This window comes from Vanessa cardui, chromosome 4, assembly GCF_905220365.1.
Source record: "Vanessa cardui chromosome 4, ilVanCard2.1, whole genome shotgun sequence".
Taxonomy (NCBI): domain Eukaryota; kingdom Metazoa; phylum Arthropoda; class Insecta; order Lepidoptera; family Nymphalidae; genus Vanessa; species Vanessa cardui.
Window position 1 is genome coordinate 12,153,310 of NC_061126.1, and position 576,716 is coordinate 12,730,025.

At 32.1% G+C, this 576,716-nt stretch overlaps 2 protein-coding genes, 2 long non-coding RNA genes and 1 pseudogene across 6 annotated transcripts; 4 read left to right on the forward strand and 1 right to left on the reverse strand.

The window, feature by feature from the left end:
• Window positions 1-128,311: 128,311 nt before the first annotated feature.
• On the forward strand, window positions 128,312-129,015 carry LOC124544477. The gene is made up of 2 exons (XR_006967537.1): window positions 128,312-128,454; window positions 128,851-129,015. It is a non-coding gene; the product is annotated as an uncharacterized LOC124544477 (long non-coding RNA).
• A 329-nt stretch (window positions 129,016-129,344) lies between these two features.
• LOC124544299 lies at window positions 129,345-130,363 on the reverse strand. The gene is made up of 2 exons (XR_006967527.1): window positions 130,012-130,363; window positions 129,345-129,737 (listed from the first exon to the last, which is right to left on the reverse strand). It is a non-coding gene; the product is annotated as an uncharacterized LOC124544299 (long non-coding RNA).
• Window positions 130,364-172,034: 41,671 nt separating this feature from the next.
• LOC124544047 (nephrin-like) lies at window positions 172,035-418,923 on the forward strand. Of its 3 annotated transcripts, none has more exons than XM_047122441.1 (17): window positions 172,035-172,208; window positions 249,011-249,204; window positions 320,166-320,322; window positions 364,779-364,975; window positions 384,158-384,268; window positions 385,224-385,436; window positions 387,923-388,077; window positions 390,093-390,237; window positions 392,087-392,217; window positions 395,555-395,717; window positions 397,564-397,715; window positions 398,615-398,837; window positions 399,067-399,282; window positions 404,956-405,084; window positions 405,754-405,846; window positions 413,047-413,186; window positions 415,894-418,923. In XM_047122441.1, the coding sequence occupies exons 2-17, from the start codon at window positions 249,108-249,110 to the stop codon at window positions 415,984-415,986; spliced, it is 2,415 nt and encodes an 804-aa protein (XP_046978397.1). In that variant the 5' UTR covers window positions 172,035-172,208; window positions 249,011-249,107; the 3' UTR covers window positions 415,987-418,923. The 3 variants fall into 3 exon arrangements, with proteins under 3 accessions (XP_046978397.1, XP_046978398.1, XP_046978396.1); XM_047122442.1 differs by lacking the exon at window positions 172,035-172,208 and adding an exon at window positions 198,838-198,913; XM_047122440.1 differs by lacking the exon at window positions 172,035-172,208 and adding an exon at window positions 221,531-221,810.
• Window positions 418,924-434,332: 15,409 nt separating this feature from the next.
• Window positions 434,333-436,265, forward strand: LOC124544245 (annotated as a pseudogene).
• Window positions 436,266-568,634: 132,369 nt separating this feature from the next.
• On the forward strand, window positions 568,635-569,591 carry LOC124544247. The gene has a single exon (XM_047122719.1). The coding sequence runs from the start codon at window positions 568,635-568,637 to the stop codon at window positions 569,589-569,591; it is 957 nt and encodes a 318-aa protein (XP_046978675.1).
• The last annotated feature ends 7,125 nt before the right edge of the window (window positions 569,592-576,716 follow it).

The window sequence follows — 576,716 nt, forward strand, 5'->3', positions numbered from 1 at the left end:
CACAGGTGGGCTGAAGCAGTTGAGAGCAAGGGGGAGGCATTAGCAGCCAGCTTGGACATAGCGAAGGCCTTCGATCGCGTGTGGCACAAAGCGCTTCTTTCGAAGCTTCCTTCCTATGGGCTTCCCGGGAAATTATGCAATTGGATTACCAGCTTTTTGGCAGATCGGAGCATCAAGGTCGTTGTCGACGGTGCATGCTCTGACTTAAAATTCGTCAATGCTGGTGTTCCACAAGGCTGCGTTCTATCACCCACTCTGTTTCTTCTGCATATCAATGATTTGTTGCAAATCGGGAACATTCATTGCTATGCAGACGACAGTACCGTTGACACCTTATACACCGGCCGCGCTAATATTTCTCGGGAAAACGTCGAAGAGAACCGGAACAAACTTGTGTCTGAAATCGAGTCTTCATTAAACGAAGTCTCGAATTGGGGCCGGCTAAATCTAGTCCATTTCAACCCCAAAAAGACGCAAGTTTGCGCGTTAACCGCTAAAAAAACACCATTTGTCGTATCTCCACGATTTGAGAACATTCCGATAGCCGCTACAGGTAGTATCGGAATACTTGGCGTTGATATTTCGAGCCTCGTTCAGTTCCGCGGTCAATTGGAAGGCAAAGCCAAATTGGCTTCAAAAAAGCTGGGCGTGCTCAGCAAGGCGAGACAGTACTTCACGTCGGCCCATCGCCTTAAACTTTACAAGGCGCAAATTCGGCCTCACATGGAGTACTGCTCTCACCTCTGGGCGGGTGCTCCCCAGTACCAGCTCCTTCCATTTGACCGCATCCAACGTAGAGCGGCTCGAGTTATCGACGATCAAGCTCTTTCCGATCTCCTTGATCCTTTGGCTTTGCGTAGAGATGTCGGATCACTCTGCATCTTCTACCGAATTTTTCACGGGGAATGTTCCGAGGAATTGTTCGGATTAATCCCGGCTGCTGAATTTCACCTTCGGACATCTCGCCAAAATTCTAAGTTTCACCCGCACCACCTTGATGTCCGAAAATCCACAACAGCGCGATTTCTCAGACATTTTCTGCCTCGCACAACCACTTTGTGGAACCAGCTTTCGCCGGCGGTTTTTCCGAACCGATACGACATGGGAACCTTTAAGAAAAGAGCCTACTCCTTTTTGAAAGGCCGGCAACGCACGTGCAAGTCCCCTGGTGTTGCAGGTGTCCATGGGCGGTGGTAGTCACTTTCCATCAGGTGAGCCTCCTGCTCGTTTGCCTCCTATGCCATAAAAAAAAAAAAAAAAAAAAAAAAAAAAAAAAAACCATTCTTCTCTGGCGTTAATTTTTATTATGTAACAGCAAATAATATTCAGTGCAATACGAAATAATGTAAAGGAACGACCAAAAATACTAAAGATTATTTTAAACGCGAATAATTTAAGCCTTTATCTGATTTTGGCCTCGTATAATACGATCCAATAATAATAAAATGAAAATATTTTATTTAACTCTTAACGGCGTGTACTCACTGAACGTACTGTTGATTTTTTTATAAAGTTACGAGCGATGTTAAATTTAAGCCGCATATTCATTAATGAAAATACAGATTATTTACCCAACCGAATAATATTCTGTTTACGGATTTAAATAAGTACGTTATTAAAATATATTCAAAGATAAGAGAAAAAACAACGAGTCGCTTAATTAATCATCAACATTTTTATTCTATTAATACGAACTAAAAATTTTAAGAAATAGGAGATGATAGTTTTTTTTAATTAATTAGTTTGAAATGTGTGATACTGCGAGCAGAGATGGCCCAGTGGTTAGTTTATGTTAGGTTACGTGCATTTTATTCGATGACTGGGTTCAAACCCTAGCAAGCACTAGTAAATATCCATGTCCTTAATTTTGTGTTTATAATTCATATCGAGCTCGTTGGTGAAGGAAAACATCGTGAGGAAATCTGCATGTATCTAATTTAATAGAAATTCTGCCAGATGTGTATTCCGCCAATTGGAACAGCGTGGCGGAATATTTTCCGAACCTTCTTCAGCAGTGGGAAATTTAAATGTTGATGTATGTGATACTATTAAGTATTTTATGTCTTAGGTATTTAAAGTCTAGTCAAGACATATTCATTCATCTAAACAAACTGCCAGCTAAAATACGAAGCATTTCTTTCAAACAAACGATATCATCAACTCAATTCAAAAGAGAAAACCCTATCATCAATTCCATCAAAGGTCGAGGGGCAAATATGCGAGCTAAGACACAGCAAGATTGCCTCTGATTATGCAAGCGAAGTAAGAAAGCCCGTCCGACCAGAGTCCGCAATATAAAAGAGTGCGTCTCGCGATGTTTACACGGTGCTCTGCGCTACGCATACTCCATTTACGCTTGATACGAAAACAGTCACCGTCGCGGTGAATGCTGTATAGAATGATCCTTCTAAGGATGGGCTGAAAGGCATGGAATAACTAAATTGAGCGTACATCGATTTACATTCTGTGTTGCTTTTCAAATATATTATAAAGAGTCCTCTTTTGCATACATTTTTTTTACTACGACTAGTAGTGGCTCGCGGCTTCGCTCGAGTTTTAGGGTGTTGGTTGTCATGCGTTGTATTGTATACCAAATTTACTTTACTATTTATTTACTATTTACTTTTTTTTTTGTATCTCAATTATTCATGCATGCTGTGACGACCTGTAATTGGAAGTGCAATTAACTCTTAGTCTAAGAACATCTTTTATGCAATTACTAATTTTGTAACTTCTGTCAGTTGTCACTAAATAAATAAATAAATAAATGTGTTAGGCAAAAAAGTCTACGTCCTTACTTGGATTTCATGTTACTTGTATACCAAATTTCATGAAATTCGGTTCAGCACTTTCACATTAATTAAATTAATATAGATTCTGAAACAATATCATTAAAATATTTTCCTAAAAATATATATTTATAATTCACTCAAGTAAAGAATAAGTGCATAGACATACAAGTTGTTTTAAATAATAAAAAAAGCTTTTATTATTCCTCAAGTCTCACTTAAAGTAATAAAAAGGTACATTAAAGTATACAGTATCACATTAACGTTTATTTTATATAAAAACTTTAAAGAACAGTGCGAACTATGTACCTACATTTTTAACGCTATTTGAATACGGTGAAAATTCTGAAAGTTTTTTCCAACAAAGTGCTCCATTTATCCTATGAGCAAACAGATGCTTTTTTTAATTTATCTTTTAATCTAGAGATAATTTAAATTCTTATGATACATTGTGCAATTCAATTTGCATTTAATTTTAACGTTTAATATAATGTACTAGCAACTCGCCTTTTTCGGACGGGTTCAATTATTTATTAAAAAAAAAAATCTTTACAAGATATTTTTAAGTAGGTACATATTCTACCCTTTATTTATTAAATTTTATGAGAATACAAATTTAGATGACGTTACTCCCAAGGACAAAATTATCAGCTATTGTTAACTGACCCATCTTTTCACAGTGAGCGTTTTTTTGGAATTGAAGCAAATAACAATTTCGGAGTTTCGGCAGGTGAATTGTCTGGACAATCCTGATCCTGGGATCACATGTTGGCAGACACGTATTCTTACTACTGCAGCAACTCGACTCGAAATCAATTATGGAGAAGTTAAAATAAACTATACCTCATCTTTTAATCTTGAGATTTCAAGTTACTTAGAAAAATTCGTCTTGTAAAAAATGGATTTTATATAGAATATATATATATAGAATATATAAAATCCATTTTTTACAAGACGAATTTTTCTAAGTAACTTGAAATCTCAAGATTAAAAGATGAGGTATAGTTTATTTTAACTTCTCCATAATTGATTTCGAGTCGAGTTGCTGCAGTAGTAAGAAATTTAAGAAGAGAACAAATAATTGAAGAGGAAAAGTCAAACAAAGTTTTATACAGACTGTATGAGATTTTGTATGAGACAGGTTATTAACCTGCCTTTAACAAAATTACTACCTGCAGGTCTTGTTTGTAATACGAATTGTGCTCTCTGCATTATTAGCATAAACTTTGAACATGGGCACACACTTTTTAGATTGTCCCTGCAAATTTTGTCATTCATTTTTTTATTAATAAAGGAACATAACTTTAATATTATTTAAAATTACAGCTGTTCTATTAAGATAATTTATCGAGCCATATTTGACGTAACTGAAACAGGGTTTCCGGCATGGAGTCATTACTGCCTTAATGCACAGAGTAAGTTAAGAAGACTCCTTCCTTATAAAAACTCAATTGCTGATAGAAAGTGATCCCGTAGTGCTAAAAAATACGTTGTTGAATGGCATGTTGGTATGCAATAAGCACATAGCACATACATAATATAATCAAATACTACAAATAAGAAAGTAGTCTTAGTAGAACAAGACACGAGAAATATGCACACAATAACAGCGTCAGATGAGCAAGACGACCTAAAATCGTATAATGCATAATGGATTTGACCTAATTATGGACAGACTGGCCAAATACTATCTAGACTGACTATGAAAATAGAATCCCAAGAAAAACTCTTCAATATAATGTCGTCGAAGAGTTCAATGTAATATTATGTTTGTATGTGTATACATTATTAAAATTAAGAAATAAACACATGCATGTGCATGTGTTTATTTATTATGTAGTAAAGAGACACCAAACACATAGATTATACGTCCATGAAAATACAAATACAATCAAGTAAAAATAAAACCTCACAGCATTTTATGGTGATAATGTGGGCCGAGATGGTCCAGTGGTTAGAACACGTGCATTTCAACCGATAATTGCGGGATCAAACCCAGGCAAGCACCACTGAATATTCATGTGCTTAATTTGTGTTTATAATTCATCTCGAGCTCGGCGCTGAAAGAAAACATCGTTAGGAAACCTACACATGTCTTATTTCATTTCTGCCACATGTGTATTCCACCAACCCGCATTGGACCAGCTTGGTAAAATATGTTCGAAAACCTTCTCCTCAAAGTGAGAGGAGGTCTTAGCCCAGCAGTAGGAAATTTACAGGCTGTTTGTTGTTGTTATAATGTGCCCAGATTTAAAGCAGAAAAGGCAGAAAATAACATTAAAATTCAAACTACAGAATGATCTTAAACGCTCCATTTCTCACACAATTATATCGACGACATTAACTTTATTGTCTTCAATACGGATATTGTAAGGCGTTTTTTATAATTTATCACCAAAAGCAAAACACGAGTGCACCGGTAGCGCTGTGTACAATCGTTAGCGAGTGGTTGGCGTGCTTGCAGTACACCTGCTTAGTAAACGTTGGCCGTTCTATATGGCTATATGAAAATAGGGATATTGTTGATACAGTATCTGATTTCTCACAATACCTACACATGCCAACACAATGAAGCCCAGATAACTGACCAACCGTATTAGCGAAGTAGATAAATTGCTTGTTAATGCTCCACTTGTGGTCGAAAAATATATGGCATATTTTTTTCCAGTCCCACTTCACTGTGACAGTCACACAGTAATAAAACTCTCCATTTCATTTTTTTAGATCATTTCAGTTATCGAAAGTAAATTTAAAAAAAAAACATTAAAAAACAGTTTTCACATAATGAAGAAATTATTAAACCATAAAAGAAAAACCGTATATATAAAAATATTAATAAAAACTTAATCCATAAAATATTTATACAAACAATTATCCAGTTCATATAATGAGAATTAATAAAGAGTTCAATGTGTGTTTTTGAAATAGAACGAAAACACATTAAACATTTTTTTACGAAAGAATAAACAATCAAACAAAGTGTTACGCACACTCCGACCCACATTTCCTATCGCTCTTTAAAATTTTAAATAAAACAATCAAATCGGACCATTGTAAGTCGTGCAAACAATAAAGCGATTACGAGAAATATAAAAAAAAAAACGTGATTGAAATCGGTAATAACAAAAACAATCAGAACCGTTAACGAGTAGCGACATCCGTATATCCGCAAAGCACACACTGTACTCATTTTCACGGGAACGAATAACCGTTGTTGACATGCGAATCTACGTAACGAGGATCAGATTCTGAAATCTCGACTAAGGGTATACGTTCATTTTATGGGATTCGACGTGATTCGATTTGAATAAAAGGTATCGATGCCAACGCCCAATATGTAAATATACCACAATGTGTAAACTTCCGAAAGTACAGGAGCATCTCAAGAGCGAACTCTTAGTCTATCTCCTATATATCTGTTAAACGGTTTTGAATTTATTAATACTGCTATTTTTTTTTATGTATTTACTTTTTATTAATTTTATTTTTTTATTACCAGATTGAATCACGATCCATATTACAATGTGATAAAATTCTTCTGTGTTCTTTGCAACTTATGGTATGCTAATTTCTTGAAGAATAAAGGTCTTATTAATCTAAATGAGATTTTGAATTCCTTAGCTGGGTGCAATTCGTTCAGCCTTTTCATGTCATATTTGCCCTTTTTGTTAAATGACACCTTGCATAAAACGTAAGAAAAACTTTGTTATGATAAAAAATACATGTGCTCTTAGTCTAGTTTCAATAATTTAATCTTAGATTTAATTATAAAAATTATAAATAATATTGTAATTCATATATAGTTTTAAAAACTTCAAATTTAAATAAGACTAACTAATACAAATGATATGATCATCACAAAATCATTTTTATTACTAAAATAAATCAGAATGCTATATAATCAAAATAAGATAAGAAATTCAGATGATTTATTAACTCGAAGTAAGAAATGTAAAAATATATATACACAAACATTTCAACATTTATGAACGTCGTTAGGGCTGCGGAAGATAGGTCTCCGCAGGAAAAGATAAAATTAAAGAGACGAAAATAGGCTAAACGCGTAACGCAGGTGCGTGGCCCATTTATTTTCTTTCTGAAGCTGAAATTGGGTATTATAATGTCCCGTTATACAGTATGACAGAGAATTTGCACTTCATAAGCGTTAAATTGGTCATTAGACCTCCGTCGTCGAGTGCGGCAATAAACTGTGAAATATTTATTATTAAGCTTTCGAGCCAGTGCACATTTCTGTGTCAACGATATATTTAAATTAACTTTATCTTCGAAACGCCATTTCTTATGACGAACTTTCTACAAAACTAATTTGACGTGTATTTTAGTTGCTTAATTTTCTCTTTCTTTATTTATATCTCGTTTTCGTAGATCTTTAAGCTTTTAAAAATATATTAAATTGTACGTACATTTCATAACGGAACGTGGTCGAAATAAATTTTAAGCACCCACCGTAATCGTAATTATATTACTGTCATTATCATTTCTAAGAAGGTTGGTTGTATTTGCAGTGCCTAAAATTTAAATTGAGAAGAATAAACATTTTGCTTAATGCGCAGAGTGGTAATATTATATAAACAGCACTCTTCGTATGTAATCATCAAGTAGTGGTATACAAAAATATTTATGTATGTATGGATTATTGCCGTACAGAGACTCGAAAGTCACCGTGAAACACGATCGTAAATTATCAAACGGTGAAATGTGACATTTACAGCTGAAGTAAAACTACAAATTTCATCTTCCAATAGATTGGCGATTTATACTAATATATGTGTTTTAAAAAATATACTGTTAATAAAAAAAATCTGGGAAGTTCCCGAAGGTAAAAAGCAGAGGAAGATTATTGATACGTTGGGAAACTGAGATTATAAGGACAGCTGGCCCAAGCTGGAGACAAATTGCACAAGACAGAGAAAATTGGGCTTCCTTTACCCAATATGTGTTTCTTGCAGATTATAATTTATAAAAAAATAAATAAACCAGTTTAATAAATTAAATAATAATATAACACAAACAGTCAGAGAAAATTATAGTATTTATTATATTTATAGATTTAGCTAAGCATATTAAAATAGTCAACTTGTAACATGAGTTATGTATGCGTGAAAAACAAAAAAGAGGCTTTTTTATTTGTTTATCAAGAAAAATAGCAACAAATATATCAAATTAAATTCGTAAAAAATACCGTTGTATCTTAGTAGGATGTCGTTGCTTAATACGACGAGTTAGACTCTGAGACCCTCCATCTATTTAAACGAAGTAGGTGTCATTTGATTCAAAGGAGCGTCCTGAATATGAAATGGTACAGAATATCCAAAAAAAACCTTAATAATATGCTGGATAAAAGCCATACCGTGGGATAACTGACCCATTATTAAACTAGTAAGATTTCAGTTTGCTTGTTTCCTTATTAACAATAACTAGCAAAATCGTTATCGAAAATCGTATATCGAATTCAAAAACAGTTGAGAAATAACAGTCAAAATTTTCATTTATTTCGTAATAAATTTTGAGGACAAATTTATAAAGAAAAGGCACGAATAGTTTTAAAGATGAATGTATTAATATACCGTCTATAATCATAGTTCTACAAATTATGTCATAGGACGTTGTATTATAGAAGTGTCTGAAATATTTGAGTCAAACTATATTCATTAAAACTATATCCCAATTGTCTAAGACACATACCCGATCAATAGACATGTCAGTAATGAAGTTTGGCATACATACATCAAGTTAATACTTTTTTACTTAATAAATACTGCTAACTTTATTTATTTCTAGTAACATACCAACATTTTTATATATATGTGGAGAACGTACATAATACTAGGGATCATGAAAACATGCGTATCTTGTAATAGAGGCACGTCTTGGTTGAAAGGACACATAATAATAGTATTGTTTACAAAAAAAATGTCATTTTGGTTGTAACGGTGAGCGAGTTAGTGTAGCTTTAAGCACAAGAGACATAACGTCTTAGCTTCCAAGGTCAGTGGCGCATTAGTGATGAAGAACAGCGGCCATTTTTATGAGCGGTTATTTCGCCCGTACAAAAGAATAAAATCAGCACCATAATTATCTACTAATACTTCCCTAGAAGCACAACAATTTTAGTATTAGTATCGTGATCGCCCAATATCTAAAAAGTTAAGGAACATGAAATATACTCGCGTCGTGAACGTTAATAGATATGATGTCACAATGACTACGTGTGATCGTGCAACGGCGATGTCTCTATGCTATAATTTTGGCTGGTTGCACAAACGCGGTTCGAGCTCCACAAACTATTATGCGGTGCACTTTCCTTCGCTTCGTTTCATTCGACGCTACCTCTGTTTGGTCCAAAGCGTTTTTAAAGTGAAACTTCTTTCGTCGAATTTGAGTGCAATTTTGCTATTGTAACCTTTTAATGAAAGCATTCTGATATGAGAATTTCACTGTTGTCAGAATTAATGAGTTGCATAAATTTAAATGTTTGTATGAAGGATATACTCAAACTCAAATTCCTTATGGATATGGATATTGATTACACTTATTATTAATAATCAAATTAATCACTATCAGCGATTTGGAAAATAAAATACCCAGACGTGAGAAGAACCGGTGAAAAAAACTCACCGGGTCTTTTTTTGACAAATTTATTATATACATATATTTAATAAGAATAAAAGTAGCCAGCAAGCGACCTTTTCATTCCCAAGTGCTAGCAATCATAAGCCCACTAATTGTACATTTCGTACATACGTGTTACTTAGCATTTTGTTAAAAATCTGAATATTTGAACATTCTGGGATCCTGTTGTAGACCCGTACAATGACACTATACAGTCGAGTAACAGTAGTTTGTGTTTCATATGAACTGATTTTTTATAATATTGTTTTGGTATCTTTCACGCGGCTTAGAATTGAGGGTCAGATAGAAATCATAACCCAAGGAAAAAGCGTTATGTGCCCTCTGTGCAATATTTCCCTCTCTGTCTATTTTTATAGTAAAATATAACGTTATTATACTTCTTCATTTTATCATGTTTTAATAGGTTTTCATGACGATTTATTATTAAGAAACGTTGTTAATCGTAATTTCGTTCCAATGGAGTTCCAATACAAATATTGTCTTATTTTCTGTAAAGGTCAGCAAAACACTTTTTTTTTGGAAAATCATCACCTGCGGGGACGTTATAAAAATAAAGTAAAGGTTTCTTCGTATGGCGTGTCTGTTTTGCGATTTTATCACCAATCATAAAGGAAATATAAGCTTTTATTCAACTTGCAATGTTTGCTTAGGTCAGCATGTTGAAAGACCATTTCTACGAAGTTAAAATTTCCGGTTCCGATAACAATGGTGTATTTTTAAGGACCAAGGAAATTGTCACTTGATTACACACCTAGTATTGACTCCAACAGTATAAGCACGAAATTTTGTAGACGTCATAATTATGTTATATTTATTTCAAGGATGTTTGACTACCTTTAACTTTGAAAGAGGGGAGGAAGTCTCAATTAATCTGACTTCAAATATTGCTTGCACGAGTACACTCTCTTGTCTTACATTGCAACTTTGCTTGCTAACACTATTATCAGTAATAATTTATTAGGTATTGCAAATACTGAAAGTAAAATAGTGTAGATGAAGTGTATGTTTTTGAGTATTTGTTTTTGTTTTTTTAAATAAGTATTAATGAATAAAAGTATATGTTAATTTTGGTGACGTAATAGCTCAATCGTCATACGTATAATGCCATAAGAAAATTTTTAACATTATAATTTGTGTGCATATAATTCGTCAAATTGTCCATTTCAATTATTTTGTCTCCTTTCATTGCCCACTTACTCGTTTTCAAAATGAAATAATAAAACCATTCTTATTAGACTAAGTATGTACCCAAGAATAATATTCTTAAATTTCATGATAATAATTCATCCATAAAGCAAAGTTGGCTTGTATGCATTCTTCCAACGAAGATTCACGGTTCCCGGTCTTGAACACAAAATTGCAAAATCTGTCAGTTTTGCATCTTTCCTTACTGCACTGAGTTTCTTCTAAATTTCAATATGAACTCTGTAAGTTCTCGAAGAATCGTTTCATACTCTGAATATTTATTTTAAGATACGATGACGGGCGAAATTTGCGAGAATATATCATTTTAGTCGGTGAAGATATTATACGAATGTGTCCTTCGTATGTGGCTCGAACTATTTAATAAAATTTTTTACAACAAGTTTAGCGTTCAATATGAGTTATTTATAAAATCTGGTTGATTTTCTGCAATATTTATCTCAAAATCGTAACAAAATATATTAGATTTTCGGATGCACTCGATTTATTTTTATTTCTAGTTAACTCTGCGAAGTTTTCCTGCCGTCAAAATTCGTTTAATTACGTTTTCGCCGGTGATTGGGTCACTCAACACCGTATGAGTTTCAAATTGCACCTTTTGCTTCAAGTAACTACACATATATAAACTGGAGTCAGGAGGTTCTTGTATCTTCAAAGGACGTAAGTAAAAATAATATTTGGTTCTAAATATTTTATTAACATCTCTTTTTAATAACATAAGAAATTTCAACCAATTTTTTATCGCCAATGATCTAACCAACCTTGAGAACTAAGATGTCATATCTCTTGTGCCTGCCAGTACTAACTATTGCTGCTCGATAAAGAATACACACCATATATAGATAATATACATACAGTAATTTTGTTTTACTATAGTAATCTTAATTACATCTTATCAAACTAAAACGTAGCAGAACAAAGTTTTAATGTTTGTGAAATATGTAGTTTCAAGCAGGGTTATAGGCTCCTCAAGTATATAAATATAAAACTCATAGTTCGAGATCAGCTAAAAGAAATTTAAATTATTATTTTTTTGAAATATAGGGCTAATAGGCCAGGTGGTTAGTCTTTACTACTGTCCATGGACGATGGAGTAAAACGCATTACTTTACAAATACGCCACCACCTTGAGACCTGAGATGTTGTATCCTTTTAGGCTGTGGTTACCAGGTAGTTATCAGGTAGGATAAAAAAATTAAGTTTGAGGATATTAATATAAATTTTAAAACATGAATATCATGTATTGATATATGATATTCATGTGCACTGTTAATATCTTCCAATATATAAATTTACAAATTGTGATTTCAATTTTATCTTATTTTATAAAATGACGATTCAAAAGTGCTTGTAAGAGTCCTCGTGAATAAAGTATGTTTCAATTGATTTGATTTCAGTAGCACGCAGGGACGCGTCTGCTCCAACGTACAAGCTACTTACTACAGCAAAGGTGTGAGTAAGTCGGTGTCGCATATTTGCACGTGTTCCCAAGCATTTGCATATGTACATTCGGGGTAAGAAAAGGTCTGTCCTAACCTTAAGATCTATTTTCGTGTGCTCCGTATAAGCGATGATCTGCTTTACCGACCGAGAATATATGACACTGACAGACATATTTTGACAATTCAGTGGAAGATATCATATCTAATTTAAATTTGGAATGACTAATTACGCCATTAAAAAAATTTCATGTCAATATAAAACTAGACGCAGTCCAAACATGTTACACTATTTTGAACCAAGTTATCATATCATGTAAGTTTAATTTTATATTGAGTTGTTAGTTTAGTGCTTTAGTTACAAAAGGTACTAATAGTTTACGATTTGATAAAGGAATGAATTTGAAAACTGACGAAGGTTTTCTTACTCTGACTGTACAGACGTAGAATGAAGCACTGTTTATGGCTTCTGGAAGAAGTACGCGATGATCCTCCTTAGTCCAATTTTCCAGATGTTTTTTAGCTCCACATTCCTAACATATATAAGGATATTGATAAGAAAAAATGTAACAATAATAATAAGATCAACTTTTGAGATATATTATTCCATTTTTAATAAAAAATAGTCTGAGGCGTACTTTTTCTGTTACATTTCCAAAAATCATTCTATAAGAATAATTACATAGTATAAAACAAAGTATCTTTCTCTGTCCCTATATCCCTTTGTAACCTTAAATCTTTAAAACTACGCAACGGATTTTGATGCGGTTTTTTTTTTGATAGAGTGATTCAAGAAGAAGTTTTTATATATAGTACATGGATAATTTAGTAAAGAAACACTGATAATTTTAGAAGTTTCTACTGTGATGTCATAACATTGCACTCGTGTGAAGTCGGAGCGGGTCGCTAGTTGAATTAAATGTAAAGCTTCCACCAGTCCGAATCACTAGATTCTACTAATTAGAACCGATTATTAATGGGTTAAACAGATTATTCTCAGTACTAACTTTATTAGCCAAAGTACAGTTACATTTATGTATTCAATGTGAAACAAATAAATAATATTATGTACGCACATGTCAAAATATTTTAACAACAATATGTAAGTGACAAATTATGTCAATCAATATTGCGGTTTTTTTTCGAGTTCAACGTTTGTCGTTTCTTTTTTACACGCCGCCATTTTATTTTAGTCACGTCACGGTAACTGACAAATCGTTCTTGATTTAACTACGTCATCGCTCATATTTTTTTAAATTTGAATATTAAGCTGTATTTTTTCGCCGTGAAGTTTAGATGATTTATTTTATCTGGTTTATATTTATTTTAATATTATAATTATTCTAGCTGTGCCCGCGACCTTGTACGCGTTTTAATTTAACAAAAAAATATTACTGTACCCTATGTTACTCCTTATTATATCTGTTATCTGCCAATGAAATTCCGTCAAAATTGGTCCAGCCAGAGATTAGCCGGAACAAACAGACAGACAAAAATTGTTATTTTGGTATATGTACCGTGTATACATACATATATATTGAGTAAAAAAGGAATATTTTAATATTACAAACATACACTTCAATTTTATTATATGTATAGATTGATGGATGATTTGACGATTGAAAAAAAACAAAATGGCGGCAAAAAAAAAATCTTCAAATCTTGCTACAAAAAAAAAATAGGCAGACTTTGTCTATGACAACCGTGGCCTGAATAGTTTTGAATTGCCTATACTAGCTTCTCCTTAAAGCTTTACACCCATCTTTAAGTCACCTGTATAATTATCAAATTACAGCATATTACTTAAGCCAGATACTACCGCATACTGCCAATAGTAGATAATAATATTTATTAAATCCAAGAAATTATTCGTAGAATAGGATTTACTACGAGAAGCTGACATAGTTTTCATATACACGTTACTCAGGGAGAAGAAGGCTACAAATAACAGATAATAGATTAAATCTACGAATATAATAGAATTGGATTTACTACAGGTTATTTTTTAGCTTGATTTGATTAGTGCTTCAATAAAAAATGTTTCTTAAGTCTTAAATATGTCACTTGCACTTGTTCGCATTTCATCCTTTTAATATAATCCATGTGTTTTATTCAATAGGCTCTCATCTATTGAAGTTTCCTCAATTCAATATCAACTCTTCCGATCAGAAAACATTTGATGTTCGTCTTACAATTCACGAGTCGCTGGATCGTCTATAAAACCTCATCTCGATACAAGATATAAAAATGTTATACACGCCGGTAATAAAAGTAAAACTATGCCAGTTTTTATTGCTTTATTTCATGAATAAGTTACGATATCAAGTCTCATTTTATAGTCCCTATCGACTTCTTATGTACAAACATGACATGGGAATTGACGAGCTTCAAACGATCCCATTTAGACGAGTAATAAATACAGACCCTTCTAGAGAATCCAAGCTTTATTGTATTATAGTCATATAATCCTTACATAGAGACAAAAATCCAAAAATGTCTGAGATAACGATTATATTGATGTATAAAAAATATATAATAACTTTCGACATTAATGGCTGGGTTCTTAAGATTTAATAGCTATTTTCGGCGTGATAAAGCGCGTTTCACAGATTCAGTTAATACCTGTTTCTATGTGTATAACTTTTTACTAGTTGTCGCCCGCAACCTCGCTCACATTTAAGAGGATTGGTTGTCACGAGTTAGGCAAAAACGTAGCCTATTCCCATAAAGTTCAAATTTCCTTCAGACCAAATTTCATTAAATTCGGTTCATCGGTTTGGTCGTGAAAGAGGGACAAACAGACATAATTACTTTTACATTTATAATATTAATTAATAATTACACTGTTTCACGTTACTTTGTGGTAGGGCTTTGTGCAAGCCCGCCTGGGTAGGAAACCACCCACTCATCAGATATTCTACCGCTAAACAACAATACGCAGTATTGTCAACCGATTTCCAAAAGGAGGAGGTTATCAATTCGTCTGTATTTTTTTTTTTTTTTTTTTTTTTTTTTTATGTTTGTTACCTCATAACTTTTCACTGGGTGGACCGATTTTGATAATTTTTTTTTGTTTGAAAGGTAGTGCTTCCCGTGGGGTCCCATTTATTTTTATTTTTTTTCCGATGATGGTATCCATATGAAAACGACATAAGTCTTAAATTTGCATTATGTATATGCGCGACAAATAGGTGAATAACTGAAAATCACGTCAACCAATTTTAATAATTCTTTTTTTATTATAAAATATACTTCAAGGGTAATTTGGTGAAAGTTTGGTAAGGTTCTGAGCACAGGATCCATGACAAAGTAACGGAACGGAAGGGAACGGAACAATTCTGAGGAGCACGTTAGCGATACTCAGTCGAATCTTTTATTTATAGGTTATTTGGATATTTGAGTCACCTTCCGTAATGTGGTTATGTTTATGTAATTATCATAGTTGAATATTATAATCAACTAGCTACCCACCCTGGCTTCGCACGGGTGCAATACTGATACTAAATATACTACAGAATTTGTTTATTTACGACATCACATCGCAAACTTCTAAAATTATCAGTGTTTCTTTACTATATTGTTCATGTATTATATACACAAATCTTCCCCTTGAATCACACTATCTTTTAGAAAAAACCGCATCAAAATCCGTTGCGTAGATTTAAAGATATAGGGACTGAGAAAGCGACTTTGTTTTATACTATGTAGTGATGGAACTCCTATACGGCTCGCAGTTAGGGTGCGATATGGGGCAGAATTTCTTACTATCTTCAATCAAATTTTGTGTATGTGATGTGATGTCATATGATGTCCGAAATATAGTTGGTCTTTTTCAAAGTTTTTTTGCTGAGTTCGATTACAGCTCTTTCGAGGGATCCTTGTAGTTTACGCCGCGTGATTTAATACAAATCCGCATTTTCGAAAGTCTATTTTTGCTTTATTCGCAAGTTTCCTTTGAAATTGTCCTCGAAGTAGTTTCTGACTCATATAAACGGAACGCTTAATCTATCCATATTAAAAAAAAATAGTTAGTCAACATCAGCTTCACTTAAAATCAAAAAATAAATAAAATTTTTAACAAAAAGAAAAACCGACTTATAAAACCCTACAGTATATCTATCTGACACCGGCTCCAAATATACCAATAACTATAACTACATGATATAATCGTTAATCGACTTTTAAGTTTAACTTAGGAATACTCTAAAAAATATGTTGAATACGCAATTATTTTTATTACTTTTTCGTGCATATTCATTTTTTTTAAATAGTGTTTTGTTTGAAGTCGGTTTTTCTTTTCGTTAAAATTTTGATTTTTATTTTGAAGGCGAACAAAATACTGAGGAAGAGTCGCCGCTACGTAGATTTTCAATTCGTCTGTATTTTTTTTTTTATGTTTGTTACCTCATAACTTTTCACTGGGTGGACCGATTTCGATAATTTTTTTTTTGTTCGAAAGGTAGTGCTTTCCGTGGGGTCCCATTTTAATTTTATTTTTTCCGATGATTGTGTCCGTATGAAAACGACATAAGTCTTAAATTTGGATTATGTATATGCGCTACAAATAAGTGAATTACTGAAAATCACTTTAACCAATTTTGATGATTCTTTTTTTATTATAAAATATATACTTCAAGGGTAGTTTGGTGAAAGTTTGGTAAGGTTCTGAGCATAGGATCCATGACAAAGTAACGGAACGGAACGGTTCAATTCTGAGGAGCACGTTAGCGATCCACGGCCGAATCCTTTATTTATATGTTATTTGGATATTTGAGTCACTTTCCGTAGCGTGGTTATGTTCATTTAATTGTCATGGTCGAATGTTATAGTAAACTAGCGACCCGCCCCGGCTTCGCACGGGTGCAATACTGATACTAAATATACTACAGAATTTGTTTATTTACGACATCATATTGCAAACTTCTAAAATTATTAGTGTTTCTTTACTATATTGTTCATGTATTATATACACAAACCTTCCCCTTGAATCACACTATCTATTAAAAAACCGCATCAAAATCCGTTGCGTAGTTTTAAAGATATAGGGATAGAGAAACTTTGTTTTATACTATGCAGTGATGGAACTCCTAAACGGCTCATAGTTAGGGTGCGATTTGGGGCAGAATTTCTTACTATCTTTAATTAAATTTTGTGTATGTGATGAGATGTCATATGTTGTACGACATATATCAGCTTTTTTTCAAATTTTTTTTTACTGAGGTCGATTACTGCTCTTTTGAGGGATCCTTGTAGTTTATACCGCATGACGTATTAAAGCCGCATTTTCGGAAGTCTATTTTTTCTTTATTCGAAAGTTTATTTTGAAATTGTCCCCGAAGTAGTTTCTGATTCATATTAACGGCACGCTTAATCTATCCATATTAAGAAAAAATAGTTAGTCTACATTAGCTTCACTTAAAATCAAAAAATAAATAAAATTTTAACAAAAAGAAAAACCGACTTCAAACAAAACACTATTTTAAAACAAATAAAAATGCTCCAAAAATCAATAAAAATAATTGCATATTTAACATATTTTTTAGAGTCCTCCTAGGTAAAATGAAATGAAAAATATTAGACTACTTAAAAGTCGATTTACGATTATATAATGTAGTTATAATTATTGCTATATTTGGAGTCGGTGTCTCCAATTCTCGTATTGTTTTTTGATAGATATACTAAAGGGTCTTCTTGGCTGACACCGACTCCAAATATAGCAATAATTTTAACTACATTATATAATTAAATTAAGCGACTTTTAAGTAGTCTGATATTTTTCATTTCATTTTACCTAGGAGGACTCTAAAAAATATGTTAAATATGCAATTATTTTTATTGATTTTTAGAGCATTTTTATTTGTTTTAAAATAGTGTTTTGTTTGAAGCCGGTTTTTCTTTTTGTTAAAATTTTATTTATGTAAAATAAAGACAGATTCAATATCTGCAGCGTTACCCCAAAGTAATATGCCATATGACATAGTACTGTAAAAATAACCAAAATAAACTAAACGAGCGGTATCAATATCAGTTAGTTGTCTAACTTTTCTAATCGCGTATGCTGCGGAGCTGTGTCTTCCTGCTAGGGATGATAAATGGGGACTCCACTGAAGTCCGGAATCCAATTCTTTTCCCAAGAATACCGTCGTATCGGCTACATCAAGTCGGCCACCGCTTATAGATATATGGTAAACTAAGCCCATTATAGTGCGTTTGTTGTACCGATAGAAAAAAAAAATCCTTAATACTCGTTCGCAATCGTAAATTGAGTTGCAATGACTTGGATTTCACTTTTTATTTCATTTCAATGACCATCTCACAGACGTATCAATTTTAAGTAAGTATAGTAAAAAAAGCTGCTATACATAAAATTTATGTAATCTGTCAATAAAATATGGTGTAGCAAACTATATACCAAAAGATACCAAAATCTCTATAAAGATTTGACCTATCACTGGCAGAAAGCTGATGTAATAAGAAGTTATTTAGGCTAACACATGTATAAATTATATTATACATATGCGGGCACCGCTAGTTGGCCATATAATTACAATAATATACAATAAATTACATACATGTATTAACTACAGTAAGAGTAATCGGAATTTGCCCCGTCATAAGCTCGACAAGCCCTTTTTAAAACAGTGTCTGGCAATCTCGTCACCGCCCAGAAAGATTTTTGAGACAAAAAAATGTTATTATGTATCCTTATTTGCGATTTTATAGACATTCATTATTGATTAAAATATTGATGAACCAGCTGAGAAATGGAAATAATGTTAGTATTTGCAATCAGACCTGTGATGAAACCCGACCGTAAATCCAGGCGTATGAATCTTTTTTTAAATATTTTCTTAATGAATAATAATATCTATCGATGATAATAATTGAGTAATAATATATTTTTTAAATTTGTTCTACCATCTGCGGTAAAACTGATTTTATTTTCTGGTACTCATCAAGTACTCATAAACATTCATTGTAGCGTATGCCAACGGAAATTCGGGGTTACAAGTTTTATTAAATAAATACTATGTATATATCAACTTTTATGGAATGTATTTGTATATTTTTATGAACGGACTTAAATAATAGAATTAATTTATTTAATTTCAATATACCTAAATAATTATTTAATGCTAAATAATGACGACTGCTAAATGAATGGATAAATGATGGGTCGGCAATTTTTCAGAGGCGGTAAAATAATTATGAAAAAAAAATACATCATCATCAAAATACATTGTGTCGGAATGCTTTTCCTATCACCTAGTCTGACTTTTGTACAGCGTCGAAAGGCGGCATTTATATCGACTACACTACTTTTTAGTGATATAGTAAATAAAATATATATAGTGAATGAAAAATATAATGATAAATAAATAGACAGTAAGTATAAAACTAAAGTAAATAACACACTTTATAAGCAAGAAATATTTAACAACTTTCCTTATGCAATTTATGGACTAAGCAAATAGCATTAATTGTTATACTATTAAGTACCTTAAATATAAATTGTATATAACACATATCAATATGGCCCTGTACTTTAATTATATTTTAGTTAATACAGCGTTATATTTTCAATCCATTTTAATATGATATAAAAAACACTTCTGGGGTTTTAAATATTGCTGAATGATTTGAACTTGGGAGAATCATTCTATAAAATCAAAAATCTCTGCAAAAATTAGAAGCAAAATAGCATCCAAGCAACCAGACTAATGGAGCTACCATTTCTTAGTGGTAAGTTTACGTACGAACGAACGATCGTACGTATACGTCAACACTACGTAACTTATGGAGCTTAACCAATGATTGCGGGTTCAAATCCAGGCAAGCACCACTACATATACGTGCTTAATTTGTGAATATAATTCATCTCGTGCTCAGCGGTGAAGGAAAACATCGTGAGGAAACCTGTATGTCACTAATTTCATCGAAATTCTGCTACATGTGAATTCCACCATGGAACAGCGTGGTGGAATATGTTCCAAACGCTCTCCTTAATGGAAGAGGAAGCCTTATCCCAGCAGTGGGAAATTTACAGGCTGTTACTTTACATAACTTATTGCTTCTAAAAATAAATCTGCTTTGAAAGTAATTAAATATAATTCAATCACGTATTAACAAAATCAATCAGAGGCAAATCTTTAATATATCGAATATATAGTTGAACACAGCTCTAAGCCGGTGGTAGACAAATGCAATAAAAATTTTAACAAAAAGAAAAACCGACTTCAAACAAAACTCTTTTTTTAAAACAAATGAATATGCACTAAAAAGTAATAAAAATAATTGCGTATTCAACATATTTTTTAGAGTCCTCCTAAGTAAAATGAAATGAAAAATATTAGACTACTTAAAAGTCGATTTACGATTATATAATGTAGTAATAATTATTGCTATATTTGGAGCCGGTGTCAGCCACGGTGCCCTCGCCCCAACAATCAAAAGAAAGAAGCGATACGAGCCCCTTGATTGATCCAGTATATTATTGTATAAAAGGTAATTTGTAAAAAACATATTTATATTTGTTAAAGTATTCTCGTATTGTTTTTTGATAGATATAGAGTGTAGGGTTTTCTTTTTTTAAAGTTTCGTTTTTTAAAATAGTGTTTTGTTAGAAGGCGGTTTTTCTTTTTGTTAAAATTTTTCTTTATTGTGTTCCGGTTTGAAGGGTGAGTGAGCCAGTGTAACTACAGGCACAAGGGACATAGCATCTTAGTTCCCAAGGTTGGTGGCGCATTGACGATGTAAGGAATAGTTAATATTTCTTACAGCGTCATTGTCTGTGGGTGATGATGACCACTTACCAAAATATAAAATAAAAAAATAAAAAACACTTTACATATAATTGTAAAACCGTATAAGTATATATCAATGTATCTCAACCATATCGTATAATAGAAGGATATGGCTTATTCCAAAATCATGTTTTTGTTATAAGTATGATCAAAAATGTTTATCGAGTAGTTATAAAATAGACGTTCCATGTCACGGTAAGCACAAAAGATGATGGCTGTCTTTTAAAATAAGATTAATGCTTTCTCTGATATATAGTTTCGTTAATAACATTGTAAACTTAATTTAATATTAGAAAACAATAATACGATATGCTACTTTACGGCAGGTCTTTCCCAGCATCGGATCCGGATCGGGTATACTTTAGAGCACATTTATATTTACAGAGCATTGACATTGCATTACTTACACATTACAAATTAATAATACCTTTAAAATTATGTTAATTACATGACATTGATAGCATATCAGAGAAAGCATACGCACAGGGAATATTATCCGAATCAATTAACACGATTAGTACATTACATATGAGCTTATCTCAGAGCCGTGTCGTCCATCTTGGTAATCGAACATGACATACAAAGCATAACGTCGCTATTCTTGCACATATACACCATAAGCTATCATGCGAATTCAATCTTAAATTATTAAGTTTTAAGTGTCAAAATGGCTTGACACATTCCGCTATTCGTTGTCTTAGAGGGTGATGGTAAAGACACCGCAACACAAACAAGACGTGCCTATAACTAACAATGGCTAACCACCTTAGTTGATGCGATGTAATCCATCAACGGGGTTCTGTTCCGCTGTAGTAATGGTCTTATTTACTAAGGCGGTATAACTAAGAAAATAGAGGTTTGGATTAACCTCATTTGTTGTCATTACGAATTAAATGATAACTTTCTGTCTTGTCTTAAACTTTGCAACGTTTATAGTATTCGCCTATATTTCCATTAATTATTTATATCGAATAACAAAGTATATTATGATTAAGAAAATTGTAACAATGTTTTTCAATAAAACTAAATAAAATTGTCGCATGTCATAAGTATTTCTAGAATCCTAGTCAGTCAGTTTTAAATAAACTTGAATTCTAATTGTATTAAAAAAAAACATAGAGAGAGACAGATAAGGTTACACTTATAAATATTTAAACCAAATATAAGTTTTACGACTCTCAAACTACCCTGACTTAAAAAAAAAACGTTTCATTTCTTTTTGCAGCAATGTAAAATATCGAAAAACTATGAAAAAATATGTTATAATAATCTTCTAGCATTGTTAACAGTTCATTAAAACATTTCATTTATTTAAATACTCATTTTTTACGCCTCAAACTAATGAAGGAATTCCTATTCACTCCTCCCTTTATGAGACTTCAAAACTTTTAATAGATTATGAAATATTTAAATGATTTAGAAAATAAAAATAGAAAGTTTTGTGAGGCTGCCTATATATAACAACAACTAAGCTTGCAAAGAGTTCTAATACAAGACGAATTATTTTAACCTTAATCTTAAGTCCTGTATCATCTCAGCTCAAAGGCTCATTTTTGTTCCATTTACGTTTAAGCAGACTGATCTAAATCCGTCTAGTAGCTCTCAGTAACCTTCAGAGAAACTCGAATGTCGTTTGTTTTTTATTTGAAATCTTAAATAAAGTTTTCATTCATTTGTTTTCATTTTTTTATTAATGTTGTCATTGAAGGTTTTATATATATTGTCAGATATTTTTTTATTATCACTTTTATATTCCAGTAAGTAGAAAATGTTGCTTCAACTAAAGATTAGCAGTTGGGTGTTTAAGGTAATAATTCTTTCTCATTATTTGTAACGAAAAGTATGTCTCGAGAAAACTTGCATGTTGCGATGGAACAAATTCTGATTCAAGATTCAAATTAGTAAATGAATGAACTGGAATGGATAAGGTTGGATTTAAAAAGGAATAATGTAAGACAAATAAAAATTTTTTCTTAGCAGGAGGTCATTAAATAGTTAGCCATACTAATATTATAATCGCGATAGTAACTCTGTATATCTGTCGCTCCTTCACTACCAAACCGCTAAACCAAATTTGGTGAAAATTGGTATGAAGCAAATTTGAACTCCTAGGTAGGTCATATTAAATTTTTGAACCCAATTAAATTTTTCAATTTGTGTCTGTTAATTTGTCCCGGCTAATATCTGAAACGGCTGGACCGATTTTACGATATAATAAGTAACAAAAATGACCAAGGACGTTGATAGACATTTCCGTCGACGAGTAATCAATAACACGAAATTCTAACTCATATATATATTTCTACCTCATATATCCAACTCGTACAAGAGCAGCGTGGGGTAAGTGAGTAAGAAAAAGAGAGTGAGTGGGCTACTCACTTGAGTAATAAAAAACGATAGTTTTAGTCATCTCACCTTGGTAATAAGCAACGTATACATTATATCCTGTCTGAAAATTAGTGGGTACTATGTGGAGGCCTACTATAGAATCGCGCGCGCATTTTACTATAATAATCGAAAAAAGCTTCATCTAATTTATCAGCTTAAGTTACCGGAAATATAATCATAATCATTACCGGAATAATAATTGTCGAGAGAACTTTGAATATCATCGAGGCCAATCAAGGAACACACTAATTAAGCCGGATTAATTAACCACCTGAAGTGTTAATAATTATTATCAGATATTAGTCAGTTATCGACATCACGCTTCCCAGTAATGAAGTTAAATATGTTTAAATTAAACGTGATTCCTCGAATCATATATTTCTATATAATTTAATATATAATTTAAAAAAAAAAACTTATTTTAATAATTTATTAAACTGTTTATTGATTTGAGTGTCTCTCTCTTTCTCTCTGTGTGTGTCTGTGTGTGTGTGTCTTTCAGAAACTACGTAACGTTATTAGTAATGCACCTGAACTATTTGTAGATGCGTTAGATTTGACGTCTTATCGGAGAAAACATTTTGTTACTATAAACTATATGCGTCGACGACTAATCTCCTTTCGAAAGGAATACCTACTAGAAGATCATTACTAAACAGATAATATTTATTTTCACCCAAATACTTAGATAACAAAATCGTTACTTTCGGATATGTTTTATTTTCTTATGAAAATTAGAGTTACGACGTTTTCGTTTATTATTACTTTTGACAAACATTCATCCTTTTAATAATCATAAAGCTAACAGCTGCAAAGTATCCCAAGAACAATGAATTCGTTTGGTTTACCAAAAGTACCTCTGTCGGACGATTATTTCCCAACCGATTTCAATTTATCGCTTGACCACGTGGTACGAAATTCTTCATTCTTTATTCATAGCTGAAATATATTCAATTTATATTAACAGCTCTTGTAACCCTTGTCAACGTCAACCACATCTAAGCCTTGTCGTAGACCCTTCGCGCAGTTCACAAATAAGTGCTTCACGCTTAAGACTGCTGTTATACTATAGACTTAACGACTCATAAATTAAATCCTTCCACGAGATTCGAAATTTTTATGAATATAAGACAATATATTCGACATAAATACACGCTCTTCCTTATGGTATTTTGCTTGTATTGTATTAACAAGATTGTTTGTATGTTTTATCTGGCCAATGCTAATCAGCCATGTCGTTATCGGATTTTTGTCAAATTATGAACTAAAATTAAGAAGAAGCGCAACTTAATTTCAGGACCTAGCATCAAGTCTTCTCCATTCCGTCGTTCTTTTAAATTACACCATCTGGTCCAATATATTTAAAAAAATAATAGAAATAATTATTTTTATTAAATACAAAATATATTGGCAGCACAATGTCATAAGGACCGAGAAATTAAAAACACTTTATAGGTCATTTCTCTTAATATTCTAAAGTCATACGCCAATGTTTTGTTTGTGAGTATTTAAAGGTAAGTCGTAAAATGTAATTACAATACATTTAATACAATGCCAAAAATGTTGTGAACATTTTACATGCTTTCTTGTAGTAAATTTGTTATAATGCAAAACGGTATTGAAATGAGAATTCAACCGAATTCGTAATTGCTTAAGGAAGTTTGTTTTTGTGTTAAATTCAAGTTAAGGAATTACAAATATTTGTAATTATAATTTACTCAATTGTTATATTTGAGGCGAGGAGCCAAAAATAGATCGGCTTACGATTTGCAATAAGCATTAATGGTGTTAGCTTTTTTATGGTATGTGAAAGCACCAATGAACTTTTATGTGCTTAATTTATAATGTAAATCCACCAACCCATTGGAGCCGCGTGGTGGAATATGCTCCAAAGCTTCTCTTCAAAAAAAAACTAAGCAGGCCTTAGCCAAGCAGTAGCATACTGACAGGCTTTTGTTGTATGTAGTAGGTGGGCCACAAAAAAGTCAGTCAAAAAAAGACGTCGATAACACTAACCTTTTGAACTAAGACGTTACCTCCCTTATCCTTAGTTACGTTGGCTCGCCCACGCGGAACACGGCAATATTAAGTATTTTTGTTTCCCGGTAGAATATCTGACGAGTGATATGGTGCCTGTCTAGATAGCCTTACACTTGTTTGAAATATATGCCATAAGAAAGTTCCAATTATTATCATACGTTCCTACTAAAATAGTTCACAAGAATGGAATAATTTAGAATTTTTCAATTAATAACCAACAATTCTTAAGTTCTGCTGTTGATTACTGAAGTTTTACACATGGGTAGTGTTATAACGTTTCAAATGTGCCTTTGAAGATTCTGCGATAGCTCTTTAATCCTCTCGCTTATTAAGACGATTGCAACAGCTGCTGGGACTTAAGTATTTATGACAGGTTTTAATTTTAATCTACTATTATTCTTACAATGCAGTTTTCTAGAGAAATTCTTCAACACCATTTTTATAGCTTATGCACGACTCGGATACCTAAAAGCTCTAAAAATGAGTGCACATCATTTATTACCACCGCAGACCTATAAAACGTATTATAAGTGATATAAAGTGAGACATTAAAGTTGTAAATATAAAAAAAAATTCGTAAAATTATGAAAAGGCACTTCATATGATTTAGTTTTGGTACGAAAATTTTTTTAATATTTAATCATCTATAAATATTTTCGTTCATCGTTTTACTCAATGCATATGTATGTATACACGGTACACATAATTATTAAATTTTTTAGTGTCTGTCTGTCTATCTGTTTGTTCCAACTAATCTCTGGAACGGCTTGACCGATTTTGAGGGGACTTTCACTGGCAGATAACTGATATAGTAAGGAGTAATTTTGGCTAAAATAATATTTTTTTGTTAAATTCAAACGCATACAAGGTCGTGGGCACAGTAGTATTATATATATATGTTTATTAGTAATGTTATAAGTTTTAAAGTTTGAATGATTATAATTATTCAATCGTGAAGGTAGGAAGGAAGGTATTGTTACGCACAAAATATCTCTTGTTTTGCAATTTTTTTTTATTCTCAAGAAAAGAACTGAGGCAATAAGATGACCATGTCGTTCTCCTTAGGCTACCTTCTATAATACAAATCTAAACTATGACTTACTTAAAGCTAATTAATTCTATGATTACATTACATTTACCTGGTGGTAGGCCTTTGTGCAAGCCCGTCTGGGTAGGTACCAGCTAGCTACTCATCAGTTATTCTACCGCCAAATAATAGTACTCTGTTTTGTTGTGTTCTGGTTTGAAGAGTGAATGAGTCAGTGTAACTACAGGCACAAGGAACATAACATCTTAGTTTCCAAGGTTGGGGGCACATTGACGATGTAAGGAATAGTTAATATTTCTTACAGCTTCATTGTCTATGGGTGATGTTGTCCACTTACATTGTCTATGGGTGATTTTCGCCAATTTATACTATAAAAAAAGATAAATATTATTAAACAGTAAATGTTAATTGGAATATAATTATTCATAATTGATACACACGGATGAAAATCTCATCTATACATAATTCGACAAAGAAAATAATACAACGGATTGTATTGACGTCAAATTGTCCAAATATAGAATTAGCAAAACGAATGTCCATTATTCTGACCACGTTTAAAGGGCACGTAACTGATTCCTCTTATTTGAACACGGCTGTGACCTCTGCAAATATTTTTGGCAAAATGAAGTGAAGTGAAAAATGGAATGATTAAATTCAAAAGATATCTATATAATTCTTTATATAAAATATAGACCTCGCCCTTTAGATTTGGGCATGTTATGTTTAAAAATAATTTGAACAAAAGGATGAGTAAAAAGTTTTTAGAAGTAATTTATAATTTAAACATTTTAAACATCATAATAACTCCGTTAATCTAAATATTGTCTGAAATTAAATATTAAGTCTACGATATTTGGTCTAACTAAGCGTTCGTAGGGATATAAGAAAATATAGTAGCACAAATACGCGATCAAAATGTCGGCGGGTCCTATTACAATATAGCGAAAAATAATTCGTTAATTTGCAATCATATTTCACAGTTCGCAATATTTCAACAGATTTCAATCTCTCTCGTCAGATTGTAATCTAACGAAATTCGTAATCTGTACGTGGCAAATATATAAGAATAATTCAAGGATAAATTGATGTAATAATTATTTACATTATTTAATTTTCTCCCACGGCTTGGCTTGCGTTTTAGGGTGTTGGTTGTCATGTTTTAGGCAAAAGAAGTAGCCTACGTCCTTTCTTGAAGTTCAAGTTTGCTTCATACCAAATTTCATCAAATTTGGTTCAGCGATTTGGCCATGAAAGAGTGACAGACAGACAGATGGAGTTATTTCCACCTTTATAATATTAATATAGATAAAACGTTACTGAAAAACCGCTGTCTGGATTATTACGAGGTCTACTATACCTTAAAATTTAACATTGTTATTATTTCGTCTAAGAAACCGACTCGGATATTAATTTTGGAAATTTAAATTTTAAAAGGTCATTAACTATATGCGTTATATTCGTACGAAATTGGAACGGACATGTGCTATATTATATGTTATGAATTATTTTTATATAGAGTGTTAATTAGTGAGATATAAAATACACATAATTAGACGTGTAATCTTAATAGACTAACTCATTCTGGAGTATCAAAAGGGAACGTATGAAGTGCAACGTGAATATTTTATAATTATGTTATCTGGAATTAATTATATTTCAGTTTTTTTTTTTTATTGCAAAGAGTACTGTACTTGCAGGCAGCTTTGCCATAGTGTTATTATTACGAGAATACAAGGAATACATTTACTTTTTCTTCGATAATATAGGTTAGGTGAGGCTATTTGTACCAACATTACATTCTTAATGTCGATAGATCCGTTAGACCGGTATTTGTACCAGTATGGCAGTTCTTCAGGAGTCCAATTATGTAAAGGTTTTGCCTGTATTTATTTGTACCAACAAATAACATAACACTTTGTGTTATCATCTCCCGACCTACGTTTTAGAATATGCTGAAGGCATAAGGTGTTTTTAAAGAATATATTTAGTAAACTGAACATATAAACGTAAGCAATGGAAAATCACTTCAAAATTTTTCGAGTCAGTTCAGTTGGTGTCGGTGGAGTCAGATGTAATTTTATTAAGTATATTTTCAATGAACATTTCCAACAACAAATTCTTGTCTCTACTAAACCTTGATTCATTGAAATAGCAATAAATATTATTCCGAGTTCCATTGTATATATTTTCACATAAATCGAGTTTATTACGACAAATGGAATCATGGAATAATAGGGAAGAGCGGTAACTACAAATTGTTTCGGTCAGCATTACCATCTTTATTAGAGAGCGAGTCAGTGTAATATGTTCGTGAGCCGCTCATATTTTCCGAGCCCTATTTAGGCGGACATTAGCATAATGCTGCATTACCTCGCTTTCCCGTGGACAATATTCAGTACATGCATTCGGTCCGCAGCATAATTTTACTTGACACTATGATACACCCAATGTCCTTTTAGCTTGTATCAGCTTGGAAAATAACAATCCTGCGAGTGCATTACGTGAAAATGGTTTTTATGGTTAATTAGAATTGTACTAATCTTGTATGCTTTTACATTCTCTGCTCATAGTTTTAAACTATTCTGTTTTAGGTGGTCAGACGCATCTTATGCTAGAACTCATTTGTTTTAGTACAATTATTCATCTTTATTAAAGAGTATGATAATTATCTTTAGCATACGTATCCTCTATATCTTTTCGAAAATCGAGATGGCTCGGAGTAGACTACATTTTGACACATGTCATTTTATGTTCTTCCAATCTGAAACGATCATTCAAACGACTACAATAATTGATACACATTCCTCATAATCGTATTTTTCCATCAAACAAATTTGGTTTTCGAGAGATACCATGTATAAGTCCTATAAGTAATCTTCACACACTTTCTTTTTGTTGACGCAGGGTAAATCTAAATAGACACCCGACTCCTGGGGGGGATGTCGGGTGATGCGAGATTTTACTCACTAAAATTCCCTGCGATGGCTGCTAACAGCTCGGAAACGGAGAGGCTGCGGGATCGCTTCGGGTGGCAGCACGTCCGCTGCCCCTCCCGTGCGTTGCTCCGCTCATGGCTGGCGGAGCACGACTCAGCAAGGCGAAGAATGGTCTCGCCCTCCCCGCACTCCTCACTGGTGGGTTCACCAGCAGTCCTGTATTATAGTATTTATTCCGCCCCGGGTCGTCTCCGCCCTCTCCGCGTTCTCCTTCTGGACCATTACGGTCTCACAGAAGGAGACTACGGCCTCCCACGCCTGCATAGCATCGCCGACACTCCCGCCCGCAGGAAGCGATTTCGCCCGATTTCCTAGACCAAGACCTGCCACTCCGTCGTCTACGCGAATCTTCACATATATAACATAATTTTGAGAAGATTTTTCTAGAGATAGAAGACTTCAATATTATATAAAAATATTAAAATTTCACTTAATAAAACCATGAGAATAATCTATCTATACTTCTAGATTAATATTGTAAATGTGAAAGTCAATCTGTCTGTCTGCCTGTCTGTTTACCTTTAGATTTTAAAGTCAAAGTCAAAATTTGATTGAAGAAAGTAATTATGATTCAACATTAGCCAACAGAAGCTGAAGTCGAATACTGAATACTATTTAATGTACTTGTAATGCCATTATAAAATTTGACGAGTAATAGCTAAGCAAAGTAATTTAAACCACGTTACTTTTGTACAGTATATCGATCCAGGCGATTTAGCCCTTTCCAACTAGCTTGATCCTTTGACTTTGAGTAACGAATTAAGACCAAGCCGCCTCTAACACGAGGAATATTCCGAGGACTTGTTTGGATTAATCCCAACTGCTGAATTTCACCTATGGATGTAGCGCCAAAGTTTCACTCGCATCTTTTAGGTGTCTGAAAGTGCACAGCAGCAAGGCTTTTCGGTCATTTTTGGCCTCGCTTATTTTTCCTAGGTGATACGATTCGGGAACCTTCTAAAAAAAGGCGTACATATTTTTAAAAGGCATGTCCCGATGTTGTAGATGTCCATGGGCCATCCACCTCCCATTGTCCATCAGGTAATTCTCTTGCTCATTTACCACCTATAAAATAAAAATGGCAAATGCTTTTGCCTAGATCAACAGTTTATAAATTCTCGATATTGTTATCGATCTATTAAGCCAAGCATAGGTATTATTGCATATTCGTTAAGTTTAAATAAAACTCAACACTGAGTCAACAACTTGCAGACTGTGACGTGATCTAAATACACCTAGTTCCATGATGAAGGAAATCTTCCGAAGCATATCAAATATTCGTTGATAAATAATGTAAGTTAAACCGTAGTAGGTAGTAACAAGTTTTCCATAATCTATATTAAATATATTAACAATTGACCGCAATAATACTCCTTTGTAACAATACAGAAACAATCAAACAACACTATACTAAAAGATTTGAGATAATCGTTGAAGCAATCAAGAAGCTAATAATAAGAACAAGTCCATAATAATTGCTCTTAATCCTCAACAAACCCGCACCGAACGTTTCCTCACGTAATAAAGGCTCTATAAAGAACCAATAAAGGGGGTAAAATAATAATCCGCTCGAACTTTTGCAATATCGCCTCTTATGGGATTAATTCATATCCCGACGCCATAAGTTACAAGTCTATATGAAAGTTTTATACGTTCCGACTTTAATTTAGCTGATGTGTGCCCTGATTTAATATTACTTCCGGGATAAGCAATAATTTCCCATATCACATTTATCATAAAATATTTCTCATCTTTGCTGCATAAAAATTAATAAGGCAAGGAATAAAATCAATAAAAATAAACATAAATAAATTATTAAGAAATTTTAAAATCAAAATTATATAGATCAATCTAAATATTCGGTAACGAATAAATTTACAATAAGCATCATCAATATATTCACACAATATTCGTCCACTACTGGACATAGGCCTCTCTATATGCACGCCACTGTGATCTTTCTCAAGAGGCATATAATTGTCAAAATTATTCAAAATATTACAAAGAAAATGTCGAAGTAATGTAAGTACTCAAAGACAAATGTAAAGAAAATAAATACAGTAAGATTTACGGATTCATATTATAGTTTTTATAATGTTCGAGTAAGATATTTTTTGGGTTGTTTAATGTTTACGATTGTTTTGTAAAATGTGGAGAAACAATAATGCGATTCTTGTGCTTCAGTAAAACCTATTTCGAATAGCGAAAAGTGTTACGCCATTGAGCCCGACGTGTTCCGGTAGCGAGTGAAATAGCTACTATAGAAGCTAAATGACGGCTTTGCCTAGAAAGGGCATTGTGGAGTCAAAAGCCTCTTGTAGCTCACTGAAACTGAATTTGACCTTGGCGTTTCAAGTTTAAGCTATTATACATATACATAGATGTTTACATTTCAAAATGAATCGTTAAACTTTTTTTATCCATTTAAAAATGTACAAAATAATTTTAAAAATTTACAACAACAGGCTGTTAATTTCCCACTACTGGGCTAGGCTTCATTAATGAGAAGTTTTGTAACATAACCACGCTGTTGCAATACGGGTTAGTGGAATACACATGTGGCTGAATTTCTATGAAATTAGACAAATCCTCACAATGTTTTCCTTCACCGCCGAGGACAAGATGATTTATAAACACAAATTAAGCACATGAATATTCAATATTCAGTGGTACTTGCTGGGTTTGAACCCACAATTATAGCTTAAGATGCAAGCGTTCTGACCTATGGGCCATCTCAGCTTAAAAATATTAGCATAGAAAATATTCTGTGCCTAGTCCTTTTTAGTTAACTAGTTTACGCCTGCGGTTTTGTACACGTATGTAGAGATTAAAAAAAAAAAATTAAATTGTTTGACAAAATTCCAATGACTCATTGGTTTATTTAAAGTTTTGCTGGCGCGCTGAGTCTCGCTAATTACGATTACTAACCGACGCATTGCGCCTTTGATTACATTGGCCTTGCCACGATGAATGCAAATTGCCTAATCCAGCTGACACTCTAATGAAAAGTGGATGCAACACCCAGAAACATTATTCGTGCTATTTGCTTTAGAAAAGTACAAAAACTTTCGGAAAATAATATCTTTGTATCAGAATAAGTACAAATCTATACTGTCATAATTATAGATTAGTAGTAGAATGTCGTAAGTATATGTCTTTTAATTAGACTTCTATCTTATCGTATATATAACTTAAATCTTGAGCCTCGTATTCCACTGAATCACTTAAACCACGAGCTTTCTTATGCTTATCTCTAAAGGATTTTAGTTTAGTAGCTATCCCGACTTTATATGACTTCATGTTAGTAAGTAAACTTAGATAATAGAAGTAAAAACTAATAAAATAATAATTTTATGTTAAATTAATTATTATATTTTGTGAGAAGCAACATTTTATAAGCACTATCAATAACATATGGAATGTTTGTTATTTGAAAATCTTATAATATTAAAAGTAATAATTCTATAAAATTATATTTCGTGTATCTCGAAAACCTTTTTAATGATTTAGATATACGTATTATAGGGCGAAATCTATTTAGTTTGAATGCTACAATCAAGCAAAATTAACTAACCTCGGATAAAAAAAGGTTAATAAAAATCATATCACAATAGATGGAAGTAAAAGGAAGCAAAGAAATAAAATAAGTAAGTGTTCTTGTACTAATAGAAGGTACTTCTGTCTCTCTACTAACATTCGTTGTTCACAAATTTATATACTCTACAGATTCATTTATTTGAATAGATACAGATATAAAATGATGTCTGTAATAAATTAAACTGTACAACTTGTAAATGTTAAACAGCTGAACAATGGTCTATTTTTAAGCAAATTTAGAGTTTATACTACTACACTGATTTGTAGATACAAGTGTAACAATATAATCACTTGAAAATGATAGTTGATTTTTAAACCGCACTGGGCTATTCAAACTCTTTCAATTTTTTAATCACATGAACACATAACAATCGTTCAATCAATAATAGCTACAGATACATTTTTACATATTATAAAACAAAGTTGCTTACCGCTGTCTGTTCATATGTATGCGTAGATCTTCAAAGTTCTGTCGTAAATAAATATTTTTTGTATATTGCTTAACTTATCGTTCATTGATTTGTACTGAAAAATAAAATTTCTTTCTTTTTTTTATGATATAGATTGGCGACATCATCAATGTGCCACCAACCTTCGGAACTAAGATGTTATGTCCCTTGTGCCTGTAGTTACACTGGTGAGCCAGTTAGCCAGCCCTATAACCTAGTAAAATGAAATAATAAAATTCTATGTTTTCATTTCTATTTACAGGTATTTAGTGTAAAATATTCATTGATTTTACCATTATAGGCGTTACTTTTAATATCACATGCCACTATACTATCAAAATAAAAGGGGTGTTTATTTTTAGATATAAATATCCATAAAACATGTGAACGATATTGATTTTGAACCAAGCCTCCAAATTTTACCGAATAATTCCATATTAATAACTTTAATAAAAATAACTACGCTACGCTACACTGTCGGTATCTATCTTCATTTATGTGTGTATGTGTTTTACATGTGTCTGTTTACATTATTTATAATATGTTCAATCGACTAAGTACCGTATAAATAAAAGAAATAAATAAATAAATATGAGACAACGTCACATACATACGTCATTACTCTGATCCCATTGTAAGTAGCTAAAGCACTTGTGCTATGGGAAATCAGAAGTAACGACGGTTCCACAAACACCCAGACCCAAGACAACATAGAAAACTAATTATAATCTACATTGACTGACCGGGAATCGAACCCGGGACCTCGGAGTGGCGTAACCATGAAAACCGGTGTACACACCACTCGACCACGGAGGTCGTCAAATATAATTTATCTATCTTAGCATTAAAATTATTGATAATTTAATACGGAATTAATTAATATTATCCGTAAATAGACTTTCCATTAACAAGATTTAAATCCGCAAATCAGCTCAATCGTAGTCCGATTGAAAGCAAATATAAGGAGCATATAGTATTTACTTTAATTATAAATACCTAGAAATACAAATGAAATCTTTGTTGCAAGAGAAGGTTACTAAATTTGCAGTACTAAGCTCTCGTGCGTCGGAAACCGCAGATAGAACATTGTTGCTGGTTAATCCATTTATGCATGTTGGATTGTCATCCCATCGACTGTGATTTAAAAATAGAAATAGTATAGATAATCCTAGGCATTTGATTAGACACTTTTGTGAGTTGCAATCCTATCTGAATTCGGTAAGGAAATAAGAAATAATTTCTACAAATGTACTCGTTATGCATACCTAAGGAAAATACTCGTTACAACAAAATTTGAAGATTAACTACTTTTTTAGAATAAATAAACACACCTATGAGTTCTGAAAATGTCAACCAGTAAAATTAATATTATGGCATACATACATTTTAGAGCACACCTAATGAAAAATAGATAATCTATTTTACCTAATATTGCTTTTCACAAGCGAGATATCCAGTGATTGACATCTTGCAAAATATTACTGCTCATCTTTTAATTTACTAATAAATTACATTTGTCATGTAAACTAATTTTAAATGATTTTTAATTATGCGGGATGTTACATTATGAAATAATTTAAAAACGCAAAATTATAAAAATAAATTTACGTATAACAACAAAAGTAAACTATGATATTTGATTTTATAACAATTTATTTGGATGTAAATACCATAAATATAAGTTGATAATTTAATTAATATTTTAATATTATTTTGATGAATAACGAGTACGCACTAACTACATTAATTAATTTTAATAATCACTTTTAACCCTGAAATACTTCTTACTGTGTATAACTCCTACGCTTTCTCAGTAAATCTCAAATTTCCATTATAGTCTTATAAATATAGTTTCATAACATTTCCTACTCATTCAATAGGTTATTTAAAGTTATTTATTTAATATTTTTTAAAAACTAATTTAATCGAAAATACATTAAACAAGTTATTTTATAATATAATCTAGCTCTGATCGCGAATTTGAGTGAATTTGAATTTAACAAAAAAGTTATTTTTGTAGCCTATGTTACTCCTTATTACATCAGCTATCCAAGTAAGGCCCATCAAAATTGGTCCAGCCGTGCCAGAAATTAGACGGAATAAACAGATGACAGACAAAAAGTTAGAACCTTAGAACAATACTATTAATAGTTAATAATAATAAATGTTATGTGGATGTATTTTTATATTTACTTACATATATTTACTTACTACACCACTTAGATACAATGGCAGTGTAAGAAATATTAATCACCCAATTCACTGGCAATGCGTCACTTAATATAGAAACTAATGTGCTAAGTCCCTTGTGCCTGTAATACTGGCTAGCACGTTTAAACAGAATGGAACATTAAACCGACCACGGCAATACAAAATTACTGTATAATGGTTGAATGAGACCAATCTATATAAGTTTGCGGAAGGATCTCGGAGATAAATCTCATAATAGAAAAAAAAAATCTTCAGGGAACTTTATCCAGTGGGATAACGCTGCTGCCATTTGTTATCCCCTACCCTACGTGGGAAAACCAAAAGAAAAGGTGGGGGTGGCACTCTTCATGGCTCTGTATCATACACCCACTTGAAGTTAAACAGGGCTTTAGCCCAACGAGCCCTAATTTGCAGATGGACTGAGGATTCCATCTGCAACTCTATTTGCGATCCACTCCCACTTGAATCACTGTGTGGAACAAAGTCACAACATACTCATATTCAGGCTTTTGCAGGTGCTCATTTGACATAGTTACTTGGGTATCTGTACCAGATACTGATTACCTCCCAACTACCTCTTTTTCACGAGTAGGAACACCATCGAACTCGGTGTATCACAATCTGATGGATTAATAACAGATAGAAGGTTTGGATGGAAGGTAGGTAAGTGAAATATGTGATAAGAAGCAACTAAGAAGCACATACCTACTAAGTAATTTAATCAATCGAATAAAACTTGGAAAACTTCGTTGGAAGCGTTGTGATGTTGCATTAACTCATTCAGGTCGTTGTGCATTATTGAATGAATCTTTCATACAGTTTTCAACTCAAGTTTTAATTCTTCGAGACTTGTTCCCATCTTCGTATTAAACTTCAAGTTGAATTCCTCTAGAGTATAGAAATGAGATTATGTATCATTAAAAATTACAGTAAACGTATAAAATTAAAATTGGCTGGATTTAGTGGCGTTGTGTTTCATAAAAAAATAAAATGTTTTTTAACAAGCAAATTTCGCTGGATTTAAATTGCCTATCGTTTTCAGTCAATTTTAATTATTTTAATGCCTCAATTCGTAGTATTTATTGGAACGTAAAATATTTAGACTAATTCGTATAAAAAAAATCCCTAACAACTAATTATTACGAAATTGTTAATGTGAAACTGTACTTGGATTCAAAAGTAAAAGTGCAGGAATATTTCTCAAAGACGTGTTATCCTTTCTTAATACTTCCATTGGGAACATGAAAGCTGATTAATTTTCACCCAGAAAATTAGAATTGAGATTCAATGTGTTCCAATTTTTCCACAGTTTCCAAAATTCTGTTCACATTTTCACGCGGACATAACTTCTACTTTCCATGTTTATAATAATGCATTAGCGATAGAACTAATATTCACAATTAATTTAAATGAAACGAAATCAAAACTAATTAAAAATTTCATTTTCAAACAATCAATCATCAATCGCAACAAGTCATTATGATTATATCATTAATCACTTATCAGTTTCGAATTATTTGATCATTACTAAATATTCGTACCAAAGGTTTTTTCAATAAACCCTCTAAATATAAATCGGTTATCCAATGTCGTTGTAAATTATAAAAAAAAACCTCATCGCTGTAAATTTTTTTTTACAGCAATAAGATTACTTAAATATCCAGCAATAACAAAACTTTTTTCTAGATGTCAAGAGATACGAGAAACTAATTATAGATATTTTTAAGACAAATCGACCGCATTTCTAAATTTTTAGAAATAGCACAGGAACGACACGCTTCACAACTTGAATCCGACGCGAACATCTCTTTTTGAAGACTTTACAGGGCTAAACGCAAAGCTATATAAAGTGACGTGAAATTCTCCTAAATTTCTGGAATCAATACCAATTCATGGCATTCCGGTAAGCACTGTTATTTTTTCATCTAATCTATATTAATATTGTAAAAGTGAAACTATCAACCAAACTGTTGTGCCGAATTTGATAAAATTTGGTAAGGAGCAATCTTGAACTCCAAAAAAGGACATAGGCTACTTTTTGCCTAACACATGACAACCAACACCCTAATAAGCGACCGAAGCCGGGGGCGACTACCAGTGGTGACATAGTTGGAAGGGAAAACATAACCCATACGTTTCATATATAACAACAACAACAACAGCCTGTAGATTTCCCACTGCTGGGCTAAGGCCTCCTCTCACTTTGAGAAGGTTCGCAACATATTCCACTACGCTTGTTCAATGCGGGTATGATGGAATTCACATGTGGCTGAATTTCTTATGAAATTAGTCACATGCAGATAACGCTTATGAAATTAGTCACATGCAGATTTCCTCTCAATGTTTTCCGTTACCACCGAGCTCGAGATGAATTATAAACACAAATTAACTACATGAAAATTCACTAGTGCTTGCCTGGTATTGAACCCGCAGTCGTCGGTGATGTACGCGCTCTATCCACTGTGCCAGATGAGACAGTAAGTGCTCACGGTAATGGTGACATAATTGGATGGTGAAACATAACCCATACGTTACATACGTAAGTTTTTTCATAATTTAAAGTTCACCACGGATGCTCTCGTCTCGTTGATTGGAATAATATCAATATTCGTATTACGGATTGCCGATTAAAATAGATGCGTATTTTTTTAATCTACAAATTGGATTCAGGTATCGAAGGGTATAAAATTAATGGCAATATTGGTAGCGTGAGTTATAGTAAAATTTTATTACGTTAATAATCCGGGATAATAGGCATTTTTTTTTATCAGTTATAATTTCATAACTGCATATATTTTTTTCATATAATTTTAATTGTCAATAAACACATCAAATACATTATACATTAATAATTTCATAATTTTGGAAAGCGCATAATTAAATTTCTCCAATTACATAACGTTACGTCATCTTTTTTCAATTAAATTGTAAATGTGACTTTTGAAGAAGAGCTGTTTTGTTTAAATCATCAGCTGTTCTAAGGACACGAAAATGATTAGGACACATACCTAGAGCTCGAGATTCTAACGTCAGGTAAGAAATCATACAATACTAGTAGAACTATCTTTACATGTAGGATACGTGTCACTTTGTATCGCTGCGTCAAAACATGTAATCTCCTATGTAGTAGATTAAAATAAAAACGTGAGGCGTACTTGTAATTTATCATTTAGTAGCACATATCTATAGACAATTTTAGACTCGTAATGTCCACAAAAATATTAGTATATTTAACGCGCTTGAGACATGAATATTAGAATAAAGTTCTTAATGCTCATTAACGTTCCAAAAAAATCATGTAACACGTTTAATGCGGAGCGCCTCCGTAAGCTTCCTTAAGCCTCGTATGGGTTCTACCTCGCAAGGCTAAGAAAAACATAGATTTCTCTGATTGTAGAAATATGATAAATATATTTTATATGATGTCTTTTGAATAGATAATGATAAGGTATACCTACTTAAATGGGGGGAATCTTTCACAATGTACTGCACTGAACAAATAAAATTCGATCACATCGCAGTTTTAAAATCTTTAACTAAACATTTATTTTCATAAAGCATACCTAATCCTAAATTTAGCGATGATTTCTCGAGTTGTGTTACTGAACATGCATCGAAGACCAATATTTTTCTACGTTGTCCATGGAATAAATGTCCAGAAACTGGATTTTATTTAGATACTGGAAGAAGTGAACCAATCATATGATTCACTTTAAATGAAGACGTGAAATTATTGTATTGAACAATATTTGTTTCTCCAAATGATTTCATTTCAAAACAAGAATTGTAATTTATTATATGCTTAAGGAAAAATTCAGACTCCTCAGTAGTTCCCGTAACGTAGATAAGAAGGTAAATACATTTTGCCAGTGGAATTGCACTATACCAGCAGTTTATTTTAAACATCATAGCATGACAATATGGGTATACTATATTCATTGAACCAATGATCACATCGGGATTTATTGAGATTGGTTCTAGTTCTTGACTTTGTCTATGTATTTTCAACCGACTTCCAAAAGGAGGAGGTTATCAATTCGTCTGTATTTTTTTTTTTTTTTTTTTTTTTTTTTATGTTTGTTACCTCATAACTTTTTACTGGGTGGACCGATTTTCATAATTTTTTTTTGTTTGAAAGGTAGTGCTTCCCGTGGGGTCCCATTTTTTTTTTATTTTTTCCGATGATGGTATCCGTATGAAAACGACATAAGTCTTAAATTTGCATTATGTATATGCGCGACAAATAGGTGAATAACTCAAAATCACGTTAACCAATTTTGATGATTCTTTTTTTATTATAAAGGATATACTTTAAGGGTAGTTTGGTGAAAGTGTGGTAAGGTTCTGAGCAGGATCCATGACAAATTAAGGGAACGGGAGGGAACGGAACAATTCTGAGGAGCACGTTAGCAATACTCGGTCGAATCTTTTATTTATGGGTTACTTGGATATTTGAATCACCTTCCGGAACGTGGTTATGTTCATGTAATTGTCATAATCGAATATTATAACCAACTAGCGACCCGCCCCGACTTCTCACGAGTGCAATACTGATACTAAATATACAAAAGAATTTGTTTATTTACGACATCACATTGCAAACTTCTAAAGTTGTCAGTGTTTCTTTACTATATTATTCATTTATTATATACACAAACCTTCCCCTTGAATCACACTATCTATTAAAAAAAACCGCATCAAAATCCGTTGCGTAGTTTTAAAGATATAGGGACAGAGAAAGCGACTTTGTTTTATACTATGTATTGACGAAACTCCTAAACGGCTTACAGTTAGGATGCGATTTGGGGTAGAATTTCTTTCTGTCTTTAATCAAATTTTGTGTATATGATGTGATGTCATATGATGTACGACATAGCATACGAATAGCTCTTTTGCAAAGTTTTTTTACTGAGGTCGATTACAGCTCATTCGAGGGTGGTACCTTGTAGTTTATGCCGCATGACGTATTAAAGCCGCATTTTCGAAAGTCTATTTTTGCTTTATTCGAAAGTTTCTTTTGAAATTGTCCCTGAAGAAGTTTCTGATTCATATAAACGGCACGCTTAATCTATCCATATTAAGAAAAAAATGTTAGTCTACATCAGCTTCACTTAAAATAAAAAAATAAATAAAATTTTAACAAAAAGAAAAACCGACTTCAAACAAAACAGTATTTTAAAACAAATTAAAAAGCACTAAAAAATAATAAAAATAATTGGATATTTAACATATTTTTGAGAGTCCTCCTAGGTAAAATGAAATGAAAAATATTAGACTACTTAAAAGTCGATTTACGATTATATAATGTAGTTATAATTATTGCTATATTTGGAGTCGGTGTCAGCCAACCATATACTATACCTATCAAAAAACAATAAACTTTAAGAAATGTTTCTTACAAATTACCTTTTATACGATATTATACTGGGTCAATCAAGAGGCTCGTATCGCTTCTTTCTTTTGATTGTTGAAGCGTGTGCCTGTGGCTGACACCGGCTCCAAATATAACAATAACTATAACTACATTATATAATCGTAAATCGACTTTTAAGTAGTCTAATATTTTTCATTTCATTTTACCTAGGAGGACTCTCAAAAATATGTTAAATATCCAATTATTTTTATTATTTTTTAGTGCTTTTTAATTTGTTTTAAAATACTGTTTTGTTTGAAGTCGGTTTTTCTTTTTGTTAAAATTTTATTTATAATCGTTGATCATCCAGTCATTGGGCTCGCTCGTCAGTTTTTTCAGTATCTCTTGATGAAGATGTTCGAAGATCTGGAACTTGATCATTACGTTGACTAACTGTTTTGGCAACTCTCAAAGTAGAAATTCGGATTCTACTTGTTTCTAAACGTATTTCTTGTTGGTATGTTGTTTCCTTAGCTCTTTTGGATGACGCTGCGCATATATTGTTGATGTCCCGATCTTTTGTTTCTTCAATGTCATGGTAGTTTCTATTTATATAAATTATTTTATTCAATGATAATCAATGATTTGCATTTTTTTTTTATATTTTATACTTATCGGTTGATCGACATAGAAATGCATCATGATACCCGTAAGGATGGCCCTTACAGTTGGTCATTTTTAATGATACGGATGAAATAATCATTTTTTCGGTGAAAAAATACTTTTACGTACTCATTTTCATGATAATCGGTTGAACGGTGAAGATATATTTATATCGCAGTGCTACGTGGTGGTGAGTTACATCAATGGGGATAGCATAATCTCTTTATTCATTTAATCTTAATGATCGATCAAATAGTTTCTGAGTTTATCGATGACACACATACAAACACATCCACTTTTGTATAATGATAGCCTATCATTTGCGCAAGCACATGTTTTTCATGTATACCAATTTTTATAAAGATCGGTGCATCAGTTCTCGAGTTATAGCAGAACATACAGACAGACAAAAATGTCTAAAATGGTAAAAATTATGTCAGTCAATCATAAAAAGAATTCTTATGACGAATTACGACAAAAATAAGTGTACAGGCAGACTCTAGAGATTTGTATAGTAGTATAGATTTAGTATTCACGTGCGATAGCTTTATTATTAGCGTATTTCATGTATAACTTTCTATACCGATTTCTATGCTTCTTTTTTATGGAATAGTTAATACTGTTAACTTTTTTAATTTGGGATGATTGAGAGTGTTATAAACGCACGAATAGACAAATATAATCAGAAAGCTTCGAACTACTAAGCTATTGGGAGTGACACGTGTTATTGTGAGTCAACCATAAAAAATAGACAAAGGCTGTCATGGGATATTTTTTATATAATTTTAAGGGGAACCTTTCCGTAATACACAATTTCTATGTAGCTTTAACCATTAAGGTTGTACACGCGACGGAAGCTTAAAATATGGAGTAACTTCTTCCGTTTTTCCAACATTTCCCTTCACTGCTCTGCTCCTATTGACTGTAGCGTGATGAAAAGTATACTATAACCTGCTCAGGAGTATGAAAAATAATTGTACCAAGTTTCGTTAAAATCCGTCGAGTAGTTTTTGTTTCTATAACGGTTATATGGACAGACAGACAGACAGACAAAAATTTTACTGATTGCATTTTTGTCATCAGTATCGACCCCTTTTCAATCTCTGATAGTTATTTTGGAAAAATATTTCATGTACAGAATTGACCTCCCTACAGATTTATTATAAGTATAGATAAATAAACAAGTTCAAACATACATCTAACTATATTTGATTAATATGAATCATTAACATATATAATCATTAATATTACAATATTATCGGCGGTAAGCAAAACAAATTATATACATATTTGTGAAACATTCAATACTTCGAATAAAAAAATTATTAAATAAATTTAAAATATATCAAAATATCAAAATCATCCTGACTTGGAACTAAGTCAGAAGTGAAATAAATTGAGTGGCAAATTAAGCCAAATCGTCTATAGATTAACCGGCAGTTAAGCAAAGTTTGCCTTAATTGATCTTGAATCTGATAGAGATTATTAATTAATTGTACATCACCGAGCGACTTTTCCTCCTCGCCATACTTTACAAATAGTGTATTTCTTTGATAAATTAATAATAATTTAGTATGTCTTATTAAACACACAACTTTTTAACAAAAATTGTGGGAAAATTACTGTGAATATCATAAATAATAAAATTAATTAAATGCTTTAAAAACAATTAAATTGTATTAGTTATTTGGATTCATTTAATTTGTACATATTTTACTAAAAATATATTAAATTTTTTATTTAATATTCTTGTATAGATACACTCTCCGTGGTCGGTCTGTATAATTCTTTTTCGTTGAACTTAAACATTTCACTAAATATAATTTAATAAAATTTTTACAATATTAATTATCCCAAAATAGAAAAAAAAAATGTCAAACAAAGTGCTACAAAATTTCTTTCCAAGAGATAATTTCGATATGTACGCATACTACTCGTATATGTCTCCTCTGATTAAATTTATCCGAATCAAATGAAGATGGCCAATAACTATTTAGATAAATATTTTTATTTCGAACAGTATCTCGTCTGTACGCGACATTAAAACACAGAGCCGGCGGCGTGTAGTAATGTTCAACGTACAAGCTATTTGCATGAGAATGTTTCGTTGCTCGAAACACATATTCAGCATTAGATTTAACTACGTTAAATTTGTACAGCACTGGATATATTATATGTTCTAGTGCAAACACAAATATTGAAGTTATCGAAACAGCTATAAATTAATCATTATTAATATTTAAAATTAAATAAGGTAACAGTACTTTCTCACTTGGTTCAGTACGGCTTGTAGGATTTAATATAGCCCCTAGGCACGGCAAATATTACCATCGTAATGAATATTTAAATTTAATAAAATGACGTTAAAAATAAATTAGTTCTTTTTTTTTAATTTCGGCAACGCACCTGCAAACCCACGGTGTTGTAAATGTCCATGGGCGGTAGTAATCACATTTCATCAGGTGAGCCTTCTGCTTATTTGTCCCCTATAACATAAAAAAGTTCAATTACTAAACTACATATATTAAGCACAAACGCCGTTCTTACAAAATAGGTGATGGATGGCGTGATGGTGTAAGTAAGGCTCTTCCATGTTGGCCCTTCGGCAAGTACAGGGATCGGCATTGAAGGCGTAACCTTAGTAAGCATCGGTTAAGAATAAAAAAAAGGAAAGGACGAAAGAAACCTTAGGACGGCATGAAAGAAAGTCATACAGTGTGGTCCACGACGGACCGTAAACGTTTTATATTAATATTTATATGCAAAAATATTTTTTCTCAAATTTGAATCTCTTAGTTGACTCTGTTTACTCTTCAAGATTGATTGATTGAATCATTGGTTCTGAGCCTTAAATCATTCCAGTCGCGTTGCCATCCTGTTGGAACATGGAGGATCCAATATATTTTTTGAGCACATTTTTTTCCACTTTTGATCATGTTCTAGTTAAAAAACTATTTTAATTACATAATGTTATTCTAAGTAAGAGTTTGTCGAATCAGACGGGTCTTAGAATTCCAAGAGTCTTTCTAAGATCGATAAGAAACTTATCATGTCCCAAGTTTCAAAGCATGCAATCGTTAATTAAACTTATGCAACAAAGTTGATAGGACTGCTACTCGGAATGGAAAAACTTTTCAAAAATCGAAATTTGAATACTTCGATTGTTTTCCAATAATTAAAGTTTCATTACAATAATAACATGAAAAAAACCTTCTCATTTAAGTTGATTATTTAGTGTAATATACTCACAGATAATAATTAATTATTTTTAACCTTATTAGGTAATTACGGTAGGGGCCGAGAAATTCTACGAAGTAACAATTTTATCTGCAAAGTTACTTCATAATCGGAAGAACGGATTTGAAATGCATACAAAACAAGTAAACAAATTCATTTCTATAATACTGAAACGTATGGTATCAATCAGATACTACTAGATGACGCATCTCGTAGTATTTGAACGCTCAAATTTTAACAGTGAAACTTTAATTTAAGAAATAAGTAAATATATTTTCACTACATCACACCGAACAAGCCTCAATGACTACCTTTTAAATATCCTAAAACCGTAATTTTTATTTTACAAATATAAGGTTATCCAAATGACTGTTTTGTAAGCCTAGATAAAGAACCACAAATTCCGAAGTATTGAGGTCAAGCTGAAGTTCGCACCAATGATAAGTTATTGAGTTTTTCTATCTGTTCGTCCTCAATAGTGGTCTAAAAGTTCGGTGTCTGTGCACTAATGCGTGACAAAAAGCATGAAAAGTGATTGAACCTGCGCTTGGACTGGTTCAGAGGGTAATAGCGTTCGCATACCCACCCGTGGACATCATCGTAGTAACTAAAAGTAACAGTTTGTGAGAACCCAACTATTTATTCAATTACTCTATACTCTAATTATCAAATTCTACACTACTATTTTTTTCAATTTTTTCCATTACAGTATATAAAGAGATAAGTTAGCACTTATAAATCTTCTCGTAAGCCCTTTTGAATGAAAATATATTCAGAAGAAATACTTTTACTTGTGTTACACTGAAATTAAATTTGTGGTGATGTCACCAACTAACTAGATTAAAAACGAATTTATTCATTATTTCAATTAGACATTTTTATATAATATATTCTATACACGAACATATTTCATTACTCACAAACTATGCACATAATTTCTCAGTTCTGGAACGAGATAATAGCTGCAGATGTTATCAAACAAATTGGCTTCAGCAATTAGTGCCCCTATCGCAGTAACCTATAATACACGAGAGTGCTTACTTCTGTTAAATTACCTCTATAAAATGTTTATAGGATTATTTTGCGATGACTTTTAATTGAACGTATATTTTTTAAGTTCATACATTAATAATACATTATATTCGCTCATAAAATGATTTACATCCTTGTTTATATTGCTTTTTATAGATTTGACTATTGACATTCCTTGTTGTAAATCTGCTTGATTCCGTTGAAAAATAAATAAACTGTAGAAATATATACAAAATTTCACAATTTAATATACAATTGTTTTAAAGTGAACAGATTGATGATAGGCGTGTTATTTTCTCGTTATTTTTTATAACAAATTAAATGATCACGAAAATAACGGGAGTACAATAATTTGCGATTTTGATAAAATTTTGGCTTAAAGGACAATTCATCAGATAAGCTTTTTATACGTAAGTTTTTTTTTTAATCTGTATACAAACCTAAATAGAGAGATGACTCGTAGACAATGCAGTTTTGTAAGAAATGTATTTTATAATTCCTTTTTTTATCTACTTAAACGTTCGAATGAAAATAAAAGGATTACGTTCGAACGGGCAATTTACCTCATATGATTTCCGCGGAAATTAAATGAACGATTTCTGGAATATATCGTGTTTAATCGGTTGATATTTATTCGGAGGTATCAATTTTCTACTCCTTTGGTAACCATTTCTTTTTTTCATATATCTTTAATATTGTATAGAATAAATATCAAAGTAATAATTAAGAAATATCTGGAGGCCAAGATTGTCTATTAAATAAAACGGACGATCGTTGCTTCAAATATGAGCTACTCCGATACTTAGTGCGGCTAATTAAAAAATTTTCAATACTTACAATTTTATAATTCGAAACTATTATACAACTTGCATCTTTTGCACAAATTGGATCTATCTTGTAGGGCTTAGCCAACGTTTGCAATGTAAACGCAAAAAAATATATTTATTACGACATCACATTAGAAACCTCTAAAATTATCAGTGTTTTTCTACTGTATTATACATATATTATATGTATTTATAAACCTTCTTCTTGAATCATTTTATCTATCAAAAAACCGCATCAAAAGCCGTTGCGTTGTTTTAAATAACTAAACATATACTGGTACCGTCAAACAGCGAGAAGCGACTATGTTGTGCTTTATTTCCAGGTCAATCAGAAACCTGCATGTGACTTTTTTAATATTCTTAGACAATTAATATAAGATTTTTTGAATGTCCCGTTAGTCTAGTGGGTTGGCTAGTAAAGGTAGGGTAAAGGCCCGTAGATCCCAAAGTGCTGAGTTTTAGCCTCAAAAACGCTTCATTGTGAAGTTTACTTGAATAAATTGATTTGATTTGATTTGATTCAAGTCGGGTTGTTAAAAAGATATCATGTTCTTCTGTAGCAAAATCTCAATAGCAGTATGTCTCTGAAAGAAGTATGCACACTTCCGTACCTCGGAAAGCACATAAATCCAAGAACTACTTCTGAAGTACTTCTGGTCGTGTCACATGCGCTCATATTTGTGCGCATACTTGTGTATAATATGTACTGCGTTGTAGATCACTCTCTCTTGAGATTGGCCTGGGTGGGTCATCGGCTAGGATGACGATATCAACAACAAAGGCTGAAAAATATTTTTATTGGAGAAATTGGATGTTCAATGGAATATATGAAATTTTCAATCGAATCCTGTTGATATTTTATCTTCTCCCAGAAGGTAAATCCCTACGCCATATAATCATATAAACATAATAGGCTTTAATTTAGACATAAGCGTTTCGCCACATTTTTTTAATTATGTATATTATTTAGTCAGTATTTATGTTAGTATTTGGTTAGTATTTACGTAACTTAAGTAAATACTAACCAAATACTAACATATTTATAATTTAAATATATATATTTTAAATTGATAATGGAATTACAAGGAATCAAAAAGTCGAAACTCATTTCAAAATTGAAATCCTGTAAAGAAAATAATTCAACCTGACCAAGAACGTGAGGTATCGCTAGCATAAACCTTTAGTTTTACAACCATCCACCGTTCGAATATTGAGTCGTGTATAACATTGGATTTTGAGTCGAAGATCAATGTTAGAGGGGATATTTTTGCGTGAACCTTTTATGATTTATTGGGGCGAACGTTTTTGCATAGCTTACTATCGTATCGTTGCCAATTGACGGGCAGGCCCATTCTATTCTATCTGTTCCCATGATTGTTATTGCATCCCCTGGATCGTCCAATCTGCATTCTTCTATTTGCTTTCTATACTGAATTTGCCCTTTTCGATTTCGAAGCTGCGTTTGATTTTTTTTTTTCATTTCAAATTTATTTCTTTCAGCAGTCCTCCTTTGTTCTTTTCACATTCGATCAAACTTATAGTCCATAGTTTTGTTAAACAAAAAACTTTAAATTCGTGGTTCTTTCTATATTTTTTGTAGTTTGTTTTTTTATACTTTTATTGCACTAACCGAGTTTTTGTCCTGGTAGATTATAAGGTGTTTTTGCCCAGCATCATGCCCAGTAGCCAGTAGTAATAAGTGCTATTTTCGACAGCGAGAGGTGATGGATGGAAGTGGTCTCAAAAGAATATCTTAGAGTACAAAATGCAGGAGGATGCTTTTTTTCTAATTAAGACCGAGCAATAGAATTCTGTGATGTGCCCCAACTGTGGAAAGTATTACCAGGTCTAGGAAGATTTTCGGTATCCACAGAAACACCTCTAGCATTTGCGTCCCGCATAGATGGACCGAATATCAGGTTGCCTCTATATAAATATGTAGTGAACCCACGAATAGTATATGTATGTCATTGTATTAAAATGCAACCTACATAATTTAAATATCGTCATAAGATTGGAAATGATTGTACGCTGTTCCCCGTTGTTGAATTATCATAGGCTACTAAATGAGATCTACTAAAGACATAAGGCAGCACGGTGTTGTCAGTCTTACATCATTTCCTCAAAGCCTGTACTTTCCCTGCGTACTTCAACTAGTTACACAGTTCCTAAGTTTGATGTAACTGAAAATCATCGGCCCTAAGTTGCTGGTCTGACTTAAAGTAGTACGGGTAAGCCTTCTTAATGTAGAAGTTTCCACACCGCTTCTTGCGACACGCTGAACTATCTTTCAGCTTCCGAGTACTTTCTTCAGGTTTATGTTCAATTTTTAACACTTGAGAATAGCTTGTAAATAAAATAGGTAGGGCTGGCAATTTCGTTCTTTACCAGTGTCGATTCGGCATAAGGTTGGTTCCTAACATTAATAAGAGACGGCATTTGGACTACCGCTCACAATCAGTAAGTCAAGTAAGTCAATCAGCTTTCGCAGGCATTTTTTCCGAACCGATACTTTAAAATCTTCAAGAAAAGAGCGTAAAGGCCTTCACGAACCTTTAAGCCTAAGGTATTGCAGATGTTCATGGGTGGTGGCAATCACTTTTCATCACGTGAGCCTCCTGCACGTTTGTGCGAGGGAGAGACATAAAATTAATAATAATAAGAATCTTGTTTGTTTGTTAATAGTAAGGAGAGCTCTGCATGTCATGATATATAACATCATAACTTTACTATGTCACATCATTAATACTACATACCAAATCATGATAGAACTTTATCGCGTTTTCATTTTGACAGCTACAAGTTGTTATATAACAGGAATGAACGCAAGCAACATTAACTAATATTTCTTTTTGAGGCTGAAAGTTTTGATACTTTAATTATCTTCATGTTGTGGGTTAAGTAACTAAAGGGCAGTAACATAAAAAGTAAATTATAAACAATATTTTGATTTCCATTACAGTTTAAAGTTACGATTTCGAACGAATGAATGAATGAAGCATCAGACCATGTTACAGCGGTCCCAATCCGACAAATTGGCATCAATAATTCAAATAGTTAGCCGCTACCGCGTTCACTCTCAGATTTATTCGCGAATACATGATTTGGTCGTTTAACAATGAATGAAACGAAAGAAGGCCGGGGTTCGTTCTATTGTTATGGAAATTATTTTAAGTGTGATTTATTATTTGGTTTAAATTTGTTAATTGTGTTTTTTAGTCTTCTCACGTATAAACTCAACGCTCTCGGCGTTGAAGGATATCAAGAGCAATGATCTAATTTCAATTAAATTCGACCATATTTGTTTCCACCAACCTGATTCAAATTTTATTCAAATACACTTCACAGTGAAGCGTTTTTTAATCGTCGATATTTAAATACCACCGTCTCTGAAAGCAGCATTCAGCAGGAAGAATCGGCAAGAAACTCGCATAGTGCTCTTTTCAAATAAACAAATTTACAATGCTGTTTTTTTTAATAGTTTGTAACCTGTGGCGGAATTACCCCCGATGGAACTCCAAACCTCTATAAACAAGTGAATGGTTAGCCAACTAATAAGACGTGCACAGTTTCATATTTTTTTACAACATTTTTTTTTATAAGAGATAAAAAGTGAGATAAAAATCCTTATAAAAGTGCGAAAAATATAAAATCTAGTAAATTTACAAATTCGGGTCAATCCATGTGTCACCACTTAAAAGTTTTTTTTCATCGTCACACTACGTAGCAGTAGATGAATTATAAATACAAATGATAGAAAAGAAAATTCAGTAATGATTCAATTGTTCAACTCAATGGAGCATCTCAACTCACCGTAACAATTAAAAAATTTTTAACCGCCAAATTTTTTGCAATCTAAATTTTTTACAGAACTCTGTGAAATATGTACTTTTTTCAACCGACTTTATAAAGGGTGGACGTTCTTAATTTTTTACTTGTTCGGGCATAACTCCGTCATTTTATAAAGAAGGATTTGCATTTTTTTTTTTTTTTGAAAGAAGCTCACTCTGAAATGTTCTCATTTAAATTTCGTAAAGTTCTGATGGAGTGTTTCGGAGACAGCCAACGGAACTCTTCAATAAATTCCACCACATCAACCGCAATAGCAAATGTTATTGCTTTATGGTATTGAATTCGGTTATTTTGTAATTTGTATACGTTTAATAATTTCATATGGATTCAGTAATTATTATTTATTACTTAGTTATTCACACTTCATATAGAATAAAGCTTAATACCTCATACATACAGCAAACGTTAATATATATACTTCAGGAACTTACTGTCCTTAGTTTACCATAACTGATAAGCATAAAAAATGTAAATCCGAAATTGGCTTCTGTTTGGACAATGTATTTTTCTTTTATTAATTACTTTTGTATAAGCTGTGGATTTTGTTACAAATAAATAAATAAATAAATAAATATTTTTTACAACATGTTTTGACATATTTAACTAATTTATTTTTACTCTGTTGTAATTAATGTTCTTATTATCTAAGGAGAATGCGCAATGCCTGAAAAAATTTAAGTGTAAAATATTGTAAACTCATATTGATAAATAAAATTAAAAAGCAACTAAAATTGTTATATCCCGAGACAGGATATTAGTTACTTTGTTAGAAGTAAGTAAAAATAAAATTAATTTTTCGCGTAAATAAAGACAATCGCTTAATAAATTTATAGCGCGAGTTAATGCTATATTTAGGTACTATTTTAAGTGGTAATGTTTTCAATTTAGAACTGACACTTAGAATTGATAAAATATAACTATATAAGTGCTTAAATATATATAAATATGAATTATAAATACGTATTGTATAAATCTCGACCGTGTAAAATGGTGGCAGGAATGCTAGCATCCCCGTTGAATCGCATATTACAGTTGTACTGTCAGTTCTTTAATTTATTGTCACTTAATTTAATCTTAATTTGAATAATAATCTTGACTGTACTGTTTCGACACAATGACAGGTGAGCCACTGTCAAGATGGCCTAGGGACATATCAACATACATTTCGTAGTTAAAATTTACTTTATCTCAAAATTCTTAGACAATGTAATCAATACTTTACTGGCAATGATCAAAATCTTTATCCAAAATAACATAATTTTTCTGAAAATCCTTTTCAGAAGTTCTAAAATGTGTATATGTGTCCATTGTTCTACTCCTAAGTTTAGTGTTATAAACAAGAATAACTTTGAATAATACATATTCTTTTTTTGTTATTTATTTTTCAACATCCACAGGCTCGCAGGTGCCCTTGCCTTTTTTACATTTCACATTAAACATTTTGGCGTTTTATATTTTATACTTTCACTAAACATCAGCAGATATTCGCTGGATTTCATTCTTTTCGTCTTCTTAGGAGACGTGACCCACACAGGCATTTTTTTAATATTTTAAAATAATATATACATAATGTATAATAAACAATATATAATAAATAATATTCCATCGTATATGGTATATAAAGCCCAGTGGAATATTACCTTTATGAGTTCAGCTCGGGGACCTTTCCTCTTTTCGGCTAAAGCGCTGATGTCCTTTGTACGGATATCGGCTTTCATGGCGCTAAAAGTGTTACAGGCGTCTTCTAACAATAAAGCTAGCTTACCACAGCACATACTGCTCGAAATATCGTCAATCATTTAGTTATGTATAACGTAGGTATTATATTGTTTAAAAAATGCGTGTTCATTTGAGTAGTTACGGCATGAAACTAAATGAGACCAAACGGAGGAAAAAATTAAGCAGAAAGTGGTTTATATAATAAGATATGATTCTCTTCATTCAAAATAACATATTAAGGATATTGTAGAAACAAACCAATACTTATACAATCCGTATCGATGGAAGACTTAGGAACATTTTTGTGAACCATTATAAATGTTATAAGTAAATTTTGGTAAAATAAAAAATATGTCATCACCTTAAATCAATCCGTGTGTCCTAAAATCCGACACGCGGTGTACAGTGTCATGATTGCACCCACGTTTTAATTACTGATGGTAATCTGCTTTTAGCTAGTGCCATTGCAGCAACGAACTTTGTCTAGTGTTTAGACTGGATTCAAAAGAGAGCCGTCAAAGGGTCTTTTGAAATGGTGAAAAGATTCGCTGTCAGAATTTTGCTTTTACCGAAAAAGTTTCGAAGACCCATGGCTCGAAGTTGCTGTATTTTAATTATACAAGTAAGAAGTTCGGAATACATAGCCCTCACGAAATTCGGTCCGTTGAATGCAGCATGAAAACTTTTATATATCGAAAGAACACTTTTCAACGGGATTATTTAAGCGTTATCCTGCATCCGAAGAAAACAGTCAAATAAACTCAATTTATCAAATCAAAGTTGTTTTTAAAAATGTCAACTGGTTTAATTTTTATTCATGCTATGTTGCAAAGTAAATTTTAGATGCGGGCTGTCCCAGTCAGCCCGTGGGTAAACGAAACTAGTTCCAACGTCAGAAATACAATAGTGTTTGTCAAAACACCGTGATATATCGTACGAGGCGCGCGACCAACAGATTCGGACCAACTCAAGCGTGATATTTGGTTGTGTGAAATTTGAAATGAATCTCCACCAATTTTACGGTTCCCGCTTCTGTTTAGATTTTTTTTGAGTTACCGTTATGACTTTACATATTTTATTCTGATCAATTTTATATAAATTTTACGAAAAACTATTTTATGAGATTTATGTCATAATTCATAGATTTAAATGGTTGAATTAGGTTTGGTTAGATTTTTACTAAAATTGACTAATTAAGCTGCCAAGTATCATGTCCAACAAATACGATTAACTACCATATTACAAGATGTGTGCTCAGTGTTCTTGACAAAGAGTAATCGCTTTGAGCAACTAAAAATGAGTAATTTATAGTGTTTAAAAAAATGGGTACTTTCCACAATTTTTGAAGTTTTCCAACTTCAATATAAAGTCTTTTATTTTTTCCTGATTATTATTTAAGCTCAACGTATATATATAGTATTTGTGCCCACTTATATTTATATAAACCCAGTTAAAATAAACTAAATTTGTGGTCACGTTATTGAAAGATGAAAAATGATTTTTACATTTATTAAAAAAAAATAGTATCATTTTGGGACGTTCCCTCAGTTTAAAATTTAAATCATTTCAGCCGTTTTCGAGGAATCGGTGAACCTAAAAAAAAGTAACAAAAACAGGCGTTGAACACTCCTCTTTTTTTGAAGTTGAATCAATCAATAGTGAAACGAGTAAAAATGTCGAATATTTAAAACGATTGAAATGAACTATTCATTTGCCTATTACGGATAATGTGAATTTATTCAGTGCAAAGATTTAATTAATCACATAGTGGATGTGTTCGCAAATACTTGATGTTCAAGTTAAGCGCCTTACGAGAAGCTATCAGTTCTGTGCATACAAAATCCTATATAATTTTGTACTCAATAGTAATAGCCAAATAACTTAGTGTGATTTAGTATTACTTTGTGTGAGTTTGACAAACGTACTTCAATACTTCAATTTCGTGAATATGCTTATGTTTATGTACATTTATGTCATTTAATGTATACTGTTTCAGATATATATAAATACATATTATAAAATATAATAATTAAGTCTAAAACATATCTCGCTTTTACTAATTCTATTTAGCTAAGAGGAAAGAAGGAGTTAAGTGATATCCAAACATATAGAAACTACATTGTGGTAGCTTTACTTCTAATATAATATGTAGTTCTGTAAGATGACGACCACAAAAATGCTTGCAAATAGCCTCCTTAAATGACATATGTACATTTGATTTTGATTTATTTCGATTTTATGATCTTAAGCTTGCCCTTATAACATGGTATCACTAACATGACCTTCAGGCAGACATTGTTTCAGTCTTCATATTCATGGATCTTATTATTACGTACATAAAGTTGAATATTACAATGACACAGGATGAACTTTCAAAGACTGGTGTCCAGGGACAGGCCGTCGCTATTTTAAGATTTACGACCCCTTGCGTGGCATCCATTTTACTAAAACCCACTCACTTGCAACATGCAAAAGCACTCGACCTGAAAATTCTGAATTGTACAGAAACTACTTACATAGACGACATCCGAAATACCTTTGTAATTAAATAATTTCCATGATTACGACGTCGCAAATTCGCTCGTTACTCGACTTATAATTTGCTTGGACGATTTTTTGTCTCGTTAGCTTTTACCGAGGATTGAAAATAGTTTTAAAAATGTATTATTTAAATTTGAAGTTGTACGATCGAGGATTTAGTACAGAAAATTATGTCTTATTTCCATGGACTATTTGATATATGAACAACTGATGATAAAGTTCTACAAATATACAAAATGAAAAGACACTTAGAAAGTAACTAAGATTTCATATAATTTGTGTAAGTGAGTGTAAAGACGATCAATGAAAATATTATCACAAAAAAATTTTGAAAACCAATAAATTTATAATTTTATTTCCTTGTACTATTTATTTGATATGAATAATTGATGATCAAGCTCTATACGAAATGAAAAGACACACTTGAAAAGCAATGGCAATCTTTAAAAAGTATATCATCTTAATTCAAAATAAAGGAAGGTAGGCACAACAATGTGCGAGCTGATTTTAATGAGCTTTAGCGCTCAGAGATTTTGATAAGTTAAGGAAACATCGCCTATGGACACAGATTTCATATATCTTCTGATTTCAACTTGAACACATCTTAACAAAATATTGTTAGTTTGTAGTCGAATATGTTATGACAGTTACCCTGGCATAACTTCCACATTCTGCTGGGCAATGCTACTCTTGCACACAATGGTATGTAATAAAAAGAAAGACTGTATCCATTTTAAAGTTGATTAGTAACTCTCTACAAGAAATATGCAAGAAGTCAATGAAGTTAATTTGAGAGCATATTAGTACCCTAATGATATTGGCCTTAATGACAACATGGCATGTGGATTGAATGGCTTTATGTGTGATTGTACTGCTTGGAGTTCACGTGTGAAAAGATTATCATTAAATCAGTAAGCCCTGATTTACCACGTGATAATAATTGTCAAAGACAAAATCCGTCCTCATCTCTCGTATATAATTATAATAATGGCTACTATGAGTTGATTAAATAATGATTATACATTTATATTTACGGGGAATGTTCCGAGGAATTGTACCGAGTTATTGTTAATCCCGGCTGCTGATTTTCACCTTCGGACATCTCGTCAATATTTGAAAAAAAATTTAAGACATGTTCTGCCTCGCACAACCACTTTGTGGAACTAGCTTACGCCGGCGGTTTTTCCGGGACGATACGATATGGGCACCTTCAAGAAAGAGCGTACTCCTTCCTCAAAGGCCGGCAACGCCAGGTGCGTTGCTAGCGCCCTGGTGCTGCAGATGTCCATGGGCGGTGGTAGTCACTTTCCGTCACATAAAAAAAACATTTAATTCTGATATTGTTAAGTATTTTCTATTTATCATTCTTTTTATTAATGAGAAAATTTATAAAAAGTCGATTTGACGTGTTGAAGGAGAACTGTCTGTGTTTCACAAGCAGTGTCTGAATTTTATATCCGAAGTCACTTTAATACTATTTACAGAAATATAGTTTACGATGAAATAATAATTTTACTCAATCTCGAAACCTAAATAGAATTTTAAGAAATGGGTATACATATATGTAGTTATATTCATTCTGTAACTATTCTTAATATTGAACGGTGGCGTTAAACGTCGTTTTTTGTCAGGTTATTTTCTTTTCTGAACCGGGGTTAGCGTTTAATGTCCAATCAAAATCAATAAGTGTGTGTAATGCTTCTATACTGAATATAGGAATTCGAGTTTCAGTTTATTACAGTAATGAGAAATGAGGTTGTCCGTGAGAGAATCAAAGTAACGGACATAGCTCGGAGAATTATCAAGCTGAAGTGGCAGTGGGCTTGCCAAATCTGTCGTGGCCGCTGGAGTAGACGAGTCCCAGAGTGGAGACCGCGTCTCGGTAAGCATAATGTAGGACAACCACCGACCCGCTGGTGCTCTGGGGGAGGCCTATTTTCAAAAGTGGACAGCAATGGGCTCTGATAATGATTAATACAATAATAAAAAAATATCGTTAATTTTCAGATCGTTTAATCATATTTAGCAATTTATTTATTTGAAAAATGATATGATATAAATATATTTTTGACCCTATAACGTTCTAGAAAGTATACCTACCTATGCTACCTATCGTTGAAAATTTTAGAAATGGGTAAGTATATACGATAAACTCACAAGAACAATAACTTTTTTATTAAATTCAAACGCGTACGAAGTCGCAGGGTCAACTAATAATTTTAATGTTAATAAAAATAATTCATTTACCATTAAACTATTTTAATAAGAAAGCGAATCTATTTAAAACCCTGTACATGAACTCATAAAGTCAGTTAGATGGCCGAGCACTTAGGTTCCGTTTTAAATTAAATAATGATATCCGAAATGGACGTTGTAAGCCATCTCTCTTTTCGCCAATTAGCCGAGCTGATAAATAGTAAAATAAAATAACTTCATTCTTAGCTTTCATTTACTTTAAAATTTCAATAGTATTTTTACATAGATATGTCAATTTATCTTTGGGAATAAAATTTATCTGATTTTTACCCACCTTCTCAAAAACGAGGTAATTGTTTTCCTTTATTCTATCGTCCAGCAGCAATATTTTGTACCGTTGTTTATTTGACGAATCAGTGACTCAGTGTAACTAGAGGCTCAGTTTTTAAGGTTAGTGATATTGGAGATGTAACGAAAGGTTAAACTTTCTAATTATGACTATTTTATGGGCGATAATGACCACTGACATTCAAATGACCCTTCCCCCCGTCCAGATATTAGTTACATATAAAAATATACAACCTCTAATCTCGCTTACTTTTATGTGGATTAAGACTAAATTAAGCAACACCTTAGGTAGCTTCGACAGTCCTCAGACAAACTCTAATTATCTAACTAAATCATCTACCTCCTCTGTATAAACGTAGTGTCATGACGCTTCTCAAGGACTTTGCGATAATCCTGTACTCTGATTGGACGCCAATCGTTATTAATTATCATGATATCAATACAATTCTCAACAATACATGGAATTTAAGCATTGAATAAAGAGAGAAATTATAATTATATACTAATATTATTCTTGAAATGTGCCTTTTTTAAATTCAATTATATTGCAATAATTTTGTCCATAATTTGTTTACATGTGTGTACTCGTTTTATGATTGAATCTGCTATTTTTAATCATAATTAGTTCTGATCAGTTTTTGCAAGATTTTTAATCTAACTTATATGGTATGGGAATGTTACATTGCTTATTTTTGTATTAGATTTACATGTCGCCTTCTGCGGGGAAGACACGGTAGGGAACTAGAAAAGTATAATATAATATTTCGTATTTGCGTATTTATATTTCAATCAACTATATTCTCTCCTTGGGCCAAGAAATGGGAAAATTCAAGTTCTGAAGTTTTCAGATTAATTTGACTAAGTAAAAAATATTATTTTAATGCCAAATACATTAAAACAATATCTAAACCTTTTGTTATGATAAGATAAGACAGACAGAGCTACTTTTGTATTCATGAGATTAGAACAGATCTATTACCAATAATAAAAAATAAAAGGTTTGTTTTCATTGCTGAAGATATATTCCGTTTTTCATATTGTTCTAACAAAAGTAAAACAAATGTCAGTGAAGTTCATTCCCTACTTAAACAGTTAATAAAACAAGGAGAGAAAAGCAATCAAACACGAGGTACATAGGTAGTTTTCCCCAAGCCCTCAAAACTGTTTAGTAACATGCAGTTAACCGTGAACGGAGCGTGGTATTTCCACTCAAAATGAACATTAATATTCGCGTTCAATTTCGCTATTGGCATAGAAGAAAAATGAAAACTTGTTTCGAATCGATTTGAATTGAAAATGAACGTTCAGAATGTTGAAAAATTGATATTATGAACGACTTTTAATTAGTGCTTTCGTATTTTCTGGTGAAATCGTAGTAGTTTTAAAAAAGGAAGCTCAAAAAATAATTTCCTTTTAAACGTTGAATTTTATATAAAACCTTTTTTATTTATTACTTTTTAAATGGAATTTAGCTTAGTCCGTAGTTCCTGTAATAAGGTACTTCGATATAGCTGTTAAATCGTTCTCAATCATTCCCATTCGGAATCCATTCGTTCCGTCGAGAATTTGCTAAGAGTCTACGTTTCCGCGGCGTCTTCATTCACCACGGAACGGAATTCAAATAAAATTAATACTTGCTTGAATCTATCGCATTCCTATTCAATGTTAAAAAGCTATTGTCGTCAAAATTAAATCGTTCCGCATAAATAAAAGCGGGGAGCGAAATAAATTTAAAATACGGCGGTTTCTTCGGGCGTAGGATTTCACTCTGCCTCTAGAAAATAATTACGTTCTGTCTCCGGGCAAGCAAATAATTAATAGCGCGAATAAATCTTAAACTTTTGTCGAGTTTGGTTACTAACATTATTTATAATGTTAATACTTCGGAAGTTTTTATCTTTTGCGAATTGTTTGGGTTCAGCTGTTGGGCCTCGTGACAGCTCCATGAACTCGCATGTGGCTTGTTTTACGTTTTCATTTATTAATTGAATTTTATTCTATTATTTTGACATCAAATGAAAAACAAAATACAATATTTTAAAGTGATAATTGGTGAGGTATTAGAATTCGAGGATTAACTTAAGAACTGTTTTTTGAAAAATATGAAATGAAATTTAAGTACCGATTTATTAAGAAATATTTCGTAAAGAATAAATAAAAGATTGTAAATGTAAATTTTAGATGAATACATAATTCTTAATTTGCTTATCGTACCGTATCTGTTGTTCATGTTTTTGTATAGCATAGCAGAGAATTAACAACAAATTACACTGACTCACTAATCTTGATAATATAAAATACTCAAATATATAATAATAATAATAATATAGCTTTATTTATTCCATACATTACAAATAATAATAATAATAACGGAAATTAACAAATAGATCTTTAGTGATAAAATCAACTTTAAATACATTACAGTAATAATTAAAGCGTATAAATTAGACATTTGATTTTCATGATCTCCCATTTAATTTAATAAAAAACTACCATCTATTCAAAAAAATAAAAACAAAAAAAAAAAAATAATTGATTGATAAACATTATAAAAAATTAATTAATGAACATTAAAAAGTCATTATAAAATATTGAAATTTAATTATTAAACATTAAATTCAACTATTGCTAAAAATAAATCATTAAATATTAAAAAAAAAATAAAATAAATGTCCATTTCCCATGCTTTTGTAAGTATTATTAATGTCAATTATTTAAATATTAAAATCAGTCGTTAGAAATTAATTAGTTAGTTGTATATTTATATATATATATATTTTTTTCAATGTATGGACCCCTTTCGGGTATAAGCCTCCTCCAAAGAATGCCACACGTTTCTGTCTTTTGCTGTCTCAATCCAGTTTCTGCCTGCAACCGACACTAATTCGTCTTGCCACCTTATGTATGGTCGTCCTCTGCTTCTTCTTCCTTTTGGTCCTTTCCATTTTGTTATTGTAAATGTCCATCTTTTATCGGTGTATCTTGCTAGATGGCCAGCCCACTTCCATTTTAGTGTTTTAGCAAAGAGTAAGGCATCAGTTACTTCAGTTTTGTTGCGAATGTCTACTGCTTTCACTCTGTCTCTTAAGGTGATTCCTAGACAGCTTCTCTCCATTGCTCTTTGTGTGGCTTGAATTTTTGTCTTACATTTTGTGTCGAATGACCATGTTTGGCAACCGTAGATTAGACATGGTAGTATCGCTGAATCTAAAACAATTTTCTTTAATTTCATTGGGAGCTTGGATTTCAAAATCTCTTTGTGAGCCCAAAACTTCTTCCAGGTTGAGGCTATTCTTCTATTTATTTCTTCCACATTTCTTTTCACATTAAATGATAATTGCTTCCCTAGATAAATATATTCCTGTACATATTCAAGTGGCTCATTGTTTGTTAAGATAGGTATCATTTTGTCATTGGTCATGATTTTTGTTTTGCTGAGGTTCATTTCTAGACCGATACGATTGCTTGCCATCTGTAGATCATTTATCATAACACTTAATTTTTCAGGATTTTCTGATAACAAGACGATATCATCTGCAAATCTTAAATGACTCAAGAACCGACCATCAACATTAATTCCTTGTGTTGACCAAGGTAGATCTTTCATTATATTTTGTAGTACCGCTATAAACAGTTTAGGTGATAATGGGTCACCTTGTCTAACCCCTCTGTTGATGTTAATGCATTTGCCTGTTTTTTCAAGTCTCACTTTACTTGTACTTTTACTGTAAATGTTTTTCAGGATATTTATGTATTTGACATCTACATTTTGACAGGTTAGAGCCTCCCAGATACTGTTATGAGAAATAGAATCAAAAGTCTTCTTGTAATCTATGAAGGCTAAATATAGCGGTCTGCGAAACTCTAGATATTTTTCTATTATCTGTTCTATTACATGGATGTGATCAACTGTACTAAATCCTGATCTGAAGCCAGCTTGTTCGTAAGGTTGGTGACTATCAATGGCTGGGGATATTCTGTTTAATAGACACGAAGCAAACAGTTTGTATATACATGACATGAGGCTTATTGGTCTGTAGTTTCCAATGTCCGTTGGGTCTCCCTTTTTGTAAAGCAGAATAATTTCAGACTTTGTCCAACTTTCTGGTACTTGTTCTTCAGTGAGGATTTTATTAAATAGATGTTTCAGTGGATTGAGCAGTAGTTCTTTAGCATGTTTTATATACTCGTTTCTGATGCCATCCGGGCCAGGTGCTTTATCTAGTTTTAACTTTCTTATGTTATTAAGGATTTCAAGACCATCAAACAATTTAACGTTAGACTGTGTTGTGGTTATTTGACTGCATGTAGTTAGTTCTTGTTTTGAGTTTCCATGACTGTATAGGTTTGCATAAAAGTCAGTTGCTATATTGATAACTTCCACGCGGGATTTGCTTTTACTTAATCCTGATTTCAGTGATGGAATCCAGCTCTTTGAATTATCTAGTTCTCTAAACGCTTTGTTAGTGCTTCTTGAACTTTCTAGATGTCTGCGCATTGTATTTGATCTATAAGTATTGTAGCATTTCTTTATTTCTTTATTTGTCTGTTTGTACAGATTTTTCAAATCATCTTTGTCTTTTTTTGATAATTTAGGTTTGTTTTGTAACAAACTCCTTTCTTTTATAAGTACCTTAGCCTTCTCGCTCAAAATATTTTGTCTTGGTTTTCCTTTTATATTTTTTAAACTATCTTTTATTGAGCACTCAGTCATTTGACTGTATTGGTTGATTGTGATTTTTTCGTGTATTGTTGATAAATTTTGTAGATGGTCGTTTAGGTGTGCAAGATAAGTTGTTTGTTCCTCTATTGTTTTTAAAGTAGTTTGTTGCTTACTGAAGTGTCTTCTACTTCTTTTTCTTGTTTGAAGGTTAAGAGTTGCTCTAATTGGCCTGTGATCAGATCCAAAGTTAAAAGATGTTAACACTTCAAATTTGGAGACTAAGTGTGGTGTAGTTGTCAGCATATAGTCCAATTCGTTTCTCGTATTTTTATCTGGAGAAACCCAAGTCCACCTGTTTTTATTTTTTATATGAAACATAGTATTTATTATTTTCAAGTTGTTTTGGTGTGCATATTGGATCAATATCTCTCCTCGCTTGTTTCTATTTCCGTAGCCATATTTTCCAGTCGCTTTGTTTTCATAGATTTTTGGTATTCCAATCTGCGCATTGAAGTCGCCCATTGAAATTACATATTTATTGGGGGTCGTTTGGTGAGCTATCATTAGATCTTTGTAGAAATTGTCTAGTTCTTCCTGCGTAGAATTTTCTGTTGGAGAATATGCTTGAATAATTGTAAAGGATTTCTTTTCAAATTTGATTTCCAATATGCAAACTCTTTCTGATATGCCTTTAAAGTTTATAATTTTACTTTTGTGTTCTTTTTTCACTAGGAATCCTACACCATGTAAACCTTTTGTTTCTCCTATGTAGTACATAATGTAGTCTTCATCTTGTATAATTTTTTCCCCCAACCGTCGAACTTCGCATAGTCCGAGCATATCACATTTGATTTGTTGTAGAGCTGCTTTTAATTCTAGGAGTTTTTCTGTAGAAGATAGAGTTCTAACATTGTAAGAGCATATATATATAGGTTTCTTATTGTGTCTGTTATTCTTTGGAGGGTCATGGTCTAACTCTCCCGCGGTGACCGGCCGTACTGGGAGATGAGAATGAGAAGGGCCTGACTGTGTTTGCTATATTGTGTCTTCAGATGATGGAGTAAATGATGAACGAGAGTTGCTTCTTCCACGCATTACATCAAACGCATTTACTTTTTTTATTTTTGAGTTTGCGAATTGTTTTCTGGGATGTTGTTGGTTTGGTGAGTTAGATTCATGTCTTTTACGTTTTTCTTTACTAGATGTCCCTTCTTTAACAATAAGTTTGTCGTACTTAATGACAGCAAAGTTGCCTTTATTTCTTTCTTGTACCAGTTTCTCTCGTAGTTCCCTCCTTTTCAGTAAAACATCCTTGGGGTAATCTTCAGAAATGTATCCATCTTTAAATTTATTTTTATTTAACATTAATTCATTCTTTCTCCATCCATTAATAAAAGATATAAGTATGGGTCTTGCTTTTTCTTGTTTTTTTCCTATTCTGTATATTACGTCTATATCTCTACTCTCAAGTGAAATGTTGAGATCGTTTTTTATTTTTTCAATAGTAGATGACATAAGCTCACTTGGAGATTTCTCATTTTCATTTAGGCCATGTATAATAATATTATTTTTTCGTTTGTATTTTTCAATATTTGCAATTTTTTCTCTCAAATTATTGTTTTCTTCTTTAAGTTCTTTTATTTCATTTATTAACGGTAAAATTTTATCATCGATTTTTGATACTATTTCTTTAGTTTGGTTTGCCATTTCTGTTTTCATTTTTTCAAACAAGTGAATGAGTTGCGAATTCTCCATGATGGTATTAGTGTGTGGAATAGAACGTGAAAGTGGATAAGCTGTTTGGTTGGCGGTATGTATGTATTTGCGTATCTTCAGTAATGACAGGTCGTTAATATCCAGAGATCTCCAATCTTATTTTAAACCAATTTGTAATTTAGTTTAATTCAATCTTGCGTTTATTGACTCGGTTGGATATCGTTTAACTTATACAATTTTATTGAGAATGTCGATATATAAATAGAACAAAACTTGAGAATTAAAAATCAGAAAATTGTGTAACTCATCTACGGTCGGAATCGATCTCGGTTCAATCGGATAACACCAATCCTTCTGACCTTTAGACCAGTTAAGCGTTAAGTTGTTCGATGAATTTTTTGATACCAATCTACTCGGTTTTAGTCACTTTGAATGCAGTTCAATATATTTTTAAATACCGTCAACTTTTTTTTTTTTTTTTTTAAGAACCACTTATATCAACTCTTTTAACAAATCCTAACGACTTTAATTGTTTGTTTTATATTGTTTTTTCACTATTTCACTCACACCAAAATTTTAATAGTTTGTCCGTATTATTTAATAGATCACCAGTTATAACAGTTCAGTTTTTTTTTTTTTTTTTGCTCGTCACATAAGATCACTAATTTTCTTCACTTTATCTGATTATTTCATTTGGATAACGTTTCTGCGCACGAACTATTTATAGAAGTCTATTTTACACACAGCAACAAACACTATTTCGCACTAATATAATTTAAAAGATTTATTTTTTACGGATCGACTAGTATCGTCTGCGCGTGCGGCGCCCTCAAATATATATATTTAAAAAAAAATCTTGTCAGTTTCTATTATTTTAATGTATGTATCTTTACTTACTTATATTGGTGGTTCTATATTCATTCATTTACTAGATATTCTACCGACGAACCGACATTATGTACCAGTTTGAAAGATGAGTGTGCCGTTTCTATAACATCTTAATTCCCAAGGTTTTTGGTGCATTGGCGAAGTAAGGAATGGTTAATATTAGTTTCAAAACCGATCACTCTAGGTGCTGGTGATTTCTTACCATACCTTAGCAGGTGGCCTATTTATCTGTCCACCTACATATTACATTCGATTTAATGGGGAAGACGTGTTGCTTGCATTCTGGTTACTGTTCCCGCAAATCAATTTTCTCAAAAATCTCGCAAACAACTACAAAAAAATATAAGTAGTTGGGACAAATTCGATTTATACATAGCTTATTCTTAAGAAACCGATCCACGTTATCTAATACACCTGAAACTCACACCAAAGTTCAAAAGCATTCAAATGCACTATATCAAGTATATTGACAGTTCCGTCACGATCACATTACGCATTCAGTGGAGGTGTTGAACTAAGCACCTCAGTGAGTCCGCCACTTGATCCTTAGCTTAAGTTTCGTGCTGTATCGATGATAAAAAAAATATCAAAATGTTTTATTTATCAACGAACGTTATAGCTCAACCTGTGAACTAGGGATAAAAAATTTATTCTTATTTTTGTGACACCATTCAAAAGTTTTTTCACAAGGCTTAATTTTTTTAAGGTGTTACACGAGGATCAAAATTATTTTCTACCGCTATGATGTATACCTTTTATATTTTATGATGTTGATATACTTTATAATAATTTTAGATGCCTACTTGATACTACCGATTATAACTTAGTTATAGGACTAACTATTTACGTGCTTTTTGTTTATAATAATTAATGCATTTATTTGTTGTTGACTAAAGATGATCGATGATATTTTTCAAATGAGGCTTATTTTTATATCGTATAGGTTGGCGGACGAGCATATGGGCCACCTGATAGTAAGTGGTCACCATCACCCATAGACAATGAAGCTATAAGAAATATTAACTATTCTTTACATCGTCAATGTGCCACTTTGGGAACTAAGATGTTATGTCCCTTGTGCCTGTAGTTACACTGGCTTACTCACCCTTCAAACCAGAACACAACAATACTGAGTACTGTTATTTGGCGGTGGAATAACTGATGAGTGGGTGGTAGCTACCCGGACGGGCTTGCACAAAGCCCTACCACCAAGTAAATAGAATTTTAAATTAGACAAACGTTATTGAAGAAACAGCATATAAAAGTCCCATTGCTGGGATTAGAATTATTTATACGATACAGCCTTATGCTACTAGGGCCAGCTGGGGACATTTTTGGGAGAAAGCTTGTAGCATTGCGTATGCTTAATACCACGTGATTCCGATGCCGTTTGGTAGGCATACGATATTTTTCATCTCCTTTTTAAGGTTTCCTCATGATGCTATTTTTTCACTGCCGAACATAAGTTGGATCATAAATGCTTATTAAGTACATGAAAATTTAGTGGAATTCTTCCAGCTTTTTACTTGGAATCATCGATTAAAATTTATTCCTGTTTGCTACTGGGAGGGACATCACAGGTCAAAAATAAAAAAAATCAAAATACTCTTTATTATACACCAGTAAATAAATTACATAGACATGGTTAGGAAAGATGTACAAGAGGCAGCCTTATCGCTAACACAGCGATCTCTTCTAGGCAAGCGTAAGGTAGAGGAAACAGATATAGAAAGAGGTAGGAGTGTAATAAGGAGATATAAACATAATAGATAAATTCAGTGTAATATTAATATATTTAAAAAAAAAATAATAAAATAATGTACATCTAAAATGCATACATATATGTATTTATCTAATTAGAAATTTATAATATATTAACTCAAACTAAATAGAAATTTATAATATAATAATTAGCTCACTGTTATTAATCATAATAATTTTATCTACTGTCGTGATAATAATGGCTTTACTATAAAAGATTAAGTACAATATTTATACAAGTTAATTAATATATTAATTTGGCGAATACAAGTAATCCTCCTAAAATAAAATAAAAATCCATTAAGAAGTAATAAAATATAAGCTTCTTTTAAAATAATTAAATAATTTACATTATAAACATAATAAACAAATAAAACACTATTTAAGAATATTGTATTCTTTGAAACACTAAAAATTTTGTTAATAAGATAATATAAAAAACTATTCTATAGCCACTTTTGCTGGTCTTTGTAAGGGTCTCAAAGACTGACATTGAAAACTGTTGAAAAAATCTCAACTAAAAACGAGAGGTAATCGCTTTTGTGACTCGTCTTCACAGATTGCTACTACAAGTTAAAAAATAGTGTTTTTAATCTATAATAATGTACATTTTTTATAATAAATGGGCATAAACAATAAACTTTACTATGTAAGAAAATTAAAGTGTACAATGACGAACTTATCCTAATAAGAAATCTTTTCTAGACAACCTTTGAGATAGTGAGATGAGAATAAATAACGTAGCTGAATAAAAAGTTTACGAGCATCAAGCAAAGTTTTAATTATTTAGATAATTTATATAAAATAAACTTAAAGACACTATCATATCATGACCCAAGTAAATAACAACAAATGTACAGTTAGCGTAAGAAAACCTTCGTCAGTTTTCAAATTATTTCCTTTATTAAGTCTTAAGCTCTTAGTACCTTTTGGATCTAAACCTTTTGGATCGGTAAAGCAGATTATCGTTCATACTGAGCACACGAAAATAGATCTTAAGGTGACGAACCTTTTCTTACTCCGACTGTATAATATAACGGATAATAGAACGGAAATATACTTGGTACATCTTCGTATTGGACCTCTCGGGTAAAACCCAGACAAAACTACTCATCAATGAAGTTTTCTGGTTTTAAGAGCAAGTAAGAGTGTGTGAGGCATGAGATATTGATCTTAGGCTCCTTTGTTAGTAGCGCATTGTAATCAGTAGGCTTTCATTTCTTGCAATACTAATGTTACTTTAACCAATTACTTTTTGCCAGATCTGGGGCTTGATCGACGTTACTAATCCAACTTTGCAGGTTGTATTGTGGTGATATATTATAATTTATAATGTTTCATAATAAACGTGCTGTACCCATATAATTATATAAATAAGCAAATATTGCTTAAGATCACGTGTTATTTTTATGCTTAAAAATTATAACAAATTGTCGTTGGTATATTTTTTATAGATTCAACATGAAAAAGCATTTTAACATTAAAATAATATTAAAAACTACGACTGTGTTGAATTTTGGCTTGCAGCGCTTTAAGTGCTTATAGTGCTCAAAACATTTCTAACAACATGCATCTATTCTGTGTAAGTGGCAGTTGCGCCATATGTAGTGGAATCTTGACAGAAACTACTCAAATGTTCAACACCACGTTTTCGAGCCACACTTCCAAGTTCATTTATGACACAATTTACATATAAATTTAAAATTTATACTATATTAAATGAAGGAAATGTTTTAGTGATTGTATTCCTTTAAGACAGAGTCATGACTTATACAATGAAATTCAAACTATTCAACTGTATATTCCAGTATTATTTATATAACATAAAAAATATGTATAATTTAATAAAAAATACGTACATAAAACTTACTTTGTATAACTATTGTTAGGTAAACGATTAATAATAAATGAACTTGTATATATATACATATATTAAGTCGCATAAACCTTTTTTTCTTGATAGAATAGAAAAAAATCATACTTAAACAATTTGATATATGTCGTCCATCCCTTGCGAAGGTAAATTAATGATCTGCGTCCTTCGTCCTCACAATCCGGTCCCTAGATGTTCAGCATACATCGAACTACCAAATCACGTTATCTCTTACATAACCTTTGAAGAGATTTGATTTATTGGAGATTTTTCTCGTGGACCTAATCATAATAAAATTCTTTGAATCGGTAATCATTCTATACATTTTCAACGTTGAAAAGGGATCTTATATTATTTGAATATATTTTTTTTCTGACAACTGAAACTTGAAAGATTTATTACTGTTCATTCGCGTGAGTTTAGGTATATAGGTATATATGTCACCGTAAGATTACAAAATTCGTTAGATTAAAATCTGAAGAGACAGATTGCAATCTGTCGAAATATTGTGAACTGTGAAATATGATTTCAAATCAACGTATTATTTTTCGCTATATTGTAAACTAGCATGGATTGTAGTTAAGAATATGTATATATACTACAAATGCGCGTATACTAGTGTATCGCCCGCGAAAATACTTTTATTCAACAGATTTTTAGGGATTTCAAAACTGATATAATACGTTTTGATTGATTACATTTCATTGTAAACGACGCCTGTTCGTATGTTTTACATTTGTTTAATTTTTTTACAGTCGATGCGTAACTCTCCAGGCTACCAGTAACTTATTTATAATTTGGGAATCATCATCATCATCATCATCGCCCCTTTTTTGTCCACTGCTGAACATAGGCCTCTCCAAGTACACGCCAATGTGGTCTTTCTCCGGCTACTCGCATCCAGCTCCTGCCCCCTTGCATAAATCGTCACTCCATCGTGCCTGAGGACGTCCTACACTACGTTTGTCGAGACGCAATATCCATTGTGAATATTATTGTTTATTTCAGTAGACCATAATTATCTCATTAACAATTCTTAATTTCATCAAAAAGGATTAAATGAAAAAGTAATGAACTAAGATAAAAAACTCTTTAATAGAGTTGAAAACAGCAGAACAACAACATTTAAAAGAAAATAAAATATATAATACAATTAATAACAGTTAACAAAAATTAAGTAAATTATTCATAAAGGACAAAGTTTATTTACATGAGATATAACTTAGCTGACATAATATTAATTTGTAGAGACTTATAAAGTTATATTAAGCAAGTAATTAGCATTTATATACCAAAAAGTAATTAATCAAAGTGAATAAATCTGAATTGATATCTCTGTTATCCAAGCCAGACAGAAACCTTCAAGATAAAATTAACGAAAATTATCGTCTACAAAAGTAATTGACTCTTTAAAATGTCGTATTACTCATGAAAAAGGGCGTACGTCGCATCATTGAGTTCGAACAAAGCCTACGTGAGGCAGTACAGTCAACTAAACTTACTATACTTTTCTAGCGTCCCGCCCCGGCTACACACGGGTGCAATGCTGATACTAAATTCATACATATATTACAAAATTTCTTTATTTACGACAACACATTAGAACCTTTTAAAATTATCAGTATTTCTTTACTATATAGTCCATGAATTATATACAAAAACCTGCCTCTCGAATCAATCTATGTATTAAAAAAAACTTCATCAATATCCGTTGCGTAATTTTATACATCTAAGCATAAATACGGACAGACAGCGGTTGGCGACTTTACTGTACTGTGTAATGATAATGTAGGGGATCTTACTCAGTGTATGTATATATCTAATTAAAAACATATTATGACTTTGTACTAAATCTAGCCCTAATACTTAAGGAACGTTCATAAATTCTTAAGGCAATTTTTACAAGAATTCACGAACTTCCAAACAAACTATCATCCCCTATTCAAGCTTATTAAGGGATGACTTTTTATATAACCTGAAACTTTTTAATAACCAAAGTTAAATGTACTATCACCTAGTATTCATTATAATACATAGTTATTTACGTTCTTCATTATTTTTGAGTAGCATCATTAATATAGACAAAGGAAAAAATTAACGTCGTTGTATTAGCTTAAATAAAAAGTACTAGGCTTATAAACTTATTTAATTTTTTTTTGTATCTGCAAGAATATTAACAACTTCTTACTTGTATAGATAATGGTATTTGTAACCGCGTGACCTTTAATTATAAATTACTATCACACATTCCAATGTCGATTGACTGATATAATAAGTATTAAATAATAACAAATGAAACACAAATTCATTTCTTATACTATTATTCTTAATACACTACGATTAGTAATGAATGCAATCCATCAAAGTAAAATGATATTCTTGATAGGTTAATATCGGAAATGCAAACACTATGAACATGATAAAAGATTTAATTCTTGTGTTAACACGTTCGAGAACGTTTCAGAAGCAAGTGACAGATGTAAAAAAGAAGCACTGCAAAGGAACATTATTTAAGACCTAATTTTTTATGTATCTTTGTACATAAGTTGGAAGTGAATGACAGCTGCATCACGTTAATAATAATAATTAATTAATAATAATATATTGTTCATACAAAAAATACATACAAACTTTTTCCATAAAAGTTGATAACCGTAAAAATAATAATAGATAAGCTTGCATAACAAAATACAGATCATTAATTTACAATTAATTTTTTTTAGTTTTCAATTAAATCTGGAAATATAAAAACTTTTTAAAAAAAATATGCTTGGATTAATACTTGGGTTCTAAAGTAGGAATAATTATGAAGATTACTTAAGATTACATTGTAAGTCTGGTTTATATTAAAATGCAATAATTATACGAGTTTCTCGCCGTTTCTTGTTCGGAACAGATGGTAGCGTTGAAACATTATGACTTAAAAATGTTTTGTTGTTAAGTTTATTTGAATAAAAAAACATTTGTATCTGTTTTCCGCTTCTACTGCATTCAATAATTACGAATCATTGGCACAAAATGTTGAACTATTATTAAGTTTTGATATAAAAATAGATATTTTTGAACGATTAAATGGTTATCGCTGGGTAAACCTTAGGATATAAATCAAAATATGTACTAGTAAACGCTAGCTCCTATTTCCTTGTTAATTTACCAATGAAGAGGAGGGCTCTTTATTGGTAAATTGTATCCTCGCGGTGTGTGTACTTAAAGAACTACAAAAAAAAGGTATGTAGGAAAAAATATTAGTATGTAAAGATAATTTATTGAAACAAAATAGTTTTTTAAAAATAGTGTTAACTCAAGGTGACCTATAGTAAATATTAGACATTTCTTACAAGCACTTTGGAATCGTCTTCAACAAACTACATTAAGTGAAGCTACCAACGCTTCTAAAAGCTAATTCTACCGAGAAGAACCGGCAAGAAACTTAATGGTTACTCTTCTGTGTCCGGTAAGTGGGTGGTACCTACTCCGACAGGCTTGCACAAAGCTCGAATCACGAGCTAATACGCTTTTATCTCAAATGATACGGTGGGTAAAACAACAATATAATATAATACTTATCTTCTGAGGAACAGAAGTACACTTCTATTATTAGGTCAGGGTTGTAAAAAAACCGAATAACTTGTTCTTGTCATTTAAAATAACTCACATAATAAATGAAATGTACTTCTAGTAAAAATATAACGAAATTTTCATAAATATTTCTAAGGCTTGCTATGTTTTACTGCACCTCGTATAATGAAAATTTATATGAACGTGACAAAGCATCGTGTAAGCTTCCACGCGAGATTGTGCTAAGCCTCTCATTTTAATATTATTCTTTAATAAAATATAAATGCTTGGAAAAAATATTAAAAATATTTTTTTAAAGAATCAGTGGTGTGTGGTTTGTGATATGAAACAACGTTTGTATGGGTTTGATTGTAATGTCAGTGTTAAAACTTTTATAAAGAAAATATTTCAAAACCGATGTTACGCCTGCTTTATATTATTTGAGCATGTGAGGTTAAACATAAATTCATTTAAATACAGTTTATAGAAAGTTTCGTATGTGTACGTTGTGACGTTTTTAATTTAATTACATATTATTTAAGTTTAAAACATGGTTAAAAACAATATTACATAAATTTCATTTACGTACATACAAAGGATATTTCTCTTTTATAAAAATTATAACATATAATATTTAATATCAAAAGGATGCGTTATAAGGTAAAATTATTAACAATTAAAGGAATGTTGAATATTGCGTAATTGTGGTAATTAAACTTATTTTAACACACACAACACAGTTTTAAAATACATATTCAGATGACCGCTCAAAAAGAAAACTATTTGCGTAGTGTTCCATTACACATACTAAATACAAACAAAAATATCTTATTCAATAAATAGAATTGCATTTATGTGTTTACTTCATCAAATCTAGCATGTGAAGCCCTTTGGTTTCTAAATGAGCCTACGTAAAATTAAATTAACATTTACGTAATTAAATGTCTATTATATTTTTGGGAATATGAATTATTATAATAAATTAATGATTACAGAGAAATAACAATAAACCTACAAAGGGATTATTATATTATTTATACGTTATATTTTATCAGATACACACAACACATTAAAATAATAATATTATTAAATTATTGTTAATTTCAAGTGTATAAATTTATGCTTTATCATAAATTATTATGATTATTTTTTTGCCTGTTTAATAGACATAAAATATGATATTTTCTATCGCGGAATAAACCAAGTATAGATCAACGTCTACAGTTACAAAGCTGATAAAAATCAAAATTATAGAAATGTTTTTTAATAAATAGTAAACACCCAAACTTCTTCAAAAAGTTTTATTAATAATGCTATCTTTGTGATATTCCGTCAGAAGCTTTATTTTTATATTTAAAGATTTCACAGAGTCATACTGATTTTTCATAAGTATTAAGGATTTTTAGCAACCTACGCAGCCTATAAAATAATTTCTATTTTGACGATTATGTTAATGGATTAATTGAAAAAGCTGATTCAAATATAATATTATGACTGTATACTAAATCTAGCCCTAATTTAATACTGTAATAAATTGCTTCTAACTTTTATAAAGTTTGAGGCAATTTTTATAAGAATCTACAAACTTTCAAGAAACCATCATCCCCGATTCAACGGATTCACATCTTATGGGATGATTTTTTAATAACTCACATACAATTTTTTTGATAATTCCTAAAAAATTTAAATCTCGTCAAAATACAATAACATGTACCCATACCATGTAACATGACCCCCTAAGGAGATGAATTGGAAGATCCTTTTTAGCCCTGATCTACTTACCATAAGGAATTAATGTGCAAAATTTCTTCATATTTAGCCGATGTGTAGGTCATTCACTTAAAGTATATATTGAAGTAGTTTTTTTTTTGAAATAAAACTAGTTTTAACGGATTTGAATCGCGTATATTAATTATTTTTAACATCCCGACGTTTCGAGCACTTTACAGCGTTCGTGGTCACGGGTAGAATGGAAATTTTTTTTTTACCAAAGTTTTAAAATACTAAGTCAAACAGTCCAAGACCTCACGATACTCTAAATGTCTTCTACGTGCGTCCGGAACTGTTCTCGAGATACCAACTTGGGAGTATTTAACGGTAGTTGTAAAACAATCTTTTCATTCTCGGCGGTAAATGGGTAATTCCCTGAAAAGAATTTGATATGAGATGATAAGAAAAACTATTTCATAATTGTTACTATGTTAGTCCAGTTTCAAGAGCAAGTCAATGCTTTTTTATCTTTTTTAAGGTATAGGTTGGCGGACGAACATATGGGTCACCTGATGGTAAGTGGTCAATATCACCCGTAGACAACGACGCTGTAAGATATATTAACTATTCTTTACATCGTCAATGTCTCACCAACCTTGGGAACTAAGATGTTATGTCCCTTGTGCCTGTAGTTACTTTTTTATGTTATATGTTGGCGGATGAGCATGTGGGCCACTTGATGGTAATCGGTCACGATTTCCACGTCCCATTGACAATGGCCTTGTAAGAAACATTAACCATTCATTCATCACCAATGTGCCACCAACCTTCGGAACCAAGATGTTATGTGCCTCTAATTACATAGGCTCACTCACCCTTCAAACCGGAACACAACAATACTGAGTACTGTTATTTGGCGGTAGAATAACTGATGAGTGGGTGGTACCTACCCAGACGGACTTGCACAAAGCCCTACCACCAAGTGATGCTCCACCAGCCTTAGGAACTCAGATGTTTCTAACGATTAAATCGGTTCAAGACAAAGCCATACCAAAAAATAAATGACATGAATATGCGGTTTTGGTTAAGATATTAATACGTGGAGACCATACTTAAAAAAAAATCCTAACATCAAAACAAGTTATTTGACTTTTGATTTATTAGCATATAGCAGGAAAAAGTCTTCCAAAACGAAATGCAAGAGCAACGTATGCAAAAAACGTTAAAGTCTATTGAAACCGCGCCACTCATTGGCTCCATCGTAGCCGTCATAGCACTCAGACAGATTGAAGGCCTTCACTAACAATCGGAAGCTTTAGAGATTTCCGACATTTTTCGCTCTTAAGTCATCCTTTAGTACGATAGAAGAGTTTACGATGTCTTTTCATGCGGATTCGTTTCTTTGGAATGTATACGGTTTTATTTCTGCTTGTTTTTGTATTTAGTACTAACAAAGAAATTTATCTTTTCCTGATAGCAAATTTCATTGTCTTAATTATAACGATACGTGAAAAGTTTAATAATTAAAATTACGAGAGTTTGCTACGAACTCTTTTCTACAACAAATCAAAACAAAAATTATTCAAGTAGGCGTCTACAAGCACTTTTGAATCGTCGTTTAACAAGTATATTAAGTGAAGCTTCTTCCGATTCGGAAAGTAGATTTTACCGAGAAAAACCGGTAAGAAACTCAGTAATTTCTTTTTCAGTAGATTTGAAATATGCCATTAAATGCAAATGTCAAATCAATCATCAAAAACGTAAGTCACGGTTTTGCTATACTTAAATGAAATCATTATTTCATTAAGGGACGCTAATGAACCATTAAATTACTTTTGGAGTTGGAACTTATAGAAATATGCTGTAAGGAGCGCCTAAGTGGATGTAAACGAAGTTATATTATGTATAAGGAAATATTGTTTGTTTATTGTTTTCTGAATACAATATTATTATTCAACGTAGAAATTAACACTCTTTACCACTTAATACACTTTTAAAGTGAAAATGTTACATTTTTGATGATTTTTTAACCGACGTCTAAAATAAGGAGGTTATCAATTCAACATGTATTTTTGTAACACTTTTGGAATTTAATTATATTTTAGTATGATGATCCATTTAGCCTTCCAAGCAATAGTGCTTAATTTTGTAAATGTATGATTGTATGTTTGTTCACGAATTTCTCAAAAACTAAAAGTCGTATTGAAATGATCATTTTTAATCTAGGTCGTTACATTTCAACCATTTTCAAGTGGTAGTGCCACGCTGTATACCTTCGGGTTACAGCCGAATGGGCCGGCACGCCCGGGGAAGTACCACTCTCTCACTTAAAATCGGCGTAAAGTGGTAGTTATGCTACCGCGTTTCGTCCGGTAAGTGAGAGTTCCGGAGGCCCAATCCCCTCCCCCCCAAAACTTGATGGTTGTGCAGAATTTGGTTAAATTACCCCAGGAGGGTACCATCAGCGACAGCGGTGGAGAATCCCTCTCTGGGCATCCATGCTCAAGACATACACCACCTGAACAGGGATGCCCAGGCTGCCCTCCGAATTCTTGGGGCAATTTTGCGCTCGCCACTGTTCGGGGCAAGCGGAGCAGGCATCATAAGGCAACCCCTACCACCCTCGCTGTGGACTTCTCCAACATAAGGGGACTCAACTCCAACCTCGACGTCGTTCACTACCATCTGGAAACGGCGAAGCCGGCCTTGCTCTTTCTAACCGAGACCCAGATATCTTCTCCTGCCGATACGACTTTTTTCTCGTACCCTAGATACAAATTGGAACATTCCTTTATACCACGAGCTGGGATATGCGTTTACGTCAGAGATGATATCTGTTCTCGACGCCTCGGCAGCCTTGAAGGACAGGACCTATCGATTATCTGGCTGCGTGTAGACCGCGATGACCATCCGCGAATCTATGCGTGCCTTTATAGGTCCCATAGCGGTAATGCCGAAACCGACCGACTGGTTGAGCACGTCCAAATGGCTACAGATTCCGTGCTTCAGCAGATTCCATCCGTAGAGATCATTATTCTGGGTGACTTTAATGCTCACCACGCAGAATGGCTCGGCTCACGCACCACCGATCATGCGGGTAGATCTGTTCTGGACTTCGCTCTAGCATATGATCTGACACAATTGGTCAACTCGCCAACGCGAATACCGGATGTGGAGGATCATACACCTTCCCTGTTGGACCTTCTGCTGACTTCACATCCGGATGGCTATCAGGTTATCGTCGAACCCCTCTGGGCTCGTCTGACCACTGTTTCGTCCGGAGTACAGTGCCGGTTGTGCGGTACTCACGGCCACGCTTTGTTGGGTGCCGCCGAGTATGGCACTACAAGTCAGCAGATTGGGATGGGATGCGGTCTTTTTTTGCATCTTACCCATGGAGGCAGATTTGTTTCTCGCCGGATGATCCGAACGCTGCTGCTGACTCTGTTGCCGATGTGGTGCTTCAGGGTATGGAACTATTCATTCCTTACTCTGCAGTACCCATCGGTGGCAAGTCCCAGCCTTGGTTTGGTCGCTTCTGCAAAACGGCATCACGCCGAAAGTGGGAACGCTATCAAACCTGGGCTAATGCATCTGCGTCTCGTGATGTAAATACCAGCGCATTTAAAAAGGAATACAACTCTGCCTCTAGGTCCCTCAAAAACGTGATTGCTAGGGCGAAGACGGAGTACATTGGCAGAATTGGCGAGAGACTGGTGCGTCTCCCTTCAGGAACACGAGCGTTCTGGTCTCTCGCTAAGGCTGTCTTAGGGAATTTCTGTCAGCCATCTTTTCCATCACTGCACAGAGACGGTGAGTCATTGGCCCATACCACGAAAGAGAAAGCTGATCTTTTAGGCTCTCTCTTCGCGTCGAACTCGACTCTGGATGACCAAGGAAAATCTTCACCCACAATTCCGCGATGTGATACCACGATGCCGGAGGTTAAATTCCGGCAAAGTGCAGTTCGTAAAGCACTTCTTTCCTTGGACATTCATAAGTCGAGCGGACCCGATGGTATCCCTCCAATCGTGCTACGGACATGTGCTCCCGAGTTGGCACCGGTCTTAACGCGTCTTTTTCGGCAATCCTACACATTAGGCGTCGTCCCGAATTCCTGGAAGACAGCTTTGGTGCATCCGATCCCTAAAAAAGGCAACCGCTCAGACCCGTCCAATTATAGGCCTATAGCCATTACCTCCTTGCTCTCCAAGATAATGGAGTCCCTAATAAACTGCCAGCTCCTGCGGTATCTAGAGGAGAACCAGCTGATTAGCGACCGCCAGTACGGTTTCCGTCGGGGTCGGTCAGCCGGTGATCTTCTAGTTTACCTTACTCACAGGTGGGCTGAAGCAGTTGAGAGCAAGGGGGAGACATTAGCAGCCAGCTTGGACATAGCGAAGGCCTTCGATCGTGTATGGCACAAAGCGCTTCTTTCGAAGCTTCCTTCCTATGGGCTTCCCGGGAAATTATGCAATTGGATTACCAGCTTTTTGGCAGATCGGAGCATCAAGGTCGTTGTCGACGGTGCATGCTCTGACTTAAAATTCGTCAATGCTGGTGTTCCACAAGGCTGCGTTCTATCACCCACTCTGTTTCTTCTGCATATCAATGATTTGTTGCAAATCGGGAACATTCATTGCTATGCAGACCGGCCGCGCTAATATTTCTCGGGAAAACGTCGAAGAGAACCGGAACAAACTTGTGTCTGAAATCGAGTCTTCATTAAACGAAGTCTCGAATTGGGGCCGGCTAAATCTAGTCTATTTCAACCCCAAAAAGACGCAAGTTTGCGCGTTAACCGCTAAAAAAACACCATTTGTCGTATCTCCACGATTTGAGAACATTCCGATAGCCGCTACAGGTAGTATCGGAATACTTGGCGTTGATATTTCGAGCCTCGTTCAGTTCCGCGGTCAATTGGAAGGCAAAGCCAAATTGGCTTCAAAAAAGCTGGGCGTGCTCAGCAAGGCGAGACAGTATTTCACGTCGGCCCATCGCCTTAAACTTTACAAGGCGCAAATTCGGCCTCACATGGAGTACTGCTCTCACCTCTGGGTGGGTGCTCCCCAGTACCAGCTCCTTTCATTTGACCGCATCCAACGTAGAGCGGCTCGAGTTATCGACGATCAAGCTCTTTCCGATCTCCTTGATCCTTTGGCTTTGCGTAGAGATGTCGGATCACTCTGCATCTTCTACCGAATTTTTCACGGGGAATGTTCCGAGGAATTGTTCGGATTAATCCCGGCTGCTGAATTTCACCTTCGGACATCTCGCCAAAATTCTAAGTTTCACCTGCACCACCTTGATGTCCGAAAATCCACAACAGCGCGATTTCTCAGACATTTTCTGCCTCGCACAACCACTTTGTGGAACCAGCTTTCGCCGGCGGTTTTTCCGAACCGATACGACATGGGAACCTTCAAGAAAAGAGCGTACTCCTTTTTGAAAGGCCGGCAACGCACCTGCAAGTGTTGCAGGTGCCCATGGGCGGTGGTAGTCACTTTCCATCAGGTGAGCCTCCTTCTCGTTTGCCACCTATGCCATAAAAAAAATAATAATAAAGAACAGTGTAAGTTTAATTAAAATCGGTCTAATAGTGTCGTAGATATATATTTTTATTTTTAGCTCACTAGCTGTTTCTAATGATGAAGTTGGTTTCATCATTTATAAATTATTAATCAACGATAACAACAACAACAGCCCGTATTTTTGCCACTGCTGGGCTAAGGCCTCCTCTCCCTTTGAGGAGAAGGAGCATATTCCATCACGCTGCTCCAATTCATGTTGGTGGATTAGCATGTGGCAGAATTTTGTTGAAATTAGACACATGCAGGTTTCCACCGCCAAGCTCTTGATGAAACATAAACAAAAATTAAGCATATGAAAATTCAGTGGTGCTAGCCTGGCTTTCAATCCGCAATCATCGGTTAAGATGTGCGCGCTCTAATCACTGGGCTATCTCGGCTCTTGCCTCTGCGCAATTAACCCTGTAGTTTTAGAGGTTATGTATCAAAAAAATAATTAAAACAGCAGTCTAGCTTTGCTCATAATAGGACTTAAACTTTCTCCTAATCGGATTACGTTGTTTTGGTCTCGTTAGTGAAATTAGATGTTTGTACAGCAACCACACATGGTTTTCGGTACAAGTCATAATGATTTCTATTTAAAAGGCAATACGATTTAAAAACCATATTTTTTAGAAATGTCTTTTGAATGGTGATTATTTTACTCGTGAGGTAAAACGTAAGTTCGACTTTATTAGGTCGTAGTAGTGCTTCGGTCATTACAACTCGACTTAACATGGAATGGGCGTGTAACTTTGAACTTATTGCAAGTAATCTAGAAATAGGTTGGTCTGTATATATATAAGATAGTACACGCTAATTTCATTCTTATAGTATTCCCTTAAGGAGAATATTCCCTTAAAATGGTCAGCAATTTTGGTAATTGTTTTCGTTGTATAAGATTGAAATTAATGTTTTTGTCGGTTAGGATAGATTAGGTTTTTCTAATTGATTTTTAAAACAATTGTTACTTGGGAAATGTTTTTTTTTCTTTTTATTTATATCTTAATCTATTGATTAAGATATAAATAAAAAAAAAATTCTGTATTAAAATATTTAAATATAGTTAAATATGTTGATAATAAAATTTTAACAAAAAGAAAAACCGACTTCAAACAAAACACTATTTTAAAACAAATGAATATGCACGAAAAAGTAATAAAAATAATTGCGTATTCAACATATTTTTTAGAGTCTTCCTAAGTTAAATGAAATGAAAAATATTAGACTACTTAAAAGTCGATTAACGATTATATCATGTAGTTATAGTTATTGGTATATTTGGAGCCGGTGTCAGCCACGGTGCCCATGCCCCAACAATCAAAAGAAAGAAGCGATACGAGCCCCTTGATTGATCCAGTATATTATTGTGTAAAAGGTAATTTGTAAAAAACATATTTGTTAAAGTATTCTTATATTGTTTTTTGATAGATATACTGTAGGGTTTTATTGGCTGACACCGACTCCAAATATAACAATAATAATACCTTTCAAACAAAAAAAAAATTATCAAAATCGGTCCACCCAGTGAAAAGTTATGAGGTAACAAACATAAAAAAAAAAAAAACAAAAAAAAAAAAAAAAATACAGACGAATTGATAACCTCCTCCTTTTGGAAGTCGGTTGAAAAAAAGAATAAGTCAATAATATAAGCGAAACTTTAATTTGTTCACACAACTATCCAGTTAAGCGCTGGTCAGAGAGCATAGGTAATTGTTATGTCTACTTCGGGTTCATTTAAAATGTACTAATAATTAAATTAAAAATCGTGTTAATGAAGTATCAATATGTCATGTTATACTGTAGAGTGTACAGGATTATATAAATAGAAAGAACTCCGAAGGCTTAAAAAAGTATATCTAAGCTATTCAAAATTCGTTATTCTTAATCCTAAAAAATCAATACACAAATTTAGCTGTATAAATATAACTTCTATATCGACGAATTGCTTACATTTTGTTTATTATTTTAAATCCTAAGAAATTGAATAAGTAAAGTTTGCGGCTGTAATAAATATAAACATTAAAATTACCAGTTATTTAAAAGCGTGATAAAACATTTTGTACCAAATTAAACGTTCAGACAGGAATTAAAGGTTTCATAATTGTATAGTTTTTAGAGGTAATGGATACATTGGGACACTGCAATACAGGAAGATATTTCCGCTATAAGAATACGTAATCACCGTACAACATGATCGTGACTTGTCAGAAAGTGATATGCAAAATTGACTATTATAATTATAATATTGAAAACATACACGTATCAAAGTAGCTTATCACGTTAAGACGGTCTTCAATTGATGTGATACATAGTCAGTTTTTACGAAATATCACTGTTGATTGCCGAAGCCTTAACCTTGCTGAATCTTACCGTGTTTTTTCTATAGACGGCTAAACGAGCAGGAGGTTCATGTAATGGAAAGTGATTATTACCGCCCATGAGACATTTTCAATATTAGTTAGTGGACGTCATCCGATACCAGCTTTCAAGAAATGAGTATGCTCTTTTCTTAGATGCCCAAGTCGTGTCAGTTTAGAAAAAACGGAGACTTAATATATTTCCACAGAATGGTTGTGCGAGGTAGTAAATGTCTTGAAAACCTCGCGGTGATTTGGATGAAATATGTAATTTTTACGAGTTGTCCGAGGTTGAAATGTAATAATAATAATTACGTTAAACAAAACTTTACTTGAACCAGATATATCCAACTTAACAAAAATAATTATTCACTCTTGATAACAATAGTACTTATAAAATTCATATTAGGCATCTGAAAGGCTAAAACTCGTTTAAATTAAGTGTTATGGTATTTCGTAACTGCGTGTAACGAGGTGATAAGAGAATCAGCACCTACTGAGCTCTCTAGACGCGAAGCTACGTACGTTCAAGTGAAGATTTCAGCTTAAATATTAATTTTATAAGTATAAAGAGCAGTCTGTAATTGGCATATGACTATTTTTTTTCTTGCGTTATATTAATTTCTTAAACATGTCCTAATTTGTGTTAATGTTTTTTAATGTGGTAAAATTTACATCGCATTTTATTTCCATATTTTAATATACAAAAGTCATATTTTTTTAAATCTTGTTTTAATATTTTAGTCTATTAATTAGTACGTGCAAAGTAAGATAACAACTTTGTATTCTTATTTAGTAAGTACAACATATTCACGACGAATGGATAAATAGTATTAAGAAAAAGCTATCGAATCATATGTGTTTCTGAAGTTGAAATACAGAGAGTACTTTATACGGTATCTACGTTCATACAATTTATACTATTGTATATATGTCTTCTTCTATTATTCAACTATCATACATTTTGCCGAAACTGGAATATATAATATGGTATATACATATTTCATAATAAATAAATAAGTATGAGGACAACTTCACATACATTACTCTGATCCCAATGTAAGTAGCTAAAGCGCTTGTGTTATGGAAAATCAGAAGTAACGCCGGTACCACAAGCACCCAGAGCCATGACAACATAGAAAACTAATGATAATCTAAATCGACTCAACCGGGAATCGAACCCAGGACCTCGGAGTGGCGTGCCCATGAAAACCGGTGTAAACACTACTCGACCACAGAGGTCGTCAATGCTAATTAAGTACGTTCATTATTAATACATGCACTTTATTGATCAATATGAATTTCTCCAATAATTGTTACAATTAGATATGTATAATAGATCAACATTAACATGTGTTTAGCTATAGACCGACAAACGCAGTGTAAACCACTCTTCAATCAGGTAGACTAAATAATATCAGAAATTGGAGGGACTTAATGTGACAAGTGGACAGTACTTTTGGCATACCATGGAGAAGGAATTGTGGCCTTGCAACCAATCAGCTTCGGCTGATAATAACCGCGGGTTGATTACAGATATTATAATTATGCGATATTAAATTACTGAGCTGGATGCGAGTGGCGAAAGACGTGTAGAGAAAGACCACAGTGGCGTGCGCTTGGAGAGGCCTATATCCAGCAGTGGACAAAAACGGGCTGATGATGATGATGATGATGATGTGATGATTAAATTACTGTTCAATTATACATTAATTATTGATTGAACAAAATTATTAATTTTAAAATGTTATTTTGTATCAACTTTCTTACACTTATAATTGCACTGTTGACAATGATGTACCTGGACAATATTTTGTAGGTTGACAAAATTCAACTTTAAATCCTGACTTTTTAATCAACCCCATTTCTCACTCTAAGTAGCGTAGCTTAATTGGAAGGGAAAATAGGATACTTATTCCTTGACAAACAAAAATTGACAATTAACATTTAGATTGTCATTCTTGAGCTGAGATGGCCCAGTGGTTAGAACGCTTGCATTTTACCGATGATTGCGGGTTCAAACCCGCGTTGGAACAGCGTGGTGGAATATGTTTCAAACCCTCTCCCCACTGGAAGAGGAGGCCTTATACCAGCAGTGGGAAATTTACAGACTGCTACTTTTCTTTACTTTACTTTAGACATTCTTGTCAGAGTATCCCGATTTAAGAATTTACTACACTTGATGATTGATGATTATAATGGCTTATGAATCATTATTTGAAATTTAATTAATTTACTTCCAGAACATAGATTATTCTTCCTTAGTAATTGTCCGTGCCGGTTTATTAAATACATAATTTTCACAACATAAAAACCACTGCTTTTGGTGCCTAAAGAGTTAATAAGTATGAGAAAATTAGACTTATTCATCAAAATATAAATATTACGTACGTTTTCCTTTTTTTAATGGTCCTAGATTTTGTAACAAAGAACTCCTATTAAGAAATTAAGAGACGAAAAAGTCCATTACATAGGCTGTTCTTACGACCTAACGCTAAAAATAATTGAAAATTACCATAATCTTTTTAGGGTGCCAACCGTATTTAATGGGCTCTTGGAAAATTCATTTTATGCAAATAAAGCTATGCCGTTTCTGTTATGATTAAAATGGTCAAACCTTTATGCGAAAGTACCGATAACTTAACAATACGAAGGCTTAAACAAGGACAAGTATTCAACTTAAAAGTTCAAATTTAATAACAATTATTGGGAAAATCAATTGGTCTTTCCAAACGATACTAAAGCAAAAGGCCTAGCCTATACAAGATGAGCAGACGAACTAGTGACGGTGGCAGGTTAGGAATGAATGGTTGCTGCCAATAACAGATAAAAATTGGAATCCCTTGTAGGAATTATTTGGTTAATCTGTATGTCATGATTTTTAATTTTGTATGGAATTAAATAAAGCTGTATTATTAATAATAATAATGATTGACAAGACCATGGCGTGTAATGGTGGCAAGATTGTCAGCACCATATTTTCCTCATTGATTTGCATAACCAATTATCTGGGCAAAAAAAATTAACCCAACTCTGCTGTCATAGCGAAAGCAATAGGACGGGGTTTTATGCATATTTTAATTAATATTTTTGTACTATTAATCTAAGCTGAAAGTGTTTTAGTTGCTACATAATTGTTTTTTGTTTTAACGTAATATAGTTATTATTTGTTGTCTAACATAACAAACAATATTTTAAATAAAACTGAATATGACTTTAAAATTTGTGAACAAAAGCTATGAATGCTATGGACTGAAACGAAGGAGGCCGAAATAACGACACTTGAAATCCTTATACTGATACTGTAATGAATGCAGTAAATCCATGAAAACTTATTATTTTTACTCGATCATTTTAAGGACGGAATTATTTTTGGAATTTGCCTATAGTAAATTCAGCCTTACACGTTGGACTGACGTTGATTTTTTTAAAAATATTTAAAATTAGCTTTATATCTCCGTCAAAGTGGTGCGTCAATATATAATATTTAGTTCTGTATATTACTTGCACCATAAAAATAAAGTAAGACGGTGGATTTATCTTTTGTTTCTTAGAATTTACATAACTGTCATATAGCGCTCCATATTTTAAACCTGTAAAAATGTTCCGAATTGATGTGATTGGAATCACAGTTGTTGTAGTTGAAAAGTGTGCAAATATTGTGATCGATTTATTATTAAATAATATAGTTATATGGTAATTGATAATTACTTTAAAGAATAATTTGGACAACAGTCTTAAAATTTACCCGAACGATAATTATGATGTCCGAATATCCGGTGACCAAACATTCTCTGTATTTATTTTTTTATATCGAATAAAAAAAAATCCCGCATGTTTTGGCATATCTATTGGCAATATTAGAATTTTCATGCAAAATCTATCTAGAATATGTTACGAAAATGTTTAGTACATTTTTTTATTATAAAATATGTATACAAGGCTCCGTCGATAGAGTCGATGCAGCTATAACGACCAAATGCACTTTCCGTGTGAAATAAGATTGATAGCAGTTCACTTTAAAATTTATATACACTACGGAAAATAATTTATAGCCATAGTAGATGAATATGATACTCTTATTTCATTATATGTAATATAGAGTTATGATTATTTTAAGTAACTTTCTTTATTAACTGTCGATTCGTTTGTCTAACAATTCGCTTTATAATCTTTGAGGCTTTATATTGTAGTGGAATGATGATTAATGAATGATTAAGCAGACATGATTTGCTGCATATTGTGAAAGCTAACATTATAATAAATATATCAAAACTGAACAATATAGAGCTATGCCGTAGACCTTAGTTATTCTTATCATACTTCATCACTACATTCAGCGCAAGAGTATAAATTTCTGCTTCAGAGCTACAAGATCTTCATTCATTTTTGTAACCAAATCGCATAGACAGAATTATAAACCAAAATTTGTATAGTATTATTTCATCGTTTGAACTGCAAATCCAATACACAATTATATTTTGTTTGACTGACAAATATGTAAATAGATATCAGCAATGTGTTAATTTTAAAAATTAAATCGAGAATTATAATCCATGTTATTTAAATTACGCCACCACTATAGGTCTTTTGTAGTTGCGTATTTAACTTGGTGCACCTATTTTATAATCAAATTATCTAATTGGATATTTTGTTACAAGAGATAGGTGGACTGACAAATGAAGTGGTTCCAAACGCCTAAGGAAATTGGCATTGTAAGAAATATTGACCAGCCTTACAACAGCCAACACTAATTATCGTTGCTTGGCAGAATAATATCAGATGGGTAAACATGGTACTTACCAAGTCGTGCATGCATAAACCAAGTACTTATTTTGTTGATATGGTAAAAGTATTTGGTATATTTGGTATATCAGAAGAAAAAAATAACAGAAAGCACAGAGTATATATAATATTGTAAGCGCAATTAAGAAGTGCCGTTCACTGGAATTCCACTAAACAATAACTACTATTATATTCATAATTTTAAGAATTAGAATTTATTATATTCATAATTTTAAGAAAGATTTAGAATTCCAAATATTAACAAAAGGTTTTAAGCAAAATATGGAATAAGTCGAAATTGAATTAAACCTACGTATATAATACTGTTATCGGACAATCATATTAATCATGCTAAATTGTTAAGCGACATTAATGCATACAAAATTGATAGTAAAAATTAAGTATATATTGATTCTATTTAATAAAATATTATATAAAACTAAAATGTAATGTGGTATTTCATCGTTGTTTCTAATTCTACATCTTTGCAGTCATTGAAGTGTTGTGTTGTTTCATTATTTGATTCATTACGTACGAGTTACGAGATGATTTTGGTCTTCTAATTATTCTTACAAATTTTCGGCATTATTACTACCTTTTGTTATATTCATTAATCCATTTTGTTTTTGTTATATTATATCCCGTTTCTTATAATATTATAAGACCTCTTTTTAGCGTTCAAAGAAAACTATATAATGATAAAGAGTTATTTCAACAATTATTAGTTAAACGGATTCCAGTTTGAAGATATTATCTTTGGCGATGAACATTTCCAAGTTGTACGAAAATATAACTATATAATGGTATAAAGAAGGAATTAAATACTTTTGCATGTCACAGGCAAAAAATATAAAAAATAAATGTCTTGCAAGCATATTGATACGCAAGCCAGGTCAATGACCCTTGATTCACTTCAGACTGATGCATAATTGAGCATGTTCGTGTTCAAATACGTTAAAACATGATAAGCTTAGTTAAATATATATTTATTATTTTTGATACAAATAAATTTATCAATAATTAAACTATGTGCTTAAAATATTGAATACAACGTAATTTATGTTGATAATATTTTGTAGTGTACTAATTATTAAATTAATATTAAGCTAAATAATTCTAAAACAATTGTTATTATTATTTATTATTTTATTGTTAATAGTTGACAGCTATTTTAGATTCACAAAACTCACACTCAACTCACGTATGTCATAATAGGTTTCGTAACACTAGTGATTTTTACGCATTTGTTCGTTAATATTAAGATTACAAAATTAAATATTACTTATATATTAATGTCAAGATTTACTTTAAATATAATTAAATTGAACACAAAATATGAGAGCTAGTAGTGGATTTTAATTTTAAAAAGAAAAGCCTAAAGTTATTACGTAAAATAATGTAAAACTAAAATCTTTGATCTTTTTTCCGTTGTTACCTATAGATGCTCATACAGCCCAATCCATGCACCGAGGTGAAGGAATAGGAATTCCGTCTGTTTGTGCATGTACTCGTGTGACAAATATTCTCGTGCACAGTAAATTAGTCTCTAAGCTAAAAATGATTATATAAAAAATATATAAAAAATGCTTTGCATATTAATACTTAATCGCCGTTCAATTTTTCTACGGGAAATGAAAGATATATACATTTTACTGTAGTAGGTATTTTTCTTTCTTTCGTATTATCAGCTCAGCATAAATAGCATATCGAAGTAACGAGATCGAAATGTCACGTGTATCCTTTTTATATAATTTACAGATTATATAAACTTGCAAGACCTAAAGATACAGTTAGTGCCTTCTGCGTGCAACCGGAACGTTACTCAAGATATCAATTGAGAAAGCGTTGGCGGTAGTTGTTAATAATATTTCCTTTGTTCTTCAAATAGACAAATGTCATCTTAGTCTACTCGTGACCACGAACACTGCAAAGTGCTCGAAACGTCGGGATGTTTAAAAATAAAATAATTAATATACGCGATTCATCCGTTATAATTAGTTTTATTTAAATACAAATGGTTACCACCACCCACACCGATTTTGGCAGCGTATGAAACTTTAGTATCCCTCGAGTTCCAATACGTCACCAACCTTGGAAAATAAGTTATTTTATCCCTTATATAGTTACACTGGCTGACTCACTCTTTAAACTAGAACACAACAATACAATGTATCACTGTTGGCGGTATATGACGAGTGGGTAATACTAACCCAGAAGAGCTATTGCATATTTCTATTAAAACATATGATAATATTTTTTTCTTGATAAAATCACTTTCTGCTAAAATATTTTAATATTTTATAATCGCTTACAAATAAAACATTCAATGGCATTTGATCCATCAGATAAATGTAAAATCTTTTTTGTTTTAAAGGAAATAAATTAAATGAAAAAAATCCGAGTAACGTAGAAAATATATAAACCGGAGATAAGTTCGTTTGTCTATCTTAATATCTCTTCCCGTTTTATTTATATGAAAAGAATACGAAGGTAAACATCTTTAGAAATAAAAATAAGGAAAAATATATATTTTTATATAAAGTGACCCTTTTCACTTAGTATTGCAGTATATACAATTTTCTCGAAAAGAATAAAAGCATTCTAAATTCAAACGGTAACGTACAATAGATAACAAAAGTGTCGGTATATTTTCTAATTGTTGAAAAGTGACATTTGAACATTGACCGCACATTGTCGATTCATTGATATCCTTATATGATATTATATTGTGTCCTTATAGCACTAAGAACGATAACAACAAAAGCCCGACAAGTTCCCACCGCTGGGCTAAGGCCTCCTCTGCCTTTGAGGACAAGGTTTGCAACATATGTATTTCAACATGCTGTTCAAATGCGGTTTGGTGGAATACACTTGTGGCAGAATTTCTATGAAGTTAGACATATGCAGGTTTCCTCACGATGTTTTCCTTCACCGCTGAGCACGAGCTGAATTATAAACACAAATGATGCACATGAATATTCAGTAGTGTTTCCTTGGGTTTGAATCCGCAATCATCGGTTAACCACTGTGCAATCTCGACTCACAGTACTGAGAGTATTAAGAGTTAATTTGAAAAAGGTGCATCGATAAAAACTTTAATTTTTTAATGTGCTTTGTAATAGACACGTTGCCACTAAATATAGATCGATAATAATTATAGACAATGTGTTACACATATCGATTAAAACACCGAACGATAAATTGTTATATTAAACGGTCTAGAAGTTTTGGGCGTTAACGCCTGGCTATTAACTCAGGAATCCTCAATGTGCGTTTTACGCGAAACAACAAACATTGGGGTCGTCCTCAATGGAGATAGAATGAAAAAAAAATAGTCAAAACACAGTTGTTTCGGTTTCATAGCAAATATTTGACACTCAAATCGATACAATACTAGAAGCTTAAATTGCATACATTCGTGTTATATTTTATTATAAACACCATTGGAATAAACTTTATAAAACAAAATACAGTTTATCTATCTATAATATGGAGCAATTTATCTAAACAATCGCATCTTTTTATTTTATGGACATAACTTTTATGACCCTACAATAAATAAATAATCAAAATTTTATTCATTCAAGTAAAATTTAAAAAGCATTTGAATCATAATATGATATAAATTTAATATTATAAAATCTAGTGAAATTCAAGCAGAGGTTCAAAAAGTATATCGAGAAGAACTGGCAAGGAATATATGCTATATACATAAATTTAAATTTATAATTAATTAATGCAACCTATGAGAAAATCGATGAGAATTTCTAATACAAATTGAAAAAGAATAATAAGGATATTCATAAACAAACTCATTTATACCTTCAGTTTTTGGGGTTGAGATCCAAGTTAGAAAAAATACCAAACATGGATTAACACGTTCAATGCGGAGCGAGGCGTGTTAGAACGCCTCGTATGTGTTTTCCTTGTGATGCGGCTAAAAATTTTTAAAGCAGAATGCTATGGTGTACTACTTTCATGAGCTGAGATGGCCCAGTGGTTAGAACGCGTGCATCTTAATCGATGATTTCGGGTTCAAACCCAGGCAAGCACCACTGTATCTATGTGCTTAATTTGTGTCTATAATTCATCTTGTGCTCGGCGGTGAACGAAAATATCATGAGGAAACCTGCATGTGTCTAATTTCATCGAAATTCTGCCACATGTGCATTCAACCAACCCGCACTGGAACAGCAGGGTGGAATATTTCGAAGCCCTCTCTTAATGGAAGAGGAGGCCTTAGCCCAGCAGTGGGTAATTTACAGGCTGTTACTTTACTTTTTTACTTCCACTACTTTGATACGAGGTCTCTTTGATCACATACCACACTGAAGAAATAAAATTCGATCACATCACATCACATCAAGTTTCAGATTCTTAAACATTACGGGGTCTAATATGCATGGTACTATGATAGTTTTCATAAACGCCCCGTACCGAAGGAATGGAATAATGAAAAAAAATATGCCACAGTCAAAGTGTAAAGGATAGTTATTTTGTATTTGACCAATAACCACAGCAGATGTACTTTAAGAGAATTATATTAATTAAATTATTACGCCTTCCATAGCAAATTGAGCAAAAATCTCATCGGATATTTTGACTGCAAGAGGCACGGTTACACTTCTTTTATACGTATTATTATTATTAACTGGCTCAATGCACTCAAAAAAACAAATGAGTCTAGACACCTGAAATAGTTAAAATGGACCAGTTTTATAATGTAAGTATCCGATAAGGTATGACTGTAAAAAGTTAAATTTTCAGGGGCATCGCAGGGGTGAATCGGTGATACTTTGTATGAATTCTATTCACACGAAGTGAGGTCAGGCAACTTGCTACATAATAGCATCATTTTATATATTATGGATTTAGAACTGTGTACAAATAGACGATATAGATTTAGAGAACAAAGACCATGTGGCTAAACAAAACAAAGTACTTAACACTAAGCACAATAGAATTTTCAGGTGCTGAATTCTACTAAATTCGGGTTTATAGTAATTAATCATAATTAAAAGTTTAAAGATCCGCAGAATACAATACTGACCTCGGGACCCGTAAAGCCTGATCTACGAGGCAAAATGGGTTCAACGTTATAAATTTCGTATAAAATATTATTGCTAGTCATGTATCAATATCTGCAAAATTTTTAAAATACTTACCCCTGTTAAGTTTCTCACAAGCAATACACGCTTCATCCATCAAATTCAGATCCACTGCAGGCTATCTAGATCGATCGTGCTCGTATTAAGCTCATATATTTTACACTAAGCACATCTTTAATACTTCTTAGTACTTAACGCTTACTATCTAAATATCGCGTAAGCATTTAGGCTTGATGGATTTTTCACGATGACAATATTTCTTATATCCTCTAGACAGGGATTTGCAATCGCTTACGTTCGAAGACGTTTAAAGAATTTAAATTAAAGCAAGCAAGCTTTGCGATTTGTTTCTTTTGAGAATATCTATGTGTAAGTGTGTTTGTGTGTATGTGTTATCTAGAATGTTACAAAGTCGTTATCGTTTAGATAATATATTCATTCATCAAAATTACTATTTCAAGTTTTCAAAAACATGTGACATTACAATGAATGTTTTATCAATGAAATATTTACTCATACGGTAGGTATGGCAAGTGGATTACTTGTGTGTAATCCCGTTTGAGCAGTCGATAGTGGAACCCGTGTTGTTATGTTTGACAGGTTGCTTAGGGTACATATTTCCTTGTTACATTATTTAAGCTCTATACTGTAATGTAACTAACGGCCTGTAAATTATCCACTGCTGGGCTAAGGCATCCTCTCCCTTTAAGGAGAAGGTTAGGAGCATATTCCACCATACTACTCCAATACGGGCTGGTCGATTTACAGCTGGCAAAATTTCATTGAAATAAGTCACATGCAGGTTATCTCCCAGACGAGATCGAGATAACTAAATTACAAAGAATTTAACCCTTATGTGAGTGACGAGGTACCCGGGTACCTTGGGCATTTTCAAATTTAAAAAAAGGTATGATATACGCACTGTACGCAATTGCGGCTTTGTGACAGCTTCTACTAACTAACCACGTACCGCACTCCACCTCACCTCCGCTTTGATTGCCACAAATTGTCAATTGTTTAGATTAGCTAAAATAATAATATTTAAAGTATGTGTGACACAAAAGCCGATCTTGATCGTTTACATTACGTATAAACTGTATGAAGGTACCCGGGTACCTCGTCACTCTGTTAAAGGTGTTTTATTTGTCACTCACATAAGGGTTAAGCACAAGAAAATCCAGTGGTTCTTGCTTAGGTTTTGAACCCGCAATTATCGGTTATGATGTAATCGGGCTCAAACCACTGAACCATCTAGTCTTAATACAAGCTTTATTAAATCTATACTATATTATAAAAAGGTGTGTATTTGCCGTATGTAAATTCTAATCATCAGTGTATGTAAAAGTACATACAGGGGATAACAATAGTGACCACTTACTGTTAGGTGGCCCATTGATCGACCGCCTATAGATGCCATAAAAAACACGTATAATCGCAAATCCGATTTTCTACGCGATAACTGAACATGACGTCACCATTATTGTTACAGTGAATGATTGGGTTACAAGTTTTAGAAATACTTTTGCTCTATTAATCCAAGGTCAATGTATTCGAACTGCGAATGGAACAAGGATATGGTTTGGAATTTTAGATATATTTCCACGGTTTGTTCTTTTGAGCTTTTTCCGCTGCGATGTTTTCCTCTAACATTGTTTTCCTGATACGAGACGTGACCAATGCAAAACATGTGTCAACGTTTGTCATGACAGATGTTACGACCATTAGTTGCCATCCCTGAAAATGTATTGTATTAATATTCGTATGATAGAATTTTTCTGTAAATACATGTTTTTTATGATATAGTTAAGTAAATAAATAATCCACCCGATGGACACAGACAATGTATATAGAAAATATTAACCATTTCTTACATCACCAATGCGCCAGTAACTAAGAAGAACTGAGAACTAAGATGTTATGTCCCTTGTGCCTATAGTTACACTGGCTCACTTTCTCTTCAAACTGGGACAAAACAATACTGTTAGTACTGCTGTTTAGCGGTAGAATTTATAAAGTGTGGGTTGTGAGTGTGTTGTACAGACAGGGTAAGAAAAGGTTCGTCACCTTAATATCTATTTTCGTGTGCTCAGTATGAGCGATAATCTGCTTTACCGATCAAGAGTGACATATTGCGTCGCAATAATTTGTTGTTTAGATTCAAAAAGAAAGAGTATACGACTTGATAAAGGAATGAATTTGAATACTGATGAAGGTTTTCTTACTCTGACTGTACATATCTAGATCGGCTAGCAGAAAGCAAGCTGCCACTACTTCTGATATTACCAAAAAGTGAGTTAAATAAATATATATTTGTTAGACCATTTTACTGGCTTTCTATATGTATAAGTATAATATTTCAAAAGAGAGTATTTAAATGTTTGAATAAATTATAGCGATAGCGTACCAGCTGCTCTCGTCAACCAACGGGGAATGAGTCGTTCAATGAGAATAATTATTATCGTATGTATTACGTATTAAACCGATTAAAAACATAAAAGACCAGCTTTTCAATGTACCACTGGGCCTCCTCCACCAGAAAGTTAGCTTATTTGCCGTATGCGTGTCATGGAGTGTTGGTGTTACGTATGTGGTATCCATTAACACGCATTGCAGAATATCTACATGAGTTCAATTTTATTGAAATTAAAATTTCCCTTATGTTTTTTTTTCAAAGTTACGCTCAGGGTGGAAATGCAAAGATCTTTGTCTTGGTTTAAACATGCCACCGAGTCTATTTAACGAAAGTTTTACCTACTGGACCAACTGGCTCATGACTAATATTCAAAATTAAAATATAGAAAAGAAGCTCATTTTTTTTCGATGAGTTTGAAAATTATTTAAGAACGAATTTTTGTTCTGTTTCATGCTTTTACTTCTATAATGATAATCATTGCTAGTTATTAATTTGAATCCACATTCGTATAACAATTTAGTTAAGCATCAAAATAACTAACTAATAATCAGGTTTTATAATAATGTAGAAATGTCGGGGACACGAGTGTACGGAATTTAAATTGCGACATGCATTTTAAATGTACCTGTTTGCAATTACACTGAACATATAGTACATTCAGTATAATCTTCATTTAATTATAACCTGATTACGAGGCTTAAGTAATGTAATTAAGTACATAAAAAATCATAAAATCTCTTCTACTGGAATGAAGGTAATTCCTTAAATAATCGGCGCTACTTCAATGTACAACTACAACTACCTCTTCAGTACGATTATGAACTAATAAGTCCGTATATCCACAAAACTCGGGGTTTAAATCTTAAGTTGCGATTTATGAGTATATATTATCTTAATGTTGTGTTCCTTGTTTAACCTTTTTTTATTAATATAAAAAAAGGTTACTATAAAAAAGGTTAGGTTACTATAATTAGTAACCAGACATTGAAATGCACGACACAGTAACCGAGAACTGGAATTGTGGAAACTGGTTATCATGGTATGTACATATTATGAAGAGGAATGAGGACCATGTTGTAAAGAATGTCTTAAGCATATATGTGAATAGATAGAGGTAGAGGACAACCAATGAAACGCTGTATGGGTTGGGTGCAAGAAGATATGGTTATAACACAACAATTCTGTATGTATGTATGTATTATATACGTCTAAATTTTAAGAATACAGGAAAATTGTTACGTACTGAAAGCCCTACAAGATACTATGCAATAAGCAACATCTATACCGACCATGTCTGCGCGGTGTTTCGAGTATTACACCGAGTTGTGAACTCGCTACTTCTTATAGACTTCCCGTGTGGCGTATGACTTGAAAAAAAAGCGGAATATTATTTTTATAATAAACGATAAATTTTATTACATTAAAAGAAAATCGAATCTCAAAAACGTACTATATTATATAACGTATTGTGTTTGTATTTTAACGTGTTAAGCCATCATTAATCCTTTCTTTTTTTGTAGTAGTAAAACTACATGCACTCTTGTATGCCCGTGCCTTTTTTTTACAATTTTGTTTTGTATCTCACTCTGAACTCAACTTGCCGAAGACCCTCAACTCGGTTGCTTGTTTGAGCTACCCCATCATCTTATCAATCGTGGTTTGTGACTATTTTTAGTAATAAATTAGTAGGATTTGATTGTAATGTTTTAATAAAAAAATTGTATTTTTTTCATACAATGTAGATTTTTTAATTCTAGACTATAAGGTGGTAAAATATGTTTGTTCGTAAGCAGGGTATACGAAACTAATGATCGTGATGAAGTTTTTAATGGTAGAAAGCTTCATTATGTCTAAGCACCGAAGGATATAAATTATATATAAATATTGTATAATTTTCTATATAAATAGCCCACTTTATTAACAAGCGTGGGCTAATCGCTATTTTACAAGCAGCTCCAATTCGCCTGCTTAAATTTTAGACTATTTACGTAACAAGCGTCAAATAGACGTTCTTATGTTATTAAATGTTGCAAAATAAATATTCAACATTGAAAAACCGAACAGTATATATTTTATCTTGAAGTGACATTGACAGTACAAAAATATAGAAGATTTTAATTCCTGTTTTTTTGCCTCTGCGTTATAAGAGGACTATTTTTTATGAGCTTGGATAAACTGAATTGCGATTCAACTGTAAAACACTACTGACATACATTCCATATTTAAAGTTTTTATATGTTGAAATAATAATTGCAATATTAATTGTATGGGACATAGAAACAAAGAAATAGTATATTTTGATGATATTTGTATACATAAAAATTATGCATAAAATATACTATGACTAGTTAAGTTGGTAAATCTCATTAATAAGCTCATTTCGTGTATAAGTGCTCGAAGTAGAAATTTCACTTAGCTATTCTCTATAAGCATTGTTATAGTTTTAAAATTTACTAAATAGAATTTTAAAATATCTGACTGACATACAAAGCACGACTTAAACCAGTCGATCCAACTGTTTTCAAATTTACATTTACATAGAAATTCCTATTAAACGTAAGTGAACTCTAAGAAAGGATTTTTTTATGCTATGGGATAATGGACGAGCATGTGGGCCACCTGATGGTAAGTGGTCACCACCGGCCATATATACATTGGCGCTGTTAGAAATATCAACCATTCCTTACATCGCCAATACGCAACCAACCTTGTGAACTAAGATGGCATGTCCTATGTGACTGTAATTAAGTGCCTCACTCACCCTTCAAATTGGAACACAACAATACCAAGTACTGTTGTTTGGCGGTAGAATAAATTAATTTTCAAAATGATGTCTAGTAATACTCAAGAAAAATTGTTTTTACTTTTGCCTTTTTTTGTTTGTTATTGCTATTTCATCAAGCACATATAGTATTAATGAAAATTTCACCTGTCGCGTATATTTGCACCATACACAAAGGACGATACAGTAACGCTAATTGAAGGCGCCTGGAGTAGTGTCACTGGGGTCGGATTACGTACGGTAATCGGCTTAGCGACCGAACGGCAAGTTTTACTACCGATGTCTGACGAGAGAACGAATAGTACTGGATAATATAATAAGCAGTTTGTTTTAGGATCACAAGAGTTTTATATTAACTTTAACTTAAATATATGACATAACTGTTACAAAGTTTTATAACATTATTCGTTGCTATTGATTCTAGATGAAACATTATATTAAAGATCAACTGTATCACTTTAAAAATGTGTTTTTAATCTTAATTAACACAACAACAACAACAGCCTGTAAATTTGCCATTGCTGGGCTAAGTCCTCCTCTCCCTTTGAGGAGAAGATTTGGGACTTATTCCACCAAGCTATTTCAATGAGGGTAGGTGGAATACACATGTGGCAGAATTTCTATGAAATTTGGCACGTACTGGTTTCCTCACGATGTTTTCCTGCTGCACTGCCAAGCACGAGATGAGTTATAAACACTAATTAAGCACATGATTATTCAGTGGTACTTGCCTGGGTTTGAACCCGCAATCATCGTTTAAGATGCACGCGTTCTAATCATGGGGTAATCTGGACTCGTTATAATAAATTCATATTTTAGTATTAGATTTTTTACGCCTTAAACTTTAACATAATGTAATCATATGTATAAATGAAACTAATCTGAGTACGATCATAAACATGATCTTTAAAAAAAGACGTGGATGTTAAAAAAATCCACGGTGGATGAAAAATTGTAAAATTATGTTCATTAATGTTAAATAATTCCGTACAATTTTAAAAAATAAGAACTCAATTGAAAAAAGTCACACATCCAGTGCTGTATGGAGTATCATGTTTAAATGGGTTATAAACTTCCTACTAGAGTACTATTTCTTTAGAATTTCAAGCATTAAAAATTTCAAAGTAGAACATATATCATAAAGTTTTGAAAAATGAAGACACGGCTAAACTATCCTTTAAATGGACAAGGATGTTACGTAATAAATGATGCTGGAGTCCGTGTGTCCGCTTTACTTTATAAACTATAAACACTATCTTCACAACGCTGTTCACCACGCATATCATACTAGTGGATAAAATTATTTGTAATTGCAATTTACTATATAAATTTTTAATTAATGTAAGGAAAGGTTGTGTTAAATAATTCAAACTATGATTAATTATCATTTATACTCAACAGTAAGTTTCAATAATTTTTAAAGGCTTTCGGTATGCTAAGCATAGGCGTTCCACAAGTATAAATTTTAGGTACTATTTTCTATTGAGAATATAATATAATAATAACCTATAGAATATAATTGTCATTTAAATTATACGTAGTGTAAGTAGGGTTTTATGCAAGCCCAACTAAGTAGTTACCACCCACTTATTATATATGTTACCCACAAGCAGCAATACCTAGTATTGTTGTGTTCCGATTTAAACTGTGAGTGAGCCAATCTAACGGGACGTAACAGTTTAACCAGCGTAGCCATAGTGATGATAGGAATGATCAATATTTCTTACAAGGCTAGTGTTTGGAGGTGGTGACCACTTACCATCAAGTGATATATTTGTTAAAATAGACTGAGATTACATTAGATTAATTGAAATAAAGAATTTGGTTAATTAAGTCGAAATAGAAAAATGATTTATTTTCTTTAAATAATACGAAATAAAACGAATTGGGATAATGTTAGAATAGAATAAATAAATCTAAATGTTAGAATAAATCTAGTGCTAACGATACCACAGTATTCCATAAAATCAATTTAAATCAAAAGTTCCTCTCATTTATCGTCCCTTACAGATAGACTTAAACCCGCAGCATACATTATTAGAAAAGTTAGATACATAAATGAAATTGAACGTATGATTAGTTTTTGTTCATAATTTTCAAACAAGCTTATTTTGTGATAATATTATTGTAACGCCTTATACAACCTTTTGTTAAACAATATGCGCAATTTATTGTTTTTTTTTTTATTTACAATTCATTGAATGATTTGAATTTTTAGCTCTTTTTTCGATATTTTCTTATTATTTGGATTTAATTTGTTTTCTTGATGGTTCTAATTAAGTGGTTTGATGGTTATAAGTATTCAATATTATTTGGATGGTCTGGATACGTTATTGGCGTTACATAGTTTGAATTTCTTTAAATACATTTGTTGCAGTTTTTTGGTTTTTGATTGTTATGTTAAAGAATACCAGATTGTTTTAATATAATTGTTGCGAGCATGCCGTGTACACAATATGCTTAGAAATTTAAACCAGTTCAAAATTTTATAAGTTCGTAATTTTAGAGTAAATTCTGATTGTATTCTGTTTGTGTACCTATGAATAAAAAATAATTTGATGAAGTGACATAGTATAGAATCAAATGAATATTGTCTATTTAATGTGACGACAACATACATCGGAGAACTGTTGTAATTAGGTTCAAAACTTAGTCATACAGTGAGACATTTATAAGTTATTACAGGATAACTTAGAATGATTAATTTTAAATGTAAATTAAAAAATATATTTAAGATTGGTTGTTAGTGAGTATAAAACATTCTCGAGTTAAAGGAAACTCTTCCATAACATCGTGTGTTACATAAAAAACAAAAGAATAAAGAAACTTTTAATGAATATAGAAAGAAAATGTAACTGAAATTAATTATTACAAAGTGCACGTGTGTTTGTGTGAGGCGTGTGTAATGTATGTGTGTATGCATGATTGGTGTTCTTACCACATGTGTGTTATTTTAAAATATATTTTAAGTTTATTCCATGTATATTTTACTTTTTGAAATTAATTTATTTTGTATAAACCTGTACCTTTTTCCAATTAAATACAAAATCATATATTATTAAAGCATTACATTAATTTTCTTGGAAAATATTGAATTAAATATTATAAAATCATCAAAAAGGTATATTTATCTTAATACCAAAAAAATCAATAATTATTACAGTTATTAAATACAGTATATTTACCATATCATATGTAATGAAAATGACCATGTTAATTTCAATTTTTTTTTTTTAGATAATTATACATTTTATTTAATTTAATAATATTTTCTGATACAATTATTGATCAATTACAAATATAATAAACAATTTCAAATTTAAATTCGTTAATGTTATTTCCCAGGGTAAAATATAGTTTTCCCATCTAAAGCCGTGATTTATTTATTTGTAAGTGTCGGCTAAGGAATTTTTAAGTTTTTGCTTTTAATATTTCTACTTGACGCCTCAACGACCAGCGTGTTAGTAGGATTTAAATGCTTGAAAAGAGTCTGTCCAAGGAGTTTGTTATAGTTTATAATATTGCAATATATTTTGATTTTCGTGCCAGTTAAATCAAAACAAAGCTGTTCACATTTTAATAATAGTACGTCATAAATAGAAATAAATTTATTTAATTAAAAGTAAATTACAGTACTCGAACTTTTGGTACATTACATCGGTAACCCTAACATAATTATACATTACTAAATTTAACTTTACTTCATAATTTGAAACGCTATCAAAATAAAAACATATTTGAACAATTTTTTAATTATAACTTTGGGTATATTATCAGTTTTCGCCCGCGGTTTTGTTCGCATGTTCGAGGGGGGGGGGGTGGTTTATGTTAGTCGTCAGGTTTAAATTTAAATAAATAAAAATTTTAACAAAAAGAAAAACCGCCTTCAAACAAAACACTATTTTAAAACAAATGAATATGCACGAAAAAGTAATAAAAATAATTGCGTATTCAACATATTTTTTAGAGTCTTCCTAAATTAAATGAAATGAAAAATATTAGACTACTTAAAAGTCGATTAACGATTATATCATGTAGTTATAATTATTGGTATATTTGGAGCCGGTGTCAGCCACGGCGCCCTTGCCCCAACAATCAAAAGAAAGAAGCGATACGAGCCCCTTGATTGATCCAGTATATTATTGTGTAAAAGGTAAAAAACATATTTGTTAAAGTATTCTCGTATTGTTTTTTGATAGATATACTGTAGGGTTTTATTGGCTGAAGCTTATTGGCTCAGAATTGTTCCGTTCCCTTCCGTTCCGTTACTTTGTCATGGATCCTGTGCTCAGAACCTTACCAAACTTTCACCAAATTATCCTTGAAGTATATATTTTCTAATAAAAAAAGAATAATCAAAATTGTGCCAACCGATTTTCAGTTATTCACGCGCATATACATAATGCAAATTTAAGACTTATGTCGTTTTCATATGGATACCATCATCGGAAAAAAATTTAAAAAAAATGGGACCCCACGGGAAGCACTACCTTTCAAACAAAAAAAAAATATCAAAATCGGTCCACCCAGTGAAACGTTATGAGGTAATAAACATAAAAAAAAAATACAGACGAATTGATAACCTCCTCCTTTTGGAAGTCGGTTGAAAAGGAACAGTTTTAATGGTGACTGTTGAAGCCATGAAAGTGTAACAGATAAAGTTACTTTCGCATATATATCAATGAGTATTTAATTTAAAATAAAGAGAAAATCTTTAGTAAATTACAAAAAAAAAAGAAAACTGGAACTACAGAAGGAAAAATAATGCATAAAACCTTTTTGCATGAGATACAAAATAGTAGAATTGGTGCCGATCAAATGGTTTAACCAGCGGCGCCGTGGAACAAATCTTATTCGTCGTGGCTATCTCGATTAGACTGATAAAAGGGTGGAGCGTTCTATTTCCGTCCACCGTATCGTTCTTCCCGAGGAAATGACTTTACTTTTCAGTTTATCTCTCTGAATTTCTAAAGAGTGGAGCGATTATAAGGGTCTGTTCATACGGTCTTTTATCCTCTTATGCTAAGTCTCATCAGGCGAATTGCTTCAATGTCACGATCTTGATATCCCTTGGATACTCCTAAGGATATTAGATGGATCCCTAATTTATTTAAGAAATCAGTTAACAGAATATATTATATGTTATCCGAATGAAACCTTTTTAGGATACAGGGTATTTTATATACTTAACATAATTGTATAAGTTCAAATGAATACGACAAATTTGAATAACACTGGTTGTCAACCTCGGTTCTGATCGCTTTTCTAGGAATTTAAACTTGCTTTATATAACATTTAATTAAGTGTTGAATTTCGGTTAAGTTGCTTAGTCGTAACAGACAGAGCTCAGTTACAATATTTATAATGTTCCAATTACCTAATTTAAGGAAAATTATACTCTTCTACTATTTATATAGTAATTGTGGCCTGTGCATAAACGTGTTGCTTCTATAAATAAATAAAACATTATTGATAATTATCATAAAATTGTCACAGTTGCTACTTTATTATGCCTGACAAAATTTACAACGAAATTTACAATTTACAATTTACGTATGAACATTTTGACGTAATCTATAATTACAATTAACATTTCTAAAGGATAGTTTCAAATTCAAAGTTGTTGCAATTTGGTTTTATTCAGGAAATAGTAATTAATTATATATGTTTGTGAGTATTGAAACCGCAAAAACTAATATTACAATTACTTTTATGCGGTTTGATATATTCAAATGATAACCCTACCGCTATTCACGCCATTACGCAATACCAAATTTTTTGATAAATCGATTACAAGATGATTTGATTAAATGTCATCATTACCTAAAAATCAAGTAGAATTATAAAAATCATACATTCCAAAGTAACAAAATAAGTTCAAAGCCTCAAGATTACAAAGACCAATTAGGTTATAATATATTCCAATATACTGACTAATCCACAAATGTCACTGACACATTTTAACATGAATATGCCGTTCATAATTATAGCAATCCTTTACCGCCAAAATATTATTTTACACCTAACGCCAAAATTGCAGCCGACGTTTCAAGAGCGAAAACATTTCTCAACCAACACGTGCTTCAGCTAATGTTCGCTCATACATAAATCTACAAATCAAAATTTAATATTCCACATATCACAACTTGTATAAAACGATCGGCTAAGCCATTTTATACACGAGTCGACTAACACACACATCGCTACATTACTCGTAACGTTTTGACGCACACACGCTTGAACGCTACGCTGCACACGACCTAATTTTATGTATGTAAATATTACATGATATCGTAGTGTTGAGTTGACACATGGATTTGACAAAGTTATTTAACGGGTAGAGAATAATTTTCAAATTAAATATTTATTATTAAGATATCTTTGATAGCTATCGTGATTACAGACGACAAAGTCAGACAAAACTTTATAAAACACATGTTGATAGTAAAAGTAACAACCTGTCAATTTCCCACACTGTTCCAATTCGGCTTAGTGGAATGCACATGTGACAGAATTTCGAAGAAATTAGACACATGCAAGTTTATTCCCGATGTTTTCCTTCAAAGCCGAGATGAATTATAAACACAAATTAAGCACATATATATACAGTGGTGCTTGCCTGGGTTTGAACACGAAATCATCGGTTAAGATGCACGCGCTCTAACCTCTGGGCCATCTCAGCTCTTGTTATTAATTTAAAAGCAATCTAAAAATGTATATTTATGTAGCCGAGATAAGCTTCGATATCGTAATTAATTAAAATGAAACATGTGAAGGCTGAGTGTAAGCTATACCATTCGTAAATTTCGTATTTTGTGAATATGAACTGAGCGTACTAATGGAGGGAAAAGCAATAAATGAAATGAAATATGAAACTTGTCAGTCACTCTGAAGCTGGTATTTGATTTAAACAAAATCATCTAAACATTACGACTAAGCAATGTTTGAATGTTATTTTGTTTAATGTTGTTTAAAACAAAATTAATTGGAGTATATTTTGTTAGCTTCGTGAAAATTATACGTAACTATTTACCTAAAATCCAAGTAACTTTATTTTTTTTTTAATTTGTCGACATTCCCTATAAACTACATATCATAAAACAATTGATATAGTCGTGATATATTTCTATACATTTATAATGTAATTAATACATAAGTTTGTTTGTTTTTCTTTCAGTTGCTCTAGCACGACCTTATTGAATCAAATTTGACCAAATTTCGTATGAATCACGTCCAAGAAAACAGTTACCATTTCAAATTGCTAACCACTATCAACCCTTTAAACGTGAGCAAAGCCACGGGGACAACTAGCTCATTGTAATTACAGACTTAGCTTAGCTATAAAATGGTCGAAATGCGCTTAATTATATATATTTTTTCCACATTTGATCCACACTGTACAGTTCATAATATCATATATGCATTTCTACTTTAATATGCCAACAGAAATCCAATCACTAAACGTCAATTTTACATTTCTGTAAAACGTTTACATTTAAAACACGTCATTCAATTCACACTTATCTGAAAAAGAAAATATAAAATATTTTATATGTAGTGTCAAAGTGACTGAAAATAATTTTTCTTCTCAATTTATTATTTCCCTTTATCTTTGGTAAACTTAGATGTAACACAATTAATAATAGTTATCAACAAAATGAATGATTAAGATACTTCATATTATATACATAATATTATTAAAGATATATCTCGAGGTGACACCGCTTATCAAAGCTAGAATAAAATAAAATCTTTGCAATGCATTTTCAAACGTGATTTAAAACGTCAAGATTTAAAAATCAACAGTAATATTTGATTTTGTAATCCGTTGGAAACATTTTAAGTACGACACGTCGTTGCATTTTTTTCAAAGAACCAAAATGGAATTGAATGTAAATACCAATTTATTTTCAAGTGTCGTGAGTACTTGCAGAGCGTTTAATAGTGAACACTATTACGTTCTGAATTATAGGAAGATGCACCTGCGTTTATATGATGGGAATTTCTTAGTGGTAATGTTTGATTAAACTGTTTGTATTCGTTGGTTTCCATACGTAATATATACGTTTATTTGTATCATAATAAATAAATAAAATTATTACTAAGTTAATAATTCAACCTTTATCATGGGTTCAATACAACATAGCTTCAATTTACAAGTTACGACATGTGTTTTTATCACACATTAATATTTCAGAAGTTATTTTTACCAGCTAGAGCCGAGATGGCCCAGTGGTTGGAACGCGTGTACCTTAACCGATGATTGCGGGTTCAAACCCAGACAGTCACCACTGATAACTGATGCGCTTAATTTTTGTTTATAATTCATCTCGTGCTCGGCGGTGAAGGAAAACATCGTGAACAACCTGCATGTGTCTAATTACATAGAAATTCAGCTACATGTGTATTCCACCAACCCCCATTGGAATAGCTTGATGGAATATGTTCCAAATCCTCCCCATAAAGGGAGAGAAGGCCTTAGCCCAACAGTGGGAAATTTGTAGGCTGTTGTTGTTGTTGTACTTTTACCAAGTGATCCATGATGAGTCTAGCATAATTTTTACTAACAGTAACACTTACGAAATTTTTACTTATGTGTTTTAAAATTCAAAGAAAATAAATTGTGCTTTTTTATTATTATTATTTATCAAGTTAAGCATTCAGATTAATATTGTCATTATAAACCTCAAAGTGGTACTTAAATTCAACGTTCCATTATATTTCTCTTTCGTAAATAAGATTAAGGTAATTGTAATTACTTTGTTTTGAAAAATATTTTTTATAAAAATAAAAGGAAATGACCTACATTTTTTATCTTCTTAATACAATTTTACAATGAGTGACTAGCGTAGACAGCCTCGACTAGTGGGACATCAGTACATACGAAAACATTGGCGGTGAAGAAAAATTTCTGAGGGTGGGAAATTTGGGATGAAAGTTATTTTGAAAGTTTTGAAAGTTCGTGTAATTCGTGTTTTTTTTTTTTGCAGCAAACGGCATTCAGTAGATGTTTATAGAACATTTACCTTTTCCGTAGATAAAATTAGTGATGGAAATTAGAATGAGATATATGAAAATTTACGTTTGTACTTTAAATTAAATACATTTTTAGACTTTATTTAAAAGTTTCGACATATAAGAAATTGAAGTTGGGGATGGAAGTTCAAAAAAGAAAACCCCCTTTTTAGTGTGATAAACTGAAAAGCAAGACTAATTGACAGTATTTGTTTTAACATCTTTAAAATCAATCACTTAAGTAAAGCATTTCTCAGTGATGGTTGTAATGGTATATCATATCTTATACATGGTTTTATTAAGAAATAAAAAACAAAAACGAATCAGTTTTTATGTTCCATTCAATATAATAAAACCTTACATCACTTATGCTTTCATGTAATATAATAAACAAAAAAAATCCTACCTAAATATAAACGTACAGTAAAGTCAGTAAGCAACCAAGTATAAATATAAACATTCGCTCTATAAAAAGGGTTCAGTTTCATAGAAAAACATCTTTTATCTCAGTGAAATAACGCGTCGCATCACTCATTCTGTTTAAAACAACAGGAAAATTCAATCTGGAGGCTTTCCCGCACATCGTTTAAGCTCCACGCGTGAGGCATGATGGCTTTAAACGAAGTGCCGTAGAAGTGGCATGTACATTTTAGTCTGAATGTGCAAATAATGCATTTAAAATTGATTCGTTAAATCTTAATAAAATATGTAGTATAAATTATCAATAACAAAAAACGTAATATTATAATATAATGTAGAAAAAACTTACTAACTACTTTTATTTATTTATTTCAGTTTTATTAATTACAGCAATATTTTGTATAGCCAGGTGTCATGTCAGGTCAGGTTTATTATATGAGCTAGTTTTATATAGGTATCTGACATTGTATTGTTTATATATTGTAAGAAGTGTCATCCCTACCACACCAGCCTACCTGCTACAGGCTATATAAGGTGTGCGATTCCAAGAATAGGGTGAGCCCCGCGCTCAACCTCAGGGCAGGGGACATTAGTTCTCGCCCGAAAGTCCGGTGACGCTGAGGCCAGTAGGGCCAACAGCAATACTTCACACATAAAAAAAAGAAAGTCGTCATACTGTCGGTGCGTTAGATAATTAGTATTTCGCTAATTGTTATTATAGTCGGCTATTTAGTTTAATAAAAGTTATTGTTAAATTCTTTATTTCGATAAAACGTAAAATAAGAATCTTTTATCGGTAGATTGTTTTTTTTAATAAATTACCACTTGTGATTCTTATAATATGATATTTTAATTGTTAACTGATAGATACGGTGCACCATTATTTTAGTACTTGCAGGTCTGCATTTCTTAGCAATATATTTTGATGCCATTTTTACGTAACACTTTATCCTCAGAATTACACTATTGAAGCTCGTGCCTGGTTGCGTTTCAAACGAACCCGCACAAGTAAACAACCTCGAATCAAACGCTAATTCGTTTTGAAACTAGCGTAGGAAAACAATTTGGATCACGTTGTGTACCTGTAAAACGGTTTAGGGTGATTGAATTTACGTGAAAATTGTTGAATCACCTTCAGTGTTTAGTATGGAAGGTCTACTGCAACACAATTACATTAGTAATAACATTAATTGTATTATGTAAATATTGTTTAATATGCCTACCTATCTAGGAAGTCTTATGTAATATACTCTCGGTAGTCACTAAGTGTTTTTTCTTTTTTTTTACAGGGTTTTTGTTAGTTCGTGTATTGGTAATATTTCGTTTTGATTGCTCTTTTGTATTAATTTAATAAGTCTTTCTCAAAATCGTAATATCAATTATTCAAGTCTAAAAATTTCAACTGAAATTAATAAATTTCGCTTTTCCATTCTTCATAAAAATGAGGTAATAAAATGTAATCGTAATTTATCATCCCTTTGAACTTTTGTTGGCGATGAACATTCAAACCTTATAAAAATTTACTTCTCTCGACGATTCTTACACAAACGAGATTTCAAGTAATAAGCATAATTTTTCAAAGAACAAAGAATTGTTTCATACTTTAGTGAAAATAAAAAATATTTTTTTGATGAGATTTTTGAAAGCAGCAATTCCAATAAAATTTCCTTTGTTATGTAAATGATTATCACAGTACAGTATTGCTTCTGTTGACTATCCCCAAGTCTAAATATTAATTTTCGATATTACAAAAAAAGCAGAAATCTTTTCTATTCTTAGATAAAGGAATACACATCAAAAAGGTTTGTGTATAATACAATAAATATGAATAAAAATGTAGATATTGGGATAGGTAGGTATTTAATTGGAAAGTTCTTAGGGTATACGGTAAGATTCATTATGTTCTTTGTGCCTGTAGTTACACTGCCTTAATTCAAACCCGATCAAAACTATAATAAATACTGTTATTTGTTGGTAGAATATTTGATGAGGGTGGTACCTATAGACTTGCACAAAGCCCTACCACCAACTGAATCACATAATCTTATATGAATGATTGTGTGACTTTACAGATGCCACCATAACACAACATGACGTTAAATATATTTTATAACAAAATCTTTGCATTACATTATTTGGAATCCCCAATTAAATAAAACTATTTGCTTGTGTTAGTGGATCGAGAGGACTGAGAGGATTTAAATATTAATAAATTGTTATATGAGGGTTCATATAATAAAGTGTCTCCAGACACATAAAATACTTTATATCCATATAACAGAATCTAATATTTTATGTTTTTAATAAAATAGTTGCAGTGATATTAAAAACGTTTCATGAATAGTAGTTAAAGAAACGTAAGGCGTGTTCTGAGTGCTAGCGGATATCACGCGACGTAAATCATACCTTCGACTTCATCCCATTTATTAGAGGTTGGCGTAGTGTAAGCTGCAAGGAAATGATTTGGTGGACTTTTACGACCAGCCTATTTGACGCCAACCGTACTTGGGTATGCTCATGATGAACGGGTATATCACTATAAATGTTGTTAAGACGCTTATGTGTTTGATTGGTATTGGCTCTTTCAACTCTACCTGCTTATGTAAAGGTCGATGAAGAACTAGTACAATAAAGAGGTAATTTTATTTATTATTTGCTTAATTTTTTTGGAAGTTTAGTTACATTAAACATGAGTTTGGATTTGAACAAGCCCTGCTAAATTATTATGTGCATAATTTTTGTTTATAATTCATCGCGTGCTTGTCGGTAAAGGAAAACATCATTAAATATGTGTTGATTGTGTATGGTGTGCCACGTGTGTTTTTTTTTTATATGATACATTGACGATCACACAAAATCTGATAGTGCTTTTTCACTACCCACAGACATTGGCACTGTAAGAAATATTAACCATTTCGGTATTGGTAGAATTTCACGAAGTGAATAACTTAGTGATAACTAAGTTATTTTCTGTAAGATCTTATCATTATCCTCAAAACGTGGAGGAAGCAATTAGCCCAATAATGGATATAAACAGGTTATTAATTTCACTTTTTTTATGGTATAGGTTGGCGGACGAGCATATGGGTCACCCGATGGTAAGTGGTTATCATCACCCATAGACAATGAAGCTGTAAGAAATATTAACTATTCCTTACATCGTCAATGTGCCACCAACCTTGGAAACTAAGATGTTATTTCCCTTGTGCCTGGAGTTACACTGGCTCACTCACCCTTCAAACCGGAACACAACAATACTGAGTACTGTTACTGTACTGTACTGTACTAAACTAACCTACCCAGACGGGCTTGCACAAAGCCCTACCACCAAGTCACTTAAATTTATTTCAATACTTCTTAGTTTATAATTACAATGTGTTATGAAGAAATTGCAGCATCTTCCGATATCCTTTGTCTTGATTATTTCGATCTCATATCCTTAGCCAGTGTCAGACCAGTTTTAATATAAGACGATTTATGGTCCCAGAGGCGACATTCATTTCGGGTTATAAGTACGACTTTGGCCAAAGTTACGTATGTATAAATTAATATTACTAAATTTAGAACAGATTTAATTTAACTAGCTTTCAGTTCTGAATTTAAATTACTTTATATTTTTGTTTAAAGATATATTATGAATTCTTGAATAATATAATAAATATATAACATAGCTCTTTGTACAGAACTAGTCGAGAACTGCAATTTTCCAAGATGGTCAAATGGTTACAATAGCTGGATATAAAATGAATGTTACGTCTTCAAATCCAACGAAGTACCCCAAATTATCACAGTATATTGTATTTAGTATATTCATTTCGTGCTCTTTAGAAAATATCGCGATGAAACACGTATGGATTAGATACATATCTGCAACATGTACTACTACTACTAAACTCCATTATACATTGGAGCAGTAATACTATTCATTTTTGTCGTAACAAAGCCACGGTGATCATATATTCTTATTTTTACAAATCGTATTAAAGCTAAATGTTGAAACATTTTCATTTGAACACAAATGCTTGTAAACTGAATAATCAATAATATGTATTGTTAATTCCATTTATGTATAAAATATTATCATAAATTGTTGTTTATTTGTCACCGTAAAATTGTAAATAAAGTTGGATTATAATCTATCTCACGCAACTGTAAACTTTCGAAATATTGTAAACCATAACATACTGCTTACAATTTTACGGATAATTATTGGGTAGTTTATAATATATGTTTGAGTTGCGTACTGAGGTGGCCCTGTGGTTAGAACACGTGCATCTTAACCGATGATCTCGGGTTCAAGCCCGGGCAAGTACCACTATATATATATGCTTAATTTGTGTTTATAATTCATCTCGTGCTCGGCAATGAAGGAAAACATCGTGAGGAAACTTGCAAGTGTCTAATTTCATCGAAATTCTGCCACATGTGCATTCCACCAACTCGCATTGGAACAGCGTGGTAGAATATGTTCCAAACCCTTTCCTTAATGGGAGAGGAGGCCTCAGCCCCAGCAGTGGGAAATTTACAGGCTGTTACTTTACTTACTTTGCTTTTTTTTATGGCATAGGTGGCAAACGAGCAGGAGGCTCACCTGATGGAAAGTGACTACCACCGCCCATGAACATCTGCAACACCAGGGGGCTTGCAGGTGCGTTGCCGGCCTTTAAGAAAGGAGTACGCTCTTTTCTTGAAGGTTCCCATGTCGTATCGGTTCGGAAAAACCGCCGGCGAAAGCTGGTTCCACAAAGTAGTTGTGCGAGGCAGAAAATGTCTGAGAAATCGCGCTGTTGTGGATTTTCGGACATCAAGGTGGTGCGGGTGAAACTTAGAATTTTGGCGAGATGTCCGAAGGTGAAATTCAGCAGCCGGGATTAATCCGAACAATTCCTCGGAACATTCCCCGTGAAAAATTCGGTAGAAGATGCAGAGTGATTCAACATCTCTACGCAAAGCCAAAGGATCAAGGAAAGGGCTTGATCGTCGATAACTCGGGCCTCTCTACGTTGAATGCGGTCAAATGGAAGGAGCTGGTACTGGGGAGCACCCGCCCAGAGGTGAGAGCAGTACTCCATGTGAGGCCGAATTTGCGCCTTGTAAAGTTTTAGGCGATGGGCCGACGTGAAATACTGTCTCACCTTGCTGAGCACGCCCAGCTTTTTTGAAGCAAATTTGGCTTTGCCTTCCAATTGACCGCGGAACTGAACGAGGCTCGAAATATCAACGCCAAGTATTCCGATACTACCTGTAGCGGCTATCGGAATGTTCTCAAATCGTGGAGATACGACAAATGGTGTTTTTTTAGCGGTTAACGCGCAAACTTGCGTCTTTTTGGGGTTGAAATGGACTAGATTTAGCCGGCCCCAATTCGAGACTTCGTTTAATAAAGAGTCGATTTCAGACACAAGTTTGTTCCGGTTCTCTTCGACGTTTTCCCGAGAAATATTAGCGCGGCCGGTGTATAAGGTGTCAACGGTACTGTCGTCTGCATAGCAATGAATGTTCCCGATTTGCAACAAATCATTGATATGCAGAAGAAACAGAGTGGGTGATAGAACGCAGCCTTGTGGAACATCAGCATTGACGAATTTTAAGTCGGAGCATGCACCGTCGACAACGACCTTGATGCTCCGATCTGCCAAAAAGCTGGTAATCCAATTGCATAATTTCCCGGGAAGCCCATAGGAAGGAAGCTTCGAAAGAAGCGCTTTGTGCCAGACGCGATCGAAGGCCTTTGCTATATCCAAGCTGGCTGCTAATGCCTCCCCCTTGCTCTCAACTGCTTCAGCCCACCTGTGAGTAAGGTAAACTAGAAGATCACCGGCAGAGCGACCCCGACGGAAGCCGTACTGGCGGTCGCTAATCAGATGGTTCTCCTCTAGATACCGCAGGAGCTGGCAGTTAATAAGGGACTCCATTACCTTGGAGAGCAAGGAGGTGATGGCTATAGGCCTATAATTGGACGGATCTGAGCGGTTGCCTTTTTTAGGGATCGGGTGCACCAAAGCTGTCTTCCAGGAGTTCGGGACGACGCCTAATGTGTAGGATTGCCGGAAAAGACGCGTTAAGACCGGTGCCAACTCGGGAGCACATGTCCGTAGCACGATTGGAGGGATGCCATCAGGTCCACTCGACTTATGAATATCCAAGGAAAGAAGTGCTTTGCGAACTGCACTTTGCCGGAATTTAACCTCCGGCATCGTGGTATCACACCGCGGAATTGTCGGTGGAGACTTTCCTTGGTCATCCAGAGTCGAGTTCGACGCGAAGAGAGAGCCTAAAAGATCAGCTTTCTCTTTCGTGGTATGGACCAATGACTCACCGACCCTCTGCAGAGATGGAAAAGAGGGCTGACAGAAATTCCCTAAGACAGCCTTAGCGAGAGACCAGAACGCTCGTGTTCCTGAAGGGAGACGCACCAGTCTCTCGCCAATTCTGCCAATGTACTCCGTCTTCGCCCTCGCAATCACGTTTTTGAGGGACCTAAAGGCAGAGTTATATTCCTTTTTGAATGCGCTGGTATTTACATCACGAGACGCAGATGCATTAGCCCAGGTTTGATAGCGTTCCCACTTTCGGCGTGATGCCGTTTTGCAGAAGCGACCAAACCAAGGCTGGGACTTGCCACCGATGGGTACTGCAGAGTAAGGAATGAATAGTTCCATACTCTGAAGCACCACATCGACGGTAACCTGATAGCCATCCGGATGCAAAGTCAGCAGAAGGTCCAACAGGGAAGGTGTATGATCCTCCACATCCGGTATTCGCGTTGGCGAGTTGACTAGTTGTGTCAGATCATATGCTAGAGCGAAGTCCAGAACAGATCTACCCGCATGATCGGTGGTGCGTGAGCCGAGCCATTCTGCGTGGTGGGCATTAAAGTCGCCCAGAATAATGATCTCTGCGGATGGAATCTGCTGCAGCACGGAATCTGTAGCCAATTGGACGTGCTCAACCAGTCCATCGGTTTCGGCATTACCAATATGGGACCTATAAAGGCACGCATAAATTCGCGGATGGTCATCGCAGTCTACACGCAGCCAGATAATCGATAGGTCCTGTCCTTCAAGGCTGCCGAGGCGTCGAGAACAGATATAATCTCTGACGTAAACGCATACCCCAGCTCGTGGTACAAAGGAATGTTCCAATTTGTACCCAGGGTACGAAAGAAAAGTCGTATCGGCAGGAGAAGATATCTGGGTCTCGGTTAGAAAGAGCAAGGCCGGCTTCGCCGTTTCCAGATTGTAGTGAACGGCGTTGAGGTTAGAGTTGAGTCCCCTTATGTTGCAGAAGTCCACAGCGAGGGTGGTAGGGGTTGCCTTATGATGCCTGCTCTGCTTGCCTCGAACAGTGGCGAGCGCAAAATTGCCCCCCCCAGAATTCGGAGGGCAGCCTGGGCATCCCTGCTCAGGTGGTGTATGTCCTGAGCATGGATGCCCAGAGAGGGATTCTCCACCGCTGTCGCTGATGGTACCCTCCTGGGGTAATTTAACCATATTCTGCACAACCATCAAGTTTTGGGGGGGAGGGGGATTGGGCCTCCGGAACCCTCACTTACCGGACGAAACGCGGTAGCATAGCTACCACTTTACGCCGATTTTAAGTGAGAGATTGGTACTTCCCCGGACGTGCCGGCCCATTCGGCTGTAACCCGAAGGTATACATCGTGGCACTACCACTTAAAAAAAAAAAATCTTACTTTGCTTTATAATATATCGTATATAGGTTAGACTATTTACAATTTAACTAAAATTTATTTCGATAGATTATAAACTACCGTATAATAATCCGTCAAATCATAAGCAGAAAGTTACGGTTCACAATATTTCGACAGTTTTCAATCACACGAGATAGATTATAATCTAACGGTATTTACAATTTTACGGTGACATATATATGTTTCACATTAATAATTAAAGGTAGAAAAAATATTATGGACGCACGGTATTGTGTAATTATATTAAGTAAAACATGTGTTTAAGATAACAAAAAATGATAATGAATAAATCTCATAAAATAATATTATTGTTATTGAAAATTTATCAATTAAAATGGCCTGTCCTGTATAAACTCCTGCATTTACCTGGAACGCTGTTCAAGTATAGTTCCTAAGGGAGTGATACGCTGGACACTGTATCAATATTATCGTGTCCAACTCAAAAATATATTCCATTAGCAAGAGCTACTTTGACTTACCACAAACAATATTTTAAACAGTTCCATAGCATTACTATAGAAAGCAGACACTTGTCTGCTTTCTATAGTAATGCTAGGGCTAAAAAAATGCTAGTATGCTAGTAATGCTAGTATGCTAGGCATAAAAAGTAATTACCAAGATGCTGTTTATATACTACGCTAATACGCTAGCTTTATTATCTTCATAAATCACAACTTAGCTCTTTAAAAGAGGAATCATGACCTTGAACATGAATAAGGTCACTATATATTATATATTCTATACATATTATATAATTGGAGTGTCTGTTTGTAATTTAATGCATATGTATATACACGCTACATATACCAAAATATTTTTTTTTTTACAATTTTTGATTGTCTGTCTATCTGTCTGTCTTATTGTTCCGGCTAATCTCTGGAACGGCTGGACCGATTTTGACGGGACTTTGACCGGCAGATAAATGATATAATAAGGAGTAACTTAGGCTACAATTTTTTTTTTTTTATAAAAACGCGTCCAAGGTCTCTGGCACAGCTAGTGTAAATATATGTTCAGTATGAGCTTGCTTGAACTTTATAAAATATTCTGATTTAACAAATCAATTTGAAGCATATTTTTCGTAGTAAGACTCGTAACTACTTCTCGTTGACATAGAAATGGGTTTCAGTTGTAAATTTTTATCGAAAACGTCTGGTTTCAATTCTAAAATTTCGATTTTTCTATGACTTTTAGATTCATATGATAAAATTACTTGAAGACAAGTAACCTTGAGTCAGTAGCCGTTGTTTTAAAAAAATATATAGATTTCCATAGCAAGTCATACCAGACAAGGTATGTAAATGTCAGAATGTCTTTTTCGATGTCACTATTTTTAGATACTAATCTACTAAAATATGAGTACAAATGCGAAGTGACTCTCTCTGTAAATTTGTCTTTACATTTCTCTGTTACCATTAAACGGAATTTGATGAAGATGATGATTTGGTAGCAGACTTAAACTCCGATGAAGATCATACAATGTTTTAATTGTAACACCTGGCGAAAAAACTCAAAAAGCGGGACTGAAGCAGTGGGCGACTAGCAAGCTTTAAAGACATCTTAGACAGACTATATTATATCAAGTAAGAAAATTATTCCCTAATCGGCACTACGCGCCAGACACTAATCCTTAAGACCATGATAAAAGCTAAATATTCCATTTCAACGCTTCACAGCTTGAAAATTCTAATAAGTTCTACTTTATGCTAATGTCTTATCTAATTTTCTCAAGGGAACTCCAAATGTCTGTTAGTGTCAACATTTATGGTTCAATGACATTAAGAAAAGGAGAGTTATGAACTTCCATTTGTATCATCACCACGAGATTGGAAATTCGAATAGGACTTTGTAACATATTCTGAATAAATTTTAATCAAATGCTTATTAAGACATATTTGTTTTTAGGTTTTTTAATACTCTATTCTTTATTAACACTAACTAAACGCATACTTAGGAGATTTTTCAACTTATATTACAACATAACGTATTAACAAATACTGGACACACGTCCCATATACTACTCTGATCCCATGTAGCTAGTAGTAGCAGCTTTAGCTTCTACAGCTGTTATAGGAAATCACAAATATCCAAACCCAAGACAATAAATGGTAAACTAATGAACGTTTTCTACATTGACTCGGCCGGGAATTGAACCCGGAACCTCGGAGACATGAAAACCGGTGTACTTACTACTCGACTACAGGACAGACACAAATCATTCTAAGAATAATAATTTAATATCAAATTCCTTGATACGTTCATAGTTAGCAAAAAGATGTGTCTATTCATAAAATACGATTTTAATACGAGTCTCGACTTAAGATGATAAATGTTTCTTTGTCTCTCAAAGATCTGAGAGTGCCCTTAAAATTATTCAGTTCTAGAGACGTTTTTATTCTCAACTAATGTGTCTCCTTTATTTTATATTCTGGCCAACTGACGCCATATTCCATGTATTCAAGATTTAATAAAAGAAAATTACCAAAAGACAAGTTTGAAACTTTGCTCAGTTTAATTAGAAGTAATATTTAAATATTATGAAACAGACTTTCTCTCTAGATTTGGGAATTGAATATTCCAAGCATTTGGTTTTGAGGAAATACTTGAAAATATGAAAATAACCTTTGAACTTAAACTATAAATAAAAGTAAATAGATATTCATATTGTTTGTCGCTGTGAAATCCACGCTTTAGTAAAGCTGTGTCTGGATGTACCTCCAAGATTTTTCCTAATTCCTTAATTCATGTAAATAGTCTTTATTCTTAAATTAATTCTTTTTTCAGCACATTCGCAATTAATGTAAGCTTATCTCATCGCGCGAGACTAATTACGTTTGTTTAATTTTCAGTTCTATACACACAAAACCTTTTTCCTTTGAATGCGTTGACAGCCTCATTATATTAATTGATTCTCGTGAGGTTTTACCCTCTAATATAACATTTTCTTTGTCACTGAAGTCGTATCTTGGAATCATTCTTTTCTACTTCACTTCATATATTAAATACTTTTTGTGACATAATTAAATGGTAAATATTATAGCAAAATTTTCATTACTTTTATTGGACAACAATTCTTATGTTAATAAATTATTCCTATAAGGCTATTAAGTCAACTATTAGTTTTCTTGGACAACATCATATACATCACTCTGATCCCAAAGTGAGTAGCTAAAGCACTTGTGCTATAAAAAATCGGAAATAACAACGGCACCACAAACACCCAGACACAAAACAATATAGAAAACTAATGAACGTTCTACATCGACTGAGCCGGGAATCGAACCCGGTACCTCAAAGTGGTGTACCGATGAAAACCAATGGTCATAGTCGTCTTATCTTTAATGCATCATGAAAACAGTTAATAATGTGCACTTTATATTTCTCTGGGTTGCGTCATACTAGCTATAGCTTGAGTGAACAGAGGGACGAGAGTGAAGCTGTATTTACTCAAACTTTTGTTCTACACAGAAAGACCATTAATATTAAAATTATTTCTCATAAACAAATACACGTATTTATAGGATAAGAAAAATAAAATAAATATTGGGACAAAACGTTAAATTAAACAATTTTAAATATCATTCATTAATTTTGATCGGAATGATCGTAGTGGTGTTTTCATTAGCACCCAATACGTGTAATGCTTCTATATTGAACAAAGGAATTTGATTTGATTTAATTAATATTCGAAATATATATTTTGTGCTAACATAAATAATATCTATATTATAACTTATTCTTAGAAAAAAACAACTGCTCCGTCATTAAAAAATTTAAACCAGTGTCACAAGATTGACGTATGGATTACAACGATACCCGTATATCGACTTATATTTTCGGCTTATAAGTCAAAAGGTATATAATGCTATAAAAGAAAATACGCATACATACATAGATCATGAAAATATTACAAACCTCCTTTTTACCATTTATGTCCAGACCAAATAGCTACACTAGTATCTGTGCCAGTAAAAACACAGGTCAAATATATTTTGAAACACAAATATAGGAATAATAATAATTATTATTATTTGGAGGTAAAATTATTTTGAGTGGGAGGCATCTATTTCGAGAGGTTCGCAAAGTTATTCCACAAAGTGTATAAATAAAAGAGTTTACGAAGAAAAATTTTACAATAAGCAAAACATCTAAGTGACTTTCGATGTTGAAACCGCTCAACGCATAAACGCCTTACATGTAATCAATTTCTTTCGTGCAGATGTTTCCTGTTATTGGATTCCCTTACAGTATAATATGCGGGATTTCATTTTCACATAATATTGTTACATAAATATGTTCGTTGAGACGCTCTGTGATATTTTTAGTAAAATGTGTCAAAGATTTTTTTTTTTTTGGTGAAGAAATTGTTAATAACATATTGAAGTGATGAAAGTCTTCTAATATCACTAAATTGAATTTGGTAAAAGATGAATCTAAGCCTGATGATTTGGTATGTTAACCAACTGTTAAATCGTTTTTTTTTATTAATTGTTTGTACTGATTTTTGAATCTCATTAACGTTCAGTTCTCCCCAATACACGAGTATGTATGTAGGGTCTCGAGAGTAAATTAATATTATTGGCATTTTTGAAACTTTCTGTTTTTCTCACTATATGGCTATGGATTGAAATTAGAATGATATTGATATCAATTAAATGACACTTAATTACTAATGAGCTAATGTTTTGGGAGTAGCTTCATTATGATGAGACGCCCTAAAATGTCTTGCTTTTTGTTTAATATCAAAATAATTATCTTAATTATCTAGCCAATCACGCGAAAAAATTGACCATGGATCCTAAACTATAAGTATCAACACTACAAAATTGTTTTTTTTTGGATCGTGTGTGTACACCAACTATCACTTAAGAAAATATGAATAAGCATAATATGTAATTTATTATATTGATAAGCTGTATTGCTAAAACTCGTATTATATTACGTTAACCTAAATAAAAAATGATATATTCCTAACTCAGGGAAATGTAGATATTTTCATATTATACAATTATATTTACAGCTTACGCAATATTATAACACTCTCAGTAACTCCCTTGCCGTGTAATATAGGATTCCTTTTAAGAGTTTATACTTGAATTAAATATCATGTTTTAAATAAACTGAGATTTCTTCTCGTAGAAAATCTTCCGAAGATTTCTTTAACAATCTATAAGAATCAAAGAAACATGTTTTATAATCTAGAGAGATATATGCTCTTAACATATATTTATTTTGTATAATAGTTATTAAAATTATATTCTTATATAAATTAAAATAGCAACGATTTACTTGGTGGTAGGGCTTTGTGCAAGCCCGCCTGTGTAGGTACCACCCACTCATCAGTTATTCTACCGCTAAACAACAGTACGTAGTATTGTTGTGTTCTGGTTTGAATGGTGAGTCACAAGGGACATAGCAACTTAGTTCCCAAGGTTGGTGGCGCATTGACGATGTAAGGAATAGTTAATATTTCTTACAGCGTCATTGTCTATGGCTGATGGTGACCACTTACCAACCGGTAGCCCATATGCTCGTCTGCCAACCTATTCCATAAAAAAAGATACTGCACAACCGTTACTGCGTGGAATGGTGGTAAGATGCAAATTTTAATAAGATGCAGATTCTCTGGGCAAAGAATTAACCAGCCTTCCTGTCACCAGTGGGAGCTTTATACTTTTAATAAAAACAATTTTGCCCTATTACCCCAAGGAAATACATATAAAACATATGATTTCAATATTTCAACCTTAATCCCACTTTTACTTCAAATAAAATCTGTCACTTTATATGTACCCATATGCGATCACATATCACATGAACCATTTAGTTGAATACTGAGAATTGCTGATATGCAGTGGCAATCAAAAACGGGACGGCTGTGAGCAAAACAGTTGTGATTTCATGTACAATAAAAAGACTATAAGCTGGATTGCAATCAAAGAGGACCGCACAGCCTGGTCGTGTCAAATATATGATTCTTAATACTATAGCAATAGAGTTGAAATTCGATAGTTTTAATGGTTCACTATCCTCTGATGGTCTAATTATATCAGTATCAGATCCACGCCATAGTGGTAGATCGCACTGCGATTGCTTTAACTTAAACGTTTAAAGAGAATATGTGATTGATCTTGAAAATTGTTACATACAGGGTTTTTTACGTCCAGTGGTTTATGATTTAAGATAGAAGAAGACCAACATCTGACTGGTAAAAATAAGATTCACATAAATAAACAAGTCTTTGATCTTCTTACAAGACCTAATTATATACAATTATATTATTCTTAAGCTGAGTTCTTTATCAGGTATAAATTATTTTCAATGACATGTGAATCCCTCGCCTTGAAGTAACTTTATTAAGAACCGCATACTTCGGTTTCATATAGCATCTCGGAAATGTCTCTGTTGCTGTATAACCATAATATTTCTAACCAATTAAGAAAAAACTTCTTCTGCTGTAATTGAGGTTTTAATATAAATGATAATTATACCATAAAAAGGACTTTTCAGGTTTAATGTAATCAGAGAAATAGGGTAGTTTAAATATACAGCGATTAATTCACTGTCCTTTTCGAATGCATAGACTACAAAACTAGTTTTTATCAGTTTGAGTCAGTTTGAACTGGAAATATTCAGATTATCGCTTCGACCGGCGCCCCTAGTACATTTGTCATCTTTATTGCCTCGTGAAACAGTCTGCCGCTAATAAAATTATACAACCCAGCATCAAGTGAATTAAATTTTAAATACTCGCTATTTACTTCAAGAAAGATAACACACGTAGTCGTTTTCGGTAGGTATTTCTCAATTTGTAATATTTAAGTGGAACTTCGTCATGCTTCGTTTCGTTTCTTAAATAAAATTATTCGAAACCGAATACATAATTGAGACAGTTTTGATGCTTTATAGATACTTGTTGATATTTTCTTTTTGGATTCTTTTTATATTTGACTAGCGCCCCGCCCTAGCTTCGCACGAGTGCAATAATATGACATCACAATGGAAACTTCTCAAATTATCAGTGTTTTTACTAAATTGTCCAAGAATTATATATAAAATCTTCTTCTCGAATCACTCTACTTATTAAAAAAACCGCATCAGTATCTTTTTTTTATGGTACAGTTTGGCGGACGAGCATATGGGCCACCTGATGGTAAGTGGTCTCCATCACCCATAGACAATGACACTGTAAGAAATATTAACTATTCCTTACATCGTCAATGTGCCACCAACCTTGGGAACTAAGATGTTATGTCCCTTGTGCCTGTAGTTACACTGGCTCACTCACCCTTCAAACCGGAACACAACAATACTGAGTACTGTTATTTGGCGGTAGAATAACTAATGAGTGGGTGGTACCTACCCAGACGGGCTAGCACAAAGCCCTACAAATAGTTTTAAAGATTTAAGCATACATAGGGATATAGACAGAGGAAGCGACTTTTTTTTTATACTGTGTAGTGATATATATATATCACATTAAGCTGAAATAATATATCCGCTAATTGTTTTAGATTATTAATATTTTATCCCAATCAATATCCTTCATCCGTTCAACGTACATTGATTGGGAAAGTCCATTATAACAGTCACATAGTTGAGTATCAACTAATGCTATTGTTTGAATTTCGAATTTCAGTCGAAATTTAATCCTTGTAGTTGTAAGATATATTAAGTTACCAATGTCACGTAGGATAGAGAAGACACGAAGGATTGGTCGGGCCGGTCGAGATTACTACGCCAATTAATATAATGAAAGCAAATAAGATAGTAGTAATTACATTGTTAGTCCTCCACCTAGAACAACAAGATTAGTATGGAAATTTATGTGAAATAGGTTCGAAAATATAATTTAGTTAACTTTGCCACACTAATAAGTCTACCCAAGGTTTCAAATATAGTCATGTTATTGTCTAAAACTTATTTTTTTATATTTAAGTCATCGTTCTTCTATTTATTTGGTTTCTTATAATCTATACTACGAATTTTATATTGACTTTCTCTTTCATCTTCGCTAGCATAGTTTTAGTTTAATTAATAACATAAGTTATTTCAGATGTAATCAAGTCGTTAAGAGGTGCTTTTAGCGCGTTAACCTTATTTTACGCTGTGTAAATCATGAGAGATGGGTTAAATTAATACCTAAAAGATTATATGCAATAAAAACTTAAATCAGTCTAAATCGAGTTTGCACAGGTTATTATTTTTTTTACATATGTAGGTGGATGAGCAACTGGGCTACCGAATGCTAATTGGTCCACCATCACAGCCCAAGGACAATGATACTTCAAGAATTATTCACTATGTTTGTACTTACATATTATTTTTTCTTATGTACTGGGAGTTATCCATAATAAAACAATAATTAAATAAGAAATTAAATATACGGTAAAAACGTTAACGTTTAAAATAACGAGCGTTAATAAATCGCAGCGTTTCATAATTTTCTTATGTATGTCATCCTCTAGTCTCCCTAAGACAAAATCCGCGAAGAAAGTTCTGAGAAATAAACACAACAGTGCTCGAAGTTAGTGATTTTAATTTAAATAACCAAGAACTCTTGTCACCTGAAGTTTTAAGGCTTCGGGCGTCAAAACTCGACGATTGTGAAGATTTATTGCTTCTTGAAGCAATGACATTAAATTATGTTTTGATTTTGATGGATAATTTGTAATAGCTTTTACATCGGTTAATAATAATGAGGTTTTTGATCAGAGTTTGTAATTCAAACTAAAGCAAGTTTGTTTTTTTTTGGTATTTCATTGTTTATAATAAAACAATTCATCTGCTACGAAACAAAAAAAAAATCGCATGATTTGTCAATCTTGATAAATAACTAAACTTTTAAATTCCCCTTAATTTTTATTAACTATTTTAATACTCAAAATATATAGGTATGTATTATTTCAATTTATAGGTAGTATTTTTTTCATTCTCATTCGGAAAATTAAAAAAAAATATCGGGAATATTTTGTTTAATTTAGGACAAAACAAAATTATAAGTTAGAAAAACTCAAATTTATCCGAAAATACGTAATGAATATCCACAACTTAGCTACATTCAGCTGAATTTGACACCTATACTTAACTATGAAATAAAATTTTGCCATAAGCACTTACGAATCATCAATCATGTTTAAAACAAGTCGAAACTTCCAGAATCTATCTCGTCTAGAAGCAGCGACGAGAAGCTCAATATTTACACTTTTTTAAAAGTAAACACAATTAAGTAAAGTAACAGTCTGTAAATTTCCCACTGCTGGGCTAAGGCGTCGTCTTCCGGTAAGGAGATAGTTTGAAACATATACCACCTTGCTGTTCCCATGCGGGTTGGTGGAATGCACATGTGGCAGAGTTTCGATAAAATTAGACACATTTTACCTCACGATGTTTTCTTTCACCGCCGAGCACGAGATTAATTATAAACACAAATTACGTACAAATATATAAATTGTCGGTTAAGATGCGCGCGTTCTAACCGCTGAGCCATCTCAGCTCTAATATAATACAATATCGAAACAAAAATACAATACATCTCCGTGGAAAAACTTCCTTAGAATTCAGACCATTAAAAGTGTATACTAACGGTCAAGAATTTTAATTTGATTTCGAATGAAACTACAAAGCGCACATTCAGTTTGTAGTAGTCGTGACTCGATAAAGTTTGAAATTTATTTCAAAGATTTGCTCCTAAATGTAATTTAAAAGTAAGAGCACATCAAGTTCAAAGTTTGTGTTTCACTCAATTCAGTCTAAGTATATTTTCTAGTCAACTAATTTAATTATATGAATAGTGAAACAAGCTGAATGACGTCAGCCTTGCTCGCAACAATTTTTTTTTAATTGTCATGATCATATATTATTGTTGAATTGATTGATGTAACCTGTGCATTTATTTATGCTAATTAATTTTTATTATTGCATTCTTATTATGAAGAAAGTTCTGCCGAGTCACGAGTATACAGCACAGATGGTCGAGTACCATTCTGGAGGTTTCCACTTAGTAAAATTTTAAAGTAAAGCTTGCTTGATTTTTCGTACCATCAAAGTCCAAAATAGAACTCTCTATCTGGATCTGATCGTAGTGTTAATTTAAAACGTGTAAAACTATATACACTATATACACTAACTTATGAATCTTACTTACTTTTAAGAAGCATGAATTAAAAATAAGAAGAAATATTTAGTACTACGGATGCACTTCTTTATATTACCGACATTTATGTATGTAAATTTGCTTAATGAGTACACGTCTTAATCGCGGATAAGTTAAAGAAAAAGCTTTAAAGAGGTTTTATATGAGAACATTTTACATTTATAATTATTCTAGTGAAGACTAAATTCAATGTAAGCCTGCCACATGCATGCACCGTAGTAGGGCTACATCATCTAACTTATATAAAAGTAAAAAAAAGTATCAGCCTCTAAATTTCCCACTTCTGGGTTAAAGCTTCCTCTTCCATTAAGGAGGGTTTGGAACATATTTCATCACGCTGTTCCAATGCGGGTTGGTGGAATGCACATGTGGCAGAATTTCGATGAAATTAGACACATCGCCGAGCACGAGATGAATTATGAACACAAATTAAGCACATGTATATAGTGGTACTTACCTGGGTTTGAACCCGAAACCATCAATTAAGAGGCATGCGTTCTAACCACTGGGCCATCTCAGCTCATTATCAACTTATATAACAATGATGAGGAATCATTTGATTTTTTACATTCTCTAATTAAAGCCACTTTGTATCTTCTTTATAACATGTTTGTAGTGGTTCTGAATATTTTAGGTGCATTGCAATAACGCCTAAGGCACTCCTAGCTTTGTACACTACGTCATCTGATTCTTCCATGAATAATGAAGGGTGATTTGAATTAATAATTTAAAGTTTCAACTGAACTAACTTTTGGAGAAGTCAATTTTATTACTAAACCTGAAACTACTGTTGTAGTAACCTCGTTTCATTTTACTTAAAATATCATATTAATAAATAAGTTAGAGAAAACTAGAAACAATAGCGAAGTATTGCTTTGACGTCTATAGATGCAGAACATGACCCCGTCGATAGAACGTGTGCATCTTAGCTAAGATGACTCCGTCGGTAGAACGTGGGCATCTTATCCGATAATTGCGGGTTCAAACCTTGACCAGCGCCATAGAATTTTCATGTGCCTAATTTATATTTAAAATTCATCTGGTGCTCGTCGATGTAAGAAAACATAGTGAGGAAACCTGCACGAGTAACAGTTCTCGTAGTACCGATGTCAATTAACGTGCTACTAACTGTCAAATGTCTTGCCTACCGACTATCTAAAAAAAAAATACATTAAATTTTCACCACCGAGCATTTCCTAAGAAAACATCATACCGAAAAACATTCGGGTATTTTTACTCATCACAAAAACATGGAGTAGAAGTGTTTACAATACACACCAACATCTGCTACCCCGACGCTTCCTCCTCATAACTAAGAGAGAAGTTTCGCTTTTCAATAAACGGTCTCCAGTAAATATACCGAGACCCGCGTATATTAGAGGACAAAACATCGGACCAGCCGTTTTCATAACTGTTAGTTCTGTAATCAAAACTTTTCCTATAAGCACTCTGATGTGAATAACAAAGTATCTGACATTATATAATATTCAAACGATATAATAAAAATAGCAATTCGATTTTTTTAAAAATCGAACAATTATTTTGATTATCTGAGTGAAAACGAATTAAGTATTCCAATTATTTTTAAGACCTTTTAATACATTTTGAAAGATCAAAAAATCTTACTAATTATAATATAATATAAAAAGTCAATTATAAAAATATATGTAACTGTTAATCGAATTATATAACTGATGGTAGAAATTGCAACCACAATTTCTCAAGACACTTAGTACTTGTTCTTTTTAATAATATATACTGTTATTAAAATCATACAGAGTTGGATTAAAAGGTCTGGAGGCCCTTGGACCACAAGAGAGGCCCTAGAATAACAGAGGAGACCCTACTAATTATATTAATAATTAATTTGAATATTTTAATTTCTAACAGTATGTTATAATTCATTTACACGTATTCGTAACTTTAAAAAAAATCGTAACATTTTGACTATACTAAGATGTTTGTCAGGCTTGTCAAAATCTCTTATGTGAAGGCCCCAGGGCAGTTGCTCCAATTGCTCTCTACTAAATCTGGGCCTGGAATCATGTGACTTAAATCCTATTTAACTACTTTAAATTTGTGAATAATAAAAAAGTAGGCTCTAAACTCTCATATATACATATATTTTGGATAAAAGAAAATACAATATTGGAATCAGAGTTTATAATCAAACTGAATCAGTAACATATTTTCAAATATCATAATTTCAGCACGACCGCTGGCTTGCAGCATTCCAAGAAATATCGTAAGGGTTCGTCATTTTCAGCTGATGCTATTCCTGTACTGATCTGTGTCAAAACATTTTAGTATCTGTATGCCGATAGACGCCAAAGTCTAATAGAATAACCAGTCGATCTCAGAATATTGTAGTATCTAGAAGTATTTTTGTTATATTGATTTGGTCGTTGCGTTATAAATACATTTAGTCTAAATATAAAATTATTTAATATATACAAATAAGGTAAGTTTTAGGGTAAGGAAATCGTACCGTCCGTCGTTCTCTCTTTCCTCGCTGCTCTCCACCCCTTCGTACGACGCATAGAAAAAACCTTTGAACACAAAGGTCTACAAAAATAAAATGCAATCACAAAATATGATTACTTTTTTGGTTATGTTGACACGACATGCTTTGTAGTGTAAGTGTAATAACAATTTGCTTCTAATTCATAGTATTAAAATAATCCGACAAATATATTTATCCTAAAAGTGGAAATTTGTTTTTCATCTTTTATTTTTCTTTATATTTTTATGTATTGATTTATATTATTAATTATCTTACATATTAAAATATACTGTACATTAAAAAGGCCCAACATTTAAATACATGAAGTATAATAGAGTGTCGATGCATTTGTTAATTCATATTAATTTATACATAACATACATATATACACGGGTACATCTCTCTCTCTCTTTTAAAAAGACCGCATCAAAATTCGTTGCGTAATTTTAAAGATCTTAGCATATATAAGGACAGATAAGCGACTTTATCAACTGCCTTCAAAAAACGAAACTGTCTTCAATTCGACTTTATTTTTTATACTCCAACTATATAAAGATGTCCTAAGCGCCTCCTAAGCGTTAATAGCTTGTATTTAAGTAACTTGACTTTGTATTTTTTAAATGTTAAAAAAGTAACTACTGAGTTTCTTGCCGGTTCTTCTTGGTAGAGTATACTCTCCGAACCGGTGCGCGGTGGTTCACTTAATTGTAAAATGACGATTCAAAAGTGCTTTTAAAAGTCTACTTGAATAAAGTTTATTTTGATTTTGATTGATTTCTTTTTTAATTAGAACTCAATTGCTATCAGTGGAAAAGGGATGGAAAAGGGTTAAGAATTATCATATGTATATATATTTTTATTTTGAATCTGGCCCTGGTATAATTCGTGGAATTCGACCAAAGCGTCAAACTCAAAGAGGTTATTAGTTAGCCATTTGTTCTATTCCACGATTCAAATAAATATTCTCGCTGTCGTATTTGAGAGAAATGGTGTTTTTGATGAATTTTCTAATAGCATTTATTTCGTAGTCGGGTTTGTTAACGATTAAATAAAGAAGAAATAATTATTATGAACAGTATCAGTTCGGGAAACATTTTCCTACTAAAGTGTGCCCGAACGAGTTTGCTGTAGTCGAGGGAATAAATAATAAAATGCACTAATAAATCACTATACTATATCTAGCTGAAAGGAAGTCTTGATTTGCTCGTATAAGTACTCTGTACGACTGTCGCTTCGTGAATTTGCCTTCTATGGCCGGTGGCCGGGTTTATATAGTACATTGCACGTTCGCACTAGCTCAAGACCCCGACCCCGCTCTATCAAGCTATTTATTGTTTTAACCAATAGCGTGCGGCTATTATATATCTCTTTCTAATTTCCAATTTTTTACTTATTTTATAATTATTACACCAATACAAACTATAATATTTTACTTATAAATCTACAAAACTATTTTCATAATACTAGCTGTGTTTTTATTACGAAAATAGTCCAGAACAGTATCATTTGTGCAAACAAACGTCGAATACTAAATGATGATATTTTCAATATCATATCATCTGATGTGATGTTCATCGGACTGCCATGCCAGCTTTCAAACTGAGGAGCGTGTGCAGAAATTAAATTAAATCGAATATCTACCTATCATCTCATCTCATCTATGTGAAGCGAAAACTGTGAAGCGAGATGCTAGTGCAAACACTTCAATTACCGATTTTTTAAAAAACATTCCCGATTAGAAATTTCTAATAAACTAATGATTTGAAAAATAAATGACGTCATGATTCATGCTAAATATATTATAAATAATTTATTTTATAGTTTAAAATAATTTATAACGCAAAATCAGAAATATTTTATTAATATCTGGCTGAAGACAGATTACCTTTGCGTAAAATTTTGTCAAAAAAGTATAAATGTCAACATAAATGTTTAACATTAATATTTAATAATAAAATATCAAGTAAATATAGTAAATTGCTATTAAACAAAGAATTTAATTGAATCGAAAGTTTATCCGTAACTACTTTTAATCACTACCGTTTAGATTTATTACGGAATTCTAATGATGAAGTAAGTACCTACATACCTATTTATTTTCTATGTTCGGAATACAATAATCCCAAAAATTTAATTATATAATTTTTACGTTATAAACACTGGTCATTAAATATATGCCTAATGCCTATAATTTATATTAACTGTAATTATAAATTCTCAACTTAATTAGAAAGCATCCTGATGGTGCTAATCCTAAAAGTTGTACTACATAATATACAAACAATGTAATATACAACTACTAGTTTGAGTAATTATTTAAGTCTAATTTGGTTGATTCAGACTAATGTTCAGACATTCAGTAAATAATGTATATAATTTAGTATGTAATATAATTCACATATGTATTTTATTTTTCAGCTTCTTTATAATATGATTAATGTGTTTTTAATACTATTTTATTTATTTTAGTGATACCATTGATGCTCACAGCATACCAGCATGGCAGAAAAACATGTGATAATATAGGAATAGCATCTATAGATTCTATCATTTCTACACAAAATGATCCATATTTTAACGAGGGAGGAAAACATATTTGGGATTTGAATATGAAACATTAAAAAATTTTACACATTTTGTTGTTTTATTATTTATGCAATACTGTTTTTGTACATATAGAAATACAAATTATTATCATTACAGTATCTGTTTATTACAATGGTCTTCAAATAAGAAAATATTACAATTAGATTAGTAAAGTAACTGACATTTAATAATTCATTACACTTAATTTAAATAAATAATTGAAATACAAACATACCTAATTGGAATATATTCATTTAATAAGTTATTTTTATATTAAATAACATTAATAGAATAGTGTACATTATCTAACATTTAACAATTTATAACACTTCATTTTATTAAATAGTTAAAATATTTGCAATGTCTATACTATTTTATTTTTATTAACACACTTATTCATGTTTGTACTAGTTGTATTTTATCAGAATTTCTTATTTTGTCTTTTCCTTTAAAATGTAATATATTCCACTGACTTGAAATACATGTAATATTTTTTTGTTTTATTATTATTAAATATCCTAATATGTGTTAGACACAACAGTATGCAGGAATCCAGCTTCTTAAATTAGAAAAGAAATTGAAATTCAATTCAAGTATCTACTTATTGTTCTTAAATCTTTACCATGAAGCATCAATTTGTCCGTGTAGTTTGTATGGTATCTGGTCGTAATAAATTATATCTGTTAACCTATAATTTATATATGTAAATATATTTTCTAGTAAGATATTATTGACTTAGCTGTAGTCTTATATAAATGTATGCAATCCATCTGAAATAGAATGATAATAAATTGATATGTTAATTAGAAGGAACTAATACCCTTAATATAATAATCAGCATTATTATATGTTAAAGAAAAACTGTGTAAAATTGTAAACCTCAGATCAAGGCCTTTACAGCATAAAGGTTTTTGATAATTTTCTATATATTATTAGATCTTAAATTCTTAATTGACAATGAATTATTAGTAATTCGTAGATGCGAGATAAATATTACTTCATTTTCTTAATGATTAAAAGTAAGATCTACTTAGGTATGCTTACGTTAGGATACATTCTCCGAGTGATAATATCATGCCAAGGTAGTTTTATTTGGTCCGAAGATACATTATTAATAGATCACATTGATTTACAGTTTTCGCTTAAGCCTTCCGCCACCTTTGATCTACTTTTAATTTGACGTATTTAGCCGAGATTAGTTTCATTTTTTAATTTCGAAATCGAGATACAGAATGCCAATTAATGTCAAATAATACAGTTCTCACTGAAACTAGTTCGTATTACTTTCAATCTCACAAAACGGCGCTAGTGTAGATTTAATTCGAGTTTGCTGAATGCCAAATAGAGTTTTCATTAGAAATCCCACATATGGAGTCGAAAAATGGGTTTCGGAATCGCCCAGGGTGAAGTTTTAGATCCATTTCAAGAATAGAAGATTGATAAAAACGTCAAAACACGAATTTTATGTTCACCCTCGACATTTTCCGACAAAGTCATTGCCGTGGGAATATCGTATCTTGTTTATTATTGTGACGTACATTTCTGGCAAGTCATCAACTCTTACAGATGTTGCTTCAATCTTAGAAAGATTTTTGTTTCCTTCGAAATGTTTTTACTTTCGATTATGTCAAATTAAATTAAATTTGAAAAAGATATTGAAAAGACATTTAGCGTTTATTACTTGCCCCTTCCTTCTGAGAATATTTCTAATAAAAATATTTAAGTACAGACTTATTACCTATTGTAAACTAATTTAATAGGTCTTCGTCCAAACAGGCTCTTAACAGTTCTCACAATTTAAGTGACGCTGACTCACGATTCTTCCTCAGCTAATATTCTAAAACGTATTTAGAAGCCTATAATTAAATTTCGTTAAAATCTGAAATTAAACACTGACAAAAGATAATAATATTTTTAGATCAAAGTGTTAATCAAATCGATGTCAGCATCATTTTAATTACAAAATAAATGTCGGCAATCCTTAGCTCAGCTGTTTAAAATTAACAGCCTGTTACTAATAATATTATTGTTGCTGTTCACTTTCAAGTCACTCAAATCTTGAATTATAAATCTCACTGCAATCAATCTAGAAAGCTTTGCTTCAATCGTTATCCATACTAACTTACTTCTCACCTTTACTCGTCGTAAATAGATTGAAAAATTGCCTTGAAAATATTCATCATTATACTTATACATCGTTTTGATATGAATATGTTAAAACTACGCAAGAGTTTAATCAAAAACATTACCGATTTTATATCAATATTTAAAAACGCCTCCATAATCAATTGGCGGACCTTGTCGATTCAGATGATATTATTAGAATACCCTTTGTCTATTTCTATTCCAGTACAGCTATTAAAACATTAGAATTGGAAATCGTATTCATAATAGACATGGTTTTCGTTTGAACAGTTTATTACGTTTACGTAAAAGCCATTTTCATGTTCAATGATTCAGTGTCGCGTAATAATAGTTTTGTTATAAAATCTCTGCGGTTATGTTCCATGACAGAGGTATTGCAATATATGGTATTTTTAACGACGTGTTTCAAATGGAATCATTTGCAAGGCTATGCTATGCTAATTAACTCATAACATTAGTAATTATTATTATTATTTTAAAGGTCAATTTTAACTTTAATTAAAAAAAAATCTGCATTTTGTTTTATTGACAACATTTCACTAACTGAAAAGGGTCTAATTACGGCTTAGCATGCACTATATAATTCAAATCTTATTAATATGAAGAATAATGGCTTTATTTTATTATTAATTATTAAATTAGTAAAGAAATATTACTTATGATTCGATTATGTATGTAAAGTTAATGACATAATCTTATTCGATGACAAATTTATCAATCTATCAATACGATTGAGTCACAAACGATCAAAGCCGCAAACTTCACCATTTAGAATATTATGCTTTACAATCTTTGTTAAAAGCATGTGGCACTGAATTCTGAAAGCGATGTTGAGTAGGATGAGCTCGCTTCTTTTGTTTCTCATTTGAAATGACAGACATTTTGTATTGTAGATCTTCCATAATGCATGTAAACTAGGCTACAAGTAAAAGGCCGGAACAAATAATAGCACGCATTTAGTTTAAACAATACGTCACATAAAAGAATCAGCGTTGAGATATCATAACTATTTTGTATAGAGATACATTTAGTTACTATAATTATAGCCCAATACGATTACTGAAAAGTGATTTCTCAATTTGCGTCAGATAAGTACTCAAATAAGAGTATGAAATGTTAAACTCATAATGCACGGATAAAATATTTAATAAGGAAAAATAGATATTTGAACACATCGTTCGAAGAATTTAATTAACTTTTATATTTTTTTTTAATAGAACGTATTCTACTTTTAAAATTTATTTATCGTATTAAAATGAAACACGATTCTAATTAAAATTTTCTATTCGAATATTAAATTAAGAAATAACTTATCGATGCTTGCTATATTACTATTATATATTTTAAATTAGTGAAAACGTTTCGAAACTTACGAGATTTTCTCGATTTATTTCCAGTTTATTATTTATTTGTCCGTTAGTGTAGAATGGCAGACGGAAGTGTTGGATCGGAACAGAGCCGAATGAGCGTACTTTTGTATTGTTTAACTTTTGATTAAAAACCTCTGTGACCGTCCATTCTCGTTTGCTTCTTTGATGTTAAAATCTTTCCCAAGATATCTATTGATGCTGTGTCGTTTGTTTTTCTTGTATTCTATTCTGCTATTCATATTTTTATACTTTAATTATTTTAATATAATTAAAAACACATATTTAACCTTCTTAGAAATATCACAAATTAAATTAACGTTGGTTGGTAATTCAAGGAATAATTCATTTATATGGCACTTCGTTCCAGACGGACTTTGATGAAATGGATTATTTGATGTAAAGTTGATACCTACGTACAAGATAATATTAAATACAAATAAATATACATTCCTTGCGCTGTTATCCCTCGGGGTTTTAATTAATCTAACTCACCCCTTGAGCCGGAACAAGATACAGAGTTTGTTTATTTGGTGGAACAATAATAGACTCGTTTTATATTTTATCATATAAATTATTAATGAACTGAACCATTTTTTCACGGGTATATTCAGATTATATATTTTTAGGACATATAAGAATCAAGTACCCAACAGTGAAAGTGAATGCCAGCAAGAATGCTATGCGAAATTCCCCGTCGATTTCGATTACCTGTCGACTAGTAAAGCCATGGCGAGCTGTGAAAATTGTTAAATATTTTTTTCATTATATAAACAATTTTATTCGTCTATTATAACATAATTGCATCTGGCCACATACCTTATCTGTTAATTATTTTAAATCATTTTGACAATCCACATACGTATAAAAAAATTAACCTGTATATTACACATACAAGCATCGTATTAACACACGTACATATCATATATATGATATCAGCATACGTCAATATGGGTGACAGACACAGCTGTACAAACTTTCAAAATTGCGTTTAAAAATTTATTTGTGTATGTATACATCTCGCATAATGCGTCGGAACGTACTGACATTGTAAATATTACGTAGCGTAATGAATATTCAGACAGTAATGCTGTGATGTAGCATAAATTTCGCTGCAAAACCTAACTGGGTTTACCTGTGAGTAAATATTACATTCGAAATGCCATCACGAGTATTAAGTGTTGTAATAAGATTAGGATCAACGTATCTATGAGCGCAAGGATTTCATATCGATCAATTATGTTCACATCGATTTGTGTTTATGCTATGTTAAGTAATATTGGTGTCTCTTTTTTATGGAATAGGTAGGCGGACGAGCATATGGCCCACCTGATGGTAAGTCACCATCACCCATAGACAATGACGCTGTAAGAAATATTAACTATTCCTTAGATCGTCAATGCGCAACCAACCTTGGGACATCTTAGTTCCCATCTATGTCCCTTGTGCCTGTAGTTATACTGGCTCACTCACCCTTCAAACCGGAACACAACAATGCTGCGTGTTGTTTAGCAGTAGTCTGATGAGTTGGTGGTACTTACCCAGGCGGGCTTGCACAAAGCCCTACCACCAAATGTCTCTTAAATTTCCTGTAAATTTTTATGACTAGCTACCGTCCCAGATTCATACGGGTAATAAAGTCTCGTCAAAAACGTTGTTAAAGTTATACATACGCGGCGCATGGCAGTTAAGCTGAAGTCGGCATATTTTTTCAGATGTTTAACAATCACCAATTCACAAATAAATATATATAAAAATACTCAAACTTAAGCTTCTTCTTATTTATTTCTCTATTCGATCATGAAATTCATATGACAATTGGTCGAGTAATTTTAGAGTTTGTCTAATTCAAACATACAAACAGATGGATGCAGTGGGGGACATTGTTTTTAAAATATGAAGTGTTTATTTTTTTTAATTTTCATTATTGCATTTTTATTATTTTATTACAAAGCGGCTGTAATAAATATTATATGATGCTCACTACATTACAAGTTATTTAAGTTATTATGTTAATATATTGATATTTACATTAAAGTAATCCATTAATTGATATGTAAAACTTCAAGTATAATTTTGAACGAAAATAAAAATAATTTCTAATTAAGAATATTTATTACATTCTAAATACGACACAACATAATACTCGCGTAAATTTTTTTTCTTATATTATTTTTATGATTACAAAATATAAAAATATCGACTCAATATACAATACCACCGTGCATTGTTATGTATGACCAATATTTTTTCACAAGTAATTTAATCGCTGAGATTGATGGATTGGCAGCTCACCTACGTGCAACACAATACGTTCTCTCCAGTTGAATATTTTGGTATTTCCAGAAAACCCATTACATTATACGATACGACAATAATAATTAATCTTATATATAAAATATTTACAATACTTTTACATAGTCCGATACGATATCGGACCCACCACTTGAACAATGCAATGAGTGTTTGTAATCGTACAAACGATTGAAACAAAAAAATATCAAATATCGCGTCGGAGTATAATATTGAAATATATCTTACATTCGAATTTAGTCACTGATTTGAGGAACTGGGAGTTAAATATCGCTTTTTAATTGTGTCGGATAATATGTAAATTTGATGATTGTCGTACATTCTACGTCATTGCTATTATAATATGACTTATGTATGTCGTACCGAACTCAAAGATTCAAAATATCAATATCGCTATCGTTTCGTGTATATTCGAAGTTGTTCCATCAGACTACGATTCGAAAACCATTATCTGAATTGGAAAAATAAAAAATAATTGCAATATTTTTATAAAGCGATACCATCTTTGTTTATAGGAATATATTATAGCGTAACTTTTATATTTTTTGTCTTTTAACAGTTTTTTTTTTGTAATATTAATGCTACGATTATGTTTTGCATTTAAATTGCAACGATTAATTATTGGCAACGCGTTTACAGTATGAAAAATGTGTTATATTACTTTGAGTAGCTAGATTTTTGCTTACTTACTGTTTGTTTACTGCAAAAGAGTATTCAGCGGATTATGAAACTAGTAAAAAAATGTGAAAAAGCTTGCAATTTTGCTTCAACATGACACATTGCCTATAGATGTTAGGACTGTAAGAAATATTAACGATCGAAACATCGAAAGTATTCAACCAATTTTGTGAGTTAAGATGTTCCATCCCTTGTTCCTGTAGTTGCACTGGTTCACTTACCTGTCCAACCCAAACAAACCAAAATTGAGTATTGCTGTTGTGTAGTAATTTTTATCATGAGTGGCTGGACAGTCAAAACTTATACAGTAAAACTAAGAGAGTTGGTGACAATAATCTGCTACATCTATCTTGAGTATTCGTAACTGACCATAGTTGTGTAACACTTACCATTTCTGTTTTAATCTTTATTCTAGAGGTTACCTAGTGTGTCCTAATATACAGGCGGTTTTGTCTTGAAATTATGGCTTAATTTTATGCGGTACGGTGAATGAAAACAATGTAAGACGAAATATTTGGAGATGTATATTCTGCAGTTAATGTTGTAGGAAACAAACTATATATGGAATTTTTTATCATAACATTTATATATTTGTTGAAAATTATGACCTTTATTCTTTGAAATGATGTATTGGAATAAAATAAAATTTAAAATAAGAATATATTCCATTTACGAATATTGACGATTTTCATACCTTGTAAAGATTGGCCTAATTAATTAGCTTATAAGATTTCAGGTCCCGAGTTATCGGATCAGAACTTAAAAAATCATCGGGTTTTTCCATCAAGGCAGTATTAACAGTATTTCGGAGTTAAGCAGTATTGAAGGACGTAAAAACGCTGATCTTTGGATTAATCTGTTACCGGTCGTATTGATTTACCGTTCCATTAGATTAATGAGTAAAGTTCATTAATTATTTTTTACTTAAGAACATACTTGTGCACTATTTCTTTATTCTCACACTGATATATACTTTTATATATGTACATCAAATAGGCATGAACTGGACTGGCATTGACACTGTAGGAAATGTGTGGTCAGAATCGGTTACATAAATTTCGTTTATATTTATTTCATTTTGACTTAATCTTTCTAAGATTTGAAGTATTTTATTAACTGTAACGACGTCACAAAATCAAAACGAAATTTGTTTAAAAAATATGTGTTCTAAATTTGAAAATTTTTATTCCAAATTATGCTTTAATGTAATATAAAGTAACGAACAAGTATAGTCGCTCGCCGCTGTATGTTAAGAGAAATAAAGTAAAAATGAACTGTAGCTTGAACACAATGAATTTGATTAATCGGTTGACGTTATCGAGAACAGCTCCTCGAGGCCTAATTTTTCATTCAGATACTATCGCGTTTCGATGGAAAATTTAAATGATATTTACATTATGACATTTTATAATTATGTGTTTATTTAAACTATTTGGGAAAATGAGAACGAATTTATGAAAAGAAATATTGCAAAAAAATTAATGCAACTGTTGGCACCACAATTTCAATTTTCAGGTATGTTTTAGACATGCTTAAGATATGACTAAGTGTAATTAAACGAAAACTGTAATCACCTAAAATACTAAGTTACCTGGTCATATGATTTGGCGTGATTGAAGCTCAAAGCTTTTTGATGTTGAAAATTAATTAGAAATAATTCAAATATATAATATATATTGAATTATTCTTCAATATATATTAAATTTCTAATAAAGTATAAACTTGAAAATGTCGTTATTAATTTACTAATAGGGTACCTAAATCAAATACATTTAGTTTCGTATCTTAATCGTTATAAACGAATACAAAATAATTAAAACAAAAAAAATTGTCAAGAATCACCAGCATTTTTCAAATCGATTTCCAAACCTAATAACTTGTCACCATCGAGAACGATCTCATAAATCATCCCATGACAGATCCACCTCGTATCAATCATCCAATAGCCCTTGCAGTTAATATCTCTCAGAATGATAGCAAAAAACTTTATATTTACATAGAAGGCCATTCGGTCCGTATTATGTAAATAAGATCACGTCGAGGGACTATGGTTTCCTTTACAGAGATTTAGAGTTACCGATCTTATGGCTTAATGTTGCTTTATATTTCGTCGAACATTGGTATTGTCAAACCTTTTTGTGGACATTATGTACGACGAGATGGCTCAGTAAATAGAGCACTGGATCACAGTGGATTATTACCGAAAATTCAATCGGATCATGGTGGATATTTTCAGCTTTAAGTTATCTGAAAATGAAATAACGAAAATTTAATTTATTTAGTATTCTTAGGACATTACAATTTATTATTAGTAAACCTGAACTATCCTATACCAGTTAATAATTAGTGGTTAATTGCAAGTAAATTACTAAGATCAATATATTGCATTTTTATTGTTAAATGCTTTTCTAACATTTATTTTACTTAATAAATTATACATGTTATTTTATTTTAAAATTGGACTTGTATGTAGGTGTCTAAAAAATTTAGTATGTTGTTTACATAATATATTGAGAAAGGCTTATCAATTCCAAAATTATAATAATCCGAAATGATTATCATTAAGTTATCATTGAGATAATATTGTGATGACGGATCTAGGAGAAGGTATTGGAACTTTTTAATAGATGCCTACGATTATTTACAGTTACATTCGAAGTAAATGTTTAAGAATTTTTTTTATAAAAAATTCATCGAATCACTCAATCTTAATCATTACTAATAATTTTATTTTCATAATGTACTATCATGATTTATACACCTAAAATGTATATTTATTATTAAAAGCATCAAGTATTGGTATCTTTCTGTCAAGTGAAGTTATCTAATTTGTCGGACGACGAGATTTCTCAAACATTAAATGACTTTCAGATTTGACGTCGAGTATTTAAATATCTCGTCAATTAATCATTCCTATTTATTTCTCATTAAATTTCGTAACAATTATTTTCGCTATTTACGTTTGAAGTGGAATCATTAAGGATTAATTTGCTCTCGTTTAATTATTCAGCAAAATAATTTTGTCATTTAAATTTGTAATTTTTTTTAGAAAATGAGTTTTTAATTAGATTTTGTAAATTTTGAAAGAATAATCAGTCAGATGAATAATTATGTAATCGCTGTCACGTTTATAATTTTGATTTTGAAACAGGGGCCTAGTACCTACCAGTCTAATAAATATCAGTACAATAATAATTGTTGTAATAATTGTTGTAATAATTGAACATGTTATTAAGTAATCGTACCAATACTGTTCATGCGAACTACACCATACAATTTTATTATTTATAATATGAAATGATGCTGAATTTATAAGTCATATGCATAATAATTATTTTATTTTAATTTTTATTGAGATACGATACTAACAAAATTTATAATCGTATTTATATCATTTTAATATGTCGACGAATTTGAAAAATTAATAAAATACTTAAATTTTATCAGTTTTGAAATCCCAGTATTTTTTTTATAAAATCAAAGTAATTTAATTGTTATCCAATTCGAGAGTGAGTTCTGTCTTATAGTACTTCAAATAAAAACTACCAGCGACGCGGAAAAGAAGACTCTTAAGAGTGAGAGACAACGGAGATAAAAAGGCACCGTTGAACGGTTCATTTTGTTTACATAAGCCTTTTTTATTTCAAACTAGCTATACCCGCCCGCTTCGCCGAAAAATATTTTTTTAATTTTGTACTTAATTACTGATCATCCACAATATACAAATAATAAAGAAACAAATAAGAGATAAAAACATGCGAGATCTAATCAAATTCTTTAAAAAAAAATTTAATATTCGTCATCTATTTCATCTTCTTCAATGGTGTTCTCGATAGGCTGCAGATTGGTCATAACACCCATCAACTCATACGATGTTCTATAGGTACAATGAAATTTTTAATTAAATTTCTATAGTCTGTAAAAGTTTGGTTCAAACCAACACTTCCTTTTATCCGGTTCTATCGAATATCGATGTTATTACATTTACCACCTTGTCAATACTTGCGAACGTACGTCAAAGCATCCTGAGCGTATTCGTCTTGGACTTCCACTGTACGAAGATGTTTGTCCAATATCAGCAGCTACTTTATCATTCGAAATTGTATCTCGTAAATAAATGAACTATCGGTCATAGTTTTGATTGTCTGTATCGAATGTAGTTTAATCGTTCGTTCTTGACCATAGCGTACCTGTCAACAATGAATTGTTAAAACAATTGACGACACTTCAGAATATGGTTAGATTGATTATTATCTTTAATTATTCTACGATACGCAAAAAAAATCCATGCAACTAACTCCTCGATTTCACAGAGCCTGTCGTGAGAATATTTTTATACAGTCCGAGATGATATCCATCTTCTGCTTGCATAAACATAATTGGATAATCGTAATAATTGTCATACGATTGATGTGTTTCAGCGACACCTTGATTGTTTTTGTGTCGCTTAGTGATAACAATACCTCGTTTTGTAATTTCTGTACGAAAAATTACAGCTGTGACTTCAGGAGCTACGGCAGCATTAAAACGACTTTCATGTACGGTATTCAATGGCGTTCTATCTGCATTGAAAATGACTTCGAATCATTTGTTGTTTTACCTTCTAAAGCAGTTTTAAAATGTTTAACTAAACATTTATTTTCATAAAGCATAATCCTAAATTTAGCGATGATTTCTCGATTAGTTGTGTTACTGATCATGCATCAAAGATCAATCTTTTTCTACGTTGTCCATGGAATAAATGTCCAGAAACTGGAGATTTTATTTATATACTGGAAGAAGTGAACCAATCATATGATACACTTTAAACTTAGACACGAAATTATTGTATTGCACAATATTTGTTGCTCCAAATAATGTCATTTCAAAGCAAGAATTGTAATTTCTAATATGCTCCTAATATCCTCAGTAGTTCCCGTAACGTAGATAAGAAGAAGTTCTGGTGGTTCAGTTGTGGTAAATACATTTTGCAAGTGGAGTAGCACTAAGCAGTTTATTTTAAACATCATAGCGTGACAATATGGGCATACTATATTTATTGAACCAATGATCACATCGGGATTTATTGAGATTGGTTCCAGTTTTTGACTTAGTCTATTTTAATCGTTGATCATCCAGTCGTTGGGCTCGCTCGTCAGGTTTTTCAGTATCTCTTAATAAAGATGCTTTTTCGAAGATCTGAACTTGATCATTACGTTGACTAACTGTTTTGGCAACTCTCAAAGTAGAAATTCGGATTCTATTTGTTTTTAAACGTATTTCTTGTTGGTGTGTTGTTTCCGTAGCTCTTTTGGATGACGCTGCTCATATTATATTGTTGATGTTCCGATATTTTGTTTCTTCAATGGCATGGTATTTTCTATTTATATAAATTATTTGATTCAAGGATGATCAGTGATTTGCATTTATTGTTTCATATTTTATACTTATCGGTTGATCGGCATAGAAATGCAACGTGATACTCGTAAGGGCCATCTGTTGCTTATTTGTAATGATACGGATGAAATAATTACTTTCTCCGTGAAAAAATACACGCGAAATAATATCGGTTGAACGGTGCAGATATATTTATATCTCAGCGCTACCTGGTGGCGAGTTACATCAATGGGGATAGCATAATCTCTTTATTCATTTAATCTTAATGACCGATCAAATAGTTTCTGAGTTTATCGATGACATACATACAAACACATCCATTTTTGTACATAGATATTCTATCATTTGCGCAAGCACATGTTTTTCCTGTATACCAATTTTTATAAAGGTCGGTGTATCTGTTCTCGAGTTATAGCAGAACATACAGACAGACAAAAATGTCAAAAATCGTAAAAATTATGTCAGTCAATCAAAAAAGAATACTTATGACGAATTACGACAAAAATAAGTGTACAGACAGACTCTAGAGATTTATTCATTAAGGTTGTACACGCGACGGAAGTTCAAAATATGGGGTAACTTCTCCATTTCCCTTCACTGCTCTGCTCCTATTGACTGTAGCGTGATGAAAAGTATACTATAACCTGCCCAGGAGTATGAAAAATGATTGTACCAAGTTTCGTTAAAATCCGTCGAGTAGTTTTTGTTTCTATAACGGTTATACGGACAGACAGACAGACAGACAAAAATTTTACTGATTGCATTTTTGTCCTCAGTATCGACCCCTCTTCAACCTCTGATAGTTTTTTTGGAAAAATATTTCATGTACAGAATTGACCTCCCTACAGATTTATTATAAGTATAGATTGCTGGCAGATTAGCAAATTGGCCATCTGAGTAAGTTAGCACCGCCCAGAGGTTAGCATAGCCCTTGTACCTTTACATATATTGAACACGGATTAAAAAAAAGAAAGAGAATCATTAATAAATTGTATTCTTAATCAGTATTCCGAATTTACCGAGAAAATGTAAGCCATTTTTGTATTGTGAATATTTATGGCATAAATCATGATAATATTATACATATAAATTTTAAAATTTATGATATTGAGAAGAATTAATTTCTTTAAAACATAAATCTGCATAATGTCTTGACACGTTCTTTTCATTTCTGTTCAATACACGAACTGAGAAACACAAAAAGGTTAGTCCAGTAATAATATTTATAAAATCGAGTTATTTTTGTATACTTATAAGTTTTTATTTATCTTTGCCTAGTTAGAAAGTGTGGGCTAAAATTGAATTTGAAATTAGTTCTACTTGAATTTATTTTAACTTTCTTTTTTAATATTACCATTTACTATATTATGGTATTTTATTAAATTTCAAAATTAATGTACGTCAATTTATTTCAGTGTAATTATTTCAAAATAATTTCTCGGTTAAGGAAAAGTAGAAGCAATGACCAGTTACAATTAATGACACTTTTCGGTATTATCCAAAATATAAGCTAACTCGTTAAACAAATTTTATATTACAGAAGGTATTTAGGTTCATAGAGTACTTTGTAAAAAAATATTTAATTCCGTAATTACAAATAAAAACAAGAAAAAGCAAATGTATACAAGCATTATGCCGGCCAGCCTTTCAATTTCGTAAACGCGTTTCACATCCGCTATCAGAGTTTCCTTTTAATCGTCAATGGAGCGATGTTTGAGCGTCAAACACAGTGCTCATTTCAGAAGCGAGTGTATTCAGAAAGAGTTAGAAACGAAACCGCCCCTCGGCTTGTGTGTTATGCGCTGAATGGAGTGGAAACGCTGTGACGCGATGCGAAAATGCGAATGCTTTCTGCGAATTCAATTCTTGAATGGTGTGTGATGACCTATATTTCGTTAATACTAACGATTCACTAACTTTATTGATACTTGGAAAACATTTCAAATGATCGTACCTCTACATAGTAATCTTATTGATATATAACTAGTTCATTATCATTACAATGCATTGAAATTTAATTAATAATAATACATGATATAACCTATTCGAAATATGTTGAATTAAATATTAACACTAGATAGCTTTTAAAGAAATACTCATTTCAATTGAATGGTTTCGAGATTCCTAAACACGTTGAAGACTAGCTCATTCTCTTAATTACCAGACCACAGTTGTGACAAGGCGAACTTAGCTTCCGAGAAAACTACCATTAACGGAACAAAACCTCAATATGTTGTAAACTGTTTCGCCTGAAAACAAAGTGCACGCGAATATCAAAGGTAAAATTAAATTCCGCAAAGCGAGTGGAGTGGTAACCGATTTTCTCGCTGCCTGTACACTACGGCGAGTAAATCCGAAATGAGTTGCGAGTGACAGTTGCGGCGAGAGCCTTTAGAAGGATGTATTTCGAGTATTTGATATTCGACTCGAATGTACTTTTATAAGAAAGATGTAGGTACTAAAGTAGATTTTCGTTTGATTTTTATATGACTTCAAAGTCACTTTGAATTTGTGATATATTTTATTTTTAATTGCCTATTTAAAAATAATATATAACTGTGTTTTGAATATTGCAATAAATCAATTGGAAGATAATAGTAATTAATAAGTAAGACCTATAAAAGAAGGATTATGATACTGTACTGTATATACTTATATGCATAAAACGTAAATTAATTCGATTTTTTATCGCATCGGTAGGCAGACGGTCCCGTGACGATAAGTTGACAGCACTGCCCATAGATATAACCATATATACAGTTAGATAAGCTGCTTAATTTTCACGTCTTAATTAATTAAGAAACTTTGTACTATTAATGTGAGTTAAGTTGTAATCATTTCGTTTTTCAACCGACGTCAAAAAGGAGGAGGTTAACAATTCGTCTGTATATAATATGTCTGTATTAAATGTTGAATACGCAATTATTTTTATTACCTTTAGGTGCATAATTATGTGTTTAAAATAGTGTTTTGATGGAAGTCGGTTTTTATTTTTATTAAAACTTTTATTATAAAAATTAACAGCCGAAATATTCACAGTTCTTCTGAATAGAAATTAGTTTTTCAAAGTTTGTTTTTAAAAAGTATTTCATATAAAATTATTAGTAGTTGTATACAAAGTTATTTGTGGGACTGTTTTGTGCGATCCCTGATATTGCACCAAAAAGCAATACTTATAATTGTTGTGTTCCGTTTAGGAACACTTAAGTAATTGAGCTGGTGTAACTACGGGTACAAAGGACAAATTAACATCTTAGATCTTAAGATTATAAACAATGATTAACATTTTACATGCAATAATGATCAAAATTATCAAGTAGTCAATTTGTTAGTCTACCTATGAAGGTAGGTAGACTAAAAGTGTATACACTTCTAGTGTAATAGATAATTAGACATAAAACTAATAGATATTTTTATTATCTCATAATAATAGTATAAAAATTCAAAAATATTGTATTATTTTATAAATTACACATACTGTGTTTAATTTGACGTTATTTTTATATGTATTCACTAAAAGATTCAGTTTTTCTTTTCATAAGACTGATCGTTCAAATATTTTTATAATTCATGGCTTTGTTTAATAAAGATGAATATAATAGAATCAAATTTTTTAGCGAGTTTAAAAGATTTACTACACTTTCTTATTATATTAAAATATGATGCCAACGATCGTGAAAATTTGTTAATATCAACTTATAATATTTTTGGATTTGAATTAAGAATATTTTACTACAAAATAATTTAAATAATATTTTTTCTTTGTTTGTTATCGAATTACGTTTGAGAAAAACTGCTAACGTATTGTCACCTACGTTGTTATTTTTGCTTTCCTTGTAAATGATTGGATTATTTTTTAATTAAATTTATTTATTGTGTAAATAATCTATAATGTAAGACGTTTCAAGGAAAAAATGCGAATAAAATATAGTAAAAATGTAACTTTTAATAGAATGCTGTCTCAGATAACGAGAATCTATTGTTATTATTTTTTTCTTTCTTTTTCCGCAACTTCAAAAGTATTGACAATGGAAGTTTCATAGCTGTCTTGCGGGTGACAGATTCTGTTAAATAATAATTGAGTTCATTTCTTATTGAATTGATTTGATTATTTTTTTTAAACATTTAATAAATAAATAACAGATATTGTTTTGTGAGATTTTTAAGTAAAATAGAAACAAAATATGATACCACTTAACACTAAATTAATTTCAATGACATTATAAACTAGTAAAACGTTTCCGTATAAAAGTATTGTTTTAATCCCTTAGTCACTATATTAAATCTAGATCGATTAAGCAAATTACTTACGACGTGTATACAAGCTGTAGATAAATAATATCAAATAGATATTTCAAAAATAACGCACAATCAAAAAAAGGTATTTGGAACTCATATTTATGGTTTCGAAGAGAAACAAAATTTTCAATTTACTATATATTTTTGTGTTCGAGAAAATACAAAGATTTTACATAATGACTTCCTTTGACCTATTTCTCGGGGCGCAGCTACGGAAATTCGATTTGTAACTTTCTTCAAGATCTTTGATGAAGCAAAGCGGTACATTTTCCTCGGAATTGTCTGGAAACTGGTGTCAGACGAGGAGCTAATCTTATTCGCAGTTGTGGCTTGTTAGTCTAAAAGTAATGTTCCTTGAAAATAATGTAACTAACTTATTCTATCAGCTACGTTTGAAAAGTTTCGCGCGGGAAGCTTATATCACAGACTATGTTTACCACAATTCGGTAAATTAAATTATGCTTCAACGAGATATACTTATAATTTTTAGTTAGATAATGAATAGCAAATTAATAATACCAAGAATAATATTATTTTGTGTGATTTCTGCGATTCTTTCCAAAGGATAATGTGAAGTATATCTCAACAGAATTATGGTACAGGATGTTTCTACTATCAAGCTAGTTAAGTTTTTAGATTAATAAGAGAATAAGGAGTTTTCATGCATAATAACTCATTAGTAACGTGATATTTGGTTTGTCATCGGCGGTATGATAAGGACATAATCGTTTCATCCATTCGGACCTACGATTCCACGACAGATACACAATCCTGTCAATCATAAATCCCTATTTTTAACCGACTTCAAAAAAAGGAGGAGGTTCTCAATTCGTCGGGGCCTTTTTTTTATGTATGTTACCGAATTACTCGAAGATGGCTGGGCCGATTTTGACAATTCTTTTTTTGTTTGAAAGGGCATGTTTCACAGGTGGTCCCATTGTCAGGAAATCAGGATCTGATGATGGGATCCTGGAGAAATCGAGGGAACTCCTCAAATTTTATAGGCACACCTATAGTGATTTCGGTTTTATTCAAAGTGCCTTGGTCATATGCTCACGAAAAGTGACATTTGATGAAGTGGAACTGATGATGAAGACCACAACTGGTAATCAGAACCTATTAGTAAGTAACTATTTTACGGGTTAAGTTCTATTTCTTTAAGATAGTCGTCAAGCAATTGATGTTAGTAAACATGCCTATGATGAAGTCTAACTGATGGTGGACTACAAGGAGAACTCCTCAATGATTAACGGCATTGCATCGGGAAAAATGGTATTGTCTAATTGGCGATGAGCAGTTAACATTAGGCTATTGTAGCTTAGGTAACGCTTAATTTGAGTTGCAGTCCACATCGTATTGAAACGGCGTTGAGTTATGTTTAGAGTCGAAAGCCAAATAATGGGATTCTTTATGAACAACTATTATATATAAGAATAATAATGTTTACCAATTGTAATTATAAATAACAAAACAACACTGAAAAGCAGTAAATAAATTTTTATAAATAAAAAAAAACGCCTTCAAAAATGAACTAAAAAGAAAAAAATAATCAGTTACATCCATATCCAATTTACGATTTTTAATCACCTTTTGAAGTCGGTGCCAACAAAGTAAATAAATTCCTATATTGAAATCATTTAATTTGTATCGATAGTAAGGTTTGTCTAATGGTGTCATCTATACAATAAATAGATTTCGTTTTTGTATGTATGTATTATGTACCTATATTAGCAATTATGGCACCGACTTTGAGAGGTGATTAAAAAATCGTAAATTGGATATGGATGTAACTGATTATTTTTTTCTTTTTAGTTCATTTTTGAAGGCGGTTTTTTTTTATTTATAAAAAATTATTTGAGTTGGGCCTTGACATTAAAGTCAAGTAAACGGAGTCGGGGAAAGTTTGTTATAAAACAAATTTGTATGCAAAATTCTGTGTCTTTGCTGTTGACCATTGATGTTATTTCGTCTAGAGTCCAGCCTAGATAAACAGTCAGGTAACATAAAAATACGTTTTTATTGAAACAGAATCAAAACACAGACACGGAAGTACTTCTGTTTCCACCCTTCAGTTGTCTGTCAGTCCCCTCCTCACGGGGAAAGCATTCAGTCGTTACTCGGAGTTGTTGCTAGACATGACAAAAGATTTAACGTGACTGTGCCGCACGGGTCGTTCCTGATATTTCTCTAATTAGCCAAGAACCTTCAGAAGAATACTCCTGCGTTACGAAACAATAGACACAGTAAGGTAGACATAGCTTATTAATGTTGCCAGTCAATGAAAAGCGACATGAAATGTATTATAAAGTAAAATAAATTATAATATAAAACGACATTTTCGTCATTATATCCGATAAAAATCATCGTTAATGCACAAAAGCGAATACAAAATCAGAAAGAAACGTCACTTTCCTTTTTTGTTTATACGTCACATTTATAAGAATTTTACACATTAATAAGAATTTGTATTCTTTTTTTTGCTTTACTATAATGATATTATATTAATTACTCTTTCAATAAATAAAATATTTCGAAATGAATTAATTCTGTGAAAAATGTTCGTAATAATCATTCTAATGCGTCATTGTTAAAAATAAAGAAGCTTGAAGAATATTGTTTTGTCATCGCTGCTTTTAAATCTTAACAATTTTACTGTTGTATTGAAAAATAAATGTATATTTATCTAAAGTAGTCTATAATGACAGCAAAGTTACATTTTATATAATATTTAGAGTAATGAACTTCATTGATTTAAAATACGGCTCTAATTTATTGAATACGAGCTACTAGGTCTACGTTAAATAAAAATTGAATCATTGCGATATGTAAGGTTATTTTAAATGTAGGTAAGTACTATACTCATAAAGTAGTTGCACTCAGGTTAAACGATGAAATTTTACTGATCCCTTAAAAAATCTTGGACGCTTCTAGTTAAGAACCAATAGCTATACCAAATTCAGTAAGCTGTAAAGTATATACACGTGAATATTTTTTGTCGTGTAAATATTTACTTCTGTGTTCTTTCTCTATCAAGACCTTTGGCACACAAGAGCACACAAGCACATCCAACGCATTCCCTTCACCTACTTATACTAAAACTGCTTCTCTGATGGTTTTTCAAATTTTTATGGGTCTTTTTTTTGACAATCAAATCTAATCTAAATAAATCAGATACCATCAATGCTTGTTAACCGGTTGTTTTGGATCATAACAACAACAACATCAACAGTCTGTAAATTCGCACTGCTGGGCTAAAGGCCTCCTCTCCCTTTTGAGGAGAAGATTTCGAACATATACCACCACGTTGTTTTGGATCATAAAATAATATTAAATTATAACTTTATAATAAAGACACATATATGTAAACGATATGACTTGATTATAACGAAAAAAAAATTACGGCAAAATTTTGGTCCGAAGTGCACACCAGTTTTTGGTATCATTAACTCTTATATATTTATAATTTCTCTGTAATACTCTCTGCAGGGTACCGTAAACCAATAAAAATATTATTTTTTGAGTAATCTCCTAAAACACTTTTCAATCGACACATTACAGATATGAATTAAAATAAAAGCTACCAGTTCAGAAAATAGATTAAACTGAGAAGAACTGGCAAGGAAGTCTGTAGTTATGATTTTAATTATTGAACATGTCAAGCATGTCAGCAGACAAAACGCGAACCATCTATTATAATAAGATCTGATAAAAGTGAAACTATTAAATTCCATTTAAAACCGTATCAAAATTACAGACAACAACATCAAAACTTATGATCGACTCCCTGTTATGTTTGCGTATAAATTTGAATCGAACAACAATAATAACTCAAAACATATGATCTAATTGTGTGTGATTATTTTATTTATAGGCCACACTAATCAACTTCCGGCATCAATATATTATGCAAAACTGCTGGTATCGAGCAAACAGGATTTTAGGTGCGGTTTCAGCCACGCATTCGCTGTAAATTAGAATTATTTGGTTTGATTTAATTTAAAATTGACTATTGAAATGCTTTTGCAGTCAACCCTTTGTTAATAGGAGTAAATTTGTATTTGGTTATTTTTTTTTCAATTAGAATAGTAGAGCTAAATTTACTGAAGTCTTTCATGAGAATATTTAGTAATACTTCTGTTTGTTTTTCATTTGTTATTCTGACATAATATGTAACGTTACATAACAGTGTCGTGGTAGATTCTACAATCAAATAATATGTTTACGTAAAAGTTATTTTTTAGCTTGTTTTGATTAGGCTTGGCTATAAAAAGTATCACATTATATAAATAAAAAACTACTTTTCGGTTATAATATTATTTCTTTATTCATTTTGTAAACACGTAAAGTTGTCACACATCATCGTTATCATTATCTGTTGCTGTTGAACTAGGAAACATAAACTATTCGAAACGATAAACGTACCTATTGATAATGAGTTATGTTTAATGTTTGTTTATATAAAAAAAATTTTACACCATGAATTGAATTAATCATACTCAAAAAATCTTATAAGCTTAAAACAATAGACCACAAACACAAAAATGCAACGTTACTTAATACCCTTACATACAGTGAATGCGATTAAATTTGAAAATTAGCAATACATAGTTAAAAAAAAATACTAAGTTAACAATTTTACAAAATACGGTGATGAGTCTATTCTTTTTAGGGTTCCGTACCTCAAAAGGAAAAAACGGAACCCTTATAGGATCACTTTGTTGTCCGTCTGTCCGTCCGTCCGTCCGTCTGTCAAGACCCTTTTTCCCAGGAACGCATGGAGGTATGAAGCTGAAATTTATATCAATTACTCAGGTCTATTGTTTCTTGAAGCTGTGAAAAAATCAAACTTCTAAGCCAACGAAATCAAAAGATACAGCCGTTTATGCCGCAAATTTTCGACACTTGCAAGGGAATCAAAACCTACAGGATGCTTCCCGTGAACTCAGAATCTTGAAATTTGGTACGAAGCAACGTCTTATAGCATAGATAAAGGAAAAATTACGAAAACCATAAATTTTTAGTTACATCACATAATATATGTTTTTTTAATAATATTAAACTTACTACCCATTTCCTCATAAACGCGTAAAGGTATTAAATTGAAATTCATACCAAATACTCAGGTCTATAATACCTTTAAGCTGTAACAAAATCAAACTTCTATGTCAACGCAATCAAAAGAAACAGCAATTTAAGCTGCATATTTTGAAACTCGCAAGTACTCGCAAGGGAATCAAAACCTAAAGGGTACTTCCAGTCGACCTAGAATCTTGAAATTTGGCATGAAGCAACGTTTTATAGCACACATAAAGGAAAAATTCCGAAAACCTTAAATTTTTAGTTACATTACAAAATATATATTTTTTAATAAATATAAACTTATTACTTTTTTCCTCATGAACGCGTAGAGCTATCAAGTTGAAATTCATATCAAATACTTAGATCTAATTGCCTTTAACCCGTGAAAAAATAAATAAATGATATGTGTTAATATAAAATAAAGGATTACTTAAACGATAAAGAGATCTTTGTCTTAAATTTATGCTCCTTCATCTTTCCCCGTTGTATTGTTATGAATTTCATTTTGCAATAAAAATACCATAGTTATGACTCGATTGTCGTAATGAACGAACTTTGTAAACCTTGCAGGTTTGTACGGAACCCTCGGTGCGCGAGTCCGACTCGCACTTGGCCGGTTTTTTTTTTTCTTAATACATATATTCACATCTATCTCACTTGATCAAGTGATTCGAAGTATAAATAGGGGTATTTCTATAATCTCAAATCATAATTCTTTGGCTCGTAATTTTCTTTTTTATTTAATATTAAGTATTTCACTGTGTAGAGTATTTTAAGTGTACCAAGTATATAACAAGAAGCTATTCATTAATAATTCAAGCGCTAAACAGTATTTTGTATCACTGTTTTACTTAGAAAGTAGTGTTCCAGGGTGATTACAGTATGAGAGAAAGGGGACAACGTTTTAGTTTCTATGGCTAGCGGCACATTGTTATTGTAATATGGAATAACTAATGTTCCTTACACTGAAAATATTTATATTAGCTTTTAAATAGTACATTTGCTTACCTGTCTTCCAACATAAGCAATTTATTGATATATCGTTTCGCTACTTCGAGCACGAATTTGAATTTAACAATGTAATTATGTTTGTAACCAAAGTTATTTCTTATTAAATCAGCTATCTTCCAGTGAAAGTTCCGTCCAAATCAGTCAAGCCGTTTCAGAGATTAGCCGAAAATGTTATTTTGTTGTATATAGCGTGTGTACGCATACATATGTATGCATTTAGTAAAAAGTGGTTATTTTAATATTACTAACAGTTACTTCAATTTTGTTATATGTATATAAGGAACCTATTGATTATTAACGTATTAATTAGGACTTCAAAATTCGATTTCATCGTAATACAAAAGTTTCATCTCTGTGGATTCAGATTGATTTCAGTACTAAGAATTTTAACTGACTTCTTGATTGAATTTGTATTAATTTGTTTATTCATTGACATTAAACATGGTTATTTTAATTTAATTCTAATTGTAGTAAAGTGAGGTGCTAAATTCGATAACAGAATCGAAGTATCACTGAATTCAAGAAAATTAAAGCGACAACCAACGGAGTGCTCGACAATTTGTGGCTGAACCAGGAATAGGGGATCTATTAAAGTTTACCGTATCATTTAGTGCTTTAATTGTTTAAATACTACCCTTCCGGTGCGTACTTTATTATATGGAGCGGAAAATTCATTGCTCGAATAATGTCGATGCTAATTTTAGATATTGAAAAAAAAGATAGCACATCACTATCATTATCATTACATCGTATAAAGCAAAGTCGCTTACTGCTATCTGTCACATACATAGAAACAGTCATATCTTTAAAATCACGCAGCGGATTTTGATGCGGTTTTTGTAAATATATAAAGTGATTCGAGAAGAATGTTTCTGTATATAATAGACAAGGTAGTAAAGAAACACTGACAAATAGAAGATTCTAATGTGATGTCGTAAATAAATAATTTCTCTAATATATTTAGTATCAGTATTGCTCCCGTGCGAAGTGGTCGCTAGTTATTTATATAAGTTAGTGTAGTAAGTAAAGTATAATGATTTTTGTAAATTAAATGTTCATATGTATGGAAAATCTTAGAAAATATAAGAATTCATCTTAAAAATTAAATGAATCACGTGATCCACTATGTTAGTACACGCAACAACAAAATAGAAATAAGAACTGGAGGCTAAGGATGCTTGAAAGGAGCGCTGTATAATAAAGGAAATGCCTGGAGGCTACTACTCCGTCTGAGACTTGGTGTGTTGGTTGCAATGATCTTACATCTTTTACCTTGGAAGAATAGATTTAGAGCGAATTTTATTTACTTGCCTAAGACTTAAATGAGATTTTCAGATAGCTTTTTTATTTAGAGATTATTGATCTTTGTATATTTATATACTACTTACTTAATAATAAGCTAAATTATCATAATAAGTACCAATAAAGAAATTAATCGACTAAATATCAAGCAAACAAATATAATTTGGATAATATTAGTTGGCAAATAATAACAAACTCTTCAATTGTCATTAATTATAAAATATGATAATCGATATAAAAAATATTTTTTATCATGATGTTACTGTTAACATTTAAATAAGTTATTAGATTAAGTATACGGCATGTAGGAAAATTGAAGAATATGAAGGTATTTTTTTGTATGAGATAAATTTATTTTGTACCTTTTATTGATCTAATAAGAATAACCTTCAATTAATAATGGCATTAGCGGTTTAAAATTGTTCAAGTTATTGAGGACCATACACAAAATAACACAATAGCATTCATGTACTTTGTCGTCAGGTAAATCTGCCGTTGCGTGCCTTTGTAATCCAAGCCCAGTCAAATCCAGCACGTTCTTGATCATATTTAGGTACTTACCTTGTTTTGGGATTATGTTAGACCAACAGCAACACCTTGATCACTACAAATTTTCTAATTGATTTTGGGTAATTTCCTAGTTTACCTCCGAAGTCTTTCTATTTTTTTTCTTCGAAGTTTTGTATCAATTCAATTATAATATAACCAACTTCGACCTGCAAATAATTCGTATTAATTATTGCAACGATAAAAATCCAAAGTAACTTCTGTTTTGGTATATGGAAGACGGACTACTCAATGGGCCACATTATGGTATGTAGTCATCACTAACCATCGACATTGGTACTGTTAAGGCATATCACTAATGTATTTCAATGTTTCTTCTATCTTGTTCCAGTAGTTAAAGAGGCTCGCTAACCCTTTAAATTGAGACATAACAATACAAATTACTTCTATTCTGTGGTAGTATATGTACCGGGTACTGGGTAAAAATATGGTAGCCTACATAGACAGGCCTACATAGCAGGTGTTAATGTATTAAAATTATTTTTTGAATATAGGAATACATACAGAAAAAAGATTACCTGAACAAAATCATAAATATAAGCAACATATAAATAAAAACCATTCTATACATCAGTAATGAACCGTCATATATGGAAGCTGATATTGTCACTAAAGTGAGATCATACGAAGTTCTTCCACTTTAAAACATTATTTTAACGAATGTTCTCATCCAATACAACATATAATAACTTTCGTAGCGCGGGATGTTTCTTTGAGTATTAATTACATAAAGGCATCGCGAATCGCATTCCTAATTTCACCCAGCTCAAACGTACGAAGTTAAAGGTCCTTAAATGAATTAACTCTAGTCAAAAGCCAACAATACACTAAAGTACGAATGAAGATAAATTAATTTAATGCCAGACCTTTACATAACGGCTTTGTTGTTAGGCTGAAACTGAGTCTTATCAGAGGTCATGATATAATGGCCTTGACATGTAACAATAGACTCGATTTTATCGTGATAACTTTGGTAACTTCAAACTACTTTATGGAGCGTAAATTGATAGAATTGCTGATCAATTTTGGGTCCAGGAACTTTAAAGTATTTAATTTTATCAAAGGATTTTATAACAATCAAAAGAAATTTTACTATCCTCAATTTATTTTCGTTTAGTCAAAGACCTCCTCTCCTTTTTGAAAAAGAGGTCACTCCAACATACTGCCTCAATACAGGTTAGTGAATACACATGCCTGATTCACAAAAACTGGGCGCTGGTTTCCTTACGATGTATTCCTTCACCGATGAATAAATACAATTGAATCATATGAAATTCAGTCCGAAGTTTTGCTCCGGCTCTCCGGTCTGAACTCAATATCATTGGGTAAGCTGTATTGTAGTCGCTAGGTCATCATCGTTCAATATAATGTTGTCTTAAATTTTTTTTCTGATGAAACGTCGGGATGTTTAAAAATAATTAATATACGCGATTCATCCGTTATAATTAGTTTTATTTAAATCGTTCAATATTTATAAATTAAAATATTCTCTCTTAAGCGTGTTATGAAATATACTTTTGTACATCGTTTATATTTGAAGGTTGAAAAAAAAATTTGTATCTTATTTATACTTAATACATTGACAAAGTAGAAGTTGCAAGATACGGTGACTTTGGTCCTCTTAATTCACAAAACATTATTTCTATAATTTAAATACTATATTATACGCAAGTAATAATTAAAAAGTTATTTATTTAATGCTGCGCTACATTGCAGCCTGGTTTATATACTGAATATCTTATTTAATCAAAGTCAAATCTCTTTATTCCATTTGGAAGTGTCACACTTGCATATTGACGGACAAAAATCTACTACTGGTTCGGAAATTAGCTCCTCGGACCTGAGAAGAACTGGTGAAAGAAACTCAGCAGGTTTTATTAAATCCATTTTGTCTTCAAGTTAATAAAGTATGTATTTATTAATTGATCCGAAGAAAATATTAATCAGACGGGCACATGACAAACAATTTAATGGTCAACCAACCATAAAAATACTGCAAATATACAAATATACCACATACAAACCACGGTATCAATTAATTTATTAATTTGTAGAACATTCCTCCCAAGCATAGAACGGTATCTAGTACTATTCATTTTTGCGTAAAATTAATTATGTATAAAAAATAGTGTGTGTTCGTTTTATATCGTATTAATATATCATAAGCTTGCATGTTTTACATAACGGCTTAATCTACAGCTTAAACCTTGGTCTAGAACTAAATGGGTGTTGCACAATGTATCCCGAATACAAATGTGGAATCTACGTAGGATTTATACATATATACGGTATCAATATTTTAGTTATTATTTAAATATTGATACAATATTGTTATCAAATTACTTATTTGTTCCATTTGCTGTAGAAACGCTTGGCCCTTGGAGTAGTGGTGCAAAAAGCTTCATCAAAAGTATAACATCTCGCCTTATTGCCTCCACTGGTGACAGGAGGGCTGGTTCGTTTTTTGCCCAGAGCATCGGAATTGCGATTCAACGGGGAAATGCTGCTAGCATTCTTGTCACATTCTACGCTGTATATATTTAATCATTTAATGTTATTAGTTCTTATGTTAAAACAAGACTAAATAATAATAGTTTTCAAATGAAAACATATATTTTAAAAAAAAACAACAAATTTATATCATAAATTGACCATTCTGCAAATGTTTTCGTCAGTCCTGAAATTTAAAAGAATCGTCAAAGAACGTTTGTGTGCTAAAGGATATTACAACACAATGACTTCTTAGGTGATTGCACTGCACACCTTGGGAATGAGATGATCGCCTCCAGGCTGTTTCAAATATGATTATTGTTATTTGTATTAAAAAAATATTAAAAGCCTTTTGCTTTACGCTACCTTTAAATAAGCCAAAATAGGCTAGTATCATCAATATCTAAATTTGAACAAATTGGTATCATATTATGTTATAGCCGATTATAAGCTGTGGTCAGGTCGTGACCTCTTCTCACCTCGAAATACAGTTAAGAGTTAAACGTGCGTGATGGCCTTTCGTGCTTCATGCATGCTACGCATGGCTGCGGATACTGCGCCTCGGTTACCGTACCTACGCATCGGTGCTTTGCGTTGTGAACTATAAATAATTAAGTACCCACTTGAATTTGGAATTCCGATATGACGTCATAGATTTTTTTTAATTTCGTCGTATTTTATTGGCGAATTAACTACTAATTATTTTTATTTAAGCTTTTATATTGGAGCTATATTCTACAAGTTGTTTGTAGTACATATAACAATTATTTTAAATAGCTCTTAGATATCATAAATATTAATAGCGATGTGTATATATTTTATTTTTATTACAAATGAAAAGCATGAAAAAGAACTGCATTATTTTTTATGTACAAAACTACCAATTTGTTTTTATTACATTTAGTAAAATAAAAAATAGTGTCATTCACAAACAAAAAAATCTTTATAATAATATAGTTGTATATAGAATTATTTTATAACGATCAATTGTAACAAACACTATTGTAATTAATATTTTGTAACAAAATGGAATAAAACAGTTACCAACAGTAGGTACTAATTAATCCAATTAAAAATTTCAACATTTTCACAGCTCGCTGTGAGCAAAAACTTTAAACATCAAACAATACTCCACCATCGAAACCCTGCATACATTTAAGCTAGATACAAATTTCAATTACAGTCATGATTCAAGTTTAAATGTAAATTTCACGTAATGCATCTCTCTGAGGGCAGCGCAGTCGTAATCCGTCGGCTTAACGCCTCAGTCTGTCCGTCCGACACCTGAAATAATAAATAGGATACTACGAAACAGAAACATAAAGCATTCTTGCTCATAACGATGACGTGGATAGCTACATCTGCTATTCAATTTTAAACCGTATAACTCAGAGAAAGAGTCTAAAATCTAATATTGGGCCACTTAAAGGCTTTTGTATAGGTAGTGGATTGGGTTCTATGCATATAACTAATTTCGACTTAAAACGTCCTAGTTTCTATGCGGCCTTTTAGGTGTTTTGATTTCCTAACATGCATGTTTATATGAAAGTTGAAGTACTTTTCAGACTGGAATACCAGACAACACGAAGTTTTGATATTTGGTGGTAGTATAATTGGTGCATACATTCTGTCTACAATTTTTTTTATCAAGTATTTGTTGTTATTGATAGTGTGCGAAATGGTTTGTTTACTTTTATAATGTCAATACTAGTTGTTCTAGCACATCTGGTTGTTAACTTCATCTATAAAACTTATCTAATCTCTCTATCTTTTCTAATATATATTATTAAATCTTTCTTATTTATCTGTTGTTAGTAGATATTTCTGAATATCAACAAGCTCGAATCTGTACCCATCTTTGTAAACCAGTAAACTCTGACTGAGAATAGCTGACCAATCTGACACAAAAATATCTTTTACCAAAAACTATGTAACTTTATACATTTGTTTAAATTATTACGACATTACCGTATTTCATATCGATTGAAATATGTGTTTACACTCGTGTGTGCAATTATAACCAAACATTAAATTTATCGCTGATAGTGTGCGTGCGGCTAAAACATTAACATATTACCCAATATATGCTTCGAGGAAAAACATTATCAGCAATATTTAAGGTATATCTCTACTCTTTATATATTCTTATCTACACTTATTACTGCTAAGATACACATTTTTTCTTCATTAGTTAGGTAAGGTTGTAAGCTAAGATCTATAGTTGATATAAAAATAAAAATAATACTAAACCTAGAAGTTCAAAAACATAATTATTGATCCTCTTCGATCGATGTTTACATTTAGGGAATAAGAAAGGCAGAAGTATATGAGAGGCTTATGAGAGATTTCTGATCGTGATTATATTTAGATATACTAATACTATTTATATGATTTTTTTTTTAAATAATTATAAAAATGCCGAGACTTATATAATAGAAGTTACTAATTTTAAGCGAACCCTCATAATAAGAGTAAACGTCTTTATTTTACTCTTTTTGTTTGGATCAGTATTTTGTCATACATGTAAATCTAAAAAAACGCTTGAGATAAAAAGTAAATCAAAACAAAATATCTAAATTTTATCTCGGATATATTTAGTTCTAGTTGTGAAATCTTCATCTAGTTGTCAAAACATGCATCAAGCTTTATAGTCCGTATAGTTTATGAAATCATTCATTCAAATTAAAGTTTCGCTATTTATTATTTCAATATTTATATTATATCACTCGGACCCTGACAGTCCTTTGATTTTGGTCGATGTTTATATATTTACATCCATGGTGGATTATATATATATATATATATATATATATATATATATATATATATATATATTGGTAAAGTCATTAATACGGAATATTCATTGATAATAAAACCATAGATGCGGAGGGTTGTAACACAAAAGTTTGATGCAAGACAAGGTAATTTGGATATTTCAAGGTCAATAGAATGTCCATATTAATTAGTATTTTGTTACAGTCATTCGAGATAAAGGAAAACATCTTGCAGAAACTGAATATCTAAGATCTTTTCAGAAAAGTCTTTGATCAAGAAGATCAAAGACTTTTCTGCTTTTCTTACTCTTTCTCCTTTCTATAATTATATACGACTTTAATGACTTATTCGATATTACACAACATAGTAGTACCATTTTCGATGATACCAGTATATTTCCAGATGTTTCTAATCCACAAATTTGTTCTTCTGCCAACCCTCCCTTTCAATTTAATGAATAAATATTGAAGGTATATTTTAAAATATGACTTTCACTGAAGCTTTTGTTTGCAATAATTTCAATATCATAATGACTTACTGACATTAGTTATAAATGAATTTGAATAAACTTCCCTAAACTGATAAAGGCGTTCTGGCCTGAAATTTAGTACATTGTTTCAATTTGTTATTATAAAACGACAAAAGAATTATGACATTTCAAATTTTTTTGAAACATCATTGAGTCACTTTTTGGATCAATATGAAGTTGTTAAGGAGATCTGTTAAATAATTAATTATATGAGTAGGTCAGACTTAGGAAATCGGCAGTATTACATTTTTGTCTCGATTAGTATATAAAGATATAAAGATGCTTCGCTTGATCGATCCTCTTTTTATACGCATGGAAAATCTTCATAGATACCTGACTCCTGGGGGGGATGTCAGGTTATGTGTGTTAGATGATGGCCGTCATCAGCACGGAAACGAAGAAGCTGTGGGATCGCTTTCACAGCACGTCCGCTCCACCTCCCGCGCTTGACCGGTCCTGTCACGTTGCCATCCGAACTATAGATATGAGAATGAGGAAATAGAAAGCGCAAATGTCTTAGAGTATACTTCTGGCCTACTTTACTCGTACTTCTGAACAGATTATATTCTCCTTGCCAAATGACCGTTTAAAATGACCCATGTGGAAGATATCGGTCGGCAGGACATCGTCATCACGAATTAATCGAACGCGTAACATGTGTCCATAATAAGTCGTATATAATGTGATATCATTCAGTAATAAATCCTTACAATATCAATATTTCATAACCCTAAGGCTAAGTAATGAGAAATTAATACATTATTCGGCGATAGTGTTATTCTCTGGGGATTTGGAAAATCCAATGACTCAGTGTAACGTGATAATGTCGAGTTAATCTTAGGAAATGAGGTTTTCATTGTAAAGGTCCGGTGTTCAATGTGATGTAATTATTTTTCAAATATCGTGATTGACGTAGATATATCTCTTTATTATAATATTATGTAGTTATACTAATATTATTATTACTTATTGGTAGGTCTTTGTGCAAGCCTACTGATTTAGTACCAACCACTTATCATTTATTCTTCCAACAATAATACTCAGAGCTATGATTAATTAAATTATTGAAACACGTTTTTAGAGTAGAGGGGTAAATATAACTATGATATAAATTGTTAAAATTAGAATTTAATTCATACATTATGTTTATATGTTTGGGTTTAACAGCTAGAAAAATTTGGAGAAAAAAAAAGAAATGAAAGTAAATTTTGTTATTGCTTTTTTATCATTTTACTTAAAAGCTCCCGATATTTATTATATGATATGACTACTGCAGCTACTGTCGTAAACCTGTATGGACTATTCATGAATAAAAAAAAAACAACAAGACTTATTTAACAAAAAATGTAGCCTTGTTCGGTAGTATCCGATAGATCCTATAGCAAAATATATGTTTTTAATTTAATAATTTATTATGCACTGCAACGTAACTTCACAATACAGACTAAAAGTAATTTTGACATTCCTCTCGCATTCCGTAGAGCGTTCGCGCTCTAAAAGCATACGTGTAAATTGTGCATCGGCATGTCACGGACGGGCAAATATGTCTCTGTGTTGTATTTTTGTATTTACCTGACTACCAAATACACTTTAAACATGTTTTAACATGTTTAGACAAGTTCGTGACGTCCGACCGAGTGACCTATTGAGAAAATCGAAAAACCAAAAACATATATATTTAATACACAAAAAGAAAATAAAAAAAGGAATTAAGCAGACTTTCCTTATTAATTTTCATTAAAGCTTGACTATTATACATCAACGGTGAATGCTTTTGTTTTTGATTTTAATTTTAGTTTTTATTTCATATTTTAATTATTCCAGGATTACCTTATTTACACAAATAAGCATATGTAACCCTGTTATAAAATTAGATAGTTACAAACATTATATAAATAAAACCAATTTATTTGAATTGAATAATACATAGGCAATAACATTGCAATATGCTATATCACGTGGGCTGCGGTTAGGTCGCATTGATACAGTACTGCTAATATAATTATATAAATAGAAAATTACTGTATAAATAATAAAATATTTTTATAAGTAATTAACACAGATTATCATCATGTTATTAATTGATTTACACATAAAACACATTCATTATAACAAAGAATTACAACGCACGTACCAAGCCATTGGGTCTAACGCAGGACGAAAATTTGCACTACTTATGTTAGGGCGCCAACAACGATCGCCTCTAGCTACGTATCGCTCAGCATACGTAAAGCTCGATGGTAAGCTGAGTCCTCTTTTGAGTTACGTGAAAACCGAAGGCAGCATACAAAGATCTTAGATTCAGAATCTTACTATCCAAAATAGTGCCGGATTCTTGAACTTGGACAATCTTCAAAAAACTAATGAGAAAATTGTTTGTCTGAAAAAAAATACTCACATAATATTTGCAACAACAACAGCCTGTAAATTTCCTACTGCTGGCTAAAGCCTTCTCTCCCTTTGAGGAGAGGGTTTAGGACATATTAAACCAAGCTGTTCCAATACGGATTGGTGGAATACACATGTGGCAGAATTTCTATGAAATTAGGCACATGCAGGTTACCTCACAATGTTTTCCTTCGACATCGAGCACGAGATGAATTATATACAGAAATTAAGCACATTAAAAATCAGTGTTGCTTGCATGGGTTTGAACCCGCCATCTTCGATTAATATGCACGCGTTCTTACCGCGGGCCATATCAACTCTCACAAAATATATATTGAACAAAAAATATATCGCGGTGGAAAAAAAAAACACAATTCGTATCGTATTACACTGTCAATCTTAATACTTTTTAGAAACCTATTTTTCCAAATAGATTTTTAGACATATATCCTCTTTGGGAATACATGTCAGCGAAAAACAGCGAACGCACATTGACGTGTTCAAGATAACTTGTATGAAGTCCACATGTTATGTTAGTGTATACTTACAAAGTATACAAAAATGATTTATTGAAAACAAATAGAATATTACATAAAATATTGACAATATTATTATTATTCCCACTAAAACAAGGCATGTTTTATTTAAAATTGCGCAATTACCGGCGATGGTGCTAGTTAGCGCTCCTGTTTTCATAAATTTACGTACTAAAATTATAATAAAAGAGGTTTCAGTATATAAATTGTTTATTAAGTAGTGTCTAAAAATATTTGGTCTTTGTTTTATTAATAAATTTTGAATGTAGTAAATGTCTATTGAGGTAAGGTTCTCCTTTTGAGGAGAAGGTTTTAGGTTTGTTGCATACACCTGTTGCAGAATTTCACTCACATTATTTTCCTTCATTGCCGACTACGAATTTAATTATAAACACAAATTGAGTACATGAATATTTTGTGGTGCGTACCTCGTCTGGAACCCGCAAGCGTCGGTTAAGATGCACGCACTATAACCTATTGCTACTAGGCCTCGGTTTTGTGTTAATGAATTCGAAATCGTTGTAAATACACTCATAGGATAATACTGACTTTTTGTGGCGGAATACAGTATTTATGCAAATTTAAATGTTTTATTACCAGAAGAGGGTAAGTGACCGAGAGCAATATACACAAATTAAGAAATGAAAACACACTGTTGTTTGCCTTTCGTCGAATCTTTTACCTTCGTTTTAGTAGTAAAGTAACAGCCTGTAAATTTCCCACTGCTGGGATAAGACCTCCTTTTCCAAGAGAGGGTTTGGAACATATTCCATCACGCTGTTCCAATGCGGGTTGGTGGAATGAACATGTGGCAGAATTTCGATGAAATTATACACATGCAAGTTTCACGATGATTCCTCACGATGTTTTCCTTCACCGCCGAGCTTGAGATGAATTATGAACATTAAGCACATAGTGGTGCTTGCCTGGGTTTGAACCCGCAATCACCACTGGGCCATCCGCTCTGTATATCAGCTAAGAACGAATTTTACGAATCCCACCCCTAAGGGGGTAAAACGGGGCTTGGTCATTTATCTTTTATAAATTTCGCGCGGATAAAGTCACAGGTTCAACCAGTATTTATATATTTTGGAAAACAATCCGTATTTACATATACCTAATCAGTTAAATTATAGTATATATAGAAGTTTGGAAACCAATCGGTATAAACATATACCTACTCAGTGAATAAAATTATTTCCAAAAGGTTACAGAAACATTTAACTTTGCAAGAGAATTCTATTATACTATACTTACATAAACAAAGAGTTATTGTTTTGGTATGCTAAATTATTACATTTATTATTGTTTTATGCTAAGATAATGGAATTTAAATTTAGTTATGATTTTTTTGTGTCATCTAAGTTGCGTATACGGTAATACGCTTACTATGATTATTTACAGTTTACAATTATTTAAGATTTATTTATAACTTTTGCATGGAGATTGTGTTTAAAATTGTTGAGAATATTTTCCAACGTACTTTTTAGCTTTATGTATACTGATACCGATGACAAAAAATATCATTTCTGGCTAGATGGTCTCGGGTTCCAATAGGTGATCAATATCCAAAGATTACGATTAACACAACTAATTCTTAATTTGCTTATTTCATGGTTATCTTATAGTTAATTGTAACGTAATCATCAAAACGTGCATATGACTGTCCAAAAACTCGCATTGAATTATTTTGAGGAAACGCCTCAGAGCAGCTTAGCAAACTATTTTTTTTAAATCAACACCATAGTACCCAAAAATTTAGAAATTTCTAGAAAATAAAGTATGTTCAAAATAAACGAAAACTTGCGCTGTTCGTAATGAATAAAGATTGAGATGCACCCACTCTTAAATGGAATGCAAGACCTGAATGCCTAATTGATCACTGCGAAACTAGAAATTGAGGAAATTTGCAATAAAACACAGACAGAGAGCGGAAAACAAAAATATCGTTGCATATATTATTCTTGCGACGAAATAAATTTACACTAATTTGGTACGAACGGGAGCTGACTTCATCGGCGTGAACGCTGACTGTGAATTATTTTTTGAAATCTGGGAACTCGTTTTTTCAACGAGAACAAACTTTGAAGTAAAAATAGAAAATTAAAAATAATAATAATATTAAATATTGGTCATCATCAATGACAGTACTCTGATCTCAATGTAAGTAGTAACTAAAGCAATTGCGTTTTGACAAATCAAGAGTAACGATGGCACCACAAACGCCCAGACCCAAAAACAAGAAAAGTAATGAACTTTTTATCGTATCGAACCCGGGACCGGTGTACACACTAATCAACAGAGGTCGTCAAGATTATGCATTCCACTTGACGTCTAAACACATTTGGTATATTCGCGTTCCACGAATCCTGTTTAGGTAAGTAGCCTGTACAACTATATGCTACAACCAACGGACAATCATTTACATCAGTCAGTGTTCATAATTCAAAACATAATTGGAACGAGAGAAACCGCGGCTATGTCCGGTTTAAGAAAAAAAAATGTTAAATAAAATAATAAAAATGAGTAGTAAAATATTCTGTATATTTTAATAAATATTCATGAAATGGAAAAATGTTAAGGGAAATTTATTTACTACTTTTTCTTTTGAATATACTTCGTAAAATGCGAGGTGCAATATCCGATGTGAATGTATGGCTTAGGCATTGACAGAATATGTCGGGTAATTTAAAAAATATAATATGAATTTATTTTTCTAAATAGATACGTAATTAACTAATTAAAGTGGACTAACATATTATTGTATTTTTTTATTCAAAAAAGTCATATTTAAACATTAACGAACAATACTTTCATTTGTAAGTAACATTTAAAATATATATTTCAACCAACCAACCAACTTAAAAGAGTGAAAACAAATGTAAACATTTTATCAATATAAATTCTGAAAGAAAAAAATCGGCAGTTATATTATACTAGCATTTCGCCCAGCTTCGCTAAATTTTTTTACGACATCACAATAGAAACTTCTATAGAAAATTATGTCTTTACTATATTATCCATGTATTATATACAAAAATTTTCCCCTTGAATGACTCTGTCTGTTAAAAAAAAAACCGTTTTAAAATCCGTTGCGTAATTTTAAAGCCGAGATGGCCCAGTGGTTAGGTTAGGTTAGGCTATTTACATCGAAATTCTGCCACATGTGCATTCCACAAACCGGCATTGGAACAGCGTGGTGGAATATTTTCCAAACCCTTTCCTTAATGGGAGAGGAGGCCTTAGCCCGGCAGTGGGAATTTCCCAGGCTGTTACTTTACTTTCTATTTTTTATCTTTAATATTAGATCTTTATGATTATGATATGAGATCGTATGCTTAGGCATTCGTAGGGACAGGCAGTGGTAAGCATCTTTGTTAAATGCTACGTACTTAATGATGATGATGATGAAGCGGAGACAGCTTTTATAGATTTTAATGAATAATAATTTAAAAAAAGTAAATAAATTCAAAAGCATTGACTCGAATAACATTGTTTTTATTTGCCAAACTAGAATAACACATGTAATTCTGTGATGTACCAAAAATAAAACATTCTATGTATATCTTTCATAAACAAACTACTCAGTACCTATGAATAATATCTGAATATTTTACAATACCTATCCATAACTCACGTGCTCTATCTAATTCGGATTTTGACTTATTTAGATATCGCGTTAAACAATTAAATGTAACAAAAGTGTTATAGTATTATTAACGTCAATTAATAAGTTACGTTTGTGTTTAATTGGATACAAATATACCTGAAATAATTGAACACTTAAACAACTCATTTGTAAGTAAGCTTCACGTGAAAGAATTCCTTAGTTCCTATCGAATGTACTCCGTGAGTTAATTTTGTGAACAAGTGAAATAAATGGAAGTTCCACGCCACTGGAACAGGAATGCATTTCAATAGTATGAGATCTAAAGTGTTGAACAAATATGTGGAACCAAGACATAGAAGAGCTAGTTTAATAGAAATGACGAATGTGTATTGAATTATGCACTGCCAAATTCTACCATGTACCTACATACAAAGTAAAGGCATTAGTTTAATTTTTTGATTAAATTATTTAAAATAAATAAATAGACAAATGTTAAGATTTCAAAGAAATTTATGGGTGCTATGCTTCGAGATCAAGAAATTCGTAGGTAAGGAGTAAGGGAATTGTTTACCGCCCTGAAAGAAAAAGGGAAAGGGAAAGGGAATTGTTTACCGCCCTGAAAGACTACGTATCATGGTATTAAATAGTTTTTCTTTGAATTTGTCCCATGTGACTAAAATTTGGAATATCACGGATTAATTATATAATACTGGAGTAACTGAATTTTTTTTAATTGGTTTTGATAGTTCGAATTTACGAACAAATTTTACAAATAAATTCTATGTCGATAGATTTTTGAAGAGTAAAATATTTATGAAGTGTTTTCATCTCTGGCATAAGACAACTGAAAATTAATCCTTTCTGTTCTTATCATATTTTTATTTTGATTAAGAAAAATACATAAGTAGAAATAGTTCTTTATCTGTCAGAACTTCGGTGTCTAATATGACACTGTGAAGCTATGACGCAATGATGCTTGGATTTCAATTCACTCTTATTGTTTATGCTATTTCTGATAAAATATAATTCTAAGGGAGAACCACCAAGAGACAAAAGAATTTCTCGTAAACTCAATACTAACGCTCGGGGGTGTTTACAAAGTGCAATATAAGTGATGACTTTTATCTTGCTTTACCAACACCCTAACATTTACCCCTATGTGATAAAATAAACTTGAAAAAAAAAACGAGCTCATTATTTTTTTATCGCCTGATATTTCATGTCAATATTTTTCAAATATGTCATATTACGATGTTATGTATTCGGGTAATTAACCAATTTCTCACTTTTTGAAAACACAAACTGGATATTCGAAAATTTATTGTTAAGGGTGTATGTGTACATTTACAAAACTTATACTGACCAATTTTTTATAGAATTATATTTGTATAATGTCTTTATATATAAGTTTCACACTTTTTTTGCCATTTGACAGTTCAAGCCGCTATGTCCCTGCGTTTCAAATCATGGGTTATTGATCTATATAAAATGCAAAATGTATTTCAGGTACTTTAGTACTTAATTGGATAAGGGTATTGGATATGCTATTTCATTTAAAGTTACTTCGTAAATAACTCGATTTCTCGTAAATATTAAAGAATAAACATGTTTAATGTGACCTATCACTGTGAGATAGACACTCGCGGATTTTTTGTAGAAATTCTTAAGGTGTACAATACTGTAGGACGTTTTTATTTTGATCTCTTTTGTAGAACTCAGCTGGTGGTAGTGTTCGCAAAGATAACACAAAAATGTATGTATTTACAACATTAGAAATCTCTTATATTATCAATGTTCCTCTACTATATGCATGCACTATACATGTAAACCTTTCTCTTGAATTACTAATTACTAATTAATTAGTTTTAAAGATCTAAACTAACGTAAGGACAGTCAGACAGCGGGAAGCGATTTTGTTTTATGCCATATTATTATATGATACTTGAAATAATAATAATTTCAAATGATATTTTCTGAGAAAATAATGAATACTTCAAATGAAAACGTAAAAGTTATTCGTTTTCACTGAACCCAGAACTGGTTGAAATTCTAAACAAGAAATATCAACGATATAAAGCACAGCAGAACGTCGAGTTATACAATCTTCTCTAGATGTATTCACAGTCTGTGACCTAGATAAATCGATTGATAAATACACAATAAGATAACTAAAATTAAAACATTTGTGAATATAAGCAAAGTGGTCAGAACGCGTTAATTTTGAAGAAAGATTTACGACTTCCTCACTGTACTTTAAAAATATCTTATAATATTAGTCTATCGGGCATTCTATCCCGACAATTTGGAAAATTGCCTGACATATTCTATCAGTGACCCAAAACCATACTTTACATTGAATATTGCACCTCAGCGAATTTCAGGTTATACGAAGTACATTCAAAAGAAAAAATATGACGTAAATCTATTTTTATATTTTTCCGTTCCGTGAAAATTTACCTAAAAATATACAACTCCGTTTTTTTTATCGATTATGCGTCATTGCTCTTAGCTTTAAACATTTTGGATTAAATGAAAAAAAAAAAAGAAAAGATCTAAGATCATACTTGGTGGTAGGGCTTTGTGTAAGCCCGTCTAGGTAGGTACTACCCACTCATCAGATATTCTACCGCTAAATAACAGTACGCAGTATTGTTGTGTTCCAGTTTGAATGGTGTGCCAGTGTAACTACAGACACAAGGGAAATAGCATCTTAGTTCCCAAGGTTGGTGGCGCATTGACGATGTAAGGAATAGTTAATATTTCTTACAGCGTCATTGTCTATGGGTGATATTGATGACACATCAGGTGGCCCATATGCTCGGCCGCCAATCTATTCCATAAAATAAAATAAAATAAGATCACTCGTAAAAATTCAAATATTTTTGAGTCAATTACTTGCAGTGCTTAATGCGTGATTATAATTCATCTGATACCTAGAAGTGAAATTGTATTGTTAAATAATATTAATAAAAAAATAATATATTTGATCATTTTATTTAATTTGACCCGACGCTAAACTGGACACAAGAGCACATAGAAACATTCTTGTGTGATACCAGTTTCAATCGTAAATGTATTAGCTCAGTAGTTTTAAGCAGATAGATACTAATCGTGAGAGTTAATATAAAACATATTTTGTGGTAGAAAAAATAAAGTGAAAAACATGGCCGACTGGGAAAATCTTATAAACGTGAGTAAAATGAATGAAAACCTATATTTTCATATCATATATTTAATAAATTTTCTTATTCTGATAACGAATTTATATAACCAATAAGATAACATACGCGCGAGGTACAAAGCAGTAGAGAGCAATGGAGAATGGAATGACGTCATACATAAAAGTCATGTTTTCCATCACGGCATACGACGTAATGCCTAAGGTGCACCAATAGATGTTATGAGGAAGCCTCCTGATAATAAGTAATCATTACACAATAAGCGTATTAAGAAATTTTAGCCATTCCTTATAACGCCCATGTGATATCAACCATACTAACTGTTAGGTTGGAGGGAAAGTTCTATAGTATAAAATAAGCAGGTAAATTTACTTGTAAATAAAAAAAATCTGACTGGTGAGTCTTTGGGGTTTTTGCTTGAAAAATGGTAACAAGTTATTACAAATAACGGGGAATATAAAATTGAATAATATTAAATGCATATTTTTATAAATTAATTCAAATATTTTCAAATACGACAAAACTTTCCCTGCAACCTATCGTCATCCAAACCGAAATATAACAATACTAAGTGTTGCATCTTGGGGGTAGAAAATTTGATGAGTGGGTGGTACCCAGATGGCCTTTCACAAAGTCCTACTTCAAAGTATAAAATTATATAAAGTAATAGAATTAACGATATCGGTTCTAATAAAGTAATGATGCGTATATTACGTAAATCCTGTCTAATAATAAATTATAACGTCGTTTTATATGCTCTTTACGACTGATCAATGTCCATTAAGGTGCTGGATGTTTCATGAATATTGTAATGATATCGTTCGATTATAAATTATGTAACGAGTTATATCCGCAAGATTGCGAGGTGATTTAAGACAGGAATGTGTTTCGACATTAATATATCTTACGACTTAAAAGTACAAATAATTTTACCAAAACAGCTGTATGATGTATTAGCATATAACCCAGTAATGTATGTACTAATTAGTTGACACAGCTTTGCCTACGTTTTGGGAGTTAGTTGTCACGTGTTAGGGAAAAAAGTAGCCTATGTCCTTTCTTGGAGCTCAAGTATGTTGCATACCATATTTCATCAAATTCGGTTCGTTGGTTTAGTATTGAAAGAGCGACAAATGGGCAGACATACAGAGAGAGATACTTTCACATTTATAATATTATTATAGAAACATAGATTCAATACAAGCTATTTGTAAAATATATTTTATAGGATGTGTTAATCAATCAATAAGCACATCAATATATTTCCTATTATTTTATTTCTTTGTAAATTTTCAATATTTATAAACCGCTAAAGAAAAGGCTAAGAAGCACCTTGGTATACTATATCGAATGTATTTTTCTATCGCTCGCCTGTGCAGTTTGCATTTCATTACCCTTTCTGTCACTGACACATCGATGTGACTCAGAAATATTTGAGCAACACGACAGCGTGGTGCTAAATTGCCTGGAAATTCCATGATTAGCGATCTAACGCGCGACGCTAAGTTAATTATAATTATGGAGGGTTGCTCCTCTATCAGCAATAGCATGACGTCAGATAGGTGATTCAACTGGATGAGGTTATTATGCTTTATGTAGGAAGCTAGAGTTGAGAGAAAAGTATCGGTATCTTCTTTTTATCGTTTTTTCATATAAGTAATAACTGCCTCACGTAATGGCAATGAGTATTTATTATCAGCAGTATCGCCAACTACAAAGAAGTTCATCAAATGTATTTACAATATATCTTAGTGTAAAATCGGTTGTATTTCCTATAAATTTATTCTCCGATTTGAAGGTACTTCTACACGACTAAATAGTCGTCCAGTAAGCTTCAAGTGACAACGACTTTACGCGTTTTCCCAAATTTCCAATAGTTGCTACTGCTATCTTGATGGATAATCTTATACTTTTATTCGCCTTATCTTTAATTTAAGCCCTCATAACAGTCAAGCAAATTAGCTAAACCTATATCTTATTGGTATTGGATTATAATATTATCCCTATTTTATCGACAAAACCGCTCAACAAGAAATCGCTATTAAGCTTATAATCTGAAAATATTTAATGGGGCTAAGTACAAGATAAGAGTTAATCAAGATAACCACAAACTAGTAGGAAATAGACGTAAAATGTAAAATCAAAAGATTTGTCCGTGTATCTAAACATATCGTTGAATGAAATACTATCAATTCTCATAATACCCTACAATATAGTTGACATGTATAATTTATTTTATTCATGATATCGGAATAGTGATAACAACTATAAGCTTGCCCTAAAGTTCAGGAAACGTATAACTTATTCCTTTCATTATCCAACTCCTTCGCACTAAAATTCAATGGCAGCTATATCTCAGATGCAAAATTCTAAGTATAGCATAAAATATTTTGTAATTTTAAAATATCTTAATAGGTATGTGTTGACTAACAAAGATAGAAGTTTTGTACTCAAAATTTTAAGGGTCTGGGCTCCAAATCAAAATCGGAGTAGCCAAATATTTTTTTTTTATTTCCCTATTATTTTCAATATACTCATATTCCGGTTTTGACCAGTGTGTACCAGTGTGAAATAAAAACACAGGGTACATAAAAAGTAAGCTGACCTGAGGTTGGTTATTAAGAACGGTTAAGATTTATTACGACGCCTATTGCCCTAACCACCAGGTGGCACATTGAATCGGCCACCTAACTATTATTTAAAAAAAGCTCAAAGGAGTCTGGAAATGGGCAGTGACAAAATCTTGCCACGAAAAGCACGTAACGCCATTGTTTCCTATATTGGATTTGCCGTTCCATCGGTTTATGAGAATGCACTTGTGTTTGCGCAAACCCTTGCGCATAATAGCGTGTTCCTCAGTTTGCTGGTCCCTCTTGGCTGTTACGTCCATAAGCTACTAGTCTTGTTAGGTTTTACTAATACCTTCAATCTCCATTATAACATTAACACGATTATTTCTTGAAGTAATAATTGAATATCAGTCATTTTACACATTATTAGAAACAACTTGGCAAGGAATGCCGAGATGACCCAATGGTTCGAACTCATGCATCTTAACCGATGATTCAGGATTAAACCCAGGTTAATTTTAAAATTTATCTCGTGCTCGGTGGTGAAGGGAAAAATCGCAAGGAAACTTGTTTGTGTCTAATTTCGAAGAAATGCTATACACACAATGGAGCAGCATGGTTAAATATGCTCCAAACCTTCTTAGAACCTTAATGGGAACTCCACAGGCCGTTACTGGATGCTAAGGTAGTAGTTTTTTTTAAATTTGTAATTACCATTTAAATAAAATAAATGTAAACACACATTTGATGTCACAGACATCACGTAATCCTTTGTTTTCATAATATAGCAGTGAGATATAAATCTCCATACTAATTTAGTTTCAAGGCAATAAGTTGCGAGTTGTAACGTATACCATACCGTACATCGCGAACTCGCGTTGAATTTAAAATAAAATGTTTACATTACGACTAACTTTTATATTATATTTTATTTGACTCTAAAATTGAACGGTATTTTATTTCTCGATATAACGTGAGTGAATTTAAATTTCGTTATGGATTTCAATGATAAGTTTATCTAACAAACGTAAGTATTATTTAAATAACGTATTTCTATAAAGGTTATTCTGTATATATTATATTAGTTAATCTTTAAACCTGACAGTAAGTTTTTGTAGGGGCCAATTTAAATGCAGCATATTTTGATTTTGATATTCTATAAGTTATAAAAAATTGTATTTTATCAAATAATTTTAAAACTTGTATGGAAAAAATATTTTATTCAAACCAAGTTTTTATGCTAACCGTACAATGTCCATATCTGTTTCTTGTTCACCCTTAAATGATATCTTATTTGAATTGAAAGTATTATGTACAGTTTATTGGCTTCAGAAACCCTTAATGAATTAAACTTTACCAACTATCAATTTACAGTAAGCTTGTCTGATTAAGTTGCAAAGTATCAATATATTATAGAGAAATGTCATAAATGCGAAGTAACTCTGCTTGTTACCTCTTTTCGCTTAAGCTGCTGAAATAATTTTGATGATATTTAACAAAGAAATAGTTTGAATACATCGGCTACTTTTTTTAATTAAATTATTTGTAATTTGAGTTGAGTAGGGTAAAATCGGTGGTAAATTTTTTATGCTTTGGATAAAATGTTTTTTTTAGTATATTAAAACTAAGTATCATTTTTCTATCTACGTTCAGATTATCCAGATCCCGAACTAATTTATTTAATTTATTTGAAATTAATTCACGAAGGCCTATCAAATAAAAGAGCAGACAGAGACTATTTAGTTTTCATGTTTTATACGATTTACAACTTGCGAGACACCATTGCTTCGCATGGGTACAATTAAGAACATATTATGTATATTTATTTTATTAAACTTATTTAAAAGAGAAAAATATTAATATGAAAATAGTTTTTAGTTCAACAATTTTGTACAATATATATATATATATATATATATATATATATATATATATATATATATATATATATATATATATTATAAACCTTCGTTTACCAGCCTTCTTAAAAGTGAAAATTCCATGAAAATGCGTTGGTTGGTTATTAAAAGTCTAGAAAAAGAAAGCGACTTCGCAGACTCTGCAGATAGTAAGATCATTATTTTATGATACACTTTTGTAGGCTTTAAAAGTAAAGGATCAGAAACACCTGCGCGATGAAGCAACTCAAATACAAATAAACTGGGACCCGTTTGAAAAGCTATGACCACACATAATACCCAACAAAAAATATAGAGATTTTCCAGTCTCTCTTTGGCACCGGTGTTACTGATACGTATGATTTCACTTCAGGAAACATTTTCTTTTTGCTTCTTCAAAACAGTATTCCTTTTTGCTTGAGTAGAAAGGTTTTCCTGATCGAATATATTTTATAATCGAACTAATATATTGTTAATTTAATATGACATTCAAACGACTCTTTAAATTAGCACATGAGCAATGTTAACAAATATTATGTTTAATTAAGCCTTATTAACTCAACAGCATATGTGCTAATCTTAAATCCATTGTTGTCGCTCCTAATCTGTACGTTTAATTAGATGGATAAACAGGAATATTAGTATATTATTATGGATATGTTGAAATATCAGTAAGTTGATCCAATGTATGACCTTCGTAGTTCTGGGCGGTTTGTATACCGTTAAGTTATTGAAGCTCTGTAACTAGTCAAATTACATCTAAACTAGGTCTCATACTTCGAAGATAAGTTTTGGAGCTTAATCCACAACGATTTGGTGGATACAAATATTATGGCGAATATCCAATACATGCATATTTGCTAACTATGTTTACCTTCATCGCTAAGAACAAGTCAAATTATACATCCGAATAAAGCGCATGAAAATCCATTGTTGCTTGCTTGGGTTTGAACCTACAATATTACGGTTAAGATCCTACTTCTTCGCCACTGGATGGTATCGGCTTCATTAATTTATTTTTATGTAATTAGACGTTATCCGCTTAGCTGCTCTATAAAATCTCTTGCTCTATAAAATACCCTACACTTTATATAAATTAATAAAAGCTGTGATTATCTTGTTTAGGCAAATAACACTTAGGTCGCAGGTGTTTATCATGTTCCGTATAATGTACTGTTAGTTTCACATAATTTTATGCTTTTTTTTTTTAATGAACTTTGTTCGATTTTCAAAATTATTTCCGTACCCAGCTTAAACCGTGTACCTATGCTGTAGATGTACCTGTTTACCAAATATCGCGATTCTAAACGGTCGAAGTTTGTTGGAACGTTTGACAGGTTTTTTTTTTCTAAATAGCCACAGCGTTGCTCTCTACCTTGCCAGTAACATTTTCCACTCCCTAAAATGAATTCTTTGGTAAATCCTAAGAAAGATGCTATCAATAAATCTCTTTAATTTTCTTATAAAAATAAGAGCATAATCGATCTTTTATGTGCACCTATAGTCCTATAATCATGGGTACAAAAATCTGCTCAGGCCATTAATATATACAATTATAGTTGCTTAATTTTATTACATAATGGTATGGTTATGGGGGTACATAATGGTATGGTTATGGGGAAAGTGGTGAGTCACCTGATCGGAACGTGAACATTGGTAGTGTAAGAAATATTAATTATTTCTCATATCATATATATAATATTTGATTATTAATATAGAAATGCCCTACCAACTTTGACAACTAAGATATGATGTCCCCTGTGCTGTAGTTACACTGGCCCACTCACTTTTCAAACCGGAACACAACAATACCAGTACATTGCTATAGATAATATGAGGCTACCGCGAAGTAAAAATCAATCAATTGACTTTTATGTTTTTTTACGTTTATTAATTACTATAACCGAATACACATAATTAAGAAAGCTATTAATAATTTATAAAGAAATTCATAAATTGGCCTCTTTTGAGCGTAAATTAGGGCCAAGTTTAACTCGTGACCTTCTGGGGTTGGCTTTTTAAATCGTGATTCATATTGACGTGTTTTACACGCGAATATTCATGTTGAGAATTTTCGGTTGTAAAGTTATTGTTATCAGGATTAAATAGTTAAACGACCAGTTTTGGACAGCTTATTTAATTCTCTTACATAAATCAAGTATGGGAATCATCAGATGTAAAATATTGGTATTAACTGTATATCTAACCGGCTAGTTTTTTTTTCTGCTCTCTCAAATTATATTTTCATTAAATTGCAACAATTTAATGAATTACAAACAAGAATACATTTAAATTTTCTGCACATCTACGGCAAGAGCTCTTCAAAATATGACCATAACGATTTTTCACGAAATGCATATCTACGTTTATACGATACATACACAAAAATAAAAAATAAAAAAAATTATTTCATTATTAACAAGTAACAGCTATAATCAGAAACTGGGACTATCCTAGTAAGTAACTAGTATTGCTACTAGTACTTGTGGCAGGTAGTCCCGCTCTTCCATAACATTCTAATACAATATTATAAACGTGTGTGTGTGTGTGTGTGTATGTGTGTGTGTGTGTGCGTGTGTGTGCGTGTGTGTGTGTGTGTGTGTTTGTTTGTGCATGTGTCTTTGTAGAGATTTGAAAAGTTATACGAAATATAAGATTATAGCATTATAATAAAGCTTCTGTCTCGAGGTAATTCAAGCGGAGTAACCACTGTGTTACGACTTTCTTACAATCGTAAAAGCTTAGCGAATTAATATTTAACTTTTCATTTATACGATTATATACATAACTAGACTGCCATACATATTGTCTGGATGCAAATTTAGTTTTAATTGGACAAGTATATGAGACAAATTTTTTTCCTCTTTTGTCTTGTTTGTTACAGTCAAAAGTGGTAGTCTTGTGTACTTTAAGAATACACCTTAATAAATAAAGTTGTCTTACAGTTAATAATTTGCAGTCTGAGTAAAGTTGATCCGTTGAAAATGTATAAGGCCTAAAATTCATTACCTTAATAATAGACCTCTGTCCTCTTTCCACCTCTAGAAATTTAGATTTTGAAGCCCCACCCCACACTGATATACAATAACCTAAAACTGATTGTACCAGTGTGACGTAAATTTGGCTTAATAACTTTTTTGTCGTAACATGTCTCAATTTTTTTAAAATCCAAATTAGTTTTCTTACTTTACTATTAACAAATTCTATTTGCGGGTGCCAAGATAGGCGTTGGTCTAGCATCACGGCTAAATATTTAGTAGAAGATACTTTTGTTATTAAAGGACAACTACAATTATTACGATTGACATTACAATTTTGATTGTGTAATTTTAAATGAAAATTACATCCCGGTTGCGTTCTTTTATTTAGAGTAAAACAGAGGTAGTTAGTTTTAGAAGTATTTAACGAGAGGAGATTAGATTTAAGCCAATGAGAAACCCTAGACAAACCAGACTCCACAATTCCTTGTAAAATATTCCATGAAGAACCGGAAAAGACAAGCGCAGTATCATCTGCGTATGAAAATATGTATATAAGGAATAATGTAGGGCCCAAAACACTACCCTGTGGTACACCAAAAGATAACGTCGATTCATGACTTATAAATTTCCCAAGTTTTACACGTTGCCTTCTTCCATATAAATAGTCTTTAAAAAGACACAGTGTATTGCCTCTTATGCCAATATTTTCCAGTTTCTGTACAAGAATGGGAACAGAGACAGTATCAAAAGCTTTCTTTATATCCAAGAACACAGTTAAACACTTTTGCCCTTGGTCAAGATGCTTTGTAATAAGAGTAGTGAGGGCCATTACCGCATCTTCTGTTGATTTATTTTGCCGAAAACCATACTGTGATTTTGAAAGTATGTTAAATTTATTAAGGTAATTAATTAATCTGTTGTTTATTAACTTTTCAATCACTTTGGCTATAGATGGTAGAATAGAAATTGGTCTATAGTTATTTATGTCGTCTCTGTTACCATTCTTGTATACTGAGGTAACGATGGAAAGTTTCAATGGTTGGGGGAAAACACCAGTTTTGAAACATACATTAGCTATATGACATAATATGGGGGAAATAATATGACTAGCTGCCTTGAGAAATTTAGTAGGGATTTTATCCCATTCTGGAGCGCTCTCCGACTTTAGATTTCTGATTATTATATCAATTTCTTGAGGATCAGAGTCTAAGAGAGCGAAGGAAGATAGGTGAGAATTAGGGTATTTTACTATAGTACTAGTTTGAGGGGCAATAGAAAGTGTGTCCTCTGCAATTATTCTGCCAACGTTTGCGAAGTAATCAGATATATAGTTAACAGAGTCAGAAGGTTTCGACTTTATATTTAACAAGTTTGTGTTTTGAGTCTTGTCTGGTTTAGTATGTACAATAGATTTTATTGTATTCCAGAGAACTTTCATGTTATTTGCTGCTAAAGTAAGTTGTTGTCTTTCATAGTTTCGTTTAAATTTTTTTATCATATTATTACAAAAATTCCTATATCTTTTAAATGTGATCTGTAATATTTCATTGTCGGGGTTAGATTTTAGCTTTTTTTGCATATTATTTCTATTTTTGATGCAGCGCAAAATTCCAGGCGTCTTCCAAGGCTTAATAATACGTTTAGATTTACAGAAGTGAGTAGTAGTAGAGCTTTCATTCAATGATTCACACAATAACTTTATTAAATTTTCAACTAATGAATTAGGATCTTCACTATTTAGAAGTGCAGCGATATTTTTGTTAATAAGAATTTTGACAGCCTTATCAAAATCTATAAAGACTTTTGTTTTATGGCATTTATTTTGATTTTTTATTTTAGCTAGACTTAAGAATATCATACTGTGATCGGTGATAGTGGTGTTAAGAACTGCAATAAATGGAACTCTTTGTTTGTATACTTTCAATATAAAGTGATCGAGACAACTATTACCTCGCGTTGGAAACGAGTGTCCTGGCAGTAGACCATGCATGGATAACATGTTCAAGTAGTTAGACTTGTTATTGCATTCATTATTTGACTCATTTTCTTTTGATATAATATTAATATTGATATCACCCGTTATAATAATATTTCTACAAAATTTTAGAGAACTTAGATAAAAACTTAGCGAACTAATAAAATCTGAAGCATTGACATTAGATGGGGATCGGTAGATACCAAGAATAATGCTATCATTTATTTTAAGCTGTAGACAGGATGCCTGCATGAGTCTAACTTCCTCGACATTGACTTGTAAGCATTTTTTAACATAGATTACAACACCGTCACTCCTATTGATATGTAAGGTAGTTGTAAATGAATTATAATTTTCAAGGGACGTTACTGCCTTAGAAGAATTTAAGTGACATTCTGTCAGTACCAAGATGTCCACTTCAATATTAAGCTGAGATAGAGTTAAGGAGAATCATCGAGGTTGGAATATACGCTTCGAATATTTTGTGAAACTATAGTAAGATCATTTTTATTTATAATTTTAATTTTATGCAATTCCTCAACATCACATTGTTGAGAGTCAATAGCGGATTGGTCTATTTCGTTTAAGGTGTTAAGATAGCTATTATTCATAAAGATTATCAATTTGAATAATTATGGCGGTAGCTTGTAAATAATACGTGATATGCTGCTCTATATTTATGATGTTAGGACATATATAGTCTAGAATAAACTGAAAATATAACGCTATATCTCTACATGAGTGTGCGATTTTAAGATGTTGAGTGAAAAAAATGAGTATTTATATATGATGTGTGAGTGTTGAAGTGTACAATTTACAAGAGAAATATTTAATGTGTACAAAATACAAAAATACCAACAAAGAAATTTATAGCTTACAAATAAAATTAACAATTTTATCAAACTAAACAATGACTCCAGAAATAGTCATGGCTTGCAAGAGCTTGTGGATCTGAGATTCATTTTTGATAAGAATAATCTGTGATGACTCGTCTTTTCTTACGTAGACTTTCCCATAGGCTGTCCAACAAAAATTATATCCTTTTGTTTTGACTAAGTCCCTTGCGAGAAAATAAAGTCGAGATGCTTTGGCTGTCAAATGTTCCGAAACAAAGATTGGTGTATCTTCAAATGTATTTAAACCCAAATGCTTAGCGCAGAGTTTGGACTTATGGTTTGATATTAAATGTCTTACTCAGTTTTAGGACATTGGTTTTTAATATTGTAGAATTTGTTTCTACTGTTATGGGTGTATTTTCAAAGCCCTCTTTTTTAGATCGTACTCTGTAAATGTCTTTTATGTCTGTGTCAGAAATTTTGGATTCGATATTAGTTGATAAGTTAATTACCATTTTTATTAAATCCTCTTTAGTTTCATTTTTTTGTTTCGGTACATTTTTTAATTCAAAATTGGTTTTCCGAGTTTCTCTTTGCATTTCCTCGATTTTTTCCTCTAGAAGAGTTATATACTTTCTGTCTTCTTTCATCTGGCCCTCTAAACTCTCTATTTTCTTTATAAATTCTTCATTCTGCGCCGATAAAAATGTTATAGAACTCTCAATGTTGATGTTAGTGCGTTGAATTTATTTTTCTTAAATTCTTGTTCCTGGCTTACCATTAGAGTTGAGATCATTTTCCTCATTTCCTCCTTAAAATTACTCAGGTCTGCTAAAACATCATCATCTCTTTTTCTTTTATTACGAGATGAGACATATTTTGGAGGCGATTTTAGATGGCTCGACATTTGCATTTCTGAGTCCGAAAGCGATTTATCAAGTACGCTGTCCATTTGTTGAGTAACAGGAAATTATAAATACAGAACTGGTATTAATGAGCATCTAGTTCTGTCAGGTATGACGACAGTCGAAATGACGACTGTCAAAACAGTGTTGTCCTGTATGTCAGTCAATCTTAAAAGTACCAGGAGATCATAAGCGTGACAGAGTTTAAAAATAACTCTTCAACGGTAGGTGCTGGGTGGTTCCTAACAGTAGGGCGTGGCTACTATAAGGATCAATTGAGTAGCGTATGCATATGCGTAGATTAGCAACGATAATTGCAAATATAAACTCACACGGGTGGGCTGGCGAGTACCAGGATCACAGCGCCTTGCAGTTAGTTGAAATGAATACACTCTTTAGACTTATGCACTCCTGTTATTTCAACTGATTTTATGATATCGAAAATATTTAAAAATAAAATAAAAAAGTTTATGTAGTTCAGTGAGCACGTCAACGCTAAGCGAAGGTCCGGGGGGAAGAGGCACATAATATAATAACATCATTTTCTGACAGTCTGTTTGTTCTGGCTAATCTTTGGAACGCCTGGTGCGATTTTGATGAGATTTTCACTGGCAGCTAGATACTGTAATTTAATGTTTTCCCCCACCTGAAGAGGGGGGTGGGCGCTATGTAGGCCTAGCCGGTGCCCTAGACGGCGAGTGCACCCCGGCACACCATATCACCCACTAAAAAAACCAGCGGTATCCTCTGCGTCTATTCAGAGGACACCAATTAATATCCTTCCAATTATTATTAGTAAATAATCGAAATATATTTAAGCTAACAATATTCAGTTTTGAGATAGTTTATTGGAAACTACAAACTAATATAAACGGTATTTCCGCTTTCTGATGTTTAAGCATATGTTTATGGAAGTCAAATTTCTGACTCACACACTCACATAGATAGTGGTAATATATAGAGGCATATTAGCAGTATGTGTGATTATAGATAATAAATATATATGTATAATTTGTAACTCTGAATAAGTATCACATTATTTTGTCAAGTCAATTAAGTGTATGACATAAAAAATAATACTATATACACTTAACAATCTTAAAAATGAATGAATATTTGGCTGTCTGTCCCTATGTATGCTTAGATATTTAGAATTTCGCAACGAATTTTGATGAGGTTTTGTGTAATAGATAGAGTGTTTCGAGAAGAAGGTTTTTGTATATAACACATGAAAAATATAGTGTACAAACACTGTTAATTTTAGAAGTGTCTTTCATAAACCAATTCTGTAGTATATTTACTATCAGTATTGCAGCCTGGTTTCTAATAAATTCCACAACAACGTCACTAAGCGACTTTGTAGCACCAATGCGACAATATTCCCAAACTTACAGTTTCTATTGACATAGAAATTATTCGACATGATGATTACCTTTACCTAACATTACCTGAGCCAACTTTTGCAACAAGGATATTATGTACCCTGCACATGAAATTACATAGATTCTGTCACCTTTCAAACCGGAATTCATCTTATTATATTTGTATTTCTGTCTGACAGTTTAATATGCAATGCTTCGATAGTACCTACTGAAGCAGGCTTGCACAAAGCCAATAAGTAACTAGTTTTTTTTTAAGTTGACAAGTTTTGACATCTTTTATATTGTACAACTAGCTGTGCCAGCGACCTGAAAAAAAATATATTGTTGTAGCCTAAGTTACTCTTTATTATATCAACTATCTGCCAGTGAAAGTTCCGACCAGTCGGTCCAGAAGTTCCAGAGATTAGCCGGAAGAAACAGACAGACAGACAGAGAAAATTTGTAGAAAACTTTATTTTTATACATACATATGCTTTGACTAAAAAAGGGCTATTTTAATATTACAAACAGACACTCCAATTTTTTTATATGTATAAATAGATGACATAACGTATATATAATCTATTTATTGTTGAATCTATTCCTCGATCCAATTAAACTTATCGAAAGATATTTTTAAACGAAATAACAAAATAAATAGCGCAATACCAACAGTGCAAAACAGCATTGAATAATTTACGACTACAATTGCAATTTGTACAAATACCAATGTTGTTAAGCAAAGTTTAAGCAAGTAGCTAATTATTTAAGTTTTCCAATTAGATTAGTTTCTCGTTAATCTCAAATGCAGTTTCGAATTTGGATTAATTTTGATGTACAACGTAAAATAAGGTAATAGATAATCTTAAAATAGGTTTACACGTGTCATTGCGAATTTTACGCGGAGGTTATTAAATACATATTCAAATTGTTGGGAGTCTCAAATCTGTTCAGGTAATAGCACTTTTATTTGACATTTGAATGTATAATAAATTAATTGATTTTTAAGACATTTTCTGCCTCGCACAACCATTCTGTCTATACACCTTCCTTACAGTTCGACAACGCACCTGGAAATCCCCGGGGTTATAGATGTCCATGGGTGGTGGTAGTAACTTTCCATCAGGTGAATACTCTGCTCGTTTGCCATCTATACCATAAAAAAGAATCAATGTATTCACGTAACTTCATTCTAAATTATCATATATTTGTTTGTAATAACTTAATCAATAACTCGCAGTAATGCACAATATTGCCGAGTTCATAGATTTGTTTCTTGTTTTGTTTGACCCGGTTAATTGCGTAATTCTAGTACATATATTACATAATCCATATAATAAAACTGGAGTGTCTTGTAATATTAAAATAACCTCTTTTTACTAACTGCATAATATGTATGTATACACAGTACATATACAAGAATAACACTCATTTACAGCAGTTACAGTTTACAGTTTTGTCCATCAGTCTGTGTCTGAGTTCGGGAACGGCTGGACAAATTTTGATGGGACTTTCACAGGCAGATAGCTGATGTAATAACGAGTAACTTAGACTAGAATTATAAATAAAATAATAATAAAGTCATGCTGCTTTGTCCAAATGATCCACTGGTAGCATGCGGGAAGTCCTCGCGCATGCTACCATTCCACACTCACGTCGGGTACCTCTCATTAATGACTTAATATCACAAAAGCTACCTACTACAGAATTAGTAATAAATTCTGCGAACTGAAGAATAAGTTTTTGTTAAAATCAAACGCAGATGTTGCGGGTGAAGCCAGATAGAGAATAAAATATTTCATTCCTATAAAAAGTATAACACCTCGCCTCATTGCCTCCACTGGTGACAGGAGGGCTGGTTCGTTTTTGCCCAGAGGATCGGAATTGCGATTCAACGGGGAAATGCTGCTAGAATTCTTGCCACCATTCCACGCGGTCAAGATTTATACAGTTTAACTAGTTTTAGTTCATATTTGTATATATTTAAGCATTTAATGTTATTAATTCCTATATCAATTCAAATAGTTATTTCTCGTCACCGCATTGAATAGTTGATCCCGAACATTTTAACATAAATCATGTGTATATAAAAATAAACGCTTGTTTTTGTTTGAATTTTATGTGTATCGTTGCTCTGATTGAGTTGAAATGTTATGCAGTTAACTTTAATTGCACCAAGGCTTGTGACATACAATACAATTGTATATAGGTAGAAAGTAAATTTTATTAGATAGCAATAAAGTATTTTGAGGCATTTTCTGCCTAGCGTAACCATTTGCCGACGGTTTTCCGAAGCGGTAGAACTTGGGAACTTTCAAGCAAACACCCTATACATTTCTCAAAGTCCGGCACCTATAAGTCCCCAGTGTGGCTGATGTCCATGCCAGGTAGTAGTGACTTTTCCCACCTGTCCATTTGCCACCTACTAATATAATAGAAATGAATGAATGAATGAATTATACTTTATTGCACACCACAAACAAAAACACAAAACCAAAAAAAGAAATTAACACAAAATTAACAAAATACAAAATCGTACAATAAAAATCTAAATTTAAAGTGTTGGACAACGGGCGGACTTATGGCTAATAAGCTATCTCTTCCAGACAACTCAATCAGAGAGATATTTTCAAAACCATCGGCGTAGACGGTCCAGTCATAAACTTACATAGAAATATTAACATACTAATACTTATAATGAATACATATATAAATATTATGTATAAATAATATATGTCTCTATTATACACTAATACATATTTAGGCTAATAAAATAATGTAAAATACATAAAATTACATAATAAATGTAATATAAAGGTAATTAATTAAAGTCGTTTAAATTATTATTTAGGTAATAGTTTTTAATGGCTCTTTTAAAAGCTGTGATTGATGGAGCCTTTTTTATGTTTATCGGAAGGCCATTCATTCCATAACTTTTTGGCCTGTACAGTAAACGAATTGCTTAGAAATTATGTTTCGTGTACAGGCATTTTGAGTGAAGTGCATGGTACTTATAACTAGTATTTAAAAATTTAATTACTGTTTCACTTGTGACTGATTTGATTCTTGAAATTAGGTTACAGCATTAAAGTTAATTTCGGCGCTGCTGATTGCGCAATATTGTCACGGAATTTTACTAGTAATCAGATTGTATTCTCTTCGAGCGTCTATAACTACGAAATTAGTGCAATTACCTAACCGATATTATCGACTCAGTACCACAAACGTGGGTATAGGTACAACACTCAATCTTTAATTCACCATTCATTCATCTAACAACTATAACAACTTGTTTTTATGGCATATGTTAGCGTACTAGTACATATACCACCTGTCGGTAAGTGTCCACTACCACCCATAGATGTAGAAAAAACCATTCCTCTCATTGCCAACGCTGTACCGATCTTGGGATCAAAGAACTTTTAACCCCTGTGCCTGTAGTTGCGATAGCTCACTCACTCTTCAAACCGTAACACAACAATACTGAGTACGGTTGTTTGGTGGATTTTAATGGGTCGGTGGTACATACCCAAACGGGCATGCACAAAGCTCTACCACCAATATAATTATATACATAGGCTGATTCATGAACTGTTGTTAATATTGTAGCAAGTTTCTAAGGTTGTCTGATAAAATATATTAGTATCCAGTCTGTTTTTTAAAGTTTGTTGTCGCAGAAGTATCGAACTTCTGCAAATTGATATTTAAAAACTAGAATTCGTGGAGTTATTATTATAAATATATTAACGACCACAAGAGTACAAAATATAAATATATTAGTACATAATAATTATGAATGTCTGATGAAAATAATGAAACGAGAATGAGAAAATGAAAATAAGCTGTTATCAGAATCTCAAATTTATATGTGATTAAGTTAAACTTTATTATTGTCTTTATATAATATAATATATAATATAATAAAAGAAGAGATTTACTTGGTGGTAGGGCTTTGTGCAAGCCCGTCTGTGTAGGTACCACCCACTCATCAGTTATTCTATCGCCAAACAACAGTACTCAGTATTGTTGTGTTCCGGTCTGAAGGGTGAGTGAGCCAGTGTAACTACAGGCACAAGGGACATAACATCTTAGTTCCCAAGGTTGGTTTCACATTTACGATGTAAGGAATAGTTAATAATTCTTACAGCGTTAATGTCTATGGGCGATGGTGACCACTTACCATCAGGTGGCCCATATGCTCGTCCGCCAACCTATACCATAAAAAAAAAGATAAATAAATTAACATATTGAATACCAATGAATTAAGATAAGGTTTATCTAGATTCCTTCTTGGATGAAAAAGCTATAGTAACTAATACTAATACTACTAAAGTGTATCATTATACATTTTTTATTTCTTAATATAATATAACAAAAACAAAGAATCTTAATATCAAAACGTACAAATATTCTTTAAGACAATCAAGGGGCATATCTTTCTATTACTAGGCCATCTGCCTGATGTAATTAGCCTCTGTCCGGCTATTTAACGCTAATTGTCGTGTCAAATGCTTATGACTGCAATTGACCGACACATTGACCGTCAGTGACACATCGCGGTTGTAGCACCTGCACGTACTTAGATTAATTAAAAGGATTAACAAATAATTAGTCTTATATAGATTTACATATGTGTGACTAATCTTACATCTATACATAAAATAAAATTGAAGTGACTGTTTTTTAATGAGTGCACATTTACACGGTTTATAGTGAAAATAAATGTTCATCTGTTTGTTCCAACTAATCTCTGGAACGGCTGGGCCGATTTTGACGGGACTTTCGCTGGCAGATAGTTGATGTAGTAAGGAATAAAATAGGCTACGTCAAAATTATTTTAGCTAAATTCAACCGCAAACGAAGTAGCCAGCATATTTAATAACGAATAAAATTTACAACACTTTCATATTATTTATTCAAACAGACATAATATGGCCCTGACATTTATAACGTGATTATAGGCTGTAAGCATTCGTGTACTCCTTTACAACTAAGGATAAAAATATCCCATATTCAAACCTTGTTATATTACGATCTAAGTTGTCGTAGTACGATAATTTTTATTGCGTTGTGCAGATTGACATTATTTTTTAAAACTGATAATCGTAATTTATTTTTATTATAAACTTATCGTCCGTCCTGTTACACGTAATTTATTAACAAAAGAAAAGAGCGCTTATCGATACAATATTAAGTCTAATTTTACTTTTCTTTTGTTTATTTATTTATGAGCATAAATAAGTATGTCATCAATGATATATATTAATTATAGTTTAATTTTGAAAGATAGGTCAAAATTTATCCAAGGCGTATTGATCCAAATTTTATTGTAACAACCAATAATCTGACTACCCGTTTCGTATCCAACGGTTTTTGTTGCACTTAATTTGGAAACGCTGATACCTTAACGTATACTTTCAAGTGATAAATATCTTAAAAGAGATATCCAAATGGATGTGGATGGATATAGAGGTAGAGGACGACCAAGGAAACGAAAGTGAAAGACGATATGGTTAGAAAAGATGTTACTTTTGAGATGACGTCTGACAGAGAAGTATGGAATGAGAAGACATGCTGCGCCGACTCCAAATAAAATTGGGATAAGGGCAGGAGGATGATGATCTTAAAAGAGAATTAGAAGATGATTTTAATATCTGAATAAAGATGAATAATTAAACGGAGCAAATCCTTTCACAAACACCTTTTTTTATTAATAATTAAAAAAATACTACTGTGGCAAATTATTCATTTATTGAATTCTTTTTTCTTTCTTAATCACCTTATTCTTTATTTAAAAAATTGAAATGCACATTCCATTTCAATTTTGTTAAATAATAAAAAAACTTTAACTCTTTGAATATACAGAAAGCACATAACATCTGACAGAGTGCGCTGTTATTAAAGACTTCGTCACCTTATTAAGTACACATCGTAGAAGTAGGGTTATTAAACGCGGTCGATGAAAATTAGTGGTGAAGTATTTGCACTGAAGTGAATTATGACAATATACAAAAACGCTTAATCGTTCACAGAGGGCGAGTCTTTACTTGAATACAAGTATTGATAATCGTATTGCAGAGATATATTCAAATTCGCTGCCGAAAAGAAATCGCCTATCCTGGTTCAGATAGAGCTATTTGATATCGCTATTATTTATCATCGATACCATTCTTTAACCATATAGATATAGGCATATAACATTAAATAAAAATAAATAAGAATGACCTTCCGCGAGTTCGAAGTATATAACGCACTCTTAATAATCATTTTAATAGAATAAATAAAAGAAAACTCTAATGTATACGAAATAAAGCTTGTTTTAGTTTGCATGTCTAATGGTCATTGAACTTTTTCGAACCGTTGAATATTTGAGTTATATTCTAGATCTTTCTTGATCGATTGTCAGGTCTTAACATATTCAAACTATTTATAATAAAATATTGTGTACCATATTAAGAAAATAGCGTAGTATTAACATTCTTATATTGTGAATGAAATCTTGAATAATCAATTGAATTGATTATGGATTCATGTATAAGTTGCACTTTGTATGTTAGTGAATCTGTATCGGAAGTTGCGAAGTGAAATGATAGATAAATAGTTTAGTAGAGGAGTGTGGTTTCATAAATAATATAGCAGAGCTAATACCAAATCGCGTGGAATATGATTGCACATATAATATTTGCTTATTCGATTGAATATAGCCTGTATACGAGTATGTATTTATCTTGGTAAGATTAAACGATTTGCACCTTAAATCAATCAATTTGATGAATTTGAAGATTGATTAGTTAAATAATCTCTGTATGCGATAACTGAATAGTCTGGAAAAGAAAAACTAATGCATCACGTCTCCAAAAACTTTTTGTGTTTTTATGTTTAAAAGCTGAATTGAGTTGAAAATATGTTTAGGTGTAATTGATTTCTTAGACTTCAAATTAAGAACATAACAATTCTCACAGTGTCTTCAAGTGTCTTTATATGTTTCATGTTTATATACAAGTATTTATGTGAAACCGACATAGATACTAACATAACGAATTCATTAACATTGTCCTTACGTCTAGATATAAATATAAAGCTCTTTATATACTTCTATTGCATCTATATACATATAATAAAATTGTGTATGGCTAATTTTTGATAGGGCTGGACCGATTTTAACGGGACTTTCACTGGAAGAAAGCTGATTTAATAAGGAGTAACTTAAGCTACAACAATAACTTTTTTAGTTTTATTTAAACGCTCGCGTATTTGTCTGCACTAGCTGTGTTAAGTTAATTACATAAGCCTTTAATATATTTTCATCATACTATAATAAAAAAAAATAACTGCAAAATCTGTCTTTATACTGTACGAATGGAGTCAAATCGGTTCATTTTCAACCGACTTCAAAAAAGAGGAGGTTATCAATTCGTCTGTATTTTTTTTTATTTGTTACCTCATAACTTTTCACTGGGTGGACCGATTTTCATATTTTTTTTTTGTTTGAAAGGTAGTGCTACCCGTGGGGTCCATTTTAATTTCATTTTTTTCCGATGATGGTATGATATTTCTTAAAGTATTCTCGTATTGTTTTTTGATAGATGTACTATAGGGTTCTCTTGGCTGACAGCGGCTCCAAATGTAACAATAACTATAACTACATTATATAATCGTAAATCGACTTCTAAGTAGTCTAATATTTTTCATTTCATTTTACCTAGGAGGACTCTAAAAAATATGTTAAATATGCAATTATTTTTATTAATTTTTAGTGCATTTTTATTTGTTTAAAAATAGTGTTTTGTTTGAAGACGGTTTTTCTTTTTATTAAAATTTTATTTATACCATTACATATCGAAACGTACTTTTTTTTAATTATTTGGGTAAAATATTTTGAGGTGATCACTACAGTTTCTATGAACTTGATTTGTGTTTATAATATTCATCACGTGCTTGTCGATGAAAAAAAAAAGTTTATTTCCAAAATGAGGTAAGATGTCCGAATTGAATACGCATTAAGCCCATATAAATTCATTATTTTACATGACATCTTAACTTTATCTATTTATCCGTGTTCGCAAACCTTTGTTCAACAATCCAAGACTAATTGTCTAATTGATTGAAACTTGCAGTTGGTTATTCGCATAGTTATCTCGATGCTGACGATACACACTAATCCAGTCTGATAACTTGAGGCATTCAATCTTCGCTTGGCTACGGTTTAATAAATTTAATATTAATAAGATGCATAAATTATGTCAGACGATATTTCTACGATTAATTATACGAGTTTTAGTGAATGTGCTAAATTATTAATTTCTTCATAAACTGCATCGATGATCAAAAATGAATATTAAATTAATTCTTAGCAAAATAAAGTAAGAGCCTGTAAATTTCCCACTGTTGGGCTAAGGCCTCCTTTCCCATTAAGGAGAGGGTTTGGAACGTTTTTCACCACGCTGTCCCAATGCGGGCTGGTGGAATACACATGTGGCAGAATTTTGATGAAATTAGACACATGTAGGTTTCCTCGCGATGTTTTCCTTCATCGCCGAGCACGAGATGAATTATAAACACAAATTAAGCACACAAATGCACGCGTTCTAACCACTGGGCCACCTCGGCTCTTTCTCTATTTAAAATTGTTAGTCCAAATGAAAACAGTGGTCAATAATAATGAAATCATATATTATATTCATATAATTTTATCGATTTACACAACGCACGCTATGGTAGCTCTCACGGGGCTATTATAATAACATTAGGTAATAAAATGCACAAAATATTATAGTCCACATACTTATACTTTCCTCATGAATCAATCTTGCGATTGTTGTGAAAGCAGATTGAAAAGCCAAATAGTAGATTTGTTTTGATTATATACCGACTCCAAATATAGCAATAGTTATAACTACATTATGTAATCGTAAATCGACCTTTAAGTAGTCTAATATTTATCATTTCATTTTACTTAGGAGGACTCTAAAAAATATGTAGATTACGCAATTATTTGTATTACTTTTTAGTGCATATTCATTTGTTTTAAAATAGTGTTTTGTTTGAAGTCGGTTTTTCTTTTTGTTAAAATTTTAATTTATCTTTTGAATGAAGTATAATTTCCTTTTGAGAAAAATTATGCAATCAATTGTAAATCAGTCGTAATTTTTGGCTTCTCGTTAGCAACTGTCTTTAAATATAACAATTATTTATTTTATTCAAAATTATAGAGAATCAGCAAATCAACGTTTCATCAATGAGCAATCATCATTCATAATCACTATCTCTTGTCTCTGTAAACGCAGCGGAATTAAAGGAGACATATCTAAGCGACCGAGTAGGTGTTCAATGGAGTTCCTATCGCCATTGTTGTATTGCTTGATTATTAAGGTGTGTTCGAACCAATCAGAGTGCTTAATATCTTTTTTTATTCTAATTTTGACCACCTCTTAGAATATTTTGTATTGCTAATACACTATAATTTACGGATAGAGCTGAGATGGCCCAGTGGTTAGAACGCGTGCATCTTAAGCGATGATTGCGGGTTCAAACCCAGGCAAGCACGACTATATATATTTGCTAAATTTTTGTTTATAATTCATCTCGTGCTTGGCCGGAAGGAAAACATCGTGAGGAGTCTAATTTCACGTGCATGAGTCTAATTTCACGTGCATGAGTCTAATTTCATCGAAATTCTGCCACATGTGCATTCCATCAACCTGCATTGGAACAGCGTGATGGAATATGTTCCAAACCCTCACCTTAATCGAAGAGGAGGTCTTATCCCAGCAGTGGGAAATTTACAAGCTGTTACTTTACTTTACCTATCTTTTTTAATTTACGGCCACACCCAAGTGTTCATATTGTTGCTTGCTACAAGGGTTTTATTAACGATAGATAAACCTGGTAATAACTTGCATATAGTTCAAAATTGGAGCGTGTATAGCTCCGGCGTATGAAATCCTTAAAAGGATTATTAAATAAATATTAAATAAATAAATATGAGACAACATCACATACATTACTCTGATCCCAATGTAAGTAGCTGAAGCACTTGTGTTATGGAAATCAGAAATAACGACGGTACCACAAACACCCAGGCCCAAGACAACATAGAAAACTAATGGTAATCTACATTGACTTGGCCGGAAATCGAACCCGGGACCTCAGGGTGGCGTACCCATGAAAACCGGTGTACACACCACTCGACCATGGAGGTCGGATTATGCATGCGAAGTATGACTTCTAATATGCCATGAGTATTATTGTTAATGTTAATGTTAATAGATGTGAAAGTAACTATATCTGTTTGTGTGTATGTCGCTCTTTTACTACAAAACCAATGAACCGAATTCCATGAAATCTGTTATAAAACAAACTTCAACTCCAAGAAAGGATATATGCTACTTTTTTGACTAACATATGACAACCAATACCTTAAATCGCGAGCGAAGCCGTGGGCGACTACTAGTATATTATAGATGAATATACGATTGAGTGAGAAGATTGACAGCTCGTATGAGACATTAGTACAATTCTCCAAGAACAAACCCGGAACTCACCTCAGAACACGATCATAAAATGTCAAAGTAATTATTACGTCATGGATTAAAATTATAAAAATGAATAAGTGGATCAAGACAGCGCATAACCGTAATTTTGTTTTAAGTATTTCACGGGTGAGATACAAAGTGAGTTCTATTAGAATAACAATGCCGTTTCTTAAATAAAATAGTGGAATATTTATATCTTGAGTATTCTTGCGCCAGGTTAATTTCGCTGTTTTATATTTTATTCAAAAATTCTACGTTTAAATTAAATGAGGTTCAAGTTTATTTACTTAAATTATCTAATAAGCATTACAAGAAATTACAGAGCATGCATTCTGAGTTCATAGCAAAACATTATTGTCCCGTGGTTGGTGAGTAATTATTAAGTCATAACGAGAAATACACAGAGTAGAAAAATCAGTTTGCACGTTATATTTAAACATATATGTTTAATATTTTTATTAATAAATTACAGAGGATTGTTACTTACGTGTTCTAAAATGAAGCAATTTGAATATCATAAAATAATTAAAAGGAATTATGTGCAATAATGTTGTTTTGAAATTGAGCTCCAATTTTATAGTAGTGTAGATCCATTTTTCAATATTTTTTTATCATTAAAGAAACCTTAATAAATTAAGAATACGTTTTAAAGATAATATGATAAAAGGTCGTTCAGTTAATACAAAGCGGCATTACGCTCCTTCACAATTTAGTTGTAAGAGCGGATTAAAAGATTTTTTGTCATGAACATCAATCAATCAAAAAATTTACCTTAAAATCTATACAGCAACGTGAAACTAATAGCAATAAATAAAATTTTAACAAAAAGAAAAACCGACTTCAAACAAAACACTATTTTAAAACAAATGAATATGCACGAAAAAGTAATAAAAATAATTGCGTATTCAACATATTTTTTAGAGTCTTCCTAAGTTAAATGAAATGAAAAATATTAGACTACTTAAAAGTCGATTAACGATTATATCATGTAGTTATAGTTATTGGTATATTTGGAGCCGGTGTCAGCCACGGTGCCCTTGCCCCAACAATCAAAAGAAAAAAGCGATACGAGCCCCTTGATTGATCCAGTATATTATTGTGTAAAAGGTAATTTGTAAAAAACATATTTGTTAAAGTATTCTCGTATTGTTTTTTGATAGATATACTGTAGGGTTTTATTGGCTGACACCGACTCCAAATATAACAATAATTATAACTACATGATATAATCGTTAATCGACTTTTAAGTAGTCTAATATTTTTCATTTCATTTAACTTAGGAAGACTCTAAAAAATATGTTGAATACGCAATTATTTTTATTACTTTTTCGTGCATATTCATTTGTTTTAAAATAGTGTTTTGTTTGAAGTCGGTTTTTCTTTTTGTTAAAATTTTATTTATTTTTTGATTTTAAGTGAAGCTGATGTTGACTAACTAATTTTTTTTAATATGGAGGAGGAGGAGGAGCGTTCCGTTTATATGAGTCAGAAACTACTCCGAGGACAATTTCAAAGGAAACTTGCGAATAAAGCAAAAATAGACTTTCGAAAAGGCGGATTTAATACGTCACGCGGCGTAAACTACAAGGATCCCTCGAAAGAGCTGTAATCGAACTCAGCAAAAAAACTTTGAAAAAGACCAACTATATTTCGTACATCATATGACATCACATCACATACACAAAATTTGATTAAAGATAGTAAGAAATTCTGCCCCATATCGCACCCTAACTGCGAGCCGTATAGGAGTTCCATCACTACATAGTATAAAACAAAGTCGCTTTCTCTGTCCCTACATCTTTAAATCTACGCAACGGATTTTGATGCAGTTTTTTTTAAAAGATAGTGTGATTCAAGGGGAAGGTTTGTGTATATAATACATGAACAATATAGTAAAGAAACACTGATAATTTTAGAAGTTTGCGATGTGATGTGGTATATAAACAAATTCTGTAGTATATTTAGTATCAGTATTGCACCCGTGCGAAGCCGGGGTGCGTAGCTAGTTGATTATAATATTTGACTATGATAATTACATAAACATAACCACATTACGGAAGGTGACTCAAATATCTAAATAACCTATAAATAAAAGATTCGACCGAGTATCGCTAACGTGCTCCTCAGAATTGTTCCGTTCCCTTCCGTTCCGTTACTTTGTCATGGATCCTGTGCTCAGAACCTTACCAAACTTTCACCAAATTACCCTTGAAGTATATATTTTATAACAAAAAAGAATTATCAAAATTGGTTAACGTGATTTTCAGTTATTCACCTATTTGTCGCGCATATACGTAATGCAAATTTAAGACTTATATCGTTTTCACATGGATACCATCATCGGAAAAAAAAATAAAAAAAATGGGACCCCACGGGAAGCACTACCTTTCAAACAAAAAAAAATTATCAAAATCGGTCCACCCAGTGAAAAGTTATGAGGTAACAAACATAAAAAAAAAAAAAAAAAAAAAAAATACAGACGAATTGATAACCTCCTCCTTTTGGAAGTCGGTTGAAAATATACCCAAGAATCGGTATCAAGTATCAACATGTTAAAATAATTTCTGATTATAAATAAATAAGATTATGACATAAATATTACTTAACAATATATTATATTAATTAATAGCTCTTTAATTAAAATAGAGACCTAATTACTGAGTTTATTATTGATTATTTTCAATAGAGTCTTACCATTTACACTGACTTAGTACTTAAAAATGACGATTCAAAATGATTTGATAACTTGAATAAAGAATATTTTAGTGTCTGGCGGTGGTGACGTCAAGAAATCAAATTTCTTAATATTTAATAAAAGTGAGAAAACTTTTCGTACATAAAACAGAACTGATTTGTTATTAAATAATTTTAATAATAATAATCTTTATAATTTTATAAAAGGTAAATATATTTTTTTAAAAAGTTTATATGTTATTGATTTTTTATCATCACGTGTTCGACATTGAAAGAAAAAACCTAAGGAATGTGTAATTCATGTGTCGAATGAAAATCTTTCATGAGTTTACATCTACCTTAAGAATATCTTCTATACGTATAATAAAATTGGAGTGTTTGTAATATTAAAATAGCCCTTTTTATTCGATGCGTATATTATATGTATACACGGTACATAAATTAACATTTTTTACCTTACCATTTTTGTCTGTCTGTCTGTCCGTCTGTGTGTTCTGGCTAATCTCTGGAGCGTCTCCGATTTTGACGGGACTTTAACTGGCAGATAATTGTTATAATAGGGAGTAACTTAGGCTACAATAATATTTTTTTGTCAAATTCAAACGCATACAAGCTAATTATTATACAAAGCTATTTACTACTGCTACTTATATAATCATATCCAATGTTGTCTTGTTCAAAAAATATCATTTTTGGTATACTGATGTTGTCTTGTGTAGCCACAAGTTGAAACCTAGTTACTTATAGTGAAACTCAGTTTAATTATTCAATTTGAACCTGTTTATGCATGCAATTGCAATTGTTGAAGGCATTCAGGATTACGCTAGTTCGACGCAGACGAAAATGTTTTAAGTTAAATAGACGCCCGTTACCTGAAAATTAAATAATTTTGTTAAACTAGTACAAACAACAGTTAAAGTGTCTTAATTATGATTATATAAGATATTTGGGTTTCGTTGGGAATATTCAATAAGTAATATTCCTTTAAGGAGCAATGTGTCACTTTCTATTAAATAATTTCGCAATTGGCCAGTACGCCTACTTATTTAAGTAAATAAAAAAAATCTTAATTGAATTATTCGTGACAAATACCAAATTTAAATCCATGACTAGCAGTCAATATCTCTTTCTTAACGCATTTTGTTATTGGGCTTGATTTTTATTTGAGTACTATACAGAACTTAGAAAATCTTGATAACCTAAAAAAGTTATAAATACAGAATATATTGTATCGACTAAATTTTACCATAACATTCAGAATTAAAAATAAACAGTGTAATCGTACCAATAACAAAACAATATTTGTGTATATCGAATTTAAAAATAGAAAGTTTATTAAAAGCGTCATAAACGACTTCTATTTAATACCAAAAACCTTTCTGATTAACTGAAATTAAAACTTTAAGGAAACATTCACAAATTCTATTGTTTCAATATATTATACTAATATGCATTATATCAAGAATTTCCCATTTACTCCGTATATTTTCGACTAAATGAAAGCATATCTTGGCTCCGGGCGATGTATGTAAATGAGTCGGTAACTTCTACAGTCTGACCGTTCACTAGCGCTTTATACAGCGGGCTCTATTAATTACGTTAACAGTGTATTATAGATATTTCTCTCTACTATTATTATATTTGAGTTCCCTTTATGTATCAGCGTCTATACGACCCATAGTGATTTAAGAGTATATATAAATGACATACATAAACATTCCGTGTGGATCAAACTGTCTATATGGTGAAAAGATAACTAAAATTCCTATAGGTAGTTTTCGGTTAAGTTAACTATTATAGACAAACGATGATGGATTTGATTATTACTTCTGTACATAGATCAATGTTTTTTATGTTTATTTCTACGGTATTCGAAATATTTATGAACATAGTTTTGTTAATATTATTATTACATGAAAAAAAAAATTTCTTTGAACATTTATAGAAGTAAAATAATCTAAAAGAAATTATGCCTACGATATAAAATTTCATTTTTATATATTAAGCTTTATAATTTTCCATAATTTCGAGTTAAGAAAATGTTTCAATGTTAATTTAACGAGTAACAGAATCCTTAGTCACTTGATGGCCTTTATTTTCCCGTTTTTAAATTCGAAAAGTTTAAAACACTCTTTAACGTTTGAATTTAAATTAATCTATGCAAATTGCTTACCCGTTTTGTACATTTGTTAAAAGTACAGTTTTTCAAGCGAATAACTTCTGTGTCATATTGAAATTGATTAGAGGTGTATAGTACGACACAACTTAGATGTAGCATCGGCAAAATTAGTAAAACAGATTACTGTCGATTCGTATCTCTAGCGCCATTCCACGCTATTCGTCGCTATACATAGATTCTCGTGTCAGTTCAACCCGAGAAAGCAAATCGACGTGTAAAATTGACGAATATATTAGGTCATATGATGATACACGTTGTTACGTTTGTGTATAGATCATATTCACATAAGAAATAAATATTGATAATTTGGGATAGTGATATGCCGATGCTACATCTAAGTTATGTCGTACGTCAATTGACCTTCGATTGATTCGTTTAATATAATTTAAGACTTCTGATTATGTATGTATGTATGTTCTGATTTTTCTTAGTGGTGTTGTTCCATTTATTACGACTAGTGGGTCTCCCACGTAATTTCGCGTTTATTCAAAATAATTGAAGTTTCGTCGATACCATCTTTCTTTAATTTTGTTTACGTTTTTCATTGTTTTCTTATACAACCGTAGTACCAAATTCTAACCAACCAGTATTTTTTTTCAACTTTCTAATATTAAATCTTCATTAAATCCCAATAAATTACTTAATTGCAATTAAGAATCCTCTTTATTTTTCTGCACATATATGGCTACAGCTCTTCGAAATGAGATCATAAACAATATTCTAAGTGCAGCAATCGTCCCATAATGACTGAGATAAAATCGGCTTAGGCTTTTATTATGTAAGATACGTTTAATTATCACACGACTTGTTACAAAAGTGTTAATATGAAACTGTTTGATATACATATTTGCTGTAAACACTGACAAATACGGCTGTTATTACCTAAATGTCAATGACCAAAACTCTATGATCCCTTCCAGACCCGAAAAAACATATAAAAGAATAGTATAATAATGTAAATCTAAGATAACAAACTTTACATATACGACGTTTTGTTTTAAAAAGCATTTAATTCGAGGTGTTATTCTATAATATACACGGTAATGCCGTTTATCTTTTTAATCTTATATTTTGAATACCGCTATAGAAAACACTATAAAACTCATAACATACCTGCAATGGATAACATTTTGAAACAAAACTTTGTTAAAAGTAAACAAAATGATAATTTCAAAACAATTTTCATAGATTATTTCGACAATGTCACGTGCGAAGGGGAAGACACGAAAGATATTGAACGGTACGAGATTACAGGCTTCGTTTAATTTTGAAGAAATAATAGTAGAAGATTCTTGGTATAAGCTCACAAACAGCTGTATATTTTTGACACTGACTATCATTGCTGATAATGATAAAACTTTGTGGTCTTACCAGATTATCAATAACTACACAAATAACACATTGAAAAATTATTACCATCATGACTTTTTACTTAGTACACAACGTATGTGTGTGTATATGTACTCAATTGTAATATGTGTTAAAATCTATACATAATATTTTTTAGGAAAAACTCTTTCTAATGAGATTGTATCAAGATTTCGTTTAAAAAACGGATAATGAAATATTGTACGAATACATTCTTATTTTTATTAAACTTTTATGAGAACCTTTTACAGATCATTTTATTTGTTTATAGTATTGTATGAAACTGAATGTAATGAATAATGGAGACTCGGGATTTTTTTATTATATTATGTGATTAGCTTTTTATATAAAATTTAGGCGAACTGACAAATGTTCCACCCGCCACGAACCTTAGGAGCTAAGATGTTGTACCCCTTGTGCCTGTAGATACACTAGCTCATTAACCTTTCAATCCGAAATACAAAAAAAAAAAAAATACAGACGAATTGATAAACTCCTCCTTTTTGAAGTCGGTTGAAAATACAAATCATTGCGAGTAGTTTATTTACATACATTATTTTTTATATTGAGTTATACATCGCGATCACAGCGTATTTATTAAATATGTAAATATCATATTTTTATTTAATTTCAATTTTATGTTCTACAATTTTTCATTGTACCTTAAATTAAATCGTTTAATATGTATGTTATATTATTTTGTTACTTATTTTGTTAAACATTCAAAATAGTTTTACCAATTCAAATTTTCAAAAAGATAAATAGTCGTAATTAGATTTAATAAATTTAAATTATTACAGATAATCGCCACTAATAAGTCTCTGTCTGCATCATACGACCGAATTAGATCGGGTTAGCTTAGGTCAATACAATTACTGATAATTGCTGGTAGGGCGGTAAGCTTGCTTTTGCTTTAACACGCTCGTTATCACAGTGTTATAGTGCTGTGTTATGAAGTGACCTGTGTCCTGTGCTAAGTAGTGAATTTGTGGTTTCAGAGGTATGTATTTAAGTTATTTTGTAATATGTTAGGTTATAATAATCACGTTAGTTTGATCGTATAAATATCTTGATTGGTTTATTTTTGTTTAATTTATGCAAACTGTGTATTAACTAATGATATATTGAAAATTAAGATTATATGAAAGGTTTTTTATATAATTAACGATAAGTCACAAATAGGTTGTTCTTCCGAAAATAATAGTTAGGAAAATTGTATATACATATAATAAATTATGATTATTTAAAGTACAATCACTGTTAAAATATAGATATATAAGATAATATTTTGTTATCAAAAGAACTGATAAAATTAAAAATTTTTAGTCATACTTTTAAGTCAGTTTCTTAAGTGTTATCTGTAAATTGTGTAAATATTTTTTGCCCATTGTTAAAATTAAAAATATTGCTTATACATAAAGAGTGATGTGTGGAATATGTCTTTAAGATTGTATAAAATGTTTGTGTGTGGCTGTGAATTATAAAAATCGGTTCCAAATCAGTAAAGCTGTCGTGGAATATGCATTTATAAAAACCTCATTTGAAGTCAATAAAATACATTATGAGTTGTTTATTTTTAATCGTGGGTCGACTATAAATGTAAATAGCGTTTGAAATAACATGCCTGTTTATAATTATTGACAGTATAAAAATATGACTACAAATAACGCCTGCAGTTATGTTAGTTTAGATACAATTATTTTATTCACCTCGTGGAAAATTTAAACGATAATGTATTCTAAATAATTGCAAATAGGGTTTCAAATGACTTTCCAGTTCGAAAAGTATAATTAAATTAATTTTACAATTATTAAATAATAGCTAAAATAATAAACTGGTTATTTTATAATAGCACAGTAGAGGATGCGATGAAATTAATAAAATAGATAGATTTTAGGCAATACAGTATTAATCCTTATTTCCTAGATCAATATGGCCCTTTACAGTGTGTAATTTAAATTAAAATTTTCGAAGATAATTATTACAGATTTAAAAGACATAACGGACAAGAATGCTATCAACGTGAAGACATTCTAAAGGTATACTATTTAGTATCAGCATTGCACACGTGCGTAAGGCGAGCTAGTTTTCATATATTTTTATACAACAATTGTTTTTTCTTAATGTAAGAAGTGATTTATTTGTTATTTAATTATCTGTCTCTTGTAATAAATAAATATCGATTGAGTGAATCGAACCTCACATGCTTTTTTATATACTTTTGATATTATCTATTCTTATAAAGATTTTTCTGGATATGTACTTTCTTTTTTTTATAAAATTTCTCCAATAACAAGCTTTTCGTGCTCTTGTTATATTATAATTATAATTTTAACTATGTTGTTTTAATGTGGTTGCATTTTATTGCCAGCTTCACAGTCTATTATTATGTGTCGTGAATATGTATATTTAATATGATCGATATATAATTATTATAAAAAAACCTTTCATACAAAAAATTATACTGTCGTGCCGATTGCCACACGTTTTCTATCTAAGTGTTTTGAAAAATCGATAAATATTTCGAAAGTTGTAGTCTAAACTGCAAAAAAAAAATTAAAAGCAATTTTAATTTGGCAATATCAGTAACAATAAAGGTACCGTGTGTCAAATAATTTGAACTAATGTTGGCGGGAAGTGGACGATTGTTAGTAGGTGAACGTTAGCTAGCGTAAGATATAATTATATTAAATAATAAACTACTGAACCAAATAAAAACTGAAAGATAAAATGTATCCCTTATATTTTTATAGCATAAAGTCTAAATTATCCAAATCGTAGCGATTGCAAGTCGTACTTAAAAATTAGAAAATATCATACCCTTTGAAAATAGTTATTTAATCTCTTACTTTCTTTAAGTCATTTAAATATTTTTTAGAGCTCCGAACATGAGTTGTTGTATACAATTATGAAATTATTGATGTATTAACTGTACGAAGCTTTACACATATAAGTAGCATTTAACTCTCTTTAATAGTTTCTGAGTGTTTTTAATTACATATTTTTAATTGCATATTAATTCTTATTTACTAAAAATATTTCTTTACACAATGGCCTTGGACGAACTTTAAAAAAAAAAACCTCAACCTTGTCCTTAAAGGGAGTGCCTTTAGCCCATAGTATGACATCAAAAGGCTTTATTTTATATAAAAAATAAATATGTATTTACAGTGTAAGGTTTGTTCCAATATTCTACACACATTTTATATAACCTTCAATATATTTGTCTCACCCAACTGATTAAATTAGCTATTAAATGAAATGCCTAGCCACTTGATTGAGTGAGGTCGTTCAACCAGCCACCACAATGATATCAGCCAGTTCATATATCATCATAGAATAAGGTCGATAGTAAGATTGTTTTAGAAAATCAAAATCTAAAATCGCTGGCCTTTAGCGCAACGGGCTGGCCAGCCGTTGCATTGAATCTCTAATTTAACTAGTTTTGTTCCAACTATATATGTTTCACATTCAAATTCCAGAATCATAGTCATGAATGGAAACTGGGATACTCATACGTTTATAATGTACATAATAATATGTCTTTTTGTTACAAACTATTCAAAGAATTTTACTAAGATCCACTTATTAACCGGGGTCGGCTGACGGATGTTTGGTTTCCGTTTTTATTTATATTAATTAAGCTTGTTAGTTTTGAAGAGATTAATCACAATACAGCGATGAAGAGCAGTAATGAATTAGATGACTTATATTTTCAACGCACTTATTGTTAACTTAACTCTTGTATGTAATAACTACGCAAATATAAAATGTTTGGTTATAATTTTTATAACTATAATAATGAAAAAAAATCTTTTATAATTTATTATTTGAAAACTGACTGCTATTGATTATAATATAACCACTTATTGTACTTTATATTTTTGTATAATATGTTTACGGAACAGCTTTGCAGATGTATTTAAATAATACTTTTATTTTGAAGATTTTTGCGATTCTCTTGAAATACATATTATAATACAAACCAATTTACAACGATACGTTAATTATTGATAAAATAATATATAAGATCATATAATATTTAACGAGTAAATATTTCAAAACTTATCGCACAATTTTAAAGGTTTATTTTTCTATCAAAGAAAATACCGAACACAGCAAAAATTGGGAATAAAGTGACTTCAAAATTTCCCAAAGAGCTTCACACTTTGACGTCGACGCAAAAAAAAATATATTCCACGACGTGGCAAAAATAATTGGGCATTTCGCATCTTTGACATTGTGTCAGGTGACTGACAGAAGGAGAATTTCAATCGCATTAGAGCACGTGTGCGTTCTGAGAAAACACCACGTTTAATCAGGTAAGTAGTCCGTGAGAGCCGTTTACAAATTCGAATGCGATTTTTTTTTACTTAACGGCTTAGTCACATTCATAACCCTGATGGATAGTGTTTAAACGTCATGAATCCTTTTCAATTTTATTGGGTTTTAGCCACACAATTTTTTGGTGTTTATAATACATCATGTTCTCTGTGAAGAAAATCACCATCAAGAGCCAGAGATATGCCTAGCGTGGTGAAATAAACTGTAATACCTTCATTAAATAATAGAGGAGTTTTCAGCCCAACAGAGGAAAATTTACAGGCCGTTTTTTTACTTTTTTTTTTTATTCAATAATAGGTTCCATTACTGTAAGAAGTGAAACCACTCTTTATATCACATAATTCATCGCAATATCATCGAGATACGATGAGTCTTTTTTGTCTGGTTTGGTTCACTTTTGTTTGTTCTTCTATTGAAAGCAGAATAGCTTATTTATTACTATTATTAAATATTTATTTATATCTACCCACCAATGGGTAGGACTGAAAAATAGTCCACCTGATGGAAAGTGGTCAGTACTGCCTAAGGTATAAATTAATCATAACTCATAACACCAAGGTCCTTCCAACTACCAATCAACATATTTTGTACCTCTGTCTTAATCACTCTTCAAAGTCTAACCCAACATTCTACCGCTAAGCAGCAAAACTTAGTAGAGTGGGTAGTACGTACCTAGACGGGCTAGTAAAAGTACTAATAATTAATTACACACTCTATAAAAATAAAAGAGCAACTTTTATTAAAAAAATTAATAATGAAGATCGTATAACGGCCATGTAAACGGCTCCCTACATTTCTTAATGGAATTTAATTTTTGCTTTCCCCAACGTTGATTGATGTGACGTTGCTCTGTAATCCCATTGTGGATTTCTCCGTTGAATAAGATTCGGTCTAAAGTTCCCTATAAGTTAATTTAAGTCAAAGTCTTTTTATTTTCGGTAAAGCAAAATTGGTTATTTCACTTCGTTTCAAGTTAAACGTGACTCGCCATATAAAATGCTAATGATGGTCTACGTTTGTAATTCTTTACGTTTTCAAAATCAATTCAAATTTAAATTAGTAACTTGTCATTGAATGCAAATGTACCAAAATACTTTTTATATAAATTCTTGGTTTAATCAAAATAAAAAAATGTTTTTTGGTTACACGCAACATATTTATTTGAAATAGCAATAAGTGATGTAATGATCTTAATAATAATGTTGTCTCAATAAAAGGTGCCTCTACTTATTGCAATTCTAGGTTTTATTTGACTTTTAAATTTTGTCAGGTTATTTATTAGAGGATATGAATGTTCAATATTATTTTCATCTTCATCTCATTTGTTACCTTCTAGCTTTCTTATTAAATAAATATATGTACAATTCATGCCATATTACACTTGAGTTTTCAACAATGAAAAAGTTCACGGTATGATTGTGGGGTTACCTGACATATCATATTCAAACTACTATCATTTTAATTCATCCAAGCGTAGAGATGAGTTGTTTGGGATATTTCTAATCTTGGAGCATATGTTTTCCTTAGAAAGAAGGAAATGTTACGGTTACTTGTCAATACACAATAATATTAAGTATACATAGGGGTTGGTTAAAGTAAAGTATATTTTATTCTAAATATAAAAAATCTAAAAAAAGTTGTTCAATTATTCTGTTACTGTTGTAGTACTGTGGACTCGGTAATCGAATGTCGAAGCACTAATTTCTTGGACATATAGTAACTAAGGTTGACTGAGACATGCTGTAGCAGAGAGTTGTTATTGCATGCCGGTGCAATACTTGGATGGCAGGTTTATTTCCAATGTACACCGCATTGGAAATACAAGCAATAATTATTAAAGCGTTTGCCAGACGATGTACCCATAACATATGGGTTGACTATTTGCAGAATACGTATACTGGAAAATTCAATATAGATAGAGGTATGCAATACATATACATTTTATTTTATTCAAATTTAAATATAAACAATTCCAGTACAGAATATACTTGACTATATTATACAAGTAGAAATAAATGTATACGCAAGATCATAAATAAATGATTAATGAAATAACTTCTATAATATTTAAGGTTAAATAAGTCTATGTCAGTTACATTATTATTACAATTAATTTAATAATATATTTCAAGTTTATATTGCAATATAATAAAATTAAATGTATATCTTTTAAGTATTTTATAAAAGCGTGGAACTTATCACTGAGATAATTTATTATTGTATTTCTAAACATGATTGCTTTCGAAATTGAAATTGGATATTTGAAATTGCTTTTAAATTAAACCAGCTTTGTATGAATAAATAAATATTTTTTCTTGAATAATTCACGTCACATAAAATGGTACACGACTTTATAAAAACATTTCATATTGATATAGTTCAAATTATAGATTTAAATATTTAATACTCAAAGAGATTTATCTCAAATTGAAAATATTCTTTATTCAAAAATAGTATTTTTATTTTTTTTCCTTTTTTTTATCGTGTTACAAAAAAAAAATAAAAAAATATATTTATGACAATTTTGCACCGAATAAATTGCACACAGTAAACTCAATACAGATGAGTTATTTTTATCCTGCTTTTAAAAAAACAAATAATATCTTTTTTTCTTGGTGGTACCACCCACTTAGTACTTATCCTACAACTAAAAAGTAACACTGAATACAGTTGCGATTTGAAGGATGTCTGAGTCAGTGTAACTTACGACCCTTTGATCTTACGACCCTTGCCTATAGACATTTAAAATCTTGATTCTCAAGATTGGTGTCACATTGACAATGTTATAAATTGTTAATATTTCTTACTTTATCAAATAGAAAGTAGGTAACATAATCAATTAGGACAATATATAACAATTACATATAAATTATAACAATAGGCCGATCTGCTAGTCCGCATATAAAAAAAAAGCTTTACTTATTTTATCATTTATATGAGTTATACTTAGGAGTTATTAGCTTTATTTATTAATAATCTTTAATAACATATCAAAATAGAGTTCACTTTTCTTCAGTTCTCATTAATTATATTTAATAGGCCAAGTTAAAAACCTAATTAATTCAGTTAATGAAACGAAATGGAGCATGTTCTTGAGCAAATACAAGGTCAAAACCAATGTCAAATGGTTTGACAATGATTTACTTAAACAGTCAATTAGATTAAAATTAGTGGTAGTTAATTAATTATTTTCGATAGGTTATTGATAACGTTCACATTTCTTAAAATATGTAAATTCATTTTATCGTTTGATGGTGTGTTTATTTGCTATATATTTCTAATATTTCAATTTTTTTATAGGTCTGATTTTTATGAGTCACAATTTAACTTGCGTTTCCTATTTTCTATATGTGCGAATTCTCCATTGACTCAGAAGTTATGTATCAGTTGTATTTCTTGAAGCTGTCATACTGATCTTCATGACATTTTGGATTCATTCTTGTTCGAGATGGTACTCGGATCACCATAATAAAAGTCATAGTCAGCGCACCTCTCGTGATGTTGCAGTCTATTGCCGGTGACAGTCGTTTTCCATCAAATGCGCCTTCTGCTCGTTTACCACCTTGAGAAAAAACAAATAACCGTTTGTGCTTAATTGATAATACTTGCAGTATCTAATGTCTAAATTGATATGAAATATCTATTGAAGTTTTTTTTACTAAAAAATCTTAAAAACATTGATATGAACTTCATTGTTTTTATAGCCGTAACAATTGGATATGCGGCCGACACAACTAGTTATCAAAGAATGTGGTTTACAACCATACAAAATTATAGCCAAGTGGTACCATTACGTTTCAACGTCACAATAATTATCGTTTACATGCGGGCTGACAATGTTTTGTTCCCGCTATTGTTAGGGGCAATGCTTCGTACCTAATGAGGTCGAAATGTCGATATCATTCCCATACAATGTAGAGCTTTCGCTTATCTTTCGGGATTTGTATGGCTTAATGTTTTGTAATGAAGTTCGATTTCATATATAACGCCATTGTTGCTATTTCATATTTAGCACACCATTGTTCGATACTTATGTAGTATATATTAAGAGTAAATAGACAGCGTAGTACTTCTGCAATAGGTAGACCTGTTCAGACGTTATCTTTTCTTAACGTAAGTTGTATAATAACACGATTATATAAGCGTTGTCAAAGAAGTATTCCTCGTGTAATATTTTTATTTTTCAAAATACAATTTTAGCTTTTCAGTTGGCACGCAACATACACTGCCTACTTATTAAAACATTCTATTACTACTACAGATAATTTCTTTGCTACCTTTTATTGATCTTTATGGACAAATTATGTACAAAATCAATGAGAAAATAAGTTTTTAATGTAGGTAGGCGGGCAAATAAATTAAGGTAAGTTTTCACCTTTGGCATTAGTGCTGTGAGATATTTACCATTCCAATGTGTTTCGAAACGATGAAATTATGTTCTTTGTGCCTGTGATCATACTGGCTTACCCCCTCTTCTCCTACCTAGATAATATAAAGCCGAGTAATACCATATCTACTAAGTAAACCATTTATAAAACAAATGAGACTTGCGATAGAGTATAATAGAGCGGATTTACATCAAGAAATTCCATGAAAATAATTTCTTCTAGTATTACATTTGGTAAAATATAAAATAACACATTGGTTTTTAAAAAAAACAATTAAATTATAATACATATAGTACGACATAATTTAGATGTAGCATCTACAAAATTCGTAAAACCGATCACATCCGAATTAAGTACGCTATCCCAAATTATCAATATTTATTTCTTATGTAAATATGATCTCTACACAAACGTAATAACTTGTAATGTCATATATATTTTCCGATTCCGATTATATATAGTCGATTTCACAAGAATCTATACCGACGAATAGCGTCGAATGGCGCGATAGGGAACTATTTCTATTGGTTGTATAAATCGACAGTAATCGGTTTTTTGGATTTGCCGATCTACGTCTAAGTTATGTCGTACTATATGTATTATAGTTACCTACAACATTCATTTCTTCGCTATCAAATAAATTTTACGTCTGTATAAAAGACGATAATATTATGTACTTTTAAAACTAAAAGGTCGTATAATTTTATTTCAGAATTTGCGATCGTAACAGGAATGAAATGTGAATATGCTCTATTTGAAATAAAATCGACCTTAATTTTACTATTCAGTATTGACTATATGCATATACATACAATATATTGTATATATACATTATAATGTAAATCTATTTAATTATTTCTAGTTACGTTGTATCAAAGATGACTTACATTTTTCAACACAATTTTATTTTTATTTATTTAAATAAATATCTCACTATTAATTTTATATTAATAAATATCTAACTTAGTATTCCTTGCCAATACTTATACAAGTCATAAGAAGTAGGTTCATAGCAATTAATATAATGTTATAATGTATTATTGTTGGTGTTTTAAAAAACTGCATCGTTCCAAAACCATTCAACAAAGATACGAACAAATATTTATCACAGTGATCGGCCCCAGATTTACACGGGTTATCAATGTTGAAAATTATCATTTAGCTTCCTAACAGTGAAAAGAAAGCTCAGAATCAGGTCCTTTATTCCGGAGATCAAGGAGAAGTATGTAAGCAAGGGACATATAATTGATTTTTTTTTATGCATCTTGAAGGTGAAATAATTAATTTACCTCGTCTTTTTATTTACAAAATATAGCCTCATACGAATTCCATAAATATTAGGAAATAAACTTTAAAGTTTCTACTTTAAGTGTAATTTTCCAAAAATACCATTTTGTCGCTTAAGCTTCTCTTATTTTCCACCGATATAAAATTAAGTCTAATCAAATGCCCTTATTCTATACTATCCGAAACTTGCGGCTTTACCTGCATGGGAATTATAAAACTTTAACTATAGCACACAAACCTGTCAACCGTGATTCAACTCTCTCGAGGGACGAATTAAAATAAGTAGTCTATGTACATCACCGGAACTCAAACTATCTGCATACCAACTAAATTGGTTCAGCGGTTGAAACGTGAAGAGTCAGAGTTTTGCATTTATAACATTAGTGTAGAGTATATATTATATAGAAGGATTACACGTAATTATTGATAGTCGAATGAAACAATATCATTGACTCGGAAAAAAACTCTGACTTAAGAAGAACCAGCAGAATAATCTCTTTTTATTTAAATACTTTATGACACAACACATAAGAATATATGAGTAATACAAAATATTAGATAAATGTTGTGCAAAGGTGATCTTATCGCTTATAGCGATCTCTCACAGACAACCTTTTGGTGATAAAAGCTTAGAACCAAAAAGGTAAGAACAGAAGTAGATAAAGAAAAGAGACAAAAACTATAATATTAGAATATTTACATAATCATCTATATTTAAATATTCTTATCTTACTCTGTGTTTTTTTGGCTATTTATATTTGTTTACAAACATATGTAAGGTCAGGGTAAGAAATGTATGCGCTCAGTGTGGGCGATAAACTGCTGTACCGGTCTAGAATGACATATTTCGTCGCAATGACATTATAGGTCACGTCTAGCAAAGAGTACTATGTAAGATTAATTTTTTATGCAGTTGTCAGTTTAGAGTTTTAGTTTCAAAATTTACTAAGAGTTTAAGACTTGATAAAGGATTCAATTTGAAAACTGACGAAGGTTTTCGTACTCTGACTGTACAATATCACAATATATAGATAGATAGGGAACTATAAGAGTACATGAGCTGCGAATACCCAATTACTAAAAGGCTAAGTCCCAATTTAATCTAGTTTAGAATTAATATGCATTAAACCAAGAGCCCAGTTCCAATACAAAAGTTATTTAAGTTGAACACAAAACAATATGTATCGCGAATACCAGGTGACATCGTTATAAAGTTAGACGCGTTTCCAGTTCAAAGCGAAACATTCATTACATAATGAACGGTTATCTTAAACTTTACAACAGTAATCAGCATAGAGTAGGAGAACATTCGGAACTTTGTCGAATTTATAACGCACTCCCAACGAGGTTTTTGTTTTGTTCCAATTCGAACTTGTTGAATGCGGAATTTTAAGCTGAGTTTTAAATTTATGACGATTTTGATGAATAAATTTATATTAATCATGAAATATTTTAGTTTTGTGTTAGATATAGTAAGTAGTAATAAATTATATAAACAAAAAAAATTGTGAACATTATTAATAATTGTTATGTATATTATGTAGACTATGATAGCACGGGCTGAAACCTGAGTGGTTTTTTGTTGCTATTATTGTTTTGATATATATAGAATTATTTCAAGATACGTTTTTCTTTTTTTTCAAAAACAAAGTTTAATACTTTATGAAATACTAGTCATCAGTCACAGCTACGCACGCGTTTTATCGATTAATCGTAGGTTTTAGAGATAAAGCAGATGCATATGTCTTTCTTTCGAGTCAGGCTTGCTACATGCAATATTACAACAAATTAAAGTGAAAGAATAACAGATAAACAGACATTATATAATGAATAGTATTTTGATATAATTATGATGAACAGTATATTATGTACTTATTATGTATATATAATCTTGACAAAGTTCATTAGGTAAAAAAAATGTAATATAAGAAAATATATTCAATTTATTCTTATTTGATAATTTAATACAATATAGAGGTTCGAATATTATATAGAGCCATTTTAAAATTAAAACTAGACAACTGCAAATTTGTAACACTACCTTTACCAGATCTACAGACCTACAAGATCTTCGAAACCATTTTAAAAATATTAAGACTACAAATAAACGCAGATCTTGCAACTCAGTTATTTCACAAAATATCAGCTATGAAAATATTTCGTCATCGACCACGTATAAGAATAATATTCATTAAAAAAACGGCAATTAATTTCATACACATTTTCAATTTACACGCTATTATCGAACAATATTTCACCGTATACTACATAAACCTTAATTAGTACATGGTCTCGCATCAACATTAGCGAATATAAAATAAACTTTGCACATAAATTTATAATTTTCACGCCGTTACCACCCATGAGAGCGGGAACGGTGCTTTCAATTTGCATTCAACTTTCAAAGCCTTTTGATAAAGACAGTACATTCATTAATTTAAAAAGCGTTGTTAAATGAGACTTGTTATTTTATGTGTCATGTGTATATTTACACCCACGTTAAATTTCGTGTGCATTTGTATATTAATATAACTGAAACTTTATTATACAAAGGTCAGTGAAAAATTCATCAAATATTTTTTATTTTATTTTTAACTAGCGACCCGCCCCCGGCTTTGCACGGGTCTAATACTGATTCTAAATATACTGCAGAATTTGTTTATTTACAACATCACAGTATAAACTCTTAAAATTATCAGTATTTGTTTGCTATATTGTCCATGTACCTATTATATACAAAAACCTTCTTATGGAATCACTCTATTTTAATTTTCGTGTATATTATACAAAGGTCAGTGAAAAATTCATCAAATATTTTTTACTTTATTTTCAACTAGCGACCTGAACCCGCTTCGCACGGTTGCAATACTAATACAAAATATACTACAGGATTTTTTTATTTATGACATCACATTAGAAACTTCTAAAAGTATCAGTGTTTCTTTACTTTATTGTCCATGTGTTATATACAAAAATCTTCCCCTCGAATAACTCCATCTATAATAAAACCGCAACAAAATCCGTTGCGTAATTTCAAAGATCTAAGCATATATAGGGATAGACAGTAGTAAGCGACTTTGTTTTATACTATGTAATGATTATATTGTATATTACACAAAATAGTCAAATAACATAAAATTAATAAATAAAATGTCTATTTTATCTTTACATCTGTATTTATATATAGAAAATTTTATTGATAAAAAATACAAAATAATAAAGAAAAAGAAGGCAAAAGTAAATAAATTACTTGCTCACTTAAATTGAAACACTGAGCAAAGAACGATTGACGTCACCGTGCAACTTAAACACAACATTCTGGAAGTTACAAACATAAATAAAACGTAACTCGGTTTTTAAAGTTTCGCTGTCACCGACAAATTTTAAGTTAGGCGTTTAGATGCAGAGCGTAAAGTGGAACATATCTCGAGCCTAACTTTCTTAAAAGAGAGTTGGTAATATGTAAATGAGTATAACTTTATTCCCTTAGAGCTATCAGAGCGACTTTGACCGTTTCATAAGTTAAAAGGGAAGGCCGACTTCTTATTGAGTTATGACTTTATAGTAATATGCAGATCACCTCAATATAATAAACATTTCAGAATTTACAACCTTCAAGGATAACAGCAATGAACAGTCGCATTTTATATTTATAGGGGTTATATTTATCATTCGTGGCTTGAAATAAAAACGTCTACATTGACTCATTTCATTAGTATCACTTATTACATTTTAATAATTGAAATGTAATAGCATAATAAGCTTAAATTATTGATCGTAATTGGTTTATAATAGGTGTCTATTAGTGTGATTATTATTCTGTATAATTATATTGATCCACAGTTCTATACTTTTTACTTTCGTTGGATTGTATACTATTTTGAAACGATAATAACGTAACCCAAAAAAGTTCAGTAATATAAATATATGAATAACCAATTAGGTACTGTACACCGGGCTAAGGGATCTATATTACTTCTGAAGTACGCTCTGTTACAACATGGTCAAAACACATGTGTCAAATTTCATCTTCTCCAAACAGTCACATTAAACTACCTATTATGTTAATTAATATTGATGCAAATAAAGTTTACTTCGAGATGAATGATGACTATTATGCTGAATTGTCAGCATAATAGACAGTATGTTGCCTGGAATTGAATCCAGTGTTTTGATGATCATGATGCAAACCTTCTATCAACTTGGTCATCTTGGCTTTACTAGCTGTTAAGTTTCAACAATAATAAGATCTATTTTTTTTAATAATTGGGTCATATTATTTATAGTATTGCTATGTAGAGCTTAAGTGGTTTTATTTTAAAACTCCAAAAGGTTTGATGAGTGTTTTTTTCCTTTGTCAGTATAACCTTCGTCGTCACTTACTGTCACAGAAACAAGCCACACCTGCGGCCCGACTAGAAATACGCGAGTCACGGATAATTTGATCTCATCCAACATTCATTGGAGGAGAATACATGTAAGACAGAAATACTGTATAAATAAGTAATAATAAACACATTCAGCGAGATTGAAAAAAAAAAACCCAGATCAATCTAGTTACATTGTTCATATCGAAACTATAGTTATTTCGTGGTAGGGATTTGTGCAAGCCTGATTGGGTACCCCATCACTCCTCAGATTTTCTACTGCCAAACAACAATACTTAGTATTGTTGTTGTTGTTCCGATTAGAATGGCGAGTAAGTGTGCAACCGGGTTAACTACAGGCACAAGGGACATAACATTTGACCGTATCGACAATCAAGCCTTTTCAAATCAGCTTGATCCCTTGGCTTTCGTAGAGATGTTGGATCACTCTGCATCTTCTACCGAATTTTTCACGGAGAATGTTCCGAGGAATTGTCCGAAAATCCACAACACAGTGATTTTTAAGACATTTTCTATCTCGAACAACCACTTTGTGGGACCAGCTTTCGCCGGTAGTTTTTCCGAACCGATACGATTTGGGAACCTTCAAAAAAAGAGCGTACTCCTTCCTTAAAGGCCGACAACGCATATGCAAGCCCCCAAGTGTTGCAGATGTCCATGGGCGGCGGTGATCACTTTCCATTAGGTGAGCCTCCTGCTCGTTTGCCCCTATCGCATAAAAAATCAAAGTATTCACTTAACGTCATTATAACTTAATATTATACATTTGTTTGTAATAACTGAATCAATAACTCGTAGTAGTGCATAATATTGCCGTGCTCAAAAATTCTAAGCTCCTAAGGTCGGTGGTGCATTGGTTGCGTAAGAAAAAAATTCACTGTCTATGCAGTGGTAATCTAAAATAAAAATAAATAAAAAATTTAACAAAAAATAAATCGACTTCAAACAAAACACCATTTTAAAACAAATGAATATGCACTAAAAAGTAATAAAAATATTTGCGTATTCATTATATTTTTTAATATCCTCAGTAAAATGAAATGAAAAATATTAGATTTATCAAAATCGGTCTACCCATTGAAAAGTTATAGGTAATCAACATAAAAAAAAGAAAATACCTACGAATTGATAACCTCCTCCATTTTGAAGTCGGTTGATAAAGTTACTATTTAGTAGCCCATTTGAAAGTACGTCTACTTTACTCATAAAAATAATTCTTGAAGCTGACAATAAAATCTAAAACAATAAACTTGAATTACTGGAGTCTTGTAGAGAAGGTACTGAATAATGTTAGCGGCACTCTATTTTCTAAGTTTGACTTTGAAGGCGTTTGATGACATACTAACCATATTAATATAATAAGATATCTATTAAATAATTAAGAACCAGCTTGGTCCAGTAGTTAGAACATAGGCATGAGGAGACATCTTGCGGGCCGGCATGGCGAAATCTGGTCATCTTTGTCATCAAAAAAAGGTACTCGTCCTCATAGGTAATCTTAACCGATGGTTGCGTGTTCAAGCCCCGGCAAGCAATACTTAATTTTCATATGTTTAATTTGATTTTATAATTCATCTCATCCTCTTCGGCGAAGGAAAAGAACGTAAGGAAATCAACATAACACATGTAAACACACCACCCCGCGTTGGATCAGCCTGCTGGAATATTATCCTAACCTTGTCCTCAAAGGGAGCTCCTCTTCCATTTTTGTTCTAGCTCTACAGTGTGGAAATTCTCAGGCTGCACATGTTGTTGTATGATGTATATCTATTAATAAATATAGGAATTAATAATTACCAACTTTTTTAAGATTCTAATTGGTGAACAAAACAGTCCTTGCGGCTGACGGGGCGGCTGGCGATGTAAAAAGTCACAGGATCAATCTTGACCACTTGAACTATCATTATCCTACTCCTAACACAATAATCTTAAATTTTTTTAATTTCTTAATTCATTTGGTGAATTGCTATTATTAGTTAGAATATATATAAATATAGGCATATTTCGAGATTTCATACGTACGTATAGTCCAGAGTTTGTGTCAGAGTTAAAGATTATAAAATAAATACAGATCGTATTACAGATCACCAGCTTCAAATAAATCGAGTTATTTCAAAACTCAATGTGAATATAATGTAAATGTGTTTCAATTATTTATTTAGTACAATATATTTAAAATGAATTTTGGTTTTACAACACTTGTGCTTGATAATAATGAAGGAATTCGAACGTAACGTAAACGAAACGTAAAGAAGCATGAATGTTTAGATAAATTCGTGTACTACGTCATCTGCTACGTCGTAGTAGGCACTAGCTCGGTAAATTCGATATTAAATTTTTCACGCAAAATAATATGTTTAATATTACGAAACTAATATAATTAAAAATTTATTTTATTAATTTCAGTACAGTAAAGACTGAAGCTTATTTTTTACAAAATAAAACAACCTAAAATTTACTTTACTTAACTGTAAATGATAATACGATGTAATTTTAAAAGTAGTCATTTGTAATTCGTAACTTACCATATACTATATAAATGATCTTTAAAATCATTAACAGTCCTGTATCAACTATGATAAGTTTATAGTAAATATGAAATTCCTAACTTGCATGATGAAATACCTACAATATACAGAATATTTGACATAACGAAAGTGTCAGCCCATCACCCTGTAACCGCAACGGGGAGCGTAAATTTTTACTAATGAATGGCTAAATTAATTATAGGTAATTTATCAAACGGGCGCGACTGTTTAATTCCGGAGGGAACACACGTGCGCTCCTTAATAAATTATTTAGAATTGTAAAACATCGGCTGTTATTCGTATTTGCGGGTCAAGACTAAACCGTGTCAGGACACGTTTTATGTCAATAGATTCCTACCTCAATATACTTAACGTATTTCATATATAAACTGGCTGTGCCCGCGAGACTGTACGCGTTTGTATTAAACAATAAAGAAATATTATTGTAGCCTAAGTCCTTATTACATCAGTTAACTGGCAGTGAAAGTCTCGAAAAAATCGTTACAGCCGTTTCTGAGATTAGCCAGTACAAACAGACAGACAAAAATTGTAAAACATGTTATTTTAGTATATGTACCGTGTATACATACATATTCATAGAGTAAAAAAGGGCTATTTCAATCAACAGACACTCCAATGTTAATATGTGTATAGATGACCAGATGTTACTCAATCACGCTGAAATTGGTTACTTATAATATTTGGTCCAAAAATTTACGTAAATTGTATAAATGAATACAACATAATAAGCAATAATTTTTTTTTCATTTGCAAGATTCTATTTTTTTTAACGTGTTTAATTCATGTTAAAGCAAAATCTTTCTGAAATTTGTTTGTTATAAATGTATTGAATTATAATTTCAACAAGACGGTAGAAGTAAGTTCGTGTAATGAAAGGGTATATAAGTAAGGTATATTTTATGTGTAAGTTCCGAGATGGAACGATTTTACCGATGGTTTACTTGATGGTTAGTGGTCACCACTGCCTTTTATATCCCCAACAATACTTTGTACCCCTCTACGCCTCATAGCATAGGCAATTACATTGGTTTTTAATGTTATTGCCTCTCACACCCTTCAAACCGGAACACATTTAATGGCCGTTTGACTGTTCAATAATTAATAGGTGGTGTCCAGGTGAAAATGGTGTATGGCTTATGCACGATTTAAAGAATTTTATTTCATTTTGAATTTTGTATGAAAATTTTTAAGTTAGTAAATTTTCGTAATTTTAACTTTTATATCGAAGCGAATGAATACATATAATAAATAAGTTCTGTCACGTCTGTATGCAATAAACACATAAACTGCTTAACGGACTTTTATATGTTTTTCAATAATGGATGAAGTCATTCATAAAGATAGTTTAGGTGCATAATTTACTATGATTGTACGTAAATTTACTGAAATATGATGTATATTGAAGTTTGTCAACCAATTGAAATGTACATCATGATATATAGGAAGATATATACTTCAGCAATAATCAGTATTGTTATGTTTGTATACACTAATTCTTCCTTGTGCGACGGTATAACTACAGGCACAAGGGTTTGTGCCAAAGTCAATAAATCTTTCTTGGGGCAAGGTATCCGTTTCTATAATAAAATTCCGCAGACATTTTTAACTTTGCCGTTTCGTAAATTCAAATCGTTTGTAAAAAAATACATTGGTAAAAAGGCGTATTATTCGATACAAGATTTTGTAGCTGATAAAAAAGCGCGGAATCAATACCTGTCGACTTCCAGGCAGGATACATTACTTATGTACATATATAATTGTATTTAAATAATATGATTTTATTTTTTAAATGTTGAAAAAGAGTAACTACTGAGTTTTTTGCCGGTTCTTCTCGGTAGAATCTACTTTCCGAACCGGTGGTAGCTTCACTTAATTGTTAAATGACGATTCAAAAGTGCTTGTAAAAGCCCACTTGAATAAAATTTATTTTGATTTTTGATTTTGGTGGTGGTGGATTTGGTGGTGGTGACCACTTACGATCAGATGGCCCGTTTGCGCGTCCCTCTGTCTTAATCATATGTGTGTCATATTTACCTTATTGTACACGGGCGAATCCACACAAAATAAAACTACCTAGGTTTTATTTCACAATTTACTAATAAATAGAGCATTGAGTAAAAGCCTTCTGTGATAGTGTGTTCCAACAAAAACTTTTGAATATAAATATTACAAGAAAAATTAAATTTTGTTCAAACCAATTTTAAAATTTTGTACTGTCATCGTTCTCTAGAAAAAGTTAAATTTTTCAGGTGTACCAATTCTTATAAGTGGCAATTACTATAGTAATTTATTTTATTAAATATTTTCTTGATGACTGTCACGTTTCATAGCATTTATAAAATAATAGTTAAGACTAATACCATTACGACCGAATTTAACTCAATTACTAGAATTGACATTAGAATTAGGCTCGTCATCCACTGCATCGCTAGCGAGGCGAGGAATTTGAAAATAAATATGTTTCGGGTATTGTGACAATCAGCTGAGAAGGTAAAATGGATAGAATATGTAGATCGTAATCAATAGTCATGAGTTCAAACCTTAGCGAGCATAACAACGTTCATACTTAATGTATCCACAAAACCACTCTTCAGCAGCGTGGTGGAATAAAATACAAACCGTAAGTGGATAGGTAGGCACAGCGGTAAGTCAATTATAGTATATTTTATTGTCTTACTAGTATGACTTATGTGTTGGTTTTGTTCGTTTTTTGATTTCGAACACACATACACAAATAACACTATTAATAAAATGTTATGATGAGTTAGATCTAAAAACATAAACTATCAAATATTTAGTTAATGATATTAGTCTTTAGCTACATATGCATTATTGATAGTAAATCGAGTCTAGGACACAATAAGCAAAGTAATACAGATACATTATTATTTAAAATGAGTTCCAGTAATTACTTTGTAATAGTCAATAATAATCATTTTAAATTTAAATCTTCAAGCCACAACAGGTAACATATTTTTTTTATTTTCAGTATTAAAGGTAATATGAAATTCATATAATTGCTGAATTATTTAAATTTAATATTATCAATATAAGCAAATAAAAGTAGGAGATAAAGTTCTTAAGAAATATAATTTATTGTGTTACAATGACAGACTTTTCGACTAATTATTTTTTTATTATATTAATGTGTTTGTGAGAAAATTGCTTACCTGTTAGTAAAGTTCCATCTCCCAAGGCTTGAAAATGCTCTTCCATCAAGAAAGTATTTATACTTGACAAATTAGCCGAAGGCATTTTCTCTCCTTAAGATAAATATTTGGCATCTATTCCACTAAGGTCCACTGATCGCTCAACCATAATGATTATCTTCATTATTTGATTATTTATATAAATATTTACTTATAATTGCACTTATTCAATTTATTCAAATTCGGACGGAGACTAATCTTGTAAACTCTTTGGCAGACTGACGCTAACATCTTGGGCGCTTACGTGTTTCATTGATGGATGCGCTTAACGAACATTTCCTTACCCTTTAACGATATTCATATATTATTCATATATCTCTAATCTACTGGAATAAATTATAGTATGAAAAAGATAGATATGACACAAGTTATTAATCAATATAGTAAACAAAAAAAGTTGCTTGCTTTTTTAAAAAAATGTCGACATACATATAAACAGGCTTTCATATTTTTAATATTATTAAGGTAACTTTGTGGTAGGTCTTTGTATAGACCCAGCTGGGTAGGTATCATCCACTTATCAGTTATTCTACCACCACAGCAATACTCAGTATTATTGGATTCCGATTTGAAGGGTGACTGAGCCAATGGAAATACTGGCATAATGAACATAACATCTTAGTTCCCACGGTTGGTGATGCATTGGCGACATAAGGAATAGTTCATATATCTTACAGCACCACCGTTTTATGGGTGGTGGTGACCACGTAACATCCAGTGGACCATTTATTCACCTCCCTACGTATATGTAAAAAAGTTCATCATCTTTCGCTGCAGAAGACAGGAATGCAGCACGTAGCGTCTTTATAGATAATGTTATTGTGTTAAGTAATTATTATTTAAAAAAAAGGTATAAAGAAAGATTGCTTCTATTAAGGCGCATGCTTAGTGAACAATTTCTTAGTAGAGAAAAGAGGATTAAAAGTGGAGGCCTTTGACTTGCCATAAGACGCTAATAGGCAACTAAGCTACTTTATTTCAGCTCTGGACAAAGACTTGGTAAACAATTTAAATTTATAATCGGAATATTTAAGAACTATCCTTTTAAATACTTTAGTTATAAATTGTATATAATTCATTAACTTTATGGTAGCAGGTAAAGCTTAGCACGATCATCTGTGTAGGTACCACTCCCCCTATCCATTCCATAGCTAATTTTTTTTTTTTATGAAATATGTTGGAGCACGTGTCACCTGATGGTCAATGGTCACTATCACCCATAACCATGAAGCTGTAAAAAATAGTAACTATTCTTTACATCGTCAATGCGCCACTAACCTTGGGAACTAAAATGCTATGTCCCTTGTGCCTGTAGTTACACTGGCTCACTCGCCCTTCAAATCGGAACACAACAATACTGCGTAATGTTGTTTAGCGGTAGAATATCTGATGAATGGGTGGTACTTACCCAGACGGGCTTGCACAAAGCCCTACCACCAAGGGATAATATTTGCTATTACTGTATTCTAGTTTAAAGAGTGTTCGAGTAAATATTTAAAGCCGTAAGGTATAAAATATCATAACTTCCAAGGTTTGTGGCGTATTTGCAAGGAATGGTTAATATCAGTTATCTGTTAGGTTGTCCTATTTATTTTTAAATTTAGAAAACGAGTAACTACTGAGATCTTGCCTGTTCTTCTTGATAAAATCTACTTTCCGAACCGGTCGTAGCTTCATTTAATTGTTGTTGTTAAATGGCGATTCAAATGTGCTTATAAAACAAGTATATTTTGATTGATGGATGTACGACATAAAAAATTCTTTTAAATTTACTAATAAACTAGTATTAGTTACACATATCTCAATCGCTTCGCTTTCAGTGGTGATATTAATACATCAATCGACCACTTCACCGCTGACACGGCCAAACCGAATTAATTTATATAGCTTATTCAAATATAAACATTGTAAATGGAATTATACTACTTGTATCGGCACGACCTCAATGACATTAGGCTGATATTTACACGACGTAAGAGAAACATACATCGAAATAACAAGGAGTTAGCAGAATGTTATTATCATTGTAGTTTGCAATTAAATTTATATACTAGTGAAGTCTTGATTTACATATCGATATTGATACATAGGGATGGATTTGATGTGTATCGAATAATATTACACTCGTAGCTCGTAGCTTATAAATAAATAATTATTGGACAACATCACATCCATTACTCTGATCCAAATGTCAGTAGCTAAAGCACATGTGTTAGGGAAAATCAGAAGTAACGACGGTTACCACAAACAACCAGATCCAAGACAACATAGAAAAGTAATGAACTTTTTTTTACATAGACTCGGCCGGAAATCGCACCCGGGACCCATGAATACCGGTGTACACGCTACATGTACATGGATGTCATCGTCATAAATTTATAAAAGTGTATGAAATAAAAGAAAAGAAAAAATAAAGACACATTAGATTATAAAGTTAGTTAAAACAATAAAAAAGATTCACATAAGTATGATTAACTTGCAAGAGTAGAAATGTCTATATTAAAAAATACAATAACTTTTCTGTCATTATCATCGCACCGCTAATTAGAAAGCGAACGATAATACCTTCGTGCTTATAGTTTATATTGGATCACTTACCATAAAATTACTGATCAGGATGAGTTTTTTACTGAGACTGTCTAAGGAAAAGTATTTAGTTATTTTTTTTTTTTTAACAATAAATTTGAATTATAATTATGTACTGCTTTTATATTACTCTAACATATTATTTGCAACTAAGTTTATCCATTACCAAATATACATACATATGTATGTCTTATAATCCTTGACCATCTAGTATGAAGGTATCCTATATCCAATCGACTGAGTTAATGTAGATTATATCAAATATTATTGCAAGCCACTAAATGAAAACAACTCAGTTAGGGCAGAAGTTTGAGAAAATGTTCAATATCATTATTTTATTATTACTAATTTATAATAGTCATGACAACATGCTATACAGCTTACTACGCAATATGTATAATAGATTTGGTTGCTCAAAATTAGAAACGTCATCATGAATAATGCTTTTGGAAATGTTAGAATGTTACTATAAAACGAATTCAATTTTCACGAACAATAAAGTAGCACAAATTACATTTAAAAACATGTTATCATACTTTAAAATTGAATATATACTAAACAAACTGTTAAACGAATCGTTTGCATAAAATTAATATATATCTGAAGACTAATGCTTATAATTAATCTATTTACAGTTAAAAGTTGAATTTATAAAGTCATGTAAAATTCATTGAGCAAAGTCGACAGAAGATTCCGGAGACACCAAACCAAATATTTTATTAAGAGACTCGTTTAATACAGGAGGGTAGAAAAGTTGATATATTAATTAACTAGTGAATAAGTCTGCCAGGCCGAAGAGTCACTTCGTTTTACGCAAGCGCAATAAGGATCTGTCAAGATACGCCCTTATGTAGTGTGGACTCGGCATTCGGGTGACGCGCACGAAGTTAGTCCGAGCCTCTCGATCTGCGATGTTTTGTTCCTCCACAGATAAAAAATCTAACTCAAACGGATGTCGGTGTAAAAAGTTACTGTGAACACGGACGAGTAATGTAGATTATTTAATTTAAAGTTATAACGAGTTTATAATTGTGTTTTTAAATTAGTCGAGTTGTAATAAAATTTACGGGATTTAAGAGTTGTGTCATATGAAGTGTTCGTGTGTTGTGCCGGATGATGGACGAGAAAAGTTTATCTCAGTTTACGGTGAGTGAATATTTTTAGATTTCAATTCTATTGACGATTTTGATTTATGGTTTTTTGATTAATCCATTTGTTTTGTACGCTGTTGTTGTTTCGTTTCGATATGACGCAGCGCTGAAAACTTTTCAATATTGCTCGGAAAGTAATCGTAAGTTTCAAAACGTGATAATAAGTTTTGTTTTACATATAAAGTATTAGGTATTATGTTATTTTCAAAATCCATTAAAATATTATATTATTTGAGTTCAAATAATTTCATTGTATACTTAATTTAAAGATAATATGTGTGATAACTATTTCGAATATCTTATCTTTTTACTTTTGAAAAAGTTTCTCCCATAAATAAATAAAAAGTTAAATTGAAAAGGTCAACCTTTTTTTAATAAAATGTTAACAATTTATCCTGAAACTTTTTCTATATTTAAATTGACTTTAATTCGCGTTTTCGTTAACGAAACGGAGGCGAGCAAAAATATAAATAAGGCAACAAAAATTCTTCAAAAATTTGCCCAGACTTTTATTAAATTATTCCTTTCGAAGTTCGAGAACTGCTTTCATTAAATCCAGTAAACGAGTCTTGGGCAAATATTTTTTTTTCTTGAATTTTATGATATAAGTTCAAAAACTAATTATGGTGATCGCGTGTTTGCTTCGCTGTTAAATGCTAGGTTAATATGAACGAGAAAAATCTGATAAGACTTGATTAAAATCAAACCGCATTTCCATTTAGATAGCTTTCTTGAAATAAGGAGTAGTTGAATTGTAGCGGATTACTTCATTACTTCTATATTTACTATGTATTATTTTTAATACATAATAAATGTCTTGTTCGTATTTATTTATATTAGTTGTATATAATTACGTAGGTTGATTAAAATTGTTACTTCTGATTAAGAACATAGACATTTTGAAAACATTAATGAGATTAATTTCTTAATGTAATGAACTGAATATATTTATATCCAAAAAAAAGTTATTATAGGAAAACTAATGTTAAATAATTATTATATTAATATTTGTACATTCGCAAAAATACTGTGTGTTGTTAATCGAACGGTTTTCAAACAAACCTTGTAGTACAGTACTTTTTTGTATGGCGTATTCTTTGTGAAACCTAGCAACCTGAAGGAAATGTAAATTAAATATACGAGTTTTATATAATATGTTAGTAAATTAATTATATGAAACTTATAAATACATGGAGTTCATACTAAAATACAGTTATAGTATACACCCGGAAAAACATACTTTACATATAATACTTTTATGTAAAGTAAATATATACATAATAAAATTCGAGTATCTGTTTATAATATTAAAATAACAGTTTTTAATACATTCTTAATAAATGTTTACACAGTACATAAATAAAAAACTTCAATTTTTACAATTTTTATTTTCTCTGTCTGTTTATTTAGGCTAATCTCTGGAACGGCTGGAACGATTTTGACGGGACTATCACTGTCAGATAGCTAATGTAACGAGGAATAACATAGGCTACAAAAATAGTTATTTCGTTTAATTTAAACGCGCATGTAGTCACGGGAATAGCTTGTAGGCATTATTTTATATAGGGAAGGAAAGCTTGAGACTTAACGACTACTGCTTTCTATAAGTTACTATGCTTTCATTGATAGGCTACTTGTCTCTGTGATAACAGCGTTAACATAACATTCGACCCATGCAAGTCGTTTTCCTTCGTTTTTGTTCACTTTCGAGCACGAAATGAAATATAAACAAATGAACACGTGGAAACTCACTGTTGCCCTGGATTTGTATTTACATGCAATGTTTGGTTAAGATTCTCTGGGGCATCTCGATGTAACTCGTCCTGATGGAAACTTGACAAATGTTTATACAATCGTCCTTTTCACACAGCAGCTTTTGTATTGTCAGCTATTTCACGGACACGAGTTACAGAATAACTTACCACTACTGATGATGTATAGACAGGATATATCTTTATATATAATTGCTATTTTCGTTTATTATTTTCAGATACTAATTAATTTTAAATTAAGAACAATCATTGGTATATTCCGTTATATAAATAATAGCTAATGATGTGTTTTTTTATGTAATGTACCTAAAATCTTGAGAACTATGTCATTTATTGCCTCTAGTTACATTGGCTTACTACTGAAACACAATCAAACTGCCAAACTCAATCTTTTGGCAGCAGAATACCTGATGAGTTATCTAAGTATATGAGCATACCCAAAGTCCTATCAAGTGCTAAAATATTATATTCGAATGATTATTTGTTTGGTGTCTAGTTTTGGGTTAAGTTTAATAAAGTTTTAAACAATGAATTTCAAAATTGGTGCAAAAGAACTCTTGATATTTTCTCAGCTTATAAATATAATAATGTCCGTCCTTTGTATTTCTTATACGTAACTAAAATGATATTACGTTCCCCGTAAAGACCGAAATAATACGGAATAAGCTAATAATACAAAGTATAATACAATAATAAATAAGTTATGAGTGAGTAATAGTAGATTATTAAGGTTCTTATGTTAAGATACCTTCAAGAACACCTGCACAACTATAGTTTTTATTAGTTATATAAATTATGAAAACGTATAAATTATTACATTCCTATTTCTAAATTTTCAAAAGACACTTATGTGAAAAGAGTTAGTATATCAAGTTATTATCCTTTTACCCAACAACATATAAAAAAAGTATCTTCATAAAGCTAAATATCAATAATGTATGTACTCGTACACAAAGGTTCTCGCTCTATCAACGATAATACTCTTGTATAATCTCTTGCAGACAACCTTTGGATAAAGGACACGAGATTGATATAGTAAAGTAATAGTAAAGACGTGTACACACTGATGTACTTTAATGATAATTGCATATATTATTAACTCGTACAGTTAGATATGTATATAAATTTTGTGATAAACAAAGTAAAACCTCCAGTATTCGGAAATCTAAATATTAAGTGTGGACTAAGATATTATAAGGACTGATATATTTAGTTTATTTGGTGAGGGTAACCAAACGAGATGTCGAGATGGCTAGAACGCGTGCATCTTAACCGATGATTGTGGGTTCAAACCCAGGCAAGCACCGCTGATTTATGTGCTTAATTTATCTTTATAATTCATCTCGTGCTCAGCGGGGAACGAAAACATCGGGAGGAAACCTGCATGTGACAAATTTCATAGAAATTCTGCCACATGTGTATTCCACCAACCCGCATTGGAACAGCGTGGTGGAATATGTTCCAAACCTTCGCTTCAAAGGGAGAGGAGGCCTTTAGCCAAGCAGTGGGAATTTACAGGCTGTTGTTGTACCAAACAATATAGGCACTATTTTTTGGAAAAATATTTTGCTTAAAGAGCCGAGAAGCCCATGAACTAGAACATTTTAAACGATGTTTGCGGGTTCAAAAGCAAGCAAGCACCACTGAATTTTCAAATGCTTCATTTGTGTTTATAATTCATCTCGAGTTCGGCGGTAGAGAAAAACATCGTAAAAACCTGCATGTGTCTTAGTTCAATTAAATTTTGCCACACATAAATGCTCCCAACGTCCTTAAAAGAAGTGTAAGTCTTACCCCAGCGATGGGAAACTTCAACTTTTACTGTTACTCTTATAATTGAAGAGATCATTTTTATTGGAGAGTAGAGTTTGGGCACGATGTGTTTGTGGAATTCAAACTTAAGATGAGGACAAGTTACATTATAAGAACCTGAACAATTGTGTGAAGGAAATTAAGAGTTAGTTGACTTTATTAATATAATCAAAACTAAAGAAAATATATTATTATTAATGCTCTTTTTCTCTATCTTAAGATTACAATTACACGACTTATAGTTAATTGTTAGAGTCACATTCCATTTCTATAAGTAAGAATATGGTATTATTGTTTTTATTTGAAAGAAAAGAAGTAATCATCCTACATTAAGATACAACTAATATTCCTATTATCATGTCTATTATTGAACTTGCAACGCAATGCATCGCTACGCAGTCCGTAAGCCATTGCGCTATTGACGCTTTAATATTTAAACAGAAAGTGTAGTGCTAGTAGTAATAGTAGTTATATAATGTCTTCACATAAAATATTTGAATTAATAATATAATACCTCAGAGCTTCATATTTTTTGTATTTCCCGTAGTCGAGAGTTATGTTTAATCACAATATTTACCACCAAAAAAGTGTCAGATCACACCTACAACGTTCACATTTTAATTAAATATGCAATAAATAGTTTGATGTGACACAATGCATGAATATTTCGACAGATACATATATTCATTTTGAAAATATATGGCAATTTGTAATCATATATAAATAGATAAAAATAAATAATAATAAATCGTTTGTACTTTGTGCATTAAAATTTTGCACACTTAAAGTAAATAAATAGCTAAATAAAATGTTATTATATACAATCCCAATATACATATTTTATCGTTTTTCTCGCATTCATCTTTGATGACGCGTATGAAATCGTAAATTTATGAAGCCATTTTTATGAATTGAATAAAATTTTATAAATATATAAAATGAAACTGTAGAAAACATTTAAACCATTAAACCATTTAAACCATTTATTTTGCTACACACATAAATTACATAGATTATACAGAAAGAAAAAAAAATTCAATTTAAAGAACACAGTGTAGGTAGCAAGGGGTTCATCTCAGTATAAGCTGTGCTAATGCACAGCACTGATTTTCAGATGGCCCCTGACTATTGCGTAAACATATACACATGCGCGCACACGAAAATAAATAAATGAAATTATAAGAACAAAAACTAAAAACTAAAAAGCCCTTATACTAAAAAAAGAAACATATCACACAAAAAGAAAAACATCACTAGGAACTTAGGGATAAGATAGACAGACAGACAGACTTAGACATAAGACATTAAAATTGAATATGATTAATACTAAGTCTATGAGGTAGTATGACTAACACTATATTTGGAGTTTGTTACTCTGATTTTTGTTTATTTAAAAATAAAATCGTCAAGTGTTTTTTCCAAGTCGCCTGGGACGTACTATTACGCAGAGGAGGGGGTAAGTCGTTCCATATCTTGGTGGCAGAGTATTTAAACCCTCCCTTATATTGAGCAGATCTGTGAGCTGGTACCACTAATTTATTTGCTTCTCTCCTACGGGTACATTTCTGCTGCACGTCTCTAACCCAGTCCAGCTTACCGTACAGGTATGTCGGCCTTTTCTTAAAAATAACTTTATGAACTAGACACGCGAGATGTATTTTTCTTCGAGCTTCCATTTTTAATGTGTCTGTATCGTTAAGAAACGGCGTGATGTGAGCTCGCTTTGGGACAGGGTAACAGAAACGAACGCACGCATTTTGAACTCTCTGTATGGCCTTTTTGGTTTTTTCATACAGTCGTGGCCCGTATACTGTGTCACAATAGTTAAACTGAGACAGTACAATGGATTCGACAAGTATTTTCCTAATGGGTTGTGAAAGATATTTTCTAATATTATATAATGTTTTTAAACGATAAAAGGCATTCCTTATTTTACAATTTATATGTTCTACGAACCTGAGTTCATTATCCATAACTAACCCTAAATTAACAGCACTGTCCACCCTTCGCAAGACCTGACCGTGAACTTTAATATGAACCGATTGCGATATTACTTTGTTGCGCTGTATTTTGGTACCCAATAACATGTATTTTGTTTTACTTGCATTTAATATTAATGAGTTTTTATTTGCCCAGTCTGAGATATTATTCAAATCTTCATTAATGAGTTCAATTGAGGTTTTCGCGTATTCGGGTTTGAAGGAGTAATATATCTGCGTGTCATCTGCGTACAAGTGTGTTTTACAGTATTTTATGTGTTTAGGGAGATCTGCCGTAAAAAGGATAAATAAAATGGGACTTAAAATTGATCCTTGGGGGGTTCCTTTAGTAACATTTTTGCGATCTGAGTGTAATGTATCTCCCTGTTCGGTCGTGATTTCTACATATTGACTTCGGTTAGTAAGGTAAGAACGGAACCAACAACAAGCCTCATCCGAAATACCATAATATGAGAGTTTTGCTATGAGTAAGTCGATATTCAAACAGTCAAAAGCTCTCGAGAAGTCCAGTAAAACAAGTGCGCTACACATACCAGAATCTGTTGCAGTCACGATTTCGTCACTGACATGTGCAAGAGCTGTCGCAGTGCTAAAACCACTTCGGAACCCTGACTGTATTTCAGGCAGGATACCTGTAGCTTCTAAGTATTTAGTGAGCTGATTACAAACCACTCTTTCCACAATTTTCGATAAAACAGGCAAAATACTAATCGGCCTCAGATCCTTAAAATCTTCAACTTTTGCACTTTTAGGAATAGGTTTTATTTTAGCTATTTTCCAACTATCCGGGAATTTATTTGATTTGAGACAATTATTTACTATTTCTGCTATAGCTGGTAAGGTAAAAGGTAGCGTTAGCTGTATCATATCAATCGAGATAGAATAATGTCCGGTGGCTTTTGTTTTAATATTAAAAATTGTTTTTTCAACTTCTTCCTGTGAAATGCAATCAATATGAAAACTATTTCCAGAAAACTTGTTTTGTTTAAAGTATTGCAGTGTTTGAACATCAACAAAATCATTATCCGGTACATGCAAAAAGAAATCATTAATTTTATTGGGATCGCAGAGATGTTGTGGAACGGTAGCTTGAGAAGCTGTATTTTTGCCAAGCGGACAGGTACGTTTTAATTGATCCCACATCTGCTTGGGTTTATTTTTATTATTATTTATGTAAAAGGTAAAATAACCTTTCTTTTCTCTCTCAATAGCTCCCGTTACGTAGTTTTTAAGTGTCCTATAGTAATCTAAAATAACATCATTTTTCGACGAGAGTGCCCTATTATGTGCTTTGTCACGTAACGACATCATTAATTTTACGTTTTCCGTTATCCAGGGCGTAGGTTTTGTGCATACTTTAGATCGCGTAATTGGTGCATGTTTATTAAAAAGTTTGAGAATCATTTCATTAAAGTAATTCACCTGGTCATCTACATTGGTCATAAGTAGAATGTCACCCCAAGTAATACTTTCTAGGTCTGTATTAAATTCCTCTCGATTAATCCTATCCAGCAATCGCCTGCAGATATACCTAGGAACTTCTTTATGTTTTTCTATATTAAAGACCGCTATTACCATGGCATGGTCACTAAGTTCTGGGTTATGGTGGATGCTCACACTCTTACATAGACCAGGTGAATCAGTTATAACAAGATCCAATAGAGTGGCTGAGTGAGTATTCACCCGAGTCGGAGCCTTCACAACAACTTCCATTCCATGTTGGGAAAGAAATGTAAGCAATTCGCGAGCTGCTGGTTTGCTAGGTTGCAGGAAATCAACATTAAAATCAGTAAGAAGGATTAAATGTTTATAGTATGAAAAAACACTCACGGACTCACTCAAACCCTCTATCGCAACATCAACCGACACAGACTCCGGCCTATACGCTGTCCCAACCATCAAACGCCCTCTGCCGGGTAGCGCTAATTCCATCCATAGTTGCTCAAGAGGTGAGTCCGAATGTGGCCTGATTCGCACACGCAATCCCTTTTTAACATAAAATCCAACACCTCCACCGCGCACACTACTACTTCGCGATTTATGCTTAAATATATAGCCGGGCACCAGAGGCGCAAATTTATCGCCACCTTCTTTAATCCAGGTTTCATTTATAGCTAATATATCGGGTTTATATCTGTCAATGCTAGCCAAAAGCTCATCCTGTCCTGTGTTCAATGATCGCGCATTTAGCAGTCCCAAAGTCAAATTGTAAGCTTTATTAGTAATCATTAGAAATGTTATTAATACTCACATAATTTTGGTGCAAGCTATATGAAATACAAGTGTCAGTCATACTCCCATGTATAGTAGATATACTAACCCTGATTAAAATCAGTTCCAAATACAAGCACATAGTCCGTAAAATTAAACCTATAACAGTGATAAACAGAATAACAATATAAAAAAACTTATTATGCAACAACGCTATGAAAAAACAACAAGCATTAATGGAAAATAATACATCAATTCTCATGATTTGATGTTTACGTACTAACAGTATCCTTGCCAAAAACACCCGTAAGGTCCGCCTCCGAGCGAATACGATGACGTGTTGATCCGTTCTCCTTTTTGACAAGTATTTTACCATCCCGCGTCCACACAAATCGCCATTTGACACGGCCAGCTATCTCGCGGGCCCGTTGGAACAATTGACGATTTAGTTTAGTAAGCCTCTCGTTTACATAGAACTTGCACGGTGGGCCAGCAATACCCATGTCCGCGGTAGTGACTCCACGCCTGACTCGAGCGGATTTCAGCAGCGCGTCGCGGCTTGAACGTCGTGTTAATCGCACAGCGATAGGCCGCGGACGGGGTGCAGGTCCTCCCTCTACAAGTGTGCGCGATGCACCGACTCGTCTCGCGTCCACTATGTCCCTCTCCTCTAGCTGTACGCCAAGCTTGGTGGCAACTGTGAGGACTATGTGGGTAATACCTTCCCCTGGAGCTTCTGGTATACCAGCAATCTCCAGGTCATTGGACAGTAGATCCTGTTCCCGCTCTTGCAACTCCTGTTTAAGTAGATCTACTTGTTCTTCCAGGTCATTCGATTGGTATTTCACATTTATCTTTTCTTCCAATTTGTCCATTCTAGCTTCCAGTGCATCCATGCGTTCGTTACTTTTAGTTATTATAGCCGTTAAATCCATTACTGATGTTCTAAGACTACTCATTTCTATACGTGCGGCTCGCAGTTCTCCCCAAAATAAACTTATATCCTCCATTGAAGTAATATCTGAGATGACTGACTCTGCGTTTAAGTCCGTAGCTGGCTGTATCACGGACATTGGTATGTCCGGTTTGAGTGACTTCCCTGGTTTACGGCGCTGTGTTATGTAGAATGACATATCATGCTCAGGTGGATCACTAATAAGCTCACCTTGCACTTTGACAGATGGAGCCGCACAGCGTATGGGAGTGTTTGTATTGTCTACTTTTGGTTGCTTGCTACAACACTCAGGGCAGCGCCACGCACGTCTATGATCACTGCTCATTTGATTAAAATGCTCAGGAGATATATTTGCGCATAATAAGTCATAAGCTGATTTACACAATAAACATACTAGATATTCGTCATGAGTAATTCTATTCTTACAACCTAAGCAATCTTGGGTTAAACGATGTTTCGGTAACGGCATTTCGTTTTTATTTTTGTTATAACCGCAAACTCAAATAAATGCAATAAACCAGTAAACAATACAGCTGATTGTCGATCGTTGAGACGTATGCCACTATGTTCGCGGCAAGAACGTCCTAAGCGCCGTGCAATACGTGTCGCTTACGCGTTAAATCAAGAAGCTATTGTTGTCACTCAAATGGACAGCGATTTTTAAAAGTTTCTTGTTCACTTTTTATTGTTATTTGTTTATTGTTTATAATACACTATTAACAACACAGTTTATCACTTCACAATATTTCTAGTTGGTCACTGAAGAGTTACACTGCATATTACAAGAATTTATATGGATTAACAGTGTTAAAGGGATTTTTAAGCTTTAGAGATGTAAATTAACGTGTTGTTGTTTCGAGTGCGCGCGCGATTTTTTTGCATTTTTGATTTTTTTGCATTTCAATAAATATGATTCATAATATTACTTGCCAACGTGTATTTCGCTTAGTTGCCGTTGGTTCCATAAGTCTATATATATTTCTTTTTTATGGAATAGTTTGGCGGACGAGCATATGGCCCACCTGATGCTAAGTGGTCACCATCACCCATAGACAATGACGCTGTAAGAAATATTAACTATTCCTTACATCGTCAATGCGCCACCAAGCTCGGGAACTAAGATGCTATGTCCCTTGTGCCTGTAGTTACACTGGCTCACTCACCCTTCAAACCGGAACAAAACAATACTGCGAACTGTTGTTTAGCGGTAGAATATCTGATAAATGGGTGGTACCTGCCTAAGCGGGCTAGCACAAAGCCCTACCACCAAGTAATAGCGAATGCACCAGCAACCTTGGAAGCTACTATATTATGCCTCTGGTTAAGCTGGCTCACTTATATGTATATAACAATACTTGGTATTGCTGATTGGCGTTTATCTTTATGGCGAATATCTGGTGATTTGGCATGTATCATAAAGTATTTAATAGCCGTAACCACAAAAACAAGATTGAAATTTAATTTTCTCATAGTAATTATTTAAGTTTACGACAGTTAAATTAACCCAAGCTTGACTTGGATAGTCAATTAGCACTTTTAAGTAAAATTCTAAGTATTAAAAATTAATATTATTTTCAAAGTATGAAAGTAAAAAATTGAAATTAATTAATGTTCGCTTATTCTTAATTTGTACTTCTAAAATTTCATTTAACTAGTCAAAATATACCAAAAGTATTTCGGCTAGTTCATTTGAATGAACATGCAAATGATATGTCATTAACAATGCTTTTTGTTTTACTTCAGTACAGTAGGGGTAACACCAGTAGCGTAGTTGGTTGATTAAAGACCCCGGTGCATAGAAAAAGATTCAGGCACTCACCCCCTGTTTCCCATCCCTCTATAACTTAGAATTGCCTTTAAGAAACTTAAGGTTTAGTTTAGAGGGCCCACTAAAATCTGGGACAGTAATGAACTGCACCGCCTGCCCTACGATAGCTACGCCACTGGTTACATCTTAGACGAAGACATAAGAACATGTTCACACACAGACTCAAAACATATGTTTTAAATATTAAGTTGTTATATACCTTTTAATACAATGATATACAATTTTCTATCAGGCCGTTTCGGCAAGCATAAATTGTCGATATATTGAACGATTTCGTTTCGTACACTAAGCCTATTATATTAATTAGTAAGTGACAGACAGTGACGTTATGTTATGCCAATACGATCACATATTCCTCCGATTGGCATTTGGGTCGTTCATAAAACCTGTATACATAGGAAGGTATCATGAAAAATTTCAGTTGTGTCGTGAAAATGGGAACTTTTCAAGCTTGTAAATCCCGAGGATGGATTATGATTCCATGGTTAATTACATGCTATAAGAATTACTCAGCAACGGCCTAGAGCTACGAACTTCGCAGGGCTATAATCCCGTGACTCGGAAAATACGTTATGTAGTACTGTATATATATCTCCAACCCAAAATTGCACCTGGTTTTGCTCTTGTGAAGAACAATACCGCACGGTCATATATATCTGTTAGCCGATTACACCAAAATTAGTGTATGAAAATGTTGTCAGTGTGCATTATTGTTTATCAAATTTATTAGTATTTCAATATTGAATATTATCTAATTTGGATAGCTAGCTTATTAAATTCGTTTTAGGTAAAAGGATTATTTTAATACCGATCGCGATAAAGCGCTTAATGGATGGTACCCCGGTCGATTCCACCACAATTGATGGAAGCCCAACAGCTTCGTGACTTGATACAGACGGCTTGATTTAAGCCCGCAGCGCTTACAGCTTATTTACAATTTTATTAGCTTCCATTCGTATTTACTGCGATCCAAATTATATCGTTTATTTTGCAGTTTATTAACTTAACGTGTATATTATTATAGTAACAAAATTTAATTTAAATAAATAAAAAGCAGCAAACTCAAAATGGAATTAGATAGTTCTAGAGAGAATTTATAATGAAAAAGAATATCTATGAATAATGGGTAAATAAATGCCCACTAAAAGCAGAAAAGTGTGACAAAAAAGATTCGTAAAAGCAGGAGAGTACGTCATACCGGTAGTCGTGACGGCATCTTATCAAAGGATGTTTTGCCTCAAATATAATAATTAATTAATAAATATGGGATTCTAGTTAAATTAAATTACTGAAAATGTAATATTATTAATGCGTATTTATAGTTATTTAATACAAAAATGAATCAATGCAAGACTTTGTGAAGGCAAGTTTGCATAATATCGTGTTTTTAATTCAGTAATGTAACGACCCTATTATATTAAAAACTTTGAACTTTTAAAGGCAAAATTGTTAAATGATTTGATAAAGAAACTCAAATATTCGTAAAAATAGTAAAAGCGTCAATAGCGCAATGATTTACGGGTCGCCTATCGATGTAAAAGTCTTAAGATCGATCCTGACCCTAACACACGTTGTTAAGCTTAAAATTAGGGGTAAATAGGAATATAAGTAATTTCTTAATTAATTAATTAATCTTAGTATTCCTACTATTTTTTTAAAATTAATAAATTTAACTTGATGACTAATATACTTACGTTATCCGATGTGAACTGAAGCTGTATTATCTGATACCTGGAAACTACGAGCATGAAAATTAGTGATTAGGATTATATGACGTTGCCTATCTCATAACCCAGGCATAATGGGAATTCCTAAAATTCAGCGTAGTGGTTACAAGATTGTACTAAAGCTTTGAAATATTTAAAATTAGAAACATAATATTCTATATATATCTTAAGGTTTTAGGTTACAATTAAGAAATGTTTCAGATACTTATTGTATATCAAAAATTGGTGTAGATAATTCCTCATAGAGATCAGTATTTAGGGACTATTGCTTATAATATAGAGAAGAGATAATGGTTCAATCTGTTAATAAGAAAAGTTCCAAGACCTATTTGTATGTGCGTTATTTTTCCTGATTTGCAAGCACTTATAAGAGTACGTTCCACTATGTTTAGGGTTCACCACTGGAGGTGACTTATACTCCAAGTTTTCAATACCAGTTATTTAAAACACCCGCATTGGCTCTTTATTTGCTATCTATAATTACATAGTTTATATTTTGAAAAGATGTGAAAAGTCTTAAATATTTATCAAACAACCGTATATGTATGTATGTGTATCTGATCACTTATAAAGACGCGTTCCTATACTTTAAATTATAATCGGTGAGCATTAGTATGTGTGAATGACACTCGTACTTACAATATATTGTCTTGAAGTTCATAAAATGACTAAATGTAAGGACAGCAACAAAAGTAATATATTAAATTTATTAAGTTCATTTTATTCAAACTGTGATAATTTAACGGGGAAAGGTGAGTTTTTGAGAGTAGATTTATACTCAGTTCGAATATTAGTTTGAATTCTTCTAAAAAGTATGCGCTGTACTTCTAATCATAGTGTTTTTTTATGTAAAATTCTTATAATTAAAGTTTGGTATATTATGTTTTTTTAAATAAATCTACTGATCTTACTTATTTAGGACAAATAATAATTCTTCGACTCATAAGGCCGGCTTCAAAGAAGTTTGAATTATTTTATTGTCTCGAACATCAGCAACGATCCAATAAAAATTCCTTTGTTATGACGCATATTTTAATAAACTCAATCGTATGTGAATACAGGGCTTTGTGTGCGACGTCCAACGACAAAATTCTTATATAAGCTTTTTGCTATAAATCTCCACTTGCTTTTTTTGATTCCCCACTTTACTTTAGCTTATGAATGCCGCACTGGTTTAGTGGTTATAAAGCGTATCCCGTGGTCAAGAGTTCAAACTACCATATTATGTAAGTTAATGATTTTTTATTTTTTTATGGTATAAGTTGACGGACAAGCATATGGGCCACCTGATGGTAAGTGGTCACCATTACCCATAGACAATGAAGCTGTAAGAAATATTAACTATTCCTTACATCGACAATGCGCCACCTACCTTAGGAACTAAGATGTTATGTCCCTTATGCCTGTAGTTACACTGGTTTACTCACCCGACAAACCGGAACACAACAATACTGAGTACTGTTATTTGGCGGTAGAATAACTGATGGGTGGTACCCACCCAGATGGGCTTGCACAAAGCCCTACCACCAAGTAAAAGTATTTTCTGTAGAAAATAAATTTAAGATTCAATGAGCCAGTGCTTTGGTGGTATATTAGTGTGTTGTCGGTGGTGAATAGCACTTTAAGGTAACTGAAATCCCAGTCCGACTATTTACGTCGTAAAAAATTAACAATTATTTTATTTAATAAAGAAACGTCTCTAGAAATGTATGTTACCAATTAAACAATAAGTATAATTAAATGCACTCACAACATTTTCAATTCAACGCATTTATTAGGTCTTAAGTAATAAGACGCGATATTATGTAACATGCAGAATCCTTACAAAATGTCGAAGTAAACACACGTACTTACTTAAATGTGAAACAGAATATTGTTGTAATCTCTTATAAGAAATGTACGATGGTAAAGTATTAGTTTACTAAATTTCGGAAACCGAGACAAACACAGACACTTAAAATGCTACGAAATTTTAAAATAGTCTTTTCAGCCGTTAAATTCACGGCATTCTAATGTTATAACACCTTGATGTGACATATTCAAATCAAAAATACAATTTAAAAAAAACTTAGAATGAGAATTCTCTTTTTGAAAATGATTTTATGACTATATTATATCTTATTTATTACAGACCGTTCTTGTGTTTATTACACGAGTTCTCTTTTGAGAACTATCACCAAGATTAGAGATGGCTAAACTTAATTAAGATCTCAAAATGTCACTTAAAATCGTAATTATATAAATGAATGTTTAATAGTACATACAATCTCCTACTTCGTTTCGATACGAGATACATTCAAAGCATACAACGATACGGTTGGAAAAATACTTTCACTATACTATATATCTGCTTTTAGCTTTCAAAGGTGATCTCAGAATTGACTGGGTTGATGTGGTACAATTCCGTCTTATTGATAGGTTGATTTCCGAAGGCTTTGGTGAATAATATATGTATCTTGGTTACGTCGTGCGCAATTGAAGTGGTTTGCTAGTTTGCGAAAAAGAACTGTTATTTTGTTTTTGATTACGTATTGCGATATAAATAAAAACATATAAAATGAATTATAGCACGAATACACTTCGTCGTATTTCATTATATAAGCCATGAGAGCAATTAACAAGAAGAAGATGAGATGTCTCATATTACCAAATGCACTTGACTTGTTTTTCTGTTTTAATTGATCACTAAGAACCGCTTTAATCTAAAAAATGTTCCAAGAATTTTAATTGTATTTTACACGTTTGATAAAAGTCAATGTCCTTTTATGTATCTTTTTTTATGTGGATGTCACTTTTCAAATGTTTTTTTGAACAGTTAAAGTAAAAAAGGAACTCACATTATCATATCACATATTAACAGGCAGTAACACACACATAGATAAACATGCTTATATGTAATATACGCTTCAACTTGTGAGAATGTAAACGCAGGAATCGAACTAGCTAGTTTAAACGGAAGATACGAAACTCGATGACACGCGATGATCAATAATTTACTATTCAATTAACTCTAGTACTATTAAGGATGTATACACACGTTGCAAACGCAGTATGCAGTGAAGTCACGCGTCTAACACAAGACTGAGACATTCTCTAAACGCAATGCATTACAGTTGCTTATAGTAATGAATTCGGGTGCGGTATTTTAATTCACTGTGCAATGTAATAAAACGAATATTTGAAGCGCGTTTTCAAAAAAATTAAGGAATATCATACAATTTTAGAAACAATATTTACACGAATCAAAGGTGATTTTCAGCTTATAAACTACAGTTTAGGGCCAAGTGGGCCAGTGGTTAGAACGCGTGCACGTTGAAAGATGATTGCGGGTTCAAACCCAGGCAAAGACCATGGAATATATGTGCACGGCAGCGAAGAAAAACATCGTGAGGAAACCTGTATGTGACAATTTCATAGAAATTCTGCCACATTTTTTTTCTCCCAACCCGCATTAGAACAGCGTGATGGAATATGCTCCAAACTTTTTCCCCAAAAAGGGAGATTAGGTCTTAGTCCAGCAGTGGGAAATATACAGGCTGTTGTTAAACTATAGTTATTTGGTATAGTCTTATGGTAGACACTGGTTGTTTTTAAATGTATGTATTTAATATAATTTATTAAAACATGTTTTCACCGATGCCGGCGAGACATCGTTAAAAAATTGGAAAGTGTAAAGAGTTTGTAATAAACAAGAAGTTTTATTAGTCGTTAGGATATTTGATAAAGCATTCGCTTCGATTACCTTTAAAAAATATCTCGATACATTGACCTTTGATATAGTTATGAGTTTCGTTTTTTATATTTTATTTATCATTTCATGTTCATGCTTTCATGATTTCACCCACGTTAGAATATTCATGTTTGGGGATGTATTTGATTTTACTACATGTTTATGGCAGTTTCATATGTGACAGAATTTCAGTGAAATTAGACATACGGTTTGATGATTGACAAATGTTCTCGTTCACTGCAAAGCACGAGATGAAAGATTTTTATAAAAAAAATCAAGGCAGCTGATTGGTTAAACAGTTGAATCTTAATCGATGATGTAACCATTATCTGTAATTAGGTAAAGTAGTAAAGTAAAAAAAAAGTAAAGTAACAGATTGTAAATTTCCCACTGCTGGGCTAATGGACTCCTCTCCCATTAAGGAGAGGGCTTGGAACTTATTCCACCACGCTGTTCCAATTCGGGTTGGTGGAATGCTCATGTGGCAGAATTTTAATGAAATTAGTCACATGCAGGTTTCCTCGCGATGTTTTCCTTCACCGCTGAGCATGAGATGAAATATAAACACAAATTAAGCACATATATACAGTGGTGTTTACGTGGGTTTGAACACAAAATCATCGGTTAAGATGCACGCGTTCGAACCACTGGGCCATCTCGGCTCTTAGTTTATAAAAGTCTTTATTAAAGTAGTGTAAAATAGTAACTACTAGTTTATTTCTAGCTCTTTTCGTTAGTATCTACTTTTCAGTGGTACCACAACATTTAATTCAACACTGAAATAGAATGATTTGAAAGTTCTGTTATATTTTTACTTGTATAAAGATCATTCAATGATATTAAGCATTTATTAAAGAATATTTATAAGTGCAAACGACAGCATCTGTCTGGACAAAGCTTTGGTGACAAATTGAGAAGAATTTTTTTAATGATGTCAATGACTGTGACCGCTCTATCCTCTGCGTTCGTGTAACTGTTTTTAGTTCTTATAGTCTATAGTTTTTTTAAGTATCGTTTAATTATTACTATTCTAACTAATCTATTTTAGGGTGTTTTTCGTAAATGGAAATAAATATATGCGCAAAATCGCCTCGCTTCTGCTGACATAGCGATCTATTTGAGATATTACGTCATTTGCATTTTTTATAGCGAAAAGGGTCATTTTGCTGTCGCTACTTACATATTTACATATGTGCTTTATCGACCTGATATTCAACATAACCTCGAAAACTTTAGACAATATTGTCGAGCAATATGACTTTCGTAACTACAGTCGTCCATTATCCGAAGCCAATCGTCTACGATACAAAGGATATCAGTATTTACCTATTATGATGGATCAGACTTATTGTAGAACATGTATCGATAAGTCGTTGAGAGATGAAATGTAACTCATCTCGAAGAGTTGTCGTTAATAACTCCGCAAGGAGCATGTTCTTAATCACCAGTATATGTAGGTTCGGATCATGTAATCGAGGATTTCAGCAAGAATTATTTAATTGACTCTATCTTACCTGATTACACCAACTAATCAAACTATAATGTGTACATGAACCAAACTACTCTTTTGCCATTCAACTGAGTATATCCGATAACTTGGCCATACAAGTGCTGTTATATAATTAAATTCATAAGACATATTAACTTTTGTATAAAATTCTGGCATTGATGTTTCTGGAACTGGTGTTTGCCTGGGTAGTTCCTTCTTAATTTCAATTATTAAAGGGTTACAACTAAGAAATAATGCTGCTAGCATTCTTACCACTATTCCACGCGGTCAATATTTATACAGTAACTACTTTTAGTTCATATTTGTATATATTTAAGCATTTAATGTTGTTAATTCTTATGTTAATAAAAGAAATGGCAGAAGTAAATGTTTTCAATAGGTCCGAATGACATTGAATGTGGAGTGCACTCTTACATGTTGTGGTAACTATTGATGGATGGCTTGTTGGTCAATTTGAAAACCTCAAACTAAGTTTCGCGTGACGCTAAAACTTTTGGGTTAGACAAACCTACAAATTCAATTTAGAAGAAGGGAATGACAGATCAAAATAAATAATAGTAAAGTGTTCCTCAATTCACTTGAACCATCACGTATCTTTGTTTTGACAAAAACAATAAATTATTCGAAATTAAATGTTGTGTTACCTGACGGAAGCAATAATAATTTTGAATCTAAAGTACCTGCGAACGCTCTTTATTAAAAGTTATTGAATATTATTAGCAGTTATTTTGTAGTTTTCTAAATTTCAAAGGTAATCGTTTATATTGACAATTTTTAGAGCGACTACGTTCGATCCAAAATATATATTTTATAAAAATAAACCATACATTTAAAACTCTTTTATTCGTGTGTTTGTCAATAAACTACTACTAAATGGCTGGTAAGATTTTGAAGTTTTTTTTTTTTTGTATATCCAAATTACAAAGTTTAGATTGGATATTTTTGTTTTCAAAAATAAATTCATCTGGTAAACAATTTCAAGACAATGTAGCTTAGTCCGTTCGAAAAACAAATTAAGATTATTTAGAAAAGATTCTTCGTAAATCTAGACAAAGACAAATAAATATCATCAACTAAATAATAAAAATAGAATACGATATTTTTCAATTGCTACAAATTAAACCAAATAAACCCCTCTCGTACTTGACCCGCATGTATTTATCAGATTGATAATCTCTTCATATGTAGGGTATTAAGTAATATGTCCCAGCTGTTGTACCAAGTGGTCGTTAAAGATACTTTAGAGTACTAATTATTTGTAATACTTGTTTCATTTACTATAACATAGTAGTTATAGAATAAAATGTAAACCAATGAATGTTTCAGATTTAATTAGTTACGTATTCATATAATTAAATGCATATTTTGTTCTTTTATTTCCGTATAATATAACTGTTTTATAAATTAGTGATTATGTAAAGAGGTGTTCTATGTACAAAAATGAAAAATATATGGTTATTTTTGTACGTAGATGTTAGATTTGATAACATAACAACATCCAAAATTGATACCAAACATTTTTTCAAATAAGTAAGTAAAAATGGTTTTTGCAAACACAATAATAATCGATATAAACTTCTGTAAAAGGAATTATTCTTATATTTATTATATGTTCGGCAAAACATCATGTATAATTATGGCTAAATAAACGTATTACTAAACAGATAAAAAAATTGTGAAAAACCCTGCCAGTTGGTATAGTTTCTGTTTCTTTCACATCTGTTGTATCCCAGCACACCGGAATGCCCCCTTGAAACAAGCAGGTATCGCTTGCTTGTACTACTGGTGGTCTCCAGAAAAATCCGTTAATCCCGGCTTCGGGGGAGAAGATCCGCTGAAGCATGAACTCTTGCTATCTATGGCATTTATCACACTTAAGAGAGAGATCTCCGCTCGTCTTTGCCCCAAGGTAATGCCCCTGGAGCCTCCAAGCAGCGAAATCCATCTAGGTGTGACGAGCTTTGTCCAAAGGCGTACACAATAGAATTGTAAGCACTAGATTATTACAGCTTATAGCGAATAGCTGTAAAACTATTTATAATTAAAGACCTCACCTTCGTAACATATAGTAACAGTTCTGTTCTCGAATTTCATGAAATTTGTTATAAAGTTGTGTTGAAGTCCAAGAAAGAACAAAGGACACGTGTTAGCTACAAAGGCTAAAATACGCGATTGAAGCCAAGGGTGTCTAATAAAAAACAAGCTACTCGGCTTTACCTGCAATCAATGGCCCACAGGTCAATGTAAATAGCCTCAAAAATTAGGCTATAAAATGCAAAAATAAAATTAATAATTTACACGGCTTCTATTTGAGATCATACATTCGTATTTAAAATTTAAACTTATTACTTTTATTTTCAGGGCTAGGAGTGTAGTAATTTTAAATTACAGAATTAATTAAAATGTTTTAATTAAGTACCCTTAACATTTCATTAAAATATGTAAAAAGTTTTCATTATTTTAAACGAATTATGTGATTTTCGGAAATAATGTATGTAGGTATAATTAAATTATGGATACATTATAGGTTAATTACTCCTAATATACCTTTTACTTTTCTTAAAACACACACACACAGACACACACTCACAGAACCGTTTGATGATTTTAGTTCATTGTTTACATTCCATTTTCAAAATCTACATGTCAAAACGTAATCCCTATAACAAATAGTCGGAAAGATAATTATGTTGCCTACAAAATACGACCTGGTGCAATGATAGCCCCGCAACTCGAAAGACCAGGGTCAGACGTAAATCCTTAAAAAGATAAATGCGACGGAGTCAAAGTTATCTGGATGAACCATTTATAATCCGTTTTAGTGCAGCTGTTAGTTCTGCAGCGCTGAGGACAGCCGTTAATCTTGATGATCCCGTCTGTTGACTTTGCGGAATTAACTCCTTGTCTAAACAAAAAAAGACATTTTTTAAAAGACCTTTTAATATCCAATTGATGTTTATCGGACTTGAGCGTCGTTTTTTTCTTTAAACGTGAATACTTAAGATGACATCTGCAATCATTTGACCAGCTCCTTTCGTTTCTTTGATTTCATACAATTTTTATTCTATCAAATATATTTTTAAAGTATTTTCAAACACGATACTAATCATATTGTGTTCGTTTTGTGAACAGGCGACAAACATAAACAATTAGAAGGATAGATACTCGATTCGAATTACTAATTAGTCTGATTCAGGGATCAGTTGTCTGATTGTTCGATTTATTTCAAAATATATTTTTCTAATTTTTCTTCATTCAAATTCATCATTTTATAAACAATCAACTTATAACCTCCATATACATTTTGGTTACAGTATTTTTCTCAGCGGATTCTACGTAACAAGAGATAATCTATTGCGCACACACACTGGTGTACTACCTATTTCTCTATAGGATAGCAATCTGAAACGACCGAAGATCTGGTCCAGGACAAATGCTTTATACAAGGGATCGTACTCGATTGCCTAGAAAAGAAATACCAGTTTCCAAATTCACGGATACAGACGAAATTTTATAAGATATACAATACTAATCGCAACAGGAATTCTTATTGAATACATAAAACATCACATTATCCGTTAATTCGTCCTAATAAATAACAATAATTTATAAATGGGATACTAATTTATGATTTTATAAACACAACCAATTTGTGATTATAATTCATCTCGTGCTCGACGGTGAAGGAAAATATCGTGAGGAAACCTGCATATGTCTAATTTCATCGAAATTCTGCCACATGAACATTCCAACAACCCGCATTGAAACAGCGTGGTAGAATATATTCCAAATCATCTCCTTAATGGGAGAAGAGGCCTTAGCCCAGCAGTGGGAAATTTACAAGCTGTTACTGAGTACTGAGATGCTAATTTGATTCGTTTATATTGACATCTTACAAGCAGTAAACAATAAATATTAAATAATAGTTATCGTTATACAACATATAATATAAATTGACGCGTATGGCTTCCCGACAATTGTACGACCATCGTCTATTCGCTACGTAAATCGATAGGCAGTCGACATTAAGCCGAAGATTCAAATGATTGTTAAGAAATGTTGATAACTTATAAATGAATACCTATTAGTAATTCTATTAAAATAAGACTAAGAATATTAAGAATTTTTCTATACAGTGAGCTTATTATGATCGACTTTTCTTCAACCATTCCACGCGGTCGCTTTTTGTAGAATAAATACATATTTTATTTTAATTCGCAAATTGTATAAGTATTCCTTTCATCAAATCTTGTTTTATATAGAGTTATTGCCCTTGCTGGTCTTAAAATAAATCGCTTTGAAACCAAATTAAAGGATATTAGAAGGTAATGATGATTTATAAATAATAAATAAATATGAGAAAAAATCACGTACATTATTCTGATCCCAATATAAGTAGCTAAAGCACTTGTGTTATGGAAAATCAGAAGTAACGACGGTACCACAAACACCCAGACCCAATACACCATAGAAAACTAATGATAACCAACATCGACTCAGCCGGGAATCGAACCTAGGACCTCCGAGTGGGGTTGACCCATGAAAACCGGTGTACACACCACTCGACCACGGAGGTCGTCAAATTTGTTTGTTTTTTAATGGTGATCACAAATGACTTTCACTGTTTAGAAAATATAAACTATTCTATGGATAATAATAAATACCTAGTTTTGTACGCTGAAAGTTTAAGACTTTTATTTAATTCGTTATACAAATTAGTTTTTGATTCATGAATAATGTCAATTTCTTGGTCCTTAAACAACTTAGTCTCGACAAGGCGTGGTTAATTCGTTTTGTGATTTTCTTATATTTAAAATCGATTGTGATTTATTTTTTTATCATTACATATTCGTATGTATATATAAATACATATATGCATATGATTATCCTGTGTGATCGAAAATCTTTCCCTTTTTAAACTAAATTCGACCAATTTTAAATTTATTTACATTGATTATCCATCTGTGTTTAATTTGTAATTAATTAAATATGTGCGAGATGTACTTGCTTTAGTACATTTGACGTCCTTTAAAACAAGTAACTGCGTACTCATTTTCTTAGTACATAAAATTCTAATTTAGATACTATTAACAGTGCTCAACCATGCTAATAAAATTCGTCTAGAAAAAAGGATCTTTCGGACCCGTCCGATACATCAACGTTATTTCTATTTGAGAAGGGATGTTGAAGTGTTATATAAAGTAATAGCTATACTGAAAATCCGGGTCATCAAATACTTCAAACTTTACGGTTAATGTCTCAAAATCCGAGGGTTTTCGTATTTATATTATTATTGCCTTTGTTTAACCCAAAACTACACTGTATCGAATTTTCGACGCATAAATTTAGAATGTTTGGGATACTCTTATACGTCAATGCTTCGTAATGTATATTACAATGAGCGGAGGTTTTTGATAAGGCTATTTACGACAAAATGTTAAATTGGTTTAATTTCAAGGCGAAATATAAAAGGTAATACATATCGCCTAAACATAATTATACAGGCAATCAGTCATACTATGTTTTGTTTTGCTTTGTTTGGTGTTTTAAATTATATGAATTACCGGTTTACGTAGTTCATGTCACAAGAAATAAAATAGGAGCAGTTTCAATCTAATTTGAATTCGAAATTTGAATTTTGACATTGAAATATAAGATGAAAAGTGGTAAAAACTAAACGTTCAATATAAATAGGTTTTATTATCATAAATAATGTTCTCATAGACGAATTACTGAAATTAAGTTAAATTGTTTATCGAAACGAGTGAGAGATACCTACTTAGTCCAATACTGAGATGACCGCTGAGGTTGTTTCTGGCGTTGAGACCTCGATTTTAAAGTTAATATTTAAGTCGGACGTATAGCATTTCACACAAGACTTAGAATGTGGACATGGTTGTATGGAAGTAATGAATGAATATGATAACTATATTTTCACTATACTTTTGGTACTTATTTATAAATTTATTAATAATATTTTTTCTTGGTGGTAGGGCAACCCCGCCTGGGTAGATACCACCCACTCATCAGATATTCTACCGCTAAACAATAGTAGGTACGCAGTATTGTTGTGTTCCGGTTTGAAGAGTGAGTGAGCCAGTGTAACTACAGGCACAGGGGACTTAGCATCATAGCATTTTAGTTCCCAAAGTTGGTGGCGCCTTGACAATTTAAGGAATAGTTAATATTTCTTACAACGTCATTGTCTATGGGTGATGGTAAGTGTGTGCTCGTCCACCAACCTATTCCATACTAATCATCAAATAAAATATTTCACTTTCACTTCATTGGTGGTTCAGCAAATATCTTCATCAGGTCGATCCTATGTCAAACTGCGCGATCATCATAAAAATTCACTTCATTAATTCGAAAACTTAAAAAATATTTTTATATGATATCTTTTGCATTGTTTATTTAATAAGTGGAGTACCAACCTAGACGTACTCTATTAAAATTCTAGAAATTGGTTCGTACAGTCTATTGCTAACGCAGCACCGTATACCCAATTGATTAATTGGCACTCTTAAGCCGATTAATTGACGAGTCAATATTTAGCTAGCGAAAATTTTTCATTACATTCTTGACAAAAAATAATTCAATCCTTATTGTCATTGAAATAAATATCAATATTGAATAACCGATCTGAACCTATAAATAACAAAGATATTTTTTTTATTTATTTCTGAAATTCATTAGGTATATTATTTTTAAAATTCGATCAGTTATGACTTTTCGTTTCTTAGATGTAATAATATCAGATGTAAAGATTGCCCTAAAATATTACAATATTTAAAAATAGTAATACCACCGATGTTCCAAATACAAAAAACGCAGGTTTTTTTATTTTATCAAAAAGGTTACTTATTTATTAATGTGCTCAATTGTTTAGATGTCTTTTACAAATTAACAATTTAAGGTGACCAAAATGCTAAGTCAAAAAAAAAACAAATTATATCAGTTCCTTTTTATTTTAATGAAAAATTCAGACGATTTCACTAAGTTATCTCCTTTATATTTTATACCGATGAGAAACATTTTTACTGCACGTTTTTTATACTACAGTCTTCATGGGTGAGGCGGTGAAAACGATTTATTCTTCAATATCAATCTTATACATACTGATGGGGAAACATAATTCAATTTGGCTGCTTTTTCTCGAACCCCGTATTCGAGTCCCAGCGCGATATAAAACGTTGAATTTTATTTCGGCCAAACGAATTCGGTTAAGCTATTTTTTTAATACACATTTTTTTGTAATTTGATTACGCAAAATGTTTAAAGCATATAAATAACTAGCGAAACGGCCCGGTTTCACTCGGGTGCATGATGACATTACAGTAGAAACTTCTACAATTATCAGTGTTTTTTTACGAAATTATATATAAAAACTTCTCGAATCAAAACCGCATCAAAATTCGTTGCGTACTTTTAAAGATTTCAGCATACATAGAGATATAGGGATAGAAAAAGCGACTTTGCTTTATACTATGTAATGATGATGAAAGAACTTTTGGGGAATTTCAAAAATATATATTGAAAAATCATAGCAATTCGTAACGTTATTTTGTATTTCGAAACCGTCTATCTTTGACCTTTTATTGTGATGTAAAATTATTTAAATTTATCGCGACGTGATTCTCGCATTTAGAATGATCTAATTATTCGTCCGATTGGTGAAAATGGCCGATGATTATATTTTCGACCGAGTAGGAAATTGTTTTATCGCTTCTGTCAATATCTGTTAAGAATTTAAATTGAAATGTCAAAAAAATATGATGTAAGAAAATTACATTGAGTATTATTTTACGGTTCTGATTTACAGCTAATAAACCCTTTATATCATTTATTATAATAGAAATTGCAATAGTTGAATATTATTATAAGAATTAATAAAACCTATTGCTGTATGGATTTTTTAAAATTATTATTAACTGGTTTCCAATTACCATTAACATAATTTCATCAATTTTCAATAAAAAATAACTTTGAATTGGTCTCATTGCTTGTGACAATAATATACATTCAATTATTTTTATTCGAATTAGCTTGCCATAAAGATTTCGGCAATCAAACTAATATTAATAATGTCTAATTATAAGACCACTTCGGAACCAAAGAGTTTATCGTGTAACACGAAAGTGAAATGTCAAAAAGCTATTTTAGATATTGACTATAATTTCATGATTGCGTTTCGTATTGAGTTCTTATAGAACAAAACTACTGGATTTGGACATTTAGATTATTATCTATTTATTAAAGTCACATTACATTGTAAAATGTATTAATACCTTAATATAAAATAACTAACAACGGATAATGACGACATTATACCAATGTTTACTTCCACGTTACAGGATACTTCCAGAGATAAATAAGACTTTAGGTAAATGATCAACGTCATCAGCTTCACCGAAGTTAGTTCATTATAACATATCCTTATTAATGGCCGTGATTCATCACTGTTTAGTTAAACCATGTTGTGTCACTGTCACACACACAGGCTAGCTAATGAAGCGTGAAAGAGATGACAGGTCGTGTAATTAATTTTAATTATTAAGCGTGACCTGTATTATATCACCTGTTTGTTGCGGATTAATTCTGATTTGCACTGAGAACGTCTTTATTGCGGGATATTTTTGTTTCGACTCGACTTCTACTTGGTGGTAGGGCTTTGTGCAAGCCCGTCTGGGTAGGTACCACCCACTCATCAGTTATTCTACCGCCAAATAACAGTACTCAGTATTGTTGTGTTCCAGTTTGGAGGGTGAGTGAGCCAGTGTAACTAAAGGTACAAGGGACATAACATCTTAGTTCCCAAGGTTGGTGGAACATTGACAATGTAAGGAATTGTTAATATTTCTTACAGCGTCATTGTCTATGGGTGTCGGTGACCACTTATCATCATTTGGCCCATATGCTCATCCGCCAACCTATACCATAAAAAAAATCGACGTGATATTATTGAAATATCCGAGAAATGTCTATTCAGATAAAAATTGATCAAATTGCGTTTATTACCTTTGTTAGCAACAGTGACAACTATTCGTATCTCTATTTAATTACTTGCTTTTATTTGGTCATTTATGTGGATTACTAGTAGACATATGTCAATATAGATTTTTTTCTCTTTCTATGTATCGATGGCTTATATTAATATGATGTTGTGTTTAATGTATCAAATATATTTATTAGTTAAGTTTTCTATTAATTACTATATTTTTTATTTAAACATATACCACGGTCGTACTTGAAGTTCAACAGCTTTGGAGTATTCATAAAAAACTTTTAACTTTATATGCTGAGCTGAGATGGCCCAGTGGTTAGAACTCGTGCATCTTAAATGATGATTTCACTATATATATGTGCTTAATTTGTGTTTATAAATTATCTCGAGCTCGGCGGTGATTTCATCGAAATTCTGTCACATGTGCATTCCACCAACCCGCATTGGAAAAGTGTGGTGGAATATGTTCCAAATCCTCTCCTTAATGGGAGAGGAGTCCTTAGCCTAGCAGTGGGAAATTTACATGCTGTTACTTTACCATAACTTTATATATATCTTACGGTATTCTAAAAAATAAAATAAAATATATGTCTACAAATTATTTATATTCCGATTAAAAAATAAATAAAAATTTCATTTGTTCCAGATCTGGACGATAGAAAAATCTTGTCGGATCAGATGCCCAGGGAGTACATTATTCAGAGTGTGAAGTTAGAATCAATGCTGGCAAGAGATTAAACGCAATGTACCCTGTGTGCTCAGCGCAACGGACTTTGTTAGCGTTTGTCCTCATCGCTGTGTCCACATCCCCGACTGCGACGCAAAATACCATCATTACAGGTAAATTAGGCAATAATACACGATCATATATAAATAAAACTAACCCACGTAACACAAAATACATAACGCAAGGTTATCTAAATAAAAAATCTTACGTAATGAAACTGAAGTAATTATTCATTAGTAAGCAATTCGATTTTTAAAAACGTAAATAAGCTGAAAAAAAAATAGTTTTATAAAAAAGGTTTTAGTGCTTTTTTATTCAAATATATTTTAATATAGTTGCACATTAAAATTCTTAGAACGAGCGTAATACTTGATTATTACCTATTTATTTAAACATATAACAAGTAAAATAATAAACATCTATCTTCGTTGTTTGCCAAAGTGGACTAGCAATACCTGTTACTACGACCAATATTCTATTTTTTCTTAAGAAAAACAAAATCCACCCGAATAGCATGGAACTATGGCGGCTTCAAAATAAATGTTTGTGAAACAACATGCACTGGTTTCTCATATACCGTAGTTCAACTATACGCTTCGTATCAGATCCTGATATCACAAAATTATCATTTGATTTTACGTAACGTAACAGATGCTTTAACGAATGTTCGATGAAGTTTTACGCCACATATTTTAGGTAAATAATATTTATAAAACAAAAATTATAATCCACCTGAGTCATCCTGCCTATATTTCAATTTACCTGTTATTGACACTAGTTCACTAATTTGGCTCACCGAAACACGTCAATGTAAAGCATTGTATTTTGGCTGTAGAATAATGGATGAATAGGTCGAGTCGACCAGGATTGCTAGGTATTACATTTGTACAATAAATGAACAATGAAATTCTACAATTTTAACCCGTATTTGTAGAGAATAAACGCAGTACTATGTTTACATAGCTCACGGCCTCTAGGAATTGGTTTTGTTGGTCTAGAATAGTAAATATTATTATATCAATATTTTGATTTTGTAAAATATAAAAAGTAAACTTATTAATACGGTTTAATGAATTAACTTATAACCAGTACCAATTGCATCTCTACAGATTCCACATAGCGCCATCTGGCTTCCGGTTTGTAGTGTAGAGTATAAAATAGTATTCATGACAATTTTTGAGGTACAATACAATTGTTCCTCACAGTTATGTTACATATATACTAAATATGGGTTATTTGTTTAGTTAATATATGTAACGGACATTAGCTGGCGGCAAATTGTAGAGCCCTTTGAAATGAAATAAATAGACAAATTGAGGTAAAAAATTGTAGCGATATAAAATAATAGAGATTTAATTAAATTTATAACGTTCGTATCATAATCCTTTATGTTAATTACAGTAAAAAATATTCATTTTATTTTCACGTAATAAAACGATTTCGCAAAAAAAAAATAATAAGTGACAAGACATACGGGTTTTTGTGTGAAATAATTTTGTAGTTCGAAAATGACGAATAAAAATTTTATTTCGTATACAGTCGTGTTGGTTTCGAATAACAGTATAATATAATATTATAAGCATCTTATCTTTTACTTCAGTGCTACGTAAATCTAGTTGGGTTATAAAGATACACAACTAAGAAAATGACATATATCAAAAGACTTTACTGAAATATTTCTTCACGAAAATTGCTCAAAAAAAAACAAAACGAGGATTGTAAGTATGTCGCCTGAATTTGATAATTTTACATAATCCACGTAGAGAAATATGAATTAAATTTATCTTTAGAATATTATGCTATAAGATAACTTTTTTACATATGTTTTTGTGATTTTTGTGGAGAAAGGAGCGTCTCGTTTTTGCCCATAGATATTGAATTATGATTTGACTGGGAATTCCTGATAGTGTTATACCAATCCTATGTATTGTATTGTATATTAGATATTTTTATTTTTGTTTTACGATTACAAATCTTCTCTTTGCCTTTTTCTCCATATTTTTTTTAAATATTGATATTGATAGGATATCCAGTTATGTAGAAATGTACCCTTTACATTGACTCATGGTTTAATATGGTCATATAATATACATGTAAATATGTTATAATTTTTATAGCCTTTACTAGAAAGAAACTGAAAAGAATACATTCTATTTGAATTATTATTTTCTTTGGCCTTCTACAAATATATATAACATCTAAACAGAAATCCTTCTGATAGATTACTGGCCGTATCCCTTCACATTTCTATAGAAGGGATATCCGTGTTCATTTTTCAATAAAAGATACGTAAGCTATTTACGATACCAAGGCAAATGTCATTTCATGACAAATTGACTCATCTATTTATTCTTGTTAAATATACATATACTATAAGTTATTTTTTTATTAAAATAAGATATTACTTTCTCGTGAAGTATATTTTTGGAAAATATAAATTAAACTGCATACAAATAATAATAAAACTAAATCGACAAATCTCTCAACCTTCTAGGCCTATCATACCCTTAAGGGTAGATTTTTTAATGCTGAATAGTAAGTACACTAATCACTTTTGCGATGTATATGAATGCACACACGACATCGAAACTTCATGCAAAATTACAAAGGAAAGGATCAATTACCTTTGCAATACTGCTCGACGTGATCATACCCAAAGTTCCCCATGTTTTCTTCTTTATATATCAGGTTGCCTTCAGGTTATATAAAATCGATAATAGTTTCAAAATATACCCTACGATGTGAAAAGGCCAAGCCGTGCGGTCAGATGTAGATTAGTGCGTAAGCCAATCACAAGCGAAGATTGCTTGTCGCGATACATTATATTGTTTGTTCCAATTTATGGCTAAGTAAACCACGCAACATTTAATATAATAATTCTAGGCTTCACTATTACATTTCATCGTCTTGAATACATTTGAATTTAATGTATAATTAAAGTTAATGGGTCTATTTCTTTATATTATAATTTTTATATGAAAAGTCTAGATGCACGTGTTGACCGTACGACTTGTAAGCCTTGTTCTTTACTCATTTGTTATTATACTTAGTTGCTGTCAATAATATTTAACGAATAAGAAAAGTATGTATATCTAATTAAAGGAACAGTTTCTTTATATATTTAAACTTTTTGGTTGTCTTTAATTAAGTATTCATAATTAAAGACAACATCAATCAAATTTTACAGATTCATAATATTCGTTTGATGATAATAATCATTTATAATTTAATGGACACGTTCTGTATGGGAATCAACGAATTCTCACACAATCTTTTGTCATTTCAAAATCTTGTAATATACCTTACTTATTAATATTTTCTCAACGTAAGCTTTAAATTCTTGATTGCTAAGTTAAAAAATAATTTATTTATGATATAAATATAGAATTTTCTTAATCCTCAGCTAAACCAAACAATCTTAATTATTCCTTTTGTTCTTGATAAATAAGAGCGACCCATTAGTGAAGTAAGTGGAGCCGCAATCTTGAAATGCCTTCGAATATCTGGCTATTCTCCAACAACGAGAATCGTTGAATTTCGTGTCAATGTCAGAATAAAAATAATGATCATCAAATATATATTTTATATATCTGACTTCATCACAAATAAAAACAACTCAAACGTAAAGCTTTGTAACTCTATAATGTTGGAATATGAAAGACGAATTTATCGAGACCGATTCGTTTGTTTCAGTTCAAGGAAATTCATGTAAATTCTACCTTTAAATAAGGGAATGGATATGTACGATTTTGTTTTTATTTTGACAATAAATATAATATTTCGATTATTACAAATGTAAATAATGCTTGCACGAGTATGTAATGCACTACGGAAATGCATCGATTTAACTGACTTTCAATTGTTTGAACCCGTAATCTTTCGTTAAATCAATTGGGACATGAAATAATTTCTTTGAATATATTTTTTATATCATTCATTTGTTTTTATTACGACTGCAAGTTCCTGAATGTTTCAAATAAATATTAATGTTTTCGGAAGTATACTGTAGTTATATTGATAAATAATTAATACAGAGAATAAAAAGTTAATTGTGTTTTTTTTCATGTTTTCCTCGGAAATATAATGTACGTCATTGTTTTTCTTCGAGGAAATCGCATGTTTGATTCTTTTTTTGTATCTTTTGTTTGATGAAAGTCATTAAATGTGCTATATTCGTAAGTACATTTCAATCAACTTTCCTCTGAAAATGTTTGAATGAAAAATAATTGTTATTTACTTATACATTTTATTATTAAATATAATCATACATGTCCTTAGTATGATCGCAATGTTTCTAATCTTTATGTAAAGCTTAATATGTACAAGTGCTTTGTAATTTTTTATTATTTATCATGTGTTCTTGTGTAATCGATAACACAGTAATACATTACTTTATGTTACTTCTTACTTCATGCGAGATTTAATATTATAATAAACAAAATAATTATATAGCAATCCACTCAGTAAATTATTATTGGATTGACTATTCGTGTAATGACGTAATACTGAGTTGAATTTCTGTGTCACATACTCAGTAGCATCCCAAAGTTTGGATGTTGACAGTTGACAGTTTCAATATTCCCGGGCATGGACAATACGAAAACAACCGACGATCCTGCGCCTTAACAATTTTTGTCGTATAGAATTATGTGAATGATGATTTCACTTCTATTTGCGGCCACACGTGAATACTATAATAGGTTTGTTTGTAAGGCTTTGTGCAAGCCTTTCTGGGTAGGTATCCATTCTTTAGAATTCTGCCGCTAATCACCAATACTTGGTTTTTCGGTTTGAAGAGGAATTGAGACAGTTTAACCGAACAGTTAAGGGTCATAACATCTTAGTAAGCTAACCTTGGGAGATTGGTGCCGCATTGGTAAAGAAAGGGATGATTATCATTTGTAAAAGTGCCATATTTATGATCGGTAGTGATCACAACGTATCAGGCGTGTCATTCGTCCGCCTAGCAATTACATTAAAAATATCTATATTAGCTGTTCTGTATTAAATTGGTCCATACTATCATGGTGACAAAAATCGATCAAAAGGATTCCGAACCAATATTGTGTTTCATATTTAGTTTACATCGGTAAGCCACAAATGCGTTACAAATTGAAACTGTAAACTTTAGATCAATGAAAAGTTCGAAAATTAGTATTTGATTAGATGTAGTTTTAACAATTTATTAGATACTTGATAATGTGATCATCTTACTTAGAGCGTATTGGGTTCTTATTTAAATAACAAAGATGAATTATTGATATGAAAGTTTCATTGATCGTATAAATCCTAAGCCCGAAAGTTTAGTTATGCTTCGTCGGGCGCCGTTCAAACTGACCATAAATTACATGACATAACATCGGGTAGGACACAACATGTTCTGAATTCCAAATGAATTGAAACAAAGCGTCATATTTGAGTTTTCCCTTTGCAGCGGTCTCGAAAGTTTTTATTAATGCGCTTGTCAGTTGCTTTGTACTTATATTATGATTTCAAAAATAAAAATCTACACAGTACTCGTGATATGAACTGGGATTTTCAACCTTAAAATCATTGTGATATAGAGTTGAAGTTCTGTTGAAAGCAAATGGATTGTCCAGTACGTTGTATTTTAATGGCAGCTCGGTCGTGGAATAACTTTGAGGGGTCATTTTTATTAAGCATGCCTGTAGTCGCTTGGAATTTTGTCATTTATTATTAAATTTGAAAATGGTTTGGTTTTAAGCCTTTAGCTCTATTAATAAAATATATTTTTTATATTTACTGAATATATATAAACGCTAATATTATTGGTACCATATATCATGTATCTTACTAAATATAAATCATTTATAATAGTCCAATAAAATAAATTTAATCAATACTATGGCTATTTTTATAAAAAATATTTTTTTTACTTAAGTAATATTATTAGTGAAAAAAAAACTATTGAGTAGACAAACAAGTGTAGTAGACAACTCAAGGGTAGACATTCCGAAGCGGTGGTAAGTTTATAATTTAATTTTGAACGATGACGTTTCATAAGAGTTTTTAAAAGCCTACTTCAAAAAAGAAGTCTTCTATATATTTTTCAGATCCAATAGCTTAACGATAGGCTTCGCTGGTAACCCCTTGGACTGATGACTTGTTCTCGTTATTTCTAAACAATCAGATTAATTGTATGGATACATACCAGAATAGTGTTCGAATCTCATATAGATAGTTTATCTGGAATTATCCGAGCGTCAAAGTATATAACAATATATATCGACGACCTCTGTGATCGAGAAGTGTGTACACTGGTTTTCATGGGTAGGCCACTCCGAGGTCCCGGGTTCGATTCCCGACCAAGTCGATGTAGATTATCATTAGTTTTCTATGTTGTCTTATGTCTGGGTGTTAGTGGTACCGTCGTTACTTCTACTTTCCAGAAGTAACGATACTTCTGATTTTCCATAACACAAGTGGTTAAGCTACTTACATTGGGATCAAAGTAATGTATGCGATGTTGTCCAATATTTATTTATTTACAACATTATTGTAATTTGTAAAGATTAGATTTCTGAAACTGAATATCTTCTTTAAAAAAAAATACGCGAATTCGAATACAAATTTGTTTTTGTTATTCACAAAAAAAAGAAATGCATACGTAAAAATGAAATCGCGCTAACCCGTTACCGATTTTTCCGAACTTATCGTTCGCCGATTTTAAATAAGAGCGAATTTTCTTTCGGTCGGTACACAAAAAGAATACGGTCTACAAATCTTTTCCTTTACGCCCGAAAACTATTCTTTTGTTCTCTATTTATTTTCTTCGAAATGCATTCGGCATCTCACCAGAATCGATTAAGGGCGTGCTTGTTTTGTATTAAATATACATATTTTATCCACAGCGAATGTAAAGCGCTTCAAAATGACACGTGCAGAGAACAGCCGCTCGATTTATTGGATTGTATTTTCGAAGTGTTCACTACAAATAATATAAAAGCATGTTTTATTAAATGAAAAATGTTTAACTATCAAATCTACTTTTATAATATTACGTAATCGTCCACGGATTCACTCGCGTTTTAGGGGTTAGTTATCATATGTTAGGAAAAAGTAGCGTATGTCCTTTCTTGAAGCTTCAGTTTGCTTCACATCAAGTTTCATCAAATTCAGTTCTTTGGTTTGGTTGTGAAAGAGTGTCAGACAGACAGAATTTGTGACTTTCACATTTATAATATTACTATAGAAATATAGATAAATTCCTGAAGTGATTATGATTTACATATTAATAAGATTACAGAGCTGACATAATATGTTTGAATGTGATTTATTTTAAAGTACAAGACTTAGTTAACATATACGAATAATATACAAAATTTGTGACACGTCTGAGAAGTACATTATTTGATTTAGAAATTTACATGTATAATTTGTATCTATTATATACACGTAAACTGTATTAGAGTCACTACTGTGTATATTATTTGTATTATTTTGATGTTTCTCTGAACTTCTATCCGTGATAAATATAAATTATATAAGCATACGTCATGTCTGTTTCATAGAGATCGCCGTATTGCTTGACGTTTATGGGTACTACGTTCCTTAGGAACATGAGTTTGTATAGCAAATAAAATTCTTCAACTTCAATAAACGATATTTTTTATCTGTAATTTACTTTATAATGTTATATTTAAATAAAGAAATCTGTTTTAATTTAGTAAATCACATATATGTATCGTGAAAATTTAAATATCTTTGAAAATAGTTTATAATCGAAAATCCTCAGCAATTTCCAATATAACGATATTGTTACAAATAACTGGTGGCTTTGGACAAGATTCCTTAACAGTAAAAAAAAAAAAACATTTTTAATAACATTCAGCGAACGTTGAAATATTAAAGAAAGCTACGGAGCTTTATGAAAATAATCATTTCCATCCATTCCTCTTGATTCTTTTACCTTTTTTTAACTCAGACCTAATGGAATAGACGCGGCTAATATTTTAAATTCACGACGCTTTTTCTAGGAACGAGTGTGACTTTTATGCCTATGTCAGGTATTTTTATAGCGATGAGCTGTATTAGGTTTTGACACGCGAGAATCAACGTAACCACGAACTTTATCGAACAAAAATGAGTGGATACACATACTGTATTCTTCGTGAAAACTATTTCTATTTTTATACGATAAAAATAGGCTTGACTGATATGTAACGACAGTAGCATAACAATCTACGAAAACGGTGTTAATCTAATTATAACAGTCGTATCGATTCCAAATATAGCACGAACAACAAAACAATACTATATATATATATCAATTTGATTAGTTGATGTTGAAGGCTACTACTTCTTACTATTAGTAAACCCCTGTAGTTTATGCTCGTATTGATGAAGTCAGAAAATTATACTATCAGGATGGTATTTGTTAAGTATTATCAAAATTACAAAATATGGGATATGGAAATAATGAAATATCTGAAAACGACTTTTTTAATATCATAAGTTTGGTTTTATTTTAAAACGTCTTTATTAACACAACAACATAATAACATTAAATGCATAAATATATATTTTATGAATTAATAATAGTTACTGTATAGCAGCATTGCCCCGTTGAATCGCGTTTCCGATCCTCTGGGCAAAAAACGAAAAAGCCCTCCTGTCACCAGTGGAGGCAATAAAGAGAAGTGTTATACTTTTAAGTTGAAATGAATGAATTTATAAAGTTGTTTTTATTCAAACTAATGACTTATATTTATTCTTAAAAATAATGTGTTTTAAAGACTACCTTTTTTAAATTGATCACCAGTCCGCACTGAAGTTCAAAACTTTCTAGTCATCACGGGACGCCCGGCAGGAGTAAAGCAAGGAAATTAATGGATATTGAAAACGTTTATTATTAAAAAAATCAAAAGTCTGTTTCTAGACTAACTGTATTTTTCTTTTTATCATTTTACATAGCAAAGAGAGCGCTGCTGGAGAAAGATGCCTGTCGTTACCCGTCACGACATCCCAGTCGGTGGTAACTCCGAAACGTACTATAAAATTTCCCCATTCAATAACGTACTTTATTTTTAACAAGTGTATTTTTTTTTACAAATATTAATCGTTATTATAATTATTGCGTTGCAATTTCAAGAGTAAGTGAGTCAGAGCAATTAGAAGCAAAAGGGACGTAATATTTTCGATCTGAATATTGATGGTATAATAACATCAGGTGACTGATAAGACCATTCAGAAAACAAAATCAGGTCATAGAGATATGTATGTAATAATGTATGTATGTTATTCCATGTTTTCGCTTATTCTCAACCATTATTAATATGATTTAATGCTATAAAAATACTACTAACTCTCAAACTCCAAGACTCTATTAAATTTCTTGTCATAAAAACAAACCGAGTTATCTTGAGATATACAGCCTTTTTGCTCTTGACCGCTGTATCAAGTAGCTCTATCTCAAGATGTGGTCGATGATGCATAGAACAAACCTATTGACTTCTTTGTTTGCTATTAAGTCGAATTTTATTCTCTATTATATAAAAGGCTTAAGTATTTACCAGTGAAATATATATTTATATTATTTTAATAATAAAACCAAGCTGCTTTTTAAACAAAACGACAGTCGATATCGACTACTTCAAACATCACTAGTTCTATTACCGTATTTAATGACCAACTTTTCTGAAGTAAATTGTCGATTAGTGAAATTACCGAAAAATAAAAGTGAGAAAAGTTTTTATAGTAAACTAATTGGTTCTGGTTTGCTCATTAAGAGGTCGCTGAGGTCGGCCCGTTGCTTTGCATAAAAACGGGAAACCTGCCAAATTTAGTTAACGAGTAGCAGTCGTCGAGTCAAATTGGGAGATTGCTGCAAAAAAGAGAACTATTACCTCGCTACTTTTGGCACCGTCGTCGAAATTATTACATATATTTAATAAAACTTATATTAACTTTCGTATATTTAATATAAACCATAAATATAACAACAAAGACATTTTGATGGACTGAATTATAGAATTACATTCTTAAAATATTTGAATTTGGAGTCACAAAAGAAACAAAAGAACGTATACTGGGTACAAGCAAGTCAAAAGGACTCACTAATGAACTAATGCCTCCACAGCGTTTGAGAGGTTTTTTTCGAAATTCTTCCATGCAGGCCTGATTTGATATCAATCCGCATTGACAAAGCATTAATGATTACTTTGATTAATATACTTTATAACCATGGGTTTCAAACTTATATATTCAATATGCCACACGTAAATAGTCTAAATTTCAAACGGACGAAACTATAACCTACAGTAAAGAAAATAAAATCATTATATACTGATTGATACCTTACCTGAAATAAAGTGGTGGTGGTTCTTGGTGGTAGGGCTTTGCGCAAGCCCGTCTGGGTAGGTACCACCCATTCATCAGTTATTCTACCGCCAAATAAATAACAGTACTCAGTGACATAACATCTTAGCTCCCAAGGTTGGTGGCACATTGACGATGTAAGAAATAGTTAATATTTCTTACAACGTCATTGTCTATGGGTGATGTTGACATGACATACCATCAGGTGGCCCATATGCTCGTCCGCCAACCTATACTAATAAAAAAAAATTAAGTTTCCCATTTACCGTCTTGACGATAGAGTGAACGTTATAGAAGTTAATACAGCATAGCGTTATGTAGCCAAACAATGCAACAATAAATAAATTTGCAAACTTTGAATGTAACTGGTCAAACATTTATACGCACATTTATATATATTATGGTTTGTTACTAAAACTAAGCGTTAAACTGGAACAAGAACGAACTACTAGAACCTGCAACTTTAGCTTACCATGGCCCATTTATAACTAAGCTATTGATACTTATATCACTAGTAGAAATGTATACGAAGTTTATATTAAAACTATAATCTATTTTTATAATTAAAATAAATGGAGACCCGACTAGACAAATAGAGCATCTTATACCTGATCACCACAAGTAATTGTCTCTGTAATTATCAGTCATTTTGAACAAGAGTAGCTACAGTAAGTACACTGGATCGAGCACTCTATACTGGAACAAAAATATAATTAATTTTTGTTCTGTGGTTCTAAAATATGCGGTGTCAGATGATTGTATTTACACAAACAGAGTTTCAAGCCCTTGGATGAACTGGTTATATACTTATAAGCGTGTCGAATTATCAAAGAGACCTTTAAAATGTTCTTGGTTCTTATATTCCATGGTGGGCGTGATAATGGCGGAATATCAGAAATAGAGATACATTGTAATTGTTCAGTACACTGTTTCTTGATTTCCCAGTATAAATATGCCAAATATAATACGGTTGTGTTGATTAACTTAGTTTTACAGCCATTAGACATATGACAAGAATAATGAATCAGCTGTTATAACGTTTTATAACACACTACTTTATTACGACTACCCGTTCTTTAATTAAATTTTCGATTACAAATAATTAATTTGTTATCACTTATGTGATGAATGACTTCTGTCACAGTAATTATCAGACCGGATACAAACAATTGATCACAAATGCAACACAAAAGCAACTATGATTAATACAAAATCTCTCTGAAATCTATCAACGCGCTGTCGAGCATATATTAAAATCTAACATCACTAGTAATAATTACCGCAAAAATTTCATTTTAACTTTATAGATCGCAGTATGAAAGCTCGTACACGGGACATTATTCGCAAACAGTGATTTTAGTAAACGAACAATGTCAATTAATTATTTTAAAATGTTTACAATTTTTATACTCCATGTTTGCGTTAGAAATTAAATTTATTTATGATAGAATATTCGTTTAGTTACATTTGTAATTTATACACGAGTGTTGTTTAAAATTGAAATTTATGCCACAGACATAGAGTTATATTTTGATTTACTATGTAACTTATTTACATAACATTTTCGAACCCATCGTAGGCTTATTTGAAGCACATCTATTGGATAGGAAATTTTGACGTTATTTATGGGTGAAGTAATGCAAATGGAATACCTGATGGCAAGTGGTCACCACTGCCCAAACATTCTATCAACACTTAGCATCGCCAATACACTACAAACCTTAGCTAATAAAACATCATAATCTTGTGCCTGTGGTAACACCCAATTACTTACACTTCAAACGAAATTTGTTTAATTATTATTTGTGAACTTTGCTTTTTTATAACGTCTATAAATTGAAATCACTCTGCGTGAAATTAGACACCGTTGATATATTTGAATATCATTACACACGAAAAGAATTTATTCTCATTTAGAGTCTACTTCATTTGTCAACGCGATTATCTTTTCAACGCTTCCCATTTACGGCATTACCAAAACGGGAATCGATATTACCGAGGAAATGAAGGCCAGTGTAAAATATGCTTTTTGGGGAGTCGAGACCAACAAAAATATTGCAAGCATCAATAAAATGAACCCGAGGCGCAAAAAATACCGATAGCCCATTCAGTATTTAACCGCACAGTGGAAAATAATCCAATTTGGTCAGAAAAAGGTGGATTTATTAAAGTAAAAGAAATCTCGGGCCTCGGCGAAATCTCTATTAGGTAAGGTCGGGTCATATTTTTCGAGAACCTACAAGGGATTAGGAGGATTTCAGAGGCACACATAATGCCGGGAGGTCTGAGTATTGGGTATAACTATCGAAGGTCACGATTCGGAAACCCCATACGTTCCCTGAGGAGTAATCGAAACCTCCTCGATTTGGTTTTGCCCATTTGCAACAATATTGCCCTTACCACTGATCGTGTTTCCTTTTCTTTTTATAGCTGTAGGACAGAAATAAAACACTTTGTTATAAGTAAGTAAACATTTTATGATACAATTTTAAATTAAAGAGCTCTAGCTCAAGGTAATGCTGTGAGTGTGATTTATTACTAAACGAAATCCTAATATGTAAAATAATAAGACACTCAATCTCAATAATACTAAGAAGTCTTCTCCTACTCCTTCCTTCCTTCTCCTACTGACGAGGTTTATAGCTTCTTTTACCAGTAATGTTAATATGGTAGAAAATACCGAGTGAGAAGTAGGAAGAGTACAAAGTACAAGGTGAAAGTAAAAAAAAGGTAAAGTAACAGCCTGTAAATTACCCACTGCTGGGCTAAAGCCTCCTCTTCCATTAAGGAGAGGGGTTGAAACATATTCCACCACGCAGTTCCAATGCGGGTGGTGGAATGCACATGTGGCAAGATTTCGATGTAATTTGACACATGCAGGTATCCTCACGATGTTTTCCTTTCGATCCTTCCGTCAAGCTCGAGATGAATTATAAGCACAAATTAACAATAAAATAGTGGTGCTTGCCTGGGTTTGAGCCCCAAATCATCGATTAAGATACACGCAAAGGTAATTATTTAATAATACAAGGTAAAAGTACAAGGTTTCAATACAAATAAAGCACATGAAATTTAATGGTCTTGTCTGGGTTTAAACCCGCAGTCATTAGTTCATAAATTCATCTATATAATACGAAATTTCAGAAACTATAACACCCACTAACTTGAAATTTAGGAGATAGGTTCCTTATAGGATGTAAACATCCTCTAAGAACGAATTTTACGAAACTTTACCCTTAAACAGGTAAAACGGGTGTCGGAAGTTATAAATTTCGCAAGAACAGGTTCAACGAGTACTAATATCAAAACAAAATTATTCTACAACGGAGTATCGATTGTCGTGCATTTTTTGCATGGATATAGTTTATATGCCGTGTGTCAGAGTGACATACTTTCCTGTATAAATAGACGACGATTGGATTCTTCTCGATAAGGTCTATATTTCTGCACATATATGTTGTGTTTTTAACTTTTTATAGACATGGATTTATCAACAAATGTTTTGTTATCCCTGTAAATATACTACATTAATTTCCGGGATTTGAACTCTTCCATTAGTCCAGTCACTAAAATTTCAATCCTAACTGAATGTCAATTCAAACCTGAGTAAGTACAACTGTTATTATGCTGATAGTGATAAAATTCTGAATTATTTGACAAATATTATCAAAAAAATTCATCATCACAAAAAAAATACGTCAATATAATTATTATGATTGAATGCTTAATCATGTTTATTGTCTAACATATTCCACGAAATCTATAGTGTGGATTCCACATTCAATTCGATAATACGTGTCGGTATGATTTGAATTAAGCCACTGATATACCTTATGAATATTAATAATCTTGAGACAGATACGAACATGCATGTAATCATAATGTTACTCTACTTGTGAGAGTAGTTATAGGTAGAGTTTGCAGTAAATATTTAAATAAGGAATCTTATAATATACCTTATTTATTATCTGTGGTGATTAACAATGTATTTGTCTTTAGTAATTTATATTGATAACTCAGCAGTTTTTTATGGCTTTTTTGTATTTGCTTAACTGTATATATTTTTAAGGACATTTTTTTACCAATAGAATTATTTCATATTTATTTTGATTTTATATACCTATTCAAATTTGTGATATGTGATGTATGTATAATATTTAAATTGATTTAAATATTATATACATCTATTAGCCAACATTATAAAGAGTAAGAAAAATTCTGTACGTAAAAAAGAACTTAAGTAGACACACGATCCCATTTGAATACTGTTATATTTGATATATATTTAATTAATAATTAAAGTATATTCAAAACCTACTATAACTGTAATATTGTTTTCACATTTATCTGACCGGTTCACAATTGTTACCCAATATTCACCTTTTATCTCCAACGTGGTCGATCTAAAAAAAGGTTGAATTTGCCACGGGGGATTCAAAACAAATTCAGATAGAGGCGAGAATTGTGCAAAACGTGCAGTATAGACAACAAATAGGGAATTGGCTGTGATCATTGACGTACAATTTTATTGGTGATAGAAAGTAACTATGACACAATATTTTAACAATTTTGATACTTGTAATAACAAAACCAAACGATCAAAGATTCACGCTATACAATTTCTTAGAGGATTCATTTTTTTTTTTTTCTTATACAATTATGTGGCAACTTATACATATATATTTTTGCATTATTCCTATATTTCATGTGTTATATATTCTCTATTATGTTTTAGCGTCACTGGATTGCTTGCATATAGATTATTTGTCATAATACATAGTGTATATTCGATTCGATTGATGACGTTGCAGGTCTGACGTAAACAATTCGATTGAAATGTTTAATTATTATAATTCAATTAATTCAGTTTATCTATTCCATATACAAAACCTAAGTCTATCCAGTTATCATAGTCAGTATAGTTAGTATAGTCAGTATATCTACGAAGAGAACATAAAACCACATTTATATAATTAAAGCCATCTTTAATAATTATATAGAGATATATCAAGGCTTCCAGGCTTCTGAATGGCAAGAAGTCACCACCGTCCGCAGACAATGTCGCTATAAGACGTAATCCTTACTTTTACCTTTAATTACATTGACCGTATAGACGAAAATATAACATTACCATACTGAACAGAGATTAACCGGAACAAACACGGACAGATATGTACCATATGTATATACATATACATTTTGTAAAAATTTACATGTATAGATTATGTATAATAATCGTGTTACATATTACAGTTTTAATGTTTAAAAAAACCTTTGATATTTCTTGTAAGTAAAGATTTTAATTACATATGCTTCAACACTGGGCTTAATGTAGTCTTAATTGACACGTCTGCAATATTTTCAGTAGAGACATGCTCTAAATCGCTTGTATATTAGAGTGAATGCCACTTACTTGACTGAATTCACGCTCCAAAAGTTTCTTTGAGTCGCTAAGATCACTTGATTTTTTTATGCTCTTTGGATGTCATAATCTTAACATGTATTTCAAGACTATGTTTCCTTATACAACACCTAAGCTCTTTACTTTGCACTCGTACGTATGAGGGTTTTTCTCGTTGTTTATTATTAATAGACGCGATGGTTTCTTGGTTAGGTGTGTATTTTAGCTGAATGAATGGTTCGAATTTGTCGTGATCTTTTTTAGTGTTAGACTTAATTTATGATCATAATTCATATATTATTTGAATTATAAAACATAAAATTGCATTTAAATTAAACTAATTATAACGGATGAATCGCGTATATTAATTATTTTTAAACATCCCGACGTTTCGAGCACTTTGCAGTCTACCCGTGACCACGAACACTGCAAAGTGCTCGAAACGTCGGGATGTTTAAAAATAATTAATATACGCGATTCATCCGTTATAATTAGTTTAATTTAAATGTGTAATAATCGCGAAAATTTAAGACAACATAAAATTGCAGTTCCATAACGAGAAGTTGCAGGGACCAGTCAATACCATATTTTAAAAATAAGTATATTTCTATACATAAACACTGGGATGAATTATTTGTAATTCAATGGCGCTTTAAGAAACAATAATAAGGAATAGTTGCTTACATCGCCAATGCGTAACCAAACTTGGGAACTAAGATGTTGTTTCTTGTGCCTGTTGCTACACTGACTCACTCACCTTAGATTAGAACACAACAATAGTAGTAGTAGTAGATAAAGTACTGTTATTTAGCGGAATATCTGATGAGTGGGTGGTACCTACCCAGACGTACTTGCACAAAGCCCTTCACCAAGAAAGAAAGATTAACGATAAGAATAAAACTACAACAAATACATAGCTTTATATAACAATGTAGGTATTTTATTTGAAATCCACTTCACGTAGTTACACCATTTATTTGTTAAAGTATAACATATTTTCCCCGGGGAAATAAGAAAAGCTTTATCGTAAACATTTAGTTATTGTTTGATAAAGTCTAAATAAAAATATAATAAACTCTTTTCATGTGAAGCAGCATCACATGAAGGATTGTTAATGACCCTTAAAATATTGCGTTAATATCACAACGCGAAGAGTCGTGACAGATTATAGTTTTATTTTTATTTTATTAAAGCAGAAATTTTCGCAATGTTCAACTGAAATATTTTTTCTCATCTTCCTTTACTAGAGAGCGTGTGAGAGTTTTCTGTATATAAATGTAGTATTACACGAAAAAATCCTATTTGGAATAGCGAAACAAGATCCCAATGATCGGGTATATATTGGTGAAGGATTTTATTCTGTAGATGAACACGAGTTGTGATTGAAAACAAAGAAATATATAATAAAAAATAATTTAAAAAAACAATTAAATAAATAGAATACATTCGTCCAATACTTTTGTACATTTTGATGGTTGATCAAGATGACGAATCACCTTCAAAACAAATGCATATCGTGTTTAAATACTAATAGTTCTATGATGTTAAGGTTTCTGCACTACCGGTTTCATTTAAAAATAATTTAAACAAAAATACATTAAAATCTAAAAAAGGTGTAAACAATGAAGGAATTTCTATATCGCTTTTTAAATGCTTGCACATTTTATGTTTTAAATGCGATTCCTTTTAAACTCAAGTTCTCAACAAAGACAAAACTTATTTTACGGAACAAAAGTGCTGTACATTGTAAAACTCGCAAGGCTACAGATAAATCTCTTAAGAGATAAGGGCTAGATTTAAGGAGCATCGTGAAATAGAAATAAATGGAACATATTTCTATTATTGTGTTGCCCCTTTCTTTTTCTGTAATTAAATAGAATATAACTATAATACAATGCCGTATTTTCTCTTCATTTATCTGTTTTATTATTTCTCTGATACTAACTAAATACCTTGTGAAATTAGAAGCTCAAAGTCGAATTTGACTGGATCTATGTCGAAAAACATTCGATCAGATTGAGACTAGTGAGAAAGTCGCGCATTAGTTATCCAAGCGACCTCCAGACTGGACCGATCCTTCAATAAGGGGTGGAATTCAATTGAATTCAATTGAGGCTTAATATTTATATACAGGAAATAAGTTTATTCATATTTTTCTTAATATATTCAAATCATTATTGGTATATTTTATACTAATTGTCCACAAAGATGATAAGAATTAATGTACATATCTGTGTATAAAGTTCAATATCAAGGCACTTAACCTAACTAGTGCTCTAAAAAGTTAGTAACATTTTAGAGCACTAGTTAGGTCACCACAGTCAAGGTAGTGATCACCTAAGTCATCATGTCCTCTTCTTATGCTTTCTTTTATAGAATTAGTTTTGTAATTTTTAAGATCTGTATCTAATTTTTCCAACTTTATAGCAGCTTTCTTAGTTTTTGATTCCACCCACATTGAGTCAAGAACAGGGATATCTTGTGAACCCATCTGTACAGCTACATCCGGTAATCCCGCAGTTGCTATAGCTTCAGCAAGTTTCTTGTGGAGTGTTTGATAAAGACTTACATTATAGGTGGTCATGACATACGCTATAGCCATTTTGAGAGCTTCTAGTCTTAGAGATGGACAATGGTCTGCTACAAACATCAATCTGTACAACTTAGCAAAACCTGTGTATGACGCAGCATATGTCTCCAAATCTAAAGTAGGATTTTCAACCACATAACATTCTGTCTCATTGTTTTCATTATCTTCAAGTGGAACATCCACTTGCATCGGTTCCGCCGTATTCATTTCGAACATTTTATTAGTATAAACTTGAACTAAAATATAAAATACGCGAATTCCCTTGTCAACGCAGGAAACCAACCTTTATCATTACGTTTCTTTTTTGCAGCGGCATTTTTCTTTTTTTTTTTTTTTTTTTTTTTTTTTTTTTTTTATTGTTCATATTTATTTGGCATTCAAATAATAGTGTAAAATTCATATGCATGTAACAAAAACAATCCATCAAAAAAGGACAAAATATTTGGACATTTCAGTCTATTTGGGCAGTATGTGTGTGACCTTTGTCTGTGTATTATTCTTGTATAAATGTGATTACAATAACAATACAACCCTATGTCTATAATAATGCAAACTTATTGATACTCTTAGCATACAGTGCAGTACCAAAATTAATATCCATTATCACATTAAACCTATTAAAAGAATAATACAATAATAAGAAATTGAAAATAATTCATGGTTTTAATTATAATCCTTGTTCAGCGGATGTTTAGTGAAAAACTTATCCTCTCTTTCTGACATCAGAGATTTGTCATTCAAATGAAGGGGATAGCGAGTATACTAAGAACCCTCTAAACAAAATTTATAAGTAAATACCATTCAATGTTATTATTTAGCAAACTTGTCTGAATATTAAGAAGTTAAGAACATCAATGGTTGTACATTAAATATACTAAAATTATTTCATTAGTGAATGCCAAAGGGTTCTAAATGTATGGAACAAATCTTTACTTCAAATAAATTTCTATTAACGACACTAGTAACACTAATGGAAAGGTTTCTCTATTTTTCATCTAAAATACTGTCTATCATGCGACTCAGGTATTATTCAATGTAGGATGAGTTTGATTCATTTATACATCATGGGAGAACATATGACATTATGTTCGATCAATGCTATAAATATTTTAATGGGGCATCAAATTTGCAGTACAAAATCATATACAAATAAAAAATATTCAAAAATAGCTTAAAAAATAATTACACAAGTATCCATAAAATAACTAAATATATCAATGTCGAATTATTTATTGAAATAATTTTTTCTGACGATTTCCTTATCCCGTTTTTATCAATTATATATCCGAGATAATTTATTTCATTTTTGAAAAATTCACATTTCTCTTTTCTTAAAGTTAAGCCCGAATCTTTTAATCTATCGAAAACTAATTTTAACCTAGCCCAATGTTCCACCTTGTCTTTTCCTGTAATAAGGATATCATCCAAAAAGCAAAGTACGCCATCTATCCCCGATAAAATACTTTCCATGGCCCTCTGAAATATGGCGGGGGCCGAAGACAACCCGAACACAAGCCGTTTAAATTTAAATAACCCTTTGTGTGTGTTTATACAAGTGACATGTTTATCATCTAGCAATTCGAACTGATTATACGCTGAAGACATGTCTAATTTTGAAAATTGTTCCCCACCATGTAATCGTGTAAATAGTTCTTGTATAGTCGGTAAAGGATATTTCTCCACTAATAACTGTTTGTTTAACGTTTGTGAATAATCAGCGCATAGACGAACCGTACCGTTATGTTTTAACACCGGCACAATAGGTGACGCGTATTCCGAGAACTCGACGGGCTCGATGACCTTGATCTGCAATAAACGGCTTATTTCTTTATCTATTTTATCCCTTAACGCAAACGGAACCGGCCTGGCTTTCATAAAAACTGGTTTTGCATTTTCTTTCAAGTGCAATTTTATTTTATATTTATTAAAACAACCTAATTCGTCGGTAAAAATATCCGAGTATTTTTTTAAAAATGATTGCAATTCCGATTCCGGTACCGACGACACATGATAACAACCGTTAATTGGTGATAATTCTAAATTAAATTTTGAAATAAAATCGCGACCAAGCAATGGCGGCCCTCCATTTTGTATGACATAGAAATCTAATACGTTTGTTTTATTGTTGTATGTCACTGGTAACCTAGCTATACCTAAACTTTGAATTAAGCCTCCGTTATAACTGATAAGCTTTTTGTTGGTAGGAATTAAAGTAACACTGTTAAAATAAGAATAATAAGTTTTATCTGATATAGCGGTTACAGACGACCCACTATCAATTTGAAATTTTAATAAAATATTATTGATAGATATTGTTTCGGTCATAGGCCCCCCGTTATTACTGCGAATATTAAAAAACTCACCGTCGTCACCCTCGTTCACCTCATCTGAGTCTACGTAATTGACTTTTTTACACATTCGGTGCAGGTGACCCTTATTATTGCACTTCTTACACCGGTAATTTACAAAGCGACACTCACTAGATTTGTGATTCTTTCGACCACACACGGAACACTTATCACCGTCACTACGATTGGTGCGGCCCTTTGTCATTTTAAACAAAGGGTCAACGCTGACTCCTTCTGCTGTGCCTGCTGCCGTAGTCGCCATGCGTGCACACCGCACGCCCTCCGCCAGGTCAACCGCCTTTGCCATCGACAACTCCCCGATTTCCATTGCGAAGAGTTTTTCTTTTTCGGTACCCGGAAGCATCCCCATCACAAATTTGTCTAGCAAAGCTTCTTCTAAATTCTTGAAACTGCAATGGCTCGCTAGACCTCGTAACCGCGCCGCCCACTGCGCATGCGACTCCCCCGGTCGCTGCGACGCCGCGTAAAAGTGATGACGTTCTGCAAACCCGCAGCGCTTTGGAGTAAAATGTACATCCAAAACTCGTACAATTTCCACATAACTCACTGCGTCAAGAGTTTTTGGAAAAACGAGATTGCTGGCCAGTTGATAAGTGCTCTCGTCGAATGCGCTGAGCAATATGGCGCGCCTTTTAAGACCTCCTTTGTCCGATTCACCATCGATGTCATTTGCCACGAACCACTGCTGGAGTCGACTTTTATATGTGACCCAATCTTGATGCTGATGATTAAATGTAGTTATATTTCCAAAAAACGGCTTTGAATTGGAAAACATTTTAATCCGCCTCAATTCCTTTGTTCGTTTTTTATTTTTCGCTTTGTGGGTAGATGTTCCTCGTCGCCACTGGTTCCCTCATTTAAATGTTTTTCAATTTCTGCTATAGGAGCACGCAGTCCACTCAATTCCATAGCAATCACAATCTCAGATATAATTTCGTGGTAGTCCTTTTGATTTTCTCCATTGACCTTGATGTTGCCAGCTATAGGAACAATTTTTAGAACACGAGCTCTGCCATCTCCTGCTCGCCACAGGAATACCTCCCCATATACACCCTCGCCGATCTTGCGGCAATTCTTCAGGACTGTATCTGGATAGCATTCATCAAACAGTATAACGTCTGTTTGATTGCAGCGTCGCAAGACGTAATCGCGCGCGGTCGCAAAACGATTCGACGTATCATGAAATTTTTCTAATACCGTGACCTCGTGTTCCGAGTCGGCAATCGAGAGTTTTGATAACTCAACAATCGTATCATCACAGTCTTCGGTCAAAAATCCTTGCGATTCTTCAAAAACGGAGGTGGAGCATAGGCTAGCCCTGGAAGTGTCGGAATCCCTTACAATCCTAATAGTAGATCTGCTAGGTTTAGACACAAATGTGCTTCTGCGACTATTAATTGATTCATTGTGTAGTGAACCTTTTAGATCCTGCATTTCCATGGTACTGATCACACTTTGACGATATTTCCTGCCTTTAATATTCAAAGGTTCATCATCCAATATTGATTGATCAAAATGATCAGCAATTGTGGTCATTCTTCTGTATATACTTAAGGATCTTTCCCATCGTTTTCCTGGCTGTAAGACTATTCCCTGTTTCGCATCACTCATGGTAACATTACTTAATGTTAAGTCTCTTGATGTTGATTCTGTTCTATTCTTAGGACATATTTCTTCAGTCTTCAAAGAGGATTTTCTTACATCCGTACTACCTCTATTTAACCTCGAACTTCTTCTTGTCATAATATTTTTATTAATTAAACCAGAATCCATATTTACATTTGTTTTGAGAGATATCCTTCTTTTGATAGTTGGTGAATTTGAGCTTTTCCTTGTTTTAAAAGATGGCCTATTGATGCTGCCATTCCTTATTGATATACAATTATTTCTTGGTGAAGAAATGAATTCAGTTTCAGTATCCTTTTTAGTAACATCAATTTCTTCCTTTGTAGTTAAATTATTACAAGAGATATTCTGAAATTCTACATTACTTCCTACTGGCCCATTTTCCACGAGAGTTACATCATTTTCTTGAACACATTCATTAATATCTTTACTAAATACAGTCTTATCTATATCAGCACTGCTACCACTTGTCGTAGAGCTATCTAAGCTGAATATAAACGAATCATTTGTTACTTCATTACGTCTTCTTGTTGTTACAAAGCTCATAAAAACTTCCTCTTCAGGCTTATTACTATCTGAGCTATTGTCACTATGTAAGCCTTGCTCATCCATTTCTTTACTCAAACTGTCTTCCTGTAAAATGCTTTTTTCTCTATATGTATCATTGTCACTCTCTGATTTAGTTTCGTCTAGACTGGCATATTCATCACTATAAGGATCATCAGACAGACTAGTATTTGTTTCATTTAAACTGTGATCAGAAAAAGCTGGCATTTTATCAAAGTATTTCTTAAAAATGGAATCATTCAGTCTTTCTATTATAACTATGGCTTGTTTATTATATATTTCTTCATCATCAAAGTCTTCACTATTACATGTATCATAAAGAGATCCATTTTCATCACTTTCAAAATTGGAATTAGAAGGACTAATTTGTTCAGTGCTTGCATTATTATCAATTAATTTTCTAACACTACTTATTTTTGTTTCAGTTTCATTTAAACTCGAGTTAGAAACATTGCCTACTTCAAGCTGTGCATTTATAATTGTTATATCTTTTTCTAATTGATTAAATTTGCTACAAATTGATTTTAGTTTCATACTATTAGGAATTTCACTGTTTGAAAATCCTAAAAATGGTTCTACTTCCGTTGTTTCAAGTAAATAATTTGGTTCAGCTAAAGTATTATGAGTAGTTTTAGTTAGTTGAGGAGATTGCGTTTCACAAGATTCATTATTATCATTAACAGTCTTTTGTTTGTTTTCATTAAAGGTATATTGTTTAATTTCTTCAACATTTTCAAATTCAGGTACTATTTCATCCTTTACAAGAATAACACTACTATCTTCTTTATTATTTTGAAGATTTTCTTCTGTTATATTTATACTATTAGGACTATCATTTAGATTTATAGATATAGGTGAAAAATTATAAATGGAGTGTACTTAAACGATCATTAGCGGTACATAACATGTTATACAAAGCGTCTTAGTTCCAAGGTTGGTGACATATTGGCCATTTGAAGTTGTTGAGTAGTGGTGCCCACTTACCATCAAGTGAACTATTTGACGATAATATACGATAATATAAAACAAACATTTTACATAAACATTATAATATAAAACTTTAAAGATCACGACTATATATTCCAGTTAGATTGTCCAATTACCAGCGAGAGTTCAAACACATCTTCGAAGTAAGTCTTTTCTAGGTTTTAAAATAGTAGCACGCCAATTTTAATCTTTAAAAACTAAAATGGTGAAAATCGATTTTTAGAGGAATAAATGTATTCAAATATATTGTAACCCTTTTATTAAATCTCTCTCAAAGAGACATTTTTAAATTGTAAATTTTTCACCTTTTGCAATTTCCTTATAAAGGTAGTTCAAAGTTAGATAGGATATGTAAATGCCGTTATGAGCTATCGTAACAAATATATAATGGAATATCAGTACTAAAGAGTATTCTAATTTTATTTCTTTATTAACAATACGTAATAAACAGATTACAAAATATTCAATTGAAATTTGTGTTATGTAATTTGACAGCCCTAAACGTGAAGTATCAAATACATATAATCCGTGTAGTGGACACAAAAATAAGCGACTATATATGGCTTCAGATTTAATTGTAAGCTCGCGTATTGCCTTCTATCGTTTGTTAGGTAAAATAACTACCGTGAAATTTCAAACCAGGAATACATAACTGGCAATAAAAGTAAATCAAAATGTTACAATAAATCAATTTTACAGACACAAAATTAAATCGAGTTTCGGTTACAAGTATCTTAATTGAATTAGTGGACTCTAGAATAATAGTATTTTATATATTTAGTGATAAAGAAGAAAAATATTGTGATAAAATCTGAATGAGATGAAGATCCTCATAAAATTTTTAAGTAATCCTGAATCACCAATGGAAAGTTCTCCCATACGTATTTAAATTTTAACAATTTCATGTGAGCATATTTTAAATATTAAGTCCTAAATGATTTTAGATATATTTAATTTTTAATGTAAAATATTATATATATATAAAAATATCATATATATATATAAATTTCATAAATATCATATATCATTCATCATTCTCCTGCCCTTATCCCAATTTTATTTGGGGTCGGCACAGCATGTCTTCTCCTTCCATACTTCTCTGTCAGACGTCATCTCACAAGTAACATTCTTTCTAGCCATATCGTCTTTCACACAATCCATCCATCGTTTCCTTGGTCGTCCTCTACCTCTATATCCATCCACATCCATGCTCAAAGCCTTCCTCACAATGTGTTCCTCATTCCTCCGCATTACATGCCCATACCATGATAGCCGCCTTCCACAAAACTTCTCGGCTATCGGTGTCACTTTCAAACTTCCTCTTATATACTCATTGCTTACTCTATCCATTCGCGTAACACCACACATTCCTCTCAGCTTTCTCGAGATCAATGAACACCATGTGTAGGTTCTTGTGAGCACGTCTGTACTTCTCACACAATTGGCGGAGTGCAAAGATAGCGTCCATTGTCCCTCGACCTGGCATAAACCCAAACTGATTTTCGGTAATTTCACTCTCTTCTCGCAATCTTCTCTCTATTACCTTCTCCCATACTTTCATAGTATGTGATATGAGCTTAATCCCTCTATAGTTGTTGCAATCCTGTACATCTCCTTTATTTTTGAAGATGGGCACTAGTGAACTACTGCACCATTCTTGTGGGATGGTTTCTTCATGCAATCTTCATGCTACTTATTGAAGAATAAAGTCAACCACATACATCCTTCACTCTTTAATATCTTCTATACTTCAACTGGTATATCATCTGGACCCAAAGCCTTCCCATTTTTCATGCTTTTGACTGCTGTCATTACCTCATCCATGCTAATTTCTCTTACTAATCCCTTATTTACTTGCGCCTCTCGAAGAACACCATTCCAGTCATTTTCTTCATTCATAAGCTTTTCAAAATAGACCTTCCATCTTTCTTTTATTTCCTCATCTTTACATAAAACTTTACCAGCCTCATCTTTCATGCATTTGATATATGTTATATCTTTCGATTGTCTTTCTCTCTCTTTCTTAATTCGTTAGAGATCCTTCTGGCCTCTGGGGCTATTCAGTGAGTTGTATAACCTCTCCTGTGCCTTCGCTCTGGCAACCGCTACCACCTTCTTTGCTCTCCTCTTAAATTCCCTATAAACTTCCTTTTTTTTATCTTTCAAACTTGCATTCACATTTTTTACAACCTGCCATTCTTTAAATGCCACTTTCTTCTCTTTCAATACATTTTGCACTTAGTCATTCCACCACCAGGTATCCCTATCTATTAAACCCTTTCCTTTCGACTCTCCAAACACATCTTTTGCGACCTTCCTTATGTACCCAGCCATCTCCATCCAACATTCATTCGCCAATGTCTCTTTCATATCACTCATTTCTATCATTTTCTCCAATATTTGTTTCCTAAATCTAATAGCACATTCATCATTCTCTAACATACGCCATCTTGTCTTAGGAGGGGGCCGTGTTCGGCTGTTTTTGGGCGAGACACTTAATTTAAAATCCATTAGGATTAGTCTGTGTTGGGGGACTAAAGCTTCGCCTGGCAGCACTTTACAGTTTTTGACACAGCATAGACTCCTTCGCCTCACTAGAAAATAGTCTATCTGTGTCGCGTGGTGGCCACTCTTGTAAGTTATTAGGTGTTCCTCTTTTTTCTTAAACCACGTGTTTGTTATAGCCAGGTCGAAGGCACAGGCAGCTTGTAAAAGTGCCTCCCAGTCAGCGTTCCGGTTTCCAAATCCCAACCCACCATGCACTCTCTCATATCCATCACTCTCTTTTCCTACATGACCATTAAAGTCACCACCCACATAGACTTCCTCGCTATCCTGTATATCCATCAGCAGACAATCAAAATCCTCCCAAAACTTTTCTTTCACGCTTTCCTCACAGCCTGACTGTGGCGCGTATACATATATATATATGTTATATTTAATCCATGTTTAATATTTATTGATTTTATTTAGTTACAAATTCTTCCAAGTTTAAAGTCTTTTACTCAATAAACTCATAAACTCAAGCCTAAATAATTTTCGAAAATGACGAATTTCAAACCAACATCCCATATATAAAAAAAAGTTTTATTTTCATAAAAAAATCATGTGCGAAATTTTCTGCTCTAAGACCTAACGATTTAGCCTGTGCGTTGAACGTCAGTAAGAGTGTATCAATTGAATAGTATTCCTCATTTAAATTAACTAAAATTAGAGTTAGTCCAGGAATTTTAGCACCAAAAATCGGTCCGCTCTACATAAAATCCTTCTACGTGATTTTTCGATTGGATTATGTCGTAGGGTGTCCCCCAAGTATAAAACCGAGTTTCTGTCGTCCGAAACCGCGAGCGTTAGCCGCCATCTTGGAAAACGTTTTTTTGCATATATCTCGGAAACGGTAAGTTTTACGTCAACAACCAAAGATATCTTTTTTGTAGAAAACAAAATTTCCCACCTTTTTCATACCAAACTTTTCCTCATATTGTTGATATTTTCCAAGATATTTAAGTAAATATAAAAAAGTAAAAAAAAATCACGTAGAAGGATTTTATGCAGAGCGGATATCTAAAAATCTTGGATTAAGTAGTGAATATAATATGTTTAATTTGATATTCAAGGTGACTTTATATAGAAAACATACAAATACTCTTTATAAATCATTGAGGTTGATTGTGGTTTGTAGACCTCGAAATGAGGAAACCTTGTAATCGGAGCTTTTCTGCTTCACCTCAAAGAGTATCTATATAGTTTCACGAGTATGTAATGTGAGTAAATATATTTTTACTTAAAATATAAAAGTGAACCGGTACATAGGTTACCTCCTCACCTCACCTCATGATGCTAAGTTATCACTAAATATATTAGCGTTGTAAGCAATTTTAACAATCCCCTACGTTGCCAATGCCACAATAATTATTATTAGCTGTTAACTTAATATAAAATTAGCTGGTTGTGCTTAAGCAGAGATGCTTGCACGAGTCCTACCACATACATGTGTCCGAAGAAACGTTTCCACTGATCCCGGTTTGAACTAGCGTTTTTAAGTTACTCGCACGTCAATTCTCGAGAAGAATGATAGCCTTAATCTGGCAGTGGAATATTTGCAGACAATTTGTTAATATGATATTTCAGTTCCGAATTCATTCGTAGTACGAACTAAAAAATATTAAAATCGTAAGCTGTCACAATAGATCCACTTCGATTTTATTCGTTTTGAGTGGGATCCAGAAATATTTTTAGTTGAATCCTTTAATTAAAAATATAAACATTGGCAAAATAAACTAGGCTAAGGATATGGAACTCATTCATTTGAGATTTGTTAGCGTAATGTAAGGTTGTAAGTGTGCAGATTATAAACATTAGACTTTAATTCCTCGTCAGACTAAATAAAATTATTGATTTTATATTGACAAAAATATTGTCTGTAAATTGTAAACTGGCACGGGTACACTCCTATGTCTCAATAAGTAATTACTGTTGGTGATGATTTGAAGCCGTATTCTTAATATAAAATTATTATTATATAAAAATGCATTTTATATAACGTATATATTTAGTTTTACACAATATGATTGAACATATTTTATAAAAAGAAAAATAATATATTTTTTATTTAGGACGTTCTATTTCAATATGCCATGCCTTTTATCGTATCTAAAACTCCATGAAAATGACAATCTTTTTATGATATCACTTATAGCCGTAGACGATGTATATAAATCGCCAATGTACCACTCACCTTGGAAAATATGTTACGTACCTTGTGCTTTTTGTTACACTGGCTTACCCTTCAAACTTAAATGCAACAAAACTAAGTAATACTGTGTACTGTGTCTACTGTGGCGGTAGAATAGGTGATCTACCAGGCTAGCTTGCCCTTGATACTTACCATTACTTATAATAACTCCTTTGTCTTTAAATTTGCTTACTACGTTGCAAATGTGTTTCTAAGTCATTTATTATTAATTAATACGCCTAAATTAAAACTGCATCTTGTATGTATTCCAATGCTGGGTTTACTCTATTCGTTCAAAATTATTCTTGGCACCATTTTAAATCAGAAACATATATTTTTTCATATCGTGTGTATATTGCTATGGGAATGTTCTCAAACATTTCATATGTTGTGAGTCGAGCCGCTAACTGTGCAATATATTTGAGCGTTGCGGTTCGCGGTACTCCGCAAAAATGGTAATTTGAGGTATCGACTCGTTTTCAGTTTTGTTTTTCTTTTTTTGTCATATAACTTATAAAAGATAAAAACGGAATATGTTTTTACTGTGAATCTAAAATTAACAAATTTGTTCATTTGACATGTATTTTTAAAAGTTATAATTGTATTGTGACACCATTTGAAGCGGTTTTTGACAAAGTTTTTTTTAATTTATTTTTGAACTATCGTGCAAACTGTTTTATTACATTATTAAGTTTGCCAAATATATATATTCTGGAGTAATTGGGCTATACAAACAGTGGGAAGGTATTTTAATTAAAAATCAAAAAATGTTGTTACGAAAATAGTTTTATGATATTTTGTATAACTTTATTTTTTATTATTATTCAATATATTGTTATGATTATACTTTCAATAACAAAAATTTTCATCAGATACATTAAAAATAGTTAACTATGATAAAAATAAAACAAATTTTAAAGGCTCTTAAAAGCAACGACGTGATTTTTTGTTTCTTTTTGGAAATGTACAGCGTTTCGTTTTTTCCTCATTTTGAAACGATTCCCTTCATTAGGTTTAAATTAATAATAGTAGCTTATATTTTTTTTAGTCAGGGCGGGTTTTATGTGATAATTAAGAAAATTTAGCTAAATTTAAATTTTTGTCGTACCTACTGGTGCAGTATTTTTTCCGTAGTGTTGAGTACATCTAAGGTTTACCGATTTTTTGCTTCAAATTCATGTCGTGCTCGACTATGTGAAACATCGTTAAGGCAAGAATGTGTTACGAAAAACAAGACTACTTGCAGCTTTGTATGAAGGTATATTGTGATTTGGTTCGTATTGTGGTTATTGTAATAAAATGCAGTCGATTTTTAACGATTACTAAATCAATAACGATAGTCATCCCTAAATTAATAAATTTTATTTATGTTTTGATAGAAAAAAATCTCTAAAATCTTATTTAAATATATTGAAAGTACATAATTTTTAATTAAAGTTTAAGAAAATATATTGAGATATATTGAATACATATATTGCATAATCTATGTGTAGTGCGAATTTTATTTCAATCTTGCATCTTTATTTTTAATGGTTTTCCTTGAGACAGCTTGTCTCAATGAAAGGTACATTGGTTAGAACGCATGAATCTTAATCGATAATTGCGGGTTCAAACCCAGACAAGAAGAACAGATTATTTGGAACTCAATTTGTGTTTATTATTCACCTAAACACGGCCGTGAAGATACAGTCGTGAGGAAGCTGTGTGTCTAATTTCAATGAGATTTTGCCACCAAACCACACTGGAGCAGCTTAATGAGATAAGCCCTAAACCTTATCCTCACAGGGAGTAGAGGTCTTACGCCAGTGAGACATTAAAGATTATTACTTTTACGTTAAGCTATATTAAGCTTGATACAAAAATCTTTTAATATCATCAACAAATGATATAATATATACTATGTTCAGATTCAATTATTATATGTTCTAGATGTACCTACCAATGTCTATTTTTACTTGGAGTTTTATCAAATTCGGTTCAGTGATTTAGATGTAAAAGAACATTAAACAGATCCTATATCAGAATTGATCTGTTTAATTGAAAACATAAATAAACAAAGAAACAGAAAATAAAGTATGAGATGTAAAATAATATCCAAACACGTTTTACGTAATACGAAAGCATAGTTCGGATTCATTTAACTAAAATTTTATACCAAAATAAAAAAAAATATCCCTTTGTCGGCTGTGATTTTCCAGTGACATTTTAATTACTATAAGATTTTAAAATACGAATTGCAAATGTATACTCTATTCATATATAATAATGCAATGATAATAATGTGTTCATATTTTAAATATAATTGCTTTTTTCAAAGGCGGTCATTATGTCTGGAAAGGATTTCCTCATCAATTTAAAACGGGCTAGCGTGTTGCGATAGCCGCTAAGGAAACTTTTACGGCACCATTAGAAAGATCACGAGGAATGATAGTCTTGGTTCTAAATATAAAGTCGATCCATATCATATCAATGGATTTGTAGACTTTTAATATAAAAGTATATGTTTGTACTAATTTGGGAGAATCTGTGAATTAACTTCGATCTTTTCCAAACTACCATTTTAATTGAATTTATCTTGCATTTGAAATTTGTGAGCCGAGATGGCTCAGCGGTTAGAACGCGTGCATCTTATATCTTCATATTTATGTGCTTAATTTGTGTTTATAATTCATCTCGTGGTCAGCTGTTTCAAGGAAAACATTGTGAGGAAACATGCATGTGTCGAATGCCACATGTGTATTTCACCAATCCGCATTGGAATAGTGTGGTGGAATATAAACCTTCTCATCAAAAGGGAGAGGAGGCCCAGCAGTGTGAAATTTACAGGCTGCTGTTTTTGAAATTTGTACATTCTTATTAACATATACGTGTTTGAATGTGGTCGATATGTCGTTTACTCGCTATGTTTTTATGACAATTAAAAACTATTTAGTGCTAGCTCGTGCTTAATGATGTAATCGTAGGTGTATTATCAATATACTGATCTAAAGTCTTATATTATTGTATAGAAAACAATTACCAAGACTCATACGGAATAGAAAATAAATATTTAAAAAAGACGAATTTAATGATTGCGCTTAGAGAATGCTTGGAGTGTTCATTTAAATCTCAACGTAGCATTTAAAAATATGTAAATCACCAAGTTTTGTATAATAATTGCTCTGTAGAAACCCTCGTTTCGAAGGGAAACAGTTCTATAATTCTTTTTTTTTTTGGTTAAGGGGATGCTATTTACGCCGGAAAGATGCGGTACATTTTCGCTAAGGAGTTACAAATTAATGCGTAGTCGTCACGCACATTACTTGACCGACATTTTATCACCATAGGCTTAAAAAAGTTGGAATTATATTCAGACGATAAACAAAGGCGACTTTAATGGACAAAACATTTTTAATCGTTGTTAAAACACAAAGAGTTGACATGCTTAAGGGGTAAAGGACATGTGATTTTATTTTTATAATAATAACTAGCTGTGCTCACGACCTTGTACACGTGAAAATTTAACAAAAAAAGATATTATTGTAGCCTAAGTTACTCTTTATTAAATCCGTTATCTGCTAGTGAAAGTCTCGTCAAAAGCGGTCAATCCGTTCCAGAGATTAGCCGGAACAAACGGACAGACAGACAGACAAAAATTGTAAAAAATGTTATTTTGGTATATGTACCGCGTATACATATGCATTAAGTAAAAAAGTGCTATTTTAATATTACAAACAAACACTCCAATTTTATTATATGTTATGGAAAATCAAGAACAACGGTACCAGAAACACCCAGAACCAAAACGACTTAGAAAACTAATGATTTCTTTTACATTAACTCAGCCGGGGATTAAACTGGGTCCTCAGAGTGGCGTACCTATGAAAACCGTAGTACACACTTCTCGACCACGGAGCATTTAATTGAAAATATAGTATTAAAATATGATTAGTTTTTCGGGGCCTTAATTTGTGTTTATAATTTATCAGGAAACATGCAGGCATCCTCAAGTAAAATATACGACATGTATATCTATTTTTAATGCTTTAAATAGCATTGAAAAAATCGCTAACTCAGAGTGATGTCGGTTTATTAAATTATTCTAAACTATACACCGACATGTGATGCAGCAAACACATCAAATTTAAATGTTTGTTATAAATAAATTATACCTTTTACACTCACCAAAATGGACCAATAACATTTAAATAAAGTGACAAGTTACATTTGGTATGCAGTACAATATATTTTATATAACCATAGGAAGACGAATAAATCGCATGGTTACTGGTTGAAATTATAATATTCATTAAAGAAAATTCAACCTTTCATACGTCTCACACAAATACATAACGGTTAGCTAATAAGTAAAAATTTATGACCTCCGAAAAAATAATGAGCATATCAAAATTTAAAAACATTTACTACCATAACATGACCGGTTGTAACAGTGGCATGATCGCTAGCAGTAAAGCACGCAATACACTTTGTACTGTAAATTATATACATGATAAATTTCAAACACTTTCTTTATTATTTGATTAAATTAAATGCAGTATTCGCTTAAGCTAAATAGCTTGAAGAAGAATGACGCAACAGAAGACTGAAAAAATAAATTCGTTATCCTCTGTCCTATCCTACCACCAAGTAAATCTTACAGGAGTAAGATTTACTTGGTGGTAGGGCTTTGTTCAAGCTCGTCTGGGTAGGTACCACCCACTCGTCAGTTATTCTACCACCAAATAACAGTACTCAGTATTGTTGTGTTCCGGTTTGAAGGGTGAGTGAGTCAGTGTAACTACAGGCACAAGACGTAACACCTTAGTTCCCAAGGTTGGTGGCACATTGACGATGTAAGGAATAGTTAATATTTCTTACAGCGTCATTGTCTATGGGTGATGGTGACCACTTATCATCAGGTGGCCCATATGCTCGTCCGCCAACCTATACCATAAAAAAAAGAAAGACACATACAATTCATTTTTGAATGTTTTTAGCGTAACGTTCTTGGGTATACCCATAAATCATGCTGTATACAATTTTCAGTGTTTTCGTCATCAACAATCAAGTGCAGTTATAAATGTCTCCTAACTTTAGATCTCAAAGGCACAATTATTAATATTCACTTGATAATGTTCCTTATCGTAGATTGTCCGTTCAGTGGTTCGTTCCGCTCATTTCAAACATTAGGATTGGCCATACACATTGCGGTTTCATTATTGTCCTTGTAAGTACTGTGCTCTGCATTGAACACGTTAACCTGTCTGAGCCAGTATGACCACAGAGATCAGATAATTGCTAACTCCAGATACTCGTCTAACCAATAGTATAAGGTTACGTTATTCTCTCCATGTATATTTAAAGCTATTTTTATTTGTTGATGGACAAATTCTAGAAATTATTAGATAAATATTTTTAATCAGTTGACGAAGTACATTTATAAATAAAATGAGTTATTTTATTGTGTTGAGATTTAGAACACGATCAATTGAATGGCGATTAGGTAATACAGGAGTTTTTATAGCGGGGATCTGAAAAAACAGGTGCACCTATATTCAATCACTTTCATAATTCAATGGCAATTGACAACGACGGTTTTACACAATTTACAAGGCACGACAGTATCATTGTTGACTACACAGACTTTTTTGACTAATATTTTGTTATAATACTAACCTGAATTTGATTCTAAGAAATTGCTACAATCTTTTTACCCAATATACCAAAAAATCTTAACCGATGATTTCGGGTTCACATCCAGGCAAGCACCTGTATATATATGTGCTTAATTTGTGTTTATAATTCATCTCGTACTCGGCGGTAAATCCTTCTCCTTAATAGGAGAGGAGGCCTTAGCCCAGCAGTGGGAAATTTACAGGCTGTTACTTTATTTTTACTACTTAATGTCAATAATTTTTACTAATATTTTCTGAATATCTAGTTCGCCTTTATCAATAGAGGTAAATAAAGTAAAGTAATTAACCCCTAAATCACCGGGAAGTCCTGTGTAAAGGTCGTCTATTGAAGAAAATATTTAGAACTTATTACATCACGCCGTTTCTATACAGCTACATAAAGGGAATATTATTACTTATTAGTTACAAGAAAGTTTGGTTATTAAAATAAATATTTAACATATATCTAACATTTGTAGTAATTCAACCGATTTAAAAAAAAATTCAGTCTATTTATAGGTTGAAATATTTTATGTTGTTTAAATAAAAGCGCAATTTGGAGACCAATTTTGCATTACAATAGTTCAGCAAGTGTGTTTTTAGTTATAACGGATTTGAATCGCGTATATTAATTATTTTTAACATCCCGATATTTCGAGCACCTCCGTGTTCTCTAGAATCTAGAGAACACAGATTCATTCCTAGAATGATACGCGAGGCTATTGAATTTCAAAAACATCCGAACTTCAATAGAGAAGATGGTTGGAGACTTTCTAACACCTGGGATCCACTTATTAAAAATTTAAAATCCCAAATCCAACAGATTGCAAGACCTAAAGATACAGTTAGTCCATTTTACGTGCAACCGGAACGTTTTACTCAAGATACCAATTAAGAAATCGTTGGCGGTAGTTGTAAATAATATTTCTTTTGTACATCAAATAGACAAATGTCACCTCAGTCTACCCGTGACCACGAACGCTGTAAAGTGCTCGAAACGTCAGGATGTTAAAAATAATTAATATACGCGATTCAAAACCGTTATAACTAGTTTTATTTCAATGTGTAATCGCGAAAATTTAAGACAACATTAAATGTATTTCTTACAAACTTTGTTTGATTTTGTTTTTAATTTAACTTTACTAAAACCTGTATAATGTTATCAAAAGATGTAAAGATTTACGTCTAAATGATACTATTAATTCGTAAATTCAGATATATCCATGTGTGCGGAGTTTTGCTACGATTGAATCTAGGACGAATAATTTTCATACATTATTAGAAATGCTGTTTGCATTTTTTTACGCAAAAACTAACCAGAACTAGCTACGCGTAAATCACGTCTATGTTCCGACGTTGTTTTTAGATTTCTCTCTGTTTTCCCTAATGCTAAAAGCCAATGTTACCCGTGACATGAAAGTATGGGCCATGTGTCACAGCTGGTTTTTAGTTCCATTTTTGGATGTCATTTCGGATTTTTCCGTACGCTTGATCATATGTTACGATTTGCATAACTCACTGTGTTTCAAAATTCTGCGCGATTTAATGGTTGGTATTATAAAAGATTTTATAATATTAAGTATTTGAATTTTGAAATTCCTTTAAGTTTTGAGACAAAAAACTAGTTTTTAGAAAACTTGTTACTATTATTGTTTTGAAAATAAACAAGACATACAAACTTCTCAAATACAAGGGCATATAAATATACGGATTCTGAACGCAGTATTCGTTACTACACCATCAAATGCATATTTGATTTATTCTCTATCAATTGAATGGTGTTGCTAGTAATTTTTTTTTATAAAATTAGGTGGACTGGCGTCTGGACTACAGGATGGACATTAACGCTATAAGAAGAATTAATCATTTCTTACATCACTAATGCGCCACCAAGTAACCAGTAAACAAAAATACTAAGTATTGTTGCTTGGTGGTACATAATAATTGGTTGTTAACTAAAAACGCGGTCTTGCAAACAACATTACCACCAAGTAGTAACGCAAAGAAAACGCTAATATACATAATAATAACCATAAAACCTTTCAGCTAGACAAGTGAACAACGTATGAATAGATAAGTTGAAAAGGACAAAAATGATTACTCCATTGAATTTTCATTTTAGTAAATAATAAATAGTTAACTGAAAATAATGAAAGATTCTGAGAGCGCCCGTAGAAAATAAATCCTGGCCCCTGTCAAATGGAATTGCCTTAGGTTTTGTGTTTTTTCAATAGAAGGGATATAACTGTTAACGACTACAATAGAGAACCTTTACAAATAAATAGTAAACTACTTCGCCTGAAAATGTATAGACAAAGCAAAAATTTTTCATTCTTTATGAGATTCGTATTGGGCAAATAAATTAAAAATATTATTGAGATTTACTAGCTGTTGTTAATATTTGATGATGTTTTTTTTAATATTATAGGAATCAGAGCTGAAGCTAAATAAAAAGGGAGGTTCGGATTTTAAAGATTTTATTTATTTCAAGGAACTATGTGTTCTCTAAGACCAAATACCATATAAACAAGCAACCAAGAAAAAATGGGTTGTAAATTAACAACACTAATCATAAGATTATTAATTCATACCTGACCCACCGTTTCGGTAAGGGTGAAATTTCACCCTTTGGGCCAACACACACGAAAAAAAAAATAGTTTTGTATATACTTCATATTTTATATTTAAAACATATTTTCATGAGACATATCTCAAACTATATCTCGTATACCATAATTATTTGAGCAATTCAGCCAGGTTAGAAATTTTCAGTGGTACAGTTCCACGTCTCATGGTCGAGTCATAATATTATGTCATCGGACTCGAGGGTGCACTTTTTTGTGCGAACACTAATGAACTACTACTACTATTAGTACTACTACTAGTGTACCCTTTTTAAGTCTTGAGAAATAGCTTAATATATTTATAATTAGCTGTACGATTCTGAAAGAACTGACTTTGTTTCCCGCTCCTGAAATGTTGACAAACGACTTACGAAGATACGCGATTATGATACGTGTGTTATATAAGTTTTATAATTATTGTAGTCAATATCGTATATCACTTTCTGACATTTCATCTTTATGTTCCATCGTGAGATTCGAGTCAAGTTTTCCAGAATAGCCAGTACTTCTTTTTTTCTTATTAATTATTAATTTAGGTCGAGAAATGTTGTATTTTGTGAACATCACCAGGAATATCGTAAACAATTCACCACTGAAGACAATTTGCAAAATATTAAAATTTATAGCAACAATATTATAGTGGGCATGTTTATTTCCTGACCAAGGTAGGGTTAACTGCAGAAGATGTGAGGTTAATAGACCTTGTATAAGCTCGTTTACTAACTGCTACATATTTGACAAATAGCATGGCTAGCGTTGTAGCTCTCGTCTGATATAGCAATTTGTTCAAGATGCCATCCTAGTCAAAATATATGTTCTCACTCGAAGTAAACTTCGTATTAAGTGAATATTTGAACAGTATTGCATATAATAAAATACGAATAAGGAATTTCAAAGCCTTTGAAATGTGCTTCTTATTATAACATTAACAGATAATAATATTCTATATTTAAATTTTTAAAAAATGTTAAATTTCTGTTCGATTTGGCAATTGCAACGCATACATAAATAGACTTATATACGTTAGTTTTTTAAGGGCTTCTCTTAACTTTAGATATCGTCAAACAATTATAACTTTAATAAACATTGTAGGGTCATGGATGAAACTAATAATCAAGATTCTATATGTATATGCGGGAAGCCCTACTGACATTTTGGTTAACTCTATGTTTAAAAAATAATATTGAATCCTGCCTTGGAACCGTAAGGAGCACGCATATTTCATCCCTTTAGTGCAAAAAGTTAGTAATATGAAAAAGGTCAATGTAAGATAATAATGGATTTTAAGTATAGCTCTATATTGAAGTAATAAAAAAGTCGAAACATTACTAAGAACAGTAACAGATTTCCATTCAAGTTTGAGGATTCATGATGTCAAATAACTGTCATATCTTACTTTGTAAATGAATTATTATGAAACCTATTATCAAAGCAGAATGATAGAAAATTGTCCGATTTTCTTTGTTTAACAATTTCCAGCAGAAAATTAAAAAAAAAACAAACATAAATTAACTCTATATTTATTGCGTTCGAAAATTGAATGCAAATATCGCTATAACTTTATACGAATATTTACGTAGAAAAAACATTACGTTAAGTCATTTTGAAATGTTATTGATATTATAATTGAAAAAATTAAAAGAGAGTAAAATAAATACATTTTCGTATTCAATTTTATTTTAAAATAAACGTGGGAGTGTTATATATTAATAAGTTCACCCCTTTTATAAGCTCTATAGTCAATAATTTCTCGTTCGGTTGACCATACAAATTTGTCTCGTGAAGCGAAAACAATGCAAGCACGGTGAACGAATAAAATATTTTTGTACATAATTTTTAAATTGTTTCACGTATGATTTTAATGTATTTTGTGTTTTGAATGATGATGAAATAAATGAAATACTATTCTGGTCGATTCCAAAACCAAAAATGATATTTTCCGATTTTTCAACTATTTGCTTTTTGACAGAAATTAAAAATACAAAAGTAGCCATTTTCTAGACTATGATGTTCATAATATTAACAATTTCGTTCTTTCTAATTTTAGTGGATATTTCAACGTGACATTATGTATCACGTTGAAATATCCCTTCTTGCGGCTAGCGTCACGGTATACAGGTCATCATAATAGTATGTCGTGTACGCCGTGATTTTTTCTTCTGCCATCATGCAACTCTCCACCATGTTGTATTTGCGTGGTACATATGCTGATAGCAATTTTATGTTTTTATTTATTATGCTAAGTCTAAAATTTCTATTCATTTTATACTATAGTAGTTGCTTGCGGCTTTGCTAACATTTAAGTATTGTTATATGTCAGACAAAAAGTAGTATATGCCCTTTCTCGGAGTTCAAGTTAGCTTCATACCAAATTGCATCAAATTCAGTTCAGCGGTTTGATTGTGAAAGAGCGACAGACAGACAGAGCAACATTTATAATATTAATAAAGATTTAATTTATTTTTCTATAGCTTTTCAATATGTCGAATTGATCTTTAAAATAAATCGGTCGACAAATTTTCCATACTAAATTTTTATAAAGTAATCACTACGATGAGTGACTTAAAATCTTTCTCGATTGTTATTTGCTTCTTATTTAAATGTATATTTTTTCTTGGTAGTAACCCAGTAGCACCCCAGTAGGGCCGTGTTCAGGCCAATCTGGGTAAGTATCATTCACCCAAATACTCTACCTCAAAATAGCAATACTAAGTATTATTTTATTTAGATTTGGAATATTGTATCCCTTTGTGTCTAAATTCAATTATACTCTGCATAGCCATCGACCTTCATTAAAGTAGCACGTTGGAACTAACTCCAAATGGAGAGGTGACTGTTGTTTTGCTTTATATGTGTACAGAAAAGTTTTGAATCAGAGTTGAGCACATGTCGCACGGTTTCAACATATTTCCAGCCGTCGGAATATTATTAATGTGGTACAGATCGTAGCATGAACCAAGATTAAAAAAAAATAATTTATATTATGGTTTCGTGGCAAATGCTTTCGTAATGATTATTTGAAAGCTTATGTCTAAAGAACACGAGCTAAATTTCCAATATTACAGAAAAGTGATAATATAAACAGTCTTTTAAGAATATAATACTGTAAATAAAACGTATAAGCTAACTGAAACATTACTAGACTGACCTTTGGTCATAGAATGTAAGTCATCTTGTCAGTACGATATAAATTGTGAGTAGAATTTATTTCATGTACTTAATCTGTTTGTACAAATAACATCACTTTGAAAAAGTATTTTGAGCTATTTCGCAAGCCCTAAAGTTTTTCTTAAAGTACCTACTGTTAACTTAAATGTAATGTATAATAAACATGGGAATGAAACGATTACATTTTAAATACGAAAAACCTATAGTAAAAATTTCTCACGTTCTCGACGGCTTTCTTCACGGACTATTTGGCAACTGATTTTGACAATCAATAAATAAGATGAATGCTCTCTATATTGAATAAAAATTCCGAGTATCTTATTCTGACATGTCGTCTGTAGATATGAAAAAAAATACTACAAAAAAAGTCCTATTACATAAATGCTAATTAAATAAACATATTAATTCTTATAAACGGTATTATGGTTTCGTACTAAAGATATATTTTCAATTCCTCCAGAGGATCAAACATTTCCTTTCACAGTTTGAACCTTTTAACTTTTATAGATTCAATTACTTGCTTTTAACTGGAACGGAGCTTTTTACCTGCTTCCTTTTAAATAAATAATTCAACATTTACAAAGTCACTGGCGTCGAGCACGTTGTCCCTTTTCTAAGATACTCGTTGTCAACTTTTTCAGATGAAAAAGTAAAAACGTTTTAATATTTTATGAAAGTGTCAACGGGTCACGTTTAATAGCTTGCCAATTTATAAAACGTCGTATCAATAAAATTAGCTTAGAAATTCTACTCGGTAACAGTACTTCGTATGTCACTTTTGAAATATTGGAAATCGACTTGAAAATTGGAAATACTCTACAATGTACTTGGAACATATAAGTAGTGTTCGTGGTATACATAAACTGTTTTAATTATTATACTCAATTCGCTCTTGTTATAAAAACAATTACAATGAAAAATAATTCTTATTCAAATGATGTATTTGTTCCATTTAAAGTTTAAACACCTTTATTAAAACTGTAAAACTAATTCTCATCGCCTCCACCGGTGACAGGAGGGCTGGTTTATTTTTTGCCTAGAGGATTGGAATTGGAATTCAACGGGGAATTGTTGCTAGAATTTTCGCCACCATTCCACGCGGCTATGATTTTCACGGAAAATATTTTAATTTTTTATTTATTTCATAAATTCAAAACATTTTTACAAAATACATTAGTAAAGATATTATTTAATACGAGATTATATAGATGACGAAAAGCATGGAGCTAACATTAGTTGACTTCCATAAAGGATGTATTATATATGTACATATTATGTGATTATCTTTAAGTAAAATTAAATTGTTATTTTAAATGTTGAACAAGAGTAACTACTGACTTTCTTGCTGGTTCTATTCAAGTGGTAGCTTCGCTTAATATAGTTTGTTAAATTACTCGAATAAAGTATATGTTGTATATGTATTTTTTGTTTTCATTTGTCTATAATTAAAGACATTATGTAAATATATTTTTATGAGTTTGTTAAAAAGGTTTTTATATTCTATAATCAATATAAAAAGTAGTTTAAACGATATACAGATAAAAATCTGTACCAATCCGTATATTTTATCAATTTTAAGAGTATATTTATATATAGCTCATGTTAATATTGCGTCTAGAACCACAAGCATAACGCCGCCTCTTATTAGCCAACTAATCTCGGCGGTAGAATTCCTGCGGTGGTTTGAGCTCGTTCAATACATGTTAGTTATACTTAAGTTTAGATAGTATATTGTCGAACCTGAAATTTTATAGCTTATCTGGCTGTCGTTTAACCTCAATCACGCTTTCCCTTTGAATTTTCCATTATTAAGATTAAAAAGTTTTAGTAAAATACTAGTAAAAAATATTACAAATTCTACCACATATATGTGGCCGAATTTTCACCATCCCGCATTGGACCTGCGTGGTAGAATATGTTCCAAACCTTCTCCTCAAAGGGAGAGGAAGTCTTAGCCCAGCAGTGGGAAATTTACAGACTGTTTTTTTTCTTATATAAATAAAAAGCTTTTAAACGTGATCCCGAAAAATATTCTTGTGTAACATGTTTTTGGCGCTATACTGCAATTACTGTTGATTTGCAGAAAATTATATGTAGACAAAACAGAGAAGGAGATAGAATGCCTTGGAGAAGACCAGAATTGATATTTTTTAAGTCAGAGCAGGCACCGTTGATAACGACCTTGGTGTGCCATAATTTCTCAGGGAGCCCGTAGAAGGAAAGCTTCGATAGATGCGCAATACGTCATACGCGATCGAAGCTGGCTAGTATTCCTAAATTATTACAAGAGAATCATCTGCTTCCTCATCACTCATCTATGTGTCAGTTTTAATCAAAAGTTAAAATTCTACTATGAAACTGTTGTTGTTGTTGTTGTTGTTTTTGTTGTTGTTAAATAAGAGAGCGTCGTGTCATTTGCCGTAACATATAAAATATTAAATAAATTTTAGGAGACCTGCAATTCATTTTGAGTCGTCAATGACAAGGAAACTAAAGCAAAATAATAAATTTATTCTAGAAATTTATTTTTATTTATTTTGCTTTGGGTTTATTCTGCGTTTACTCCGCAAGAAACATGTGTTGAATTTGCGGAGTTTGAGCAACATAAATAAGGCATATGGCCTTATTCAATAATTTTTTTAAAGTCAGAATTATTACAGAATTAGAATCAACGCAAACGCTAACATATTTTTGTTTTGAAATTTTCATATGGGCATGTCAATTACGATTTGTCAGTGTGCCTAACAAGGCACACTAACCAAAACGTAATTGCATAACAATGCAATCATAAAGTATACTTACATGGATGATATCTAACGCTCTAAAGTAAAGTTATGAAAAAAATGTCTGAATATAATATATTTACTAAGCCCTACGAAGTTATGAGTAAATGCCTCACGCTTAATTATGATCAATATATAAATGACGTATCTATAAACAGGGAGCTACTTTTATCCCAGTGATCGATTTAGTACTCTACCCTCTTGTTATTTTTAAAACTCACTGTCGATTTGGATTTTATTTTAATAAAAATATATCATCTAAATGCAAGTAAACCTTGTATCAGATTCATTTAGCTCACATTACCCATTTTTGATACGCATATTAAATTTATATAAAAATAAAAATATGATATTTTAATGAATGAAGTGTTTTTAAGTGTAAAAAATATCGTTTTTATACACTTATCCTTGTCATCTATGTACTGAATTCAATTAATTTAAAACTTTAATATAGCATCAAAGTTGAAATTTATTATACCTTGTGGTTTATTTTCGCTGTAAAAATAAATACTAAAGCGCCTACAAAATTCACGGCACTACACACACTTTTTACTCGGTTATATTCCGTTGACGAGACTCCACTCTCCCATAAATATCTATAATTTATATTCTCCTTGAGAGACAATCTCCAAGTAGACCATTTAACTGCAAGTTTTAGCGCGACTGTAAGCCAAAAGTGGATTCATAGCAGCTTTAAGCGGCAAATGGTGCAATGCAGAGTAAAGACGGTTTTAATTAATTTTCCGCGACTAATACTTAGGTATGTCTGTTTCATTCGAACCAAAAAATTCAATGTAACATTGTAAATGGGACTCTTGTCGAACGATCGAGGGCTTATTTTTGAATGGCAATTTGATACATTTAACGTTAGGTAGAGTGATGTTGAAGTGGAACTCGGAACACTATGCGGTGTAAGTGGTATGATATAGAGTGCATACGATATAATATAGTGTTCTAATAAAACAGCTCTAAATTTAAGTTCATTGTTATAAAATGAAATTAATGCAAGATAAGGCACTTATTATAATTTTATTTATTTTTTATATTTTCATCAATACGTAGCATAAAACAAAGTCGCTTACCGCTGTCTGTCCCTATGTATGCTTACATCTTTAAAATTACAACGGGATTTGATGCGGTTGTTTTAATAAATAGAGTGATTTGAGAGGATGGTTTTTGTATACGTGAACAGTATATTAAAGAAACACTGATAATTTTAGAAGTTTATAACGTAATGTAAATAAACAAATTCTGTACTACATTTTGGTATTATTGCACCCTTGCGAAACCGGACGGTTATATATAGAGATGAGTTTAATATTATCATTTAATAGTCGGAAACAGTTATTTTTTTAATTAAATTAAAACACAGTATCATCATAAGAAAATTTTAATGTAACTCACTTTTCATGTTGTATAATAACTATTAACTTATGTAAAATACCATAGGCCAAAAATCATTGACATAAATAAAAAAAAAAATCGAATTGATAAACGTCAGTCCTTGATTATAATTTATTTCTATGAAGTTTTTAATGAAATATTCTGCTCTGTTTGTGGAAGGCCTTCGCGGCTGCACTGAATCAACGTCGAAAGGTAAACCGGAGTTACTAACGAGGTCCAGGCGCTTGCGTGACACATTTGTCAAGGTCATATTCATTTTCTCCCTTGGAGGTTGAAAGTTGCACGCTAAATTAATATGGGCCCGTCCTAATGGACGTCCATTGATGGACTAAGTAACACGACAGTCGTATTATGTGATGTTGTGTTGCAACATTTATAATATGTGATATTTTTAACATGTATGTCCCATATCACATCGCTTTTTGAAAATCGAATATTTCAGACTGCTGTTTGGCAATTCATTCTTTATTTAAATAAAACTTATTCTGTTTTTTTTTTCTTTTTGTAACATGATTTAAGCAAGTATGTATTAGACTAAGCCTTTTTTTAATGGATTCGGAAAGCTGTATGTGTAACCACACAAATAAATATATGTATGAACTAACCAGTTCATACATATATTCAAACTCGAAATGGGGCCGTTATAAAAGTAATGAGTTTTTCTGTAAATAATTTCTCAGTCTGGAAGTCTGGAAACTAGCAATGTCTTGCCTCAGAAAGGACGTACCGCTGTTAGACTTGCACCTGAACTCTGTACTCGCTCATACAATTGCCCACTATATATTTTGTTGGATTGGGTGCCGTGACTCAAACTGGTCAGAAAAAACCAATCATTACCATCATATTAAAGATCATTAATAATTAATAACGAATGAAGATTCTTTGCCAATTTTTTTTTAAATTTAAATAAAAATATAAGAATGTTGTAAAATCGTTGTCCTATAAAGGAATTGCTAACGCTATGCATACAAGTTTATATTTGTTCCCTGTATTAATAGAGTGTACGTGACGTTTTCTAGAAAATTCTTTTATATTTTTAGGAGCATACTCACATCACAGTATTAAACATTGCAATGCTATAGTCAATATATTTACTATTTTGCTTCTTGATGTTACTTGGTGGTAGGGCTTTGTGCAAACCCGTCTAGGTAGGTACCACCATTATCAGTTATTCTACTGCCAAATAACAGTACTCAGTATTGTTGTGTTCCGGTTTGAAAGGTGAGTGAGCCAGTGTAACTACAGGCACAAGGGAGATAACATCTTAGTTCCCAAGGTTGGTAGCAGATTGACGATGTAAGGAATAGTTAATAATTCTTACAGCTTCATTGTCTATGGGTGATGGTGACAACTTACCATCGGGTGGCCTATATACTCGTCCGCCAACCTATACCAAAAAAAAAACTTGCAAGTTTGTATGCTTAAGTATTTTAAGATTAAATAATAATAAGATCATCAGAAAAAGAAACAATTAGTGTCCTATAACATTAACGGAAATATTAATAACGATTTCCATAATTCTAAAATTAGATATGATGATATTGTAATAAAGAGCTTGAGGTTATTTTTAGACACTTATATTTCTTAATGTTTAAGTTTAATGGGTACGTTGTACAACAACAACAGCCTGTAAATTCGTACTGCTGGGCTAAAAGCCTCCTCTCCCTTAGAGGAGAAGGTGTGGAACATATTCCACCACGCTATTCCAATGCGGGTTGGTGGAATACACATGTGGCAGAATCTATGAAATTTGTCACATGCAGGTTTCATCACGATGTTTTCCGAGTACGAGACGAATTATAAAGACAATTTAAGCACATGAATCAGCGGTTGATTCATCAGCGCAATCATCGGTTAAGATGCACGCGTTCTAACCACTGGGCCATCTCGACTCCACTACCAACACATTATATTACTTATCTATATTAATATTATAAATGTAAAACTAACTCCATCTATCTGTATGTCAATCGCTCTTTCACGTCTAAACCCCTGAACCGATTTTGATGAAATTCCGTATGAAGCAAATTTGATCTCCAAGAAAGGACATAGGCTACTTTTTTGCTTAACACATAACAACCAACATAGTAAACGCGAGCGAACGCGCGACTACTATTTATTAATAAAATACTTCCTACCTGTTCTCATTTTGGTAACGGTTATGAAACTTAATAAAAGTTAGAAATAGACCTTTTATTCAGAGACCTTCGTAAGTACACCGAATAACTCACCAAGTTTTATCTCATTCAGGTTTTGGACTGGCTGAATAAGAATATTTATAAAAATAAACCTTTCACTCAGATAATAACAACTCGCGAAAGTTTTCTCAATCATGAATGGTTTAAGAAACCAGAAAGGATGAAAATACAAACAATCATAATCTATACATATAATAAAATTGGAGTGTCTGTTTGTAATATTAAAATAGTTTTTTTTACTCAATGCACATCTTTTTTACTCTATACACGGTTCTTATACCGAAATAACACTTTTTCCCATTTTTGTCGGTCTGTCTATCTGTTTGTAACGGCTAATCTCTGGAACGGCTGGACCGATTTTGAAGGAACTTTCACTGGCAGATAACTTATATACCAGGGAGTAACGTAGGCTACAATATTCTTTTTTCTGTTAAATTAAAACGCGTACAACGTCGCGGACACAGTTAGTTATTTAAATAGAAGAAAAGTCAAAACTTGTAGCATTATTACATCAGTGTATTGTCTCAGTGCATTTGGTTATCGTGATAATCGTACTTATTAATAATCGGTTACTATTTTTTTGCAATATATACGGTGGATCTAAATATACCCTGGGCCTCCTTCGGATATGTCTTATTAACGACAGTTTCAACTTCTTTACTTCTTCTTCGAAATGAACAAAAAAAAGGTTCATAAGTTAGGATTAAACTCAAACAGATTACATTTAAATGAACACATATCTTCTGAATAGACACACGCTGTCAAGTAATACGTATAAAATCTATGAACTACAAATCCTTAAAATAGAGACTAATGGCTTGCTTGTAATTAAAAACTACGCCTTAAAGTCGTAGCATGTTTGAAGTATATTATACACATGTACGGCTACCGTTAAAGGCTTCGTGCATTTAGAGTCCGTTTGAAATGAAAGTAAAATTATTTTTTACGTTAATGCCGTTTTTTCTGTATTTATGACAAGATTTTTATCATGATTTTAACAAGTATAAATTTTGATAAAATTAATAAATAATTAGTACAAATATAAAGTCATTGTTTTTTGAAGAAGATCAGGATAGATCTTGCTACTGTTTATATTGCAAGGCAGCTCCTTACACCATTGCGCTATTGATAATATGAACAAATATGAAGTTTCGGTTTTACCGGCTCGGAAGGTACTAAATTATACTTTATAGAACGCATGAGAAAATACATTAAGTGAAGCGTACAATCAGATAAATTATCACCAAACAAAGTAAAGAAAGAAGTCAGGCGGTTGTGTTATGTTATTTTGATACAGTGTTTAAACGTTAAATACACTACGTGATATTATATTTGTTTAGAATCTAAGTCTAAGCTGAAAGAAAACTAAGCTATCCGATATTTAGAATCGAAAAAAAAAAAATTAACATTTCGATTTTCGAACATTTACTAAAAATATTATTTTTCTTAATGATTTATTTTCAACTTGGATCAATGTAATTTGTATTTTATTACCCTCATAATAAAGTCTATTACCGAAAACGTAACACGGTTTTATATTTGTTACTTACAGTATCGTAGCACTTGTAGCGTGACTTCTCACCTACTTCAACGATCGTAGCGCTGCTACGCAAAATTAAGCAGTAAAATTATTCATTTAGCAAATGCAGTCTTTATTTTGTGTAGTTTTAAGAACAAGTTTACCAGAGCAAATTTTGGAAATTGTTATTTTTAACTTGCCAAGTCGTTCGGTCATACGTAAAAGTAGATTTTAATTACAAATGACGTATTGTAATTATGTAGGCACAAATAACACTCATTTAGGAACTGAATCATATATTAGGAACGTAAAATAATAACCGGACATTAGGAAGTAAGGTCATTAAGGTTTTGAATAGTAAAAACACGTTAGTAAATATTTTATATGTATATTTTTTATATTTGAGGACAAATTAACCGATGTGAAAATGCTACTGAACAACAGTAGCATTTTCACATCGGTTAGTTAAACGGCATTTTTGTTCTATATTAACGAGCTTTAGTGTATTAAAAATATGAATACTGTTGTAGAAAAAAGTAAGCTTAAAATATTCAAACGTTTCCCGCAAATTAAAAAAAGAATTTGCTGCGATGTCATTAATATTTATTAATTAATTTAATAATTAATACGTATTATTTTGACCTTGTTTTTTTTTTCAATTGTTTTTAAATATTAATCGTAAGAGTTTTTTTTTTAAATGAACAATGGTATAATAATAAGAAATTATCCATCTTGCTTTTCATGTTTTTACTTCTTCTTTTTTCTAAATTTATTTATCATAAATATTTCTGTCTCCTTGCGTCATCAGTACATAAATTTTCTAATATTCGCTTCTAGCTTTGTTTTGCTGTAATAATACGTTAACTGTAATTAATTATGTGTGCGAATAAAATAATACCTACATCCTACATTTATAATATTTATGTATACGTAAAAACCTACACGTCATTTATTAAATTAACCGTGACATCGACTGAATGTTATGTATTGAACAGAATATTGTAGAAAGCAACAAAAAATCTTTATATGTGACTTAATCTGCCCACGCTATCGACTTCAATAGCTCAATTAGATTAAAAATATATGCTTTACATTTCGATGTGAGACGTATAATCCTGACCTGGACTATTCCTGTATATATACTCATTGAATTAAACTTGATACACCCAGCCTTATTAAGCTTTATATTGTAAAAAAATTATATGAAATAATACAACTTATATTGATCATCTCAGCTTAAGGTATATCTTGTGTAATGTTCTAAAATGATCTATAAAGATAATTATTATTTTAATCAATGTCGCATAAGATTCGAGGTTTCAACTCAAGCAAACACTAATGTTTTCGTATACCCTATTTTTATTTAATTATTATTCAGCTCATGCTCAGCGATGTAGGAAAACATCACGAGGAAACCAGCATGTACAGGATAATCTACGATAAGTATCTTAAAAGTTTCACCTCAAAATTTATTTATACTGGTAAGAAACACCGGTAAGAAATAGAGGCTGTTCATACAATTCCTGCTACTTATTTTTATCATATTCAATATTCGGGTGAATATTACTAACTATGGCTTATTACCGTTACAATTCCATTTTTTTCAAGAGAGCTGATTGAAGTTTACTATTATACTATTATTTGAAACTACTAATATTTTTGACCCCTTGAAGTTCCAAAATTTGAACTTTTTTGTACACAAAATTGTACACTATACTGCATAAAATGGATAGAGTTCTAGGGAAGTTATTTTGTACTAAGACTGTTTTACGAAAAAAAAACATGGTTTCATTTCAAAAGAGATATCGCAACTGGTATAAATATGACTGTAAACAATAAATGGTATCCAAAATCAACCAATGGTAAAAAAACGGTTGCCAAAACTACAAAAATAGTACTCTTACGCTCCATATTATATACTCTTAACAGAGTACATAATATGGATCATTCTACGTCGCTTGAACTCATTATTTCAAAATTGTAGTATTTTCTAATAATATATTATTTATCTAAAGCAGAGATAGATTTAGATAGAGTAAAAAGAATAATGTAAGGCAGATATATTACCTGTCATTGATGATACAGTTGTTAGATGGACATACGGATTAATTCTACGTGTGTTCAACTGAGTGCCGCGTGCTTTCCGTATCACCGCAGTATTATATAAATTTTCAGTAAACTTTTCGAGCGGAATACAGGCTGGACACATTCATGTGTACGGTTGGCTTTACCGTACATTATGGAATTGTTGCATAATAATTTGCTTAGAATAACGAAAAATGTTTTTTTTTTTTATGTAAGATTGAATCGTAACTACACTGGAATCAACTTCGTTAATCATTTGAAGTATCTCATTATTTAGTTTCATAGCGCTTAGTTAATACTTACTTTCTTGTTTATTTCAAAAGTATTGTAAGGTTGTTCCGTAGCTTGTATTTGTTGAACGAATGTTATTGTAATTACAATACGAATTACTGAGTTTGTTATAAAGTTTGCAAACATCTAGTTAGCAAAATTTCGAGAACATCTTATAAACAAATGGGGTACTATGAATAAATACATTTCATTATAACATAATCTAACTAACGTTACTCTGAATTGGCAGATAATGGATATTAATAAAATACTCTTTCAGACTTTTTGCTCCATTTCATACAAGGCTATTCATCAGAAACGATTCTGATAGTATTCATAGAAACCAACTTAGTACACAAAGGTAACAAGATATAGAAATCATAGTAGAAATCTTATAAAATGTGTCTCTATCATTTTCAAATTGAGTACAACCATAAATCCAGTTTATGTAATATCATTTTATAGCTATACTATATTTGGCATACGTTTTATATTTATGAACGGAATAAAATATGAAAATGACCTTTAGCAATGCTTCGCTCAAAGCCTAACAGGACAAAATTTTACATAGGAATTTGTTCTAAAAGATGATTTTGTAAATGAGGGAGGGATATTAATTCGCCTTATTTTAATGTTACAAATTTTGAAATCAGTGTGCAGATTATATAAACAACTAAAAGTAAACATGTACCGTCTATTTTGTGGTTTTTTATATTTGTGTCATAAAATCACGGGATTTTGAAATATCCAAGGTTGGTGATGGATTGGCGATGTAAGGAATGGTTAAAATTTCAAACAGGGCCAATGTGTACGAACCTTGGCGACCAACTCCCTTCGAATTACCATCGAATTGCCATGACTACCTATTTTATTCTTATAAATAATACGACAGAGCTTTATTAATATATTCATAGAACTGACTGTGAATATGACAGTTTCATTAAAATCAATGAAGTGTTTTTCTTAAATCTTTTCATAGGAGCAAACAGTGTTGAAAAAAACTGTACTATACTTGTGAGTATTAAAGTATCGATTTAATATACTCGAAATTCACGACCATATAATCTTTACTTATTTATGTTTATATGAGATACCTAGAAGGTCAGCCCATAAATATTGGCAAGGATAAAAGAATTTCAATTTTTCTATTCCTAAGCATATTTACGTTTGATATTTTTTATCATATAATTTTTGAATTGATATTGTAGTTAAATATAAGTAAATAACGATACCAGTGATTATAACTATTCATTTATTAATTTTTTTTTTACGATAATTTGACGTCATATAATATAATAAATAACTTATAAAGTGAATTCTATAGGAATTTAATATAGAATTCCAATTAACAACAAGTCCTAGCTCAACATTCTTGAATAAAGTTTGCAATAGGCGGGTTATATAGCAAAAACGTCTCCCACTTTAGTTCAAAATGGCGGCTAACCGCGCTAGTCGCTATTTAATTTTTTCACAATTAATTAAAATTAGGAAAGTTTTCTAAATGAAATATACCAGTGGGGAAAACGCGTCTAACTTTATTGATTCAAAATTTAATCTATTGAATTTTTTTTATTTTACAATTATTAATAATACAATTATGTCATCAATAGTTGTTTTAAACATTAAACAGAAAGGACATTCAATCATCAAATTTCCTTATATATATTGGCAGTTTGATGGAAGGCTTTAAATTAATATCATTAACGTCTTATTTTATTGCGACTGTAAAGGGCTTAATTTATTTATACCATAAAAATCCCTTATACGCCCCCGGGTATATGTTTGCTTGAATTTATTTTATGTATCAGTAGAAAAATACCTAAGTCTTTCCGTAAATAGGTCACCTGAAGTGGTCACCTCTGCTTATAGCCATGTACTTAGTAACAGGCATTAGGCATTCCCTACAACGCTAATGCGCTATTAACTGTGTTCTACGAGAAAACGAGAAAAATGTTACTACATATTTTATATAAAAATAAAATCCACTCAAATGAAATAACCCATATAGTTCACTTTGAAATTAATTAAAATAAATTTTAAGATAAAAGTACATTTCACGTTGAATATCGTAAAATTAAATACGTGTGAAAAAATTATAAAATTTTACGACGACGTCGTGCACAGTGAAAACAGGGAATACGCACGCAATTTTCGCATTTAGTCGATTGTTATACAAATCATAATCGTATAAAAGATTTAGTATTGCTATAACTATAACCACATTGTCGTTATAATAAGTATTATTTACGTAATACAAATAAAACGCTTCAGTGTATTTTGGTATAAGATTTTCTTTGTCTATTCCGAAGACAATTTTGAATGGATTTAATTTTATTTTATCTGTAATGAAATAATATAATCGCGACTCTCAAGACAAAATAATAATTACTCTTTTTATGCTACGCAATCAGTTAAACATTCTATTACTCAATGTACAACTGCTCAAGCAAACGAGGGTAGTCACTTAGTCTCATAAATCATAAAGAGTTTTAACGCATAAAAATCTTGCATGTTTTCACACTAAGTATTAAATCTTTGATTTTATAATCGAGCTGCTTTTGAATATTACTTGATAGAAAAAGTCATGAAGATTGAACTCAGCTACAGCAACTCAAGCTAGCTAAAGTATTAAGTAGGATGATGATATCATCCTGACGACCAATCTCATGGCATGTTGGCAATGGCAAATCTCAAGTGTCATCAGCCAAAAACGTAGAATATTTTTGGTATACCGCTCTCCTAATCCGATGGCACAAGTTTTCAGGATCAACAGGTCTGCTTGCTTTCCAAGGGACGGGAGTGCATAGATACAAGTTTCTGAAAGTACGAAAGCCTCAGGTTTATTTTGAGATTTTTTTCGACACGAAAGCCCCGTAACTTATAATCAATTTAACTTTGAATTTGAATGCAGAACCTTTGGGTCTTCGATCCTACTTCGTCCTGTTACAAGACTGATGAGGTAGTTTGCTATAGTAATAGACAATAGTGAAAGAAATTGTGTATTACTTACAGTGTCGATATCTATGAGCAGAGTTGACCACTTACCATACGGCCCATTAGCATTAAAATTAGCATTACAGCAAAAACGGATTTGATGAATGTTTCCATAACATGCAATCTTTCACTGAATTTAATTATTATTAATACACTAACATCTATATACCTTTGAATTTTTTTAATAAATTAATCTTCAATAACAAATATTATATTTATATGGAATTAAGTAATAAGATTTATGAAAGGATTCCTATAATCGATTTTATTGTAGAACTATTGTGTATGGCTTGACGATTAATTTAAAAAAGAAATGTTAACTTTGTTTATTGTCCATTAATATACTGTTTTTTTACATAATAGCTTATCATATTTTGGTATTCAGAAGATAATTATAAATAATAAATATTCAAAAACAGAACGTGTTGTGAAAAACATGTTCTAAATTTAAAAGGTTACTAGAAAAAAATATCTAACTGTAATCATTCGATTTCAAGAACAGCAACAGCCTGTAATAAAATCCCAAGGCAAGACCTTCTCTCCCTTTGAGGTTTGGAACATCTTCCACCACGCTGTTGCACAGTGGGTTGGTAGAATACATATGTAACAGAATTACTATGAAATTAGACACATGCTGATTTCCTTACGATGTCACCGAGCACGAGGTGAATTATAAACGCCAGGGTTGGAATCCGCGATCATCGGTTAAGATGATTATTTCCTTACGAATAATCGACATGTTTCTTCCATGATATATTTATTTTTCGTCAATATTACGCGTTTGCATGTATCATTCCGCTTTTTGCCGGTATAATTACTAAGCGATCACGCGATCAGCCAATGAGGTGCCAATCTGAGATAAGCTAATTACTATCGTAACAGATACTAGAGTTGCTAGGCTAATGTTACATTTAACAGTCTTGATACTCGCAATTCAAGATATACAGTTTTAATTAAAGTATCGTACAATTTACTCCTCGCGCTTGTATTACAAGCGATTGAATAAATAATATTAACGAATGCATTTGCTTGTATAGTAAATGGTTTAGCATTTATAATTGCAAAGCAATATTATGCAATAGTATAGATGGGAAAGTAAGTCTGTGTCATCTCTTCAGGATTATAGCTGAACCAATTTAGACGAAATTTCGCGTGGAGATAGTTTGAGACTTGGAGAAAATCATAGAATACGTTTTTTGATTTAATCATCGAAGTGGTAAACATAGTGGTGACGGCTTCAGTGTTATAAGTGAAGTATTTGTTTTTGTTTTTATGGAATAGGTTGGCGGATGAGCATATGGGCCACCTGATGGTAAGTGGTCACCATCATCCATAGACAATGACGCTGTAAGAAATATTAACTATTCCTTACATCGTCAAATTGCCACCAACCTTGGGAACTAAGATGTTATGTCCCTTGTGCCTGTAGTTACACTGGCTCACTCACCCTTCAAACCGGAACACAACAATACTGAGTACTGTTATTTGGCGGTAGAATAACTGGTGAGTGGGTGGTACCTACCCAGACGGGCTTGCACAAAGCCCTACCACCAAGTAGAATCATATAATACTTTTTGATTTACCCCTCGAGGAGGTAAAAAGGGCGATAATGGTTTGTGGGTTATAAGTAAACAATAGGCCACAGTTTCAGCTTGTTTGATTGTAAGTAATGGCAATATGGCTTATAATTGAATGTTACAATGAAAATATCAACTGATGAACTGATGAATATGTTATGTTGTTTCTGCCTATAATTGTATTGTAATTGTCTAAGGCACTCCTTACAACTGAATACAGAAATACAAACATTGCTATTTTGCGAAATAATAGCAAGGAAGAGAACCGATGCTACTTACTTTAATTATGGTTAGTCCCATGTGTCGTTCAAGTAGTATTTAAAAATAAATTCAATGCATTAGCTAATATGGTTTATTTTAAACAAATACGTCACGTATTAATAAAATACATATTATTACTTAACAGTTAAAAAGACTACGTTTAAAAAAGAGTACCCAGATACGATATTAAACCTCCTTTTGTTATCTACAGCTCAATTGTAAATCACCTATTATTTTTTTAATAATGTCTAAAATTATTATATTTATATAAATTTTAACAATGCAAGTCAACTCACAAAGTTATTGATCTATGAAATTATAATATAGGTCCAGTATTCTCAGGTATTTGTTAACAACAAGTTGGACAGTTAGAAAACTTACTGGAGTCATGGATTTCTGTCGGTATATATTTGTGGTGAGAAGAAACACAAATTTATACTCGAAACGATCTCGTAAGTTGACCAGATAGCAAAGTATTATAATTACACTTATTTAGTAGTAGGGATTAGAACCTATCGTTCAAAATAAACTTTATTCAAGTAGACTTTTACAAGCACTTTTGAATCGTCATTTTACAATTAAGTGAAGCTACCATCAGTTCGGAAAGTAGATTCTACCGAGAAAAACCGGCAAGAAATTCAGTAGTTACTCTTTTTTAACATTTAAAAAATACGAAGTCATGTTAATTAAATACAATAATTTAAATTAATATATCCTGCTAGGAAGTCAACAGGTATTAACTCCACGCTTTTTTATCATCTATAGAAAAAGGATTAGTGAACTAGCGTAACTACAGGCACAAGGAACATGACATCTCCCCACGTATGGTTGCGCATTGGTGAAAGAAATTTGAAGTTTGAACAGTGTGGATTTCATACGGTACCAATGTATACGGGTCACCACCCGGTAAATAGTCATCACTTTGACTATTTGTGTGACCAATGTCAGAAAGGGTATCGGTATCCAAAAAATTACCAAGATCTTATACTATATGTATTCTACTTGTTTTCGTTCAACTGAAGTCACACTTATACTTCAGTTTACATATTGATCTTAAAATTATCTTATCGCGATTTGCGGGGAAAGCACTTGATGACAGAAAAAAAGTCGCCGCTCTCAGTCTGTACTCATTTCCAATTCCTGTTTATTATTATAATTTTGAAGATTATTTTATATTCCATTTAACGGGAAAAATCATCATTTTTACTGATTTTGGTTGAGTCCCGCTTATTGGCTGTTTTCGATGGATCAGAGATTTGGCCAAGAATGGGAATTCATCAATGATATAAAAAAAAACTATTATAAAATTCCAAAAAATAGAGTTTTTATTTATCGTTGAAAATTGGTTCATAAAACCTACAATAACAGCCTCAAATTTCCCACTGCTGGGCTAAGGGCCCTATCTCCCTTTTGAGGAGAATGTTTAGAACACATTACAACACGCTGTTCCAATGTGGGTTGGTGGAATATACATAAGTATATGTTGCAGAATTTCTACGAAATTAGACACATGCAAGTTTCCTCAAGATGTATTCCTTCACCACGGAGCACTCGATGAATTTTGAACACAAATTAAGCACATGAATATTCAGTGGTGCTTGCCTGGATAACCTTTAACCACAATTATCTGTTTCTTATTGATATTTTGAAAAAATAATTCGTTCGGTTCTAAGTTTAATGTGTGTTTGCCTTAAATATTTACGAAAAATCTTCGATTATTCACGGAGTGAGCTAAACATCCACGTCATTCGCTCAATCGAGAATTGAATATCGAATATTAACTGTCAAAGTGTCTGTAACTGACAACCGCTTCCGATATAAGTGTCTCCCTCAGACTGAATAAAATAGATTATTTTGATCGCTGTCACCATTGATATCAATTAAATTATATAAAAATTTAGATGACAACCCGGGTTCGCTAATGTGAATTTAAATTTTAAATATTCTTTATAATTTATTTCTGTTTTTAACGTTTAATCTACATTTTCTATTTGGATGGTGAAAACTTACAATCATTCTTAAGGCACCCGAAAACGTCAAATATAGAAAATAGAATAGAAAATTTATTTATTGATTAAACTTACCAAGAATTTGAGTGTTTTGATGAAACGATTACACAATTTATTTGTTCAGATATACATATGTGTATGCTAAATAAAAAATAAGCATACATTTCATTGAAGATCAGATCAATTGAGTTATTAGTGAGAACGACTTCGAAAGTAACCATAAAATAGTGCCTTATATTATATCTGAAAGTATACGCGACATTGACTATTACTACATAGTATAAAGTAAAGTCGCTTTTTCTATCCCTAAATCCCTATGTATGCTTAAATCTTTAAAACGCAAAGTTAAACTTAAATCTTAAAAACGATTTTGATTTGTTTTTTTTTTTTTTTTATATGACAGATTGATTCGAGAAGGAGGTTTTAATATATAATACATGGACAAATTCGTAACGAAACACTGATAATTTTAGAATTTTCTACTATGATGTCATGTCATTGCACCCGTACGGAGCCGGGGCGGGTCGCTAGTTCTAATTATAATACATGTTAGTTCAATTACATGATACGCTATTTAAATAAGCGAGTTTACTCTAAAATGTATAATTGTTTAAATGTAATGACTTATGTCATATTTCTTTTAATATTATAAATATTTATCATATAATAAAATTTGACTGTTTGTTTCGGCTAATCACTGGAATGGCTGGACCGATTCTGATGGAACTTTCACGGTTTTGTTTTTAGCTTTTTTGTTAAATTAGAACGCACACTAATTACTCGATACAGCTAGAGGATTTATGTATTCTATTATTGTCTAGTTGGATCGGTTACTTTTTAATTTCTTCCCTTTTTTTCTTTACACAATTTTTTTTACATACACATATGATTATATGTGTTCCATTAAATAAGACACATCACTAATATATAATCCAACAAGCACTATAAGCCGATGATATAATATGCAAATCGGTAACTAATACTTAGTGTAAACCTACCATTGGTACTAACCCTATATAGATAGATGGATAGATAGATAGACTCGTATTAGTGCTGATATGAATAATTATACAATTTAACAAGTAATTTCAACATAAATATGTTCTGGTATGTGACTGTGCGTGCTATAGAGTTTAACTTTACACTTCGGGACCTTCAAGGAAAGAGCCTACAATATTTCTTTAAATCAGCAACGCACCCACCTATGTTTGCGGTGGTAGTCAGTTTCCATCTCACTCACAATGGGCAGCCGTTTGTCACCTATATCATAAAAAAGTCATATGATTTTCTTTATTAATGAATTGTTGTGTCTAGTGAATGATATTAATAAAATCTAGTAGTAACCTTTGAATGGACAAGGTGTTCTACTGTCTCTTATTTTAATGCATTAGCTTAGAGATTATATCGTAGAGCAATTTTAAAATCGATGTTTGTACTAATAATAGTACAATATTGCGCGGTTAACAAATTAAACCGACATACTAAAGAATCCTTTTGCCGGTTCTGTTCTGGTTGGGTTAATCTTTGACAATTACTGCATTTGAGCAATATTCAGAGTTCTAAGCGACGTATAAATATTTTTGTCCTTTAAATATTATTAATCAGTTTTCATTCAGGAAATTACGAAGATAAATTTAGACTAGATTTCACCGAACGTGTCCAACAAAATTATAATTTAAATGAAATTGGATCGTAATTTCGCATGAAGTTGAAACGATTGACAAAATCCGGTAAAATTATAATGTCACCGGTGCCTTTGACAATAACTCTGCGGGCTGTACAACATTATTATCACCATTATCAGTTTTGTCCATGAATAACGACGCAAAGGCAATGAAATGATCGGTAATGGCTAATTCGATAATTTGCCAAATCACCAACATGTCGTGTTCTCGATTACGTTTTTGTTCGAAATTCAAAAAATATCTCGAAATTTGACTAAATTTCAGCGATGTACTAGCAATATTTATGATAAAACTAATTTATCTACAATAAAATCTGAAAAAATGCAATGAATTTTAATGGAAATTTTGTAGTTTTAACGGAACGTCCATTAACGATTTCGGGGAATTTATGTTTTGTTTTTAATAGCAGTTTCGTGGATATATACTTAGTCATAACATATATGAAGATTAAAATAATGCTATACGTGTTATCGTAAATTAAATGTTTCGTAAAAAAATATTTGTCAGCTTACATTTCAAAAAAAATAAATATACAAACACAAAAGCAAGCGTAAAAGACAGTCCGACAACACTTTGTCGGACTGTCTTTTACGCTTACTTAATTTAATTACCTACCGCTTAAGTACCTACTAATTTTTTTACCAGTTCTTCTTGATAGAATTTAATTCTACACTATAAAATAATTATTCAAAGTGTTATTATGAGTGTACTTAAATAATTTAACTTTGATTTTCTTAGAAGTTTAAGATGAATTGTTATATAACATTTCGTATAAAACTAGCAGTAAGGTAATTAGCTAGCTATTTGGGAGTAAGTATGCAAAACACCATAAAAAATCATATTATTCACTGTTTTTATTGAAAAATCGAACAATAAACAAAAATTGAAACGAAAATCGAATGAAATCGTTTCATACAAATTAAGTTATAAAATTAAAATATATTTCATAACAAAGTCTTTATTATTACTATAAAAGCATAAAATAAACTCGTAATCTTTCATTCATTCGCACCTTAAATTATGGGTTAAGGTCGAGTTACTTAACACGAAACTTCGACAAGCTCGATGTTACTTCGAACACGATTCCTTAAATTCTAGTATAAATTTTTCCTAACCCGATATTATACCACGGCGATACTGTAACGTGGTTACTTATAATAAATGTTTGGACTTTGGAAATTTATTCCTACCAGCTATTTGACACGACTTTGAAAAAACGAAAACTTTACTTATTATATTTTTGTATAACTTTATGATATACCAGTTTATTTGTGCTTTAATATAAAATAAACAAAGTCATAAAACAGATAGTGCTCATGATAGTGGTCGCGAAAGTATTAATTATACCTTAAAACAGGAATGCGCCACCAACCTTAGTAACTAAAAGTTAACTTGGTGGTAGGGCTTTGTGCAAGCCCGTCTGGGTAGGTACCACCAACTTATCGGTTATTCTACCACCAAATAACAGTACTCAGTATTGTTGTGTTCCAGTTTGAAGGGTGAGTGAGCCAGTGTAACTACAGGCCCAAGGGACATAACATCGTAGTTCCCAAGGTTAGTGGCACATTGACGATGTAAGGAATAGTTAATACTTCTTACAGCTTCATTGTCTATGGGTGATGTTGACCACTTACCATCAGGTGGTCCGCCAACCTATATATACCTTATATATAAAAAAAATGATATCATGTCTCTCATGCCTGTAATTATACTGGATCACTCACTCTGTAACCCAAAGTAAGCCTTGAAATGATACAATAAGCATAAAGCACGATCATATGTCTCAATCCTGTCTTTTTTATTTTGATAATATGAAAACTCTGATCGGAATTACAAATGCTTATTTTGTCTTGAGCTGAAGTGACTCAGTGGTTAGAACGCTTGCATCTTAACCGATGATTGCAAATGAATTCATCTCGTGCTCGGCGGTGAAGGAAAACATCGCGAGGAAACCTGCATGTGTCTAATTTTATCGAATTTCTGCCATATGTGCATTCCACCAACTCGCATTGGAACAGTGTGATTGAATATGTTCCAAACCCTCTCCTTAATGGAAGAGGAGGCCTTATCCCAGCTATGGGAAATTAATAGACTGTTACTTAACTTTTTTTTTCTATTTTGTCTTACAGAAATACTTTACGTGGATTATTTTATCTTGATAAGAATTAACACACGTGCGTTTGTGACTCACAAATGAATCTAAATATTTATAAATGAATTTTATTCTAATTGTCGGGGATCTACAATTTTATAGTTTTAATAGTATTATTAAATCATTTTTATAAGCTACGGCTAGTTATTCTTCCTTCTTAGCATGTGTGAGGAGTGACAATTGAAAACGAGATTTATACAACTTCCGAAAAATGTATACTCAGTTATTTAATAGTAATTTTCTCATTATTTTAGAATTTAATAACTCTGCGTATTGACAGTTTTAAATTAGTTTCGTCGCAGTCGTTTTAGTTTCAGAATATTCAACTAGGAATTTAAATTACATTCTAAAAGGCATTGTACGTACTATGAATAAAATATAAGTAATATATTATTCGTAGTTACCAATAAAAATAAAATAAATTTTAATAAAATGTTCTTTCCATCTAAACCTTCTACGACGTACGTTGTTCATATTACGTAAATATAACCGACAAAATATGCCCGCGATATATGTGATTGCTATTTTCCGAGTAACAAGTCTGTTTTTCCGAGAAATTCTATCTCTTTCGAATTCAACGCGAATGAACGAGACAATAGATAAGTGAGAGTTTGTATATTAGAACGTGGACGCATAAGTCAACGAAATAAAATTACGGGGTAGCGCCCACCCCAAGTAAGCTAGGACAATTTTATAGGGGTCTACACGCAATATTCGGAATATTTTATTTGCTCGGTTTTCTGTAATGAACGAATATTTATCGATGCGTTGAACTGAAATTTACTATTTCAAATGATCCTTAGATCTCAATAATTAGTGCCATTTTTAGTTTATTTACTAAACTGATTTATTTGCACTTACATTCAACTTTTTTCGATACCCAATCTATATCACGTATTTTGATAAATTATCGAAAATAAATAAAAGATAGTTTGACATCAGACAGATGTGAAATTTGGAGCAATTCGATAAAAATTCTTACAGGAAGAAAATACAGAAATGAATTACATGGAATACGCGTTACGCACACATAAATCAGTAGAAAGGAGAGGCAGAGAAAAAGAGGTACCATTACATAATTGACATTAAAACTAAACTATTACAGTCCTGATTTGATCCAACATCTTTCTATAACAATTTACCAGTGACAAATAGCTCTTCGATAATCGAATGCTACAACAACAACAGCCTGTAAATTCCCACTGCTGGGCTAAAGGCGTCCTTTCCGTTTGAGGAGAAGGTTTGGAACATATTCCACCACGCCGTACCAATGCGGGTTGGTGGAATACACATGTGGCAGAATTTTTATGAAATTTGTCACATGCAGGTTTCCTCACGATGTTTTCCTTCACCGCTGAGGACGAGATAAATTATAACGACAATATGAACCTCGATATGTGAAGCGTTAAAAGCTAGCGACTAGACCGGAAGCACTTATTAAATACGCTAACGCTATTTAACAATATAAGTCTATAATTTTTTATGTTTTATAATTATACATTATATTTCAATTTTCATAGATTATTTACACTTTGCGTGTGAACTATTCCATCAGGGAAAAAACGGCTAAAATATTACACGATAAGGTCTACTTACCGTCGACACACATTACACCAAGGTTAGAAGTAGGAGTATATGACGAAATATATTACTATATGTATAATCGTAAAGCGTTTAGACCACCACGTTAATTTAAAAAATACGTACATAATATACGAACAGACTAAATTAAAACGTCTTAAAATAAATAAATAAATAAATATGAGACAACATCACATACATTACTCTGATTCCAATGTAAGTAGCTGAAGCACTTGTGTTATGGAAATTAGAAGTAACGACGGTACCACAAACACCCAGACCCAAGACAACATAGAAAACTAATGGTAATCTATATCGACTCGGCCGGGAATCGAACCCGGGACCTCAGAGTGGTGTACCCATGAAAACCGGTGTACACACCACTCGACCATGGAGGTCGTCAAATAAGTTAACTAATTAGAAGATACAAAAGTGGACAGCAATATAATAAATATTATAAAAAAAATATTTTATTGTTTAATCAATCAGTATATTATTGTATTTCTTATGATAATATATAAGATAGAAGAGGTTAATTGAATACACACTATATACAAACAAATTATGCTAAAGATCGTTTCAGGTGTGGGAAAAAAAATTCAAACATTTATCATCATCATATTAATCATTTTATAATTTAATAGTAATAAATATATGAGAACTTTGAATTTGTTCATATATATCAATACTACTGGTCACAATAACCCACTTACATTGTTATCATAACATAATTAACCATACCTGTTATCGCCAATATGCCCACACCTTTCGGGAATAAGATGGTGTATCCCTTGTGCCTGTTTACCTATATCTAAAAATTGCTAGTACCTAGTCTGTTACAAGTAGCATAAGCCCTTAGATTTTTTCACTTTTTCAGTAGTAGTATTTACATAATACAAAGCATGTGTAAAATATTTAATATGTATATTCTCAAGACTACGTGACTATTCTACAAAGCAACGTCAAAATGTCTTTTATAACTCCAGAGCCTAAGGATTTAGCACAACGCAAATCCATTAGCAGTCTCAAAATATGACCCAGATTTCAAATCCTTTTCAAGTCCTCAGGCACCTATCGAACGGTCTAGTTTCGGCAACAATATTGTGTTTACGCTTTACTCGAAAATATGGCCGTAAAGAATTCAATAAGGCGAACTAGGACCTGCGTTCAAAGGTAGAAGGTTTGAAGTAACGAAATATGAAGCCTTAGCAATATTTAATAAAATATGTTTAATGATGTGAAACCTTGGAATTTGATATTAATTATTACTTTTGAACGCAAGGCCTTTGCGAGCTACGTGAACTGTGGTATGTTATTTTAATTTTCATCTTGTCCCTATGAGAAATATTAATGTTTTTATGGTGGCTCCGGCATGATGATATTATTAAAAATAATGCTTTAAACTATTAGTTCAATTTTGTCTAAAAATAAACTATACTTTAAGTATTAAACCATATTACTAATCGATAACTACAGCCTGTTAATTGTCTGTTTGGGCTAAGGCCTCATCTTATTTTGAACCTATTCCACCACGCGGTTCCAATGCTACGAGTCGAGATGGCCCAGTGGTAAGAACACGCGCATCTTAACCGATGATTGCCGATGCCTGAGTTTGAACTCGAAATCATCGGTTAAGGGGCACGCGTTCTAAACACTGAATTAAAAGTTATTCAAACTAAAACAACTACATTTTAGATAGTCTATTCGTCTAGTGGCTAGTTTATATGCATTACCCGGGTTTGAATCTCGTGTATGGAAATTATAATATGATTATTTTTTCTAACAGGAAATTATTATTTTTATTATACTACATTATAATTGGACAGTCACATAAGTCGTGGGTGGCCATTACTCAGCCGAGATTTACGTCCATCAAAAATACAAAAGCAGTCCTGCCTCAAAATATTGTTAAGAGTACGTCGTATATAAATAATAGTCTAAATCTCTCGTCCGTCAGTTCTCATACGTAGGGATTATACGGCATTGCGAATGTAAACCACGTCTACTTCGCAGACCCTGCGTCAACGGTTTTTACAAACAATGCTCAACTGCGGGTACTAAGCAGCTTTAAATTTTATTATGTCGGAATATGAAAAAGTATAACATGACGTCACAGTAAGGCACCACTGCACTATAATACTGTATACATACATATACAGGTATACTGTATATAATACCTGTTGACTTCCAGGCAGGATATATTAATTTAAATAATTGTATTAACTAACATGACTGTATTTTTTTTAAATGTTGGAAAAGAGTAACTACTGAGTTTCTTGCCGGTTCTTCTCGGTAGAATCTACTTTCCGAACCGGTGGTAGCTTCACTTAATTGTTAAATGACGATTCAAAAGTGCTTGTAAAAGCCCACTTGAATAAAGTATACTTTGATTGATTGATTACCAAACTAAAGCGTTTTAATTGTTATGAAATTACTTAAGACTTTTTATTTCTATTGATATCAGTAGGCGTTTCTTAAATGGTTTACGTGATGATAAATTGTGACCACTATTGAAGGACATTGACACCGTTTGAAATTTTAATCAATTATTATACAATTAATGTGTCTTGGGAACTGAGACTGTTCACCCGTCAAACCGGAATACATACTAAACATTACTACTCTGTGGTAGATTATTTGATGAGTGGTACCTACCCATACTGATTTGTATATCTATACTAATATTGATGATGACTCTCGTATTGACTAGAACTTTTCAATCAAAAACAAAAAAAGATCACACAGACAATATCTTGTATACAACTTTATTAAGACTTATAGAATACTGTTACCAGCCGCGGTTTTGCCCACGAGTGAGATACTAAAAGTCTCAGAAGTTAATTACCCTATAATATTTTTATACGATTGTAGAAAGGGTAACCGAACAAACTCATTTCCAAATATTTGTTAGGATAAATATGACAACCCGCCTACCCTTTGAAGCCATCAGATTACTCTCTCAACCTCACCTTTTAGTAGAAAGGATCGAATTTTGCAACTGGATTACAATAAAATTAAAATAATAATTACTTAAAAGAACTATGACATTAATTCTAATAATAATTTTAATTAAATAAATGGTTGACCGTCTAGTTGTGTGTAATCGCTTAGCCTGTACTCTTTCTCTTATTTATTGATAAAAGAGGGGAATCACACTAATATTATAAAGAAGTAAAATGAGTTTTTTGTATGAAAAGGGTAATCTCGGGAGAATCCATTATTTTTTACTGGCAGAAAGCTGCTTCATTTCTCATTACTACAGAGTTTAAATTATATTTATATTCCGTATCATTTTCTTAATTAATAAATAGCACCTGTACGAAGCCAGGACGTTCAAATTGCGGGAGCTTAGTTAAGGTTATTCGTAATATTATATACAGTAAATTTCCCACTGCTGGGCTAAGGCCTCTTCTCCCATTAGGTGAGGGTTTGGTTCATATTATACCACGCTGTTCCGATGCGGTTTGGTGGAATGCACATGCAGCACTTCACCGCCGAACACGGGATGAATTATAAACACAAACTAAGTACATAATTATATATATAGTGTATATATAGTGGTGCTTGCCTGGGTTTGAACCCGAAATCAGCGGTTAACATGCTCGCGTTGTAACCACTGGGCCATCTCAACTCTATATTATATTCATGTGCCTCTAATTACAGTAACACGCTATTTTTTTAATAGCAATTGGCTAAATATCACTAATTAAGTAATAGAACAAGATGTTCCGTACACGTTTGCTTTTTAGATACATTAAGGTGAGGCAAGTGATCACTCACAGTCAAGCAATATTAGCACAAAATATTTTCTCCTGAATATTATAACGTGTACCAAAAGGCAGAATTAACAGGCCGGCTTTGTTTTCCGCCGTAGTAAGTATCACCCTCATCAATTTTACTAACATATAATTCTTTATATTACTGTGTTTTCATACATCCAGTTATTCAAGAAACGAATTGTTTTTCTTACACATAGCAGAATTGCCTAACAGTCTACTGTATAAACTGAAAAGCGTCTGAATATAAATGAAAAATTTTTACAAAAAAAAATCAACTTGAAACAAAACACTATTTCAAAACAAAATAATATACAATAAAAAGAAAAAAAAATTACGCATTCAAAATATTTTTTAGATTTCTACTCATAACTTCGATTTTTTCGGCCACTGTTACACTATAGTTATTATATTGTTAAGTGGTAGTGCCACGCTGTATACCTTCGGGTTACAGCCAAATGGGCCGGCACGCCCGGGGAAGTACCACTCTCTCACTTAAAATCGGCGTAAAGTGGTAGCTATGCTACCGCGTTTCGCCCGGTAAGTGAGAGTTCTGGAGGCCCAATCCCCCTCCCCCCCAAAACTTGATGGTTGTGCAGAATATGGTTAAATTACCCCAGGAGGGTACCACCAGCGACAGCGGTGGAGAATCCCACTCTGGGCATCCATGCTCAGGACATACACCACCTGAGCAGGGATGCCCAGGTTGCCCTCCGAATTCTGGGGCGGGCAATTTTGCGCTCGCCACTGTTCGAGGCAAGCGGAGCAGGCATCATAAGGCAACCGGTAGGGGTTGCCTTATGATACCCTTATGATACCCTCGCTGTGGACTTCTGCAACATAAGGGAACTCAACTCTAACCTCAACGCCGTTCACTACCATCTGGAAACGACGAAGCTGGCCTTGCTCTTTCTAACCGAGACCCAGATATCTTCTCCTGCCGATACGACTTTTCTTTCGTACCCTGGGTACAAATTGGCACATTCCTTTGTGCCACGAGCTGGGGTATGCGTTTACGTCAGAGATGATATCTGTTCTCGACGCCTCGGCAGCCTTGAAGGACAGGACCTATCGATTATCTGGCTGCGTGTAGACTGCGATGACCATCCGCGAATCTATGCGTGCCTTTATAGGTCCCATAGCGGTAATGCCGAAACCGACCGACTGGTTGAGCACGTCCAATTGGCTACAGATTCCGTGCTGCAGCAGATTCCATCCGCAGAGATCATTATTCTGGGCGACTTTAATGCCCATCACGCTGAATGGCTCGGCTCACGCACCACCGATCATGCGGGTAGATCTGTTCTGGACTTCGCTCTAGCATATGATCTGACACAACTGGTCAACTCGCCAACGCGAATACCGGATGTGGAGGATCATACACCTTCCCTGTTGGACCTTCTGCTGACTTCGCATCCGGATGGCTATCAGGTTACCGTCGATCCCCCTCTGGGCTCGTCGGACCACTGTCTCGTCCGGAGTACAGTGCCGGTTATGCGGTACTCAAGGCCTCGCTTTGTTGGGTGCCGCCGAGTATGGCACTACAAGTCAGCAGATTGGGATGGGATGCGGTCTTTTTTTGCATCTTACCCATGGGGGCAGATTTGTTTCTCGCCGGATGATCCGAACGCTGCTGCTGACTCTGTTGCCGATGTGGTGCTTCAGGGTATGGAACTATTCATTCCTTACTCTGCAGTACCCATCGGTGGCAAGTCCCAGCCTTGGTTTGGTCGCTTCTGCAAAACGGCATCACGCCGAAAGTGGGAACGCTATCAAACCCGGGCTAATGCATCTGCGTCTCGTAATGTAAATACCAGCGCATTCAAAAAGGAATATAACTCTGCCTCTAGGTCCCTCAAAAACGTGATTGCTAGGGCGAAGACGGAGTACATTGGCAGAATTGGCGAAAGACTGGTGCGCCTCCCTTCAGGAACACGTGCGTTCTGGTCTCTCGCTAAGGCTGTCTTAGGGAATTTCTGTCAGCCTTCGTTTCCATCTCTGCACAGGGACGGTGAGTCATTGGCCCATACCGCGAAAGAGAAAGCTGATCTTTTAGGCTCTCTCTTCGCGTCGAACTCGACTCTGGATGACCAAGGAAAGTCTCCAACGACAATTCCGCGGTGTGATACCACGATGCCGGAGGTTAAATTCCGGCAAAGTGCAGTTCGCAAAGCACTTCTTTCCTTGGATATTCATAAGTCGAGTGGACCTGATGGCATCCCTCCAATCGTGCTACGGACATGTGCTCCCGAGTTGGCACCGGTCTTAACGCGTCTTTTCCGGCAATCCTACACATTAGGCGTCGTCCCGAACTCATGGAAGACAGCTTTGGTGCACCCGATCCCTAAAAAAGGCAACCGCTCAGATCCGTCCAATTATAGGCCTATAGCCATCACCTCCTTGCTCTCCAAGGTAATGGAGTCCCTTATTAACTGCCAGCTCCTGCGGTACCTAGAGGAGAATCAGCTGATTAGTGACCGCCAGTACGGTTTCCGTCGGGGTCGCTCAGCCGGTGATCTTCTAGTTTACCTTACTCACAGGTGGGCTGAAGCAGTTGAGAGCAAGGGGGAGGCATTAGCAGCCAGCTTGGACATAGCGAAGGCCTTCGATCGTGTATGGTACAAAACGCTTCTTTCGAAGCTTCCTTCCTATGGGCTTCCCGGGAAATTATGCAATTGGATTACCAGCTTTTTGGCAGATCGGAGCATCAAGGTCGTTGTCGATGGTGCATGCTCTGACTTAAAATTCGTCAATGCTGGTGTTCCACAAGGCTGCGTCCTATCACCCACTCTGTTTCTTCTGCATATCAATGATTTGTTGCAAATCGGGAACATTCATTGCTATGCAGATGACAGTACCGTTGACACCTTATACACCGGCCGCGCTAATATTTCTCGGGAAAACGTCGAAGAGAACCGGATCAAACTTGTGTCTGAAATCGAATCTTCGTTAAACGAAGTCTCGAATTGGGGCCGACTAAATCTAGTCCATTTCAACCCCAAAAAGACGCAAGTTTGCGCGTTAACCGCTAAAAAAATACCATTTGTCGTATCTCCACAATTTGAGAACATTCCGATAGCCGCTACAGGTAGTATCGGAATACTTGGCGTTGATATTTCGAGCCTCGTTCAGTTCCGCGGTCAATTGGAAGGCAAAGCCAAATTGGCTTCAAAAAAGCTGGGTGTGCTCAGCAAGGCGAGACAGTATTTCACGTCGGCCCATCGCCTAAAACTTTACAAGGCGCAAATTCGGCCTCACATGGAGTACTGCTCTCACCTCTGGGCGGGTGCTCCCCAGTACCAGCTCCTTCCATTTGACCGCATTCAACGTAGAGCGGCCCGAGTTATCGACGATCAAGCCCTTTCCGATCTCCTTGATCCTTTGGCTTTGCGTAGAGATGTTGGATCACTCTGCATCTTCTACCGAATTTTTCACGGGGAATGTTCCGAGGAATTGTTCGGATTAATCCCGGCTGCTGAATTTCACCTTCGGACATCTCGCCAAAACTCTAAGTTTCACCCGCACCACCTTGATGTCTGAAAATCCACAACAGCGCGATTTCTCAGACATTTTCTGCCTCGCACAACTACTTTGTGGAACCAGCTTTCGCCGGCGGTTTTTCCGAACCGATACGACATGGGAACCTTCAAGAAAAGAGCGTACTCCTTTCTTAAAGGCCGGCAACGCACCTGCAAGCCCCCTGGTGTTGCAGATGTCCATGGGCGGTGGTAGTCACTTTCCATCAGGTGAGCCTCCTGCTCGTTTGCCAACTATGCCATAAAAAAAAAAAAAAACTATAATGATTCGTTAAGTCTAGGAATCAAATAAAAAGGACACCAGTTTAAAGCTATTTGGGGTAATTATAAGCATAAGTTTTAGCTAAGAGAAAATATCAGTGTATTTTGTACTGAAGATGAGTTTCCTTCAGATCCTATTTATGCTCAAAATCCACACATTAAACATGGATTAAAAACTTATTTCTTTCACTCTCTACCATTTTGGTTCTTCATGTATGAAACTACGAATATTGTATTATATACTAAACACGAGCATATAACAAGAGCCTGTGAATGTTTGACAAGAGCCTTCCCTTCTATAATGCAAGCTCTTGTAGGTAAATATACATGTAATATAGTCATGTTGGTTTCCTTGCTTCATAGATCAGTCTATGAAAATGCATTGATTGTTTTGATTTAAACCTGCTATGGAAATTTTTCTACCAGTAATTCTATCTATTGAACTAAGTAAGTTATTGCAAAATAAAAACCTACAAACCTTACAAACAACATACTAAATTATTTCCTGTAATTTCACTTCTGTTTCAAATTTCACTGAAACAATTAATTCGAAGTATCTAAAATATATTTATACGAACTATACATAGCAAATATAAAAACACTAATGTATTTAAATAAAGAGAAATAATGAAACTACGTACTTAGTTATATAACCTACAATTATCATAAATTGTTCTATTTGCAATACACACTACCATTCATACACATTCAAATAATTACAGTATATGACGCTCACTAACAAAGAAATGTAATATAATATTATCAATACACACATTGAAATATTTACAATATATTACACAACACCAACGAAGAATGGAATACAATATTATCAATTTACATTTCACACACACATAGAACAGTATAAAACGTTACTAAAGGCATGTTAACAGATAAATCATCTAATAAATTCTCTTCCCATATCAGGTAGTTCGTTGTCATCATCATCAGTCACCGGGACAGTTACACGCGTATCATCCGTCGTTGGCGGCGAAGCGGACTTGCCTTGTGACTCGCGTCCCCCGCAACGAAATGACAGCTTGCTACTCGTCGTGTGGTATAGAGATGACAATCCAGTATACAGGTATGTAACTGAGCCGGGTAATGCAAATAGGTCACGTGGTTTTTTTTGCATCGAGTTCGTTGACCGCTGTGATATATTTTTTATAACAAGAATTATAAAGAGTTTGTTTTATACAAAATAGCGACCCGTAGCTTCGTACGGGTGTAATGCTGATACTACATATACTACAGAATATCTTAATACTTTCACATTTTTTCGATCGTTATACAATACAAATGGCTACGTCTTACAACATCATTTTAGAAATTAAATTTATCTGTGCTCCTCTACTATAATTTGCATGTATTATACACATAAATCTTCCCCTCCAATCAATCTACGTATTAAAATACCGCATCAAAATCTGTTGCGTAATTTTAAAGATCTATGTATACATAGGTACAGACAGCGGGAAGCAACTTTGTCTTATACTATATAATAATATTTAGTTTATTCAGCTCGATTGCTGCTGTAAGAACTATATATATTTTTATGAAGAAGATTTAAAAAAAACCTGCCAAGTTTAAGAGATATATTTGAAAAAGTTTTTAAGATGTATTTTTTTTTATTTCATCCGCTCTTTATCAGAACTCATCCTTTAAGATAAAGAGATATCACAGTAGTCCAGGATTTTACTTCAGAACTTAGTTTCTATGAAAGATTAATCTTAGCGTTTCTCCGTCGAAACTTTAGTATTTTAATACAGAAGAATCTTACAGAAATGAAACTCTAAGTGTTAACGTCTGCAGAAGACAATGGCGTTATAAATAGCTACGTAGAGCTCCCCAAGCTGGGTGAAAGTAGAAAAAATAAAGGAGTTCCATTTGCGTTGAAAGACATTTACAAAAAAATCCCAATTCTGACTAAAATATCGTTATACATATACAAAATATAAGATAAAGTCGGTTAAGAGTAAGTCGATCTCGCGCACGAAGGGTTCGGTATCATATACATATAAAAAGGCCGAGAATATCATTATCATATGTTGTATGTGTTGTTGTAGACCCCTAAAATATTTATTGAAATCTGTCTTTTTTTAGTATTTATTTATATAGCGGCAGCAAAAATACATCATCTAACTATTACGGTTCTTCAGATACAGCCTGTTGACAGACGTAAGGATTTCCGAGTGATAGTTATGACTTACCCTTCGGCTACGGAACCCTAAAAACGAATACACAAAAATATATAGACAGCGGTTTATATTTCATCATGTAACATGTTTGTATTCTACACAACTATTAGCCTCGCATTTCGTATAAAGTCGATATGGAGTAAATTTGAGTATGGCCAATCATCTATAAGCCACTTTATATAATATGATATTCTTGTTCGCAAAACCTTCTTCCAGATAGAGCTTTTCCTACTAATAAGATAATTACTTTACTGTAATTCGATTGATATAGTTCTATTTTACTGACTGACTCACCCTTGAAACCGGAACACAACAATACTGAGTACTGTTTTGGCAGTAGAATAACTGATGAGTGGGTGGTTCCTACCCAGACGAGCTTGCACAGAGCCCTATCGCCAAGCAATTTTTTTTCTGTTATTTTACCAATATATCCTGGAAAAAAGTGGTTTGATGGTATTTCCAAAAAATATTTGTATGAAATTGTAGAGATACCCACAATTAGATTTCCATGCGTATATCCTTAATTCTAACATATTGTAAATAATATAAAACACACTTACAATAAATATATACTATTATAAAAGTTTTGGAATATCAATTAAATATTTAAGTGTTTTATTGAAAAAACGCCATTTTAGTTATAAATAATCCATCAGTCAACATTTTATTTAATATTATTATAAGACATTTTAATTTCAAATATTTTAGAAAATTTATTATATATTAGTCGACCTTCGAGGCCGAGTAGTGTGTATATCGGTGTTCATGGGTAAGCCACTCCGAGGTCGCGGGTTCGATCCCCGGCCGATTCTTATTTTGACTTTTCTATGTTGTCTTGGGTGTTTGTGGTACCATCGTTTCTTTGCTTTTCCATAATACAAGTGCTTTAGTTACTTGTATTGGCGTTTATAGACACATTTTTCTAACAAATATACGTAAACCATAGCCGCAGTAGTGCTCTCTATCAGTTGTAGTGATATAATACATGTGACATAAGTTTGAAAATAAATATTATATCCATATATATTGAATATGATACACTATAAGCCATTAAAAAAGCTTTTATAAAACCTTGTGTATATCAAAATATAACCAATTCTTTCAATTTAATGAAGTTATTATTTATAAAATATATCTAGTTCGCTTCGAATTGCCCACCCCGTCTTAAAATGTAGGTATCGTAAGAATCGAGTCAGAGTATTTTTGGTACAAACATATCAAATCCAGCATTTAAGTCAATCAACCTTACCGTGACGGGAAAACCCCTTAGAAATAGAGGGTCCCCAAGGATGTTTCAGGCAGAATTCTGTAAGTATGAATGAGAGAGCAAGATAGATCGATATATGGAATAATCAATCACATCTATTTTTGAAAAAAGAACGAAAATAACATTTGAAGTCGACATTGTAATTGTAGTAATATTTTACCATTACGTCGAAATATTTACGTCGGTAAACATATAATTGAATGACTCACTGATTATAGATTTTTTCAATGTCATAAATGTATAAAGTATAACAATAACTAATATACACTGATATTTAATAAATTCAATATGTATTGAATGCTTTTATTTATTTTTTACTTCAAATTAATATAATATAATTGACATATATTTAATTAATATAATCAATTAAAATTAATTGTTAAATTTCGATACGAATCCTCTGTAACGCAATGCTTCATATTTATAAATATGATATCCAAAATTGATGTGATCTGTTTCGTAATTATAATTACATATAAAATTGATAACTTCAAAATGTATAAAGAAATCCATCAAAAAATTCAAGTGATGTAAGCTACATATGTTTTGAAGCTGATAACAGATACAAGGTAAAATATACCCAATATTATAAACCTCGACAAAGGGTCGACCCTTTTACTTTCTGCTGTCCAAAGCTCGCGTAGCATAAAATTTCCGCCATAACCTTTGTATACAAATAAGATATATTACTTCTGTTCACTTTACAACGTAAATCGCTTGCGTAAAGATTTAATATGTAAAAGTAAAATTTCTTATAAAAAAAATACAGGAAGCAAAAATTGAATGATTATTTTTATTGATAGGTAATTTTCTTTCTCTTGTCTGTATGAAAATATGTCAAACTTTTGTGCAAACACTGGTGCATTTGAAGTTTTATAATGCGTCGGCATTTCGACTTGAGCAGAAAGTTTGAGAATTTATAACCAACCGATCGAGGCTTTATATGCTGTTTGAATCACAGGAGTAAGTTAACAGTGGAACTAGTTGGTATGGTCATCTGGGAGATAGTTATATCAAAACATATGCTTACTTTACTACCCGAATACTTTGTCTAAATGTTTCATAGTACCCAATAATATTAAACGTTACTGCAACGCAAATTATAATTCTACCAACATTGAAAAACAAATGAAATATGATCAAGTTTTTTAAAAGAATTTTTTATCAATTCACTAGCAAGAATAGTTCGATTCTCATACATACTTTATTTTTTCATAATTCAAATAGTTAAAGAAGAAGATATTTTATTCTAAACAGAACAAGAATTCGATGCAGTCACGAAGACTACATCCATCTCAATCTGTTAATTGTGAGACTTATGACCTCATCGCCGGCGTTAAGCCGTGCACGCCGGGATTTCTTACCGGGATTAATTCAGACTTCGGAGACGAACGAGGTGGTTCCGTAGAATCCGCCTATTTAATGGATACAAATATAAATACGGATAGATTCTATCCATGTATATGTATCTGGATGAATGTATTTTGCTCGAGTTATTTATTATCGACATTGATATTTTGTATACCAATGCTCTTTTGTTTTATGATTTTTTTTAATTGAACTCTTTTTTGTTCAGGCTCATCAATTATTTTGCTAGCGACATTTTGTAAACGTTTTCTCTGTTATTTAGCTTAAACAACTAAAATTATTTCGTTATCAGAACATATTTACAATGCGTAATCAATATTAAGAATTCCAATTTCATTAACTGATTATATCTGTAATTTTTATGTCTGCAAACGTTCAGATATATTTATTAACTTTTTATTTTGAGATCAAACGGAGATATTGACTCCAAATTATTACCAGCGAACATCATATACAAAATAAGGCAATGACATATATATGTGGCAGCAATCTAGAATTACAAAAAGCTAACAGCAATAAATAAATAAATATTGGACAACATCACATACATTACTCTGATAAGATCAGAAGTACGAACGGTACCACAAACACCCACATCCAAGACAACATAGAAAACTAATGAACTTTTTCTACATCAACTCGGACGGGAATTTAACCCGGGACCTTGGAGTAGCGTCCCCATTAAGACGCGTGTACAAACTACTCGACTACGGAGGTCGTCGACAACATCAAGTAGTAACTTACAAAAATATGAATGAAAAATCATTCTAAGTGTAACAATGGATAGAGAGGGTAGGTTTATTTTTACCGCGACAAATTCCGTACTAAAATAGTTTGAAATAATGATATGTAAATTTGTAAAACGGCATTGCTAATATTATAGACACGAACGATTGAACATAACATTGAAACGCAAATTGGTAAAAAATAGATAAAAGACAACTGTGAAAAAAACAAATGACAGTCAAAACACTTGTAATGGGACCCATTTACAAATTTCGTAAAGAGTTTCCTGTATCTTAAGCTACGAGAGTGGGTGTATATTATTTTTTATGTAAAATATCTATTTGCTCGTCTTGGAAGTAAAAGTAACTCGTCTACCGTGACGTTAAACGGCATGACGCTATTTTATATCGCAATTTATTTCTCTATTGCCACTCTGTACTTCCTTTCAAATACACACTTATACTAAGGAAGAACAGTATACACGCTTTCACACTTTCCTAGTGTAAATGTGTGTTTTATGTTAATATTGTGTGCGTATAATGGTGTATTTGTGCGTGTATGTGATGTATACTGCACACGCAGCCAATGTATTACTATAGCAAATGTTTTAATTTTGTTTTCGTTTATTTTACTTCACATCAAATGATGAATTAATAATTATTTTTATGCTATATGTTTGCCGACGAACATACGGGCTACCTGATGGTTATATGGCCGCTCATAACCATTGGTGTTATTAGGTATAATAACCATTCCTTCATCGCCAATACGCCACCGACCTTAAGAACTAAGATAGTAAGTCCCTTGTGCCTGTAGTTACACTGGTTCACTCACCCTTCGAATCGGAAAACAACAACGCCAAGTACTGTTGCTTGGCGGTAGAACATCTGATGAGTGCTGTGACCCAAACTGGCTTGCACAATGCCCTACCACCAAGTAAATATATTCTTTCATAATTCGAATAGTTTAGGTATTGTGAATTAAGAAAATAAAAATAGATAATAATAAAACAAGATATATTTAAGGCACGTTTAACGCTTCCCCTATTAATCCGGTCAGATTATATCATAGAACAAGAGAAGATACATAAGCTTATAAAAAGCTAATAAATGGTATTTTTTTAAATATAATTATAATGGTATATAAAACTTATATATGTTTATGAGAAGAAAATCACGAAAAAGATCTAGATATATATGTACATTGGCCATTAATCACAGCAAAATTAATTTTTAAAGTTTTCATTTTGTAATTAATTTTTGGTCATTAACTATATGCAAATAATAAAGGCCAAAAGCAAGAATCATTTAAGTTCTAATTAAATTGTTATAACTTTTTTAATTTAATATTCGTCATTTATTTCATCTTCTTCGATGATGTACTCGATTGGCTGCAGATTGTTCAACAATAGCCTTTAAATTTCCCACTACTGGCTGAGGCCTCCTCTCCCTTTGAGGAGAAGGTTTGGAACATATTCCACCACGCTGTTCCAATGCAGTTTGATGGAATAAAGATTATCCAGTATTTATATGAAATTAAACACTTGCAGGTTTCCTCGCGATATATTGTTATATATACATTTACCACTGTTATTTTAGTAAATACATAGCAATTTGTTGCATTTAAATATTGCTTATTTTCACCCTCAATCTTGTCCTCGTGTTAGGTGTTGGTGAGGGAAACATAGGTGTTAGGTAGGTTTAAGGCATAAAAAAAAGTTTGAATTCAAGCTTGCTTTATAATACCGTAATAGCGACGCAGACAGAGTTACTTTCATACTTATAATATACGAATAGATGCGTTAAAGTTTCGTAATAGTAACCGTAAAATATCTTCAGAGATAAATATACATTAAACTCGTACTAAAATATCAAATTAAATAACCAATAAACAGCATCTGATACTGAACGACAATAACGTGCCCCAATAAAACATATTTATAACAAAACGTATAAAAACACTATTACAGTGTGCAAAGAAGCTGATTCAGTTCAGACCACACTTTCAACGCTATGAAGTTTTAAAAGAATTAGTAGTTCGCGACAAGAATATAATATAAAGAAGTTATTTTAATACCAGAAACTTTGAGGAATTATAAACTCATTTATTTAATTCCTTTTAAAAAGGCAGAACGAACCAATAATCCTGTTAGTGAGACACTGACTGTGTTTTAAAACTACATTTTACAGTCTATTACACGAACCGTTTGATTGATATTTTTTACTACTTAGATCATTTACTGTTTAATACAACACAACGGTAGAACTGTAAGAATAACTACCACCGCAAATGTACACCTGTATCATCAGAGGGCTAGCAGATGTGTGTCATGGAGATTAATGGAGAATCTCCCGAGAACGTGAGAAATACACGAGAAACATAAATGTAGAACCGATTCACGTGTTCTCGCATGGTTCTCATGTTGTTCTCAGATTTTTGTTGGTTTTTTGGCAACGACAAGGAGCCGAGAATGCTGTAATGAGAACCTTGTGAGTGTGAAAACAAAGTCTCGCGCGAGATTCTTGCCGAGATTCTCGCGAGAAGTTCTCGCGTGCGCGTAGAGCGCATATAAGAAAGGCGTAGGTTCTTTTTAAGGGTGCCCACGTCGTATAGACTTCAAGTGATAACTAGAATAAAGTCAAATTAAGGTGACAACATGAACCTTGTAATAGAAATTGGTCAACTCTCTGACACTGTAATAATGTTCAGCAAAATTTACACGGTGATTCTCAAGCAACCTTGTGTACAAAGATTTTAAATCCCTCGTATTATCTGTGGTCACAATGGCTCACTCTCCCTTAAAACCCCAAGACAACAATATTTAGTTAAGATGGATATATGGATGGTACCCATTTACTTACTAAGAGCTACTACTAAGAAACTATACTTCATTCTTCAGACTCATCTTTAGTAACTTGACAAATTAATTGTTAGTCTATTTTGGTTAGCACAGTATATAAATTCAAAAAAAAAAAAAAATACAACACCTGACAATAAATTGTATTGAAAATCATTTTGTTTTATAAATGTTACCTTTTATTGTAAAAAAGCAAAATGAACCAGTCAATCATTCTTTTATCTTTTATCATCATTAAGCTGGCTACAATGTTTTATTTATAAACATTTGTTTTTTTTTTTATTAAGATTTTGAAAGTAACAGTCCATATAAATAAGAAGAAATACGTAAAGATTTGCTGTCTCATTGAATTATGATACTAAGTGTGAGTACGCTAACTACGCAGCTCGCAAGTCTTCTTTGGCAAGTCTTGAGAGTGGCTGCTGTCTATTATAATCGGTATAGAAAACATCATAGCCTTGATATTATTAACGTAAGCTGTAAACGAAGTTCATTTGTTTTTCTATAAAATCTTAATAATATATAGTGATGCGTTATAGTGGAGAGTTGATTATGACTTTGCAATATATATTATACAAGTCGGTAACTGTCAAAAAACTCTATCAACACAATGACAGTTACTCTGTCAACGTGCAATTATTTTTTTTATATAGCTCATTCGAAAAACTTTTTCATATTAAAAAAAATGACGTAGCATAATTACAGTTTTCGTTATCTGTGACAGAAGTTTCCGAGTTAATTTACAGAATAAAAGTCGATTCACATGCATATCAATTAATTTATTGAGATAAATTACTATGAATAATAAAACATCATAATATATATTTTAAGGAAATTTATAGTATGTCTTTTTTACTTTACTTACTAAGTATTTTAGCTTAATCGGTATTGCTGCTGTATTACAGATAAATACAGATTAGTTACGTTTGTTTGTTGAGTTTCATTCGATAATAGCATGTTTTTTAACCGACTTCAAAAAAAGGAGGAGGTTCTCAATTCGTCGGGGCCTTTTTTTTTTTTTTTTTTTTATGTATGTTACCGAATTACTCGAAGATGGCTGGGCCGATTTTGACAATTCTTTTTTTGTTTGAAAGGGCATGTTTTACAGGTGGTCCCATTGTCAGGAGATCAGGATCTGATGATGGGATCCTGGAGAAATCGAGGGAACTCCTCAAATTTTATAGGCACACCTATAGTGATTTCGGTTTTATTCAAAGTGCCTTGGTTATATGCTCACGAAAAGTGACATTTGATGAAGTGGAACTGATGATGAAGACCACAACTAGTAATCAGAACCTATTAGTAAGTAACTATTTTACGGGCTTAGTTCTATTTCTTTAAGATAGTCGTCAAGCAATTGATGTTAGTAAACATGCCTATGATGAAGTCTAGCTGATGGTGGACTACCAGGAGAACTCCTCAATGATTAACGGCATTAAAGTGAATGACAAACACTACCAATTGTAATTATAAATAACAAAACAACACTGAAAAGCAGTAAATAAATTTTTATAAATAAAAAAAAACCGCCTTCAAAAATTAACTAAAAAGAAAAAAATAATCAGTTACATCCATATCCAATTTACGATTTTTTAATCACCTTTTGAAGGCGGTGCCAACAAAGTAAATAAATTCCTATATTGAAATCATTTAATTTGTATCGATAGTAAGGTTTGTCTAATGGTGTCAACTATACAATAAATAGATTTAGTTTTTGTCTGTATGTATTATGTACCTATATGCATATATAGCAATGTTGGCACCGACTTTGAGAGGTGATTAAAAAATCGTAAATTGGATATGGATGTAACTGATTACTTTTTTCTTTTTAGTTAATTTTTGAAGGCGGTTTTTTTTTATTTATAAAAATTTATTCGTAATGGTCATTATAAACACAAATAAGCACGTGGCAGTTCAGTGACGACTTAAACACGTAACCTTATATTTAAAACCACCTGTTTTTATCACAGGGTCATTGAACTCAAGAACAAATGAAACATTTCCAAGAGTAGAACGCAAAAAATAAAAATAAATTATATGACTTTGTCCTCTTAAGTACGTCACTAAAAAGGATGTGTTTTTGAAAGTGACTATAATGTAACATGACTTAAGAGTAAGCACTCGAGTACAAGCCCAACGACATGAGCTGTGGAATAAAATAAGGAAGTGAGATAGTGTTTATTGCGTTCCTTTTCACTCTTACAACGACATGTTATGTAATTTATTGCTGCTTCGCGCTGTTATCTTGTAAATAGTTGAACATTTTCAGAAGGTAAGTTTATTTGCAAAACTTTCAAAGTCTTTTAAAGATTATATTAAAAAGTCATAAGTGTTTAGTAATATAATTTTAATGTAGTAATATAGCAAAAACAATGTTACATCTGAAAATAAAAAAAATTTAAATACTTCTATTGTGTTACCTAATCTGCCTTAGTATAAGGCACCGTCCACAATTTTCAATGGTAAGCATTATGTCTTACATCTAATAAAACACATTAAAAAGTAATTAAAAACTGTTGGATAGTCAAGTTTTAATGTTAATAAATTTAAAATATCTACTACTACTCTAGTTTAACGTAAAAAAAATTAACTATTCATTAATGAACCACGTTCAACGAAGAATTTTTCTGCTAGAGAACTTTATTCCAAAGCGCTTCCACGTATGAAACTGGAAAATATGTGTCGCAGATTTCCTTCAGTCAAATACAGATTTCATTACTATATTTTCCCATACAAACGAGCACCAAATGAACTGTGAGCACAAATTTAGCGCTCGAAAAAACATGGAGGTGTAAGGATTTTGAAACAGTGACATTATATTTTATATTACGATTATATTCATACACCTTTCGGTTAGTGCTTTTATCGTTAAACAAAGTAACAGTTCACAAATGTGTTCATGTGATAACAGAGTTCTGACGTATTAAACAGATTTACTAATGCCGTTTTTCTTCAAAATCGAGCAGGAAATGAATTATAAACAAAGACTAAAAACTAGAATTTCTCAGAGATACTTTTCTCGATTTCAACCTTTAATCTTCAGTGCTCCATATATCTATAAAAAAATATCGAAATACATAGTACTCCTGTATTCAAGGAGGCTTTTACAAGCACTTTTAAATCGTTATTTAACAATTATATTAATTGAAGCTATCATCGGTTCGGAATGAAGATTCCATGGAGAACAACCGGCAAGAAATGAAGTAGTTACTCTTTTTCAACATTAAAAAATTGGATCATGTGTAGTCATTTTTGTTTCACTCAGAGACTATTAATTAATAGTATTAATAGCTACAAATTACAACCCAATAACTAATATATACATGTCATAAAATTTGAAACAAGGAAGAAGAAACAATTACACCAAATAAAATTTTCAATAATTCAACAGTTTATATAACACAATGAATAACATCTGTAACAAAACAATGAAAACATAAAACATTTTAAAATTCTTAAAATGGCTAACACGCTTTCAAACTATGTAGATAGCTAAATAAGCCACATTAGCATATTAAAACATTATCTAGAACCGTTCCACGGCTGAGAAAATATTGCCACCGGACTATTTTTATTAGGTTCATACATTTTAAAAGGATATTTTTTTACTGCCTTGTCTGTTTGCTCAACCTAGATGTGTAAGAAATAAAAAAATAAAAACGTTATACAAGACTCATTATCGTATCCTGTTATATGGTTTGTAGATCCCTGGATCGGTTTCATCCGCTCTTTTTATTTCAAATGGGTAGGCGAGCTGGGAAATGGTTTGCCTTTAGACATTGCTACTTTAAAATATATTAATCATCCATTGCTTCGCTTACTTTGGGATCTAAAATGTTATGACCTTGGTGCCCAAGTAACACACCACACACAGAGACACACACACCCTTTGAACCGAAAATCAATATAAAAGTATTATAGTTTCACTGTATCTTTACAATAATAACGCCAATCAATGAATAGTATGGTATGTTTTGCTTGACCTGGATGTAACATTTTAGTCTCCTTAATTCGAAGCTCCTGATGGTAAAGGCAGTTTGATACTACCTGCATTACTTAAAACAAAAGATCACGTACTTATCCCTATTATTCATCTTTCTGCTTATAAATCAATAGGATGAAACTTCAAAATATAATATGGAAATTGTTGGAATGCGTTTTTATCAACATTTCAATCATGTAAGCAATGTTTAAAATACAAGCTCATTGACCTGTGACTAAAATACATGTGGTTGAAATATTCGTGTTTATAAATAAAATTAATAATGAATAATTAGCTGACTTATGATCTGAAAGAACTCATTTTGATTTGATAATTGTCTAATATGTTGATTTAAGGCCACGTGAAAAAATACACATCACAATGTTACACTAAACATTTGCAATGCTAAATATCCGACCTCTGTGGTCGAGTGGTGTGTACACCGGTTTTCATGGATACGTCACTCCGAGATCCCGGGTTCGATTCCTGGCCGAGTCAATGTAGATTATCTTTAGTCTTCTATGTTGTCTTGGGTCTGGGTGTTTATGGTACCGTCGTTACTTCTGATTTTCCATAACACAAGTGCTTTAGCTACTTACATTGGGATCAGAGTAATGTATGTGATGTTATCTCATATTATAAAAAATGTGAAATCATTCCTAGATTAATATTTCTATGTAATGTTAAATTATCATGCTCATTCGTTTGCAAATATTGCAAATATTTCTAGATTCTATCTTATTTTGTCATAATTGTAAGTGTAAATTTAACTTAAGTAACGTCATAATTGAGTAACATAAGGTTAATGACCCTGCCTTGTAATAAAAAATCTAGAAAAAAACGTATGTATGAATGACATTTTAATTGTGTTCGCCAGTACTCGCCATTCACAATGGATCTAAGTGTTTTTTATCTTTTTTCACTCTTCAACGACTAAAACGTATTCAGTGACGATAGTCTTACCAATTAAACTGGATGAATAAGTTAAATGACTGAACATATAAAAGATTAAGAGTCCACTCAGTTAGAAAACAGTAAAATGGCATATGTGCTTCAATATTATTATCATAATCATTTTCTCTTGGTGTTAGGGTTTTGTGCAAGCCCGCCTGGGTAGGTACCACCCACTCATCAAATATTCTACCGCTAAACAATAGTACGCAGTATTGTTGTGTTCCGGTTTGAAGGGTGAGTGAGCCAGTGTAACTACAGGCACAAGGGACATATCATCTTAGTTCCCAAGGTTGGTGGCGCATTGACGAAGTAAGGAATAGCTAAATATTTCATACAGCGTCATTGTCTATGGGCGATGGTGACCACTTACCATCAGGAGGCCCATTTGCTCGTCCACCAAGTTATCCAATAAAAAAAAATACCTTAGTGCAAAAATATTTGTAAGTTTTTTGTTATTGATTCAGTAGCGACTATATTGATGCCGTGAGAATCATGCGCCAATCTTAGAAACTAACATATTGTCTCTTTTCCCTGTTGATACACTGGCTCACTCATCATTTAAATCAGAACAACCATACACTAAGTACTGCTGCTTAGTGGAAGAATATATATTGCTACCCATATGGCCTAGCACAGAGTGAAATTTAAATCACTTAAATCGATATTCCAAAAAGTCCCAAACAATTACAGAATTTGCATTATTATCTCAATCATCAATGTCATAATTTATCTTCATATTTTGTTAATTTTATTATGTCAGGATAATTGATATATATCAAATAGGTTAATTTGCATAATCGTTTAACGTCTACCATAATATATTGACCTAATTGCCCTATATATTTACTTATTAATTTGCTATTTCAATTGATTGATGAATAATATTATATCAACGACTTTTATCCCATATTTATCAATCATATTCAATTCTCTCTTGTAATTTATCTTATTTCTCCGTATAGGGTCGTAACAATGAGTACGGATCTTTGTTAAAATCGCACAAAATTTCGGAGAAACCCGATATTGGCGAGGGATATTTATTCGAAAGTAGGTATTTACGTTTGTATTTTTGGGACGTCTAAGCTGATGTAATATTAATATTATATTTTATTTATTCTCTCCCACAGATATTTTGGTTAAAATTTTTCATGTGCCTTAATTATAATATGTGTGTGGGAAGCAAGAGCCCAAACTAAGTTACTAAGGGTCTTCTGGCTCCTCGTCTAGAATTAGAAACAATTTATTTATAATGTTTAAAACTTAATAATTCTACTATAAGGAGATTGTTAAATTAACTTTTTATGTCATAAAAATGACTAACAAAGAAAAGATTAAACGGTATACAAAGGTTATATCGTTCTTATGACATTTGAGGATTGTATATACAAATATAAATAGCTTAAAAATATATTCCTTCATTCATAAATTTCTTTTATACGTATAAAAAATGCTTAGGTAACGGGTAAGGTAAATCAAAGTAAGAAAATAAAATAAAATTAACTTTATGCATGCTAGCTAAATACGCTGACCAAACTGAGTCTGACTATTTTATTACCACGTTTTCAACGTCGTTCCACTGACGTGGGAGCCTGACAGGCCCCTACATTTTAATCAGTATACAAAAGAACTGTGACATCACAATTCTTAATTTAAGCGTTAATGTACTGGATACCTCGCACTAAGAAGTCGTTGATCGACATTTATTGACGTACTAAGATATTCTCAGTTGTCGGTACTTTAGATTCTAATTTTATTATGAAAATAACTTGACATTATTAATTGGGCTTATTGGCTATATTAATAGATTTAAATTATGAAGACTTTTTTAATTAAAATAACAGTCTCTTTAACATTTCATAATTTAGAATTTTTGGAATAGAAGAAATTCACAGTATTCGATAATTCTTTTTTTTATCTTCGAGGCCCGTGAAATAAATCTAACTCCCGAAAATTGCATTTTTTGACAAGTGCGTCTCTATAAGTTGCCTTAGCTGGTCTAAGCTCTAAGATACATTTGTGAAGTTCTGGTATGAAGGGGAGGGAAGTCCTCTAGGCCCTAAAATATGACCACAAAGTACACATCACAAAAAAGTGGTACGATTATTCCGAATCAATTAATCATTTAATTTAATCTTGTAAAATGGCGATTCGGTAGTACTTAAATCGTAAAAGCTTATTCGAATAAAGTATATTACGATTTAATTGAATCATCGTTTTACGAAGAAACTTTCAATCAAAAACGATTACTACGGTTTGTATGAAAATTAATCTATATCCAGTAGGTGGTTTTACTCGAAACTCTTATGTTTATATTAAAAATTACACACAAGGGGTTCATATTAACTTTAATATGCTCGTTTCAACGAGTTTGCACCTGCGGCGTTGTGAACGAGCTGCTACAATGAATTTAACCTGGATTATGAAAACCTTTGCTGAACTGAATATATTTAAATAAAGTATTTGATAAACGATATATAATATATGTATAGTATTACTGACTCTTCGTTGATCTAGCAAGTGACTTATAAGGCAGCAGATCCCGTGATCTTCGGTTTGTAAGGTTTGCTCAATAAAAAAATAGTGGGTTCTTCTATCCTAAAAGGCCGTCCTTCGGAAAACATGTTCTATTTTTCGTATACTAATCTCGCTCTGGACTTGTCGAATTACTATAACGTCAGTTTATGAGAATGTGTTGCGTATACATTTTAACCCCGTAATATGATGCACTCTTGAAATCAATAGGACTGGGTAGTAAAGAACTCTAGAATAAAAACTCGCCTAACTACCTAATTTTAAATACTAGCAACTCTGCGCAAAAGACGTTGTGCAGTACAGGCGTGATCACAAATATAGGACTTTATAAATATTTTATTACTCTCACAGTCCGATGGGCAATCCGGCACGATTGGAGAGAAATTAGGCACGGGTCCAACGGCTTACGTATTTTTGAAAGCACTGAAGTATGTCACTGCTAACATACTAACATTGTATTACTAAGGACCTCTTGACATAAAAAAAAATCTAACTTTGAAATTCGAACGCAAGGCGAGAATTGAAGCTACCTATCAATGTACAGTCAGAGTAAGAAAACCTTCGTCACTTTTCAAATTCATTCCTTTATCAAGTCTCAACTCTTAGTACCTATTTAAACTAAAGCACTAAACTGACAATTGCATATAAAAATAAACTTAAACTTAAACATAGCATGCTAATAACTGGGTTCAAAATAGTGCTACATCTTTGGACTACATCTAGTTTTATGTCAACGTGAAATATTTTTAATGGCGTAATTAGACATTCTATCTACTGAATTCTACTGAATTTTCAAAATATGTTTGCCAGTGACAAATATTCTCGATCGGTAAAGCAGGTTGCTTAATTTATTTTAAATATTTGACACTAACGATCACAATCGATCATACTGAGCACACGAAAATAGATCTTAAGGTGACGAACCTTTATTACCCCGACTGTACATACATGTTATAAATACTATTATAATATGAACGTGCGTGTATGACGTAACATTTCATACTAATTTTATTTTTTTAATAATCATTGAACACAATTAGTGACATGAAACCTGAAAACGCAAGTAACGTGATATAATTACGATCTCGAATCTTTTGAAAAAAATTGAGCACGTATAAAAAGTGCTATTTTTTCTTGCCGTATATTAGAATTTATTTTCTTAATAAAAAAAAATGTAACACTTCATAAGTAATAAAGTTAGAATCATGTTTCCTTGAATTTATTTAGTTAGAGCTTTGAAGCAATAAACGTCGAAAGCATTGTTCTTGGCAAAACGACGGCTGTGATTCCCAGTAGGATGCAGTTCAAGATTATATCAATTGTTACGCTATTTCTTTTCTCTTGTATTTTAAAATATATATTTGAAAAGTTCTCTCAACTTTTAGTTCAGAAAGTTACCTGTTAAATACATTTAATTCTACGAGGCATCTACACTTTTGTTTCAATTAAATTTGAAGTTTCAGTAAAGAATAGCCAGCATTTAACTTACTATTATCAATATAATCATGAGTGATGATAATTATGAGTTGAATATTACCAAGTTGCCATGCTAGTCTGATTTCAAGCTTATAAAGCTGAAGTAGCCGAGGTACTGTATTACAACAGTACGTAGATCATTCAGTTTGGATTTAGTTTTGTTTTAGTGATGTGAAAAGCCTATTATTGCCCTTCTATTCGATTATTATTTGAACGATGATACAAAGAGAAAGAGTGCATTTGTATTGGGTCACTGCAAAATTATCTGCCCAATTGGTTATTTTCTGTTGATAACACAAAAGTTTATAATTATGGTATTCATGCAAACACCCAGCATATATTTAGATTTTTTTGTAAAATATTTTAGTTAGATAAAGTTTTAACTCAATCAATTAATGTTATGTAAACGCAAACGAAAATAAAGAACTATTTGTAAATAATACAAAGGAAGAATTTATTTTTACACGTTTTTATTAGCTTAATCTGTATGTTTGTTTGTAACTATGTAACGGAATCTTTGAGCGCGATTTTCAGCTATTTCCAGAAGTCTAATTATTTCGAAACTTTGCATACGTATTAAATGCCAATGACAATGTAATTAGCGTGTTTTTTTAAACTGTTATTATTATTCCTTAAAATAGTAAATTTGTTTTTACTTATAAGTTTATTTGGTTTCAACTAAAGCTTTGCTAAACTTCATAAATGAAAGGAGATTGCCCAGAATTTGGATTTTTACAGGATTTTGCCGTCATCATAATGCAAAACAGAAGCATTTTTACATTCACATATTATTTTCCTACATTTCAACATAAAAAATAATAAACTGCTCTTTTTACGTTTAATTATAATTATTATGTAGAATAATGCAACCATAGTCTTTGTTTCGGAATCACTTAAAAATAATGATCGTTCAAAATCCACCCTTCGTAGTACAATAGAGCCAGAATATTTTCCGTAGACCGTTGTAATAACGCCTATTATATTTTATGTTTCTTGAAAGGCTAATCGATTAGGCAGTACTATATTCTCTATATATAACATAATAATTTAATAATAACCTTTCTAAATAAATTGCACTATATCTTAATATGTATATTTTATTAATTAGTGATTGCCATTTAACAATGTTTTTTGGCGTATCTGGGATTGCGGTCCAATCACTTATATGCTCGTCAGGAAGTAGCCCATTAGGATCACCTGAGGGCAATTGGTCACCGTCACCCCTGTATAGTACAAAATCTTAAGCATTCCTTATATGGCCAAATCGCCATCAACCTTAGGAATGGTAATAAAAACGGAAAACAACAATACTGAATATGACTGTTTGGCGTTAAAATCCATAACAGCGCGATTTCTTAGACATTTTCTGCCTCGCGCAACCACTTTGTACAACCAGCTTTCGCCGGCGGTTTTTCCGAACCGATACGACATGAGAACCTTCAAGAAAAGAGTGTACTCCTCCCTTAAAGGCCAGCAACGCGCCTGCAATCCTCCTGGTGTTGCAGATGTCCATGGGCGGTGGTAGTCACTTTCCATCAGGTGAGCCTCTGGCTCGTTTGCCACCTATGCCATAAAAAAATATCTGATGAGTGTACCTACTCAGACAGGCTTGCATGAAGCCACGCCACCACCAAGTATATATGCAATGGATATGCGTGCAATGCAATCAGGTAATTTTATGAATATTTTCTACATATTATGCACTTCATATTGCTCTGTTTTATTCAGAACAATAAGTGAGCCTTAGTTGTCTTTGCCCCGATATTAGGAAGGAATAGGGATTGTAATCCATACAACACAATTTTATCTTGACGCAAGAAAATTCTCGAAAGTTTCCCATGCCCCGGGGAACTATGTTATAAGAGTTTTTTTATCCAATAAACCGAATCAACTTGACCGGGGAAACTTTAACATGCGTAACATACGCAGCATATCCCGATCGTAGCTCGTTGAAGCTATCCGCAGGGATAACGAGACAGCTTGGACTCACCCAAGCCTCGTTATAGATAACGGTAACAGTTAATGTTACGTTTAAGTAACTAGAAACTTATTTCACGCAATTATTATACGTAAAATTGTTGCGTTTTGATTTAAAGAAAGAATGACTCAGTAAGTTGCCCGTTAGAAGTCTTACTAGTACTGTAAATGCGAAAGTTGAGATGGTTGTACATATGTTTGTTACTCAAGACGATTGGATCAAATTACCCGTTTGTTTTGCTAATTTAGAATAACTTAATCAACTCATAGAAGTTATATAACAATATGTATCATAAAATGTACGTAACGTCTGCTTGTATGCAGTGTTAAAGCTATTCAATAAAAATATCTGCTAAAAATCGTCTAATTCAGCAGAAGTCTGTCTCTAAAGTGACGCACGCATATTTACACAAAATAACCGAATTTTAAAAAGGCTAATTTAACGTGAAGCGTATAGAAAAAATAATGTAACTTATACCTATCAGAAATATAATACAGTCTCATTAAGAAAACAAACATCCTCAACGATTCACCTGAACGTGAGGTATGCACTGCAGACTTAAAAACTTTGGTCCCAACTGACGGTGAAGTTCAAGAATGCAGTCATTCCGTTCTTTTTCAAGAAACCACTACCAAAGAATGGAATTAAGAGGTTACATATAAAAAATACAGCCAATGAATTAAATTACTTTCTAAATCATATAGATTTTATTAAATTATAATAATAATAATTGCAACGAATAAAATCTGGAACATATAAGGTACGTATGTGAGAAAAAGAAAGGCACAATTAAAAGTGAAACCAATTTATAAGTAAACAAAATTTATTTAATATAATAGCATGTCATTATAGCTATTTCTAAACACTAATTATATTGAATTCCATATAAAACAATTAATTCACATTATTATAAAATAATTTCCAAATTAACAGGTCAGAGCACCGAAAGTGCCGTGTTCAACACTAAACCACTTTTGATCTGTTCACATCTGTTGAGTTTACTTATAAAGACTTATCATTCGAGTCACTTACACAACTACATATATTATTAGAACGGAGCTTGATTCAAAATGTCATCTCGTGTATGTATTTTTATTATTCATATTTTACAAAAAAAAAACCACGTTGTATTTATATTCCCTTCCGTTAGTTTTATAGTGGGTATGTGTTGTTATTTAGATGCTACATTTATTTAAGCGCAGAAGCGCAGCGAAACTCCATACTCGCGTGTCATGACGAGACAAATAGTGCGGTGACTGATACAGAAACAAGTTCAAACTATTAATAAAAAATAGCGAACTAAGCAGGATACACGATGTCGACTACATTCTCCAACAAAATTACGTAGTCGTAGAGAATCGATCACGGTACATAATGATCGATCCTTTCCATTTGATTCTAAAAGGTATTTGGATAGTTTTCCATACAGAACACAAGACAAATAGCCATTTCTGTCAGCTATTATTTTATTCATCGGTTAGCAGACTGTCAGCAAGCTATCTAAATATTGATATGAAAAAATTTACTTTTTTTACAATTTTGTAAACTTTTGTGTCCGAAGACCGTCCAAAAGAGGAGAACACCTGAATCGTAACTGAAGATTGTGGGTTGGTATTTAATATGAATTACATGCTCGATAGTAAAGTAAAACATCTTGAAAAACCCTTCTAGTAACGAACGGAGTTATGCTACATGAGCCCATCATTGAGTAAAGAATGAGCTCCAAATTTCACTTCAAGATTAAACAGGACTGTTACTTTATTTTTCCAATGATCCTTTATTTTAGAATGAATTGGTAAGACAAAAACAATTACACAAATAGCTTTAATTATACAATTCATCTCGCCTAAAGCGGCAATATAACAGTGGTAGTTTAGTCAAAGTAGGTTGGTAATATGTAAATAGAGACACTATCTCAGTCAAATGCAAAACACTCGAGATACACTTTAATCAAAACATTGGGAACACCTACACATTGGCAAAGACTGTTTGAGCGCACCCTCTCTTTCAAAATTCAGGCATTTATTGACATCAAACCAACCTATATACATCATATATTATTAACAATGGAATTGGATCACAAAATGTTCCATTCGAACAAAGTAATCGATGTTTTTGAACGCAAATCGATGTTAACAGAAGGCACAGACGCCCGTATATCAGTCACACGCACAAATTTATTGACAATAAATAGTGGAAACAAATGATTCATGCGATTCGTTGAAAATTGAACCTTATTATTAAAGTTTTATTCAACGGCTCGATTAAAGTTCGACTCATTTGTTATAACTTTCTATATTTAAATTTATTGGAACTGATTCCATTTTTGAAAATCCACTATTCGACAAATTTTTGCTTTTGACGGTTATCAGTCTTCATACACATTTATAAACATAGATGAAGCACGATAAAACTCTATCTAAAGCTAATATCAAGTTTTCATTCCAAAATCAGAATAACAGTATGATCGAAATTTAATAAGAATATGGATTAAGCGTCGAAAAAAGTCACCGAAAATACAATCTACTGATTTCATTTACAGAAAAATGCGTGCTTAACTCGGATTTTAAAATAATCAGAGTAATTCCACAAGTCATTGAACTCAACAACTGCATCACAATTTTGTAGCTTGATTTAAATTCGTTTTACAAATTAACCAATGAAAGCCCTTTAATTATTTGGCCAGGTTTGTGAAATTAAAATTCTTATAAGCTATAGTGAACGGTTAATGGCAATGCTTGGCCCGAATCCAAATGTATGTTACTATCGGATTCGTTTTGATCTAGGCTTATGCGCTTCTGCGAACTGGAAATGAGTACCGATAACCGTACAAATAGGATATTGATAATAGCATTTATTGGTTTTAAAAATAATGAGTTATTACAAATAATATTTTCTTGTCGATATAATAAAATTATTAAAACTAGGTTTGCGTAGGTCAATTTTTGCCCTACTGATATATCTGAGTTGAGTTTCAAGCAAATTGTACCTTACAAAAATACGCTTTCAACTTTTTCGTTATATTTAATTAAGTTTAAATTATTTAACAATGAACGTTGCTCAATTAAAACTGAAACGCGTGAACCTGATTTAATTGTAGATTCATGGTTGTAAATTCCAAACTTAAATTACATAAAGGAGGTCAAAAGAAATCGTTTGATAAAAAATCTCAATTAGAATTTCGAATAAATATTTTTTAAATAAACAATATAGCTGTTTATTAGCATTCATATAGGAATCTTTTAATAATCGTCGTCGATAAGTTTTTATAATTATCAGATAATTGCTTTTCCACTTAAATGGTGACGAAAACCTTGTTCTGTTTTTCTTAAAGATTTATGTGAAAATGCAATGAGGCTTTTGGAATTTGTTAAATTTAGTTAATATATTTTAGTTTCTATAGATATACCTCACAAGAATCTAGGTTGTATTTTATGCTGGCTTGCAGTTTGAGTCAGCCAATATAATTCCAGGCAAAGCCATGACACAGGTCTTACGATCGGTGATGTAACAACGTCATTGGCTTGGACGCTCTATCTCGTAATACGACAGACCGATGTGACCGTTTATGATTTTAGTAGTACTGTCAAGAAACTACTGAATGAATTATATTTTATTACACACCACAAACAAAAAAAAAGAAAGTAACACAAAATTAATAAAATACAAAAATAGAATATTAAAAAAAAGAAGTTGATTAAAAGTGTTGTACAACGAGCGGACTTATGGCTTATTAGCCATCTCTTCCAGACACCCCAATCATAGGGAGAATTTAAAACCATTGGCTGTATTTTCTTGAAATTTAATTACTTATTTCTTTTGAGTAATACTATTTATTAAAGCCGAAGTAACCCAGTAACTTCGACATGTGAAAGGTAACCTATAATTGTTGCTTTAAACCCAGGTAAGCATTACTAAGATTTCCGTAGAAATAGATACGAGGAAACCGCCTTATGTTGTATTAAAATTGTTTTTACAATTATTATGTTTGTGTTAAGCCTTATGCTGTAGCTTTGTCTGAGTTTGTGCTAGTTTAAGTTTTGATTATAACTAGTAGTTCACAGCTTCACTTGCGTTTTTGGGTCTTGGTTGTTGTTTACATATTTAACCAAATTATGTCAGAACAATATAGAAATTGGAAAACATTATAAATGTCCAAACCTTCTTTTCAAAGAACAACACGTATTTGCCTTGCTATGAGACATTTAAAGGGCGTTAACTTCCTTTATAAATCACTAAATTCTTTGCTATATTGCAAATATGGTGATTTTAAAAGAAGGTAGCATAGGGTTGACATGAACACGATTTAAATCTAATAATAATAATATTTTTTTATTTCATCAATAACCAAGACAGTACAATAACTTTCTTAATCTATCTATATTATCTTTTCTAATCTTCTTCTTTTGAGTGCCGTGAGCTCCCGTGCCAGAAGAAGTCGCTCTTCCTTAACACACTCAAACTTTAATTCAAAGTTATCAGATGAAACAAGCTAAGAATAACAAAAATATATATAATTGTTAATGCTAGAACACTAAATCTAATGTCACGTTATTTGTGACGGCTAAAAGTGAATCAATATATGATTGGAACGGAACTATATGTTGAATATAATGAAAAAGCAATCGTCGGAAGTGCACCCAAAACTATTATCGTAATACAACATTTACATCGAGCGTTGTACGTTATGGCGTCTAGTAAAAATTGTTCGTACCAGCAGAGCACCAGTTTTATTCGTAGTCAAGATATCAGAAGATAGTTTTCTGATTATCGTCTATTTGTTTTTATTATTTTATTGCTATAATTCATATATATTTAAAAATAAAAAATAAAATAAATATGAGACAACATCACATGCATTAATCTGATCCCAATGTAAGCAGCTAAAGCATTTGTGTTATGGAAAATTAGAAGCAACGACGGTACCTCAAACACCCAAACCCAAGACAACATAGAATACCAATGATAATCTACATTGACTCGGCCAGGCATCGAACCCGGAAACCTCGGAGTGGCGTACCCATGAAAACCGATGTACACACCACTCGACCACGGAGGTCGACTTTGATTTTCTTATGATGCAATGAATGCAAAAAAATATCACGCAACGAGAAATCTGTCATAGCTTGTAATGTAACACGTTGAGCCAATGTGATTGTCCAAATTATAGGACAAAGAAATTTTGTGACTATATTTAAATTTTACTCTTAGTAATTTTAAACTTAGAACTACATATTATATGTAATTGGTTCTATAATTTAACGAATCTTATCAAACGATCGATACGGAATAAACAATCATTTAAGCATTGTAATTATTGCGAACCAGTACATGGCCCAACGTCTTTGAAACACATTGGTCTGGAAGTTTTAAGTCAGGGAATATTGAACAAACAGCAAGCAGCCAACCTACTGAAAACATAAGACATAATTTTAGAGTATTCACGTCAAGTCCAATAATAAAATAATATTATAATAGTAAATAAAGTTACTTTATTTGCGACAAAAGCAATAAATTATAGTTGAATAAAATTCTTTATAATATAAATATTTCTTTGGCAAAAATTCAAGATGCTCCTTCATTTTTATCTTAACTTATAAATAAATCGCGTGTGAACCTCTGATATGTTGCGCACTCATAAAATACAATGTAGCGCCGGGAAACGTTCTTCAGATAAATTGAGTGCTCAAAAATTGCTGTACTATAAATTACTTAGCTCTTATATCTTTGACTTAAAGCCTAATTTGGTTTAGCATGTATATTCTCTCAAAGAATTTATTTGAGTTATATTTGAAAGACCTTCAATGATAACGTTAAATCAGAACTTGATTTATAATCCTTAAAAAATAAAGCCATTTTTTTCTTACATAAACATTCAACACATCTGAAGTTAACATCGAAATGATGAGCTCTTAAATTCAAGCTCAAATATTTTTGAAAATAGAATAAATAAAGAACTTTATAAAAGTTAAAAGAAAGAAATATTATTATTTATTAATCAACGGGGACGCAGCTGGCATTTTTGCCACCATTCCACGCGGTCAAGATTTGTACAGCAACTAGTTTTAGTTCATATTTGTATTTATTTAAGTATTTAATGTTATTAACTCTTGTGTCAATAAAGATGTAAAAAAGGACTTTATTTAGAAAATTGTTTTAATTGATTTATTATTAAGTTATTTTATATTATAAAACTAGCCTTCATCTTTTTAGATTTTACTTGCTTTTGTGCAACCGTGACGAAGACTGCACGGCCTATCTATATGAGGTTCTTAAAAATCTCTCACAAATTATGATTTTTGGAAGAGAGCTAACTGAAGTACAAATAGTCCGCTGTACAACTAAACAAATGTTTTTTTAGTTCAAAATTCTTGTGATGTATAAGTAAGTATTTTAACATTAAAATTAAATCCCAGCCTTAGTTTCTTCCGTCACGATGCTCCAATCCATTGGTGGATAAACATAAGAGGCTCAGGTTATTCAAAAATACAATAAAATAACTAAAATTACATAATCATCACATTTATGTAGCCGTTATTGTATTTTAATTTTAGCCCTTTGTAGTTACAGTCAGTCCCATTGTAAAATAATACTCAGAATTCAATGTAATTTCAACTACAGATCTATTTTATAGTCACGAGCAACATATGAACATTATTAAAATCGGCGTAAAATAAGAGAGATATGGGCATTCCTATATAGGTTAAGGTAACAAAAGAAATTCTTCAACTGAATCAAATCTCAGACACGTATAAAATGAACTCCTTGTATAATATGGGGATCCCTAGTCGACGATTTCTAAAGCTCAGCTTGGAGTTACATTATTCAGGACGAGGGTAACTTATGGTATACCTTATTACTTTACGCCATGGTTGTTATATTTTGTTAAAGCAATTTTTGTATACCAGTTATTAAGGTGGGTAATTTTTACGCAAATAAGAGCTTATCGTATTGTATTTGGCGAATCGTTATAAAGGCATATACTGGTACAAAAATCATTATAAACTTTTTGTTAAATTTCAATAGCGTATGTAATTTTACTGAGAATTTAAGATATAACATCACTTATTCGTCGGAATGTTTATATTCAAAAACGTATTTTTTACTTTGGACATATGTTTTTCGATGTTGTTTTTTCTATGAAATATTTTTACTAAATATCAATCCATATGAAATCTAAGTAAGTCATATGTCGAAGCTATCTAAAGCCTACCATTAGCGAGTGCTACCAATCTTATAAGATTTTATATGTATGTTTAAACTTAGTTGATGTGTCCAAAAAGTGTATTTCTATCTGGTAATTTTTTCTTCATTTTTTCTCGTTCTACGTGACTTAGTACTTTTCGTAATAGGGTGTCATCTTTACTGAATTCAACCAGCTGTTCTTAACATAGGATATTAAACTTGTAAAAGGTTTATTAAAGTTAAAAAGAGTATGCACAAGTATAGGTACACGTTCTTTCTTTGCGTCTTTGATTCGAGATATAAGGTTTTACGTGATTGTCGATGAGTCATACTTGGCTACTGAACTATTAGTATACGACAAAAATCATATTTTTTTGTCGATAAAACAAAATGAGTCGCTAATTGAAATCGTGGTGATTGCGTGATTCAGAGAAAAGAAACTTTAAATTAAATATTTGTATCATTAACGAAACAAAGTTTATAGATAATTTTGTAACAATTTTTGGGTGACAGAATATTAAAAAGATTAACAAAGCTTTTGCGCCCTATCTGTTACGTGAATATCATTGAAAAATTATCTTTCACCAGAATTTTGATAAAGCGTGCCCCTAATGAGGGGCAGCATGGATTATTAATACTTTCTCTTTTGATCGTAAAATTACACCTCATTTATGATTTTTTTATTTATAAACACGATATCAAATTTCTCGTTTTTGGTAAAAGACCTTTTCTTTATACGAATTTAATAATATAGTCAATTTAGGATCCTCGAGGGTAATGTTTAGGGTTGTCGGTTTTATTAGGTTTTGTAAGTAATTAAAATTAATATAATAATAATAATGAAATAAATATAAAAAAATAGTAACATCAATGCCTAATGCCAGCTATTCTTTCATAAAAATGATTAACATAATGAATATCAAGTTTTGACTTGAACTTCTGTATCTGTAGATCGTTCTACAAGTTTTGTTGTAATATTATTTTTTTCATGATATTATGTACTACAGATATGTACTGTTTATTTAGCTATTACTCTAAAATTTAAACTAAAATTATTAAATTGATCAAACCCCACGCGTGGAAGTATCGTGTGACAACCCTAGTTTCACTTGTCACGAAATCGTGTCGCATTGCGCCGCTACGGAAAAAGATTTTTTTTTTCGACTGGACGTTAAATTTTTTATAAGCTTCATGTGTGAAACTGGGGTTTTTAACGAGGTTGCGGCTGCGTTAATGTATTAATTATTATGCGATGAATCGAGTTCGTTGCAAATTTTAAAGACCCAATTAATTGGTGACGTGCAAAAGTTTTAATATGAAAATTAATGATTTGTTTATTTTATTTAATTCGTTTGTTTTGTTATACAGTTCCCTATATTTTATTAAGAATAAAAAAAGTCTTATATAATAGGTCATACCTTTATTCTTTGTAGTGATAAGTGTATGTGCTGGAGACACGTAAGTTTGTTTTTTTTGTTTTTGGTTCGTTTATAAATATATATAAAAAAAATGTATATATTAAAAATTTTATTGTCCTTATTTTTGGAAAATTTGTATATTTTTTTTAAGTATATAGATAACATTATCAAAAAATAATTGAGAATCAAGAGTACATAATTTCTATAAAATTTCTATAAATTTACATCTCAACGAATCTTTTGGACTCGTGTTATAAATCGCACGAATAGCTTTTATGAAATATACAGTATTCCATGGGCAATTATACTGTATTTATATGGGGACCCCATTGTAGTTTAGAATCTTTTGTATCACCAAGGAATTCTGTTCTTTCTTGAACATTAAATGTTTCATCATCTTGTGTTTATTAACTTAAAGATGCGGCAAGTCAGTTATATAAGCGAGGAAGAAAATTTGACCAAGAATATATCCTTGCGGGGTACTTGGGTTCCCATCTTATTCATTTTTTTTTGAAGTGGTATAAAATTGATACATATAAGTACATATATAGACAACTTTTCAGACACAACGCTAATTAACTTACGTATAAAATGAGTTATAAATAATAATATAAAATAACGCCAAACCTTTGTAGGTTTTTAGCAATGGGTACTATTTACACAAGTATTAGTTAATAGCAGCCGAGGGACAGCCGAACGAAAATAAGGAAGGAAATAAAAGTTCCCTCTCAGTGTTTACTTAATAAGAAATGGCGTTGAACAGGTAGCCAAATAAACAATATTAAAACAAAAAAATACAAAATATACACCTAAAGATAAAATTATGATCTTATAATATTTTATACAATAATTTCGGTACCGTTCTATATGAGTGTGATGCGATCTGATTTGTACCGATTTCTTGAAGTTTTTAAAGTGAAACTACGAAGATTTCGAGGCTTCGTGGATTATATGGTTGAAATTTGAAACAACGTTTACAAATAATATGTTCAGTTGTAAAAGAAAGAGTAGACATAAAGCGTTTTGTTGCAATGAGATCAGGGACCAGAGAGTTCGTTGAACTTTACTTGAAGAAATTTCGCGCCTAAAGTTTATCATGACAGACGGTGTGTTGTAGTTCCACATACTTTGTCCCATTATTTTAATGGCTCCACGGTTATGTTTGTTCAAGAAAATTTGAAGGTTTGTCTGAAAATCGGCGTTGGAATTTCACACTATTTCGTTTCTCAGCTTTCGAGCATATCTCCACATATTTTATTTGTAACCATTAGGTTATGAAAAAGTGGTACGCAATGACTTAGTATTTGAATAAATCTGGACAAATTTGATATGACTGTTACGCCCGTCTATTCGTTATTCGACTACTAAAATCAATACATTATATAATCTACTAGCGGTCGCCCGCGGCTTCGCCCGCGTAGATAACGGTTCATAATCAGTCTTTTAATATCCCTACTGCTGAGGCACGGTCACATTTGAAGAATTACTGCAACCGGCGCTTGGATCTATTGTGATAAACCTCAAATTCGTGATCACAACACCTCAGCCAGACCAACATCAGCCACGAATCTGATGAGGTTCTTAGGGTCGGAGGCCATTATGACCTCTAAGGACCGGAGTTAGAACATTTTATAGTTCTATCTTTTATAGTTTAGGCATCATACGCAAAAAATCAACTTTTTTGGTAGATTTTTTTCTTTTTTGTCCGAAAAACCCAAAATATCTTAGGGAACCCTATTTTTTTTCAAAATAAAATTTAGCCTATGTTATGCGGGATTAATTTAGCTTTCGAATGGTGAAAGAATTTTTAAAATTGGTCCAGTAGTTTTTGAGCCTATTCATTACAACCAAACAAACAAAGTTTTCCTCTTTATAATATTAGTGTAGATTCCAACCACAAGAGGACAAAAGCCAAATAAACAACATTTGACATCGAATTAACGTCATATCTCTGCTTGAGAGCTAGAATAATCTACGATATTTATTACGGAAAAAATGACATTTTAAACGTCAAACCTAATATAGTAACTTTAGTAGTACAATTAAAGTGTATATAAAGTTTTTCTAGAGTCGAGATAGCCCAGAGGTTAGAACGCGTGCATCTTAACCGATGATTGCGGCTTCAAACCCAGGAAAGCACAGCTGATTCACTCGCTTAATTTGTCTTTATAATTCATATCGTGCTCAGCGGTGAAGGAAAACATCGTGATGAAACCTGCATGTGACAAATTTCATAGAAATTCTGCCACATGTGTATTCCACCAACCCGCATTGGAACAACGTGGTGGAATATGTTCCAAACCTTCTCCTCAAAGGGAGAGCCTTTAGCCCCACAGTGACAATAGGAAGCAGTTGCTATAAAGTTTTTAAGGGGAATAGTGCTGTATTATAAATGAGGAAGTATTAATCCAGAACTGTTCAGGAATCTCATGGAAAATGTAAATCCAAGTTTTGTTTACATAATTCAATTTAAAAAGGATATTGTAGCGGTATGATTTAATCTGACCACATTGATGGTTTAAGGAATGTGTACTTGATATAATGCAATAAATTTTCCCATTATATGAATATTAAAATCAAATTTAATAAAGAAAAAAACCCTATTCAGAGATATACATATACACGTTTACACCTTACATTAATATAAAAAAAATAAAAAACTTTTTAGTAATAAGAATAACTGACATGACTTATCTTTCCTGCTGATCTTCTAACGCTTAATTCAATTAATGATTATGATATACTCTAGATTTCTCATTTTGTTCACGATGACCATTAATGGCGAGTGAACTGTAAATGGCAGTGCGCGTGTACCCAAACCCAGGTGGCAATAATTATTGCCTCACTATCACAGTCCGATAGCACGGCAATCCGTCACTGGAGGCATCAGAATGCACGTAAATTCACCCAATATGTCATTGCCAACTTCCAAATGCCTGGCTATGATCTGACACCGGTCCTCGCGACTTGCAGTTATACATTACCAAAGTTACAAATAAAATTGTATGGTAACTTCAGTTCTTAATCAGTGGACTTTGTTTTGAGTATATTTATAAGCATTATAGTAAAAGGAAAGCATGTTATGCGTCAGAGAAACATTTGTTTTATGTAACTTTGATGAGCTGATGAAAAGATTTCGAAGTTTATACAAGATAAGTTTTATAATAAACGCTGCAGGGAATTAACTAATGTTGGAACGCACGGTATAAATAACTTTAAACAAATATTACCAATAATTCGTCAATAGATACTGATTTTCGATGAATATTTACGTAAACAAAGTCATTTTTTTCGTTTTATTTGATTTTAAAGTTATTGTTTGATAACCTTTGAGTATCACATGCAACATTAACAGCCTGTAAATTACCAACTGCTGGGCTAAGGCCTCTTCTCCCTTTGGGGAGAAGGCTCAGAGCATATTCCAATGCTGATTGATGGATAGGTTTCCTCACAGCAAAATTCAGTGGTGGTAGGTTTGAACCCGCAATCATCAGTATAGATGCACGCGTTCTAACCACTAGTCAATGTCGGCTGTTTAAAAATTGTATGATCGTAGTTATTAGAATACAAAATTATATATAAGTAACGGCTTTTGCAATGGATTTTTAAATATACATGTCATTAAATAGTGGACGAGATTATATCCCTCTGGTTGCGGTCACACTAATTTGTTTTGCAATTCTAATTAACAATAAAATTATATATTCATAAATATTCATCGCTGTAAAATAATTGATTAATTTATTCATAAAAATATATTGAAACTAATATTTTTCATATTTTACTACAAACAAGTAACGAGCACTCTAATTAAACGTAACGAATCCTCTACCAAGATAGCTTTGAAATACTAAGAGACGAATATATCAATAATGAAGATAGAACCCTAAACAAATAAAATATTTGATACATTGTCCATTTCTTTATACTAAGAATAAATAAACTTGGTATAAATAAATGGCTTTCCTCATGAGCGCTATTTTTATGCCATATATTAGCTGGAAGAGCATCTAATGGAAACTTACTACCAACGCCTATGGATATTTGCTACACCGTAGGATTTTTAGGTGCGTTGCCAACCTTAGAAAATTAACCTATTGGATTATAGTATTTAAATATAATAATAATAAATATTGGACAACATTACATCCATTACTTCGATCCCAATGTAAGTAAAGAAAATCGGAAGTAACAACATTAGACAGAATATTAATGAACTTTTTCTGTACGACTCGGCCGGGGAATCGAACACGAGGAGTCTGATTGGCGTACCCATGAAAAGTGGTGTAAAAAAAAAACAAAAATACTAAAATAATAAAATACTACTCGCCTACGGACATCAAACGTATTCTGAAATAATATAAGTATAAACGTACAGATACTAAAAAATATCGTGTCTTTTTCTTTCGACTGGCACATCAACCACCAGAAAGAGAAAAAACACCAACAGCAATGTTTTTCTATTTCGTTCATCGTTTACTTTATAAAACACAGTTTTGCTTAACTAAGCAGCCTCTTAATAAGATTATAACTAATTAGTTCGTATTATTCTTTGAATTTTCAACAAGAAACAAAGTAGTAAAGACGCGTAGAATATTAGCGATAGAAACAGCATCATCATCTTTGTTGCATTTCTAGTGGAACATAATAGACTTTCATAATCATTACTTTCAATTGAAGTTCTAAATTTAAAATTACACGTACTCTTGATGTGTAGACGTGATGTAGTTGACTAGTCATTTTTTTTTTTAAATTTTCCACTCTTCTCCCTTTGAAGATAATGTTTGGAACATAATTATTGTATGGAATGGTTGGTGGAATGTGTATTCCACTTTTGTATGTGGCAGAATATCTACAAAATTCGACACATGCAGGTTACCTCACGATGTTTTCTTTACAAGATGAATTATAAATACAAATTAAGCACTTGAAAATTCAGGGGTACTTGCCCGGGTTGGCACCTGCGATCATCAGCTAAGATGCACGCGTTCTAATAACTGGGCTATCTCGACGACCAGTCGTATAGACTTTTAATTTTACCAATAGAATAATATGTATTATTACTGATTTTACAGCCAGGAGTAATTATTTATTGGCTACTGCTACAAACACCTATAGTTTGCTCAATTTGGTTTGTTTTGATTGGTTGTAATATAATGAAGTAAGATTTTAATAGAGGTCTATGATCACTGCTTAAAACCTTACATTTTACAGCTATTCATAAACGCTTACTTATCTCTTTCTTTTATACATATATGACATTCAAAAGAACAGGATAGAGAATTCATTAAATATACAATCGGTACACAGCCTTTATAAGCAAAGGATAATTCAATTACATACGTGCAAGGTACTGCAATAAAATAAATGTATATGGTTTTTGAAAACACTTATCGGTAAAGTGCTCTGTCTGTGGTAAAGGACTTATGCTGAATACGTTATTATAGCTATAGCTACACACCATTTATAGGTATAGTTCAAAGCTAAAACTAAGCATAAGCCAAGAGCCAAAATGACCCTATGGACTCGTAGATCTTAACTTAAGCAAACTGTATATCTAGGGAAGAATTACTGTGTATACTAAGTGGAAAATTTATATCTGCTATAACGGAATACATACAATAAATACATTTTGTTGAAAGTTTTTGAATAACTTTGGTTGTTGTTTTCTATTGGTTAATTAAATATGTAGTTATTCATTATTTTTCTTAACTAAACAAGTATTTTTATCCTTTCTACAAACTTACCCAGAGAGAGATCACTGTTTTATATATCTAAGAATAACACAAAATGCTAAATGCCTTTGCTATATACGTGTAAACCTAGTTTATTTAGTAATTAGACCTGCATGTCTTGGAAGAGTTTTTAACGTAGCTTTTCAAATTATTATATTAAACTGCCTTTATGGCATACTAGCCATAAATCCTTGTAGAAACCATTAATTATTTCTACACTTTCATTATTCACTTTCATTTTCATTCGTAAGTGTAAACAAATAAATAATTAACACTGCCTCAGACGGCAATACTTCAAATAATAAATTTAAAAACAACGTTCATTAAAATTGCATGTGTTTTTCCAGTTGCATGGATACTAAATAGACTAATTGCTTTGTAAAATGTATGAGGCTAGAACGGGTGCGGTCGAGTCAACATGGTACAATCAGTGACACAAGAAGGACGGTAATAAATAAGAACTCTGCCTAGAATTCCTAAGTATTAAGTAGAATTTTTCTCAGCAAATAACGTTGTAATTCTTTGCGAGGATTTGATTTTTAAATAGAAATAAATAGCAAACTCTACATCTGTCTTTAATGATTATAATTGTAAAATATTTAAGAATTAATCGAGATAGTTCAAAGTGAATTTTGACAAGTGATTGTTAGCCTGTGTAACCACTGTTGCATATGCTTAACTTTACCAGCAATGAAAAAAATACAGGCTCTTACTGTTGTACTACGTAGACATTTGTTTGATGTTATACCGTGCGCAATTAGCGCTGTTGCGCTGTAGGTAAGAATACTTCAATATTACATATTAGCAGGAATTTATACAGATTAAGGAATAGGTCATACTGTGAAAAAAATCAATGTTTGTCGTTTTAACAATATAAATATTTGGCGATAAAATCAAAAGTGTTTCAATAATATCTCAAATGTTGGTTTAAAAATGGGTTCTGAATTATGGATTTTTAGATAAATATAATATGGAAATGAGATATAGCTCGTATTGCCAACTGTAATGACATATAATTAAAGATAAGTAAATAACTTAAGCTTTTGATTAATTCTTGCAAAAACTTATTTTGGACATCGGTGAGGAATCGGAATTTCGCAAGTAAAAAATATGTGTAGACAAATAATAACGAGAAAGAATGTTGTAAAAATAAAGATATATTAATCAAGAACTGTAGTCCTTAATATTGCAGAATAATAAGTGTATCTAATATACATGCTAAGGTTCATTTATCTCAAGCCAATAGAATAGGTCTCTCGTGTCACTTTAAACATTTTGAAACGTCAACTAACTAACAAAGTTTCGAGGCGTTTATGATTTAATTACCCCCTGAAATACATTGGTTTCTAAGTTTACGTGTTTTCATAATCAACGCTTAAATAAATGTCATATGATAACTAACATCTTTATTCAAGAAAAACGATAATAAATACGTCCTGTTTCTAATGACTCAAATGTTTCATTAAATATAGGAAGTTAATTATTGGTGACGTTGTTGAATTAACGTTCCAATTTTAAAAATAAACGAACAAACAAAACACTCGAATAGTGTATAATAACAATATAAATCTGTTCTATATTCAAACAAGTTAAATATCATATTACGTACCGTTGAAAAGTGGCATTTATATTCGCGGCATTATTACAAATCTCGCCAAAATCTTAGAATTTAGAGATTTTCAGGGCTTATGTAGGCTTTGTGGTTCTTACGCGTATTCCTTTTATGTTACACCAATGAGAATTATACGTTAATAATTCCTCGTTAGAGTAGCCTTTGTCCTTTCATTGTGTAATTATAAAGTAGTTATGATATAAAACTATTATTGTCATTGAATAGAAATATAAAACAGTATTTTAACTTAGCTTTGAACTTTTTAATAATAGTTTCTCGAAATTACTTCCAAGTAATATAACCGTCCTCGTTATTTCACGCGCACGCTATCTGATTGCGGGAATTATGAAATAATCATTTTATAATATAATTACAAAACAATTATAGAAAAGTTTCGTTATTATAATACTGTCTTTAAAACTTCAATTATTCTGTTACTAAAATAAGTTTAATTATGCAACTAGCTTAGTTATAATAATTATTATAAACAGCTGATATCGATGTTCAGATGTGTAGAAACTGATTATTGTGACTCACTAGATAAAAGAAAAATAAAACTGCCAAGAGCGAATAGGACTAGTTCGCGAAGGGTTCCATACAATAATCTATAACAAAACAGGTCTGTTATATGTTATTCGGTGTTATAGCGGTAACAAAAATACGCAATCTGTGAAAATTTCAAGGATGTAAATATCACGGTTCATGAGATACAGCCTGTTAACAGATGGACAGCAGAGTCTTATTGATAGGGACCGTTTTGCCCTTTGGGTACGGAAGCTAAAAATGAAAGCGAAAAGTTACCCCTCGAGGAGTAGGTTTAAACAACTTGCAGGTAAATGGAATAATTAGACACATACAACATAATCCTGTGACCCTCACGATGTTTACTTAAACCGCTGAGCATGCTATTAGCTGTAAGCACGAATTAACTCTATGAAAATGACTCACTAACGCTTGTGTTGGTCATAACCAACCAACACAACCAACAACCAACTATTGTTGGCTAAGGTTCTTATATTATGATTATTATTTGATTTGAAAACCGTATGCGTGGTTTCCACGAATTCATAATATTTTTTTTACCGCCATGCAGAAATACTGTGGCCACTGTTACTACAGGCACAAGTTCTTACTTTACTGTGATATCTTCACAATTATGATCTCAGTCTATCATAATATACAGATAAAATGTATTATTTGAATATGTTCCAAACCTTCTCCTCAAAGGGAGAGGAGGCCCAACAGTGTGAAATTTACAGGGTGTTGTCGTATTTTTGCAACACTTCAAAATATTCGAATTTAGAAACAATTGAAGGCTTGTAAAAAACTATGTTTTATTTACACAAGGTTTTCGGCATTTGCTTTTATGCGTAGTGAGTTTTAGCCGGCTTATCTCAGAATACCCTACATTCAACGAGGTAGGTTCACGTAACAATAAAAAATGACAGACTGAATGTAAAAAAATAACGGCCTTTTAGGGATTCACTCTTGGACCGAAGGTTTTCTGCTATCGAGGAGGAGATTGGAGTGTATTTCACAGAGCTTGCCCAGATTCGAATCGGCAACTTTCAGTTACGATTCACGTGTCCCAATCACTGGACCATCATGAAAGACTAGAATTTGGAAAACAAAGAAAAATAATAATCATATTTTTTTATTTCTTTCTCACCAATACTTAAAACTAAATTTAACATTTAGATTAAATAAAACATGTATGAGGTGCAACAGGCGGCCTTATCGCTAAAGTAGCGATATCTTTTAGGCAACTCTTGGGCAGAGGACTGGTTGAAAAATGAACGTGGAAAAGGTACAATTATTTTGAATTTCGAATAAAAAAAATATGCAGTGGTGTTGGTTCGAATTATAATTTTTTTCCTAACATCAGCACCATCCCATAGATTAGGACTGCATATAAAAAGTGGCACTAAAGAATATCATTCATCTCTCATACGTCAGTAACCTACAGTACTGAGGTATTATATCCGTTGTATTGTTTTGTCTTTATCTTGTCGGTGTATGAGCCAGTGCTCGCCTGTACAAACAGTAGCATCTTTTGTGGAAAATTCTATTTCATTTTGATAATAGTTTGTAAAAACGCATCATTCATCATTCCCTGAAGATTTCACTTCCATTCATAAATCTATACGGTTTAGTTGGATAAAATTTTGTCTCCGTAACTTTTGGCCAGCTGAGAGCCTATTATTTTTATTATTGCTTGAAAGTAAAAGCAAGGTCGCTATCTGAGGTATTCCACAATAAAATAGGGACGGATGTTGAGCAAAGAAATTTAAAAGCAAAAAGAGGAACTTTCTACAAAAGAAACTCAATCGTTCTCGCGCTTAAAATAAAAAATATATTATTTTTTGCAACGATATCTTTGCATCAGTCATCTCGTTCTTTATTTCAAGGAAACAGATAGTATTGAAGCTAACTCCATTGTAGCGTTTATTATGGTAGATGTAATTGAATAGGAATGTCAAATTTGCAAGTAAAATTGCGTATTTTGTATAAAGTTATGTCAAGAGAACCGGAAGTTACACCTCGATTCCCTTGTAATATTATTCTATAAAGTCATTCAATTTGTTGTAATTGAATTAAGTATATTTTGCAAGCGTCACGATACTAAAGTTTGAAGTTAGCTTGGCTTGTTTGCATAATTGACGCAAAGTTGTACGCTTCTAGAGATCAGTGATGAACGGACAAAATGTCTTCATATTCTTGAATAGCTTGGCATTCAAAATTGCATAAATTTGTGTTTTTTCATCGATTAAAATACATTTATAATATATCAATTGATTCAGCTTTTTTCCGCTGCTTGACTTTATTATATTCCGCTATGTTACTCTAGTATGGGTTAGTGAAAATTGGCAGACTTTCATCCGGTACACTTTCACTATGCAAGAGATGAATTTTCAGTAGAATTTAAGCACTAGAAAACTCAGTGTTGGTTAAGGATTTGAAGCTGTGATCTATGTTGAAAATTAATATATATAATATATTGGATCGTCGTGGCTTATTCTTTTTTATTTAATTACTTGAATGTACCTAGTTCCTCTACCTTTTCGGTTAAATGTCTTCAATAATAAAAGTTTATGATTTAAAATGTTAGTTCCCTGGTTATGCTTTACAAAATTAAATAACAGTAGCAATTACACTATAACATGCAACCGTCGCGAGTTCCAATCTAATCGCTAAATGTTGTGTTGCCTCAAATAGCTTCAACAAATAACAAAACGACTTTGTTCCTTCCGATCCCGTGATACAATTATTTTCAAAATGTTCTATTGATGAAATACGAAAGTTCCTGTAATTTATAACACTTTCGAACCGAGATGGCACAGTGGTTAGAAAACGTGCATCTTAACCGATGATTTCATTTTTGATTGATTGAAGTGCTTAATTTTTGTTTATAATTCATCTCGTGCTCGGCGGTGAAGGAAAACATCGTGAGGAAACTTGCATGTGTCTAATTTCATTGAAATTCTGCCACATGTGCATTCCACAAATATGGTGGAATATGTTCCAAGCCCTCTCCTTAATGGGAGAGGAGGCCTTTAGCCCAGCAGTAGGAAATTTACAGGCTATTACTTTACTTTTTTATAACACATACGATGACATTTCATTTCCTATCTAAATCCTATAATCCGTAATCATATATCAACGCCAATATTTTCAAACATATACTGAATCAATTATTCAAAATAAGTGACTAAAAATAATCGAATTACACAAGCGTTGCAGGGTAAGTTTCAAATAATTTCCATAGAGCGTTCAGACAATTTCCATAGCTACAAAATAACCCACATTGTTTACGTAGATCGCTAAAATCGTAAATGGTTCATCCAAAACCGGAAAGCGTCCGCAGTGTGGTTTAAACTTAAAATGAACATTAAGGTGTTTATACACATAATCTATTTTAATTGACTACGATTATTAAGGTTCTCACGCTTCGGATATTTGTGGTTGATTTTGATATACGATGAGCGAGTGAAATGATTCCATATTGAGTAAGGATTTTGACTTGACTTTGTATGAACATGATTTTCAGAAACTAAATGGATTTTGTTTTACCCTATATAACATATTAGTGTTATATTATTAATTAAATAGTTTGAATATAACCATTGACTTTAGTAGTTCCATAGACTCCATGAAGTTATTTTTTATTTAAATATTTTCTTAACAGAATAAATTCAAATTATTATTACAAAGTAAAATTTATTATTGTATTTTGAGCAAAAAACATTTGATTTCACCGTATAAAATAATCACATTTTGATCATGCAACATAATTTGTATTAAGTTGCTTTCCGCAGTCTGTCTATACGTTTCGATTTTTAATCAACGCAGATTTATTTGTGGTTATCTTCAATTAATAATTCAATAAAACGGTTTATAAAATTATAGAGAATAGCCTAGGATTTCAATAATCCATCCAAAATTCCATGGTACTGTTTTCAATCTAAAAACCGTTAGTGTACCAATGTGAAGCCGGGGCGAGCAGTTCGTTTTAAGATCTCTTGTTTCTTATAAAAAAAAATTAAATAAAATATTACATGAACGTGTGCAAAGCAGTATCTTATAGTTATAAATACGACTATTAAATAATAAAAAAAAACAGTTAATTTTCTATCATTTTTTATATTTGATTTACATAAAACTCAGATATAAGATTACATCTTGGAATAACAAATGTTGACACAAACGTAATATAACATAACAATTAATATAAGTCATTGTGAGTCGGTGATACAAATGCAAATAGGACATCCGACCTCAAGAAAGGTAATTTATTTTAATAATAATGGTACACAAATTGTTTGCATTACATGAACTATTCATGTATGCAGCACCAATGCTAGCCATTATATCTAATTGTATAGCTTCTAGTATTGTTATTCATAAAACACGCATTTCATACGAATATATTATTTTAATAATATAAAATTAAAAACATATAAGGGTGGTTCTTTTAATTATTAATAAAGTAGGATTCAATGATTCAATTACGTGTTAGCTTATCAAAATGTATGTAAATATTCGCCCGGATTTAAGCCCGCGATACTTGTTTAAGATACGCGTATATACTGGTAATACTAGCAGGTTTAATTGGTGATACCACTTATCAGATATACTACCGTCAAACGGCAGTAATAGGTACTGACCATTTTTGTATTTTAGAACTGTGCCATTGTAACTACAGTTACAATGGCACAGTTCTTTTGTACTGTGCCATTGTAACTGTAGTTACAATGGCACAGTACAAAAGTTAACATCTTGGTTCCCAAGGTAGTTAGCGTACTGGCGATGTGAGGAATGGTTTATATTTCTTACAGTGACATTGATATGGGTGGTCTGATCACAAACCACTAGGTGGTTTATTTGGCTTTCCCCTTACATATTTCAAACATAGCAAAAGTATTAGGTATTTTATTTTATATTCATTGTTAAAGTAAGCCTTAATTAACTAGCTAACCTAAGCCTAACCTGCAAATTATCTCTCTTTAGATGATTGTTGTTACATCATACAATGAGTGTGATACAGTACGTGTACACACTTGTCTTTGAGATCGGGGGAAAAATATTGAGTAATCAATGTTTATAATTCAACTTGTGCTCGGCGGTGAAGGAAAACATCCTGAGGAAACCTACATGTGCATCCACCACCTCGCATTGGAGCAGCGTGGAGGAATATGTTCCAAACCTTCTCCTCATAGGAAAAGAAGGCCTTAGCCCAGCATTGGGAAACTTACAGGCTGTTAATGTAACGTAGAAAAATCAATATGTTTACGAATATTTCTTATATTTCCTACAAATGAAAAAGAAAACCTTGTATCGAAAAATTGACTTCATTGAATATTTAATATACAAGGATACGATGGCCTGCTAAAAATAGTATTCATATAAAAATACCATTTCAAAATTGTTTTCATATATTACACATGTAAAATATTTTATGGAATACATATATCTTATATAAGGATTGAAAAATTTATTTAAATATTGAAAAGTTATAAAGCGAAATTAAAGGACAATCTCTTTGTAACAATATTAAGTACTTGCCCAAGTTCCTAGGGAATCTTAATTCGAAGCAACCTATGCAAAACTGATCTCAGCGACCTTGATACTCCTAAATTTGATAGAAAATTATGAGCGCTATTCGTACTCTCGGATCAATGTTGTATATTTCTGTAAAGAGTTTACCATAATGGATGATTGCCTGCAAGAAATAATTCACAAACGCCCGAATTAAAAAAAAATCGTGAGTGTCGACGTCGCGTATATACATGTTTTATCAATACAAATACGCCAATTTAACGAATATAGGAACCAAGCATAAGCTTAATTGTGCGATATTCAGATTTTTTCATGCTCTACTGCCAAGCAGCAACACTTAGTAATCTGCAATTTTAACTACATTTAACTACACACAAGTACAAAATATATGATAGTTATCAAGGTTGAAGCCGCATTGGTAATAATTCTAAATTTTCTATAGTGCCATTGTCCATTAGGTAACGCATTCACCTCTCCTGCCCATGACATAAAAAAGAAAACATTCAAGAGAATACAATTTCATTCTTAATTATTTGTTTTTACAATTCGCACAAGAAGACTTTAGTTAGTAATTTCACATGACCAACCACGTTGCTAACTAAAGAGTGCAATGACTGAATGAAACCTGTCAGATTTTCTAGATTGGTCAATATTCTGAACGTTCCAAATTTGAAATTTCAAACTTCTATGTCTTCTTCAACATTATGTATAGTATATTTAAAGTGCATGTACTGACGACAATTTCATTGATTTATGTTATTCATATGAATAGCTATAATCTCAAAGTTCACGATAATGACAGGCTTCCCCTCATCAATAGTTAGTTATTTTTTAGGTTAAAGGGAATAAAGGGATGAATCGGATTTATTTCAAATAAGCGTGTACAACCAGCTTATAGAACTTGCGTAGGCTCGCATAGCTTTATACATAGTTATCCAAACACAGTTACAGGTCAAACCATTGTACATAATCTGTAGAGTAGATTTAGCGTTTATTCCGTGTTCCATTGAATTTTGTTTGATCGCATTAATTGATATTTGATCAACACCACTAAATATTATTGATTATTATATTTATTGCTGTAACTTTGTTTGTCTAAACAAAAATAAAATATTATGAATAATGTAAAAGTATCAGCCCGTAAATTTTACACTGCTGGGCTAAGGCCTCGTCTCCCATTAAAGAAAGGGTTTGGAACTTATTTGTTGGAATGCACGTGTGGCTGAATTTCAATGAAATTAGACACATATAGATTTCCTCACGATGTGTTCCTTCACTGCCAAGCACGAGATGAATTATAAACACAAATTAAGCACATGTATATATAGTGGTGCTTGCCTGGGTTTGAACCCAAAATTGTCAGTAAAGATGCACGCGTTCTAACCACTGGGCCATCTCAGCTCATAAAATATTATAAATGCGAATGTGAAATTAAAAATTCTTTCTGTTGCTGAATTTAATGAAGTTTAGTATACTTTTGAACCCCAATATACATACGCTACTTTCATGCCCATCACTGTCCCTAAAACTCCAGGAAAGCAGCTAGCAATTCACACATAAATATTTATCTAAATTCGTGGTTCTCTAGTAAGATATTTAATGGCACACTATCTTGATTATTGAGAGTTTTATTTTAATTAATACTAAAAATTGCGAGAATTTATAACGATTCATAAAATGTGGTGGTTAATGGGTGGTAAATATAGCAGGTAGGGAAATCAACCGATCAGCTGTTTTACTGCCAAACATCAATACACTGTATTGCTGAGTTTTTGCTACCATTCAGATGAGTGATGTAATGTCTTTTATATTTGAACTATGGTATATTAATAGAGTAATAGTAAAGTAAAGTAACAGAATGAAAATTTCCCATTGCTGGGATAAGGCCTCCTCTACCATTAAAGAGAGGGATTGGAACATATTCTACTATGTTGTTCCAATGCGGGTTGGTGGAATACACATGTGACAGAATTTCGATGAAATTAGACACATGCGGGTTTTCTCACGATGTTTTCCTTCACCGCCGAGCACGAGATGAATTATAAACACAAATTAAGCACATAATATATGTATATTGGTGCTTGCCTGGATTTGAATCCGCAATCATCGGTTAAGACGTGCGCGTTCTCACGACTGGGCCATCTTAGCTCTTCCAATAGACTAATAATAGGTTTATATTTCTGATATGTCGATTAGGTCTATAAATGATAATTACAGGTCTATCTATAGCGATAAGTTATCCACAGATGATCTTAGCGTCAGTTTGTCATGCATTTCGTAAATCTTATGAACTTTTTTGCATTATTTGCCTATAAATTATTATTTTTTGTGTAACTTGTATTTTGTTTTACCAAAATATTGTATAGTATTAGTCAAGTCGTTTTATCCATTGAGCTGAAATTTCATAAAAAATATTTATTAATCGTATTTAGTGTGTATAAATGTGTTTTTTTATTAATGATGTATTTTTATTTTTGCGAATACAGCAAAAGATCGTTGTTTAGATACGACAGATATTATTTCGTTATTTTTAATATACAGCAAAAGTATGGCATAAAATCTCGATTGAAGAACTCTATCCGTTTAATACATGCATGATTATAATAATTTGTAATTCTATTACAAAAAATACAATGAAAAGTGTCACAGGACATCCGGAAAGATGGAAAATTCTTTCGTTATATTTTATATTACATAACAGATACAAAGAAATAAATTAACAATGAAAATAATTTAATGACTATAACAAAATAGAATATAATCGCATACAACAAAAATAAGAGGAAAGGAAAGGTCACCTGGAAGTGTCATAACGCTTTATCCTCACCATGATGATTTCTGTCAGTCCAATCTACTGAAAGCGACATAAAAGGATGTTCCAAAAAATGTGAAATTACATTAATGTCGAGCACTCATAAGCGTGGAAATTAGTTTGAGGAAACGTGTGTAGCGTAAAAATTCTGCCAGAATCGTATCCATGGATAAACATTATAAAATATGATTTCATTCACTTACTTCATTCCCAGTGGCCAAACACTATGGATATCAAACCAGCTGTACAGGTTATGGTAAACAAGTCCGTAAAAAAATAGATGCGATTCCTTTACTACCTTAATCCGATGAGACGACAATACGACAGGCTTAGAGGGATTTCAGGGACAGTACCAACTATTTTACGTGATTTCCGAGGTGTAAATACTGCCAACTTACAAACTTCGTGCTGTGACTGAGAATTATTCGACAGAAAAACTCGCTAACTTTTTATCGACAAAACTCGGGTTTAACAACCTTGGCAGTAGACCAACAGCAGTGCAATAGTAAATTGTCAATATATAGAAATACACAACAGTAGTACATAATGTGCTCCATGTCGATTTTCTCTTACAGTTCACTTTCAAAACCTTTAATAAGATTATTAAGTTTGTAAATATAATAGAGCTTGTAAAATTACATTTAAATTTACTTTTGACGGTATTTTCAAAAGGTCGGTTGCGATTTTTTTTAACTTTATATTGAATTAAAACTCTTTACATAAATGATATTTGTATTTTGCTCACTAATTGGACACAATTAAAAGCGACAAGTCCTATGAAATATTGGGCATTTCGTCACAGATTAAATATGTAAATTGTAAACGGTTATCCACAATCGGCGCTGGGCATTAATCAATGTAATCTAATTGTAATGGAGATTAAATAAATTCGCTCGAATAATATTATCTGACTGAGTGTGTGCTTAATTGATGTTGGATTTTAATATGAATGTATATTACGCTGGCTTCCCTTTACATGTTGACAAAATATACGCTCATTTTCAAGTCGATATATTTTTTTAAACAAAATTTTGGTCGGAATATATCGGAGCTACGTAATTGCAAAACAAACTTTGATTTTGATTAACGCCATGATTAATTTCACCAAAACATTTGTTTGCAAATTTTGTTCTAAATTAAAAAAAAAAACGATTCTGTTCTGTCATTTTTAGATTGTTATCTATTTATGCTGAGTATCTATATAAACTGACATATATGACTAAATACTAGTACACAGGATATTAAATAATGTTATCATTAAATATTACGTATCTGTATTTATTGAATACATGTATAAAAGATCGAAAAAAGGAAATTATAAAAGTTCGGTTTTGGGTCAAACCCAAAAAATAGCAAATATTATAATCCTTTAATTTGTTACAGCTACGACACGCGCGTCCCGGGCCCAACGGGTCACTGGTCCGATGACACATTCGGCGAGCGCGCCAGATGGGTCGGCCAGCCGACGTCAGCCCTACATGTCCAAGACGTACAATCCCGTGACAGAGCTATATACAGATGTCGCGTCGACTTTCAAGTGTCACCGACGAGAAATTACAGGATCGCGCTCGACGTTATCGGTAAGTTACAAAGTAATTCCATTTTATTAAAAAAAAAAAATTATGGTCATCAAAAAAGTATGTATACTACACAAGTACACTACAAAGTAGATAGTAGCAGTGGAAAATGGGCATGAAGATAGAAAAAAAGAGTCATGTAGGTTACGTCATTGATCCAAAAAGAAGGCCAATGTTTCACATTACAAAACTCACTCCCTCATATTACGTAATTTATCCCAAGGCAGGCCAATAGATGCTTCGCATTAAAAAACTACTCGCACATACATGACAGAACTTTTTCAATATATTGTTTAAATACATTTATATCGAATATTCTTTGAGCATTTAATGACAATCTGGCATGAGAGTTCTACGTGGTGCTAAATGTTTAACATATCTTTGACATATTCAATTCTCATGACATACATATCTAATGAGTGAAATCAAAAAATAATTTATTATATTGAAATTAAGGTTTCTTAAGCTCTTATAAATAGTTAAGTATACTTTATTTATCATTGAGCTGAGATGGCCCAGTGGTTAGAACGCGTGCATCTTAACCGATGATTGCGGGTTCAAACCCAGGCTTCATCATTATCATTCATCTCGTGAAGGAAAACATCGTGAGAAAACCTGCATGTGTCTAATTTCATCGAAATTCTGCCACATGTGCATTCCACCAACCCGCATTGGAACTGCGTGGTGGAATACGTTCCAAACCCTCTTCTTAATGGAAGAGGAGGCCTTTTCTCAGCAGTGGGAAATTTACAGGCTGTTACTTTACTTTACTTTTTTTTACTTTATTTATCATTGATGATCTTTATTTATTACATGTCTATGTTATACTATGTGACCATCTGGAAATCATTGACATTATCAGTATCACCTCTTTGGTGTGATAATTTATTTCACATTTGCATTTCGAGTTCGATTATTGGTCCGTCATGACAAATAAAACGCAAATGACATAACCCGTAAGTCGAGTCAACTGCGATTTAATTCTTTGTTTAAAAGTGACACAACGAACGGAAACGTATCATTAAAAACTTTCAGATTATTTGTATGCAAAACTATTCCTTAATCACATGAACATTTGAATGAAATTAAATTGCTCTGAAGTTGGTTATTACGTTATTATAAATATGAGCTGAGATGGCCTAGTGACCGGGCAATCGCCAGTGCATTTTCATGTGCTTAATTTATGTTTTTAAATTATCTCGTATAGAGAAAAATATCGTGAGGAAATTTTGACGATTGATGAAAATCGACCAACAGTGTATCTAACAAGTCATAACTAAAACTAATGTAAGAAAATTTTGTAAACTCTCAAACTTCTAACTTTTACTTGGTGATTGGGCCGCCTAGGTAGGTTAGGTTACCACCCACTCATTAGATATTCTACCGCTGAACAACAGTACGCAGTATTGTTGTGTTCCAGTTTGAAGGGTGAGTGAGCCAGTGTAACTACAGGCACAAGGGACATATCATCTTAGTTCCCAAGGTTAGAGGCGCATTGAAGATTTAAGGAATAGTTAATTTTTCTTACAGCGTCATTGTCTATGGGTAATGTTGACCACTTACCATCAGGTGGCCCATATGCTCGTCCGCCAATCTATTCCATAAAAGAAAAAAACTTCTCATAAAGAAGCATTAGCCAATTTGTAGGTCATTTAACGTCTGATACTTTAGATAATTAAGTCTTTATATTTGTATCATATATCATATTTGTATAGTATCTTTCATACATACATTCAGTACCCATGTAACTTGTTGTTACTTATACTACCCACATAGCTACCTACTTATTGGATATTTTTCTACCAATCTGCAGTACTTGATATTCTTGTGTTCCAGTAAGGGTTAGTGTGAGCCATTATAAATAAAGGGACATGAGACATGATAACTTAGCTCACAAGGTTTGTGTTGGCGTTACTATGTAATAAATAGTTTATATTTCATACATTTAAATAACTTATTAATAGCGTTTGAAAATAATTAAAAAAAAAAAAAAAACATTATAAAAAGACAGAAAAGAGGTGGCATAAGCATAACGCCTTTTATATAGGTAAACATTTCTAACATTTTACTCTACTTTAAGTCCCATAAAGGAACTTCGTTCCAATGTTAAAAAAAAAACATATTATGACTTTTTTTTAATTAAATCAGTAACTTTTTAAGGGCGAAAGAAACAGTCCATGATAAATTAGCGTTAGAGAATACTTAAAATTTAGAACATCGAAATCGAAACCTTTGGTTTTTTTTTAAATGAAGAAAGATTTTACTTGAGAATGATCCTCATTTTGAAAGTCTGACCTATTTTTTAGATTTAAAGGAAGACTAGATTTTTCTTACAGTCAAATATTCAGTGGAAAAACTTGGAACGATTTTTTGTTTTATACACGAAGTGACTAGAACAAGTGAGACACGAAAAAAGCCGCTGCCATTTCATCTGCTACACGCTTTTCAGTTTTAATAAACAATTTTTCCATCCTACAAACACATTTGTCAAAATGGTAGGCCGGTCTATAAGAACTAGCGCGCACTGGTGATTCATACACTATCATTGCACAGACAGTAAAGCCTAAAACGTAACAAGCGTGATGCAAAACATTTCTGTAACCAAATCAACAATGTATAGAAAACATTCGTTACATACAGTAAAAAAGTAAAGTAAATACGTTTTTTCTTTATATAACATAGATATACAAACGGTCAAATATGCCACCTGTTGGTATGAGCTAATGGGCCATGATTGCTCATATACATAGCATGGAATGACAATTTTTTACCATCCCTTACTTCACATGCCAATATTTTACATAATATCCCTTATATATGTAGTTCCTTTACCTCACTCAAATCAAAATGCAACAGAGTAATGTAGCTCATAGAATTTACCATATTCAAAATGACTGGCGATCAAGCCATTTCCGATTTGCTTGATCCATTGTCTCTGCGAAGAGATGCTGGATTACACCCAAACTACCAAGATGTCCAAAAATCCAAAATACTGTCAACCATTCCGACTCTGTAAACAGTTTTCCCTGGCAGTATTTCCGAACCGACCCTACTTGGAAATCTACCCGTGCGCATTTCTTAAAGACTGGCGATGCACCTGCAAACCGGCCAGTCTTGCAAATGTCCAAGAGTGCTAGTACTCAATTTCTAACTGGTAAGCCTTCCTCTCTGTTTGCCACCTATATCATAAATAACAATATATAATGCATTAGTTAGCATTAGTCTCCAATGAGCATTGCACAGAGCCTTACCAACTAAAATGTGTAATAAATTAAAACAACATCAAATGATTACATTAACATTCAAATTGACTCACAACAAACATAACTTCACAATTTGAAAAGCTTGTTTGTAAAATAAATTAATGTTATAAAATCAAATTCTTGAAACCACATTTTGTTAATTTACTATATCATTTATAATACTTCATTAAAGTGGCTACTCGTATCACTATTAACATATTTCAATTACAGAAGTGAGTATAATCTGTGTTCGCTAAATTAATCAATAATTAGTTAATATAGATTGATGGAATTGGAATAATTGAATTATTATATATATGTAATGTGTGATAATATATTGTTCCAAGAATATTTTTTTATAGAGCAATATTTGGTTTGGAAATCAGAGTTTCATTTATTGATAAAATAACGGTGCAACGACATTCAGGTTGTTGAACCCTAAATCATAGCCGTTTGATGATTTTAATGTTTATTAATAGAAAAACAGTTTTAATATAATGTTAATAATTACATTAATATAAAATTGTGAAAAACATATTAAGTCCCACATTCATATACAAACTGTAGCCCCGATTTCAGTTTATCGTGGTGTGTTTTAATTAAAAAGACTAAAAAGATCACTTCGTTGTTAATTACATGATATTGATAATACCAGTGAACCACCGGATTCGTGGGTGAAATTTATTATTAAATAAATTGATTCATTACTTCAAAGATAACCTACATGCGAACCAGCAAATATTACCTCTTGATTATTTAAAGATCACATTACAAAATCTAGTGCTTAGTCACAGTTAATTTAAAGAATACTCATCTAATAAACAAATCCTTAGAAGAAGGTATATTTCCATCACGACTAAAAAAATCTATAGTAAAACCATTATATAAAAGAGGTGATCCGCTTAATACCGGTAGTTATAGACCCATTACCTTAGTACCAATAATTTCAAAAATCTTCGAGAAGGTAATGAGTGATAAATTATATAACTTTTTAACAACATTCAAGATATTAAAGAATTGTCAATATGGGTTTCGGAAAAAAAGTTCCACAACATTAGCCTGCTTTACACTCATAAAAAGTATAACTGAAAGTTTAAATCGAAAAATATACCCTTTATCAATTTTCTTAGATATGACAAAGGCTTTCGATTTCGTATCTCACAATTTACTATTACAAAAAATGTATAGGTATGGTGTTAGAGGTCAACAGCTCGAATGGTTTAAAAGTTACCTATATAACAGAGAACAATGTGTGCTGATAACAAAAGTTTGCAAGTCTAAAAGGCATTTTTTTTTTCTCTAATTATCTGGTAAATCGCTACGGAGTTCCACAAGGGAGTGTTCTAGGACCTTTACTATTTCTTATTTATATAAACGACATGCCAGATGCGTTAAATCACGAATGTATCTTATTTGCTGATGATACAATAATTAATATAAAATGTAACAATAGACAGGATATTGAACGGGAAGCCAACACCGTTTTGACAAAAGTAATAAACTGGCTAGATAATAATAATCTACAAATCAATCTATCTAAAACTAAAATTATACAATTTCAAACATCGAATAGTAATTTTTTAGATATAAATGTATCAGGGAACAATACGAAACTTGAAAACGTTAATTCAACGTTATTTTTAGGGGTCCATGTAGACAAATACTGTAATTGGAAAGAACATGTGAATGCAATATGTGATAAAATTGAGAAATTTGTATACGTTTTAAAACGTCTCAATAAAGTAGCCACTAAAGAAGCCGCAATGTTAGCATATCACGGATATGTATCTTCCAATCTTCGATATGGAGTTATAATATGGGGAAATTCCGTAGATTCAGATAGAGTTTTTAAAGTTCAAAAAAAATGTTTAAGATCGCTATGTGGTGTAGGATGTTTAGACAGTTGCAAACCGCTCTTTAAATCATTAAGAATTCTTCCTTTTCCTTGTCTGTATATATACGAAGTAAGTGTGTTTGTCCAAAAACATCGACATTTATTTAAGACAAATGGTGATGTATTGGGTACAAATTCTAGACATAAACATAAGCTCTATGCTCCTGTACAAAAGTTAGTTTTATATAAAAAAAATGTATACTGTATGGCGATACGCATATATAACAATATTCCCGACCACTTAAAGGATTTACCATTTACTATGTTTAAAAAAAAGGTATTTGATTTGCTTTTGAATAAATTGTACTATAACGTTAATGAATATTTATGTGACAAAAATTGATGAAAATATTGAAACTATTTGTATTATTATGTAATCCTTATTTTTTTTAATCTAAATTATTTATTCCTTAATTTTATTTTATTATTTTATTTTAATGTGATTGAATTTATGGTAGTCTTGCTTTTGTTAATGTTATATAAATTATTATTTATGGCATGTTTAATATTTTGCACACCGATAAATCGGTAGAATATGAGAATTTATATTAATGAACACCTGTATTGTGTACCATATTCTTGCAAATAAATAAATGAATTATGAATTATTATAAATAAATCCATAAAAAAAACTACGCTTTTCGGTAACTGTTTATAATTTTTTTAAATGACAATATTGGAAAAATATAACGATATTTTTTTTATCTAATCTTTATTTATTTAATAACAATAATAGATTAAAAATATTAAAAGACACAATCGAATCCTCTTTTCAATCCAAACACAGAAGACTCAGTTGAAAAAACAAAACTTACTTAATCAACGAACAGAAACGAGAAAGTTGGAAACAAACACAAGGTTAAATGAATAAAAAAAAATATATAGACAAACTTGAACAAAAACAACTTCGAAACACAAGGGAGCGTAGTCGTCGTACAGGATAATCACGATAAAAAGAGACACAGCAATAAACCGGACCCGCTTTTATCCTGGTATCAACACGAAAACTTTGAAGGGACGAGCCAAACGATGATTCAAGTTCGATCGAATCATAAAAAAGTGGGTCAACTTGAAAATTAAAATTTTATTGTTCCAACGCCGTCTTATCAACGAACCTTTGAATCTTGATTGTTGTTATGCAAATCTACGAGATTCAAGTGACTCCTTGATGGTGCAAAATTAATATTAATATTAATGAATGTGTCACCCAAACGCGAAAGGCAAATGAGTCAATCAATCAGAGTTAAAATCAATTAATTTGACATTTCAATTGAATAAAATTAGACGTATTCTTAGATAATTTCTTATTCTTGAAAATCTATAGAAATCATTTGTTTTATGCGATAACTTCAGATAGCTTTTTATAATATGAAATTATATAAAGCTCTCTGAATCTATTATTCTGTTTGTAGTAATTTTATTTAGTGAGAAAAAATCTCCTTAAGGAATTAGCTGAGATGCCCTATTTACCAGAAATTCGAAGTGGGCAAGCACCACTTAACTCTCATATTTTCCTCAATGTTTATAATAGTTAATCTCGTTTACGGAAGAGCAGAGATTTTAAATAGATAGGCAATTGTCGTATCTTGTGTCATGAGTTAATGCCAACTTATTGGTACCCACATGTTAAGCATCATCGCCAAAACATTTTCTCAAGATTCACCTAAAATCTATTAATCCGATTAATACAGTGAAAAGAGAAGTTGGCGAATATTCATATCTCACTATCTGAAATATAATCTAGATTTATTCACTTTTTTTATTTAAATAAAAAATAAAATACATAATCATTTTTTACTTACAGTTATTTGTATATGTATATTAAATATTAACGTTAAATAAAGTAACATTTCAAAGAAATTATATAAATTTTAACATTACGTAATTAATAATTTCCCTCAAAAATAATAATGGACGAAGATATTCCCGGTATCCAAGCGACAAAGATAAAATCCATGGATCACGTGAGGATCGCGATAACACACGTTAAAACTTCCAACGGCTTTATCCCAACATCGACACGAAATTCCAAGGCAAAGGTAATTCCTTAACAACCTTGGATATTTTATGGGAAACAAGCTGGTGTTGCGTAAACGTTTTGATTGAAGCTGCTAATTTTGGTTAGGGGATTACGTGTGAGCTTTATTATTGGGGGTTCTTATACGATGCTTAAGAATGTTTTGGAGTTTAAGCATTTTGAACTTGTAAATTACGAAATTTACATGTTCTCTTTCGTTTTATGAGCAAGTAGATATATGTATATTCTAAATATAGATAAAATAAGCAAACAATAAGAAGTTGGTAATATTATTATCTTTATTAAAAATCCTTGATCAAAAATGTCAAGTATCAAAAAAATATGTTTTGCTATTTCAGAATGTAATATTGATAACTAACAATTCATACGTGATTAGTTAAGCCGAGATGGCCTAGTAGTTAGAACGCGTGCATCTTAACCGATGATTCCGGCCTCGAACCCAGGCAAGCACCTCTGATTGTGGCCTTAATTTGTGTTTATAATTCATCTCGTGCTCGGCGGTGAGGGAAAACATCGTGAGGAAACCTGAATGTGTCTTATTTAATAGAAATTCTGCCAAATGTGTATTACACTAACTTGCATTGGAAAAACGTGGAATACGTTCCGAACCTTTTCTTCAAAGGAAGAGCAGGCCTTAGCCCAGCAATGGGAAATTTACAGGCTGTTGACTTCATTAGTAGTTATAATAATAAATAACTTAAAAATATCATATTATATAACAAAACACATTTTAATAACACGAAAAGAAAACCTAATTGAGGCAGATAATAATCAAATTACATTCATTAACGAATTTCTTTGTTCGCTTCAAAGGTTCGTCGTAATCACGGAGAAACAAAAAAAAAACTCACACTTTTCCGTGATATATTCAAGGTACAATATATAATATACCTGGATATTATTTATTAGTAGCAGTAAGTGCTTATTGGAGGCTATATATTACTTTGATAAATTCGCAGTTTATTACAATAATAAAACATAATAAATAAATAATACATATCCCACATTGAAGTACGATCTTGAAAGAATTTCCGAATAATCATTTTTCAAGATTAAAATTAATGCTCTCCCATACGCAAAACAAAGACTTGACTAAAGTTCTTTATTTATGGTATAGGTTGGCGGACGAGCAAATGGGCCACCTGAGGGTAAGTGGTCACCATCTACCATGACGCTGTAAGAAATATTAACTATTCCTTACATCGTCAATGTGCCACTAACTTTGGGAACTAAGATGTTATGTCCCTTGTGAATGTAGTTACACTGACTCACTCACCCTTCAAACCAAAACACAACAATACTGAGTACTGTTATTTGGCGGTAGAATAACTGATGAGTGGGTGGTACCTACCCAGACGGGCTTTCACAAATCCCTACCACCAAGTAAAAGTCTCATTCCTCATATTCAAATATGATTTAATTATAACCTTTATAAAATTGCATTGATATAATTACTATAATAAACAAAAGTGGCCCCACGCTTTTTATTCGAGCAGTGACGTAGACTAGCTAAGCCCGCAAGATGTTTTATACATTTATACAAATACTAAAAATTGATAATCTCTCAGTTACTGAGACTTTAGCGGCATCACAATGCAGTAACTGTCTTGGCGTGAACTGGAAATTATACATACCTCTAAATCTGCAGTTTTAAATGCTTGCTATAATGCCAATAAGGCTTATCGCATACAGGTTTGAGTAGCACTGTTTTTAAAAGAACCTTCAAATTTAACGTATATATAGTTACCGAATTAATCATTATTGCATCTCTGTAAATATAGTCGACTAATTCATTCCGATAAATTTTATTGCATAAAAGAAAGAGACGCAATATATTTCAGTTGTTTCCTCGAATAGACCTCTATGAATAATAGGGTTAAACATTATCATTAAACCTGTTTGACATTAATTACCTAATAAAGCATTACCACAAATTTATGGCTTATTAAATCATACAATTAAAACCACTGTTGTTAAGCACATGCTCGTATTTGCACTCTAACTGTTCATATACCTAATATATAGCGATGAAGGTATTTATTATGTAAGTAAAATATATTTCACATACTTGAATCAATGTCGATGGTCATAAATCACGAAGAAATTGCATAAAATGTTGGAAATCATAAATCATAATATATGATGCCTGGACTTACTTCATTCCATTGCCAAGTCTTCCAATTTCAAATTAAAGCAAATATTTGTAACGTTGCCAAAGATGAAAACTTTTAGTATGAATATATTTTTCTGGTATGTACTTCATAAAGATTCTAATATCATGTTTATGCTGGCACCTGCAACGTCATACCGCTAACTGCCAACAAGCAATCTTGAACGAGGTCAATGCTTAAGCAATTTTAACTTTAGTCTTTTCCATAATGGATATTTTATTCAGATTTGCTTCTAAGTATTCCATATTATTAAAAGGTGATTATTTCTTTTGCTTTGTTTTATTGAACTTTAAATTTGTTTTAGTAAAATAATATTTTAGACCTACCATGACTACCGATTTGCCCTGGTTTCGCATTCGTTACATGTAGCCAAATATTATTTTCTAAATTATATCGCGAACATTTTTTTAAAGTAATTGTTTGTGAAGATTTTTTTTTTATTTTACTTATCTTCCCAATAAACGATTTTTAGCAATAAAAGATTTTTTTTTTATTTTACTTATCTTCCCAATAAACAAGAACTAACTACTTGAAATAAAACTAGTTATAACGGATTTGAATCGCGTATATTAATTATTTTTGGCATCCCGACGTTCGTTCGTGGTCACGGGTAGAGTCTACCCGTAACCACGAACGCTGTAAAGTGCTCGAAACGTCAATGACATTTTTCGGCAAATATGTACCAGAATTAAAAAACTTAACTTTTGCTGGGTTCCTTAACCTCTACTAAATAATATAAAATGGATTTTAAAAACCAGTCAAATAGCCCATACTTGGGATAGAATGGTTTGAAAGGAGAATGAGCACAGTTCTAACCTTAGGGCATAATATCTCGATTCTCAAGGTCAGTGGGGGGGGGGGCATTGGTTATTAAAAAATGGTAAAAATTTTATACGCTCTCAAGACTATGGGCCTCTGAGATCACTCATCAGGTAGCCCATATAACTATCCATAAATATTTATACCATAAAATAATAATAATATTTTATTGATTTTCTTTATTTCATTCAGTATAAAAATTGCTTTCGAAATAATGAAAGGAACTTTCTCTCGACATTAATCGTAAAACTTTCCCGCTGATTTCATGAGGATAAAGATTTAAATTTACGCGTCGGTCGTCGGTCGGTGGGTCGACTATCATGATAAGAACCGTCTGCTCTTTTTAAGGGAACCTTATTCCGAAATTTATACTTTACAATTGTTCGACTTATATTAGAAATTATAATGAAATCGAATTCGAGAATATCCATAAGATACTGTGACGCTCCATTCTACGAAAATATATATTTTTTTTTTAATTTCATGTCACTTATTTATTTATCCGCCAAACGCGGATTGCAAATTGTGTAGGCATAAGATCGAAATCCACCAACCCGAGATGAAATGAGCTCCAAACCTTATTCTTTAGAGGACTCCTTAACCCAGAAATGAGAAATGTACAGGCTGTATTGTACTGTAAGATCGAAACATTATAAAAAAAAAAAATAAAAAAAAAACAGAGGGGAAGTAATAATAAATTAATAAGGTGACGTCAACTATTAAAAAAACTTATAAATTATTGTTTTTTAACAGCACCCATTCGATATTTAAGCACAAGACCTAGAGATATCGGGTGTGTCAGCTAGACATTAGAAAAAGAGTTAGATATTACCCAACCTTTAAATTGAAACTTGATAAAATATAGATTAAGCACGGTATATACCGTATTGTTGGGTTTTGTGTAGTGTTTTTCTAGGGAAGCACGTTCCCATAATTATGTTTGTGACACGTGCGCTTGTGATCCCCTTTTCATTGTGTCCGATAATGAAGGTGCCTCTATAAAAGGCCATACCTATCTCAAGGGGCACTTCCGTTATGTATAGCGTTGATGACGTATACATATGGAAATATAAATTGGGTCATAGTGATCTCGCCAATTTAAGGTACGTTAACGAAGCAATGAGGTTTAATATGTTTATATTTTTGGATTCAAAGATTATCAATTCAATTAAAACAGTTGTACAGTTTCTTGATTTGATTTTACTTATTGTGTATTGTGTTATTTATAGTTTCATTTGGTTTGTTTTGTTTAAAGAAAAAAAATCTGAAAATAGAATCATCTGAAAGTCTTCTCTTCGTAATCACCATTAGACAATCGCAATCCACTCCTGGGTATAAGCCGTTGCCTTCTGTCTACAGAATGTTATCAGAATATACAGATAATAAAAAGTTTTCTTAAAAAGTAATTCGGTTTAATAAGAAACCAGTATAGTACGACAGAACTTAGATGTGGCATCGGCAAAATTCATATAACCGATCACATCCGAATTAAGTACACTATCCCAAATTATCAACATTTATTTATTATGTGAATATGATCTTTACACTAACGTTATAACTTGTAATATCATATTATCTAATATATTCGTCAATTTGACACGTCACTGACGCGAGAGACTATAGCATCGAATAGCGTTAAATGGCGCGATAAGGAGCTATTCTTTTTGGTTGGGTAAATTGTCAGTAATCGGTTTTATTGAATCCGCCGATGCTACATCTAAGTTGTGTCGTACTATACTGGTTTCTACTATACTAAGTAAGGAGCTGTTCTTTCTCTATCACAGAATAACAACTAAGAGTAATCATTTCAAACGAAAACTCCACTGAGAAACAAAAATTAAACATCATCAAACACACACAGAATAATTTAGTTCGAGGCAAGTTCGAAAAATTACAGAATATTTCGAAAAAGAGAAAAAATGATCTTACGTACGGAAGGCATATGCATAATGTGAGAAACAATTCAGAAGCGGTTGTTCATATACGCTTATGAGGAAAAACGAATACAAGTCAGTTTACTTCGGAAACATTGAAGCGTTATATAAAGTAGGTAGGATTTGCGAGCAAAAATAATAGAAAAACTGAATGTACGTCAAAATATAAAGAGTTGAAATGTTTATTGTTATTTAGCGGAATTAAAATGTATTAATTTTCTTTACGTGAATAACAAAGAGCTGAGTGACCCAGTAGTTAGAACGCGTGCATCTTAACCGATGATTTCGGGTTCAAACCCAGGCAAGCACCACTATATACGTGTGCTTAATTTATGTTTATAATTCTTCTCTTCTCTTCTTCTCATCTTGGACTCGGCGGTGAAGGAAAACATCGTGAGGAAACCTGCATGTGTCTTATTTCATCGAAATTCTGCCGCATGTGAAAAACCCTCTCCTTCATAGGAGAGGAGTCCAGCAGTGGGAAATTAACGGGTGTTACTTTACTTTTTACGTGAATAACAGTTATCTCTATCTTCAGAGTTACATGCGAAATATGATTACGTCATAACACACAGATACTGGGGTATTGTGATTCAATTATGATAACATATTTTTTTGGTTTTTACATAGTATAGTACTACTGAACTTAAATTGTAAAATAATTAAACTAAATTGCCATTTTAGATTGTCTTATAATAACAATCGTCATAAGTTACCCTGGCTCCCCCCTGACCATCCCCTTGATTACCATCTTGATTTATCCTAACCATTGTAGATGGATGTTTTGCTTCTAGTATAATCTATACATATAATAAAATTGGAGTGTCTGTTCGTAATAAAACTTATTAAATAGCCCTTTTTTACTCAATGCATATGTATTTATGGTAGATATATATGGTACATACCAAAATAACATTTTTTACAATTTTTGTCGGTCTATCTGTCTGTTTGTTTCGGCTTATCTCTGGAACGGCTGAACCGATTTTGACGGGACTTTCACTGGCAGATAACTGATATAATAGGGAGTAGCTTAGGCTAAGACATTTATAAAAGGTCGCGGGAACACATAGTCTTATAATAATAATCGTCATTAGTATCGTGACCTTGACTACTGCCCCCTTGAATACCATCTTGGTTTATCCCAGCCATTATGGATGGATGTTTTTCCTCTAGTATAACTTTATAACATCATACGAAAATAAATGTAAGTAATATTATTTTAATGAGCGTAGTCACGGGGTCAACGTCCTCACAATTTGAATGGTTTGTTAATTTATTTGACTTATCGTAATGTAGTATTAAGTGAAAAGGAAACCTTTTTAAGTTAAGTTTTTACATATATTTATTTATTTATTTATTTATTTAAACTTTATTGCACAACTATTTAACAAAAAATAAATTGAGCAAAAGGCGGACTTAAAGCTATATAGCCTTATCTACCAGCCAACCTTAGCACATGCAAGAAAGAGCGTACAGTAGATGCATAAAGCCATCCTTATATTGAATTACATTACACATACATACATATACACATATATATATAAACATACATACACTTACATAAATATATATATTATAAATATATACATATAACATACATTTAATAATATACTAATGATAAAGTAACAAAAGGTTAACAATAATACTAAAAGTACAGTGTAATAATAACAGCTTAAATAAAATAAAATAAAATAAAAGGGAACGAAACCAAGTAAGGCGATAAAAGCTAAGACTTATATTTCTTTAAGAGAAATTGTTTTACCCTACTTTTGAACAGATCTTTAGAGGACGTTTCTCTGATGACGACTGGTAATTCATTCCAAAGTCGTATAGCGTTAACAGTGAAAGAATTAGATACAAAACCAGATGTGTGAGGAGGAATAGAAAGAAGAAGGTTATGAGAAGAACGAAGATGCCTAACATGAGTATCGGAAAGAAAATTAAATTTGGACTTAAGATAAGAAGGAGCAAGTGGATTATAAACAAGAGAGTGTAGAATACATAGTGTTCTTAAATGCCTGCGATCTTTAATGGGTAGCCAATTAAGCATTAACCGATATGAAGAAATGTGCTCAAATTTACGGAGGCCATATATAAATCGTATGCAGGTGTTATGCAATCTTTCGAGTTTACTTAAAAGTGTTACATTAAGATCGGGGTAACATGCATCACCATAATCTATAATTGGTAACAACAGACAATTTGCCAGTTGGATTTTTGATTTAATAGGCAAAAAGTTCTTAAAGCGCATGATGGAGTGTAGCGTGGCATAAAACTTGCGCGAAACCTCATTAACTTGGTCAGACCATTTCAACGAGTTATCGATTAAAACACCCAAATCTTTAACCTTAGATGAAATAGGTATAACAGTGTTATTAAATAGTAAATCAGGTAAGGGTGGTAGGCTTTGAATTAAAGCTAACTGCCTAGGGCTCCCAATAATAATAGCTTGGCATTTTGATGGGTTAACACTAATTCCATAATTTTTTGACCAAGAGGCAATACGAGAGAGATCGTTATTAAGGGCGGAAATAGTGTCAACCAGGTGGTCTACGCTGCACTGTTTATAAAGCTGCAAGTCGTCGGCATAAAGATGGTACTGGCATGAAAGAATTATGAATAAGAATTATGAAAATGAATATTTATTAATTATTCTATTAATATAAAACTACTAATTCCAATTTTTTTAGATATTTCATTACCTATGACTGGTTTTGATTTGATTTCATTTCGTTCATTGTAAACTGATGAAAACTTTTTCAAATGAAATTTTAAATTTCAAATACATAATTAGTTCCCTATAATCGGACAGTAACTTTATTCCGACCTTAATTACTTATTAAATTGTAATGTATTATTAATATTATAAATGTGAAAGTAACTCTGTCTGACCAAACCATTGAACTGAATTTGATGAAATATAGTATGAAGCAAACTTGATTTTTTTTGTCTGACACACGACAAACAACATCCTAAAACGCGAGGGAACCCACGGGCGATTACTAGTATTTTAATATTATTAAATATAATTGCAATCAAGAATCCTCTTTGTTTACTGCACATCTACCGCTGGTGCTCTTCTAAGTAAAACCATAACCGATCTTTTAAGTCCAGCTATCGTCCCATGACGAGTCGAGACGGCCCAGTGGTTAGAACGCGTGAATTTTAACCGATGATTGCGGGTTCAAACCCAGGCAAGCACCGCTGTTTCATGTGCTTAATTTGTCTTTATAATTCATCTCGTGCTCTCACAAATTTCATAGAAATTCTGCCACATGTGTATTCCACCAAACCGCATTGGAACAGCGTGGTGGAATATGTTCCAAACCTCCTCCTCAAAGGGAGAGGAGGCCTTTAGCACAGCAGTGGGAATTTACAGACTGTTGTTATATCGTCCCATGATCATGCTATGCTATTAATACGAGTATATATCATTATATAAAGAGAAAAAATATTAATAATTATGCAATATTATTCATCTCATTCCCAGTCTCTTTATCATCAATGTAACAAGCGTATCTGCCCTGGCACCGTTGGCAAATTTTATACCAAATTGTCTTACATCTTCCTTAATCAAATATTATAAGATGTAGAGAAGTTATGCGTCGAAAAAGGAAATTTCGAAACAAAAGGAGGAAGATTTTTTTTATGGCAACTTCTGTAAAATTAACTTGAAATGTTATTTAGCCCCGAGTAATAAAGCCGATGTCGATTTCTTGAAATTATGTATGTGTGTTTATGTAATTTTGACTAAAGATTCGAATCGAATTCCTAGATCTTTTGCTCTGTCTTTATTGTTTATGTAAAAAAGGTAATTTAATTAAAAATAATATTATAATATTCAAAAATGTTTTTTAAACATCGATATTATCTGTTACGTTCTCCCTTTCATAACAAAAGGATATTTAGTATTATCGCGCCTTTCAAATTTAAGTGTTATAGTCGCTTGGTTGGTATAAATATTGATATTATTTAACCTATATTTACGTGTGAGTTTTCTTCACCCGTGTTAAGTTCCTTCAATAATCATCAAGTTTGATGTTTCACATCCGAAGGGCGGCCGGTAATGCGTGGCCAAACTTTCCAAATAAATTATGTAAGTTGAATGTATAGTAACGTATGAAGCAGTGAGTTGGATAGTGGACTTTTCAATAGCTAACTAGTTTGCCCGAGTTTTGACACGGTTTTTTTTTTTGACAAGCCGTATATTATACTGGTAAATATTCAGAGTTTAGAGTAAGTTGGAGGTATTTCTTTAGATATATATCAATATATATACGTGTACAATATACAGAAGTGAAATGACGCTCAGTAATTAATTAGGAAATATCACAAATTATAATACTTATAAACTTAAAATGTGGCAGATAAGTTCTTTATACGGTTTTAACATCCACTAAGAACGGATTTTACGAAACTTCACCCCTAAGGGAGTAAAACGGGGGTTTGGAATTTGTGTTTTAAAAATCGCACGCAACTAATGAACCAGGTTCAGCTAATATTTGTAAATATTTAAAGAATTAATATTAATTATTCTTATGTTAACATATTTGTAATTATGTCTATAGAGACTAAAAACATTAATTCATCTTATATATTTTATTTTTTTTTTATTTAAAGAGGTATTTATTCATTGTCATAAATATAGATTATTATTTACATACATTTAATGTTTTTTAAACTTAACAATTAAGTTAATTAAACTATTGGTAAATCAAATAAAGTTTTCATATGCAGCCCATTACTTATTTCACTCGTAAATTTATAATGTCACTACATAATGATATTAAAACCAAAGTAATTAAAAAATGGGGCTGAGATGCCCCAGTGGTTAGAACGTGTGCATCTTAACCGATGATTTCGGCTTCAAACCTAGGCAAGCACCACTATATATATTTGCTTAATTTGTGTTTATAATTAATCTCGTGCTCGGCGGTGAATGAAAAACATCCCAGCAGTGGGAAATTTACAGGCTGTTACTTTACTTTTTACTTTACTTTTACTTTAATTAAAAAAACATAATTTAAGAATAAACAAAAAAATATAATAAAATTATATTAAATTATGTCTACTGAAACAAATTACGGGACAAAGGGATAGGAAGTAGTCATCGCAATTTCGTAGCGTTTTTGTCAGTAGCATTAAATTAAAAACTTCCTTTGAGAAATATTATTTCATCACAAGCACAAATTGACCTCGTCAGTACTAAACCAGACCTTGACACATCATATTAAATTTTGTTAAAATTGAACGTATTTATTACGTATCATAAGAATAGCATCGAATTCATATATCCCAAAATGAGGTGAAAAATTTCGCAGAGTCGTCATGCTTCGAATGAAAAAAATGATTTCACTGTACGCAGTTACGCGGAAAGCACGAAACAATAAACGAGAGGCAGATGTTCATTCTGCTAGATGATAAGTATCAGCGTTGCGGGAGACGGTTATGTAAGCATCCAATGATTGCCAAGATCCTCTGAATACTTATATTAGACTTTTTTTGTCGATTTGGCGAAAACTTTCTCATTTTCTCGGCCGCGTTCGAACGTCTTTGTTTATCCGCAATTTAGCGGTATTTGAGGATACGAAGATTTGATTTTTGTATGACCGTACATTCTTGTAACGATTTGACAATATTTGGACGTCCTCATACACGTAACGTTATCACATATACCAAGCGAGATTTCATCTTCACATTCGAAATATATTTACTTTATATATATTCTAGGTTACTTCTACTCTTAAAATTATTTTACTTTAAAATAAGAAGCTAAAATCTTCATTTATTATGAACGATAAGAGTTCCTTAAAAATCTCTTTTATAAGAATACATATTTCGTGGCTAATAATATAATTATTGATTATTTGATTCGAATTGTACATCTACATATTGACATCCTTAATTTAATATTTATTAGTCAACTTAATTACATTAGTAATACACGATTGCATCGGCGTTATTACAGTTCAGAATTAATTCATTGTATTACTTAAAAAATGTATTGTATAATTATCACACTAATATATCTTGCTTAGACTAGAAACTTACTTATAAGGCTGTACATTCCAAAGATCTGTTAATAAACGCCATTAAAAATATAGGCTGTGTCTTCTGACTTCGTTTTCACTAGTAGACCAAATTTTACTAAACCTCAGTAAAACACATCTAGAAGGTATATGCCTATTTGTGGACATCCTATTTGCCCAAATTAATAATTTGAAGAAAAAAAAAGGTGAAATTAATTCGTACGAAATCGAAACGGGTACTTAGCTTAGTATTCTATATTTCCCTTTTAGAAAGCTTAGTAAAAAGTTCATTGTTTCAACACAGAGTCATCTGCTTAAAAATGCGAATCGCGTTTTGGAATCACATTGCGAGTTCCTTTGGCTTGGAATTTTCTGTTGTTCTCTCTAGAAAATAAGCCGTAATTACCGCTCTTGGCAGAAGCAAAACGCTTACAAATTATTCTTTCACCTGAATTAACTTTACCTCTAGCTCGAGTTAATGGTTGAGCGGCTTAATAAATTAAATTATTTTATATATAACCCGCCTGTACCGGTTAATTTAATTATATTTTTAATCACATTTCACGGAAGATCGTACTATTTATTTTGTATTAATCTATTTTTAGGGCGAATGAAATAAACATGTTTAATATTTTTTAAATTAATAATAATTTAATATTGTTTGTATTTGAAATGGTGAATACTTCATAATAAACAAATATTTTTTTATAAAATAAATTTCATCCTTATAATCTAGGACTATGACAACACCAATAACAACAACAGCCTATAATCAATTTAATACATATGCGGCAGAATTTCTATGAAATTTAACACATGCGGGTTTCCTAACGATGTTTTTCTTCACCGCCGACAACGAGAAGAAATTTAAACAAAAATTAAGCACATGAAATTCACCGTAATTTGCCTGGGTTTGAACCCGCGATCATCGGTTAAGATGCACGAGTTCTAACCACTGGGCCATCTCGCCTCTAGGACTACATTAACTTATAATGAAAAAAAAAAAACAGAAATACATTCTTGCATATTAAAAACAAATCCTTAATTCCTTTTCGCAGAGCTGCCGTCTAAGCCGGTGATCTTTGACGAGTTTGGCAAAGAAATAACGGGCATCGCTGGCCCTTACAACGAAGGGGGAGACTTCAAACTTATTTGCTCTGTGAATGGGGGTAAGTGCAATGTTTCGGTTTGAATTTCCTTTCTCTACAAACATCCTTTTGTCTCCGTATAAAGGGATCGAGCGATTCGAATAAATGATGAGTTTAGTAGGTATTACTTTTTTGAACGAGTAATACGTCAATCAATATGATGTAAGGTTTGTTTACGTTACTTTTATTCTGTATTTTTATTGTTAACATTTCATCTTGAATTCAATCAATTGAATTCTCTACCATTTGAATTGAATTAATTAAAGATAATAATAGTTATTTTTTTAATGTGAACTATTACAACTTAAAGTTTTCGTAATGGTATTTAATCGTCATTAATTTGTCTTGTAATCAAAATTGGTAATTGACTTAAGTTTAAATACTTTTCTTTTATTTAACTCCTTCTACGTGACTTTGAACAGGTAATATTACATAAGCATTGCTATAATAAGATTAGACGATGCATACTGCATAACTATCTGAATACGTAGTACCCAATTAGTTTTCCTTTCAATAATATGGATACAAAAACATTTTTCCAAGCAGCCGCACGTTTTTCAAGTAATGTATCTATAATCCGTTCTACACACAAATGTGAAGCTATAGCGTTTATATACAATCAGTGTTTCTACGCTAAATGTTGAATATAGGTCGGCGAACGATTTTATCCGCTCGCTACGATTGTTCCGTATGCTATTACGCGTCGGATAAAATTGGTGTCGATATCGTGATTTGTTCTTAAGACAACTGGGCGTAAGAAATGATTACATACACACGCGTAACGAACGCACACTTCTAAATAGCATATTAAACAATGTAACGGAAATATTTTTGAAGAAAAAAGAAACTTAGTATACTAGACGTCACTTCATAACCTCGGTTAAAAATAAAAATAAAAAGCTTATTGATAGTCTAATATTATAGGAGTGACGATAACATGCGTTCTCAGATATTAATATTATTTATATTACCACAGGTAATCCGACACCAAGAGTGCAATGGTTGCAAGGTGACACGGTGCTTACGACGTTAGCTGCGGGTGAATTACATCCGTCAGGAAGCAGCAGGTCATTGACCCTGGTCGTAACTAACGCGACGAGGGCACACTTATCTTCAGTGTACATGTGTACAGCGGATAACACCCTACTATCTCCACCCCAAAGAGCCTCAGTCAAGATTGACTTATATTGTAAGTTTTTTTTACATTTTAGTTTCTAGCATGTTTTGTTTTAATTTAATTTAATTTTATATGCTAACTAGCGACCCGTCCGTCTTCACACGGGTGCAATGCAATGTGTATGGTGTTTTTGTATATAATACGGTCTGTATCATATACACAACCTTCCTATTGAATCACTCTATCTATTAAAAGAAGCCGCATCAAAATACGTTTCGTAATTTGAAAGATCTAATCATACATAGGGACAGACATCGAAAAACGACTTTGTTTCACGCTATGTAAAGATGACAACTAAAGGCTTCGAGGAAGTTGTCTAGGTATTACGCACAGATGAAATAGTTTACCAACAAAAACCAATTTTTAGGATTGTTATGTTCCAATTCGAAGGATGAGTAAGCCAGTGTAACTACAGGTACAAGGGACATACCATCTCAGTCGATAAAGTTGGTGATTATTTATATATTTAAAGAAGGTTAATATTCAATGCAGCCCCAATATGATATAAATGTCCTATTTATATAATAAAGAAAGCAATTCCTTCCCGTTTTACACGTGAGAAATCTTCAATTCGAATCGCTGGAAATTATAATTATAATATTTATGGTACAAGAAATACCGGATACTTGAATAAGTTATATTTTAATTTACCATTGAATCACCAATACTTTTAATCATTGAAATGTTATGAAAATATATTTATTGATACTCAGGACGAGAAAGCCATTTCCGGTATTAAATGTATATTTTATGCTGACCCAAGTTAAGAGTTTTTCAACATGTTGTTTTTCAATAGATTTCATTCAATATTTTCTTGACTAGATGCTGGCCCTGACTTTTTCCGAGTGAAGTAAGAATCGTATCGCTATCAATATATTGATATCGCAAACACTACCAAATGAGGTTTAAAAAGATTGGTACTAAAAAAAAATCTATCAACATTATCGAATCAAATGAACAAAAAGGTTTTATTAAACCACAACCACATTTATTAAGCCTATGATCACAATATATATTTATAAATAAATCAATTAAGCGTGTTCTAAAAAGGTTTGATAACTTATTAAAGGGGACGTTACCCAAAATCTGGTGAGAACGCATTAGGCCGTAATGAATGTATATGGAACGGGAAAGGTGCTTCGACATTGTGGTAAATGGAAGACCGTTGTTTTTGTCTAGACAAGGGAAACTGTATAAATCAATATATCGAGGGGTGATAAAGTAGTGAGAGTAAATATAGTTCGGGATAGAGTACGTATCGATGTAACGAATATTTGTTTTATTTTTACGTACTCATTGTTTACACACTTTCTTTACGTTTACACAATTAATGGATTTATTTTTAAAAGATATTTAGGTACATGAAATATCATGATGGAAAAGTAACATTCTTTGTGAAAGGTTTTAATTTTTTTTATGGGGTCGATTTTAATTTACATATAAAATATTTTTGTTTTAATTTACTATTTGAAATTTTATTTCTAAGGATTATATTATTACAAAGTTTAATTTTAGAACGTATTTATTATTTTACGAGTTACCCTTAGCTTGTAATATGGTTGATTATTTTCGTGGTTTCATTAAACTAAAAAGGCTTCAAAGTGTAGGTTCTGTATCATGTAACATCAACGTATTTATATCACAAATAATTAATTATAAAGTACCATTTCGAAAAACATATATTAATATTAAATTTAGAACTAAAAACGTTGCCTAACATACATAAAATATATATAAGTAATCGTGTACAGTTGGACTTACTTAGTTCGAGTTTTATAAAGTTCACATGTTTTACTTGGTGAAATTACAAAACAGCCATTCCAGGTGCAACTTTTGTACGAGTGTCGAGGAAATTGTAGCCGTACAAGTGTTTGTTTCTACGGTCTTTCTTGAAATTGAATTCTTATGAAATATTGTAGCGAAATTGTATATAATTTATCGAACAACAAACAATATTTAACATCAAATCATAGCCTTCGATTCGATCGCTTCTGGTACTTCTCTATTGCTAAAAATACATACCCGAGCTAGTTAAGATAACTTTGTTTTCAAATCAAACTATGGATAGTATTTCCAATTCGGAGAAACGATAAATAAGTAAATATCTATTTTATAGTTACGTAAGCTTTCATTTTGTGTTAATTCAGTTAATAAAATCAAGATTAATTATAAGCAGTTCGAAATATATTTTTCGCTTAAGTGATCAATGTGATAATATCTATTAACCCTCCAAGTTAAATAAGCTTTTTCGAAAAGCTTTGCATTCTAAAGAAGCTCGAATTGTTTTTGATGCAATATATTGAAAAATTATTTCATTTTTGCTTATTAATTGATACATATGTCAGTACAGTTTATAAAATACGATATTTAATTTAAATTTGTATAAATAAATAAATAAGCGATTTTTGATATATGTAAAAAAGATTTATGTATTATTTTTGGTATGAAATTTAAAACGTTGAAATAATGGTAATAAAAATGCAGTTATTTTATTGTAGTGAGGCCGCTGTCGGTGGAGATTTTATCAAGAGAGCAACCTTTATCAGTAGGAAGAAAAGCAGAACTCTCATGTAGATCGACGGGAGCGAGACCTCCAGCGACCATTACGTGGTGGTTGGGTGGTAAACAGCTGAACTCTATAACGAAAGAACAGGTGAGAACATGATCAACGCTTGGCGTTATTTTATTATTTTAGTCATTTATTAAATAAACTATAACATAAAGTGCCATTACCATATAAAAAAAATATATATAGGATAAAGGATAATAGATATTTCGATGTAATTAATTTTAGGAAAGTAAATTCTTATTTTGTTAATAAATATATTTTTTTTGTTTATTAACATATTAGTGTTCCTATTTCTTATAACCTAATCTTAATAAATACATATTTTAAACGGAAACAGCATTAGAGGTACGCAACAATAATTATATCAATCAACAAGAAATCAGAAAATCCAATATTCAACTTACGCAAACATTTTACTCTGTTGAATTATTTAAATTAACAAATCAACGCTTAAAGGCTATTTCATTTAAATGGATATTTATGAAATCTTGCGACTTGAAAAGGTTGTTGCAAATGTTTGTCGACTAACATCGGTTCGATGCGAGAAACGCTGATGACCACTCGATGCAGACTTTAATCTCTGAGTTTCTTTTACACCTTCATACTTACACGCTTAAGAAATTCTTAATATTGTGTTATCTACTAATAAAAGACATTTATATTCAAAGTGAATACATATCTATAAAGCTTAGTATTTTTTGTTACTCTGTAGCATTTAAAGTTTGTAGTAAAATATGAAGAAGAATTTTATTAATTATGTATGTACATAATATGTAACTTCATATATGGCGACTTATTTTACATGATTACATACAACAACAACAACAGCCTGTAAATTTCCCACTGCTGGGCTAAGGCCTCCTCTTCCTTTGAGGAGAAGGTTTTGGAACATATTCCACCACGCTGTTTCAATGCGGGTTGGGGGAAAACACATGTCAACACAATTAGACACATGCAGGTTTCCTCATATTTTCCTTCACTGCCGAGCTCGACATGAATTATAAACATAAATATTCAGTGGTGCTTGCCTGGGTTTGAACCCGCAATCATAAGTTAAGATGTTCTTGTCCTAACCACTGGGCCATCTCGGCTCCCATGATTACATAACAGAAAAAAAATGTTTGATTATCATCATAATATTACAAAACTAATAATAACTTTCTCACTCAACGAAATTGGAGACTAGTTTTGTCTTATAAGAAAATTTTCAATATTGCCAGCTAGTTCAAAATATACAGAGCAAAATGATTTAAGACACATTCAATTATTGTTCACATTCGAGAATCCGCATTTATTTCTGTTAAATTCTGGCCAGTGATATATTATTCATGAAATTTTCACCTTTAAATACCCTTTATCCTCTAGAGGATGTTAAGCAATGGCACTCGGTTAAGCGTGAACATCCCTTAATTAATCTATCGTAGTACGTTGCTGATTCGCCCTTGGCTTACTTGTTAGATGAGGATTAGTTTCTATAGTAACCCTGTTACGTCACGGCTTGAGAACTAATACGCTTTATACTAAAAATTGTTATATTATATGATTAGTCACATTTGTTGTAGTTGATTTTATATTCGGTTACGAACAAAATTACAAATATACAGAAAATAATATCTAAGCAAAAAGCCAGGGCTTTTTTGTGATTTTTTTTGTATCATATTATTATTTGGACTCGAGTCTTTAAGCTCGATATAATTGGACTTCAATGCTATATCACTATATGTTTTTGTAAAAACAATATATTTTTGTAATGTAAGATATCTCGATAAATAAACTTAACACAAAAAATATCAGAATAAAAAAAAGAGCTAAAATCGTAAGAGCTATTCGTTATATCTTCATAGATAAACTTAATAGGCTTAAAAATTATCTATACAAAAAAATGACAAAATTCGTACGAGCTGTTTCAAAGATAGACGAATCCCTACAGAAACAAGAATTACTTCTAACATATAACAGTCAGTAAAGATATTCGATCTAACTATCCAAAACTATATCCAAACGCCAATAGTTACGATATTAACATTTTAAGATCTAGCTTAACGCGTCACGTTCTAGTAACCTGGATTGTGCAATTTCTAAAGGATACATTTTCACAGGAGCTGGACGATAGAAACGAGACTCAATCGCTATTGCAGTGGACGCCTCAGAAGGAACACAATGGGAAAATACTCACTTGCAGGGCAGAGCACTCCAAATTCAATAAATCGACGATAGAAAGCAAATTACCACTTAATGTATATTGTAAGTATGATTTCAGCATTTCGATACAGTTTGTATTGAGCAAATAAAAACATTATTGTTATTATTACACGTTACACAAACCTTTATTAACATCTCGTGCTGATTTAATGTTATGGTAACGTTGCAGCTCTACAAGTATACTTTTCAATCGTTTTCCTTTTCTTTAAATTATCTGTAAAAAAAGATAACCAAAATAATCTCATATCATAAAGTATCTACGAATTTAATTATGGTAGTTACAAGACAATAATCCACCAAAATTAGTAGCTATTTAGTTTGTTTTATTTAGACTATAAAATCTTAGTCTGCGAATTCTCTTAGGTATAGGTAAATACGTATATGAATATGTATCAATTTTTAACCTCGACGTTATGCATACATAAGTACATAATTAAAAAAAAACAGGTTGGAACTATAGCGACGATAGGACATTGAATTTTTTTTAAATATCGAACCTTTCACAATGACTTATAATTAGAATATATTGAATACAATGTTACTGCAGACATAACAAATTAATCTTATCCTGAATTCAAAACTCTTAAAACCTATTCAACTTAGAAAGTAAATCTTGAAGCTTTAATCGAACGCATCAATTTACGTAACGATCGCTTTAGATAGAGGTGAATCGAAGACAAATAACCACAGCCTATCAACTGCCGCTGTAATTGGCAGTGTAAAGTCCTGTCACACTGACGTTAGTACAATGTTTAAAGGAGATAGCACATAGTCTATGGCCTGATAAACCGTATTACGATTAAAGACAAATTGAAAAAGCGGTGTAGTATTAAAAGTTGGATAACAAACTGTGAGAAAGAATTCACGATTTATACTGAAGCTATTTCCATATCAAGTAGGCGGCGTTCACCGCTACGCAGAACTTTACTTTTAATTTTTTTCAGCATGAAGGTTTTATATTAATTTTTATCATCGTTTACCAAAATCGCATACTTTACAGACACAAATAATAATAAAACTTTATTGCTCAAACACAAACTTATAATATTATTAACATATACATATAAATATTCATGTTTAGTGATTCTGAAATCTGTAACGCAACTAATCCAGCTATAAATAGCTAAAATCTCTAAATAACCTTTAGTAAAGAGAGTCTAAGCCCTAACTTACTACAAAGAGTTCCGTTAAAACAAAAGAAATAGGTCACGTGACTTTTAGTTTCTTTAAAATTATCGTTTAAGTCAGAGGCAGTGTGATATTGACTTAAGGGGCGTATTAAATACGCTCAAAGCACTAAAATACCTTGTACGTGGAATGGAGACATGAATTAAGACCTACCGATTCCGTACTTATAAATACCATTTTTTTACATAATATTTTTAACGTCATTTCATGTAAGCTGTTAAAATTTTTAATACAAAAACGATAACTTAAAAAGAATGAAAAATTTGTTTGCGTGGTAAAGGTAAATTTCTCCGCGAATTCCTAAAAATTCGACTGATCCTATTAATTGTTTGATGCGTCAAACGACAAAAAGTCAATCCCAAATTATAAAACTTATTAAAATGGAAATAACGAACGACAAATTTTACACGATTCTATTTTCGAAATGGAATTGTATAATATTCAACGATCGTGACATATTTTTATTAATTACGAAGAGGAAAAAAAAACGTAACAAATCAAACAACGAAACGAACAGAAAACTATGATTTATTAAATTTATGGCAAGTAGAATGGAATAAGCCAAAAATATATTTTCGACACAGAAATGAAACTTTCATGCACTCGCAATAAAACCGCGTCAAATATTCGGTATAACAAGATATACATTGAACATAGGAAATTCAACTCTACTTCAATAATAATAGAATGAATAATTCAACAGACGTGCCCGTTGCCTCAATGCACCTCGGTGCCAAGATGAACCCGAACGATATCGAAGAGGGCGACGATGTATACTTCGGATGCGAAGTCGATGCCAACCCACCCGCTTATAAAGTAGTGTGGGAGCATAATGTAAGTATGACTTATGGTATTTTTATTTTCTGCTGTCATATTTTTCTATCTGTTAGTCCAATATTGGCAATAAGATAACTTTGTTTTTCTCCACACAAGTCACCATATGTTTGCAACATAGTACTCGGTGGCTTCTTATTATAACATGTTAACTTACAAAGATAAAATAAAACATAGAGGTACGCTTTATTACCCTTGAGGGTGAATTTTATATTGAATATAAAATTTACTTTTACGACGTCTATGAAAACGCACTTGACGACTTCGATGCGCTTGATAAGGTTGTCGTTTTGTTGCTATTCGAAATTAAACTTTATCACAACTAAGTTAGACGTATATTGCAAAACGAGTAATTAAAGCTCTTATTAATTTAACACCACCAGCGGCCTTATGAAACTTTTTCAAAAGCGTCGCTTAGGGATAATGACGTATTGAATAAGTCCTTTGTCTAGAACTTTATCAACTTTAGCGAAGAAATAAATGAATAGTTCGTTCAGATTTAAAATAACTATTACGCTTCGTTTCATTCGAATAAGGACATAATTAACAATTACATTAATGAAAGTGTTAATAAATTCCTTCTTATTCATCCGCTCACTTAAACCAGTCAAATATCTGATGATTCTATAAAAAAACGAAAAGTATAAAATTCCACGAAGATAACATACTTCAAACACATAAAACAACATCAAAATAAAATTACTGTCCATCTAGATATCACCTGCGTCTTTGTTAAGTTTTTAGGCCATCGGGTATTAGGAAGAACAATAGCCTATCCTTCCTTAAATTTCATCATTTTAAATTCAGTGTTTTTGCCATGATTGCAACAGAAAGACATACAGAGTTATTTTTTCATTAATATTATTGGTATTGACGAAGACGTGATATCTGGCTTTTTCAAATAATACAGTTACTATACGCTATAGAAGCTATCATTTGTTATACATAGTTCGCTTAGTTAAGTTAGTTAGTTGTCAACGAGATGTATGACCTATTAACTTGGAGAATAGCTTGGATTAAACCTACTTTATAAGGGTTACTCGATTCAGTTTTCCTCGAGACTTTATAAATTAAGCTGACGCAGATTCACGGGACGTCATCTGTACACGTTTCAAATGTATGCAGTAACAATCTCATTTTATATAAGATCTAGTTAGTTGTGTAGAGTGAGTTGGGCTATTCTTTGTTTATAGCCCATGATCACTAGCAAAATTGATGCAACAACGGCCTGTGAATTTCCCATTGCTGGGTTAACGCCTCCTCTATCTTTGAGGAGAAGGTTTGGAATAAAAATCACCACGCTGTTCCAATGCGGATTGAGGGAATACACATGTGGCAGAATTTCTATGAAATTAGACACATGCAGGTTTCCTCACGATGTTTTCCTTCACTGCCGAGCACGAGATAAATTATAAATACAAATTAAGCACATGGATATTCAGCGGCCTGTTATCGCAATCATCGGTTAAGAAGATGTGTTCTAACCACTGGGCTATATTGGTTCAAAGAGTTTATGAATTGATGCAAAGATTATAAATTATCTTGATATTAGTCTTTTAACAATCGGCGTCGTTGCTTTGCTGAGTTGTTGCAGTTTTGTCTAGCTCGTATACCGATGGTACTAGTTTGGAAGGTGTGACAACTAAACAAAGCAAGCACCTTTCACTTATAACTAGAAGCAAGGCCATTCTTTTGTAAAGCAAACTTTTATTCGTAATTCTTTTTTTTTTTTTGTAACATTGAGAAGCATATGTTTTTTCAGCGCTATACAGCTGCTTGAAAATCTCCTTAAAACTGTCGTCTATATCGTTAAACATAGAATAGCGATTCTGCAGCTGCTAGAATGTACCATATCGCATTAATTAAATCTGTAATCATTCATGTTTTCAAACAAAAACATTTTGTTTTAACAACAAATCAGATGAGAACAAAAGTTAATTTTTACCGCTAGTATTTCGGCAATTAAGCACTAATTAGGACATATTACTACCTCGTTTGTAATTTACGGAAAATTGCCACTAATTAATATAATATCTGTTCACTGACTAGTTACGTGTAAGATAAAAACTATTTTGTTTTACTTTTCCACACAACTATTACATTTATTATTCAAATATTTGTTGATGAAAATTACATAACAATGATTAAATATTTAACTTATAAAAGAATTAAAGCTAGGCTTTGTGCAGCTCGTCACAGAAGCTTTGGTTTGAAGGACCATTTTAATTCTGTAATTCGATTCTCTATCCGAGGCATATGCCACGTTACGAACAGGGTGTTCATAGTATTAAAAGCAGTTTATTTTTCTCACTGTACCAATAGAACATGATGACTACTACTCATCAGTTAAAGAAATATAATGGAAAAAGATGAGATGACCCAGTGGTTAGAACGCGTGCATCTTAATCGATGATTGCGGGTTCAAATCCAGGCAAGCACCACTATATATGGTGAAGGAAAACATCGTGGGGAAACCTGCATGTGTCTAATATCATCAAAATTCTGCCACATGTGCATTCGACCAACCCGCATTGGAACAGCTCGGTGGAATATGTTCCAAGCCCTCTCCTTAATGTAAGAGGAGGCCTTATCCCAGCAGTGGGAAAGGCTGTTAATAAATTAAAAAATAATGGAAAAAATATTTTTATTTATTAATTTTGACATATAATAGATTTTGCTAGAATATACATGGTTATGTATAGGTACCAAGTTCTAAAATTGAACAACCGATTCGAATTTATAACCCGTACGCAATATTTTTTTTGGAATTCTACAAATTGTCATATTTAATCGATTCAGCGTTGAAAAAATAAAAGGAAACTTTTATTTATTATAACAAATATTTTTCCGTGACAATTTTGTATTCATAGCGAAATCCTGTATTCATTCGTTCCCGTTCAGTTTTTGATTGACCGCGTAAAACGGCATCGGTTTGGAAAACGTTAGAATTCAGTATTTTTTATCTTGACTAACATAAAAATCGCTGAATTGACAGTTTCGTATATTTTCGACGGACTTTTTTTTTATCTGCCGAAAACCATACGATAATGACAGTCACAAGAAATTCCTCGTTCGAATTCGATTTGTTCGAAACGAATAGAAATTATTTGATAGTGACACTCATTTGTTTTTGACACTCAAATTAAGAACAAATACGATTTCATTACATCGTTCTTTCTTTTATCCTACACTTATCCCAAACTATTTGGGGTCACGGCGTGTCTTTTCGTTCTCTATTATTCGTCACCAAATCTTGAATTGGACGGTAGTAATTGAAAATATAATTCCATTACAAAAAATGTGTACAAATAGTATATGTTATTTTTTTCTTTTGTAGGGTGTTCTGCTTCAAAACAATCCATCAAACGGCGTGATCCTGACTGCTAACACCAATCTCGCACTCCGCAATGTGTCACGCCACCAAGCCGGTCTATACACCTGCACCGCATCCAACGTCGAAGGTGATGGAAAATCACCGCCTTTGCGGATGCAGATTGTTTGTAAGTTTGTACCTTTCTTCTTGTTTTTTTTTTTATCTTATATATTCATATAATAACTACCAATTCAATCACGGAAGTCAGTAATCTTATTTACCCTATGATATTCGATAGAAATTATATTGTTTACATTTATGGCCAAAAAATTTAAGAATTTTAATCATCACAATGATCCAATGTTTTCAGTATATCCGCTATTGAGTGTGGTTGTCAGATGAGAGCACTTGGAAGCATAATTTCCGATTTTCAATTCTTGTTTGGACGATAGCAATCTAGGGCACAAATTTATAAGAGCATTCGTTAAAATCGAAATAATTGTCGTAACTAAACTAAGTACAAAAACAAAATTATTTATATAATTATGACGAATGAAAAGATTTAATTATGACAATCACCTAATATATTCATCAATGGCGACAAGGAAAATCCGAGAAGATCCCATGCAAACAATAGGCGCAATTGTTTGCTTGGCTTTATTACGAAAAGAAAATACATTATTAAATTTTAAAATAAAATATTATGTTTTATTTATAATATTAATTGTAAATAAACATACATGCATACAATTTAAAAAAAAGGGGAATTAATTCGTTTTATATCAAGAATAAGGTTTATATTTAATACACCTAATATAAAATATAAAGCTTATACTTGATATATGATAAATGTTGCTTTTAAAATTCCATATAACTGTGAATACATAATAAATTTCAACTAGCTATCTGTGCACAATTTTGTTTGAAATTATTAAATTTACTACTATAATTGTTACTGATCGGTATTCAAATGGTTTTAGTGGGAAGTTAGGTGATGTGAACCTAAGTCTCTTCAATTATGGCCAAACCTTACACTATTTGACCTATAATGGTATTCGATAGACATCCCAATTGAGTGACATGCTAGATTTAATGGCAGAGATTATCTATCCGATTCGGTTCTACGGCCACAAAGGGATCAGAAATCTTGAATCATTTAATCAATTAGAAGCCAGAACAATACGGCAAATGGACTGACAGGGTACATTTAGATAAGCAGAAGCTGTATAAGAGCTAATTGACTGCGCAATGTAAGAAAAGAAAAAGATCGCTATCTTGATGGTCGAAGAAATGAATAAGTTATGTAATTTCTCCTTGTCGTTGAAGTAGGACTTAGAATAAAGAATATAAAAGAAAATAAAAAGAAAGTTGTGCTGAAATGTCTTGCATTAGTTTAGTCTGTTTTACGAATACTTTGCATTTAATGAATAATATCAGAATATTTTCGCATTTTAGTTTGGTTCGAGATTAAATTGAATTTTACAGTAAGCATTCCTTTTTATAAATTGCGTCTCGATTACTGAATCTGCGAAAAAGGTTCGGATTCATTGATGTTTATTTTGATATTCTATTGTTAACTTTTTGTTTGAATCTCGGAACATCTTTTAGGTTTTTTTACCGATCTGGAAAAACAATCTTCATTAAGAAACTTTAAAGACTACATTACAAGACTATATTAGTATTTAACATGGTTAACAAGCGTCAAGCAGTTTTAGCCATATGTAACGTAATATAGTTTTTTATATTTTACGAAAAAGTTTTTATATATTTCTACTAATAAATAAACAGCCTCGTATTATAGTATTATATTAGTTCTTATCAGCAGTTATTGAGTTTTTCTGGAAGTGTTTATTCGTGCCTTGGAAAGCACGTAAAGTGGTAGGTCCTGTTTATTATTATTATATTTTCTCCTACATAGTTAGTCTTCCTTGGGCTCCGGCAAAATTCGGTCACGAGGTCATCTATATACAAATGTGACGACACAAAAACAAATTATTATATATTATTAAAAAGTGCATATTATTTTTGTACAGATAGACCTTTATGTCGAAAGAGAGAGGTGAAATTGATCGGTGCAGCTCTACAAGAACCGTCGAAGGTGGAATGCGAAGTAGACGCTTTCCCCCCACCAGATACTTTCGAGTGGACACTCAATAATTCAGCGGGCTCTATTAAAGTTGACCCAGTGAGTATACCTTGAAATATTAAACTTCGTAAGTATAAAATATGTAAAGGTTTTACGAATACCTATATTTTATTCAGTATTATATTTTATTTTATTTGACAAACTTTCAATGTAATATTTTTCTATAGATTTTGTTTTATTTTATTTTATGTTAGATTTATTTGTAGATCGATTGTTTCACTATGAATACATGAAGTGAATAGTAAAAGTATATATAGGCTAATGTCACACTTTAATATAACAAAAGTTATATCATCTCTTCTCATGACATAAATTGGATTGAATAATCGAATATATGATAAATTCAAATACGGTAAATAAAGTTATTTATTATCATAAAGTGATACAAAAAAGTATCAAATCTTTTGTTTTCCTAAGAGTATTTTTCCAACGCGAAGTAGATAATTACAAAAGAAAACATTTTGGAACTTAGTCGTTTGACACGGAAAGTCGTGAGAAGGTTTCAACTTGGGGAATACTTCCTTATTCTTTATGATTCTACCCTCGGGCATAAGAAATTATTGAACAGCGTATCACTCTTTATACTGTGATATAAACGGTCCCTTCTATTGAACCTTTTATTATTCAACATTTGTGTAGTCTGATATTCATTTCACGATGAATAATTGTGATTATGTTCGGAATTCGGCGGAATTTACCTCGTATGATTTTATATAATTCTGATACTGATAGCTTAATGATTTCAGCTAATATAATTTGTTATTATTATTAGTACTGTAGAAAGATTTTTACAGTTGCAATGAAACTTTTGATGTTCATTTTTATTCCATTGTAATAATAAAATAAAAAAAATTAATCAACATATTAATGTTTCATTTTAAAACCTGCTCTTGACTAAATGGTTGATTGTATCATATATAATATTATATTTTACTCAGGAACGTTTCACGGTGAACGCAAAAGAAGGCAAGTCGGTGCTCACATATGTCCCCGTCTCCGACATCGACTACGGCACACTGGCATGCAGAGCAACTAACTTAGCCGGGCAGCAAATGTCACCGTGTGTTTACACTTTACTGCCAGCAACGAGGCCTGACCCACCTTCCAACTGTTCAGTGTACAACCTCACTGATGACTCGTTGGACCTAACTTGTCTAGCAGGTATTTTTGTAAATAACTTATTTATTAAAACGTCCATTAATTTAAAAATATCATTGGTTATATGGTTGTCAGATCCTATACAGTTTTATTTCTACATGATCGATATACATTGCTTTTATATCTTTATAAAAATTCAGGATAGTAATTAAGTAGCTTGTAAATATCTTTAGATATGCAAAATCTATGTTAGAGTTAATAGAAATCTAATCCAAACATATATTTCGAAAAGGTTACGAAGGCGGTCTGCAATGTACATACATCGCAGAAGTATGGGCAAATGAGGGTCTAGTAACAAATTCCACGAACGGAGCAGCAGTATGGAACCTCAGAAGACTAGGAGCTAAAAGACACTTGAAGCTGGTTGTATATGCTGCTAACAGTAGAGGAAGATCGGAGCATATCTCTTTCACCGTGGAAACTGCACCTAGATTATCGCCAAGGACAGGTAAATAAGACAATCTTTCATTTCTAATACAATAAAAAAGTCTTGGTGGTAGGGCTTTGTGCAAGCCCGCCTGGGTAGGTACCACCCACTCACTCTGATGTATTCTACCGCCAAACAACAGTACGCAGTATTGTTGTGTTCCGGTTTGAAGGGCGAGTGAGCCAGTGTATCTACAGGCACAAGGGATGTATCATCTTAGTTAATATTTCTTACAGCGTCTTTGTCTATGGGTGGTGGTGACCACTTACCATCAGGTGGCCCATATGTTCGTCCGGAAACATATTCCATAAAAAAAAAAACACTGAAATATCAAATTTCAATAATTCCTTATATTATTAATAACACGAGAAACACAGTTCGATAAAATGAGCTCTTAGAATGTATATAAATTAATATTATTTACATAATATACACGTACGTTAACACTTTTAACGAATACACAATGGATAAAATCGCCAAATAATTACATATTATGAAGAATTTACGAAAACTGGCAGACTACTTTTTACGAATACGAATTACGATTTTTATCTCAAATCTACCTAGTCATCGTATCCTGTTATATTTATGTTATGTTATATTTTATTTTCCATTCAGAACATTTTGGCGTTGTATATGTTATACTAGACGATGTTTTTTTTATTGTTAAAACTGTAACAATTGTGTACCTACTACTAAAGTATACTCAACGCTTTTAAGATCGAACTGTGCAAGATAAGTACTTAGATAGTCATTAAATCATTTTAACGTATCATCATAAATAGTTTTTAAATATATATATTTAGGGTTCCTATTTATTTTAAGTTTTCTTTGTAAGAAAACTTTTAATTGAATACAGTACATTTTTTAAAAAAAGGACATAAGAAAACTATTATGTTTAACAGACATATTTATATAATTCAGCACAATAATTGTTTGCACTTAAACAAACAAAGCAGCTAAACTTTATATAAACTAAAATTTTATAAAGAAAACGTCTTTGATCGTTGAGTTTCATATTATCGTTTTAGCTTTAATCAAAAGCTTTTGTTGCAATACAAATGCAGTTTGTATTCCTTTAAAGTATAGAATTATTTAAATGACAACGACCTCCGTGAAACCATTGGCTTCGTATGCTGCATCGACATACTGGGTTTGCTGAATATGTCTTGCGGAGGCAATATTTTATGTAGATTTATCTTTCGAGAGTTTTCTCTATTGTTGATAAATGGAAAATTACATTAGAATTTTTTATACATTGCTGGTTCAGACGTTCAGCTGGTGACAGAATATACATTCCGAACTGTTGGTACATTCCCCTAATAGTATGTGAAATGACAATTCAAAGGTGCCTGTAAAAGCCTATTTGTGTAAAGCATATTTTTATTAATATACAAAAATATAATCATGAATAATATTGTTTTGGTATGTATGTATATTGATCCTTAAATAATATTACTTTTGGAGATAGTTGATCTGGTATTTTCTTTTGCCGTAATATTATAATTTAAGATTTAAGTTGGCAATAATTTGGTATAGCGACCAACTTATGTCAAAGCCGTGAATTTCAAGAGAGAATGACCAACCACGCGGGAATTATTTCTTTGGCCAAGTGTGAGCGTAATCACTGGTTAATTATTCGTTGGAATGGCAATCTGATACTGAATGAATAGCTGGATTAGCGTCTGCTATATGCTAATAAGATTTTGTAAATCCAATAACTTTTTAATACCCTGACCCGAACCTGAACCTAGTACTTTAGAATTCTCTAGTCTACTATACTAACGAGGCAAACAAGCAAATAGTATACACGACCTTTAAATGATCTCTGCAAACAGAGCATTTACAAAATACAAATCAGAACACATAAAAAGTTACGTCTCGACGCTGTTTTGTCTCTCGGTTGTGGTTGCATTTGCTCTCAGAACTTTTATTAGAAATACTTTCATGGTCGGTAAAATTTTGAAAGTGTATCAACTGTTATTTTGTTTACAAAGCATAAGCGGGCTTTACAATTCGTAGTGTTAACAAAAGTACTTCGGATAATTTCCCCCCGACTTTTCTAATGTATTTTAGTTTAAAATATGTACAAGTTTTAATACATGATTTTCAGTATAGAAACATATATAAGTAAGGCTTTATCTCTTAAGCTTAGTCAGCTTAGCTGTGTATGTGATATGTAAAAAGTGACTCTAGTGTTTATATAATAACTAGTTATGACCCGCGGGTATACCCAAGTTTTTGCATAATACCAGTTTCATACGCATTACTAGTGTTGCTACGGCACGTAATTACACTGGCTCACTCGCAACATCACACTGAATATAAAACCGAGGCTGAAATACAAAGTAGTCTAATTTAAATAAAACCCATTCAGTTCTTGGGTTGCATAACCAGACAGATCATTTTATTTGGTAAATATCTGCATCGTATCGGAGTATCGAGGTTATTGTCATATATATTTTTTACTGGATGAGATTTTGATACCGGTGCTGAATTATGTATTTTCCGAATGCACTGTGGTATAATATAAATTACTGGGAATGCCCTAGGGACATTTTAATACTAGTGACTTACGGGATTATTGCGGTGAATTTCTCCAAAGCAATGTCACCGTAACATATATCTGACGTATTAAATGCTGAAATTTTGTAATTACAACAGCATTCTAATGTAAATGATGCTCAAGAAACATTTTATTTTTATTAGATTTCAGAGACTTTCTTATAATTTACCAATTCCTTTTTATTTGGAAAACAAACAGTATAATACGTAACCTATGGGGTTCCTAATTATAAGGATCAATAGCTTGTAATAACTCTATCCAGATTACAACCTGTCGATAAATCATACCCAGCATATTTTGTTTTATGAAATATCGAAATTTTATAATTTATATCGAATTTTATGCGATTTCTTGTAAGTTGAATGCCCCGTTCGATATTTAAAAATTTATAACCTGACTTGCCTTTTTAAAAAGTAGTAAAGTAAAGTAACAGCCTGAAAATTTCCCACTGCTGGGCTAATGGCCTCTTTTCCCATTAAGGAGGGGGATTGGAACATATTCCACCACGCTGTTCCAATGCGGGTTGGTGGAATACACATGTTGCAGAATTTCAATTAAATTAGACACATGCAGGTTTCCTCACGATGTTTTCATTCAACGCTGAGCACGAGATGAATTATAAACACAAACTAAGAACATTTATATAGTGGTGCTTGCCTGGGTTTGAACCCGAAATCATCGGTTAAGATGCACGTGTTCTAACCACTGGGCCATCTCGGCTCCTGATTTTTTAAAAGCTAACGATATTTTATGTTGACTTGTATAGTTTGTATGTCACAGTAAATCAATCATTGTTAGACCATCGTCTGAAACAGTAAGCGAGTATATGATATATTATGTATATTAAATTGACACTGATAAATTGTAGGGAACGTCTTTAGTTAATTATTACAAGTAACAAAGTTGAACGAATGAACTGACTGAATGGATTTCTTAACTTGACAATTAATAACTGTCAAAATATCTTCTTCATATTTTAAGGCTAATATTATTTACATCACAACTAGTATTATAATATCCGGAAGTACTCCATCTGTTCTTTGTCATGTCTACGCTAATGTACCGAATTTGATGAAATTTCAAATAAAGATAGATCGTACCCCAAAAGAAGGACATAACGCCTAACGATTGACAATTTTAACTGGAGCCAAGCTGTAGATGGACAATTATTTATAGGGTACTATCAAGTTGTCGTCCAGACGTATTTTTTTTTTATTTTACATATTTGCACACTATATCAGTAAAATTGCAAGGTTAAATAAAGCGTTGCTTTGCTTGAGTAAAACGCTTATGCTGTAAAGAGGTTTTTCTACTATTACTGGTAGTTTATTAGGCTAGTTTTTAATATAATTAAGAATTGTATAACAAAACGAAAACATATAATCAATATTTCGTCAAGCGATTTCTTGTGCAATTTAGTTCATTTTCTCGAACGAATTCTCTATAAATACATCTATAAAATAAATATGTATGTTTTTGAGAAAAAAAAATAGTATATAAGATACTTTATTTTATTATAAATAAGTGAAAAATTTAAACTTTAAATAAAATTGTATATAAAAAAGTATAATTAATTTCGCCATAAAAGGAGTAGGCATTCCTAGCGAGACAATACGGGCTCGTTAAGGTTGACGATAATGCTCACCTTACGTATATACCTATCCGTGTTCATAACGTGGTTTTTATATACATATAGTTAAAAACAATTTGGCAATAGACTTCCTAAGTGGGATTGGCAGAAGCTGGCAAATAGATTTTTCCCTAATAGGCGTCGCAGAAAGTCGTGCACTTAACCCCAAAGTTTTTTTATGTGAAGGTTATCATATCTGCAATATTAAAGTTGTAATATTTTCCTAAGTTTTTGCATTAAATCTAAATTTCAGTCTTTATTCCGCCCACGCCCTGCGAATATTACGGTTGGCTAAAAGTAGAGGCGTATTCCATCGCCATGAAAACGGTAATTTGGCTTAAATTCAAGTGTCAATTTCGAGACTTAATCGAGTTGTGATGAGAATGTTATTCTAATATCGCGGTAAATTTCTAATATAGGTCAGATACGATGTTAGGTCATTTAAAAAAAAAAGGTTTTTTTTTTAGAATATCGTACACTATTGTTATTAAGCTATATAGTTTCATAATTGTATTGCTTATATCTTAATCCTCTATCCTCTATCCTCTATCTATCTTATCTAAAATCCCACCGCCCGCTCTAAGCATCCTACTAGGATGCTCTTAGTGGTCACTTATAATTTCTGAATGTTTATATTTCATTTTGTGCATGGCGAACGAAAACATCGCGAGGAATCCAACGCTTGTCGGAAGTCGGAAAATATTTTTTTAGATCTATAACTCGAAACTCAAATAGACATGGAACACTTACAAATCGATAAAACATTTATTTTATCTGCGTTATAACACATCATAATTGAACTGTCACGCCATTAAAACGCGGACTTTTTTTACTAAAGCGTTTCTTTGATGTCATGTGAACCAAGTTTCGTTCGAAATATTTTACTACAAAGAGAATTTATTGCAATAAATAGTAAAACGATATGTAAAACAATGTTATGTAGACGAAATGGAATATTTACGTACTCAATATAATTTCTCGTCTACATTCGGATATCGATACCAACACTATTGTCAAGTCAAACTGTCAAATAATTGTTACCAAACTTTACTACACAAATTACGTATAAAATATTCGGTTTTAAATCAAGAAATTTCAAATAAGATAAAAAAATTATACCTAAATATACGAAGTATCCAAAACTAGTCTGGTAGAACTAATTTCTTATGAGAAGAAACATCTTTTATTTGTTCCTTTGGGTTCAAGGTACTATAATACATAGTATTTGCAATTAGTTGGCCAAATCAAAAAATTTAATAGATCCGAATTCTTAACCTGTGAATTATCTATTTTAAAACAAATATTTTTGTAAACGACGACGACGATTAGACTAATTACATTAAAAACAAATCTTAGTGATTTTTTTTTTCTAATACTATTATTGTTTTATATAAAATAATATTACTGTAAAATTTCAAAGAAATACGTTTAGAAAGAAATCAATATCTTGAATATCTTGACTAAAATTTATTAATACAAAATTTATTTATTTATACAGAAGCACAAGAAGCTTGGGAAGTTAACTGGGCGGTTGGCGGGGTGCTCGGTGCCGCTCTTACTGTGGCTATCATCTTATGCCTTGCACTCATTGCGACCAGACTGAGACACAGGGCTCGGGACTACGAAGGTTTGATTAGCATTTTTTAACTCAAACTTAAAGTCAGATTAAAATTACAATTTGAAGCTCAATATTACAAACGTTTGAGCTTAATGCAAAGAATTCATTTAATTCTGAAAAGAAAAGAAGATATTTAAAATAAAAAAAGAACTTTAGTATTTAGAATTATTTGGCCAAATTACTCCTACATGGAGTATAAACAACGTCCAAATTTAACCACACGCTATTATAATATAATTAAATGTACTTTTTCTAGTGCAATGAAAATAAAAATCATATCAAAATATTACACTGTACATCTACATATTTCATAAAAAAAATTATCAGCTGAGGCTTATGAATTTTATAAGACTTCCTATATGCCACTTAATACAACATCTTCTTTTGTCTTAATGTAAAATAATGGCTAACCAACAAATCTTATCTTAAAGTGAGTCCTATTTGTTTTAAAAACGTTTTACTAAATTATATATTTTTTCATCATATTGTTTTAAAATATAAAAAACAACTATTATATCATTTTGATATTATGAAATTAATAGGACCTGATTTTTGAAAAAACACCAAGGAGTTTGGTCCGCGTTTCAGCGTAATTTTAATCAAAAATGTTATAACCGCGTTGAGGCGACTTTCTAAATATATTACGTGTAAAATATTCAACGTGTTATTAATTCACAGTGACAATGCAATCAACCAAGAACCAAAAGGCCTCGCTTCAGAAGCGTTCGTCCCCAGACGATAGGAACCCTGATCTTATTCCACTCAGCAAAGGTAATTATGTTCCTTACAATCATTTTATACTTCCGTAATAAAATAAGCCTGATAATGTAGGCGTGGAGGGAAATTGTTAAACAGATTATTATGAAATGTGTTACAATTATTTAATGTAAAACTGCTTTGAATGTTAAATATTATAACTTTAATTAAAATAACTGGTTATTTTTAATTATAAATTAATTTACATATTAAATATAATTAGATAGATATTTGGTGGTACGGCTCTTTGCAAAACCGTTTGGCTAAGTAGCATCTTCAGATATTCTACTGCCAAAAAACAATACTTAGTATAATTCAAGAGATATATCATACTAGGTCCTCAGATTGGTTGGATAGGTGATGCATTGGTGATGAAAATAATGGTTGATTACCATTCTTACATCACTGATTTATATGATCGGTTGTAACCACTTATTATCAGATGGCCCAGCTGCTCAACAATATCAGAAAAAAGCAGATATTTCCTATTTCCCCCTAGGTAATAAAAGTTGTTTGCATCTGCAATGCTGAGTATTGTTATGTTCCGGTTCGAAGGTTGAGTGAGCCAGTGTAACTACGGGCTCGAGTTAATATCTACGTGCCCAAGGTTGGTGGCCCATTGGCAATGTAAGGGATTAATATTCAGTACTGCGTTTATGTCTATTATCTGTGATGACTATGCACCATTAATTAGATCGTTTGCTTGATTACCCAGTGAAATAAAAAAATAAAAGAATAAGAAAGCCGATAATAATTAAATTTGGGGCAAATAAAAATAGTTTTATATATCGTTGATATTAAAATAGCGTCAATAGCGCAAGGGTTCACGGGTTGCCTAGCCATGTAAAAGTTGCAGGATCGATGAGATGAAGGGTCGGGCCCAAGGGCTATTGTCGTACTCCCAACACAAGTGATAAGCTTAAAAGGAGAGGAGTAAATAAGATTATTTTAATTTCATTTAATTTGGGGTACTGCTAGTATTTAAAATAATAATAATTTATAAATATATGCGTATTTACTACAAGATATAATACTATTGGCATTGATTAGCGAATGTTCAGATAAACATTGGTTCATCTCTTTCTAACATCAATGTTTTGATATACACGAGACAAGGACATAACAATTTAACTGATCAACTAAATTACATTTATAAATAGAGCCTTAAATGAATATAAAAATGGTAAGCATTTATATACATTTATCACACATTTACTTGTGAATCGAATCAAGGATCATTTATTTTTATAAGATAATCTAAAAGAACCATTGTTGAGACGAAATGGTATCATTAAATGTAATGAGAAACACGAATGACTGTATTACATGGAATAAACTCGGACTAAGATACATATGTACATAGTTTACCTTCTTTTATGTTCAGACTTTTTTTTTATTTCAAATAGATTGACCTGAGAGAAATATTCCTTGCTTTCAACAAATATGCCAAGTGCGTAAAGTTAAACTAAATTTATCGTCCTTGAAAACGGGAAACAATTTTTTTTTGGTTGAATATATTTATGATGGCACCTACACAGAAGGTTTCTCGGGACCACTAAGAAAATATTTGGTTGCAAATAGAATTATATAAAAAGTATATATAAGGCAGACCCATTATAAGTAGAGCGACGATTTGTCAGTATCGCGAGAAGCCGCGGAAAGCCGCTTAATGCAGGTGGCGCAACACCAGCCTTTGTGGAGTTTTTTAGGTCTTTCTTTTGTTTAGAAGTGGACATCTTCCATTTAAAATGATGATGAAATCCTTCTGGACGATTTTTCATTGCAATTCAGCTACACAAGAATACCATATCACGTAGCAATGAAGGAAACTAATTCCTCTCGTAATCTGAAGGTAAATCCGACAAGACCCAAAAATTTATCCACTTTCATAGCCACGAGAAATTTGGTAATTTGTCAAAAGTTTTAGACGCCTGACTGCTTCTGAGTATATATCAACAGGCTGGACCTTGTCTATAAAAAAGACATAGTTACTAGAACCTGAACACGTTACTACTAGCCTGTCTATAGACCAACGACAAAGTTTTATTAAATAATGTAATGTTGATAACGGTATAATTTGTTCTTTGGCTGAAGTAGGGACAAAAAGCAATGCAATTCTATTGAATTCTAAATTCGTTTAACGATTTTAACAAAGCAACTTTGTTTACTAATCTGTCTACTAATTTGAATACAAAATGGCACGGAGCAAAAGACGGTTCCAACAAATTTATCGAAACTTTGTACCAATATTTTACTACATTGATACAATTTTGCTGAACTTTTCTTAATTTATATACGTTTATGAATTATTGACAAAACTAAATAGCGTTAGAAGAGTTTGACCGTTTTAGATAAGATAAAGAATTATAGATGTTATTATTTATTATGTTTTTTATTATTTAATTCTGAATATTATCCACTTGAATCTTAAATAAACAGTACTTTATATTTTGTATTCAAATAAAAACAGATTTTTTTTAATTTCATATATTAATAAATAAGAATAACTAATTATAATATACAATTTTGGAAATTTAAAGTATTATTAAAAAATGATAAAATGAAATGTCAAAAGTAATAACAGCCAAATCTATCACTTTTAAACAAAGGCCTATTCCCAATTTAAGGATAATACATTCGATCAAGAGTGCCATTCTGCTAGTTAGTGGAATTATTTGCAAAACTTTATCTGGCACGTACTAGTTTTATCACATTTGAATTTATGACTCTTTGTCGACATCATCATATACTGTCCACGTCGTTCATTACACTCAAAGTTATTAAATCTTTAACTTTGATAAAAGATCTAGAACATTTTAAGACTTTGTTTTAAAAATGTATGTGTTAATAACAAAACTTTTGGAATAAAACAACCAAAAATAATCCACTCGATTATTGAAGAAGACATTAAATGGAAAATTCTAAAATGTATTTATTATTCAAACGTGCACAATAAAACTAGAACGTTGCAATATTGGATAGCCTGCACTATAATTCTATAATAGATTCTATCGAATCACGGTTTAAAACTTTGCCTATTAACAGAACAAACTATGGTTATTTTATCTATACTTCGAATATTAATGGATGAAGTTTGAAGTATTCTTTGCCTATTTCGGTTTCTTTTTTGAATCGCGATGGAACTCTGGACCTATTCTTCAACTCGAAGTTAACCGTAGAATGCGATCGTCAAATATTAGTAATTTACTTGGTGGTGGTGGTAGGGCTTCATGCAAGCCCGTCTGGGTCTGCCACCTACACATCAGTTATTCTACCGCCAAATAACAGTACTCAGAATTGTTGAGTTCCGGTTTGAAGGGTGAGTGAGCCACTGTAACTACAGGCACATTGACGATGTAAGGAATAGTTAATAATCTTACAGCTTCATTGTCTATGGGTGATGGTGACCATCAGGTGGCCCATATGCTCGTCCGTCAAACCTATACCATAAAAAGGTGATATTAGACTTAACTATTTTTAATAATTTAAGTTTACGCGAATCAAAATAGGGTATTGCCTTCCAACAATTTCGAATAATAGTGTGGTTTCTACAGAATAGTACTTAATATTTGCATTAATTAACATGCCTTATATAGACGAAGAAGTGAAAACAACAATCAATCCAGTGCATCCAATATCAAATATTCTAGAGAATAACTCTTCCCGTGGTTACGTTTTGAGGGATTGTTTGTTTAACCAAGTCGATCCAATACGGGCTTGTGAATACAACTGAGTTAAAATTCCATCCAACATTGCGTTCCCTCATGATATTTTCCTTCACAAACGAGCATGAGATGAATTACAAACATCAATTAAGCATGTGAAAACTCAGAAGTGTTTGTCCGGTATTGAAGCCGAAATCTTTTATTAAGATTCACATGAAGCCACAGGGCAATCTCGGCTGTCGTGTAAGGGATATTGTATCTTAGTCCCGGTTTTTAGATGCCGAGTAATGCGTGTGTTGATTCATCAAGTGTCAATGATATTCTTCTATTCAAATTAAAAATAAATCCATTAGTACTTATTCAACACAGTGGAAGAACTGAGATGGCCCAGTGGTTAGAACGCGTGCATCTTAACCGATGATTGCGGGTTCAAACCCAGGCAATCACCATTATATATGTGCTTAATTTGTGTTTATAATTCATATCGTGCTCGGCGGTGAAGGAAAACATCGAGAGGAAACCCGCATGTGTCTAATTTCATCGAAACTCTGCCTCAAGTGCATTCCATCAATCCGCATTGGAATAGAGTGTTGGAATATGTTTGAAACACTCTCTTTAATGGAAGAAGAGGCCTTATCCCAGCAATAGGAAATTTACAGGCTGTTACTTTACTTTACTTTTACTCAACTCATTAATTGCGCGATTAAAACAATTATGATGACAGCAAAAAATAAAATTGAACGATCATAGTTATGTTCAAATGAAACGAAAAAAAAGTCATTTTCTCAATTCGCATTGCAAACATATTGTGTAATATTTGGGAATGAAAATTGCAATACGAGCCCCATATGTGATGACAGAATCTGCGCTGGGTCGGAAATAAAACTGCGATTAAACTCCGTTTTATATAAGTACTTACTTTTAAGCTTAACTTAACGTTCATGTAGATTTATTCATATATTATAAATAAAAGTTAAAAAAGGTACTGTGGAAAATATATGAGAACATTTTTTGCATCACCAAGATATTTAACAGTAGGTGATGCCTCATAAAAATATATACATTATATATTAGGATATGATAATAAAACTGACCGACTGACGTTCTCTCTCAATATATATATTATATTTTTTTATTATATTATGCATTAGATACATATACATAAGAATGACATAACAATGAGTATAAGATGATATAAACTATTTATCGAGACTCCTGTTCGTAGCTAGTTCTGGTAGCTTATTCACAAAAAGACAAAGAAAAAGCAGTGTCTCAAAATAGAGGATGAACTTTTTTAAAACCCGTTTTTTGCTTTTTAAAAGACTGAAAACAAAACTGTTAAACATATGCAAACTCATATACGATAACATTTTTAATAAGGATCATGGCTTTACAAGTCACACGTCATAATAAAACGAAAAAAAATAAAAATACAGCCATACGAGAAATAAATCTCACCCCGCTTATCTCTTCCCATCTGACAATGATAACACATGCGACATTATTGCAATAAAGCGGTTTTGTTTACATCACACCGAATACACTCCCTTGTGTACGTATTCGCGATCGATGTACACCTTAGGGTTCACTAGTGAATAATTACTTCAGCTGCCGTTACGAGTCATGGGCCGATTTAAAAGTTTTACCTTTCAAGCGAACTCGACACTTTTAATTTTTAATTAATTTATCGTTGAAACAATTAGAACAGACAACAATGATGACAACAGTAATATAGTGATGAATACTCTTGTAAATTGGCTTTAATTATTCATAGACGAATTTGTTAATAGTTTTCTTAACTCATTGTTTTTTGATAACCGGATTCTAATATTGATATAATTTATTAATAAAGGAGATTTCTACTAGTGCAGACTTTTTAGAATTAAATCATAAGTACTGGAGAATACTTCTTACATATAAATTAAAAATACTTCTTTATAATAGTAGTACGAACACAACGAAATTATTTTATTTGTCAAATACTTACAAAAATAATTTATGATAATATTTTATTGCACAATTGGGTACGCAAATTATTCTCTTACTTTCATCTGATACGTCTGAAGCGTAAGGCTCTAGCCAAAGGATTTGACAACTTACTGTTTCTTATGACGTTCTATCAGCTTTTGATAGTTTTAGAGAAAATGTAATTGATATTTTGTACAAGATAAATTGCTTAACAAACGAGCCATCTGATAGTTAAGTGGTCAATACGGCTCATATATATTGGCGCGCAAGGAATATCGATTCCTTAAATCGCCAACACGCCGCCATTCTTAGGGACCAATGCCGTGTATCCCTTATGGCTTTGTCCCTTGTATTTATAATGCCTCACCCACTCGACAGGAATACCAAACTACTAAGCATTTATTTTTGCGTTTAGAATCTATTATAACAATATCAATGACATAAATGAATGTCATCTGCCAAACAACAAGTTAGTAGTGGAAATTTATTTAAATTTTATTTTGTTATTAATAAACATAAGATGATTCTGGATATGGTTTTAAGAGAATCGTGTCTCGTTTAAAAAATCGTTTCGTTTCCTCCTAGAAAAGAAGAATAGTAGTTTATTCAACTACGCTGTTCGAATGTGACATATTACGAAGTTACGAAGTTTTTCTACAAAGCGTAGAATAAAAAATAAATACACATTAATTCCCAAATTCAGTGATAATTGTTTGGGTATGACACCAAACTCCAGGGAAGTTTCACGTTTTCTAATTACTGGCAGTGTAATATTAATTACAATTTTATTCAATTTATTATGCATAGGCCTCTATTTACAACGGGGAGCTTTTTTAGAACCGTTATTACACAGGTTTTATTTGATTTTATTCTTTAGTACCTAAATTGTGTATTAAATAAATTAATTTGTTGTGAAATTGTATAATAAAACTCTCATTGTATAATTTTAATTTACGTGGACGTGAGTCTCTATTGTATAATTTTCACAAAATGAAATTAATATAATTTAAATACATTTTTTATGTTTCTATTATATTAACGTTTATTATGCGGATAATTTCATTTCGTACGCGCTCATTATTACATACAATACGTTGTAGAATAAAGCGAATATTGAATGATTACTTTTATTCGTAATTTTACTTACACTACAGTTGCTTTCAAATAATTCAAGTCCAGCTACAAATAAATATCTAATCAATTTGTGAATTAATCTAACTTTAACTATTTAACTACGTATTTGAGAGCCGGGATGGCCCAGTGGTTAGAACGTGTGCATCTTCACCGATGATTGCGGGTTCAAACCCCGGAAAGCACCACTGAATATTCATGCTCTAAATTTGTGTTTATAATTCATCTCTTGCTCGTCTTTGAAGTGAAACATCGTGAGGAAACCTGCATGTGTCTAATTTCATAAAAATTCTACCACATGTGTATTCCTCCAACCCGCATTGAAACAGCGTGGTGGAATATGTTCCAAAACCTCCTCAAGGGGAGAGGAGGCCTTAGCCCAGCAGTGGGCTGGCAAATGTACAGGCTCTTGTTATGTCTTTAATTTTAAATGTTTATTTAATTTTGGTAGGTATAGATTGTCCGCCCGAGCCTCCACAGTATTCAGCAGTAGTAGCGAAGTCTGAAGCAAAGAATTCTTCAAGTTGCCACAGCTTGGCCCGCACCCAATCCCCGACATCGCCTGTATCCAACGTGACACACGACTTACCAGTAAGCAGAACAAGATAATTCTATTTTTAAATTCCAGAGCAATGGTCGCATAGTGTTCAGCCAGCGAGAAACAAAAAAGGTCACATGCAATAATAGATATCTATTTATTATATTGTTCGTTAAATTAATATTATTTGTTATGTAAGTCTATAACCTCTAATTTGTACAGCAAATTATGTTTATATTTAGTTAAATAGATCGAATTTGTTAATAGTGTCAATTGAGTCCGCTTAAAATTCAATTCAATCTGGATGTTATTTAGAATTAATTGTATTTTGCTGAAATTACAGTATATTATAAAATATTATATAAACATTAGCGATCGCTTTTAAATTAAAAATTTGATGTAAATTCTTAAAGATAAATAAGGTTAAAAGGATATTGAACCAACCAGATATTTTGCTTACTTTTTTTCTATACGGTAAACTACAAGGACATTCAATTTAACTGTTGATTACAAAAAGGTCTTATATTTATAAAAAATATATATATTTCTAAGCTTATTTTCTTATGGAAGAACATCCATTCAAACAGCTAGCGTGTGTGAAGTGGTTAAGCATTCAGATGCAACAAAACGAGACTAGGAAGATTTAGGGCACTGTTTCAGAACAAGAGCTGCAATCTTGACTCGTATTCATACTTGTGTTCTGCATATTGAGTTTACGGATAATACAGAACTCATTTACCAGAATTAATGTCATTTTTGCCATAAAATATGTTTATTAATCAAAGTATTTACATCGCGTTAATGAGTATTTATGTTTATCATTGTTTTAATTATATAATAGATATCAATACTTCTTAACAGTAAATCTATAATATGTTTGGGTATAATCATTACATATATATAAAACAAGGTGCCCTTACCGTATCCGCATGATTGAACGTAGCGAACTCAAAACATATTATGACTTTTTTTATTATTAAACGAAGTGATTCATAATGAAATTCAAAAAATAATAAATAAAATTTTAACAAAAAGAAAAACCGACTTCAAACAAAACACTATTTTAAAACAAATAAAAATGTACTAAAAAGTAATAAAAATAATTGCATATTTAACATATTTTTGAGAGTCCTCCTAGGTAAAATGAAATGAAAAATATTAGACTACTTAAAAGTCGATTTACGATTATAGAATGTAGTTATAATTATTGCTATATTTGGAGTCGGTTTTTCTTTTTGTTAAAATTTTATTTATTTTTTGATTTTAAGTGAAGCTGATGTAGACTAACATTTTTTTTAATATGGATAGATTAAGCGTGCCGATTATATGAATCAGAAACTACTTCGGGGACAATTTCAAAAGAAACTTTCGAATAAAGCAAAAATAGGACTTTCGAAAATGCGTCTTTAATACGTCATGCGGCATAAACTACAAGGTACCACCCTCGAATGAGCTGTAATCGACCTTAGTAAAAAACTTTGCAAAAGAGCTATTCGTATGCTATGTCGTACATCATATGACATCACATCATATACACAAAATTTGATTAAAGATAGTAAGAAATTCTGCCCCACATCGCACCCTAACTGTAAGCCGTTTAGGAGTTCCATCAATACATAGTATAAAACAAAGTCGCTTTCTCTGTCCCTATATCTTTAAAACTACGTAACGGATTTTGATGCGGTTTTTTTTAATAGATAGTGTAATTCAAGAGAAAGGTTTCTGTATATAATAAATGAACAATATAGTAAAGAAACACTGACAATTTTAGAAGTTTGCAATGTGATGTCGTATATAAACAAATTTTTTAGTATATTTAGTATCAGTTTTGCACCCGTGAGAAGTCGGGGCGGGTCGCTAGTTGATTATAATATTCGATTATGACAATTACATGAACATAACCACGTTCTGGAAGGTGATTTAAATATCCAAGTAAGCCATAAATAAAAGATTCGACCGAGTATTGCTAACGTGCTCCTCAGAATTGTTCCGTTCCCTCCCGTTCCCTTAATTTACCATGGATCCTATTTATTTAAAATTAAAATGGGACCCCACGGGAAGCACTACCTTTCAAACATTACAAAAATTACCAAAATTGGTCCACCCAGTAAAAAGTTATGAGGTAACAAACATAAAAAAAAAAACAGACGAATTGATAACCTCCTCCTTTTTGAAGTCGGTCGGTCGGTGAAAAGGTTTGTGTTCATTGGTAGAGTAACATATCCGACACAGTGTAATAATTACACTGAAAACGTGAACTAGAAACTCAGTTTATTACGTATGTATTACGTTTCATATATATGTAATTACACAGACAAACTGTGAGATTTAATCCTGAGACACTTATGATATGTCACTCGTGCAGATTTAAATCAGATATTTTAAATAATAAGGTTTGCGAACTTTAGATAAAGTCGTACGCTTTATTTCAAAAGAAAACATAACTTATAGTAGGATTTATATTTCTATCACTATTATCTTACGATTATAACACTAGGTTCTTTTATATTGCAGATATTACATTATGATGCTACAAATATTGTATATTACTTTCTAAAAGAGTCCAATCATTTAAATCTGTAAAGGAGGCCTTATCCTAGCAATGAAACAATAACACGTTGTTACTTTGATTTGTGGTTTCTTTGTTGATAGATGGTTTGGCTGTAAAATCAAACACAAATTCACTTCTCTCCACTTCTCTTTGTAATTATATCACCAAGTTTAGTATAAATATAAACTAACCTAAGCTATTTATTACAGAACGAGCGCTTGAATGGCACGTTGAGGTCACATCGGGAGGTAGTGACAACACGCACGCCATTGTTAGCGGCGCACCAAGAGAGCTGCGTCTAACAGCATGATGTAACACGTTGCGATGCCCCTTGTAAAGTTATAAAATGTTCATTTAAATAACTCATTTCATGTGTAAATGATATAACAAATAGTCATTAACTTATATTTGAGACATGAAAGCGGTTATTTTTATATAAGTACAACTATGTACGTATATCTGAATTGTTGAAATCATGAATTGGAAAAACCGCTGTCTGCGTTTTCATGTCATCATGATATACGTGTTTTCATAATGTATTGAAGATCATGAGATGTATTGTAAAGAAATTAAAAACCCAGATATACTCTCTACTTTTAAAAAACAAGAAACTGTCAATTTTATGTCATTGGTACGTCTCTAGAAAGTTTAAGGGAAAAATTAATTAACAATGTTTTAATTGAATTAAAATTGCATATTTTAGCATTTCATTCATCAATTAAGTGAAAATATTTGTTTTATCGACTCTTGATACTGTTTATAATCATTTAAATACAAATAAAACAGGTCTTTCAATAGAACTTCTATATTCTAAACATCATTTCATTTTAGTTGAGTTATAATACCTTCTTTTATCCGAAACAACAATTCCGGGTACTACTACTTTTGTAACTTTTAACTTGAATATTATTGGTACAGCAGCAAGTGACAATACATTTGACCAAGTTGAAAATATTCAGTTGAATATTATATTACCTAAATTATATACCAAAATAGTACTTTGAATATTTATTTGTTCATACTATAATTTTTACATTTATCAGTCTTAAAACTGGCCAATAATAACAATATGGAAATATATAATAAATTCATTTTTTATTTCATTATAAAACTATATAAAGTAAACATTACAAATAAATGCAACAATTTTTGTATCATCATTATTTTTAGCTAATTGTAGCAACGAGAAAATAATTAGTTATTAAAGTTAAAAAAATGTAAATTTAATTAAATATGTAAATATTAAGATATCGGCTGAAAGTCGCAGAATTCGATTTAAGAATTTTTATATAGGATTAGATAACTATAATATTCATATAATTAATTTAACATTAGAATCAATTTTGTAATAAAATAGTTTAATTCAAATTAATAAATTTATTTATTTGTATTCGATTTATCAAATTGTACATATTGAAAATTATCGAGTATTATTTAATTCGTGTAAAAACGACAGAATATTATAAATAAAAATAATATTAATAGAAATCAAAATTCGTAATAACTTATTCGTAATTGTACGAACCGAAGATATTAACAAAGATCTTAATTTTTTATTTATTACCAAATAATGCATTATTGTTATTTTTATTTGACATTATTATAATTAAAAAAAAACTGTTTATTTTTACGAATTAATAAATTGCGGTCTAGTGGGCGTTTTTTGCGTCCCCCTTTTTTATTTACAAACCCGGCTAGAATAAAATCTTTATTTAAACATGTAAAACAAATCCAAAGTTTTTATTACCATTGTTCATATGTTTTAACCGTAGAGTAAGTAAATTATAGATTATTTATTTACAATTGGTCTTGAAACCGGCTAGATCGGTCGGAGTTTTTCCATCAATATATAATAGATACCGATCGCTCTATCTCACCCGTAAAGGCATCTCTTATACTTTGAACGACGTCTGTCTACTTTATATTTATTTCAACGAGTATTACGTATTTCTTAGTCTTCAATCCAAGGTCACAATTTAGATAAATCTTCACATAATGCGATTTGTTTGCCATTCAAATCGAACAAGATACCTTAAAACGGAATCAAATAGTTATTTTCCAAAATACACGTGTTTTATAAACTGTTTTATTTTTATTTAATACTATAAACTAAATAGTCAATTGTGCGAAATTATTTACTAAAGTAATTAATATATGAATTATATCAGTTGATCCGGCTCGAAGGACCATTCTTCATTCAACAGTAATACATATTCCACTGAATTATCAAGTCATGTAGTGTACATGAATAGATGATAATTCACATAAAGGAATGATATTCAATCAATGAACTAACAAGGCGCATTCATTATACTATCCCTTGAACAATACACTAGAGCGATTCGGATTGTCAATTTTGTAAATGTACAATAATACTCTACGGTTAAAACTATAAAAGACATTAATATAAGTAAACTATCTAAAATAGTCAATTTTACATAATAATATTAGAATAAATATTTGATAATAAATTAAATATTTTTCATTTCGTCATAAGACATGATATTATAAGCATTGCTACGACTGATAAATAGAAATTGTAAATAAAAATTTATCCTATTAATTTCATAGCAATGTACAAACAATGACAAAACTTCATATTATTTCACAGTGTCACTTTGTAATCATTAAATGCATTTCAAAATGTAACTTATGAAAAATTTTAAGTACTTTTATTTTATATTAACTGGTTGAATTTTATTGTTTACAAATAAACAAAATCACACAATTTTGTTGAAGTACAAAATTGAAATTAACAAACGCAAAGTTATTTAATTTAATATTAATGACATTAAAATCTTTTTCTTTAAATGAATATTATTATATTTTATTACCTAATACAGTTATGTCGAATGGTGTTAATAGAACAATGAAATTATGATTTTATTTAATTATACAAATAAAAAATACAGCATAAAGCATAATTTGTAAATTAATGAAAGCTCTAAAACATGTAAAAGAAATCAACACATAAATGTAAAATAAATTGCTGAATCATAGAATATGTTAGATGTTTTTAAGCATTGGTGATAGTTATGTAATTATGAATTCTCGAAAAATGCATATTACATATAATTACAGAATATTATGTTAATTAATCTCTTACATATATTGTAACGGATTTTAAGAACTTTCATATGAATATATTGAATTTTAATGTATTGCTCATGTAAAAAATATGGATAAACAAAATAATGCACTAATGATAATCAAGTGTGAATATTGAAATAAAGTTATTAAAACCAATCGAATGAATTGATAAGCGTTTTTTTATTATTCCTCCATAATACGCCTAATTTGGTAAAACAACATTTTTTGGTTGTTTCTTACACACACACACACACTTCTCAATTTTTTTAATTTTTTAGATTATTCATGACCATTTATTTGTGCTGTAAATGTTTCTAATCGTTTATGTTAATACTAGCAGGATATTGATAGTATACTAGTGCTATTTTCGTAACCTTTTGTGACTCTTCTTTTAAATAATTGTTGGTAACAATAACGACTTTTTTAAAATACGAATCTTACAACCAGCGACTCGCAGCCAAAACTCCTTTATGAAACTGTCAAGAAATTATTCAAAGAGATATATTTGGAAAGTAAAAACAAAAAATAATTAGTAAAAGATAAACAGAAACTACATTGCTGATGGTTCTTCGGTAGCAAAACAAACGAAACTCGAATTATTGCGGAGTTGTTATCATCAATGAGTACATAAATGTAATTAAAAAAGTAGGCATTCTCAATACACATAATATTTTCATAATAAGACGAAACAGCAAATAACTGTCAGGATCGGAAAAAGTACAGTTATGTGATTTCTCTCAGAGTCGAGATGGCCCAGTGGTTAGAACGCGTGCATCTTAACCGATGATCGCAGGTTCAAACCCAGGCAAGCACCGCTGATTCATGTGCTTAATTTGTCTTTATAATTCATCACGTGCTTAGCGGTGAAGGAAAACATCGTGAGGAAACCTGCATGTGACAAATTTCATAGAAATTCTGCCACATGTGTATTCCACCAACCCGCATTGGAACAGCGTGGTGGAATATGTTCCAAACCTTCTCCTCAAAAGAAGAGTTTAAGTTTTTAAGTGGTAGTGCCACACTGCATACCTCTCGGTTGCAGTCGAATGGGCCGGCACGCCCGGGGAAGTACCACTCTCTCACCTAAAATCGGCGTGAAGTGGTAGCTATGCTACCGCGTTTCGTCCGGTAAGTGAGAGTTCCGGAGGCCCGATCTTCCCCCAAAACATGGTTGTGCAGAATTTGGTGACATTACCCCAGGAGGGTACCATCAGCGACTGCGGTGGAGAATCCCTCTCTGGGCATCCATGCTCAGGACGTACACCGCCTGAGCAGGGATGCCCAGGCTGCCCTCCGAATTCTGAGGGGGGCAATTTTGCACTCGCCACTGTTCGGGGCAAGCGGAGCAGGCATCATAAGGCAACCCCTACCACACTCGCTGTGGACTTCTGCAACATAAGGGGACTCAACTCCAACTTGAATGTAGTTCACTTTCACCTAGAGACGGCGAAGCCGGCCTTGCTCTTTCTTACCGAGACCCAGATATCTTCTCCTGCCGATACGTCTTTTCTCTCTTACCCCGGGTACAAATTGGAGCATACTTTTGTGCCACGAGCTGGGGTGTGCGTTTACGTCAGAGATGATATCTGCTCTCGACGCCTCGGCAGCCTTGAAGGGCAGGACCTATCAGTTATCTGGCTGCGCGTAGACTGCGACGACCATCCGCGAATCTACGCGTGTCTCTATAGGTCCCATAGCGGTAATGCCGAAACCGACCGACTGGTTGAGCACGTCCAATTGGCTACAGATTCCGTGCCGCAGCAGACTCCATCCGCAGAGATCATTATTCTGGGCGATTTCAATGCTCATCATACAGAGTGGCTTGGATCACGCACCACTGATCATGCGGGTAGATCTGTTCTCGACTTCGCTTTGGCTTATGATTTGACACAACTGGTCACCTCGCCAACGCGAATACCGGACGTGGAGGATCATACACCTTCCCTGTTGGACCTTCTGCTGACTTCGCATCCGGACAGCTATAAGATTGTCGTCGATCCCCCTCTGGGCTCGTCGGACCACTGTCTCGTCCGGAGTACAGTGCCAGTTACACGATACTCACGACCTCGTTTCGCGGGCTGTCCTCGCGTGTGGCACTACAAGTCAGCAGATTGGGATGGGATGCGGTCCTTCTTTGCATCTTACCCATGGGGGCGAGTTTGTTTCTCGATGGATGATCCGAGCGTTGTTGCTGACTCTGTCGCCGATGTGGTGCTTCAGGGTATGGAACTTTTCATTCCATATTCTGCGGTGCCCATTGGTGGCAAGTCCCAGCCCTGGTTTGGTCGCCTCTGTAAGACGGCTTCACGCCGAAAATGGGAACGCTACCAAGACTGGGCTAACGCATCTCGTGATACAAACACCAGCACATTCAGAAAGGAATATAACTCTGCCTCCAGGTCCTTCAAAAACGTGATAGCTGAGGCGAAGTCGAAGTACATTGGCAGAATTGGCGAGAGACTGGTGCGCTTCCCATCAGGAACACGTGCGTTCTGGTCTCTCGCTAAGGCTGTCCTAGGGAATTTCTGTCAGCCTTCTTTTCCATCTTTGCACAGGGACGGTGAGTCATTGGCCCATACCGCGAAGGAGAAGGCCGATCTTTTAGGGTTTCTCTTCGCGTCGAACTCGACTCTGGATGACCAAGGAAAGTCACCACTATCAATCCCGCGATGTGATACGACGATGCCGGAGGTTAAATTTCGGCAAAGTGCAGTTCGGAAAGCACTTCTTTCCTTGGACATTCACAAGTCGAGTGGACCCGATGGCATCCCTCCAATCGTGCTACGGACATGTGCTCCCGAGTTGGCACCGGTCTTAACGCGTCTTTTCCGGCAATCCTACGCATTAGGCGTCGTCCCGAACTCCTGGAAGACTGCTTTGGTGCATCCGATCCCTAAAAAAGGCAACCGCTCAGACCCGTCCAATTATAGGCCTATAGCCATCACCTCCTTGCTCTCCAAGATAATGGAGTCCCTTATTAACTGCCAGCTCCTGCGGTACCTAGAGGAGAATCAGCTTATTAGTGACCGCCAGTACGGTTTCCGTCGGGGTCGCTCAGCCGGTGATCTTCTAGTTTACCTTACTCACAGGTGGGCTGAAGCAGTTGAGAGCAAGGGGGAGGCATTAGCAGCCAGCTTGGACATAGCGAAGGCCTTCGATCGTGTATGGCACAAAGCGCTTCTTTCGAAGCTTCCTTCCTATGGGCTTCCCGGGAAATTATGCAATTGGATTACCAGCTTTTTGGCAGATCGGAGCATCAAGGTCGTTGTCGACGGTGCATGCTCTGACTTAAAATTCGTCAATGCTGGTGTTCCACAAGGCTGCGTTCTATCACCCACTCTGTTTCTTCTGCATATCAATGATTTGTTGCAAATCGGGAACATTCATTGCTATGCAGACGACAGTACCGTTGACACCTTATACACCGGCCGCGCTAATATTTCTCGGGAAAACGTCGAAGAAAACCGGAACAAACTTGTGTCTGAAATCGAGTCTTCGTTAAACGAAGTCTCGAACTAGGGCCGGCTAAATTTAGTCCATTTCAACCCCAAAAAGACGCAAGTTTGCGCGTTAACCGCTAAAAAACACCATTTGTCGTATATCCACGATTTGAGAACATCCCGATAGCCGCTACAGGTAGTATCGGAATACTTGGCGTTGATATTTCGAGCATCGTTCAGTTCCGCGGTCAATTGGAAGGCAAAGCCAAATTGGCTTCAAAGAAGCTCGGTGTGCTCAGCAAGGCGAGACAGTATTTCACGTCGGCCCATCGCCTAAAACTTTACAAGGCGCAAATTCGGCCTCACATGTAGTACTACTCTCACCTCTGGGCGGGTGCTCCCCAGTACCAGCTCCTTCCATTTGACCGCATCCAACGTAGAGCGGCTCAAGTTATCGACGATCAAGCCCTTTCCGATCTCCTTGATCCTTTGGCTTTGCGTAGAGATGTTGGATCACTCTGCATCTTCTACCGAATTTTTCACGGGGAATGTTCCGAGGAATTGTTCGGATTAATCCCGGCTGCTGAATTTCACCTTCGGACATCTCGTCAAAATTCTAAGTTTCACCCGCACCATCTTGATGTCCGAAAATCCACAACAGCGCGATTTCTTAGACATTTTCTGCCTCGCACAACCCCTCTGTGGAACCAGCTTTCGCCGGCGGTTTTTCCGAACCGATACGACATGGGAACCTTCAAGAAAAGAGCCTACTCCTTTCTCAAAGGCCGGCAACGCACCTGCAAGCCCCCTGGTGTTGCAGATGTCCATGGGCGGTGGTAGTCACTTTCCATCAGGTGAGCCTCCTGCTCGTTTGCCACCTATTCCATAAAAAAAAGAGGAGGCCTTTAGCCCAGCAGTGGGAATTTACAGGCTGTTGTTGTTCTAGTTGTTGTTGTTTATGTGATTTCTGAGGCAAAGCAAATACGTACAATATATTGTGTCTACAAAGTAGCCCATTATTAAGATAACAAAGAGTTGATGCCGTGTTTATTTCGATTTTAGTCCTGGATCTTAGGCTTCCACTAAGTCAATCTAAATTATATCAAATATTCATTAAGATAAAGATAAATTTTAAATAAGAAATTTCATATCAAAGTAATTGATCCACTTGAATTGAATACCACTTTACAGCTGAATATTTTAGAGATCCGAGATGGCCCAATGGATGAAAGGCGTACATCTTAATATGAATATGGGTTCAAACGTAGGCAAGCACCACTGAATTTTCATGTGCCTTATTTATGTTTATAATTTATCTCAAGCTCGGCGAATTCTAATTTCAATGAAATTCTACCACATGGAAATCCACCAACAGGCCTTGGAGCAGCTTGGTGAAATATGCTCCTATCATTCTCCTCTAAGGGAGGCTTGCCCAGCAATGGAAAATTTACAAGCTGTTACTATTATTATCATTATAACATAAATATGTTATCCAATAAGTTTCATGTAGTAAATATCATAGCAACATTGTACATAAAATGAAATCTCAAATACCACGTCATTTCCATAGCACGCAAATAATATGCATTAGTCATACTTTTTCCTTTCATAAAAAAATCAATATTAAAATTATTAAAAAGAAACTACGTTTCAAGGCTGTTCATAATATTTATGTCTAATAGCACGCAACGTTGTTTTATTATCGTTTTAATAAGGAATCCTACTCGTACCATCTCATGCTTGTAATAGCATCTTCATTATCATTACATAGTATAAAATAAAGTCGCTTACCACTGTCATTCCCTATGTATGCTTAGATCTTTAAAATTACACAGCGGATTTTGATGTATTTTTTTAATAGATAGAGTGATTCGTAAGGAAAGATTTCGTATATAATAAATGGACATTATAGTATTGAGACACTGCTGATTGTTGATATTTCTAATGTGATGTCGTAAATAAACAAATTCCGAAGTAGAAATATTTTGTATTAGCATTGCACCCGTGCGAAGCCGGGGTAGGTCGCTAGTACATTAAAATAATAGAACACGAATACACATCTATAACACTAAATATATATTAAGCGCTATTTCAGTCACTGGTGCTATAAATTTTCATCACATCATTTCTAAAATATCAGATCAGATCATCACACAAAACTAAAGTGGATAGGTTAAACTGTTTTTTTTTTTTGTTATTAAAATAACTTTAACAGTATCTCTTTGCTTAATTTATCATTTTTAGAGAAATAAACAACGTATGTCGTAATTATTTATGAAACGTAGTGTTGTAAAATGATCAATAATTAAAACGTCTTCATCGATACATAACATATCGTAAGTTATTTGACATTAAGTGAATAAGACCAGGCATGTATAATAAAAATTTAATGTAAGTGAACCGTTTAGTATAGATAGACAAAATTGAGCCATTATATAATATCGATCGTAAAGCAAAAACGTTAGCTATTAACTATCAACATATAATTTTATTAAAAGGCATCAATTAAGGAACATTTAAAAATGTAGGGGCGGTCGCAAGGGACTTACATGAATCATACTGGCATTATTAAATAAGGGATTTTTTGTTATTTTTATTAATGAAAAATTACTAATTTGATCCATGTGGATTTACGGAATATTATGATAATTATAATGACGGTAATCTTAATGGACGATGGAGCCCTGGACTATTTACCCATCCGGTTAACTATATCATAAATAGTTATAATGTAGTCTAGGTGCTAAACCAAGGTAATGCTAATAATACTGTAACAAACGCATGAAAACAGTTTCTGTTATATTTTTAGACTATAAATTATACAACAAAAAAATATTGTCTTCCAGTTAAATTGTCGATTATTTTTTAAAAAAATAATACTAAATTTAATACATTCAATCGATATTTTTTTTACTTATGTAATAAGTAGATAAGTATTTTTAATAAATCAGAAAAATTGCATTGGACAAGTAGGCTTAAATATGTAATAGTTATTTATTTGATAAAATCGAGCTGTGATCAAGAACAGGTTGTGTTTTAAGATATTATAAATAATCGTAATACAATATATAAAATAGTAAAATGAATATTTTTGAATTTAACGTTTATCTAATCAATACTGACTACATTTAAAATTCAATGTTCATTATTAATAATTAAAAGAAACAAAAAAAGAAAAACACTTATTCAATATTTTTCAATAATACCGAGGAAGCATCGTTGCAAACTACGATTCGAATCCGTCTCAATCCCCAAAATTGATCATTTCCATGAAACTTTTAATCCGGGTTCCGAGAAAAATATCTATAATAAATAACGACACGAACGAAAGGCATTGTGTCCATTGATGCAGGTTCGACGTAGGAACCGTTTGTGTCAACGTCGAGTGAGACGGCGAAGCGTTAAGATCATTTGTTAAGCATTCAATGCCCGGGCTATTTATCTCACAACCATTGACCGGGCGTCCCCTATCAATGCGGTGCGATCTTTTAACCATCTATCAAACTGTAATTCCCTGTTTGATATATGTGTCAATGATGGCAATTGTGTGTTATAACGGCAACTGTTATGACGCTTTTTTTTTTCATTGGTATGAATTTAGTTGTTTTTTTTTATGTGTAGCCTTTTAGGTAGGATATTTAATTTTTTTTTCATTTAAAAAAATAAGTAATTAAGTGTAAACGGCTGTCCCGGATTTGGGTTATAAGGCTACAATTAGGGTACTCATACAACCGAAAATAATCGATTTTAATATTTAACTCAAAGTTTATATTTTTTACAAATTAACTGTATATATATCCAATATATTATAATTAATGCATTAATGTATAGCACGGTACGGTATCGCTTAGCTTGTTCACAGTAATTGTGCTTAAAAACGGATACGCAGCTACAAAAATGCTATTGCTATTGGTTTCGATAATTGTATTCAATATTTAAATATTATAAAGTCACAACGACCAATCAATATGTTTTAGTAATATTGTAGTGTACCTTCTGAGTCGTCTTTAGTCCAATTCGATTCGAATAAAAAAATCGATTTATAGTACAGCCTCCATAAAAATAATAATCACATTCTAAGACAAACGAAGATAAATGCGTCGTTCCAAACCTACAACGACCACGACAGGTATTTCATTCGATATGAACAAAGTTTCATTTCAACATGACAGCCGATTTGAATTTTCCTGACAAATAATTAATCATAAAAATATAAACTATTTCAGCTGATTGAATTTTAGACTTTTAAATGTTATTCTTATATAACAATTAGTAAATATTTATATTAATAAGTTATATATTGTAGCCTTAGTTACTTCTTATTAAATTAGCTACCCCCAGTAAAAGTCCCGTCAAAACCGGTATAGAAACAAACAATCATACTAAGAAAAATTGTAGAAAATGTTATTTTGGTATGTTCCGTGTATACATACATATGAATTTAGTAAATAAGGGTTATTTCAATATAATGTCCCTCGTGTCTATAGTAACACTAGCTGACTCGTCCTTCAAACCAGAATATAATAGTACTAAACCTTAACATCAACGAAGGGCCTAACCAACGATAACTAGTATTTATTGTCATTCAAGGCGCGGGTTGAACGACGCCGTTTGATAAAATGACTAGGCTGTTAAATGAAAGGCTAATTAAAGTCGCCTTTGTCATATTATATCATGTCTATTTAGTCGAATGATTATACAGAATATTTTTAAAAAGTTATCTAAATGAAGTATGGAATACTTGGAAGCCAAGGATTACAGGCCTCCACTCTCTTTGACGAGGCTTAGATTTTTATCCACCTCGCTGCTTTAATGCGGGTTGGTGAATGTACATGTGAATTTTAATGAAATTAGACACATGCAAGTTTATTTGTATTTTAAAATACTGGGAGCACGAGTTGAATTACAAACACATATAAAGACACGAAATTCAGTGGCACTTGCCTTGGTTTGAGTCCGTATTTATACAGTTTAAAGATTTTTATTTTCTCAAAAAGATTTACAAAAACATCACTTACATGAGAAACACATTTATATGAATATACATTTTTGATGGGATTAAACAGAGATATCAATCAGTACAATAATAATAGTATTATTATTTATATCCATTAAAATACAAGAAACTGAAAGATTGCAAAATATAAAACACATATAAAGATAATTATGGGTAAAGGTACCAGCATCTTTCCCACTGGGCCAACTGGGACAATATAATATAGGACACTTTACGTTCATTCAAAAGTTCTACATTTAGAAATATTATAATTTGGCACATACAAAATGAAGTCTGTATCATTTGCAATAACAAAATTATGTGAAACATACATCAAGTAAAATAAACAAGAAACTTGTTGTTTATTCATACAATTCCTTATTCATGATCTTAATTTATGCTCTTTTTTACGTTAAAAATATTCCGTGGCTTACTGTTGTATGTAATAAAATGGCACATGGAAATAATTCAAGTAGTTTCGACATGCATTAAATTTTAAATTCATATGCAAAAAAATATTTATTTTATGCTATCAATTATTCCATAAGGGAATTTGTTATCGGAATAAATATTATATATTTTTTAAATTGTATAAACTTTAATAAGTGCGTGTTTCAATTTCTATTTATTTAAAATACTTTCACATGACTTGGAAGTCATAACTCGGTAATAACTGAATATGATCCACTAAAGTTACTAGAATTTACAGTAAGATCATAAAGATTCAATATTAAGAATATTTTCAACAAACAAGTTTGTTTTGAAGTAATTATGTATGACTTTACCTTTTTTTTCATTTTAATAATAAATATCCATTAGTACTTGATACAATATAATACTGTGTATGCCTTATTTCTGTAGGAATTAATTTTTAATTAGATATGATAATTATGAACCGGTAACAAGTCAAACTAAATATTATGGGGTTCTGTGCCGTCAAATTGTCAATCCTTTTAAGCTACTCGAGACCCTTACAATTAACAGCTCTCAACCCAAACTTTACACAATTCTTGAATATTATATTCGCTATTATTGAAAAACGTCAAATTGAAAACAGAAGAAGAATAACTTGCACATTATGCTTAGGTGGTACTTATCTACATAAGACTCATGAGCATAAATCTTTTATCATGATAGCAGACTGTTACATTATAAAATAATATTAATACAATCTACTCGACAAAACCAATTGTGTATTTTTATGTTAAAATATGTCTAAAATTCTAACAAGATTATTTATGTCAAAACAATGCAATCTTTCATCAATCATTTCCAAAACTCATTCGATGGTTTCACCGAACCAAGAGCTGAGATGGTCTAACGGTTAGAACGAGTGCATCTTAACCGATGATTGCGGATTCAAGCCAAGGTAATCACTACTGAATATTCATGTACATAATTAGTGTTTATAATTCATCTCGTGGTCGACGGTGAAGGAAAACACCGCCACATGTGCATTCCACCAACCGCATTGGAACAGCGTCGTGGAATATGTTTCATGCCATCTTCTCAATGGGAGCGGAGGCTTTAGCCCAGCAGTAGGAAATTTATAGACTGTTACTTAATAAGGCTATCGGACTCCCTCAATGGACTCATGTAAAAATATCGACAAACATCTCCAAGGATGGTGTACCTTCTTTGCTATCTATCTTTCTATCAAGAAATTGGAAAGGCAATGCTTAAGCAATCGTGGTAACATATTGTCCCCTATCAAGAGTCCCGGATCGTATGAGATATACTTACTGATATACTCATTGTTGTCATGTCTTAAGCTGAATTCGACGTTTTCTTTTTAACTTGGTCAACTACTTCTTATGATGACTTATCCACTTTTAGTATTTATTACTTATACGATCAATTTAAACTTTAATGACATAAGAATAGATAACATTAAATATAAGTAAGTATAAATCTAGACCGCGTGCAATGTTGATAAGAATGCTAGCAGCATTTCCCCATTGAATCGCAACTCCGATCCTCTAGGCAAGAGTATTAAGTAATATGCTTATATTCGATACGGTTAGTCCGTTTAGCTAATCTACAATAACAGATATAGCATATCTCTTGACAAAATTAATGATTAATTATGTAATGATAATGCTACAGTAAAACCATAAATTACCATTTTATTTGACAGGCAAGTCGATGATTGATGTTATAATAATAATAATAAAACCCCTTCAAAATCTTTATACAAATTGGATAATTTAGATAACAACTCAATTTATTGAAGTGCTTCTATTTAAATACGAATTTAACGTACACAAAATATTTATCATTTAAGCAATATTATCAATATTACTATGTATGAGTGACCATCACAAGGTTTGTCAAAAAAAAAATTCTTTATTAGTAGTAACTACTTGGGATCTCATTGGTTTCAATTGGTTAGAATCACTTTACATTTTCTGATTTTATTTTTAAAGATATTAATTACTTATTGAATTTTAGATCTATTTATTTATAGCTCATAAATATAACACTAATTATTTGAGGTGCATTAACAAATAAAAAAAACCATTAACGAAATTAATATTATCAAACAAATCGATATGAGTTCTAACAAATAAATATGAAATGAAATTTTGTCGTGGTCTGTAGCGGTCACCTGAGTTCTGGGCGAGTTACAAAATGAAAATTTGCAATAAATATACAACTGATAAATTGCAAAGAACATTTTCTTTCAACTGTATTTGTATACTACGATTATTGCACGGATATTATTGCGATTTTTATTCTTCAAATATATTATGTGTTTTAGCAAGATTATATTGCTTGATATATTTTTTCGGATCGATGGGTTACTTTTTCTTGAATGTGTATAATGGTATTCCCCTACCAGTATTACAATTTTATGTTTTTTTCATTTCAAACTTCTTTATAGTTATTGTAATTTCAATGTTTACGAAAGACGATGCCTTTTACAAATTTTGCACCAATTTCAACACCATAGACAAAATAATCGGATTTAAAGGAAAATTAGACGTAAAAGTAACACTCACAATAATAGCTAGTTGTATTCTGATGAAATATTTATCAGAGATGTTGTTTGTATTTCATGAAAAAACATTTTTTGAAACTTGGAATGTCATCCTATCATCAAACATAATGACGTGTCACTTAAGTCATGTGATAAGAATCGCAATGTTAGAAATGCTTTGCTCGAGAATGAAACACATAACCAGAGACTTGGAAACAAAATGTTATGCCCGAAATCTGTCAAACGATGAAAAAATATTTACATTGAAAAGATTTATCCATACGTACAAAAATTTACTTGACAATTTCAGCAGTAATAACAAACATTTCAAAGTTGAGGTAAGATTGCACATATTCTCATCTGTTTTAAATAATCATCCCTTGTCTAAGACAATAATAGGAGTTATTTTAATATGTCGGCGCGAAACAATTTAAGAAAAACACGTGTCCAGAAATGATTATTTTAATAATTTAAAACTGTTTGATTGTTAAATTAATAATTTTTAGTAAATTGTAAAATGTTAAATTAGTCTGAAGTATTTTAGTGTTTGTAAACAGGTATTATGTTGAGTGAATAAATTTACCCACCTATTTTTGTTATAAAAGACCAAGCGCCCGAAGGTATCGACAGACTTGTTCGAGCCCGCGTCGCGGCAATCGGAGTGCCTTATATTAGAATAAATCAGAGAAGATTATTTCCTGAGTTTAATTTCATACCACCGATCGAAATGCTGACACTCGTGACGTCATTTTTTTTTTTTAAACGGGGTCGGACATGCTTCTCCTCATTAAATATTTTTATAAATTGGACTAATTGTTTTGACTAATTGTTTTTACTTGGTGGTAGGGTTTTGTGCAAATCCGTCTAGGTAGGTACTACCCACTCATCAGTTATTCTACCGCCAAATAACAGTACTAAGTATTGTCGTGTTCCGGTCTGAAGAGTGAGAGAGCCAGAGTAACTGCAGGCACAAGGGACATAACATCTTAGCTCTCAAGGTTGGTGGCACATTGGCGATGTAAGGAATAGTTAATATTTCTTACAGCGTCATTATCTATGGGTAATGGTGACCATTTACCATCAGGTGGCCCATATGCTCGTTCGCCAACCAATACCATAAAAAAAAATGTTTTTATAAAACAAGATTCTAGAAGCATCATAAAACTATAAACTACGTTTTGTAACAATGTCTATATTTTTGTTTTTATACCAATTGAAATTGAAAAGCTGTTTCACATTTGTTAATTAAAGAAATTCTCTCTCTCTCTTTTCCTAGCTATATATCCCACATGGTGTCAGCTTTCCTCGTTTTAACTCTCCTCTTCGCTCTATCCTTAACATCATCGTCGGACAGCTGGCACATCTTCATGTCCTTCAACACCACACCTTTCCAACTTGTTTTGGGTCTGCCTATGGATCTACCAGGGATGGAAAGTTGTAATGCTAAATTACCGTAGCTGCGTAGTCGGGGGCCTCCCATCTCACGTGCCCATACTATCGCAGCCTACTCTCCTGTATCTTGTCAGCAATGTCGCGTACGCCCATGCTTCCTCGCACGTACTCACCAGTACCAGTCACTTCTAGCCATTTGAGCCATGCTGCGGCTATCCGGTGCTGAATGTTGCATTCCAAGATCCCAGAATTTTGCAACATACGGGGAGTATATATACTTATATTCATTGCACATGGTGACTGGTTGTCCATCGATGTAAATCGGACTGTTGTTAGTAATGTCTGTTTGATTGAAAGACATGAACTGGGTTTTTGCAACACTCAGCGTTAGGCCACCGGTCTGTAACTGGTGTTTCCAGAGTTTGAGTGCCTGTTGTAACTCTTCTCGGCTCTCCTTGCAAATGGCTACATCGTCTGCGTAAATAGAGGTCCATATCGTTGAATTCTGCGCTATCTCGGTAAGTGAGTCCAAAACCAAGAAAAACAAAAAGGGACTGAGCACAGAGCCTTAGTGTACACCTTCTGTGACCGCTATCGGTTTCGTGGCACCCGCTGACGTCCGTACCAATTAATTAATTAAATTGTAATAATAAATTAAAGAAATTAATAGTAATGTAATTAATAACTGACTTGATTCCTTTCAGATGTTTATCGGTTTGATTTTTACATTCGCCAAAATAATAATCTGCATAGATGAAGGAGTTGTAAATTATGTATCTAGCGTAAGTGATGATCGTTTGTACTTTGTCTGATACAATTTTTTTTACTAAAGACACTGACAATCGGAATAATAATTTATTTTAATATCTTAGGACGCTGATCGTCGGAATAATAAAAGTAAATATATGTACGTACAAAAATAATTTTAATTCCAGAGGTCTAAATGGCTGGTTTTAAATTTTGTGACCGAAGCATTAATAGCTACGATTTTGATGGTATCAACAGCTCTGATAGCGGAGATGATTTTAAATGAATATGATAAAGTTAAAGAAACTTGTGGAAATATTTTGCTAACATGTACAGGTAATTGTGATTGCAGTTAAAGGTAATTCTTAATGAATATAATAAAAAGGTTTAGTGAAAAGCTTATTGGTGAGATAACGATTAATGCAAAGCCCATGTTGCTAGGCGGAACAGTGATAAGTTCATTTTTAAATCAATCTTCCCAGCGGTCCTTTAGTCCGGGTGAAGAGCACGTCAACATGATAAGTAAACTCGGCAATCATCTGCTAAATGACTACCTCAAAGCTCTAAATCCCCCTGTATACATATCGACTACAGCTATTACTGTTTTGGTTGGACTCCAAAAAAATTTTAAATCATAATTTTTGTCACAGACATTTCAAGCTGTATAGCGTAGCGTATACCTAATATAATGATTGAATAATTCCGTTTAGAAAAAGTTGAAGTATGATAAATCAAACAAATGACACGTCGGAAAAGTAGCCTACGCTTAATACAATTTAAAATAACTTCCTGACATACATATACTATAATATATAATATTGAATGTTTGCCTAGGAATTCCTTATAAAGCATAGATATTGAACTTTTATGTCCTGGTGACGTCAGACTGAGTTGAACATCATGCCATCCCACTACTAATTTTGCTTCAAAATTAATTTTTTACTTTATGATTTTTTTTCAGATGAAAACTATCATGCAGTGATCATTGAAGTTTTGGAATATGTTATGACGCGACCGCCAAAGTACATGATTTGGCACTTATTTCACATCAATATGAATTTAGTCACAGGACTAATAGAGCTATCTACAACGTATATTATTGTTCTATTGAATTTTAGATACGATTAAATATTTACAATCAATAATATAATACTATTCATTATACATATAGGAACAGAGACATTAGCATTATTTAGGAAATTCCAAGTCATCTTTACAAAGTATATCTACGGGCCCGCATTGAACATTATATATATTTTATGTTTGTCAAAGATATTAGACTCCTCGGCTATTTATTTCAAATTGAATGCACTATGAGGATAACAGTTTAAGTTTTTTAAATTCTATTTTTTTTAACAAATCAGTTGTATACAGGGAGCTCTCTGTTACCAGTAACTTCAATTCCACTGATTACATATTCATATATAATGTACTTCCTTATCTTCTATCCCTAACGTCTTATCTTCTACGGTATCGTTCTCGGGGAAACTGCTTCATTAACCGTGGCCACTGAATTTCACCATTGAACTTTTCATAAGAATATTAAATTTCATCTATATTACCAATTTATAGCAGTACATTTCCCACCGGCTTTGCACCTGCAAGCCCTGCGGCGTTACAAATGTCCGTGGGAGGTAATAACACTTTCCTCCTATCCTTATTATATATATATGTTTATATATTCCTTCTATCCACCCCCCATTTCATAAAAGATAGTCAATACTGTTAAGTTTGTTGCAAGTATTTTAACATCTTTGAACAGTTCATAATATATATTTTATTGTAATTATGTTATTTTGCGTTCTTAAATGTTTTTATAAGAATAATAAATAAGACTTTGCAATATCAAAAGTATTATTTTTGGCAAATTTTTGCGTTTCCTATACTGTATGAATATAGTAATATTTTTATATTACAATATTAATTCAGTACCATTATAATAACTTGTTGTTTATAATAAATGAATAGATGCCACAATTTAGAAATGACTAGCTGTAACCATTATGGGTATCACATATGTATGGAGACACAACTATAAAGTTGAATCCATTAATATTTTTATCCATAAATCTGGTTAATTTTCTCTTGACTTTGGTAAAATAGTAATAAACTTATGACGTTTTCAAATATGCAAAAATGGTTAAAAAAATTCAACACACAATAAACAACAAGATAATATTTAACTACCAGTAAATAAAAATATGGTTAGGATCCTACATTATAAAACTTAATTATTAATGTAAATTAAAAAAAAAAACTTGTCATGCATATAATCATAGGGGTCAAATGTTTGTCAACTTCCATATTTTTAGGAGGGGCTCTTATTGATTAACCCCTTCTTCAAGAAACAGCCCCAAAGAAAGTGGACGTGGCAAAGCCACGTGACCAAATTTGAAATAGACTTTAGAAAGAGGCACATATTTAGAGACGTCTCAGTAATCAACAGGTTCAATACCGGTAGTGATCACCGACTTTTGCGAGGTTCTCTGAATATCAATTTAAACGCCGTGCGCGTCCGTCTTTCATCAGTCCATGCTCCGACCAAAGCTGCTGCAAAGCATTGCGAGATCTGAAACGTTCCAGTCAAACCTGGAGAACCGATTCTCTGTCGTAGAAACCACAACAGACGTAAACCAGAACCTCTAAAATGTAGTTCGATATTATGGCATGCAGTGCATGCATCTTGACCACATCCGGAAATTGAAGATTCTATAGCTACATCAACACGCCTCTCAGAAGACCTGCCTAAATTCAGTATGGGCGAAATCGAGATTGCTGTTAAACAGCTTAAAAATGGAAAATCTCTTAGAGAGGACGGCATTACTACAGAGTTATCAAAAGCAGGAGATAAATTGGTACTCAGGGAACTCCAGAAGCTTTTTAACTCTGTTCTCTTCGAAGGGAAAACTCCGGATGCGTAGAGTAGGAGTGTGGTTTTTCTGTTCTTCAAAAATGTCACGTCTATAAGCTGTTTTGAAGAGCGATCAGTAACCGTCTTGCGCGAAGATTCGACGAATTCCAACCACCGGAACAGGCCAGGCAGGGTTTCGGCCCGGATACGCTACCATAGACCACATCTACACAGTGCGGCAGAATATACAAAAGTTCCAAGAGTATAATCGGCCGCTGTGTCTTGCATGTGGACTATGAGAAGGCCTTTGATTTAGTTGAAATCAGGGCTTTTCTGGAGTCAAGCCAATGTTGCCAAGTTGATTGGCGATACATCCAATCGATGAGATGTCTCTACAAAGTCGCCACTATATCCATCCAAGTACAGAATCAACAAACAAATTCCATACCATTGCATCGAGGAGTGAGACAAGGGGATGTTATTTCCCTCAAATTGTTCACTAATGCAAACGAAGATATGTTTAAGACGGTGAACTGGAAAGGACGTGGCATCAACATAAATGGCAAATTCATCTCTCACTTGAGATTTTCAGTCGAAATCGTCGTCATGGCAGAAACTCTGCAGGACCTACAACAGATGCGGAACCTGCTGGCTGTTTCTTCTATGCGCATCGGTCAACGGGTGAACTTGGATAAAACCAAGATCATGTTCAATTAACATCTTCTACTGGAAACGATTGCGATACACGGTACCGTCCTCGAAGTTGTACAAAAATATGTCTACCTCGAACAGACTTTGCATAGGGTGGAAACAACATTGTGGACGAGGTGATTAGAAGAATTCAGCTAGGTTGGGTAGCGTTTGGAAAGTTACGTCAAATTTTTACATCTTTGATCCCACAGCGCCTTACGAGGAAAGTCTTCAACCAGTGCGTCCTCCTCGGCATGACATACAGAGTTGAAGCTAGGACACTCACGGCAAAGCTAGTCCACCAGTTGAAAGTCGCTCAGAATGCTAAAAGGGCTATGCTCAGCGTTCTTCTGCGGGATCGCATCAGAAATGAGACGATACGTCAAATAACCTAAGTTATCGACATAGCCCAACGGATTAGTAGGCTGGAGTGGTGTAGCCTTGCGATATTTGTGGCAGAACCGATAACCTTTGGGAAAAACGTGTTCAATAGTAGAGACCGCGTGTCGGCAAACGTAGTGTAGGACATCCTCGGGCACGGTTTCATCACTCACAAATATCCAAACCTTCTTAGCATTTCGAACAAAATAGGTTTGATAGAGAGAAACTCCGCTTTGTGGACAAGGAAAGACCTGGTCAGAAGTGATGTGATCAGAAGTGATGTGAGCTAGCTAGCTAGAACTAGTGGCTGTCGGACTCCCTTAATGAAGTTATTTAAAAAACTATCGTTAAATATCTCCAAGGATCGTGTACTTAACGTTTCTTTGAAAGGCAATGCTTCAACAATCATAGTTACATATTATCTCCTATTTTTAATAGGAGTCCTAGATCGTAAGAGATATACCGAAATACTTATAGTTGTCTTATCTGAATTTGATGTTTTACTTATAATTTTCTCGACTATTTTTATGAGGAATTATCCACTTTTAGTATTAAGTATTATGATTATATTCAATATGGTAAGTTAGTTATGCTAATCTACAATAACAGATATAACTTATCTCTTGATAAAATTCATGATTAATTGTGTAATGTTAATGTTACAGTAAGACTATAAATTAACTTTTTATTACACAGACAATTCCGTGATTGATGTCATATTAATCATATTAAAATCCCTTCAATATCTTTATACAAATTGGTTAATTTAGATTACAGTGCCAATTATTGAAGTGATTGTACTTAATTATTAATTTGACGTACACAAAACAGTATATGTATTATAATTTAAAAACTGCTTTGGATCTCATTGGTTCCAATTGGTTAGAATCACTTTACATTTTATGATTCTATTTTTAAGACATAAACTATTTTGTAACAGTAAGATAGATTTACTATATTAACCATATTTCTCATAAATATTACACTAATTATTTGTAGTGCGTTAAAACATAAAAAATCAATTTACGAAATGAGTATTGTCAAGCAAATCGATACGAGTTCTAACAAATGGATGTTAAATAAAATTTTGTTGAGCTTGGTAACCGTCACATCAGTTCTGAGCGAGTTACAAAATAAAAATGTGCACTAAGGATACGACTGAAAAATTACAAAGAACATTTTCTTTCAACTGCATTTGTTTATTACGATTATTGTACGGATATTATAGCGATTTTTTTTCTTCAAAAATATTGTGTGTTTTAGCAAGAATATATTGCTTGACATACTCTTTTGGATCTATGGCTTACTTTTTTTGGGTGTTCGTTAATGGTGTTTCGCAAAAAACATTAAAATTTTATGCAGTTTTGATGGCAAACTTCATTTTGGTTTTTGTTATTTCAACATATACGAAAGATGGTGCTTTTTTCAAATTTTGTAGCAATTTTAACACCATAGACAAAGTAATCGGATTTAAAGGAAAATTAGACGTAAAAGTAACATTCTCAATAGTTTCTATTTGTGTTCTGATGAAATATTTGTCAGAAATTATGTTTCTTTTTGAAGAAGCAACATTTTTTAAAACTTGGAATCCCATCGTGTCATCAAACATAATAACGTGTCACTTAAGTCATGTGATTAGAATCGCAATGTTTGAAATGTTTTGCTCGAGAATGAAACATATAGCCCGAGACTTGGAAACGAAATGTTATGCCCGAAATCTTTCGAACGAAGAAAAAATATTTACATTGAAAAGATTTATCCATATGTATAAAAATTTACTTGACAACTTCAGCAGTGATACTAAATATTTTAAAGTTGAGGTAAGATTGCAAATATTGTTCATACTTTGACTAAGATAATAATGTTATAATTGTTTTCATAAACCAAGATATTAGATTAATTTTAGTATATTCTAAACTCCATAGGCTCTCAGGTGCTGAAAGTTTCTTGTGCATGTCGTTTTGTAATACTATCTTTTTTTAAAGGAGGAGGTTATCAATTCTTCTATATTTTTTTATGTCCGTTACCTCATAACTTTTGACTGCACCGATTTTGATCTTTTTTTTTGTTTGATAGATAGTGCTTCCCAGGTGGTTCCATTTCTGATGATGGTATCCATATGAAAACCATATAAGTCTTAAAGCTGCATGACTTATGTGCGCGATAAATAGATGAATAACTCAACACCACTCACACCAACCAATTTAATGATTCTTTATTTTTTTGAAAGGATATACTTCAAGGGTAGTTTAGTGAAAATTTGGTTAGGTTTTGAGTATGAAATCCAAAGTAACGAAACTCTTCAATTCTAAGGATTCAGTTAGCGATACTCGGTCGAATCTTTTATAGGTTATTTGGATATTTGAGTGACCATCCGTGACTTGGTTATGTTCAAGTAATTATCATAACTGAATATGATAATAAATTGAGTCGGTGTCAGCGAAGAAAACCCTACAGTATATCTTGTAAAAAATAATACGAGAATACTTTAAGAAACATGTTTTTTTACAAATTACCATTTATACGACAATATAACTACTGTGTCAATCAAGGGACTCATATCGCTTTTTACTTTTGATTGTCGAGGCACGTGCCCGTGGCTGAAACCCGCTCCAAATATAACAATTGTAACTACATTGTATAATCGTTAATTGACTAATACTTCTGCTATACTAATACTAAAAATATTTAGTATTTAGTAAATATTTAGTATTAGGCTTCTAAATATGAGTATTAATAAATACTCATATTTAGAAGCCTAATACTTTTCATTTCATTTTAATGAGGGAAACTGGAAAAATATTTTGATTACGTAATTATTATTTTTACTTTTAGTGAATATTAATTTCTTTTGAAACAGTGTTTTGTTTGAAGTCGGTTTTTCTTTTTGTTACAATTTTTATTTCTGTATTAAGGCTGTTTGATGTTAGTCTACTATACAAATTTATTTCCGTGTATTGTAATCATCCAGATATCAATCAATCAGATAATATTTTAGTATCTAAATTTTTTTAAGAATATAAATTTTATACAGTAAAATAAATAATTATATAAGTAATAATATTATTTCTTACAGATGTTTATTGGTTTGATTTTTACATTCACAAAAATAATAATTTGCATCGATGAAGGAGTTGTAAATTATTTATCTAGCGTAAGTGATGATCGTCTGTTATTTACTGATACAATTTTAATTTTTTATCTAAATACACTGACATAATAAAAGTAAATAGGTGAAATATAAGTAATATGTACATACATAAATATTTTTAATATTTATACTTTCCAGAGGTCTAAATTTCTGACTGTTAATTTAGTGATCGAAGCAATAATAGCTACGACTTTGATGGCGTCAACTGCTCTGATAGCGGAGATGATTTTAAATGAATATGATAAAGTTAAAGAAACTTGTGGAAATATTTTGATAACATGCACAGGTAATTGTGATTGCAGTTGAAAGTAATTATGATCTTAATCTTAGAGCAACACATGTAGACCAGATCAAGAGAAAATAATTATCCCTTTTAGCCGGTAATGACTTCCTAACGATGAAACGTAAGAATAGAGGAGAACGATAAGTTTGATTCCTGTATTTTGCCTTTATCGATATCTTTGTTAAAACGATAAATATATGAATACAAACGGACACTACTTATCTCTGAAATCGTCTTCGGTTGTCATGTAACTAAAAAGTTACATGACAACAATGAAAAGCAGCCGACCTACTGAAAAAGCAGCCGACGCTTTTCAGAAGCTAGGAAAGTTATTGCAAATTAAATCTTCTTAATAAAATTTAAAACAACTTCCTTCGACATACGACGATGGGTTGTACGGATTGAATATTTGCACAGGATATAGATATTGAACTTTTATGTCCTGGTGACGTCAGACTGGGCTGAAAATTATCTTTAGATTTGACATCCCACTACTATTAGCCTTTTGCTTCAAAATTAACTTTTTAATTTATGATTTCATTTTTCAGATGAAAACTATCGCGCAGTGATTACTGAAGTTTTGGAAGATGTCATGACACGACCGCCAAAGTACATGATTTGGCATTTATTTCAGATCGATATGAATTTAGTCACAGGACTAATAGAGCTATCTACAACGTATGTTATTGTTGTGTTGAATTTCAGATACGATTAAAGATTTATAATCATACATATAATTCTATTTTTGAAGAAGAAAGGATTAAACATCAATATAAATAGACGTATGGATTGTATAGGAAATTCCAGGTCATCTTTTCAAAGTATATCTACGGGTCCGCATTGAATATATTGATATATTTGATTCCTCAAGTATTCATTTCCAAATTTCAATGTTTATACACTATGAGGATAACAGTTTCAGTTTTACAACTTTTATTTTTTAAGAAATCAGTCATATACAGGGAGCCCTCTAGTACCAGCATTTTCAACTCCACTGCTTTTACTTAATAATCAAGGTACTTCCTTATCTTCTATCCCCAACGTCTTATCTTCTACGGTATCGTTCTCGGGGAAATTGCTCCATTAATCGTGGCCACTGAATTTCACCACTGAACTTTTCATCAGAATATTAAATTTCATCTACATCGCCTCGATGTCTACTAATTTATAGCAGTGCATTGTTCACCGGCTTCGCACCTGCAAGCCCTACGGCGTTAGAAATGTCCATGGGATGTGACAACACCTTCGTTCTATCCGTTTTTTTCTTCTATCCATCCACAATTCAATGAAAGACAGTTAATATTTTTTAAAGGGGTTTAGGTATTTTTTGTATATAGTTTGTGAGTATTTTAATATCTTTGAACAGTGTATAATTTATATTTCATTTTAATTATATTATATCGCTTTCTTAAATGTTACATAAGAATATTTTAAGGACTAAGATTTCGTTAATAAATAAGTCTTTGCTATCTCAAAAGTATTATTTTTAGCACATTTTCTACGTTTTCTAATAATATTACAATATTAATTCAGTATCATGATAATAACTTGCTGCATATTACAAATAAATAGAAGCCACAATTTGCGAGATGACTAGAACTAACAATTGTATCACATTTTGATACAGCTATTTAGTTGAAACCAAGATTATTTTTTATACACAAATCTGCTCAATTTTCTCTTAACTTTGAAAAAATAGTAATATGCTTATCACGTTCCCAAATTTGATAAATGGTCAGTAAAATTCAACGCAACAAGATAATGATAATGAACTACCAATAAATACTAATATGGTTAGGTTAGGTTGTTGAGGCGCGTGCCCGTGGCTGATACCGACTCCAATTATAACAATGATTATAATCACATTATATAATCAAAATCGCCTTTAAAGTCTTTTAAAGTAGTCTAAAATTTTTATTTCATTTTACTTAAAAAGCTGATGTAGACTAACTATTTTTTTTAATAATATGGATAGATTAAGCGTGCTGTTTCTATGAATCAGCGCCGTATACATGAAGTAAAGGAAGTTAGGGTAAAACGTCTATGTAAACAGAATAAAACTACTTCGAGGACAATTTTAAAAGAGACTTGCGAATAACGCAAAATTAGACATTCGAAAATGTGGCATTATATGAAAAAAAAATTTAATAGGGAAAAAATCGAAAAACATAGTCTCCGTCACAGATTCATTATTAAACCGGTCAGTTACAGTCCATAAATTACAAGGTTCCATCCTCAAAAGAACTGTAATCGATCTTAGCAAATAAAACTTTACAAAAGAGTTAATATACATAATATGTCGTACATCATGTTACAATGAAGCAACGATACGTTCGTTGCTTCATTAGAACTTTAAAATTTGATTAAAGACAGAAACAATTTTTCTCATATATCGCACTCTAACTGTGAGACGTTTCAGAGTTCCGTTGATTATCATATTCAACTAAGACAATTACTTGAACATAACCACGTTACGGAAGGTGATTCAAATATCTAAACAACCTATAAAAGATTCGGCCGAGTATCGCTAACGTGCTCCTCGGAACTGAAGGGTTCCGTAACTTTGGATCCCATGCTCAGAACCCAGCCAAATCTTATACCAAACGTGATTTTGAGCTATTCGCCTATTTATAGCACACATACGTAATGGAAATTTAAGACTCATATGGTTTTCGTATAGATACCATCATCAGAACTGGACCAAATTAAAATGGAACCACAAAGGAAGCACTAGCTTTCATGTACTGCTTCTGCAACATCGTGTTATAGTTAAACCATTAATAACCTTTTTATTAGACAGGCAAGTCAATAATTGATGTCATAATAATAATATTAAAACCTTCAATATCCTTATACACATATGGATAATTTAGATTTGAACTAAAATTATTACAGTGCTTGTACTGAACTATTAATTTAATTTAATTTATTTATGACCATCCACAGGTTTGTCAAAACATAAAAAAATACTTTATTTAAAAACTGCTTTGGATGACATAGGTTCCAATTGGTTAGAAACACTTTAAAATTTCTGATTTTATTTTAAAGACATAAACCATTTACTGACAGTTGGTTAGATTACTATATTAAACATTTTTTCCCATAAATATTACACTAATTATTTGTAGTGCGTTAAAACATAAAAAATCAATTTACGGAATGAGTATTGTCGAGCAAATCGATACGAGTTCTAACAAATGAAAATGAATTAAAATTTTGCCCTGCTCAGTAACGGTCACCTGAGTTCTGAGCGAGTTACAAAATGAAAATGTGCAATAAATATATGAATGAAAAATTACAAAGAACGTTTTCTTTCAACTGTATTTGTTTATTACGATTATTGTACGGATATAATTGCGATTTCTTTTCTTCAAAAATATTGTGCGTTTTAGCAAGAATATATTGCTTGACATACTTTTTTGGATCTATGGCTTACTTCTTCTGGACTGTCGGTAATGGTGTTCCGCGAGCTACGCTAAACATTTATGCATGTTTAAGTGCAAATTTCATTATGATTATTGTTATTTCAACATTAACGAGAGATGGTGCTTTTATCAAATTTTGCAGCAATTTTAACACCATGGACAAAATAATCGGATTTAAAGGAAAATTAGACGTAAAAGTAACATTCTCAATAGTTTCTATTTGTGTTCTGATGAAATTTTTGTCAGAATTTACGTTTCTATTTGATGAAACAACATTTTTTAAAACTTGGAATCCCATCGTATCATCAAACATAATAACGTGTCACTTAAGTCATGTGATAAGAATCGCAATGTTAGAAATGTTTTGCTCGAGAATGAAACATATAACCCGAGACTTGGAAACGAAATGTTATGCCCGAAGTCTTTCGAACGATGAAAAAATATTTACATTGAAAAGATGTATAAAAATTTACTTGACAATTTCAGCGGTAATAATAATTTTATTAAAGTTGAGGTAAGATTGCACATATTCTCATGTCTTTTAAATAATCATCTTATGACTAAGATAATCGGAGTAATCTTAATTTATTTTTTTATAAATTGTTCTAATTGTTTTTATAAAATAAGATCCTAGAAGCGTCATGTAATATTATAAACTTCGTTTTGTAATACTGTCTACATTTTTGTTTTATACAAATGCTTAATTATACTAACGTTTGTTAATCATACAAATTTATTTTACGTACATTGTAATCATCCTGATTTTAAAATTTTTACTATCTGAACTTAAGTAAATCTTATACAGTTGAATAAATGTATACCGAATATTATTCCTTTCAGATGTTTATCGGTTTGATTTTTACATTCGCGAAAATAATAATCTGCATAGATGAAGGAGTTATAAATTATGTATCTAGCGTAAGTGATGATCATTTGTATTTATCTACTTCAATTTTATTTTAAATGCGTAAAATATCTTTAATTAAAATAAAATTTATACTTTCCAGAGGTCTAAATCTCTGACTTTGAATTTAGTGATCGAAGCAATAATAGCTATGATTTTGATGGCATCAACGGCTCTGATAGCGGAGATTATTTTAAATGAATATAATAAAGTTAAAGAAACTTGTGGAAATATTTTGATAACATGTACAGGTAATTATGATTGCAGTTAAAGGTAATTCTTAATAACTATAATAAAAAGACATGAAGACTCAGAAACCATATACTTTAGTATATGGTTTCTGTTTCTTTATAGACATTCGTAGATAATGTCGAAATATCGAGCTCCACTGAACAAAAATAAAAAAAACAAAGTAAATATCCCGAAATTAATACCTTCAAAGATGCTGTGTTGTGTACATTTTTGTCAGTGATCTTTCTGTACATAAAACCTGCTAACAATATTCAGACTTTATGAAATGCTAAAGGTACAATTGGCTAAAGGAAGAAGATAAAAATATTGTTTACGTCTCATTGATGGCGCTCGTGATCAAATAATCAGGATTGTTGAAGAGTTACTGGAACACAATTTACCACATGCGGTGAATCTTTCGACCGGATCAAGAGAAACGATTTATCCCTTTTAGCCGGTAAAGATTTCCTTACGACGAAACGTAAGAATAGAGAAGAACGATAAGTTTGTTTCCTGTATTTTGCCTTCGTCGATATCGTTGTTGAATCGATAGATATATCAGTACCAACGGACACGCAATACACATCTAATGTTTTAACAATGGATTCTCATCACTGAAATCGTCTTCGGTGGTCATGTAACCAAAATGTTAGAATATGAGAAATCAAGCAAATGACACATCGGAAAAGCAGCCTACGCCTTTCGGAAGCTAGGAAATTTACAGCAAATTAAATCTTCTTAATAAAATTTAAAACGACTCCCTGACATACAACGCACGTCCTAAATTAATGGTTTGAACGGATTGAATATTCGCACAGGATGTCCTTATGAAGCAAAGATTTCGAACTTTTACAGCCTGGTGACGTCGGATTGAGCTAACAATCATCTTCGGGTTTGCCTTCCCACTTCTATTAGGCTTTTGCTTCAAAATTTACTTTTTAATTAATGACATTTTTTTCAGATGAAAGCTATCGTGCAGTGATCGTTGAAGTTTTGGAATATGTCATGATGCGTCCGCCAAAGTACATGATTTGGCATTTATTTCACATCGATATGAACTTAGTCACAGGACTAATAGAGCTATCTACAACGTACATTATTGTTTTGTTGAATTTCAGATACGATTAAAAATTTATAATCATTAATATAATACTATTTTTGAAGCAAATATAATTCAATATAAAAATATAAATAGACTTAAGAATTGTATAGGAAATTCCATGTCATCTTTTCAAAGAAATTAGACTCCTCAACCTTCAAATTATAGTGCCAGTTCCACAACTTTTATTTTTTAAGAAATCGGTCATATACAGCTCGCTAGTACCAGTATCTTCAACTCCACTGCTATCAATAAATTGCGGTTCGAATAATTGACAATAAAGGTAGTTCCTTATCTTCTATCTCTAACGTATCTCCTACGGTATCGTTCTCGGGGATATTGCTTCATTCATCGTGGCCACTGAATTTTACTATGGAACCGTTCATCAGAATATTAAATTTCATCTACATCACCTCGATGTCTAGTAATTTATAGCAGTTCATTTCCCACCGGCTTCGCACCTGCAAGCCCTGTGGCTTTACAAATGTCCCACACCACTTTCTTCCTATTAATGGTTTTCCTTCTATCCGCCCCCAATTTCATATTTGACAGTCAAGACTGTCAAAAGGGCTTTAGGTGTTTTTTGTATATAGTTTGTAAGTATATTAATATCTTTGAACAGTTCATAATTTATATTTCATTGTATTTATGTTATATCGCCTTTTTAAATGTTTACATAAGAATATTTTAAGGACTAAGATTTTCGTTAATAAATAAGTCTTTTCAATCTTAAAAGTATTATTATTGACATATTTTCTACGTTTTCTAATAATATTACAATAGTAATTCAGTATCATGATAATAACTTGCTGCCTATTAGAAATAAATAGAAGCCACAATTTATGAGATGACTAGAACTAACAAATGTTTATTTGATACAGCTATAGTTGAAACCAAGATTTGTTTTTTATACACAAATCTGCTCAATTTTCTCTTGAAAAAATAGTAATATGCTTATGACTTTCCCAAATTTGATAAATGGTCAATAAAATACAACACAACAAGATAATGTTTAACTATCAATGTGCACTACTGTATAAATCTGTAGAGTCTGTCTGTACATTAAATGTTTTTGTAGAATTTCGTCATAAGTATTCCTCTTATGAGTGACTGATATCAGTTTTACCATTTTTAAAATTATTGTCTGTCTGTCTGTCTGTATGTCCCGCTATAACTTGAGAACGACTGAAACGATCTTTATAAAAATTGGTATACAGGAAGAACATGTGCTTGCGCAAATAATAGGCTATCTATAAATATAAAAAAGGGTGTGTTTGTATGTACATCATCTATAGACTCAATCAAATTTGACCGATTATTATGAGAATTGGTATGTATATGCATTTTTTAAGGAGGTTTGTGTGATATCCCTATTGACGTAACTCGCCATCAGGACGCGCTGAGATGTAAACACTTCTACATATTTCAAGCGATTGTCATGAAAATTATTACGTACAAGTATTTTATCACAGGGAAAATTGTTATTCCATTCCTATTATTAAAAATCACCAACAGGTGGCCCTTACATGTGTTACTATGAACTTCTAACCCGATCAACAGATAATAATATAAAATGAAATAAGAAATGAATATCCATTCAAAAATCAAAACCACTAACTTAATTTTCATCATTTGTGACAATTAACATAAAATAATACAACAATTCTAATCATAATTTTAAAATAAAATAATTGTAAATTACATATACGGGAAGAAATGATTACCTTTTTTGATAATAAGAAAGTGAACAATAATCATAATTGGTAAGTATACTCATAACTTTAATACTAATGAATCCTTAGATTAAAACCAGTTTCTTTAAATTATTTACAATGCCACCCACCAAAGAAACAAAATATCGGAACATCGACGATAAATGCGCAGCGTCAACCAACCAAAAGAGCTAGCTACTGAAACACCACACCAACAAGAAATACGTTTAGAAGCGAAAATAATCCGAATTTGTTCTTTAAGAGCTGCCGTAACCGTCAGTCCAATCAGTAATAATCAAGTTGCAGATCTCCGAACAAGAGGATCTTAATCAAGAGCTACTTAAAAACCTGACGAGCGAGTCCAACGACTGGATGATCAAAATTTAAATAGACTAAGTCAAGAACTAGATCCATCTCAGTAAATTACCCTTCAATTAAGATATAGGTTATGATAACAAGATGCACCTCGATTTGATCATTGGCTCAATGAATATAGTGTGCACATATTGTCAGTTTAAGTTTAAGATAAACTGCTTGTATATCCTGCACCACTGGCAAAATGTATTTACTATAACCGGTGGAACCACCAGAACCTCTTATGTACGTTACTGGAACTACTAACTAACTAAGGAGTCTAAATATTTCCTTCAGCATTTTAGAAATTACAGCTCATGTTTTCAAATGACATTATTTTGAGTAACAAATATCGTACGATAGAATAATTTCCATACATTTAAAGTACAAGGACAAGCATAACATCAAAATGGTTCACATCTTTCAGCTTCGGTTGAAAAAGATCCTGTCATGACCAAATTTACGTTTAAAAAAATTAAACGTATTTTTTTTTATCAGAATTTCTGTATTTACATGAAAGTCGTTTGAATATCTGGAGTTGGGTCGTTCTATCAAACGAATCACTTAAGACATGTAACAATAATTGCAACGTTCAAATTGTTTTGCTCTTGAATAAGACATATAACCAGAAACATGGAAATGATATGTTAGAGTCAAAATATTTTTAATGAAGAGAAATTATTTGCACTAAAAGATTTTGCACATTTACAAAACGGTATTAGATAACTTCAGAAATTATGACAAATCTCTGAAATTTGAGGTAAGATTAAATTTCCCAATGGGCAAGCACATAACTTTACGTCAAAACATTTCCTTACATTATCATCATCAAAATGCCTTATATAAAAAGAAAAAGAATAAGACGACCGTGTAATGTGCATGCTGAGGTGGTATATGTCTACATTATAAGTTTAAGTCTGTTCTCATGATAATACACTGTTATATTAAAACAATTGTGTATTTCTTATGTTCATGTAATGATATGCAAAACTGTAACAGGAAATTTTTTTACCAAAAAAGTGCAAATTTTTACCACTCATAATTTTTCAAAACCTTCCCAACATTTCAAAAAGGATAGGTGTGATAGTGAGAGAAACTCCTCTTTATGGACAGGGAAAGGCCTTTTTTTTGTTTAACGAGGAGGAAATGCCTTTACGCATTTCGCCCGGTCGAGGGATCGGGACGGGTATGCAGGACTCAACCGGGCCCATAAGGTACCCGTGCTAGGGCTGAAGGCCCTATCCTACCCACTAAAACAATCTTCGGGTTTCCACCATGCCGTTGAGTGGTGAGGCAAAGGGATCGCCCAGGACATGCAACCGCGACTCCACCAGAAGGCTGGGCGTCAACAAAGCTGACGAAGCTGACTTCCTTCCTAGCCAACGAGGCCACTCACGTGGTCCGTGGACGCCAACCAGGAACGTAACAGGAGCAGCGCCGCGGCATTCCTCCCGCCAGTCTTAGCCGTGGCCGACGAACAAACTCAAGCCGGCCCCGTTGCCTAGGGTTACACCACGAGGAGGTGACTGACATGCACCCTGGACAAAGAAAGGCCTAGTCAGACGCGATGTGAGACAGATGCAAACATTTTTATTTTAATTAGAGGATCTTGGAGTCCCTTAATGAAGGCATGTAAAAAAATAAACAAGGAACAAACAAACATCTCCTAGGATGATGTACTTTGTAATCTATCTTTCTACCAAGAAATTTGAAAGATAGTGCTTCAACAATCATAGTAACATATTATCTCCCTATTCTTAATAGGAGTCCCGGATCGTAAGAGATTTGCTGAAATACTTTATTGTCATCTTTAGCTGAATTGTATATTTTCTTTATAAATGATAAACTTATCTCTTGATAAAATTAATGATTAATTGTGTAATGATCATGTTACAGTAAAACCATAAATTGCCTTGTTATTAGACAAGCAAGTCAATGATTGATGTCATAATAATAATATTAAAACCTTCAATTTCTTTATACAAATTAGATATTTTATATTACAGCTCAAACGACTGCAGTGCTTGTACTTAATCATTAATTTTAATTAAGTTATGTATGACCTTCCTTCCTTAAAGGCCAGCAACGCACATGCAAGCCCCCTGGTGCTGCAGATGTGGTAGGTCCATAGGCTGTGGTAGTCAATTTTCATCAGGTGAGCTTCCTGCTCGTTTGTCATCTATCATATAAAAAACCATCTCTAGGTTTGTCAAAATATTTAAAAAAAAATACTTAATTAAAAATATGGTTTGGATTTCATTGGTTTCAATTGGTTAGAAATAAATACTTTACATTTTCTGATTTTACTTTTATAGACATAAACTATTTAGTAACAGTAAGATAGGTTTACTATATTAACCATATTTCTCAAATATATTACAGTAATTATTGGTAGTGTGTTAATACATAAAAATCAATTTACGAAATGAGTATTGTCAAGCAAATCGATACGAGTTCTAACAAATGGATGTTAAATAAAATGTTGTCGTGGTCTGTAACTGTTAAACCTGAGTTCTGAGCGATTTACAAAAAGAAAATGTACAATAAATATACAACTAAAAAATTACAAGGGACATTTTCTTTTAGGTGTATTTGCTTGTTACGTTCATTGTTTGGATATTATTGCGATTTTTTTTCTTCAAAAATATTGTGTATTTTAGCAAGAATATATTGCTTGACATACTTTTTTGGATCTATGGCTTACTTTGTCTGGACTGTCTGTAATGGTGTTCCGCGAACAACATTTAAATTTTATGGGTTTTTGAGTACAAACTTCATTATGGTTATTATTATTTCGACATTTACGAAAGATGGTGCTTTTGTCAAATTTTGCACCAATTTTAACACTATAGACAAAATAATCGGATTTAAAGGAAAATTAGACGTAAAAGTGACATTCTCAATAGTTTCTATTTGTGTTCTGATGAAATATTTGTCAGAATTTACGTTTCTATTTGATGAAACAACATTTTTTAAAACTTGGAATCCCATCGTATCATCAAACATAATAACGTGTCACTTAAGTCATGTGATAAGAATCGCAATGTTAGAAATGTTTTGCTCGAGAATGAAACATATAACCCGAGACTTGGAAACGAAATGTTATGCCCGAAATCTTTCGAATGATGAAAAAATATTTACATTGAAAAGATTTATCCATATGTACAAAAATTTACTTGACAATTTCAGCAGTAATAATAAATATTTCAAAGTTGAGGTAAGATTGTACATATTCTCATGTCCTTTAAATAATCATCTTTAGAATAATCAATTTTGACTAAGATAATAATAGGAGTAATCTTAATTTCAGTTTTTGTACATTGTTAATTGTAATATGTTTTTAAACGGTGACCGTCTTGAAGTAGCTGATACTACGGTGTTCCAATCCAATTCTATTCCTAATAATAGAATTGGATTCCAAACTTCAGTGGAGTCCTCATTTATCATTACAAGAAGACTTAGCTCCGCAGCATACGCGGTTAGAAAAGTTAGACAACTAACTAATATTGATACCGCTCGTTTAGTTTATTTTTGTTATTTTCACAGTATTATGTCATATGGCATATTACTTTGGAGTAACGCTGCAAATATTGAATCTGTCTTTATTTTACAAAAGAGAGCAATCCGGTTTATTTATAATCTTGGAGCTAGAGACTCTCTTCGGGATGTTTTTAACAAAGCAGGAATACTTACTGTTGCTTCGCAATATATTTACAACAATATTATGTATATTCACAGTAACATTGATCACTTAATAAAATCACTGATAATCATTGTATGTGCACTAGTAAGGATAAGCTTATAACGCCAAGTTTCCGACTCCGCAAAGTCAATAAATCTTTTTTGGGGCAAGGTATCCGTTTCTATAATAAATTCCGCAGACATTTTTAACTTTGCCGTTTCGTAAATTCGAATCGTTTGTAAAAAATACATTGGTAGAAAAAAGCATATTATTCGATACAAGATTTTATAGATGATAAAAAAGCGTAGAGTTAATACCTATTGACTTCCAAGGAGGATATATTAATTGCTATAATTGTTTTTAACTAACATGAGTTTGTATTTTTTAAATGTTAAAAAAAAGTAACTGCTGAGTTTCTTGCCCGTTCTTCTCGGTAGATTCTGCTTTCCGAACCAGTGGTAGCTTCAATTAATTGTAAAATGACGATTCAAAAGTGCTTGTAAAAGCCTACTTGAATAAAGTTTATTTTGATTGATTGATTGATTGATTGATTGATTGTTCTAATTGTTTTCACAAAACAAGATCCTAGTAGAACCGTATAATGTGATAAACTGAATTTTGTAATACTGTCTAGATGTTTGTTTTATGCTAATGTTGTTTCACGTTTATTAATTATTAAAATTCATTTCCGTACTGTAATTATCCAGATTCTGATTTGAACATCTATATTTCTTAAGTAAATCTAATAGAGTTAAATGAATACATTTATAATAATATTCCTTTCAGATGTTTATCGGTTTGATTTTTACATTCGCCAAAATAATAGTTTGCATAGACGAAGGAGTTGTAAAATATGTATCTACAGTAAGTGATGATCGTTTGTATTTTGTCTGATATAATTTTATTTAAGTATCTAAAGACATTGACAATCGGAATAATAAAAGTAAATATGTAAATAGTAATATAGTATATGTATAAACATAAAATATTTTAATATTATTAATTCCAGAAGTCTAAATGGCTGACATTCAATTTAGTGATCGAAGCATTAATAGCTACGATTTTGATGGTAGCAACGGCTCTGATAGCGGAGGTGATTTTAAATGAATACGATAAAGTTAAAGAGACGTGTGGAAATATTTTGTTAACATGTACAGGTAAAGATAAAGCATAGTAGTGAGATAACGATTAATGCAGAATCCATGTAGCTAGGCAGAACAGTGATAGAAATTGATTTTCAAATCAAACTTCCCAGCGGTTGCTTAGTCCTGGTGGAGAGAAGTTCCACGTGACTTGAAGACTCTAGAACCATCTACTAATTACTAACTACTAATTACTAACTCAAGGCTCTGATTCCCCGTCTGTATATATTTAAAGCGGCTATTACTGTTCTGGTTAATGTCACACCTGGTTGTACTGTACTATACAAAAATATTTGTCAGTGATATTTCTGGCACACAATGCGTACTAATAATACTCAGTTCGAAATGAACCTTTTAATTTATGTTTTTTTTTCAGATGATAACTATCGTGCAGTGATCATTGAAGTTTTAGAATATGTCATGACACGACCCCCAAAGTACATGATTTGGCATTTATTTCACATCGATATGAATTTAGTCACAGGACTAATAGAGCTATCTACAACGTATATTATTGTTGTGTTGAATTTCAGATACGATTAAAGTCATTAATATAATAATAATTTTTGCAAAGATAGAATTCAACATCAATATAAATAAACGTAAGCATTGTGTATGAAAATCCAAGTCATCTTTTCAAAATTTGAAGAAGCATTTAGTATTATGTAAAGTTTATGTTTATCAAAGATATTACTCAGATATTCATTGGCAATTTTCAAATTTTATGCACTATGAGCATAATAGTTTCAGTTTTACAACTTTTACAACTAGTTTTTTATCAGTCATATACAGGAACTTCTCCAGTAAAAGCATCTTCAACTCCACTGCTTTTAATAAAGAGCGGTTCGAATTATTGATATTCAAGGTATCTTCTATCCCTTACGTCTTATCTTCTTCGGCATTGGTCACGGAGAAAAAGGTTCAATAGTAGCATATTAAATTTCATCATCCTTGATGACTAGTAACTAATAGCAGCGCGATTTGTAAAGGTATTTGCTATTGGTGTTGCACCATCAAGCCCTTCGGCATAGCAATACTTTTGTAGTAAAAATATTAATATTAAGTCCTTAAATGTATGCAAATATGAATTAAAAATAGTTACTGCATAAATCTTGACCGCGTGGAATGGAACCAGCCCCGTCACCAGTGGAGGCAATAACAAATTGAGCTGTAATGGTGTTTTTTTAATATAGTTCATAAGTAATGAATACGCTTGGTAAAGTTCATAATTTAGATTTAATTGTGATTATATTATTTCGCTTTCTAAAATGTTTATATAAGAATGTTTTAAGGACTAAGATTTTTCGTTAATAAATAAGTCTATGCAATCTCAAAGTACTATTTTTCACTCAATCTAGTGCTTGAGGTTTCCAAAAAAGATTACAATATTAATTCTGTACGACGATAATGAATTGTTGCCTATTACAAATAAATATAAGCGATAATTTACAAATGACTAGCTCTAACGTGGGTATCACATGTAGATAAAGCTTTAAAGATGAAGCCAAGAATTTTTTTTATCCATAAATCTGGTCAATTTTCTCTTAACTTTCTTATTTCTTACAGCGCCAGTGTCTATGGGCGGTAGGGACCACTGACTATTTGGTGGCCCATATGCTCGTCCACCAACCAATAGCATAAAAAAAATGTAAAAAAAATTCTGTCATGTCCAACTTTCTTTTTAACATTTTTGTAATTTGTGTTTCTTATTTTTTAACTACGTGGAACATCAACAACTCAAATTCATTAATTCTCAAATCTATCTTCTTCATTGCATTTCTTTAACAGAACTTATTAAATAAACAGCTTCAATTTATGAAATTACTTTTAACAAATCGATATGCCCTCTAACAGATGGATATCGAATAAAATATTGTCATTCTCCGTAACTACGAACAATGACAACAAAGACTGTGCTACAGAATTAAAATGTTAAAAAAATATTTAATACACAAAGTTCATGGAACATTTTCTCTTAACGTTATGTATATGTTAAGATTGTTATACGGTTATTACAGTGATTTGCTTTCTTCAAAACTATTGTGTTTATTAGCAAGAATATACTGTCTTTCATATTTTTTCGTATCTCTTATTTACTCGTACTCGAAATGTTACGAATATCTTGGGCATACAACATACAGATTTTTTGCTCTTATAAACACAAATTTCGTAATAGTTAATTTTATTTCATTTTTTACAAAAGATGATGAGTTTTTTAAATTCTGTACCAATGTTACCATCATAGATAAAATAATCGGATTTAAAGGAAAATTGGACGTAAAAGTAACATTATCGATAACTTCTTGCTGCCTCGCGTTTAAGTATTTAACAGAATTACTGTATTTATATGGAGGTTCAAGTTTCATGACTATCTGGAGTTGGATCATACTATCAAATGTAATAACGAATCACTTAAGTCATGTAACAAGAATTGCAACGTTCGAATTGTTTTGCTCTAGAATAAGACATATAACCAGAAACTTGGAAATAATATGTTACAGTCATAATCTTTCTAATGAAGAGAAAATATTTGCACTGAAAAGATTTTTGCAAATTTACAAAATGGTTTTGGATAACTTCAGCAATTATAATAAATTTTTGAAATTTGAGGTAAGATTAAATTTTCCATTGGACGAGAAGATAGCCTTATATTTTGATATTTCCATACCGTGTACCTTATATTTCTTTAAAATATCTTATAAATCGATATTCTTAAATGTGTTGTTTGAACTTAGATTTAAATTTATATGACAATTGAGTCACTCGTCAATTCGAAATTAAAAAAAAAAGTGAAATGATTGTGCTTGCAAAGAATCTGTATGCTATGATGAAACAGATGTAAACTGATGTAATGATAAAATGCAACGTATGCTCATTGATTTAGAAATAACATTGATTAGTTCTGAAAGCTTTTCATCATTAGAATCGTTTACTGATATTTCGAATGAGCTATAAAAATTGTATCCTTTGGTTTGACTATCAATAATATAGACAATACAGCAAATTAATGAAGTAAGGTATTGGAAAATGTCGAGGTGATGAGTCTCACTTGTCAGTAAAGATATCAAAAATCTGACCACGAGTCCATTTGTGCAAAAACTTACTTACTTCAAACTGAAAAAAAAAACACTGAGAATATAATTTTGATAAAACTGAATAATGATAATCTTAATGATAGAAGCAGTCATTAATTTGCATTAATAGTCATACAATAATTAGCAATATTTTATTTTAGCTTTTATTACAATATGCTGTGATTTATCAACTGTATCTAATTGAAAAATGTCTTATAAAGATCAGGATATTTACTTTGTAACTATATATTGGATATAGCTAAATATAATACAGATATAATAAAAACTATATAAAAATATTATTTTCAGATGTTTATCGGTTTAATTTATACATTTATCAAAATAATAATGTGTATAGACTATGGAATAGCAAGATATATTTCAAATGTAAGCATATTTCGACAATCGCACATTCATTTTTTTTAATTATCACGTTGTCAATAGATTTAAAATTTCAAAAGCAAATTGATTACTAAAATGTATTAAACATTAACTAATGAATATTTTCATTCCCAGAAGACAACATTCCTTACTTTAAATTTAGGGATCGAAGCCTTCATAGCTACAATATTGATGACGTCATCGGCTGTGCTAGCAGAGATGCTTTTAAATGAATATGATAAAAGTAAAGAAACCTGTGCAATTAGTTTGCTAACCTGTACAGGTGATTATGGTTGCAGTAAATATTTATGAATTAGGTCTTAATTTTTATTTTATCCACTCGTATAATATTGACTGATTAGTCCTATTCAACTTATCCGTATAAAAAAATTGATTGAAATTTATCGATTTTTTTTAAATGACTAACGGAAACGCGGACCAGGACCCGCTGGATTGTAGTAATACGAATTACACATATACTGCTATATATTTTTATTATATATTATTTATTATAGATTATGTATATATTATTTGAAAAAAAAAAATATATCAGTGTGGGCCACGTCACCCAAGAAGACGACAAAAATGATTTCCAGCGAAGATCTGCTGATGTTTAGTGTAAAATATAAAACGCCAAAATGTAATTTAATATAAAATGTAAAAAAAGGCACGGGCATCTGCGAGCCTGTGGATGTTGTAAAGTAAAATAAAAAAAATGACTAATGGATACTTAAATATAAATATATTTATATATTTTAAAATTTCTTTTTTTTCTTTTATATTAAAAAAAAGAAGATTTTAAAATTAATTGATTAGGCAGTTTTATACGGAATTTTTGTTTCGAGTTCCAAAGAAAACAGTAAAGTAATTATGAGTTTATCAAATGTACGGGTTTAGATTTATACTTTTTTTATTAATAAAAGAGTACGTACTTTAAAGAAGTGCTATTGTACTAGCCATGTTTTTCGCACTCTTTCCCTAGAGGATCTTTAGGGGAGTTTAAGCAAATGACGGCTTGTCAATGCGACCTACTAGGAGCAGAGGCCAGCTAAGAAGGACTAAGGAGTGAATAGGTAGGGGGAGATAGTATTTCCTTTGCTAACTTTGCATAAGAACTAAGAAGGGAAGGGAAACAAGAGAATGCTTCCATTTAGGAAATAATGACTTGAGACGTAACAAAAATGTAAGTGATATATTGTACAGTCTTAGTCAGTACGGACTTTTGATTGATCAACTTCTGGAAGGATCTGAAGTAGTTACTTTCGCTTATTATATATCTACATATTAAAAAGACATATATAAAACGCGTATTATTATCGCGTCGCTTTTTATATTTTGGTTTTTAGGATGTCCGGAATTTCAAGCTTGTCCCATAGAAAATATCATGAAATTTGGTCCACTGGCTTGGCCGTGAAATAGCAACCGACAAACAAACAGATTTAATATAGCATTTATGATAATAATATAAAATAAAATAAACAGCACTTAAACTGTATATTGTTAATAAAAAATCTACAACAAAAATCAACGCAAAATATGAAAAAAGGAACAATGTATAATATTGACTTCCAAGCAGGATATATTAATTTAAATAATTGTATTTAACTCACATGAATTTGTATTTTTTAAATGTTAAAAACGAGTAACTACTGAGTTTCTTGCCGGTTCTCCTCGGTAGAATCTACTTTACAAACCGGTGGTAGCTTCACTTAATTGTAAAATGACGATTCAAAAGTGCTTGTAAAAGCCTATTTGAATAAAGTTTATTTTGATTTGATTTGATTTGTAAATCTATTAGACGTCCATAACGCTCATATTGATCGAATATTATGATTTTGATTAGCAACATATTGTATATGTACACGTACTATAAAAATATATAAAGTTGAATGGATATTCCCTCTATTTGCGCATGCTGTAAAAATAAAGTAGATTTACTCATTTTTTTGTTTACAGATGATAACTATCGTGAAATGATCTTCGAAGTTCTGGATTACCTAATGGTTCGTCCACCAAAATTTTCGGTTTGGCACGTATTTCCAATCGATATTAATTTAGTCACCGGTTTAATAGATCTCTGTGTTTCATATATTATTATTCTATTGCAATTTAGATATTAATAAAATTAAGTAGTGTTAATATGGTATAAATGACATCAACGGATGTGAAATGAAAATAAAATTTAGTTAAAATTATGTTTGTAATAACTGATATCTGTATATCTGCTTGAGAGTTGAAAGGTGGTCGCATATCATAACATTAAAAAAGACATATATTACTTATGGTATAGAATATTTATTCTGCTAGTTTAAAAGAAAAATTAACATAACAAAATTAACATGATTAACTGATTTTTGAAAATACAATGGTAAACAAATCTGTGATAAAATGTTATATCTAATGACGAAATATTACTATTACATCTAAATTATTTTTTATTTTTAATCATTCTTTGTATTAAATTCGACAGAACTTTCAATAAAGTTCAAGGCAGATAATTAACAAGAAGAATGTTATGCGGACAATATAATATATATAAATTTATATAACAATATAAATTTATCGAAGTAATATAATAATAATATTTTTTTTAAATTAACATGGTTATTTTTTTTATTATTACAGTTATTAAATACGGAATCCAGTAATAAAATTATGCTAACCCTCGAAAAATAATACAAAAAAATATTCGCGAATCGATACGGTGAGTTTCGTCTGTAAAACACGGGATCGAGTGTCGAGTGCACGTAAAATAAATATTACTAGACAATAGTTAGGGTGAAAGTGACAATAGGAGTTGTGACCGGTGTTTACTCAGCAAACGTACGAGAAACGATGGAGTCCGATATGGACACTACTAACATTATCAACATCTAACTTCAATCTAGTGAACAAGACATTCGTTGATAAAGTCGAAATATTGAGTTCCAGCGAATAAAAACAAAAACATGGTATATATCCCGTTTTTAATAACTGTAATAATACAATAGTATTATTTTATATGTTAAGGCACATTTACTATGTTTACTTAAGTTACATAAAATTTTAAATTTTACATGTGTGTTCCGTATATAAATAAAATGTTTGTTAAATGACTTTTATAATTCTAATTAAATATAATCCCAAGTGTATAATAGCTAATAAAGACTCTCTTATATCGTAATTTTATTTATCTATTTATTTATTTATTAATTTCTTACAAAGTTTTATTAGAGCGCTTTCAATTAAGTAATAGCTTCAATTTATTAAATTAATATTACGAAATCGATATAACAAATAGTCTGCTCCTAATAAATAGGTATCACATATTATATTGTCACTCTTCGTAACAACCACCAACGTGTGTTACGAAATGAAAAGGTTTTATAAGTATTTAACATACAAAGATCATGGGACTTTTTCATTCAACGCTATTTGTGTATTAAGATTATTGTTCGGTCTTTACAACGATTTTTTTTCTTCAAAAGTTTTGTGTATAATAGCAAGGATATACTGTGTTACATATTCTGTTCTATGTTTATCTTACTTGTATTGGAAATGTACTTTAGACAGGGAAATATTGTGGCGATTTCTGGTTGTTATGAATACGAATTACATTATCGTTATTTTAATTTCTCATTCAACGAAAGACCGTGGGTTTTTTAAATTCTGTTCCAATATTAATAACATAGACAAAATTATCGGATATAAAGGCAAATTAGACGTAAAAGTTACGTTCACGATAGCGTCATGTTGCCTCGTGTTTAAGTATATAACAGAAATACTGTATCTATATAATGAACCAAGTTTCATGTCTATTTGGAGTTGGGTCGTCATATCATTTATAATAACGATCCACTTAACTCATGTGACTAAAATTGCAACGTTCGAATTATTTTGCACTAGAATTAAACATATAACGAAAGACTTGGAATCAAAATTGCTTAACCAAAGCTTGTCTAACGATGAAAAAATATTCACATTGAAAAGATTTTTGCACATTTACAAAAATATATTAGACAACTTCAGCAACAATAATACATTTCTGAAGATCGAGGTAAAATAATTATTCACAAGATTCGCCTAAAAAATTTATTGATAAACAATTGTTTTAGAAGCTTTTTTGTTGTAATATTGCTTGCTAATGATTTTGTGTTATGCTTCGTTTCGATCTGTTGTAGTTTGCTAGGCTTTTTAGCTACTGTAACGTGTCACGATATTTCCACATTTTAATTTGGTATGTAATTCATTTGTATTTTAATTAAATTAATTTAATATAAACATTGCTTTCAGATGTTGATTGGTGTGATTTATACGTTTGCCAAAATAATATCATGTATAGACTATGGAATTGTTAAATATATTACAAACGTAAGTGATTTCAATGTTTTTATATATATATTTAAACTTTATCTATTCTCTTGCATTCCAAGAAAGTTAATGATTTATTTAATTAATAATGACATACTTTAATTCCAGAAGTCTTTATTTCTTACTTTGAATTACTCATTTGAAGCAATATTAGCTACAATATTGGTGTCATCGTCGGCTGTGATAGCAGAGATACTCTTTAATGAATATGATAAAATTAAATATATCTGTGGAAAAGTTTTGCTAAAATGCTCAGGTAATGTAGTCATATATTGTCTGCACAATAATACTTTTTAATTCAATATGTTGTCATAAGGTCATTCAGATTGTTATCGAGGGTTGCTTAGTAGCAATAGAACTATTCTGTAAAAATATCATCCGATAATGCGAGAAAGTTATGAATATTACGTGTCACTTACTGATAATTGAGAAATATTTTAAAGGAAACAAAACCATTTTCAATACAAAAACCAAAAATTAAAATAGAAATGTAATTAGGTACACTAATTTTATTAAAAATGTAGGTATTTAAATATTATCTAAAATGCCGGCAGGTCTGTTAGTCGTGGCATTAATCTATATATCCAATATTTATATGCACCTTATTTGACTTCATGTCACACATTGAAATATATAGTTGTATGTTACACTGAAGGCACTTCGCTCGTACCAATTTTGCTGTAATATCCGATTATGAGTGTTTTTTACACACCCTTGGGTATAAGTACACTTGTATACTATTATATATTCTGCGCAGATTCCAGGTCTCTATTGAGAATGGCTACGTCGTCAAAATCGGTCAACTTGATATCTTTCTTCATCATCAGTGTCCGTAACAAAATTTAACCTATGTTAAATGATACGAAACTTAACAACACATTTAAAAAAAAATAGTTTTTTTTAACTTAAATATTTTAATAATGGAATTTGTCTTAGGTATACAATACATCGTCACGGTAGCATGCGTAAGCGATCCCGTGGCGCCCGCCGAAAGACGGAGAGAGTACCGCTGGTTTTTTAGTGGGTAAACCCGGTGGTCCTGGGTGCACTCGGCGTCCAGGATACCGGGGAGTCCCACACCCCCCCCCCACTTCCATCACGTGGGGGAAGCGCGTAAAGCGTTTTTCCAGCGAAAAAAAAAACAAAAGGTATACAATACATATAAAAATGTTTTGTTATTAATATTACTGTGTCCCGGTTTTGCGCGGATAAGCAGAATAAGCTACGCAATGTATATATTCGAGAAAATTCCTGCACATTTTCGTGCCTCCAGGTCTTATAGTACGAAAAGCTGCATTATCCTTCAGTTTTAAATCAAATATTCCCCAATTGGTTATTAAGTCCTTTGATAATGCTCTTTATTCCTCTGTGACGATGGATCGGAATTGTGATTATATGAAGCAACTGCTGCCTAAAACCTGCGGTTGTGTTTTGCTAGTGGTTGGGCAGAGCTCAAGTTATGGAGCGAAAGTAATCTCGCCTCCCATTCCGCAATCTCGCTAGTGCGTACAGTATCACAAATTCATCCCGACTTACCATCTTCTTCAGGGCCATTTATTAAGAATTACATTCTATTTTTAATGTCCCGGTTGTTGAGGATGTATGGGGGCCGAGTCAACATCTTCATGGCTTGTGCCAAGCCAGAACAGCACTTTCTTGACCATGAAAGTCTCACAGAAAGTGACTTTGACCCTTCAAGTCGATCCCCAGCGGAGTCTCAACGACTCAAATGCTTACAAGGACAATTCCTATCCAACTTCATGGACCACTATTGCCCCTCCAAAATCCACGTGTAGCAGGCTCATTTACCCTAAGCTCGTTGGGCCAGTCGGAGTTTAAATAAATATTTTTAGGGAGATCGGAGAACTTGACTGTACCGACGGAAATAGGTTCTGTGTGACTCTCCTCAGTGATTATAATTTGTTTGATTTTATTCAGATAGATCGTCCATAAAGTATGGACACCCAAAAGGATCCTTAGTAAATCCCTCGACGAGTTCGTTCCAGGATTTCTTTTGGCGACGGAGATCTTGACTTGAAGTACAAAATTGGCTTTCCGTATTATTAACAATAATAATAAAGCAACCAAACCACGAAACAGCAAAGAACTAGACTAAACTGAACCGTATTTAATATATTGAACTACATCAAAGAGAGAGAGGGATGTAAGGGGGCGCAAACTACACCTTAGTGCCCCAAGCCAACCTCACCTGCCCGTGGTGCATCCTGCCGACCAGCAAACGAGGCTCTGGCGACCGACTGATGGCGGTATAACCATCAACATAATAGGCGTAGCTAAATACCACAGGCCGGTGACGGGCAGCAGCGTCACCGGTGCGAGAAGCTACGCCCTGCGATCGCCAACCCGCCTGCCCAGCGTGGCGATTATGGGCACAACCTCCACATGCAGCACACACGCAAGCCACGGCCCCCAGTTCCCGGCATCCCCGCTATTCCTCGTCATGGTGGCGACGATGGTAACGGCGGGACGGGGGGTGCCAAGAATCACCGGGCTACGGGAGGCCACCACAACCGACTGACCCTTGCGACGTACAACGGATGCACGCTACGGCTTGACTCGCATCTAGCGCAACTTGAGGTAGAACTTGGGAAAATTAGGTGGCACATATTAGGGCTATGTGAAGTCCGTAGAGAGGGAGAGGACACCGTAACCCTCGAATCAGGCCACCTAATGTACTTCCGAGAGGGTGACCAACAATCCCAAGGTGGCGTTGGGTTTCTGGTAAATAAGTCCCTAGTTGACAACGTGGTGGAAATCTCCAGTGTGTCGAACAGGGTAGCGTACCTCATTATAAAGCTCACCGAGAGGTACAGCCTCAAGGTGGTGCAAGCGTACGCACCGACCTCGACACACTCGGACGATGAAGTGGAAGAATTATTCGATGACATATCGAGGGCCCTCCACTTCACCACGAAAACCCACTACAACGTTGTCATGGGGGACTTCAACGCTAAAGTGGGAGTACAGATCTGCAGCGAATCGGTAGTAGGACCCTATGGATTTGGAAGCAGGAATCATAGGGGGCAAATGCTTGTCAACTTCCTCGAACGGGAGGGGCTCTTCTTGATGAACTCCTTCTTCAAGAAGCAGCCGCAAAGGAAGTGGACGTGGCAAAGCCCCGACACTATGACGAAAAACGAGATCGACTTCATAATGACGGACAAGAAGCATATATTCAGAGACGTCTCAGTGATTAACAGGTTCAATACCGGTAGTGATCACCGACTCCTCCGAGGCTCTCTGAATGTCAATTTTAAGGCCGAGCGCGCCCGTCTGATGAAGTCCACGCTCCGACCAAAGCTGCTCCAAACCATTGCGGGATCTGAAACATTCCAGTCAATCCTGGAGAACCGATTTGCTGCCGTGGAAACCACAACGGACGTAAACCAGAACCTCGAAAATGTAGTTCGAATTCTCAGGGAAGAAGGCACGAGATATTGTGGCATGCAGCGTAAGGGCAGGAAGTCGAACCTTTCGGAAGAGACTTTGGGGCTCATGAAGAAACGACGTGAAAACCCACCTGTCACTTCGTCAGAGAAACGGCAATTAAACCAAGAGATCAGCAGGCGCGTACGACACGACCTCCGGTGCTCCAATACTCTTGCAATAGAAAGAGCTATTGAGCAGAATCGGGGGTCTAAGGTGTTCGTACAATCTCTTGGAAGGAGCCACCTGACGAAGTTGACCACAGCAAGTGGAGAAGTCGTTTCTTCTAAGCCGGCAGTACTTTCGGAAGTAGAGGACTTCTACGGCCGGTTATACGCATCGCATGCATCTCGACCTGATCCCGAAAATGAGGATCCTAGAGCTACATTAACACGCCATTTCTCCGAAGACCTGCCTGAAGTCAGTATTGGCGAAATCGAGACTGCTCTTGGACAGCTTAAAAATGGAAAAGCCCCTGGAGAGGACGGCGTTACCACAGAGCTATTAAAAGCGGGAGGTAAACCGGTACTTCAGACGCTTTTTAACTCTGTCCTCTTTGAAGGGAGAACTCCGGAGGCGTGGAGTAGGAGTGTGGTCGTCCTGTTGTTCAAAAAGGGAGACAAAACCCTGCCATACAGTGCGGCAGATTATACAGAAGTCCCATGAGTATAATCGGCCCCTGTGTCTTGCATTCGTGGACTATGAGAAGGCCTTTGACTCGGTTGAAATCTGGGCTGTTCTGGAGTCCCTGCAGCGTTGCCAAGTTGATTGGCGATACATCCAAGTGATGAGATGTCTCTACGAAGCTGCCACTATGTCCATCCGAGTACAGAATCTGCAAACAAATCCCATACCATTGCATCGAGGAGTGAGACAAGGGGACGTTATTTCCCCCAAATTGTTCACTAATGCAATGGAGTATATGTTCAAGACGCTGAACTGGAAAGGACGTGGCATTAACATCAATGGCGAATACATCTCTCACTTGAGATTCGCAGACGACATCGTCATCGTGGCAGAAACGCTGCAGGACCTACAACAAATGCTGAACGAGCTGGCTGATTCTTCTATGCGTATCGGCCTACGGATGAACTTGGATAAAACCAAGGTCATGTTCAATGAACATGTTCTACCGGAACCGACTACGATACACGGTACCGTTCTCGAAGTTGTTCAAAAATATGTCTACCTCGGGCAGACTCTTCGATTAGGTAGAAACAACCTTGAGGACGAGGTGAATAGAAGAATTCAGCTGGGTTGGGCAGCGTTTGGGAAGTTACGTCGAATCCTAACATCGTCGATCCCACAGTGCCTTAAGACGAAAGTCTTCAATCAGTGCGTCCTACCCGTCATGACATACGGAGCCGAAACGTGGACACTCACGACAAGGCTGGTCCACCAACTTAAAGTCGCTCAGCGTGCTATGGAAAGGGCTATGCTCGGCGTTTCTTTGAGGGATCGCATCAGAAATGAGGTGATCCGTCAAAGAACCAAAGTCATCGACATAGCCCACCGGATTAGTAAGCTGAAGTGGCAGTGGGCTGGTCATATTTGTCGTAGAACCGACAACCGTTGGGGAAAACGTGTTCTAGAGTGGAGACCGCGTCTCGGCAAACGTAGTGTAGGACGTCCTCAGGCACGGTGGAGTGACGATATACGCAAGGCGGCAGGCAGGAGCTGGATGCGAGTAGCCGGAGAAAGACCACAGTGGCGTGCACTGGGAGAGGCCTATGTCCAACAGTGGACAAAAATAGGCTGTTGATGATGATGATGATGAAAGAGAGCTTAACTTACATTGTAACATCTTAGGGAGTTTTAAATCTGTGAAATCTATTGTTTTTTTTTTTGTTTGTGTTTGCATTATTTTAATCATACGGTTTTACAGACTGTAGTTCACCAACTTAGCTTAACGATTTCTTGTTAAAAATATTTTAGCTGTACTTTTTCACAACAACAAGCAAAAAGCAGACAAAAATTCTAAATATTATATTTTTGTCGTCTATTGCGTTACTAAATATCCCCAATGCTCGTTTGTCTCACATAATATCTACCATGTAAAAAATTATGATCAGTTACGATTTTTTTAGTTGTATAGACAGAAGATGATTAATTTTATGTATTTCTTTTTTATAAATAGTTTAGTTACATTATTTAAATAGAAACGACCTATAAGCACTTCCAAGAATTACCATAAATTAAGTAATAGTCCAGCAACCAAATCGATACAAGCACTTAAACAAATGAATATAAAATCACAAATAAAAGTTGTGATGTAAATATTAACATTCTTCAAGTCAATCTCTTGAGTGAATGAAGAAATTCAAAATGATTCAATTATTTTCAAAACAAAACGTTAATGGAGCATTTTCTTTTAACGCGATCTTGTTAGTAAGATTACTGTTCGGTTATTATCATGACTTATTCTCATCGAAAATAGTGTGTGCGTTGGCAAAGATTTATTGTTTTATATATTTTCTTGGATCTTCAACATACACGATTTGGTTTTTATATGACGGCAAAGGAATACAAGCAGCAATCAAATTTATATTTTTGATGTGTGTTCAATTTATTTCTGTTATTTTAATTTCAACTTTCACAAAAAGTGACGCATTCAATAAATTTTGTGACAATCTTAAAATCATAGATAAAATAATCGGATTAAAAATAAATTTCAAAATAAACATAACTACTACGTTAACTATTTCTTGCATTATCATTAGGTATTTGCCAGCTATACGGTTTGTTTATTATAATCCAAAATCCTGGAATATGTATGCTTGTATATTGCTAACCAATACAACAACTATTCACCTAAGTCATGTGAAAAGGACGGCTATGTTTGAATTGGTTTTATATAGAATAAAATATATCACCAGAGAATTGGAAAATAAATGTTACTGTGGAAGTCTTTCTACTGTAGAAAAAATATTTAGGTTAAGACGAATTTTGTTTGCTTATAAACATATTTTAGACAACTTCAGCAAAAATAATGAGGCTTTGAAATTTGAGGTAAGGTTCGATTTTAAAATTTTATTGTATATTGTATCATGATCATAGTATACTCTTAAATGATTGTAGTATATAGCAAAGTGAAGTAATTTTAGCACAAGCTTAAACTAGCTTTTTGGGGTTCCTCGTTAGTAAAATAGGCTTGAAGGTTTCCGAACCATTTGATCTTTTGTTTTATAATATTGTTCTCTACTAGTCAATAAAGTTTGTTTTATTCCTTTCAATCTTCGTAATAATACACTAATAAAATTTTTAACCATTCATAATCATAAATATTTTTCAGATGTTTATTCATTTGATTTTTACATTCGTGAGAATAATCATCTCCATACATTTTGGAGTTACAGTGTATATTACGGACGTGAGTAAATTTTACTATGAAAAATTGTAATGTTTTATCCTTCAAGTGGACGCGCGATGTCGATTAAACTGTGCTTATTACACGTCGTTCATAACATTATTATTACTCGTCACATGTTCTATTTTCTTTATTTTCTCGTTTCTATGTTCAAGTAGGCTGTCCTTTTATTATGGTTAGCGTTATCCAGCGCTGGCCACGCTCCTCTTCCTTCGCAGAACTCAATTGTTTAAGTCGTAGGCATTGAAAGAGCTCTGTCTTTCGTCTAAAGGATATGATCTACGTGATATAATATTGTTTTCGGCTTCAACGTCACCTGATGTTGTTGTATTAAGCTGGTATTACTGTGTGTTTTTTTTATATAAAATAGCTCATACCGACAAACCGATACAAAGTATAATAGTCGAAGAATTACTACGAAAGGATGAAAGAAAGAGTGAACTAGAGCTCAGCGATCAAGGCTCAGAAGCTTCTGATTATATAGGTATCAATACATCAGAGGGAATTAGAAGTGTTTACGGGCATTAGGCATTAAATTGACAAAAGAGTACGTTTAAAGAAGAGCAACGATGGTATGCTTTCCAATAAAACTTAAAAGAAAAGGGAGCATTTTAATATCTTAGGCGAAGGCGCTGTTGATATTAAAGCAGGCAGACAGATGCAGAATAAGCTGCGAGCTGTGTCCAGCAACAAAAGAAGGCAAAAGAAAACACATGGTCATCGTTCAGGAGAAATATGTATTTGTAGACGTCACACTAAAATCATTTGCAATTAATATTATTTGGACGAAACAGATTTTGATGAAAACTAAACAAAGTTTGAATAATATTTTATTATTATTTTGTGATTTTTACTAGATATATAAAAATTAGGATGTGGCATGTAAATAGATTTTATATTTCTGAATCGTTTTAGGATCCAAAGAATATTTGTCATTTTACGTGATTCTTTTATTTTTTCTCTAATTATAATTAAATACAACGGTGACATATCTGTGCACAAAAAAGAATTGTATGATTAGTGCTTTATTTCTCTGATCTGACAGGATATATCCTGTAGGTCTTTTCGATTACACGCTACCGCTGACATTATAAATGACCGCATGCTCACTTGAAGGTTAAAAATTAGCTATTCTTGATAATTTGAATTTATGTTTATTAACAATAAATAAATTGTGAAATTTTTAGAAAGCTATAGAACTAACATTGAGTCTAACAATTGAAGCAATCATAGCTACAACATTGATGTCATTATCCGCTCTGATAGCGGAGATGATTTTAAACGAATACCATAAACTTAAAGAAATATGTGGAAATCTTTTACTGTCATGTAGAGGTAATGTGTATTGGTATATTGTAGCAATAATTTATTTTCTAACGAATTATGAAGCCAATCTCTAAGAGCAGTCATCTGCGCAGAAGCTATAGTACAAGTTGTTATTTTTTGTGAACATTAATTCAACTCAACTGGCTCTCCAGTTAGTAGTAGTAGTCAGATTATGTAACATTGCTTCAACTCAGGGAGATGACTTTAAATTAGCCACGATGACCCACGCGTTCATTCTTTCCGAGATTTAGAAGCGTAACATTTTACTATCTTGACATTGAATTTAATAGCGATTTTTCATAGTCGAGAATTGATTTATGAATAGATATTTAAGTGTTACAGGTCCCGGTATCATGTATTTGGTTGCATTTTCTTGTCAATAATATATATCTTTTTGTACAAAGCAATAGTAATAAAACTCATTAGTAATTTATGTTTATGAACAAATATGTTACAGTAAACTATATCGACGCGTAATTTTGATGGTTTATAGAGAACTTTTCTCAAATATTTTGATATGTAATGCGTCGTTAAAAACGAAAATGTAACTTAATTATTTAGTTACACGTTGTCTGTTTTTAGAACAAGAAATTACGTAAGAGCGATAATTGAATATTATTTTCTATTTACAGATGACAATTTTCGTGATATGATCTACGAAGCTCTTGAATACTTGGAAACACGTCCACCAAAATATATGATTTGGCATATATTTCCTATAGATATTAATTTAGTCACAGGACTGATAGAACTATCTACAACATATATAATTATTCTTTTACAATTTAGATATTGATTTTGTCAAATGTAATTATTTTGTGTAGTTACTTGTAATCTCAAATCGTTATCCATACCTACTGTAAAATATTTTTAACATGTTCACAGAATTGATATAATTATGCACTTTAATAAACTGATAGAAAATGAAATATTATAATTTCTCATAACAATCGCTTGAGTGCTTTAATACATTAATATTGTTAAAAATATTAAAAGCCAAAAAAATCGAAAGGTTTCTTATAAATTATATACATATTAAATATTGTACTTTCATTAAATTTCCTAGCTATAACTGAATTCAAAGGAATATACGAATATAATTATTTCTGTCCATCGTCAATCCGCTGTGATTTATAAAGAATAATATAATGTTATAGAATAATATATTTAATAATTATAAAGTTTAAATATAATGGAGTGGTACCCTATAACTGTCCCTGTGCTTCAATTGAGAAGTATGCTTGAATGCTGTTCTGTCCCAGACACTACCGTCATCCACATCCATTCGACCAATATATGGTCCTATAAACTCCTTCTGGGCCATGATAATCTTAGAGAAAGAAAATCTCCGAGTCGATTCCCAGTGGAGCATCACTCCTACAAATATTGGCAAGGCCCCTGCCAACCTCATGGACCAATATTTGCTTCCTCAAAATTCATGTGTAGCAAGCTTTCAAAGTATGTTGGATAACGTCACGAACCATCAGGCCAAAACTCGACTCCGATCTTACCGAAGCCGATGGCTTCAAGCACGTCACGGTCGGTTAGATCTTTATATATGTAATCAAAGTGTCGTCTGTATAGTAAACGACCTTGATACCTTCAGGGAAATGAAGCACAGGAATGAGTCCTACGCGAAGTTCTAGAAGTTCAGAGGTCCTAAAATCGATCCTTGCGGGACCCCGCAGGATATCTATATTTCGAGTCTTCGTACCACCTTGTTCCAAGAACAAATGTACCTATACACTACAACCGACGACAATCGACTGCGGGTAGGCACACGATGGTATAGAATGACCCTCCTAATTGTGTCCCAGGGTAACATGTTGAATGCGCTGACGTTATTGAATCTTATAAGTAACGCCTCGCCACCATGCCCACTGCTTATGTTTAGGCGTCTGTGATCTCTACTCGGAGCAACAAATTGACTTTTCGGGACGGCTCGCAAGACTCCGTTTTTTGATCAGGTGATGTGAGTTTTTTGGAATGAAAGGGAACCGGGGAACAATAATCATCTGCACGATAACCTTTACATTTATAGTATATTTATCTTCACTGGATCTCTTTAATTAGGTTCTAACCATAACATTCCGGTTTTAATAAACGACGATATACATATGTTACCCCAAAGTTACTACAGTACTTCGGTGAAAACCGCATCTAAATTGGTTACGCTGTTTTTGAGATTAGCGGCTACAAAAACGTACAGATAGACAGACGAAACTTCTAAAAATAATATCTATATGTGTGATATAATGTATTCTGTTCATATAAAATGATGATAAAAAAATCATCTTCTTTCTAAATCTATCTAAACCGAAATGGACGCCTATGCCCCAAGTAATATTTTTCTCAAATATTTTTCATGTACAGATGTAGTTACGATTATGTCTATACATAAGACAACCAAACCACGAACCAGCATAAAACTAGTCTAAGCTGAACTCTTTTTAATATGTCGGTCTACATCAAAGAGAGCTCAACTTATATTGTATACAATATGACAAGAATTTCTAAATGTCTGAAACCAATTTAATTTTTTTACTTCGTGTTCGCATTAACTTTTAAGGTTTTATAGACTACACTTCACTAAAGATTATTTTTTTAGCCGTATTTTTTATTGGAGTATTACAAGCAGACAAAAATAAAAACAGAAAATGAGTACGACGCGAGTTGTTATAGTGGACGCGCGTGACTCACTGCGCTCGACTCGTTATCGTGTTTTTGTTTACGCGTTAAGTTATTATAAAAACTAAACTATAAGAATCGAAGTAATAAAAACAGGGTAACTCCTGGCAACAGGAGACCCGTTTTATTATTATGAATTCTACCCCACCGTTCCAAAACTCCCAAATGTCTCAACCATCTACACAACAACTACCGGCACCGAACACTACAAGTTACGCGAATGTGACCTCGTCAACATGTTTCCCCAAGAAAGATCAAGCCATTATTTTGGATTCAATTGATGGAATAACACTCAGGGAGTACCTTATTGCATTATCGGCTATTATACCAGCGGTATCTATACGATTTATATCCCGTATATCGAATGCACGAATATGCATATATCTAGACTCAAAAAAAACAGCCGACAAGCTTGTCGAAGAAAAGAAAAAAATTATTATTAATCAAAATATTCTGGAAATAAAACCGTTAATTACAAGAAACAAAAGAGTAGTTTTATCAAACGTTTGCCCCGTCTTACCAAATTATATTATAGAACAAAAATTTGAAGAATTAAAAATTAAGATTATGTCGCCGATAACATTTATGAAAATAGGCGTCACTGATCCAGGATTTTCTCATATATTAAGTTTTAGAAGACAATTATATATTAGTCCAGATGATTACTCACGCCTACCAGAATCATTCCAGTTAACCTATGAAGACACAAACTACTGGATATATGTTTCTACCGATGCCCTTAAATGTTTTACCTGCAACTCAATGGGTCACCTAGCTAAAAGTTGTCCTCAAAATTTATTAAGCTCCCAAGCCTCTCACCAAGTAATTGAAAATCAAATGCCTGAAGAAATTAATCAAATATTTGGCAGAAATGATGATGCAAGATCAGATCACGACCAACCGGTAAATGAACTTATACAACCACTTACAAAAAATCCCAAAGGAATGAAACGGATCCATTCACCAACCATCAGCGATTCTTCAAAAATTGATGAATTAAAACCAAAAGGAGATGATTCTGATATAATGGAACTTGAAACTGATGAAACAAGTAGTAATGTTTCATGTGAGGATGGGAAAACAAAAACAAAGACGAAGAAAAAATTGAAGAAAACAGACCCTAGAACTGAAGAGGAAGTTTGGAAAGACATTGAAGATAGTATGTTAGAGTTAAACAAAGATTCAACATTCCCAATTAATCTAGACCAATTTATTAGTTTATTAGATAATTCTAGAGGAAAACAAAATATAAAAGAACTAGTATATTCATACACAGATAATATCAAAAATTTAATTATAATGTGCAATAAGATTCACGGTAAAATGAACAAAAGTTTAAAAAATAGGTGTTCACGCTTATCGAGAAAGCTTCATGAAATGTCAACATTTCATGAAATTTCCACTGTAACTTCTGACACAGATAATAATAATTAGGTATAAACAGACATATTCATTACATACATACATTTCTACCAACTTTAGTTAGATATTTAATTTAATATTATATTTTTCTAGCATGGATATTTTGCAATGGAATGTTAATGGCTACTTTAGAAGATTAGAAAATATCAAATTATTGATAAGTCGGTTAAGTCCAAGTTGCATTTGTTTACAAGAAACTAACTTTACTTCTGATTTTTGTGCCTCTCTAAAAGGATATGAACATTTTTATAAAAATAGATCTCATAGTAATAGGGCTAGTGGTGGGGTAGTGACATTCATTAAAACACATACGTTACCTGAAGAAATACAAATTAATAGTCCCTTAGAAACAGTAACCATAAAAATTAGATTTCCTTATACTATAACCATCTGCAATGTTTATCTTCCCAATAGTCATCCACTTAATATAAACGAATTAAATTCGCTCATAAATCAACTCCCAACTCCTTTTATAGTTTTAGGTGACTTCAACAGCCATCACTTTTACTGGGGTTCTGATAAATGCGATACGAGAGGTAAAATGATTGCTGAATGGCTTGACGAGAATAGTGATATATTATTATTAAACAATGGTCAACCTACTCATTTTGATAGTAACACTGGCCGTACGAGCAATATAGATCTAACTTTGGCTTCACAAAATATAAGTTCCTATTTTGAATGGAATGCCTTAGATGATTTATATGACAGTGACCATTTTCCAGTTTTAATTAAGTCCTCTATTTCACAAGATATACAAACAAACATTAAAGTACCTAAAAAATGGAAATACGATAAAGCTAATTGGTTAATGTTTAGTGAAGAAGTCAGTCAAAATATTCCCAGATTACCTACTTTAAGTTCTAAATTTGATTACTCTATTAATGATATAATTGAAAAGTTCACCAAACTAATTCTCGAAGCTGCTAACAAATCAATACCTAAAACATCTGGAGCCTATAGAAAGAACAATTTACCATGGTGGAATAATGAGTGTAAAATTGCAATCAGAGAAACCAAAAAGGCTTTAAAACTATTTAAAAAATATGCCAGAAATGACCCGAATTCAATATATAAAATTGAATATAAGAAAAAAAGAGCTTACTATAGAAGACTTCTCAAAGAAAGTAGAAAGAGATATTGGGAAAATTGGGTGTCATCCATCAACAATAAAACTCCTATTGGGGATATGTGGAAAAAAATACAAAAACTTAATCACTGTAACCTATTCAGATATATTATACTCGAAAAACCTGATGGTACATATACCTCCGACCCATATGAATGTTCCTGTTTATTAGCTAAAACCTTTGCAAACAATTCTAGCTCAACTAATTATGATGATCAATTTTATTCTTATAAAAATAGCCAGGAAATCGAAACGAATTTTGATATTTCCGATAATTCAAATCCAATTAATAAGGAATTATCAATGCACGAACTGTTATTAGTGTTGTCCCAGGTTGGTAATTCCAGCCCAGGACCAGATAACATATCTAACACTATAATCGGTCACTTACCTGACAATGCTCTTGATTATTTACTTAAATTATACAACTATATATGGAAAAAGAAGATTTTTCCAGATAGCTGGAAAGAAGCCTTAGTTGTCCCAATATTAAAACCTAACAAAATATCAAGCCTAAAAACCAGTTATAGGCCTATATCTCTAACATGTAACCTGTGTAAAATATTAGAGAAAATTGTAAGTAAAAGAATCAGATGGTACATAGAAACAAACAAACATATCTCCCCATTTCAATATGGATTTCGACAATTCCGATCACCAATGGACCATTTAATGAACATAGAAAGTGAAATACTTGATAGTTTCGCTATTGACAATCATACGGTAATTGTAGGTTTGGACATTGAAAAAGCATATGAAATGGTTTGGAAACACAGAGTTTTAAGAATATTGCAAGATATTAATATCAAAGGAAATGCGTTAGCATTCGTCAGAAACTTTCTTTCAGGAAGAGCAATTAAAGTAATAGTCAATGATACAAATTCAAATTCTGTACCTACTGAAAACGGTCTTCCTCAAGGTTCGGTACTCAGTGTTATATTGTTTTTACTTGCAATAAACGAAGTCTTATTTCAAATGGAAAAACCAGTTAAAGGATTTTTGTTCGCTGATGACCTTACTTTAGTATGTTCCGGTAGATCGTTAAAACCTACGTTAAAATTAATTCAAAATACTCTTACTAACCTCGAAGAATGGTCCAAAAAAACTGGATTTAAATTTTCAAAAACCAAAACAGAATTTATGATATTGTCAAAAAAGAAAATGAAGAATAGAAACGTACATTTAGTATTAAATAATGACATTATCAAAGAAGTTAATCATTTAAAAATTTTAGGTTTGACATTTGATAAAAAAATGACTTGGAATACACATATAAATAAACTAAAATCTGAATGCTACAAACGTTTAAATATAATAAAAGTTTTATCGTCCACAACTTGGGGGTCTGATAGAAAATGTTTAATTGATACCTATCACGCATTAATAAGACAAAAACTAGATTATGGCTCTGTTATATATGATTCCGCAAAAAGTCGTACGTTGAAGTCCTTGGAATGCATTGTAAATACATCTATTAGACTTAGTATTGGTGCTTTTAAGACAAGCCCTATCAAAAGTATCTTAGCTGAAGCAGGAGAAATGCCCTTAGCTTTTAGAAGAAAAGAACTTGTTATCCTGTATTCTGTCAATATTCTATCCCAACCTGAAAACCCAATCTTTACCTATTACACTAAAGTAACGTCTTCTGATGCGGAATATGAATTCCAACCTAATTTACCACAACCTCTAAGAATAAGAATAGCCAAATATTTAACAGAAATAAAACTTGAGATCCCACCAATTTCAACAAAGAATTTACTGAGCATTGGGCCATGGGATAATCTTAATTTTCCTATTAATTTAGAAATAGCCAGTAATTTGAAAAATAATACTCCCCAATATGTATATAAAAACTTATATTACGAAATCAACAATAAATATAAAGACTATAAAGTTTTCTATACGGATGGCTCAGTTATAAATGGAAGATCAGGATGTGCAATTGTATCTGATGATATTTGCTATCGATATCGACTTTGGGATTTTTATTCGATTTTTAGTTGTGAAGCAACCGCTATATTAAAAGCATTAGAATTCATTCACAAAGAGTCCAATTCAAAGAAATTTATAATTTATTCCGACTCGAAATCATGTCTGATGGCATTACAAAATAGCAATAAAAATAATCCACTTATTACAGAAATAAAACAGAAAATGATTGATCTTCTAAAAGATAATTACATATTTGAAATTATATGGATTCCAAGTCATCAAGGAATAATTGGCAACGAAAAAGCTGATAGCGAAGCTAGAAAAGCAACCAATGAAATAGATGTTTGTGATACTATCAAATCTAGTCCACATGAAATTAAAAAATACATCAAATATAAAATAAAAACAGCTTGGGATCAATACTGGAAGTTAGGTAATACATCTAATTTAAACGATATAAGAAATTCAATTTTTGACAAAGCTCCTACTTCATTTAGCTGTCGCAGAGATCAGGTAATAATTACTAGACTACGCATTGGTCACACAAATATGACTCACATCCACTTAATAACAAAAACCAATAAAAATAAATGTAAATGTGGACTTGACCTTACAATTTCCCATCTATTAGTCGAATGTATGTCTTATAATAATGAAAAAAGAATATGTAATGTAGCTAAAACGTTAAAAGACTGTTTAAATCAAGTAGGTTATTCCGAAACCCTAAAATTTTTGAAATTAATTAATGTTTATAATATGATATAAGAATTGTTATGTAACTGTGGTCGCTAATGACCTTAGATGTTAAAAAGCGACCTAAAATAAATAAATTAAAAAAAAAAAAAAAAAATAAAAACAATCAAAATTTTGTCATCAATTGCGTTAATAAATACAGCACCCCAGTATTCTTTTTTCCCAAATATCTTCTATGTACAGATTTCGATCACTTGATATTTTATTATATGCATAAAGGTATAGATAGAAGAACAGATTTATTTTATAATTTTTTTCTATATATTATATATAGAGAACTTTCACATTATTTAAATAGTAACGACCCTTTATCTCTTAAAAGAATTACCATAAATGAAGTAACAGTCCAGCGACTAAATCGACACAAGCACTTAAACAAATGAATACAAAATCACACATAAAAGTTTGTGATACAAATATTAACATTCTTCATGTCAATCTCTTGAGTGAGTCCAGAAATTTAAAATGATTCAATTATTTTCAAAACGAAAGATTACTGGAGCATTTTCTTTTAACGCGATCTTGTTAGTAAGATTACTGTTCGGTTATTATCATGACTTATTCTCATCGAAAATAGTGTGTGCGTTGGCAAAAATTTATTGTTTTATATATTTCTTTGGATCTTCAGCATACACGTTATGGTTTTTACATGAGGGCAGGGTAACGCCGAAATCATCAATAAAATTTGCAGTTTTGATGAATTTTCATTTTGTTTCTGTTATTTTAATTTCAACATTCACAAAAAGTGACGCATTCAATAAATTTTGTAACAATCTTAAAATTATAGATAAAATAATCGGATTAAAAATGAATTTAAAAATAAACATAACAAGTTCATTTACGTTTTGTTGCGTTGCTGTTAAGTGTTGGCCAACTTTTACCTTCTTTTATTATAATCCAAATGCCTGGACCATGTTTACTTGTGTAATTATAACAAATTCGACAACTATTTACCTAAGTCATGTGAGAAGGACGGCTATGTTTGAATTGATTTTATATAGAATAAAATATATCACCAGAGAATTGGAAAATAAATGTTACTATGGAATTTTTTCTATCGAAGAAAGGATATTTAGACTAAGACGGATTTTGATTGTTTATAAACATATTCTAGACAACTTCAGCAGCAACAATAAGGCTTTGAAATTTGAGGTAAGATTCGACTTTAACATTTTATTGTATATTGTATCATGATCACAGACTTCTCTTAAATGATTGTAGTGTATGGCGAATTAAAGTTAGTTCAGCACAAATTTAAACTAGGTTTTCCGTCGAAAGTGTGCTTTTTCATTCAAGTTACGAGGTGCCAGTTATTCAACCGGATAGTAGACCTATTTATCAAAAGGATAAATAGGTCTTCTAGTCAGTTATTAAATTGTCAATGACTTTTAAAATTTTTAATTCAACTAACTCTGTAACAGTAACAGTTCTTCCTAAGCTATTTAAATTTTTGGTTTGTTTTAATATTATGATTCATATTAGATAATCTTGAGCACGAATAATATAATTATTGCTATATTTGGAGTCGGTGTCAGCCAAGAAAACCCTACAGTATATCTAACAATTATCACGTATTACTTATTTCTTTTGATTGTTGAGGCGCGTGCCTGTGGCTGACACCGGCTCCAAATTTAACAATAACTATAACTACGTTATATAATCGTAAATCGACTTTTAAGTAGACAACTATTTTTCATTTCATTTTATTTAGGAGGACCCTAAACCCTTTTTATCACTTTTTAGTTCATATTTATTTGTTTTAAAGTAGTGTTTTGTTTGAAGTCGGTTTTTTATTTTTGTTAAAATTTCTATTTATATGATTAAATTTGTATTGAGATTTATATTTACATTTATAAAAGCACTGAAAGAGGTAACATTCTAAAAATAATTGTTAGAATAGTAATTTTAAAATCGATCGTATAATTTTGAGAGAGTTTTATATTTTATTATATTCTGTTAATGTAAATTGTATTCAAACTACATTAACAGTAATTTAATAGTTCAATTCATTTTAAAATCACAAAATATATAATTCATACAACGTTCATAAAAAAACTTTTTTTAATTTGAAAAAATATACTGTTATGGTTATCTTCGCAAGAATATATTTATATAATTTTCAATAATGCATTATCATAAAATATTTTTCAGATGTTTATTCATTTGATTTTTACATTCATGAGAATAATCATCTGCATACAGTTTGGAATTATAGTGTATATTACGAACGTGAGTAAATATGTATTTACATTGAGTAAAATATTAAGTAGCTATTCTTGATACTTTGGATTTAATATTGTTAACAACAAATTAATTGTGATATTTTTAGAGACCTTTCGAACTAACATTGAGTCTAACAATTGAAGCAATCACAGCTACAACAATGATGTCTTTATCCGCTGTGATAGCAGAGATGACTTTAAACGAATACCATAAAATTAAAGAAATATGTGGAAATCTTTTACTGTCATACAGAGGTAATGTATTCCGTGTTATGGGGCCAATATTTAGGACCATCTGCGCAGAAGCTATAGCACAATTAATTATACATATTTCGTGAAAATTAGTCCAACTCAACTGGAGAGATCAGCCATGATGCCATCAGCCCACGGGTTCATTCTTTCCGAAACTCAGAAGCTTAACATTATACTGCCTTGACATGGAAATAAAACGAATTTTGCATGTCCCTGTATTTGTTGCATTTTCCTATGACATAGTTAATTCCAAGAGCAAAAAAAAACTTCTATTCTAAAGTCTCATCTCTCTAAGGATGCAATATGTTAGAAATATATGTAAATATATATTATTTAAATGCATATTGTATTTTAAGAACAAGAATAACACTTATGAGCGGTTAAGCGACCATGAATATGCTTTAAATAAATCTTTTAGTTTTATTAGAAATATTTTCTGTTTACAGATGCCAATTTTCGTGATATGATCTACGAAGCTCTAGAATACTTGGAGTCTCGTCCACCAAAATACATGATTTGGCATATATTTCCTATAGATATTAATTTAGTCACAGGACTTATAGAGCTGTCTACAACATATATCATTATTCTTTTACAATTTAGATATTAATGGCAAGATGTTGTCTTAAATTTTCGCGATTACACATTGAAATAAGACTAGCTATAACGGATTTGAATCGCGTATATTAAAAATAATTAATATACGCGATACAAATCCGTTATAGCTAGTTTTATATTAATGGCAAATTGTTTTGTGTAGTTTCATGTAATTTCATATCATTATCCATATCTAATGTAAAATAAACATTTTCCCAGAATCGATATAATTATGCACTTGAGTAAATTGATAGAATATCAAATATTGTAACTTTTCTTAACAATCCCCTGAGATGTTTAATAAATTAATATTGTTAAAAATATTAAAAGCTAAAAAATGCGAAAATATTTTTTTATAAATAATAAAGATATCAAATTTTTCATTAAATTTCCTAGCTATAACTGAATTCTAAGGAATATGTGATTATAATTATTTACTCACTATCGATCCGCTGTAGTTATAAAGAGTTTGAAGACGCTTTGAACTTAATACAAGAAAAGTTAAAATATAATTAAGTGGCACTGAACTGTCCCAGTGCTTCTATTGAGAAGTATGTTTGAATCTTGTTCTACCCCAGACACTGTCGTCGTCTATCCATTCGAAAACAAATTTGATGCTATAAACTCCTTCATACTCCTTCACGGTCATCATGATAATCTCAGAGAAAGAGCTCCAAGTTGATTCCCAGGGGAGCAGGTTTATATATATAGCAACAAAGTGTCGTCTGTATTGTAAACGACGCTGACAGCGCCCTACGCGATTCTTCTAGTTCTATCAGTTCTATCATAAATCGATCCTTTTGGGAACACACCTGTTTTTGAGACCTCGTACCGTCTTGTTCCATGAACAAATGTGCCTGTAGACTACAACCGACGCCAATTATTTATAGGACATTATCTCTTTCCGGGACGGCTCGCAAGATTGGGTTTTTTGGTCAGATTAAAGTGCCTCCTTAAAGTTTTTTGGAATAAAAGGGAACCGGGGAAACATAGAATCATCTGCAATATACCCTTTAGATTTAGAGTATATTTATTTTCAAATGCAAATTGACGACGGAACAGCACCGGATCTCTTTAAAAGATATTAACCTCATCGTCCTTGGTTTTTTTATGACATAGGTGGCAAACGAGCAGGAAGCTCACCGGATGGAAAGTGACTACCAAGTTGATTGTAAGTACGTTGCCGGCCTTTAAGGAAGGATTACTCTCATTTCTTGAAGGTTCTTATGAATAGGATATGATATACGGACGAGCATATGGGCCACCTGATAGTAAGTGGTCACCATCACCCATAGACAATGACGCTGTAAAAAAATATTAACTACTCCTAACATCGTCAATGCGCCACCAACCTTGGGAACTAAGATGCTTTGTCCCTTGTGCCTGTAGTTTCACTGGCTCACTCGCCCTTAAAACCGGAACACAACAATACTGCGTACTGTTGTGTTCCGGTTTGAAGTGAGCTTAAAATGTTGACCGCAGGTGGTATTCAGCAGCCGGGAATAATCCGAACAATTCCTCGGAACATTCCCCGTGAAAAATTCGGTAGAAGATGCAGAGTGATCCAACATCTCTACGCAAAGCCAAAGGATCAAGGAGATCGGAAAGGGCTTGATCGTCGATAACTCGAGCTGCTCTAAGTTGGATACGGTCAAATGGAAGGAGCTGGTACTGGGCAACACCCGCCCAGAGATTAGAGCAGTATTCCATGTGAGGCCGAATTTGCGCCTTGTAGTTTTAGGCGATGGGCCGACGTGAAATACTGCCTCGCCGTGATATACTGAGCACACCGAGCTAGTTTGCAGCCAATTTGGCTTTGCCGTCCAATTGACCGCAGAACTGAACGAGGCTCGAAATATCATCGCCAAGTATTCCGATAATACCTGTAGCGGCTATCGGGATATTTTCAAATCGTGGAGATACGACAATGAATGGTGTTTTTTTAGCGGTTAACGCACACACTTGCGTCTTTTTGGGGTTGAAATGGACTAGATTTAGCCGGTTCCAGTTCGAAACTTCGTTTAACGAAGACTCGATTTCAGGCGCAAGTTTGTTCCGGTTTTTTTCGACGTTTTCCCGAGAAATATTGGCGCGGCCGCTGAATAAGGTGTCAACGGTACTGTCGTCTGCATAGCAGTGAATGTACCGGATTTGCAGCAAATAATTGATATGCAGAAGAAACAGAGTGGGTGATAGAACGCAGCCTTGTGGAACACCAGCATTGACGAATTTTAAGTCAGAGCATGCACCGTTGACAACGACTTTGATGCTCCGATCTGCCATAAAGCTGGTAAACCAATTGCATAATTCCCCGGGAAGCCCATAGGAAGGAAGCTTCGAAAGAAGCGCTTCGTGCCACACGCGATCGAAGGTCTTTGCTATGTCCAAGCTGGCTGCTAATGCCTCACCCTTTCTCTCAACTGCTTCCGCCCATCTATGAGTAAGGGAAACTAGAAGATCACCAGCCGACCGACCCCGACGGAAACCGTAATGGCGGTCGCTAATCAGCTGGTTCTCCTCCAGATATCTTATATACCTTTACATACCCCAAACTTACGTACGACAGTCCATAGTGTAACTCGCTTCTTCCATGAACAGATTTAATGAAAAGTTAGGATTTTATTTTTTTGTACCAATTTAACCAAACCTAGTCTAAGCTGAAATCTATTTAATATGTCCAACTACATTAAAGAAAGCTCAACTGAAATTGTAATATGTTAAGAATTTCTATATCTTCTTCTAGATCTTTTATCTATTTAGATAGAAGATCAGAAGAAGATGATTGGTGGAGATTTTTTTTTCTATATTATATAAACAGAATATTCACATTATTTGAATAGTAACAACCCTTAATCTCTTAAAAGAATTACTATCGATTAAGTAATAGACCAGCGATCAAATCGATACAAGCACTTAAACAAATGAATATAAAATCACAAATATTGGTTTGTGATACAAATATTAACACTCTTCAAGTCAATCTCTTGAAATCTCATGAATCAAGAAATTTAAAATGGTTCAATTATTTTCAAAGCGAAAGATTAATGGAGCATTTTCTTTTAACGTGATCTTGTTAGTAAGATTATTATTCGGTTATTATCATGATTTATTCTCTTCGAAAATAGTGTGTGCGTTGGCAAAAAATTATTGTTTTATATATTTCCTTGTATCTTCATCATACACGTTATGGTATTTATATGAGGGCAGGTTAGGGCCGAATTCATCAATGCAATTTGCAGTTTCTATGAATTTTCAATTTGTTTCTGTTATTTTAATTTCAACATTCACAAAAAGTGACGCATTCAATAAATTTTGTAACAATCTTAAAATCATAGATAAAATAATCGGATTAAAAATGAATTTAAAAATAAACATAACAAGTTCGTTTACGTTTTGTTGCATTGTTATTAAGTATTGGCCAACTTTTCGCTTTTTATATTATCATCCAAATGCCTGGACCATGTTTAGTTGTGTAATGATAACAAATACAACAACTATTCACCTAAGTCATGTGAGAAGAACGGCTATGTTTGAATTGATTTTATATAGAATAAGATATATCACCGAAGAAATGGAAAAAATTTACTATGGAAGTTTTTCTATCGAAGAAAAGATATTTAGACTGAGACGGGTTTTGCTTGTTTATAAACATATTCTAGACAACTTCAGCAAGAACAATAAGGCTTTGAAATTTGAGGTAAGATTTGATTTTAACATTTTATTGTATATTGTATCATGATCACAGACTTTTCTTAAATGATTGTAGTATATGACAAAGTAAGATTAACACAAATTTAAACTAGGTTTTCTTGGTGAAGGCCTAGTGCCTAGTGAAGGCCTAAAGTTTTCCAAATCAGTCGAAATTGTGCTTCTTCGTTTAAGTTATTTAACCTATTTATCATCTATGGACAATATGCTAGTCAGTAATTCAAAATTTAAAGTGTGTCTTTGAAATTGTTACTTCAACTAAATTTTTGTTACAAATTTTTCTAGTTTATTTTAATTTTTAGTTTTTTTTTTTTAAATATTGTCATGCATAGTAGAAAGTCTTGGGCATGAACGTGGATGGATATAGAGGAAGGGGATGACCAATGAAACAATGAAACGCTCTTAATTTCTTTTTATTTCTAAAAATTAAAGATCTCGTATCATTGCATTTTTTTTTTAAATGATTATTTTTGTTTAAAATACTTTATATTTCTAATATTATAATGCGAGGTCCCTGAACTGTTATAGATAAATAATCTGCCTGTTTTGTATAAATAACGATCTACTTGAAAATAAATATGCTTCTGTCAAAAATAACCTTGAAATCAGTTCAATGTTAACTTTTATTGAAAGAAATAAAGTATACAATATCTGCACAACGGCCTGAGTAGTATACACCAAAGCTCTACTTTTCTGTCATAAATATATATAATGTTGTCTTAAATTTTCACGATTACACATTGAAATAAAACTATACTCCAGCCAAATTCGATGTGGAATGTTTAATAACAAAGCGTTGTTTAGCAACCAACGTCAGGCAGATGCTCAAAACATTTTTAGAAATATATACAACAATTATTTTTGATGTTAATAAAAATTAAAATTGATGATTAATAATAAAATATTTAAGACAAAGGACTAAGCGCATTCTTGGTTATAACTATAATACTTATGATCATCTGGAATAATGTAGATCTCAAAAATAATACTTCCAATTTTAAAATGATATCAGAAATTACCTCGTAGTTATCGCTCGCTCTATTAACTTTATCTATCGCCTCCCAAACGACAGGACTCATTTAGATTAATTTTGTGTATATTTCAATGGGTCAATGGGAGGTTTGAGATTACAATTGCTCTAATACTGGAAAAAGCAACGTCTGTTGGTATGCTAGTGAATTAGTATGTTTTTTTAAGCATTAATGTTTTATACTTTATTAAGAATGCGCGATAAGTATATATTTAGGCTTTTACAAGCACTTTTGAATCGTCATTTTACAATTAAGTGAAGCTACCATAACACAATAGAATAACTTTATAAACACAATTTATATTATAATATAAATTGTGGTGAAAATGTTTCGGTTATACTACCATTATAATACAACTAAAAATATACACCAATTACGAAGAGCCTGTATCGCTATTATATACCTTCCTTAATCTGCCAATTGCCTTATAAACACTCCAAATGTTACAAACCTGCGATTTCTTTACGTCAGTATTAAAATAAAGGGCTGTTAGTTTTGTATTAACATTATTATGGTAATTAAAGATTTTTAAACTTTTATTTTAAGCTAATTTTAATATAAATTATGTATTGACCGACTAAATAAAATTTTTGGATTCTGCATTAAATTAAATTTTTTGTGTTTAAACAGGAAATTGTGTTATAATGAATATAGTTTTAATAATAATAATAATTATTTTTTATTAAGAGTGTATCAACCCTAATTATGATGATTCATGGTTTGTTTACTAAAATTCCAGATCGAATGTGGCTGGAGTATAGTTATAACGGATTTAAATCGCGTTCTACCCGTGACCACGAACGCTGTAAAGTGCTCGAAACGTCGGGATGCCAAAAATAATTAATATACGCGCAAATCCGCTATAACTAGTTTTATTTCATAAATATATTTATATAAATATTTATTGTAACATTAAACGAAAACAAAATACATTTAAACAATAACTCATTGTTTAAGCTTAGTGTAAAAATCTATTATAATAACAAAATTTAAATTTTTCTGATTCAAAGGATTTTTTTCTCACAAATAGAAATACCCTTTTCTAAAATGCAATACTATATTTTATGACTATATTTACATCTATAAAAGTACTGAAAGAGATAATATTCAAAAAAGAATTGTTAGGGTTAATTTTAAAATCGATGGTATAAGTTTGAGCGAGTTTTATATTTTATTATATTCTGTTAATGTTAATTGTATTCGATCTACGTTCTGTAGTGCAAGCCATTTTAAAATCACCCTTCACCGAATATTTAATTTATAGAACGTTCATAGAAAACCTTTTTTAGTTTAGCACAACGATAAAATATATTATGATGTTTATCTTTGTAAGAATATATTAATATATTTTTTAATAATGTATTATCATAAAATATTTTTCAGATGTTTATTCATTTGATTTTTACATTCATGAGAATAATCATCTGTATACATTTTGGAATTATAGTGTATATTACGAACGTGAGTAAATAAATATCATATATAATTACATTGAGTAAAATATTAAGTAGCTATTCTTGATACTTTGGATTTAATATTGTTAACAACAAATTAATTGTGATTTTTAAGAGACCTTTCGAACTAACATTGAGTCTAACAATTGAAGCAATCATAGCTACAACATTGATGTCTTTATCCGCTGTGATAGCAGAGATGATTTTAAACGAATACCATAAAATTAAAGAAATCTGTGGAAATCTTTTACTGGCATACAGAGGTAATGTGTGTAGTATATTGTAACAATAATTCATGTTCTTCCGTATTATGGGGCCAATATTTAGGACATTATATCTCGTGAAAATTTATTCAACTCAACTGGAGAGATCAGCCATGACGACCCACGGGTTCGTTCTTTCCGAAACTCAGAAGCGTAACATTATACTACCTTGACATGGAAATATAACTAATCTTTGCATGTCCCTGTATTTGGTTGCATTTTCCTATGACACAGTTAATTCCAAGGGCAAAAGAAAACTTCTATTCTAAAGTCTTATCTCTCTAAGGATGCAATATGTTAGAAATTGATACGAATATGTGCGTCATTATTTAGCTGCATATTGTATTTTAAGAACAAGAATAACGCGTATGAGCGGTTAAGCGACCATGAATATGCTTTAAATAAGTCTTTTAGTTTTTTATTAAAAATATTTTCTATTTACAGATGCCAATTTTCGTGATATGATCTACGAAGCTCTAGAATACTTGGAGTCTCGTCCACCAAAATACATGATTTGGCATATATTTCCTATAGATATTAATTTAGTCACAGGACTTATAGAGCTATCTACGACATATATCATTATTCTTTTACAATTTAGAAATTAATGGCAAATGTAATTGTTTTGTGTAGTTTATTGTAATTCCGAGTCATATTCTACTGTAAATTATTATAAACATGTTCACAAAATCGATATAATTATGCACTTGAATAAATTGATAGAAAATCACAAAGCGTATTTTTCCATAACAATCACCTGAGTGCTACTATAATTTCATATTGTTAAAAATATTAAAAGCCAAGCAATTCGAAAGTTTTCTTATGAATTGTATATATATTTAATATTCTACTTTCTTTAAATTTCATACTTACAAAAAAATTGAAAGGAATGTACGAATGTAATTATTTCCTATTCGTCATCGACCCGCTGTAATTATAAAGAATATAAAGACGCTTTGAAGTGAATACACGAAATGTTAAAACATAATGGAGTCGTTACAGTCCCAGTGCTTACATTCGTCACTCTTCTCTTGAGAAGTATGTTTGAATCTTGGTCTACCACAGATACTATTATTGTCTCAATTTTCATATTATTAATAAAATGACGGACTTCAATACAAACTTTCAACCATTATTTCAACGCGTTAGGGACAGAATTTCCTTAGTGTGTATTGTATCTACTCAACAATAGTATTCACCAAATTTTATCACCCTAACTTTAACGTATGTAATATGGTATCTACTCAACAATAGTCACCAAATTTCCTGACCCTAACTTTAACGTAACTTTAATAGTTTACGCGATGATGATTCAACTAGTCAGGACATATATAAAGAATATACGTGACATATATTTTGTGGCACAAAAGAAAACACGTGTATTCATTGTAGATAAATTGACAAAACTTCTTTTACTTGATACATACATCATCCGTGGTCTTTTACAGCAGCATATTCACTAAAAGTCACTTGGTAGCCGGTCTTTGTGCAAGCCTGTTTAGTTTATAATACCTACTCATCGCTCTTTCTACCTCTAAATACGACGTAGTACAGCCGGGATCCGAATAGAAGGGAGACTAAATATAAGGAATGTTTTAATTCCCAAATTTGACATGGCTATACTATACATAATTGGTAACCACTAAACAAAATGTGACCATAAATCTGTCTGACTTAACGAATGTCTGTCAGCTATCTTTTGTTTAACACTTTATTATATTCAATTACTTTTAAGATATTCATAAATAGGTGTACGTTTTTATTTACACATATTAAAATATCAATCATTTTCAACGTAACAACTAACGATGTAATTTGTAAATAGTATTTTATTACGTAAAGGTAATTCTATCTCGTATATTACCGGAAGTTTTCGTAATATAAACCTAATCATGTAGCCGGAGCCCGAGCGTTTAAATGAATTTCCAGTCGATCGACTTTGTCGTAAGCTTGTTATTTGCGTCGGTTGGACTTAGCTATTTTTAACACGTTTATATTAACTTAGTATGTCATACATTGTATAAAAAATATCAGCGACCCGATCGGACTACTTTTGATTGAAACTAAATTCAGATTTTATAAGACTAGGATATGTAGTACTCAAGGTCGAAATTATAAAAATACAATATTTATTCAAAAGTGTTTTAACATTATTATACCATACTGATATTATGTTCCGTATTTTCCAATACAACCTGACGTGTTATGCATTTATTTGTTAGAGATTAAAATATCTAGTTCCATAATATCATATATTTTTTGTTAAATAATTGTGTTACAAAAAAGGCTGGAACTGATTATTAAGAAGATAAGAACGCAGATAGAGCACGTAAATCTTAACCGTAGAACCCACGGCTGACTCTATGAGCAAAAGAAAATGTTTATAGTTTTCGGACATTACGATAATCTGTTATATACATATATTGTGACAAATTTACATACAACGAATCGAGAAGTTCTAAATAGTAGACTTGGTTCGTTGTTATTCTTAAGAAAACCGACCTCTTTTAGCTTGTTATAATTTACAAGTAAAATATATTATAAATGAATCTTCGGATCACCCTAAAATAGAGCGCCACAATTCGATAAGAACATAAGTAACACAATATACATACAATATGTTTCATTATATTATTTTCTAGTAATAAATTCTGTAAATCTACATAAGTAGAAGGACTCCTTGCCAGTGCAAACGAATTATTATTCTCATGTATTTTTTTTATTTCATTTTTAATTCTCTTAAAAGATTTCCATCCAGTTTCAATTTTAAACTAGAAACTGAAAGCACAGAGCGAACACGATGCATGTTACTAATTGAGTTTCTGAGTTTATAAATTAGTAAAACTTTATCTTATACTCGTTTTCAGTAGTCAATTTAGTTATGTATATCTGTGTACACATCCTCATACGGTCTACTTTTCTATCTGTTTTGTACATTACGGTATTTTAAAATGGATTAAAGACTTCTTTGTTTGTAACACACAAAATAAAACACTATACCATTTTATATATTAGTAGCGCACTAACTGCATATAAAAAAATGATTAAGGTCTCACTTTGAAGAGCTCCAGCCGACGTGTAAAAAAGTAAAGAAACATTTTTGATTGTAATTTATTACATTGTTACAATTTAAGAAAAAATAATTAAAAATAAATAAAATTTTAACAAAAAGAAAAACCGACTTCAAACAAAACACTATTTTAAAACAAATGAATATGCACGAAAAAGTAATAAAAATAATTGCGTATTCAACATATTTTTTAGAGTCTTCCTAAGTTAAATGAAATGAAAAATATTAGACTACTTAAAAGTCGATTAACGATTATATCATGTAGTTATAGTTATTGGTATATTTGGAGCCGGTGTCAGCCACGGTGCCCTTGCCCCAACAATCAAAAGAATGAAGCGATACGAGCCCCTTGATTGATCCAGTATATTATTGTGTAAAAGGTAATTTGTAAAAAACATATTTGTCAAAGTATTCTCGTATTGTTTTTTGATAGATAGACTGTAGGGTTTTATTGGCTGACACCGACTCCAAATATAACAATAATTATAACTACATGATATAATCGTTAATCGACTTTTAAGTAGTCTAATATTTTTCATTTCATTTAACTTAGGAAGACTCTAAAAAATATGTTGAATACGCAATTATTTTTATTACTTTTTCGTGCATATTCATTTGTTTTAAAATAGTGTTTTGTTTGAAGTCGGTTTTTCTTTTTGTTAAAATTTTATTTATTTTTCGATTTTAAGTGAAGCTGATGTTGACTAACTAATTTTTTTTAATATGGATAGATTAAACGTTCCGTTTATATGAGTCAGAAACTACTTCGAGGACAATTTCAAAGGAAACTTGCGAATAAAGCAAAAATAGTCTTTCGAAAATGCGGATTTAATACGTCACGCGGCGTAAACTACAAGGATCCCTCGAAAGAGCTGTAATCGAACTCAGCAAAAAAACTTTGAAAAAGACCAACTATATTTCGTACATCATATGACATCACATCACATACACAAAATTTGATTAAAGATAGTAAGAAATTCTGCCCCATATCGCACCCTAACTGCGAGCCGTATAGGAGTTCCATCACTACATAGTATAAAACAGAGTCGCTTTCTCTGTCCCTATATCTTTAAATCTACGCAACGGATTTTGATGCGGTTTTTTTTAAAAGATAGTGTGATTCAAGGGGAAGGTTTGTGTATATAAAACATGAACAATATAGTAAAGAAACACTGATAATTTTAGAAGTTTGCGATGTGATGTCGTATATAAACAAATTCTGTAGTATATTTAGTATCAGTATTGCACCCGTGCGAAGCCGGGGTGGGTAGCTAGTTCATTATAATATTCGACTATGATAATTACATAAACATAAACACATTACGGAAGGTGACTCAAATATCCAAATAACCTATAAATAAAAGATTCGACCGAGTATCGCTAACGTACTCCTCAGAATTGTTCCGTTCCCTTCCGTTCCGTTACTTTGTCATGGATCCTGTGCTCAGAACCTTACCAAACTTTCACCAAATTACCCTTGAAGTTATGAGGTAACAAACATAAAAAAAAAAAAAAAAAAAAAAAAAAAAAAATACAGACGAATTGATAACCTCCTCCTTTTGGAAGTCGGTTGAAAATGGAAAATTTACTCAACGGTTATAGAAGACTATAATGTATTTGATTGACATTATGGTTTTAAAAATCTCTCTTTTATTGGGTTGTTTGGAAGAGTTGGCTAATTATCCATTTGTCCGCCCTTTGTACAACACTTTTAATTACACGTTTTTGTATGTTATTAATTTTGTGTTACTTTCTTTTTTTGTTTTTGTTTGTGGTGTGCAATAAAGTATAATTAATTTATTCAATATCATTTAAAAAAGGTTTAATAAGTTTACAATGAAATGATATCTAAACAAACCTTACCCACCATAGGATTTCTGATATCTAAAAAAAATTTTTGATAATCACGAATATACGCGGGTCCACTACTCACTAGTAATGTATAAATTATTTATTATTACAGCATAAAACCATTGTGAAAACAAATCAAACGGCAAATAGTGATATGTAATTAGTATTAGTATGTTTTGATGGGAAGGGTAAGATCATTCATTTAGCTCTCAGTCTACACTATGAAATATATATAAAGTGAAATATAATAAAAAAGCTGAGAAAAAAAATACAATCAATTTCCTTTCCTCACTAGAAGCAATTATCAGCTCTAAAGTATTACGAGGTCTATTCGCTATCACCAAAGATTGATGGTTCGCGGCTTTCACGGGACCATTTCATTCACTCCGAAATACAAATGGCCGACGTGTTCAGCAAAACGGATTGGCTGTAAGGAGCTTGCGGACTTATTGGCCCTTTTAAACATTCCACTAATAGCACGCACGATCCACGTTTACACGCGAGCTTCCACTTTGAAAATGTTTTATCGCTTGTTTGTGAAAGTTTTAGTTATCTGTGGTGTAACCAAAAGTTAAGCAGCTTCAACTGAATTCGTAACACTAAAATATATGTATTTATTTATTATTATTAGATTACACTAATTTGGATTGATTTTACGGTGGTGGGAATTTATTAGTGGATCAGTTTATTTATCAATGATCCTGTGCGACAATTTAGATTTATAAACAACACTGAAGCAAAAACTTAGTACCTAGATGAGTAGGTGATACATGCCGAAACGATCTTACACAATAACATGCCACTGTGTCAAAGAAAACGTCGCTTACGTTCGTGACGTAAAAGCATAAAAACCAAATTCCATTTTCATCGCCCACTGTACCTCCTTAGGAGATGAATTTGTAAAATCCCTTCTTACACTCACTTGCGTACCATAAGGAATTTCTTTGCTAAATTTCATCATGTACAAGCCACCTGTTTAGGGTACGCGTTGTATGCCAGTGAGTAATTTTAAAATATTATTATGTAGATGAGAAGGTATTGCTTATTTCAATTATTTTTTGTTGCATTCAGTGACCATATATTTAAATTAGATTAGAAAAAAAAATTGAATCCGTACTATGCGCATACGATGTCACTAACTAAAGAAATATAATGTCATATTAATAATAAACTAAACTAAAATATTAATTTATATATTTTTATTACGTTTCAAAATAACCTTATCGGAATGTTTAATGAAAGCTTGGCCTATGTATGATACGAACTCGGATACTTGTATAGACATAATTTATTTCTCTAGTTTTAATTATTAATTATTTTCCACAAACTTTTTGCGCTGATAAATATTACATTGTACAATTTAATTTAGGTTAATACATGTGTTTAACACAAATGATTGGTTATTTTTCTTTCAGCTCACATAATTATCAAGTAAAATTATTATATTCGCGAGTCCTCCATGCCCTCCACTTCACATTGGGGAAACGCGTGACAGTGATTCTCGCTAGAAAAAAAAGCTACTTGTCACCGGGTGTCCCATTTGCCGGTTCATCTACAAGAATAAAAAATCCATTGCGTTTTTACCACGTGACGATGAAATTAAAGATAATCTATGTGAAATTGATATTTTGGGCAGAAAAAATAACAAACCAAATATTTTGTAGCACAGCTCTCGAATCCAAACGATTCTATGTATAAACATCTTTATTCTTATAATATATTTACAAAGAATTTACATAAAACTAAAAGCGTTGGAACGGCGTTTTTAATCAAGCGCTTGAATTATTTAGGCATGGTCGGAGCAGGGTGTCGGCGTGTTTTTTGTTTATTCCAGAACGAATTTTAAATTTTGAAAACATTTGAAATATTTATGTTGGAAACATTTGAGACCCGGATTTACACTGATTCAATACTCAAATCGTAATGTTTCATTTATTAGGAAATCTATTATGTACACATTATTGTTTTATTTAATTTTGTTCTTGTAGCACCTTCATAGACAATTAGATTAGTTGTTAACTGTCAAATATTATCTATTAAACAGTGACAATGGGTGCATTAATAAATAGCCTGTAAAGAAAATAAAAAGAAAAACATATCACAAATATAATAAATGTTATATTTGTATGTAAATTATTTTCTCGGAGGTCTATTAAGACCTGTCGCGCTATTTTTAATTTCAAACCTATTAAGATATGATATTAAAAATAGTATAAAAGATCGTGACCGCGTAGAACAGTAATAATAGCGTTTACAGACAATATTTAAATGCGCCGTTTACGACCTTTTTATTCTCAGTTTGTCATGATAGATCGACATTGTCAACTTAAAACAGGATGTATTTCAAGCTCATAAGCTAAACTTGTTTCAAGATTATATGATCGTCACGTGCTCTATGTCGCTAATGGAAAACCGATTAGCGACATATTAGAGAAGTTGGTACAACATGTGGGGACGTATGGCCAACTATCGTTATCTGCTCATATTGATTGGCTAAGATCGTGCTCGTAATTCCATCGGAACTTGCTGTCTAATGGAATTCGAGTCAAGTGTTTCTTGTGGACTACACTCCGAACGTTATTTAATTCATCTTGTTATATTGAGTTAAGATGGTATAGTTTAAGGATTCAGTTGACAAAGTCCGTACCCACATAATCGTCTGTCCCTGTCGTATAGGAATATTTAGCAAGTGATATTAAATAGTGATTTTATTGATCGCGTAAAATAGAATGGATGTTAAAGATTATGAAACTGTAGCTGCTTGTCTCAACTTAATTTCAAGGACCCACTATGCTTAAAGTTATGCGCAAATTTTTCTGACTTATTATAAGTAACTGCTCATGGAAAAGTTTTGGGTAATACAAATAATACAATTTTTGCTATACTATTCTAATATAATCGTTTTTTTTATACAGTATTCTAATCATTGGCCATCTTGGTATATGATGGCCAATGATTAGAATACTGTATAAAAAAAAACGATTAATCGAATATTGCCAGATAAGATCCTGGCGAGTGATATTGAATTTACACGTGATTTATTATTTATGTGAGAAAATCGATCGAAAGGTCGTGCTTCGAATGAAAATCTTCCAAACGTATCTTCACCAACAAAGTACGGTGCAGAGACTCCATATCCTCTCCTTAGAGAATATATAGAGGCAAGGCAGTGGAACTGTAAGTTAGTAGTCTTGTTAAAATCTTCATTACTATTTAGAAATTTTACCCTAGTATAAAACGTAATTATAGATGAAAAAGTATAATATTTCAAGGACTGTAATATTGTAAATATTTTCCATATAATCATAGTATTCAAAGAAACTAATTATGACTAGACTAGATATATTAAAGATAAAATGATTGGTTTCATATCTGAATATTCAAACGTACAAAAATAAATGAATAGATCATAATATTAAGTAATGGTGCTGAAATATCATATAATTTTATATATTAATATAAATGCGTAAGTCGATTTTTGATATTCCAGTGATTATGGAGCGATAGTTGCCTGCAAAAATTTTTTTACCATAATATTTATAATTTTACTCCATAAAGTTCGACAGAATGCAACCCTTAAAATGACAGCGAAGTTTCGGGTGACAACCAGTCATTTTTAATGTTGTTTATAATTTTTAAGGTAAGGGTCCTTATTCTTTATGAATTTAAAAAAATATATGAAGAATTTGCACGGTGCTGCTTACACTATGACAGTTGATTTTATAAGGTAGGCAAATAATATATGTGTGTAATATTAATTTCCCATACCCGTTAGCCCCCTGACTGATTGAATTGACAAATAAACATATGATATTATTATTTCAATTCATAGGTCTATATTTCAAATGATATAAGTATCATTATCTTGCAGTAAATACAAAAATACTTTTTCAGGGTTCTAATATTAATACATGGATTACCTACCGAAGATTTATAGCGGATGCAAGCATAGGATGTTATATATCACAGGAATAAGGTGGAAATCCGTATGATAGTAGGAAGTTAGTAAGATAGTTGGAATTAGTTTGTAGGTTTGATCGGTAGTCGCCAAACTCGGCAACATGCTACCCAACTAAAGGGATAAGAAAATAACTTAAGCTATGAACTTAGATTAAATTACGTAATTAATTTATTTAAATTGTAACTATTTTTTAAAGATATTATATTATGTTATAATATTTAAAAAAAATATAGTTACATGTAAAAAATGCGTAAATTTACCATATTAATAATATAATCAACATTAGTATCATCATTTTAAATTAAATCAATGTATACTTTTTTAAGGATTGTTTAGAAGTAAAATTTTTAATACAACTGAAAGTGTGTAATTTTCTGATATTTTATTACTAGTTATTTTTGATAAGTTATATATACGTATAGTAGTTACGTAAAAATACTATTAAAATAATGCTACAATTTTAAACATTAATTAATTATGATTAGCTGACTTTGATGAAAACCTGAGAAATATAATTTTCCAAATAAACGGAGCAATAAACTTACAGTTTTAAAATCAAAGAGGTTGTCCGACTATGTTTAAATTAAATAATTCAGGAAGCTTACTATAAATTAATGCTTAAACCAAAAACCCATTCGATTTCCACTCTCGATAAAGATCAGAGGATTTAGATTAACATTCCCGTCCGCTGCCCTTTATACGTGGCTTGCTTAGCTAGTGGCAAAGCAAGAGGGATCTTGGCTAGCTGCTCGCTAGTTCTTACTTATATAGTAGTGTCCGCATACCTTATTTAAGAGGCTCGTTTACACGACATAGACAAAAACAAATTGCTTCAACATTAACAGTCTGCAAATTTCCTGCTGTTTGACTAAGGCCTCCTCTCCCTTTGAGGAGAAGATTTAGAGCATATTTCAATACGGATTGGATAAACATGTGGTAGAATTTCGTTAAGCATAGGCAGGTTTCCTTACGATGTTTTCAGCTGAGGTCGAGATGAAACATAAACACAAATTAAGCACAGATGAGTTTGTCTTTCTATTGAATTGAAAACACTGATTGAACTAACATTGCAATCTGTACTAACGTTATAAACGCAAAAATAACTTTCTCTGCTTTCTGATAGTATGGTATAATTTCAGTAGTATGGTATAGAGGGCTCCAATGCGGGTTGGCAAAATTTTGTTAAAATTAGTCACATGCAAGTTTTCCTCACGATGTTTTCCTTAAGCGCCGAGCACGAGATGAATCATAAACATGAATAAAGCACATGAAAATTTACTGGTGCTTGCATGGATGTGAACCCGCTTTCATCGGTTGAAATGCACCTGTTTAAATCACTGGGCCATCTCGGCTCTCAGGCCATCTCGGCTTGTCATTGTCCAAAAACAAATTACGTAATTTAATTAAAATATATTAAAGTTTATAGTTTTAGTGGACGCACTGCAAGTAGCGTGTACCAATTTCACGGGGTGTTCGCCCAATCGCAGCTTGCGAAAGCCGTAATTATGTTCGCAAACACCAAGTTGGGCGTCTATTGCTCGGAAACTCCATGACGGTGTAATGATCTAATCGAGTGGCTATTTGATCCTCATTGCTGCGGTTTTAATTTGTTTCCTGCTATCAAAATTACTGACTGTTTAATGACGATTCCAATATCATCTGTAACATATACGCAGATATTGATATCTATAATTCGTTAAAAAAATACCTATTATTTGATCTTTTAACATTGACTTTGCGTTATACCAATATAAATGTTGTAAATACTACATATATTAAAAATATAAATACAAAAAAACATGGATGATGCACTACCGCTCCTTTAAAGAAAACAGATTTAATAAAGCTATCTTTGTCAGTCCTAACTTGTTAAGATAAAGTGATGGTTCAACTAACAACAACATCAACAGCCTGTAAATTTGTCACTACTGGGCTAATGCCTCCTCTCCCTTTGAGGAGAAGTTTAGGAGCATATACCACCACGCTGCTCCAACGTGGTTTGGTGGATACACATTTGGCGGAATTTCGTTGAAATTAAACACATGCAGGCTTTCTCGCGATGTTATCTTTCATCGCCTAGGACGAGATATATTATAAAAAATTAAGCACATTAATATTCAGCGGTGCTTGCCTGGATTAGACCCGCAATCATCAGGTTAACATGCACGCGTTCTAACCACTTGGCCATCTCGGTAATACACATCACTACAATCGCTAAGCAATCCCATTGTCGTGTCGTTGAAAGAGATAATGAGAAAGTGTATCAGGCATTATGAATTTAAAATCTTAGTTCCCAAGGTGGCACAACTACTGAATTTCATACCGGCTACGTTGTGAACCGATGGTCAAAGCTGCGTGTAAAACCTATTTGAATAAAGAATATTTAGATTTGATTTTCGTTTGAATGGTTGATAGATTTAATTACAACACCAGTGTTTATGCCCAAAATGTATCATACATATCGGGCATAAACACCTGACTGACCTTTCATCCTTTTTTCAATAAATACATGCTAATTATTATTTTAAAATGATCAGTATATCGCATATGTATTACTTTTAATACGTTTCTTGATATCATAGAACAAACTTAAAAACGATACTATTACGAAATAATTCATTGAATTGCTATACAATTCATTAACTAGCTTTTTTCACATCATCAATGCAGAATAATGTATGCATTGTACATCTGAATCTAATTTCGTTGCATTCTGCGTTAATCTACAACGCAATTACGTCACAGATGTACGTCATCAATAGCAGTAGCGATGGATTCCACATTTTGATAATACCTATTACAATTCATGGTTATTGCTTGTTTTAGTAAACGCTTATGTAAATTGATTTTAATATCGTTATGTAACAACGATACTGATACGATTATTAATACAAGAATTTCACGACAGTGAATGAAATTGAATTACAATTTGTAACTCGATAGTTACTCTTTTTCAACATTTAAAAAATACAGTAATGTTAGTTAAGTGTATGTATATAATATATCCTGCCTGGAAGTCAACAGGTATTAACTCCACGCTTTTTTATCATCTATAAAATGTTGTGTTGAATGATATGCCTTTTTTACCAATGTATTTTTTTCGAACGAGTTGAATTTACGAAACGGCAAAGTTAAAAATGTCTGCGGATATAAATGGAGATATAATAATAATATAATATATATATTTTTTGTTTCATCACACATAGTATCAAAGGGGCGACGATCTCGCATAACGAAAGAGATATGAGCGTAAGCACCAAGGGTTTTACGTGCAGTCTGAAACGTTTATACTGATAAACTTTTGATACCTTAGCATACCTTGCAAAGCCTACTTACAAGTTTGATCGTAAGCTTAACAGTTAATGCTTATTAAGAACACGGCCCGAATTGATTCACATCAGTGATAAGCTGCAGAGTGATCTGGTAAGAATTCACTTCGTATCTCACTCGTGATAAGTTGACAATCGCCTTACTATGATACGCCATTATGATACGTGATTCCTATAAGTTGTATAAGCACTATACGCTCATATCACAAAAATATGATAATCGACAACACTCATGTGACTTTCGTGTTTTTCTTTTATGCTATGAATTCGCGGAGGAGCATATGGGCCACCTGGTGGTAAGTGGTGACCATAGACAATGGTTCTCTAATCGCTAATGTATTAAGACGCTATGTCCCTAGTACATGTAGTTACACTGGCTCACTCACAGGCAGAATATCTTATGAGTGGGTGGTTCTCAGACGGGCTGGTAAAGTCCTTCGACTAAGGATTAGTATTATAGAATAGATCTACTTCTATAAATACAACATGTTATATACTTTTAATAAATATGCTCTATGTATATTCTAATAGATAATATAATATCTACATCAATACACTCGTGAATAAAATAAAAAATATGAACTAAACAAAAACATTGAGTAGGAAAATTATTACAAGATTATTTTTATAAAAACAAGTAAGAATATAATTAAATTCTTGGAAATATATATTCATAAAATAACCTTGATGGCTCATGCAATTTTTATTACATCTAAGTTTAAAACAATATACAAACTCGATACGTTATTAAAATATTCTCGCAATCGACTAGTGTTACCGACAAACCGTGTTAGACGTTAATTTTATTGAAATTATGCAAACGTAAGCTAAGTATAATTACGTAGAAGCTTCAGGAAATATAAAGTGAAAACGTTAAGCTAATAGCATGGAAAATGAGGGTGACGGCAAAATGTTTAAAACAATATTCAAAAGTAAGAACACTTGTATCGGTTGGATAATAAATTATTATAAACTTGATTTAATTAATTTCATTGGAATAATACACGCTGTCACTAATTGTCATTTTTACGCCGTAATAGCTATCAATTATCATAATGTAGCTTTTTAATTGAAAAATAATTGAAAGTAATTGTTATCGTACAATTAAGGTTTTTTAATAGTATATTATTTAGAACTTATTTATGATATTTCAATATAATAAGGTAAATACGTCTAAAGGACACTGACACTTATATAGCCTTTCTTGAAATATATACGAATATCAAACTGTAACTTATAACCTACCCTGATTTGGCAAGGATAAATATAAAATTAAAACCATATTATTTTAATAATTTATGAGATAATAATCAAATGATCTTCTATCATCAATTTCAGTCATTTACTCTCCGATAACTTCCTGATTCAACTGTATCTTCCTCGGAGTCATCTTCGTCGTTCGTCTGAAGTGATGCACTACCTATGCCATTGTTTTATGTTGATATCATTATATGATACTGGTTTATGCGACTGACCGTACTAAGTATCTTTTAGTGCATGTGTATTATATATAATTTTATACGTTCCAATAATTAATAGAATAAGATATACTAAACTCAGTATATTAAAAATAATTAAATTGTTCATAAAAAAGGTAAAATGAAAAGTTTATGTTAATGTGATATGTGATTGTATGTTGATTTCCTATTTCATAAAAAACTATTTTTATAAAATATATATTATTACAATATGCTGTATTTACACATACATCGGATATTTTAAGCGTACAAACAAATATCAATAAATGAAAATTAAAAAAATATATATGTAAATCTTTAGGTAAATATAATGCTTTTACACGTAGATACATTTATTTTACATTATGAATTTCATGTTACGACTAATATAGGATACTGTTATCAAATAATCTCAGTAATTATTACGTCATCATTTTGATTATAAATTCTAAAAAGTGTAATAAGTATAATGATTAATTTTAAATGCTATAATCATGTACCGTAACGTAACTCTTACTAGTAAATGGACAGCAAAACAGAATGGATTATTTCAAACGGAAAGTTTTAAATAAAATTTAATTACTTCCAGTACGTTTCTGGATGTTTACTTCAACTTTGTGTTTAGGAAAGGAAATTTGTTTAAATGACATGATGTTGGACCGTCATTTAAAAAAGTAAAGTAAAAACGTATTCGGTACAATATTGGCTAGCCTGTTTTGACAAGTGGCGACATCTACAGCGAGCTTACTTTAAGTGATTGTCAGATGCTGAGTTCACTTTATTTGGCGCCCTAGCGAAGAGAATCACAGGAGAAGAATATTGAATAAGAGTAAAACTGGTCTTGTGTTTATTTCTAATGTTGTGAATTTGTTGATAATTTGCGTTTATCATAAAATAAATTAAAAGTTTAATAATTCAAACGTTTTGTATATTGGTTTATAGTTATAATGTGTAATGCAATGTGTAATATGTGTAATGTGTTCTAATATATATAAGGTGAAACGTATCAAGCAATATTAGAAATATCACCATATATCGTATAGTCATTATCATTACACAGTATTACACAGTATAAAACAAAATCGCTTATCTGTCCCTATGTATGCTTAGATCTTTAATATTACTCAACTTTTGATCTCAAGATTTTGATGAACGATTTTTTAATATATAGATTCGATAGAAAGTTTTTTGTACATGATATATGGAAAATATACATGACGACAAAAATTTTTGACTTAAGAAATAAACTATTGGGTTTTTTCCCATTTCGGTTCGAGTGTATCGTTCCCCTTTCACTTGCTGCTTTCCGGGTACTTGGAGTACCATGACTTAACTTATAATCCGTTGGATTGGAAACGGAAGGGTGGGTGGGTTCTAAATAGTTCCAAGTGCTTTTCTTGAAAATCTGCTGATCTTGGGGCAGGTTGTATTCGCCCACAGGACTAAATTTTGAATCTGGTCCTATGGATGAGGTCTGTAGGCCCTGGGACCACAAAGGAGTGATGAGTTAAGGCCCCTAATTATTATTTTACAAATGAATTTGAAAAAAAAAATCAACACTTAAAAAAGTAGGTATTTATTATTTAAGTCAGTGACTTTTTAAACAGAAATTAGTAACATTATATAGTTTGACTGTACCGGCGTTTTCTTGAACTCTTTTATTAAATCACTATCTTTCTTTCTTTCTTCTGCTTTAATTTGAGTGGGAGTTTTCCTAAGATTATTTGCATTCACGCCTTTGCCCTTTGGTAGGCCTTTTAAATTTTTTTGCGTAACGTAAAATATGTTAAAGAACGTCTTTCAGCTTTATATATTTGACAATATAGTGCTCTTCTGTGTAGTGTATGTTTTGAAAAAATATATTAACAGCATACGATGGTGAATCCAGCACAAAGATGTTATTTTACCCCTGAGGCTCCATATCAATTTCACTCAATTTCAATTTTATTCTTTTTGTAAAATTCCCCTGTGTTTTTACGAACAGCGACATCCGAGTAATGATAAGTCCTGTGGGCTTAATATTTCCTACCAGCTGTTAGCTGAGGGTAATAATATTAAAAGCTATACGATCCACAGTATTTTATAATAATAATAATGTTACATTATTATTATTTTTTCCTTAAAATATTTTTTATAATGTTTGTGAAATTAACGAATATCTGATATCTTTTGTGGATATATTTATAGTGATATATTTTAACGATACATATATGAAGAGGCAGCTCAGATACGTTACGTACTCTTGTTCCCTCTGTACTTCAGACATATAGTCACTTCACTCTTTATCCTTTGTTATGGGGCAAGTACTATTATCAATATCGCCTTTAAATCCATACAAATAAATAAAACCCTAGAGGGGATTTTGCTATTTTTTTTAATACTGGACAACATCACATACATTACTCTGATCCCTATGTAAGTAGCTAGAGCAATTGTGTTATGTAAAACTAGAAGTAACAACGGTACCACAAACACCCAGACTCAAGACAACACAGAAAGCTAATGAACTTTTTCTACATTGACTCGGCCGGGAATCGAACCATGAAAACCGATGTACACATTACGTTACCACGGAGATCGTCAGGTTATGGAAGATTATGGAAGTAATATAAATTACAATCATCAAATCACAATTTCTTTCAAATTGATGAAGTCAACATAATATAAATTATACAATGTAACTATACGATAAAAACTTGTTGGTGTTGTTCATATACACTTAAGTTCATTTTTAGAAGTATAAGACGTAGGGTTAGCAAAAAAATGTGAACCAAGTAAGTTTTTCTTTTTAAATACATCATCCAGTATTTTTCATAAGATAATAATTTGATCTAACTAGTGTATTGTACGATATCTCATTAGATCGGAAATTCGATATGAATCCGTAATAAAAAATATATATCTAGAAATATATTATTAACAAACTCTTCTAATTAATTATCTGTTTTAATTCTGATTTGTTGTATTTTATCCAAGCTCGTATACCAAGGAGGATATTGTAGTGCATATAATTGTGTTATATAATAATTTTTCTTTTATTATTATACAAATGTTTTTCTAAATAATTGATAATATGAATAATATTATTTATCTTGTAGAATTGTAACATTTCTTACAGGAGGATATGGTTTTTGATGACTAATGAGGCCTTGTTGTTGAACCGTCTTCCTTATTATCATCATCATTTCAACCGTTGAACTTCTACTGTTGGACATAGGTTCCCCAAAGATCGCCACAACGACCAGCCCGCAACCAGCGCCTCCCGCCTTCAGACCACCTTGTGGAGAGCCTACCACACGCTGCGTCCTCCGATACATGTTCCCCACTCGCGAAGTCGTCGAATAATCGCCTACTAAATGTAATGAATAAAAAATCGATTAAATTTTTCGATTATACACAAGCTCTTTAGACGCAAACGCTACTTCCTATGCGTATGAGTCTGACAATCCCCTTCAGAGCACTTCAGACGCTATACAATTACGTTCGCTGATAGTACTGTTAGTCGCCTGTTTTTAGCGCCTGCTGTTTATCTATATAAGAGATTTCTAACGCGTATGATATAGTCTATATATTTTTTATAACATTTAAATGATTGCCTTCTACGAAATTCTATTTTTAAAGACTATTCATACATTGACTCAAGCAATAAAGGTGCTGTGAAATTTCATATAAATAAATTAAAACTGCAATGTAGAAAATCTTTTTGTGTTGTTTTTAATTCATCTGTGTGTATGAACATAGCCATCAAAACCTTGTCGAAGAAAATATAGTATTATTATTCTCAGTGGAAATGTAATATTTTTTTAAGCATTAAAATAATTAAGTAAACTTATTTTAATAAAATATCTCTATGAAGGGCTATAATATAAATTCAAAAAAAGAAACCTAAATTATGAATAAATGTTGTTTGTTTATTTTCTATAATCAAAATGAATGTCTAAGTTTAAGAATATATTCTTTCATTACCAACCGTGAATCGTTTGATTTAAGTTGCTACACCCCATATTTGTAATTACACTGTGGCATTCCCCTACGTAGAACAAAGCTGTACAAAGCGATGTTCGGTGTGTAAGAGTAGCTTGTGATACCACTACTAAAATAGTAATCTCTATGTATTAGTTTATATATTTAAATTAAAAAAATATATTGAGTTTAATCCCGATTTCTTTCAATATATCTAGATGTCGAAACGGAGCTTTACAATTAAAATTATCAACTAAAATTATTTTTAAATATTAATTATCAAATAACATATATTGTAGTAAGTCCATAATATGCAGTAACGGCTGAATTTGACATTGTATGTTGTATCTTGCATAAGATCAAGATATACCTTACAAATATTTGCTCGGCGGTGAAGGAAAATTTCGTGAGGAAACCTGCATGTGTCTAATTTCATCGAAATTCTGCCACATGTTGATTTCAACCCACATTGGAACAGCGTGGTGGAATATGTTCCAAGCCCTCTCCTTAATGGGGGAGGAGGCCCTAGCCCGGCCGCGGGAAATTTACAGGCTTTTACTGTTAATACTAAAACAATACGAAGGTTAAAATAATAACATCTAATGAGTTACCATATATCCTTGAAAAAATCTGTCACGCGGGTAAATTATCTCATTTACGCGGCCACCCTGTAAGTAACTGTCAACTAGTCTCCATTGTTAGTATCCTTTGACAAGAGGTGAAACAAAATAAAAACTAAAAAGCGACGTTTAATTATAAAGGCTTTGTCTAACGCTTTGTAAGCAAACATTTTAATGCTTCCTTTGATATCGTCTTGTAAAGGGAACACCGGCTTATATTCTTTTGTTCCACTACATTTATACTAATTTAAAATAAATAAAACTTATTAAGAATTATGTTTAATTTATTTTTTAAACATGCACCGAAAATTTTCAAGGTTCTTACACTAAGCATGTCTGTTTAACAGCATTGTAACGCCTAACACTCAGTAATAGTATGGTCCGCTTTTGTGAGTTAGTAACTACAGGCACAAGGGACATAATATCAGTTTCCTAGATTGGTGCATGGGCGTATATGGGTTGATTAATATTTTTTACAGTGCTAATGTCTATGGGTGGTGGCGATCACTAATCGCCAGGTGACATATTTGGCTATACGCCAAACTTTTAAAAATTAAAACAAAATGTTTAATAAGTTATCTAATTTTTTTTTATATTCTGATAATAAAAAAAATACATATCTATGTTAATCAATAAATAGTTATTTTTTTTTTGTAAATAATATTTTCTCATAATTTTGTTTCCCTGAAAACTTGGACATTTTGTTAAACAGTATTGTAACCGAGAGCTGAGAAGGCCAAGTGGTTAGAACGCGTGCACCTTAACAGATGATTGCGGGTTCAAGCCCAGGCAAGCACCACTATATATATATGAGCTTAATTTGTGTTTATAATTCATCTCGTGCTCGGCGGTGAAGGAAAACATCGTGAGGAAACCTGCATGTGTCTAATGAAATTCTACCACATGTGCATTACACCAACCCGCATTGGAAAAGCATATTCCACGTATGTTCCAAACCCTCTCCTTAATGGAAGAGGAGGCCTTATCTCAGCAGTGGGAAAGGTACAGGCTGTTACTTTACTACTTTACTTTTATTGTGACCACCTAATATTTTATGAACATAAATATATTTTTACATATAGACAAAATAATATAATATATAAGGTTCTATCTTAAATAATATAGATGCAAGATCCAAAACTAATATAAACAAACTAGTTACATCCCTCCTAAGGATATATAAAGGTAAGGGTTGCAGGAATTCAAGCGGTTTTGACCTTCTCTAAATTAAATATTAAAATTTGTAAAGTCCCTTAAAGTGTTTAACTATGTGCTTAAAGAAAACTAAATGCCAATGGCCGTATACAACTAATAACTGATTAAATATATTAAAAAAAAATCCTAGATGACAAATTATTTCTATATATTTACATACAAATTGAATCTGCAATATTACCCATACGAAATATGTATAAATGTATGTTATATTGTAAATACATATGTCCTCTGATCCCTCCGAGGGGTGATTTAAAATTAGCAATGTCTTTCCCCAGAATTCAATCTATCAGGATCCCTAATTTCATCTAAATCAGTTCAGGAGGTTAGATGTAAAGAGTTAACAACGTTGCTTTCGTATTTATAATATTTAAATACAATGACTTGATATGGTGGTAGTTTTAACCCGTAATATGTAACTGAAATGACAGCGTTAAACGTAAAGATACAATAACAATCCGATTCCACTATTCAATTTTAATCGACAGCAAAAAAAAGTTTAAAAAAATCCAAGTTAAAAGGTCAATTTGATTGAATAACATTGACGCATAAATATGGTTCAACCTCGGCGACAACGCAAACGCGCCGAATGCAAAGCCGTGGAGTTTATGCATAAATACAGGTGCATTCCATTTTCCGTCAATCTATACATAATCTGATGAGGAAATAATCCAACTTGACCAGGGAGAGATCAAAGTGTTTTCTGAGGACCATATAACACTTCTTGATAACCCTTTCCAGGCTAACTAACACACTTACTGATACAATACAAAGTCTCTTTTCATATGGAGTTACGAAACAATTTTAAAATTTAATATTAACTAAGTAAATGATGTATCTAAAATGAGATTCTGATTGGTTTCTGTATATAAAATAACCAGTGACTCGACCCGGCTTCGCAAGGACATAAGATTTTTTATTAATTTTTACCTTTTATTTATATATTTTTTGTTGCTTTTATCCGATATGTTTAACAATTCTCGTTCTTTTTCAGCTTATTTACACAAAAACCTTATTAAATTATATACCTAAACCTTCCTAATGAATACCTCTATCTATTAGTGGGAACCGCATGAAAATTAGTTCAGTAGTTTTGAAGTTTATCGCGAACATACAGACTGATAAACGTTGGACTTTGTTTTATAATATGTTGTGGTGAAATAATCATATTTAACCCTAGAAAAATTAGTTTATATGAACTGGAAGTCATTTCTGAGCAAAGAAGATAATATATTAACGTTCTGTCTGATTATGCAGCGTTTAAATTACCGATATCGAATTAATACGGAACCAGCTGTGGGTAATGTTCGTTGCCATAGAGTAGCTAAAGAAAGAGAGGTGACAGTCATTTTAATTATGTGGTTTTAATTTTTCTGATTGTAATTTGGTCTGCTTGTTATGGTACAATATTAAAACGCAACTACTTCAGAAATTTCTTTTTAAGTGAAATATTTGAAGCATTTTCAGTGATTATTTATATTTATATTTTTAATTACCGTCCCGGTTTCAGAAAGAATAAAATAAGGTTAAATTATATATGTATAAAATGATTATACCCCAATTTATATATTTTTATATAATTACTTAACAGAAATCATCTTATTTTGGCCAATATACAAAACACTTTAGTGGACTATCTACCTAAATTTAACTCATGAAACACTTACGAAACCGTATGATGATTTTTTAACAACTTGCAACTGAATAATATAAATTCTACCGACAAAGTTTCCTTCTAATAGTTCAACTAATAATTCAACAAAAAAGTTATCCTACCCTCAAGTTACAAACTTTTTATTTTCGTTCGTATCAATGATGAAAACACAAGACAATCGCACACAATATTTGAATTTATGCTTAAGAACCAACTATTTAAAGTATATGAACGGTCATAAATATTCGTTAATTTAAAGCCCTATTAATTCGTTGTTTGATATAAAAATATATATTTTTTATGTTTTGATAATTTTTTTACCAATTTTCCTAAATCCCGATAAATTAGGGACTAAAACAGTGCTTCATTTCGTGACTTAATTTACAAAAAACGAGCAAATAAGACAATCAACCTAATTTAAATACTTTTAAATATTAACAAAAAGATTTTTTATTTATAGATTTGATTAAATATCACAAAAAATACGAAATTCTAGAATGTTCAATAGACAATCTCTGAGAATGCAGGGTTAACGTAGATTTGCCAGCCAAAACTTAGTCATTCAAAAATTTTACATATAATTTACACATTGCATTGAACCCAAAAAAATGTAATGATTTATTTATGATTAATAAACAACTAAAAATAATATTTAAGTATGTGACGAAATCGTTTTCTCTGATTCAAGCTTGTCTATAGCCTGAAGTACGGTTGGAGGGAGCTCTTATAGCAAGAGATCCTTGAATGTGGCCTGCGGTACGTTCCGGGTTAATTTGGCCATTGCTTCGAGTACAGAAAATATAGGTACGCCAATTATCTAACTCTTTGTTTTGATATTCCAAAGGCGTAATTTGATTGTCGTAAGACAGGTCTTATACGAAAACACTATTAATATGCGACACTACGGATAAGAATAATTTAACGACGTATTGTAAGGGACATGTTGGATGCCAAATATTTGGCTGAACACGCCTTATAAATAAAGGACAGTTTTGTGTAAACGTTACGCGTTGTAAAAGAAATTGTAATGTTTAGAACAGTTAAGAAATCGTCACAGTCCGTAAATGACTGACTGCTGGGCTTGGACTTCCCGCAAGGAGCATGTTTTGGAGCTGATTCGACCACGCTACTCCAATACAACGAAGGGCGATTTTTGTTGGTACAAATATGACTTTATTGAATTTTGAAATTTAAACTCAATCAAAAATCGCCCTTCGCTATCGCTATCACTTGATTTTAGTAAAATAAAAAAAATATATATTTAAAACAAAGTGATACCGCCTTAAAAATAGCCACACTAGCCAATAAGGCTTACCAACTCGAAAATAACACCATTAGGTTTTTTTAGTATAAAACTTTTTAAATAAAAAAAGTACACAGATTCAGAAACAGAATTCGATACGTTCCTATTACTATTAATTAAATTTTATCGATACTTAATATTATAAATATAAAAGTAGATCTATGTGCATTAATTCTTTATCGCAAAAAAAAAACACTGAACCGGTACTAACGAAATTTTACTTTGAGGTAACCATTGTAAAGCCAGCCACCTATGTAAAGAAATATAAATAACGCGTAGAGTAGCCGTCACAGGGAACGTCTAGATTTTGAAGTGAACTATTTATCGGTACATCTCAAATCAAAATACACGTTATTCAAATAGGCTTTTACAAGCACTTTTGAATCGTCATTTAACAACTACATTAAGTGAAGCTATCACCGGTTCGCAGAGTATTATACTTAGAAGAACCAGCAAGAAACTCAGTAGTTATTATTTTTAAACTTTTGAAATACGTCATACGTCATGTTAGTTAAATAAAATTATATCTGTATGTAATATATCCTGCCTGGAAGTCAACAAGTATTATTTCCATGCTTTTTTATCGTCTGTATAATCTTGTATTAAATAATATGCTTTCTTTACCAACGTACTTTTTAAAAATGATTTTAATTTATGAAACGGCAAAGTTAAAAATGTCTGTGGAATTTTATGATAGAAACGAATCTAGGGAGTCGACTTATGAGCCAGAACGCTAAACAGCATGATGTGCACTTATACCGTCACAACCTTACCACACCTCCGCTGTGTACTACCTAGTGTATTTGTGGCGTGTATGCTACGGATATAGGTATTGTAACTTTGTCCAAGAACATTCGAAAATTCTTTTAACTGACGAACATTTACACTACATCATCATCTTAACAATATAAAGAAAGAGTATTTATTTGTTTTTCTTCTCTAAGTATTAACAAAACATCAATAAATTACTTAATTTGTCATTCAATTGGAGGTCTGCATCTTAAATATAAAAGGTAAATACGTTATAACGCAGACGTTTCTTGAGATATTCCTGAGATATACAAATCCCCTATACAAAGTCTTGGTGTATCCAAGATCCACAATTTCCTCGTACTAAGTTTAAGTGCATCTGTAAGTGAAGCCAGAGTTTGCCACGAAAGTATGTAGATTGTACTTCTAACTCCCTATTTATTTAAACATGCTTTTAAAGTAACGTACAAATAAATATCTTTGAGTAAGTATATTAAAATGATATTATAGAATGCCGGTATCGCGAAACGACGAGTCTTTGGGTTGTTGTAGATCAATAATTAATTTAATTAAACTGACAGAGAGCAACCTTGGCGAGTTTAATAGAATTATAAAATTATAAATACCGTTAGATGTCTATATATTGCAAACTGTTACAATCTTGTGAGATAGATTATAATCTTACATAAAAATACAAGCATAATGAATTCGTCAAACGTAACCACCTGTTGAAAATGTCTATTATATATGAATATTTGTGCATAGTATAAAACAAAGTCGCTTCTCGCTGTCTGACTACCCTTGTATGTAAAGATCTTTAAAACTACGCAACGGATCATGGTGATTTCGAGTATAAGGTTTATTTAATAAGGAACAATATGGCCCTTTATAGCACGTAAGTTAGATTATTCTTTTCCAATATATTACAGGTTTAAAATGCAAGGACTTAGCGGTGTCTATATGTATTGTATTTACGAAAATGCTGTGAAAGTTATGTATTCAGACAATCTGTAGCATATTTAGAATCAGCATTGCGCTCTTACAAGGCTGCGACAAATCGATAGTTATTTATAAAAATTATTGTTGTTATGTTATATATTTAAACTTTGACATTTTTTTAAGACAGACGATATTGTTTAAATTTGAATATATATATATATATATATATTTTCTTATAAACTTAAAAGACTTTGAAAATAAAAAATTCAAGCTACGTACAAAAACGTAAAACAAACTCATGAGATTTACAATTTACATACAAAGAAAGAATCAACAAGTGATCTTAACAATCGTTGCTAAATAAAGAAACGTAGAAAAAACATTACTTGATAACATACTCATTTGTAATATCTTCATTCTTTTGATCGTTAAATAAGATTCAACGATAAATGTTAAGCTTGTTAACAAGAAATAACTATAAAGGGAGAATCTATACAGATAATAAAATTGGAGTGTCTGTTTGTAATATTAAAATAGCTCTTTTTTACTCAATGCGTATATGTATGTATACTCGGTACATATACCGAAATAACATTTTTTACAATTTTTGTCTGTCTATCTGTCTGTTTGTTCCGGGCAAACTCTGGAACGGCGGGACCGATTTGGCGGGACTCTCACTGGCAGATAACTGATATAATATGAAGTAACTTATGCTACAATAATATTGTTAAATTCAAACGCGTATAAGGTCGCGGGCACAGTTAGTTATCAAAAAATTCGTACAGTAAAAGTTCGTACGTTAATTACAAACTTGTATGCGAGTATCATTATAAAGAATATATGTTAAATCAATTCCATTCATTATATTAAGTTTGTTACCAATATTTTGTGTCTATAATTTATTTAAAACTTCCAACCGGTTCCAGCATCGCACGGGTACAATACTGATACTAAATATACTACAGAATTTGTTGATTTAGGAACATTAGACACCTTTAAAATAACAAAATAACAAAATAACTTTTAAAATTAACAGTGTTTGTTAACTATATTGCTTTTATATTATAAGCAAAAACTTTCCTCTCGAATCACTCTATCAATTTAAAAAAACCTCATCAAAATCCGTTCCGTAATTTTAGAGATCTAAGCATACATAGGAACAGGCATCGGTAAGTGACTTTTTTATACTATATTATGATGATAAAGACTAGCTAAACATTCGGCTTTATCCGCGCGAAGTTTATAAAACTATGTATATAGCACACGAAGTGACACCCCTTATTTTAGTACCTAACCCTTTGTCTTTTCCAGGAACTCAAAATATCTCCATATTACATTCATCTATTTTTTAAGCAGTTCAAGCGTTAAAACGAGAGCATACAGAGTTACTTTCGTATTTATAATGTTAGTAAGCAATGTTAGTTCAATAAGTGTTCTCAATTCAGTAGAAAGATAAACACATTTCATGCTTAATTTGTGTTCATATTTCTTTTCATGCACGGTGGTGAATGAAATGAGGAAATCTGCATGTGTTCAACAAAATTCTCCTCAAGGAAAGAGGAGGCCTTAACCCAGCAATGGGAATTTACAGGCCGTTATTGCTTATAATGTTATTGAAATCAGTTTAAGTTTAATAAAATGGAAAGCACGAGGTTTCATTCGGAACGCTGACCTATTTCTTTTTGGTGAATACACAGCTGTCAGGATTTCGCAAACACATGCAACCTTTCTGACTATATGTTGCTGTTGAACATCCTATGACAGATTTCGGTAAACGTTTTTTTGTATTTAAATAAGTGGTTACCCGAATTCGATGTCATGAATATAAAGAAGACTTGATCATTTTATTTCAATCATATTTTGGCTATTACAAAACCGACTAGAAAGCTTGATCATTACCATTAGTATTACTGCTTTAACTCACTGCATAGATCAAACCAAATAAATTTTATTCAAGTAAACTTCACAATAAAGCATTTTTAAATCGTCAATAATTAAGTACTACCATCGTTTTGGAAAGCAGCCTCTAGCGAGAAGAAACGGCAAGAAACTCGTAAGATAACATTTGTAATGATGTAGTCTCGACCGTTTTATCTCGGCGACCAATCTTAAGGAAGCCTAAGATTTGCAAGTACATCTCGATTCTCTCAATTTTATTAAATCGCCGCATTATTACTACTGTGAAATTATCTAAGAAAACTCAATATTTTGCTATATTCCTGACCGAATTTTAATCCTCAACTTCAGGTTTTGTGTTCTACTTCTTGATCTTGGACCAACGGGGTCCTCAATGTATTACATTATCATTATTCTCTCAAAATTGCTACTAAAGCTAAACGAACTAAGACTCGTAAGAGATGAAATAAAAATTGACTATATTTAAATGTTTATAAGCATCTGGCACTGTAATGGATAATGATCCATTACTTACGTCGTGTATTAATACGTAACCATTCTAAAGCTATGATGCTGTGTTCCTTATACCTGTAGTTACACCGGCTTACTCACCCTACGAAACGAAACACAACAATACAAAATATTCCCGTTTGGCGGTAGAACTCTGATGAATAGATGTATGATTGATAGCTAGCAGTGACGTTGCGCTTTTCTACATATTTTCTTACGTTTATTACAAATGGCTTCGTACTATCCGAAACTTAATTTGAAATCCAAATTTATAATAATGTATAATCTTACCAAATTAAGTGATTTACATATTAAGTTGCAAGTGAAACTTTTCTATTTAAAATAAACTTATATACAAGATCTGGAATGTTCTAATTTTTAACATACGACGATGGTGGGACAATTTCAAGAAAACTAAATTACACTGAAATAAAATCTCTTGAAAATTAAAGTCTCCCTACACTAGTCAGACACGAGTAGTGTTAAAGCGTAGAGATTAGTCTAGATAAAAGACATCAATTTACGATAGTAATTAAGATAGGACACGTACCGTAGAAAGAGACGGAGATATACGAATGAAAGAGATGCAACGTATCAATTACACTTAAGCCTTTATGGAAGTTTCCGAACTCCTTGGAAATTATCGCGCTAAGTGAAGTTTTTTGCAACGAATTAAAACAGTTACAGTTTAAAAGAATGGAAAAGACATCACCGATAGACGATCGTTTTTTTATCACTCGATTTAGACAAAGTCTTAGAGAAATTGATTTCGATCTGTTTTTTATCTAAGTTTACTTCCATCCCTCGAATGAAATATCAAGCTGTCTGTGTCTACGAAATTTCATTTATTTCAACGCCAAAATTTGAATAGTTTGTCAAATTATTTTAATTAAATTATCTACGATTGAAGTCGGTTCGTTCCGTTTAATTTGTATTTACGCAGACAGCAAAAAAACATTTGTGACAACTTCAGTTTAAAAGACAAAACATCAAATTTTAGTATTAATATGTTATTCAAAACATAAATCTTACATATTTAATAATATAAATCGATTTCTCTTCTGGTGACTATGGGACGATATGTGCATATAAAAATCGGAAAACGATTCTTAATTTCAATTTACTAAATTGTTTTGATTTACCAAAGAATTAATTTTAGAAGCAGAAAAAAGTTACTGGCCGGCTAGAGAGCGGCGCTATGGTTGTACATAAAAAAAATATAAATGAGCGAACGGAGTTATCAGTTTACAATGAAATGTAAGGAGCAAAACCTGTCATATGTTTCGAGATTTCGTGGGCGACCGAGTAGTATAAATTAATCTTGAAATATGATCTGGAGTTTAAAACTCCAATACATTATAAGTGTCATTTTAATGCCAAGAAATATTATAATTGTTGTAGATATTTGGTTTTAAAAACAACTCATTTATGTACATGTCGCAGAATGAGATCATTAAATGCTTTGATTGGAATAACTTATTTAAGAGATTTGATTCTGGCCAGTGAGAATCATGTTAGAAAAACATGAAATAGCATCTGGCAGAAAAAAGAAGGATATGACGGTCGGTGTCACGGTTTACAAAATATTGTAACAAATCAATATACGAATCCAGATATTGTGTTGTTGTATTATTCCGTGAACGTGTATGTCGAAGATGATAAACAATTAATTTCTTCGGTCCGATATCACGTTATTTAGAAATGAAACAAAATAAACTAAAAGTAATCACTAATGGCCACTAGTTAACAATTATTTTCAGAAAAGCGTTACGCTAATTCTTCGAATAAAATATACGGAACCAACTAAGGCAAGCTGAATAGACATCCGACTTACTGCCATCGGCTAAGAAATTCTCATTTAATTTTTTTTATTTACAAAAAAGCTCTAATAATACTCATTATATTATGACGGTCTTACTATTAAGAGTTGTACAGATGAATAGATATTTATAACAGAGCATTGTGAAATTATAGTCGCTATACAATTTTTATTATCAAGGGCATAATCAGACTAATTAATTGATAATTAACATCGGTGTGTTTAGTAATGCTGTTATAAATGTTTTTTGCGATTGGCACACCTTAAAGCAATATTGCACAAAAATTATATATAGAGTCGCCGGAGAAAGACCACAGTGGCGTGCACTTGGAGAGGCCTATGTCCAGCAGTGGACAAAAAGGGCTGATGATGATGATGAATAAAATTGGAGTATCTGTTTGTAATATTAAATAAAATGCACGGTATATATACCAAAATAATATTTTTTACAATTTTTGTCTCCCTGTCTGTCTGTTTGTTCCGGCTAATCTCTGGCATATAACTAATATAATAAGTAGTAACTAAGGCTACAATTTTTTTTTTGTTAAATTCAAACGTGCACATGTCGCGGGCACAGCTTGTTTTAAACCAAAACCCTTCTGTTCTTTAAACTAATTTATATGCCAGATATTTAATATACTGATATTATAAATATGAAAGTATCTGTCCGTCTCATTTCTCGGTCAATTCTTTCACGGCCAAACTATAGAAACAAATTAAATTAAATATGGTATAAAGAACGCTTAAAACTGTGCTTGAGTGAATATGGAACCTTTTCTTTACCTAACATCTGATGACTAATCTCTAAAACGCGAGCAAAGCCGCGAGTGACAAATAGTTAATTTAAAAAATATTTATCAATGTTCCATTTAGATATTTCCTTGTTGAGAATTGATCTAATATTAATACATTTACTATTATTATTATAAAAGTAAAAATAAAAAAAATATTACTACTGCTGGCCTACTGCTGGCCTATGCGCTTCTTGGAGGAGAAAGTTTAGAACATACTCTAGCCACATTGCTCCAATACGGGTTGGTGGATTATGTCTAGATAATATTTTTTTCAATTACCGCGGAACACGAGATAAATAATTATAAAAAGAAATTGATCACATGGATGCAGTGCTGTTTGTTCTGGATTTGAACTCCGAATCATCGAATAAGCTTCATGCTTTGTAACCACTTGTGCCGTCACGGATCTTTATGGAAATACTTTTTTTTTATAATTGGTTTTGAATTTTAATTCAAGGAAGCATTGAGTATATTAACATTATTTAACTAACCGTTTTATATTCTATTGCCCAAAGGGTTGCATCTGAAAGATATAAAAAAAAGACATAAAAAAAATGTACATAGAAAAAAAGCAGGATTGATTTGAAATTTTATAATAACTTATTACAATAAATAATTAAAGGGCATCGTAAAGAAACATCTTTTTGTATAACTAATACAGGTTACGAAGATTCAGTTAAATATCCGTAGCGTCGTAGCCATGTTTGTAGCGTTTGCTACGTCAGATTAACTGTAACTAAATCTTTAAGTTATTATGTATAACATTATTACTTGCGGATATTTATCGAATATAAAATATATATTATTTATTTATTCGAGATATAATGATTCAAAAAAAAGTTTTTTCAATATTTGATTTATATTATGAAATATAATTTAATTTAATATCGTTAGCAGTGACAAATAAACATAAAACTATAAAGGTTAACATATTATACTGAAAATGAAAATTAAATTATTTTTGAAATAATAAAGTAAACATTAAATTAGGTAAAAGTTTAATTTGTAAATTTGAATGTTATGTTAAGCACGAGGAATCCTATAAAAATAAATAATGTATAATGTAAATGATATGTTGATTTATAACTTAGGGTAAGCCCAAACAGTGTTAAGTGAATACATCTATGTGTACAACTGATAAACTAATGTAAAGGGAGTCCGGACAAAGAAACGCCATCGCCAAACAATCGGCACGCACTCTGACATAGTAGTTCCACGTGGGTCTGACAGATGGCGCTAAACACATATTTAACCAATTTATTTTTCGTTTTAATTTTTCCTCGCTTAATATTATTAACACAATGATAAGGATTAATCTAATAAATAAACATTATATTTATGGTTATAATCAAACTAAAGAAATTCAAACGCGCACTTTGTCGCGGGCACAGCTAGTTTTAAACTAAAACCCTTCTGTTTTTCATACTAATTAATACGCCAGATATTTAAATATGCAAATCTTATATATATAATTATATTATAAATATGAGAGTATCTGTCCATCTTATTTCTCGGTCAATTCTTTCACGGCCAAACAATAAAAAAAAAATTAAATATGGTATAAGAGAACTTGAAAAGAAGAAGTTAGCATGGTCTCCTTTATTTACCAATTTATTTTTAGTTTAATTTTTCGTCGCTTAATATTATTAACACAATGATAAGGATTAATCTAATAAATAAATTATATTTATGGTTATAATCAAAAATTGTTTTATCGGTAATATTTGGATAGGGGAAATTTTTTAAATTATTTATCAATCATAGAGGACTATGCCTTGTTCTTTTATTAACAATTAATGTGCCAATATGGTTAAATTCGATACCGTCTTCTAATTTTGAACGACATGAGTTTATTATTTACTTTCTTATTAATTGGTTAGCGTCGGAGTGTTCCATTGTGATTTGAGTATTTCTCATTTAAAAACATTTAGAAAACTATGTTTCTAGTAATGATCGAGATTCCTGCACCATTTCCATTTCAGAGGCAATTTAACCGTTTTTGAAATGGTAAATTTTATTTTATCTTTGTGGTGATCATTGGTGCAGACCTGAAATACCCACTGATAAAAACCACGAATCTCACCAAGCCAGCACTTATTATATGTACTTAACCAACTTATCTCCATCATGAGAAAATTATTCTTTAAAAATCTTAGTTACCTACTTTTTCCTAAGGACAATATTTGCTCAGATTCTTTATATAGTTTTCATTGGTCCTTGTAGTTATGTCTCATTTCCCGTATCGAGTGAACACCTAATTTGCTAGAGATTAGCGGTGCGCCAGTCGCAGGTAATAAATATACTCTGAAGTGATTTATATGTCATCCGGGCGCATTTCCCTCCGATATTATCTATTGGGATGTTAATCACAATTATTTACTGCGTACCGACGATCCTTTTACAACTAGTCTTTATTTTAAACAATGTTTTGATATCTAAAGATTTTCGAATAGATTCTGTAGCCAAAATCCAATTTAGTCGTATACTATTCTTTGAATCTTTAGTGGTGTATAAATTATTTTTAAATTATTCGATAACCAAGTATAATTTACAATAAAATGAATGCACATGTTTTACATGGAATTCATCGAAATAAAATATGTACATTATATTCGAGATTGAACCGCGATCATATCTTTTTATTTTACCCGACGCTTCGACAAAGTCACATCTGGTGTGGTTACAAGCTGACTGAATAAAATATACAAAATTTATATTATAAATTTTGTTATATCATTTCAGTGTTTAAAAAAAACATTGGTAGTTGCATAAGAATAATTTACTTGCCCTTTTATATCACACCTACACACTACAAGAAATTTGCTTGGACTTATACAGACGTCAGACCGTCCCACACAACCACCTTTCGGTATAAAACAAAAAAAAAATGTTAGATGTGATTTGGTCTGTTCATAATATTAACTGTCTGTTCTTCTTACTTACTTACTGACTGAAATGGGGATTAATAATAAAATTAATCTCGAGCTAAATATACAATAATGTTCGATTGTAATAACTTTGAAATGAACACAAGGATTTTCGCACATATGGAATCATAAACAATTACACAAACCATGAAAACTTTTGTATGTGTATACCACACACACGTAGTTTTACAATACATAAAAACAAAGTCGAAGATTTCGAAAGGTGCAAAATTAATTCCATGAAATACAATAAAAAACCGACTACATTAGTATTTATAAATAAAGAGGTAGAAGAAACAGTCTTAATTACTTTTAACAGAGATAGTACTTATCATCACTTTGATTCAAGATAAATTGTACCGAGTCAACTATATACTTATTTAAGGCAATAAATTTTCAAGAAACTAGGTAGGCACTATAAATCTGGTTCGGGTAACAGTATTTCTGCAGGTGATTCGAGGCAGATCTTTTAAGCGAAGTGAAGTTATGGCCTTATAAACCAAATTGAAAAATGTTGAATTGAAGCAAAGAGGGTATAAAATTAATCTAAATTCTTTCTCGTCTTAAAGTTTTATATTTAAATTTAAAAATTCTTAGTAATCTATTCTCTATAAGGCTAAACATTATTTAAAAAAAGTACCTGTATTCTATTTAATAAAAATATTTATGGAATCGATTTTGAAATTTGATTTGACAATTATTTATTATTATAAAAGGTCGTAAATGCTTTCTACTTTCTTATATTATGGAAGCATACCACGTTTTATTAATTTCATAACAAGTAAGCCAAGTCAATGGAACAAAATATACATAAGAAATTTAAAGATATTCACTTGTCATTTACAGATGGCAACAGAATAGCACGAATTAAAATGTAAAATAAAATGAAATTTCCTTTTAAAATAGTCACGTAATACTATAACAACATATAGGCGAGAGTTAATATTTAGGCAAATTGAAATTCCAGATGGGTATCCGTAACGGTTATAGGGTCGAAAAAGCTGATTGAAAATTGGAAGCTAAGGTGTATCGGAAAGCAAAATAATGTTGACTGATCAAGTTGATTCTTATAGCGTTTGTAATAAAGACTAAATTGTAACGACGTGATGTGCATAGTAAGTGATTATTGTTGTGATAATGAGATTAAAAATTAAATACTTTCATTGATAATCATTGATTGGAATTTAATAAGGCTGTGGTAAAATATGTTATATTTGCTGTGAAAAAGTGAGGCTGTTGGATGAGAATCTCCTTAGATTAATGAAAAATAAACTCGCGCGATTAAACTTTGTAATTTTATAAATGACGTCAAAAGCATACTCCTTGTTATCGACTTGAATGCCTTTTATAATTATTATGTTTTTTACTGGACAAAATGCATTACGTGTTTCTCCCATGTGACTATGCTCAGGACGATTATTACAGCGAAACTTAGTACACTAAAAAACCAGAGTAATTTGTCTGGCCAGTCTAGATATTTCATATTTCTGCTTCGTTGTCAATTAGCGCCCTATAATTAATCACACCCAACCTATTTTCGTTGAGATAGATAAATAATGTTAGACTGATAAGATATATGTATACTGCTTTAAATATACTCTCAGCCTTAGAACACAAATGATATAATTAATTTCTTTCGATATAAAATATTGAATAGAGTAATCACATAACTGTTAATATATTATTATCAGTCACATCATGTGATAGATAACAATATGAACAATTGAAGTGAATATCCCTTGTGGGAGAAAACGTTTCGGCTAAAAAACAACTATAAGGTCAAGGTTAGCACCAATATTTCTGATACAAGAGGTTTAATTTCTATCATGTATACACATCGACTACAATGCAATAACTTACACAAAAAAATACATACAAGCATTGTGATTTTTTTTACATCATTGACTTTTCATATCTACAATAATTTTATCTTTCATAAAATTGGTCTTTACATAACAAATAAACAAGTTCAGTTATTTTAAGCTTTATTTATACGCATTGTTAATGTTCTTCTCTTTCCAAAACTTTTTGTTTTATTCAGCTTACAAATTAATGTGAGAGTTGTGTTTTGTTTTATTTTAAACAATTCCGAGAAGACAAAAAAAGAATCTTAGAACAGTGGGTTGCCAGTGATGACTTATGGCTTATGAAATGGTGCTTCACAATAAGTCTCATAAGAAGGCAAGGTTACCCATAGGGCAATGGCCAACGTATCTTAGATTACATAATTTGTGCCACATAATTAATTTAAGGTATTCACACACAGGGCTATGCTCGGAGTTTCTCAGCTAGACTGAATCAGAAATGAGAAGATCCGCAGGAGAACAAAGGTTGCCGACATATCTCGAAGAATTGCCTCACTAAAGTGGCAGTGGGTGGGCACATTGTTCGAAAAACCGACAGCTGATTTGGCAAAGGAGTTCTCGAGTAGCGACCACGAACCGGAAGTCGTAGCGTGGGTAGGCCCGTACAAAGTGGTCAGACGACCTAGTGAAGGTGACGCGAAACCTCTGGTTGCGGGCTGCTGAAAACTGGTTGTTGTTGCGATCTTTGGGAGAGACCTATGTCCAACAGTGGACGTCCTAAGATTGAGACGATGATGATGACGACAAAGGGTTCCTTTTTTAATAACAAATTCTTTATTCTTAAATATAGTTAAAAGTATGTCAAGAACACCACAATATTTTTTTAGTTCCACATACTTAGATATCATTAAATTCATCCGAATACGGTGACCAAGATTGGTGTTTGTGGATTATCAAGGATCTGTTATTATTGGGTTGTATATAATCTTGTTTTATATCATTAGAAATATTTCTACCCCTTATTAAGTAGAGATACACACAAAATATTCTTCGGAAGCCAATTATTGTTAAGCTTGTTTCTCTCATAATTCGCTTTCCCTGAACCCATTTATTTGAAATTCATACTTCGTGTAAGCTTTAGGAAAAAAAATATTAATAAATGTAATCCTTCATGCTTTAGGCGCATTGGATGGATTGATTGGTCCATTCACATATATCTGTTTAATTAATATAAGAAAAGAAACAATTCTAAATAATGGTCAATTAACTCACCTTTTTATATTATTTTATATAAGAAAAGAATTGACATTCAAAAGTAAAGTGTAATAAGAGCCAGAACCTGCCAAGCCAATTTTTCGAATATACTATTCTAAACTGAACGTTCGAAAATCGTAATTGAAATGAACTAAATCGGCCGCACGGTCTTCGATGCTAATCGCATTGACACCTAACATAAATTACTCGGTTTCCTTATCAGTAGCACTTATCTTCGCTTTACCTCAAATGAACTCAATCTATTCTTAAGTTAATAATCAAATTGTTAATTAGCTAACTATTGTTTATTATGTAAGTAAAACTTATATTTATATTACTAACCTTATTGTTTTTGTACCTTTTTCATTCTGGATTTCAACGTTTCGAATATCATAGTATGAAAAAATTAAAAGCAATATAAACATGTTTTATTTCAAATATACATATTTATGACGTAACAATTCTGTGGCGAATATTTATGTTGAATATTTAATTTTGCTTTAAGATTTATACGGGCAGTAAATCGTTCTCGTAGAAAAAATCCTCTTGAAAAAATATGGCATAACCCCATAATTCAAAGGATACAAAAAGACTTCCTCCAAACCTGCTTATAAAGAGCTGTCAGTTAATTTTAAGTCTCGGAGGTTGTTAACAGCAATAGGATGTAGTATTTGCCGCCGCCGCTCGACTTCCGGCGCCACTTCCGTTTCCTCTGGAGCCTTTACTATCTTTCGCTCGCAGAAATTTAAACGTAGAATCTGGAAATTCAGTGAATTTCGTTTGTAAAATGGATTTTACATAAGTGTAAACGGGTAAATGAAATTGAATTATCCGTTGCATGAATTTGTTTACAATGTGAATGGAATATATTCTTGAAGATAGTAAAAGACGAGAAAAATATTGGTAAGATTTTGTTACTGTAATGGTATATTCAGAAGATAAGTATTATTATTTATAATTGAATGGTATTTCTAATTAGTGTAATAATAACATGCGCTTGGGTCTTTTGGATAGCTATAGAGGAAAGGAAGACCAATGAAAAGATGGTAGGAATGTGTGAATGATGATATGACTGAAGAGAATGTTACTTGTGAGATGTCAGGTAGGGAAGTATGGAAGAAGAAGACATGCTGCGCCGACCCCAAATAAAGGTGATGATGTTGGTATGCGCTTGAGTTCCGAAGTTAAATAGCGTGCTTATTACTCTTATACATTTTTGTATACATGAGAGAGTGCCCACAAAGGTTACAAGTATAAATGACGATTCTTCGATGGGATCTTCTACGATTCGTGATTCGTTGCGAAAACGTTCTCAGACTACTCTAACAATAATTAATTCATTATTTATATAAAAGTGAAAGTTAGACTCACAATTAATTAGTTTTATAACATTGATTGTTTATTTGGATACATACCAACCAATACCAAATTCAACACTAAAATTAATGCGTTGTATTATTTTGTTCCAATATTAAAAGCCAGTAAGCTATTTTAAATACAAGCTCAAGGGACATAGCTTCTGAGTAGCTAAGTCACTTTGACGATGTAAGGATTGATGAATATTTCAGCTAATATTTCAACATTAATTGGCTATGGTGACCAGTCACTATCAGATATTCGAAATAAAAAATAATAAGGAGACAGATTTTTCGTTTCTGTAGGCTTTATTCAGTAATATGCTTTACAGTTATTTATACATTTTCCATTATTTTATTCCATATTTAGCCACGTATTTATACATTTTCTATAACTATTTAGCTACTAACAGTAGCAAAATAGTCTTGTATTTTCACAAAAAAAAAATAATGAAAATTGTACTAATTTCCGTAAAAATCATTGGATTTAAAAAACATGTTCTAAATATGGTACAGTCGCGTAGATCAAGTCTGAGTGGTACTGATATCATCATCGGTAGCCTCTAGTGATTTATGCAAGGTGTCAATGCGATTAGCATCGAAGAGCCCGCGCGGCCGGTTTGACGCATTTCAATTACTACGCCCGAACGTTGCGTCCTGAATAATGCATGCGAGTACTTTGATTGAAACGTTCCGGTATATGTTGCTCTTAATTTCTGCTTGTTTGATCTCTTGCGGTCTCCCGTCAGATAATTAAACATATATTGACGTTCTTATGTTGTTAAAATTTATTAATCATTATTTATTATCTACGTGTCGTACGATTATAATTCTATAAAATAACAGACGAATTTGACGACCTCCGTGGGCGAGTGTGTACACCGGTTTTTATAGATACGGCAACCTGAGGTACTGGGTTCGATTCCCGGCCGATGTAGATTATCATTAGTTTTCTATGTTGTCTTTGGTCTGGGTGATTGTGGTACCGTCGTTACTTCTCATTTTCCATGACACAAGTGCTTTAGCTACTTACATTGGGATCAGAGTAATGCATGTGATATTATCTCATATTTACAGAGAATAGCTTATATTAGGAACGCGAATGAGTGAGTATATGATTGACTTGTTCCGGAACATTTTTTAGAATATATGTATGTGGTGGTGTATATCACAAACGCCAATAGTCATTGATGCTGTAAGAGATATGAACAGTTCTGGTATTATCTGCTGTATGTCTGTAAAAGAGCTACGCAAAGTTTTATGTTACCTTAATACTAACAAATAATAACAAATAACAAATCAATACGATATAAACAGAAGAGTATACAGTTGTATCATCATTACAGAGTATAAAACAAAGTCGCTTACTGTTGCCTATCCCTATGTATGCTTAGATCTTTCAAATTACGCAACGGATTTTGATGCGTTTTTTTTATTAGATGGAGTGATTCGAGAGATAAAACATGGACAATATAGTAAAGACACAAGAAAAAATATGTAGTATATTTAGTATCAGCATTGAACCCGTGCGAAGCGAGGGCGGGTCACTAGTATGTTTATAAAAAAAGTTATAATATAATCAATATTATATACGGTAATATACTAAAGAGTAAAAACGAACCGGCTTTAGCGAAGTACGGCTTGCGTATAAATTAAAATAGGGCAATGAAGTTTCGTAGTTCCGTATTTATAATTCAAATATAAAGCTAGCTTCTAATGGAGATTTATATACGGCTCATTATTTTGCCTGTCAGAATCAATTTAGCCTAGTCTATTACAAATTTGCACGTTAAACTTGCAGGAATTTAATCAAATTAAGGTACCGAAATTAGTTTACACCCGCGTCAATAGCGTGTTACGATTTACGCTGAAGACTTTCAACTTGTACAAATTTACAAGAACGAACGATCTTTGACACATTACGGGTAATTTTAAATTAAATTCCTTAACGCTACGTTCGAAGTTAACTGTAGGTAAATCGTTGCACGGTACACATGCACCATTCAATTTTATTAACACGGTTTTTATCTAATCGCGCATTCGAACGTGATTCTGGTTTTTTTAATTTGCAAATGGAATACAGATTGTGTTTTGTTTTGTTTCAATTTAGGCAGATCTACTTATTACTTAGTACAATTTGAGACTTTGAATAATGCGGATTTGGACTTAAAATCATATAATTCGTTGTTAGTAATTCAACAACAGCAACAGTCTGCAAATTTTTCACTGTTCGGCTAAGGCCTCCTCTCCCTTTGAGAAGAATGTTTGCAACATATTTCACCACGCTGTTCCAATGAGGTTTGGTAGAGTACACATGTAGCAGTATTTCTATAAAATTTGACACATGCAGCTTTTCTCACGATGTTTGTCTTCACCGACGAATACGAGATGAATTATAAAAGACAATTAAGCACATGAATATTCAGTGGTGCTTGCCTGGTTTTGAACCCTCAGTCCTCGGATAAGATGTACGAGCTTTAAATACTGGGCCGTCTCGCCTCATATAAATCATGTTAATAATTATATACTTCAATTTGTTAAAGTGCAGCCTTCAAACAACTATACGCAAAACACTTACAATGAGTTCCGAGTGCAATATGATAATGTCTTCATTGTGATGTCGCCCTTCTCTCGTCAGCAATGTTTTGCGCAGACGACTTTTCCATAGTCAAGCAAAAACAGTTAGCAATTCTCATGCGCAGGGTATGGAGTAGTTCCAATTACGCTAAAGACGATTATTACGAAATATGTCCTATTCTGAAGCACTGTATACAAACACATGTTTGGGTGCATTAGGTTCTTTCGATTATATCGACAATTAATCTTGATAAGTTACTAACATAGTTTATAAGAAATATTGTCGCTAAAATTATATACATAGTTAATTTGATTTCTTATTATTACTAACTATAGTTTACTAGATGCTCGATATAAAGATTTATTATATTCAACCTATCTTTGTAATATTAATTACTTTTTTGTTCCATTTATCGTCGAAACTCTTGGCCCTTGGAGTAGTGGTGCAAAAAGCTTCATCAAAAGTATAACACCTCGCCTCATTGCCTCCACTGGTGACAGGAGGGTTGGTTCGTTTTTTGCCCAGAGGATCGGAATTGCGATTCAACGGAGAAAAGCTGTTAACATTCTTGCCACCATTACACGCGGTCAAAATTTATACAGTAACTAGTTTTAGTTCATATTTGTATATATTAAGGCATTTAATGTTATTAATTCTTATGTTAATAAATTATTTATAATACCTGTCTTTTAAATTATATAAGCAGATGTGAATATAAAAAAATACTAAAATAACTGAGTATTTTTTTTTACGTTGATGGTACTAATTTTATTTTAGTTATTAAACGAACAATTTGTAGAATATCAAATGTGACGCAGCGAAATTGTTTAACAATATTAAAACATCTGAGAGTAAAAATTTTTAATTTACAAAATCATTTAAAACATATTGACGGTTTCGACACATTAAACAATCGCTTTGCAGTCATTGGTACAGCTGAGCCATTCTAATTACAAAATTCCATTCTATTTGATAGAACGTAAAGCAGCGCTCCGACTTCAACAGATGGGTGTAAATTGTAAAATGTGAATCGCTCAAATATTTACCGAATGCTTCGCCGGACGCGCTACCCCCTGGGAAAACCGTTCGAGAGTAAAAATACGGAAATGTATTTTTTTGCATCATCGTTGCGACCGACTTAAATATTCATAACAAGAATATGTAATTCACGCTTGTCATGACATTTCATATTTATATCGAATGAAACTGCGAATAGCAGATTCTTATAAAAAAAATACAATCAAACTAAATATTCTGTGAAACGTGCTACACCTTTATATATTACGAACAGGTATCTACATATTTATTAGTAAATACATATAAATCAAAACAAGTTAACAAGTTGTGTGAGTCTTTTTATTTAAAAAAATCTATTTATCATCACTATCATTACATAGTCTAAAACAAAGTCGCTTACCGCTGTCTGTCTCCATGTACATATGCTTAGATGTTTAAAATTACACAACGGAATTTTTTTTTGAGACTGATTATTTTAGAGGTTTCTAAAGTGATGCCGTGACTTTGTCATTTCTATAATACGTATATTTAGTATTAGTATTGCACCAGTGCAAAGCCGATTAGAGTCACTAGGAATATTATATGCAAAATTTTCATTTAATCACAAGATACCAAAATCAAAATTCTAAAAGTTGTCCATAAATGTTTAAGAAGAATAGAATTGATTTATATGTTATTTCAATGATTGCGTTTATTCGTAAACTATCCTCCCGTGTGTTACGAATTTTGAGTTTGAACTGAATCTAAACTGCAAGAATTATTTACGAAACTCGTCTCGCAGACTTGTATTTGTATTCTTTTGGTTGAACATGTTCTTTTATGTTTGACGTTATTATTAAAATGACGTTTTCGGAAACTTTGTGATAATAGATCACAATCATATTTTATTAATTTAACATATTGCAACAAAACTATTAAATATAACCTGCTCTCTTACTTTTATCGAGTAAAATAAAAGTATCATCTCGTGCTATTTTTTATTTATTTATTTAAATACTTGCACACCATATGGTAACGTAGGTTAACTGTGTTTGTTACACATTTTGCTTGTAAGACAAAAATAAAAAGTAAAGTAACAGCCTGTAAATTTCCCACTGCTGGGATAAGGCCTCTTCCATTAAGGAGAGGATTTGGAACATATTACACTATGCTGTTCTGTTGCTGTGGAATGCACATGTGGTAGAATTTCGATGAAATTAGACAAATGCAGGTTTTCTCAGGATGTTTTCCTTCACCGCCGAGCACAACATGAATTATAAACACAAATTAAGCACATATGTATATATAGTGGTGTTTCTTTGGATTTGAACCCGCAATCATCGATTAAGAAGCACGCGTTCTAACCACTGGACAATCTCAACTCTTAGTCTTGTAAGACAAATAACTTTAAACGAATAATTAACACCGAAACGCCAACGAATTCATTTGTCTGCGATTTAAATATATCGTGATATTTCTGAAATTACTATCTCCAATTGAAAAGACTATGTGTATATGACGTAATATCAAAAATTAAATTCTTGCGATAGCCGAGTTTGTCAAACAAACGGCTTCGACTTATATTTCACACGTAACCTTTCAAATCCCTGAATCAGCAACACAAGCAATTTTCTCCTCTTCCGTACACAGAATCAAACATCGTAAACCCACTTTCGCGTGACCAAGCCCGTGTCCGGTCAGCTTACGATTCTTATATATTTTTTACAATATCGATGTACTCGTACATATTTTTATGTGGGATCAGACATGTCATACGACCAATAAAGTCGCTCCAATAAGTTCACGCTGTATTTTACGACGTGTCCGTTTGACTGTTTTCCTCAGATACGAGAGTTGAATAAATATAGTGTAGTTATTGTGAGTTCCTAATGAATATTCTTTTTTTTTTGTATGTAATGCGAATGGGTGGATGCACATTTGGCTGATTTGAATTGAATCGAAGAAGATTAAATTTAATAACGAAATTCAGTGGTGCTTATTCCAGACTTCAACCCACACTCTTTGGTTTAACTTGCGTGGTTTAATTACGCCAGCTTTCTTGGTCTCTTTCATATAAATATTAGTAACCGGGTTCGTCTGATAATTTTATTCTGTCTGTATGAAAACTGTATTTTTTTAGCTAATATATACACAAACAACGACAGCCTGTAAATTTCCATAAAGGAAAAGGTTTTTGGAACATATTCCATCAAGCCGTTCCACCAACCAGATCAGTGAAATGCACGTGTGCAAGAATTTCAATTAAATTAGACACATGCAGGTTTCCTCACGATGTTTTCCTTTACCTCCGAGCACGAGATGAATTGTAAACACAAATTAAGCGCATATATATAATGGTGTTTGCCTGGATTTGAACCAGAAATCATCGGTTAAGCACGCGTTGTAACAACTGGGCCATCTCATCTCTCCCTGGATATCCCTATATACCTAACACTAACAAATTATAAGCCATGCACAATACGTTCATTCAATATAAACAAGAATTGATTATTTAATATTATAAGGAAGGCAGTGCTCATTTTATACGCTTCAAGCCACAATGGATTTTCAATCGCGGTAGTTGAATATAAAGGGATGACCAGCTTTGCGGCTAGCCTCAATTTTCGCACTAGGTTGTTCAATTCGCAACAAACCGCTGACCAGCGCTGAACTGTGCTGAACTATCCGATACACACGGCTACATTAGCTTTGGAAATGATAGATCTACTTACCAAGAATGCTTTCGAATGGTAATTACGGTTAACCACTCAGCGAACCGGATCTAAGAATAGTATGCTGTATATGCCAATGGAAGTATGAAATAAGGTAAACATACCGTAGATTTATGTATTTCATGCGATTCGCCAATAACTCAGCTATAATGTGAACTACTAACAGTTTATGATTATTATTTATGGCACAAGACTATTACACTTACCTACATAATTATTTCCACTTTAATTTTAGTTGCGAAATTTCAATAACAGTTTGGTCGACGTTCCAAACGCCATTTCTTTACAAATTCATAGTAAACGTCATAATCGTAGATAATTATTTAAGCTCTCGATCAATTTCATGACGTCAATTTACTATCAAATGCTATTTATTTGGCTTTTTGCCTCACGGTTGGAATAGAATGTATGTGAGTATAATCTCTCATAAATTAATTTAAAGACAAGGAAATACTAATTACAGTTGTCAGAAAAATAAATGCAACAGCCGGTTATATGAAATACAAACTTGAACGAGGATTTAAAGTATAACCGTTTATTTAGTCATTTTTTAAAAATGAAACTACATTTCCGAGAGTAAATCTAAAAGAAATGCCTTAAGCTATATAAAATGGTATAACATGAAGCATGAAATTCAAGAAAACAGGCGAGCTAACTCAAACATCATTACGAAATGATTAATTATCCTGCACGAAGTATCGATCTTGGTACAGAACTCTCGAACTTGCAACTACATTTAAGTTGGAAATGATATAAATCACTGCAATATCTTTACACCGTATATATTATTAAGCTCCTTTAAATAAATACATAAGAAATTACAAAAATGATAACCATTTTACTATTCGAAAATTTATCCTTTCGGTAGATTTAATCAGTTGAAAAAACTGTAAACTTTCGATTGTACCTGCATGCATAATCATTGCATGTTCGTCTGCGAAAATTTCAACAAAAGAAAGGGCAAATAGGCCATCTAATGATATGAGATTAAACATAGAAATATGAACCATTTCTGACTTCACTATTAAGTCAATACCTTAACCTTAAGACCTAAGATATTATGTCCTTTGAGCCCGTAGTTACACTAGATCAATCACCCTACAAACTTAGACCCAAATATACTAAATATGACTATTTTGTTGTAAATAATTATCTAAGTGATCTAGATGGATAATTTAATAAAGCAATGTCTAATTATACCTAATTTTTATAAGCGAAACATTCGGAAATATTATCTTGGATTGTAATAACATACTGATACTAAATATACTACAGAATATCTTATAACTACAGAATATTTTACAGTCGTTAGACAACGCAAACCGCTATGTATCTATGCTTTAAATCCATATCTTCGAAAATATTCATTTAAATTACATATTGTTAACAATATGTATGGACCGTATTGATTTATGTTAAATGAACCATTAGCTTAATTGGATAATTAATGAATAATGCTGCTTAAAATAGCTGCGAAAATAAGCAATAAGTCTCATTAAATGAAAAGGATAAAAATGCTTATTGTCGGTTATGCCTAAGAGATAAACGTATACCACCCTGGACTTTTTTGAAGAACTTTTGAGGTGTACAGTGCTGCAATACATTATTTTGATCTATTTGGTAAGGTTCAGCCAGCGTTTGAAATGTAAGAGCAAAAATTGTGTTTATATATATTACATAAACGACATCACATTAGAAAATTCTAATATTAACAGTGTTTCTTTATTATATTGTCCATGTAATCAACACAAATACCATCCCCTCAAATCACTCTTTCTATTAAAAAAAACCGCATCAAAATCCGTTGCGTAATTTTAAAGATCATAGAGACAGATGGCAGTAAGCGACTTTGTTTTATACGAAGTATATTTTGTATATTAAAACATTTAAATTTATATCATTCAGGATCCACTTTAAAATACTCTGTCATAATGAAGTACTTCAGCGGACATTCGTTAAGAGCTTCTCACTTAATACTGAGTATAAGTGTCAAAGGGTTTGACAGCCCTCGAAATGGCGTCCAACATCGGTTTCCATTTAAACATTTAACGTTTTTGAGGGTATTTTTTATAAAAACGACATTTACAAAAAAAAAAGCTGTTTTTCTTATTATTAATAAACCTTTATGCTTAGATGTTTATTTAAAAAAAAATCTTCGAAAATATGATAAATTCTCAACAAGTATGACGTTTAATATTATTAAAAAAGATACTACAATTTTTTTTATTGACATTATTTATTTGTAGAGAAAGATAAATATTAACAGAGTTTTTTAACTTTTGTGTACATTTACGATATTTTTTTAATGTGTATTTACTTTTATGCGTCTTTTTTTATTATATTTTTCATGTTTTACTTGTTTATTTTGTACCAATTTTTTTTATTACTCTCAATTTGTTTTTTGTCTACCTTATTAGTAGCCTAAATAAAGTCTTATGCCTTAAATATTCTATTTCAATTTTACAATCAAAATATAATACCAATATTTTCGTTTTTTATTTAATAAAACAAATATGGTTTTATATAGCATAGCACTAAATATATTGGTGTTTTAGAATGACTATAAAGATTATGCCTAACAAAAATGAACTCTTATTTTATGATATACCTAAGCCCACTTTCCCGTTACCTGTGTTTACACTGATGAACACTTTCCAAAGTAGAACACAATACTACTAAGAATTGTTATTTCGCAGTTGTATATCTAATGGGTGGGTTGTATCGACTCATAAGGGTTTGCACAAAAACCTACCACCAAGTAGTCTCGGTTTTACGCTTCTGAAGTGAAAACCAAATCTCATTTGAGTGAAATTACATGAGGTTTTCTTCCTATATATTCAAACATTTGGTGCAAACATATTGGCACAGATTACTTCGGCGCTAAGCTATCATCCAGCCAGATAAACGTTGACGGCCGATCCGCCTCCGAATGCAACGTTCACAATTAAAACGATTCCGCTAGTAATTGTTCGTGTTCGAACGATTTTGATTCACGGGCTTGTAACTTTCTATTGGGTATTTGTTTTTCACTGAATGAAATATCCGTTGCGTGAAGTATTTCTTCATTTGTTTGCTTATATTTTTATTCTGTGTAACAATATAATGACGGGTTATTTAAAATAAGCATTCCAATTTATTATTCATAATGAACAGATAATTGTGAATTTTAGTTAAGTATTTGTTTTGTTATTTTATAGTCAGTTAAACCTACTTTACAAATAATTATCTATTGTGCGAATATTTTTATTCGAATTGTAATAGCAATCATTATCATCATTATTACTATTTCATACTAATGAAACAAAGTCGCTCATCGTTGCCTGTATATATGTATGCTCAGATCTTGAAATTTACACAACGGTATTTGTTGCGGTTTTTTTTTAATAGATAGAGTGATTCGAGAGGAATGTTTTTGTATTTAATATATCGACGATATATTAAACAAACATATTGATCATTTTAGAAGATTCTAATGAAATACTGACTGATCCCTAAGAGATAGATATTGTATATTTTGAAAAGGTCTTCAAAAAAGTGCAACGGTATATCTCTTAGGGTTAACCCAAAATAACTATTTTTTATCCTTTAATTTTTACGTGAATAATGCCTTATTTTTGATGCGATTTCAAAACAGTATTGATCCTTATCCAAAGGACTTTAAATATATCGTCTATTCACAATAAATCAATATGGTACTTTAGAGTATGTAATTTAAATTAGTATTTTCGAAGATATTATTAATTTAAAATGCAAGGACAAAGCGTTTTGTATTGTGAAATGACTGAAAAACCATTATTTTTGAGGACCTTGGGACCTATAACATAAAAAGTATATACATATAAATCAACGCAACATTCACTAACTAATTAATGTGACTTTCGACAAATAAATGTTTTGTCTTAGTTGTAATTAATATGTTTATCCAATGTATATTTGAGACATATGTTTATAGGTCTTAGTATGTTTGTACTTTGTATTTACTTCTTGAATTTTTTACTATGTGTTTATTATGGATCTGCAATAAGATTTTCGATTTAAAAGTAAATGCACACATATATGATATGCACAATTATATACACATTTACAAACATTCTTATGCTATAAGTACATTCTATATTGCACCGAAATAAGTTCTGTTTTTATTGCTGGATTATCTTTTAGCAATTTACTCTTTTTTACGAAGAACTTTATGATATGGGTTACTAATGTAGGAGTAAAATTACCCTTAAATATTCTTCACTTAAATTCGATCTTTAATTAAATTTTTACTAGAGTTTGCTCTGTATTCGAAATTTAAAGAAGTTCTAACTGCACAAGCGCAGAGGAAATTATTATTTTACTTTTTGATCTTTGCTTCTAATATCAATTTATAAAAAGCCACAAATTGCAAATGTTTCACTGTTGAGTTAAAGCCTTGTTGTCCTGAAAGGATTTAAGAAAATTCCACAACTCTTCTCCAAAGTGAACTGAATATACATAGGCTATCATAGGATACATACCATGTACGATGTTTTCCTTCCGCTAAGCGTGAAATGAATTTTAAACAAAAAATTAATACTTGAAAATTCAGTAGTGCTCTGATAATGAACTAGATGAATTATAATTCCACAGAGTAAGGTATACGCTTCAATCAGTAACTGTCACTGTGATTGGAGCGATTCAATGTTAGTGCTCGTTAAACAAACATCGTTTTATTCGGACCTCTGGGGACGTTCGCGTAATGGTGAAAAATTGCTTTGATCCTCTTCATTTTACTACATTTTTTTGAATGTTGTTTAACTTACTTGTATTTAAAAGATATCGACATTTTCCTGCTTAATGTAGGAACAAAAAAAAATGTAGTGATACAAGAGTAACCCTAGCCTTCAATACAGTGCTATGACATTTGGTTCTATATCATAAATTATATCACATTATTATATATATATTTAATTTACTTTGTTATATAAAATTATTATTGTAATTAATTGATCAATAATTTGTAAAACTGTAATTAATATTATTTTATATGGCATCGCATTTAATACGAGCATGTTATGCTATTTCTTATTTTAAATTGGATTGAGCTGTCATTAGAAAACAATTGGACGATAGCGTGGCATTCTATCAAAAGATAGAGAGATTGAAGCATCATTGTAAAACGATAATATTATTTTGGCCATCTCGAACTACTGCAATTACAATAGTAATACATCTCATTACATATCGAATGGTTAAGTAAAAAATGTTGATTTTATAAAATGCTACATTGTTCTCAAAAGTACAAAACATTATCCATTGTTCCAAGAATATACTAGAACAATGGGATTCATATTACATTTGATTCCAAAACATTTAATAATCATAATTTTATGATAGTTCTCTTATTAGTATCTTACTAGAAATTATATAGAATTTCTTATTAAACTATTTTGGTACTTCTATTAAGGTTTATTTGTGTTGAATATTTTTGCAGCAATTTTTAAGCTATTTTTATATGTATGTATATCTGCGATTCAAATCTGTAACTTCAATCCACTGAGTATGTCTATAATTTAGACTTAGAAACGTGATAACAGGAAAATAAAGATTTTATTTTCTTTATAATCAAACAATATAGTTTTATGTTATCTTATGATAAAAAAAAAACAATTAAACTATGTTTATACATTATATCGTTATTGCTGTAAACGTAATTTTAAAAATGAGGGTAAATATTGTCAATAACACGAACACACTGTAACATTTTTTTTATATTGGCAACACTAACTTGAGCTGACACTTGTTGTTTGCAATAAAATTGTGCATGTGCCTGGCTGAAGGGAGGACGTCATGTCGAGATGGAACACATAAATAAGCCAGATAAGACAGTGTACATTATATAATATTATAAGGTATCAACTTAGTTTGGTAGGAAATTGAAAAAGAAGCAACAACAAACTAATACAACACATGTAATATACTATTAACACAAAACATACATGCAAAAAAACCTTAAAAATAATAACTTTACATAGTATAAAACAAAGCCGCTTTTTCTGTCCCTATGTCCCTTTGAACGCTTAAATCTTTAAAACTACGCAGCAGATTTTGATAGAGTGATTCGAGAGGAAGGTTTTTTTATATAATACATAGACAATATAGGAAAGAAAAGCTGATAATTTTATAAGTTTGCAATGTGATGAGGAAACGATGAAAATGAAAATGAATGAAATGAGAAAAAAAGCTAGTTAAAAACAGAGAAATAAACGTATGTGACTATACCATTAAAGTATTTTTTTAATTTTATTAAAAAATTGACACTAATATAAACTTAAATAATGTAATAGAAACAATAATATCCATGCAACCGGTATTAAAAATGTACAAATACTGCAATTCAAACAAAGAACACTCAACAAGATAGTTGCCCAAATTACTTAAATATCTTTCAATCAAATATAAAAACCAGAAACCGGACTGATAAGATCTCTCACCACCATGATGGAGAAGTAACCATGGATTATTTCCCTAAAAGCATTATAATATTATATCCCAAACCAATGGTGATCACTCGTCATCAACTGGCCCATTCGAATGTCCACCTGTTTAAAGTTTTAACGAATTTAAGTATTAAATTAACAATGCCTATAAAAATAAAGCATTAAATGTTTCAATTTTACGGTACGCATTATCAAATTTCAAAATTAAAATTGGCGGTATCAAATTAATCATAATTAATATGTACAATTATCTCATTTGTGTTTTGCATTTATTTATTTTCCATTAATAATTCCATAACAGTGTTAATTGAAACATCGGATTTACAATTTTAGTCATTAAAAACATCAATTTTATTCATTAAAAAGCTGAACAATTTCATAACATAAAACAGACCATTAAGTAACTGCTATTAACTCCAAGTTGCCTTATCAACTTATAAATTGAGATCTTTAATAAACAAAGGGTAAAACATTAATCATGCCACAGCTTGAAATCAAGAGGCGTACATACGAAGAAATCCAATTTTCTGGAATGGTTCCACGAATTTTGGATTGGAAAACTTCCAGATTTCTAACGTTCATGATCGACTCATGAAGGCCGTATGAGACTAAAACTACTTTTACTTTAAATTAAAATTGTCAAGAGGATTCAAAAATAGGTCATATAAATTTTTATCGCAATTTTTGAGGCATTCTAAATTCAAATTATATTATTTGAAAATAATGGAAAAGATAACTTGAAGCCAATTAAAAGTGGGTACACATTTTTTTTATATAGAAATAGAAATTCATACTCTTAATAATTTTATTAGTTTCATAAAATCGTTTGATATTTATTTGAAATGTTTCATTCATACAAGATAAAAAGTAAACGCTGAAAACTCGTGTAAGCTTGATATTTTTAGATATTTTCGCTATCGAATATACGACAAAATAAATTCAACCTTTTTTTAGTTTCAATGTTCCGCAACGTATGCGGATTGTAAAGCGATACATCACTATCGTAGTGCTGTAACATGGTCGTTAAATTTTATCCGTTAATCTGCGAATTGAGTTCGTTTCAAACTTTGGGAAACTATAGAATCGCATTTCAATATCCGTCAATGTAAGTATTGGATTGTAAGCCACACAATAAGTGTAATACGTCCCTGTTTTTTATTCCAATAAAATGAATCAGTGTTTTCCAACAATACGTCAAAATGCACTTTTACTTCACTGTGGTAGGGCCTTGTACAAGTCGGTCTGGGTAGGTACCACCCGCTCATCGGATATTCTACCTCAAAACAACTGTAGTCAATATTTTTGTGTTGAGTGGTGTGTAGTGTTGGTGTGTGTAACTATAGGTACAAGGGGCATAACATCTTAGTTCCCAAGGCTGGTGGCGCATTTGCGATGTAAGAAGTGGTAATATTTTTTGCAGCTCTATCTATGGATGGTGGTGACCACTAGCCATCAGGTGATCCATACGCTCGTCCGCCAACCTGTGACAAATATACATAATACATAAAAGGAAAGAATTATTTGTGTGTGCATTAACTTATATACGCTGTATTGATTATATTATATTATATTAACTTATATCCTTATTGTACAGGAAAACAATAATCTTTAGGTCTTGTGGCCCTCGGCTTCGCTCGCGTTTTAGACGTTTGGTTGTCACGTATTAGGCAAGAAGGTAGCCTATATCCTTCCTTGGGGTTTGAATTTATTTCATACCAAATTTCATCAGATTCAGTTAAGAGGTTTGGTAGTGAAAGATCGACAGACAGACAGAGTTACTTTCACATATGGGCAGCATACATATTTCATATCTATAGCAACTATATCCATATTTATAGCAATGACTACAACACAATGAGTTTGCAAATTAAAGACACTTGTATATACATACATGTATTCAAGAAATTTTACAAGTAACTTACGACTTTATTTTCATTGTATGAATAAAAATAACTTTATCATAATGGTCGTCGCATAAGAAAATATAGTTTAAGTCTATTTTCGACCATAGATCTGGAATAACAGATAAGTCACGTAGAGCGGTCGGGATATTCTGTTTCATTTACTTTGGTGATTATATTCGTTCGATTTATATTGATGGGTCGATCAATTAACTATTTCAGATACTAAACATTTAATCCGGTGGTTTGTTTTAATAGTTTTGTAAACGAACAGCTTTGAATTATTAATTTAATAAAAAAATATTCAGAAGCCCATTACAACAAGAACATCCTGTAAATTTCCCACTGCTGGGCTAAGGCTTCCTCTCGCTTTGAGAAGTAGGTTATGAACATATACCAACACGCTGTTTCAATTCGGGTTGGTGGAATACACATATGGCAGATTCCTTTGAAATCTTGGCTCTATTAGGGGCAATTTTTGCTCAATTGATAGAACACAGGCAGGCTTTAACTAGCTGATTCTACTCGTGCAAAGTCGTGATAACTCTCTGTGCAAATCGACTCAGCACATGTGTGAGTGCAATTATTATAAAATATACTTCATCCGTTATTTCTAAATTGTATTATTAGTTATATAATATTATTTTAGCTGAACTGAGTTCGTTTGTTTACATCAGCTCAGCAAAATGAAGCTACGAGATGCTTAACTTTAAACAACGCAAGGATATTAAAAAATCCGAGATAAATTGAAAACACCACGGCCAAGAAGCCATAATAAGGGTCGTAATCCGAGCTAATACAAGTCTTCGGATTCTGCGGATGAAATGCGCCGGTAGCAACCATTAATGTAATTGCAACGTGAATATTCAACTACTAAGTATTTCGCACACATTAGACGAATACGATACGACTGTCTTGACTTGTATTAATAATATTAATATAATTTAATTATAACTGATAGTTTGTGTCAAGATTACAGTAAAGAGAAGTATCATCAACCAGGTTTATTTAAAAGACTGCTTTATGCATTTTATTTTATAAAAAAATCGATATAACTTTTAACATTGTCAAAATAATATAAAAATTTGAATTATTTTGCTTTACATTGACTATTATGTTATTAACTGCGGGCAACTACTTAACTAGTCTTGTATTTAAGAAACGTGCGTTAAATTTTGTAATAAACTTAAACACACGTTTTTGTTAGATACAAGAAAAAGAAAAACAGTTGAAAATAAAATTGTCGTCTGCAATCATATTGCACTGAAGGAACTATAAAATATTTACCAAAAAGTTTGTATAAGTGAATCGTTAGTGTGAAGAAATTGAGGAGTAGTTAGGAATTCTATAAAGATCCATTACAGATGACGCCACAGTCTCTAAAGACTGAAAAGAAGCATAACCTCAAGTATTGCGTCACAGGCGCTTGGAAAACTTAAGCGCAACGCCACCACGTATTATATCAGTTTGAAGTAATTTCAGTGCTTAAAGGCAAGCTATTACTGTTCATCATAATTATTTTAATAACCATAAATTATCTTTCATATCACACTTTGACTTTCAATGTGGTTTGACTTATGAGTTTAAATTTGGTTAATTTGTGGTTATAATTCAGTTTGTTCTCAGCGGTGACGGTAAACATGGTGAACACGCGTCGGATGAATTTCCACTAGATGATGTATTTGGAACGCATTGAAGAATAAGCAACGTCAAGAGGAAAGACAAGTCTTTTACCAGAAGTGGATTATTTAATAGGTTGTCAGATTCGTATACAATCCATAACAGCGCGATTTCTTAGACATATTCTGCCTCGCACAACCACTTTGTGGAACCGTTTTTCCGAACCGATACGACATGGGAACCTTCAATAAAAGAGCGTACTCCTTCCTCAAAGGCCGGCAACGCACCTGCAAGCCCCCTGGTGCTGCAGATGTCCATGGGCGGTGGTAGTCACTTTCCATCAGATGAGCCTCCTGCTCGTTTGCGACCTATCACATAAAAAAAAATACAATATTGCGCCTTTTCCAACAATATAATAAGATGAGCAAATTTATTTAACAGTCTAGTACTCCACTACACTACAGTCCACTCAGTGTGTACCGTAACTACAAATGTTTCGTGATCAACATCCAGTCTTGTTTCATTCGTACGCGATTTGTAATATTCTGTTTATTTTAGCTTATACCATTTTGTCACGCAATACTAGTTTAAAACTGGCCTTACATTTTGTTTAAAATTCAATTAGACATTTTAGTCCAAAATTGTACACTGACGTGGAAAATTTATTAAACTCCAAAATGATATTATTTATTGTAAATCACAAACATATAAGTTTTGTGACATGAATGACATGACATTAATGAAAATCACAATGAGTCTTATCGTGAAGTAGCGGCTCTTCCAGACAATATTATGGTTTGAAATAAAATCAAATAACTTTAACAATAGACTTAGTATTAAAGGTATACTAGAATAGATAATGTTAAAATATTTATTTATCTGTATAAAAACAAAAGATAAACACTGAAAATGTGAAACATAAAATAAATAAAATTTTAACAAAAAGAAAAACCGACTTCAAACAAAACACTATTTTAAAACAAATGAATATGCACGAAAAAGTAATAAAAATAATTGCGTATTCAACATATTTTTTAGAGTCTTCCTAAGTTAAATGAAATGAAAAATATTAGACTACTTAAAAGTCGATTAACGATTATATCATGTAGTTATAGTTATTGGTATATTTGGAGCCGGTGTCAGCCACGGTGCCCTTGCCCCAATAATCAAAAGAAAGAAGCGATACGAGCCCCTTGATTGATCCAGTATATTATTGTGTAAAAAGGGAATTTGTAAAAAACATATTTGTTAAAGTATTCTCGTATTGTTTTTTTGATAGATATACTGGTTTTATTGGCTGACACCGACTCCAAATATAACAACAATTATAACTACATGATATAATCGTTAATCGACTTTTAAGTAGTCTAATATTTTTCATTTCATTTAACTTAGGAAGACTCTAAAAAATATGTTGAATACGCAATTATTTTTATTACTTTTTCGTGCATAATCATTTGTTTTAAAATAGTGTTTTGTTTGAAGTCGGTTTTTCTTTTTGTTAAAATTTTATTTATTTTTTGATTTTAAGTGAAGCTGATGTTGACTAACTAATTTTTTTTAATATGGATAGATTAAGCGTTCCGTTTATATGAGTCAAAAACTACTTCGAGGACAATTTCAAAGGAAACTTGCGAATAAAGTAAAAATAGACTTTCGAAAATGCGGATTTAATACGTCACGCGGCGTAAACTACAAGAATCCCTCGAAAGAGCTGTAATCGAACTCAGCAATAAACTTTGAAAAAGCCAACTATATTTCGTACATCATATGACATCACATCACATACACAAAATTTGATTAAAGATAGTAAGAAATTCTGCCGCATATCGCACCCTAACTGCGAGCCGTATAGGAGTTCCATCACTACATAGTATAAAACAAAGTCGCTTTCTCTGTCCCTATATCTTTAAATCTACGCAACGGATTTTGATGCGGTTTTTTTTAAAAGATAGTGTGATTCAAGGGGAAGGTTTGTGTATATAATACATGAACAATATAGTAAAGAAACACTGATAATTTTAGAAGTTTGCGATGTGATGTCGTAAACAAACAAATTCTGTAGTATATTTAGTATCAGTATTGCACCCGTGCGAAGCCGGGGTGGGTAGCTAGTTGATTATAATATTTGACTATGATAATTACATAAACATAACCACATTACGGAAGGTGACTCAAATATCCAAATAACCTATAAATAAAAGATTCGACCGAGTATCGCTAACGTGCTCCTCAGAATTGTTCCGTTCCCTTCCGTTCCGTTACTTTGTCATGGATCCTGTGCTCAGAACCTTACCAAACTTTTACCAAATTACCCTTGAAGTATATTTTTTATAATAAAAAAAGAATTATCAAAATTGGTTAACGTGATTTTCAGTTATTCACCTATTTGTCGCGCATTTACGTAATGCAAATTTAAGACTTATGTCGTTTTCACATGGATACCATCATCGGAAAAAAAAATAAAAAAAATGGGACCCCACGGGAAGCACTACCTTTCAAAAAAAAAAAATTATCAAAATCGGTCCACCCAGTGAAAAGTTATGAGGTAGCAAACATAAAAAAAAAAAAAAAAAAAAACAATACAGACGAATTGATAACCTCCTCCTTTTGGAAGTCGGTTGAAAACTGGGGCTAACACGTGATATTTATAATATATGTAACCCAGTAAGAACATCATTATTGTTAAAAAACTTTACTTATTACGTAGTAAGTTTACTTCCATGAATAAATCCGCTTTTGTGATTCTTACCAAAAAAAAATTATGATTCTTGTAAACTTAACGATTAACTTTTTTAAATTCAAAACGAAAAAATTCCACATACCTAAAAACAAAAATTTTACGAAACAAAATTTCGAATATCAAACAAATTCAAATTCAGAACAGTCGAAAAGCTTAGCAAATTCAGAAAGGGTTATTCTACGGCATCACTTTATAAAATAACAATTAAGAAAACATTCAAATACACTCCGATGTTAATTACTGCGTTAAATAAATAAACAGCCGTCTGAAGTACTAAGATAACGGCAAAGCTGAACTTGGCGGCTTAATTGACGCGATGTTAAGAAACTTGAAAATATTAATATTTGTCAAGCGACCCTTGAATTAATACGTTTTAAAGGATAACAAACAGACTTTGGATTAGGGACTCTAATTTAGGCTTAAGCGTTATATGAATATAAACTTATTGTCGTTTGCTCCATACTGACTTGTTAATTAAAATCTATATATTATTTTACTCGTACAATATTTTAAAATGATGAAAGAATGAACATGGTTGTCTTATTGATTCAGTTATTCAAAACGGGATGTTTAAGAGACTGTATATTCAAGAGATTTACTTGGTGGTAGGGCTTTGGGCAAGCCCGTCTGGATAGGTACCACCCACTCAACAGTTATTCTACCGCCAAATAACAGTACTCAGTATTGTTGTGTTTCTGTTTGAAGGGTGAGTGAGCCAGTGTAACAACAGGCATAAGGGACATAGCATCTTAGTTCCCAAGGTTGCTGGCGCATTGACGATGTAAGAAATAGTTAATATTTCTTACAGTGTCATTGTCTTTGAGTGATGGTGACTACCATCAGGTGATAGGTATGCTCATCAGGCAAATTATTCCATAAAAAAAGACTCGTGAACAAGATATTCGTAGATAGTGTTTAAATATCGAGCACCATCAAATAAAAATAAGAAACATAGTAAATATTCCATTTTTAATAACTGTAATACTATATTATTATTTCTTAAATAATATAGTAAAATATACATATTATTATATTATATGATACGAAATCGTAGAGTTAATTGTTAATGATTTTTCATTCATCCATATATTAATGGTATTACTTACTATGGCGACACTATCATTTAAGAAAAAGTGAATCAATAAATTTATTCAGGATTCTCTCGTTAGAATTTACATTTTTATATTTATAATATATCAAACCAGATTTACATTTAATGTTATACTATAAAATTATTTAGTGCTCGTAAGGGCCTACATGAATAAAGTATATATTTTTTACAATGAATAATAAATTGTTGATGGTACAGAAGATTCATTATAAGATTTATGGGTAATCATTTTACCATGTAACTACTACTTGGTGGAAGGGCTCTGTGCAAGCCCGTCTGGGTAGGTACCACCCAGTCATCAGTTATTCTACTGTCAATTAACAGTACTAGTATTGTTGTGTTCCGCTTCGAAGGGTGAGCGAGTCAGTGTAACTACAGGCACAAGGGACATAACTTCTTAGTTCCCAAGGTTGGTGGCACATTGACGATGTAAGGAATAGTTAATATTTCTTACAGCTTCATTGTGTATGGGTGATGGTGACCACTTACCATCAGGTGGCTCGTCCGCCAACCTATACCATAAAAAAAATTTAAACTAGAAATTTTCAAAGTAAATAGTCATTACTTTACCTGCATAATTTCCTTCGTTATATAAATTCATTTATGGCACATTCTTTACTATTTGAAAAATCAACACAAAAGAAAGATAAATATCATGAGCGTTCATGAAACATGTTCAACAATTTAAATATAAAATATTCATGTAATATTTTTCAATTGCAATGAAACATTTCTTTTTATGGCAACACTGCATAATCTGTCACTATCAGGGAAAAACCCTGTTATATTACACAAGGCCTCACCTTTGTTGGTAACGGGAAAAATGGTGATTTTCAACTTAAGCTTTATATAACCTACTTTGAATCAAGTAGATTGTAAGATATTTATACTCTGCTATTAAAATTTATTAAAAATAATATGTTATACACACCCAAACAATCTAAGTAGAAATCAGGTACAATACAACAAACAATATTTTTTCTTTCAAGTGTTAGATGTTTGCAAAAATATGTATTATGTATATATTTAATATAATAACAGATTATTTTTATTCAATTTTCAAAGACGTTAGGCAGAGTTATCATCCATTTTATCATTTCAATATCTACAGACGGTGATTTCAATTTAGCATCAGATAATCTCATAGAAATTAATTATTTTGTTCGTAACATATGTAAATCCTGATAGCCCAGTAATTAGATCGCGTGCATGATAACCGTTGATTGCGGGTTCAAACCCAGACAAGCTCTGAATTTTCATGTGCTTATTTTGTGTTTATAATTCATCTCGTGCTCAACGGTGAAGAAAAAAATCGAGAGGAAACCTACATGTGTATTTCATCCACCAACCCGCACTGGACCAGCATATTCCAATATAATCCACTATATTCCAATAGACTACTCTCCTCAAAGGGACAGGAGGCCCTAATAAATGTAAATATAAATATGAGACAACATCACATACATTACTCTGATCCCAATGTAAGTAGCTGAAGCACTTGTGTTATGGAAATCAGAAGTAATGACGGTACCACAAACACCCAGACCCAAGACAACATAGAAAACTAATACTAATCTACATCGACTCGGCCGGGAATCGAACCCGGGACCTCAGAGTGGCGTACCCATGAAAACCGGTGTACACACCACTCGTCCATGGAGGTCGTCGAAGGCCCTAGCCCACCAGTAGGAAATTTACAGGCTGTTACTATACTGTATTACATATGTAAATATGAAATTAAACAAATGAACTGGGATTTCCCAGTTCATTTCATAAAATAACTAAATTTTTTATTTACAACCGATATTTAAAATCATGTCGTCTGCATGTCGTTTGCATGTCGTTTCATGTGAATGTATATTTATACGAGGAAACAAATGACGCCGTCAGCCACAGTGCGTGCACCGTCACGGGATCGAGTCTCACGTTCAGAATATGGTAGTTTTCCACTTCAAGACACTTGGACGAGAAAATATTATGTATTTGTAAACGAACTGTTGAAGTATTATCGAGAAACGGAACTACGAGTAAAGTGAATTGAAAAGCTATTTAAAAATATAAATGAAAGTGGCAGTCTTTCGGTTATTTTTATTTTAAATTTTTACTAAAATTACTTTTGCCTTTTAAACCATTTACTGAACATATATTTATTGAATTTATACGTGTTTGTGAAACCATCGAGTTTTGTCGTAAATGTTTGGTCATTCATTTAATTTTAGGTTTCTTTATCTATACTAATACTATAAATCTGAAAGTAATTATGTCTGTCGCTCTTTCACTACCAAACCAAAGCTTTTTCGAAAAAATTATTTTAAATCAACTTCTCGTCCATTTCGGTACAAATGCTATTTTTCATGGTGAGCAATTCGGTTTTAGAAGAGGTCGCTCGACAACTGATGCGGGAATTGCGCTTCTCAAACATATTTACGATGCTTGGGAGAAATCACAGAACGCTATTGGAGTATTCTGTGATTTATCTAAAGCATTCGATTGTGTAGAACGCGAAACGCTTCTTTATAAGCTCAAATATTACGGTGTTAAAGGTAAAGCTCTTGATCTCATCGCTTCATATTTAAGTCAAAGAATCCAGCAAGTTTTCATTAATGGAATAAAGTCTTCTGGATCTACGTTAAAAATGGGAGTTCCACAAGGTTCAATTTTGGGTCCCTTTCTATTCCTAGTATATATAAATGATCTTCCTTTCTATGTTAAGGGTATTTGTGATATAGTGTTGTTTGCTGACGATACTTCGCTGATTTTTAAGGTTGACAGGAAAAAAAATGACTATGACGATGTGAACGGTGCATTATCACAGATACACAATTGGTTTACAGTAAATAATTTAGTTTTGAATGCTCAAAAAACAAAATGTGTAGTTTTTACCGTACCTAATGTTAGCAAGCAAAATTATAATATATCTTTAAATGGTGACCGTCTTGAAGTAGCTGATACTACGGTGTTTTTAGGAATAGAATTGGATTCCAGACTTCAGTGGACTTCTCATTTATCATCCCTAACAGGAAGACTCAGCTCCGCAACATACGCGGTTAGAAAAGTTAGACAACTAACTGATATTGATACCGCTCGTTTAGTTTATTTTGGTTATTTTCACAGTATTATGTCATATGGCATATTACTTTGGGGTAACGCTGCAGATATTGAATCTGTCTTTATTTTACAAAAGAGAGCAATTCGGTTTATTTATAATCTTGGAGCTAGAGACTCTCTTCGGGATGTTTTTAACAGAGTAGGAATACTTACTGTTGCGTCGCAATATATTTACAACAATATCATGTATATTCACAGTAACATTGATCACGTTGATAAAATCAGTGATAATCATTGTATATGCACTAGAAGTAAGGATAAACTTATAACGCCAAGTTTCCGACTCCGCAAAGTCAATAGATCCTTCTTGGGGCAAGGTATCCGTTTCTATAATAAAATTCCGCAGAAATTTTTAACTTTGCCGTTTAGTAAATTCAAATCGTTTGTTAAAAATACATTGGTAGAAAAAGCATACTATTCGATACAAGATTTTGTAGATGATAAAAAAGCGTGGAGTTAATACCTGTTGACTTCCAAGCAGGATACATTAATTGAAATAATTGTATTTAATTAACATGACGTTGTATTTTTTAAATGTTAAAAAAGAGTAACTACTGAGTTTCTTGCCGGTTCTTCTCGGTAGAATCTACTTTCCGAACCGGTGGTAGCTTCACTTAATTGTAAAATGACGATTCAAAAGTGCTTATAAAAGCCTACTTGAATAAAGTTTATTTTGATTTTGATTTTTTTGATTTTGAAAAAAACCGATGAATCAAATTCGATGATTTATTATGAAGCGAACTTGGACTCCAAAGAAGGACATTTTTGTTTGAATAACATGACGATCGACGATCAATCCCTAAAACACCAGCAAAGCCGAGGGCAAAAACTAGTTTAGAATAATATGTACGTACACTCATGTTAGTACTGATGTCGGTGGAACTGTGATGGCTAAGTGGAGAGAACAGACATGAACATCGTTGCTAATTTATATTTATAATTCATACAGTGCTTTGCGGTGAAGGTAAACGAAATAAGTAATCCTGCTATAATGGGAGTAAAATATAAATTCTATTTATGTAAATATTGTGTGATGTACATATATTGACCAGTTTTTTGTTTAATGTAGGCAGCCTGATAAAACGGTCACCTCGTGATCAATAGATCAATCACAATCTCATTTCTCCAATTTGCCTCAAACCTTGGAAACTAATGCGCTATGTGTATCCCTTGTGCCTGTATTTACACCGACTTACTCATCCTTCGAACTGGAACACAATGTATGATGTAGTGATGCTTTACGATACAGTATATTTTCTGAGTAGGTACCACTTAGTAGTAGTCCATCCGGGCTTGCTCGAAAAGTTTAAGAGAAGCTTAAAAATCGTCAACGTCACCTGCGTTAACTTAATTTTAGTTCAGTGCATGTAAACGTCTTACCACATTTACTGCCATGCGCATAATTAATATATGGAATTTAAGTTCTGCAAGTTATAGGCCGAAGGGCCCGATATGTAATTCCCATATATCAGTATACAAGCCTTACCAAGTTTCATAATAAAAACACGTATTGTTTTACGTAGTTGTTAGCACGCTTTAACATAAAATTTTCAAGTACAATTTTGTATCAACGAAGTACTGAAAATAAAAGCTGTAAAATTCAACAAGAGATAATTGGGCGGGCCTGATATTTCAGCTTGATTAATAACATTATAAATCAGCTCAGAATCCCGGCCTTAATGCGAAAATAAAAACGGCAATTTAGATTAAACAAGACGATTTTGGCTTTTGTTAAATTAATAATGTATTTTTTAACGCTCCATAAAAAGCATGTAGCGAAATATGTTGTGAACGATAACGTGCTATAAAGACTATTTATGATTATGAAATTTCAAACGTTAATTTGCTTTTACAGGAGTAATTAAAAAGGTATTTTTGGGACATATTACAATACACATGAGATGGCTCAACGGTTAGAGCGCGTGCATCTTAACCGATGATTTCGGGTTCAAACCCAGGCAAGCACCACTATATCTATGTCCTTAATTTGCGTTTATAATTCATCTCGTGCTCGGTGGTGAAGGATAGCATCGTGAGGAAACCTGCATGTGTCTAATTTCATCAAAATTCTGCCACATGTGCATTCCACCAACCCGCATTGGAATAGCGTGATGAAATATGTTCCAAACCCTCTCCTTAATGGAAGAGGAGGCTATAGTCCAGCAGTGGGAAATTTACAGGCTGTTACTTTACTTTAATTTACTTTTTTCAATACAAATACATACTTTTCAGGTCAAGTACATGCAGCGCGTAAGTTATCTTTCGTTGTGCAAGTTTAGTTTTATAAATTAAATATCATTGCTTTTAAATAAAACGTTATTGGTATCGTATAACCATTTTATATGTATACTTTTCTCATGAGTACATATAGAAAACCAAATCTATGCGTTTTTTTTTTAACAAAATGGGAAATGTAAAAACAGAACAGATTTTTTTAATATATTTAAGGATGAAGAATGCAGCTAGTCACAGGAGTGGATTCACTGGCAATTCTCTTATACTCTCGAATAAAATCTCCTTACAATCCTCACAGAATCCTCCTTTTGTTTTAAATATACGTATGATTTTATATGTGAGAGTCAAGTTATCAATATTTCGATTATAATTTGGAATAAAATTGATTGCATTCAATATAAATAAACAACAATAACTTATTTCTCTTTTAAGGAAAAAAATACCTTTGACCTTTTGCTTTGTGAAATCAGTTCGAATTAAAATCCACGTAAAATTAATTTTCTAGGAAAGCGATCTCTCTTTATATTAATTTTGCGTTTTCATCTCCGATGCAACTTTATTAATTTATAAAGGGCACCGTGAACTGCGTAGGTTCAAAGTTTGACTGGATGGAATGGCATTCGCGCTTTTTATCTACAGTTATCGGAAAAGAGAGTTTAGTCTTCAAACACCTGGACTTACTGAGCTGTGGCCTAAAAAAAAAAAGTAATATTATATATAGGCGGTTGAGCAAACTGGCCATCTAATGGAAAGCTTTACCACTGCCCACAAACAATGGAGAAAAGTAATATCAACCATTTGTTACATTGTTCTAACCTTGGAAAATAGGATACTATGTCCCTTGAAATTAGTGCATTGATTCACTCAACTTATACCGGAATATATGTATATAATATATACGGAGAACTGCTCTTTGGTGGTAGAAAATCTGATGAGTATATGGTACTAACACTGACTCGCTTACAAAATGTCCTACAACCATGTCACGTTACAAAGAAATAACAACAACATCAAATTGGGTTTGTCCTAATTTGAATAACAATATTAGAGACGATTAGATACGTTAAATTTATAATACCATCAAATTTTCATCATCACAGCGTAGTCATTAAAATGTGGAAAAAAAGACGGCGTAATGGTCAAAACCAGTAAGTAATATATAATTTACAAGCTGCCGCCCCGACATCGCACGTGTACAAGACACCAGTATTGACTAAATATTCTCACAATTTGTTTATTTACGACATTACATTAAAAACTTCTAAAATGATCACTGTTTCTTTACTATATTGTCCATGTATTATATACAAAAATATTCCTTACGAATCACTATATCTATTAAAAAAACACATCAAAAATCCATCCGTAACTATAAAGATCTAATTATACATAGGGACAGACAGCGGTAAGCGACTTTGTTTTATACCATGCAGTTATTCCAGTAAACTTCGCATTAAAGTTTTTTGAATTGTCGATAGTTAAATACTGTCACCGTTTCGGAAAGCAGTTTCTAGCGAGAAGAAACAGCAAGAATCTCGCATATTTCGCATTGATCAATAGAAATAAAATTAATTATAACAATATATTTCGAGAATTCATCATTAAAGTTGAGCCACCTTTCTTGCGATTTGGATAGCACGCTGCTGAAAGTACTTACTCAACGAAGTGTCGTTTGTCGTCACGTCCGTTGGCGGGACATCACTGGCGGGGTCCTCGTTTCCGCCAGCGGAAATGGTGTAAATGTGAACTGTGTAATGTTTTCCCTACGAAGGGAAGGTCTGCTTCGCAACGCTCATAAGTTTGAGGTAATTTTCTATCGATATCATAAAAAACGTAGCGTGATATTATGAAATATGGGAAGCAAAACTAATTTATTATTTTTTTTTGTTTCTTTTTAACGACGTGACTTTTTTATATCTCGTTATTGGCATATTCAGATTTTATTAAACTTTTAATATTACTTTTATTAATAATCCAAACATTAAATAGCTATCACAAAAAAAGAAGATACTTACAAACTACTTTACACTTAACGTTTTTTATAAAAATAATGATTAGATTATATAAATTTTAAATAATTTGTAATTCTATTTTGATTAAAAATATAGTGGCTAAAAAATTTATAATTTACATTCTAAATTTATTTATCTTTTATATATTTTTTTCTTAATAATAATACTATTAATATTATTACATTATAATTCTACATTTAGTATCAAATTTAATATCAGTTATTAATATCTCATATTAATTATAGCTTGTATTATCGATACAAGATTAATATTAGCAGGAATTTGTAGAAGCGCTGTATATAGGTGGATACCAAACATGATAATAATTTTAATATAAAAAAATTAAATTATGAACATGATAATAAGTTATAATTACTTTCAATTGATTGGCATTTAATATTAAATACGTTTGACAATTGACGAGTTTACTTTTTAATCCGATTAAATAACAAATACAATATTTACGTGAACGGAAACAGTTGGGTACTATTAGGTTTATTAATACCCGAAATATTTTAGATTAAAATTTTATAACCTATCGTTAGGTTATATGTGTGTAAATTAGTAAATGAATTTAAAGCAATGATTACTACGCTACAATTCTTTAGTCCATCTTCCTTAGAAAACTGTATCATAAAGAAATGGCATTTATTAATTAGAAAATAATATAAGTGTACTAAGTAATACATAATATACGTACAATACAAAGTAAGTAAAACCTAAATAACGTTATATATTTTAGCTATCTATATCAATAATACTGGTCTATAAATTTCAGTCATGAGGGAATCTAATTTGACGTTATTAGCGTTACGTCGGCGCAGAGATACTGTGCTACTAAGCATCCTGTAACATCATGAATGCTTTGCCAATAATGAGATCCATTGTGCTTAAATTAACCATTCTTGATACTTGATCACAGTATTATTGGCTTAAAATAGTCTACATATATATTTTATAAGCCAAAACGTTATTTACCAATCTGTAACTAATATCAATACTCTTAGATGGGTCTCGTAGAATATAAAATGGTTAGATACAATAATATATTATCTAGTAGCATTATTTTAAGTAAAGTAATAAAGTAACAGCCTGTAAATTTCCCACTGCTGGGATAAGGCCTCCTCTTCCATTTCAAGGAGAGGGTTGGGAACATATTCCACAACGCTGTTCCAATGCTGGTTGGTGGAATGCACATGTAGCAGAATTTCGATGAAATTAGACACATGCAGGTTTCCCCACAATGTTTTCCTTCACCGCCGAGCACGAGATTAATTATATACACAAATTAAGCACATTTACATAGTGGTGCTTGCCTGGGTTTGAACCCGCAATCATCGGTTAAGATGCACGCGTTCTAACCACTGGACCATCTCAACTCGTTAAGTAAGCTTATTTTAAGTAAAGCAGTAAGAAAGTAAGAAAATATGTACCTATCAAATTTTTACTAGCAAATGTAAGATAATGTAAACGCACTCTTCAGTATCATCCTGTATAACTCGTTGTCTATACACGATATATAGTAGGTCACAATTAAAGCTAGCGGTAATGGAGGTGAAACAATTCCAATTTATCACAGGTCGATTGGGGATGCAATGCAGTGCTCCTTTTGTAGCTGAAATTATAATATATACTAGAATAATTATGAATACTGTAAGCAATTTAAATATTGTAACAATAAAATAATAGTATTAATACTTAATGGTGGTAGGGCTTTGTACAAGCGTCTGGGTAGGTTCCTCATCATCATACATTTTATTGCATAACAGCGTTACTCACTACTCAGTTGCTGAGTTTCGTTTTGAAGGGTGATTGAGCCTAACTACAGGCACAAAGGACATAACATCTTGAACTTGGAAGACCAAGATTGGTGGTGCATTAGTGATGTTAAAAAATATTCTTATAGATCATATACCTATTTATAAAAAAGAAAGTATATTAAATTGATGTATGCTATGCCACTAAAGGCTACAATTACATTAATAGTTTGAACAACAACTATTTTTATTAAACACATATAATCTATGCTAAAATAATTTACAAAATTGTTCCCGAATAATATACGAAAATATAACGACAACCCCCGTGGTCGAGAGTTGTGTACGCCGGTTTTCATGGGTACGCCACTCCGAGGTCCCGGGTTCGATTCCCGGCCGAGTCGATGTAGATTATTATCATAAATTTTCTATGTTGTCTTGGGTCTTGGTGTTTGTGGTACCGTGGTTACTTCTGATTTTCCATTACACAAGTTTAGCTACCTACATGGGATCAGAGTAATGTATGTGATATTGTCCCATATTTATTATTTATTTATTTCATTGATATACATTTTAAATTTAATATAATAAATTTAATTATCTATTTATTTATATACTATTATTTGCTCACTAATATTAAATTTCACATTTTGGATAACAAAAGTTACAACATTGGATCTACGTTAAAAATGGGAGTTCCACAAGGTTCAATTTTGGGTCCCTTTCTATTCCTAGTATATATAAATGATCTTCCTTTCTATGTTAAGGGTATTTGTGATATAGTGTTGTTTGCTGACGATACTTCGCTGATTTTTAAGGTTGACAGGAAAAAAAATGACTATGACGATGTGAACGGTGCATTATCACAGATACACAATTGGTTTACAGTAAATAATTTAGTTTTGAATGCTCAAAAAACAAAATGTGTAGTTTTTACCCTACCTAATGTTAGCAAGCAAAATTATAATATATCTTTAAATGGTGACCGTCTTGAAGTAGCTGATACTACGGTGTTTTTAGGAATAGAATTGGATTCCAGACTTCAGTGGACCTCTCATTTATCATCCCTAACAGGAAGACTCAGCTCCGCAACATACGCGGTTAGAAAAGTTAGACAACTAACTGATATTGATACCGCTCGTTTAGTTTATTTTGGTTATTTTCACAGTATTATGTCATATGGCATATTACTTTGGGGTAACGCTGCAGATATTGAATCTGTCTTTATTTTACAAAAGAGAGCTATTCGGTTTATTTATAATCTTGGAGCTAGAGACTCTCTTCGGGATGTTTTTAACAGAGTAGGAATACTTACTGTTGCGTCGCAATATATTTACAACAATATCATGTATATTCACAGTAACATTGATCACTTTGATAAAATCAGTGATAATCATTGTATATGCACTAGAAGTAAGGATAAACTTATAACGCCAAGTTTCCGACTCCGCAAAGTCAATGGATCCTTCTTGGGGCAAGGTATCCGTTTCTATAATAAAATTCCGCAGAAATTTTTAACTTTGCCGTTTAGTAAATTCAAATCGTTTGTTAAAAATACATTGGTAGAAAAAGCATACTATTCGATACAAGATTTTGTAGATGATAAAAAAGCGTGGAGTTAATACCTGTTGACTTCCAAGCAGGATACATTAATTGAAATAATTGTATTTAATTAACATGACGTTGTATTTTTTAAATGTTAAAAAAGAGTAACTACTGAGTTTCTTGCCGGTTCTTCTCGGTAGAATCTACTTTCCGAACCGGTGGTAGCTTCACTTAATTGTAAAATGACGATTCAAAAGTGCTTATAAAAGCCTACTTGAATAAAGTTTATTTTGATTTTGATTTTGATTTTGATATCATTAATGAACAGAATGATATTTAAAAATTAAAACTTATTGCAATTAACAAAATATAAATTATAGAACAATATTTTTGGAATACATATTACTGACTCGTTGGTTTAGTCGCAGTTTGACACACACATAGTTATTGTTCGTTTTTCGATGAAAATTTCTGTTTTCCCGTTCTACGAAAAGCACACACCTGCATCTGAACTCCTCTGGTCATGTCAGATTTACTGTTCCGTTCATAAGATTGAGGAAGAAGATAATCACACTACAATATGCGTATTTGACTGGTCTATCTTGAAATTAGCTTCCGCTACCGAAATTGGTCAGAATATTATTACTGATATTATTACTCAAAAATCAAAGTCAAAATCAACTTTATTCGACTTTTACAAGTACTTTTGAATCGTCATTTAACAATTAAGTAAAGCTACCACCGATTCGGAAAGTAGATTCTACCGAGAAGAACCGGCAAGAAGCTCAGTAGTTACTATTTTCAACATTTAAAAATACAATCATATTAGTTAAATACAATTATATATGTATGTAATGTATCCTGCCTGGTAGTCAACAGGTATTAATTCCAAGCTTTTTTTATCATCTACAAAATCTTGTATCACTGTACTTAAACAAAACTTGTACGAAAATCAACTGCGATGGAATATGATTTGTAAAAATGATTAAAACCTTTTTAATGCATTTAAGTAAAATTAATATAATTGAAGAAATTAAGACGTGTTTAAAAACTATTAAATAAAGTATGGACGACATTTCTAATTACTTACAAGCCAACATAAAGGCCGTACTGACCTTTGCAGAGTCACCAGGCGTGGGAGCGAATACTAGACACCGCTTTGAAATTTGAGCTTCCTCCTCCAGTAACGCCGAGCATACTCAGGGTATCTCTTACGAGATCGTACCTCAAGAACAAAAACGGCCTGTAAATTTCCCGCTGCTGGGATAAGGCCTCACATTCCACCACGCTGTTCCAATGCTAGTTGGTGGAATACAAATGTGGCAAAATTTCCATTTAATTAGACGGATGCAGATTTTCTCACCATGATTTTTTTCACCGCATCAAACTCGGCACCTCGGAGCGGCGTACCCAGAAATCCGGTGTAAACACTACTCGACTATGGAGGTCGTCAAATGCTATATAATATATATAATATAGTAACGGTAGTTACAAAAGTATTTAAATTCCAATAATTTGGAAGGTTTTTAGAGCACAAGTCTAAAAAGGTGCATTGTGATTTATACAGGTGTATAGGATATAGATATAAATATAAAAGACAAAACAGTAATTTCAAAATCCATATTTTAATTTTTAAATGTTTTTAATATGTATAAGTATCATTACCCAACGACTATTAACTAGTTATAACATCAGTACACTTACAGAAACAACTTCAGTAGTGGTATTAACGAATTAGGAGCGCAACAGAACGCTTTCGCGCTCAGAGCGCAAGTTTCGCAATTAAAATTAATTGCTGAAACGTTTCTGTTGTCCGTTGTTACCGATAGGTGTGCTATTTAGTTCACGTTCGTGTATAATAAATCAACCAGTCCATATAATGTATTATACTAATATTCGCCCGTGGCTTCGTTCGCGTGTTAGGGTGATCTTTGCCATGTGTTAGGCAATAAAAATAGCCTATGGAGTTCATCGGTTTGGTCGTGAAAGAGCGATAGTCAGGCAGATAGTTACTTTCACATCATACATACATATAATAAAATTGGTGTGTCTTTTCGTAATATTAAATAAACCTTTTTTTACTCAATGCATATGTATTTATACTCGGTACATGTAACATTTATTACAATTTTTGTCAGTCTGTCTATTTGTGTGTGTGTTGTTTCTGTTTGTTCCAGCTAATCTCTAGAATGGGTGGACCGATTTTGATGGGACTTTCACTGGCCGATAACTGATATTATAGGGAGTAACTTAGGCTACTATAATATTTTTTTTGTTATATTCAAAGCCTTATAAGGTCACGGGCACAGCTAGTTTATAATATTATAAACATAGATATAGGTTTTGGAGGAAATGTCAGTGATGATCAGTTAGATATAACAGTTACATATAACAAAAAAAAATATTATTCAAGCCTAAGTTATTCCCTATTATATCAGGTATCTGCCAGTGAAAGTCCCGTCAAAGTCCCGTCAGCCATTCCAGAGATTAGCCGGATCACACAGACAGACAGACCGACAAAATTTGTAAAAAATGCTATTTTGGTATATGTATGTACCGTGTATAAATACATATGCATCGAGTAAAAAAGGGCTATTTTAATATAACAAACAGACATTCCAATTTTATTATATGTATAGATTAATACATATTTTTAGAAATTTTTATTGCTTAATAATATTCAACGGAGTCTAACTCGGGTTCTTATCATATAATATATTTGTAAAAATAGTCTAAAGATATCTCTTATTATAAAAATGTTTACTAAAATACAAGTACAATGAGGTTGTGGTACAGATTACAAACAACTGACCGCACAAAATACTCTGATCCATGTTAGTTGCCATGGCAACGGGACTCATCTGGTTGACCCATCACGCACTTGACTGATTTTTTTCTCTGTATACATTTTAATTTATTTTAATTGAGCACAGATTATTGTAACAATGTTATATATTTAATTAATTTAACAATATTATATATAGCAATCTATTAAACTAACAAATGTTTACTTGGTGGTCGGGCTTTGTGCAATCCCGCCTGGGTAGGTACCACCCACTCATCAGATATTCTACCGATACACAACAGTATTGTTGTGTTCCTGTTTGAAGGGTGAGTGAGCCAGTGTAACTACAGGCTCAAGGAACATAGCATCTTAGTACCCAAGGTTGGTGGCGCATTGACGATGTAAGGAATAGTTAATATTTCTTAATGAAAATGAATAATTTTTTGATGAAAAAATTTTATGAAATTTGTTATGAAGCAAACTTGAACTCCAAGCCTTAAAACGCGAGAGAAGTCGAGGGCGACAACTAGTTTACGATATTTCATAAGTCTTTCAGTTGTGTTCCATTTTCAAAGTTTTGAGTTCGAATAATACGTTACATACAAAAATAGCATAACAGCTTAAGTGCCATGATTAATTATATTGAAGTTGTACAGAATAGTTATTGATTATTATTATTACAGTGCCAATCCCAAGGGTTAGAGGTAAGCACTTGCTATCAGCTGGTCCATTTGTCGCCTGTTTGTTTCTATTCAGATTTTAATTTATACTTGCGTATATTGACCGACACAAATTAATTAAGTGATTAACAGCCTTTAAATTTCCCACTGCTGAGCTAAGGCCTCCTCTCCCATTAAGGAGAGGGTTTGGAACATATTCCACCACGCTGTTCAAATGCGGGTTGGTGAAATGCACATGTGGCAGAATTTCGATGAAATTAGACACATGCAGGTTTCCTAGCGATGTTTTCCTTCACCGCCGAGCACGAAATGAATTATAAACACACATTACGCACATAATGTGTGTTTATAATTCATTTCGTGCTCAGTGGTGATTGCCTGGGTTTGAATCCGAAATCATCGATTAAGATGCACGCGTTCTAATCACTGAGACATCTCAGTTCAAAGATAAAAATTCATTGATATTTCCATAATGTGTTATGTTTAATAGCAGACTGATTAACTGTTTTTCCAGAATAAAGAATATAAAACCTCAAACTATTATCTATAATTAAAACCCAGCTAATATATAAAAAAAATGATTACTTAGCAAGCGAAGCCGCACGAATAATCAAGTTCTAAATAAATTAGCCCGAGTTTTAATCTTCTCCCAATTAGCAGGTATTTCGCAATCTCCATTCAACTGTATATGTTATTCGCAATTTGGAAATGTCTCATTTTAGGATTGATATTAATTTCAAAACTCATCTAAATATTTTACCCGATATGAAATACCGACGTTCGTTCCCGTTTCGTTTTAGTTACGTCTGAACTGACCTTAGAACAGAGATTATAATTACATAAATGGTATACAGTTTATTTTGTGTTTTTGTGAAGATATTTTAGAAGTATTTGGACATGATTATAAGATAACAATATTATGATAAGATATGTAAATTTATTCAACTGGGACGTGTTATAATAAGTATAAAATCTAATTTTCTGGGCGTCACGGTAGCATGCGTAAGCGATCCTGTGGCGCTCGCCGAAAGACGGAGAGGGTACCGCTGGTTTTTTAGTGGGTAAACTCGGTGGACCTGGGCGCTCGCGGCGTCCAGGGAACCGGGGTGTCTAACCCTCCACCCATTTTCCATCAGGTGAGCGAAGCGCGTAATGCGTTTTTCTAGCGAGAAAAAAAAGGTATAAAATCTAATAATCTTGTAGTATCAATATAAATTAATTTAGATTATACGTAGATAGAGTAGTAATTAATAAACGCTACGTCATTTTTTCAACCGACTTCCAAAAGGAGGAGGTTATCAATTCGTCTGTATTTTTTTTTTTTTTTTTTTTTTTTTTTTTTTTTTTTTTTATGTTTGTTACCTCATAACTTTTCACTTGGTGGACCGATTTTGATAATTTTTTTTTGTTTGAAAGGTAGTGCTTCCCGTGGGGTCCCATTTTTTTATTTTTTTTTCCGATGATGGTATCCATGTGAAAACGACATAAGTCTTAAATTTGCATTATGCATATGCGCGACAAATAGGTGAATAACTGAAAATCACGTTAACCAATTTTGATAATTCTTTTTTTATTATAAAATATATACTTCAAGGGTAATTTGATAAAAGTTTGGTAAGATTCTGAGCACAGGATCCATGACAAAGTAACGGAACGGAAGGGAACGGAACAATTCTGAGGAGCACGTTAGCGATACTCGGTCGAATCTTTTATTTATAGGTTATTTGGATATTTGAGTCACCTTCCGTAATGTGGTTATGTTTATGTAATTATCATAGTCGAATATTATAATCAACTAGCTACCCACCCCGGCTTCGCACGGGTGCAATACTGATACTAAATATACTACAGAATTTGTTTATATACGACATCACATCGCAAACTTCTAAAATTATCAGTGTTTCTTTACTATATTGTTCATGTATTATATACACAAACCTTCCCCTTGAATCACACTATCTTTTAAAAAAAACCGCATCAAAATCCGTTGCGTAGATTTAAAGATATAGGGACAGAGAAAGCGACTTTGTTTTATACTATGTAGTGATGGAACTCCTATACGGCTCGCAGTTAGGGTGCGATATGGGGCAGAATTTCTTACTATCTTTAATCAAATTTTGTGTATGTGATGTGATGTCATATGATGTCCGAAATATAGTTGGTCTTTTTCAAAGTTTTTTTGCTGAGTTCGATTACAGCTCTTTCGAGGGATCCTTGTAGTTTACGCCGCGTGACGTATTAAATCCGCATTTTCGAAAGTCTATTTTTGCTTTATTCGCAAGTTTCCTTTGAAATTGTCCTCGAAGTAGTTTCTTACTCATATAAACGGAATGCTTAATCTATCCATATTAAAAAAAATTAGTTAGTCAACATCAGCTTCACTTAAAATCAAAAAATAAATAAAATTTTAACAAAAAGAAAAACCGACTTCAAACAAAACACTATTTTAAAACAAATGAATATGCACGAAAAAGTAATAAAAATAATTGCGTATTCAACATATTTTTTAGAGTCTTCCTAAGTTAAATGAAATGAAAAATATTAGACTACTTAAAAGTCGATTAACGATTATATCATGTTGTTATAATTATTGTTATATTTGGAGTCGGTGTCAGCCAATAAAACCCAACAGTATATCTATCAAAAAACAATACGAGAATACTTTAACAAATATGTTTCTTACAAATTACCTTTTACACAATAATATACTTGATCAATCAAGGGGCTCGTATCGCTTCTTTCTTTTGATTGTTGGGACAAGGGCACCGTGGCTGACACCGGCTCCAAATATAGCAATAACTATAACTACATGATATAATCGTTAATCGACTTTTAAGTAGTCTAATATTTTTCATTTCATTTAACTTAGGAAGACTCTAAAAAATATGTTGAATACGCAATTATTTTTATTACTTTTTCGTGCATATTCATTTGTTTTAAAATAGTGTTTTGTTTGAAGTCGGTTTTTCTTTTTGTTAAAATTTTATTTTTTAAGAAATGTTGTTATATACAGATAGATAGACAGAATTGATTTCACATTTATAATATTAATGTAGTAAAATATAGATTAATATTGACATATAAACATAAGTAACGTTAATTCATTGCTACATATATAATACCCGTTTATAGCCCTATCCCTTGAGAATTCTTAAATATCCTAAAAATAGTTTTTAGTTGTTGTAATAACCTACTTGCATGATAAATTTGAAACCACTTATTATATTATAGTTACGGAGATAGAGCTATTTTAGTTCGAAAATATAAATCCCATTTATTCCCTATGCCATGGGAATTTTGAAAAATCCCTTCTTAGTGCACCTCTAGGACACTCAAGGCATACATGTGCCAAATTTCAAGTCTCTAGATCCAGTGGTTTAGGCTGTGCTTTGTCTGTCAGTCACTCAGTAACGGAACAGTTTTATATATATTGATAAAGTCCATAATTGTAAACCTATTTCATAAAATGTCGTGTTTATATTTTGTTAAATAAATAAATTCACTTAAAATATTATGACATCATATTTCAAAATTTCATAATTATTTAAACTATTTGGTCATCGATAGCATTGATATAACATCCACGAGTTATAGAAATTACTAAACAAACTGAAACTCTTGTATTTCAGTTTCAATTTGTCAAGTAAGCAAGAATACCATTTTCATTTTACTTTATATTCTGAGAATCGAAGTTTGTTAATAATTACAAATGGTCGGTTTCTAACTTGTATTGTACGTACGAAGTACCAGTTGTTGACACGACCTTGTTTGTATATACTAGGAATAAAATAGGCAGCAAATATTTTCCATGAAATGTTTCTTTTTTTTTCAACTAGTTTATTATATAAAAAGGGGTTATGAAGGTATTCATTGAATTGAAACTGTTACATTTTTTTTATAATTTTCCGTTTTAATAAATCACTAAAACGGCATAATAAGTGTCAATTTGGAACCAGTTCCGTGAACTCATTTCCGACTTATACATATTTGGTGTTGCTAACTCAGTTTTTGGTTTTACATTTTTTTATAATATAAATTGTAAAGTTAGATTTATTTTAAAGTTTTATTAAATGTACTATCGTAAATATAATTAAATAAGTTTTTAGGTCACTTTTTTGGTTTGGCTGCCATTTTGCATAATTTCATATCAAATAAGGGTATTTTTTTAGGCGAAAAAATGGTGAAATTTCATAAAAATATAATGTAATATGTAGGAATATGATAAGTGTAATAAAATTTACTATTTTGTAATTAAAAGTTGTAATTTTTAGTCTGTGTATCACGTGACCTAAGCTGCCATTGTATGGCTCAGATGGGCAAAAACTGACATTTTAATATCACCTGGCACTTGAATAAACACCTTTTCTAGAGTTTTATTGCCAGTATTTGTACAATACATTATTTTCCCAAAAAACAAGTTTTTATATAGCTAGTAACGTTGAATGAGTATATAGTATACATATAATTTATTTTATTATTGGTCAATATGACTGACAGCATTTTGGTGGAATAAAAATCGTTTGAAATTCGATTTAATTTTAAAGGAAAAAAAGCGTCCATATTGCCGAAATATTGTTTTGTAGCTCTTTATTAGTAAAATCGACATGTTTATGTAAATTTTCAAACGTAGAATACTTTTATAACCGGTTTTCACAATAAAGGCTAGTGTTACAATTAGACATTTTTTTAAATTAATTATACTTACATTTTATTTAGGGTATTTATAGAGTGACGCTGGCCACACTTCATTAACTTTCAAAGTTTCGAGATCTTTCGTACTTATTCTTTTTACATTTTTCTGTTCTCGGTTTAACACCGAATTTAAATTTCATATTCGTAAGGTAAACTATCGTAAAAGGGTCAATATATTGGAGTTGAGAGTCGTGATAGAATATTATTATTATATGGTTTTTCATTGCTCTACAGATATCTTTTGACGTAGTTGCAGTTTGATCGTACTTTTACATAACATGATCGTACTTTTCAAAAACAGATCATCGGCATTAATTCTTTATTTTTTCTTAAATACATTAATTTACTAATTCGAAATTCATTGTCTCATTTGACACAATTGACAAACAACAAACAACAACAACAATTGACACACACATTATAGAAGACTAGCGTCCTATCCCTGCCTCGCATGGGTATTTTAACCGTTTATTCATATATTTTTGTTGATTTTCCCGATATATGCAACAAGTGTCGTTCTATTTCAATTTATTTACACAACAACCGTAATAAATTATTTATCTAAACCTTCCTTATGAATACCTCTATCTACAAGTGAAAACCGCATGAAAATCCATTTAGTATTTTTGGAGTTTATTGCGAACATACAGACAGATAGGACGGGGACTTTGTTTTATAATATTTAGTGATAATCATTTTATAGCAACGTAAACATATCGACGTAAAAATTAATCCTCGTTAAAGGTATCCTCTTTATAAAATGCATCTAAATAAAAACAAATGGCTGAAACAATGGGGACCCTTATAAAATCCACGGTCCGATTAGCTGATAAATTACGTCTCCCTCCTTATCCCGTGTCTCTCGTGTATTCTATCCCGGTATTAGGTAACTATACTTATCTTTTTTTTTGTGTGAGCATGACGTCATGAGCGAAACGGGTACAAAGGTGAATAGCCACTCAGGGACTGTAAACGAAGAATTATAGAAATTGACGATGATATAAAGTATATTCGATTTTTAAATACTAAAAATATTTTCATTGGATATGTACCAATTACAAATAGATATCTAATATTATAATATAAGAATTTTATCTGCATTGAATAAGAATATATTAAGTGAATATCGATGGAACGTTTTCCATTCGATTCCATTTTCGAAATCGAGTACTTTAGTCAAATTCTTTAAAAGCTTAGAAAACAACATATCGTACTTAAATTATTGCAGAGTTATATTATGATAATTTAAGCATTCGTTTTATCAGTTTTTATTCCTTAGGTTTTAAGTGAAATTCTTTAAAAACTGACTTCGATACCAATATCGACGTAACATAAGTGTCGTACCATTATGTCGTGTGAATCCTTTGAATGTTTTAATGATATTAGTTCAAGTCGTATATCAATATCAGACACTTTAAGATTGTATTTTGCGGTGAGTTCTGAGTATTGCCGTGACAGCCTCCCCTTACATACATTTTACGGGAAGTAAAGTACATACACATAAACATTAAACCGTATTGTTATCGTTCTAAGAGTTTTATTATGGTTGTTATCCCATTGAAACAAAAGTTCTTTCGTGTGAGTAAATTGATGAGTTATTTATGAAATAATAATGTACTGGAACAGCATGGTAAAATTAGTGGAAAAGCTAACAGGATTCTTTTGCCCAGCAGTAGTAAATAGTAAGTTATAATCCCACTTTGTATTTGTGTATATATAGCTCTTACAATCATGTAAGAGCTATATATACACATATTAAATGTCCTACTTTAAGGCGTTATTAATTTAATATAAAATAAAAGAATTTTTTTCCAATGCAAACATTTGTTATGTAAATTTAAGTCACGCTCTTTTTGTTAGGATTATGTCTGTAGTATTTCAGCGTTGTGTAGATTGCAACGAATAAAAATATTTAGGCCATTTTATCTGTCAACGTTTAAGGTAGAAAGGTTTTTATACTATAAATATGTACCTTTCACAAAACAGCGCCCAATGAAACTCACACACATTTTCAGATAAAGCCTATATTAATTAGTAGTTTTATTCTAATTCGTTTGCACAGTGGTAGGAATGTATAATTGTTACACTGTTTGTCGCTAGATGGCGCTGTGCGTCAATTAGATCGCACTATGGTTTGGTTGGTATGGCTAGTAGATATTAACTTTGATTTATTTTATAATTATTGATTTATACTTTTCTCCGATAGATGGCGCTGAGTGTATACTGAATCACGCTATTGTTTGATATTGTAAATAATTAATAGGAATGTTAATTTTATTTGTTTTTATTAGTTTATACTTTTCGCCGATAGATGGCACTTTAGAGAAGATAAATCGCGCTATCGTTTGGCTTTGCTACTTTTATAAGTAGAGATTTATGTTTTTTGAAATTTGGTACTCCGTTTGTAATAGTACTCGATTGGTAACCGTACTCGAATTGTATTCGTAGTCGGTCCTGTACTTGAGTTGTGTGAAATATACATTCGGGTACCACGATCCATATCACTGGTTGTTTTATTTCGACGCCAGAGGGAGTGAGAGTTCTCCCAGAGACTAGTGGATCGTACATATGGTCCTTCGAGCCGGATCAGTGACCCTAGTGATATAAGGGTTCACAACCGTTTGTGAGTCGGCATCGACGTGGTGGCGGTTTGTCATCGATGGTGTCAACCCTGGAGATTGGAGCCAGGGATTTCAGCCTGTCAGTGAAGACCAGGCAGTGACGTCAGCGTCAGGAGTGGAGCGGACGAGATCAAGCGGTGACGTCACGAGAAGACCCATGACGACACGACTGGACCAGGAGTAAGGAGTTAGTGTAGTGAGTGAAGTGTGCCGGACACGGTGAGTGCTTTAATCTTAAAATAGTAGTGTCAAGCAAAGTTGGACCTTAAGTCAAGAAAGAAGTTAACTTATAAAAATTTAAGTTAGTGTAGAGACATAGGCTAATATTCGAAGAAAAGTGAACCTATGCCCAAATTTTGTCTATGTCTCAAATTCTCAAACACTTAGAAAATTTTCGTTATTTACATTGACTTAAAAAAAAAATTGTGAATTTCAACACTTGTAAAATTTTGAAGTAATTTGCGTTGTGTGTATTATTATTATTATTTACCTTAAATTGGACTTGTAATATTTAATTTAACTTGTGTTTACATTTATTGCCTTTTATAATTTTAAGTAGTTGTTGAGTTTATTACATTTGTTTTAATATTATTTGCGTGTCATTAAATTATCGCCATGGAAGTATTTAACAAACTTCAGGAGAATAATAAGGAGTTTATCTCTAAAGGTAAACTCAACTTTAAGAAAGCACCTAAAGAGCGTTTGTCCGTTGCTTATGTAGAAACGCGTTTAGAGGCTTTAGAAAATCAGTGGCAATCGTTTTGTGACACACATCGGCAAATAATTACAGAGGTTAGTAAGACTGATTTAGAAACTTCCAGTTATTATACAAATTCTGTTTATGATCAAACTGAAAATTTATATTTTGATTATAAAACTGATTTAAAGGATGTTTTAAAGGATGAAGTAAATTACAATCTAAAGGTAAACCTGTAGTAGGAACTTCTAAGTTAGCAAATGTTGAAGATAAATCTAATTGTTTTCTTACTTAAGAAAACAATTAGATTTATCTTCAACTTTACCTAAGATTTCTATACGCAAATTTTCCGGAAAGTATTTAGAGTGGACAAGTTTTAGAGATCTTTTTACATCATTAATACATAACAACAGTAAATTAGATAACGTACAAAAACTTCATTATCTTAAAAGTCATTTGTTGGGAGAAGCGGAGCAGCTTTTGAGACACATTCCCATTACAGATAAAAATTATAATATTTGCTGGACTCAGTTAGTCAATCGTTATGACAATAAAAAATATTTGTCTAATAATATTCTCAGACGTTTCATGAGCCAGAAATCTTTGCTTCATGAATCATCCGGTGCTATTAAGGAATTATTAGACAATATGAACGAATGTTTAAGTGCGTTACAGAACATAGGTGTTAATATTAGTAATTGGGATATTATTGTTATTTACATATTAAGCCAAAAATTAGACCCCGAGTCCCGAAAGCAATGGGAATTAAAGTCGAACGAAAGTGAAGGATTGCCTACCTTATCTGATTTTAGAGAATTTCTTGAACACAAATTTAGATCTTTAGAATTTTTAGACGTTAAACAAACATTAAAACCTACTAATGTAAGAACGAGTGTTAATGTTGTTCATAAAGCTAGTTCAAATAACACTAGTCCCAATATTGTTAATCTCACTTGTCCAATTTGTAAAGACAATCACAAAATTATAAATTGTAAACAGTTTGCTAAGGCTGAATACGACACACGCCGTAACTTTATTCAGGCCAATCGTTTATGCTTCAATTGTTTCGGTTCATATCATTCTGTGTATTCATGCCGCCAATCTACTAGGTGTAAAATTTGTAAACGCAAGCATCATTCTCTGCTACACCCTCCGAGTGTAGTACAGGAGTCGAAGAATGTTGAGTCCAATGATGGAGGTGTAGTAGTTTCAGCAACCACAGCACAACTTTGTGAGAACAAAGCTACAGTAAGTACCTGTTTTCCAAAAAGTTCTAGTCAAGTTCTCTTGGCTACAGCTATTGTTGAGGTAGTATCGAGAACAGGTAATACCAGTTTAGCTTATAGATGCTTGTTGGATCAAGGCTCACAGGCTTCGTTGATCACGGAGTCTGCTGTCCAAGCTCTTGGACTGAAAAAGATTCCCAACAAGGTCTACATTTCTGGAATTGGGGGTAGGAATGATTCTTTAGCTTCTGCATCAGTCGTTGAAATCAAGCTAAAGTCAATTCATAATCCTCAGTTCACTTTGGTCGTCAAAGCCCATGTTCTTACCAAGCTGACATCTTTTCTTCCCGCAAAGAAGGCAAATGTTCAATTGTGGCCAGCATTAGCTCAGTTTAAGTTAGCTGACCCGAAGTTTGACGTACCAAATAAGATAGACTTGTTACTTGGTGCAGAAGTATATAGCCAGATTTTAGTCGAGGGCCTTATCAAGGGTCGGGAGGACCCTTGATAAGGCCCTCGACTAAATCCTGTAGCCCAGAACACTCATTTGGGATGGATCTTATCTGGTAAAATTCACTCAGGTCATGTTGATTCTGAGTCGTGCCAAGCTAATAGTGTCATCGTCAATATGTATACCCAGTGTAATGACAATGATCTTTTGCGAAAGGTCTGGGAGTTAGAATCAGACGATCTTTCTGTTAAAAAGAAGATGCTTACTGATGATGAACAGAAGTGTGAGGAGATATTTAGAAACACCGTTACCAGAGATGACCACGGACGTTATATAGTAAAACTTCCCTTTCGTAATGCAAACCCAAACTGTAAGAAAGGAAATTTTAAAGATATAGCCACTAAGAGACTTTACCAGTTAGAAAAAAGATTATTAAAAAATAAAGAATTAAAAGAACAGTATACAGAAGTAATAAAAGAGTACTTACATCTTAATCATATGGGGTTAGTTCCTGAAGAGCAACGTAATAAATCGGACGTGGTATATTTGCCGCACCATGCCGTAGTACGTAAGAATAAGTTAACATCTAAAGTAAGGGTTGTTTTTGACGCCTCCTGCTCTGGGACTAATGGAGTAAGTCTGAACAATGAACTCTTAGTTGGTCCACCTCTTCAGAATACTTTGAGACACATTGTTATGAGATGGCGAAAACATCCTGTTTGTTTGGTGGCAGACATCGTTAAGATGTATCAGGTAATGACAGGTAAAGGTGACACGGGAGGATGCAGATGAGTTTCAGCGTATTTTGTGGCGCGATGATTCTGGAACTATTCAACATTATCGAATGTTACGTGTAACTTTTGGTACTGCGTCTGCTCCTTACCTTGCTGTAAGAGTCCTGCAGCAAGTAGCTCACGATGAAGGTAAAAATTACCCTATTGCTGCGGATAAAATTTTAAATGACTTTTACATGGACGATCTTATGACTGGCTGCCAAACTGTCGAAGAGTGCCTGAAAATAAAAGAAGAGATTAGTAACATATTAATGAAGGGAGGATTTGAATTGCAGAAATGGGCAAGCAATAAGAAGGAGTTTATGGAGAAAATTGGAAAAGTAAGAGAAGAAAAGGAGTCAAGGTTAAATATAGGAGAAGGAAAGGAAACAGAAGCTATACAGAAAGTGTTAGGACTTACGTGGAATAGTTGCACTGATGAGTTTGAATATAGTGTCCAATTACCACAACTGGAATTACCAATAACAAAGAGGAGAGTAATATCGGATATTTCGCGATTATTCGATCCTTTAGGGTGGATATCTCCAACTATTGTAACATCTAAAGTTTTTATTCAAAAACTTTGGATGTCAGGAATAGATTGGGACCAAGAACTTCCTCCTTCTTTGTTACAGGAATGGCTTACTTACCGGTCAAATTTAGAAAGTCTTACGAATTTCCGCATACCTCGCTGAATTCACACAAATGCTGACGATAAAGAGGTAGAGCTGCACGGATTTAGTGATGCGTCTAATTACGCATATGCTGCAGTAGTATACGTTCGTATCATTGATAAGAATAATGGAGTGCATGTGAATCTAGTTACGTCCAAGACAAAAGTATCTCCAATCAAACAAGTCTCTATCCCTCGTTTGGAACTTTGCGGAGCCGTTCTTCTTGCCAAGCTGATTTTAGAAGTTTCGGAGACGTTGGAGATTCCCAAGTCAAAAATTCATGCTTGGACAGATTCTTCTGTGGTACTTGCGTGGCTTAGTAGTCACCCAAGTAAGTGGAAAACCTTTATTGCCAATCGCACATCGGAGATCTTGACAATTTTAGACCGTAATCAATGGGCTCACGTGAAGTCTAAAGATAATCCAGCCGATTGCGCGTCTAGGGGTGTAACGGACTATGACAAACTAAGTTTATGGTGACATGGGCCATCTTGGCTAAGCGAATTTAATATTAGTTACAACTTACATGAAGAATGCCAAGACACCAAATTAGAAGAAAGAACTCAAAAAATTTGTCATGCCGTTGATAATGTAGAATCAGATCATGAATTATTTACAAGATTTTCAACACTTCGCAAATTGATCAGAACGGTAGCTTATTTAAAACGCTACTTTACATGGCTACGTTCCTCTCGTAAATCTGTTTTTCCTGCTTACTTAACCGATATAGAATTGAAGGTTGCTTTGGATATATGTATAAGTTATTTTCAAAAGAAATATTTTGCTGGTGACATTGAAAATATTAATAAAAGTGGATTAGTAGCTAAAAAGAGTAAACTCGTGTCTCTTAATCCTTTTATTGATAGCCGTGGTTTGTTACGAGTGGGAGGACGTTTGCAGAACGCACAATTGAGTGACATGATGAAACATCCTATTTTGATTCCACATAACTCGCATTTAGCACAGCTTATAGTAGCAGATGCACATGAAAGGACTCTTCATGGTGGCCCACAACTAATGCTCAATTATATTAGATCAAAGTACTGGATCATTGATGCTAAGAGCTTAGTAAAGTTGCATGTTCGCAAATGTGTGACATGTATCCGTCATGCATCTCCATCAAATCAACCCATAATGGGTCAGTTACCAGCGTCTCGAGTTTCCGCTGACAGACCTTTCCGTCAAACTGGAGTAGATTATGCAGGACCTATTGCGATGAGAACCTCAAAGGGTAGAGGTTATCGCTCCATTAAAGGGTACATATGCCTCTTTATATGTATGGCTACTAAAGCCATACATCTTGAAGCTGTTAGTGACATGACCTCTGAAGGATTTTTGGCCGCATTTAAACGTATGGTGGCTAGGCGAGGTCACGTGGCAGAGTTATGGAGTGACAATGGGTCTAATTTCGTAGGTGCTGAAAAGGAGATTAAGAAATTATTAGTTGCAGAAAGGTCTAGTGTAGCTCAAGAGATCGCTTCTTGGTTATCATCAAACGGTACTACTTGGCATCGAATCCCACCCTACACTCCACACTTTGGTGGATTATGGGAGGCTGGGATAAAATCAACCAAGCACCATCTTAAAAGGGTGATTGGGAACTCAACCCTGACGTTTGAGGAGATGAGTACCGTTTTGTCCCAAATTGAGGCTTGCCTCAATTCGAGGCCACTGACAACTTTAAGTGATGACGCGCATGATCCATACCCATTAACACCCGGACATTTTCTTGTCGGTGAACCTCTTTTACTTGTTCCGGATGCCAATTACGAAAAGTCATCCATAACTAGTCTCCGAAGATGGCAGCTTGTCCAACGAATGACGCCGAACTTTTGGAGACGGTGGTCGAATGAGTATCTTTCGCAGTTCTTACACCGTTATCGTTGGAATCGTCATACTTCTGAACCTCAAATCGGGGATGTAGTTTTAGTCAAGGAAGAAAATCTTCCTCCCGCACGATGGCTTTACGGCGTTATTGTTGAGAAGCATACTGGTCAGGATAATGTTACGCGTGTTGTCAGCTTAAAATGCAAAGATACAGTCATTAAGAGACCAGTATCTAAAATTTGTATATTACCAGTTAGGAATTAAGTAAGAATAATGTGATGAAGGTTAGTTTATGTTTGATTAGTTAAATGTTAAGTTTGTTACAGTAGCCATCTATTTATAATTTGTTAAGTTTAATTTATAGTTTATTACTAAGAATTCTGTATTTATTGTCTTGTGTAATTACTTCATAACAATGTTTATTTTATTATGAACCGTTCGGTTCATGGTGGGCGGAATGTATAATTGTTACACTGTTTGTCGCTAGATGGCGCTGTGCGTCAATTAGATCGCACTATGGTTTGGTTGGTATGGCTAGTAGATATTAACTTTGATTTATTTTATAATTATTGATTTATACTTTTCTCCGATAGATGGCGCTGAGTGTATACTGAATCACGCTATTGTTTGATATTGTAAATAATTAGTAGGAATGTTAATTTTATTTGTTTTTATTAGTTTATACTTTTCGCCGATAGATGGCGCTTTAGAGAAGATAAATCGCGCTATCGTTTGGCTTTGCTACTTTTATAAGTAGAGATTTATGTTTTTTGAATTTTAGTACTCCGTTTGTAATAGTACTCGATTGGTAACCGTACTCGAATTGCATTCGTAGTCGGTCCTGTACTTGTGGTGTGAAATATACATTCGGGTGCCACGATCCATATCACTGGTTGTTTTATTTCGACGCCAGAGGGAGTGAGTGTTCTCCCAGAGACTAGTGGATCGTACAAGGAATTTAAGGAATTTTAGGTGTATGTCGGTGGAAAATTACATGAATTTTGAAGCTATGAACATGTGCTACTCTTATTTCTAGTAAGTGATGTACTGGTAAAAAAAAATTTGTTTGACAAACAGAGAAAAAAGTATCCTCAAATTAATTTTAATTATGAATGGAACCGAACTTGCCTTTGTATATTCATTGTTTTATTAAAATATCTTTCTAAACCAAAATACTGCTTCATCTATTATTATATCTTCATTTATTTTAAAAATAAATCATTCATTCAATATTTCGTGTTTCAAAATTAATGCGTTATTATATATACACACTAGTAGTTCGCCCGTGATTCGTTCGCGTTTTTGGGGTGTTGGTTGTCACGTGTTAAGCACAAAAAGTAGCCTCTGTCCTTTCTTAAAGTTCTAGTTAGTTACCAAATTTCATTAAATTCGGCTCATCAGTTTGGTCGTGAAAGAAGCAGACATACAGAGTTACTTTCACATTTATAAATATTAATATAGATGAATGCTTCGTTAATTTACGATAAGTAAACCGTTTTATAATATAATTCCGTGAAAAGCAAGCTGAAAGACTAAAAAAACGTCGCATCCAGAAAATCTACAGCTGTTACCGCAGAAACAGTGAGCGGGTCGTGGGAATAAATTTCACAAATCCGCGTACCGTCGTTTGTGATATACATCGGGGTATAATGCACCAATATGTCGCTGGGGATTAGTCGCCATTGTAGGATACGTTTGCGATTAACAAGGACTAAAGGTGCGCGCATATTGAAACACAAATTGAAAAAAAATAATACTCAATCGTTTCAACTGGATAGATAATTGGATAGATCTTAGTCCGCCTGTATTTTTTATATTGTTCGTGTATTGTTTTTGTTTATGAAGCGATTTGGTTTTTCTTCTTGTAGTATTTTCATTGTTGGATCTCATTTCAATTAGATTTTTTAACGTTGTCAAGCTGTTACTTGAAGCGTGCATTATGGAAAATAATTGATGTCGATGTTTTTTTAAATGTATATTATTCTGTTAATTCCTGTTTAAATTATTTATTTAACATCATATAAAGTAGCTTTGTTTCCTATGTGCGCAAAATTTTTGGAAACACTCATATGATTTTTATGATTCTCTCAGTAGTTTTATAAATCCAAACCCAGCTCGATACAATCTGTCCAGTCATCCAATTGGTCAGCCGATCAAAGTCGGCTTTCTTTACCTGCCAACCACGAAGCAACAGTGTTACCATCTCTAAATCAGAAAAACATAATTAAAATCATCACAGTAGTGTTTATTTATTCGCTGTACTTTTTGTTTGCAGACGAATTATTCTGTTTAATCTGATATGTTGTAAATTGGTTTGAGTCGTTTGTTTATTGTCAAAATGTCTTTAAGCCATTCCATGATATAGTTTGGATTCCAATTTGGATTATTCTTATTAGTAATAATAAAGGTCAAAATTTTATTGCTATAGTCGGTTATCTAACCACCAATTTTGCAGCGAACGATTTAATTTGGTGACTATTATTTGACTATGATGATATGTTCCAAAGTTTTCATTCGAATGTGAAAATATATTTTTTTATCTGTATACTAAATAAGTACAGTTATTTTATTTAATACGGCAGAGGACGACCAAGGAAACGATAGATGGATTGTGTGAAAGACGATATGGTTAGAAAAAATGTTACTTGTGAGATGACGTCTGACAGACGTTGTTACACTGGCTCACTCACCCTTCAAACCGGAACACAACATTACTGCGTACTGTTGTTTAACAGTAGAATATCTGATGAGTGTGTGGTACCTACCCAGGCGGGCTTGCATAAAGCCCTACCACCAAGTAGATTAGTTTTAAATTATCTATTCTTAATTTAGTAGTTTAATTTTTGAAAATCTGTAAGTAGTTTTCTTCAGTCAACTAGTAAAACTTGATATAAACATGAGAGGGTTAATTGAAAATTTAGACACAATTTGATTGTTTACAATAACAGTTATCCATTGAGTTTCGTGAAGTAATCAAAGTAAATATTATTCCTCTAACTGGCTTCGCCAATAAATTTGAAATTCAAATCGTGATTTATGATTTGATTAAAATCTTCGTTTGTATAGTTACTTAACTACGTTTGAATGAATCTGCAACAGTTATTGTTGTAATTATAAGTGAAGTAAATATTCCATTGCCGGAAAACATCCTTCTCCCCTTAAGGAGTAGTTTTGAACTTCTTTTTATTCCACAAGGAATTTATGTGGACATATCCTGTATAGAATGGAAATTCTGATAACGGTAAGTTTTTCGAGATGTTTTCCTTAAAGTTCAGGACGAGAATTCACGTGATTCTAACACTGGACCATCTCTATAATCTATGTTTACCACATACATATACACGAATACATATACATGAATGGAACATTGCATTTGGACGAACAATATATTTCGCTATTTTACTATCCTGTGTTTTGAACGCGTATATTTTGGCCTAGCGTTTCAGTTTACGGCGTGTTTTAACTTCTAATGGCTGGCTCATGCGTGCACTAATTACACGTTACACGATTTTATCATATTCGGGGGAACAGTTAGGACCGTGTCAGCATATTACATAGCTCTCGCGAGTAATTCCGATCCATATCCAACCAATAAACATGCGTGGATTTCATGCCAACAAGAGAGAATTGCCAAATATTGTGAATGAATTTTGTCATTTGGAACACGTTTTGTTAAGTGACAAATTAACTAAAGTTCATTTTTCATGTGCTTAATTTATTCTATTACATTTAATTAACGTTTATAATGAAACAACGAAAGTGATTAGTGTAATGTATGTTATTAAATTCGCAATCATAGTCGCGTACGAAGTGAAAGCTATCCTTGGAAAAATGGAAATTTAATTATGAGCGGGCTGTTATATTATATTATAATGATACACACAAAATTAAATTATCTACCATTAACGATCCATTTCAAATGTATCCTACAAAGGATATTCACAATAATAAACAAGAACAACGACAACAGCCTGTAAGTTTCCCAATGCTGGACTAAAACATCCTCTCCCTTTTAGGAGAAGGTTTGGAATATATTTCACCACGCTGTTCCAACGCGGGTTGGTTGAATACACATGTGGCAAAATATCTATGAAATTAGACACATGCAGGTTACCTCACGATTTTTTCCCTCCCCGATGACCACGAGGTGAATTATAAACACAAATTAAGCACATGAATATACAATGGGCGGGCGGGCTCAAGCCCAGGCAAGCACGCCTGGGCTTGAGCCCGCAATTATCGGTTAAGATGCACGCGTTCTAACTACTGGGCAATCTCGGCTCACATTAGTAAAATGACCGAATATTATAAAGATTATTAGTATTTTTTCATTATTATTATTTACTTAATAGTCTGACTGTATTCGAGGGTATTTTCATACGGTTTTCTTAATGAATGGAGTGATTCATGAGGAAAGTTTAGGTGTATAATTAATTAAGGGTCTGTGTAAACTAAAATATAACGACGATTGTTGAAGATGTAGGAAAAAGCCATGTTGACAGAGAAGTATACTCTTGTACGTTTAACTTTTTATATAGAGTTTTATATTTAGAGTCCCATGTACCATGCGGAGTCGGGTTAAGTAGTTAGTGTTATTGTTATGAAAATTATATTTGTATATATGTATTGAATATCGTTATTAATAAAATATTAAAATTGACGACCGCCTGGTCGAGTCGTGTGTTTGCCCCGGGTTCGATTCCCAGCCGAGTCGATGCAGAAAAGTTCATCAGTTTTCTTTTTGTCATGGGTCTGAATGTTTGTGGTACCGTTGTTGCTGACTAATATTATATATTTACGCTAAAAGCAATATTTTTAATATAAGTACCTACGATGAAATATGTAGTGACGTCATGATTGCCGTGAGCCTTATATTGAAATTCGGAGTTCATTAACTCACACGCTGACGTTATTGTTGACATCTGACAACAGACGTGACAGATACGTAGTGAATATTTAACAAACGATGCTTAAAACAAGGCACAGAGTATATAAAGTTTTATAGATTGACTAGTTTCCTCCCGTTGCTTCACCCGTGTTTTACGGACGTGGTCATAACTTATGCGTACAAACAAGTAGTTCTCAAACTAGTGAGCCGAGATAGCCCAGTGGTTTGAACGCGTGCATTTAAACCGTTGATTGCCTGTTCAAATCCAGGTAAGCTCCACTAAATTTTCACGTGCTTCATTTGTGTTTATATATTATTCATCTCGTGTTCGGCTGTTAAGGAACCCGCATTGGAGAAGCTTGGTGGAATATGCTCCAAACGTTCTCCTCAAAAGGGAGGATAGCACAGCAGTGGGAAATTTACGGGCTGTTGATGAAGTAGTTCTGTTTCTTTCTTTGTCTCGTAACAGACAGGTAAAGGTACAGGTTTTGTTTAAAGTATTTATAAAGATTACATAATTCTAATTTATTTTATTTTTATATCTCAGTTTCTGGCACAAGGTTACCTAGCTCACTTGATGGTAGTGGTCACCGGGCGAATAGAAATTGGCACAGCAATATGGCAACTATATAGTTAAATATCGATAACCCAAGTTAATTGAACACTCGATGGTAATATCGAACAAAAAATCGATTTTAAAACGATTCACGAATCGTAACACCACTAACCTTTAGGGACGTTATTCAAAACTTTATTCGATATTGATTTTCGAAATACCGAGCAAACATTTATTGAGTTATGACAGGAAAATCGATCTTGAGTACCCGTAATACATATTTATGGAACGATTATATTTGTTTGTCTTCGGAAATTGGATATGTAAGAAAGAAAATATTTTCGTGTCAGTCCGTATCAATATTATGATTGATGTATTTAGTTTCGTATTACGTCGAACGTGTTTTGTACGCTGAGAATATTATATAAAAAAAAAAATTGCTGTCATGTGACGTAGACGTCTGACGTTTGGTAGACGTGACGTCAAAGTTGGTTATTAAATAAATGTAGAGGAAAATCAATAAAAAATTGATTCGATAATAAGATAAATATAGTGTTACTAGTGTAAAAATATGTATCACAAGTTAATCGAATAATAGAAAGCGTTATTTGAGAGGTATGAATCAGAGCGCCGTGCCGTTTGCCGATCGATGTCAATCATTAACACAACATATATTTATTTAAGATTTTAAATTAACATGGTTATTTTTATTATTCTTTAATAATAAAACTACGAATGTCTTGTTCACGAGACTGTTGATATATCGAGCTTCACCGAACTATAAAAAAAAACACGGTAAATATCCCGAAATCGATAACTTTAATAATATCTTTATTTATATCAATTATTTTTAATTAAGAAATACTGTTTAATCTTTTTAGTTACAAATTACTGTTTTAGCATGTAATTTATTTTGATAATGTTCTTTTAAATCTATATTTCTATGCTGATATTATAAATGTGAAAGTAACTTTGTCTACAAACAGAAAGGACGTTTGGCTACTTTTTACCCTTACATATGATAACCAAACGCGAGCGAAGTACTTAGTTGTAGTATTTTATGCAAATCCGTCTGGGTAGGCGTAACTCACTGCCAAGTAATTATGTATTGTTGTTGTAACTACACACGGGACATAACATAGCACCCAATGTTGGTGACAAGGTTGGCGTTTTAAAGTATGTATCTTTCCACCAATATCTAAATAGTCGATAGTAATCGCTTCTCACAGAAGGTCCATTTATCGATGTAATTATTGACGATGAAAATTGTTCGGGAAACACTCACGCAGACGCGAAAAAAATTGGAAGTCAGATTTATGTTTTTTTAATACATGAAATTCCATCCTATTAGTTTAAGTAAATCCTTTTTTTTTTTCAATTGATAAGAATTGAAATTGAGAACCGATATTCGGTACCCGGTTTTATTAAAATGTATTCTTACGCACCATACGATACCATATTTGGTGGCAGGGCCTTTGCTAGCCCGTCTGGGTAGGTACCACCCACTCACCAGTTATTCTACCGCCAAAGAACAGTCCTCAGTATTGTTGTATTCCGGTTTGAAAGGTGAGTGAGCTAGTGTAGCTACAGGCACAAGGGACATAGCATCTAAGTTCCCAAGGTTGGTGGCACATCAACGATGTAAGGAATAGTTAATATTTCTTACAGCGTGATTGTCTATGGGTGGTGGTGACCACTTACCGTCAGGTAGCCCATGTGCTCATCCGCCAACCTATACCATAAAAAAAATACGAAGCGATCATGATTTTCACACAAGTTTTTTTTTACTTCTCCAGTTTAATTGTATTTAAACCGGTTCCACTAATATTAAAAATAATATTTTGTTTATAATAAATAGTTAGCATTCTGAAACAATATATTAAAAATAAATGATTCGATATCTTTTACTGCTTACAATCGTAGTATCAAAACATACTTATCGTAA

Bases quoted from the DNA above. Each gene is read 5' to 3' on its own strand.
- LOC124544047 (XM_047122441.1), top strand. From the start codon at position 249,108: ATGTACCCTGTGTGCTCAGCGCAACGGACTTTGTTAGCGTTTGTCCTC. The intron at 390,238-392,086 runs GTAAGTATGATT...ATAATTCAACAG, and splicing joins ATTACCACTTAATGTATATT to ACGTGCCCGTTGCCTCAATG. The intron at 413,187-415,893 runs GTAAGCAGAACA...TATTTATTACAG, and splicing joins ACGTGACACACGACTTACCA to AACGAGCGCTTGAATGGCAC.
- LOC124544247 (XM_047122719.1), top strand. From the start codon at position 568,635: ATGGGTCAGTTACCAGCGTCTCGAGTTTCCGCTGACAGACCTTTCCGT.